Raw genomic sequence first — 576,716 nt, 5'->3', positions numbered from 1 at the left:
TGATAGGCAACTAAATAAAAATAGATTTGTAAGAACCTTTATACTGGCAGTTGTGTCTGAAGATGATATACATAGTATCTATATTTTATTGCACATTTCATTTCTTAAGAGTTATTTAGTTCAGCTTCATTTATGTTGTCTTCATCGACATATCCATGAAATTTTCCTGACAGGTATTAAAATGAGCACTTTTTCTATATGCTGCAAAACAAGAAAACAATCCAAAGTCAGATCTTTGCTTAAATGTTTGTTTTTATGCATATCAGTGAAAGATAAAAATATCAAGAACCCTAATTTGTTGAATAGCACTAAAGTTTTAAGAATGAATATTTCTTTTTAGGAAAGGGAAAACACAAGCCTTTTTATTTAAGGTTCCAGTAATGATTATTTCCCTTAAAAATTAAGCAGGATATATCTGAAAATAGTAGATAAATGTACTATGTACCAGATTTATCCCCCCTCCCACACACACATATGGTTATGGTCAATAACCAGAAACATTTAAAAAAATGCAAAGGAAAAAAAATGCTTAGTCATGTTTGCATTTTTTTTTAATTTTCATAATACTTTGTGTCAGAAAGAAGTAACAATTTGCCTATTTTAGATATAGGTAGATATTGTATCATAAGGAGCCAAGTCTCATACATATTATAGTAAATACTGTAAAGCAGAATATATTAAAATATGTTTTACTGTTTTAATTTCCCGGATTCAGATTATCAAGGAAAGTAAATGAGATATTTTAAAAAGGGCAAAAGGAAAAACATTGCATATAACCCTAAACATTATCATTTCAACCTGAGGAAAATAAGTATATTCATGTGATTTGCAGATTTCATAGCCCACATGTTCCAACATTGTGAGATCCTATTGATTCTGTTACGCTATATCATGTAATCATGGAGCAAAACCTGTTTAGCCTGTTCATGGACAATAATTCTAGGGAAATCTATCCAAAGCTTGTATTTTCTTTTGATTGCTTTCCACCCCACCTTGCTGATGGTCATCTTCCAGAGTAATTTATTTGTGGGGTGGAGATCGGGTGAGTACGCTGGCTCATAAGCCAGTAACTAATCATTTATCTGCACTGCTAGGCACTCTCGTTTCCTAGTATGAATGGTTCATTACTGTGTATTACAAAAATTCATAACTCAGTTTTAAAGTACAAGCATTAATATGGTAAGACCAAAGTTCATTATAAGCTCATTAACATACTGAAATTGACTGGCTTGATTTTGGTAAAATATGTAGTACTGAATAACCACTTGGTTGAGTTCATCTGATATGCATTTGTAAACTAATTTACAAACCGTGAAACTTGGATTCTATATCTGTCCCCAAACATACGACACCATATTTTGGTATGCAATGTATTAAATGTAACCATATTAAGGAATGTTGGCAGGAGATCAGAAAAAGTACAATTGTTGGAAAGTTAATATCTTGTGGAATGGGTGATATAGAAAAAAAGAATTCAGTACAATTCTTGGAGGATTTCTTTATTTGTGTAGTGGGCATGTTAAAACCAGCTAATTTTTTTAAAATCAAAAATTAAAACAGCCATATAAAACCATAAAAGAAAAACAACAAAAACCTGGGGCCAAGTTAAACTTCTGATGTGAATAAATGGTTACTAATGATTATATGCTACATGCAACATCTGAATCGGTCTGCTTTTAAAAGAAATAAGAGACTGTTCATTCTGTTTGTGAGCTTACTAGAGGTATTAAGCTGGCTAGGACTGAAAACTAGCTACTGGCCTGATCCAGCTGAACTGTCTCTTTCATAGTTATGTTCTTTCTAATGAACTAAGCATTATATTAAAAATATGGCCTGTAGACTTACAATATATGTTTCAGAGTATTTTAAAGATTCCAAATTCTCCTTCATTCCCAAAAGATTAGAGATGTTTGATTTACATAATGAACTAAGTAAATGTGTATAGTGTGGTTTTAATCAACCCTTAAATTATAGTTAACAGCATACTGTAATATGCAAGTCCATCCAGTTGTGGCTTATTCAGTTAGCCATTGCTAAATATGGTTTAATATGATTAGTGAACCCAGACAGACTTGGAGCTTCATCATTCCTTCTGACAGAGATGTCCTTAATCTTAATGAAAAGGAATCTGGATACAACTACTGAATCATACTTCTAATTATTAAATTAAATTATTAAATGTTCTTCCACTATTTCAAATAAAAAGTAACGATTTACTGCATGGATTTATTTGTATATTTTGTTTCGTATGTCACCGGAATGTGTAAAATATGCTAATAATAGATGTAAAACAGTGATATTATTTTTCGGTCAGAAAATACAATTTGGGAATATAAATAGCATCATTTCTTTAAAGAGTAAGTCTGTTGCAATGAAGGCAAAAAGCCAAAATTAATAAGGAAGTTTTCAAAGAACTTGATGGCTTGAGATAACGATTCGAGTTTATGGAGCCAAAGTCTTTTCAAGATGTATCCAAGGAAAAGAGTAAAAGCCAAGAAACATCATAACATATGGATGTCATTAAGTGTTTAAAGAAGTGCACTGCTGAAATGTTGGCTCGGAAATAATTTAGATCAGCCGTTGAACCATTGTTAAAAGAAAAAAGACCATCTACCGCCAGGATGTGACCTTGAAACCAAATAAAAACAATGTGTCTGCCACAGCTGAGGTCTTTTCTCCAAGGTGGCTGCAAATTTTCTAGAAATAAGACATCTAGAGAGGGGTGTTGCTGTGGGTTTGCAGTATTTTCAGGAGCAAAAATGGAGAAATACAACAGGGTTGACTTTACTCTTTTTCTAAAACTTCAAGCAGTGGCTTTCACTATAGCTAAAATAATTCAAGAATGGCAATCAAGGAAGTGCAATATAAAGCTCTAGCCATATCCTGAGAAAGGATGGAGCTTTGTCCTCCAACAATTGCCTTTTTGACATTTTTTGACACTTGCTTACTACTCATCCCTGCAAACAATGCTGTTCTTAAGTTTATTCTATCTTTTTTCTTCATTGATTTGCTTATTTTTGTTTTTATATCATTCATAGGTTGGTAGACATTCACCTTGTACTTTGGGGGGGGAGAGTTATTATTATGCATATTGTTTCATTGAGGCTTCTTTTGTTTTAATGAGCATTCTCCACAATCAATTTTACACCAATTTCCCTGAAATATATCATAATCTTTTAATGACCCCAATGCAGGGTGGAGTCTGGGCAACTAAATGGAACCAGTAAAGTGTTTCAATGGCCAGATGTCCTTCCTGTCGCCAATTTGTTAAGCAGATATGTTCTCAGGGTGCCCAGAGAGAGAAATATCTGCCTCTTCCTCAGATCAAACTCATAGCCTCCAGATTGTGAGGCGAGAGCTCCACTTCTAGGCCACTGCACTACTATTTTCCTGAAATATATAATTTTTTTAAAAATAGGCAAAAAAGACAAAACGTGCTCAAAAATGCAAATATTTATCTATGAATGTGCTTAAGCTATGGAAAATAAAAAGTGACTCAGCAGATGGCAGTACCTGATTAACTTTGATTAGATTCAGAATTAAGCAGGGCTGGCCCTGCTAAGTCTTTGAACTGAAATCTTTATTAAATATGGTGGTACCCAATGTTCCCTCTAATTTTTTTTCAGTGCGGCAGAAAAGTATAGTATCTGAACAGCAGTCCCTTTGGGACTGGCTGCATAGAAGTTTAAAATAAATAAATAAATAAATTTTCATGTTCTTGGGGATCCCTGTAGCAGCAGCTGAAACCAGAGCCACAAGGTGGAGCTCGGACAGAGAGCCACCAGGATTGGCTAACTCAGGCGGCGCGCCTAGGAGGAAGAAGGCTGAAAAAATTTGGAATGCACAAGGAAGGAAGCTCAGCTTCCAGTCTTGGAACTTTTTGCTCTTTGTGCCCTCAGCAAAAAGTTGCAAGACTGGAAGTTGAGTTTTCTTCTTCGCACCTTCCAAATTTTTCTGGCCACCAGCCCAGAGAAAAAAAGGTTTTAGACCTCTACACCAGAATTGAAAATTTGTGCACTGAGCTCTCAAATCTCCTGCGCTATAGCGCATAGCGCAGGTTAAAGGGAACAGTGGTAGTACCTCTACTTATGAACTTAATTCGTTCCATGACCAGGTTCTTAAGTAGAAAACTTTGTAAGAAGAAGACATTTTCCCCATAGGAATCAATGTAAAAGCAAATAATGCATGCAATTGGGGAAACCACAGGGAGGGTGGAGGCCCTGTTTCCTCCCAGGAGATTCCTAGAGACGCCCCACGGAGGGTTCTCCCTGAATTTTCCGGTTACAGTTTCGGAGGCTTGGGTTTGTAAGTGGAAAATGGTTCTTGAGAAGAGGCAAAAAAAATATTGAACACCCGGTTCTTATCTAGAAAAGTTCATAAGTAGAGGCGTTCTTAGGTAGAGGTACCACTGTATTAGAAATGTGGGAGAAGTTCAAAGATCAAAAAGCATTTAAGAAGCAAGCAATAGAAAACTACTTCCATATAATTGCTGATCAGGGTGCATGATTTTCCCCTTCTAAACATTAAACACAAGTTTTACACATCTTGACTTTTTGAACTAAAATAGAAGCTAAATAAATGTCCCACTAATCTCTGCTTGGGAAATATGATTTGTAGTTACCGACTTGTGTAAAGAAAGTAATATTTTACCAAAAATGAGATTTCTCATACAGTGATTTAAAAATCTGTCTGCTATTGAATTCTTTTGTAATAATAGCTATACTCATTTATATGTTTCTATGAGTAATAAAAGAATTCAGCTCTTTCAAAAGACAAGAAATGGATTTTGGTATAACTGTTTTCTAGTTGCACACAGATATATAGCTTTGTGAAAAAGAAGAAGAAAATTTTAGTGATCCAAAGAAAAGATGGAAAGGACTGTAAAACACTGTGAAGTCTAAGTGCTATTGCTACCAGCCTGTAATCCCTTGAGATTTTGAGCACATCTGATAATTTGATCAAGCTACCACTAGATGTCAGGCAGAGGTGGCCTATGCTGCACTGGTTCTTTAAGAAATTAAACAATCCTGTAATTGAAGATCAGCCTTAATCTACTGCATGAAGAGGAATGGCATAACACCACATCATGTCAGCTTTAAGGGAGAAAAACATGTTAAACCGAAGAAGCAATATATTTATTTAATCAAAGTGTTGCAAAAGAGTTGCTTTTCTGGGAACAAAAGGGCAGAAATAATTACACCATTTTGAATTACTGGAAGAAAATCATGCTCTCTATTTAATAATAGAGATGGATGGATGGATGGATGGATGGATGGATGGATGGATGGATGGATGGATGGGTTGGGTTGGGTTGGGTTGGGTGGGTGGGTGGGTGGATGATAGATAGATAGATAGATAGATAGATAGATAGATAGATAGATAGATAGATAGATAGATAGATAGATAGATGATAAATAGAGTTCAGGATTAGTCCTGGATTTTGTTTTGTATACACTTTATATACTTCTCTTGGATGCTGTATTTATGATAAAGGCTTTCGTTACCATGATCAGTCATGATGGAATATCATATTCACCATTTCCTCTTGGATGCTCTTCCATTACTTTAAAAAAACTATTTTTATGTTTAAGATGGCAAAGTTCATATTTTGGTCTGACTAATAGTTGGATATTCTGTGTACTTCTGTATTTGTCTTCTGGAGTTCCTAGTTGCCCCAGTTTTCTTCATTTGCAGGCATTGGATCTTGACTGAGAATCACCTGACAGTGAGTCCATTTACTATTATTTCCATAAGGATTGCTAATTTTTATTTAATGCATATTTATTTATTTATTTATTTATTTATTTATTTATTTATTTATTTATTTATTTTATTTATTAGATTTGTATGCCGCCCCTCTCCGTAGACACGGGGCGGCTCACAACAACAATAAAACAATTCAAGACAAATCTAATAATTTAAAAACATTTTTTTTAAAAACCCGTTATTAAAGCAGACATACACACAAACATACCATACATGAATTGTATAGGCCCGGGGGAGATGTCTCAATTCTCCCATGCCTGACGGCAGAGGTGGGTTTTAAGGAGTTTACGAAAGGCAAGGAGGGTGGGGGCAGTTCTAATCTCAGGGGGGAGCTGGTTCCAGAGGGTCAGGGCCGCCACAGAGAAGGCTCTTCCTTTGAGACCCACCAAATGATATTGTTTAGTCGACGGGACCTGGAGAAGGCCAACTCTGTGGGACCTAATCAGTCACTGGGATTTGTGCGGCAGAAGACGGTCCTGGAGATATTCTGGTCCGATGCCATGAAGGGCTTTATAGGTCATAACCAACACTTTGAATAGTGACCAGAAATTGATCGGCAACCAATGCAGACTGCGGAGTGTTGGTGTAACATGGGCATACCTTGGGAAGCCATGATTGCTCTCACAGCTGCATTTGTAAGATCCAGGAAAAAGAAACTGCAAGCTAATGGGTACATACTTCTGTTGCTTTATGTTTAGATGATTTCAGTAGGGGTATCAAACTGGTGGCCCACAGGCCAGATGTGTCCCCTTTCTGTGAAGGGGGAAAAAGCATCACGATACATCATATGACACGGTGACTTTCACACCCCTGCAGTAGTGCTTGGTACTTCTGGAAGGCATCTCCATCCTGTTGAGTCTAGCGCCACGGACGTCTTTTGCTTAGTAAGTAATGAAGTGGCACAACCAAAGTCACAATTTTTGGAAGAAAGACATGATAGACATTAAAGAAGATTAGGAAAACCAGAAGCTCCTGCTTTGTTTGGGGCTTATATGCATCATGTATTGCCTGTACTTTGTCCTGGATTAACAATCATAATAATTTATTAAACCTGTATGCTATCCAATTTCAATTTATGCAGATGGTGAAAATTTTAAGAGTCAATGCCCAAGTCAAGGGACACTTTCAGTTCTAATTTTCCACTTCTCCTTCTCTCTCTTTAATGAATACCAGATTTGTCAAAACATTGCAACATTTCCTGAATTTTAGCAGCAAGTTTCTCCGTTGTTCATCCCATAGTGAGAAAATAATCAAAATATAGATTAATATATCTGGTACTCCAAAAGACAGAATCTACACGTGTTGTCAGAATAATCCAGGAGCCACAAGTATTCCAAACTGGAACTGCTTAACTCAGAATGCTCTGAGATGAGTCATAACAGTTTGGACATCTTCTCTATCAGACAGTTTTTGATACCTTGATTTAGATCTAGTTGTGAAATAACATTCCTCTCAGAACATGTAGTTAATTGCCTGCAGGCACTGGAGACCCCTGCTGTTTAAGTAATACAGTGTTCCCTCGATTTTCGCGGGTTCGAACTTCGCGAAAAGTCTATACCACGGTTTTTCAAAAATATTAATTAAAAAATACTTTGCAGGTTTTTCCCCTATACCACGGTTTTTCCTGCCCGATGACATCATATGTTATCGCCAAACTTTCATCTGGCTTTAATAAATATTTTTTTAAATAAACTTTAATAAATAAACATGGTGAGTAATGATCTAAATGGTTGCTAAGGGAATGGGAAATTGCACTTTAGGGGTTTAAAGTGTTAAGGGAAGGCTTGTGATACTGTGTTTATAGCCAAAAATAGTGTATTTACTTCCGCATCTCTACTTCATGGAAATTCAACTTTCGCGGGCGGTCTCGGAACGCATCCCCGCGAAAATTGAGGGAACACTGTATATTTAAACTACATTTACACAGTCTCACCTTTTTGTTAGATTTAGCATTTGTACAATGGGCATAGCCTGTTGAATCTCCATGGTAACTCCATATGTAATATTTTCAAGTTCTCTAATTTTTTCTCACACCAGGCAAAAAAGTATGCCTCTGTCTTTCATGAAAGTTGGCACGTATAAGGTTTTAGCTTCTAAAATGTTTAAAAATTCCAGTTTTGCGATAAACTATGGAGATTTGTGGTATAAACAGCTAATGGCTTTCCGATAGATTCTGTTGAACTCATTTATTAAATGTACATGTTTCTTTTCTTTTTTTCTCTAAAAATTTTAAGACACAAAGTACAAAAGAAAATAGGAAGACTGTGAGGGAAATTGGGGGGGGGGAGAGAAATGAGGAAGGGCTGGGGGAAAGAAAAAAAGTGTTGACTTCTGACACTCTGTTGCAGAAAATAAACATTGAACCACATTTTTTTTTGCTTTTCCATAGTAATATAAACTAGCAATTTCTATAAAAACGTATCAGTCTAATCGGCAAAACCCCAAATCAAAGTTTTATTGTTTTCCACCTCAAAGTTCAGAAGCAGTCTCCATTGGCAAACAAAGGTACTTACTGTATATTCTTTTCTTTAATAAAAATAGTCAATTCAGCCATTTCTGCCAATTCCATCAGCTTCTATAGCCACTTGTCCATGGTGGGAATTGAAATGTTCTTCTGTTCTTGGGTATACAGTAGTCTTTCTGTGAAATGTGTATGTTTCATCATCTGATGGTGCAGATAAGAAATTAACTCCCAGTAATCACTTGAAATGTTAGAAGTTCATAAAATGTTTTTGATGTTAGGGTAGGACTAAATGCAGTGCTTTTTATAGCAACTACCTGGGCTTTTGAGGGTAGTTCATTGGTGGACTGGATTGACTACCTTGTTTGCTTCAAGATAAAGGAACTTTTTTCATTCAATTCCTAGGAAGCAGGTTGAAAAACACCAAGCTTTTTGATGTGCCTAAGAACAGCACTTTTGTTTTATTTATACCAGGCACAATCTGTTCAGGTTTTCTTCCAGAGTTTTCTTTCAGAGTACCAATGCCAAACCACCTTCCAGCTGATCTTCAACCTTCAAAAAATCCCATTCCTGCCTCAAAATGCTCTGTTGTGGTGAAACAAATTGAAGCAACAAGGCCAAATTGCAATTGAAAAAAGAATGCCATGGGACAAAACATATGCAGAGTGTTATTAATATTATTATATATTAATATACATATTAACATATGTATTAATAAGAGCCTAATTTTTATGTGATGAGCCTTGACATGATCTAGATGTCCTAACCCGGGGAGATGGCACATGCCTTAATTTTTTCATGACTAGATTTCAATAGTCTATTGAAATTGTTCTTGCTTCCTCTCTCAGTCCCTGATCTTAGTCCAGAAAACTTTTTCTTGAAGTGAGTATTCAGATTTATGACAAATAGACTGCTTAAATTTTCTGTCCCATTTTTTTTTGTGGCATTGCTGGGAATGATGGTATTTATTTTACTTTTTACTTTTTTAAAGAAACTTCGCACATGGCCTTTTCCACAATGGAATATGCATTAGAACAACATCTGAGTCAGAACTAATTCTATGACTCCAAATATAATATATAGGGAGGCAAATTAAAAGGGTCAGATCAAAACGCTATACAGTTTTATTCTTTTGCTTGGGTTAGCATAAGCTAATAAAATAGAGAGCATAAATTTAATTGTGTGTGGTTGGGCATAGCTTTCACATAAATATGCAAAACAAGATCCCATTACTGACTGTGTATAACCTTTAGGCAGAAATCCTATGTCTGTATATTAAAAGGTTATGCATCTATCATCTGATCGAGAAGAAGAGAATGAAGATTTAATGGTCCTTTGCCCAAGGGTATGACCAAAGGATTTCTGTCAAATAAACTTATTAAATAGCTTTTTATTCTAATCAATAATTCAGAATGGATGAATAAGAACTGAGACTCAGGCAATTTAAGAATAATAACAGAGTTTATGAAATGTTGGTAGGGAATACAGCTGCATTATGGCTGGCACTTCAAACATCAACTTGGTTACCAAAATATATTTGCAGGGAAGTTCTTTACTTTTCTATCACACCTAAAAAAAAATCCTCGGACTAATTCCATGCATTACGTTTATCACATTTATCATGATCATATAGCTAGAATTGTGAGAATTTATGGTATTGGTAGGTTCTCCATGACCATAATTTCTAGATTCCTCAGTTATCTCCAATGTTTCTATGAGGCAAGGCATAAGCCAAATGATGAAACAACTTTCTGCTTTTTTGGTTTGTTAGAAAGATGTGTCCTTATGGTTTTCCATGTGTTTACCAATTAAGAGACATAGCAAATAGAAAAAAAAATAGCAAAAGAGGCATGGCAAATATAGAAAATAGGGGCAGGAAGAAATATTAAGTCTAAAAAGTATTATTAAATTTGCTTACTTGGATTACAGTGATCCCTCGATTTTCGCGATCTCGTTCTTCGCGAAACGCTATATCGCGATTTTTCCCACCCGATGACGTCACTCTCTTCCTTCCTTTCTCATCTTTCTTTCTCTCTCTCTTTCTCTATCTTGCTTCTTCCTCTCTCACACTCTCTTCCTCTCTCTCTCATCTCTTTCTTTCCTTCTCCACTGCACTGCTCAGAGAGTCCAACGTGGGTAGTACTTCAGTCTTATTGGTAGGAACTGAGTTTAGAAATTAGCATAATTAACATGTCCCGCCCACCACTGCCCCCTCTTAGCCAGTTTTAAAAACTCAGTTCATAGAGTAGGGACATATGAGTTTTGTTCTCCTTGTAAAATAAAGTTTGTACACTAATAATTTTTTTCCTTTTTTCTCCATTTCTACAGGAAGAAGAAGAGTTCCTGGAAAGAGAGCCTCTGCCCTCTGGGGTATAGTTCTCCAACTTGTTAAACCCTGAGAGGCCTCTGCTCCCCGGAGTATTGCCTTGCCGACAGGGTCCGCTGGTATGGGGTCCCTGACGCCCGCGATCATAACCCCCTTGTCCAAATTGCCCTCCTGGACACCCAGCGCAAGCAGACACCTCCAGGATCGGCTCCGGCCATCAGAGAGGAGCCGCAAAAACCCCCGGTTTGCCACGAGCAGCTGAATCAGCTGGGAGTCGGCTTTAACAGCGGCGGCTAGCAGCGAGGCGAAGGGAAAAGCCTCAGATTGCCGCGGGGATCCCAAACGGCCGTAGGGCGGCTTTGGAAGCAGCGCGGCGGCAAGGGAAGCCCCGGACAGCCGCGGGGTGTCCATCAGCTGTGAGGCGGCTTTGGAAGGCGGCGCCCAAGCGGCTAGCACCAGGCAGCCCTAAGGCAACGATCGAGGAAAACGGGGGAGAGCGAAATAGCTGGGAAGCGGCAGGCAAAGAGAGCCCGTTTTTTACAGACCGCAGGGAGAGTCTTCTTACCTCCTAAACCAGCACTGGGCAGATTGTTGGACTGTAAGTCCTTTCCCGCCATTATTCGCCCCCTAGACTACGTCACGGCCGCCATATTGGATGAGAAGGCAAAATCTATCCTCCCGGGCAGCCATTTTGGAAGGGCATGACAAGGAGCCGAGGGCATAGGTCACGCCCTCCTGAACCAATCAGGGCTCCAGACAGCTATGACGCCTTAAGTAGGCGACACTAAGCTGAATCATTCACAGCGTGGTTTACATTGAGAAGCCATTTCCAACTGCAATTATTGTGAACAATTACTGACTCAGAAATGTCGCAGTTACCCCAGAGCAATACCGGTGAACCGGCTGCCCCCTCAATTAGTAAGGGGAAGGAGAAATCTCACAGTAGCAAATCTAAGGGAAAATCATCACAATCAGCAACTGCCCTCAAGGAGGCTGAGAAAAAGATCAAGGCCCTAGAGGCCCAACTGGAAATGAGTAAGTCCAAGCAGGGTCCTAGCCCCTCCAGTATGTTTCCCACTCAGCACCTAAGCCCCTCGGTCACTGAAGCACCATTAGAGGGCATGCTACTCTCTGGGACAGGGGGATTATCACCAGATCACCCCTTGAGCGCCCCCCCATCACAAGGGGGGCAGGAGACAGAGTGGACTAGACAGGCTATTCAACCAAGGCCACAAGCCACTCAGGCTGCAACATTTACTCCTACTGCAGCGGGCCTTAGAGGACCCACAGACAATTGGCAAACAATGTCTCCATCCTTGCAAGACATGATTGCCTCTGCATATTCGCAAGGCATTGCAGTAGGCGCTCAACAAAGGCCTTCACCACTGCCTAGACCTAGCAGACAGAGCCCTTGGACTGTGCCAGAGGTAGCCACATCTGTGCAGGACTCCTTCCAGGATGAGCAGGACATGGGGGAGATGCCCATGGATCAGGAGGATGAACTCTCAGGAGATGAGACCACCTTACCTGAGCAGCCTCCACTGGCAGGCCTTTTCAAGCAATCTCTTTTCAGAGTCCTATTGAATAAGGCTAAGGCCACCTTGACTCCTGACAACTCAGCCAAGCCAGCAGCACAGGAGGTGGGCATCATGCCAGCAGCTAGGCTCATCAACGAGCCCCAGAGGGAGTCTGAACACCTCCCTGCCATTCCTATATTCGCAGAAAACATCAAAAAGCCCTGGCAACAGCCAACTGCAGCCCTAGGACCATCAGCCTGGGACAGAAAATTTTATACTTTCGACCCTGAGGTGGAGGAATTGCTCCAGTATCCTACAGTGGATACCCCGGTGACATCCTTGATGTCTAATGCTCTCGTACCATCAGACATGGCAGATGGGCTAAAGCCGGATGATAGGAAGGCGGAGAATATGACCAGAAGAATGCATTTGTTGACAGCCTGGTCTCTCAGAGCGGCATCGGCCGCATCGTTCTTTAACAGGGCCTCTATTCTTTGGTTAAAAGACATGCTAACCAGACTAGGCCCGGAGGACGCCAGGCTGCGCCAAGATGTGAATAAATTGATTGCCACTACAGAATTCTCCGCGGATGCCACCTTAGCAGCAGCAAGGTTCTCCTCCCGCGCCTTGGCATCAAACCTCTCAGCACGACGCCTGCTTTGGCTCCGTTCGTGGCAGGCAGACGCCAAGTCAAAATGGCGTCTTGCTGCGGCCCCGTATCAGGGCTCCAAGCTCTTCGGGGAATCCCTGGACTCGGTTCTTGTTGAGGACCGTGACAAGAAGAAGGTCTTACCACGTTCTGCGAGGCGCCAGGACAGGAGGGGAGCCCCTTATTACCGACGGCAGTCCTTTCGTTCAGACACCACCTCGGTTTCATCCCCGGCCTCCAGACCATATGGACAGGGGACTTATAATCCCACCTATCGTACCGAGCGAGGAGGTTATGGGAACAGGGGCCAACAGTTCCAGCAATCCCGTAGACCATTTCGAGGAGGTAACCGGGGAGGCTACCGCAAACAGAGATGACTCCTTCCGGGACACTCCCATAGGTGGGCGCCTGCAGTGCTTCACCGACTTTTGGGAGTCCATCTCCACAGACGTTTGGGTTCTGGACTCCATAGCCCAGGGTCTGCAACTAAGATTTCTCCACCACCCTCCCAACAGATTTGTAGAAACCTCATTACAACAACCACAAAAGAGAGTCATCATCCTGCAGGAGGTCCAACACCTCCTAGACATAGGAGCAATAGAACCTGTACCAGTGCATCAGCAGAGGCTAGGGTTCTACTCCATCGTGTTTGTGGTCCCCAAGTCTTCCGGCGGCTGCCGTCTCATTTTGAACCTGAAGCAACTCAACCTTTACATAAGGTACCAACGCTTCAAGATGCATTCCCTGCACTCCATACTGGCATCTATCCGGCACGGGGACTGGATGACCTCCATCGACCTCAAGGAGGCATACCTCCATATCCCGGTTCATCCGCAACATCGGCAGTTTCTCCGCTTTTATCTTCTCAACCAACACTTTCAGTACAGGGCCATGCCCTTCGGCTTGTCCTCCGCCCCGAGGACATTCACCAAGATCTTGGACACTTTGACAGCGAGTCTCAGGGCTCGATCTATCCGTCTTCTAGCATACCTAGACGACATTATCATTCTCTCCAGAAACCCTCAGCAAGCCAGGCACGACCTGGCCAGGACAATAGATGCGCTGGAGAGGGCAGGTTTCACTATCAACCGAGCCAAGAGTCATCTAGAGCCAACTATGCGCTTGCTTCATCTAGGCGCCATAATAGACTCCTCAGCGGGTCTCGTCTTCCTCTCATCAGAGAGGAGGCAGAAGATACGGGCGTTAGTTCGTTCCGTCTCGCATCACAGCAGGACCTCCCTAGCACAGCTGTCACAACTACTGGGGATGTTCATTTCCTGCATCAACATCGTTCCTTGGGCTCGGATTCACGCTCGCCCCCTCCAATGGTACCTCCTTCCCTTCCAAAAAGCTCGTCTCAGCAATTCAAAACGAAAAGTGCACCTGACCACGACAGTGCGACTTTCCCTCCCGTGGTGGACCTCACCAGCCATCTCCAGGGGCTCCCCCTTCTTACCTCATCAGGAGGTAACAATAACCACCGACGCAAGCCTTTCTGGCTGGGGGGCACACTCAAGGGGACAAGTGGCCCAGGGCAGGTGGTCCCCAGAGGACTTGGGGGACCCCAATATCAACAGACTGGAGCTACGAGCTGTATTCAACGCTCTACTGGCATTCACGGACATGGTAAGGAACCAACATGTCCTAATCTTGACGGACAATGTGGCAACCAGAGCACATGTGAACCATCAGGGTGGCACGCGCTCAGGCCGTCTGATGCAGGAGGCCCACGAGCTAATGTCATGGGCAGAGAGACACTTAGCATCAATACGAGCGGAGCATATTTCGGGAGTGGAAAACACCCAGGCGGATTGGCTGAGCCGCACGACTATCGACCCTGGGGAATGGACATTAAACCCGGAGGCCTTCCAACTGATAACCCAGAGGTACGGGGGTACCGGTAGCGGACCTCTTTGCCACACAGCACAACAGGCAGTTACCACGATTTTTCTCCCGCTTTCCGACACCAGAGGCCGAGCAGGTCAATGCACTGCTATCACCATGGCCCAAGGGGCTTCTCTACGCCTTCCCTCCAGTCAGTCTCTTGCAGAAGGTGGTGGCCAAGATTCTGGCCGAGGAGGCGGACATCCTCCTCGTGGCCCCATACTGGCCCAGACGCCCTTGGTTTGCCGACCTCATGGGACTGTCAACCTTACCACCATGGAGAATCCCGCTCCAGCACCTAGTCCTGGCACAGGGATCCATTGTGCATCCAGACCCACAGTGGTGGAAGCTTGCCGTGTGGAGATTGAAGGGGACCGCCTGAGGGAGAAACAGCTTCCGGAGAGTGTCATTAACACCATTCAGGCAGCACGGCGACCATCAACGACACGTATTTATCAGGCTACCTGGAGGGCTTACAGCACCTTTTGCAGGACCCAACACATCACGCCCTCGTCGTCCTCAGTACGGCATCTTCTGGAATTTCTCCAGAAGGGACTAGACCAGGGGTTGGCGCCCAACACACTCCGCCGACAGGTGGCAGCTATAGCGACAATCCTGCGTCCAGACCCATTTTCCCCAATCTCTCATCACCCTTGGGTGAAGGACTTCCTCCGAGGAGCGGCAAACCTGTCTCCTCCTGTCATACACCACTTTCCATCCTGGGACTTACCGCTGGTCCTCAGGGCACTAACAGCTCCACCCTTTGAACCTCTGAGGGAAGTATCGCTTCATTTTCTCTCAGCCAAGGTGGCCTTTCTAGTCGCCATCACCTCCGCCCGCAGGGTGTCGGAGCTTGCAGCACTATCGGTCCGGCCGGACCTCTGTGTCTTTCATCCGGATAAGGTTACTCTAAGACTGGACCCCTGTTTTCTTCCCAAAGTTAACACCAGGTTTCACAGGGCCCAGGACATTATCCTCCCAGATTTCTGCACCCATGGCTCTCACCCATCAGAGCTGCGGTGGCATAAGGTGGACGTTAGAAGAGCAGTTAAGATTTATATCCGCCGCACTAGCACCTTTCGGAAGTCGGAGGCTCTCTTCGTATCCTTTCTCCCATCTTCACTGGGGGGAAAGGTTTCGTCTAAAACCATCAGCAGATGGATCAGGACTTGTATTATCGAAGCTTACCGAACCACAACGACACCGTTACCAGGTAGAATTACAGCCCACTCTACCAGAAGCGCGGCGACCTCAGCCGCTTGGACTACTCAGGCGCCATTAGAGGACATTTGCAGGGCAGCGACCTGGGCTGCCCCTACAACGTTTATCAGACATTACCGTATAGACTCCTTTGCTTCTACGGAAGCAGCCTTCGGCAGAAGAGTGCTACAGGGAGTTTGTATTCCTGCGCCCCTGGGCCAGCCGATCCCTCCCTGAAGTGTGGCTTGGGTATATCCCACGTTGGACTCTCTGAGCAGTGCAGTGGAGAAGAACCGTTGAACTTACCTGAACGGTCTTCTCGCTGCACTGCGAAGAGAGTCCAAACCCGCCCGGCCTTGTTTTGGCCCAGGTGCACAGTTTAATTGAAGTTACAGTTGTTAAATAAAGTTTTTGTTCCTTTACTATTCCTTCGTTTTTATCACTGGCTAAGAGGGGGCAGTGGTGGGCGGGACATGTTAATTATGCTAATTTCTAAACTCAGTTCCTACCAATAAGACTGAAGTACTACCCACGTTGGACTCTCTTCGCAGTGCAGCGAGAAGACCGTTCAGGTAAGTTCAACGGTTCTTCTCTCTCTTTCTCTATCTCTCCCCCTCTTGCTGGCGGGCGGCGGGCGGCGGGCGGGCGGGTGAGCGGGGGCATCAGCGAGGAAGACCCAGGGAAGGTTCCTTCGGCAGCCCAGCAGCTGATCTGCTCGGCAGCGCTGCAGCAGCGAGGAGCCGAATTGGGCTTTCCCCTTTGCGTGGACAGCGGGGAAACCCCGATATTTGTCTGCTCGCAGCTGCTGGGCGGCCGAAGGAACCTTCCCTGGGTCTTCCCCGCCGCCCATGCAAACTCCACCATCTGCGCATGCACGGCCATGAAAAAAAGGGCGCGCATGCGCAGATGGTGTTTTTACTTCCGCAACCCTACATCGCGAAAAATCGATTATCGCGAGGGGTCTTGGAACGGAACCCTTGCGATAATCGAGGGATCACTGTATTTATAAAGTAATAAGTATTAAAATCTAAAAAATGAAAAGAAATATAATAAAAAGCAATGATTTATATACAAGATTGAATTCAGAAAATCATATAATATATGATCATATCCAGTTATGGGCTACCAAATTTTTACTACCACACTGTGCACGTGGCTTATGCATTTTGTTTCAACATCTTTCAGTGCAAATTGGGTGCTCTGGGGTGGAGCTCCAAATGTTGCTACCGGAACTGCGTTCTTGACCATTCCCGTAGGAGCCCATCACTGATCATTTCACTATAATTTTAAAGAAAGAAATATTGCTTTTACTAATAATGAAAAAGAAGGGCAGGGATAGAAGCATGCAGTATTTTACATTCATTTTTTTTCTTTTTCTTTTTTAAATTTTTTTATTACATATATACACATTTACACAAGATAAATGTTTTACATCATATATTGATACAAAGCCAAATCAACACATAACAACAAACAGACAAACAAAAAAAGCAAAAAACAAACAAACAAAAAGAATTCTTAAAATGTAGTTACTTATTTAAGTACATTGTTAGCAATATCTATTTGTTTAGATTATATAGTATTTGTACTTATATTCCCTTTAGGAGGTAAGTTATGAATGATTTTTGATTTTAAATTATTTTCTGGTGAAGCGTGTTGTGACCTCAGTATTTACCATTTTCTCTTGTAGGTTGTCACTATTCTTTAAATCATTTATTTTTTTCTTCTCCGCCTTCTTTCATTCATGTTTAATTTCTTTAAGATCATACAAATCTTTCTTTATAAAAAAGTTTTTTGTGTATACAGTGATCCCTCGATTAGCACGGTCTCGATTAGCGCGAAACGCTGCAACGCGGTTTTTCAAAAAATATTAATTAAAAAAATAAAATATTAAAAAATAAAAAATAAGTCCACGCTAGTTCTCTCTCTCTTTCTCTCCCTGTTGCCGGCGTGGTATATGAGAGAGAAAGAGAGAGGCAGAGGTCGGGCGCATTACCGGGAGGTGGAGGCGGCGTGGGGACGCTGGGTGCCGGGACACCGAGGAGGGGGTGGACGTCAACTGCGGGCGGGAGGAAAGCGAATGCCACGGGGCTGGGCTCGGCTCCCCCCTCGGCTCCCCCCCTTACCAGCCCCGCCGCGGAAGGCTCCATTCTGTTCCCTGAATGGAGACCGCCGGCCGCTCAATCGGGCCGGCAGGGAACAGAATGGAGCCTTCCGCGGCGGGGCTGGTAAGGGGGGGAGCCGAGGGGGGAGCCGAGCCCAGCCCCGTGGCATTCGCTTTCCTCCCGTCCGCAGCCGACTGATCGTGGGCTCCTTCGCAACCTCGGAGAGCTTCCTGGTTTTCGAGAGCTTTCATGCCCTGGAAGCTCTCCGAGGTTGCGAAGGAGCCCACGATCAGTCTCGGCTGCGGGTGGGAGGAAGGCGAATCCCCCGTGGGCTCCGTTACATCTTCCGCTGCCAGCCAGGCCATGCTGGCGGCAGCGGAACAATCGCTGGCTGTCAACTTTTCTTTTTAAAACTGGGCAGGAGCTGACTTGCCTCCCCAGTGCTAAAAAGAAAAGTTGACAGCCAGCACTGCGACTGACGGAATGCTGAGCCTCCCGTTTTCTCTCCCCCCCCCTCGCCCCTTCGCCTCCCTGTGTTCCTAGGAGAAGTGCTGGGGATTGAGGCAAGACAGACCTTCTGCTCCTCACCAGCACTTCTCCTAGGAACAAAGGGGGGCGAAGGGGCGAGGGGGCGGAGAGAGAACGGGAAGCTCAGCGCTGGCTGTCAACTTTTCTTTTTAAAACTGGGCAGGAGCTGACTTGCCTCCCCAGTGCTAAAAAGAAAAGTTGACAGCCAGCGCTGCGACTGACGGAATGCTGAGCCTCCCGTTCTCCCCCCCCCCACCTCGCCCCTTCCGGTTTCGGCGTTCGGCAACGGAGTCCGGCGCTGGGGCCATGCGGGGCCGCTCATCCAGGGGGGCGTGGACTGGCAAGTCGCCCTCCTTTCTCTTTCTTTCTCTCTCTTATACCACACCGGTAACAGGGAGAGAAAGAGAGAGAGCGGAGGGCACCTTGCCGCTCCACGCCCCCCTAGATGAGCGGCTCCGCATGGCCCCAGCGCCGCCCAGGCAAAGGGGAAACCCCAAGATCGCTTGCCGCTTGCCGTATTGCAGCGAAGGAGGCGAAGCAAGGCTCCAAGCTGCAATACGGCAAGCGGCAAGCGGCAAGTGATCTTGGGGTTTCCCCTTTGCCTGGGCGGCGGGAAGACCAAGGGAAGGTTCCTTCAGCCGCCCAACACCTGATCCGCTCCGCAGCGCGGCAACGGGGAAACCCCATCTTCGGCTCCTCGCTGCTTCCGCGCTGCGGAGCAGATCAGCTGTTGGGCGGCTGAAGGAACCTTCCCTTGGTCTTCCCCGCCGCCCACACGCAAACTCCACCATCTGCGCATGTGCGGCCATGAAAAAATGGCGCACATGCGCAGATGGTGTTTTTACTTCCGCATCCAGTATAACGCGGAAATCGGTTAGCGCGGGAGGTCTTGGAACGTAACCCCCGCGCTAACCGAGGGATCACTGTATATCTTTTATAATTTTTCTTATGTAGTAAAAAGGATATAAAGTATTGTTAGTCTTGTGTTTTCTTTTGAGTTTTATTTCTTCTCTTAAACCAATTATAAAGGTATTTCCAGGTTTTATTATGTTCGGAGTCTTCTTTGTTTTTTAATTTAATTGTTAGTGCATCTGATTCAGCACAGTCTAAAACATTTTTTATTATCAAATCGTCGTCTGGGGGTTCGGGTTGCTTCCATTGTTGGGCTATTGCTATTCTAATTGCTGTCAATATATGTATTAATAAATAATGTTTGTTTTTATCTATTTTTTGGTCTATGATTCCAAGGAGAAAGGCTTCGGGTTTTTTGTTTATTTTCATTTGTACTATCTCTTCTATCCAATTCTGCATTTTAGTCCAAAATTTTTTAATTTTTGGGCAGGTCCACCAAATGTGATAATAGGTCCCCATTTTTTTACATCTCCAGCATTTCGGATTTATTCCTTTGTACATTTGTGCTAGTCTTGCCGGTGGGAGGTGCCACCGGTAGTACATTTTATATATATTTTCCCTAAAAGCTGTTGACCTCGTTAATTTATAGTTTTTGGTCCAGATTGTTTCCCATTTGTCTAAATTTATACTATAATCAAAATTTCTGCCCCAACTGTGTATGTTATTTTTAACAATATAGTCCTCCATTTTGTAGTGTAACATATATCTATATATTTTGGAAATCATTTTCTTATCTTGGCCTAAGATTATCTTATCTAATTCTATCTCTTTTATTTGTATCTCTCTTCTTTTCCCTTCTTGATATTTTGATTTAATTACATTGTATGTCCACCAATCAATTTTTATTCCAATTTCTTCTAATTGTTCCCTTGTTTTTAATTCCCCCTTTTTTTCTAATGTTTGGTAATAATTTAGCATTTTGTTTAGCTCTCTCGAATTTGGGTATACCGTCGCCTCTAAGCTAGAATACCATTTTGGAATTTGGTGATAATACATTTTTTTGATTTTTTTCCAGGTTGTGTATAGTGAATTCCTAATTATGTGCTGTCTGAAGTAACTATGTGTTTTTTCTTTATTCTCCCATAAGATAGCATGCCACCCAATTCTCATATCGTGTCCTTCTAGTATTAATAATCTTTTGTTTTCTAGTTTAAACCATTCTCTCATCCAGTGCATAATCGATGCGTTGTAATATGTTTCAAAATCAGGTAGCCCAAATCCTCCCTGTTTAATATTATCTTGTAAATATTGAATTCTGATTCTAGGTTTTTTCCCAGCCCAGACAAATTTTGTAATCATTCTGTTCAATTTTTGGAAGAAGCTTTTTCTTAGTATAATTGGGATCGTTCTGAATAGGTATAATATTTTGGGTAAGATGGACATCTTAATTGTTGATATTCTGCCTATGAGTGAAATAGGCAGTTTATTCCATTTTTCTAGTTTCATTTTTATTTCTTTTAGTAGAACCGTATACTTATCTTCTTTTATTGTAGTTGCTTTTGCCGTTAGTTTTATTCCCAAATATTTAACTGTTTTTACTATTTGTAGGCCTAATTTATCTTCTAATGTTTTCTTCTCTGTATTTGTTAAATTTTTTGTCAATATTTTAGTTTTTTGTTTGTTAATTTTTAGTCCTGCTACTTTGCCAAATTCAGTAATCTCCTTTAATAAAATTTCACCTGATTCTATAGGGTCCTCTATATTGAATACTAAGTCGTCGGCGAAAGCCTGAATCTTGTATTCCTGTCCCTTCAAATTCAACCCTTTAACATTTTTATTTGACCTTATCTGTTTTAATAAAATTTCTATGGCCAGGATGAATATTAATGGGGAAAGCGGACATCCCTGTCGTACTCCCTTTTCAATTTTTATGTTCTGCGTTAATTGACCGTTTTGCCGATTGTGTAGAGTATATCGTCCTAATTGCTCTTACAAATTTTTCTTTGAATTTCATTTTGATCAATTGGTTAATAAAAAAGTTCCAATTCAAATTATCAAATGCTTTTTCCGCGTCCAAGAATATTAAAGCCAAATTTTTTCCTGGGTTTGCCTCGTAATGTTCTAAAATATTTATTATGTTTCTCAAATTATTTTTAATATTTCTGTTCGGTAGGAAGCCGTTTTGATCGGATGTATTATTTCATTGATTATCCCTTTGAACCTTTCCGCTAATATTGTCGTAAAAATTTTGTAATCCGAATTCAGCAATGCAATTGGTCTGTATTGTTTTATCAAGTGTCTTTGTTCTGGGTCCTTTGATATTAATGTTATTAACCCTTCCTTCCAGGATTCAGGCATTACTCCTTTATCTAGCACTTCGTTTAGCATCTGTAACAGTAATTTTTTGACTGGCTCGTGCATTTCTTTGTAAAATTCGGCTGGTATTCCATCTACTCCCGGGGTTTTATTATTGTTTTGTTTTTTGATTGCTAACTCTAGTTCTGTCATTGTTATATTTTTGTCCATCCTGTCTATGTTACTCTCCGATATTTGAGGTAGTTCGGTCTCGTTTAAGTACTGGTCTATTTCTTCCTCTTTTACATCATCTTTCCTATATAGCTGTTGAAAGTAGTTTACATTCAATTATTATTTTTGTAACTAATGAAAGAAATATCTTACTTGTGCATGCTGTGAGATATATCATGTGTGAAGTTTCCCAAAAATGCCCTAATTAATTCATGAGTCATGAGCCATACTTCAAAAGAAATATAACTATTTATTAGGAAGGAAATTTAGGTAATACTCTGATGCAGTCAGACTGAGCTCAGATAGGTTACATGCCCTCATGATCCTGTTCCCCCACTTCTAACTGGACAAGCCATAAATCACATTCTCCAATGAACCCATCTTCTGCCTCTGGTAACATAGGACGCAATCAGTAAAAGAAACATTTGTGGAGAGTTGTGGTTAGCTCTGGCCCAGCTCCTGCCCCAAGGACTGTGGATGTGGGGGAGACATCCACATGCGGCAGGCCTGTTTTGCCCCCGGTGGAATCTGATGATGAAGGCTCCTCTGACCAAGAAGACATGAGTGACAGGGAGGAGGAGAGTGTGGCAGACAGCTCAGAGATCAATTATCTAGCTCCTCCTTGGATTCAGAACAAGAGTTAATGATACAGCCACACATGCGGAGAGCGATGCATAGGCAACAACAACTGAGAGATTATTATCAAAGAAAATGAGGCCACCTGTGGTTGGGTGGGGCTGTGGTAATTAGTGAGGCTGCTATAAAGAGCAGCCTGTGGGTTTGGCCATTGTGGAGGATTATCTGATCGTTGTGTTCGTGACTGCTTTACTGACTTTGACCTTTAGTGTGCTGATTTTTCCCCGCTTTGAAACTAAACCAGAGCAAAGTGTGTTTCACTTTGTGAAAGAAGAAGGACTGTGAATTGCCTCACAGCTGCAAGATAAGTATCACAGAACTGATAAGGGACTTGTACAAATTACCAGTTTGTTTGGAGACGAGTGCTCTTTGCTATACCAAAGGAGGGCTTAGGTTAAGTGAATTTTCATTATAAAGAACATTGTTTTGAATTCTCAAACGTGTGTGTGTCTGAAATTTGTACCTGTGAATTTTTGGGAGGATTCTACCAGAGAGCCTGACAGAACATGGAGTATAATTTCAATTTGTACATTCAGCAGCTCTGTCAGTTCTCCCCCCTCCTGCTTAGAGCAACTTGAAAGCTTTGCAAGTATACATCAGGTCTACAAAATAACTCCAGAAAGTATATATGGGATTGTAGTCTTTACAATTTCATATATACTGTGAGTTTAAAATATTGAAGGAAAAGGTTCTTATATTCTTGTCTTGGGCTGATTTTCCAAACATCTCCTTCTGATAACTTTTGCCATGCAAGGTACAGGGAACAAATGTTGATCATCAAAATGATGATGATATTCAGAAAATGTAATATCTTTCTATCCAGCCCTAGTAAATGAAATTGAAAATCAGCCTCAGAATCAGCCTCAATTCCCTGTTGGATTTATTTTCCATGTTGTTAAGTTGTAAAACAGCCAATGACTACATGAGCAATAAGAGTTAAGTTGACAGATGTTTTAAGCATCTTGCCATACTTACTTGGCCATAGAGTTCTTTTTCACTATTGTACAAAAGAAAAAAAACAGGCAGAACTGAACTGCCAATTGTGATAAATATTTTACAATGAAATAAAAATATAGTTATTGTTCTGTCGGGCTCTCTGGTAGAATCCTCCCAAAAATTCACAGGTACAAATTTCAGACACACACGTTTGAAAATTCAAAACAATGTTCTTTATAATGAAAATTCACTTAAACTAAGCCCTCTTTTGTTATAGCAAAGAGCTCTCGTCTCCAAACAAACTGGTAATTTATACAAGTCCCTTATCAGTCCTGTGATACTTAGCTTGCAGCTGTGAGGCAATTCAAAGTCCTTCTTTCACAAAGTGAAACACACTTTGCTCTGGTTTAGTTTCAAAGCAGGGAAAAATCAGCACACAAATAGTCAAAGTCAGTAAAGCAGTCATGAAACACAACAAACAATCAGATAATCCTCCACAATGGCCAAACCCACAGGCTGCTATTTATAGCAGCCTCACTAATTACCACAGCCCCACCCAACCACAGGTGGCCTCATTTTATTTGATAATAATCTCTCAGTTGTTGCTGCCTATGCATCACTCTCCACATGCGTGGCTGTATCATTAACTCTTGTTTTGAATCCAAGGAGGAGCTAGATAATTGATCTCTTTCTGAGCTGTCTGCCACACTCTCCTCCTCCCTGTCACTCATGTCTTCTTGGTCAGAGGAGCCTTCATCATCAGATTCCACCGGGGGCAAAAGAGGCCTGTAGCATATGGATGTCTCCCCCACATCCACAGTCCTTGGGGAAGGAGCTGGGCCAGAGCTAACCACAACAGTTATATAGTTATATAAATATGTGCTTTCATGTGTATGATAATAGTCTCTCTCCCTATTCCCATTTACAATTACATTTGTATTTTGTTTGATTTTTCTTTCTGTTCTATCCTTCTTCAACTTGATATCCTGGCTGAGAATTGTGGGTGGTCAGTTCAGTGCATCTGGAAATCACCAGAATGGGAAAATCTCCTTCATCCCAGACGTTTTTCATTCAACAGGCAAAGAAGACATGAGAATAATTTAAGAAATCTCTCTGGAGTTCACGTAGTGTCTTCTCTCTCTCCCTCTTCCCCACCTCCTTTTTAACCAAGATATTCTGGACATAAAACAGAGAAGTACATTGTGAAGACCAAGTCATTTTTGAGTAATTGGAGTTGCTGTGGGACTGTGTATGAGTTATGTAAAACCAGCTGCAGATGCCAGACCAAACCGAGTTGATCGCAGCCAAAAATGTCAAGGAAAGCATTTCAGCACCCTCCCTCCTTCCCTCCCCCTCTCTCTTTCCTCTTTTTTTCTCTCCTGTTGCAAGTCTGAAATAGTCATAGAAAAGTTCTCTTGGAAGTAAATTGCAGAAATGATCTGTGTAAATATTTTAGTTAAGGGCGTGGAAACAGGGAATCACCTTTCTCATACACCCAAGAAATATGCAGGGGAAAGTGGTATGTTGTTTTGGAGATTTGCTTGAACATTTGGGGGGAAAAAGAGACACTGTTGCTTTATTTTGCTTCTTGGCAAAATTGCTCGAAAGAAAGCATATATAGTTGAGTATAAAAATGAAATTTGTTCATTGCTTCCTTTGAAATCAGGCAGTACGACAGGTCTTTAACACCTACAAGACATCCGTATGATACTTTATTTTGAATATAATTGTTTTAAATTATAATTATGCTGCTAATGTGCTTTTCCTCCGCATGAATATTGCCTACGTGAAATCTGGTCCCTCTCAAGGTGTGTATAGAAAATAGCACATATTGGTTGCATTTATGACAATTCTACACAATATTGGTAGCAGTAATATCAGTTACTGCTTCAAGAAGTAGATATATTTGCAATTTTAAAAAACCATGTATTATGTGCTAAATGTATTATAGAAATTGGCCCAAAACACCGGAATGATTTAATTGCAATTATATTGCCCCCAACAATCTGAGTCTTGTCTCGGAAGGATGGAAAGCTGAGTAAACCTTAAGCTGGTCAGAATTGAACTACTGGCAGTGGCAGAGATAAGCCTTCAATACTGCATTCTAACCACTGTGTCATCATGGGCTCCTAATATAACAGAGTTTGTCATTATCATTATCATGATTATGGTTAATTATGCAGTCAGTCAGATGTTTAGACACCTGTAGAATTCTTGCCAAGGATCTGAAGCAAGCAAATGTTGTTGTAATAATATTATTAATGGTATTGTTGCAGGATCTAAGTCAGTGATGGCAAACCTTTTAGGCACTGAGTGCCCAAACTGAAAGTGATGGGCTGCCAAAATTTTAACTTACACACTGTGGGCGTGGCTTATTTTGTCGGTGTGGCTTGATGGTTATGTGACCGGATAGGAGCGGCTTGCTGGCCATGTGACCAGGTGGGGGTGGCTTGACAATCACGTGACCTGGGGGTGGCTTAAAGGACATGTGACTGGGTGGGAGTGGCTTGCCAACCAAGATAAGTTTTCAAATAGGTGCATGGACTCTTTTTCAGTTGATTAAGTCACATCACTTGAATAGCCACAAAAAGGACAAATGATAGCCAGCATTATTTGTTGAGGAGCACAGGAACATTTAAAGGTTTTGTACCACAAGGGTCAGTATGATAACAGATTAGGCAAGTAGCTCAATTTTCTTTAATTGCTATAAAAGGTTGGTTCTAGATAATGATTAAAATGATTAAAACATTTATGGATAAAAACATACTATTTAAATATTTCTATTTTAAAAGTAATTAAGGATTATATTAAGGTACTAGAGAAGAAAGGACAATAAAAAAATTAAGTATTCAATAAATAGTGCATAAACCTACTACCTCCACTACGCCTCCCCCCCCCCCCCGTAGGGGTAGAATCCCATTACTGCATGCTCACTGTATGCGCAACAGAGATCTGAAGGCCAGTTGACTGGGCGGGAGGTGGGGCAAGAGATAAGATCTTTTTCTTTTGTGAGCTTCTATTTTGTCATTTGCAGGGGAACAGAAGCTCATGAAAGAAATGCCATGGAGCTCTGACCTGGGACGATGGTGTGCGTGCCAGGAGAGAAGGCTCTGTGTGCCACTTCTGTGTGCCATAGATTCACCATCATGGATCTAAGCCATTCCAAGTAAAACTGACTTTTGAAATTGACTGATTTTGTCAATGTTGATGGTGTTCAACTAGTGCTCCAGATATTTTGAAATTAATAATAATAATAATAATAATAATAATAATAATTTATTAGACTTGTATGCTGCCTCTCTCCAAAGTCTTGGGGCAGCTCACAACAGCAAAAGAACAATATAATACAAATCTAATAATTAAAATTATGGCTAAAAACCCGCTATCATTAAAAACAATCAATACAATACAGTTATAACCACACATAACTCTTAATGGTCAAAAAAGGGATACATTAATTGCCTCATGCCTGGAGATGAAGATAGATTTTTAGGGTCTTGCGGAAGACGAGGAGGGTTGGGGCAGTTCGAATCTCTGGGGGGAGTTGATTCCAGAGGCCAGGGCCACCACAGAGAAGGCTCTTCCCCTAGGCCTCGCCAGAGGACATTGTTTAGTCGACGGGACCCGGAGACATAGTTCCCTCTAAGCTGAGCAGTGAGCAATCGCTCACTTAAAAATCATCATCAACTCTGAGTTTTCCAAACCTGCCCAGAAGCCGAGAGGGAAAGAGCGAGAGGGAAGGAGAGAGAGAGGCTGGGCCCAGAGGGAGGGGTGCCTCTCTCGGAAATATGTCCAGCCGGGTTTCAGATATGGCACCAGCCTTGACCCCAGGGAAGGGGGGGAGGAGTGGCTATTGTAGCCAGGGAGAGCCTCCATCTGCGTAGACTCGTTGCTCCCGAGATCGCGGGTTGTGAGTCACTCCTTGTGAAGTTGGACTTAGGGGTTCAGGTGGGCTTGTTACTCACGTACCTGCCTCCCAGCTGCGTGTCAACAGCCCTGCCTGTGCTGCTCGAAGAGGTGGCCGGGCTGGCGGTGGAGTTCCCCGGACTCATTGTCCTGGGGGACTTCAATCTGCCGTCGCTCGGCGGTTCCTCAGGATTAGCACAGGAGTTCATGGCCACCATGACAGCCATGGACCTGACTCAAGTAGTTCAGGGTCCGACTCACAAGGGTGGACACACACCCGATATGGTATTCCTCTCGGAGCAATTGAATAGTGGTCTGAGACTAAGGGGCTTAGAAGCATTGCCTTTGTCATGGTCAGACCATTTTCTACTGCGGCTTAACTTCCTGGCTCCAATCCTCCCCCGCAGGGAGGCGGAACCGATTAGGAGGTTCAGCCCCAGACGCCTAATGGACCCTGAGGGCTTTCAGAAGGCGCTTGGGGTTTTACCAGACTCGCTCGTCCACAGCTCGGCAGAGTCTCTTGCTGAGGCCTGGAACAAGGCTGCAGCGGAGGCTCTTGACCGAATTGCGCCACTGCGACCTCTCTGTGGCACTAGACCCCGTAGAGCTCCATGGTTCAACGAGGAGCTCTGGGAGTTGAAACGCCAGAAGAGACGTCTAGAGAAGCGATGGAGGAAGAGTAAGTCTGAATCCGACCGAACACTTGTAAGAGCTTTTATTAAGACTTACAAAGTGGCGCTCAAGGCGGCAAGATGCGCGTACCATGCCGCCTTGATTGCATCAGTGGAATCCTGCCCGGCTGCCCTGTTTAGGGTGACCCGCTCCCTTCTAAATCAGGGGGGAGTTGGGGAACCCTTGCAGGGCAGTGCTGAGGAATTTAACTCGTTTTTCGCTGATAAAGTCGCTCAGATCCGAGCTGAACTCGACTCCAATTGCATAGCAGTATTGGCTGACAATGAGTCAGTTGAGGTGACTGGGGCTAAACGTCTTTGTCCATCTGTCTGGGAGGAGTTTGACTTGGTGACACCTGATGAAGTGGACAAGGCCATTGGAGCTGTGAGTTCTGCCACCTGCTTACTGGATCCGTGTCCCTCTTGGTTGGTTTCGGCCAGTCGACAGGTGACACGGAGCTGGGTCCAGGAGATTGTCACCGCCTTCTTGGGGAGGGGGGTCCTTCCCGGCTCCTTATAAGGAGGCACTTGTGCGCCCCCTCCTCAAGAAGCCCTCCCTGGACCCAGCCGTGCTTAATAACTACCGTCCAGTCTCCAACCTTCCCTTTATGGGGAAGGTTGTTGAGAAGGTGGTGGCGCTCCAACTCCAGCGGTCCTTGGAAGAAGCCGATTATCTAGGGCCTCAACAGTCGGGTTTCAGGCCCGGTTACAGCACGGAAACTGCTTTGGTCGCGTTGATGGATGATCTCTGGCAGGCCCGGGACAGGGGCTTGTCCTCTGTCCTGGTGCTTCTTGACCTCTCAGCGGCTTTCGATACCATCGACCATGGTATCCTTCTGCGCCGACTGGAGGGGTTGGGAGTGGGAGGCACTGTTCTCCAGTGGTTCTCCTCCTACCTCTCCTGTCGGTCGCAGTCGGTGTTAGTGGGGGGTCAGAGGTCGACTCCGAGGTCTCTCCCTTGTGGGGTGCCTCAGGGGTCGGTCCTCTCCCCCCTGCTATTTAATATCTACATGAAACCGCTGGGTGAGATCATCCAAGGGCATGGGGTGAGGTATCATCAATATGCGGATGATACCCAGTTGTACATCTCCACCCCATGTCCAGTCAGCGAAGCAGTGGAAGTGATATGCTGGTGCCTGGAGGCTGTTGGGGACTGGATGGGTGTCAACAAACTCAAACTCAATCCAGACAAGACGGAGTGGCTGTGGGTGTTGCCTTCCAAGAACAATTCCATCTGTCCATGAAACTACTGACCCCCTCAGAGAGGGTGCGCAACTTGGGCGTCCTCCTCGACCCACAGCTGACATTGGAACATCATCTTTCGGCTGTGGCGAGGAGGGCGTTTGCCCAGGTTTGCCTGGTGCACCAGTTGCGGCCCTATTTGGACAGGGAGTCGTTACTCACAGTCACTCATGCCCTTATCACCTCGAGGTTCGATTACTGCAACGCTCTCTACATGGGGCTACCTTTGAAAAGTGTTTGGAAACTTCAGATCGTGCAGAACGCAGCTGCGAGAGCCATCGTGGGGCTTCCCAGATTCGCCCACGTTTCTACAACACTCCGTGGCCTGCATTGGCTGCCGATCTGTTTCCGGTCACAATTCAAAGTGTTGGTCATGACCTTTAAAGCCCTACATGGCATTGGACCAGAATACCTCCGGAACCGCCTACTACCGCATGAATCCCAGCGGCCGATAAGGTCCCACAGAGTCGGCCTTCTCCGGGTCCCGTCGACTAAACAATGTCGTCTGGCGGGCCCCAGGGGAAGAGCCTTCTCTGTGGCGGCCCCGGCCCTCTGGAATCAACTCCCCCCGGAGATTAGAACTGCTCCCACCCTCCTTGTCTTCCGTAAACTACTTAAGACCCATCTATACCGCCAGGCATGGGGGATTTGAGACACCTTTCCCCCAGGCTTATTATAATTTATGTTTGGTATGTATGTGTTGTTTGGTTTTTTAAATTGATAGGGTTTTTAGTTTTTTCTTAATATTAGATTTGTGCCTGTACAATATTGTTTTATCGCTTGTTGTGAGCCGCCCCAAGTCTTCGGAGAGGGGCGGCATACAAATCTAATAAATTATTATTATTATTATTATTATTATTATTATTATTATTATTAAGAGAGGAAGAGAGAAACAGATAGAAAAAAGAGAGGAAGGAAAAGAGAAAGAAAAAGAATGGGAGTAAGGAAGAGAGAAAGAAAATCAAAATCTAGTTTGAAACTAGCTCAACTATTTAAGTGGCATTTTGATATTGATAGAGTTGCCCTATTATGAGCTCACTGTTATAGACACACAGTACAGTATTTTATTTTGAAATTCTCTGAGGCAAAACAGGGTGGGTTATTTATTTGTTTGTTTGTTTGTTTATTTAATATTTCTGTGCCGCCTAGTCCCGAAGGGACTGCCGCTCATACACGATACTTTTCCGCCCCCCCCCAAAAAAATTAGAGGGAACACTGCCCGGAGAAGGCCAATTCTGTGGGACCTAATCGGCCGCTGGGATTAGTGCAGCAGAAGGCAGTCCCATAGGTATTCTGGTCCCATGCCATGAAGGGCCTTATAAGTCATCATTGCCTTACTACTGTTAACAAATTATGTCGCTTGGTCTTAATTGCCTAAATGCTTTGATATATCATAAAGATACCAGCTTTCTCTAGCTGATGATCTCTAGGCCAGGGATGTTGAAGTTAAAATTTGACTCATCTGAAAGGCACCAGTTTGGGAAATGCTGAGCTCTTTACCTGTTTATTTCTGGCATGCGCAAAAGTAAAGGAAAAAAACCAAGGCTTTCAGATCTTGGTGTGGAAAAAAAAAAGAAACATTTGCTTACATTTGGCTCAATTGAAGCAGAAAATGACACACTGAGTAGTTAATGCTTTCCTTGTTCTCAGCAAAGCAAGAGTTGTGGGGAGAATGGCTATGCATAAAGGATTTTGGAATTTAAACAATCTACCAAAGAATGAAAAAGTGTAAAACCTCAAGGAAAATATCTAGGAAATAAAACTTATCCAGTTTGGAATACACATGGCTATAGAAAGAATAAATAATTCATTGAAGATCTTCAACTAAATTTTTAATGCTACAATTCTGACTCCTAGACCAGCTCAGACGGTTGACCTTAGCTGATCTTGAAAAAGCTAATCAGGCTTATACCTAGGTAGTATTTGGATTGAATGCTGCTAAAAGAACCTAAGGCTATTGACTAGAGTTGGAAATTTAAATACATAGCAGAAGAAGATAACGGCAAGCCACGTTTGTATTTCTGTCTACAGCTGGGCTTCAAGCTCAGCTCAGTTAAATCTTTCTTCTTTTCTAAATGCTAATAGACATTCACTACTGTTCAGATAGTTGAAAAGAAAGATTTTATGCAAATGAAATTGCATAACGTTTGTGGCATTATTAGCTTACTTGTGTTCTATAAGATCCCATGGCCCCTCAACTATCCTCTAAGACAGACCTGGGCAAGGGACGGCCTGCTGTCTGTGACCGTCCTGCCCACTATCTGTGACCGGTTTCCTAGAGGAGGAAGCCATGGATTGGGGGGAAGGGAGCAAGTGTCTCAAATGAACAGGACATAAAAGCACCCACCAACAAGGCTCTCTTGGAGCCCCACTGTTGCGGGACAAATCAGGTCACCCTTTTTAGTCCCGTTTTGCCACAGGAAACCAACAATCCCTCATTCCTCACGGCTCTCTCCACTCTGCGGTGCTGGACAAAAGGCAGCAGGTTGGGAGGGGGGGCAGTTGCTGAGGCTCAGGGCAGCAGCAGCAGCAGGCCAACCGCAGTGGGAACAGGCTGGACAGCCAAGATGGGCAGGGACAACAGCACAGAAGATAGGATGTAAGGGTGGAGGGCTGCTGGGGGAGGCGGTGGCAGGCTGACACGGGGGGAGGAAGGCGGGCAGGTGGCTTCATGCCATATTGTAGTTATAGTTATAGTTTATTAGATTTATATGCCGCCCCTCTCCGAAGACTTGGGGCGGCTCACAGCATAGCAATAATACAATACATTACAAATCTAACAATAAAAAATTATATCCATTTAAAAGACATTAATAACATAATAAAACCCCTAGCTATGCAGTCACACACATACAACCTAATCTATCATGCAGTAAGGCCAAAAATATAATAAAAAGGGGAAAGATGGTAATTATCCCCACACCTGGTGACAAAAGTGGGTCTTGAGCATTTTACGGAAGGCGAGGAGGGTGGGGACTATTCGAATCTTTGGAGGGAGTTGATTCCAGAGGGCTGGGGCCACCACAGAGAAGGCTCTTCCCCTGGGTCTTGCCAGCCGACATTGGTCGTTATTGTGCCATAAGTGAGTGTTATTATGATAATGCAGGGGTGGAGCCAACTGGAAGTGGGGGTGTGAGCTGCTGGGGAGGGGCAGCGTGATTGAGGAAGTGAAGGGAGGAGGGGGAGGATAGCAGAGGGACAAATAAATAAGGAACAGGGGGAGGTTTGCACTCTTTGTGTGTCTGTGTGTATTGGGGGGAGGGGTAATTTGGGAGAAAGAAAACAAGGAAGAGGGTAGAACTGAGTTAATTATATTAGTCCGGCCCTCTAAAATCATCTCAATTTCTCATGCGGCCCCATGGCAAAATTAATTGCCTACCCCTGCTCTAAGGGGTGTCAAACTCCAGGCCTGGGAGTCAGATCCAGTCTGCAGGATATAGCAGTTATAAAGAAAAAAAGTGAAATGAGATATACAAAAATTATAGCCATGTTAGTTAATACTTATTTGGGTGACCTTTAGCAAGACTTACGACCTTACAATACGCATTCATGGAATGAAACAAGTCTTTTAGTTCTGCAGCTGTTATAATGTGAAACCAAGATTGAATGATTACTTCTATAAATTGGGTTTTATTGCTGGATCATTCTGACTAACAAGTTTCTTTATTTGGCTCCATAGATTTTCAACTGGGTTAAGGTCTGGGCTATTCCTAGGCCATTCCAGCAGTGGAATATGATTATGTTGAAAGTGGTGTTATTAGCCATCAAAACACAAAAATACACTTACCCTGAAATTTTCCACAATTTTGGCCACTACTGTAGATCTGACCTGTGGGGCCTCCCTGGAAACAGAGAAAATGGAGTGTGGAAGTTCATTTTTGCTGGCAGAATGCTCTGGCAGCCATAGGTACCTCCAACATGAGTGTTATCAAGCTGGATGATATGTGAAATTTTTCCCTACCTGTTCTGTGGCTGTGGTTTATTTTATAGGTGTGGCTTTGATGTCAGGTGAACATGGCTTCAGGTGGGCATGGTCATATGACTGGGCGTGGCTAGGTTGTCATGTGACTGGGTGGTTGCAGCCAATTTACACTTCTCTCTTCCAAATTTGCAAATCTCTGCAAATTTGCAAACACAGTTGGTCATCCTTTTGAAATTTTTCACCTCTCCCTTTTTACCATAAATTGGTTAATTAATGAAGCCATATTTCATTTTGCAATAAGCAGAGTACCATAAATAAGAAATGCTATGGAAACACAAGAGGAAAGTTGCAAAAATGCAGAGAAGAAAATATAGGAGATCACTAGTGTTGGGTTCCGATACTGAAGAGGCAGGAGATTGGTAGTGTGACTCCAACTCTTTATTGGTTACCCTGAGCAAACATCAGCGCCTGGTGCCTCTGGCAGGAAGTTTAAATAGGGAGCCCTTTTGGAAAGGAGCCAATCATAATTTCCCTGCTCAATTTCCCAGTTGAATTGGAGTGAAAACTTCCCAGCTTCTCAGGACATGATTTAACATATGTAATCATTGAGATACATAGGACGTTTAACTGTTCTAGTTGACCTGTGCAGTTCAGATGGGCATTGGCTAAGGCTGGAGAGGACATGTTTTCACTCTCTGGCTCCCTCTCTGGAACCTTTTGGAATGGCTCAGTTACGGCATTGGATTCGGCTAAACTGGACTCATCACTGTCGCTGGGTGGCACCTCCGGATTGAGATATAAGTGAACTGGTTCCCAGGAGTTAGTTACACCTGTAGGGAACCATTGTTAGGGGTTGGGCCTACTTCCCAGTCAGCATGCAATGGCTGGCAGTCCTGTAATTGGTCTACATAGTACGGCCAATTTCTGCCATCCTCCAGGCCTGTTATGTACAATTTTGGGCTTGTTATTTTCCAGGTAGCCATAGGGAACCCACAGCGAAGTTTCTTGCATATACTGGATTGTTTATTTTGAATGTTTTTATTTCCTCCATGTTGAGACTTTCTGTCTTATTTGAATAATTTCTGTGTAACCTGTCAAGGACAGATTGGAGATTTCTGCCTATTAGAAGCTCAGTAGGGCTTTTGCCTGTGGCTGTACTAGGGATTATGTCTTGTGTTCTTAAGATTTTGTCTATGCAGGCCTGACAATCTCCCAGACTGATTTATTCTGGGGCCTCCTTGATGGCCCTAACTGTTCATTCAGCTAGGTCGTTGTTGCTTGAAGGGAGCGATCAGCATGTATTTGATTCCCCAGGCTGACGAGGAATCCTTAAAATGGTGTTGATGTTTGTTGTGGACCATGGTCTGAAACTATTATATCTGGCAGCCCATGTGTGGCAAATAATTTTCTTAGAACTCTGATGACCGTCTCTGATGTCGTACTATGTATCCTTTCCACTTCCAACCATTTTGAATATATGTCAATTACTATTAGAAATGTTTGTCCATGAAATGGACCCATGAAATCCATGTGTATGTGTGACCAAAAGGCCCTGGGTTATTCCCACAAAAAAATAGGAGACCTTGGGGGGAATATCCTAGATTCCTGGCATGGTGTACATCCTGCAATTCAGTCCTCTATGTGTTTGTTCATATTGGGCCACCACACATAGCTCAGTGCAAGTGCCTTCATCCTGACCACACCTGGGTGCTCCTTGTGTAGAGCCCTTAGAATATCATCTTGTAGTGACCAAGGACACAATCACCCCATGATAGACACTCCCTTGTATTGCTATTTCATGTATTTCATCCATAACCATTCCATTAATCTTTCTCTCATCTCAGGTTACTTTCATTTGTAAATGTTATGAAGCAATCTTGACCCAGCAGGCTAGGAATGTGGTCATGGGCAATAGTCAGCGACAGGCTTGCTTCTTGATCATTGTATTTTATGATCATCCTTTTGATTCCCAACACCAGGATTCAGTTTCCGTGGCAGTCTGAGATCCTCACCACTGAGTTTTGAGTTGGCCTGGGGTGAGGTTAGGCATGGCTCTCTTGGCAGTTTCCCAGAACACGATCATTATCAATGAGCCCATGTCTATCAGCATCTCATAGGGGGAACCTTCCAGTGACACAGTAATGCAGATCGGTGCACTGTTCTGTCCCCTCACTTGATTCACTCTGATGTAATTTACCCCTGGTTGTGGAATGTAGCTGCTGGCTCATCTGTTTGGGCCTCTCTCATCTCTTCTCAGCTCTCTCAGGTAGTAATTTCACCCAGAACCTCTAGATAGGAAAAGGGTCATACATTCCTGATCTGAATCCAGCAAAGATAAAGATGATTGATCTCCTCCTGAGTTGTCTACCAAACCCCCCTCTTCCATGTCACCCACACTTCCTTCGTCAGAGGATAATTCGCTGGTAGACTCTGTCGGGAGCAAAACAGGCCTGTGGCATGTGGATGTTTCCCCCACATCCACCTCCACATTCCTTGGGGCAGGAGCTGGGGCAGAGCTAATCCACCATGATAAAACTTTCTGAGAGCTGTGTGTGGTTTACAAAGACTGATCAAATCCTATATATTTAAATCTCTGATCAAACTCCATTTTCAAGAGATATTTTTCAATGTATTGTGCATTACATTACATTAGAAGAATTGGTTCAGTAGGTCATTTGCTACAGAAGAAAACAACTTTTGTGACAGGAACGAAACATCACAAGAATGGCATGAAAAATAAAATTTTGAATGAAAAAAAGAAGAAAGAAAGAAAGAAAAGAAAGAAGAAAAATGAACAAATAAATAAATAAAAGAAAAAGGATTAAAATATAAGGAACTTAAGAAAAGGGTTAGAAAACAATGACAGAATGCTAATTTGCCTGTGCATAGCATTTACAAATGTAATCTTTCCTGTATTTTAAATAGTATAATCTAAGGGATCTAAGCTTGTTAACTAATGCTGAACATGTGAGTGCAAGACCACAGCAATAGGAAAAATCTGGCTATTCATCTCCAACGTATTCTATGTTCACAAGATTAAAAAACAAAAACCCCAAATAGGATTTTTCACTTGAATACATTGTTGAAGCATCTAATGTTTATCCTTTAATTTCAGTTAGAGTTAGACTTAATACATAGCATTAAAACTATAATTATGATTATTAAACTGTAGGTACATCATCTTATTTTTACATGAGAGAAATGAATTGCTTCCAAAATCTAAGGGATAGATATTTAAAGAAGCTTGAAAATTAATAATAATGTAGTGGTTTTTCCATTAATTACCACAAATTGCATATTAATATACTTAGTGTTACTAGCTGAGCTACAAAAAAAATAAAAAAAAATAACAAATATGTTATGTCAATAGATGGGAGTATAAAAGTTAAGGTTTAATGCACTTTTTTTAAAAAAAGTTACTATCGCAAAATTATAGCAAGCAATAAACCTTTCTGTTCGTCTGTTCCCTTGTATGACCAAAACAGGTTCTTTCTGGATAGTCAAGACTCAAGACTGATAGCGATATTTGAAGAGAATATCAAGTATATAGTGAGCACAAGTACAATCTAAGAACAGTCACTTAAAAATATTGCTCTGCAGGATGTAATGCCATTTTCCCACTCAAATAACCATTATCTTTTGTAAAGATACAATTATATTGAACATTTTTTAAAAACTAGTTTATAGTTGAATGGCAATAAAAATGCTTACAGTCCAATACATTTCTAATGCAGAGATACCACATAGTAGAAGAAATTTTCTACTTTTCTGGAAACAGATTTATTTATTTTTAAATATATACTGGTGTCTTCAGAAAAGCAGCCACAAAATGCAAGTTTTGTCTTAGACTTGATCATGTTACAATTAATAGAAAATATAGACATTATTTTATTTTAATACTGGTCTTGTTAAGATAGTTGAAATCAACAAGCGTAAGAAAAACATATCTGTCCTTTGTCCTTAACCGCATGAGTATTCACAATCTCCACTTTACATACTTTCCAGTCAACTGAGGAATACCACCTGAGGACCTGTGAAGGGCAAATAATTTGTAGTAATTTGCACTGATTCTGTAAAAGAAAAAACATTAGACACTACAAAAGATCTGAACATTTGCAAAGTGTGTACATAGTCATGCCATTGGCTGCTCTAAAGAGCAAACATATGCATCACACACCTAGTCTTATATATCTTGTGTTCTTTTACTTTTACTCAATAAACCTTGCAGATGATTATGAAATTTCAATCAAACTTTGTAGCCAATCCTGTTTGAAGTAAACTAGTGTGCTATCATTCCAGTATACCTTTATGAACAATTCACACCTTATAATTTCTCCATCTGTTTTCCATCTTTAATGAACATTCTGTTAAGGTACAGATACATGTTTGCACAATCATATCAATGTTTCTTTTTGCAACATATTTGAATCAATCCAAGAGCATTATATATTTTATTTCTATGTCATTTATACAATAAACTGATTGTTTGGGAATGTTGACATGGGAGTATTTTGCATAGAATACACAAGTTTAGCTGATGTAGGTGAATACTTTTTACTGTATGCTATTTTAGCTGTCCCCTGGAGCACAATTCTCTTAACACAGTGAAGATAAAATCCCTTAGTTAGTTATAATATTGTGGTACATAGACCAAACCACAAATATATTCTTACAAGACTTTTCCCTTGCTGGAATTACGGGCCAGAAATATATACGAATCATGTAACTATTGATAATATGTTTCTATTATCTGAGTCCAAATAAAGACATTTATGATCCTTGGAACAAATCCCACTAATACAACTAAAGTTACACAGTAAATCAGAGCAAGATCTACACTATCTGCAATTTCTTTCATTAAACGTATAACTTAGTCATAGTTTAATATTTGTTTTATCAGAGCCATTAATTCTAAGCAGTTTCATCCAGTGCTTACTATACTTTGCTACCTTTACTTTCCACCAGAAATATCGTGAGCATTTCTGATGTTTTAGAATTAAACACTCATCATTCCCAAGGATCAGGAATACAGGAACTCCCACATATTTGGGAACTCTAGGCTGAAGAAGGTTAATAAGTCATTTGTCCTATACATAACTCACTATACAGTATTTTGGTAATATATAAAGTAATCTCAAAAAATATCTGAAAATTCTAATAGTGAACAAATAATCCCAATTAAACTATAGCTATAGTTAGTTGTATTCTCTTGGGGAACCCAAGGGCTTTGACATACATAAAATCTTTGCTCATAACCAAATGGGCCATGCCAGACATAATAAGATGCAAAAGTAGGAGTTGGTGTCTCCTTTAAAATAAGTAAACGGTTTTGATTTTATCATGAATACTCAGTATTAAAATATTACTCCTTTTCCTAAACAGGATAAAAAAATATCTTCCTCTTATTTATAGAGCAGGGAATATGCTTCAAAATTCAAATAATGTTTAACTTGGACATATGGAACTAAGACAGGAAATTTTTAAATATTTAAAATTTTCATTTATAAAGGCAATAATACTTAAAAGCTACAATGAAACCAAGATGCTATATTTAATACCTGTGTGTTTCTGTCCAGCAGTTCATTTATAGATAACTGCCCTGAGTAAAAGCTAAATGCTGCTTAGCAAAATGGATTTCAAAATTAAAACAACAGCTGCAGTAATATAAAAGTTCATAAAACTATTCAAAGTAATGCAATATATTTCAGGCATATTTAGTTTGTATTAAGAAGAAAAATGGCTCCAATCTTTACGTATTCATATGCATATTTTTTACTGCATACATAAGAAAACCAGGAATATGTTCAGAAGATTTAACTGTGCTTGATGGAATGTTACATTATTCTTTACCAGAGATTGCTAAAAGGCATGGTTTGAAATAGTGAAACTTTTTTTAAAATGTCAAAGACTTCATAAAATACTGTTGCTTTAAACAGCATTCACATCTTTTTTTTAACTGCTCACAAAAACCACATTGAGTAGCAGTTAATAAAAGATGAACACAGTTCATAACATCAGATCTCAGTCATTATTCTCTGGTTTCTTTTAATATGATGCAAATATGTAAACTTTATCCTTTGATAAGCCTTACATTCCTTAACTGAGTCTTAACAATCATCAAGCTATTGCATGCCCCATTCAAGAAAAATATGTTTGTTGGAACTGTGTAGCTTAAAGAGTTACATTTCCAAAACTTCTTCACCTAAAGCTTTCTTTAAATTATATTAATTTAAAATATCTATTGAATGATTAAAAAAAAATAACCGAACAAATTAATTGGTTGCTTTTATGAAATGACTCCTTATAGTATGTAAAAAAAAAAGGATTTATCACAGTTTTGGCAATTTGTATAAGTTCTTATTGAAACAATCTTCACATGTTCTTGATCGAATGGATACTGTTGTGCTCTTAGTCGTTTCACTGGTATGACCTGAAGCAGTAGACTCCATATAGCTTGTGCTTTTTATCCGGAAAGCCCACCAAGCGTACTGCTGCTTCATTAGGGCTACAGCGTTTTCTTGGCTTGGAGATGGGATATCGGACGCTGCCATCAGCCAGCCAGCCGGCATCACAGCGGTCATATCCTAGGAGTTTCCAGGCTGCAAACATTTGGCCTACTTTAGCAATCTGTGCACCATCATTGATGCAGGCTTGCACAGCTTCATCATAGGTCAGCTTGGTTGGGTGTATTAGGTAATAAAAACGGCCTGATGGAATACAAAAAAGATTATAATACATATGAAAAAAAAGTTATACAGAAGTTTAGCAAATACATTTTAAAGATTCATTTTTTAAAATTCCATTATATTTATTAAGTGTGTGTATATGTGTATATACAGTTCAAAACTACAGTTACTATAATTATCCCTAAAATTATAGGGGCAAAACTGCATTCTTTCAATAAATATGCAGATTTTTTCCACCACCAAGATTAAATTTTCTAATACACCTATGGAAGGGTAAGAAGTGATATATGTTTTAACACTATTGTGTTAAAGAGATAATTGAATCTGAAATTTGCTTCATAAATACAGTATATGTAAAATTATACATAAATACATGTAATTATCTAAATCATGTCCCATTTCAATAGTCAGCATACTATAGAAGGAACAAGGGTTGCAACAGATTTAAGTCAAAAGAAATGGCTCTTCTCCTCATACATACTGTATGGCAACATCACTGCTCAAGGTGCTTCTATGTGACTTTTCACACTGTCATTAATATGTGAATATTTCATTCACATTGGACAATCCTATGTCTCTAATTGAAATAATTCTGCTTTAGATGTTGGTGTTTAGCGCAATTAATTTTATACTGTACACTCTAATATTTTCAGTCCAAAGTTACAAATGCATGGTAACATTTAAAAAAAAAAAAAAATTTAAACCCAGACCATATGTGATCTCTACATGATTGAGGCCTCATTTAAAGAAAATGGTTTTCTTGATCCAATAATCCCTGATTATTTCTCCATTGATCTGCAAGGCTATTTTGAAAAATCAGAGGACCCACTTTCTTAAAACAGCATAGGATTATAGGAGAAAGAGGGAAATAAGAGAAAATCAACCCCTCTCCCTTCACCTAGGAAGCAAATTCAATAGCCTTTAAAGAAAGGCAAATTCACATCTTCTCTCTTATTTGAAGCCTTTTCTCAAAGCCTAAATGATGTGCAAGCTATGTTATTTATAGGGGATGGGATCAGGACTTATGAGAACCTGAATTTTCATTATAAATAGTGGTGCATTTCTTTGGAACTAATTGTGTGTATTTATTCATTTTCTACAAATTTCAGATAATGCTTAAATGGCACAAGATTTATTTGCCTCAATTCAGTCAGCCACTTGTGGAACTGATATATCTGGATCTAGATCAGGTAAACATTTGTACAATTTTAAAAGCCTATTTGTTTTGGAAATGCATTTTCAGGATTGCCCAATGAATAGTGATGTTTACTGTTCTCATGTTCTAAGGCATAAAAATTGTATTTTGAATACTCAGAGCATATGTATGCAGAACAAGGGAGCATCCCTTTGTGTGTGGGCTACAAGCCAAACATCTGCTCTTCAAGAGGCATACAAGTTAGGACACATATGAGATGCCTAGTTCTGAGTTATCCTACTTCCTGCTGAAAGGAATGGCCTGCCATGTTAGCATCCTTGTTTTCTCTCTTGTGTAGATAAGTATATTTCTGTTAATTTCCCAGATATAGTGGCAATGCTTTTAATATTGTCACCATTATTTTCTGTTTAAAATGTAATATTTTATCCCATTTCTAACCTATATTTAAATTCTGACTCAACAATTTTTATTTGGGATTAATTTTAGCAACCCTGTTGCATATGAATTTCTAACTAGAAATGTATAATATAGTATAGTTTTAAGTATGGTGTAAAGAGATTTTCATATCAAGTATCAGTCCCCCAACTCCTCTGAGTTATATCAAGCAAATTTTATTGACCAGCAAAAAATGCTGGAGTATGCAAACATAACATGGGAGTAAAGTTTCTGCATTCTGCAGAATTCCAAAATTGTGGAATAGGTGAAGTTGAATTGACCAGTGTTCTGGTTTCTGGTAGAAGTTTAGTAATTATAAATAACTCTCATTAAATGCATCATTTCATGAATAAAGCAATTCCATTTATTTCTCTGCTCTCTTGTACTTCAACACATTTCCGACATCAATCGGTCCATTATCTCTCTTCTAGCCGCATTCCTCACATTCTTTCTTCTGCTTAACTTAGACAAGATTTATTTTCTAACTACATAGCTATAAAAAACAGCCACTCTGACTAAATACAATACAAAATACTTCGGCTTACTTTAGCGTAGCGAAAAACCCCTCCATATTTCTGTTCAGCAATGTTGAAACTCCACTCTTCTTCTCCACTAGCCCCCTGACGTGCCAATTACCTCACTACAATATTTAACCCATTCCTCTCTTTAATATCTTCTTCCAGACCTTTACTCTCTATGTTTCTGAATTCTTCTGAATTTAGGATTAACCCAGCGTGCATCTGATTCTCCCTCACTAGATCCTGAACTCATAGCTCCATCCTGTGGCTGGCCTCCCACCTGTTCTACTACCTGTAACCCCGGGACCCCCACTACTTCATAAACACTATCTGAATCTGAGTCCTCAATATCTGCATCATCCTCCAACTGATCAAGAGTATGTACAACAACCAGAGAGGAAAAAAATAAGCCTGCAGTATTTAAGAGCTCTATAAGCACTCAATTTCTTCAGATGTTATAGTACTGACTCCTGAAGGATTCACCACAGATGCTAGTGCTCAGGCAAACATGTCTTTCTAAACCAGGGAGAAGCAAAGAATCAATGTCTACCTTCACCCTTCTTTCCAATAATAATTGTGAAATTTTTTTGTATGGAAATGTGCCTGCCTGCCTTGGAAAAGAGACAATGAGAAGTTGAGAATATAGCCATCATTTTTGGGAACTTCAGGTCATAGCTGTGAGCAACTTTATTGGTATGGCTTTTGATAAATGTCTGTTTTGTGATCAGCTGTCCAACAACAGTAATCATGTGTGAGATAATTATTATCACATTAACATTCCAAATAATATCAAAAAGTTTCCATCTCCTATTATAACACCAGCTCTGTTGTGTTTCCATGATCTAATGCTTGATCTTTGTAAACAGAAGAATTGATGAACTGAATTGAATTTGAACTGAAACTGAATTGTGGTCTTTTTGCATGTAAAACACTTTGAACATCTGAGCTACAATTCCTTCTGAAATAAATAAAAATTAATATCTAGTGTTACACTTCCCTACAGAGAGTTACTTACCCGTAAAATGAGAGGTAAAACAAAAGACATCATATCTGTTTTGTTCTTTACTTGAGAAGCCATAATTCCGGATTCCAGGCACTGTGTTCTTCCCACCACAAGGGTCTCTGGGATTTCTAATTGGATATTGCACTGACCCATCATTGAGCCAGCCTGCATTGCACCAGTCCAGTCCTGACCTCCATGCTTCATATAACTGGTCAAATGAAGCTATAACTGCATCCTGGTCGAGGCAGGCTTGCTGAGCTTCATAGAAGTTTAAATTATAGCGACCCAATCGTGGGAAATAAGGAAATACAATGCCTAAAAGAGAGCAGAAAGGAAAAAGATGGTTGCTTAATTAATTAATTAATCAGAACTGAAAACACCGGGAGCCACAAAACTCTTCCTATGGCTGACTGTTTCCTGAACGGCCACAAGCTAATATATATAGTTGAATTAAAGATTTTGTTTTCTTCTGAAACTTTTCTTTTCTTGGATTTATCTATGGTTGACCTCCCAGAGGTTGAAAAGCTTAATAGATTGCGCATTGATGGGTGTTACACATTGGCAGTTGTGACATGTATTTTGAGCGACAGGGAACTTCAGCAGAGGGATGAAAGAACCACATGTGGCTCCAGGGATGTAGGTTGCATCCTCAGGCTGAAGTTTATTTATTTATTTGATTTGTATGCTGTCTTTGATTTGGACAGTTTTTTTGCAACTGTCTGTTTTTCCCCCCCTTTATAAGTTGTGTGTGTGTGTGTGTGTGTGTGTGTGTGTGTGTGTGTGTGTGTGTAATTCTGGCTTAACTGCTGCAAGTAGGTTGGATGGCTGTGTTGATTGGTTGGTGGAATCACATTTGGTTAGATGATTGACATGGTGGAGTTGTGATTGTGATTCATTTTTTGACTAGGGCAAGCTTCCAAATGTCTGGTAGGCGGGAGGTATCATCACGTTTATTCATATTGAGCGGGTGTTTTTCTATTTCTATGGCTTTCATGATTATTCTTTTATATGGGTGTTCAGTTTTGGAGATTAATTTAGTTTTTTTCGAAGTCAATTTCATGTCCCATCTTTTAATGTATTGGAAAAGGGAGGACATTTTTTCTTCTTTTCTGATTGCATTTTTTGTGTTCTGCAATGCGTGCTTTTCTTCTATTAGTTTGTCCAATGTATGTGGATGTGCAGATTTTGCATGGTATTTCATAGACTCTTTGGTTTTTAAGGTGGATTTTGTCTTTGGGGTTTCTTAAGATGTTGGAAATTTTCTGGTTAGTGATGAAGGCTGTTTTGATATTGTGTTTGTGGAAAATTTTGCTGATTTTATCTGTGATGTCTTTAATGTAAGGGAGGAGGGCAATGCCGTTATCCTGTTCTGTGTCTTGTGATTCCACCAACCAATCAACACAGCCATCCCACCTACTTGCAGCAGTTGATCCGGCATTCCACACACCCCACTACTATTTATAAAGAAAAAAAATGGCAGTTGCAAACAAACTGTATTCACAGCAGTACGAAGCCAAAGATTTCAGCCTGAGGATGGTGAATGTGATCTTGCCGAAATGTTGCAAAAGCACTCACAATATTACATGGGGGAAAAATCCCAAACTTTACTTTCTTCTCTCTCTCTCTCTCTTCCTCCCCCTCTCTCTCTGTATTCTCTTTGTAAGCTTCCCAGAGTTGCTCAGAAGTCAGGCTGCTTTGGAATTGAATTCAATATGCACAGAACCTAAAGCAAAGATGTTTTGGATTTAATAACATGTGCAGAGGGCACATTCACGCAATCTAGATTCCATATAGACTTTCACTTATAAACAAGGCCTTCTGCCTCCATAAGGCTTGTCCCGATATTATGGACACGTAGCATCTGTATGATATTAGGGACAGAGCTAGTTACCCTAAAGTCTTGAATTGAATTATTTTATAAAGCTTGAACAGAGAAATAAACAAAGCTCCTTTCAAAAACTTCTGCAAAATAAAATGTAGGTTAAGTAACATAACTTATCCAATAATCCTTCTTATTAATTAAAGAAAAAAAATATAATCTGACTGGTTAGATTTAGAAATGAAAGCTATGTTTTCTGAACAATAGTAATAGCAATATTTTTAATGAATAATTTCTGTTTAGCTATGAAGCTTACCGTCCAAGTCTAGAGTTACAACAGCTGAGTCATCTTCTAAACCTTCAATAACTTCACATTTGTATTTCCCATAATCGTCCAACATTAAATTTGAGATTACCAGAGAGGCATCATTTTCAGTGCTTTTCTTCAAGAATACCCTTCCTTGGTAATTACCATAACTTTTTTTGTGGTAGCCCATTTCAACATAGACATCTACTTCTTTGAGGTAATCTGAAGTGAGTTTGGTCCACTTAACACGAACTCTATGGAATCCTGAGACAGGCAATGCATTGTCACGGTAAAATTTACATGGCAGAGTAACACTTCCACCACGATGTGAGAAGATTTTAGTTTGTTCTACTTTCACAAGAAGGTGAGGTTCATTTTCTAAAACATGTTGGGAAAAAAGAAAACAGTGATTAGAATGGCTGAAATATACTAAACCGTGTAAAATAGTCACATTCCTAAGCGTGTAAAACCTATGGAGATATACAATATGATTTAATATCTCCTGCTCTTTCTCTTCCTTATTGTTATTGTTGATGATGATGATGAAAAGTAAGGATCAATGCATAGAAATGTGACACATGCAGAAAAGCAAATTCAAATTATAGGATACTTTCCTGTGCAGGATAGACTGTGTTGGTCTATAACACTTCTTGAAACCGAAGGCAGATGAATCACCATAAGGAAGAAACTCGCAAAGGTACAACTAATTTGTGAGAATGCCTATTACCAAGATCCCATCAATGACAGATGAATAGGGAAAGGACCTGGAAAAAACTGAAAAAAACCCTGACCTAATTTGATGTGGCTGGATGGAGCAAGAAATATATCCAAGGCAGTCCCTCAGATAACTAGATCTAGAGCCATTTACGGTACAAATTGATTTCTGAGTGTAACATAAGGTGACAACCAGCATCTTGAATTGTATCCTCAAATTCTCTGGTAGCCAATGCTGCTCCTGAATTAGCAGATGTCATTAATTATATCAAGATACATTCATCATTACCTGGGCTTCCACATTTTCTATCAATTGTAATACTGAATCTTCTTTAAAGCTAGCTCCGGGCAATATTAATTATAGTAGCCCAACTGGTAGTTCCTAGATTAGATCATTAATGTCTGTGAGTAAGGCTAAGGAAAAATTGTAACTGGCATTTAAGGTGTAACTTTGCAAAAGCCCTCTTACATAAAAGTATCATCTCATTTTCAAAGTGGGAACTGTAAGTCTAGGACAACTCTTAAATTGCAGCTATCTCTAATCATGGAGAATATAACCATATCAAGAGTGAGAGAATTTCCCATGGATTCCACAAACCCAAAGCCACTCCATGTTGGAAAGATTCAGTTTGGTGCTGTGTTTTTAATTTTTATATGGGATTTGATTCAGTGGTGAAATCCATTTTATTAACTACCAGTTCTGTGGGCATGGCTTGGTGGTGTGGTAATCTCCATTCCCACCGCACTCCTGAGGGGAGGATATTGCAAAAATCTCCATTCCCACCCCACATCCCAAGGTATGCCCATGTTACACCAATACTCCACAGTATGCATTGGTTGCCGATTAATTTCCGGTCACAATTCAAAGTGTTGGTTATGACCTATAAAGCCCTTCATGGCATCGGACCAGAATATCTCCGGGACCGCCTTCTGCTGCACGAATCCCAGTGACCGATTAGGTCCCGTAGAGTGGGTCTTCTCCAGGTCCTGTCGACTAAACAATGTCATTTGGCGGGTCCTAGGGAAAGAGACTTCTCTGTGGTGGCCCCGACCCTCCGGAACCAGCTCCCCCCGAGATTAGAACTGCCCCCACCCTCCTTGCCTTTTGTAAACTCCTTAAAACTCACCTCTGCCATCAGGCATGGGAGAATTGAGACATCTCCCCCGGGCCTATACAATCATGTATGGTATGTTTATGTGTATGTCTGCTTTAATAATGGGTTTTTTAAAAAATGTTTTTAAATTATTAGATTTGTCTACAATTGTTTTATTGTTGTTGTGAGCCACCCGAGTCTACGGAGAGGGGCAGCATACAATCAAACAAACAAACAAACAAACAAACAAACAAACAAACAAACAAACTTTGGGGTCATTTGCTAGTTCTCTGAACTACTCAAAATTTCCACTACCAGTTCTCCCGAACCTTTCAAAACCTGCTGGATTTCACTCCTGATATGTTTCGCTTTGAATTTTGTGCAGTCTGCAGAAAGTCAGTTTTGGTTATAACAGCTTGCAAATATTTATTCCTGCCAGATGCTGACAATCTATAGGCACCAGGTTAGCATTACTCTGGAGACAAGATGCATAAATGCACCATACCGATAATACCAAATCCTGTACCAACATATAACCTCCACAGATTCATGTAGATTCTGAAAGGAATGGAGACAGGTCAGATCTCTGGGAAACTGATAGAAGTAGGTGTCTCTGGGCATATCCACCTCCACCATCAGCACTGGTTGGAACTAATGCCTAAGGAAGATGGATATTGACTGTAGATCAGTGCCCTTTCTTGATTCCTTCAGAGACTATCCAAAAGGATTGGCATTCTCCTGATTCTACTGTCTTCATCCATAAGTATTTTATTTATTTATTTATTTATTTATTTATTCTTTGTCCAATATACAATACATATGGAAGAGAATAGACATTAAGTAATATATATGACGATAGAAAGTAAAAAGAAGAGAAGTAGATGGGAGGGAGAGAGTATATATGATATAAGAGATAAGGAGAGAAAAGATATAGATATAGATATAGATATAGATATATAGATATAGATAAGGAGAGAATATATATGACATATGAGATAAGGAAAGACAATTGGACAGGGGACGATAGGCACATCAGTGCACTTATATACGCCCCTTACTGGCCTCTTAGGAACCTGGAGAGGTCAATCGTGGAGAGTCTAAGGGAGAAGTGTTGGGGGTTGGGAGTTGACACTATCGAGTCCGGTAATGAGTTCCACGCTTCGACAACTCGATTGTTAAAGTCATATTTTTTACAGTCAAGTTTGGAGCGGTTAATATTAAGTTTGAATCTGTTGTGTGCTCTTGTGTTGTTGCGGTTGAAGCTGAAGTAGTCGTTGACCGGAAGGATGTTGCAGCATATGATCTTGTGGGCAATACTTAAATCGTGTTTTAGGCGCCGCAGTTCTAAGCTTTCAAGACCCAGGATAGATAGTCTATTTTCATAGGGTATTCTGTTTCGAGTGGAGGAGTGAAGGGCTCTTCTGGTGAAATATCTTTGGACGTTTTCGAGAGTGTTGATGTCTGAGATGTGGTATGGGTTCCAGACAGATGAGCTGTATTCGAGAATGGGTCTGGCATAGGTTTTGGAGGCTCTAGTCAGTAGTGTGAGATTGCCAGAGCAGAAGCTACGTAGGATCAGATTAACAACTCTGGAAGCCTTTTTGGCGATATTGTTGCAGTAGGCTTTAGCACTTAGGTCGTTTGATATTAGTATTCCAAGGTCTTTTACTGAGTGTGGCTGCGAGAATTTGTTTATTCAGTTCATATGCGAAGTTTGGATTCTTTTTGCCGATGTGGAGGGTAGAGCAATTGTTGGTTGATATTGGAAGTTGCCAGGTGTTAGACCAATCTGAAACAAAGTCAAGGTCTTTTTGGAGAGTGAGTGTGTTGTCAGTGGTGTTGAATAGTTTCACATCGTCGGCAAAAAGCACACAGTTGCTTGCGATATTATCACAGAGGTCATTGATGTATAGGATGAAAAGAGTAGGACCTAGTACACTGCCAGTTTTAATCCTGCTTGGGCTCAAAACATTTATTTTCTTCAGAACTTCTTGCACTTCATAATCTTCCAAAGGATGATATTTGAGACCATTAGAATAGCTTGTAAGAATTTGGTGTCCTTTCATGACACCTGAAATCAATTCCAAAAAGTGGAATCCTTTCTCTTTTTTTGGGTGGGGTAGCGTGGTGCCTTCAAGGCAGTGTTGACTCATGGCAGATGCCTGGGCTATTGCCTGCATTTTTCTTGGCAAGGTCTTTCAATACTTGCTTGCTATTGCCTCCTTCCTAGAGCTGAGCGAGAGTGACTGACCCAAGGTTACCCAGATGGCTTCAGAGTTTCAAGGTCTGATGCCTTAACCATTACACCAAACTACCATATACTGTGGGAAAGGGAGATAACTAATTTGTTAAATTAATATTCTGAAAAACTGCATTGCACACCAAGACAACTAGACATAAGAACAGGTTTTTTTCCGAGCGCCATCACTCTACTAAACAAATAATTCACTCAACACTGTCAGACTTTCTACTAAATCTGTACTTCTATTCTACTAGTTTTTCTCATCATTCCTATCACCCATTTCCTCCCATGTTAGCTGTGTGACTGTAACTTGTTGCTTATATCCTAAGATTTTTATTAATATTGCTTCTTCATTGCTTATTTGACCCCTATGACAATCATTAAGTGTCGTACCACATGAATCTTGACAAATGTATGTTTTATTTTATGTACGCTGAGAGCATATGCACCAAGATAAATTCCTTGTGTGTCCAATCACACTTGGCCAATAAAATTCTATTCTATTCTTATGAAAAACAAATCGTCTAAAAAGCGTATATGATTCATTTTCCACTTATTAAGTTTCAGTCACATCAATATGTGCTGAAAGCTTGCATCAAATTATATTTTAAACAATTACAAAATCCAAAGAGTCTCACTGAGTCATAAGTATTATATAACACATTTTTGCCTTGGGGAAAACTGGAATTCCCAATCTGAACATAGCAATCAGCCGCAATATCACCCTGATTCTATTTTCTCAAATATTTTACAAGCACTCTGAAATAGGCCTGAAATACAACTATCTCTTTCTTGTTAGAATGTTGGAGGCAGAAAGTATAAAAAACCAATGAATTTATTATATCCTGAAATTATAAAAGTCATTTATTATTCTTTCTGCCTTCTGTATATGAGTGAATAACAAAATAGTAACAATAGTGATTCATTTCAATTGTCATTATTAAATCCCTTCTCCCATATAGAAATTTCGATTTGGAAATAAGTTCCAACTAATTTTGGTTGAATAAAATATTCATTTACAATGGGACAGTGATGAGGAAGTAGAATCTAAGTTAAGAAAAGTATTGAAGTTTTGCAATATGAAAGAAGCAATAAAACACGTCTAGAAATGTGTTTTGATATAGAATAACTGTCAGCGTTCCAACTAACATCTAAGTTTAATCAGAGTCCAAGGGAAATGTTTCCTCAAAGTTCCAATTTACTCTTAGAGCCATCTTGGCATGTCTATAGGGAAACCCAGATTGGATTTCCCCAGGATTTCTACTTCCAAGTTACAGTTAATTCTTCTGTTCCTCAACCACAAGTTCATCACACGGACCACTAATCATCTGCCACCTGTTCCATACACGCCCATCTTCTTCCGGCCTGGTCCTTGCAAAAGATGACCTTGGAACTCTAAAAGGAATTTATTTTTTCTGCCTCTAACTCTTCATGCAACCGCCCCTCCTCTCTTCCCACAGCAAGAAACATTCCAAAAGAACATAGCATAATCTCGCAGGCCAAACCCTGCAAGCATTCTGGCTTCGGCCTGACAATAACATAGGAAACCATTCATAGATCCATATCTATTAATTATAGATATGTTCAGAGGGGTTTCCTGAAATTGGTAGTAACATGTCCTATATTATTTTTGCTTTGCAGGGGAATACAGTAAGTAATAAAAATAATTCACCACATAAGATTTTAAGAAACTTTAAGCCTAAACTTTTTATAGCTTGTAAAGTGCATTGTAATTATGTTGACAAATTAAAGCTTTTTAGGATTGTTACAATGTTCTAAAATCTAATCATTAGATACTTATGCTACGCTGCACATATACAAGAGACAAACTGATATGAAAATGTGATAAAAAGGTAATTTTGAGACCAACTTTGCAGATCTGTAAAGCAAAGTTGAAATAAAACTATGAGCATATTTAGTGAACGTTTGAGTAAATGACCAATTTATATTTCATTAATGATTTCCTTCCTTCCCTCCTTCCTTCCTTCCTCTCCCTCCCTCCTTCCCGTCTTTCTTTCTTTCCTTCCTTGGCATTCAGGAAGGGAGTAGTTATAGTAAACAGAAAAAAAGAGTTTTCATCCTATTCCGTTTCTAGGAATAGTGCAGCGATGTGGTGAAAGTGTTTTGGACACACGACCATAGTCTTACTGTACCTGCTAACAGTTCCTTAAAGCAGGCATGCATTTTCCAAAGTTTGTGCCCACCCCCCAGCTTGGGAACAAAAAACTACCATGCAAGCCCAGAAAAGGTGCAGCTACTGACAGGAACAATGAGCATGTCCATGCCTGATCAGAAACAACTTTCTTGTTCTGGATCCAGATAATTTCATATTTTTATTTTTATATACTTTTCTAAAATAATAGTGCCACCTAGTGCTCTTACTATCTCACAGGGCATTCCAACAGTATAAATGAGTTTATGGGTACACACACACTCCACTTATTTGCAGCTGTTATGTATCTTGACAAATAGAATCCTCATATCCTAGGACCATTTAGGCCTGTTTCATCTTGTGAAAAATGCAGTTCTGAAAGGATGGAAAAAACATGTGCACATTGAGGTATATATGCACATATATTTGGAGCATATTTTATAGAATCACAGAATGAAAGTCTTAAAAGACTTTTATCCAAACTTATGCCCAATGCAGAAGTATTCTACTACAGCACATTTTTTGAAAAAGGCCAAAAGCATTTGTTCAAATACTGTCAGTGAAAGAGGTAATGTAATTTCTTCCCTTGTTGAACATTACTTAAATATTAACAACCAATATACACTCTTATTATTGTGACACATCTTTCGTTTCCTGTTTTCTGAAACAACTCTAATAACTCTGCCCAATATCTATTTATCGGCTCTCAGCTACTTGTAGTTAGCTTTCACCTGAAGATCTCTCTTCTCTAGGCAAAAACATCAACTACAGTGATCCCCTGATCATTGCGAGGGTTCCGTTCCAGGACCCCCCGCAATGAGCGGGTTTTCGTGAAGTAGCGCTGCGGAAGTAAAAACACCATCTGCGCATGTGCAGATGGTGTTTTTACTTCCGCCGCAGCAGCGAGGAGCCGAAGATTGGGGTTTCCCCGCCGCCCATGCAAACTCCTCGCTGCTGCCGCGCCCGCCGTTCCAAGGTTGGGGGTCCGGGGGCTGCTAGGAAGCCCCCCATGCCGGCGGCGACGTTTTAAAGCACCCGCACGGCTTCCCAACTGAGCCCTCAAGCCAAGCTCAGAAGTTCGCCTTTGGCGCTTGGCTTGAGGGCTCAGTTGGGAAGGCGCGCGGGTGTTTTAAAACGTCGCCGCTGACATGGGGGGCTCGCTAGCACCCCCCCGAACCCCCAACCCGGGTTTGGGGGGGTGCTAGCGAGCCCCCCATGTCGGCGGCGACGTTTTAAAACACCTGCGCGCCTTCCCAACTGAGCCCTCAAGCAAAGCGCCAAAGGCGAACTTCTGCGCTTTTCGCGGGTTTTCGCGGGTTTTCGCAAAGTAGCGCTGCGGAAGTAAAAACACCATCTGCGCATGTGCAGATGGTGTTTTTACTTCCGCCGCATCAGCGAGGAGCCGAAGATTGGGGTTTCCCCGCCGCCCACGCAAACTCCTCGCTGCTGCCGCGCCCGCCGTTCCAAGGTTGGGGGTCCGGGGGCTGCTAGGAAGCCCCCCATGCCAGCGGCGACATTTTAAAGCACCCGCGCGCCTTCCCAACTGAGCCCTCAAGCCAAGCGCAGAAGTTCGCCTTTGGCGCTTGGCTTGAGGGCTCAGTTGGGAAGGCGCGCGGGTGTTTTAAAACGTCGCCGCCGACATGGGGGGCTCGCTAGCACCCCCCCGAACCCCCAACCCGGGTTTGGGGGGGTGCTAGCGAGCCCCCCATGTCGGCGGCGACATTTTAAAACACCCGCGCGCCTTCCCAACTGAGCCCTCAAGCCAAGCGCCAAAGGCGAACTTCTGCGCTTGGCTTGAGGGCTCAGTTGGGAAGGTGCGCGGGTGTTTTAAAACGTCGCCGCCGACATGGGGGGCTCGCTAGCACCCCCCCGAACCCCCAACCCGGGTTTGGGGGGGTGCTAGCGAGCCCCCCATGTTGGCGGCGACGTTTTAAAACACCCGCGCGCCTTCCCAACTGAGCCCTCAAGCCAAGCGCCAAAGGCGAACTTCTGCGCTTGGCTTGAGGGCTCAGTTGGGAAGGCGCGCGGGTGTTTTAAAACGTCGCCGCCGACATGGGGGGCTCGCTAGCACCCCCCCGAACCCCCAACCCAGGTTTGGGGGGGTGCTAGCGAGCCCCCCATGTCGGCGGCGACGTTTTAAAACACCCGCGCACCTTCCCAACTGAGCCCTCAAGCCAAACGAACCCGGGTGGCCGGGCGAAGGGCGGGCGAGTGGCGAAGGGCGGGTGAGCGGGTGCTGGGGGGGGCTTCTCGCCCTCCCGCCAGCAAGAGGGGGAAGACCCAGGGAAGCCGCCCAGCAGCTGATCTGCCCGGCGCCATCTACGCATGCGTGGCCATAGAAAAAAAGGGCACGCATGCGCAGATGGTGTTTTTACTTCCGGGTTGAAAAATCGCAAATTAGCCTGTTCGCAATGGTCGGGAACGCAATAACCGGAGGATCACTGTACTCCTCTTTAATTTTTATTTCCATACACTTTATTATCTCAGTGGCTTTAATCTGGACCACCCTGTGTTCATCTAAAATGTGGATAGCATATTCCAGTTATGTTTTCACCAACATGGAATAGAGAAATGATTATTTCTCTTGATTTTGATGCTACATACAATATCTGTCCTTACAGCCTGGATTGCATTTTGCTTTTTCACAGCTACATCATCCTGCTAGTCCACATTCAGTCTGCTATTCATTAAGGCATGAGGTAATGAGTCTCATCATATTCAATGAACCATAATCCTCACATGTATGAAAAAAACCTGCACTTTATTCCTTTTTCTAATGGATTTTTAGTACAGCGTTCCCTCGATTTTCACGGATTCAAATTTCGCGAATAGCCTATACCACGGTTTTTCAAAAAATATTAATTAAAAAATACTTCACGGTTTCCCCCCCTATACCACGGTTTTTCCCACCCAATGACATCATATGTCATCGCCAAACTAATAATTTTTGCAAATAAATAACAAAAAAAAAGATTATTGTTAATAAATAATTATGTTTATAAATATCAGGATCACTAAGTGTCTTATTCAATGGTGAGTACCAGTAATAATGGTGAGTAAATGGTTGTTAAGGGAATGGGAAATGGTAATTTAGGGGTTTAAAGTGTTAAGGGATGGCTTGTGATACTGTCCATAGGCAAAAATGGTGTATTTACTTCCGCATCCCTACTTCGCGGAAATTCGACTTTTGCGGGCGGTCTCGGAACGCATCCCCAGCGGAAATAGAGGGAACACTGTATTGATAAATTTGCTATAAACAACTCACGGAAATTTTGCATTTAACAAATTGGGAAAAATCACTTTATAAACACAATTCATGTGTTATTGGTATTGATATCACTTTTTTCATGTTTGATGAACCTACATATTGGCTCATGATAAATCCTTGAATTTCCGCCTATTTGGCTTTTGCAGATCTGTGTCAACTTAAATATTTTGTGATTAAAAGTGAATGGAAAGTGATGATGTCTTTTTGGAAAGGCTCATTGCTTTGATTATAAGTGTTGAATTTTGTTTTTTAAGTAGAACTCCTTTGGTATTAACTGTGGAACCAGTGACTCATTTTATTTTTATTTGGCTCTTTCAGTTTAGTTGTTCAGTTCTGTCACAAGAGGGGAGAAAATGCCAAAATATGATGCTTTTATCCTGCAACAAATCTCCCAAATAATTTTCATAGATTATTATTATAAAGATTATTACTACATATGATCTATGAGCAATACTTTTTAATTATTGATTGATATAGAATTCAGATGAGCTTAATTCATATTAAATTAATTATATAACTAATTGCAACTATAAATAGGAGAGGCTAAAAATAAATTCAAGGTAACCATGAAAATTGAATTCATTCTATCTGTGGGTCACCAAATTCAGGAAGGTATTGTAATAATTTTTCATGGTGAGAATATATATGAATCCTTATTCAGAATGTTTATGACTGAAAAAAAATAACATTATTTGAATTGGGAATCTTGTACTTGATCCTAAAGCGGATGAATTTTCAATTGTACCCAAATTGCATACGCTTTTTCATTACTGTTAAAGTGTTGGCTGGCATCTTGAAGATTGTGTAATCTTTGTTCAGTGTGGGAAATATAGACTGAAGCATCTCCAATAGCTGTCAGTTTGAAAACAGAATTCTCTACAATAATTGAATCAATTGTTACAACTATTCTGGGAAGCTTTTTCCTTTAAAGACTATCTATCGTCATCACCATTATCCATCTTCCTTAAAAACAGTTACTTCTAAGCCATGTATTTGACTTATAATGTATTTAGTGGCATATTTTACTGATTTTATGTCAATTTTTTGACCTATGTCAACTTTCTTAAGTATTTGGCTAGCCACATTTTCAGTTTAGGAAAATAAATTCTTTACCATTTCTCTTTTTCCCCCTGTACCCTTACATTGGTGATGCCCATTACCATGCAAGATCCTTCTAAATGCTTATTCTTAATCAAACCTTAATCAAAGATCCTCCAGAACATTATATATAACATTTCTTCAGTGAGAAACAACTCAAACATTTTAGAACAAAAATCCAAAATTGAGCTATTTAAAGTTTTACATTCCGAGTCTTCGGAGAGGGGCGGCATACAAATCCAAATAATAATAAATAAATAAATAAATAAATAAATAAATAAATGTAGTCAATAAAGAGCATAGGCAGCTTGATAATAACTCTAAAACCAGAAACAATCTTATTCATTGAGACCCATTTTTAATTCACATTATTATTTTCCATTTCTATTTTGACCTGGAAAATTAGATCTGATTTCAGACATGACTGCTCTCTTACAATCCTCCCAAAGTTGTTCTGATGCTCAATCATTTCTTTCTAGATATCAATATGCAACACCATTTATAATGAGGCCAACATTTCCTATGCTGCGCTGAATCTCCAGAGTGTATTCTGCATATCCATAGGCCGTATGGCTTAAATTGTCAAAATGTAAGCTATACAAATCAGAGAAACTGCATGACATTTATCCTGCCTGTCATTTTTGCATAAATAAATGTATTGGCTTGCTTCATACAGGATGATCCTTGGCTACTGAAGCCAGAACTGAAAAAAAAAACAGCTGCATTCTGCTATAGCCTCAAAGCTTTGCACAGCCAATCATAAGCTTTAGGATTTGAATGGATGTACATAAAATATGTTAAGAAGTAGCATTTCATAGAAATCAAAGCAATGGGGAGGCATCTATCTGGGGAGGTAAGCTACTTTTTATGTTGTCTAAAGTTGCTGCTGATCTCTATTTTTGCATCACTATGTTTTAATAATCCATCATTACCATATTTCTGTGCTATGTAGGTCTACTTATGATGAGCTTTAGATCTTATTTATTATAGAGTAGGCAGATATCTATCAGAGTGCCTAATTGCTTGCTTGCTGTGTTTAAAATGCATGCATTTTGATTTTCGTAACATTGCTTCTTTGGCAAAAATCATAGAAATGTGGTACGCTGAACTGCAGACTGCAATTCTAACCTAAAAAAGCACTGCAGTATAAAAAATGTAACCCTGCAGCACAGTTAGCTAATCAGTTTTGTAAATGTAGCAAACATGACCCTTTTTTTATTACAGCATCACAATTGTTCATTGAATTTTTTTTACTCACCATGGACATGGATTATTCTATCATGCTCCAGAGTGAAGTTAGCAGCATGATGCTCAGCCCAGCAGAAAAAAATCAGCACCAGAAAAAGTAGACTCTTCATCTTTTATAGTCAAGAATCTTCTTCACTGCAAAAAAAAAATCAGATGGCAAAGAAGCTGTTGGCATCTGGAAATCTTAATAGTTTTAAACTTTATACAGTTTCTCTGAGTTCCATCTTCCCCTCGTCATTTTGTGCTTGTAAAATGACCGAGCCACATAATTAAGAAATCTTATTAGGAATGTCCTCTTTGTCGGGAAGTTAGCTCTAGAATTAATTGACTACCAAATGAAATGTGCTGTTGGGTAACTGCCCATTAAGAGAGTAATTGTCATTCACATACCATAAAAAATAAGTCAGGATTGTGATTCTTAAAGGTTAAGTGGACTCCAGCTTAAGTATTCAGAACTATTCTGTTTGTATCTGTTAAACCCAACCATACTGTAACTTAGACACAGAATATAAATACTGTTTTACAGCTCATGACTGTTTTTGCACCTTAGCTAATTTAGCATGCAAGTGCAAGTTCTCCAACCGATCCGAGAGGCAGACTGCCGAGGCATGCTTTCTTGCAGAGGCATACTCACCATTTTATAGCTTAGTCTGCAGAGAAATGTTGAAAACCTACATAAAACAGGTTAGAGTTGCAGGTACCACTATTGCAGCTGCCCTGACTGATTTTTCATTTCTATGTAGAATGCTGACGCATGAAATTATTGTGTCAGTTAGGGTCCCTGCAGTGAGCAGAGCTGCTGAGAACTGCAGGATAATACACTGCAGAGGAACAATTAAGAAAACGGAGGCCTGGAATCCATACCGTGTTTCCCTGAAAATAAGACCCGGTCTTATATATTTTTGAACCCTGAAATAAGTGATTGGCCTTATTGTCATGCACTCAAAAACCTGATTGGGCGTATTTTATTTTTATTTTATTTATTTATTTTATTTTATTTATTTATTTTGTCCAATACACAATGAGGGTTTTAGTGGGTATATATCTATATACACATAGTAAAATACATGATGAAGGTTATAGAGGAGATACTCATAGTAAAATATATCTAAGAAAGAATAGAAAAGAAGGTATAGTAATAGAACATATCAATGAAAGAATAGAAGAAGAGATATAGGAATAGAAGAAAGGTATAGGAGATATAGGAGAGCAATAGGACAGGGGACGGAAGGCACTCTAGTGCACTTGTACTCGCCCCTTAATGACCTCTTAGGAATCTGGAGAGGTCAACCATAGATAATCTAAGGGTAAAGTGTTGGGGGTTTGGGGATGACACTATGGAGTCCTGTAATGAGTTCCACGCTTCGACAACTCGGTTACTGAAGTCATATTTTTTACAGTCAAGTTTGAAGCGGTTAATATTAAGTTTAAATCTGTTGTGTGCTCTTGTGTTGTTGTGGTTGAAGCTGAAGTAGTCATCGACAGGCAGGACGTTGCAGCATATGATCTTGTGGGCAATACTTAGATCTTGTTTAAGGTGTCTTAGTTCTAAACTTTCTAGACCCAGGATTGAAAGTCTAGTCTTGTAGGGTATTCTATTTCGAGTGGAGGAGTGAAGGGCTCTTCTGGTGAAGTATCTTTGGACGTTTTCAAGGGTGTTAATGTCTGAGATGCGATATGGGTTCCAAACAGATGAGCTGTATTCGAGGATGGGTCTGGCAAAAGTTTTGTAAGCTCTGGTAAGTAGTGTGAGATTGCCAGAGCAAAAGCTACGTAGGATTAGGTTTACAACTCTTGAAGCCTTTTTGGCTATATTGTTGCAGTGAGCTTTGGCACTTAAATCTTTTGTTATTATTATACCAAGGTCTTTAACCGAGTGGGGATTATCTGTGATAATTTGATTATTCAGTTCGTATTTGGAGTTCAGATTCTTCTTCCCAATGTTTAGGACAGAGCATTTGCTAGTTGAGATTTGGAGTTGCCATGTGTTAGACCACTCAGAAACAGCGTCAAGGTCTTTTTGGAGAACAGTTGTGTTATCGGTGGTGTTGAAGAGTTTTACATCGTCGGGGAAGAGGACACAGTTGCTTGTGATGCTTGTTATTATCAAGGGATGTTTTATTTTGGGGAAAATAGGGTAGGAGGGGATAGAATTCATGATTTCTTTAGGCAGAAGATTCAGTTTGATATTTTTTTTTTAAATCAGAAACATTTTCTGGTTGTGTATTCTGCCCCAATATTTTTTTTTCAGAGAAATCCATGACTTGCTTTTTGCACAAAGTGGTAGAATAAAAGTAGTTGCAAGGGGACACCATGACCTCTGGTACTGAGCTAAATCACTGGCTTAACATTGTGAGGAATATCTCACAATGACACTGAGCTAACTTTGTGAGGAGTATCATTGTTTTGACAAGTACGTTTTTGCTCATCTCAGAATGAAGTTATAGATTAAGGTCAGGAAGTTTTGTGTTTCTGTGTATATTTCTCTGTCTTTCTCTCTCTCTGTGTGTATGTATGTGTGTAGATAGATAGATAGATAGATAGGTGGGTGGGTGGGTGGGTGGATGGATGGATGGATGGATGGATGGATGGATGGAAGTCATTTGCCATTGTCATCTTCTTAGGGCCAACAGAGAGGACTCCAGCTGGTTATGCCCATGGGAAGACTCAGTTTTTAGCCTGGTATCTTAACTACTACACCAAACTGGCTCTCAAGATTAGGGTGAGACAGTTAAAAATCAAATTCATCTAGTGTGGGACTAAAATATTAGATGTCTATCCACTAAATACACTTATCTACAATGCCTTGAGAGAAAATGGAGACCAAATAGCTTATTCCATTAGCCCCTTTCTATGACTATTTATCTTGAGCACAAGATCAGTCAGGCACAAAACAATCTGCATGTGACAATCATAATTAATAATAACAACAACAACAACAACAAACAAACAAACAACAACAATAATCATAATAATCATAATAATCATAATCATAATAACCATAATAACCATAATAACCATAATAATCATAATAATGTATTAGACTTGTATTATGCCGCCCCTATCCTAAGACTCAGGGCGGCATACATGGAGCTGTTTACATGGAGACGTTTATAACCGTATTTCTTACGTCAATGTTCCTCAAACTAGCATTCTCCAAATGTCTCCTCAACTCCCAGTATTTTTAGCAATACTGGGATACAGTATTGACAGTCAACTGTATTGACTCACACATTCTGAAACTGGAAGTCTACTCTCATTTGGGAAAAGATAATCCAGCACATCTGATTCCTTGAACACTATTAATCTGATCCACACAGAGTTAGTTTGCTTATTTGTATCTTAACATATTGTGTAATGAGTAATCCATGCTTAATGTCTTAGCATGTTTCATGAATGTAGCTAGTCATTAGTCATAAATATGTGGCATACTATGCAAACCATAATAAAGCAAGCCTTGCCCTCACAATGCATTGTGATCTTCCGTGAACATTGCTTCTAATTGTACAGAAGCTGAAAATATTTAATACATTTAAAGTTGACAATAGCAGATCTTATTTGGTCTTTAAAATATATATATATTGTTTTTATACTTTCCATATTGTTTTAAAATTTTTTTCAGTCATTCATCCTTAGCTTCCAAATAGCGCGAATAATCTATAGTTGTTCATAGGTATCATTCTGTATTAGATGACTGAAAATAGTGATGAAGACTGCACTAATGAGAAAAGTAGAAAGCTCAGTGGGGAAAAATAACAATAGTGCCAAAAAGTCTGCTGGGATTTCAACCAACTAAATTCTAATTACAAGACAAGTAGTATACACATTGAGCTGTTACAGCATTTATAGTAAATATATTACAGAGTATGGGAAACATTGATTAATTTGCAGAGATGTTCCTGATTCTGCATAATAGCCATTAAAACTGCTCAGGTTAGCCTACATCAAGCTGAAGTATTTTCTTCAAACACCAGCAAAGCTCAAGGCAACAGAATATGGAAAAGTTTACTTCAGAAGTGAAGCATAAAAACATGTCCCTGGAGAGCTAAAGCAGGACAATGTTTTCCACTTTTGTCTTCCAAAACTTTCTGAGACAAGGAAATCTGATAATCTGGATAAGCCTTTAGGAGTCAAGTCTTGCTTGAACTCTGAAGTTGGAGCAACCAAATGGGTGTATGCACTTATCATTGCAGGAAAAAAACACCCCATAAACTTTATTTTGGTTTCATCTAGGAATCATAATATTTTTGTTATATAAAAGCCCATAACACACTCATAGAAGAAACCCTGGAACTCTGACACTTGCTTTTGAAAAAGAGAGTTTTAAAGATAAGATTAATACTAGTTTGTTTTAGATAGCACAATTCATATTTATTATTCCCCATTTTAAACTGAATGTAAGTTTGGGGAATTGAAACAGAACGAGAGAAACATGTTGTGGCACACTTTAAAGTACTCTTTTGTTAGAATCCTGATTCACTGTCCCCTTCAAGAGAAGCCTGTTTTCAGAATTTGTATATTAGTGTAATTGGTTGCTCTTTGCCAACAGACACAATATTTGAAAGGCTTCTCAGTTTCCATTACAGTCGCAGGTTTTTGTGCCAAGAATATACATGAAGTTCTGGAACATCATAAAAAAGTTAGTCTTCTAAATCTAATAAAACATACTGATTTGAATAGGTTTCTTCTTGTGTACTAGAAATTGAACTGATTATGGGTAGGAAATGTAGAGATGTACAAAACCATTTATTTCTTTATATTTGCTTTCTAATTGCTTTCTAAAATCAATGTTAAGAATGACTCAAAGTTTTCTCTTTCCAAATAAATTGCTACAAGAGAAGAATTTGTTATAGAACTTTTAAAAAAACCCAGTTCCATGAGTTGATTTATTGCTATCTTGTGATTTCCAATGATCAGTTAACATGCACCATGATATTGTTAGTGCAATAAAATTTTATTTATTTAAAATGTGTACAGCTACCCATTTTAAAATTAACTGGGCATCTTACAATCAATAAAACAATATAAAACTACCAACAATAAATTAAAAACAGAAAATCTGGTGTTATCAACCACACTTTCTCTACGTTGTCCCATTCCAAATCCCATTCACCACATTTCTGGGAAAAGTCACATCTTGAATAGTCTCTGGAAGGATAAAAGAGTGGGGAGCTTGTCCATAGAACACAGGATGCATGGTTAAAAAAGGGGACACTATGAAACATATATTTGAAAGTACTTACTACATGTTTTTCTGATAGATTTAAGTTAATATATATTCTTTTAAAAAAAGTTAACATGAAATGTCTTTCCATCTAAGACATGGTTTGGTTCTTGCTGGGTTTCAGCTAAAGATGTGGGTGTACAGTTTACTGAGGTTAAGATCACTGGCATCAATGTGTGAAAGTGTCAAAAAGGCAAAATGGTAACCATGGCAATATGAGTGAAGCTGAATCCCTCTGTACACAAAAAGGGGAAAGGCTTTGAGATCACTCACTGACGGCCATCTTGATATTTTTTTACTCCCTGTTTCGAGTATGGAACCTGGTGTTTCCCACGCATATTAAGAGTCTCTCCTCCTACTCTTCAGTCTCTGCATAACCAGCCTTCTTTCCTACTGCCTCATATACTAAAATATCAGGGAACTGTTCAATCATAAGGAGAATAGAATAGAATGGAATGGAATAGAATAGACTTCTTTATTGGCCAAGTGTGATTGGACATACAAGGAATTTGTCTTTGGTGCATATGCTCTCAGTGTACATAAAAGAAAAGATACAGGCAGCAACAACTGGCTAATGTTTTCCCTAATCAGAAATGAAGCATGGTTAGGCTTAGGGTTTAGCCATCCGCTCTCCTCACTGTCCATCAGTAATGTAACCTCCAAATGTGTTTTTCTGCTGTGAATTTAAAGTGTTCTTTCTACTTAAATTGACTGTTTTGGATGGTGTGCTTTACTTTTCTACAGTTAATCCCAACAAATTTATACCGTATTTCACAAAAGGAGAAATGCCACCATACTTAAAGGATTAACTTAGTTAAGTTTTCTACAGTTTTAATTATTTTTTCTCTTTTCTGTTCACTACCCACATTTCCCTGGATACTTCTTTCTTTATTAACTGCAGTGATGCATCTCTTTATCAGTTTTCCAGTCACTTGAAACAGAAGGATTTCATGGGAATTGAAATTAAGTTACTCCAAAAATGATGAAACAATATACTACGGGACTGACCAAAGACACCCTCCGCCAAAAAGCCCAAGGAATAGGGAGCTCAGAAGAAAGAAAAAATAGTAATAAAAATTTTTCAGGTCCTATATACCAGAAACCTTTTCTTTGCAAGACAAGGGTTTATAATCTTTGCACTATTGTAGCATTACTATTAAAGCTAGCTCCTGAAGACCTATCAGGCAGCTATAAATGAGTTTCATTTTAAATATGGTTATTTTGTTACTATGTATCGGCAATTTATAGTTTATAGTTTATAGTTTATTAGATTTGTGTGCCGCCCCTCTCCGAAGATTCGGGGCGGCTATAATTTGCTATTATTCTTTCATTCTGTATATATATATATATGTATATAAAATAATTCAATTTAATGAATTAAATTATCTGTGTGGCATAGATAATACATATATACAGTACACACATGCATATCTGGTAAGCCCAGCCAACTTGATGAAAAATGATTGACAATTGCTTTCTTAGAACAGAAAGTTAAGATGGCTAAGAAACAGGATAACATTCTAATGGAAAGACTGTTTCAATCTGGGCAGAATTATTTTAAGATGGTTTAAAGATCAACGAGGCAGAAACCCAGAGCAGGAAGAAATTAAGCACTAACTGCCGCACAAATCCCAGCGACCGGTTAGGTCCCACAGAGTTGGCCTTCTTCGGGTCCCGGCGACTAAACAATGTCGTCTGGCGGGATCCAGGGGAAGAGCCTTCTCTGTGGTGGCTCCGACCCTCTGGAACCAGCTCCCCCCAAAGATTAGGATTGCCCCCACCCTCCTTGCCTTTCGGAAACTCCTTAAAACCCACCTCTGCCATCAGGCATGGGGGAATTGAAACATCTCCCCCTTGCCCATGTAGTTTCTGTGTATGATTCGACTGTGTGCTTGTTTTTTATATATTGGGGTTTCTTTTGGATTTTTTTAACCTAAAACTGTAATTTAGATTGCTATATATTATATTTGTTACTATGTATTGTTTTTTACCATTGTTGTGAACCGCCCCGAGTCTACGGAGAGGGGTGGCATATAAATCCAATAAATCTCATCTAATCTAATCTAATCTATATTATTAACACTATAATAAGTTTGCAATTTTTCTGAGCACCAGTTTGGGAACTTGGGGATTGGGGTTTTTCTTTGGTCTGACCTTCATCACATCTCCATTATATGTTTTATATATAAAACAATCTTTTCAGCTAGTAGAGTGAGTCTTTTTTCTTCCATTCAATTTTGTCCGATTCTCAGAGAATGTCTGGATAAGCCTCCACAATTTTCTTGGTAAGTTTTTTTTTCCAGAAGTGGTTTGCCATTGTCTCCCTCCTAGGGTTGAGAAAAAGAGACTGGACCAGGCTGCCTTTGTGCTTAAGGTGGGACTGGAATGCAAAGTCTCCTGGGTTTTAGCCTGATGTCTGAACCACTACACTATAGAACTCTGCACACCAGAACAACTAGACACAAGAACAGTTTTATCCTGAATGCCATCACTCTGCTAAACAAATAATTCCCTCAACGCTGTCAAACTATTTACTAAGTCTGCACTACTATTAATCTTCTCATCATTCCCATGACCCTTCTCATCCCACAATTGATCGTATGACTGTAACTTTGATGCTTCTATCCTATATTGCTTTCTAATATGATTTGATTGCTTATTTGTACGTGGAATATCTCCGAGACCGCCTTCTGCCACACGAATCCCAGCGACCGATTAGGTCCCACAGAGTGGGCCTTCTCCGGGTCCCGTCAACTAAACAATGTCGGTTGGCGGGCCCCAAGGGAAGAGCCTTCTCTGTGTCGGCCCCGACTCTCTGGAATCAACTCCCCCCAGAGATTAGAACTGCCCCTACTCTCCCTGCCTTTCGTAAACTCCTTAAAACCCACTTTTGCCGACAGGCATGGGGGAACTGAACCACCTCCCCCGGGCATGTACAATTTATGCATGGTATGTTTGTTTGTGTGTATGTTTGTTTAGAAATATGGGTTTTTTTAAATATTTTAAATTATATTTAGATTTGTCATGAATTGTTGTATCCTGCTGTGAGCCGCCCCGAGTCTGCGGAGAGGGGCGGCATACAAATCTAAATAATAAATAAATAAATAAATAAATAAATAAATAAATAAATAAATGAAGTGTTGTACCTTATTATTCATGATGAACGTATCTTTTCTTTTATGTACACTGAGAGCATATGCACCCAGACAAATTCCTCATGTGTCCAATCACATTTGAACAATAAAATTCTATTCTATTCTATTCTAATTCCTTTCCATTCCATTCCATTATACAAAACTGGCTCTAATAAAGTAAATTGACTTTATTCAACCAAGACTAAAACAATTCCTTTAATTCCTGTTTTTAGGGAAAGAAGACACCTACTGTTCAAGGAAATAGACATATTTTAAGGAATCACTATAAAGAGTCAATCTTGATAAAATATTAATCATGTGTATGGAGAAGAATCTGTGTCACTGGATTGCATCCCTTTTATATGAAGCTGAAGGAGGCAGTGAAAAAAAGAATCTGTTGCATCTGTGCCACCATTCTTGTTTCTTCAAACTCCCACAGAAATCCTTTTATAAATCTAAACCTGCAAATATGGGGAAGGAAGCACGCGGTGAAAGAGTCACCCCATCTCAGAAGACCCCAATGATTTCACAGGAGGGGCAGTACAGCCTGAAGCTCTGGACTTTTTCAGCAGTGGTCCTTTGTGTTGTGAAGGCTCCCAAGGAAGCAGCAATCGAAGATTATAAAAAAGTTCCTCAGGAAATACTTCACCAGGAACGAGGAAACAGCCAGAAAACTATTTGGTGTTAATGAGGAAACATTGAAAAATCCCATGGCATAGGTACATTGTGCATGCATTTTGGTTCTTGTCATCCTTCAGAACAAAAGATTCATGGATGTTGTACAACTGAAATAACCAATTACTTTAGAAGTCTTCATTAATCAGAAAAAATAATGCCATTGATTTGAATTCAAAAGCTAAGTTAGCAGTATATTGGTAATATGATAATGTAACTTGGCTGCTACTTTGATAACTATGCTCTCAATACCTCCATGCAATGCCAGAGCAAATAACAACACCTCCTTGTACAGCCTCTTGTACAAAGATGTTTTTCTTTATATAATTCTGGTTCTTTATCAAAATAAATCTGACATCTAGTAGTGCTTCTTTTTGAGACATCAAAACCACATTAATATAAACTCACAACAGTCCTGAAGTATCAGTCCAATAATCCACTTGATCAAGCATGTTGTATTTTCAGAAAAGCTAGAAGAGGAGGAGGATGGTTAATGGGTAGAATCTAAACAACTTACGATTTTGGAACAGCAAACTGTCATTAAGATGAGCAGTTATTGATAGTTCCTGTCTTTAAGTATTTTCCCAGTTCCCTTTCAAAACTATCCAAATTAATGGCCATAAACATCCCATGACAGAAAACTATATATTGACATAGATGTTTCTGCACCAAAGTGATATTTTTGAATATGAATATAGAATGTTTTTAGGTTCTATCTTTACTATATTTGGCTATCTAAATATATACAGATCCACTCACTCATTACAATGAGAAAAACAGTGATTTTAAAACAAAAGTATTTGTAATATATGCAATAGAGCTACCTATTGTCTGCAAAATTATTAACATAACCACTGTAGCTATGTAGCCCTAATAATAATAAACAGAATCAAAATTATTCAATATTTATTAATTTTTCTGGTAAGCTTGAATCGATTTTATTTAGATATTGCCAATTTACCAATAAGTGCAACCATAATGAACTTTCCACTCCTATGGTCTATGCAATTGCTTATCAGATGGCTTCAAAGAAAGCTACTTCTTAGATATTTGTAAAAAAATATCAACTGTAATAACTTGAAGCTAGGTACAGTAAAAAAATGTGTCAATTAAGTAAACTTTTTACAAGAAAAAAGAAAAAAAAATCACAATTTAATGTTACCTTGAAAACTATTTCTGTTTTTCCTGAGCATCTAGGGTTTAATTAGAACTCAAGTTCTGGTTAAAATATTGTCATTATCTTAATACATAAGAGATTAATTTAAAGCTTCATTGAGATGTTGGTTGAACATGACCTCTTCTGCTTTGAAAAAGGCAAGAACCTTCATATGGATATCAGTCCTTTATTGATCTGCTCATGAACCTCTTGCCTCCTTTGAAGAATACATAATTTCCTTAGGGATATATGGATATGTTCCACCAGTTGGTATTAGAAATTAGAAATTGGTATATTGCTTTTCAATGAAGGAACCAAAGAAACGTGGCTTTTGATCAACTTTTTTTTTTTTCAAAAGTAGGACTGCGTATTTCCAATCTTCAAAAGTTTGGCAGAACCGTATTTTTATTTAAATTCCTGGAAAAAGCATATCCCTTGTATAATCTTAATTGTTTGGAAATTTAGAAATTCTGGCATCTACACAATAATGTAATAGTTTTTGTAGACCTTTGCTGCTAGACTTTGAAATATTCTTTCAGTGTATTGATATAATGAATTGCATTAAGGCAGAAGATTCTTCCATTTATGACCCTTGAAATGCCTAAAACCTATGCCACTGTAAATCTGAAGTTTCCTTCCAGGCTTTTTAAGTAATGTTCATAAGTTACTTCCATTTCTGGATAACTTTCAAGGCCTGGAAAGACTATTACAAGATGCAATATCCTTAGAAGGTTACTGTCAACATGATAGACTTCCTATTTTATGTTATTCAGAAGAGTATGCCAGTTACAGTCAGTTTGGGATGAGTAGGTGTAGATGAAGTTTGTTATCAGAATTGCTTATTTCTGATATTTCATTTGTGTTTTAAATTTGTGTTTTAAATTAATTTAAATTAAAACATTTGTGTTTTAAATTAATACTAAGGTTTGCAGAATTTTGTCCACAACAAAATAAAAGCTGTTAATCTGTCAAGATGATTCATGTGCCAAGGGTTCATTGGAAACAAGGCAACTTTATTGTAGCGTGTGAATCTTCTACTTAGTTACATAGTGCTTGAAAGAACATTTTTAACAAACATTTAACAAATGGGGACAGTCATAAATCCCAAATCCCATAAAAAAATAATAAATCCCAAATTTTCTACAGCTATCAAATTACCGTATTTTTCAGAGTATAAGACACACCTGAATATAAGACGCACCTTAGTTTTGGGGGAGGAAAATAGGGGAAAGAATCTAGGGAAAGAATCTGCTTACAAGGTATTCATCTGGCTAGTGTCCTTAGTCTGGTCACCTTCAGCACATTATTTTATCCCCTGGTTAAGGGCTTTTTTTTTTTTAAATTCCGAGAGAGTAACAATGAAAGAGTTTGCAAGCCAGTAAGAGCTGGGAACATCATTAGCAACTGGAAAGAAACAGTCATAGCAAGTAGAGCAATGGATAAAACCTTGCAAAAACTTAGGACTTGGAAAAAATTCTTCTTTGGAGAGAGTAACGATGAAAGAGCTTGCAAGTGGATAAGAGCTGAGAACATTGTTAGCACCTAGTTAGGGCTGGAAAGAAACATTTTGAGCAAGTAAAACAATTTTAAAAAAACCCAACAAAGAGAGGGTTTGAAAAACATTCCTAGCAGAGAGTAACAATGAAAGAACTTGCAAGCGGGTAAAAGCTGGGAACATCATTAGCACCTGGTTAGGGCTGGAAAGAAACAGTCGCAGCAAGTTAGACCAATGGTGAAAAAAACCCTGCAAAGTCTTAGGGCTTGGAAAACATTCTTCGCAGAGAGTAACAATGAAACAGCTTGGGAACATTAATAGAACCTTGTTAGGGCTGGAAAGAAACATCTGGAGCAAGTAAAGCAATGAAAAAAATCCCTACAAAGAAAGGTTTTGGAAAACATTCTTGGCAGAGAGTAACAATGCAATAGCTTGCAAGCCAGTAAAAGCTGGGAACATTGTTGACGCCTTGTTAAGGCTGGAAAGAAAGATTTGGAGCAAATAGAGAATGAAAAAAAAATTAAAGGTAGGGTTTGGAAAGCATTCTTCACAGAGAATGCAAGAGCTTGCAAGCCGGTAAGAGCTAGGAACATCGTTAGCACCTGATAGGGCTGAAAAGAAACTTACTCAGAGCAAGTTAGAGCAATGAAAAAAACCTTGTACAGTCTTAGGGCTTGGAAAATATTTTTTGCAGAAAGAAACAATGAAAGAGCCTGCAAGGTAAGAGCTGGGAAGATTGTTAGCAGCTTGTTAGGGCTGGGGGGGAAAAAGCTACATTTAGAGTATAAGACAACCCTAATTATCAGCCTCTGTTAGGGTGGGAAAAGGTGTGTCTTATACACTGAAAAATACAGTAATAAATTAATGACACAAAATGCCATTGAGGAATAAATATATAAAGGACTGTCTGGGTATATTGTCTATTTTATTCTAAATAGAATTTAGAATGAAATGCTAAAATGAAAAATATATATGTTTGTGTTTATATGAGTACAGATTTTCTGAATATTTATTTTCAAAAGTTGTGTAAATTATTGGTTATTTGTGATAAAAGTGTCAAAACTCACTGTAATTCAGTAATGCATTAATATAAATGTATAAATGTGATTCAATATCCATTTAGTTATTACTATTGATGTAGATTGCTGTTATCTCTGTGTTATTTATGAATTATACAATGTAGTTGAACATGCATATATGCTTAACCCATATAGCATGAATGATTGTTAGAGATAGCATTATAAATTGAGATACATGATCAAACCATAACAATAGAATTGTATAAATGTTTTAAGTGTCAGCTTGTCATATGCTTAGAATAACAAGCAGTTGATTTACAGTTGTTACGCTTAATAAAGAATATACTAGGAGATATCAAATATATATATCAATTGGTGGTATTTGCTTGGATTAGCACTTTTCATTCTTGTACATATGCATTAAATTTAACTATGAATTACAACATGCTGAATAAATCACATTTAAGCAAATTTTTGTTTGCTGTTTATTTCTTCTGGGGAAAAAAACCATAATCTTCTTTTGACTGCCAGAGTATTAAAAGTTTTCCTAGTTTAAGAAAGCTTTTGCTTGTCATTTTATTAAACATAATAATACACTTGTGATGTTTGGAAGCAAGTGGTAAGGATAACAGACAGCAAAGCAGAATATTTTAAGTTGACCAGAATTTGCAGGCTCAAAACTCATTTTTACATACAGGATTATAAACACTATGATTACTACAAGTATCACTCCAAATGGTATGTGTGTGTTTGCATTTCTTCAAGTAGTAAAATCGAATCTCATTTCCTATCACACAATTAAAATTCATTGAACCTATGAAAGAGCACTTATGGGGAGGTGTTTTAGAAAGGTTAGTCACCAAATAGCATTGGTCTTCGCCATATTTGAATGGTGGAATATAGGAAGTGGAAAGGTACAAATCTAAAGCCATTTTGGTCAGTTGCCATCTGAGTTTTCACACAGCTTTTCCATTTGCTCCCTGGGGAAATAACTTTCTAGTTCTAAATGACACTAATCGTCTAGAGCAGGGGTGTCAAACACGTCATGTGATGCATTGCAACTTTTCCCCCTTCGCTAAAACAGGGATGGGCATGCAGAGCGTGATACATCTGGCCGTGGGCTGTGAGTTTGACACCCCTGATCTAGAAAGCATGCTGTAAGGCAGTGATGGTGAACCTTTTTCTCCTCGGGTGCCAAAAGAGTGTGGGTGTGCGCTATCCCGCATGCGTGATGCTAGCGTTGAGGAGGGGCTGCAAAAACATATAAAGATTTGTTTGCTCGCTCGCTGCTCACCTTCAGTTCTGCAGACTGGTTCCTAACGGGGTTGGAGACCCCTGACATAGCTTTCAAACTTCAGGTTGCCTTCCTATGTATTAGCCACCATTAATTTGGAGAATGTTACTGTATTCTTATATATTTTCATTCTGTGTGTACTTTAACATAGTTTTTGTCTCAGCTGCAGCAAGAGCCTTTCAAAATTAGCACACATGATGACACCAACTTAGCAAGGTGTCAGTTCCAAATATAAAGAAGAATTAGTTATATGGGAGGCAGGGAAGGGTTTGCACTAAGCAAAATTGATTGCATATTGCTACCTAAGCCTGAGCTAAATTGCTCACAGAAAGCACACACACTGCAATGCAGCTCTGCGCTATTCTTTATGAATTAGCCATACCTAAGGATACAATTGGCAGTGTATATGCCTGCTGATATGCTGAATTTAAAGTAGAAGAAATTAAAGTAGAATTATCCAGGATGTTGAAGAACCCAGCTATACATATAATATCAAAATGGGAAAATCCTTTTACTTTTGACCTTTGGTCAACATTTTTATTTTCCCCCCCTCCTCTGTCACATACAATAATCCACAAATGATAAATGGCAAATGATAAATTTGTTTTAAAGGAAAAAAAGACTTTGTCCTTGCCAATGAAGCTATTTTTATTTTTCCTAAAATAGATTTTATCGAGAGAAATGAAGTTAACACAAAGGGAATTAAGTAGTTTTTGCCCTCATAGTATCACATGCTGTGATATTATATATCCCGTTTATAGAAATTCCATTAAAGGATTTATTTTTATTGTTTTAATAAAAGAATAATGTTTCCAATTTCTCATTTTTTAAAAAAGAAGTTTGCCATTTAATTGGTAGCTCAGCAGCAATTAATCATAATTTATTTGTTTATTTAATAATTAATAAATTTAATACATTTATTCAAACATCCTAGATTGTTTGAAAAAGAAGTACTCTTAAGAGAATATCCTTAAGAAAGAATAAGAATAATAGAAACAAATTATAAATTATATTCATTACAATTCATCTAGGAATACTTAGAATAATCAAATGGAGTTTTCATTTTAAAGAAAATCAAGCTAGGGAACTAATTTCTTCCTGTTGCATAGCATTGTCATTTAGGTTATCTACATTAATTAACTTTTAATTGGACCTTTGAGAACCAGTCCTTGAGCTATTTAGTCTACTGATTCTCATTTAAAGACTTTAATACAGAAAGCATGTAGAATGTCATGCTTAGTTATGTTTTTCGACTTTAATATTTGAAATACTTTGATTATGTATACAGAAAAGGTAATTGACAATAAGTCATCAACAGTATAATCCTAGTATTGGAAAAAATCCAAAATGACAAATCATACACTGTTTCCAAAATTAAGTCAGGCAGAAAAAAGGCACTTTTCAAAAATTTAACTATTATTTCAATGTATAGTGAAGTATCCAGTCTCAACGTTCCTAGGAAAAAAATAGTAGCTTTGAACTAGCAAAAGCTTGATTCAGAAAGGTTATGAAATGATCTTGCTAGCTAGGATTGCTCTGTAAAATATTGAATCCAAGCTGTGGTTTCAAACTTGAAATTGTAGCTGTTTGTTTATGCCAGATTTGAATCAAGATTTAAAAGCAGACATGGTTCTATGTTATGCCCAGAGCCAATGCACAAACAAACAAATTGGAAAAAATTGGAAAATGCTAAATATGAAAGTTATTAGCAGTATACATGAAGAAGATCATTCACAAGTTTACTGGTAGTCCATATTTGGTTTGTATGTGTGCATGGCTTTGAGTCAGTGTCGACTTCGTGCATTCCTGAAAATAAGACCCTGTCTTATATTTTTTTGAACCATGAAATAAGTGCTTGGCGCTATTTCCATGCACTCAAAAGCCTAACTGGGCTTATTATCAGGGGATGTTTTATTTTGGTGAAAACAGGGTAGTGACTTTTGGACAAATCCCTGCAGTTTTTTTGCCATGTGTTTTTTTAAAATGGTTTTCTATTGCCTCCTTCTTATAGCTAAGAGAGAATGACTGGTCTAGGGTCACCTAGTATGCCTAAAATAGGATTAATCACCCAATATCTAACCCGTGCTTCAATTGCTAGAGTAACTATAAGAGTAACTATTAGTCCAGTTGCTCAAAAACAAATTGTAGGCACATCAAATTGTTACACAATCCAGTTTCATTCATCAAATCACTGATACATTTATTTAATGCAAGTACCAGGGACTACAAATTACTAAAGTAATTACAATGCTAGCCTGATGCCAAAATAATCATCCACCAGTTCTTGCTTGGTACACTGATGAGTTTCTTGTAGACAACCCATATGAAAAGGATAGCAATTACTAATGCATCTAATTGTGAAATAGATCTTTTAAAAAACCACCACAGAACATCCATTGCTCCTGGTCCAGCCCACTGGTGCCCTGGAAAATAGTGTGAATCCTTCCTCTCTGTGGCAACCCCTCAAGTATCTGTATATTGCTATCACGTTGTTTACAGGGAGATCCTGAGCAATTCATCTGAGGGACAAATTGAATTTGTAATGTTTTCATCTGTAACAGAAACATAGCTTACTATCTCTAACAAAATAATACAGTCCCTTTTTTAACTACTCATTAATTTTCAAGCTTTAAGTGTCAATTTATCAAGCCCCATTATATACTTTCATAGCGAAGAATGGGTATGAACGAGTAAGACCATAAATTAACTATGAAAGCAGAATGTCATTACAAACACTGATATTATTATTGGGGGGGGGGGTGAGCAAGAATGTTGATATAACGAACAGAGGAGCCAACTTAGGAGATCACTGTTCCTTTTCATATCACCAGTTTTCATATCACCATTCTTCTTTCCTATATTTATTCTATTCTTTCACTGATATATTTTATTCCTATTTCTTCTATTCTATTCTTTCTTAGATATATTTTACTATGAGTATATCCTCTATAATCTTCATTATATACTTACTATATGTATACCCAATATAACTCTCGTTGTGCAATGGACAAAATCAACCAACCAACCAATCAATCAATACTGGGTTACTGCAATAAAAATAATAATTTTAGTTAGAAATTATATTTAAAAAATTGATTAGTTCTAGATCAGGGGTGTCAAACTAGTAGCTGTGGGTCGGATGTGTCACACGCAGGATATACCCACCCCAGCTCCGCGAATGGAAAAAAACATTGCAAAATGTCACATGAAGGCAACGTGATGCCACAAGTTTGACACCTATGTCCTAGATGATTCTGTTATGTTATTGCTCTAAAATAGCATTCCCCATTTAGCATTCTCCAGATATCTGAAGCACAATCTTTGGCCATGGAGAGCAAAGGTTGGAAAGGTAGCTTTATGATTAATATACACTGCTCAAAAAAATAAAGGGAACACTTAAACAACACAATATAACGCCAAGTAAATCAAACTTCTGTGAAATCAAACTGTCCACTTAGGAAGCAACACTGATTGACAATCAATTTCACCTGCTGTTGTGCACATTCAACTTTGTACAGAACAAAGTATTCAATGAGAATATTTCATTCATTCAGATCTAGGATGTGTTATTTGAGTGTTCCCTTTATTGTTTTGAGCAGTATACATGTACTGATTTCATACCTACGTTTTTAAAATTTGATTATCACGGACCTCTTAGCAATGCAAGTATTTTCTCATTACTTGGTGATAAAGCAAATTCTGCTTTAAAACTTTTAATTGCAGAAACTAAATCATAAGGCAGGGCCAGAAAAGAAAACCAAACCCTGTATTTTGAATGCTACTCAATAAGAAATCCAACCACCATACTGCTAGCAGTTAATTTACAGGAAAGCTTGACCTTTTAGGCCTTCAATTTATGATAGTGCTGCCTGTATTTCATCAATATTAAAAGAGTGTTGGCAAGAGAAACATTCCAACTGTCCATTTATTCAAATAATTATTTTGAGCTAAGAAGCTACACCAAATCATCCAGTATATGTATCATCATGTTATTATTTATCACTAAATGCCCTTATAAGAAGAGATGCTGCTTCATGAAGATGTGCATTAAAGGTTGAAGCCAACCTTCATGAAGATGTGCATTAAAGGTTGAAGCATTAAAGTTGAAGCCAAAATCCAGAATCAAAAACAGCTTTCTAGCTCTCAAGAATAAATTTTTACTTCAAGAAATGTTACTTTCTCATGGCCGTTCATGTTTGATTCAGTTTTGGAGTCTAATATTTCCATATATTTGCTATTATCCCCTTTTCCTTATTTGTTTTCTTTTTCATTTTACCAATCCACTGAAATGTTGGAAGCAACTATAAAACTATTTTGGGATTATTTTCATTTATCTGCCCATTAATCCCTCTGCAAGATAACTCTCTGGAACTGAACAAAGAAAGACTTTGAAACAGGGAAGAAAATAACAAGATAAATATCAAGTTCAAAAAATGAGCTGGATATCCATCAGGAGCTGTAGAGACAAAAGATCCAGGGAAGAGAAAACACCAAATGGGAGAATCCCTCCAGTAAAGGCCTGTTGGTAAAAGTTTGGAATGTTGGTTATGAACCCTTTCTTTCTCATTCCTTCTTGCCATGTGATACAGAAAAGAGTTATTACATTATTAAGAAATTGGAAAAATGGAGAAGCTGTGCTTTACATATTTTCCATATATTTTTTCTTTTAAATATTGAGATTTATTATTTTACAGAGTCTTTTGTCATTTTGTGCTTGGATTTATGATGGTATTATATGCCAAATTCATTTTTAAATTGCATCATAAAGATTTTGGATGCACTTATATTTGGAAATAAGTTTTATTTTTAGTCAACAAAGGATAGTTTGCTTTGTTCAAAGACGGAGATAAACTGGATGATGGAAAGGTAGAAGACAGGAAAGTAATAAATATTTTACTTTACTCTTTGGTAAAGCTGTGCTTTGCAACTCATCATTTCAGAAACTCACTCTATCCCAATGGCATATTTATAGAATTCCCAATCTTCTTACTGGATCCAAAATGTAATTCTTCTTATTGTCAATGGTAGGACCGGATGATTATTTTTAGGAACTAATAATAACACCAATTACTTTTAGCAGTAACAATGGTTCTATATTTTATCCAACTTGTTTCATGATTAATATGCTTATGCTATATCAAATCCTGCACCTGCTAATAGTGGTGTCCCTCAAGGCAGTGTTCTAGGACCAACACTCTTAATACTTTACATAAATGACCTTTGCGATCACATTATTTATTCATTTATTATTAGAATTGGAAGGGACCTTGCAGGTCATCTAGTCCAACTCCCTGTTGGTGCAGGAGACTCTACATCAGTGATGGTGAACCTATGGCACACAGAGCCATATCTGCTGGCACACGAGCTGTTGCCCTAGCTCAGCTCCAACATGCATGTGTGTGCCGGCCAGCTGATTTTTGGCTCACACAGAGGCTCTGGGGGGGGGCATTTTTGGCTTCCAGAGAGCCTCTAGGAGGATAGGGGAAGGCATTTTTACCCTCTCCCTGCTCCAAGGAAGCATTTGGAGCTTGGGAGAGCGAAACACGAACCTACTGGGCCCAGTACAAGTTGGGAAGCAGGTTGTTTCCAGCCTCTAGAGGGCCTCCAGGGCACAGGGAAAACTGTTTTCACACTATCCAGGCATTGAATTATGGGTGTGGGCACTCGCGCAGGCACAATAGCATGTGCCTATGCTCTTTTGGCACCCAAGGAAAAAAAGGTTCACCATCATTGCCCTACATCACAATAGTCCAATAGTAGTCCAGTCTTTTTTTGAAGTTCACTAGTGTTGGAACATTCACCACCTCTGCGGGGAAGCCGTTCCACTGGTTGATTGCTCTCACAGTCAGAAAGTTCCTCCTTATTTCCAGGTTGAATGTCTCCTTGGACAACTTCCAAATGGTGCTCCTTTTCTGGTTCTCTGATGCTTTGGAAAATAATGTGTTCCCCTCCTCTCTGTGGCAGCCTCTCAAGTATTTGTAGACTGCTATCATACCCCCCATATTATAAGCAACTGTATTCTCTTCACCAATGATGTAAAACTATTTATCACCACCGACAATGCTGCTACCCTTCAAAAAGACTTTGACTTTGTGTCAGAATGGTCAAACAATTGGCAACTCCAAATCTCAACCAACAAATGGTCTGTCTTACGCATTGGCAAAAAGAATCAGAACACAAAATACAAGCTAAGTGGACAAGACCTCGTAGACAACCCTCATTCTGTCAAGGACCTTGGAGTATTCCTATCTAAGAGTCTAAGTGTCAAAGCCCACTGTAAGAATATTGCCTAAAAGGCATTAAGAATTATAAACCTAATCTTGCATAGCTTCTTCTCTGGTAATATTACACTATTAACCAGAGCATATAAGATATTTGCTAGACCAATTCTTGAATACAGCTTATCTGTCTGGAACCCCACTGCATATCAGACATTAATACAATTGAACGTGTCTAGAGATATATCATGAGAAGAGTCCTCCACTCCTCTACTCACAGCAGATGGGCTTAGACAACTTAGACTTAAGCGTTTATGACCTAAGCGTAGTTCATAAAATTATCTGCTACTATATCCTACCTGTAAATGACTATTTCAGCTTCAAACACAACAGTACACAAGCACACAATAGACACAAACTTAAAGTTAACCTTTCCTAACTTGATTGCAGAAAATATGACTTCAGCAACGGAGTGGTCAATGCCTGGAATACACTACCCGACTCCAAAATTGTAACCTTAGACTGTCTACTGTTGACCTCACCCCATTCCTATGGTAAGAGGAATGGGGGGGCAGTCTGTAAGGGGTGTGCATAAGTGCTCCTGCATGCCTACCTTCCCTGTCCTAATGTGTCCCTTTATTTTTATTTGTACTCATTTCATGTATTCAAATCATGTTTATACTTATATGTACTAGTTGCTTAAGCTTTTTCTCTGATCCTTGAAATATCTTCATATTTTAGTATCCCATACTATTCAAGATAGAAAAGGTCTACTATGTTACTGTACATTTGCTTTCCTTCAAAGATGATATTTCTTTAAATTATTAAAATATATCTAACCCTTTAGACTATTCTTTATTTATTTGTCACATTTATTTCCTGTTTTCCCTTTTGGAACCTAAGGAAGAGTACATAGTGTTCTCTTTTCCATTGTTTTCCCGCAACCACCATCTGTGGTAATGTAAGCTTTGCCGCTAGGGCCTGAAACATGAACTTGGGCCTAATGGATTCACAATGCTACCTGTCTGTTATCTTGTGTCAATAGCTAACTCTGAACTCAAATTACATTTTCTTCTACTTACAGTATTTTTAACTTTTAGGTGAGAATGATTAGCTGAATCTTCAGATAGACTCCTGGAGAATGATAACATATTTACTCAAAAGCTACATCTGCATATAACTGGTAATAATAGTGCACCCTTCAGGCAACAACAGCGCCATTCCAAATAATTTTGTCGAGGACTCTGTTAATGCCAAAAAGCTTCTTGCTACTACAGTGGTACCTCTACCTAAGAACGCCTCTACTTACGAACTTTTCTAGATAAGAACAGGGTGTTCAAGATTTTTTTTGCCTCTTCTCAAGAACCATTTTCCACTTTCACACCTGAGCCTCTGAAACTGTAACCAGAAAAGGCAGGGGGAAGCCTCTGTGGGGCCTTTCTAGGAATGTCCTGGCAGGAAACAGGACTGGAAAAGGTAAGGAGAAGCCTCTGTGGCACTTCTCTAGGGATCTCCTGGGAGGAAACAGGACTGTTAAAGGCTGGGAGAAACCTCCATGAGACTTCTCTAGGAATCTCCTGGGAGGAAACAGGGCCTCCACCTTCCCTATGGTTTCCACAATTGCACGCCTTATTTGCTTTTACATTGATTCATATGGGAAAAAATGCTTCTTCTTACAAACTTTTCTACTTAAGAACCTGGTCACAGAACGAATTAAGTTCGTAAGTAGAGGTACCATTGTATTTACTAGGCTTATATGTAGCCAATATTATACAGAGAGTTGCACTGGATCTCCTCCAGAAGAGATACTATAAACATCCACTAGCATGCAAGAAAAAGGAAGCCATAAAAGATAACTGGACATAACTCATTCAGGCTGTAAAATCCAATGACTCAGACTCATTCTGACATATCACATTAAGCTCACAAAGCAATAGTTCATCCCTAGTACAAGGGACCTGGAAGGCATACTTTCAGATATATATAGACTGTCCCTATATATAAAAAATAGAAAAAGGGTGAAATGCTAGTTAAAATGTTTATGATGGAAATTCTAGGACTGGTTGGAACAAGAAATCATGTTTTCAAAATAATAATAATTTAATAATAATTTATTAGATTTGTATGCTGCCCCTCTCCGAAGACTCGGGGCGGCTCACAACAATAACAACAATGTAACAAATCTAACAATGTAACTGTTCCTTGTGCTGCCAAATCATTGACTCCTGAGTACCTGATAAGCTCGTGGTGAATCACCTTCCTGTGGATTGACAAGAGGCCTGTTACTCGGACATTAAACATTTCCCTGGCTATTTTTATATTTGCTCATCCAACAATCTTAGTAATTGCAAAATTGAACATGTCTAGTGTAATTTTTAGTAAAATATTGATTTTACAGAGAAGGAGGAATCTTACTATTTTAAGAATTAGAACTATAAATAAAAATCTCAGTTATTATAATAATCTAAATTGTTCAAAGTTTCCCCCCACTACAAAGCACATATTTCCATAATTTAAGGTGGAGTTTTCCTTTTTAATTCAGCAATGAAAGAGTGTACCACTTGATGGCAGTACAATAAACACTTTATTACTTTTTAAATAATGCAGCTATGAACAGAGCCAGGGTATTACATTACTATTGAGCTATTATTTCTGATATTTTTCATTTAAATATTTCAAGTGGATAAATTTATTCATAAAAAAATACTAGTCTTATTGTTGCTAATTGCTTATACAACTGCTGATATTATTATATAATTGTTTATGTAATCCACACAAGGACGTGCATGATAATAATAGTTGGATGAGAAATATAATCTGTTTGCTTAATGTACTGCTACATGCATACATCTTTAAAAATAATACAAAATAAAAATGCCTATTTTAGTGTCATTCAACCACTTGATTCCTAAAAAACCTGGAACATTGATATCCTTGACAATAAATCAAATGCAATGAGTACAAAAAAGAGTCTTAGCAAAAAAGAAAGGCCAATCTAGCAAAGGCAAATTTACCATCCTACCAACTTCTGAAAATAAATTATCTTCCACAAATAATTGCTATATGCCAAAGAACCATATGTTATAATCTGTTTTTAAACAGCAAAATAATGATTATTTTGCAGATAAAGTTGCTCAGATCCAGACAGACCTTGACTCCAGTTGGAATGCAGTGTCGGCTGACAATGAGATCAGTCGAGATGACAGGGGCCCTTCTTAGTCCTGTTGTGTGGGAAGAGTTCGACCTGGCGATGCCTGATGAAGTAGACAAGGCAATGGGAGCTGTGAGCATCACCACTTGTTTACTGGACCCTTGTCCCTCCTGGATGGTCTCAGCCAGCAGGGAGGTGACATGGAGCTGGATGTTTTCAATGCTTCCTTGAGGGAGGGGTACTTTCTGCTCCCTTAAAGGAGGCACTTGTATACCCTCTCCTCAAGAAGCCTTCCCTGGACCCAGCTGTTCTTAATAACTATCACCCTGTCTCCAACCTCCCCTTTTTAGGGAAGGTTTTTGAGAAGGTGGTGGTGCTCCAGCTCCAACAGTCCTTGGATGAAGTCAATTATCTCGACGATCAACAGTCAGGGTTTAGGCCCAGCTACAGCATGGAATCGGCTTTGGTCACATTGATTGATGATCTCTGGCAGATCTGGGATAGGGGTCAATCCTTTATCCTGGTGCTTCTTTACCTGTCAGCAGCTTTCGATACCATCGACCATGGTATCCTTCTGCGCTGGCTGGAGGGATTAGGAGTGGGAGGCACCGGTTTATGGTGGTTCACCTCCTACTTCTCCGTTTGGTCACAATCAGTGTTGGCAGGGGGTCAGAGATCAACTCCTTGGTCCCTCCTTTGTGGGGTTCCTCAGGGGTCGGTCCTTTCCCCCCTGCTGTTCAATATCTACATGAAAACCACTGGGTGAGATCATCCAATGACACAGGGTGAGTTACTATCAGTATGCTGATGATGCTCAGCAATACATCTCCACCTTATGTGAACTCAGCAAAGCAGTGGAAGTGTGCCAGTGTCTGGAGGCTGTTAGGGTTTGAATGGGTGTTAACAGGCTCAGATACAATCCAAACAAGATGGAGTGGCTAAGGACAATCCCACTTGTCCATCCATTACTCTGGGAGAGAGCTTAGGCATTCTTCTCGATCCACAACTGAGTTTAGGACACCATCTCTCAGCTGTGGTGAGGGGGATGTTCACCCAGGTTCACCTGGTGCACCATTTTGGCCCTATTTGGACTGGGAGTCTTTTCTCACAGTCACTCATACCCTTATCAGGTTCAACTACTGCAACACTTTCTACATGGGGCTAACTTTGAAGAATGTTCAGAGACTTTAGGTGGTGCAAAATGCAGCCGCACGAACAGTTATGGGCCTCCTGAGATACGCCCATGTCTCTCAAACACTCTGCAAGCTGCATTGGCTACCATTGGACTCCAAACGCAATTCAAAGTGTTGGTTATGACCTATAAAACCCTACATGACATTGGACCAGATTACTTACAGGTCCGTCTGCTACCTCATGTATCCCAGTGGCCGGTTAGGTCCCACAGAGTTTGCCTTCTCCAAGTCCTGTCATCTAGCAGAGCCTAGGGGACGGGCCTTCGCTGTGGCAGCCCTGGCCCTATGGAACCAACTCCCTCCAGAGATTTGTACCACCCTCACCCTGCCCGTCTTCCATAAGGCTTTAAAGATTCACCTATGCTGACAGGCTTGAGGTCATTAATGGGGTCATCTATCCCTGGCTGATGAATGAATTGATATGTATGATTGGATGAAAATGAGTGATTGGTAGTGTTGGGCGAACCCAATGACGTTCGGGTTTGGCGAACTCACCTGAACTTTTCCGTGAAGTTCGGGTGAGTTCACCAAACCCGAACCCGGACACGAACGCGAACCTGAACAACAGCAAGCCGCTGTGGTGTCCTTTTCTGTAAAAATAAACAAGGAGGTGGGGAATTCCCCACTTGCTTTTGCTTCCTTTGATTTTTACAGAAAAGGATGCCGCAACGGCGCTACAAGCAAAAGTAGGTGGGGAATCCCACGATGGGATTCGGGGGCGGAGCTTTGACATCATGGAGACTCCTTCCTCCCCGTTTTGTCCGGCCAGGAAGTAGTCTCTGTGACATCAAAGCCCCGCCCCTGGAATCTCATAGTGGGATTTCCCACCTCCTTTTGCTTGCAGCACTCTCATCCTGGGCGGTGGCGTTTCGTGGTGTTTGAGCAAATGCCAAACCCGAACCCGAACTTTACCTGAACTTTTTAAAAAGTTCAGGTTCAGCATGCCGAACACTGCAAATTTAGGCACGAACCCAAACTTTGCAAGTTCGGTTCGCCCAACACTAGTGATTAGTTTTTAAGAAACTGGGTTCTTAAGAAATGGGGTTTTAGGATGTTTTAGTTTTAGATTTCTAGATATTGTATTTTTTCTTCATGTGAGCCGCCCTACGTCTGAGGAGAAGGGTGACAGAAAATTTAAATAAACCAGCAAACAAACAAACCAAACAAACAAACAAATAAAGTAAATAAATAAGTAAATAATTAAATAAATAAATAATGTAAGTAAGCAAGTAAATAAATGAATAAATCATTTGCTTAGGCAAATAGAGTGGGAATGTGAATTTCTGGATCTGCTGGGTTACATAATTTTCTGAAATAGCATGGGCTGGCTGTGAGAACTGGAAGCTGGGAAAGGGGAATTTATTTTATTATTTATTTATTAGTTGGACTTGTATGCCGCCCCTCTCCGAAGACTGAATGGTTTTACAGCAGTTCTCTTCCTTCCAAACTGGCTTGGATTTGGCTGAGGAGAGGCAAATTGTATCCAGTGGTACCGTAAGGTGCTGCAGAAGATCATGTTATCATAAATTAGCATTATTCTGTTCCAAATGTTGATAAAGCAGGTTGATGGCTCTTTGGGACTTACAATTTTATTTTGCTTTTAACCCTGTGTTCTGTTAGTTATTGTAAATTGATTAGAATCTTGTGAATAGAGCACCATAGAAACCTAAGTATGCAAGTAGATAAATGAAATATTAATTTGGCTTATCAGAAAAGTAATCAGATATATTAAAGAAGTTTTGCACAGCCTTTTGTAGGACTAAGGATCACATTCAGCTTCTGAATGCTTGGAGCAGGACAAAAGCTACTAAGTTCAATTCAGCTAATTTAGTACAATAAAGATGATGCCTTTCCTGGGCTTTGATTAATTTCCATCTTCTATTACATTAAAATTTACAGTTGGCATTTCACTTCTCAGCACAAAGAAATATACAATGCAGACCTTTGTTTAAAGATCTCAAGAAATTTGGTAAGGATCTGTAGCTGCTTTCTTTCTTCTGTGAATTGTACATCCTGAAAAGTTTAATATTGTTTTATTTTTCAAATAACTTTAAAAAACCCAATCTGTATTCTTCTGCAAAAATGTATTTATGTTTATAACTTTTAAATTGTCATTTCAGCCTATTTTATGAAAGTGTATTGCCTTTCATATAATTTTAAATGTATTACGTGTTACATTGCACCTGGTTATGGTTAATTCCCAAGAAACATAATACAAAAGCTAAAATACTAAATCATGTTGTAGCCATGTTTAAATAAATAAATTTGCATTGTAGTGTGATATTTTTTTTAAATGAGCTTCAAAGCAGTAACACTCTGTACCAGCTTCTATCCATGCAAACAATGAGGTACCAGTTGTGAATCAATGGGAAATTATGGTTAGTGTGCAAAGAACCATAAGCCAGCAAGATAATGCAGCCTTAAACAATAAGCCTAAGGAGAAAAGCAATAACAAGCTCTACATTCAGAATAATCCGTTGATGCATTACAGTATGTATATACAGTAAGAATACGTAAACCCATTTTGTTAAACATGTAAATATACTATATAAGATTAAAAAATAGAATTGCAATGCAAAGCATATGAATTTGGCATTGAATATTTCTTTATATCCAGTTCACAGATTTCATAAGGTTGCAGTTAAGCCTGGAAAAGACCTTCCCCACAAACTCTAAAGAATGCTATCATAAATGAATAAGATATGGAGCAAAAATCTCTTTCAATATTGCTTTCTATATCCTTACAGGTTAATCTAATCCTTAAGAATTCCCATTTTACCGTCTCCTATTACAGAAACACTTTAAATGAAACTCAGTGGAATTCTATTGAATTATGCCTTGATAATTAGTTGCTCTCTTATTTAAAGACTATTGTTATTACAAAGTAAGATTTCTGATATACAGTAATACCTCATGATACGAACTTAATTGGTGCAAGGAAGAGGTTCGTAAGACGAAAGGTTCGTAAGACGAAACATTGTTTCCCATAGGAAACAATGTAAAGTCAATTAATCCGTGCAACCAAAAAACCCCCCGCAAAAAACCGGCTTTCGGCGACTGCTGGGAAGCCGCGCGGCTGTTTTAAAAGGTGACAGCCGGCCTGGGGGGCTTCCCAGCACCCCCCCCAACCCGGGTTCGGGGGGTGCTGGCAAGCCCCCCAGGCCGGCTGCGACCTTTTAAAACACCCCCGCCACTTCCCAGCTGTCTCCCGAAGCCGAACGCGGAAGTTCGGCTTTAGCGTTCGGCTTTAGCGTTCGGCTTCAGAAGACAGCTGGGAAGCGGTGTGGGTGTTTTAAAAGGTCGCATCCGGCCTGGGGGGCTTGCCAGCACCCCCCGAACCCTGAACCCAGGTTCGGGGGGGTGCTGGCAAGCCCCCCAGGCCGGCTGCGACCTTTTAAAACACCCGTGCCGCTTCCCAGCTGTCTCCCGAAGCCGAACGTGGAAGTTCGGCTTTAGCGTTCGGCTTCAGGAGACAGCTGGGAAGCGGCGCAGGTGTTTTAAAAGGTCGCAGCCGGCCTGGGGGGCTTGCCAGCACCCCCCCGAACCCCGAACCCCGGGTTCAGCAAAATTTGGCCTCTTCTTACGAACTTTGTTCGAGTTACGAACCGGCGTTCGGGAGGCTTCTGGGAAGCCCCGCCGCCTGGCTGTCACCTTTTAAAACAGCCGCACGGCTTCCCAGCAGTCTCCGAACGCCAGTTTGTAACTCGGAAAAAGTTCGTAAGAAAAGGCAAAATTTTTCTGAACCCCGAGTTCGTATCACGAGTTGTTTGTAAGACGAGGGGTTCGTATCTTGAGGTACCACTGTACTACAATTAATAAGCAGAGACAAATATTTTTTACACAGACTAGTTTTTCAGATGGATTGGACATTATTGTTAGACATTTCTCTTAAACCCATAAAATTCTTCATTTAATTTGCATTGTCATGGACAGTAAATATTATCCTAATCCAGTGATAGCAAATTTATGGCATGGGTGCCACAGGTGGCACGCGGAGCCATATCTGCTGGCACGCAAGCTATTGCCCTAACTCAGCTCCAAAATGCATATGTGTGCCAACCAGCTGATTTTTGGCTCACACAGAGGCTCTGAGAGGGCACTTTTGGCTTCCAGAGAGCCTCTAGGGTGATGGGGGAGATTGTTTTTACCCTCCCTCAGCTCCTGGAGAGGGTAAAACACGAGCATACTGGGCCCATCAGAAGCTGGGAAACAGGCAATTTTCAACCTCCAGAAGGCCTCCATAGGGCGGGGAAGCTGTTTTCACCCTCTCCAGGCATTGAATTATGGGTGAGGGCACTCGCACATGCACGATAGCGCATGTTCACTCTCTTTTGGCACCAGAGGGAAAAAAGGTTCGTCATCACTATCCTAGTCTTTCTAATAGCCACCTTCAAGTTCATCTAATATTGAATGGAGGGAACTCTGTTCCAGTAAATCTATTTGGGAAGACTACAACCACTAAATTCGGTTAGCTATATGCCATGTTACTATATGCTAGCTATAGTAACATGGCATGTTAGCTATATGCTCCCAACTAAAAAAAGTTGGTATATTGGTTAGCTAAACATATCCCACTATCTATCTTCTATGTTATTGTTATTGTTATTGTTATTATTTATTAGATTTGAATGCCGCCCCTCTCTAGAGACTCGGAGCGGCTCACAACAACAAAACAGTACAAATACAATGGTTAAAACAATTAAAAACCCTTAATATAAAAAACAATCATACATCTCATACAAACCATACGGAAAGCAGAAACGGCCCAGGGAAATAAATTTCCCCATTCCTGGTGGGTTTTAAGGAGTTTGCGAAAGGCAAGGAGGGTGGGGACAATCCTAATCTCGGGGGGAGTTGATTCCAGAGGGTTGGGGCCGCCACAGAGAAGGCTCTTCCCCTGGGTACCACCAGACGACATTGTTTTGTCGATGGGACCCAGAGAAGGCCAACTCTGTGAGACCTAACCAGTTGCTGGGATTCGTGTGGCAGAAGGTGGTCCCAGAGATATTCTGGTCCAATGCCATGATACAATATCAACACAATATTGCCATTATTGTGTTGAAAAAACTTTTAAAATAGCCAAACAACATTGCCAATTGAATACTATAGCAAGATAATAAACTGTTACAATGAGTTAAAATATTAAGATGGCATTTACTTTATAAGTACATGGCAAGTATCTTGTAACAGTCTTTTGCTTCAGTGGTTTTGATTCTGCTACATAATACTATGTGTTTAATGAGCCACTGGCTATCATTACATAGAGAAATTGTATTTCAGTCACAGATGAAGAAATATACTTATTCATATATCCCTCAGTCTAGAAAGATTAATAGCACATTAGAAATATATACACTAAAATTATATTACTAAATGTTCAGACAGGCAACTCCTAAAATGTATGTACTGTATTGTATATGTGACAATCAATATGGTGTAATTTACATAATAATACTGGGAAATAAAACTACTGGGAAATGTTTGACAAGAATTGCATGATACTTTATAAAAAAAATCAGTTCAAAACAGCCTAAATTGGACAAATGCTTAGTTTGCTTAGTTCATTTTGGCAGCTCACATTTAAAATATTTTGCTTGAGATTAACTTCACCTTTATATTCAAGAAAAAATAATACAACTCCATATAATCTCAGGCCTTTTAATTCTGCACTGAAGTATCCACAATATCCAATGTTTTTATTATCTACAAAAGCTAATCCACCATTATAATACAAACTCTATCCCTTTCATATAATGTACTAACATCACAATATAGGTACAAAGAGGGCAAGATTTACATTAAAACAATGTAACACTGCTTTTATAATTTCCCATCCCTACAGAAGATTTCTATTGTGATAAGTTAGACACTCAAGTATGAATTCATGCCCAGACTTCTACAGCTGCCAGCTTGTTAAACTTGATCTGTGGTCTCTCCCATAAAGCCTGTACTTGCTCAGTTGGTTCTATCTGCAAAGATATTTTATACAACAGAGTATCAATTTGCAAATACTACTTTTCTTTTAAGAGGAAATTTTTGCTTGTTTCAGCCATTAACATTGTACTGTTAAAATATTTCACAAGGTTCTGTTCTGTTAAAGAAAACATATGTTCCAATTCTTCTGAACAGCCTTTAGATTGACAATATGTTTGGCTTATTTTAAATGTTTGTCTATTTCAGTTTATTGGATTATCTTCAAGATATCCTATCAGTTATAAGGGCACTTTCACATCAAACTTCATGCCAGTTCTCCAAATTAGGTTGATCACATGCTATTGATAGTTTTGGCTAAACCGAAAAGCTAACATTTTCTACTTCTATGATGGAATTTGTAGGTAATTCATGATCTTGCAGGTCAAATCTATTGCCTTTTTCCTTTCCAAAACTTTCCTTCTTCGCTTAATGTGACTGCCTTACAATTTCCCTCATTTGAGTGGTGGTGGTGAGGGGACAAAAACCAATCAGCCAAACAAACCCTAGCAGAATCTCTGCCAAAGAAGAGGTGGAAATAGACAAATCTGTTTTCAATTTCATTTCTATTCAATCTATCTAAGCGGATGTATGCATGTGAGCCAATTTTATAAAAGGGTTAGGATGCTGAGTTTAATCCTACTTTAGGCATGGAAGCCAGACAACCGACTATGCCAAATTGTCCTTTTTCAGGCCTACAAAGAAGAAAGGCACTTGAAAATTGTTGCCAACAAAATTTCACGAAGTTGTCCATATAACTGCTAAAGACAAGCACAAAAAGAGATATTAGGATTTGCAAAAATAGCAATCAGACCTTTTTGTGAGTGGTCCACAACTGGGTTAGTGGCAGATTCTGAGGGCCTGTATTGGTACTCTAGGCCAGTGTTCTTGCCAGCTGGATCAGAGTGAGAGTGAGGGAAATGGAGGAATCTCCAGAAACTGTAGAAACCCCAAGGATGGCAATGTTTGAATCAGAGGAGGAGGGGTGCATGGAAGATCAGGAGCCCCTATTAGATGACTGTGTCAAAAGGTCAAGAAGCAGACAGGAATATCTTTATGGGAAAAAGCTCAGAAAGTGAGTTCATGAAAGGAAGTCTAGTCAGTTATAGCTCTAGGAAACAGTTGACCACACCCATGTAAGGGGAGGGTTTCTGGGTAAAGAGGCATAGAGTTTCAATGTTCGTCATGGTGGAGGACTCAGATCCGGAGTTCCAGAACTACCATGCAGAGAAACAGCCATGCCATGGCTCCTTTAAGAGTCATGCAGAGATGTCAATGAATGAGAACGAAAAGAAACCTGGAGATCTGCGAAGGTATGTGAGTGATTTACAGACCTTATCTAAAGGAAGAATGTGCTAATTGTCTCTGCCTGTCGGCTGCCAGCCATTTGTTATCTCTTGGCCAATTTGACAGGGCCTCTGCCAACAGGAACTGAAAAGTCTGTACAAAGCATCTTTAACTATATAAAAAGTGCTTGAATTGTGGGGGCTTCTTTGTTCTGATCTGGTAGGCCCAAAGCAGAACAAACCTGAAGGTCTCTTAAAGTGGAATTCTTAGAGTTTTCCTGAAATTTTAAGGACTTATGTTCGTTTTGCCTGTTATACTGTAAGTACTAGAAGTAGTCCTTGACATAACGGAGTCTGTCCATTAAAGTCATATACTGTGAGAATAATAAATTAGGTCCATAAATCAAGTGGCCACTCTGATTTTATAACCTCTTTTTAGTTAGTCATTAAGAAACCATGATGGCCTCAAAATGAATGCCAGGATGTTTAAGCGAAGACCACAGTCATTAAGTGGATACATCATTTGCTATTGTGTGGCTTTGTCAAAAACCAGAAGTAACTTCCAGTGTTTGACAAAATCATCATAAAACATAAATGCAGCCATGTTGCAGAGCGCTTGAAATGTGGTCAACTGACCATGGGGGAAATCAACCATTGAAACTTTGAAAACAGGTCATATAACTTTTGTTTTGCATCTAGTTCATGACTTCAAAGATATGCTAAATGACCAGTTGTAAGTCACAGACTATTTGTATGGCATTATGCAGTTGAAGGTATTCAGGAAAGCAGATGGTATACAAAACTACCAACAGAGAATCATTTTATTTATTTATTTTTGTCTTGCTGTTATTTTTTATATTAAAAAATCTCAAGGTGGTGAACATATCTACATTCCTTATTCATCCTATTTCCCCCCCAACAATCTTGGAAAGTGAATTGGCTGAAAATGAGAGAAGTTACCCAAGTGGCTTTCATAGCAAAGGCAAGTCTAGAATGATAGAAAAGGGAAGGGGAAGAATGTGTGTGTCTCTGTGTGTCTATATGCGTATGTGTGTATGTAGGTATATGCCATGACACAGACAGTTTTGAAGGCCATAGAAACATAGAAGACTGACGGCAGAAAAAGACCTCATGGTCCATCTAGTCTGCCCTTATACTATTTCCTGTGTTTTATCTTAGGATGGATATATGTTTATACCAGGCATGTTTAAATTCAGTTACTGTGGATTTACCAACCAGGTCTGCTAGAAATTTGTTCCAAGGATTTATTACTCTTTCAGTGAAATAATATTTCCTCACGTTGCTTTTGATCTTTCCCCCAACTAACTTCAGCTTGTGTCCCCTTGTTCTTGTGTTCACTTTCCTATTAAAAACACTTCCCTCCTGAACCTTATTTAACCCTTTAACATATTTAAATGTTTTGATCATGTCCCCACTTTTCCTTCTGTCCTCCAGACTATACAGATTGAGTTCATTAAGTCTTTCCTGATACGTTTTATGATTAAGACCTTCCACCATTCTTGTAGCCCGTCTTTGGACCCGTTCAATTTTGTCAATATCTTTTTGTAGGTGAGGTCTCCAGAACTGAACACAGTATTCCAAATGTGGTCTCACCAGCGCTCTATATAAGGGGATCACAATCTCCCCCTTCCTGCTTATTATACCTCTAGCTATGCAGCCAAGCATCCTACTTGCTTTTCCTACCGCCCGACCACACTGCTCACCCATTTTGAGACTGTCAGAAATCACTACCCCTAAATCCTTTTCTTCTGAAGTATTTGCTAACACAGAACTGCCAATGCAATACTCAGATTGAGGATTCCTTTTCCCCAAGTGCATTATTTTACATTTGGAAACATTAAACTGCAGTTTCCATTGCTTTGACCATTTATCTAGTAAAGCTAAATCATTTACCATATTACAGACCCCTCCAGGAATATCAACCCTATTGCACACTTTAGAGTCATCGGCAAATAGGCAAACCTTCCCTACCATAGGAGACCATTGTTATGCCACTTGCACTGGTTGCTGGTTTGCTTCATGATGTTGGATGTTGTCTTAAAACCAGTGATGGGCTACCAAAACTTTTACTACCACACTGTGGTCGTGGCTTATGCATTTTGTTTCAATATCTTTCAGTGCAAATTGGGTGCTCCGGGGTGGAGCTCCAAATTTTGCTACCGGAACTGCATTCCTGACCTTTCCCGTAGGAGCCCATCACTGCTTAAAATGCTTTTATGACAGGGTCTAGGGTAACTGGGGAGCAGTCTTGGTACTTATTCCAGTGTCCTACTTCAAATCCCATTGCCAAAGAAATTCAGATGGCTGGCTCCAGCAGAACAGCCTTTTATGCTGTACTCCCTGCAATCCTGATGGAAGTGAGATCTGTTGTACACAGAACCGGTAGAAAAAATTCGGTCAGATACGCAGAATAGGTAGAAAATTTTGGTCAGATATGCAGAACCAGTAGAAAATTTATAATTTTTTTAAAATATATTTTTAAATATATTTTTCCTATCGCAATAAATGTTGTGGAATGGTCATAATTTTAGAAGAGGTGTGTGTGTGTGTGTACATACACATACAGTTTAAATAATAGATAATGTATATTTTTGTGTGCCTGTGTGTAATATGTATGTACATATATGGCATATATACATAAAATTAAATAGTATATTTTGGATGTTCAGCAATACTAAATAGATAGGGAAATTGTATCTCTTTGAGGAGAGGAAAGGCCAGGCACCCTAACCCTAATCCAAACCCTTGACGTGAGTGCTGTCAAGTTGGCCACCTTTAAGCCAGTCACATGATCTTTAAGCCATGCATCACACGATCATCAAGCCACTCCCACCTGGTCACATGGCTGGCAAGCCACACCCACAAAATAAGCCACACCCACAGTGTGGTAGTAAGCCTTTTTGCAGTCCTTCACTGGTCTGCTGCCTGGTCTTGGATGTGCTGCATTGGGGGTGGCTGATGGGGTAGAGAACTGTTTTGAAACTCATCAAATTTAGTACCCATCGCATTTTGATGTAAACATTTTGTCCTGGTACATATTGCTTATTATAAATCCAATAAATGAAATGAATGAAATGAATGGTACTCAATGCACAAGCTAGAACATGTCAGTGTCAGCTCCTTGTGACTCACTACATTATTTTTTATGGGGAAAATCTGTTTGGTATTCATCATCTTTTGTAGCCGTTGTGCCTTCCAGAACCAATTAATGGTGAGTACTAAGCTACAACTGTATATGTAAACCACTTAGAGTTGCTATAACAGTGAGATGGGAAGCATTTGCTTTGGAGAATGATAAAAAAACAAGAGGAACTAAAGAATGAAAAAAGAGCTAGCTGAAAAATCCAAATTTCTGATCTAATGAGAAGATGACCCTTAAATAAACCATAATACCTAACGCTTACAACTCTGACAGAGTAGACAGAAAATAAAGAGAGGAAAATTGTGCAAAATTCAGCATCTCCATGTTCCAAAGGTGCTTTTTCAAAAGGCAACCGGACTAAAAGTCCGGTTGCCTTTTGGACAACCATAACCTGCATGACTGAAAATTTCCATAGACATACACCATTCTTATGTTATTACCTTGGGTTATCATTTCCAGTTCAAACCAAACTTTAAAATTCACCCTCACCAATAGATCTGTTTTTGAGACATATATGTAAATGTGCCAGTATGTGCATGCATGTATGTATGTATGTATGTATGTATGTATGTATGTATGTATGTGAGTATGTATAAGAAGCCCACTGTATCTATAAGAAGCCCCCAGACAAAACCAATAACTAAATGAATATCTACTGATTAAACAGATAATTATAAATAAATACTAGTAGATGGATACCCATGCTTTGCTACAAAACCAAAACTGAACTCCTTAGCATGGAGTAGAAAATCTAAACTCCCAGCCTGCTGGTCGTATGAGTCACACACTGGCCACACCCATTTGGAACAGACTTCTTTTCAGGTGGGGAGGCGGAGTAGGGCATCTAACTCCTTAGCATCAGACCGTGTGATAATAATATAAGAAATTACAAATGATCTGTTGGTCATTTTGAAAAATCCTTTCTTGGTAAGCACCTAAAGGCCAAGAGGAACGTATGTACCAAGTTTTAAGTTTGTAGGGTTTACGGTTCTGACGATTTTGTGATAATGCATGGCTTTTATATATAAATATTGTACTCCTTTTATCAAAGCAATTGATTCACCAGGAGAACAACTTTAACAAAGTAATCTATGCAAACTACAGATAATCTTCAGCAGTGATGTATGCAGCCATTTGCTTCTTTGGGTTATTCATTCCCATCAACAATAAGAATGGAAGATGTTAGCTCTTTCACAGATATCTGTGGGGGAACCCTTGCCCTACTATTAGTAAACACTGTATATTAGATGGTAGTAAAATGCTTTTATATCCACTAGATGGCACATGATGACCGTGGTTAATATATTTTATTTCCACAAAAGCTCTCATTCATGCCATAAATAAAGACGAGCATTATTAATTTATACCATTGCATCCACTCTGCTCAATGTTTGTTTAGCCAGCTGTTTCCTCTAATCCTGCTTAAACACCATTGATTAAAATCCCAAATATATTCAGAATTTTTTTTTACCCCAAAGAACATTTTGTTACCTACTTATTACAAGCTGTCTTTTCAAGTACAAGGCAACTTCTAAACCTGGAGTCAGAATGTCTAATAATTCTTTAGAAGTAACAAGATAATCTATTGAGAATAATGGAATTAAACACCTTGGCAAACTGATAAAAGTTGATAAGATTTTCAGTTGCCAAGTCTAAAATATTTTAAAATAAAATTATTCCAGCTGCTTTGGATCATTTTGCTTTTCATATTAGTAACAAAGCAAGCAATATATCTGGGCTAGATATATTATTTTTCCTCAGGAGTTGTAATCTGGTTATAAACAATGTGTAGAATTTTTTCTCTAATAAAACATATAGGGAGAAATTTATGTTAAACTTATATAACTTACTCATGTATAAGTTAAGTATAAATATATAAAAAGGAGAATATTACTGTTAATACACTATTTTACATAGTTATTTTTAATTGATTATCATTATTCCCCTATTATCATGGAGAAAACAGAAAAATTAATGGTAAAACTTTAAACACTGAATAGTATGAATAAGTAAATGTTATCTAATTAAGTTATTTTTTCATTTAAATTAAACTGATTGTCCTGTTTAATCTTTTAATTCAAGCACTGTAGACATTAGATTCTTTATCAAAGTAGAATTTATTGGAAAGTTTTCAAACAATGATAAAATCAGGTTAGCTAAAGCCTGCACAATCTCAAAGTCGAATGCCTTTGATTTAAGCAGTATTTTCTGTAATGAACTAGAAATCAATTAATGTGAAACTACTTGAGTAGTACTACTGTTGGGCATTACTTTTAACAATGAAAAATGTGTTTTATTAAAATTCATTAAGCTGTATTAACATTGAATTGATGTAAATGGAAAACCAGATTTAATTCAGAATTTATTTTATTTTTATTTTATTTATTAGATTTGTATGCCGCCCTTCTCCAAAAACTCAGGGCGACTCAATTTCCATTATTCATATCCATTTTCCTGCTTTTTCTGGAAGATTATTTCATCTCCATCCAATAGTACAGAATCCATAGACTCTGGTGCTGTGATCACTATAATATATACAAACCCTGATCTTTGCTGTTAGTGCATAAAGTTCTTTATCATCTTCTAATAGCTGACTACTAAAGTCTTTCCAGAACCCATTTTGCACTCACATATTGGGAATGGTAATATTTATTATAATGGGTGGCCTCCCAACTTATCATTTATTTATTTTATTTATTTATTCGATTTTTATGCCGCCCTTTTCCTTAGACTCAGGGCGGCTTACAACATGTTAGCAATAGCACTTTTTAACAGAGCCAGCCTATTGCCCCCACAATCTGGGTCCTCATTTTACCCACATTGGAAGAATGGAAGGCTGAGTCAACTTTGAGCCAGTGATGAGATCTGAACCCCTGACCTTCAGATCTACAGTCAGCTTCAGTGGCCTGCAGTACAGCACTCTACCTGCTGTGCCACCCCGGCTCTATAATTCATGATCTTGAATTCCAATTACAAATGATCCCAATTGAATTTTAGCATGCTATAGTAGAAAATTCTCCTTTTCATGTTATGAGGATTTTATTTGGGAGAAATATAGTGTTCTTCTTGCCTCTAGTGGATTATTTTCTGCTTCTTATGACCTGTGTTTACCTATTCTTACCAGTAACTACAATTTTCCTCCTCCTCATGTTGAGTTCTTATTGATCATTCCTATCATTTTCATTAAGTCATCTTCAATTATGGTTGAATAGGAAGGGAATGCCACTATCCAACACAGTTGTAACATGGTATGCAGTTCAGTGACTAGAGAGCCCTAAGAGGGTTCTGGGGCAGCTTGGGGGCCAATCTGTTCCTTTCTTTGGAATTAGGCATTTATTTCACAACTGTTCTCTTCCTTTTCCCACCATTGAGACCAACCACTAAGACCCACCCTTTCCACTTATAATTTTACCCACTGGAAGTTTCCTTACTATTTATTCTCTAAAAGGAAAAAAAATACATGTGAACTGATTACTTTTAATTTATGTTAATCATATAACAAAAATTTCTAAGAGATAGAGAGATGGCTGCAAATAGCTTCTTTTTGCCAAAATGAGATGTGCTTACAATACCTTTCTTTTTGTTTTCATAATAGATCAACAATGCAAATTCCTGCATGATGATTTCCCAATATTTCTTTGTTATATTATTACAACCAACCTCTCTTATTTCAAAATTATTCAACTTTCCCCCCCAGCTGTATAACTCCAGAGGAATGAATGGCTTTTTCTTAGTCTTTCCTAAGAACTTGTCAAACATCCTTGACTTCTTTAAAGACAAAACTCCACTGTTCACTCTCATCAGAAAATGTTTATATTTTAAAATCTCTGGTTCCTGACCCAGGAGATATTTTACTTCTTGGCTTTATGAACCAACAACTGGTTTCTTTAGAATTGCTTAGCTATTTTGCAGTGAAAAAGGTTAACCCATCTTTCTCTCCAGGAGTTCCATAACAGTCACATTCTCTGTTGGTCAGATTTTCCACAGGTTCACTAACTAAAATTACTAAATGTACAATCACAGTCCCTCATGGTTCCAAGTCCAGCCAATCTGACAACTTTTGCATCAAAAGATAGTAGCCTCCCTTAGGAAAAAATTTTTGGGAATACAGTCCACTTTTTTTGTCTTTAACACACTTATAAAAATAATAATATCCACTAATGTCAATTTGTTCTAGTACATTTAACTGTTGTTTTCTTTTCAATATTTAGCCAAAATAATGCACTGGGAAAATAATATAATACACCAAGAGATGATTCAAAACCATGACAAATTTAATAATACTGGAAAGGAAGCTGTTTTTCTAGCAGTTTTGCATTTCTTGGAATTATCTTTGTTTATTTCCATTCATATCCATGATTGTTTATTTATTAACATACTTCTGTTATTTATTAACATACTTATATAAGTATAGATGTAGATGACTTATCGTTCATAACATTCATCTCTGAATTCTTCATCTTCATAGTAACTTTTCTGTTCACTATTATTATTTCTTAAAATCAGAATTAGAAAATTAACACATGCCTAAATTGACCTAAGGAGAGAGAGCCCTTTGGATGCTAGATGATATTTCAAATATTGCATGAATGCCAGTATCTGCTTCTTTTTCTATTCATGTGCCGTGGCTGAAGCAGATAGTGGCATTCATGCAATATAATTTTTAAAAATAATAACAGTTTTGATCATTTTTAGTACCTATAGGCGAAATACACTATGAATAACCGAAACCAGTTTGGAGATAGCTGAACCCAAACTAAGCACTTTTAAAATGTTATAATTTAAATGGAGGATTTAGATCTCAAAATTGGTGCTCTCTACCCCTCTTTTCCAGCCCACCTGGAAAACCTTTGCCGTAACTTTATTGCCTTGATTTGTACACAATTTCTCTTAAAATTGTGTTAAATGTACAGTTCTTAATGTTTATGTCTATATTCTGTGTACTTTTTCCTAACTTAAATGTTGAATTAAAGAACGCAATCTTTAGCAGGCAACCTCTGTCTCTCCATATGTTGTAGAATCCCATCAGTCCAGGATGGTGGCCAACAATCAGCAAAGGTGACCAATGTTGCAATAGTTGCTCATGCAGTTTTTTGTTCTATGAAACACTACCCACTGTGCAAAACCAGGCACTCTTTTGAATGCAGAACCATTGTTTCCTGTATTTCCACAATTCCTATCCTTCCTTAGAGGTTCATCATTCAAGATCTGTAAACAGATGCATCTTTTATCTAGAATGCTGCTCTCTACGATCAATATGGTTCAAGACCTGAAAAGGAATAGACAGATTCCCTGCTATTCAGCTCATATCTGTATGTGAAGGAGAGGCTGATTTATGAAGCGCACGAGAAATATGACTTTAGTTGAATATTAGTCATTCATGAGATGCTTGTGTGAAATTCTGAAGTTTCTTGAAGTGCTCCTTTCTTCCTCTTTTGTGTTCTTTTCCCAAATCCACCATTATCTGGGATGTCTTTAATTTCCCATTGGCTACCCTCCAGGAACTGTTATTCCTGCAGGAACTGTTATTCCTGCCCTGCATGGTCTAAATCAGCTAGGGATGATGGGAGTTATCCAACAGAATTGGATGATGTCAAGCTGAGAAACACTAAGGATTGGATGTCTTACTTGCCTTAGGTTTCCTTTAGTTTAGTGAATTTCCAAGAAGTATTATTTGGGTTACTATTATTACACCAACTGGGATTACTATCACTCTAGGCAAAGGCAGAAAACAGAGCTGTCGAGGCAGACACCATATAAATAGGATAAATAAATAATGAAAGCTTTCCTCCAGCCAAATTCACCTCCCATCATTTTATTTTGCCAATAAGTGGATCACACTGGCTATGGATGATGGGAATCCCAGTCCAACCTGATCTCAAGTTATTCATTTTTTTTGGAGGGGGGGGGCGAATTGAAAGACGAAACCTCTCTGCAGAGAGACAGTATGATATCAAAGGCAAAAGGCTAGTTTTGGAAAGGCAGAAGAGTTGTCAGAAGAAAAGTTTGGCAAGAGCTGGTCCCCGAGAGCTCCACAGGTTACCAGCGAACAAGCGGGAGAGACAGTACAGCCTAAAGGTTATAGTTAGTCCAGAATAGCCAGGTGCTATCCCACCCCGAACCCGGATTTATACTTTTCCGTTTGGGGTTTTTAAAAATTTTTTTTTTACCTTTCCACAGCTTCAAAGCAAGCGGTGCCGCTTCCAAAAACTCTTCTCTTTGCGCTCTCGCTTCTTGTACCCCGCGCCAGCCGGAGACGAAAGTCCGGATCCCGAGAGAAGGAGGAAAGAGAGACTTCTTTCAGTCGATGGAGGACCACGTCAGACGCGAAGGACGTTTCCAAGAATGCTGTTCCTTCTCGATGCGAGCGCCGTTTCAAAACCCCAGGAATGAAGGGGTGGAAAAATTAGAAAGCCAAACACCGCGTTCGCACACGCCCAATGGTTCGCGCCCCCCCTCCTTCCCGTTCCCTCGCACAGCGTCCTCTTGTTCCTTCAGCCGCCCGGGCTACTGGACGGGGGCGTCCCTGAGGGTCTTGCCAGGTGCCCTGTCCTCCTGGCCCAATCTTTGAGGCCACCGCCCGCGCACAACCCACCTACGCCTCAGCTGTGCCTCCGAGGAGGACAAGTTGTCAAAGGGAGCTCAGCAGGGCGCTTGGCCAGCACCTTCAAGAACGTGAACTTCTCCTGCACGAGTTGGTGGCCCTTGCCTCTCTCTCTCTCTTTCCCCCTCCCTCCCTCTTTCTCTTCTCCCCCCATGACCAGCACTTCTCTTTCGGTTGGGATGGTCTTGCTGGAAGGAGAGAAGGGGAAGGCAAGTGAATAGGGAGAGAAGACGCTTTCATGGAAGGCTGGTCACTTTTCCAGCAACTCTCAGCAGCATCCCACCTGTTGTATCCTGAAATGGCTACCTTGTAACGCTGTAAATAGTTTGTTCCTCTTTTCCAGCGCTGTCTGAGCCCAAGCAGGAAGTCGCTCCTGATTGGCTCAGACGCGGCCGGCTCTCGCTTTGGCGGGAACCGCAAAAGTATAAAAGAAGCGGCTTCTCCCTGCAGAGCCAGTCGGTACTCGCTGAATCGTCACTTACCTTGCTGAGCTGTCACTTATTCTCTGAGCTGAATAAAAGTACCGATTGCTCAAACCCTGTCTCTGGGTCTACTTCACTGGCGACGAACGAACGGAAGAACTTCGCGTGCAACATGGACAAAATCCAGATCGGCCAGGCTCCAGAACTTTTCGATGCCGAGAAAATGACTTGGGACGAGTACATGGCCACCTTCGAGATATTCCTCGAGGCGGCGGGAATGCAGGACGCCGGAGCCGATCGCAGACGGGCTATTTTTCTAAACTACTGCGGCGCAGAGATCCGTAGACTTGCCCAAACTCTCACCGAACCAGAACAAGCAAGAGCCACAGCGTGGGACGTCCTTCAACAGAAACTAGCGAGCCATTTTAAACCAACCAGACCAGCCGTGGTTTACCGGCATCAATTTCACATGATGGCTCAGAGAGAAACCGAGTCGATAAGCCAATTCACAACGCGGCTTCGAACGGTACTCGCTCAATGCAAGTTTCAAGATCCGGAAGCTCGCCTCACCGACGCCTTGATTTTCGGCATGAAGAACCACACAGTGAGAAGTAAACTCCTCACCGAAGACGAGCCGACTCTACAAACCGTAATCAAATTAGCGCAAACCGCGGAAGCAGCCGACGCAGCGGCAAGAGAATTAAAAGAGCACGGAAGGCGAGAAACCATTGCCAAAATCGACGCCGAGTCTCCCAGCGCCATGGGAACAGACGTCCGCGGCCAGCTAACTAGCAACGGGGACGACTGCCTCCTCCTGCAAGACCAACCGAGACACCCTAGAGCTACTCATCCAGCCCCCTGCGCGGGCTGCCGGGGAAATCACCAGCGCCATCGATGCCCGTTCCGCGACACCACTTGCCGCCGTTGCAACCGGAGAGGCCACATCGCCATCGCATGCAGGGCAACGGCACCAGAAGAAACTTTTGCCACACAACAATACCAGCGACCCCAAAACCACCCCCCCCAATCGCGAGAAAGGAGACCGTTCCGCAACTCGGGTCAAAGGAATTACCCCACCGCTAACCGAGACTACAATAGAGGTAACTCTCAATATTCCGTGAATAACACGGCAACCAAAAAGGGGGCTAAAATTGTTATCTCGTTGTTGCTAAATAACCAGCCTTGCTCAATGGAGCTAGATACGGGTTCGAGATATACCATCATGCCCTGGGAAAAATTTAAGCTATATATGCCTAATGTGTCTGAGGCTGACCTAATTCAAACCTCTTTGGTGATCAGAGACTTCCAAGGGGGGGTAATCTCGGTCCTGGGAACTGCAAATGTACCTATTGTATTCAAGAATGTCAAATGTACCCTTCCCATGCTTATTGTGACGGGGGCCAAACACTCCCTGCTAGGGCTAGCATGGATGGAACCGTTGGGGATTGAAATTTCGGGTGTGTGTAATGTAAACTGTGATATTATGCCTAACTTTGTGAAAGAGTTCCCTGAAGTGTTCAGCCCCACCTTAGGATTGTATAAGGGAACCCCCATATCTTTCTCTATTGACCCCAAGGTCCCACCAGTTAGACTGAAACCTCGCAGGGTTCCCCTCCCGCTTCTCCCCAAGCTAGACTTACAGCTGGACAAACTCATTAGTCAAGGTATCTTGGTCCCTGTGGAACAGGGGCCATGGGAAACTCCCATAGTGACACCCCTGAAGCCAGATGGCTCCTTAAGAGTTTGCGCTGATTACAAATCAACCCTGAATAAGGCACTCCAACACCACCCCTACCCCATTCCGGTTGTGCAACAACTCTTACACTCCCTGGGGGAGGGGAAAAGGTTCGCAAAGATCGACCTGGCGCAGGCTTACCAGCAACTTCCGGTCGATGAACAAACAGCAAACGCTCAAACAATTGTAACGCACAGGGGGGCTTTCAAATGCACGAGGTTACAGTTTGGGGTGAGCATAGCCCCAGGGATATTCCAGAGCATCATGGAACGCCTATTGTCAGGGGTAAATGGGGCCATCCCATATTTTGATGACATCTTAATTGCAGGGGAAAACCAGGAACAAGTGAACAAAAGAATAAGGGAAGTACTTAAGAGGCTACAGGACAAAGGGTTACGAATCAAGCCTGATAAATGTGTCTGGGGAACTAACAGTATTGAATTCCTAGGATATAAAATAGATAAGGAAGGTATCCACCCCACAACTGAGAAGCTGAGAGCAATTAGAGAAGCCCCAGAGCCACGAGATAAGAGTGAGTTGCAAGCATTTTTGGGCCTCCTTAATTTTTATTCCGTTTTTTTAAAGCAGAAGGCAACAGTAGCAGAGCCTCTCCATCGTTTACTCCAGAAGGAAGCCCGCTGGACATGGGGGAAAATTGAACGTGAAGCCTTTGCTCAAATAAAAAATTTACTAACTTCTAAAAGTGTAGTAGTCCAATATAGTGCCTCACTACCCATTAGGCTCACGTGCGACGCTTCGCCGTACGGCATAGGAGGAGTCCTAGCTCACGTTCTACCTAATCAGACAGAGGCCCCAATAGCATTTTTTTCAAGAACCATGACCAGCACAGAGAGAAATTATAGCCAGTTAGACAAGGAGGCTCTGGCATTAGTGGCAGGGGTAAAGAAGTTTCACAATTACATTTTTGGAAGAAATTTTGAGCTAGTCACTGACCACAAACCCCTACTAGGCCTGCTAGCCCCCAACAAGCCCACTCCACCTTTTATGTCTCCAAGACTAATCAGATGGGCCCTTTTCCTCTCTGGGTATCAGTATGAGCTCACCCACAAGGGGGGGAAGGAAATCAATCATGCAGACGGCCTCAGCAGATGCCCCATAGCAGACTTGGTAGAAGACCCTGTTCCAACCACAGACGTGCTAATGATAGAACTCGAGGAAAACCCACTAACCACAGCAAAAGAGGTAGCTGCACACACGCAGCAAGACCAAATCCTGAAACAAGTAGTGAACTGTGTTCTAAAGGGATGGCAAAATGATATTGTTAAACCTGAATTGTGTGATTTTAAGAACAAAAGACTTGAATTGTCATATGTAAAAGGTTGTTTGCTGTGGGGGGATAGAGTGATCATCCCCAAACGCCTAAGGGAAAAGGTACTCAGAATGTTACACGTGGGCCATCCTGGGATTGTCAGGATGAAGAGCCTAGCAAGGGGGCATTTATGGTGGCCAGGGCTTGATGCTGATATTGAAAGTTGGGTTTCAAAGTGTGACCCGTGCCAAGAGTCTAGGCCCAATCCCCCCAAAACAACTCCGGCTGAGTGGGAACAGCCTGCTGGCCCTTGGTCTAGGATCCACATTGATTTTGCTGGCCCAGTGGGGTCTCAGTATTTCCTAATAGTGGTTGATGCTTTCTCCAAATGGTTGGAAATAATAGCAATGAACAACATAACCACAAGTGCCACTATCAAGGTATTGAGCAGACTGTTTGCATCCCATGGTTGCCCTGATCTATTGGTGTCTGACAATGGACCACAACTAACAGCCAGGCAATTCGAATTATTCCTAGATGGCCTGGGGGTCAGACATGCCCTCATCTCGCCTTACTCGCCCTGGGCTAACGGGTTGGCAGAACGTTACGTAAGGGTGGCTAAAGAGGCATTGCACAGGTCAGGCCCTGGAGATGTGCAACAGAACTTGGACCAATTCTTATTAACCCAGCACATTACCCCTAACTCGCACACACATGTAAGCCCTGCAGAGTTATTGATGGGGAGAAAGTTGAGGTCACCACTAGACAGGTTAAACCCAAGGTTCTGTTTGAATAATAACCAAATGTGCATAAAACCAGAAAGAGAAATGTATTTGGGTCAAAATGTATATGTAAAATGCTTTGATGGAAATGTAAACTGGATGAAGGGAATTATTGTTAAGCAAAATGCACCCAAGACTTATATTGTTAAACTGGAGGATGGTCGTTTGTGGAAACGACACATAGACCACATTCGGAAACGAACTGAAAACCAATTACAACAACCCGCTGACTCGGACTCTCCCCCCTCAACAGACTTTTATACATTGCCCGAACTAAGAAACACGCAGAGAGACTTATCGGGCCAGGGGGAACCATCCAGCGACGCCGAGCCATCCTCGTCCTCCGAGGCCTTCGTTGGGCCCGCCAGGCCTAGTCCGCCGCACCGGGAGAACAGCGGCGAGCCATCCTCCACAGTCAGTGGCGAAGGAGAAAATGGACTGCGCAGGTCAGCGCGAGAGTCTCGAAGGCCTCACCGATTGGACGACTTCGTCACGTGGCTTTCTTGATGGATGGGTCCAACTATGAGGGGAGGGGTGTTGTATCCTGAAATGGCTACCTTGTAACGCTGTAAATAGTTTGTTCCTCTTTTCCAGCGCTGTCTGAGCCCAAGCAGGAAGTCGCTCCTGATTGGCTCAGACGCGGCCGGCTCTCGCTTTGGCGGGAACCGCAAAAGTATAAAAGAAGCGGCTTCTCCCTGCAGAGCCAGTCGGTACTCGCTGAATCGTCACTTACCTTGCTGAGCTGTCACTTATTCTCTGAGCTGAATAAAAGTACCGATTGCTCAAACCCTGTCTCTGGGTCTACTTCACCACCGCCCCGTTTTTTTCTTTTTGCCTTGATCCCCCCCCCCCCCGGTACGTCGCTGGAAAGCTGAATGTGCTATATTCCCAGGAGCATAGTTCTCTCTAAGCTGAGCAGTGAGCAATCGCTCACTTAAAAATCATCATCAACTCAGAGTTTTTCAAACCTGCCCAGAAGCCGAGAGGTAAAGAGTGAGAGGGAAGGAGAGAGAGAGAGGAAGAGAGGAAGAGAGAGAAACAGATAGAAAAAAGAGAGGAAGGAAAAGAAAAAGAAAAAGAATGGGAGTAAGGAAGAGAGAAAGAAAATCAAAATCTAGTTTGAAACTAGCTCAACTATTTAAGTGGCATTTTGATATTGATAGAGTTGCCCTATTATGAGCTCATTGTTATAGACCAGCGTTTCCCAACCGGTGTGCCACGGCACACTAGTGTGCCGCGACACATGGCCAGGTGTGCCGCCAAGCTCCAGCTGGGCGGGGCGCTGCCGGTACTTCTGTCCTGGGGCTCCCACTTGCAGCTGTCCCCCGGCTCCTGCTCGATGCCGCGGTTTTTGGCGCTCTCCTGCTGGGCCCCAAAGAAGGAAGGCAGGAAGAAGGAGAGCTCCATTCTTCGCGCCTTTTTCCCGCCTTCCTTCTTTGGGGCCCAGCAGGAGAGCGCCGAAAACCACGGCATCGAGCAGGAGCCAGTTGACAGCTGCGAGTGGGAGCCCCAGGACGGAAGTACCGGCAGCGCCCCGCCCAGCTGGAGCTTCTCTGGCGTCGACGGCAAGTGTCCTTTGTGGCCTGGCGGGAGGGCACTGGCGGTGGGAGCGCAGGGGGGCGGCCGCAGTGGCCGCAGGCAGTCGCGGGGAAATGGCGGCGGCGAGAGGGAGCGCTCTCTCTCTTTCTCTCAGCTGACTGCAAGCGGGAGCCCTGACGGTGGCGGTTGGACGTGCTGCTGGACGTCGTACATGCTGGCGCTGCGGGCCTGGCATATATGGTGTCCAGCAGCACGTCCAGTTGCCGCCGTCAGGGCTCCCGCTTGCAGTCAGCTGAGAAAGAGAGAGAAAGAAAGAGAGACATATAAGAGAGGCAGAGAGAGAGAGAAAGAGAGACATAGCAAGAGAGGCAGAGAAAGAGAGACTGAGCAAGAAAGAGAGGCAGAGAAAGAGAGATAGAGAAAGAGAGAGAGAAAGAGAGACATAGCAAGAGAGGCAGAGAGAGAAAAAGAAAGAGAGACATAGCAAGAGAAAAAGAGAGACTTAGCAAGAGAGGCACAGAGAGAGAGAGAAAGAGAAAGAAAGAGAGACATAGCAAGAGAGACAGAGAGAGAGAAAGAGAAAGAAAGAGACATATAGCAAGACAGTGAAAGAGAGCGAGCAAGAGAGAGAGAAAAAAGCAAGAAAGAGATAGCAAGAGAGACAGAGAGAGAGAGAGAGCAAGGGAGAGAGAAAGACATAGAGGAAGGGAAGGAGGGAGAGAGAAAGAGAGCAAAAAAGAGAGGAAGAAAGAAAGAAAGAGGGATGGAGAGAGAGAAAGAAGGGAAGGAAGGAAAAGAGAGAAAGAGGGAGAAATAGAGCGAAAGGGAGGAAGAGAGAGGGTTTTTTTGTCCAAACTTTTCTTTAGCCCGCCCCCCCGCCCCGCCCCCCCTTTCAGTGTTCCCAAGGATTTTGAAAATATGAATAATGTGCCGCGGCTGAAAAAAAGGTTGGGAAACACTGTTATAGACACACAGTACAGTATTTTATTTTGAAATTCTCTGAGGCAAAACAGGGTTTGTTTGTTTGTTTGTTTGTTTGTTTGTTTGTTTGTTTGTTTGTTTATTTATTTATTTATTTATTATTTCTGTGCTGCCCAGTCCCGAAGGGACTGCCGCTCAGACACTATACTTTTCCGCCCACCGCCCAAAAAAATTAGAGGGAACACTGCCCAGGAGTGTTCTATCTTTGCGTTTCATGTATCCCATTTTCAATTCCTGTGCCGAATTCGAGGAAGCAATGGCAAACATTACTATAACTTTCATGAAAAACCAGTTAACTATATAGACACGTGTTTTCCACTGTTTAAATTCCTAATCAGAAACATGTAATGCTTGCAAGAAAAAAAACCCGCATGCATTTTAACCATCCCTAGAAAAAATATTGGTTTTGGAACATGTATTGAGGGGCAAGACTCTGCTTAAATTAAAATAATACTTTAAGGAACTATTTTTCCTTAACTTAATAAGGGTTGTCCAGCAACTGTAATAAATACAACACATTGCTCAAGCTAACCATTGAGAACCAATTTATACTTTGAATGTAAGTTATAAATCATTATTATTTTCCGAAATGTGTGGATTTTCAAAATTCCGATTCCTTCTTACTCAAGATGGTTGAGTCTTTTACCCAAATCTTTGTTATTTTCAAAGTATGAATTTTCACAGTATGATATAGATATGATACCTATTCTTTTATTTATGCCTGTATTTGAAACATGGGCTGTTATACGCAGAAAAAGATAGGTGTTAGATTAGTAGTTGAAGGCTGTTGGTATAGAAACATAGAAGTCTGACGGCAGAAAAAGACCCCATGGTCCATCTAGTCTGCCCTTATACTATTTTCTGTATTTTATCTTAGGATGGATATATGTTTATCCCAGGCATGTTTAAATTCAGTTACTGTGGATTTATCTACCACGTCTGCTGGAAGTTTGTTCCAAGGATCTACTACTCTTTCAGTAAAATAATATTTTCTCATGTTGCTTTTGATCTTTCCCCCAACTAACCTCAGATTGTGTCCCCTTGTTCTTGTGTTCACTTTCCTATTAAAAACACTTCCTTCCTGGACCTTATTTAACCCTTTAATATATTTAAATGTTTCGATCATGTCCCCCCTTTTCCTTCTGTCCTCCAGACTATACAGATTGAGTTCATTAAGTCTTTCCTGATACGTTTTATACTTAAGACCTTCCACCATTCTTGTAGCCCGTCTTTGGACCCGTTCAATTTTGTCAATATCTTTTTGTAGGTGAGGTCTCCAGAACTGAACACAGTATTCCAAATGTGGTCTCACCAGCATTCTATATAGCGGGATCATAATATCCCTCTTCCTGCTTGTTATACCTCTAGCTATGCAGCCAAGCATCCTACTTGCTTTCCCTACTGCCTGACTGCACTGTTCACCCATTTTGAGACTGTCAGAAATCACTACGCCTAAATCCTTTTCTTTTGAAGTTTTTGCTAACACAGAACTGCCAATACAATAGTCAGATTGAGGATTCCTTTTCCCCAAGTGCATTATTTTACATTTGGAAACATTAAACTGCAGTTTCCATTGCTTTGACCATTTATCTAGTAAAGCTAAATCATTTACCATATTGCCGACGCCTCCAGGAATATCAACCCTATTGCACACTTTAGAGTCATCGGCAAATAGGCAAACCTTCCCTACCAGACCTTCCCCTATGTCACTCACAAACATATTAAAAAGAATAGGACCCAGAACAGACCCTTGTGGCACACCGCTTGTAACCTGACTCTGCTCAGAATACTCGCCATTCACAACAACCCTCTGGTGTCTATGCTTCAGTCAGCTGCAAATCCATTGAACTATCCAGGGATTAAGTCCAATCTTCACTAATTTATCTATCAGCTCTTTATGTGGAACCGTATCAAAGGCTTTGCTGAAGTCCAGGTAGGCAATATCCACGGCACCACCTTCATCCAACACCTTTGTGACATAGTCAAAGAAATCAATGAGATTAGTCTGACATGATTTGCCTTCAGTAAATCCATGCTGATTTGGGTCCAATAATTTATTGTTTTTTAGGTGCTGATTTATCCTCTTTTTCAGTAGAGTCTCCATCATTTTAACGACAACTGATGTCAAGCTAACTGGCCTGTAGTTACCAGCTTCTTCTCTACTGCCCTTCTTGTGGATAGGCACAACACTTGCCATTCTCCAATCCTCAGGAACATCTCCTGTTAACAAGGATTGGTTAAACAAATCAGTCAGGGGGGTAGCAATGACAGATCTGAGTTCTTTAAGAACTCTGGGGTGGATGCCATCTGGACCCATTGCCTTATTTATCTTTAGTCGTTCAAGTTCTTCTAAGACATCGGCTTCTAAGATCAATGGAGCTGAATCCGTACAGTTGGAGGCAATGCTATATCCCTCTATAGTATTATTTTGTAAGGTGTCTTTTGAGAAAACTGAACAGAAGTAGCTATTGAAATGGTCAGCGATCTCCTTATTCCCATTAATGCATGTATTTTTCCCGGTACTAAGCTTCGTGATGCCGCAGTTTTTCTTCTTCTTATCACTAATATATCTGAAGAAGGTTTTATCCCCCTTCTTTAGAGATTTGGCAATTTCTTCCTCTTTTGAGGCTTTAGCAGCATATATTATCTGTTTCGCCTCCTTCTGTCTCATTTTATACACCTCCCTATCAGCTATACTTCCAGACTCTTTATACCTCCTATAGGCAGCCTTTTTTTCATTGACTATAGTCCTTACATCATTGCTAAACCATAGCGGTTTCTTCTTCCTTTTACCTTTAGTTATTTGTCTTACATACAGTCCAGTGGCTTTTAAGATGGCCTTTTTAAATACAGTCCACTGGGTGCTCGCTCCTGCCATTTTATCCCTCCCCTTTAATTCATTATTTAAATATTCCCCCATTGCATTAAAATTTGTTTTTCTGAAATCCAATACTTTGGTTGCATTATAGGATTGCTCACAATGAGTTTTTACATCAAACCACAAACATAGATGGTCACTGCAACCTAAATTTTCTCCCACCTTGACATCTGAAACCCAATTCCCATTCGTAAAAACTAAATCTAGAATATTCTCCCCTCTAGTTGGTGTCTTAACCAGCTGTGCCAGAGCTGCTCCTGTAAAGGCCTCTACTATATTCTTACTTTTGCATGTAAGGGCACTGGGGATATTCCAGTATGAAATGTTGAAATTCTCTTTCTTGTTTCCTTATAGCCCCATCATAATTCAGCCTGGCTTTGATTTTTACCTCTACTATTAGCATCCCTCAAGGGACTATTATTTGTACCTCACAGGGCTCTATCCAATATTCCTATATTATGTCCCATGAGCAATGTTGCTTTGTGCCTTCTGCTCTATGACAGTTGGACTGAGCATTCGCTCATTCTTATCACAGTGAGGTAGGAACCATGGTTTGGATGGATGCTGGAGAACAGCTACTTGGGAATCTCTTTAGGAGCATATATAGATTGCTGTGCATTGTATTGTTGATCTTAAAAGGATGGAAATCCAGTGGGTACACTATGAATGTGCTCTTGGTGCTTAGCCTCACACTTGTGGAACTGATTTGGAAAAACGTTATCTGTGGTGACTGATATTGTCATTATTGAAAGCCTGCTAAAACAGAAACCTGTGTGTTCTGTCCCAGCCTCGAGCACCCCAAAATAAGATTCATACCACCAGATTTAGTACTAAACATTTACTACTAATAAAAGTCTTAGCAATTTTGAGTGTCTTCTAAAAACAAGTAAAACCTATAAAGTCTTCACCACAATACTAATAATATCTTAGCAGCTAGCCAGAGTCCCAAGAATAGGTAAACACAATAGTAATTAATAGTAATAGTAATTAATATAATAGTAATTACTATTACTATAGTAAGGGTCGAGCATAAGTGTACTAGTGTGCCATCCGTCCCCTGTACAATTGCCCCTCCTATATTTTATATATCTTTTCTTCCATTCATATATCTTTTCCTCTATTCTTCATTGACGTATTCTATTCTCCTATTTTTTCTTCTATCCTTTCCCTGCTATTTACTACTACATGTTTTTATTCTCTTTAACTTACAATTTGTATTGGACAAAATAAATAAATAAAATAAATTGTAGCATAGTTCCTTATCATAGACTTACAGAGGTTGGCTGGAAGCCCGGAGCTATAGTAATTAATGCAGACAAGAATGTGTTTCTTTTAAAATCACAAGATTTTTAAAAGAAAAAATAATAATTGATTTTAAAATATAGAATATAAAACACACACACAACATATAACAAGGGCTCAGTGATTGGTGCCCACCACCAGACAAACATTCACACCCCTCCACAGCTGGAGACAAGAGATGCAGCAATAGTCTGGAATGGAATGGCATTGTCCTTTGCACCAGTGTCATGTGACATTGCCTTAAATAGTCTGAGGGCATGGCCCAGTAGCCATCAGTGCTACTCACAAGGAAGCCTCCTCCTGAAGTAACCACTCTTGCCTCCTATAGGCCCTGTGAGTCCTAGCATCAAGAAGAGGCTCATTTTCACTCATCTCAGGACGTACATAAGGTCCTGGTTGCTCTTCAGCCTTTAAAACCATGTCCTTTTTGCTTTCAGGCTCAGGTATCAGGAACACAGGTCCCTTCACTGTCTCTGAGTCCTCTGGATCCATTGCTAATTGTACAGGGTCACAACACTGTGACACCTACATTTTAAGAACATAAGAAGAGCCATGCTGAATCAGGCCAAAGCCCATTGAGTCCAGCATTCTGTGTCACACAGCGGCCCACCAATTGTACATGGGGATCTTGAGCAGAAAGAGAAGGCAAAATTCTTTTTTTCCTTGACCCCCAACAAATGATACCCAAGGGAATCCTGCTTGCCTCAACCAACATAGAGGCGGCACTTGCACATCCGTTTCAATGTGGTTTTGGTAATGTTTTGTCCTTCTATGTATATATTTGCAGAAAAGTACCTGCTTCTTCAACCTCAGCCTGAAAAAACTGTTTTTGTAGTTGCTTTTGATGGTGGACACACAATGGAGAGAGATAGGTAGTACCGGTAGGACAAATCCAATATCTTGCAAGTCTTGCAATGAAATTGCTGTCAAATACAGTACAGTAGGTGATATTGCTGTCTATGATATACAGCATGTGCTTATACTATGTTTAGTGAATATAACACAAATACTACTCCTTTAGTATCCACTGAGTCAACCCATTCTGATTCCTACCTATTTTCCCAAAGGGTAATACACAAGAGGGATATAGTAAATGACCCAAAGACAGTAATACAAAGTAACACACTCTTGTCATGCAGTTGATTGATTGCATGACAGAATTGGTAAAAAGAAAAAAAACCACAGTTCTCATATTTCAAATTATGATTGGAAGAGGCCAATCCTTGGCTTTACAATAATGCATACTGAACCTGTATAGGCCACACCAATGTTCTCCAGGTATGTGCAGGTGTGCAACAGCAATGTACACTGTGGGTAGCAAGTTGGTCCTGCAAGTTTGGCACAACTTTATGACTTGCACTAAGCTTCATAAACCATGTAATTATTCAAGGCTGTTAGCCTTCAGCTTCTGCAAAATGGTTTTCGCTTTGGCTCTGAATTAAATTGAAAACGAGATGTGTATCCTTGGATCATCAAATTGGGAGGAGAAAAAAAGGAAGATTCCTCCCTCTGCCGGCATGTCCCAACCGCCTGTAATTACAGGATAATTGGTCCAAAAAGACACACACCACACGATAGAAGGAAAACCAAAAGTCTTTATCAACAGAAAAGCAGAAAAAACTCATTTTTAAATGTCAAAGGGATTTTCTGGTACACACAAGGCACAGGTTAAATGCAATCCAATTTCCCACCCAGTAACTGGGAAATTGAGTCCAATTCCAAAGTCCAGAAAGTCCATGCACAATCTTGAACAGGGAAATCACAATCTTGACGAAACTATGAATCAGATAAACTTCTATGAGGTTAAATCAGCACGCTGCTCTTTTTATCTGTAGCACTAATTACAGCAGCCCCACCCAACCACAGGTGGCCTCACTTATCTGCTGTAATAATCCTTCAGTTGTTCTCTCCTATGCATCACTGGGTCTGTCATAAGTTCTTGTTCAGAATATAGGGATGATAAGGATGATTGATCTCCTCCTGGGCTTTCTGCCAAACTCCCCTCTTCCCTGCTATTCACGCTTCCTTCGTCAGAGGAGCCTTCGTCGGGAGATTTTATTGGGAGCAAAACAGGCCTGTGGCATGTGGATGTTTCCCCCACATCCACGTCCACATTCCTTGGGGCAGGAGCTGGGCCAGAGCCAACCACAACACCCCCCAAAAAAGAAAGAAAGAAACCCTCTATCTTCTTTGACAAGGTCAGTTTTCTCTGGTCCAATAGAATCCAGGGCATTTAAATTATAGTTCCACCGTTCTTAGCTAGCCAGGTATAAGTCACTAACTGTGGGTGAATGGGCACTTGGAAGCTGCTGGATTGGGAAGGCTAATCAAATGTGTTTAACTAATAATGAATGAATCAGAAATAGGCAAGGGCACAATGTGAGTCCCTACTATAGACTAATAATTACTACATGAAGTAAATATCCAGAAAAGGACACTGTGCAGGATTATCACTTTTATTTTGAAATTAAAAAATGCAAAGAGAAAATTAAATAGTAAAATAATTCTCCTTTTAAGAAACTGGAAAAGAACAGGGAAGAGAGATTATTTCAGTGTGGCCAGAGAAATGTGCAAAGAAGAGGAGGCATGGGGAATTCTGGCTCCACTCATTTGCTCAGTCTTTTTGACCTTGTGTCATGGTCCATCTTTCTAAGATGGAATAGGGTTCTTCAGTAAGTCCATGTCCACCATTATTTGGCACCTGACAAGCTCCCTGAACTTTAGTTGTATATTTTTATTCTTATAAATAAAAGAAAATATCCCTACAATTAAAATATTAAAAATAAGAATCTGCAAAGCAAAGATTAGTCTCCCGCCTTCCCTTGCCAGCTTTATCTTTTTTTAAAATAATGCTTTTGGGGTCAATAGGAGGCTCAGATACATTTTAAGAAAAACAATTGTTACCCACAAGAGGTGAAATCCATCAGGTTCTGACAGATTCTGTAGAAGTGGTAACAGAAATTTTGAATAGTTCAGAGAACCGATAGCGGATATTTTGAGAGGTTTTGAGAACTGGCAAATGCCACCTCTGGCTGGCCCCAGAGTTAGGTGGGAATGAAGATTTTGCAATAGACTTCTCCCAAGAGTGGGGATTTTGCAGTATCATTTCCCTGAAGTAGGGTGGGAATGGGAATTTTGCAGTATCCTTCCCATGGAGTGGGATGGGAATAGAGATCCTCCTTGGATTCAGAACAAGAGTTAATGATACAGCCACGCATGCGGAGAGTGATGCATAGGCAACAACAACTGAGAGATTATTATCAAAGAAAATGAGGCCACCTGTGGTTGGGTGGGACTGTGGTAATTAGTGAGGCTGCTATAAATAGCAGCCTGCGGGTTTGGCCATTGTGGAGGATTATCTGATCATTGTGTTTCGTGACTGCTTTACTGACTTTGACTTTTTGTGTGCTGATTTTTCCCCGCTTTGAAACTAAACCAGAGCAAAGTGTGTGTCACTTTGTGAAAGAAGAAGGACTGTGAATTGCCTCACAGCTGCAAGATAAGTATCACAGAACTGATAAGGGACTTGTACAAATTACCAGTTTGTTTGCAGACGAGTGCTCTTTGCTATACCAAAAGAGGGCTTGGTTTAAGTGAATTTTCATTATAAAGAACATTGTTTTGAATTTTCAAATGTGTGTGTGTCTGAAATTTGTACCTGTGAATATTTGGGAGGATTCTACCAGAGAGCCCGACAGAACACAAGGAAAAGAACAATTATGACTGTAGAAAACATTCTTGGGTAGAGGGAACTATCTTATCAGATTGTGTTCTTGGAAGCAAATATTTTATGATTGGTCATTCTCATAAGGATGGTTGTTTGTGAAGTCTAAGCTTCATGTCTCTTGAGAGTGTTCATAATATTGACATTGTATTTTTACCATAAATCCCAAGAACTGAGATTTAATAAATAAGATTGGGGTAAGCCACCTTCATCTATTTAGGAAATGTCAACGTCCAAAATATCTGAATTTCCAAAGAGTTTTAGGTTGAGAAATTTATTTTTATTTTTGTCAAACATGTACAAGATAGTAGGTATTGGTATAAACATAAACATTAGCAAAGTAGTTACAGGTAAATTAGGCAATAGGACAGTAGGACAGGGATGGTAGATATCTTAGGAATGGGGTGAGCTCGACTGTAGATAGCCTAAGGTTTTGGGTTCTGGGAGGAAACCATAGAGTCAGGTAGTGAACTCCAGACATTGATCACTCTGTTGCTGATGTTGTATTTTCTGCAGTCGAGTTTGGAGCAGTTAACATTAACTTTGAACCAATTGTGTGCTTGTGAATTGTTGTGATTGAAACTGAGGAAATAATTGACAGGTAGGTTATTGTGGTAGATGATTTTATGAGCTATATTTAGATAAGATTGAAAGCAATGAAGTTTTAGACTATCTAAGCGCAAAATTTCAAGGTGGAATAAGATATTCTATTGTGAGCAGAAGAGTGGAGGACTATTCTTGTGAAATATTTTTGGATTCTATTGATTGTATTGATATCCGATATGCAGTGCGGATTCCAGACAAGTGAGCTGTATTCAAGAATTGGTCTAGCAATTTTTTATATGCTCTGGTTAATAGTGTAATATTGCCAGAGAAGAAGCTATACAAGATTAGATTAATAACTCTTAGTGACTTTTGGCAACATTGTTGAACATTGAACATGAACTCCAAAGTCCTTGTGAGGGTCATCTGCAAGGTCTTGTCCTCCAAGTATTTTGTGTTGTGATTCTTTTTGCCAATGTGTAAGACAAAGCATTTGTTGGTTGAGATTTGAAGTTGCCAATTGTCTGACCATTCTAATACATGGTCAATGTCTTTTTGAAGGGTAGCAGTATTGTCGGTGCTGTTAAATAACATAATCAGCAAAGAAAACACAGTTGCTTGTAATGTGATCACAGAGGTTGATCTAGTATGAATAATATTGGTCCTAGAATGCTGCCTTGAGGGACACTACTGTTGACAACGGTAGGATTTGATAGGGCACTCCCTATTTTAATCACTTATTGTTTATTTTTACAAGAATGCAGTTATCCAGCCATGGGATCCTGAGATGCCAGAGGATTTGAGTTCCAGGAGAAGTTTGTCGTATAACACTAAATCAAAGGCTTTACAGAAATCTACGTAAATTGCATCTATTGTTTTATCCTGATCAAGATGTGTTGTCCATAGGTTTTTGCAGTGTAGGAGTTGTAGGTTTCAGGATAATTTTTTTTCTGAAACTAAATTGTTTGTTAAAGAGTAGGTTGTTGGTTTCTAGATGGAGGGCAATGAGTTGGTTTATGATTGATTCCATAACTTCAGGTGACGCAACATAAAGAGAATGGTCTGAAATTTCAACATTACTTGGATCTCCTTTTTTGAAGATAGGTATGACTGTATCTAGTGACCATAAGTCAGGTAAGAAGCTAATCATGAGGGATTTTTCAAAAATTATTCTTAGAGATTCAGTTATGGATGAGGAGAGCTTTTTAAAGAAGTATGCACATAATCCATCAGGTCCAATAGATAGGGATGGTTTTAGGTTGTGTAAAGCCTTTCCAACATTATCTTCTCTAAAATTGATTTGTGTTAAATTTTCTATTAGTACGCTTATTAATATTTGTCCTTTTGAATTCTTCTTTTCATATTTCAAAATCCAGTTATCCATGATTTGATATCACATATTTGTTCCAAAACTTCAACTCTATGTATGAAGGACATGGCACCATGTTAGAACTAACTAAATGTAATATGGAGTCTTCTGTCTTGACATGAATTTACTACTTTTGCTTGACCAAAAACATGAATGATTTTGCCAAATCCAGCGCCAACATTATGGCAACAAACATCTAAAGACTGAGCAACAAGAATATTTTGCAACCTGACAGTGAGCTTTAAGTATCCAATTATAAATATAGGTGTAGCAAATTTACTGCCTCACACCCTAATGTCAAATACAGCAGGAAATTCCAAAGAAGTTTGTTAAGTTCCACTTAAAGAAATAGAATGAGGCCTACAGTACTCATACTAAAGGATACATATAAATGGTTTTTCTCAGTGCTGACTGAATGCTTTGTATCTTTCAAAAAGTTTCATTTTAACTTCAGAATGAGGCAAATCATGGCACTGATTAAGTCAATTGATTTGCCTTTTTCTGAATAAAATTTATTTTAAATTGGTTAAAAATAAAAATTCTTAAGAAAAACATTTAGGTTGGTGAAATATGTTAAGACCTTTTGAAAATGGTAATGCTGATAATGATATTCTAGTTGAAAGTGTAGGACCTGCATTATATAGTTGAACCATAAAACATAAGAATTGGAAATTTAGTTCATTCTAAAATAAGAACTGTGGCTATATGATTAAAAATATCTTCTCAGTCTAATGGGTGATCTGTATGTAGACATCAAAAGAAGAAGTATGACTCTATTGGTTCTTCTTGATCTCTGCAATATGATCAATTAAAATATGGTTTTGGTTGCCTGGCAGGTTTTGGAATAAAAAAGTAGTGATTTGCATAGTTAAGTTCTTTTTCTGATGTAGATTTTAAACTACATCAGGTGAAGCCACAGCTAGAAGCACATTGATGTCTTTTGGCTGATTCATCAACTGCATCCCTTCCAAAAAGCTTGTCCTTAAAACTATGGTATAAACATGTATTGGTAACTTTTGGAACTCACAATATAAAAATGTTCTACATGGGTTGTTTTTAACATACTTGTGCTAAAGGCATTGCACTGGTTGCTAATTTGTTTCTCAGCAAATTACAAAATGCTACTTATTATTGGCTGTGAGCAAACTTGCCATTTTGGGAACAGAATGTTCCATCTCCAGATCAGGGAGTTTTCAACATTCCTAGTTATTACTTTTAAAGACCTGTACATGCCAATACTGTATACCTATATACTTAGGACTAGGGATGCATAAAGACTTTAGATCTTTTTGGGTTAAAAAAAATGGGCATCTAAACATATGTAGGTTTTAAGGAACATCCACTAAAACAGCAACAAATCTTACAGTACTTTAAGCTTTATTATGGCATAAGGGGTTTAAAGTAACATGATTATTTGATTTTTGTTAAAAGAGATTACTAATAACATTTTGGAAATATTTGTACAATTTGGAAATTATGTGTTAAGCAGTACTAAATTATGTTGAATGTTGAAATTTCATTGAGGATAGTAATAAATCTGAATCTTTTTTCAATTTAGAAAACAAGATACAAAAATGAATACAGAAATTAGGTAAACGTATTTTACTTAAAGTTCTGTTGCATCTAAAGCATATAAATATAGAATCTAGGTCTGCGTGAAAATAAGTGCCAAACTCAAGTTTTTCCAACATGTCTATGAGCATGTCAAACAAATCAACAAATAAAGATGGAAAGCAGAATAAAAAGATTATTCAAATAGTTGTTATAGTGCAAAATTCTAATATCTGACAGAATAGCAGTGTGAGAAGAAGTTAATTGATATTTGTAAAGTTATTGTTTTCAACTGGTATCACTAGCTATGTAACTACAGTCCAATTTACACAAAATAATCTAATTAAGTAATTTGTTCATCAGTGTTGTTAGTTTCACTAATTATGCTATTTTCCACAGAGTGTTCAGCTGTTATCTTCATTTCTAGATTATTCATCCTTTTTCTATCACAGGAGTATAATAGAAAGAATACATCACATAATGTCGATGATGATTTGTATAATAGTTCCCTTAACAGTGTTAGTTTAATTTACTATCTATTTGAGATAAATGAAATGCTATGAAAACCATAGTCTTCTTAGAAGCATCCTGGTGTACCAGCACACTGAAAGCAGAGAGAGGAGGGGAATGTAAAACACACTAAATTATATTTATTAAGTCTGCCTTTCCTAGACTGATATATAAAAAGGCCATGTTCATTGGGAAATATAGAAGATGTTTTCTAAACATCCGGAGAATCAAACCTGGATTTCTGTAAGGTTTTAATAAATGACAGTTTATTAAACTGGATTAGCTCTACAAAGGAACACTGCATTTTGTCTCAGGACTTCAAGCACTGAACAATATGCAATGTCTTCATGTTTTTGTGTTGTTATTACTACAGAATGCTGCTAAGTGTTATAAGTTTAATTGCCTGTACTAAAAGAGAAAAATAAGCAAGACCCTATACAAGAGCCTCGGCGGCACAGTGGTTAGAGTGCAGTACTGCAAACTACTTCTGCTGATCACCAGCTGGCAAATTGAATCTCGGCAGGCTCAAGGTTGACTCAGCCTTCCATCCTTCCAAAGTTGGTAAAATGAGGACCCAGATTGTTGGGGGCAATATGTTTATTCACTGTAAACTGCTTAGAGAGGGCTGTAAAACACTGTGAAGCAGTATATAAGTCTAAATGCTATTGCTATTCCTTTGTGTAGCTTTGCCTGGTGTAGTGTTCTCAAGATACATTTGAATTATGAAGACCAGAATTCCCATCAAAAGGGAAGAGATCCTGGTTGAGAATACTGGAAACTGTGATCCCAACCCATCTGAAAAGGACCAGAGTGGACAACATTTTAATTGGTTATATTTTCAGTTCATGTCTTGAAATCTGTTCTGGAATGTTATTGCCTTCATTCATTCATTCATTCATTCATTCATTCATTCATTCATTCATTCATTCATTCATTCATTCATTTATTTGATTTTTATCCTTAGACTCAGGGCGGCTTACAACATGTTAGCAATAGCACTTTTTAACAGAGCCAGCATATTGCCCCCACAATCTGGGTCCTCATTTTACCCACCTCGGAAGGATGGAAGGCTGAGTCAACCTTGAGCCAGTGATGAAATTTGAACTGCTGACCTACAGATCTACAGTCAGCTTCAGTTGCCTGCAATACAGCACACTACCTGTTGCACCACCCCAGCTCTATATATTCCCTGGCTGGGGAATTCTGGGAGTTGAAATCCAGATATCTTCAAGTTGCCAAGGTTGGGAAACACTGCTCTAGGCAAAAGAGGGATAAAAATGGGTGTCTAGCAGTGTGGTCATCTAAGAATATCTCTGGATCCCTGGACTGATTACATAACCAGATATTGAGAATATCTCTGGAAAATCAAAAGAGATGCAGCTAATTTAATTTCAGGGGAAATAATGTTACCTAAGGTGGGTACCACAACAGAGAAGGAATACTCCTAAACCCACCCAAATGCAAGTTCTTAGATGATAGTACCCATACCATGCTTTCTCTGGCAGATTTAATGTGACAGGCTGATATAACTGGGAAACATTGGCCCCTCACCAGATTCCATGTTTTAAAGGTCAAAACTAGCGCATTGGATTGGAATTGGAAAAGAATTGGCAAGCTTGTGGAACAGGAGAGCATGTAAATGCCCATGTCACTTTTTTCTGTTCCAGTTAAAGCTTTTAGATACTGTTCAAGGTCAGCCCCATGTAGAAAGCATTGCAGCAGTCCAATCTGGAGGTGACTAGTGCGTGATTGTAAGCAAGGCTTGCAATCCATGAATGGATGGAACTGGTGTATAAGTCAAAGTTGTACAAAGGCTGCTACCTGCTCATCAAGCAGAAGCTGTGAATCTAGGAATACTCCAGATCGCATACAGGATCTGTCTTGGTCAGTGCAACCCCATCCCAGCACCAAACATGAAATATTCTTGGACCCAATCGGCTCTTGGATGCAATCCATAGCCACTCAACCTTTTCAGGCTTCATTTGAACCTTGTTGCTCCTCATCCAGAGCTTCACTGAACTGCTTAACATTCTAGGGACAGAAACTTATAATTGTGCACAATGTATAACACAGCAGCTTCATGTAGATATCAAAGAGCATATGAAAGTGGTTATTTAAATGGATGTTCGATGGTTATTGAAATGGATGTCCATGTGCCACCTCTATGTTGGTTGAGGCAGGCAGGATTCCCGAGTACCATTTATTGGGGGTCAAATGAAAGAGAGTATTTTGCCCCCTTTTTCTGCTCAAGATCCCCATGTACAATTGGTGGGCCATTGTGTGACACAGAATGCTGGACTCGATGGGCTTTGACCTGATTCAGCATGGCTCTTCTTATGTTCTTTTATTCTTATGAAAGGTGAGGAGACAAAAAAGTATCAAATTGGTCCATCATTATTAGTTCAACCAATTATCCTACCTTCATCATGTAGAACAGAATTAGATCAAGGTCTCCTCCTAGCCCTTTCCATCCCTCCTACATGACAGGGGTAGAGTAAATTGGTTGAAATAATCCTGATGAGCCAATTGGTTATTTTTAACAAGACCATAAATTATCCATATATGTAAACTAACTTGGGGAAAGAATGTCTCACAACATGGATTTCTGCTTGAGCAAAGTTCCTTCACCCTTTCAGGTATGGTTATAAAAACCTTCTTCTGTGCTTCTTGATTTTTATATTAGGTAGGAATGACACCAATAAATGCACCAGCAGTGGAGTTGTGAATCACACCCATGTCTATTTTTAATGCATGAAACTGCTCATTCAAAACCCCTCTGCAAACTCTAAATGAAGTAGTTGCACTCTTTCCAAGCAGATTTATATCAGGATAACAAAAGAATATTGTTAAACAGAGGGTTCTTTTTAAAAAGACAATGGTTATAAATTCTCTTCGCTAGTTTTTCTTTGCATTCATGGAGTTTGTGTATGTAACAATTACATGTAATTATGTTTCTATATATAACAGTTAGGAAACTGCTGCGAGGTGGATAAAAGATACATCCATGCAATGCACATTAACAAGAAGGGATATAAATAATAACTAGATAACCCATGATTCGTTGGGTCATTATTCTTTCCAAAAATAATATAGGATAGCATTTTCCCTTTTGTTACCACCTCAGGTAAAATCTCCTCCTTCTCTCTCAGGTGACCTGTGAAACTCCCTACCACTTTGTTGTGGGGAGGAGCCAAGTACTGCAGGCCACTAAAGCTGACTGCTAGATCTGCAGGTCAGTGGTTCAAATTTCATCACCGGCTCAAGGTTGACTCAGCCTTCCAGCCTTCTGATTGTGGGGGCAATATGCTGGCTCTGTTAAAAAGTGCTGTTACTAACATGTTTATTTATTTTATTTATTTATTACTTAGATTTGTATGCCGCCCCTCTCCGAAGACTCGGGGCGGCTCACAACACGTGGAAACAAATCTGTAAGATGCCCTTAGTCTAAGGAGAAGGGCGGCATAAAAAAAATTGAATAAATAAATAAATAAAATAAACAAAGGTAACAAGGAAAGCTGTATTCCTGCTCCTCATTCTGGTATATGTTGTGATTCAGCCTGAGGCTCCTCAGGGACCGGCTGGATCTCTGCCGGATCCATGCCCAGAGGAGGAGGACAGTGAACAGGAGGGGGAGGACCAGGCAGACGGGGGAGAGGAACGTCAGGAAGAGGAGGAGGGAGAGCAGCCTGAGACCCCCGGGGGGGGGGCTCTCCCCATCTAGTAGCCTGGATTCATTGGATGAAGACACACAGGCTATAATAGACATGAGGCAGCTACGTGCAGCTCAAAGACGGGGCCAATTAGAAAGGTATTTCCATCCCTGAATTGGCAACAGCTGGGTTTGGGTGTGGTTCTCCTCAGCAGGGTTGAAAAGGCAGGCCCGCCCTTACAGTCTTGTGGAGAGTTATCAACTAGAAGTCCTGTGACCTTGCTTCGATTCTCGGCGTCTCTGATCTTGGCTTGTGGCCTAGAAGTCTGGAAGATTTGGGGGAAGCATGGGTTTTATTATCTCCAGCGTTGTTTTTGCCAGCAAGAATCCTGCTTTATTGCCTGGCCTTCATGAAACCTCTGTGAAGCTTCATAATGTTCCTGTCTGTAAGAACAGTTCTTGTTACCTGTGTTTGCTTTGAATTATATAAACTGCCTTTGCTTTTTACCAGTGTGTCTGGCTACTCTTTTTGGTTGGGGTTGGCGTCTGGGGGGACCCAGACAGAACAGTATATATATCAACAAAGGGACCTTTTCCATTCTTTGAACTTTACCCAGTCAGCCCAGAAATATTTCACATTCCTCTGCTCACAGCAGAATACTTTTTCTACCAGACTTGAAATTTTGGGCTTAGACAGCTCAGAGCTACGTCGCCTTTGATATGATCTAAATGTAGTTCATAAAACCAGTTTCCAATGAATACTTCAGCTTCAACTGCAACAATATTTGGGCACACAATAAATTCAAACTCAATGTAAACTGCTCCAAACTCAACTGCAGAAAATATGACTTCAGCAACAGATTTATTTTATTTATTTCTTTTGTCCAATACATAATGAAGGTTAATAATAATAATAATAATAATAATAATAATAATAATTTATTGGATTTGTATTCCGCCCCTCTCTGTAGACTCAGGGCGGCTAACAACAATGATAAAAACAGCATGTGACAATCCAATAATAAAACAACTAAAACCCCTTATTATAAAACCAAACATACACACAGACATACCATGCATTACTTGTAATGGCCTAGGAGGAAGGAATATCTCAACTCCCCCATGCCTGGCGGTATAAATGAGTCTTGAGTAGTTTATGAGATTAACCATGTAGAATATATATCAAAGAAAGGAAAGAAGGAAAGAAAGAAAGAAAGAAAGGATAGGAGTGAAGATATAAGAATAAAATGCAATACATCAATGGAGGATAGAAGAAGAGATATATGAGTGGAAGAAAAGAAATATGAGATATGGGAGAGACAATTGGACAGGGGATGGAAGGCACTCTGGTGCACTTATGCATGGCCCTTACTGACCTCTTAGAAATCTGGAGAGGTCAATCATGGATTGTCTAAGGAAAAAATGTTGAGGGTTGGGGGTTGTCACTATGGAGTCTGGTAATGAGTTCCACACTTTGACAACTCGATTGCTAAAGTCATATTTTTTACAGTCTAGGTTGGAGCGGTTAATATTAAGTTTATATCTGTTGCATGCTCTTGTGTTGTTATGGTTGAAGCTGAAGTAGTCGTTGACAGGCAGGACATTGCAGCATATGATCTTGTGGGCAATACTTAGATCATGTTTAAGGTGTCGAGGTTCTAAGCTTTCTAGATCCAGGATTTCGTAGGGTATTTTGTTTCGATTAGAGGAATGAAGGGCTCTTCTGGTGAAGTATTTTTGGACATTTTTGAGGGTGTTGATGTCCAAGATGTTATATGGATTACAGACAGATGGGCTGTATTTGAGGATGGGTCTGGCGAAAGTCTTATAAACTCTGGTAAGTAGAGTGAGATTGCTGGAGTAGAAGCTATGTAGGATCAAGTTAATAACTCTTGAAGCCTTTTTGGCGATATTGTTGCAGTGGGCTTTGGAACTTAAGTCATTAGATATTAGTATACCAAGGTCTTTTACTGAGATTGCTGGAATGCACTACCTGACTCTGTGGTTTCTTCCCCAAACCGCCAAAACTTTAACCTTAGACTGTCTACAGTCGACCTCACCCTATTCCTAAGAGGTCTCTAAGGTGCGTGTGTAAGTGCACCATTGTGCCTACCGTCCCTGTCTTACTGTCCTATTGTCCTGTATCTACTTTGCTTATGTTTATTTTTATACCAATGTCTGCTATCTTGTACATGTTTTTGACAAGCAAGCAAGCAAACAAACAAATAAAATCTTCTTGGGAAGTGTGAAAAGTCAGTGAGGAAACATTTGTAAAAGAAATGGAAACATTTGTAAAAGAAAACGTATTATCACCTTACATTACATTACATTAAAGAAATTTTAAAACAGCCCAAGAAAAAGTTAGAAAATAGTTCATGGACTAAAGCATTCCAATTTTATGTCTTTATAAATTTTCAGTCATAGTTGTCCGACAGTTGATTTCTTTCAAGGGGCACCTGGATTTTTGAGAAAATCCAATTGTCTCTTGAAAAAAGCACCTTTGGGACATTCCAATTTTAATTATTAACTAATAATTACATATTTTTCATCTTTTCCTTTGTCCTCTCTTTTTTTAGTGGCATGCAACCTACATTAGCTTACAAAAAAATAAGATCTACTAACAGAAATTAAAAACATCATATAAGTATGGTTTCTTTAACCTATTCAAACACACTAATTACCAATCTTAATGTTTCAGAGATATTTAAAAAAAACCAATAAACTTTCCTATGGTAATTTTATATGCATTTTTAAAGTTTGAAGTATTTTCCTCAAGTCTTATTCTGCTGCTACAAAAGGGTGCAGGAGTGTGTACCTGACAATAATGAGTGAAGAATGCTAGCTGCCTAATCAAAGATTGGTGGCAAACAAATTTAATAAACTAAGAGTAGCAGAATATAGGATGTGGGTGTAAGTGGATGATCACTTTGGTGACAATGGCAAAGGCATCCTTTCATATTGCATTGGAGACGGCAGGAATAAACTGGTCCTGCATATTACCAAGAAAATCACATGGATAAACAGTATAAAATGTTTGATTATATATTTCTATGTGATGGTTGGCTCTCAGGCTGGATGATACATAACAGGTAACATAGTGGTGCTTATGACACAACTACTTTCATGCTTCTGGATCTCTAGTGACTGATAATGACATGAAGGAAAAAAATATCTAAAGCTACAAGACAAACCCTGAGAAATATGGACACGAGAGAGCTCTAATATAAGAAAATATGAAATGAATTGAGTACACATTAGCATCTTCTATATATAGATTGAAATGAAGTGGGATGCATCCCTTTCAGTAAGAAAATCACTGTTTTCTAAATAGCATGAGGAAAATGGAGAAATTGAAATTTTCATAGATAGGAAGGATACAACAAAGATAATACTTGAATGCAATATAATCAGTCGCTGAATAATATAAAGATTCAAGTACTATACTTGAATGGACTATTCTTTAATTATGAAAATTATCTAATTTAATGCAGTAACCGTTATTATAAAAGAATAGGTGGACGAGTTTTACTATCAAATTCAATCTGTAATTAATAGAAATGCAAGTAAGAATCACAAAGAAGCAGATTAAATTACCGTATTTTTCGCTCCATAAGACGCAGTTTTTTTCCTCCCAAAATAGGATGAAAAATCAGCCCCGTCTTATGGAGCGAAGATGCAGGCAGGGAGGGGGGGGGAGGCTGTGAACTCGGAAGCACCATCCCGCCGGCTGGCTGGCTAGCTGCTGCCTGGCCCCCTCCTTCCCGGAGGAGGGTCTCCCTCCACACTACCAGCGGCGCTCCCCCCGCCAGCCAGCCAGCCAAGCCCCGCGCCCGCCGGAACCGGCTCCTCGCTCTCCCCCCGCCGCCCGCCACGTTTGCAGGAGGTGGGGAGGGTCGGGCGGCCCGCCAAGGCCAGGAGGGACGCCGCTGCCCCCCTTTCCCTCTCTCCGCCCACCGCTGCGCCTCCTTGACGCCGAGAGGAAATGCCGGCAAAGGCTTTTCTCAGCGGAGGCCGGCGAAGGCGATATTCAATGTTGGGGGCGCATGGGCGGTTGCGCGCACTCCCTATCTCCCTGCTAGCCCACTTGGAATATTCAAAATAAGAAAAGCCTTTGCCGGTGAAGGTTTTTCTTATTTTGAATATTCCGAGTGGGCTAGCAGGGAGATAGGGAGCGCGTGCAACCGCCCGTGCGCCCCCGACATTGAATATCACCTTTGCCACTGGCCCCGCCTCTCCTACAACCCCCTTGCTGAGAGTTCTCGGCAAAGGTGAGGCAGGCAGGGCGTGCGCGCGTCACCGCTGAGAAGAACAGAGAGAGAACGAGAGTGAGTGAGAGCAACAGACAGCAAGATAGTGAGAAAGAGAGAGTGAGAGAAAGGGGGGGGAGAGAGAAAGAGAGAGGGGGAGAGAGAGAAAGAGAGGGAGAGGGAGAAAGAGAGTGGGAGAGGGGGGAGAGATAGCAAGAGAGGGAGAGAGAGAAAGAGAGAGGGAAAGGGGGAGAGAAAGAGAGAGGGAGAGGGGGGAGAGATAGCAAGAGAGGGAGAGAGAGAAAGAGAGAGGGAAAGGGGGAGAGAGGAGGGAGAGAAAGAGAGAGGGAGGGAGAGAGAGGAGATAAAGGAAGAGGAGAGAGAGAAAGGAAGATAAAGAAAGAAAGAGGGATAGAAAGAGAGAGAGAGTGAGAGATGCTCAGTGAGCCTTTCTTTGAAGTTGCCTTTCTTTCTTTCTTTCTTTCTTTCTTTTTCTCTCTTGCTCTCTTGCTCTTTCATTCTTTTTTCTTTCTCTTGCTTTCTTTCTTTCTCTTGCTTTCTCTCCTTCCTTCCCTCCTTCCATTTCTTTCATTCCCCCTCTCTATTTTTATTTCTCTTTCATTTTCTTTCTCTCTTTCTTGCTTTCTTTCTTGCTCTTTTTCTTTCTCTCTTTTACCTTCCCTTCCTCTATTTCTTCTTTTCTTTCTCCTTCCTACCTTCTTCCCTCCCTGCCTCCCTTCAGTCCTTCCTCTCTTACTCTCCCCTTTCATAAGTTTCCTTGCTTCCTTCCTCTGTTCCTGTTCCTTCCCCCTTTCTTTCTTTCTTTCTTTCTTTCTTTCTTTCTTTCCTTCCTTCCTTCCTTGCTCTCCTCCCTCCATTTCTTGCTTTCCTTTTCCTTCCTCCCTTCTTTCCTCCCTCACTCCCTTCTTTCACTCCTTCCTCTCTTCCTCTCCCCTTTTTGGCTCAAAATATTTTTTTTTCTATTTTCCTCCTCTAAAATCTAGGTGCGTCTTATCAGCAGGTGCATCTTAAAGAGCGAAAAATACGGTAGGTATTAGTTTCCGCCAATCTAGTGGTTTCTTCAGTGAGAGTGGCTAACGCATTCTCAAACACTAAACCACTAAAATTACACCTTGAAACATGGACAATCAGATGGTTGTACACAGTATCATCACAAGGAGAAGTTTCAGTGGAATTACAATAGGAAAGACAATTGATAATTTATAAAATTAACTCATCAGATGGCAGCACTGGCCAACCTTGTCTATCTCCAAAGGCCCAAAGGCTTAGGTCTGCATATTATTTGGAAAGAATACCACCAGATAATATGAGGACTGTTACCTAGATTGGGAAACTGAAAAAATAATTCCAGATTAATGTAGTGGCAAACCACTTTTGTCCTACTGCTAAGGAAAAAAAAAAGAATGGTTACAGTATATCATATTGTTCTCAGAAGTCAAGCCGGATGTGAAGAAAATTTTATCTAAAGATGAATTAGGGCTTCAGCAAGTGTCCCGATCTTGTCTGAGCTTAGAAGATAATTGGGGTCAGTCTTTTACATACATGGAAGTCTGCCTTAATTCTCCTGTAAGTAAGCACAAAAGTCTCATTTCTGAGACTTTTGCATGAAAAAAACCCATGAATATTTGAGCTCTGTAGAACTTGTCATGGCAATCCTAAATGAAATCCAGATTTTATGCATGTTGCAATTTAGGTTTCACCAAAGGAATTAAAGAAAAATTATGAAATAGACGAGCAACTTTTTAGTAATATATTTGGCTAATATGGATGTGAGTTTGACACACATGTCAAATTTATGTACCTACTCTGGATTATTTCTGGAATGAAAATGGTAAGGGAAGATACATATGTCAGTTACATCTTTACATCTACACGTAGTTTGATCCAGAATGACGGGTAGGGAGTTATTTATGGAATTCACAGAAGACCATGGAATTTAAGTCAAAGATTAGAAAATAGAATAGAGAATATAATTCTTTACTGGCCAAGTGTGATTGGACACACAAGGAATTTGTCTTTGGTGCGTATGCTCTCAGTGTACATACAAGAAAAGATACATTTGTCAAGACTCATAAGGTACAACACTTAATGATTGTCATAGGACTGTCTCTCATACCTCATTACAGCCAGTAAGGGCCCACAGAGTTGGTCTCCTCCAGGTCCCATCCACCAAGCAATGTCGATTGGTGGGACCTCGGGGAAGAGCCATCTCTGTGGTGGCTCCAACCCTATGGAATCAACTGTCCCCAGAGATTCTCCTCCCTACCCGTCTTCTGGAAAGCCATTAAGACCTGGCTTTTCCAGCAGGCTTGGAATTAGATTGAGTGCTGTGTATGCATGCTTCTTTTTTAGGATATTATTTTATTGTTTTATTATAGTACACATTTTATTGTGTATTTTGATTGTATTTTAGTACTGTTGTATTTATCCCACTTGTTAGGAACTCTGAGTTTGCTTCAGAATGAGTGGCATATAAATACAATAAATAAATAATTAGGGTGCAAATAAGCAGGAACAAGTCAGGAATGTTTTCATTCAAAGCTCAGATAGTTGCTATAGCTCTCCCTCTGGTATTTAGTTGTGACAGCTTTGATATAGGTGAGACTACTTTGCATTTCCATCTTTGTCACCTTTTCTCATCCTTACTACTTAGTTACTACTCATATCTTATCGAAGACTTAAGCAGCTTTATTCTATTTAGCGTCCATTTCCATCAAATTCGTCTCCAACCGCTTATTCTGTTGGTCCTACAGCAGCTGTTCAGTTGTTGCACAAACGTCAAGGTAATTTGCAACAGCAAAACAGACCAGCAGATAATCTTCCTTAAAACTGTAAACCCGAAATAGCAGTTTGCAAGGGACGTTGGCTTCTTGGGGGGAATGCCTGAAGACATGGGCGAGGAAACACGTCGCTGGGACACCACCCTTCCTGGTAGACCAAACAGAAGTCTCCATTTGGAAGCCCAGGGAGAATAGATAGTCCCATTGATTCAAGATCCGGGCCAAGCAGCTTTGAGCGGGTGAGGCAAGTCTTCCTATTTCAGTTAACAAAGCGGCCCTTGATGCTGGTGGAGGAGAAAAAAGAAGCCGAGAGGGAGGAACCTAAAAACCTGGGTTTGGAGAACCGAGGACAGCTCACATAGGGTGTGGAGAGAGGAGAGCTTAGCTGCGGAGAAGAGCGTTCTCCACTGAAGCACATGAAGGATGGGCAAAGTAGTTGAAGCGGGGGAGGGCAGATACTCCCCTGCTGAAGCTTGGCCGTAACTGCCGATGCGGAGAAAACCCGGCTGCCGAAAACTCCTTTGCGACCCGACCTAGTAGATTCAGCCGCGCCACGTCTCCTGCTCTTCTGTTCCGTTGGGCTTCAAGGAAAAGGGGAAAGGCGGTCATTCTAACTAGGACCTCTAGGTGGAGCTCTTCGACCGAATAAACGAAGGCTTTTCTCCGTTAGGTTTTCTGCAGAAGGGAAAAGAGATCGCCGGCCAAGCGACTCAGCTTCTGCTCTGGGCGGCACGTTGTTGGCGGTGCCCAAATTCCTTAGCTTTGATCCAAGGAGAAAGGCGACGATTCTGCAGGAGGAGAAAGGGGGAGGAAGGAAAAAACGAACGCAAGCCTAAGGAATAGAAATAGAGCGGGTTTATTTTATATATTTTTAAATTACAAAGCCAACATTCCATAAGCCTGATCCAAACCGAAGAGAGGAGACTTTGGGGGCTGGAAAACAGAGAAAATCGAGTCACAAGGGGAGAAATAAAAAAGCAAGGGGGAGCATTCTCACATGTTTTGAAGCTCAGGAGGATTTCCTTGGTCTAAAAGTTCTTGTAAAACATTAAGGCAAAGGCATGACACGAGAAAGGACACAAATAACTATTTAATTCCAGCCTTCCAGAGCCAAGTTCAACTTTACATCTTGGCACACTGAAATCAAATCTTAACTAGATGCCTTTCTGGAAAATGCAAACATATCACAGTCTAAATATGTTTATATTCATTTATATAAGATTAATATGCTTTTTAAGGGGGGAATAGATTATACAATTGCTATTAAATGGTCAGTACTGTACTGAGATTTATATGCCAATTATGTTCTATTTCTTATACTGTTATTTTCAAAATATTGTGTTGGACATTTTCCCCCCTTTCAAAGCTTTCAAGGTGGTCTATAGGAGTGTACCACAGCTTCAGGGATTTTAAGATGTGTGGACTTCCAACTCCCAGAATTCTCTCAACTAGCATGCTAGCTGGGGAAATTTTGGGATCTTAAAGTTTCTGAGGTTGAAAAATTCTGGGTCTCTATGAGTTTATCTGTCATTTTTATCCTCACACAACAATCTTGTGACTGGCCCAAGGCTAGGTGGTAAATCTCAATGCTTAAATGAGCTATCGAACCTAGGTTGATCTGCTCAAGAATAACACAATAACAGAATAGAATAATATACTTCAGCTTCAACCACAACAACACAAGAGCACACAACAGATTTAAACTTAATATTAACCGTTCCAAACTTGACTGTAAAAAATATGACTTCAGTAACCGAGTTGTCGAAGCGTGGAACTCATTACCGGACTCCATAGTGTCATCCCCAAACCCCCAACACTTTACCCTTAGATTATCTACGGTTGACCTATCCAGATTCCTAAGAGGTCAGTAAGGGGCGAGTACAAGTGCACTAAAGTGCCTTACGTCCCCTGTCCTATTGCTCTCCTATATCTCCTATACCTTTCTTCTATTCCTATATCTCTTATATTCTTTCATTGATAGGTTCTATTACTATACCTTCTTTTCTATAATTTCTTAGATATATTTTACTATGGGTATCTCCTCTATAACCTTCATCATGTATTTTACTGTGTGTGTGTGTGTGTGTGTGTGTGTGTGTGTGTGTATCTCCATGTCATTCCTTCTAATAACTATGATTACACCAACCAATCAGATCACTGAAACATAATCACCCAATCTATTTGCTACATTCAAAACAAATCTCCACCCCCACACTATATACTAGGAAGAAATGACAGTTGCTAACATTCCATTTACAACAACACAAAGATTGGAACTTCAGCCTGATGATGGTGAATGTGATTTCGCCGAAACGTCGCATAGACATGCAAAACATTACACAGGGCAAAACCCGAACTCAGAACAATCTACATATATATATATATATATATATATATATATATATATATATATATATATATATATATATATATATATATATATATATACCCACTAAAACCCTCATTGTGTATTGGACAAAATAAATAAATAAATAAAAATAATTCTTTATTGGCCAAGTGTGATTGGACACACAAGGAATTTGTCTTTGGTGCATATGCTATCAGTGTACATAAAAGAAAATATACAGGCTACAGTAATGGTGGAAGGTCTTAAGCATAAAACGTATCAAGAAATACTTAATGAACTCAATCTGTATAGTCTGGAGGACAGAAGGAAAAGTGGGGAGGGAAGTGTTTTTAATAGGAAAGTGAACACAAGAACAAGGGGACACAATCTGAAGTTAGTTGGGGGAAAGATCAAAAGCAACATGAGAAAATATTATTTTACTGAAAGAGTAGTAGATCCTTGGAACAAACTTCCAGCAGACGTGGTTGGTAAATCCAAAGTAACTGAATTTAAACATGCCTGGGATAAACATATATCCATCCTAAGATAAAACACAGAAAATAATATAAGGGCAGACTAGATGGATCATGAGGTCTATTTCTGCCATCAGTTTTCTATGTTTCTATTTGTCAAGAATCATGAGGTACAACACTTAATGATTGACCCTTGTGATTCTTGACAAACATATATTTTGTCAAGAATACAGTTGGAAGGGATCTTGGAAGTCTTCTAGCCCAATCCCCTGTTCAAACAGGAGACCCTGTAAGAGTGATGGTGAACCTTTTTTGGTTTGTGTGCCAAAAGGGGTATGGGTGGATGTGCTAGCGTGTGTGCACACCCCTCCGCACACACATGTGCAACCCCCATGCTGCCCCCACGCATTTTCAAAGGCCTTTCTGAAGCTTGCTAGGTGAAAAAAAATGCCAAAATTGGCAACCGGAAGTTTGAGAAAATGCACTTCCGGGTTTTCTCATTGTGCTGTTTTTTTGCACTCTGGGGCTTCAGGAAGCTTCCCTGAACCCTCTGGAGTGCAAAAAACAGCACAACGGCAACCAGAAGTACATTTTCCCAAACTTCCAGATTGTCCATTGGAGGTGGGGTGGGTTTTTTTGTTTTTTGTTTGCCTCAGGGGAGTGCAAAACATTGCACAATGAGCAAACCGGAAGTTCATTTTCCCAAACTTTAGAGAAGTGTCTGGAGGAGGAAATGGCTTTTCTCAAGGCCGAAAATCAGCCCACCAGCATGAACATGCACACTGCAGCTCAAACATGGCAAAGTCTTGTGTGCCTTCTGATATGGCTCCATGTACCACCTCTGGCATGCATGCCAGAGGTTCACCATCACGGCCCTATAAAATTTCAAACAAATGGCTGTTCAGTCTTTTCTTAAAAGCCAACTGTAATGAAGCACTAACAATGAATGATAACATATACACAAACTCACAGCCAGCCCAAGCTCAAGCAAGGGTGGGACTTGGAGGCTAACTTTCCTACATGAGAATGGGCATTCAGGGAAGTATAAAGAGTCGAGGTGGCGCAGCAGGTAGAGTGCAGTACTGCAGGCCACTAAAGCTGACTGTAGATTTGCAGGTCAGCGATTCAAATCTCATCACCGACTTAAGGTTGACTAAGCCTTCCATCCTTCCGAGGTGGGTAAAATGAGAACTCGGATTGTGGGGGCTGTAGGCTGGCTCTGTTAAAAAGTGCTATTGCTAACATGTTGTAAGCCTCCATGAGTCTAAAAAGAAGGGTGGCATAAAAAAAATCCAATAAATAAATAAATAAATTTCTGAGGACTAAAACATTCCACTGGTTGATTCCTCACTGTCAAAAAATGTCTCCTTAGTTCAGGGTTGCTTCTATCCTTGACTAGTTTCCATCCATTGTTTCTTATCTGGCCTTCTGATGTTTTGGGAAATACGTTGACCCCTTCCCTTCTTTGAGGTAGCTCCGACAATATTGGAACATTGATATCTACCACTATCCAGTCCTGTTCCAGTGGTGGCATGTCAGAGTTTTTCTTCCCCTGCCCAAAAGGTTCCATTCTCTTATCTAGCTATCACCCAATACACTACAAAAGATAAGGAAAGCTCCCATATTAGTATTTGGAAGGTTTGTTTTTTTTAAGTGAAATAGTAACTTTTTTTTTTCACTGTCAAATAAGTTACCCTGGCTTCCAATTTTCTACACATTCTGATTGGCTATATTTCATGGAATAATGAACCACAAACTAGCCACCACATTTTGGCCCAACATGTTGCCTGAACCTAGTCTTTAGGGTTAAGTTTGGTGTCTATTGCTGTACAAGCCAGAACACTAGATTAATTGAGTAAAGCTTAAAGTTACTATTAGTACAACAACAGCCATTAAGATTAAGACTGTTATGGGGAAAAGACATCTGAAAGCTTGCCTCTCCCTTAACCTGGGTTTGTTTTGCACAGTAAATACATGTGTACATTTTAATACATTTATAATTAACAAACTTTAATGCAGAAAACATTAATTCCATCATCCTGTAAAAAGCAATAGAATAAATTGCTGGCATGCTTGGGTATTACGAGTATCCATAAAAGGCCAGAATCTTTCTTTCTCTAGTGAAGAAAGTTGTAATTTGGGCTCTGTTATGTCTGACTTCAATCACATTTTAGGGAACTAAACATAGAGAGCATGAAAAGTCTATTGCAAGCCATTTTGCTTGGCACTTCAATTTTATTTCGAATCCATTTCGCTGGATGCCCTTCTATTTAGCAATTGATTTTCTCTGAAATTCAGCCTTTGGAAGAACATGCCAGAAATATCTGCTTAATCTCACATCTAGCCCTTGGGGGATATATTATTCTGACTTGCTATTCATTTGCCCTTTGTTTCAATCATTTATTTTTCCAAACCGCATTTTCCCTAATTAATGAATGTGATAAATAATTCTATACCCCAAAACATTGCCCACATCCAGTCCAATAAATATATCCATACTTTTACTTATTTATGTCTTTTGTGATTCTCAACCTTCATCCTCCAGTTTAATACTTGTGAATTTGAATCTTTTAACTTTGTGAAGTATTTGAAATAAAGGATCCTATAAAAACCTACCAAAGCATTTTTCCTGTAATGTTAGGAAGATTTTTTGAGATGTTACCTCATCAAAAATCTTGTCAGACTGTTTAAGCTTTTTAAATTGAATAATTTTCTTCCTATACTTGAAATACTTGAACATTTTGGAAGATTTTTATGAAAAGAAAAGTGGGATCCTTGACCTTAGTTCATCCATTGAACCAGAAACATTGTCCTCTGGAATGAGATTTTCCTTAGACAGCGTCCAGATGACTGATATTTTGAAGAGTCCTGGCTTTTTGCCCAGGGCTTTGGTAACTGTAACAAAACCCTCTTTTCTTTTTCTTTACACCCATTTAGGTTTTTTTATCTCTGTCATCTTTGTTCATCTTCCTAATGTGTTCTCTTCCTAATATTTTAGGAGCTGCGGTGGCGCATTGATTAGAATATAGTACTGCAGGTTACTTCTGCTTACTGCTGGCTGCTTGCCATTTGGCAGATCAAATCTCACCAGGCTAAAGTTTGACTCACCTTTTCATTCTTCTGAGTACAATCTGAACAACTGAAATATTTCGTATAGACAGAAGGCGGTTTATAAAGGTCTCCCTGAAAGCTAGATTGATCTAATGGAAAATATTGGTATAACAAGATATCAAACTTTTGCAGGTGAACATCTTCTTTCCTAATCCAGAATTGCTTTCCAATCTTTGTAGATTTTTTGAGAAGTGGGCACAAGAAAAAGTAGTGAAAATCATTTCCCCATACTTTAATCAGAATATGAAACAAGTGCATTCCTAGTCAAACACATCTAAGTAGAGCATTTTTAGAAATCCCAAAGATGCTTTTGAAAAAACAACTGGACTTTTTTGGGTTTTCCCTTGAAAATATTTCAATTCTCATCCAAGGAGCTTCTTCAGTACTGAACTTTATTTTGATACCAGATATTGAGAGCAACCAAGAAGAAGCATTCATATTCTGCATATAATTTCTTGGTAGCATCCAGCATGAGAAAATAGTGAACTAGGTGGGCTTTTAAAATTGAATGAGACCATTGAATTTGAAGGTCTGCAGAGCAGATACCAGCCAAAACAATCATTCAAAAAGTGGCAAGTGATTGAGGCAGAAGCAAATATAAACTGTTACTATTATAATGTAACCTGGGGATAACAACATTGCTTACTTTCTAGCATTTTTATTCATTTCCTATTTAAATAAAAATAAAAATAGCAACACCATAAATAGACCAGCATATGGTTGGTTTCAGATTTTTATTACTTTTTCTTTTTATTTTTTAGCTTGTAAGCAGGCAGATGCTTATTTCCAAATTATATACATGGCTGTCTAAGTAATTGTCTTAAGACGTTTAAGCTTAGCATTGAAAATTACCTAATTGAACCACTAAATTCAGTAATATCCTTCTTAAGCTTAATATGTTAATAAAATTCAAGAAAACTAAACACTTGGATTTTCCAATGAATAGCTGAGCAGCAATTTCTTTGTTGGTCCAATATCCAAAATAGGAAAATTATTTATAATAATAACAATAATAATAACAACAACAGAGTTGGAAGGGACATTGTAGATCTTCTAGTATAACCCCCTGCTTAGGCAGAAAACCCTACACTACTTCAGACAGATGGTTATCCAACATCTTCTTAAAAAGTTCCAATGTTGGGGCATTCACAACTTCTGGAGTCAAGCTGTTCCACCGATTAATTGTTCTGTCAGGAAATTTCTTGATAGTTTTAAGACACTCTCTCCTTGTTTAGTTTCTGCTCATTGCTTCTTGTTCTACTTTCACATCTAGTTTTATTAGGAGATAAAAATGTGGTTAGTTCCTAAACTCTACACCTTTCTCACGGTTTTCATACATTTCTTTTCCTCCTTTCTCATCTTATGTTCTTTCCAGTTGATGTTTCTTCGCACAGTTATTGAAATTGTAAACATAACACCATAGAATGTGTAAATTACAAAAAAGGTTGTGACATTATCTGCTATGGCATTTAGAAAAGTTAACACTCTTTTTCTCTATGAAAAGGAAAAGTTGGCACCTAGAAAGACAGCAACAGTTCTGTGCAATTAATAAATCATTGGTTTGGCTATATCAGTGCTCCTGCACTAAATCAAGCTGAAGAAAAAGAGGAAGGAAGGAAGGAAGGAAGGAAGGAAGGAAGGAGAGAGAGAGAGAAGATATAAATTATTGGTAGATCATTTGGGCAAGGAAACATTTCCATGCATGTGGCCTCATTTGGTGGGCATGTATTTTTGTACTTGCCTAATCTTGAATTTCTTCTGCATGAAACCATACAGCAAGAGGTGAAAGTCTGTGCTCTATTTGTAGCTGTGACTGCAAGGTTGGACAACAGTAGCTATTTCTTTTGCAATGCTGAGAACATATTTCCATTCACTCAATGTGGCATTTGGAAAAGCTGAACATATTTGTGGGGTTTTATTTTATCCTTTGGTTCCTGTTCCCTTTTCAATTACCATATTCATGCAACTCCCAATAAAGGATTATAGAGGAAGCTATTTGCAGCAGCTATAATATGAATCTGTAGCTATAATATGAATCAGTATGCTCATACACAGGAAAATATATCTATGTTCATAGGCGTATACTTGCATGCACTTAGCCCCCCTCCCCGTACTTTCAATATTACTACAGTATATTTAAGCAGACAGAACTCTACTACTTAGCTGAAAAAATAATCCTAAAAGTGGGCCTGTCATTCTTTGGCCTGACTTCACTTGGCCCCTGGCCTAATTTTAAAACTACTACACAATAAGTATAACACTATAATTAATTATATGATTAATATAATTATTATTAATCTATAATTAAGTCTATAATTTAAATATACGATTTAAAACTACTATATAAGAGCTATCTGTTCTTTAATTGTAACTTGTTGCTTAGGAGACAGAGAAGAAATATGAGGGGTGGTGGTGGAAGTGGTATCAGACAGAAAATAAGTATCTTCGCATATGTGCCATGAGGTCCACCCATAGTTTGCTTCAGCCTATCATCATATTATAGAATAACTGAACAGAGTTGGAAGGGACCTTGGATGTCTTCTAACCCAATCCCCTGCTCAAGGTTGTTTCTCTCCTTAATTCGTTTCCATCCATTGTTGGTACCTTCTGGTGCTTTGGAAAATAATTGATCCACTCTTCCTTGTAGCAGGCCCTCAATTATAGGAACACTGTTATTATGTCATCTCACGTCCTTCTTTTCATTAAACTACCCAATTACCCAATTCCTGCAATCATTCTTCATATGTTTTAGCCTTTAGCCTCCTAATCATCCTTGTTCCTCTTTTTTTGCAGTCTTTCTAAAGTCTCAACATATATTATTTATAATACGGTGACCAAAACTGGTTGCAGTATTCTAAGAAACAGGATGCTGTATTCTAAGAAAGAAAGATGCCTCAACAGATTTTATCCGAAGGAATATAGTCCTTGATAGACAAAAGTTGCCCAACCATGCCTTAATATAAGCATTTAGCTATTGATTTGTGTAAAACCAAAAAAAGTTTCCATCTTAAAGTAAACAGTCACTTCTATTTTGAGGGAATTGAGTATTGTTATGAGTCAATGCAATCAACAAATTAATACACTAACCTAATAAAGCATTAAATACTGTACATTAAGGTATTAATCATCAGTAACATCAGTTGATGATTTGGCTGTGTGAAATAACAATTGCAGATTGAATTCCATACAAAAGATTTGAATGGAGTTGGACCTGAATCTAGTTTAAACAAAACATCTGAATTTGGTATGAACATCAATTGTTGGGAAAGAAAATGGAAAACAAACTGTTGTTTGTGGAATCCCTAGAATAGTTTGTAGTTTGATAGAACATAAGAAAATAAGAAGAGCCATGCTGAATCAGGCCAAAGCCCATCGAGTCCAGCATTCTGTGTCAGACAGTGACCCACCCATTGTACATGGGCTCCTTGAGCAGAAAGAGAAGGCAAGACCCTCCCTTTCCCTTGACCCCCAACAAATAGTACTCAAAGAAATCCTGCCTGCCTCAACCAACATAGAGGCGGCATATGTACATCTGTTTCAATAACCACCAATACACTTGGCATCCATGAATCTGTCTAATCCTGCCTTGAAGCTATCAAGGCTGACAGCTGTCATGACCTCCTCTGGAAATGAATTCCATAAACCAACAACACTCTGGGTGAAGAAATAATTCTCTTTATTTATCTCACTTTCTTACCTATGAGCTTTAGGGAGTGCCTCCTTGTCCTAGTATTGTGTGACAGAGAAAAGAATTTTTCTCTGTCCATCTTTTCTACCTCATGCATGATTTTATACACTTCGATCAAGTAACATCTTAAACACCATCTTTCAAGGCTGAAGAGACCATGGCGTTGCAACCTGGTTTCATAAGGGAGGTGCTCCATTTCCTTGATCATACTTGTTGCCCTTTTTTGCACCTTTTCCAGTTCCATTATATATAGAATAATGGACTTGATATATGTAAGAATCTACTGAGTAGAATGTGCAATATTATAACAGCTTGTTCTCAGGCTGCCTTGTTTCTCCACTGTTGTTTTCTTTAAAATGTCATTGAAAAGAATGTAAATGATGATTTTAACACATAGCTGCCATGATTGATAGCCACTGATATTAGATATGAAATCTAGCAGCATTTTTTTCTTTTAGATCTTTATTTTTCCATTGTGTTTGATGACAGGTCATCCAAATATTTCATATCATCTAAACTATTCTTCTATTTAGTTTGACTGGCAGGTGGAGATATTAGTGAAAAATAGTGTGCACTTTTCATTAGCATACTCTATGTGCCCAGCAAATAGAATGTGTAGCATCACTTCTAGTTTGACGTTTAAAAAAAAATTAAGCTAAATTGAGGACCACCTTCTTTGCAAATGTGACTGAATTATTTAGATAGATAATAAAATAATAATATCAGACCTTCTCATATTCTAGTACTGTATAATGGTAATATTTTTGATATAGTGAACTGAGAAAATAATTTTCATTTAAGCATTTGTAAAATAGCTAATCTGAAATGCTAGCAAAGTTTTTTTTATTTCTTTTGAAGTCAGAATTGTCATGAAATAATTTCTGGATCTAGCACTTCCAGGAGTAATAATGTACCAGAGGTTGTCTGTGCTCTGCAAGCAATTCTATGTAACGGGTATTGTCTTGAAGTGCTGTTGTATTTATTCGTTACTATTGAAGTGTTTTATAGGCTTGATGTGCTGAAGAACAAATTTGCTTCACCCTTTGTGTATCTATTAGATCTTTATTTCTTAGGACCTTTCTAGAGGCTGTTAAACAATAATATAAAGTTTCTCTGTTTTTAAAGCTTTATAATTTTCAGATAATCATGAGGCATATTATACAGATATTTAAATTAATTATTAGTGGATTTTTATACAGACATGAACATTTGGATTATAGTGCCAACATAGCAGTATTTATTAGCATAATAGGTAAGTATAATTTATTATTATAGGTAGGTATAATTTATTAACATGAAAGATAAGTAGAATTATTCACACCTTCAGATTTGTCTTTCAGCACATTGTTAGCAGGAAAAATATCTTGTAGTGTCAAGAGGGATAACTTAAGGTTATGCAGTGCAGATCAGCATGAAGATAATAGTGCTAGCCAAAAATCTATTCCATGCTGTTGCAAGCTATTTCATAAAGCACAAATCTATATCCTTTGCGACCTCATGGCCTTCTGAAAGGCCCTAAAAACATGGCTTTGCCTTCAGACTTGAGGTCATTGAGCAACAACACACTATTCTGACCCGTATAGATGAACAATTAATAGATGAATGTTTTTATGAGAAATCTTTATATTATGATGAAGGTTTTATGAAGAATGATCAATGGGTAATTGCTTTAATTCATGGAGTTTTACTGATGTACTAATGTTTTTAACCTTGTATGCCGCCCTGAGTCCATTGGAGAAGGGCAGCTTATCAATCTAATAAATTCAAATTCCATTCAATTCAATTGAATGATACAAGGCATAGTGTATAATATAAAATGAAATTACAGTTACATGATGATATGCGATGATATGGCATAAAGAAGTGGTGAAATGCTCCTGGTTTGCTACTGTCAGTTGGTTGTCAGAAAGCAGGTTGTAAATGCAGCATGAGGTTCCACCCACTCACCTGACACCACCATTTGGGTTCTTTTACCCTCTGCGCATGCACAAAGTGGCAGTGCCCAGCCAGGTGGGCAGGGCCTTGCTCTGCCTTCGCGACCGGCTCTCCAATGGCTGACAGGCACAAGTGAACCAGGAGCATATCACCCCTGTGGGATGGGGCTTTGAAATCAATATAGATCAACCCAGAAGTCACTGTTATATGCATTAATATAACATTAAATTGAAAAAATCCAGCTTGTTAACACTAATTGGAAATAATTAGTTACTTGCCTGCTACTGCATACATCTGTGCTATTGTATTGACTTATTAATGTGGGATAATTCCTCCAAACTTGGTTTCAGCTGTGATAATGAAGACAGTAGATCACTACCCTAGTGCTGTTTCTGCTTAAGATGCTGCAAAGTGTATACATTTGCATTTTGGAATAGGAATTCCAAAATTCCCTCAAAATATATATATTTATTTTTAATTATATAAAATACAAAGAAGAGAAAGATAGGAAATTAATGAAAAAAAGAGAAGGAAAGGGAGTGGGGAAAAGGAGTTGTGAGATACAAAGGGAAAGACAAAAGAGAAAGAAAAGGAGCATTGACTGCCAACTCTACTTAGCACAATACAAGATAAACTTTCCCCAACCTCAACTGTTTGTTTTTATACATTAATATATAACTAGCAGTCCTTTTAAAAAAAAAGAATATTAAACAGTTTTAAAAACATTAAATACAAACCACATATTAAAAAACAACATAACAAAACATAACATAACATAACGTAAACATAACGTAAACATAACGTAAACATAACGTAAACATAACGTAAACATAACATAAACATAACATAAACATAACATAAACATAACATAAACATAACATAAACATAATATAATCTAACACCATATACCATAAAAGGTTCATTTTATACTGTACCATATTGGTGTATCTTCTATGTGTTTATATTTCTTACTTTTTAACTTATATTTATTTGTATACTGTATTTGCTAAATTCTGCATATAATTTCTTCTTAATATTTAACATCTCATCTAAATATACCAACCTATCATCTTGTTTTCATGCGTCCATATACATAAATATAAATACCTGTTTTGATTTATTTATTGCCATATCATTCTCTTAATTTTACTTTTATTTTCCAGACAATTATACCAGTTGTTCCATATTTTATAAAATTCAATTTCCTCTTTGTGTATTTCCATAGTTAATATAATCAATTCAGCACATTCTATATCTTTTTAATTACCATTGTTCTAGCAGAAGTTCATAAAGTCATAAATTAAGTCTAAGCAATTAGTTCCGGATATCTCAAGAAGCTTGCAAGGGTTGGCAAATGTGCAAGTAAAAACCTAAAACAGATAAGACGATCAGACATTTTGCAGACCATGAAAGCACTTGAAAGAACAAATGTTGTTTCCTGCAGAGCTTTTGCTATTGTTGTCATCCCTTAAGTAGGCTAGGAGAGGAGCCAATTAGCCCCAAGGCTTATTTTCAAGGAAACCTCCCCCTTCCTACCTTTTGGCAGCTCATCTATAGTGCCCATGCATTAAGAAGAGGCTCCTCCTCATCTCCCTTATGACTGATATGAGGTGCTGGAGGTTCTGAAGGCCTTGGCTGAACCTCTACATCTGACACCAAGTGCTTTCTAGCCTCATCACAGTCTAACTCGGGTGCCAGCTGCATAGGCTGCTGGCGCATCACTGCATCAGGAGGGATCCCCTCCTGCATCTTGTCAGGAGGGATCCCCTACCAGCTGCACAGATTGCTAGCAGGCCCCAACAACCATATTGTTTGCCTTTCTCATTGCTTCAACAGAAAATAGTTTGGAAGAACCTGTTATTCTCCATTATCCCAGCATGTAAGGCACTATAAGGTCAGCATGCAGCATTGAAATTTCACAGAAAGTCTTGGGAAGCAACTAGGAGTGTCTTCTGGAAGAAGGTTATAAACAAATAAGATGGTGGTGACAACCATGCTATCAAAAATGTGTTTTTCTTACACATCTTGATTATAGAACAACCACATTCGAATTAGAATTAACAGAATTAGTCTCTGGAAAAAAGAACAACTTCATAGACTTCTGATCTGAGTTATGGAGTAAGATTTATTGTATTTCTTTATAAATTCTAATCACTGGCTCCCTGATAAAATTACACAGAATGCTATTGTAAATCTTTCAGATTTTAAAAGTGAGTGTTTTTGCAATTATACAAGTGTTTTCTTCCTAAATAGTTAAGAAAATATTTTTCTTTTTTAAAAAAAGCTGGCTACATTTAAGAAGAAGAGCAATCTTTTCATTTTGTCCTTTCTGATGCAAACAAAAAGTCTTTTGTACACTGTTGAACGTATAAAGAGAAAACAGTGATTAAACTTTTCATATGGAAATAACTTTAGTGAGGTCAGACTAGAATTATTTTAAGCATGTTGTTCTAATGCAGGATTGTGCATTTTAATTAAAAATAAATAAATGTGGAAATATGTTATTTTTGTGTTAGGCATAAAATGGGGTAATTTATACCTTTCAGAATTAGAGATTTTAGAAGCAAAATATAAAAAACATTAAAACTGAGAACAGTAGAATATAATACCCATGAAAATTCCACCGCTATCCCAGAGGTCTTTGAATTTTAAATGCTAAGAAATGGTTTTTAAATGAAGAATATCAAACAATAAACCCCATCATACACGCAACAACATATGGTCATTTGGTTGGGCCCCATAAGTATATTCTGAGGTACACCAATGGAATAAGTGCACTGATGTGCCTAACGTCCCCTGTCCAATTACCTTTCCTTTTCTCATATATCCTATATATTCTCTCCCTCTCATCCACTCCTCTTCTTTTTTACTTACTATCCCTATATATACTACTTAATGTCTGTTTCATTCCATATGTATTGTATATTGGACAAAGAATAAATAAATAAATAAAATAAACAGCAAAGCGAAATCTTTTAGCGGAGGATTCAGCCTCATGACTTTCCAGAAGACTACAGGTGTTGTTCTAGGTGATATAATGAATCAAATTTTCAGCCTTCCAATTTTACATTTGGATGTGCTTTCAATAAGGGAAAGGGAATGAGAGACATTCTCTTAAAAGAACATAATCTGGCACTGTCAAAATTCAGTAGGTAAAATTTAGTGCCAGAATTTCAGCCTTTAAGTCTTTAGGAAGGAAGTAAAAATGTGCTCCGTAGACGTCCTTACTTTCTTTTTCTAGAAGCCAAAAATGTTTTGCAAAATAGTGGAATTGTGAAAATGCCCTCGTAATTTCTTAATACAAAGAGAAGAATGAAATGATGTAAATATATATTGCCAACCTCTTCCCAGGCTACCAGATATGGATGTTTTTCTTAGTGTTTATGGTCTTGTCAAATAATGCAGGTTGGTCATTTGTATAGTCCTTTCCCTGGACAGGAACATTCATATGACCTGCTCACCATGTTGCTTTTTGAAAAATTCCTATGCTTCTGTGGCATTAAGATATAGTACAGAGGTTTTTGAAGAAAAAATTGGATAGATATGATAGTCATTGACCTATCTGTTCAAATCAAAGTATCCACCCATCCCTGCAGTGGGTTGCTCCCAGTTCGGACCATTTCTTAGAACTGGTAGCGATGGTGATGGGAGGCTCCACCCACCCACCTGGGACACTACTGCAAATGAGCACAAGTGTGCACGGAAACTAGTAGCAAACTAATTCAGAACAGGGATATGTTCTAACTTACTTCATGGCTGGTTTGCTTCCTCCCATGCTGCATTGCTGCAAGTTGCATGGCCATGCCATGCGTGCGCATGCGCAGGTGCAAAACCCATCAAAAATTAGGAGGAGAAATCAAAAGAAGATGGCCGCGCATGCGTAGTGGCAAAAACTCAGCTTCTGTGCATGTGCAGAAGCAAAACCCAGGAAAAAATAGCAAAACAAAAAAAGATGGCAGTGTCCATGGACCGAAATGGACAGAATTGGCTCCATGACATCACCACCAGTTTAATAGAACCGGTGTGAACCAGGAGGAACCCACTTCGAATTCAGAGCCTACTACAGATCCATCCATCTGAATGGTTATTTTAGACAGGGGTCAGGAGGGTCAACCTCAAAGAAGGCCAAGATATCAAACAGAGGCTGAACAACCCTTTTATATATACAAATTTTGATTAGATTGAAACAGTATTACATCAAGTTCATAAGTTTGTTGAGCCAGTGCTAAAGACATGACTGCCAGGTATGAGAGTACCAAGGGAGACTTTCTAGATCACAACTTCTCTTATTTTGTGTGTAACTAATCCAGCATATTCTTATGTGTCACATAGAAAGGGCTCCCAAACCACCTCACCTACCCAGGCACCTTTTAGATACATTGAACTATTCAAGTTAAAAATCTGCAGTTTGTTGTTTTAAGAAATCTAGAGGACATCACATCGGACAAAGTTGTGTTGGAATAAAAAAGGGATTTATAGTAGGCTTTGCAAGGCAAGAAACCCGAACACTGAGAACATTGTTGAATTTATAATTAAGAAAACACAGCTTCCCAGTTTCAAGCTTTTCTCTGCATCTGTGAAAGCTAGAAATGTATCTTTGTGGGTGTGTTTAATGAAAGCAAATAAGCAGTACAGAATTCTAGCATATTCTGCACTTGAAGTCAAATATTATTTCTGGCTGAACCACAGTCATCCTGCAGCATAATTTCCTGACCTCAAATGATAACATAGAATTTCAGGATTTTACATAAGTAGCAACTCATGCAGTGTCCTCCCATATTTTATACACATTCTTTATACAAATCCAATTTAAATCATTTTTTGTTATTTCATCCCATAGTAAATGAGAAGCAAGCCTTTCTAATAGTACATGATTTTGCTTTTCTACTTGCAGAAATATAAGAAAAAATATTTCCTATTCATCCCATATCTACCAAGAATATTTCATAGTCATTATTTTTATGGGGGGGGGGGAAGCTATATTGTAACATTTGCAAATTAGGATCTAAGCAATTTGCTGCTACTAAGCAAAAAAGTAAAGTAATTTTCAGTGCATTCACTGGAAGCAATTTAGCCTTCTACATGTGACAAAAATTGAGTTTCCTTTTAAAATCAATATATCATTTATTCTGATATCTTTATTGTGCAAGCAATTTCAAGATGTCCAGAAAAAGAAGGTTCTACTTTATACTAGCATTTTGTTTATGAAAGAGTCTTATGATAAACAACATAAATACATACCCATCATGTTATTCACTTTTAAGGTGGGCAAAGTGATGCACCATATAGTAAAGAAATAAATTGTACTAAGCTAAAGAAAGTACAGTAAAAGCTTGATATAATAAACTGAAAAAAGGAAACTGATTACCCCAAATGTATTTGTTACACTTATATATAGGTAAATGTGCTGTTTGTTACATGCCTCCCATTCTTTAAAATTCTCATTCTCTTTTTTTTAACAATCTTACCAGTTCTATGCATCCATAACTGTCTTTGTATTCTTCCTTTCTTTTAAACCTATTTACTCTTTCAACATACATTTATTTTACAATTTGATTCTTACATATTTTCTGTTTCAACTAAACCAACACAATTATTTCATATTGATTGTTCACTTTTCCATTCAGTTCACATTCATTTATTACTCATTCCTGGTTGACCTTCTCTCTTCTTGTTATATAGTATATTTTTCAATAAGTCCCCCATTTCTATTACATACAAATTACTTTTCTGTTTCTCTTTATATACCCACTCTTACTTCTCTAATAAATGGTGCTTCTTGGAGCATCAATTCTATTGTCATTAGACACTATAGGTCATTGAACTGGTATAGATATTAATATACCTCCCTAAATCACCTAACCCCCAAACTTTACCCTTAGACTATCCACTGTTGACCTCTTCCGATTCCTAAGAAGTCAGTAAGGGGCATGCATAAGTGCACCAGAGTGCCTTCCGTCCCCTGCCCTAATGTTTCTTTTGTACTAATATCATGTATATAAATATTATTATATCTTTGTATACCACTAATACGTACTTGACAAAACAAACAAACAAACAAATAAATATACAAATAATTACATAATATTGAAGCTAATGGATACAATGCAATCTAATAATCGTATAATATTTAATCACTGCAGTCAACAGTCTCTAAGTCCTATAGAGAGCTGTAACAGATACCAGTTTACAGGCTATTATAGCATTTGTAAACTAACACATTAAGAATGATAATAATATTAAGCAATAGGGATATACCTAAATTGCAGAATAAGTGACAAAGATAATTGCTAACATGTTGTAAGCCGCCCTGAGTCTAAGAAGGATGGCATTAAAAAAATTGAATAAATAAATAAATTTGATAACAGAATCTGAACAAAGGCAGGGAGGCTAATGGGTAAATGCAATTTAGTGGCTTGGAATCTGAAGAAGATAAGTATCAATGAGGAACAATAAATTCTTGCAACATGACATATTGAAGAAGGAAACATGCCAGAAGTGAATGGAGGATGTATGAGAATTTGCCGCGAACTCAAAATGCTGAAGAGAAAAATCCTAACCCTAATCTTACCTTGTGTCTATCTTGTTTCAGAAAGAAAAAAGAAGTTAAGCTATTCATAGTTATACCACAAAGAAATCATGCCGTGCCCTCTCATCTTCTTTGGTTAAACTTGGTAGACTAGTGGATCAACAGAATATCATACATATAGTGTTCTTAAACCTCAGAAGAGCTTTCAAACAGAATGAATCACGGCATTGTTCTGCAAGAAAGGTGAACTAGATGAGAATACTGTTAAATGTACTCACAGTTGGCTGAATGACTGGATCCAAACACTTATTATTGATTCCACTTCAGCCTGAAGGGAAGCATCAAGTAGAAACTACAGAGTTCTGTCCAGGGTCTTTTTCTGCTCAGCGTAGAAAGGTGATACTAACTTTACAGATGACACAAACCTAGATGATTAACACTTTAAATCAAAAGAGAAAAGATTAAAAAAACTTTAAGCAGACTTGAGCAATGGACTGAAATAAATAGGGAGAAATGTAAATTTCTGCATCTGGGAAGAAACAATGACACAAATATAGAATAGGGAAGAGCTGTCTTGGCAATAGTGCAGCATATTGAAAAAGAGCTAGATGCCTTTGTCACCATAAGTTAAATATGAGCCAGCAAACTGATGCAGCTGCTAAAAAGAAGATGCTATCTTGGGATGTACTAATAAAAACATGAATGAGAAGGAATTGATCAACTCTATTCTGACCTGATCAGACATTGTTTGAAATAATGTGTACAATTTTAGGCACCCATATTTTGGGAAGGACAGTGGCAAATTAGAATGATCAAAAGATTGCTACCAAGACAATGAAAACTCAGCAAACCAAGTATTATGAAGAATAGATAAAGGATCTGGCATGTTTAGCCTACAGAAAATAGACCAAGTGGCAATCCAGCAGCAATCTTCAAATATCTGAACCATTATCGCACAGAACATTTAATGGACCTCTATACTTTAGTGCCCTAGGGAGCAGGACCACAACAAGTAGGTTAAGATGACAAGGAAGGGAGTTTTAAGTAGACAAAATGATGACTGCACAAGGTGGCAGCCAGTGAATAAGTTACCACATAATGTGATGGCTTCTTCATGAGAACTTTTCAAAAAGGGGCAGATGATTATCTGTCAACATTTATTTATTTGTCATTTTTATTTATTTGATTACTTATATCTTCGGAGAAGGGCAGCATACAAATCTAAATAAATAAATAAATAAATAAATAAATAAATAAATAAATAAATAAATAAATGAATGAATGAATGAATGAATGAATGAATGAATGAATGAATGAACAAACAAACAAACAAACAAACAAATCCTGCCATTATTATTTTTACAGATAGCTCAAGGTGGCAAACACATTCAATACATTTTCTTCTTCCTGTTTTCCCCACAACAACTTGGTGAATCGGTTGGACTGAGAGAGAATGATTGGCCCAATAAACAATTGGATTGTTTGGATAAACATCTGGATTTTTCTTGAAACTTTTATTGAGGCTCTTGTTTTTATTAGGGCATCGGTTGGAACCTAGGCAATACAAAAGCCACTTTTATTGCAATTATTATTTATTCCAATAGTTGCAGGCTATTCTACTGCAAATTCTAATTTATAGATTATTTACAAGCCAATATAACATTGACTAAAACCTCGTAATTCAGAAAATTCAGTTTTGGTCGCCTTGCAAAAAGGATATTGAGCGTGTAGAAAAAGTGCAGAAAAGAGCCACAAAGATGATTAGGGGACTGGACGCTAAAACATATGAAGAATGGTTGCAAGAACTGGGCATGCCTAGTTTAATGAAAAGAAAGACTAGGGGAGATAGGATAGCAGCATTCCAATATCTCAGGGGTTGCCACAGAGAAGAAGGAGTCAATGTATTCTCCAAAGCACCTGAGGATTGAACAAGAAGCAATGGGTGGAAACTAAACAAGGGTAGAAGTAACTTAGAACTAAGGAGAAATGTCTTGACAGTCAGAACAGTTGATCAGTGGAACAACTTGCCTCAAGAAGTTGTGAATGCCTCAACACTGGAAGTTTTTTAAGCAGATGTTGGATAACCATCTGTCTGAGGTAGTGTAGGGTTTGTGCTAGAAGACCTCCAAGGTCCCTTCCAACTCTGTTGTTGTTGTTGTTGTTGTTGTTGTTGTTGTTATTATTATTATTATTATTATTATTATTATTATTATGTCAATACAACACAGCAAATGAGGTCACTATGCTGGATTTCGTATTTCATCACCAGTCGGGTTCTTCTCAAGCACCTAGGACTGCGTGATGTAGCGGCGAATTATGTTTGCCAATCCCAGTAAAGTGGCCTTTTGCAATTGATAGATGAAGATTTTGTCAATTCCAATGGTTTTCAAATGTCCGCTGAGATCCTTTGGCACTGTGCCCAGCGTGCCAAGTACCACTGGGACCACTTTCACTGGCTTATGCCAGAGTCGCTGCAGCTCGATTTTAAAATCTTCGTATTTCACTAATTTCTCTAGCTGCTTCTCCTCAATTCTGCTGTCTCCTGGGATTGTGATGTCGATGATCCATGCTTTCTTTTTCTCCACAATCAGGATGTTTGGTGTATTATCCTTCAGAATTCATTCAGTCTGAAGTCGGAAGTCCCACAGTAGTTTTTCTTGCTCATTTTTGACCACTTTTTCGTGTTTATGATCCCACAAGTTCTTTGCCACTGGTAGATGGTAGTTCTGGCACAAGTTCCAGTGATCATCTGTGCCACAGCATCGTGTCTATGCTTGTAGTCAGTCTGTGTGATCTTTTTGCAGCAGCTGAGTATGTGATCGATTGTTTCATCTGTTTCTTTACAGAGTCTGCACTTTGGATCGTCTGTTGATTTTTCAATTCTGGCTTTGATAGCATTTGTTCTAATGGCCTGTTCTTGTGCCACCAGTATTAGTCCTTCTGTCTCCTTTTTGAGTGTTCCACTTATAAGCCATGACCAGGTCTTTTCTTTATCCACTATTATCCACTATTATCCACTATTATGACTGACAATGAGTCAGTCGAGGTGACTGGGGCTAAACGTCTTTGTCCATCTGTCTGGGAGGAGTTTGACTTGGTGACACCTGATGAAGTGGACAAGGCCATTGGAGCTGTGAGTTCTGCCACCTGCTTACTGGATCCATGTCCCTCTTGGTTGGTTTCGGCCAGCAGGGAGGTGACACGGAGCTGGGCCCAGGAGATTACCAACGCTTCCTTGGGGAGGGGAGTTTTTCCATCACTCTATAAAGAAGCGCTTGTGCGCCCCCTCCTCAAGAAGCCCTCCCTGGACCCAGCCGTACTTAACAACTATCGTCCAGTCTCCAACCTTCCCTTTATGGGGAAGGTTGTCGAGAAGGTGGTGGCACTCCAGCTCCAGCGGTCCTTGGAAGAAGCCGATTATCTAGGTCCCCAGCAGTCAGGTTTCAGGCCCGGCTACAGCACGGAAACTGCTTTGGTCGCGTTGATGGATGATCTCTGGCGGGCCCGGGACGGGGGCTTGTCCTCTGTCCTGGTGCTTCTTGACCTCTCAGCGGCTTTCGATACCATCGACCATGGTATCCTTCTGCGCCGACTGGAGGGGTTGGGAGTGGGAGGCACTGTTCTCCAGTGGTTCTCCTCCTACCTCTCCGGTCAGTCGCAGTCGGTGTTAGTGGGGGGTCAGAGGTCGACCTCTAGGTTTCTCCCTTGTGGGGTACCTCAGGGGTCGGTCCTCTCCCCCCTGCTATTTAATATCTACATGAAACCGCTGGGTGAGATCATCCAAGGGCATGGGGTGAGGTATCATCAATATGCGGATGATACCCAGTTGTACATCTCCACCCCATGTCCAGTCAGCGAAGCAGTGGAAGTGATGTGCCGGTGCCTGGAGGCTGTTGGGGCCTGGATGGGTGTCAACAAACTCAAACTCAATCCAGACAAGACGGAGTGGCTGTGGGTGTTGCCTCCCAAGGACAATTCCATCTGTCCGTCCATTACCCTGGGGGGGGAACTACTGACCCCCTCAGAGAGGGTGCGCAACTTGGGCGTCCTCCTCGACCCACAGCTGACATTGGAACATCATCTTTCGGCTGTGGCGAGGAGGGCGTTTGCCCAGGTTCGCCTGGTGCACCAGTTGCGGCCCTATTTGGACAGGGAGTCATTGCTCACAGTCACTCATGCCCTTATCACCTCGAGGTTCGATTACTGCAACGCTCTCTACATGGGGCTACCTTTGAAAAGTGTTCGGAAACTTCAGATCGTGCAGAACGCAGCCGCGAGAGCTATCGTGGGGCTTCCTAGATTCGCCCACGTTTCTACAACACTCCGTGGCTTGCATTGGCTGCCGATCAGTTTCCGGTCACAATTCAAAGTGTTGGTCATGACCTTTAAAGCCCTACATGGCATTGGACCAGAATACCTCCGGAACCGCCTACTACCGCACGAATCCCAGCGGCCGATAAGGTCCCACAGAGTTGGCCTTCTCCGGGTCCCGTCGACTAAACAATGTCGTCTGGCGGGCCCCAGGGGAAGAGCCTTCTCTGTGGCGGCCCCGGCCCTCTGGAATCAACTCCCCCCGGAGATTAGAACTGCTCCCACCCTCCTCGTCTTCCGTAAACTACTTAAGACCCATCTATACCGCCAGGCATGGGGGATTTGAGACACCTTTCCCCCAAGCTTATTATAATTTATGTTTGGTATGTATGTGCTGTTTGGTTTTTAATTGATAGGGTTTTTTAGTTTTTTCTTAATATTAGATTTGTGCCTGTACAATATTGTTTTATCGCTTGTTGTGAGCCGCCCCGAGTCTTCGGAGAGGGGCGGCATACAAATCTAATAAATTATTATTATTATTATTATTATTATTATTATTATATTTATAAAATAATAATAATATAATATTTATAAAATAATAATAAATAATAAAAGTAATAATAATAATAAATATAGTCACACTATATTATTATTATTATTATTATTATTATTATTATTATTATTATAAATATAGTCGCACACACTCAGAGTACTTTGAGATGGTGCATAAATTGTATGTATATATGAATAAATAAATAAATCTAATTCCTTTATAGAAAGTACACTATGATCAACCCTTTGTCGCAACACCTAGGTTAAATTTTCCCCGTTCTATTGACATTACATTGTATTTTTTAGCTAAGAGAAGCTTCATTTTTTCTAGTTACGTAGAGGAAGATGGGAATACTCAAGCTACTAAAATATTTATACTTTTCTCACCTAACAAAACAGTCAAGAGGCTTAATAAATAGTAATAAAAATATATTTAATGAGCTAGTAATCAGCCATTGGCAGAACAATACAATATAATTGCATTGATCCTAAACAGTGAAGATAACAAATAATTCCATTCCTTTCAGTGCAGTATCTATTTAAACTATACTTGATTGGCATTTATGGTCAAAGAGGAACATTGGCAGTAGATTCAAAATTCCAGGCTCCGTTATTAAATTTTTTGATCTTGCATGCCTCTTTGGTGGAGTAAAGGAATAATGAAAAATAAGACATTATTCTTTGTCTTATGTTTAGGTTGCTTTTTTCTAATTTTTTTAAATTAAAGTCTACAGGAAATTAGTTGTCTAAAGTCAGAATGTGATAGTTTTTGTTTGGAAGACTGATTTTGTTTCATGTTATCATATACAAGATTACAAAACTAGTATTCAGAAGAAGGCATACTATATAGACAGTGGAATCTATGATAGATTTTAAGAATTCTGCCTTACATGACCATGATTATAGCTGCATAAAATTGTATCAATCAACAACCTTACTGAATTTTCCTGAAATAGTCTGAGCAGCAACCTGGAATTGGTTTCTATCAAGAAATCATTTTAAGAAACTGTACTGTCTTTTAGGAAATTTATCATATCATATTTATCATATTTTTAGCAATAATGTTGTAAAATGATCAGACCAGCCAGAAATTAAATGTGAGTAATCATTATGTTTGATGATAATTAGGGTAGTTTGATCAAGTTGGTTTTATTTTAAAGTGTTTTTCATAGTTGTAATTGTTGCCTTTTGTCCTTCACCTATCAACTGACTATTCTGAATTACCCAGTAGTTCAGGAAAGAACAGTTAACTAGAGCCTTTCCCTGCATGGCTACTATCTAATACAACCTATTTACAGGCTCTTACTATTCTGACCATTCAAATGCAGCAGAACAAGCTGAGAAAAAAGCATTTGCTCATTTAATTGTTGATCAGCATGCTACAGAACTGCATTGCATTCAATCAATATGGCTGCCAGAAATATCCCTATTTGAAAGACAAATTAGAATGTTCCTGCTTGCATTTTACATTTGAACATAGAAGTACAGCAGGGGATATTGAGAGGTAGGATCATCATGATTTTTTTTTGTTCCAATTATCAGAGCTGCTTTTAATAGCCTCCCCACTGTTTCTGAGATCACAGCAACATATTTTATGGTGCTACAATAATATATAGTCTGTACTTCATCCCATCCTGGATCTTCAGCTCCAATTGCATCCCTCCATTCTCTAAATAATAACATTACATTTGGTTATTAATTCAATTGCCTCTCTGTTCCCAATTAGGTTCCTCCCCCTTCAAATAATACTCTTTCACTAATGTTTAAAAATCATAATGTGAAAGTGAGAGGATTTGACAAAGTTTATACCATCTGTGTATATTACAATAGACCTTAGATTCATTAAGTTGTCAATCATATTACATTAGAGGATTCTGTGGAAGATATACTTGAAAAATCATGTGACAAATTACTGTTTTATTGGTTTCATAACCTTTCAGAAATGAAAATAAACTGGAAAACCTATATACCCATAATGCACAATTTCTTATTCTCCCTATTTCAAAGAAATCTCTGGATGAATGTTAATTGGCGGCGATCTTGCTTTGGGAGTTTGTAAAGAAAATTTTGAAGTAACCTTGGCTGGAATTTGCTCACTGAGATCCAGATTTACCAAAGCTTACAAGTGAGTAGAACCTATGCCTTTAAAAATATCTAGTCACATACTTTTAAGGACAAAAAAGAAAGGTATGTTTAAACTCTACATCTCTGAAAATTTGCCCCTCATGGCTAAGAAAAGGGAAATAGTAACGGCAACAACAAGGAGAAAATTTTAAAAAATGTAAAAAATAATATAATATAATATAATATAATGAACCCATACACTCAAATTGCTATTAGCAATCTAGCACTGGAACAACTAGTAACAAACAATACTAGACTCAGCAATTATCTTGATCTCATCTTCTTCAACAGTTCAATACTAGATAGATAGATAGATAGATAGATAGATAGATAGATAGATAGATAGATAGATAGATAGATAGATAGATAGATAGATAGATTCTTCCAATCAGGGAGAAGAGAACACAACAATCAAATGAAGTGAAGTAGCTGGTCTATATATCAAGTCCTGGATGTGCTGTTTCACCCATAAGTTAGTTTGTTCCTTTGGTCAGCTTCTACATGCAGAAGAGGAGAGGAGCTATTTCATTATTTGCTGTAATATATTGTACTATTAGTGTGCATATATTTACTTCCAACTATTGACATGGCTGTGAATTTAACCAATATTTATAGTCCACAGGAAGCCAAATCATGTCACAGAAGAATTCACGCTGTGTTACTTCTGTAAGTCATACATATGTACATACCACAGAGAGGAGGGGGGACATGATAGCAGTCTACAGGTACTTGAGGGATTGTCACAGAGAGTAGGGGTCACACTCTTTTCCAGGGCACCAGAGGGCCAGACGAGGAACAATGGTTGGAAGCTGACCAAGGAGAGATTCAACCTAGAAATAAGGAAGAACTTCCTGACGGTCAGAGAGATCAACCAGTGGAACGGCCTGCCAGCAGAGGTTGTGAACTCCCCAACTTTGGACATTTTCAAGAGGAGATTGGACTGTCATTTGGCTGGGGTGCTGTAGGATTTCCTGCTTAAGCAGGGGGTTGAAATTGAAGACCTGCAAGGTCCCTTTCAACTGAAATAAATAAATAAATAAATAAATAAATAAGTACAGTAAGTAAGTAAATACAGTAAGTAAGTAAGTAAGTAAGTAAGTAAGTAAGTAAGTAAGTAAGTAAGTAAGTAAGTAAGTAAGTAAGTAAGTAAGTAAGTCCAATATGGGCCAGCACCAACTATTACATAAATTACTGATTCAAATTGATTGAGATATGGAGAAATATACAAGAAATAACATTTTATATTTGTGTTGATGAAAAGATAGCCACCTGAATTTTACTCAGTATTTATTTTCATGCTTACTCAAACACCTGCCATCTGCCAGTTTACCTTAACTATCAGATAGACTATTTTCTTCTCATGAAATGCAGCTGGATCTTTTCCTATTTGATTCCATGTCATTACTCTAGTCAGTCTTCTGTTCTTTCTGCTTGCTTTCCCCAAATAATTGCAGCCTGCTGCTATATACTATTTATGAACTGGTTGGCACAGCAAGCTTTTAATTTTTCCGAAGAAATCAGTCCATTTATGGTCCCAGAACTATTTTTTTCAAGATTCTGCTATACTAACAAGCTAAAGTGTCTATGCATATACCCAATGTTTATGATAAATATGATATTATACATTGTTTCTCTATTGTTTATCATTAACACATATATATGTGTGTTAGCTATTAGAGTATTTCTATTCTATTTTTGAACAACAACAAAAATAGAGTTGAATCTGCAGAGACGCAACATATATTTCTCCTTCTCCCAAAAGTCAGTCCAAATCTAGAAAGGATTAATTATTTGCTTGATCACTATTCTTGTCACTTGTACTCTTCCCCACACTTCTGCTTCGCTGTTAGTCACAAGTTATTTTGTTCACACCCTGTCACCTTAAATGATTAGACATAAATTAAGTTTAGAGTGCACATTTATTTCTATGTCACAGACAGCAGGAAAACATTATAGCAATAATAACTTATGTTTTTGTTCTTTTCTCAGTTTTTCTTGCTGGCTGAAAGGAGAAGAGAGGAGAGATCCACAAATATTCCACGGCTTCCTTACAACCAGAAAACAACTTTACCTGTCTATCAGTGATGATGATGATTATTATTTATTAGACTGGCATGCCGCCCTTCTCCGAGGACTCGGGGAGGCAGTTTTATTGTTTTATTATAAATTAATATTTCAATAGAAATAGTAGAAGTCCTACTAGCTAGCTAGCTAGCTAGCTAGCTAGCTAGCTAGATTTATTTTATTTATTTATTTATTTATTTATTTATTTATTATTTAGATTTGTATGCCGCCCCTCTCCGCGAACTCGGGGCGGCTCACAACAAAAATATAAACAATCGTACAAATCCAAATAGATTCAATAAATTTAAGTATTTAAAATAGTTTAAAAAAGAACCCCACTATATTAACAAGCACACACACAAACATACCATACATAAATTGTACATGGCCGGGGGAGGTGTTTCAGTTCCCCCATGCCTGACGACAAAGGTGGGTTTTAAGAACTTTACGGAAGGGAGGGAGAGTAGGGGCAGTTCTAATCTCCGGGGGGAGTTGGTTCCAGAGAGCCGGGGCCACCACAGAGAAGGCTCTTCCCCTGGGCCCGCCAACAAACATTGTTTAGTTGACGGGACCCGGAGAAGGCCCACTCTGTGGGACCTAATCAGTCGCTGGGATTCGTGCGGCAGGAGGCGGTCTCGGAGATATTCTGGTCCGATGCCATGAAGGGCTTTAAAGGTCATAACCAACACTTTGAATTGTGACCGGAAATTGATCGGCAGCCAACGCAGACTGCGGAGTGATGGTGAAACATGGGCATACCTAGGTAAGCCCATGACTGCTCTCGCAGCTGCATTCTGCACGATCTGAAGTTTCCGAACACTTTTCAAAGGTAGCCCCATGTAGAGAGCGTTACAGTAGTCGAATCTCGAGGTGATGAGGGCGTGAGTGACTGTGAGCAATGAATCCCGGTCCAGATAGGGCCGCAACTGGTGCACCAGGCGAACCTGGGCAAATGCCCCCCTCGCCACAGCTGAGAGGTGGTTTTCTAATGTGAGCTGTGGATCGAGGAGGACGCCCAAGTTGCGGACCCTCTCTGAGGGGGTCAATAATTCCCCCCCCCAGGGTAATGGACGGACAGATGGAATTGTCCTTGGGAGGCAAAACCCACAGCCACTCCGTCTTATCCGGGTTGAGCTTGAGTCTGTTGACACCCATCCAGGTCCCAACAGCCTCCAGGCACCGGCACATCACTTCCACCACTTCATTGACTGGGCATGGGGTGGAGATGTAAAGCTGGGTATCATCGGCATATTGATGATACCTCACCCCATGTCCTTGGATGATCTCACCCAGCGGTTTCATGTAGATGTTAAATAGCAAGGGGGAGAGGACCGACCCCTGAGGCACCCCACAAGGGAGAGACCTTGGAGCCGACCTCTGACCCCCCACTAACACCGACTGCGACCGGCCAGAGAGGTAGGAGGAGAACCACTGAAGAACAGTGCCTCCCACCCCCAGCCCCTCCAACCGGTGCAGAAGGATACCATGGTCGATGGTATCGAAAGCCGCTGAGAGATCGAGGAGCACCAGGACAGAGGATAAACCCCTGTCCCGGGCCCGCCAGAGATCACCCATCAATGCGACCAAAGCGGTTTCCATGCTGTAACCGGGCCTGAAACCCGACTGCTGTGGACCTAGATAATCAACTTCTTCCAAGGACCGCTGGAGTGCCACCACCTTCTTGACAACCTTCCCCATAAAGGGAAGGTTGGAGACTGGATGATAGTTGTTAAGTACGGCTGGGTCCAGGGAGGGCTTCTTGAGGAGGGGGCGCACAAGCGCTTCTTTATAGAGTGATGGAAAAACTCTCCTCCCCAAGGAAGCGTTGGTAATCTCCTGGGCCCAGCTCCATGTCACCTCCCTGCTGGCCGAGACCAACCAGGAGGGACACGGATCCAGTAGACAGGTGGCGGAACTCACAGCTCCTATGGCCTTGTCCACTTCATCAGGTGTCACCAGATCAAACTCTTCCCAGACAGGTGGACAAGTACGTGCCCCAGTCACCTCGACTGACTCGTTGTCAGTCGACTCTGTTTTACAATTGGAGTCGAGGTTGGCCCGGATATGAGCGACTTTATCAGCGAAAAACGTGTTAAACTCCTCGGCACTACTCTGCAAGGGCTCCCCAACTCCCCCCTGGTTAAGAAGGGAGCGGGTCACCCTAAACAGAGCGGCCGGGTGGGATTCCACTGATGAAATCAAGGCGGCATGGTACACGCATCTTGCCGCCTTGAGCGCCACTTTGTAAGTCTTAATAAAAGCTCTTACAAGTGTTCGATCAGATTCAGACCTACTCTTCCTCCATCGCTTCTCTAGACGTCTCTTTTGGCATTTCAACTCCCAGAGCTCCTTGTTGAACCATGGGGCTCTACGGGGTCTAGTGCCACGGAGAGGTCGCAAAGGCGCAATCCGGTCAAGAGCCTCCGCAGCAGCTGTATTCCAGGCCTCCGCAAGAGACTCCGCCGAACTGTGGATGAGTGCCTCTGGAATAACCCCAAGCGCCGTCTGAAAGCCCTCTGGGTCCATAAGGCGTCTGGGGCGGAACATCTTCATTGGTTCCGCCTCCCTGCGGGGAAGGATTGGAGCCAGGAAGTCAAGCCATAGTAGGAAATGGTCTGACCATGACAAAGGCAATGCTTCTAAGCCCCTTAGTCTCAGACCATTACTCAATTGCTCGGAAAGGAATACCATGTCAGGTGCGTGCCCTCCCTCGTGAGTCGGACCCTGTACTACTTGAGTCAGGTCCATGGCTGTCATGGTGGTCATGAACTCCTGTGCCAACCCAGAGGTTTCGCCGAGTGACGGCAGGTTGAAGTCCCCCAGGACAATGAGTCCGGGGAACTCCACCGCCAACCCGGCTACCTCCTCGAGTAGCACAGGCAGGGCTTTTGACACGCAGCTGGGAGGCAGGTACGTGAGAAATAAGCCCACCTGAACCCCTAAGTCCAACTTCAGCAAGAGAGACTCGCAACCCGCAATTTCCGGAGCAATGAGCCTACGCAGGCAAAGGCTCTCCCTGGCTATAATAGCCACTCCTCCCCCCCCTTCCCTGGGGTCGAGGTTGATGCCATATCTGAAACCCGTCTGGGCAAATTTCAGAGAGAGGAACACCTCCCTCTGGGCCCAGCCAGGTTTCAGTAATACAAGCCAGGTCGGCCTCCTCATCCAGGATCAGGTCCCGGATGAGGAGAGCTTTATTTACCACCGACCTGGCATTAAGCAGCAGCAACCTGAGTCCAGGGATCGATCGATCGATCTATCTATCTATCTATCTATCTATCTATCTATCTATCTATCTATCTATCTATCTATCTATCTATCTAGTAGAACTTCTACAATTTCTATTGAAATATTAATTTAGATAGATAGATAGATAGATAGATAGATAGATAGATAGATAGATAGATAGATAGATAGATAGATAGATAGATAGATAGATGGGATAAAAACACCAGACAGTTGTTTGAATCTGAGGTGAAATTTATTCTGAGAATGCATTATACAGAATCAGCTGTTGGAAGTAGACATACATGTGTTGTTTCTGAAGGCCTTTATATAGGACAATGATGGTGAACCTTTTGGGGTCAATGTGTCAAAAAGAAAAAGCATAACTTGACTCCACAAGCATATTAGCTCCAACCGTCTCCACACAAAAGAGAAACAATTCAAACGAAAGAGTAATAAATTAAGTTTTTTATTAACCACTGTAAATAAAACATAAGGTAATTGTAAATATTTTTCAAAATGTCTATCTTAGGCAGCTCTGGGTCTCACAAAGCCTGGAAACTTAGGAGAATGCGCTTGGTGGCTTTCCAGCCTCTGAAAAGAGTGGGGAAGCATGTCCCATTCTTGCTAGCTTTTGAGATCAGGCAAGAGTAGGGTTCTCACTGCCTTCTAGTACTGCTTTCAGATTGTCTGGAGAACTTACATGTCACCCAACCTGGCAAAGCATGTCACCTGTGATACAGGTGTCATAGGTTTTCCATCAGCAACATAGAAAGTCTTTGCCTTTGTTCCTCAAAAGCAGGTGTGTCAAACTCATGACGCATGGGCCTGATGTGTCACATGAAAGACAGGGAGGGTGGGGGCAGTTCTAATCTCCGGGGGGAGTTGGTTCCAGTGGGCCAGGGCCGCCACGGAGAAGGCTCTTCCCCTTGGACCCGCCAAATGACATTGTTTAGTCGACGGGACCCGGAGAAGGCCAACTCTGTGGGACCTTATCAGTCGCTGGGATTCGTGCAGTAGCAGGCAGTTCCGGAGGTAATCTGGTCCAATGCCATGTAGGGCTTTAAAGGTCATGACCAACACTTTGAATTGTGACCGGAAACTGATCGACAGCCAATACAAGCCACAGAGTGTTGAAGAAACGTGGGCGAATCTTGGAAGCCCCACGACGGCTCTCACGGCTGCGTTCTGCACGATCTGAAGTTTCCGAACACTTTTCAGAGGTAGCCCCATGTAGAGAGCGTTGCAGTAATCAAACCTCGAGGTGATGAGGGCATGAGTGACTGTGAGCAATGACTCCCTGTCCAAATAGAGCCGCAACTGGTGCACCATGCAAACCTGGGCAAACGCCCCCCTTGCCACAGCCAAAAGATGATGTTCCAATGTCAGCTGTGGATTGAGGAGGACGCCCAAGTTGTGAACCCTCTCTGAGGGGGTCAGTAGTTCCCTCCCAAGAGGGTATAATTGTTGTTAATTGAAAATGGCAATATTTTTAAGGAAATAATTTTGTTTTCTTATCTGATCAAAGAGATTTCAGGGTAAGATGAGATAGGGGGAAATGCCATCTAATTACATTGGAATTTCTCATGGAACCATTATAATTTATGATTTTGATACTTTGAAACTTTTGTTCTGATTATGGTGGGAAGAATGTGTGGTGAAAGAATTTCAGTTCCTTCCACAATAGATAGATAACATATTCCCTTAAAAAAATCTAAAAGAGATGAAGCAAGAAATGATTAGCATAGGAATATAGAGAGGAAATAGAGACAAATTTCTCTTAAGCTATAGCAAAGGAGACTTTCTTAATATGCTTTTGTTGTTATTTTAGCAAAGAAAGGACTGTTTTTAAAATGGGCTGTTCTTTCAAACACCTGCCTTTCAGCTTCCTTTAATACCCACTGGAAAGAAATAGGCTTGTAAATGTCCTAGTCTTCCTGGTTATATTTCAGCTTTGATCATATACCAACTCCATGTATCTGCAGGAATTTCATCCTAGTAAAAATGTAATAGCTTTGAGCTTACATTTTCTCCTATATAGTATTTTACTGTTTTGGAATATTCAGTCTCCTATTATGGTGCAGCCACTAAATTATATTTAAGTAAAACAAGTAATAAATGTTGTATCAGAATTGGGATAGAGTCTCAGGGGTTTAAAAAGAGTATCTAATATTATCACTAAGCTATGAAAAGTGAAGCACATTTAATTTTAATATGAATGAAATGTTAGAAAAATAACCTACAAAATTATATTAAGGCTACATAAAAGCAGCTGTAAAATTTATTTCAGTTTTACATCTGAGTTTCGAAAGACAGCTTCAATTTTAAAAGGAGAAAGTAAAATCTGACATCAGACATTTTTTTTAATTACCATCACCATCCAAAGCTCTTGAGGCTTCATTATTCTAAGTATTAGTTAGCATTTAACATAGACAATGTTTTCAAAGTGAATGAAAAGGAAGTTGGGGATGAGGATTGAACTTTGACAATGGTTGTTCTTCTGTGTCGCTTATTGCATCAGATGCGGAATAACACACGGACATGAGAGCTGGGTAATAAGGGTCACTTTATTAAATATAAACATAGAAGACTTGCAGAGGTCATTAAATGGGGTAGAAGTTCCTATGTATAACATACTTGGGAAACTAAATGGCGTAACTCCTTGCCTGGGCAGTGCAAGGCTATTTTTAGCCTACGACCAGCCATGTAAGCCATGCCTCAAGCATGTAGGAGGGCTCACCCTCATGACCTGGAACTGGAAATGATGTGAGTGAGCCCTATAGGCACCCCCTCTCCACCGCCCTGGTCATGTAGACAGCTTGAGTTGTGGAAAGGGGTAGCCGATTATCTTCCAAAAGATGCCCAATGGAAAACACACAGTTGCTACTGATACTCAGTGATGGACTACCAAAACTTTTACTACCACACTGTGGGTGTGGCTTATGCATTTTGTTTCAACATCTTTCAGTGCAAATTGGGTGCTCTGGGGTGGAGCTCCAAATTTTGCTACCGGAACTGCGTTCCTGACCGTTCCCGTAGGAGCCCATCACTGCTGATACCCTTTTCCATCCCGTTACTGCCAAACTGACCGAGAAGAAATTAGTCAATTGTTACCTGGTGACCTAATTAAACCCCAGACAAAATACACTTCTCTGTCCTCCAGGGTGGAGTAGGCGAAAAACAATTTCACGTTTTCTGAACAGTTTTTATCCCAGAGCTCTAATTGCTTAATAATGTACTAGGATGTCACCATCAGTGAACTGCTGGACAACACTACTTGGTCTTTTGTGTGGATGTTGAAGGGTTCAGGTGGGAAATTGTGGTGGATTGAGTATCTTCTTTCAGATTGTTATGTATGTTGAGATTGGTCTTTGGTGTCATATGAATTTCATTGCATGGGTATACTGTGTATATACATACAATGACAATAAATTATTTATTTATTTATTTTATTTATTTATTTATTTAGTGATTGCACTGTAATTATTCAGTCTTGTAAAAGGACATAATCAAACAAATTGGCAAAAGAGAGGCAGTTTTCATCATTAATAAGGTAGATTATATTGTAGAAGCTATGAAACAACTTTCCAACACCACATTTTATCAACTTTCCTCAGAAAAGCTTTCCTTTATCAACAGAACTTTGCAATCTGATACAATAATTTTGTAAATACATACATGGAAATTAATACCCCATACGTCAAGAACAGGCAACTTTTACCTCCAAAAATAAACAAACAAGGAAACTTGGATTGTCCTATTGTTTCAAGCATTGGAATTATTACAATAGAAATAGCAGGTGTCATGCTTTTCATGCCCTTAAACCACAACCACTACAGTGATACCTTGTGTTACAAACTTAATTGGTTCCAGGACGAGGTTCTTAAGGTGAAAAGTTTGTAAGACGAAACAATGTTTCCCATAGGAATCAATGGAAAAGCGATTAATGTGTGCAAGCCCAAAATTCACCCCTTTTGCCAGCCGAAGCGCCCGTTTTTGCGCTGCTGAGATTCCCCTGAGGCTCCCTTCCCACCTCCGGACCTCTGTGTTTTTGCAATGCTGCGATTTAACTGAGGCTTCCCTTGCTGGGAAACCCCACCTCCGGACTTCTGTTGCCAGCAAAGCGCCCGTTTTTTGCGCTGCAGGGATTCCCCTGCAGCATCACAAAAACACGGAAGTCCGGAGATGGGGTTTCCCATGGAGGGGAGCCTCAGGGGAATCCCAGTAGCGCAAAAATGGGTGCTTTGCTGGCAACGGAAGTCCGGAGGCGGGGCATCCCAGCGGCGGCGGCTTGGGTTTGTAAGGTGAAAATAGTTTGTAAGAAGAGGCAAAAAAATCTTAAACCTCGGGTTTGTATCTTGAAAAGTTTGTATGATGAGGCGTTTGTAAGATGAGGTATCACTGTACTAGTGTGGCAGACAGCTCAGAAGGAGATCAATTATCTAGCTCCTCCTTGGATTCGGAACAAGAGTTAATGATACAGCCACGCGGAGAGCGATGCATAGGCAGCAACAACTGAGAGATTATTATCAAAGAAAATGAGGCCACCTGTGGTTGGGTGGGGCTGTGGTAATTAGTGAGGCTGCTATAAAGAGCAGCCTGTGGGTTTGGCCATTGTGGAAGATTATCTGATTGTTGTGTTTCCTGACTGCTTTACTGACTTTGACCTTTTGTGTGCTGATTTTTCCCCGCTTTGAAACTAAACCAGGGCAAAGTGTGTTTCACTTTGTGAAAGAAGAAGGACTGTGAATTGCCTCACAGCTGCAAGCTAAGTATCACAGAACTGATAAGGGACTTGTACAAATTACCAGTTTGTTTGGAGACGAGTGCTCTTTGCTATACAAAAAGAGGGCTTAGTTTAAGTGAATTTTCATTATAAAGAACATTGTTTTGAATTTTCAAACGTGTGTGTGTGTCTGAAATTTGTACCTGTGAATTTTCCGGAGGATTCTACCAGAGAGCCCGACAGAACAACGGACAAACTGGACGTTCAGAAAAATGCACTTCCAGTTTGCTGTTGTGCTGTTTTTTTGTACTACGGAGGGTTCAGGGAAGGTTCCTGAAGCCCTGAAGTGCAAAAAATAGCACAATGGGCAAAATGCATTTTCTGAAATGCATTTTCAGAACTTCTGGTTTACCCGTTGTGCTGTTTTTTGCACTTCAGAGTTTCAGGAAGCTTCCCTGAACCCTCCAGAGTGCAGAAAACAGACAACCATCCCCCTGATCACCAAAATAAAAGAGCTATGATTCTAACATGATAATCAGACCATGCAACAAACCCAGATGTCATTTCACCTCCACATCAACAGCACTATCATAGGCCCCAACATGATTAGAGATGAATTCATCTGCTTTTCATCCATTGAGATATATGCTTCATCTGCCAGCAATGCTCTTTTGAATTCTACATAGAAGAAATGGAGCAAACATTTATGCCAGTGATGACAAACCTTTTTTCCCTTGGGTGCAGAAAGCGTGTGTGCATGTGCTATTGCAAATTCACGAGTGCCCACACCCATAATTCAATGCCTGGAGACAGTGAAAATGGCCTTTCCAGATTGGAAACGCAAAGGGGAAATCCCGATTCGGCTCCTCGCTGCTGCTGCGCTACCGAGCAGATCAGCTGCTGGGCGGCCGAAGGAACCTTCCCTGGGTCTTCCCGGCTGCCCACGCAAAGGGGAAACCCCGGCTCCTCGCTGATGCCCGCCGCTCGCCCGCCCGCCAGCAAGAGGGGGAAGACCCAGGGAAGGTTCCTTCGGCCGCCCAGCAGCTGATCTGCTCGTTAGCGCAGCAGCAGCGAGGAGCCGAATCGGGTTTCCCCTTTGCGTTGGTGGCGGGGAATGCAAACTCCACCATCTACGCATGCGCGGCCATAGAAAAAAGGGCGCGCATGCACAGATGGTGTTTTTACTTCCGCAACCCTACATCCCAAAAAAATCGATTATCGCGAGGGGTCTTGGAACGGAACCCTCGCGATAATAGAGGGATCACTGTAGTTCCCTTTCTACAAAACCTATGTTGTCTGTTTTTAAAAGCTGGGTTCAGTGCTACTTTTTAAAATAATGTGTTTTAAAATATTTAAAGGGGTTTAAATGTTCGAAATATTGAAGCTTTCCCCAAAGATGTTTCTTTGGCAGCATTTGTGTGGCTGGCACCAACTCCTCCTCTATAATACAGATTATATGCAGTATTTTATACTACTCTCAATGAACTGGACATGGGTCAAATTATATTGTTTAGTTGTCACCATTTTCAGGAATCATTGGCCCAACAGGAACATACTAGGATTTATTAACAGTCACTTTTATAATTTTCAAGTGGTTAATGACTTAAGAGAACAAAAATAGAGATGCCATTTGTGAATTGTGTTGGAACTCCAAATTCCACTATGGCCTTCTGTTTTGGTGATTTTAAATTCAAGTCTTTCATTTTTCCTGATAAAGCAGATGTTCTTACCTATTAAAGGTTCATTATGGAAAATTAGAATTCTAAACCTAACTTACTTTTTGGAAGCTACAGTCAATTCAGAGAGTCTCACAGGAAGGCAGTCATGATGACAATAATTTTGAAGAGAACTCTAAGTTTGGAAAGGTTATGACAGTAGAAGTAAGAATATGAAGAGGATAAAAATATCTGAGACTCAACCTTATCTTTTTCAATGGTGAAAATACAATATACTGTATACAACCTGTGGAGTATTGACATAAGATCTACAGGAGTGCTGCCATAAGCTTTTACACATAGTAGTTTCGACTTCTGGCCATTAAGTAACTATAAAGGAATATTCCATAAATGGTTAATGGAAAGGATTTATGAAATCTACTATAATGGATTCTACTATGGCTTTAGAACATCTACCATCATCATCTTAAATCAATTGCCCTTAAAAAACATTTTATGTAAGAAATTGTCCAGAAGAACATTTATTTTTGAAAGTTGTGTGCAAAGTAACTAACAATAATGGTAAAAGGAAAAAAAAACTTCAAGTGGGAAACATATTTTAAAGCTTACACTCTAGAGGTACATGGTTTAAAAAGATTTCTGCAGGCATAAAATACATACATTCTAGAGAGTGCATCCAGAGATCCAAACAGATAATGGAAGAACTCTTAATGATGCCCAGACTGGGTATGGTAGCTATTGACAGTAACTTCTGGGTTGCTTTCATTGTCCTAAGCCAGTGATGGGCAACCTTTTGAGCTTGGTGTGTCAAAATTCGCCAAAAAACCAAGCATAACTCGGGTGGTGTGTCACCTTGAGAAAAAATAATAATTTTGTGATATTTATAGTTTAAATAACAAATATGTATAATTATTTAACTTACCTGCTTAGTGACTTCTTTGTTAATCTGTCAGTTGGTTTCTTTTGTTGGTCTTGTTATTATTTAACTTGTGTGGGGTGCAAAATGATCTGCCATTTTTTTCTATAATGCCATATATCTCAGTCCATGTCTCTTGAAAGGGTCGGCTACTGCTACTACCACTTCCTTTACTTAACCTTGGTTTTTTATTTTTTGGCTTCTCCATCAGAGGGGCAATGACAGAAGATTTATAGATAGCCCTGCAGGCAATTAGGGGTTAACTGTCTTTTAGGAAAGGGCAGAGTTAATAAGCAGAAAAAGGGGTTAATAAGGGTGCGCAACAGTAATAGTGGTGAAATGGAGTCTGTACTATGCTGCAAGATGGCGTTCCTTATGTAAATTAATGGCAGGAAACGGCACCCATAGCACAAGCCTCTTCCAGCCTCCCCCTCACTTATCTCATTAATGGCCAATCACACATTCATGACACCCCAGAACTTTTCACTGGAGGATGGTTGCTGTAGTAATCACAGGACCTCCAGACAGCGATCACAGAACCTCCAGACAGTGATCACAGGACCTCCAGATAGCGCTCACAGGACCTCAGATATGCGTCCCCCGCAGCGTTCCGCTGCTCCCTGCTGCGCTAGCTGGAAGTTCAGCCTACCGGAAGTCCCAGGCCTAGACGCTCTGTGCTGGAGCTCTGCTGTTCTGGCCTACAGACCTCCGGCACAGAGTCACTAGTCTACAGTCTACACTACAGCAATTTTTTATCCTCGGCTACTGCACCTGGCCGTGTAGGAGCTGAGGATGAAATGTAACTCTCTGAAAGTTTCTCCGGCAGCCGCGTGTCACTGAAAATGGCTACGCGTGTCAGTGCTGACACACGTGTCATAGGTTCGCCATCACTGTCCTAAGCCATAGGCAGATGGGTGAGCCCCTCTGAAGAGTTTTGTTGGATAAGAAAGATTTCTTCATCTAAATCCATTATGGGAGGTTAATCCCATAATGGATTTATTATGGGATAAATGACATAAAATAGCACAGTCCTTATTCGCTTTGGCACCTAGACTACATTGTTCACAATATCCCAAAGGTGCTTTTTCAAGTGGCAACATGACTTTTTGATTTTTTTTTGAAGTTGTTTCACTTCTCATCCAAGAACCTCTTCAAAGAAAAACCATAAAGTCAACTTGGCTCTTGAAAAAGCACCTTTGGGACAACCATGGCCTCGATTACTGAGAATCCCCTTAGACATTGTTCACAATCTTTACCAGCAGAGCAATCATTAAAGTTAGAACCACAAATCCCTTTGAAGGTATCATGATCCAGCAGTACCTTTTAAGATATTGTGTGTTTTATCATTTAAGAAAGCTTATAAGTTTCATCTTGAACCCAACTTGGAAGTCTACTCAAACTCAGTTATTGTCCTTCACTATTTATACTACCGTATGTGTAAAAAGGACAACCAGTGAATCTATGAAAAACATTGAACTTTATAGCTGCCAATTTGCTAAAATACATATAAAAATGTTAAGATTTGAAGGTTGGGTGGATCCTGATTCATGCTTTTTCAATGACTGGTATTGGGCGAGATGTGTGCTTTGAAATATGCCTTTATTTACAACAGTTGAAAATGCAGTTTCTGTTCAACAGCTGATTCATCATAATCCCAGTAATTCTTTCAGTTTTGTCACAGTATGTGCCCCACTGAAATAGGACATGGCATTAAAAAAAAACCTAGGAAAATAACATGGGTGAGGTGAGGTGAGGGGAAGAGAAGAGGAAAATGGATAAAAATAAGTTGTGACTACACTCCACAGCAAAAGAAATAATATCCTTCAAGAAACTGAAATAGGTATGAGGTCAAAATGCTTTCACCTTTTCAAATATATATATATATATATATATATATATATATGTAGATTGTTCTGAGTTCGGGTTTTGCCCTGTGTAATGTTTTGCATGTCTATGCGACGTTTTGGCGAAATCACATTCACCATCTTCAGGCTGAGGTTCCAATCTTTGTGTTGTATATATATATATATATATATATATGAAAAACTTTATTGAGGTAGAACTTGTAGAAATTCAGAGAAGCACTTTCATGCTCCCTCACATGCTAATCAGACTCAGCTGGCAACAAAGATGCTAATAAAGAAGACTTGTTGATTACATCATTTTATGAATGACTTATTAATCTATATGTGATAAATTGACCAGATTGTTCATCACTGGTTCCAGACTCAGCTGAGATTATTGTTAACAGCTTTTTAATAACTGAAATGAAACTATTATAGAATTCAGAACAAGCATACTCTAGATAATTAGCTTGTTTTCCTCTCTCCTTATTTTTCCCCTGGGCATGAAGTTTCTATTGATGTCAGGATTACTCCATTTTATTTTCAAGTGAAATGAAAAAAGCTTGAAAAACAAGAAAAAAAACCACTCAAATGTTATGGCTGAATCAACACCATGTAACCTTGGTTAATTTGACATCACTCTCTATAAACACCTTTTGAAAAGACATGTACACTCTGAGATTATAAACAAGTGTTTACACATATTCTTAGTTCTTATTTCTGTTTGAGTAATGATTCACATGCCTAATATGTATTCAAGTAATGAGGTTTTATGGTTTGGAATTTTAGTTTGAGAGACTTGATCCATTACCTTTTTACATCTGTATGTTTATTTGCAATGACTTAGCTGTCAGTAGAAAATGAATGTGGAAAATACTATTCTAAAAGCATTGCAGGTTGTTTGGGCAAGTTTAATTTCATGGGGATTTTATTTTTTACTAGTATTTTCCTCACAATTAATTTATATAACCTCCGCTGGCAGGCCATTCCACTGGTTGATCGCTCTCACCTCAGAAAGTTCTTCTTTAGTTCCAGAAAGTTCTCCCAATCTCTATTTGGTCATATTGTAAGGGCTATTGTAATTTAAAATATGGAAATAATTATTAGGATTTTCCTTCCCATCAGAAGCTTTAGCACCAGAGGGAAGGACAAGAAACAACAGATAGAAACTAATCTATCTATTACAACACATGCAGATGGATTAACAGTTGGCTCACCGACCGCACGCAACGAGTTGTCCTCAACAGTTCCAAATCCACATGGAAGGAAGTAGGCAGCGGGGTACCACAAGGTTCTGTCCTGGGTCCTGTGCTCTTCAACATTTTCATCAATGATCTGGATGAGGGAATAGAAGGGCAACTAATCAAATTCGCAGACGACACCAAGCTGGCGGGGGTAGCCAACACCCTTGAAGACAGGCTCAAATTATAGAAAGACCTGAACAGACTAAAACAGTGGGCCCACACCAACAAAATGATGTTCAACATCGACAAGAGCAAAGTCCTTCACCTAGGTAAAAAAAAACCTGGACACACATACAGCCTGGGAGAAACCCCTCTCAGCAGTAGCGACGTCGAAAGAGATCTCGGAGTCTTGGTGGATAATCAACTAAACATGAGCCAACAATGTGCAGCAGCAGCCAAAAAAGCCAATACAATCCTAAGCTGCATCAACAAGGGAATACACTCCAAGACTAGGGAAGTCTTAATACCACTCTACTATGCCCTGTCAGACCACACCTGGAGTACCGTGTTCAGTTCTGGTCACCACACTTCAAAAAAGACATTGAAACTCTGGAGAAGGTGCAGAAAAGAGCAACCAAAATGATCAGGGGTCTAGAAACCAAGACTTACGAAGAGAGACTGTGGGAACTGGGCATGGATAGCCTAGAGAAAAGGAGGGCCAGAGCGGACATGATAGCAGTCTACAGGTATACGAGGGGTTGCCACAGAGAGGAGGGGATCACTTTATTCTCCAGGGCACCGAAGAGCCGGATGAGGAACAACGGCTGGAAGCTGACCAAGGAGAGATTCAACCTGGAAATAAGGAAGAACTTCCTGACCGTTAGAACAATGAACCAGTGGAACAACCTACCAGCGGACGTTGTGGACTCCAATACTCTGGACATTTTTAAGAGGAAATTGGACTGCCATTTGGCTAGGATGCTATAGGGTTCCTGCTTAGGCAGGGGGTTGGACTTGATGACCTGCATGGTCCCTTCCAACTCTAACAATAAATAAATAATCAAGGAGAAAAGCAACCAGGAATTAAGTAGAATCTTCCTAACAGTGAGGACAATTAACCAGTGGAATAGCTTGCCTTCAGAAGTTGTGGATGCTTCATCACTGGATGTTTTTAAAGAAGAAACTGGACAGCCACGTCTGAAATGGTATAGATCTCCTGGTTGAGTAAGGGGCTGGGCTAGAAGATCTCCATCTCTATTTTGAAAGATTTTGATAGATTGATGTATACATTAATTGCTTATTTTAAAGTTGCCTTTGATATACTGAAAAATGACTTTTTCCTTTTGATTTTATTATACATGTTGACAGGAAGAAAAGAAGTATTTACTGCAAATATCTCCAAAACTATGAGCAAAATATCTGACCATCACATGCAGCTTGAAAAAATGATATGTGGAATTTCATTTTAATCAAAAACACGAAGATAAAAAATGTAGCTGATGATGGTATCCACAAAATCAAGTTCAAATGAAATGCCAGATTTGTTCATTTTAAAATATGGCTGAGGCAAAGCTAAAATATGTTTACCATGGATCAAAGCCAATTCTTTTTGTAACTACAACATAGTTTCATTATTTTTCTAAGAAAGGAAATAGCAACAATTTGTCAAAGTTCATTCCACACATTATTTTCTACAAATTTGTTTGCCTTTTTTCTTATTAGAGAGAGAGACACTTTCACTCATATTTTCTACAGAGGTTTAATCACCATAATTATTTTTTTCAATTCAATGTGCATTTGTAAAGTAACTGTGTTGATAAGAAGGCCAAATATCAATCATGTGTCACAATTTGAGTAATCTGTAAAGCAGAATAGCAATACATTTCGCTTTGTTTCTCTGCAATATTAGACAGTAATCGTTCAAAGATGTCCATTAAAAAAAAGCCAAAACAACAACAACCCAAAAAAGCAGAGTGAGCAGGCTGGAGCACATACTATTTAGGACCAATTTGTAAAAATTGGTTGCCTCAATGTGAATGTGGGCTATTCATTATTCTCAAGGGCAGGAATGCCCAATGTTATCTTCTACTTGTGAAGACAGACTCTGCCATGTTTTTCTAAATGTTCAATTCAGCAAGAGTGTTTTTTGTCTTTTGCCACCACAAGCACTGCTATTTGGTTCACCCACTTTGCTTCAAGACCAGGGAAGTCTTAATACCACTCTATTACGCCCTGGTCCGACCACACTTGGAGTACTGTATTCAGTTCTGGTCACCACACTTCAAAAGAGACATTGAAACTCTGGAGAAGGTGCAAAAAAGAGCAACCAAGATGATTAAGGGATTGGAAACCAAGACTTACGAAGAGAGACTGAGGGAACTGGGCATGGATAGCCTAGAGAAAAGGAGGGCCAAAGCGGACATGATAGCAGTCTACAAGTATACGAGGGGATGCCACAGAGAGGAGGGGATCACTTTATTCTCCAGGGCACCAGAGGGCTAGACGAGGAACAACAGCTGGAAGCTGACCAAGGAGAGATTCAACATGGAGATAAGGAGGAACTTCCTGATGGTCAGAGCGATGAACCAATGGAACAACCTACCGGTGGACGTTGTGAACTCCAACACTCTGGACATTTTTAAGAGAAGATTGAACTGCCACTTGAATGGTGTACTATAGGGTTCCTGCTTGGGCAGGGGGTTGAACTCGACTAATCAATGCACTGTTTTAGAACAGTGTTGAGCCTGCCAATACAGATCAAAGTATTGGTGACCTTTGAATAACTTAAGAACTTGGAGAATAAATGACTCTTATATGGCTCAGCATCAGAAGCCTTCCTCTGGGTAAGTTGGCCCACAGAGTTATGTTAGTAGCTACAAAAGGAGAAGTTCTTCATGATTGGATCCCACGGATGGAATGCCCTTGCAGAGAGTCATATTTTTCATGTCACCTATATTCAGGGGTGGGCTGCTGCCCAGACAGGGGGGAGGGGGGAATGCAGTGGGGTAGTGAAAATGGGGCTCCACCCCAGAGCACCCAATTTGGACTGAAAGATGTTGAAAGAAAATGCAGGGTGTCCTACATAAGCCATGCCCACGGTGTGGTAGTAAAAAATTTAGTAGCCCTTCACTGCCTATATTGCTATAATTCTAAGCCACCTTTATTCTTCTTAAATTTTAGAATTTATTAATAAGTTTATATTATAAATGTTCATAGATTTGGCGTTATGGCATGTATGAATATATTCTTGTGTTCTAATTTTATTCCCTTTTCAAAACTTTGTTTTCTTTTAATAGCTTTTCAATTTGATTAAATTTATAGGCTGCCCTTCTCTAAGTAGACTCAGGGTGGTGTAAAACAATAAAACAATACAATAATAAAAATACATTTTAAAGCCCCAATATAAACATTCATACATCATTGATTCATAGCTACAGGTCAGAGCAGAGTATAGAAAGACCATGAATGTAGGGGCCATATGAATCTCTGGGGGAGTTGGTTTCAGAGACTGGAGCAGTCACAGAGAAGGCCCTTCCCCATGGCCCTGCCAGACAACATTGTTTGACTGCCGGGACCTGGAGAAGGCCAACTCTGTGGGCTCTGATCGGTCACTGGGATGTGTGAGGCAGAATGGCTTCGCAAGTAATCTGGTCCTAGCACTATAGTCATTGTACAGTTTCACTAGGCCTATCTAACTGTTTCATGCCTGACCTATCTGCATTACAAAGAAATCTCTAGAGAACCGATTATTTGCTACGAAGTAAAGAAAATGGTCAAAAACTGCCTGCTCTTTCTGTCCCACCCCACTTTTTAAGAAGGCAAATATGCCGGCTAAAAGGTCCAATATATGACTGAGAAAAAACAAGGAATACAGTTTTTGGATTCCTTGTGCTAACAGATGCTTGCATGCCTAGCAATGAGAAGGATAAAATAGCTGATCTTGTCATTTGGTCTAGCAGTTTAGTGTCCCATGGATACATTACTTGTGCCTCTTATTGAATTCAAGAGGACATGAGAACCTAGTTTATCAGATTTTGTAACTTATGAATTCAAAAACCCAGGATCTATGCCCTATGATCTTATTTCTCATTTCACTGTTCCTGGATGAAAGATTAATGTACAATGTGTCTTTAACAGTCTACATTTAGACAAATTTCTTTGTGAACAGAGTTGTGACTGTCAACTGTGAAAGAGCACAGTTGAATCACACCAAGGAGAATATTGCCAGGAAAGATATTTGTTGCTTGTTAACTTCCTAAATGATATTTCATTACAAGTATTTGAATGTGCAAATAATTGGAAAACGTGTTTCTTCTGGTTTAATTAAGACTCATTTTAAGTGGTAACTAATTTCTGATTGTCCAAAATTGAAACTGTAACCGTCTCTCAATTTGGGATGAATTTGAACTTTTTACCTAGTACTCAAGAGATGCAATATACTGCTGCCCTGTTTTAAGCCCTAGGTTTCTACAAAGCAACCATTTTGACATAGGTGTTTAATCATAAAATCTGAGCCATGTATTTCTTTATACATGAATGATTCTTTCTGTGAGCTCAGTACAAACTAAGAACAAAGTAAGGCCAAGCTTCAGAATAAGACTTCTGTACTGCTAGTTTAATTTATTTACAGTGAAAAGGGTTTAAAATTCAGAGACAGATATAACTAATATTTTCTGGAATATAAGTTAAAGTTTTTATCATAAAATATTGAAATTTGAACTTTTTATAACAAATGCCACAGTATATACAAACAACTTAGAAATGAACATTTTTTTCACAAGCTTATATTGCTGGCAATTTGTCAAAGAGATGTGACAAACTTTCAGCCATCAAAAATATTTGCTTAGCAAGAAAGTCCAGTTCGGTTGGATTACTTGCCACAGTAGTGTTATAGGTGGTGCTGCTAAAATTTTAGATCATGGGTATTAATGTACATATGTTTATAATTACCGCAATAAGAATGTCAATTGCGCAAATGTGGAAAAATGATCAGACTTGATCTGAAAACCTAATTATAGAAAAAATCTATAGATGCATGGAAATGGATGAAATGATGAATGCAATTAAAGGAATAAAAAGTAAAGAAACCAAAGAGACATGGCAAAAATCGCACAAATGGATCCATAATAAAAAAACAAACATAACAATACAGCGCATCAGTGTATATATATATATATCAGTGTATATATATATATATATATATATATATATATATATATATATATATGTCACATGTTTTTTGCTGAATTTGAAAATTAGGGGAGACTAGGATAGATCTATTTCGGCCTTATTTTGGCCTCATCAGCTAGCCATACCCACTGGGACTTGAACCTGCAACCTTTGTTCTGAGTTCGGTTTTGCCCCGTATAATATTTTGAGTGTCTATGCAACGTTTCGGTGAAATCACATTCACCATCATCAGGCTGAAGTTTTAAGCTTCGTGCTGCTGTAAATATGGAATGTTTGCAACTGCCATTTGTTCCTTATATATAGTGTTGGGGGTGGAGATTTTGTTTGAATGTAGCAAATAGATTGGGTGACTATGTTTTAGTGATTTGATTGGTTGGTGGAATCACAATTACTTGAAGGATTGACATGGTGATGATTATGATATGTTTTTTTGTTTAAGGCTGGTTTCCAAATCTCTGGTAGGCGGGACGTGTCATCACGTTTGTTCATGCTGAAGGGGTGTTTCCCTATCTCTATAGCTTCCATAGTAATTCTTCTGTATAAATTTTCTGTTTTGGAAAGTAATTTAGTTTTTTCAAAGTCAATTTCGTGCCCTGTTTTTTTAATGTGTTGGACAAGGGAGGAAGTCTTTTCTTCTTTTTTAACTGCATTCTTATGTTCTGCAATGCGTGCGCTCACTCTTTGATTGGTTTGTCCAATGTATGTGGCTGCACATGTTTTGCAATGGATTTCATAGATTCCTTGGTGTTCTAGTTGGATTTTATCTTTTGGGTTTCTTAGGATGTTTGATATTTTTTGGTTAGTGACAAATGAAGTTTTGATATTATGTTTGTGTAGAATTTTACTAATTTTGTCTGTGGTGTCCTTGATGTAAGGGAGGAGGGTGGTACCATTATCCTGTTCTTGGTCTTGATTTTTGGGGTGTGTCTCTTTTTTGATTAGGTTTGTAATTGTTTTCCTTTCGAATCCATTAGAAATTAATACATCTTTGAGTTTGTTCAATTCAGTTTTTAAGTGCTCATGGTCATCTAGGCGTTTGGTTCTGGTGATGAGAGTTTTGGCTACTGAGGTGATCTGTGCGGGGTGGTGGTGGGAGTGTGCATTTAAATAACGGTTGGTATGGGTTTTCTTTTGGTAGATGGTGTGTCCTAGGGTGCCATTGGGTTTTTTATAGATTAGTACATACAGAAAGGGAAGTTGATCATTGGCTTCTGTTTCCATAGTGTGTGTGTGTGTGTGTGTGTGTGTGTGTGTATACAGTATATATATATATATATATGTTAAATGTTTTTATTTTATTTTATATATATATATATAAAACAAATATAGGAATATAAAAATACATAGACCAATGAAACAATTATTTTCGTTCAATTATCACTCTCTATAAAATCTAAGGTATTTAGGCTTGCTTTAATATATGTGAACATATATAGTCTAATATAACACTAAGTATAAGAAATGATTATATAAGATGTAATAGATACAGAACATGACCTGCTTAACAAAGTATATTTTATTTATTTTATTGATTGATTTTGTCCAGTACACAATGAGGGTTTTAATGGGTAAAATACATGATGAAGGTTATAGAGGATATACTCATAGTAAAATATATCTAAGAAAGAATAGAAGAGAAGTTATAGGAATAGAACATATCAATGAAAGAATAGAAGAAGAGATATAGGAATAGAAGAAAGGTATAGGAGATATAGGAGAGCAATAGGACAGGGGACAGAAGGCACTTGTACTCGCTCCTTACTGACCTCTTAGGAATCTGGATAGGTCAACCGTGGATAAAGTGTTGGGGGTTTGGGGATAGGTCAACCAAGGGTAAAGTGTTGGGGGTTTGGGGATGACACTATGGAGTCCGGTAATGAGTTCCACGCTTCGACAACTTGGTTACTGAAGTCATATTTTTTACAGTCAAGTTTGGAGCAGTTAATATTAAGTTTAAATCTGTTGTGTGCTCTTGTGTTGTTGTGGTTGAAGCTGAAGTAGTCGCAGATAGGCAGGACGTTGCAGCATATGATCTTGTGGGCATATAAATGATATATATTCTTTTTTCTCTTTTAAAAAAATCAATAAAAACTTATGAAAAAACTGTTTACTGGCATAATGGAATAATAGTCAGACTTCTACTAGATGAAGAATAGACTTTACATGATCCTTTCTCCTTTTTAGAAGTTAAATTTCAATGGATGGAAACCCACACTTGAGTGGCTATAATGGTCTGGACAAATCCAGCCCACCGCTTCCAGTAAGTTCATTAGAACAATACAGTAAAGGAGTTATAGTTTGGTGTCATACTCATAGCAGAGGAGCTGCATAATCTCTGTAATTCTCTTGCTAAATGCTGGCAATCATGGTTAATTTCTTGATCAGTGAATAGAATGTTCCCATATGCCCTTAACTTAACATTCCAAAACTTGTCTTGGTTTAAAATACTGAATAATGTGAAAAGGGAAAAGAAGCCGAGAATCTCTGTGGAGGAAATTTTAAATGACAAGGCTGGTTGAAAGAAAAGAAAAATAAATCTTATGCATGAAAAAGGCAGGACCGCAGAGAAAATACTGCAGCTGCTGTGCCAGCCCATGTCCTGAATTCACCTTTTTAATTGCCAAGTGCCTTTGCCACAATGTTACATCATATACAGATTTATCAACCGAAGCATACTATGTATAAACTGTTGCAGTATAATGCAGTTATGGTTTTGGATTGTACTGGGTTGTTTTAATTTATTTTTGTGCCATCTTGGACTGTAATAAAGATAATGTATCTGTCTATGTGCGAATGTATATGTGCGCTGCTGAACATCTTTTCTTGGAGACAATCAGCTATTTTGAAATAATGGGGAATTCTTATTAAATAAGATTCTCCCTTGCAATTTCACAAAATATACGGTGATGCAGATCTACATGAAGTATAAGAATAAAATATTACACCCTTTCTAAGATGAGGAATTATTTTGAAGTATTTCTCATTGGTTATTTGAAAAAGCATGAGTGTTATTTTCATTACACTCCTACAGTCTTCCTTTGTGCAATTGCTAGAATGCCACTCAGTAGTGTCTCCTTCTTGGCTTTAGCACTGCTCTGGGATCAAAGGCCTATAGCATGGGTGTCAAACTCATGTCATCATGGCAGCGTTATGAGATCTATTGGAACTTGGTTTTCTCTGCTAAACCAGGTGTGGGCATGGCTAGTGCATGGCACATCCAGCCGATGGGGAAGGAGTTTGACAGCCCTCTCCTCAGTGAAGGGCTACCAAACTTTTTACTACCACACTGTGGGCATGGCTTATGCAGGACACCCTGCATTTTCTTTCAGCATCTTTCAGTGCAAATTGGATGATCTGGGGTGGAGCTCCATTTTTGCTACCCTACTGCATTCTCCCCCATCCGGGCAGTAGCCTATCTCTGCCTCCCCTATAGGAATTAGACCTGGTCTGATGCAGGAATAATCTCACCATTTTTTTCTGATTCTAAGACAAACTGGTATAGCCAACATAGTGCACCCACTCACTGTTCTGTCGAGCTCTCTGGTAGAATCCTCCCAAAAATTCACAGATACAAATTTCAGACACACGCAGGTTTGAAAATTCAAAACAATGTTCGTTATACCGAAAATTCAAATAAACTAAGCACCCTTTTTGTATAGCAAAGAGCACTTGTCTCCAAACAACCTGGTAATTTGTACAAGTACCTTATCAGTTCTCAGATACTTAGCTTGCAACTGTGAGGCAATTCACAGTCCTTCTTCTTTCACAAAGTGAAACACACTTTGCTCTGGTTTAGTTTCAAAGCGGGTAAAAATCAGCACAGAAAGGTCGAAGTCAGCAAGGCAGGCAGGAAACACAACGATCAGATAATCCTCCACAATGGCCAAACCCACAGGCTGCTATTTATAGCATCCTCACTAATTACCACAGCCCCATCCAACCACAGGTGGCCTCATTTTCTTTGATAATAATCTCTAAGTTGTTGTTTCCTATGCATCGCTCTCCGAATGCGTTGCTGTATCATTAACTCTTGTTCCGAATCCAAGGAGGAGCTAAATAATTGATCTCCTCCTGGGCTGTCTGCCAAACTCCCCTCTTTCCTGTCACTCACGCTTCCTTGGTCAGAGAAGACTTCATCTGCAAATTCCACCGGGAGCAAAACAGGCCTGCGACATGTGGATGTCTCCCCCACGTCCACAGACCTTGGGGCAGGAGCTGGGCCAGAGCTAACCACAACACTCACCATGAATAATTTGCCATGGCCAATTCACTATGACCAATTCACAACTTACTGTGGTCCCTCACTGCAGGAAAACTCACCACAGGACAAGAGTTACACTAATATGAATGTAATGGCAGAGTAGAATTATCAGAGAAAGGATACAAAAGGAGAGACAAAATGAAATGTGAATGAAACAAATTAAAACATTTTAAAATTATTTTAAATACTTAAACTGAATTGTAGAATTGTCTCTTAGTGAGTTGTCCGGTGGAGAGTTGGCCATGCTGAGTTGACTGCATTGAGTTCAGTAGTGGGTTCTAAAACTGTGCTACTAGTTTGTACTCTCTCTGCACATTTGTAATGCTTCTGCACATGAACAGAAGCATCCTGGGCAGATGGGCGGAGCCTCCTGCCACTGCCACTAACAACCCACTGCTCGTTGAATTAGCCACACCAGGTTGTCCCATTCTAATTTTCCTCCAGTTGAAAGTTGCTGACACAAGACTCATTCCTACTACAATCAGGTAACTTACAGGAAACAGGGTCAGATATAATTGAGATTTAGATGACTTCACCAGTAGAATTATTCTAGCATGTCTTCGCCCAAGTTATTACTTTCCCCTAAAGTTTTAAAATGAATGCAGTTGTGTGTTTGCACGATGCTTCACTCAGACTCTTTTCTAGTCCTTTATGCTTCATTATGTTTCAAAGAGGAGAAAAAATATGGAACATAATTCAATGATCTTAAAGTCTGGGAGCTTTATAATGCAGTATTCAAACATGATGAATTCATTCAATAGTTGATTAATGCTGATGATCAGAATAAATTCATTTGCACTTCATGTGGAGGTCATGTGTATCTTCTTATAACACATTGAACAATTTTGAATTAGTTAATGAACACTTTGAAATAATTGGATTTGAAGGACTGGATCTTAATGCATACTAATAATCACCTCAAATAACAGTGTAAGTCACAGAAACAGAACCTAAGGCCACATTATTCTTAGTTTTTGAATGTTAGTAATACCTTGGGTTTTTTTTAGTGTAATCCCTGAAGTGTGTTTTCTTCCCTTCCCTGTCATCACATTTTCCCTACAAATGAAATATCTCTGTGGAACACTCCTGTTACTAGATAGTCAACATAATTGAAAGAATTCTACCCTTACCAATAATTAAATGATATTAACATTTTCTACCCTGAGCACAACTTTAGTGTAAGACACTTCAGTATGTGTCCATGAGCTGAATATTGATGTGCAAAACTGGAAACTCCAGAAATCAGGAATTAAATATTCAAAGAGAGTAGTGGTTGATTAAATTGTGCTCTCATGCAAGCCTAGCAAAACTATGCATTTTGGTTTTTTTTAAGGTGGTGGGGTTTTTTTAATATCCATTTTTTTCTCATTTAGGACTAGGGTGTTACATGATAGAATTGCCCCCACCCTCCTTGCCTTTCGTAAGCTGCTTAAAACCCACCTCTGCCGCCAGGCATGGGGGAATTGAGATACACTTTCCCCCTAGGCCTTTACAATTTTATGCATGGTATGTCTGTATGTATGATTGGTTTTTATATAATGGGTTTTTAACTGTTTTTAGTATTGGATTATTGTCATATACTGTTTTATTACTGTTGTTAGCCGCCCCAAGTCTGCGGAGAGGGGCGGCATACAAATCAAATCAAATCAAATCAAATCAAATCACATAAATAAATAAATAAATAAATAAATAAATAAATAAATAAATAAATAAATAAATAAATAAATAAATAAATAAATAAATAAATAAATAAATAAATAAATAAATAAATAAATAAATAAATAAATAAATAAATAAATAAATAAATAAATAAATAAATAAATAAATAAATAAATAAATAAATAAATAAATAAATAAATAAATAAATAAATAAATAAATAAATAAATAGCTTTATTCCAATATTTGAGCTTGTGACATAAAGAAGAGGGGTCAACCTATTTTCCAAAGCAAGACAAGAAAAAAAATGGAACAATAGACATTAATCAAAGAAAGAAGAAACCTAGAACTAAGGAGAATTTATAACAGAGCAATTAACCAATGGAATGGCTTGCCTTCAGAAATTGTGGGTGCTTCATCACTGATTACATTTCAGAAAAGATTGCACATGTAAGAAATGATATAAGGTCTCCTTCTTGAGCAAGGGTAAGATCAGAAGACATCCAAGGCCATTCCAACTCTATCATTCTGTAAATTCTATACTTTTGGATTTGATAACAGTATGTTCCTTCCACTTCCTAAATAGATAGGCTATTTTGCCAAAATCGCACACCAACAATTACTTTGGCTGTCTGTCCACAATGCCTGAGTCTCTCTCCAGAGGAAGTTTATAGGAAGACCTCCCCCTAGTTCATCTTCAAGTCTTCTCCAATAAATCTGTTTTTGTACTGAGCATCGAACAAAATCTTATTAGAATCTATTCAGATAATTCAATGCATTCTGAAGCAAAAATGGGCAAACTATGATCAAGTGAGGATCAACACCTCGGTTATAATATCATAGAAAGGGCACTCTTCATTTTAAAAAGAGAGTTTTTAGATATGGGAATATTTAAATGACTCAGAATTAATGGAGGGGGCGAGGGGACAGACTTTCACAAGAGTTCTCATATACAGACTTCAAATAGGTGCAGAAGAGTTTAGATTGCCATGGCAACATGAGTGGCAACTTTTAAAAACAAGACCATTGTTATATAGTGTGCTTTGTTTGGGGTAAAAAAAAGGAGAAACTGCTAGGTGATAGCAATGATAATGATGATGGTGGTGCATTATGTATGCCAGTCTTCCTCCCACACTTGCAGAATTCAACAGAAAAAAATATGTGTAAAATTTTAAATGTCTGCTGCAACAACCATAGCATTGCTGTCACCAAAAGAATCTAGTAGCTCTTTTAAAATAATAAATAGATAATTTTTTTTCAAATAATTTTAAATAATTGCTCCTCCCCTCTTCCTGCAGGAGTTAAGACAAATTTTTCCCCTACGAAGTAGAAAGCAATGGTAGTGGTAGAATTTGATAAAGTGATTCAAGTATAAATTCTTTATCACAAATTTTATTATTTATTTATTTATTTATTCATTCATTCATTTATTTATTTATTTATATTTTATCAGAACATATAAATATAGCAGGTATTGGTATAAATATAAACATAAACAAAGTAAATACAGATAAATGAGGGCAGTAGGACAGGGCAGTATGCATGCTGGTGCACTTATATATGACCCCTACAGATCTCTTAGGAATGGAGTGAGGTTGACAGTAGACAGTCTAAGGTTAACATTTTGGGGGTTTGAGAAAGAAGCCACAGAGTCAGGTTGTGCATTCCAGGCATTGATCAATCTGTTGCTGAAGTCGTATTTTCTGCAATCAAGTTTCAAGTGGTTTACATTGAGTTTGAATTTATTGTGTGCTCATGTATTATTGCGGTTGAAACTGAAACTGAAGTATTCATTGACTGATCGGACATTGTGGTAGATGATTTTATGAACTACATTTAGATCAGATTGAAGATTGTAGCTTTAAGCTATCTAAGCCCAAAATTTCAAGTCCGATGGAATAAAGTATTCTGTTTCGAGTAAAGGAAGGGAGGACTCTTCTTGCGAAATATTTCTGGGTTCTCTCAATTGTATTAATGTCTGATATGCAGTATCGGTTCCAGACAGGTGAGCTGTATTTGAGAATTGGTCTAATAAATGTTTTGTTTGTGTATGATTTTGGAGGGTAGGAGTTACAGGATAATTTTCTTTCTGAAAACGAATTGTTTGTTATAGAGTAGGTTGTTAGTTTCTAGGTGGAGGGTAATGGATTGATTTATGATTTATTCCATGACTTTACAGGTGACGCAACATAAGGAGATTGGTCTGTAATTTTCAAAGTTTATTGGGATCTCCTTTTTTGAAAATCGGGATGACTGTAGATAGTGACCATGTTGGGTAAGAGGTGAATCATGAAGGATTTTTCAAAAATTATGCTTAGAGGTTCAGTTATGGTTGTGGACAGCATTTTAAAGAAGTATGCACATAGGTCCAATGGATAGAGATGGTTTTAGGTTGCATAATGCTTTTCCAACATTATCTTCTGTAAAATCAATTTGTGTTAGATTGTTGCAGATGTTTGTGGTGTGACTAGGAAATATGCAACCACTGCTGTTTACAAAGGTGGAGCCGAAGAATGTGTTAAAGAGGTTGGCTTTAATGGCTTCATCATTACATTCTTTACCATTCGGTCCTTTGAAGGGTGGGATGGATCTCCAGTCTTTGAGTTGGCTTTTTTTTACAAAGTTATAGAAGGCACATGTGGATTTCGTGAGCAGAAGATTTTCTTCTTGATTGATGTGATAATTGGTGCATTTGCTCTTTAGTTGGTGGCATAGATTTTTGTAGCGGCTTTTAGCAACATGGCCAATTTTGTTTTTCCTCCAAAGGGATATTTTTTTGGATTGGAGCTTCCTTATTTTTATGGGTAATTTTTGGGGGGTTTGGTGTTAATTAATGGTACATATAATTTAATGACATTTTGAATTTTGAGCAAAAAGATATTGTAGTAATCTTCAGCAGTATTATAGTCAGAGAATAATGATTGCCAATCAATTTACCCACTCTCTTTTTCAATAGGCAAATGGACTTTCTGTTTTTTCTTTGAAGACGTTTTGCTTCTGCATCAAGAAGCTTATTCAGCTCTTCAGTTGTGAGAATATTTCAAAAAAGACAAGATTTATTTATTTGTTTGTTTATTTGTTTATTTATTTAATTTGACTTCTATGCCGCCCAATCCCGAAGGACTCAGGGCAGCTTACAACAATATAAAATATAAAAAACAATTAAAAAGAAATCAGATATGCAATCTAACAATAAAACCCAAATTAAAACCCATAATAATAAGCTAAATAATCTACATACATACATAGCATTCATACAATTTGCCCATGATAGTTGTTAATTCATGGTCCCCAGGCCTGCCGGCAAAGCCAGATCTTCGTGCTCTTACGGAAAGCCATTAGAGTGGGAGCAGTACGGACCTCGAGGGGGGGGAGTTGATTCCAAAGAGCCGGGGCGGCAACAGAAAAGGCCCTCTCCTGCAGCCCTGCCAACCTACACTGCTTAGTTAATAATAATAATAATAATAATAATAATAATAATAATAATAATAATAATAATAATATTGTTGTTGTTGTTGTTGTTATTATTATTATTATTATTATTATTATTAATTGGATTTGTATGCCACCCCTCTCCGCAGACTCAGGGCGGCTAACAACAATAATAAACACAACATGTACAATCCAATAATAAAAACAACTAAAAACCCCTATTATAAAACCAAACATACACACAAACATACCGTGCATAACTTGTAATGGCCTAGGGGGAAGAGCTATCTCAACTCCCCCATGCCTGGTGGTATAAATGAGTCTTGAGTAGTTTACGAAAGACAGGGATGGTGTGGGCAGTTCTAATCTCCGGAGGGGGAGTTGGTTCCAGAGGGCCGGTGCCGCCACAGAGAAGGCTCTTCCCCTGGGGCCCGCCAAATAACATTAGTTGACTGGATCTGGAAGAGGCCAACTGTGTGCACTTATAGGTCACTGGGAGGTATGGGGGAATTAAGACATCTACCCCAGGCTTTCTTGTATATTTTTTTGGTATGTATATGTTGTATGGTTTTTAAATTGTTAGGGTTTTTAAATATAATTTTATTATTAGATTTGTCCCATTGTTATACTGTTTTTATTATTGTTGTGAGCCGCCCCGAGTCTTCGGAGAGGGGCGGCATACAAATCTAATAAATTGAATTGAATTGAATTGAAAACAGTCTGGCCCTGAGCCATATAGGGCTTTATACGTAATAACCAACATCTTGAATTGTGCCCACAACACGAATGTAGTTGCACACATAATGATTGTAGCTTCTATCTTGACTTGTTTGATTCTGCCTGAAACTGGAATATTTTGCTGATGATCATGTTGCCTACACTGAGCTAAGCATGCATAGTGAAACTAAAACATGAAAGCCTTCCATTTCCTGTGAGACTGATACAGACATGTGCCTCTGCCAGTAATTGACAGAATGCGCAAGGTTAACAGAACCCAAATAAAAAGAGATTATTTTTCCTCACTTTTTAACACTAGGTATGTGATGTGTGAGAAACTCTATTTTCTGTCCCTCTGGTGGTGGATGATTTTGAGTGACCTGCCAAGATTACTTCACTCCTTGAACTCATAATATGCTGTTCTGAATTTTTCACTTGCTGCTTAGAGTCAGGCTCATCTGATGCTAAGTACATTAAGGGCCATTTCTGTTAAAAGGCACCTCTGCAATCCCCGGGAATGAGTCCAGGTAATTCATTGGAGTAATTCAGCCACTCCAAACAGATATTTTTAAAAAGTATATCCTTCTTGAAAGACATTGAAGGTTAATGACTTGGAATTCCATTTTGTGGTTACAAAGCAAACCAATTAGGAGATAGAGAGCTGATAATTATGAACAGTACTGTTATGAAGCATGGAAAATGAGCTGAGATTCTTCAGTGAGACATTAATATAAACCTCAATGGCCATATCAGGTCCTTGTCATTTTATTTAAAGAAAGGAAAATGCATGACTGGATGATTCCCCTTCTCTACCCCATCCTCCCAAACTAGTAGCAATGGGAAGTTGAAAACCACTCATCAATTTAATACAGCATTAGTGCAAACAAAAGAATTTGCTTCTTTCTTATTATTAGAATTATATCCAGTTACTAATAAAAGTTGAAAGTCGTGATGAATAAAATGCTGTCAGTTAAAAAATACATGGTAAATATAAATCACAATGAACATTTTGAAGTCTGTAAGCTGTACTATTGGATGGTATCTCTGATAGTCATTATTTTTGTGTGTATAATATTTGCTACTGTTTCTTTGTTGCAGTTGTTATTTTGTCACTCTGTCATATTGTTTTATTATTTCAGACTAATTAATGTAAGAAAGTATTGTAGGCTGTTCCGAGTCCTGTTAGATTAATGTGACATGCAAATCCCAGGAAACAATCGAACACATAAATAAAGAATGTGCTAAATAAATGCTACAAAATGAGATTCATCTCCAAGTGAATGCATGGAGAAATGCTCACTATTGGATCACTCAGATCTCAGTCTGCATTTAATCTAAGGCAGTGGTCACCCACTGGTGGTCTGCGGATCACTGGTGGTCTGTAAGAAAATTTTGGTGGTCCACAGAGAAATTTTTGCATTTCTGTCAAGCAGCCCGACTGAAGCTCCTACGCTGATCACTCTCCAGCACTTTGACTCCTAGGGACAGGATGGGGTCCTTCAGGCAATTAACTTAGCTGCCTGTTAGTGAAACTCCCGGGTCAACCTTAGCTTTGTTGTCCTTTGCAACTAGAAATCTCAAATGTGTCCAAGAATGAATGTATCTCTTGTAACCAGCCCAGACATAGATCATGTAACATTCTTGGACCTACGATTGTTCTGTCGAGCTCTCTGTCAGAATCCTCGCGAAAATGCACAGATACAATTTCAGACACACACACATTTGAAAATTCAAAACAATGTTCTTTATACCCAAAATCCAAATAAACGAAGCACTCTTTTTGTATAGCAAAGAGCACTCGTCTCCAAACAAATTGGTAATTTGTACAAATCCCTTATCAGTTCTGTGATAGTTAGCTTGCAGCTGTGAGGCAATTCACAGTCCTTCTTCTTTCACAAAGTGAAACACTCTTTGCTCTGGTTTAGTTTCAAAGTGGGGAAAAATCAGCACACAAAGGTCAAAGTCAGCAAGGCAGGCACAAAACACAACGATCAGATAATCCTCCACAATGGCCAAACCCACAGGCTGCTTTTTATAGCAGCCTCACTAATTACCACAGCCCCACCCAACTACAGGTGGCCTCATTTTCTTTGATAAAAATCTCTCAGTTGTTGCTGCCTATGCATCGCTCTCCTCATGCGTGGCTGTATCATTAACTCTTGTTCTGAATCCAAGGAGGAGCTAGATAATTGATCTCCTTCTGAGCTGTCTGCCCCACTCTCCTCCTCCCTGTCACTCATGTCTTCTTGGTCAGAGGAGCCTTCATCATCAGATTCCACCGGGGGCAAAACAGGCCTGCAGCATGTGGATGTCTCCCCCACATCCACAGTCCTTGGGGCAGGAGCTGGGCCAGAGCTAACCACAACATACGATGATGCCAACATCCTAGCTGGCTGCAAGACAATCCTGATAGGCTAAGACACAAGCAGCTGGCAAGCAGGAAAAGGGGATGTACTGATTGGTTGCCAGCTTGACAGCTCGAGTGGTGCTGAATTGAAATAAAGCGTATTGCTGTTTGACGAACTTTGCCTTGCCTCCATTTCTGTCAGCAGGGTGTACCCCAGATAAAACACTGGTGACGAGGAGTGGGAGTTCTGATGGAATGGCTGGCTATCACTCCACAGAGCTGGCAGACATTTGAGCTGGAACACTTTTGAGCTGAGTCATTTCTGAGCTGAATCACTCAGAGCAAAGTGACTAGCCAAAGTGATGAGAGGTTGCAGGTGCCTGCCACTCAACTCTGTCCTTTTCAGAACGCCCACCCTACTGGCATTTGCTCCTTTTGAGCCAGCTACTGAGACGTGGGATGATTACCTCACATGCTTCGAATGTGTTCTCAGAGCAAATGACTTTATGGAACTATCCAGCACCAGGAAGCTGGGCTATTTTTTAATCTCCTGTGTCCATGAAATATTTGCTACAACAAGAGCTTTGATGGCCCATCAGGCAGTCTACATGGTGCCATGACAGATGCTCCCACTAGCAGGAAGAGAGAGATTATGATCCCGCTATATAGAGCGTTGGTGAGACCACATTTGGAATACTGTGTTCAGTTCTGGAGACCTCACCTACTAAAAGATATTGACAAAATTGAACGGGTCCAAAGACGGGCTACAAGAATGGTGGAAGGTCTTAAGCATAAAACGGATCAGGAAAGACTTAATGAACTCAATCTGTATAGTCTGGAGGACAGAAGGAAAAGGGAGGACATGATCGAAACATTTAAATGTCAAAAGGTTAAATAAGGTTCAGGAGGGAAGTGTTTTTAATAGGAAAGTGAACACAAGAACAAGGGGACACAATCTGAAGTTAGTTGGGAGAAAGATCAAAAGCAACATGAGAAAATATTATTTTACTGAAAGAGTAGTAGATCCTTGGAACAAACTTCCCGCAGACGTGGTAGATAAATCCACAGTAACTGAATTTAAACATGCCTGGGATAAACATATATCCATCCTAAGATAAAATACAGAAAATAGTATAAGGGCAGACTAGATGGACCATGAGGTCTTTTTCTGCTGTCAGACTTCTATGTTTCTATGTTTCTATTTTCCAGCATGATCTCATATCATGAGGCAGCATGTCTTTCACCAAAGGACACAGAGAGAAGGCAAGTCAATAAATGAATACATGGCTGCCCTTTGTAATACTGCCCGAAACTATGAGTTTACAGACCTGGATGGTCTCTTACTGGATCAATTGGTCTGTGGAATTAGAAACCTCAGACTCCAGCTTCACCTATTAGTCTTCACAGAGCTGAACCTACAGACTGCCCTGTATATTAGAACAGGGTAAAAAAAGAGCACAGTTATTTTTCACTTACTTGCTATTGTTCAATTACAAGTTACACATATAAAAAGGTAATCACACAGTCCTGAAGTCTCAGACTTATCATATGTATTTCAAAATAATCAAAACAGTTATACCTCTGAGCCCAAACAATCATATAAAATAAGACCTTCACACTATAACCTGTGCATAGTTTGTACTTGCATAACAAAGCCACACATACAGAGTCTAGGGATTTCTGCCCGTGGATATAATTTTTGGTCCTCAATTTACTTGACTTGATTCTGATAAAATACTACCCTTGGCAGCTACAGCAAATATGCCAACTAATCCAAAGATATAGTGACCAAATTGAAGATACGTGTTTATCTTTCCCTCTCCCTCTCCCTCTCCCTCTTTTTTCTCCCTCTCCTTCCCTCTCTTCTAAATTTTAATTAATTTGTATACCTATATCAAGAGGCTTTGCTCAAACAACTTATGCCTTGCTCTATGTGTCTTTTTATTAAACAATTTAATCGTTAATGTTATGGTGGCGTAGCAACATCCTTCATGTTAAAAAATCTTTGAGATTATCATTGGCTTTGTGGTCCCCTTAATTTTCATGTATTTTGCAGTTTTGTCTATTGAATCCTAAAATAAATGATAGTTTTTGACTGAAATCACTACAAAATAGTTTGACCACAATGCTATTTTAACCATCATTGGTTCATCAAAAAGCTATCTTTAGACTATAACATCTGTTTTCATATCTCATAATTCTTGTTAGGAATCACAATTTTCTCAATCTGTATTTTACCATCATATCCCAATTGTATATATTGGAGAGAAAGGTTGCACTTTGATGGCTTGATTGGACTCTTTCCTTTAAACCATTTTTAAAATTACTATTTGTAATCCACAAAGGAACCTATACCCTCTAAAAATAAAAAAATAAAAGAACATTCTCTTGTGTATAATATAAGATATCTGCATTGCAGTTGGAATAAGGAAAGTTCCAAGGTTAAATGTCAACTTTCCCTTCTTTTCTACTGTCAATGAGCATTGATTTTGAAAACATCAGGCAGCTTTATAATGTGTTATGTCACAGAAAAGAACAATCATTAAATCCACAGAAAATAATCATGTGAATTCTTAAGGCTACCAAGCACTTTGGATCAAAGAGAACACAGTGGGCATTAATGTTGCTTTGTCTGCATATGTCCATACCTTTTTTTGGTGGAGAGTGGGCAGAAGTTGTCATATAGAAAAATGGTCCATTTGATTTAAGAAATGCATCACTTGCTATGATAATATTTCTATGCCTTGTAAACATTATTTTGTCTTTATTTAAAGATGTGCACAGTCCTACTAAGTTCAATAATTGACATTTGATATAATTGAATCAAACTTTTTTTTTTGGCATAACTCTAACAAATCCCTTAAAATGCCTGAAAGATTGCTTAGTCTTCTTTTCTTAAGAAAATAATAATAATAATCATAAAAAGTAAATGGATAATAACCTCACAATCTGAGGTTAGTTGGGGGTAAGATCAAAAGCAACATGAGAAAATATTATTTTACTGAAAGAGTAGTGGATCCTTGGAACAAACTTCCAGCAGACGTGGTAGATAAATCCACAGTAACTGAATTTAAACATGCCTGGGATAAACATATATCCATCCTAAAATAAAATACAGAAAATAGTATAAGGGCAGACTAGATGGACCATGGGGTCTTTTTCTGCCGTCAGACTTCTATGTTTCTATGTTTCTATGATAGCATATGGAAATAACCTGGATATCACTTGATTTTAATTTTCTTGGAATAATTTTTTTGCACATTCCTCTTTTCTCCAATATCCAATATCCTTCATTTCAAATTAATTCCAGGCCCTGTAGGGTATGATAAACTGGCACACTGTCATATAATTGTCCAAAATATGACTACATTAAATAGGATTAAATTTTAGTTTGATCTCTGTTCAGGATTTTCGACTTACGAAAATCCTGTTCTCTGTGTTTACAAGCAATAGGAAATTATAGTCTGTAGCAATGTAAATTTCAATTTTTCTTATCCATAAGGAAAGAAGGTGGAATGAATGCATGAGACCAAGGGCCACTGTAGAGATAATTTTTGTGACAACATATAGAATGGAATGGAATGGAATGGGATGGGATGCGAAGCGATGCAATAGAATGCAATGCAATGCAATGCAATGCAATAGAATAGAATAGAATATTTATTTATTTATTTATTTATTTATTTATTTATTTATTTATTTATTTATTTATTTATTATTTATTTATTATTTGGATTTGTATGCCGCCCCTCTCCGAATAGAATAGAATTCTTTATTGGCCAAATGTGATTGGACATACAAGGAATTTGTCTTTGTGTATATGCTCTCAATGTATATAAGGAGAATAAAATACATTCATCAAGAATTAAAAAAAAATACAATGCTAAGTGATAGTCTAGATTACTAATAAGATATATAAACTAATAAGAAACTGGGCATGGCTAGTCTAGCAAAGAAAAGGACCAAGGGAAGACATGATAACAGTCTTCCAATACTTGAAGGGCTGCCATAGGAAAGAAGGGGTCAGGCTGTTTTCCAAAGCACCAGAAGGCCAGACTAGAAATAATAGATGGAAGCTGACCAAAGAGATATTCAACCTGGAAATAAGGAGGAACTGTCCAAAAAGATATAGGGACTTAGCAGGGGTTTGGACTAGATGACCTACAAGGTCCCTTCCAACTCTAATAAATAAATTAAAAATCATACTAGGAAACAAAAAAAAATTGAAAGATAAAAGCAAAATGGTTATAGTAATAAGTGGGAAGGGATAGATATTAATAAGGAATATGATGTTATAAAAGCTTGGCATAGACAGGATGTGTGAATATTATTTTTCATGAAATCAGAAAAAAATGGTTGACATGTTGCTCATAATAGCAACTACTTTTTATCTCGCAGGTAGCAACCACATGTGATATGAGAAAATCTCTTGAGAAGGGAGATTTAGTGACGGACTAGCTTAGCTAAACATCAGTGCTGCCATTATTAGATGAGGTTATTTTGATTTACAAGACACTGTAGCAGAAGCCAGATGAAGACTAATGGGGATATTTTAATTTTATTATTATTTTTAAGTTCACATCACATTTAAATTTCCCAAATATCTTCAATCACAAATATCTTCAATCACAATGCCAAGCTACTTTGAGTAAATGCCTCGATAGTAGTTAGTTTTTAGTTCATCCAAGGAACATTGCATATTACAAATATTTGGGACTTAACATTTAAGAATTAACAATATTAGCAGATTTGAAAGAAATCCTTTCGATCAATTGACAAGTGCTGTGATAAATGGGCTCTATATTCTTTTTAAAAGAAAGGCATATTTTATTTGTAGTTTCTTGCAAAGCTTTATCTTCTTAGAAGGAGCATTATTATATGATTACTTTGCTTTAGAATTATTGTGTCGTTCCTATGTAACTTTCTGAAAATATAAATAATTACTTAACCAACTAATCAAATGAAATGCACATGATCAGTCAACTAAGACTTCTTTAATCAAGTAAAAATTAATACCCTTTATTCATATGAAGAAGCAATCTCTTAATTGAAGGTGTGTACAATTAATTTTCTATTTACACTTCCAATTATACTTCAGGTCTAGTCATCTGTAAAGTTATTCTTTTCAAAGAAAGCTGTATTTAGTATAACAGTGTAAAGGTTTCTAAATGTAAAAAATATCTGCATTCATATTTTGACATTAATACTATAGTTTAAAAGCTTTAGCTGACATTGGACATGGTAACAGACATTTCATTATTAGCTTTCGGATATGTCCATTCATTTTTCTTAAACCCTCTCTAGCAAGGAGAATGTTAGTGTCGCCAACCAGTCATTAGAATGTTAACCTACAATATATAAAATCTGTTCCAGAAACATAAAAAGAATTCTTCAAACAAGATATTACAGACTCTAGTACAAATAAATCCTATTATTATGCTATAATAAAAAGAACTTATGATTTTCTTTCTTCCTTTAGAGGGAATTGGGTACTTTCGCATAGATAAAATGAAGAAAATTCCACTACCTGGAGAATAATGGGTTTGAAATTATTGACAGGTAATTCCAGTAAATCATTGTGAAGATACAAGTTCGGATTACAATCAAATTGATAAATTCCTTTGTGAATATATTTATTTAGTTTTTTTCCAGATGATTTATCAGATGTCCTTGTCTGATTTATTCTTGCAAGATCTGGTCTAGGACATCTGAAAGTCTGAGAGGTAGTACTTCACTTAAAATATAAGAAAAACAGGAGAAAACAAAAGGCACATAATGTTTTATTTCAAAATATTATAGGCTGGGGCTTTTCAAATTGTATTGGAAGAGAAGACAGTGGGATATGCTTATAGGTAAGTTCGTATCAGTTTATTATGTTTGTAAATCTTCAGATTAATTTAATTTAATTTTAGAGTTTTGTCTAAACAAGTATTATTATTATTATTATTATTGTTGTTGTTATTATTATTATTATTATTATTGTTGTTATTATTATTATTATTATTATTATTATTATTATTATTATTAATTAGATTTGTATGCCGCCCCTCTCCGTAGACTCGGAGTATAACTGTATAACTGTCTGCGCAAATATTGATATTTTCTTTTGGTCACAAATTTGTTGCTATGGACAGGTTTTTCAAACTGTTTTCCTTAATGTGAAATTAAGGACATTTTATGCATTAATTATTATAAGCACTAGAATTTTCTAATACCTATCTTTTTCTTTTTTAAAAAAATGGTTTACAATATAAAACTGGAGAACCCAGCATTCCCAATAACTAAATTTTATTTCATGTACTGATTTTGAAGAATGTGAATTGTGGAAATTAATTTACCATACAAAATTCTCCTTATTTTCAATATGGGGGACACCAGGTTAGAGGTAACTATATTAGTTATTCATGTCATTTAGCAACATTAAAAAATGCCACGTGACACCCTGTGGGCTTGTTAGACTAAAATTGTATTACCTGAAGATAGACAAACATCAGCTTGCCTAGCAAAAGAAAAAGACATGTATGTTTTTCATTATGCTTGGGGAGCCTTAGGAAAATGTGTTTTCTTGAACAACCAAATGAAAGGAAAACAAAACAGTAATATATGAGATTGAATAATATTCTTTCAGGTGAACAAAAAATCTTTATATTTGAAAGGAGGAAAATAGTTTATGGAGATGGAGAGATCTTTCTCAATCAAAATTTTATATCATTTTCTGTGAGAATTGGGATTTAAGATGGGTACAAAGAGGGAAATTACAATTACCCCGATTTAATTTAGATGTTCTCACTTGAATTTGAGGGATCCAAAAACCAATATTTTGGGCAGCAACCAATCTTTACCTGGAGATCAGACAGATATTATTTATTTATTATTCTCCCCAGGGCTTTTCTTTTATCATAAGCAAATTCACCAGATTCTTGATTACTTACTTTAGCTACTAGACTATTTGCCAGGTGGTGGTTAGACCTTCTATTATCAAAAAGAGAGTTGGAGGAAGCACTTAGGAAAGTTGTGCGTCTGTTGAATGGGGACCTTATGAGCAAATTGTGAATATGTCCAAGCATAGTACGTAGTAGCTTCCTAAATCTATGCTTGTAGTGTCTAATGTTTTCCTGTAGATTAAGTTTAACTGTGAAATAATTTTACTCTTTTATGGGCTTTTGCTCATAAGTGGCATACTTAAGAACTTGCCTAAAACTATACCATTCCTGCATTAATTTCTTGCTCTCTCTATAACAGGGATTGCTTGCAAAAATGTGAGGAATTTTGAAATGTTAAGTAAACTGACATGTCCTTTGCATATATCTTTTTCTCTGGTTGCTAATTAAAAATGTTCTTGTGGATACCACAAAACCTTATTTTCATCATATGTTTGTACTAATGGAAATACGTATGTCTTAGATAAAATTGACCCAGATAGCTTCATTCTGAACTTCAATCACGTACAACTATTAATCATTTTTATTGCCCAGCGTTAAATAGAGGTATATGAAACATTCTGCATTAAGGAAGATCAGACTGAAACTATTTTCTCATTAGCTGGGCAACTTGTTTTTGAGGGTCAAAAAGATCCTGTTATTTTAATTATTTAAATAAAAAAATGGAAAATGCTTAGTTGTATTGATTATCTCTATTGAAAATAGCAGCTGAACAACTGCCATGATGGCTAAGTACTATTATGGTACTTTACATCTTCAAAGCAATTTTGAAGTACTGTATTATCTAATTAATTTGCATATCTGTCTGGAGAGATAAATTGAATATTATTTTCTTTACTTTTCAGTTGAAAAAGTTTTAAAGGAATAATTTAAATTTGTTATGAACTGTTTTATTGTGTTGTGAGCCGCCCCGAGTCTACAGAGAGGGGCGGCATACGAATCAAATAAATAAATAAATAAATAAATAAATAAATAAATAAATAAATAAATAAATAAATAAATAAATAAATAAATAAATAAATAAATAAATAAGAAAGAAAGAAAGAAAGAAAGAAAGAAAGAAAGAAAGAAAGAAAGCACTATAAAGTATAATTATCAAGTTTGTGGCCATAAACCTTAAGGGATGCATCAAGATTTAGAAGGGGTCTTGACAAAAACAACAACCCAACAAAGTTAAATTCAAGTCCTTCATTTGAATGTGAGGAAGTATGAGACATGGACATGGGGTCAGTGACACCATATTGAGCATGGCACAAGTAAAAACAATATGGCAACTTGATGGTTTACATGCTGGTCATGAGCCTAGAAATGTTAAACTTTCAAAATTAACAAATAAACATGTAAGTGAACCAGGGGGAAATATAGTGTCAAGAAGTAACAATTATTTTTATTTTGTGTACTTCAACAGCCTGCCTGGGTTCTAGTCAGAGTCTGCCTGGAGAAAGGTACAGAGAAGAAATGTCTACATATGACACTTACAAGATCATGATAAAAATCCTGTCTCTTCACAAAAGGTATAAGGTTACATGGGATCACAATGTCACAATTTGTGCCTGTTTTGACTTCCTCTCTTTCACAGATGCTACTGATAAGGGATCTAGAAGGAAAAAATTTCTATGCCAACCTGAGTCCCTAGGGAGTTGGGCAGCATAGAAAAATGAATGAATGAAAAAATGGATGAATGAATGAATAAAAATGTCATTGGATGTTTTTAGCCTCTCTTCTGTCAGAGACATAAAATTGTCTTGTACCTAAAGGTTAAATACTTGAAGGACTGTCATGTGAGAAAAGGACAGAAGTGTTCAGGGTTGGTGCAGAAGATGAGTCAAGAAAGAGTTGGTTCAAATTACAAAGAAGAAGGAAGGAAAATGATAAGCTGAAAGATCTCCCAAGTTCAGAAGTACATTTATAGTGCAAAAAGGACTCAGAGAAACTGATATAAGCTATGGAAGAGGTCAACTGTCTTAGGTGTCTTTGAATGACTTGAGAATTGCAGCAAATTGAGTTATGTTACACAAGTGGACATAGCTGGGATGATTCCCTCTTTTCCCCTTTTCTCTCTCTAATTTTTAAAATAAAATAAAATAAAACTATGCTAAACTGATTTCAAGGTTTATCATATAGTTTTCATGTGTTCAAAAAGACAGGAAACTTTGGAGTCCTCCAGGCACTACCAACAAAATATTTAAAAACATAAATTACCTATCTGTTGTGGTTAGCTCTGGCCCAGCTCCTGCCCCAAGGACTGTGGATGTGGGGGAGACATCCACATGCTGCAGGCCTGTTTTGCCCCCGGTAGAATCTGCTGATGAAGGCTCCTCTGACCAAGAAGACATGAGTGACAGGGAGGAGGAGAGTGTGGCAGACAGCTCAGAAGGAGATCAATTATCTAGCTCCTCCTTGGATTCAGAACAAGAGTTAATGATACAGCCATGCATGCGGAGAACGATGCATAGGCAACAACAACTGAGAGATTATTATCAAAGAAAATGAGGCCACCTGTGGTTGGGTGGGGCTGTGGTAATTAGTGAGGCTGCTATAAAGAGCGGCCTGTGAGTTTGGCCATTGTGGAGGATTATCTGATCGTTGTGTTTGGTGACTGCTTTACTGACTTGGACCTTTTGTGTGCTGATTTTTCCCCACTTTGAAACTAAACCAGGGCAAAGTGTGTTTCACTTTGTGAAAGAAGTAGGACTGTGAATTGCCTCACAGCTGCAAGCTAAGTATCACAGAAATGATAAGGGACTTGTACAAATTACCAGTTTGTTTGGAGACAAGTGCTCTTTGTTATCCCAAAAGAGGGCTTGGTTTAAGTGAATTTTCATGATAAAGAACACTGTTTTGAATTTTCAAACATGTGTATGTCTGAAATTGTATCTGTGCATTTTTGGGAGGATTCTACCAGAGAGCTCAACAGAACACCTATCATAGGTTTTAGAACATGTAGAACAGTGCTTTTCACACCTGCCATTTTTTAAGACCAGTGTACTTCAATTCCCAGAATAATCCAGCCAAGAGCAACTAACTGCGTAATTCTAGGACTCCACACATCTTAAAATTGCCAAGTTTTAAAAACACTGATGTAGAAGGAAAAAGAAAAAAAAAAGTTGTAAAGCAAGCATGGTGGCTCTCAGCTAAGTAGATTATTAATGCTGCCATTAACAAAAAATGACAATCTGCTTGCCTTGCTTTCTTCTTTTTTGTCTATGAAGAGAGAACAGCTATTTGTTCATGAAGGTGAGTTTTATAATTATTCAGCAAAAGTCATTCTTATATAAACACTGAAAGTTTTAAAAGAATTGCAGCACCGGACTTACCCGGCAGCAGGCTTTGCTGGAGGGACCGGGAGACACTGGACCCTCATGGCAGCAGCCATCTTGAATCCCGAGCGAAGTCTCGTGAGATGAGACTTCGCTCGGGAGTTCGGGCCTGTCTGGCCCGGCTGCTGATTGGTCCGGGCGGGGCCTGCTTGCCCTATATAAGGGCGAGCAGGCCCGGGGCTCTTCCTTTTCGCCCGGACAGCAAGCCACGAGCAGACACTTGTCAGTTCTGCTTGCGGCAGCCATTTTGGAGGAGCCTCATGCAGCAGCCACCATTTTGTGCAGCCTGTGGTGGGCGAGAAGGCCTCCTTTTGCCTTCAGGCGAAGAGGATTCATTGCGGAGCCAGCAGCAGCTGTGCTCCGCCCTGGTTTGCCCCCCAGTTTCCTGGGTTTGGCCTTGCTGCAACCGCTGGGGAGGGTGGAGGTTTTCCCCTCCAGGGGGTGCATTGGGAGGCCTGCAGCATAAGCAGGCCTTGCCTCGTGGGTGCAGCCTCCTTGGGGGTAGTTCTCTCCCACCCCCTTCTTTATTCTGTTTAACATAAAAATACTTTGAGGCAGGCCCATGGCCCCTAAAAAGAGGCAAGCCCAGGCCCTTCCGGCCCAACCTGTGGTTCGGCCTAGGAGGGCGGCGAGGCCTTCTGCTCGGGCTCATGCCAGTGCGGAAGGGCCCCCGGGGGTGGTCCCGGCGGCAGGGGGGTGGGATTCATGCCCACGGTCCCTCAAACCGAGGTTTCTCCTTCTCTCTCTTGGGCCAGGGTCCTGGAGAGGCTCGATGAGCTGGAGCGGTGGCGGTCTGGGGCAGGCCCGGAGGGGCTTCCCATGACTGCCTCCGCAGCATGGGGTAACGACCCCGAAGAGGAACCAGCCCAGGAGGGACAGATGGCCCACACCGCGCAGCTGGCCCATACCGGGCAGACGGCCCAGACCGGGCAGACGGCCCAGACCGGGCAGATGGCCCAGTCGGGGCAGTGGTCATCGTTCCAGGGCCCGGCGAGGATGGGCCCCCTGTGGATGGCTTCCACCCCTTACGGGGCAGGTGAGGTTGCACCACACGCAGGCACTACACCGCTCCTTCCCGTATATAAGTCATTCTTATATAAACACTGAACGTTTTAAAAGAAAAGCCAATGTACAAAACTCACTCATATTTTTATGTACATTTCATTTAGGAATTATCGCCTAGACACCCGGATAAGACAGAGTGGTTGTGGGTTCTGCCTCCCAAGGACAATTCCATCTGTCCATCCATAACCCTGGGGGGGGGGAATTATTGACCCCCTCAGAGAGGGTCCGCAACTTGGGCGTCCTCCTAGATCCACAGCTCACATTAGAGAAACACCTTTCAGCTGTGGTGAGGGGGGCATTTGCCCAGGTTCGCCTGGTGCACCAGTTGTGGCCCTATCTGGACCGGGACTCACTGCTCACAGTCACTCATGCCCTCATCACCTTGAGGTTCCACTACTGTAATGCTCTCTACATGGGGCTACCTTTGAAAAGTGTTCGGAAACTTCAGATCGTGCAAAATGCAGCTACAAGAGCAATCATGGGCTTCCCAAGGTATGCCCATGTTACACCAACACTCCACAGTCTGCATTGGTTGCCGATCAATTTCCGGTCACAATTCAAAGTGTTGGTTATGACCTATAAAGCACTTCATGGCATCGGATCAGAATATCTCTGGGACCGCCTTCTGCTGCACGAATCCCAGCGACTGGTTAGGTCCCACAGAGTTGGCCTTCTCCGGGTCCTGTCGACTAAACAATGTCATTTGGCGGGACCCAGGAGAAGAGCCTTCTCTGTGGTGGCCCCAACCCTCTGGAACCAGCTCCCCCCAGATATCAGAGTTGCCCCCCACCCTCCTTGCCTTTCACAAGCTCCTTAAAACCCACCTTTGTCGTCAGGCATGGGGGAATTTAAATTTTCCCTTCCCCCAAGGCTTATTGAATTTATACATGGTATGCTTGTATGTATGATTGATTCTTTAAATTGGAGTTTTTAAAGATTATTTTTAATATTAGATTTGTTTACATTGTCTTTTTTATTGTTGTTAGCCGCCCTGAGTCTTCGGAGAGGGGCGGCATACAAATCTAATAAATACAAATACAAATAGAAATACTAGTTTTCTAGCTCAAATTATCCTTATGAGATAAAATGTCTTGAATGGATCCTCTTTTTTCCTTCTAATTTTGTCCAAAGATATATTTCCGTTTATTTTTCCCTTTAAAATCTCTTTGATTAATATTGCCTCTCTACTTTCCTATAAAATATTTTCACTATTATTTTATATGATGTTTTACTTGCTGTTTCGAAAGATAGAAATCCAGAGTAATGTTGGCTAAACTCATTTAGTGGGCAGGAACTGGGAAATAGTCTCTTAATGCTGGATTATTCCAGATGGCTAATGACTTAATTAAAGGGAGATATATGGAAGTATATTCTCTCATGGTGCATGAACAATATAGGGAGTAATAACCAATCTGTTAATTCTGATAAAAAATGTACAGTCTCCTTAAGTTGTGGTGACATCCTGACACATCTGTGTAGTTTTCTTGGCAGCAATATGGAAACGATTGCTATTGCCGTCTTCTGAAAAGGGAATGTTAAAATTGTTAATCTGATCAGCAAAAACTGAAAAAAGCTGCATGTAGTACTCAATCTAAATAATCCAACCTTTCCAGAACTTTGCCACTGAAATAAATATTTAGTGCCATTATGTTGAAGGAGCTGTTCTTCTGATAGGATAAGTTTCATGCCTCATGGCACAAATGTATGAGATTTCAGTCAATAATCAAATAATAGCTTGACATTTTCAGAATGAAAAGATGTTGCATTATTTTTTTATCCACATGTTTATGATGAAACAAAAGTTTTATTTCTGAGATAGAAAAAGCAAATGGAGACAAGGCAAATAAACACAACACAGCAAAACGAAAAGTATTGCAAAATGAAATGTAAGGTAAATGGATTCCTGCTGTGAAAAGTTATATACTTTGGGCATGATTAGTTTACTTTATTTAAATTACTGCAAAATGTATATGCTAGTATATTTGGTGAATATAGTATTGCAGAATTATATCTCACACCAACATGTCCCATGTAATCCTTTGGCACATGAAACAGCCTGATCAGGGACCACTTTGTACAGCATTTGCTCTAGAAAACCTAAGAAGTAACATGCTATTTTTTGAAACAATATGATCTCAACATAATGAACATGAGCATCGGCCTCTCTGAAGATAATTAGAGAACAGAGTTTATTGTTTATTATTTCATTTACTCAGAGTAACTATTTATCTTATAAACAGAGGCTGGTCCAGCAAAATTTAAATTACGTCTTTTTTAGCACCAAATGTCAGTTCATACTTTATTTTTATCTTTTTGCTTTGTTTAGATAAAATAGTGTGGAATCACCTTATTTGAAATCATAAAATGGACATAGATAAAAACACATCTGTCATGTTAAAAAGGCTTACAACGTATTGGTCCCCAACACCCATCAGTCATCGCTGCAAATAGTTAAAAAATAAATTTAATGTAATTCCTTAGAAATTAAATATAGCTACAAATTAGACAGATTATGTTTAGAACCTTAATTGATGGCATCAATTATTCTAGCAAGATCTGGGCAGATTATGTGAAGCAGTGAAATTATCCTAGTTATTTTCCTCTCTTTTGTAGCTGAAGTCCTAAGTAGATGATGATGAAAATATTAACATTTTGTATGCCGATCTCACGTTTTCTTCCTGTCAATTAGTTGTTGTTTTCCTCTTTTTTCTTTATAAAAAGGAAAATACACCACACACACACACACACACATACACAGACGGAGATGAGTAGTCAATACAACTTTGTCTGCTTCTAATTAATAGAAAATGACTTTGGTGATTTTGCATGACAGGAAGGGCAGGTGTGAATGAAGACATGATATCACAGTGTTAGTGAGTAGGTACTCAGGAAAGCTACCGAGTGCTGCCAATATGTGGTTTACATGTGGTGTTTTTCTGGCACGTAATCCTGGTTGATGCCTTAATTTCTCTCACACAAATTAAAAAATGTGATTAGAAAAGAATAAAACACTACAGACAAAATTAAATTGTTACGTCATGGGAATAACAATTCTGGAGACAGACTTCTTGAACACTGTTTATTAGCCAACTATCTCAACAACCAGCAAAACCCTATCTGACAACCAGCCCTTTTATAGGAAGCTGTGAGACACTTTAACCAGTAGCATTTGAGCATTCTTCGCACTCAAATAATGGACCTGAGTGAAACCATTGTACTGTCAATACACACTATAAATGATGAAAATAGCGCCGGCAGACCTCACTCACCGGCACCTTTTGCTGGAGGACTCGGGAAGACACAGGACACATGGCGTAGCCGCCATGTTTTCTCGGCCGAAATCTCGCGAGATCGTGAGATTTCGGCCGATGATCAGGCCAGGGTGGCCTGATCAATGACGTGTCCGGGCGGGGCCTGCCAGCCCTATAAAAGGGCGGGCAGGCCCGGGCTCAGCCTTTTTGCCCGGACCGTCATTGCGAGCAGACACTCGGCTGGGTGTCTGCTCTTGGAAGCCTTTTTGGGCGGCCGCGTGGTGGCGGCCGCCATTTTGGAAGCCTTGTCGGAGGCTTGCGGTGGCTGCGGCTCATTGCGTGCAGCTTGGGTCCGGCGGGAAGATCCTCTCCAGCCCATCTGAGGCCTGCGGTTTGCTGCCAGTGGGGCTAGGCTGGTGTCCGGCGGGAGGCCCCCCTTAGCAGCTCATCCCCTTGGGACTGGGGGGGATCGCTAGGTGCCGCAGAGGGCTCTTTGTGTGTGTGGGGGGGTAATCGGTCGCGCGCATCCCCCCTTAGAGACTTGGCTACATAGGAAAGGCCGCCCCGGGACAATCTCTGCCGGCATAGGGGGGCCAGTCCTTCTCGGGACCAAGGGGCGGAACGCTCCTTGGGCCCGGAGGAGAGGGGCGGCGCTTGAGGTCTGTCTGGTGGGGCCTTCGAAAGGGGGGGGGCGGGAAGCGTCTGGCCCTGCTCCTCCTCGGGTTCAAGGAGGGTGGCGTGGGTCAGTTTAGGCTCCCCTTTAGTAGGTAGCAGCCCCTCTGCAACTTCCGTGCTTTCCTAGGCAGGGTTCCCCAGTTTATTGTTTGGGCCGGGGCCATTGTGGCTCTGGCTCCTTGTTTAAAACAAGAAACACATATAATAGTAAATACAACAATAAATTAACAACTAATAACATTAAAGCATTGAATTTCTACTACTGGTAGATAAATTCATACAGTCAAAGGTACTGCTTAGTTTTGATGGCCCCTAAGAGAAGGAAGGGTCCGGCTCCACCGGCCCGGCTGGTGGTAAGGCCCCGGAGGGCGTTTGGGCCTTCGGCTCGGGCTCGAGCAAGTCAGGATGAGGCTTGGGGGGGAGCCTCGATTGGGGAGAGGGGGTTCGTGCCCCCTGGGCCTGGTAATGACTCTTCTTCTTTGTCTTGGGCCAGGGTCCTGGAGCGTTTGGTTGAGCTCGAACGTTGGCGGTCCAGATCTGGCATAGGAGGGGCCTCCACATTGGCATCTGCGGCACTTGGAAGGGACCCAGAAGAGGCAGCAGCCCAGTCTGGGCAGAGGGCCCAGCCCGGGCAGATGGCGGCATTGCCTGACCCTATGGGACCAGGGCTACCCTGGATGTCTCCTACCCCTTTCGGGGCAGGTGAGGTTACACCACACGCGACATCCACTCCGCTCCTCCCTCTACCCGGTCAGGCCTTTGTCCCGCTGGGTTTTGGGACTGGGATTAATTTTTTAGGGTCTCCGGTGGGCACCTGTAACCAGGTGTGGTCCCAGCCGACTCTGGCTACAGTTGCTCAGGCCGGGACGGCTTTTCCGTTGGGGCCTGGGGTGTCAGGGGAAGGTAGTTAAGCAGCCCCCGCCTGCTGGAGATAAAGGGGCCCAGCCCAATTAATCTTTCTGTCCTTGAGGGTTGGTTAAAAAACTACCACCCTCGCTCGAGAGCGGCTGCTCTCCTGCAGGGATTCTCTGAGGGATTTAGGATCCCTTATATGGGGGTTAGGAAAGCCTTCATGTCCGACAACCTTGGATAGGTTGCGGGACATGAGGACATAGTTAGAGCTACGATAAAGAAGGAGGTGGCGGAGGGCAGGGTTCTGGGGACTTTCCTGGAACCGCCCTCCCCAAATATGTCCCCGTTTGGGGTGGTCACCAAAAAAGGCGAGTGGTGAATTTAGGTTGATTCACCTTTGTCTTTTTCCGAAGGGGAGTCAGTGAATGATTTCATTCCTGGCGAACTCAGTTCAGTCCGGTACGCGTCTTTTGATGCGGCCGTGGCCATGGTTAGGAAGTGTGGGGTTGGAGCCCTTATGGGTAAGTGCAGGGCCGCCGATAGATGGGTATTACTGGGAGGGGCATACCGGGCCCGGGGAAATTGAATAATGGGGGGGGGCCCGGCACTTCTCCTGCTGAGCCCAGTCCTCTCCCGGTGGCTTTCGGCTCCTCCCGCCGAGGAGCTGCAAGGCTGGCCTCGGAGCCCCGCGCGGCCAGCATTCCCTCGTGCCCGGCGGGCTCCCCTTTCCTAAACCCCCACCAGCCCCCTCCTTCCCTTCCCGCCCTGCCCTCCTTCCCCGAGGCGTCCATTGCCCATCATCCCCTGCCGGGCAATGGGGCAGCGGGACTGCTAGATGAGCAGCTCTTCCGGCGAGGGTGGGCAAGGCGCGCCCTTTTCAGCTCTCGGCCTCCGCCCGCGCAGAAAGCATCCTTCCTCGCATCCAGCGCCGGCCATGGGGTCTTCCGCCGCCACCTTCCGCAAGGCCCCCCGAGGAGCTGCGTGGGTCTCCAGCCTTCTCCTGGTGAGTCATCGTGGCAAGGATGCGGGCAAGGGAGAAAGGGAAGAACCCGGCACCTCGGGCACTTCCCTCTTGCGGTAGAGGGGTAGGTGGTTTGTGGGGAGCGGGGGAGGGAATGAGCCGGCATAGTCAAAATCACAACTTTTTCGTTTCTTTTTCTTTCTTTCTCTATTTCTCTCTTGCTCTTTCATTCTTTTTTCTTTCTCTTGCTTTCTTTCTTTCTCTTGCTTTCTCTCCTTCTTTCCCTCCTTCCATTTCTTTCATTCCCCCTCTCTCTTTTTATTTCTCTTTCATTCTCTTTCTTTCCTCTTTCTTTCTTTCTTTCGTTTCTTTTTCTTTCTTTCTCTCTTTCTCTCTTACTCTTTCATTCTTTTTTCTTTCTCTTGCTTTCTTTCTTCCTCTTTCTTTCTCTCCTTCCTTCCCTCCTTCCATTTCTTTCATTCCCCGTCTCTCTTTTTATTTCTCTTTCATTCTCTTTCTTTCTTTCTCTTTCTTGCTCTTTTTCTTTCTCTCTTTTACCTTCCCTTCCTCTATTTCTTCTTTTCTTTCTCCTTCCTACCTTCTTCCCTCCCTCCCTTCCTTCAGTCCTTCCTCTCTTACTCTCCCCTTTCATAAGTTTCCTTGCTTCCTTCCTCTGTTCCTGTCCCTTCGCCCTTTCTTTCTTTCCTTCCTTCCTTCCCTCCCTCCATTTCTTGCTTTCCTTCTCCTTCCTCCCTTCTTTCCTCCCTCCCTCCCTTCTTTCACTCCTTCCTCTCTTACTCTACCCTTTCACACCTTTCCTTGCTTGCTTTGCACCCTTCCTCTGTTCCTGTCACTTCCCTCTTTCCTTCCTTCCTTCCTTCCCACCCTCCGTCCATTCATTCACCCATTCCTCTCTTGATCGCCCCTTTTACCATTCCTTCCTTCCTTCCTTCCTTCCTTCCTTCCTTCCTTTATAGCTCGCCCCCGCCTTTCTTCCCTTCCTTCCAGATGGGAGTGCCCCCTCAAGACACCCGCCTGACTGCTGGTACCCTGCTTTTTCTCTCCCCGCGTCCTTTCCAGCTCCTCTCCGGTGGCTGCCGGGTGTGGGATCCCCCTCCCCTCTCCCCTCGCTAGAAAGCACATGGTTTTGTCAACAAGAAGGGAGAAGTGCCAAGGAGCCATAAATAAGCCTCGCTCCGCCTGACCGATGCCAGGATCTTTCTTTCCCTTGTCACTCCCGCTTCTTTCTTTCTCCTGGACGAGTCCACACAATCGGCTTAACCCAGTTCCTGAAATAGCCTATGGCAGTGCTTCCCAACCTTGACAACTTGAAGATATCTGGACTTCAACTCCCAGAATTCCCCAGCCAGCATTCTCTGGCTGGGGAATTCTGGGAGTTAAAGTCCAGATATCTTCAAGTTGCCAAGGTTGGGAAACACTGGCCTATGGGACTGCCTCACTTGGCGTGAAGCGGGAAATGATCCCCGGGGGATGGAGTGGCTTGGCGACTTAAAATAGTTTTAAAATGGCGGGGGGGCCCAGACACTTAGGCTGTATGGGGCCCCAAAATTCCTGATGGTGGCCCTGGGTAAGTGTGACATAAGTCGGCATTCCGGCTCCTCCCCATACACCCAGATGACTTCGAGCTCTTGGGCTTCCACTTTGAGGGTGTTTTTTTTATGTGGACAGAGCATTGCCTATGGGTTGCTCTGTCTCGTGCTCTCTTTTTGAGAGCTTTAGCACCTTGGAGTGGGCGCTCAGGAGGCGCAGTGGTCTGGGTTCGGTCGTTCACTACCTTGACGATTTCTTGATGGCAGGGCCTGCCCATTCAGAGCAATGCTTTGCTCTAATGCGGGACTTCGAAGCCCTTTGTGCTCAGTTGGGGGGTGCCTTTAGCCCCCGAGAAGACCGAGGGCCCTGCTGCCAAGATTACCTTTCTTGGTATTGAATTGGACTCAGAGGAGCAATCTTCTAGATTGCCCCTGGACAAACTAGTCAAGATTCGGGGTAAACTCGATCTAGTGTTGGGGCTGCAGGTCCTTCGGCAGCTGCAGGAATTAGCAGGGATTCTGAATTTTGCCTGCCGGGTTATTGTTCCCAGCCGGGGTTTTTTCTAGAAGGTTGTACAGTGCGTTGAAGGGGCTCCGTTAGCCCCATTATCGTACCCGCTTATGCGCCGGGGTCAGGGCTGACCTGTGCGTATGGCGGGAGTTCTTAGAATGCTTTAATGGTTCGTCATTTTGGAGGCACGAGCTTCTTTGGAAGCTGAGTTGCAGTGGTGTTCAGATGCTGCAGGGACTTTTGGCTTCGGGGTTGTGTTAGGTGACCAGTGGTGCTGGTCTGCTTGGCCTCCAGAATGGAGGGCCTCTCCCCTGGTTAAGGACTTGACCTTTTTAGAGCTCTTTCCCTTGGTAGTGGTTTTAGAGCTTTGGGGGGAGCAGTTGAGGGACAAGACTGTGCACTTTTGGTGTGACAACCTAGCGGTTGTCCATGTTGTGAACGCCCTGTCCTCTGAGAGCGACAGGGTTATGTGGCTTGTCCACTAGTTTGTGCACAGGTCTTCATCCCTGAACGCCTTATTTTTGGCTAGACATGTCCCCGGGTTAGATAACGGGGTTGCTGACGCCTTGTCCCGTGGTCAGTTGTCCAGGTTTCAGACCCTGGCCCCATGGGCCCGAGCGTCACCAGAGGCTTTTCCTGACCACCTTTGGAGCCTGGGCGGGCTCCCGAGCAGTGGAGAAAAGAGGCCTGCAGGGCTATGGCCCTCTCAGTGGCACCAGGCACCCTGAGGGCTTACCAGCATGCAGGTAAGGAGTTTGGGGATTTCAGGCAGGACAGGGGTTACCCCCATAGTTGGCCTGCCCCAATGGAGCACCTGGCAGAATTCGGAGTTTGGGGATTTCAGGCAGGACAGGGGTTACCCCCATAGTTGGCCTGCCCCAATGGAGCACCTGGCAGAATTCGGTGTCCAGCTTAGGCAGCGTGGCCTTTCAGTTAGGACAGTTAGGTCCGAGTTAGCCGGTCTCGCCTTTCTGTCCAAGGCGGGCGGGTTCAGGGACCTTTATGGTGACTTCCGCATTCGGAAGATGCTGGAAGGCTGGGTGAGGGAGCGGCAGGGGACCCCTTCTGATACTCGTCAGGCTCTGACAGTGCAGCAGTTGTCGCTGATTAATGAAGCTTTGGACAGTCTGTTTGCCTCTTTGTACGAGACCCATCTTTTTAGGGCAGTGACTTGGGTCATGTTTTTTTGGGCTCTGTGGGTCAGCGAGGCTTTGGCCTCATCGCAGGCTGACAGGTCGCTCCGTGCCTTCCAGTTTGCTGATTTAGTTTAGCTGGGTGTTAGTGTCCAGGGTTCTGGCAAGGCTAGGCATGGACCCCGCCGGCTATGGAACACATTGTTCCAAATCGGCGGCGCCACTAGTGCGGCAATTAGGGGTTTCTCAATATGGAGGATTCGGGAAATCTGCCGCTGGTGGTCAGCGGCCTGTTTTTGGGTTCGAACGGCCGGCTGATGGGTCCGGGGTAAGGTTTTAGGCTAGGTTTACCTCTTTTGGCCCTCTTATCGTTAGCCCCAACAGTACGAGACCGACGGCATTGCTTTGAGGTCACAGCATATATTGGGGCCGACCGCTCAGCAACAAGGGGCCGTCGGGGGACCTGACTGTCGTTGGGCTGATGGGTCAATGTCGTCTGACTGGGGAGAAGAGGCGTGCGGTGGGGAAGTTTTTTCTGCCGCAATTTCTGGGAAGGCGGCATCCCATTACTGCGCCCAGGTGTGCTGGGAGGGCGGCATCCCATTGCTATGCCCAGTTGATACTGGGGGGGCGGCATCTCATTGCTGCGCCCAGGTGGTACTGGGAGGGTGGCATCCCATTGCTGCGCCCAGTTGGTACTGGGAGGGCAGCTTCTCATTGCTGCACCCAGGTGGTACTGGGAGGGCGGCATTCCATTGCTGCGCCCAGGTGGCAGGTCTTTGCACCTCGGTGGCAATGACCTGTACATGCTTGGAGGTCTGCTCTTGATCTGCCAGGCTCGCGATGCCCTGCGATGGCTTCGCACTGTGTGGCCCACCATGCAAGTGGTGTGGTCTGAGATCCTCCCGAGGATCACTTGGAGGGTCGCCATTTCCCTTAGGGCCATTCACCAGGTTAGACGGAGAGTTAATAAGGCCCTGGGTAAGGTAGTCAGGGAATAAGGTGGGGTTGTAGTGGCCCATCCCCACATCACCATAGATCAGCCGTGGCTTTACCGGCTGACAGTGTTCACCTGTCAGAACGGGGAACACCATCTGCTTACAGGACCTGCAGCGGTCACTGCGCGAGCTGGTACAGTTAGAGGGGGGAGTCGGGGGGGCCAAGATAGAGATCTGACCCCCGCTCCGTGGCAGGTTAGGGCCGGAAAACTGGGTGGTGGTTTAGCAACTGCATGTTCTCCGTTGGGCATCTTTGGGGATGATTGACAGGTTCTCTCCAAGCTTGTGGTATTGGCGACCTGAGCATTGGGGGGAACCTGTCTTTGGGTCCCGCCCATTTAAGTCCCCTTCTAGGGGTTAGCTGGCAGGACGTCCCACATGCAAGTGCATGGCAAAGTCTCAGGTGAGGGAGGGGTCCCTCACCTGGATTAGCATGGAGCTACACCCATAAGTTGCCCCGGAAGTTTATTCTACGTCATTTTCCGCCCCGGAAGCAATTGTTTGACCCTGCGGGTCCTTGTTAGGGTCATAGTTAATTATGCTAATTATGCTAATTTAATTAATAAATTATGCAAATTTATGTTAAATAAAATGATCCAGTTTTAAATCCAGCTCTTGTGTCCATGTCGTTACTCCACGTCTCCTGCAATAGCGCCGGTGGACCTCACTCACCGGCGCCTTTTGCTGGAGGGCTCGGGAAGACACAGGACACATGGCGTAGCTGCCATGTTTTCTCGGCCGAAATCTCACGAGATCGCTAGATTTCGGCCGATGATCAGGCCTGATCAATGACGTGTCCGGGCGGGGCCTGCCAGCCCTATAAAAGGGTGGTCAGGCCCAGGCTCAGCCTTTTCGCCCGGACCGTCATTGCAAGCAGACACCCGCCCGCCCTCTCTATTTTACAGTGTGCTATTCTGGGTCGCCCTTAGGGGGCCGAATAGGAATTTTTGGTGGTCTGGCCTCTTAGCTATTGCTGTTTTTTCACCTATTCCACACTGTAGAGAGAGATAAGTGGTTAGGGCAGGGGTAGGGAACGTTGGCTCTTCTATGACTTGTGGACTTCAACTCCCAAGATTCCTGAGCCAATCATGCTAGCTCAGGAATTCTGGGAGTTGAAGTCCACAAGTCATAGAAGAGCCAACGTTCCCTACCCCTGGGTTAGGGGGTGCTTGCACCTATTAGGTTAATTGGCTTACCTTTGGTCATTTGGGTAGGCAGGTTAGGGGCGGAAAACTGGGTGGTGGTTTAGCAACTGCGTGTTCTCCATTGGGCATCTTTGGGGATGATTGACAGGTTCTCTCCAAGCTTGTGGTATTGGCGACCTGAGCAGTTGGGGGGGAACCTGTCTTTGGGTCCCGCCCATTTAAGTCCCCTTCTAGGGGTTAGCCGGTGGGACGTCCCACATGCAAGTGCATGGCAAAGTCTCAGGTGAGGGAGGGGTCCCTCACCTGGATTAGCATGGAGCTACGCCCATAAGTTGCCCCGGAAGTTTATTCTACGTCATTTTCCGCCCCGGAAGCAATTGTTTTACCCTGTAGGTCCTTGTTAGGGTCATAGTTAATTATGCTAGTTATGCTAATTTAATTAATAAATTATGCAAATTTATGTTAAATAAAATGGTCCAGTTTTAAATCCAGCTCTTGTGTCCGTGTCGTTACTCCGCGTCTCCTGCAACAGCCGTTGATACTATACTTGAGATACAATAAAGTATTAACTATATTATTAACTAGACATACCGGTAAGCAGAATTGGGAAGGTTAGACTAAGAAACAAGAAAGCTAATGACTCTTCAATGTGCCCTACATCCATGGAATCATAACAATAGATTATATTTGCCCCTCAGAAATTGAGGCAGAATTTTACTTTGAATCAAACAAGCTTGAAGAAGAAAAATATGCATTAGCTGATTATATAGGACAGCCAATAAGAAGCACTGATGCATCTTGAAAATTGGAACTTAATGTGCAAGAAACAAACATGAATATTGAAATAATATAATAAAGACAAGAACAGAATGCTGGCAAGAAAAGTTATTATATGGTCAATTTCCACAAGATCAAAGGAAAAGTGGATAAAGATGCAAACTGGCATTAAAAAAGGAAACTGAAGGATTGATTTAGGCTATTCAAGAACAGGCTACTTGAATTAATACAATCAAGGCCAGAATTTTTAAAAAAGAATAATAGAAGTACAATTGGGCAAAAAGGCGCACACACAAAAAATAGACCATACAAGATTGCACAAACTGGTTACAAACAACATAACATAGTCACCAAAAGGATTCACTGAAACTTCCACAAAAATTTATCATGTACCATGATAAATCATGAACAATTGTTGGCACATTGAAAAAGTAATAAAAATGACTAATTGCAAATTTCCAATAAAATCTGATAAAGTCTTGGCTCATAACACACCAGATTTTAACTGTAATTGAAAAAGAAATAAGTGTGGATAATTAATGTGGTAATACCATGACATAGCAGAATAGAAGATAAAGAATTGGAGAAGATTATTAAGGACCGAGGTCTGAAAATCAAAATTGAAAGATTATGGCATAAACGGGCTATGGTGATCCTAGTGATTATTGGCACACCGAGTGCCATACGGAAAAAAAACACTTGAATGCTACTTAGAAAATCTGCATATTGACAAAATTTTCATATGCCCTGTACAAAAGGCCACAGTGCTTGGATCTGCACATATACTAAACCTGCACATTGTGACATCCTAGGTTCTTGGGAAAGACTCAGTGTATATGAAAGTCAATACCCACAAAAAACCCCTTGAAACTATGATTTTATATTTTTGTGTATGTAATAATAAGCACCTTGAATGCAATCCCACAATATCTGGAGCACCATTTGAACACTATCAACATTGACAAAATCAGCATCAGTCAATTGGTGTGCATAAGCGCACCAGCGTGCCTGCCATTCCTATCCAAATGTTCCCTTTTATTTGAACCCATTGTATGTATTCAAATAATAATAATAATAATAATAATAATAATAATAATAATAATAATAATAATAATAATAATAATAATGTTCTGTCGGGCTCCTCTGGTAGAATCCTCCCAAAAATTCACAGGTACAAATTTCAGATACACACACGTTTGAAAATTCAAAACAATGTTCTTTATAATGAAAATTCACTTAAACTAAGCCCTCTTTTGTTGTAGCAAAGAGCACTCCTCTCCAAACAAACTGGTAATTTATACAAGTCCCTTATCAGTCCTGTGATACTTAGCTTGCAGCTGTGAGGCAATTCAAAGTCCTTCTTTCACAAAGTGAAACACACATTGCTCTGGTTTAGTTGCAAAGCAGGGAAAAATCAGCACACAAAAAGTCAGTCAGTAACGCAGTCATGAAACACAACGATCCACAATGGCCAAACCCACAGGCTGCTATTTATAGCAGCCTCACTAATTACCACAGCCCCACCCAACCACAGGTGGCCTCATTTTCGTTGATAATAATCTCTCAGTTGTTGTTGCCTATGCATCACTCTCGGCATGCGTGGCTGTATCATTAACTCTTGTTCTGAATCCAAGGAGGAACTAGATAATTGATCTCCTTCTGAGCTGTCTGCCCCACTCTCCTCCTCCCTGTCACTCATGTCTTCTTGGTCAGAGGAGCCTTCATCATCAGATTCCACCGGGGGCAAAACAGGTCTGCAGCATGTGGATGTCTCCCCCACATCCACAGTCCTTGGGGCAGGAGCTGGGCCAGAGCTAACCACAACAAATAATAATAATAATAATAATAATAATAATAATAATAATAATAATAACAACAACAACAACAACAATAATAATAATTTATTAGATTTGTATGAAGCCCCTCTCCGAAGATTTAATATTATCAAATATGTACGTGAAAAAATAAATGAATAGCAAATAAATAAATTGCAAAAGGCTACTTTGCTTGAAACAATTTACATCCTGTGACAATACTTTAACCCCATCAAGCAACATCTGCTTTTCTCAGGTCCATGGAAAGTACTCAACAGCTAGATAAAACTGTCTCAAACCAAGCCTAAATATCTGGCTGATTGTGTACCCAATTGTGATGATGATGATGATGATAATAATAATAATAATAATAATAATAATAATAATAATAATAATAATAATAATAATAATAATAATAATGGATCTTCATCTCAATGGCAACTAATATTCTCAGGATCATGGCATTTACTGAATAATATTTTTTCTGCACCTTGGGATCTTTTTAGTAAGAGAATAAAATATGAAGCTTGTCAAGTATCATATTTTCTTTCAGCTATTCCAGCTTTAGAGAAATCATCTGCTGTAAAACATTTTACCAGGATGGTGCTTTAGATGATCTTCTTGTTGGAATTATTTCTATCTTTTAAGCTCTGGATTGTGACAGTAATCAGTTCATTCCTACTGTAATACTGAAGATAACTTCTCCAACTCCCCTTCAGTTTGAAATAGTAAGCTATTATTTTGTTTTGTTTTTCAAGGCAAGCCAGGGATAGAAGTAAAAACACATCTTTGCTTGAAATTGATTGTTTCTTATATAAATTTCAATGGACACACTACAAGAAGAGAATGAACACTGATATTCTTTTATGAACAATATAAGAATAATTTGTTACTGCTGAAAAATGTCAACTTTAAAAAGGCTTATGTGACAGAATTTTTCCTGGTTTGGCATGTTTAATTTCTTAAGCATTAGTGCAGCAATGTTTGATGGAAAGGGAAAAGTACAACAATTGGAAGCATATAAATTGTTCAAATAAAATCTCTGTTATATATTAGCACCTGGGTTAAAACTATAAATTGTTTATATTTCTATGTCTATCTCCATCTCCATCTCTCTATCTCTATCTCTACCTCATCTATGAAAAATCTACGAAAACAAATATCTATGTCTATGTCTATATCTATGTCCATGTCCATGTCCATGTCTATGTCTATATTATCTATTTCTATATCATCTAATTCTTTCTTTCTTTCTTTCTTTCTTTCTCTCACAGACTCTGGGTGGCATATGTAATAAAACCATAATAAAAATTTAATCATTTCTAGTCCAGAGCAGAGTGCTATGGCTCAATGACCCCCAGCTGTGCTGGCAAAGCCATGTTTTTAAGGTCTTTCGGAAGGCCAGGAGTGTAGGAGTGGAGCGAATCTCTGGAGGTAGCTGGTTCTAGAGAGCCGGTGCCACCAGAGAGAAGGCCTTCCCCCTTGGCCCTGTCAGTCAACACTGTCTGGCTGATGGGACCTGGAGAAGGCCCATTCTGTGGGTTCTGATTGGCTGCTGGGAAATGTGAGGCAGAAGACAGTCGCATAAGTAATCTGGTCCTAGGCCATATATATCTCTATCTCTATCTATCTATCTATCTATCTATCTATCTATCTATCTATCTATCTATCTATCTATCTATCTATCTATCTATCTATCTATCTATCTATCTATCTATCTGTTGTGGGATGAATTGAGGAGATGCAAAATCAAACAGAGAAACACAGACAAATATCTCAGAATTCTGATCATACAGAATTTACAGAAAAGGGGTGTGGTGCTTACCTGATACGCCCTTTCTCATAGGGTGGAGCTAGCCTCCAAGTATGGGGAAGATACCATCCCTAGCCAATCAGGACTGAGCCTGAAAAGGTATAAATAGCACTCCTGTGTCTCAGTTCCCCCTCTTTTGACAAGGCACAAAAGTCAGAGTCTGCATGCCACTCCTGAACCAGTGAATATATTAACAGGTACGTTATAAATATAAATACATGAAGCAGGAATGGTACCAGCCAGATCATAAGAAACCTAAACCAGCCAGACCAGAAGAACAGAGTGAGACTTGGAGGCTAGTTCCATTGTATGAGAAAGGGTGCATCAGATAAGTACAGTGCTACTTCTCCATAGTAGGGGGAGCAAGCCTCCCAGAATGGGACATACCAAAATAACTGGTCCCTTGGGTGGGCCACCGAAGCCTAAACCCGGCTGGAGTCCTCACTGTCCAGCACCACCTGGTGTAACATCCGTGGCCCAAATGCTGCCTTCTCCGAGGTGAAAATGTCCAGTTTGTAGTGACAGATGAACGGAGTCAGGTAAGACCAGGTGTCCACACAGCAGACCTCTTTGATTGTAGAGGCACTTCATGTTGAATGCACAGTTATTTTGCAAGGTCATGGTAATGACCAGTGGCCATAAATCATAGAAAACAATACTACAAACCCAATGACCAATTGGAGGAGGACACTTTATGGCTTATGGAAGCAGGCTGAAGGATAGCATTTTGCCACATGGAAGGGAATTGAAATCAGACAAAGAGAGCCCCTATCTTATGAAGGGATGAGGTGTGCTTCAGGTCATTTCCAGTGTCCCCCACACCCAGTAGGTACCACTTCCTTCCAATGTCATTAAGAGGACATGGGTAAAAACTAGGGAGAATAACTTCTGAGCCCTATGAGAGCAGGAATTAACCTTAGGAATGAAGGTAGTATCCAATCGGAGTACCACTGTATCAGGATGGAATACACGAGGGTCATTCCTGACTGAGAGCAGCCAGTTCAGATATTCCATAGCAGGTGTTATGGACATGAAAAAGACTACCTAATAATTTAGGGTACCCTGAGAAACAGTTTGTAATGGGACAAAGATTCCCCCTTTGAGTACATTGAACACTTTGGACAAGCTTTGAATAAACCCCAAGTCAGCTACCTATGGACCATGGGGAACACAGGTTGACTGCCCGCTCTACGTACCTACGAATCAGAGGGTAGGCTGAGAGAGAGAGAGAGTCCTAAGACCCACAGGACAGCACAGTTGAGAAGGCCACCAACTGGCAATGGTGTGTGTTGGGGAAAAAAACTGTCGGCCTCAACATAACAGAGGAAAAGGGAGGACATTAATAATGGATAAATCAATGGGGGAATGTCCCACCTGTGTACAGAAGCTACAGAAGGCATACCAGGTATCTAAATATATGTACTATGACTGGACACCAGCAAAAATTGCCTAATATCCCCCAGGGCCTGGCAATGATTCCGAGTGAGCCGCTCAAGTTCCAAGCAGTCAGTTGTAGCCAGTGTGACTTCGACCCCTGGACAGCCTACTGCTCTGTCAGAAGGATCCTCTAAGGAGATAACACTGAGAAAGATACAAGATATAAACTGAATAAACAAAATCTCACAGCCAACCCCCACTCAGTAAAAGACCTTGGAATACTAATATCAAATGATCTAAGTGCCAAAGCCCACTGCAACAACTTCGCCCAAAAGGCTTCTAGAGTTGTTAACCTGATCCTACGCAGCTTCTGCTCTGGCAATCTCACACTACTCACCAGAGCCTACAAAACTTTTCCCAGACCCATCCTTGAATGCAGCTCATCTGTCTGGAACCCATACCACATCTCAGACATCAACACCCTTGAAAATATCCAAAGATACTTCACCAGAAGAGCCCTTCACTCCTCCACTCGAAACAGAATACTGTACTCTATGAAAGCAGACTATCAATCCTAGGTCTAGAAAGCTTAGAACTACATCGCCTAAAACACGATCTAAGTATTGTCCACAAGATCATATGCTGCAACGTTCCACCTGTCAATGACTATTTCAGCTTCAATCGCAACAACACAAGAGCACGCAACAGATTCAAACTTAATATTAACCACTCCAAACTTGACTGTAAAAAATATGACTTCAGCAACCGAGTTGTCGAAGCGTGGAACTCATTACCTGGCTCAGTAGTGTCAACCCCTAACCCCAAACATTTTTCCCTTAGACTATCCACGATTGACCTTTCCAGGTTCCTTAGAGGTCAGTAAGGGGTATGCCTAAGTACACCAGTGTGCCTTCCGTCCCCTGTCCAATTGTCTCTCCTTATCTCATTTATCTTTTCTTCCTTTCAAATATGTACACCTATACTTTTATATCTTTTCTTCTATTCTTTTCTTTACTTATATTATTACATATTTTTCTCTTCAATGTGTATCATGTATTGGACTAACTACTAACTAACTAACTAACTAACTAACTAAACAAACAAACAAACAAACAAACAAACAAATAAATAAGATCTGCATACCAATAGACCTGACGGATAGCTTCCGTTCCCTCTACCCCTGAATCTTGTACCTGGTCAGGAACCTGGGCAGTTTGGCATTCCCCGGGGTGATGAAGAGGTCTACAACAGGCAGACTGAAGTGACTCATCAGCTGCTGGAATAAGGATGGGTGGAGGCTCCACTCTGCTAGATTGATGTGATGGTGACTGTGCCAGTCTGTGCTCCAGACTTCACTGCTCTTTTGCTAACAGACGTCACTGCTTTTTTGCTAACAGAACATTATGTACCTGGTCATTAGGACAAAAATATGGTTAAAATGCTCAATAAAGGAAACAAGGCACACTCACTGATGCATTCACAAGTAGAATTATAATACTGGAGAAGTCTTCAAGGAGAAAAGGCAAACGTCCTTGGCTCAGGACTGAGTAAAGAGAGGGGGAACTGAGGCACAGGACTGCTGTTTATAACTTTTCAGACTCAGTCCTGATTGGCTAGGGCAATGTCTTCCCCATCCTTGCTAGCTTCACCTACTATGGAGAAGCTTTGTACTCCCTATCAGGATATCTTTCCAGAATGGCATAGATGGATGCCATCGGGGATTTTCTGTACTGAGTGCAGCCAATGTTTTTCTGACTGTTTCTGATTGTTTTTATTATATATCCCCACAGGACTGAAAAAAGATATTGTGTCTAATGAGTATGTTGAAAATGCACCAAAATTCAAAACTGGAGCAGAGAAACAAGTCCAGAGACTGTGGGACATAAGCCTAGATTGTTTTGAAAATCAATATCTCGGGCATATTGCATAGGATGACTCCTGGCCTCTACAGACCCTAATGGATAAAGGGTATCCAAAGACAAACCTAATAAGTGAACTTTGCTATTAGCTATTTTTACCTGAATTGATCTAAAAAGGTCTCTGAGGACCAGTGAGGCCAAATTCATAGGAAAAGAGTTAACCAGAAATAACAATAATATCCTGCAGAAATGGATGCGGAGGTTCACTTCAAGTAAAATAAAATGCTGATTTGTAATCCACAGATGGTGCAATAAGAGAGCCTTTGGGTAGTACTATTTTTCAGTAAATAGTGAAAAATTGAACAATGTTCCAAGATTGAATGCTCTCCTCTGAATGCTGATTGCTCCCTAGCAAGCATATTTTCACTTGGGGCTCAGTCCAATATTTTTAAATAAATGTAATTTGCATTATAGCTTGCTTGATGTACTAAACAACCAGTAGGCCTGTAACCAGCCAGGTCACGTCTGCTTCCTTTCTTCCCAGGTTCGCCTGGTGCGCCAGTTGCGGCCCTATTTGGACCGGGAGTCATTACTCACAGTCACTCATGCCTTCATCACCTCGAGGCGCGACTACTGTAATGCTCTCTACATGGGGCTACCTTTGAAAAGTGTTCGGAAACTTCAGATCGTGCAGAATGCAGCTGCGAGAGCAATTATGGGCTTCTCTAAGTATGCCCATATTACTCCAACACTCCGCAGTCTGCATTGGTTGCCGATCAGTTTCCGGTCACAATTCAAAGTGTTGGTTATGACCTATAAAGCCCTTCATGGCACCGGACCAGAATATCTTCGGGACCGCCTCCTGCCGCACGAATCCCAGCGACCGGTTAGGTCCCACAGAGTCGGCCTTCTTCGGGTCCCGTCGACTAAACAATGTCATCTGGCGGGACCCAGGGGAAGAGCCTTCTCTGTGGGTGCTCCGACCCTCTGGAACCAGCTCCCCCCGGAGATTAGGATTGCCCCCACCCTCCCTGCCTTTCGTAAACTCCTTAAAACCCACCTCTGTCGTCAAGCATGGGGGAACTAAAACATCTCCCCCTTGCCCATGTTGTTTTGCCATTTGATTGATTGACTGTGTGCCTGTTTTTTATATATATTGGGATTGTTTTATGAATTTTTTAATTTAAAATTGTAATTAGATTGGTGGGAATTGGATTTGTTACTATGTACTGTTTTTATTATTGTTGTGAGCCGCCCCGAGTTTGCGGAGAGGGGCGGCATATAAATCCAATAAATCTAATCTAATCTAACAGAAAAGGCTGTGTCAAAGTATTCCTCAAAGTTCCAATTTATTAATAGAGCCATGTTGGCACATCTGGTGAAACCCGAATCTGAAGCTATCCAGGTTTCACCACCCAGTTGAAAGTTCAAGTCCTTGCCCATACACCCGCAAGTCCAATCTTCTATTGCCATGCTGGCAGAGTCCACCCATTTCCTTACGTGCAGGTGCAGGGGTAAAGAGACAAAGAATGACCTTGGCTTCCCAGAAAGAATTTGTTATGGCTACTTGCCAGCAACTTCATACAATCCACCTCCCATTTCCCCCCAGTACAAAATGCATAGTAGATCCCAAAGGCTGACAAAGACTTGATTCCAGATGGAAAATATGGTGTGCTGCTAAAATATATATAAAGCAGCCAGCAATGTGACCCACTAATCTTTATTTTTCTGTAGTAATTCTAGATGGTTGAAATTGCTTCCAGGATTTTCCCAAGGTTTAAGTGTATGATGAGTTACATAACAACAATTTATTTAATAATTATATGTTGAAAATGCTGGAAAGTGATTCTACCAAATATCTGCACGTATTTGGCAGAAAGGAGGAAAACTCCTAGCAATATGATCGCAGTTAATAGGCAGGTTTTAAACTTAGCTGTTGCCATTAATCTCTCATAATAATATCTGCTTCCCATTTCCTACGTTTTAAAAGATCTTGATAGATTATCTCAGGCTCTCTGCATGTTAGAATGGAACCTATTGAGTTGTCACAATGAAAGGCATACATTGCAATGAGAAGGACCTTTTGCTTTATAATAATCTTTATCAAACCAAGTTTTGCATCTCTTATGAAAGGGGCTTGACCGTGTGCCAGAGGTGGCATGCGAAGCCGTGTCAGAGAACATTTATTTATTTATTCATTCATTCATTCATTCATTCATTCATTCATTCATTCATTCCAATACACAATGATGGTTTTAGTGGGTATATATCTGTATACACATAGTAAAATACATGATGAAGGTTATAGAGGAGATACTCATAGTAACATATATCTAAGAAATAATAGAAAAGAAGATATAGTAATAGAACATATCAATGAATGAATAGAAGAAGAGATATAGGAATAGAAGAAAGGTATAGGAGATATAGGAGAGCAATAGGACAGGGGACGGAAGGCACTCTAGTGCACTTGTACTCGCCCCTTACTGACCTCTTAGGAATCTGGATAGGTCATGGCATAGGCTGTGTTGCCCTATGCCAGCTCCAGTGTGCATACATGTGCTAGCCAGCTGATTTTTGGCTTCCACAATTGATTTGGAGAAGGCCATTTCACCCTCCGGAGACTTCATGGAGGCTTCCCTGAAGTGCAAAAAACAGCACAACAGGCAAACCAGAAGTCTGTTTTTCCAAACTTCCAGTTTGCCTGTTTGGATGTTTTTTTCATCATCCCAGGCTGTAGTGAGGCCTGTGCGCATGTGTGTATGGGGGGGGGGGGTTGCCCATGCACATGGGGAAGCGTGAGGGATATGCATGCATGGGGGGGAGGGAATGGTTGTGGGCACATTTATTTATTTATTTATTTATTTATTTATTTGTTTGTTTGTTTGTTCATTCATTCATTTTGTCCAATACACAATAATATACAATGAAGCTTATAGAGATATAGTAGAGAAGATATAGGAGATATAGGAGAGACTATAGGAGACGGGACGGAAGGCACTCTAGTACGCTTCTGTACACCCCTTACTGACCTCTTAGGAATCTGGAGAGGTCAACCGTGGATAGTCTAAGGGTAAAGTGTTGGAGGTTAGGGGATAATACTACGGAATCCAGTAATGAGTTCCATGCTTCAACAACTCGATTACTAAAGTCGTATTTTTTACAGTCAAGTTTGGAGAGGTTAATATTAAGCTTGAATCTGTTGTGTGCTCTTATGTGGTTGTGGTTGAAGCTGAAGTAGTCTTTGCTTGTGCTAGCACACAAACACACACACTTTTGGCATGTGAACCAAAAAAGGTTCACCATCACTGATCTAGATAGTGGAGCCTGAAGAATGTGGATGATAGGGTCTGTTCTGGGTCCTATTCTTTTTAATATGTTTGTGAGTGACATAGGGGAAGGTTTGGTAGGGAAGGTTTGCCTATTTGCCGATGACTCTAAAGTGTGCAATAGGGTTGATATTCCTGGAGGCGTCTGTAATATGGTAAATGATTTAGCTTTACTAGATAAATGGTCAAAGCAATGGAAACTGCAGTTTAATGTTTCCAAATGTAAAATAATGCACTTGGGGAAAAGGAATCCTCAATCTGAGTATTGTATTGGCAGTTCTGTGTTAGCAAATACTTCAAAAGAAAAGGATTTAGGGGTAGTGATTTCTGACAGTCTCAAAATGGGTGAACAGTGCAGTCAGGCGGTAGGGAAAGCAAGTAGGATGCTTGGCTGCATAGCTAGAGGTATAACAAGCAGGAAGAGGGAGATTATGATCCCGCTATATAGAGTGCTGGCGAGACCACACTTGGAATACTGTGTTCAGTTCTGGAGACCTTACCTACAAAAAGATATTGACAAAATTGAACGGGTCCAAAGACGGGCTACAAGAATGGTGGAAGGTCTTAAGCATAAAACGGATCAGGAAAGACTTAATGAACTCAATCTGTATAGTCTGGAGGACAGAAGGAAAAGGGGGGACATGATCAAAACATTTAAATATATTAAAGGGTTAAATAAGGCCCAGGAGGGAAGTGTTTTTAATAGGAAAGTGAACACAAGAACAAGGGGACACAATCTGAAGTTAGTTGCGGGAAAGATCAAAAGCAACATGAGAAAATATTATTTTACTGAAAGAGTAGTAGATCCTTGGAACAAACTTCCAGCAGACGTGGTAGATAAATCCACAGTAACTGAATTTAAACATGCCTGGGATAAACATATATCCATCCTAAGATAAAATACAGAAAATAGTATAAGGGCAGACTAGATGGACCATGAGGTCTTTTTCTGCCGTCAGACTTCTATGTTTCTATGTTTCTATGATAGACTTGTAAAGCAATAACAAATTCAGAGAGCATTGCTAAATAAATTGGAAGTGAGGAAGGAAGGATTCAACACAATAGATCAGTTTTTTGATGGTCTGGAAACCGTTTATTCCAAATGCAGGCTTTTATTATGGGCCTAAGAGGACAATGATCTACAATTGGAATCTTAGAACTTAATTTAGGATTCAACCAGCAGATTAATCAAAAATTGTTATGATCAGGGTAATTTCTTATATAAGAATGGCTTATTAGATGCACATAAATATATGGAAGCATAATGTAATAGCCCATACTGGCTCCTTAGCACGCTCCCAAAGGTACTTCAGAATTTAAATTGCCCCTTGCTGACCCATATAATAAAATCAAATTCAAATACCTCTCTTCGTATGAATCATTTCAATTTCAGAACTAAGAGCCTGCAAACATAACAGCAACGTATCTTCTCTTTATAGAATTCTTTATTGGCCAAGTGTGATTGGACACACAAAGAATTTGTCTTTGGTGCATATGCTCTCAATGTACATAAAAGAAAAGATACCTTTGTCAAGAATCATGAGGTACAACACTTAATGATTGTCATAGGGTTCAAATAAGCAATCAGGAAACAATCAATATGAATATAAATTGTAAGGATATAAGCAACAAGTTACAGTCATAAGTGGGAGGAGATGGGTAATAGGAATGATGAGAAGACTAATAATGCAGCCTTAGTTCTCAAGCTTCTTATAAGAAAAAATATTAGAACAAAAAGAAACTGATGAAAAAAATGGAAGAATATAGAGCTGTGACTGATTAAATAATGATTTGTGTTAACTACTGAAATAACTATTAACTTGCTTTTCCGGTTTTGTTATCTTTGTTAAGTCTTTTATTCAACATAAATAAGTGTTGTGGTAGTATCTAGGAATTTTTTTGGGGGGGAGGGTAATTTTTTTATTTTTTTTCCCCACCAGGAAATATTTGACTTGTCTTTAACATGTACAAGTTTCAACAAATTAAGCACATGTAACAATATACTATAAGAGAAGTTAAGACATAAACTAATAAAAGGCAATTCCACTCAAGTTTTATAGATTCTCTACATTTTCTGCCATGCCTTCAAAGGACCTTTATGATCTTTACAATTATACTTGTTACTTACCAAATGTGCAGACCTGAATGTCATGTTTAGCATTGGCATCTATGGGAACAGATTTAGCAGGTGTTAATAGCCAACCCGAACACTTAGAGAAAAGGGCACCACACAACTAGTATGTTATCTTTGTGGTTTCAGTGCCATGGTGCCAAAACTGGAGCGGTAACAGCTAAATTCCCCAAGTTTCCCCACCCCCCTTCAGTTTTGAGAACCTAATATTTGGATCTGGAGGAGTAATTTTCTTGTTTTGATTTTTTCACTTCATGACTCATTGAAATTCTATTAATGATAGAATTGCTATTCTATTCTCATCAAAGCAACATCAACAAGATCTGCCTTTTCAGATGCAAATAATTCTCTCTGCTGTCTCCTATTGCTGCAGAAGAAAAGATTATAGAGTGTTCTTGTTGCAGAGATGAAATAATCTTACATTAGAGGATCTCATATTTTTGTGATTTTTTTTAAAAAAAATCTCTACAACAACTGAAGTATCTTCAATAGCTTTCATTATAAGAATTGTATAGTTCATAGTGATAAACTTTTCTTTCCATGAAAATTATGTAGAGGGAAATTGTGTCTGGTCCAAAACTATCTTGATTTCCTATATTAAAACAGTGAGGTAATATAAGTACTAATGAATTACAGTGATCTATTCGCTATGAGCTACAATATATTATTCTCAAAATGCACTTAATCATAAATCTAATGTTTGATTCAAATGTATGTGTATTCAACTCATGTGGGTCAACTATTCTAATATCCCTACCATTTTCTCCATAATTTTATTTATTTATTAATAGAGTTGAAAGGGACCGTTAGGTCATCGAGTCCAACCCCCTGCCTGAGCAGGAAACCCTACAGCACCCCAGCCAAATGGAAGTCCAATCTCCTCTTGAAGGTGTCCAGAGTTGGGGAGTTCACCACCTCCCCTGGCAGGCAGTTCCATTGGTTGATCGCTCTGACCGTCAGGAAGTTCTTCCTTATTTCCAGGTTGAATCTCTCCTTGGTCAGCTTCCAACCATTGTTCCTCGTCCGGCCCTCTGGTGCCCTGGGGAATAAAGAGACCCCCTCCTCACCGTGGCAACCACTCAAGTATCTGTAAACTGCTATCATGTCCCCTCTAGACCTTCTTTTTTCTAGGCTGTCCATGCCCAGTTCTCTCAATCTCTCTTCGTAAGTCTTGGTTTTGAGTCCCCTAATAATAACCTGTAAGGAAGGGTGGCAACAACACATGAGCACGAAATCGATGTAAACTAAATGTCAACCGCTCCAAACTTGACTGCAAAAAATATGACGTCAGCAACAGAGTAATCAATGCCTGGAATGCACTACCTGATTCTGTGGTTTCTACTCCTAACCCCAAAACCTTTAACCTTAGACTATCTACAATTGATCTCTCCTCCTTTCTAAGAGGTCTGTAAGGGGCGTGCAGAAGCACACCATTGTGCCTACCATCCCTGTCCTATTGTCTTCTTTTGTTACTTTTTTATCATTACTTACCTAATGTTTAATATGTACAAATTATCACCCTATAATTGTTTGACAAACAAACAAGCAAACAAACAAACAAACAAATAAATATAAAACTATGGCTCAGGTCATGAGCTTTTTATTGCAAAATTTAGGCTTAAATTGAAGAAAATGTAAAAAAGCACTAAACCACTTAGGTATGAATTAAATCTGGTGAATATACAGAGGTGACAAATATATTTAAAGAATTAGATCTGATAGACAGGGAAGTTTTACAAATAGCTGAGAAAAGAAGGGATGCAAAAGGCAAGGGAGAAAGAGAAAGATGCACCCAATTGTATACAGAATTCTAGAGAATAGCTAGAAGAGATAACAATGCATTCTTAAATAAACAGTGCAAAGAACTAGATGAAAACAATAGAATAAGGAGAACCAGAGACCTCTTCAAGAAAATTGGAGATATGAAGGGAATGTTTCATGCAAAGATGGACATGATATAGGACCAAAATGGTAGGGAGCTAAATGAAGCAGAAGATATTAATTTACAAAATTACATAATTACAAAGAAGAACTATACAAGAATGAGCTTTACATCCCTGATAACCATGATGTGGCAGCCACTGATCTTGAGTTAGACATCCTGGAATGTGAAATAAAATGGGGCTTAGGAAGTCTGAGCTAGTGGAGATGACAGTATCCTAGCGGAGCTATTCAAAATCTTAAAAGACGATGTAGTAAAAGTGCTACGCTCAACATGCCAGCAAATTGGGAAAATTCAACAGTGGCCACAGGATTGGAAAAGGTCAGTTTACATTCCAATTCCAAAGAAGGGCAATGCCAAAGTCTGTTCAAATTACTGCACCATTGCATTCATTTCACACGCTAGCAAACTTATATTTAAAATTCTACAAGCTAGGCTGCAGCAGTATGAGACCAAGAACTACCAGAAGTACAGGCAGGATTTCAAAAAGGCAGAGGAGCTACAGATCAAATTGCCAACATATGCTGGATCATGGAAAAAGCTAAGAGGTTCCAGGAAAACATCTACTTCTGCTTCATTATGCTAAAGCCTTGGACAGTGTGGATCACAACAAATTGTGGCAAGTTACACATCTGTTACACATCTGGCCAATCAACTCTCCTGCTCAAGGTTTGGAAATCTGAAAGGTTAAAATGGAGCTTCAGCTTAATGCAAGAAAAGCTAAAGGGCTATGGATTTTAAGCTCTCTGAATCTGTAGATTTTCCACTTTTACCTACTAGTGAGATTGCAACTGCCCAGAGAGAACTAGTCTATAATTTGGACTCCTGGATTCTAAATTCTGGCTTGAAGAGTAGGTGACAGCCATGGCCAAGAGTAAATTTACATTTTAAATGCCAATTGTACCTTTGCTGGATTGAGGGGCCCTGCTCATACACTTGATTACTTCCCATTCCCACCTGAATTAGGACAATGTATTCTGCAGGAAGCTGCTCTTAATGAGCGGACAGAAACTACAATTGATCCAAAATGAAACAGTGTCATTAATTATGCGTATGCTTCACAGTACGCCCGAGTCTGCGGAGAGGGGCGGCATACAAATCTAAATAATAAATAAAATAAAATAAATAAATAAATGTAGCAGTATTTGTAAGCTGCCCTGGTTTGTTATAGTTTTATGAGTACAACTTAGAGTGATATTTGTTATCTACTTGTAAAACTGTTCATGGTAAATGGCCAGTGGCGGGCTAACATTTTTGGCACTACCGGAACAAGCTTCTGCGCGATTTCTGGGGATTTTTTTTTCTTCCGCGTATACACAGAAGCAAAAAGGCTCGGAAACCGGTAAGTAACAGCCGCTTCCCCTTGCCCCCCCACCGCTTGCCCTGCTGCACCACTCACCTTACTCCCCCCACTGCTTGCCCTGCCGTAACCCTTGCTCTCCCCGCAGTTCGCCCTGCCATGGCCCTTGCTCCCCCCGCCACTTACCCTGCCATGGCCCTCACTCCCCCCAATGCTCACGCTGCCGTGACCCTTGCTCCCCCGCCACTTGCACATATTAACAATCAAATTAATATCAGTTGATTGGCATGCATCCTGGAAACTGAAAAGGTAAAACCCTTGAAAGTAGTATAATTTTTAGTAAAAATCTGATGTGTTTGGGCAGAGTGATATGCTTAATATGCCTAAAGCTGTGCCACTTGACAACCAGGGACTGTTTTTAGTGGACTATCATTGGCATACATACCAAAAGGTAAAATGGAGAAGTTCGAAGAAGTTGCTCTAACCTCTCCTAGAAAGGTAAGCTAAATCTAACAAACAAACCAGAGAACCTGTATCTGAAAGTTTCAAAAGTATATATTAAAGGTAGACTTTAGAAATATTTTTAACAATCAATATTATTTGCCAATGAAACAGATTGCCTTAAGAAAGTTGGTAGACACTCTTTTTAGTGAATGTTTATAAGCAGAAGCTGGCTGATCATTTGACAATGATGGTACTGGAGAACTGAACTAGGACATGGAAAGATGTTAACTAAAATCTGTTTTATCTCTTTGATTCTGGCACACTGATCATTTAATGAGTAAACCAGACTGAAAAGCTGGGTTCCAATTAGAGGGAGCAACAGTTCCCCACTGCAGTTTCTGACTCAGTGCATTTTCAAGAGCTTCTAAGGAACTGATGTATGCCATTCTTTTGGCATTTGCATAGATTGGCAGCTATAGAGAAAGGTCAGCCAAGGTAAGTGTATGTTTCTGAAGATGAAGTAGTTCTGAGAAATTCTAGGTCACTCCAATTACTACCACTTTGAGTTAAACATAATGGCAGCCTGCCTTTTCTCTTCAAAGGTTCTGACTATGCACTGTGACTTGGAAGAAATATATGTATAAAAGAAGACTTTAGCTTTATACGCACAGGGCATTAAACATACAATCACCTGGGAAATCTGTTAATTTAGGTGTGAGAAGGAACTAAAGTAAGGCACCTTTGTTACTATTCATCAATAATTAAAGTACAAAATATTGTAATACAGACAAATCACCAAGATGGTTGAATCTCTGAGAAGAGGGGTAACAGAAAGCTAACAAATGCAAGTAAAGCACCCCCCCCAAAAAAAATCCCCTCCTAGATTCCCATAGCCAAGGTGAAGGCAGGCTTTTCTCCTTATTTACACCATAGAATTGTCGACACATGTAAAAAGAGATTGGTTGTGATCATTTGGTCACCACTGCCGTACCAATGCTTTGACCTACTTATGGAAGCCCTTCTATATCACACATTAAGACAGACAGGTACACAAATTACAGAAAGAGGGAGGGATAGCTTAGGAACCATTCAAATGCAAACCACACTCTTTGCTTTAAAACGGATTTTTGAAATAAAATATAGAAGGGAATAAAGGCCATCTGCGCCATGTTTTTCCCTTGGTGCTTGGCAGGGGAAGTAACTCACCAGCTCTATGCTGAACAAAACAATCTCCCTCTTATGTGAGCAGAGAGCAGTTATTCAGCACCATGCAAGGAGTCTCTTATGTTTTCTGGCTGTTTGAAGCAGCCAAGATATTTGGCTTCATGAAATGAGGCTTTGGAGGGATGTGCATTAATGCCCCATCATGCCTACTGTCCCTGTCTTATTGTCCTATTGTCCTCATTTATCTGTACTTACTTTGCTTAAGTTTATATCTATACCTGCTATCATGTATATGTTTGACCAACAAATAATAAATAAGAGTGTGGTATCTTTTTAAAATATATTTTAATACATTCCTTGTTTGTATGTTGCTGGGGGGAGGGGGTGTTTCTCATCTTCTTGCTCTCATCTTAAACCATGGGGAAAAGAAAGTAAATCAAAGACTGAGAGGAGGGATTTCAAAGAACTTTGACATGCATCTTCCTAGAAGCAATTTTGGCAGATCGGTCTTTATATAATGGGTTTTTAACTGCTTTTTTAGTATTGGATTTTGTTGTACTGTTTTACTGCTGTTGTTAGCCGCCCCGAGTCTGCGGAGAGGGGCGGCATACAAATCCAATAAATAATAATAATAATAATAATAATAAAAGATCTTGGCGAGAGCAAAGTTTGCCTTTATTTAAGACTATAGACTTATTCATCAGCTTCAGTAGTGCTGAATATGCTACCGATGGTACCTTGCGGTAAGCTGGATTTGTGCAACTCCAGGTTGATGTTCTGTGTCAGGATTGGCGAACCTTTTTTCCCTTGGATGCTGAAAATGTGTGCATGCGCACTATAAAACCTATAATTTAATGCCTGGGGATGGCACAGTCAGTCTCCCCCGCCCCGCAGAGGCTCTCTGAAGGCTGGAAACAACCAATTTGGTAGGCTCGTTTTTTGCCCTCCCCAGGCTCCAGAGACTTCTCCCCCCCACCCGAGATCATCTGGAGGCTGAAAATGCCCACCCAGAGCCTCCATATGAGATGAAGTTTAGCTGGCTGGTACGCACATATGCACTGGAGCTGAGCTAGGGCAATGATTCGCGTACCAGCAGATATGGCTCTGCGTGCCTCCTGTGGCACATGTGCCATAGATTCGCCATCAGTGTTCTATACTGTCACTGTTTTAAAGAATAAACAGTCTAATATTTAGTGTTATATGCCACCCTGTGTCTTCGCAGAGGGGCGGCATACAAATCTAATTAATAATAATAATAATAATAATAATAATAATAATAATAATGATAATGATAATGATCATAATAATTAATAATAATAATATCGTTATCGTTATTGTTATCGTTATCGTATAATAATAATATCATTATCATTATCATTATCATTATCATTATTATTAAATGTGAAGGCAAATATATGTGTCCAGGGGTGGACTGCTGCCTGGACGGGGGGAACGCAATGGGGTAGTGAAAATGGAGCTCCACCCCAGAGCACCCAATGTGCGCTGAAATATGTTGAAACAAAATGCATAAGCCATGCCAACAGTGTGGTAGTAAAAATTGTGGTAGCCCATCATTGCCTTCACTGTATGTGTCCCAGGATAATGTTGCAGAATCCAATCTAGATCAGTTACTGGGGCCAGAGGGTTTGTCTTCTGAGATTTTAGACTCATGCAGGAGCTCATCTTCAGTGATTCTAGCATCCGATTTAGTGTTATTCCCTGCCTCCCTCACAAATCATTTTATCTTTCTTTTCATTTCTGTTTAACAGCTTAAATGCCCTTCACACTTTCAGTGGGAGGAGGTCTCACAGCTTATCCTTTCTTTTGAGGGAAAATACATATCTTCTGGCATTTTTTAAGGCATTTCAGAAATACAGGGGACATTACTTCATACGTTCAACTGGTAATTGCTTAAATCTATCTTACTTGAATAAGCTCAAACATAAGCTCAAACATTATAAGCAGGAGCACCCATAAGTAGTGGTGATGGTGGGGAAAAATCAAGATGATAGCATGGGTGTCCTGATTGTAACAGGTTATGTTTAAAAGCCAAAAATGTCATATAACAAGCTGTATCCAGACAGCTTTGAACCTGGACAAATATTAGCTAACTTCTCAAGCTCTTGAAAGTCGATATATGTCCCATAAAATTCTTATGAAGTTCATATATTACAAAACTGAACAAAAATAGAAAGTACCAATTGTTTATCTCAAAGGTGCTTTTTCAAGAGGGGACTGAACTTTCTGTTCTTTTCTTCTTTGAAGACATTTCTCTTCTCATCCAAGAAACTTCTTCAGCTCTTCAGTTTGTTTGGGTATTTTTAAAAAAAAGATAGCACTAATAACACAATGAAGGGATTTTTTTTTTGCATGTAGTTGTGCACATGATTGTAGTATCACCTTCATCTTGACTTATTTGATTCTGCCTGGTGCACCTTAAAATTCACAATTTGCTGATGATCGTGTTGCCTACATTGGACTAAACATGCAAAGAGCCAGGGTGGCACAGAGGTTAGAGTGCAGCACTGCAAGCTACTTCAACTGTAATTCAGCAGTTCAAATCTCACCACCGGCTCAAGGTTGACTCAGCCTTTCATCCTTCCAAGGGGGGTAAAATAAGGACCAAGATTGTTGCTTATTCTGCAAACCACTTAGAGAGGTCTGTAAAAGCACTATGAAGTGGTATATAATTCTAAATGTTATTGCTATTGCTATAGTGAAACTAAAACACCAAAGCCTACCATTTATTGTGACAGTGATGCAGACATGTTTCTCTGCCAGTAATTGACAGAATATGTAAGTACAGTGTTCCCTCGATTTTCCCGGGGGATGCGTTCCGAGACCGCCCGTGAAAGTCGAATTTCCGCAAAGTAGAGATGCGGAAGTAAATACACCATTTTTTGGCTATGGACAGTATCACAAGCCATCCCTTAACACTTTAAACCCTAAATTACCATTTCCCATTCCCTTAACAACCATTTACTCACCATTATTACTGGTATTCACCATTGAATAAGACACTTAGTAATCCTGATATTTATAAACATAATTATTTATTAACAATAATTATTTTTTTTGTTATTTATTTGCAAAAAATATTAGTTTTGCAATGACGTATGATGTCATCGGCTGGGAAAAACCGTGGTATAGAAAAAAACCTGTGAAGTATTTTTTAATTAATATTTTTTGAAAAACCGTGGTATAGGCGATTCGCGAAGTTTGAACCCGCGAAAATCGAGGGAACACTGTATAACAGAACCCAAGTAAAAATGATTATTTCCCCCCTCACACTTTAACATTAGATATATGATGTGTGAGAAACTCTATTTTCTGTTCCTCTGATGGTGGATGATTTTGAGTGAGCTGCCAAGATTACTTCACTCTGTGAACTCATAAAAGGCTGTTTTGAATTTTTCACTTACTGCTTAAGGTCAGGTTCATCTCACCTGAGTACAGTATGGACCATTTTTGTTAAATGGCACATTTGGGACAACCATGACCTGCATGACTGAGAATCTCCATAGATACCAATTGTTTATGTAGTCTTCTACATTCAAATGTAGTTCAAAGGCCATTGGCACAGTGGTTAGAATGCAGTATTGAAGGCTAACTCTGCTTAAAGCCTGAAGTTCAAGCCTGTTGGAACTCAGCCATACATCTTTCTGAGGTTGATAAAATGAGAACCCAGATTGTTCTGGACACTATGCTGATATTGTAAAGTACCAAGCGAGTGCTGTAAAGTTCTATGGGGAGATGTATAAGTAAGTACTATCGCTATTGCTTTTTAAACTATTTTAACAAGACTACTTAGGGAAACTTCTCTTTAGCCTTATTCATATACTACATTGATTCTAGTGAACTTTAAATACATTTATTATGAAACAGTTTTTCTGATGATTTCTTTTTCTGGCTAGAAGAAACATAAGCAACAAAGAGATACTATTTTCTGATGGGAACACCTGTATTCTTATAAGCTTAGTCCTTAAATAATAACTACTGTTTTCAGCTGCAAATAAAGAGACACAAAGCATATTTTCATTTGTCTTGCCTTATTCTAAGCCATGAGGATTAAGCTTTTATACCATAACTATTTCTATTGAAGGACAATTGGTTAACCATCAATGCAAGACATGAAGTCTATTCATGTTGCCATGACATCAGTGCATGGCTCAAAATAATTCCAGATAATGGTGTAAGCTTTAGAAAATCAAGAATACTCCAGACACAATAACAATCAAGTGTTCCCAAAAATGTATGAGGGTGGAATAAAAAATTTCTTTGTATTATATCTTCATAAGAAAAATGCTGATTTATTATATAAACCAATATTATTGTTCAAAGTTTCATTTTATAATGACATTATTATTATCATTATGAATAAATTCATAATGAAGTTCATGGATATATAAAAGAATGATAGTTATTTAACTTATAAATCCAGGTATTAATATTAGATTGTGTAAACCAAATGACCAAATTTTGATTGAAAGTGAAAATTTGAAATTATTTTTGGTTAAACATTTTAATTCTGTGTAATCAAACTTTTAAAATGCTGTTAGGAAATACTGATTTTGATCACAGAAGATAGCTGATGTAGTTAATGGTCCAAATATTATTTTATGACAATCCATTATGTGAGAAAGTTTGAAAAATGGGGCTATTCTGCAAAAGTCTAATTTATTTGACAGTATTCCTATGTGTTATGAAACAGTCTATACTGAGAAGATGAGTCACAGATGGTAATATAAAGGCCATGGTGCTATACTATAGAAATAGCTTATTCCTTTGGCCCTTAGATCATGAACCAAGGGCTGGCATGCTAACTAATAGCATTCTGCTGATTAACACTATCTTTTTTTCTTTTTTCTTTTTTGCTACTTTAGAAACTAGTTAAGTTGGAAATGATGAAAGGTTATGGATAAGAGCTGAGATTACAGAGCAAATCTGCATCTCTGCTGTTTATAATCTATCTGCTAATATAATATGAAAGAGCGGAATGTTTGCAGTCAGAATGACAATCAGCTTAGCCTATTGTCCATCAACAATGATCTAGTCCAGAGGTCCCCAACCGCCGGTCCGCGGACCGGGACCGGGCCGTTGGGGTTTTCCAGCCGGTCCGCGGCGCTGCTGCCCTCCCGGCAGAGGACATTATGCAGGACAGGGTGGGGCGTCGGGCAGGGCGGGGAGAATCAGGAGGCTCCTTTGGCGGCTGGGGGCTGCCTGGCTTTGTGATTTTGGCTGGGGGGGAGTTAGGAAGGTCCTACTTCTCCCCCCCCCAGCCAAAAACTCAAAGCCTATCTGCTGGATACGGGCGATGAGCGGGATGAGCGGCGCCGAAGCCGGTGGCTGTGGCAGCTGCTGCAAGAGGCTTCCGCGCCGCTCTGTCCCACTCATCGCCCGTATCCAGCAGATAGGCTTTGAGTTTTTGGCTGGGGGGGGAGAAGTAGGACCTTCCTAAGTCCCCCCCCCAGCCAAAAACTCAAAGCCTATCTGCTGGATACGGGCGATGAGTGGGACAGAGCGGCGCGTAAGCCTCTTGCAGCAGCTGCCACAGCCACCGGCTTCGGCGCCGCTCATCCCGCTCATTCCCCGTGTCTGGCAGAAGCTGCTGCCCGAGTGCTCTTGGCTGGCGGGATTCAAAGTGCTGGGGTGGGGGGTGTCCTGACAGCCCCCCCACCCCAGTGCTTCGCCTCCCGCTGGGACACCCCCCACCCCAGCACTTTGAATCCCGCCGGCCAAGAGCAGTCGGGCAGCAGCTTCTGCCAGACACGGACAATTAGCGGGACGAGCGGCGCCGAAGCCGGTGGCTGTGGCAGCTGCTGCAAGAGGCTTCCGCGCCGCTCGTCCCACCCATTGCCCGTATCCAGCAGAAGCTGCTGCCCGAGTGCTCTTGGCCGGTGGGATTCAAAGTGCTGGGGTGGGGGGTGTCCCAGCAGGAGGCGAAGCACTGGGGTGGGGGGGGCTGTCGGGACACCCCCCACCCCAGCACTTTGAATCCCGCCGGCCAAGAGCACTCAGGCAGCAGCTTCTGCTGGATACGGGCGATGGGTGGGACGAGCGGCACGGAAGCCGGTGGCTGTGGCAGCTGCTGCAAGAGGCTTCCGCGCCGCTCTGTCCCACTCATCGCCCGTATCCAGCGGATAGGCTTTGAATTTTTGGCTGGGGGGTGGAGAAGTAGGACCTTCCTAACTCCCCCCCCCAGCCAAAATCACAAAGCCAGGCAGCCCCCAGCCGCCAAAGGAGCCTCCTGATTCTCCCCGTCCTGTGGAGAAGTGTGGAGGGCTGCGTCACTAAGCTCCACCCCTCCATAACCCCACCCCCATATGACCAAAGCCCCGCCCCCCGGGCCGTGGAAAATTGGTCTAGTTTAAAGCCGGTCCCTGGTGCAAAAAAGGTTGGGGACCTCTGATCTAGTCAATGGCAAAGCATGACCTTGTCTTATTTATATACTTTCTTTCTTCTATTCCTGGGCTTCTGCCATTTCATTTTCCTTAAAGAAATAGCATTTATCTTTCCCCCCCCCATTTTTAAAAAATATGTATAGACTTTATATTCTTTGTCATGGTTCTGACGAATGCCCTAATTAAATCATTAACTTTGAGCCAAGTTTCAAAAGAAATCCAGTTGTTTATGAGGAGCAACATGTTGGCACATACCCAAGTGAAGCCAGTTCTGCCTCACATAATTTACAGCCCATTTGGGCTACCTTTGAAGAGTGTTCAGTAACTTCAAATCATCCAAAATGCAACCGTGTAAGTCATTATGGGCCATCCAAGGCATACCCGTATTTCACCATCACTCCGCAGACTGCATTGGCTACTGATGAGTTTCTGGAAACAATTCAAAGTGTTGGTCATGACCTACAAAGTCCTACATACCATCAGACCAGATTATCTCTGAGACTGCCTTCTGCTGCACAAATCCCAGTGTCCAGTTAGGTCCCACAGAGTTGGCCTCCTCAGGGTCCCATCAACCAGACAATGTCAGTTGGCAGGACCTAGGGAAGAGCCTTCTCTGTGGGGGACCCAGCCCTCTGGAATCAGCTCCATCCGGAGATTTGCATTGCCCCCACCCTACTTGCCTTCCAAAAAAGTTTAAAGGCTTATCTATGCCACCAGGCCTGAGGTCATTAGATCTCCGCCCCTGACCAACAAGTGTTTTAGTGTGTTTTATGGAGTGAATGGTAATTAATGTTTTTAATTATATTACAGCTTTTAGGTTTTTTAATTACATTAATTGGATCCAGATGTATTCTTATGTTTTCTTTGATATGTTGTGAGCCGCCACGAGTTCTCGGAGTGGGGTGGCATACAAATCCAATAAACAAACAAACAAACAAACAAACAAACAAACAATTGAACGAATGAATAAATAAATAAATAAATAAATTAGGACCCTATTTCTCCCTTGCTCCCAGAGTATGTCAAAAATCACATTCTCCAATGGAGCACCTTTGCTGGTTGTAGAGGTGACACCCCTCCAGCTGTTGCTGGTAACCTGAAGAAGTTATGCATGGAATGTGCTTCTGGTTGTGACTGCCATGCGGCTCCATCAGTTTCCCCATCTCCTGCCCATGGCCAGGGAGAGCAGGCCAGGGATGCTTTACGAGTTGACATTCTTATTTTTCCACTTTTAATATATCAGTATGCTTTTCCCATAAATGATGGTAGCAAAACCTATAATCTATGATATATTTTTGTACAAAGATATGCATCCTGATATCTTGTCAAACTATTCAGTAAGGCTACATTACTATTACTATTCATCTTTTTCATCATTCCTATCACCCTTCTCCTCCCACTTATGACTGTATAACTGTAACTTGTTGCTTGTATCCTTACGATTTATATTAATATAGATGGTTTCCTGATCGCTTATTTGAATCCTATGACAATCATTAAGTGTTGTATGTCATGATTCTTGACAAATGTATATTTTCTTTTATGTACACTGAGAGTGTATGCACCAAAGATAAATTCCTTGTGTGTCCAATAAAGAATTATATAAATAATTATATCTAATCTAATCTAATCTAATCTGATCTAATCTACCTACCTATCTGAATAACTTTCAGTTAATGTTTATATGACTACACAGGAGACCTGCTGTTCTATACTAATTCTACCAAGTTCACAAATAAGTCAATTTTTTTTCTTCTTGGTGGTTTCTTGTTTAGTTTGGCTCTTGATTTAGAATCTTTAATGTTAAATACTGACCTAAAAGGAACACAAATTATTAGTTAGGTTAATACCTGAACTTGTAGTTCATTTGCTTTGATGAATGAACCCTGTATTATGAGATACATTTAGATTATTCATTTTGAGTATCCTACAGGAAACCAGTTTACCCAATTCATATATTTTGATTTATAAACAAATTTGATATAATGATAGTTCTGTCTGTTGAAATAACTAGTGAATTCTAAGATAGGAAGACAACTGTGAATCAAATGAACCCTATAACCCTACTAAAGTAAATAACTCTACTGTTGCCAATAATATTTTTATGACATACATTTATGTCTTCCACATCAGTAGTTCCTCTCTCTCATAATATTTAGTTTATTCAAAGAAGGTTAAAATACAAAACACTAAAATATTAAAAACAAAGGGAAAAAAACACAAGAAACTAAACAAAAAGTGTCAGAAAAAAACCTGACATCTACAAATACAATCCTGCCTAGTTGAATGCAGATATAATACAACAATGTTAGTTTCCAATTCCTTGCAAAATAGGCCAAAAGCATTTTAAACTACTAAACATTGAACTATTAAATTTAATACTATATTAATAACCAAGTATTTAACATTACAAACAATAATAATTGTTTTTCTAATTAGAAAAATAATAAAACTATTATTAACAATAGAAGATAGACAAGATGGAAATTCCAAAACTCTCTTTTAACAAACTGTTATTATAATCAACTTTTACAAAATTAACCCCAACTTCAATTCCAGATCATCTCTCAAATTAATCCTAATTGGCTTGAATAAAATGTCAGTGTTTGTTTCTTAATGCCATCCTTTATCAGTTGCTGATTGACTAAATGTAATAAGACTAATTTCCAAAACTATCTATACTTCCCCAAAAAGTCAAATGAGATTGTCCCCCAATTAAATGTAATGTTTATTCTCCACTCTCCTTCAAATCCCTTAAAAAAGACCAGAGGTGGATTGTTCCTGGTTCGGACCAGTTCTATATATAAATACTGTCTGTCTGTCTGTCTGTCTGTCTGTCTGTCTGTCTGTCTGTCTGTCTGTCTGTCTGTCTGTCTGTCTGTCTGTCTGTCTGTCTATCTATCTATCTATCTATCTATCTATCGTATCTCTCTCTCTCTCTCAATCTATATGCCACTCACTCCAAATGGATTCTAAGCAGGTGGAGTAGAACCAGTAGTGGAAATTCCCCCCCACTTGCTGATCTGGGAGTGATGACCAGCTGGTTACACCCCCAAATTGACTGGTACCATTTTGTTTTTGCCTTCTATGCATGCACAGAAGCAGTTTTTTGCTTCTGCGCATGTGTAGAAGTTGAGTTTTTAGCACTGTGCATGAATGCATGAATGCCCACATGCCCATGGCATAGGGGAAGAAGTGAACTGGTGGAAAGGTAAGTTAGAACCCACTAGTGAAGGGCCACGTTTACCTTTGTATGACAGGATGCCTCTGGCTGACGGGCGGTGGGTGGGTGGCAATTGCAGGCGTGCGGGTGGGGGTCAGTCGCACATGTCCGTTGTGAGACTTGCTTCCTGTGCCTGTGCAGAAAGCAAAATATTGCATGATGGCATGTGCAACCATGAGATTTTGGCGGGTTTTGCCTTTTTTTGCCAAAATCTCACAGTCGTGCACATCTTCACACACGTTTTTTCTTCCTGGTGATGTGTGCCTGGATGCAAGTTAGCGGAAGCTGCACGCACAGCTTCATTTCCATTACCCAGATGGTGTCCCATCCAAGCAGCAGCCCTTCACTGGAACCTACCCCTTTTTCAGGCATTTACTGCTTATCTAGACAGAGGTTTCTCTATTATGAAAGCACAGCATAAAGGTTTAGAAAAGTGTATGAAGTCCCATATGTATTTGTGACTCTATGTTTCTTTCTGACCAATTTCCTTCCAGAGAATCACATTCTTGGCTCTCAGTCTGTGTTGTTTGTATTGTTTCTGAGTCTATATCCCTTGCCAATGAATCTTCTACTCTATAAACAAATTCTTTTTGTGTATCTAAAATATTTAGGGTAAAATCCCTGCAGTGAATATTCAAGAAAATATAATAACGTTTTCATCATCCAGAGATACGTGCCGTGCTTTCATATGAAAAAATGGAAATAAATAAATCAAAAAATAAATCAGAAAAAGCAGGTAGAGTCCAGATGGGGGTTGAAATAAATCAGCATTCAGCCAGCTAATTAATTTTTAAAGCTAAAGGACCAAAACGAAAATTCAAAAAGTGAAGTTAAAAGTCCCAACACAATATATATAACATTCAAATTGAGGGCCAGGGCCAGCAAAGCCGCCCTGAGTCTAAGGAGAAGGGCGGCATAAAAATCGAATAAATAAATAAACAATTAATTAATTAATTAATACAGCAAATTGTGTGTAAAAGAAGAAGAAAACCCCCTTCACCTTTCAGGAGCTTTTTTGGGAAAGAGTCAGGGATAGTATAAGAATCACATATACTTGGCAGACCTTTGTGAGATAGAATCCTCACAAAGAATAGAATGGAATAGGATAGGATAGAATAGAATTTTATAGTAACCCTATATAATATATATAGTATATATACTGCTCAAAAAATAAATAAAGGGAATACTCAAATAATACATCCTAGATCTGAATGAATGAAATATTCTCATTGAATACTTTGTTCTGTACAAAGTTGAATTTGTATTAATCCTCATATGAAGAGGAAACTCATATGGTTCTTATTAAGGTAGAAAACTGTACAATGGAACAAGAGGAGGTTCATTCTTTGAAAACATTCATGCTGGATAAAATGACACACCATATATTACATGAATAACTCCAGGAGATATTCACAATGAAACTGTTGTGATTCAGCCTGAGGCTGCTCAGGGACCAGCTGTGTCTCTGCTGGCTCCATGCCCGGAGGAGGATGACAGTGCAGAGGAATGGGCTGAACAGTCGGACGGGGGAGAGGAAAATCAGGAATGGGATGAAGGCGAACAGCATGAGAGCCCCCGGGGGGGGGGGGGGCTCTCCCCAGCCAGTAGCTTGGAGTCATTAGGTGATCACGCACAAGCTGTCATTGACATGAGACAGCAACGTTCAGAGCAACGAAAGGAGCAGTTAAAGAGATATTTTCACCATTGAAGTAGAAACAGCTGGGTTTGGGTGTGGTACTCATCAGCAGGGTTTAAAAGGCAGGCAAGCCCTTTAAGCTATGTGGAGTGTTATCAGCTTGGCGTGGCGTTATCCTGTCTTGTTTCTCGGCGTCTCTGTTCCTGGCTTGTGGACCAGCAGCTTTGGAAGATCCGTGGGAGGTATAGGTCTGCTATCTACAGCCTTGGCTTGGCAGCAAGAATTCTGTATTGCTGCATGGACTTTTGGCCTTCGTGAATATATCTGAAGATACAGCATTTTCCTGTTTGTAAGGACATTTTCTGTTACCTGTGTTTTTCTTGAATTTTATAAAACTGCCTTTGCCTTTTACCAGTGTGTCTGGATTCTCTTTTTGGGTTGGTATTGGCTTCTGGAGTGACCCAGACAGAACAGAAACTGGCATGTTTCAACTGCCAGTTTCTGTGTTCAGATAACCTCTTTATCAGTGAGGCACAGTCAGAGCTTATGTGGACTATATTAGATTAGTTGAACGATACTTGAAAGTTTAGAGTTTTATGTTCCACGGTTTTAGTGCAGCAAATATCATTATACTTTTTTCTATTTCATAGTCTCCATTGCTGACCTTCCACTGACAGTTGCAATCTATGGATGAACAAACTTCCTCAACCACATGAAACTTTTTGTGGTTACTGCCTAGTTTTTCAATCTGTTTTGGGGTTTTTTAAATTGTTTGGAAAATGTGAACATTAGCAGTATGAGCTTATTTCCATGAATAGCCATCTGTGAGAAGATGGCATATCTCCATGGCAAAACAGTATTTTCCAGAAATGGGAAAGGAAAGGGAATTATGAGTATGTATATGAAATATGAACATCAACTGAGGGTTCTACAAAAAGAGGAAAAAATCTGTTGGCAGGGATCTTAAATGTCACATTGCCCCTATTTTCCTTTCTGACATAGATCTGTATTTTCTTAAAACGATGCTATACTGTTGACTTTATTGAGGCACGGCATGGATCTTGGATAAGATCACAGTATCCTGAATCACACACAAGAGTTACCACTACTGATGAAAAACAAAACTCTTCAGACACTTAATTAACAAAAAGTGCCATATCTATAGTATGAATATTCATGTGAACTTTTTTCAGCTTTTGAAGCTGAAATGAAATAAATTTATCTTTAAACTATTATCTATGACTATGTTAGGGCTGAAACAGTGAAAAAAGCATGAGAAAATAAAATTCAACATCATTCTTATGTAAATGGGATGTAAAGGGCAAGTTGAATGATCTTTTTAATGTGGCTCCTTATGATCCATCCATATCGATCAATTGTCTTCTTTTCTTAAATGGCGGCCCCGACCCTCTGGAACCAACTCCCCCCAGAATTGCCCCCACCCTCCTTGCCTTTCGTAAGCTGCTTAAAACCCACCTCTGTTGCCAGGCATGGGGGAACTAAGATACACTTTCCCCCTAGACCTTCATGTATGGTATGGTTTTTATGTATGGTATGTTTGTATGGTATGTATGGTATGTTTGTATGTATGATTGGTTTTTATATAATGGGTTTTTAACTGCTTTTTTTTTTTAGTATTGGATTTTGTTGTACTGTTTTACTGCTGTTGTTAGCCGCCCCGAGTCTGCGGAGAGGGGCGGCATACAAATCCAATAAAATAATAATAATAATAATAATAATAATAATAATAATTATTATTATTATAATTATAATAATAAATATCTAAGGATGAACCCAAAACAGTGATTTAATATATGTTTCTCTTACTTTAGAACAGTCTTCCTTTACCAAGTTCAGTTCTGATTTAAAAAAAAATAATATTGCAATGTGTACTTTGTGGCATTATCATGAGGTTTTTGATAATGCTTTTTGTAGTTTTTATTTTGGATTTAGCCCTTTTCTTTATTTAGACAGCAAAGGTCAACTGCTAGATTTCTCCATGGCCTATTTAGAAGTTAATGGAGGATGAATTGGTCTAATCATTTCTACCTGTTATCATATTCCAATTCACTATCATATCATTTTAATGTTTTGCTGTTTAAATTTTAATTTCATTTACATTTCACATGCATTATGTCACGTTCTTAGTAAACAGCAACAAAATGTTTACTAGAGGAGATGATTATATCTGTAGGGGCACGGTATGGATGCAACTTAAACACTGCTATTTGTCAGGAATTGAAATAGCATAATAGTGACAACTCTAGCCTGTGGCATTCATGGATTGGTTATGAAATGAAGGTAATGATTTGGGAACATTGCAGAAAAATGATTTTGCTTGTGTTGTGGCTGAAAGTGACAAAAGCCCACCAAGATTAATCAGGATATCTGCCTTTAGAAGTGACTCCTTTCCCCTCTATTTTCCAATGCACACATACAGTAATATACAAAAACACAGAGACGGAAGATGAATTAGAACATACACAGACATACACTCCATTTGTTACACAGAATGTTTTCTATGATCATTGCTGGTAAATGGGTTGGAAAGGATTCCCTGCCTTCTTGTTCTTTCCAAACCAATGGAACATTGGAAAGAAAATATGTAAACGTGCTTGGAACTCTGTCCATAGGGTGCAGAACTGGATTAAAATTTTAGTAGTGGGAAAAGTTGTCAAACAAACAAAAATTGAGTTTGAAAATGGATGACGTCAGGCTTGAGGCTGTGGAAAAAATAAAAATTATCTCATAGCCAGGGGTGCTCTGCTGCCCGGAGGGAGGTGGGGGGATGCAGTGGGGTAACAAAAATGGAACTCCACCCCAGAGCACCCAATTTGCACTGTAGGATGTTGAAGGAAAATGCAGGGTGTCCTTCATAAACAACGCCCACAGTGTGGTAGTAAAAATTTTGGTAGCTCTTCACTGCTCACAGCATAGAAGTGATAGTTGGGCAGCAACTCCATTCTATGCCCCACTTTTCAATCATGCAATTTAGAACCGAGTACAGCTTACAACAATTCATTTATTGACCATTCAAAGTTACAACAGTATTGAAAAAAAGTGAGTTACGGTTGTTTTTCATATAATTGCAGCATCCCTGGTGTCATGTGATCAAAATTCAGACACTTGGCAACTGTTTCATATTTATGACAATTGTTATATCCTGGGGTCATGTGATCACCTGTTGTAATGCCGACAAGCAAAACCAATGGAGAAGTCAGGCTCACTTAACAGTCCTGTTGCTAATTCAAAAACGGAGTGATTCACTCAATACATGTGGCAGGAAAGGTAGTAAAATGGAACAAAACTCACTTATGTTTCACTTAGCTGCAGAAATTCTCCCCAATGGGCTTGAGGCACCCCATTGCCCATTTTTCCAGAATTCTCTCTTCAACCAAGTGAAAGCACAGTCAAATTGACAAGGAGGCTTTGGCCTTGGTAACCTCCATTAAAAAAAATCATGATTACCTCTATGGATGGCATTTCCATATTTACACATACCACAAGTCTCTCCTTGGGCTCCTGGCAGGTGACCACCAGATGCCACTGTACCTGTCCCCTTGCATGCCCAGGTGGATGGAATTCTTAACTGCTTATTCTTATACTTTGGCTTACAGGCCTGGCAACGTCACTATCCAACGCTGATGGCTTAAGCTGCTGCCCACTGTCAGGGTCCATCCTGGATCCTGATCCAGCCTCTGAGGTCCTCCTTATTGAGGAACTGGGACCTGCTATCTCTGACATTGCTGCGCATACTGCCAGAGACCCTGATCTCCACCAGGTCCTAGACTGGGTAAGGAGTGGTTAGCCATTGGAGAGGCGTGAGCCACCATTCTTGTCCTACCAGAATTTCCAGCTAGAGTTGTCCACCCTTCAGTGTTGACTTTTGTGGGGCAAATGGGTAGTTGCAGTCCTCCCTTCATTCTTCAACACTTACACAAAAGCAATACAGGTATGGTAAGGATGAAAGCCTTGGGGAAGAGCTAAGTGTGATGGCCTGGCATGGGCCAAGCCATCAAAAGTGGGTGTCCCAATGCCAGTCCTACCAGTCTTCAAGACCTACACTGTCCAGGGCCACCCCTAGATCTCGGGAGAAACCCAGAGGGCCCTGGGCCAGGGTTTGTTCTGTCCCAGCGATAAGCCCCTCAAGAAATAGGCCTCAGTGACATCAAAGCTCCGCCCCTGGAATCTCCTCGTGGGATTCCCCACCTCCTTTTTCACCTCCCAACCGGCCGACAGCTCCCCAGCTCTCCTGGGAAGCGCCACCACCCAGCTGTCACCTTCAGAAACAGCTGGGACGCTTCTCAGCAATCTCCTGAACGCTGAACCCAAACTTTTTTAAACATTTGGGTGCCGAACCCGAACCCCGTTGGGTTCGCCCAACACTACTGGTGAAGAGTGTGCAAAGAATTCAGGAAGTCATACTCTGCATACCTTCTTCTGATTTATTTATTTTCTGTCAATAGGTTTGGGCAGAGATGCCTTGGCAATAAAAATCCATGATCAGGTCATATTTTATCAGTGTAAATATTCAACAATATTTTAATTATATTTTCTACACAATGCTGTCCATTATTATTATTATTATTATTTGCCTTTTAATTACCTAATAATCCCTTTACATTGGGGTGGAATTGGGGCAACTGAATAGAGCTGAGTGTTTACTAGCTGGATGCCTTTCCTGTCACCAATGTAGAGTTTGCAGCAGATAATTACACACTCTGCCCAGAGAGAGAAATATCTGCAGCTGCTTAGGATCGAATTCACAGCCTCCTGATCGTGAGGTGAGAGCTCCACCTCTAGGCCACTCCTGTACATGATTCTTCCCATGAGAATGGGAATTCCGATTAATGCAATGAATGACTGCAAGATTGCTGAATTGGACCATCTAATACAGATCTTGAATCGAGATATTAGTTGATCATCAGTTAATCTGTTCTGGGTTGAATTGCATATTCTGATATATTGCCATATTGTTAAGATATATAGTTTATTATTGAGTGTTTTATGCTGCTACCTATTGTATATTAGAATATGTTTATTAAATTATGACAACAACTGTAAATTATATATTATACAAAGTTTAATGAATCTGTATAGTTTGGAAATATTATTATTGTAAAAATTCTTGAATATTGAGATAAAATGTTTAAAGTCCAAAATCAGATTTAAAACATGTTTTATGCACTTTTCTAGAGGATGCTGATTTGGTTATCTAGTCAATGGAACATTTAAAAAAAATGCACCTATTGTCTATTTCCTGATATATACTATAGTTTCAGATAAACATGATGTATCAGTTTTCAAATGAACAAGACATCTTCACCTTCTTACACTGTAAGCTGTTTTTAACTCATTTTATTGTTCAAAATAACTTCACTGCAATAGTTGTGTATCATGAACAAACTTAATCTCAAATGCTAGAAAATAATAAATGCATTGCATTTGAAACATCAGATGCAGAAACCTTATTTACAAAAATATTGCAAAAACATGAGCGTGGAACAGAAGAAATATTAGATCCATTATATAAATGCTGCATAAAAAGATTACTATATGATTAGATAACAGAATTCTATTATAGAACATTGTATGAAAATGTTTAAAGTATCAGTCTAGCCAGCTATTTATTATAATGAATGAAGAGCCAGAGCGCCAGTTTGGTCTACTGGTTAAGGCAGCAACCAGGCTAGAGAGCAAAATATTGTGAGTTTTAATCCTGCCTTAGGCATGAAAGCCAGCTGTGTGACTTTGGGTCAGTCATTCTCTCTCAGTCAACCCACCACACAGGGATGTTGTTGTGGTGAAAATAGAAGGAAATGAAAGTACAGTGTTCCCTCGATTTTCGCTGGGGATGCGTTCCGAGACCGCCCGCGAAAGTTGAATTTCCGCGAAGTAGAGATGCGGAAGTAAATACACTATTTTTGGCTACGGACAGTATCCCAAGCCTTCCCTTAACACTTTAAACCTCTAAATTACAATTTCCCATTCCCCTAGCAACCATTTAGATTATTACTCACCATGTTTATTTATTAAAGTTTATTAAAAAAATGTTTTTTAAAGGCAGATGAAAGTTTGGCAATGACATATGACATCATCGGGTGGGAAAAACCGTAGTATAGGGGGAAAAACCACAAAGTATTTTTTAATTAATATTTTTAAAAAACCGTGGTATAGACGTTCCGCGAAGTTCAAACCCACAAAAATCGAGGGAACACTGTATTAGATATGTTTGTCACCTTGAGGTTTTCTTGAAAATAATTAATTTTTGTTCCAAAAGATGCATTAGAGTTTATTTTCTAGTTAGGTTTTTTTTTGGGGGGGGGAGATATGGTACAAAATGCATCCACTTGGCTGACGATCTTAACTAGGGGCTTATTTTTAGGTAGGGCTTATTACCAGCATCCTGAAAAATCACGCTAGGGCTTATTTTCGGGTTAGGTCTTATTTTCCAGAAAACAGGGTATTTATAAAAATAATAAAGGTGATAAAAATACACAGTCTAAATTTTTATTTTCCTTCAGATTGAGGGGAACAGGTGGCAGCACTCAGTCTTTCACTTTCTCCCTTCCTTCCTTCCTTCAATCTATGGAGTCTTCACTGTTGTAATGGTTTAATTGAAGCTAAAATGCTTAATTTATTGACTTGGCAATAGGCTTTTACTAAACCCACTGATGCATTTCTAGGCTAGTGTAAAATTGTATTGTGCAGAGCAAATTGGCATTAAATTTAATCAGAAATCACTGTCAGCACATATACTAAAGGGACAAGGCTTTGGCTGTGTTGCCAGGACCATTGACTTATCTTTTCTGGAATCCTCCTGCAGACATCAGTAAGGAAGAAGCATAAAGATTTTCAATAGTAAGGAATAAACAACTAAAATAATAAGTTTGGATAAACACTCACATTAAAAAAACTATTAGGTTAACATATTTATTGCTCAATTTTATATAGCTGCCCATCTTACAAAACATGGGATTCAAACTTTATTGGGGGAAAAAGAACAACTAAGTGTATGATTATCTTCTTTGTCTCATTGCTTATAAGAAATAAAAGAATCCCAATCCAGATGTTAATGTTCTCATACTTTAATCAATCCTTACTTAGCCATATGAGGTTAAATGCTTGGCAAATATACTTTCCTGTTTGATATGTTTCCCAGTGTGCTGTATTCATAAGTTCATTTTTTGAATAAACCAATAAAGCTAATATTTTCTGATGTGTAAGAGAAATAGATTATTCTTCTTTGTCTTCATATGGATCAGTAACCACTTTAATATTATTGTTTTCAGGAAGATAATTGTTTACATAAATAAGCTTCTGTAACTATGTATTTAACTTCACAATGTACAGTATAATCCAATGAAAATTTCTTGATGACAGAAATGTTTTGGTCAGTGGTACTAGAGAGAACTGTCCTCTGAAGTTGTCTTTGTATTATCAAAGACAAAGACAAATTCATTGACTCCAACAAATTGAAGATAGTCCTGGATGCAAAGCTCCAGGTCAAAGACATAATTTAACAGTTGTACCCTTCCTTGGATTCAGTTTTTCTGGGTCAGCACTATTGGCTGCCAGCCAAAATGATATGAAGTTGGATGCTTGCCACAGTCTTGTGCTAGCAAACTCAGGCAGAATTTTAAGAAGCAAAGTATCCCTCTTAAGGCAGCAAGCATAAATGTTGTCCCAGGCTTGGCACTGGTTGAGAACAGCAACCCAATAAACAAATAACCAGGGAAGAGACCCAGGGAGGCGGAATCCAGTATTCTAAGCAGATTATGGCAAGGTAAACATGACAGGACTCAAGTTTGAAAAGTTATTTTCAGTGTGTTGCTTTTGGTAGGAAAGCCAATATGTAAGCTATGTGTCATCTTGTGAGACCCCGGAAATGTGGCTTTCATGTCATGATGCCTGCCATCTGGAATTATTCCCTTCAAATCCAGATGTCTCCTAGAAATTGAAGGGAAAGGTTTCATTTATATCAGCAGAAATTTATTCACATGACTGGAGATGAGTGCAAGAGTTTAAGTAAGAATAAAACAAAAGAAAATGTTAGGTTTCACTTTCTCGCATTCTAGACTACTTCAAAATTCATCGTCTGCTGAAACAGAAAAACATACAAGTTTTTGTACTTTCTTCCATTCTGTGGAATAATGAAGCTATTTTTCTTGAACCTTCTTTCAAATAACACTCTTGATTGGATGGGTTTTTAATTGGGCTTGAAAAAGTCTTTTGTGGAATTGTTAATTATTTTATCGCCATCCACTAACATCAGATGGCTGCACATTTTTAATTTTCACACATTAGCTTTGCACATAAGTATACTTTAAGGGCATACAATGTGTACATTCAAAATACTTCAAGAACGTGCTAATTTTTCAAAAGTTTTATTGTTAAGGTTGAAGACTAGACAAGGTTTTACTGCTTTAACATCATTCTACGTAATTTAAGTATATACAAAATACATTGGAACTTTACACAGGTATTGGAGTGATTTCTGTACTTACTGACACATAAGAAGCCAGTTTTCAAAATTGTATTTCCTAATTTGTGGCATAGCACAGGTACACTCATTAGAATTCTTAGTCTTCAAAACTGCATAAATTTGTATGTCTTCATTCCAAAAGAGAAAGTCAATCTAAAAATCTGAAGTGGATGTTTTCATTGTGGTTGATTTTGTGACAAGCCCTTAATAAAATTAAGTAGATTACCCTAAGCTTTGTGCATTGTGTTTTAATTCCCAGGCTATAAAAGTAGTAAAGAAAGAAGTCTATAAGATGAAATCTGCCTAGAAATAAATAATTAAATCATTTTAAGGGAAATTATATCTTATATTCTGTTTTACTGTTAAAGATAATACAAAAGTTAAAAATAATTTTATTATATCGTTCCAACAAATGTTTACTCTCCTCTTAACATTTGATTTTAAGTTATAAGTCACTCAAAAGGAAAAGGAGATGCTGTTCTAAAGTATCAACTTGTTTATTTTTTAAATCAAATTTAGTTGTGAATTTGTACCAACTTCTGGAGAATTTCCATTGGCTTCAGATAACATAAATTGAAAGTGGGCAAGTTCACGTGTTTCTCTCTTGTCTGCATCACAAGTTAAGTGGGACAATAGAGTGTCTCAGGCTTCCACAGACACAGACAGAATGTTTTCTGGAACACAGTGAAGAACTAAAGGGAGGTTCAGATGATGTCCCCCATTCATAGCTTCATTTATCCAAGGTCTGAATATGCATATAAATTTCATCTATACAAAATCCTGTGACATGATTACTGAATCCTGAAAAAGATAGGTTCCCTCATTCCATGTAAAGAGTCTATACTTGTCCTTTTACGTTCGTTATGTTATAATATTTTGATGAGCACTTACATAAATCACAGAATGTCTTAAAACTGATGAGACATTTAATGATATTTTTATACTGAATGATCATACTAGAAGGGGCAAACAGGCCACATGAACAGAGCAAATTTATGTTCAAAAATACACATAAGTCTAAGGTTGTACAAAACACTCTACATGTAATGTAATTGCATGACTTAATTCTAAATTCACCATTTTGTGTGAGGCACATAGATGTTAGGATAGTTTTGTGAATATTCTCCCTTTATTTTAGGCCAAAAGCTCCAGTTATCATTCACCAGCTACTTATCTTGGACTTGAATACTGGCTACTAAACTGACTTATCACAAACACATTGTAAATCACAGCCAGCCAAATGTAATATATGTAAAACTTCATGATCAAATTATTTTTCTTTAATAAGATGCAATTTATAGACCTAGGGCTGACTTAAACACAAATGTACATCACACACTATTCAAATGCTCAGTTATTAATATCTGATGATTTGGAATTGAGTGCGTGAAATTTCTGTAAGAAAAACTTTCCATTTGATGGGACCGACTTGTTTGGTGGTATTTGATCAGTGGCGTCTGTTTCACCCGTGTCATTTACTGAGCAATTATGAATAGATGTACACATTCATTCTTACTACAGAATACATCCTAAAGCAGTAGAAAATTTTAAACAACGACACATGGAATTAAAAAGTGCAATTTAGTTGTCAACTTATTTAAGATCCAAAGAACACAATTCACTGAGAAATTTATCCTTTGCAAATCTAATTGACTGACAAATTAAATATATTCATTATATGAGTGTAACAGTTTTATACACATTTTTTCTGTATAAATAGCAGCTATAAGGTAGCATTAACAGGATTATGAGGGGGGGGGGGGGTAAGGGAATTTAAAAATAATTCCTTCCTTTCCTTGGTTCAATATAATTACTCATGAGAAGCAGACAGTTTTACTTCAAAGGAATCTCCCATTGGCATCAGTGAAAGCTTCCATTTTCTGTTTAACATAATTCTGAAGATGATCAGGTTTCTCTATAGTTGTACTAGGACACAAATATAGTTATAGCAAGGTAATCCAGTTATTCATTTAAGTCGGTCTTGCAAGAATTAGTTTTCAACAAATTGTTCTAATATTTGCTAAATACAGACACTTTCAGAATCATATCATTAAGTAGTTTACAGAAATAAACAAAGAAAGAAAGGTAAATAACACAATCATCTCAAAAAGAACAATGAATGTAAATTACTACATTTGAACATGACATTTTATGCACTGTAAACTCTGATACATATTTTAATAGTGAACCAATTAAACATTCACTTCCTTGCATTAAAAAAAATAAAGCACAAATACATCTTATGTCTATAATGACTAGCAGCACAAACTATTTCCTCAATGCAATGAAGTGATGTTAGGAGTATCAGAAGTTTGTCATATTGAAACTCAATATAGAAAACATTCCTTATTGAAGGGATGCTGTAGACCCATGCTAATTTCCTTCATGTGACTCTACTGCAGAGTAAAAAATATGTCTAGTACTCTATCAGTGGCAGTCTTAGTATTAATACGATGTTGCTATGGCATCCACATATGCCAAAATGTATCACTTCTGCATTTTTTCTTACAAATCAGTAGCTATGTGCCCCCCCCCCCCCAATACTAGCAGTGATTCAGTTGGTATGGGTTACCTTTTTGGGATGTTAATCCAGATTTTATCTGCCTGATTTCAAGACAAGACATACGTAGGTCTCTGCATATGGGTTTTGAATTTATTCTCAGTGCCAAGACCGGAACTAATTTATTTTGCATTGCATGAATATACACAGCTATAAGTGCAACCTTTGGTCCACTAACACTGAAAGAAGGAATGAGGTTGCTAACCAGGATGAACAACTTGCCACAAGCAAATTCCCAGCCCTATTCTTGCATCCTCCATAACCACTCGCTGAACCACTTTTTGGTGGATTTAATCTTTTTTTTCTCTTTTTGCCTCAGCAAGCATAGATTATAGGCTCACAACATTTCCATAGCGTTTAATTTACCCCCGCTGGCATAGATCTCATTTTTAAAGATATCTAAAATGTAACGTCTCCCTCTGATTGGCATTTCAATATAATTGTTACCTTTCCCCTGTGGCTTTCGAAGGCTGAAGAAATGCATCTCAGCTGCACTCTTTAGTTAATCTATGCTTTAAAGTATAGATCCACTATGAAAGGAAAGACTTAACAACAAGCTACAGATTATTGCTGTGGCTTTAAATTCTAGAATAGAAATTTAGAATTGAACAGATTTGCCTGGCTGTGACTTAGATAGCATTTTTCATAAGAGCCTAAAATGCAGAATAGGGCTGTGTATAGTTCAATGCCATCTTGGTTACTACCTTTATTTCATCAGACTTTTGCACCTTAATACAATCAGAGTTGACTTTCTCTTTAAAATTATTCACTACAATCAAAGACAATTCCATAAATAACATTGTTAAGAAATGTTAACACAGTTACGGACAAGACGGTAACAGTTTAGTGAAATTGTAATGCAGCACAAATCCAACTAAAATACGCATACGTACACAAAAGTCATAAACATACACAGAACCTTGGCATTTCTTACAGACGCCAGTACTTGCTTTACCTTGATTAGATTCCCCTACTGAATATCTCTGAGTATCTTTGTCTAAGCGTTACATATGTGAGTTCTGATCTTTTTAAAGTCTAGACAGCCGTCGTCTTCTTCTTTTTTTTTACAATTTTTAGAATGACATTTTCAATAAATATCATCTGAAAATTAAAAACTTACATAGTCCAAACCACGTGAAGCAAAGCTATAGGAGAATCTGTGAAGGACTTGGATACATAAAATTACTACTTGTGCTATACCATCTCCTCTCTTTGCTGGATTTCTCCCATGCTCCCATGTATTCCCAAATGTGCTCTAGACAATTTCCTAAACTTCAGGTTGCATGGGGAAAGGGATTTTGTTTTCAAAAAGAATAATCTGTCCCACCATTCATTCCACTGCAGGAAGTCAGTGTTGGCTATAATCTTTTTTTCTAATTATACTCTACAATTATAGGGTGGCTCAAGCATGGGTTGTAGAACCCATGTTTACTGTATGTTGCCATGATTTGGAAAAAAATAAATAATGCAATTTAATAAAAAAAATAGTGTGAACTATTTTAATGACCCATCCCATCCCTCATATCTTTTATGAAAATAAGAATGGAGATGCAATTGATACAGAGTTTCAAGTAAGAGAAGTACATTCAACAAATACTTTGTTTAAATGAAAGTGCTTTGCAATAGTGGCCAGGATAACTGCCTAGAATAAACCTCTGAACAAGTTGGAGTTTCATTTCCACTTATTAAGTCATCTATCAAATTCTCACTGTCTTTTTAGACAATGTCACTTGGCGGAACCCAGGAGAAGAGCCTTCTATGTGGGGGGCCCAGCCCTCTGGAATCAACCCCCCCCCCCCGAGATTCGTATTTTCCCCCACCCTCCTTGCCTTTCGAAAGAGTCTAAAGACACCTATGCCGCCAAGCTTGGGGTCATTAGATTCTGCCCCCTGGCCAATGAATGTATAGTGGGTTTGTTTTAATGGATATGTGTATATTTTAATAGATTTGTTTTTAGTTTTTAAATGTAATTTTTAATTTAAATTAAGAGTATCTCAATGTATATTATCTTTTCATATGTTGCAAGCCACCCCTATTCCTCGGAGAGGGGCGGCATATAAATCTAATTAATAATAATAATAATAATAATAATAATAATAATAATAATAATAATAATAATAATAATAGCCATTGTGGATGGACATAAGTGGAAACAAGAAGCGATTCCAGCTATCCTTTGGCAGTATCTTGGTACCCTCTTTCCCATGGCAACAGCATTTCACATCTTGTTTGGCTAAGGAGGAGCACAAACTAGGGATACATGGTGCTCAAGCATTGATTGGTGTGCATTGAACCCAGCTGTATATTTTCAGATAGGATATCCAAGGCACAGAAAGCAATGTTTCCTAATCAAGGTGTATGTAACAATAAGAACCTTTACTGTGACCTGGACCATCACTTTGAAAAGCCTAACCCTCTCCCTATAACTTTATTCCTTCCATGTTAGAAAGCTCTGGCAGAATGGTTGTCCTGGTTACAGTGTAAATGAAAGCTGAATTCCAGTAGCAGGGGTCTTGGGCTGGTTAGCTGTTTTTTAGATGATTAATTTTTAGATGACACATAGCATCTTTTAGTAAAGAAATAAATATTTTTTGTTTTAAAAAGAATTGAAATTACACTTTTAACTTTGTGATGTTATTAGGTGCTGCAGACACCTAAGTCCACCAGTGTCTTTACAGTGTTAACCAGTTTGAAATTAAGTCTGATTTTTGCATTCAGTAAAACTATTCTGCTTTCTCCTGTTTTTTCCTTCTACCTTTGCCTCTTCCTGGCCCTATTATCAAATGTGTGTGCCCAAAATAACTTTGTACAGCTGAATTTTGCAATAACTGAAAAGTCATAAAAGCATCCAGCCCATCACTTGCATCTCGTCCCTCTGAAGTGTAGCTTATGGACAACGTTGCAGCAAGGTTACACTTCTGAACTAAGATACAGTGGTTCATTTTGGAATCAATGCTAGATTTTTTAAAAAAAAATCACACTGATTCCCTTGTCCATTGACCTCAGGGGTTGGGGCAGCTCCTTCATTGATTAACAAGCCAACCTTAAAGGAAGAAAAGACAGGAGCACATGAATGCCATATTAAGCTATTTATGCAACTTTCTTTTACTGAGAGCTTCAGATTTGGTCCATATGCTTGTCATCCTAGCAGTTTGTGTGTGTGCATGTGTGCGTGTGTGTGAATAGAGTGTAAGCTGAAATCATTTACAAAATCATAGCCTTCATAATTTTGTCCTATAAAATTCAGCTTTGCTCACTGAAAATAAACAGCAGCAGTTAATGGGATTAAATGCAAAAGACAATGAAATGTTCCCATTGTGCTCAGTGAAAAGCGAAACAACTGGAAACAAAATCTAAAGTGCATGGACTCAGCTCTTTTAAAATAAATTACAAAATGTAGCGTGTGACATCGGAAGGACCACAGACCACAGATTTTTGTTTTCAAAAATAGTATCATTTGTCATGACAGTATATGATAGGCACAAGGGAAAGAATCAAATGAAGTCATTCCCAAGAAAAAACTTATTGCTAAAGCCACAGTATCACTTGTAAGTAAGGTAAGTAAGATGACTGCATGGGTTTCGAAATAATGACATCCATCAGCTTGTTCTCAGATTACTAATGAACTCTGTAAAACCATGTTCATTTCCCTCCCAAAAATGATGGCATTTTTGCTTTATCTCATCACATTTTAGCCAACGAGAACAACTCAGAAGAGAACGTGAACTTTCACAGTAAAAGAGAGAAATAATTGGAGCAGATTTAAAAGGGAACAAAAGAAAAAGGAAAAAAAAGAGAGGTAAGAATATGCATCAGAATCGGACCATTTTAAGGGCAGGCTTAGACTTCCTTACAAAAGAGAACAGCCTACCAGAAAGTGAGCACTTATTCATGAAAAGCCCATTCAACTTCCTACAGGTCTTGCAGTTTCTTCTATGGAGTTTTTAATATATATATATATATATTTAGAAATATCAAGAGTTGTGCTATTAAGTGCAGATCTATGCATCAGTCCTCTTCTGTACAGCCCAAAAGCTCTGACCGTAAAGTGATTCTGCCATACCACGACCAGGGGAGAATCCTTATGTGCCGTGCATAGATTGGAGGATCAATAACATTCTTTCTGTGAGTATCATTGTCAAAGTTTCCCTGGAAAACCTGAAAAGTAACCAGCAAGATATAGTTATAAAAAAATATGTAGTGCACACAGAAAAAAGATGTTATACATTCTGCCCTTATAAAGGAGGTTACGTTTTGTCACATGAAAGGAAAATTACCCTAGTGTTTTGTCGGGCTCTCTGGTAGAATCCTCCCAAAAATTCACAGGTACAAATTTCAGACACACAAACGTTTGAAAATTCAAAACAATGTTCTTTATAATGAAAATTCACTTAAACTAAGCCCTCTTTTGGTATAGCAAAGAGCACTCGTCTCCAAACAAACTGGTAATTTATACAAGTCCCTTATCAGTCCTGTGATACTTAGCTTGCAGCTGTGAGGCAATTCAAAGTCCTTTGTTCACAAAGTGAAACACACTTTGCTCTGGTTTAGTTTCAAAGCAGGGAAAAATCAGCACACAAAAAGCCAAAGTCAGTAAAGCAGTCATGAAACACAACGATCAGATAATCCTCTACAATGGCCAAACCCACAGGCTGCTCTTTATAGCAGCCTCACTAATTACCACAGCCCCACCCAACCACAGGTGGCCTCAATTTCTTTGATAATAATCTCTCAGTTGTTGTTGCCTATGCATCGCTCTCCGCATCCATGGCTGTATCATTAACTCTTGTTTTGAATCCAAGGAGGAGCTAGATAAGTGATCTCCTTCTGAGCTGTCTGCCACACTCTCCTCCTCCCTGTCACTCATGTCTTCTTGGGCAGAGGAGCCTTCATCATCAGATTCCACCGGGGGCAAAACAGGCCTGCAGCATGTGGATGTCTCCCCCACATCCACAGTCCTTGGGGCAGGAGCTGGGCCAGAGCTAATCACAACACCTAGAAAGAAATTATTCTATTTTTTTAAATAGATGTTTGGCTTCATGACAGAAGCTTCACATATAATACTCATTGAAAATAAGAAAACACTGTGATTTATAAATATATCAGCCTATTAGTCTACTATTGCACAATTGTGTTGGAGGAGTAGCACTTCATTAAGAAACCTTGGTCCAGCTGACCCAGCTGGTAGCACCTTGTAAAGGCCCCTTTCCAGAGTTACAGGAGAAAATGGTGAATGGTTTTGAAGGCAGAGGAGGGCTCTACGTCCCAATGGTAGGTAAAGTGGCAAAACCATATTCAAGGAGAAGGGAAACTCTGACTGCAAACCTCCACTGCCTTGTGGCTACAGTAGTCCCTCACCTATCGCTGGTGTTACGTTCCAGACCCGGCCGCGATAGGTGAAATCCGCGATGGGGAATTTATCGACTGATAGTACTTATTTAAGTATTTATATTGTAATTGTTTGGTAAGTTTTCATTGTTTTAAGTGTTTATAAACCCTTCCCACACAGTATTTATTTTAGATACAGTATTTAAATACAGTATTTACAATTTTAGATATATTTTTTTTTGAAAAACCTGCCGATCAAGTTTGGCGGGCTGTTTAAATCTGCCGATCGACTTCCTCAGAAACCCGCGAACCAGCGAAGATCCGCGAATGATTTTTCTCATTAATATTTCTTGAAAACCCACGATGGAGTGAAGTCGCAGTAGGGGAAGCGCGGTATAGCGAGGGACTACTGTATATGCATAATTAGAAAAGGCTTCAGGAGTAAACCTTGAGGCAAAATCTGGAGCTGGAGTCTGGGAAGCAATTAGTGACTGTGTACAGCAATGTTCTCCTGCAACATAGCTGGAACCAATCGTATTGGCTTTGCCATTCCATTGGATTATTTCAGAGACATGGAGAGGAGAGATCTGCTACTTGGGTAACAGTCTATCCTCCATACTAACCTACCTAAGCCTCGTGTTCTAAAGAGGTTACTCCAGCTTTGCATAGGGCATTTTAGGAACTCTTTAAAGAGCATCATAATGATGATACCACAGTCTTTTGAGATCGTAGGATGCCAATGAACGAATGAGTCTATTAAGGGCCAAATCCTTCTAAATTAAGGAAGATTTATTTTTAATATAAGCATGCTGAGTGCTTTTACAAGTATCTATAATCACAAACTCTTCTCTCATCAACTTTGATCAAGTGTTCTATGAGATATATATTAGCTTACATGCAAATAAATGAAAGATCCTTGTATTTTATTATTAAAAGTAATTTGTTGCTCAAAGCATCACTAAATATTTATCGACTGTTTAAAATCCAGTCTATCATTATATTTATGGTATTATGAACTATTAGATATATTTTATGTATGGGTACTTGGTGTCTCTCGACTTGGTTGTTTACTTACAGAGGTTTTATTACCCAACTTGGTAATACCATCTACCATCAGTTCTAGTGAGTGAAGTATATTGCTTTCCATGCCAGTACTGATGAATGTGGGATTTTCATTCTGACATGGGTGGACAATCATATACAATCAGTTGTTCCTTGTTGGAGGTTTGTTTACATACAACTTTCTCCCATTTGCATACTTTCTGGAGTGTTTGATATCCATATATGGTACAAATATCTCCGGGACCACCTTCTGCCACACGAATCCCAGTGACCGATTAGGTCCCACAGAGTTGGCCTTCTCCGTGTCCCATCGACTAAACAATGTCATTTGGTGGGTCCCAGGGGAAGAGCCTTCTCTGTGGCGGCCCCAACTCTCTGGAACCAGCTCCCCCCAGAGATTAGAACTGCCCCCACCCTCCTTGCCTTCCATAAACTCCTTAAAACCCACCTTTGCCACCAGGCATGGGGGAATTGAGATATCTCCCCCGGCCCTATACAATTTATGTATGGTATGTTTGTATGTATGTTTGATTAATAATGGGGTTTTTTAAAATGTTTTTAAATTATTAGATTTGTTATGAATTGTTCTATTGCTGTTGTGAGCCACCCCGAGTCTACGGAGAGGGGCGGCATACAAATCTAATAAAATAAATAAATAAATGGAAGAAAAAGTATGTAGCTTGAGGTTGAACTGTGGAGTCTTTGGTGTATTGAAATCGTGATTGATGTTGTGCTATTATTGATGTTCTAAATTTATTAATATACTGTAATTACTTTCTATTTGGTTGGATGCAGTAAATACATTGTCTATCAGCTTTTAGATTAAGGATTAAACTATAATTTACAAAGAATTTCATGCAGGGTTGAAATTGATTTTTGTACTATAGAATACTCTTGAAAATGTATCAAAACTGATCAGTTTTCTTACTGTTAGAAGCAAATGTACTTGGCAGAAACGCAGCTAATGCTGGGAACTTAGAGTACAACCTCTCTGTCTTATTTAAATACATCACCGAAAGCTTCAATTTACCAAAACCATAATGGACGCAGGGCATAGGGAAGATTGCAATCTGGAATATAAGTGCTAAAAAACATGAATCAGCAAATGAAATGAAAGAAATAAAAATGCATATTTGTTAAGTTTGTGAAAATAAGGAAATGGAGAAGAATATAAGAGACCTGGATGATTCCTGTAGAGTCAATATAAAGAGTTCATGAATAGATTCGAAACCATAAATTATGAGGGTCATATAGGGAAAGTATGAACTTGGGTCATAAGAATTGTTGTTATGTACATGAAGTATGTGTCACTAAACATTAAGTAGCTGGTGATAGTTACATGTTACATTTATATGCATAGTAAGAATGAAAGAACACTGATGAAGATTTTTTTTAAAAAAATCTAAATGAATTCTATCCAGAAAGACAAGTTGGAGTGTGGAAATGACTCCATGATCAAGGAAGTGTCCAAAGCAGTGATGGTGACCTTTTTTCCCCCTTGGGTGCCGAAAGAGCGTGGGTGCGCACTATCGCGCATGTGCCGGTGCCCACACCCATAATTCAATGCCTGGGGGGGGGGGCAAAAACAGCTTCGCCCGCCCCCCAGTAGGCTTGTGTTTCCCAACTTCTGGTGGGCCCAGTAGGCTTGTTTCACCCTCCCCAGGCTCTAAAGGCTTCCCTGGAGGCAGGGAAGGGTAAAAACGCCCTCCCCCATTCCCCCGGAGGCTCTCTGGAAGCAAAAAAGGCCCTCCCAGAGCCCCTATGTGAGCCAAAAAACAGCTGGCTGGCACACACATGCATGTTGAAGCTGAGCCAGGGCAACAGCTTGGGTGCCAGCAGATATGGCTCCATGTGTCAGCTATGGCACATCACTGGTCTAGAGATTGTGTCCATAATATGGAGGAGATAACGAAGCAACATAAAAAAACAGAGCTTGTCATCCTTTAGAATTTTTTTAGCACACCCTGTGGACATTCCCATCTATAAGACTTTTGGAAGGCAACTAATGGTGCTTGAATGGTAAATTTGTTTGGGTTTCTAGAAAGTATTTCTTTATAAAACAGCCTGTCACACTGGGTGACAGAAGGGGAGAGGGAAAGGGAGAGATGTGGGTGGGAGGGAGAGAGAGAAATAACCTTGCATTAGAGCTTGGTGTGTGTGTGTGCAGGTTATGGCAAAGGAATTCCGCATCAGGAAAGACTTCATGAACTCAATCTGTATAGTCTGGAGGACAGAAGGAAAAGGGGGGACATGATCGAAACATTTAAATATGTTAAAGGGTTAAATAAGGTCCAGGAGGGAAGTGTTTTTAATAGGAAAGTGAACACAAGAACAAGGGGACACAATCTGAAGTTAATTGGGGAATAGATCAAAAGCAACATGAGAAAATATTATTTCACTGAAAGAGTAGTAGATCCTTGGAACAAACGTCCAGCAGACGTGGTAGATAAATCCACAGTAACTGAATTTAAACATGCCTGGGATAAACATATATCCATCCTAAGATAAAATACAGAAAATAGTATAAGTGCAGACTAGATGAGACCATGAGGTCTTTTTCTGACGTCAGACTTCTATGTTTCTATTCATTCCAATTGAATTCAATAGCAATTTTTGTATCAAATAAGTATTGTATACATATATTTTTGCAATACTTTCTCTTCAGTGTATGGCTGGTGAATACAAATTGCCAGATGCATATGCTGTTCAATTTGGTTCTGGATGCATGTAATACAATGAAGGGGTGCTGTCTCTTCATAAGGGGAAGTGTCCTCAGTTTTGTTGAAGATAAGATGGAGACCCTCTTGCAGCTCTGTGCGGACTGGGTAATTGTCAGCATGCTTGGTTTTAAAGAGATAAGGATGATTGATAGGGACCCTATGATAGAAGCGTATCCACAGATAATTTCAGAGATAAACTCAAAACTAAGAAAACAGTTTACACATCCATCCATGAAATGGCATGGATTTAAAGAGAGATATTGAGGCAATCCCTCCAGCAATATAGAACATGTTTGTAGGTCCCTGAAATATTTTTACTACTTTTCTAATTTAATTATCCTGTAATGATACTTCAGTAAAGGGCATAATTTTGCAAGCAGACAATAAGGAAAAATATTGTTTATGTGCACTTTTGGAAAACTGAGATGGTATTTTATCACTGGTATGCAGCTTGCAGATTTTTCTTAAAAAGCTGCTAATGAATGAAATGGCATCAATCCCAAAGAGATATATGATAACAAGGTAATTGTTTTGAAGATCCAAACAGACTGATTAAATGTAAATGTCTACATGATATACAGGTCACATTTTAGGCTTCGTTTGCTAAGGTGGAATAAGCTAATGTGGAGAAGTATATTCCTTTTCCTTCTTGCCAGATGATTGCAGAAGGTTAATCACACAAGCATCAGTTCCAAAGTGAAAATTAATTGGGTTTGTTTAAAATTCTGAAGGGTGAAAGAGGATGCAGATGGAAAATTTTAAAATAATTGTGATGATTTCAAGCAATCACTGGGCAAAACATGCGAGTTAAATGTAGAAAATTATAAAATTGAAGTATGCCACACAGTTTTTGAAATATACCGGAAAATATTTTTTATTTATCAGAATATTTTACAGAAATTTATACAGAATAAACTTAGGACACTTAACAGAGCAAAACGTTACCTGGGGAATTCTGAGAACAATGAGAAAGAAAGAAAAAAGAACCCCCTAAAATTTCCCTAACGACAAAAATATCAAATGTTAATTTTATTTTTTTATTTGTTTTTCACATTTCTGAACTGCCCATCTCCCTCTAAGAGGAATCTTGAGTAGTGTGCATAAAAAGGTTAACTATACAAAATAATATATATTAAAGTTTAAAAATTAGAAAGATGCAAGAGTCATTAAATATTATTAAAATTAGTTAAAAGGTGAGGGGAACTTTAATAGTACATATTCAAGTTTAAAAATCAGAAAGATGCAAGAGTGAGTATATTAGTTAAAAAGTGAGGGGAGGACTCTTAGAGGATTAATCAGCCTCACTTACAAGTGATTCTCTGGGCTTCCTATACAGGACTATAGAGCCATGGTATTTCATAGGGGCAGGGGCAATAGCATGGACTAATTAAAATGGGATTAATTAAGAATCCATCCAAAAAGTGAGCAAAAGTGAGCTATATAGTCTGGAGGACAGAAGGAAAAGGGGGGACATGATCGAAACATTTAAATATGTTAAAGGGTTAAATAAGGTTCAGGAGGGAAGTGTTTTTAATAGGAAAGTGAACACAAGAACAAGGGGACAGTCTGAAGTTAGTTGGGGGAAAGATCAAAAGCAACGTGAGAAAATATTATTTCACTGAATGAGTAGTAGATCCTTGGAAGAAACTTCCAGCAGACGTGGTTGGTAAATCCACAGTAACTGAATTTAAACATGCCTGGGATAAACATATATCCATTGTAAGATAATATACAGGAAATAGTATAAGGGCATACTAGATGGACCATGAGGTCTTTTTCTGCCATCAGTTTTCTATGTTTCTAAAGATAAAAATAAATGGCAGAAAAACCATCAAACTCCTCAATACCTGGGCCTTATTGTGATATGATACAGTGCTGGAATTATTAATTGGACACAAGCTGGCCTGAAAAATAAGAAATGTAATAACTATTCACAATCCATTATATCCCCCTGGTAATATTGATAGATTACATGTGCTCCTCGGAAATGGAGGAAGAGGTTTACTTCAGGTCAAATTATCAAAGAAGAAAAGCATACATAGGCTGATTACATAAGACACAGCCAAGAACAAGCATTGATGCAAGTTAAAAATTGGAACTTATGGAACGTTCAGGAAACAAAACATGAACATCCATATAATGAAAACAAGAACAGAATTTTGGCAAGGAAAAAAAAGTACATGGTCAGTTTCAACAAAAGACTGAAGGAACACAGGAGAAAGATAAACTGTGACAATGGCTTACATACTGGAACAATACAAACTGGAAGGCTTGATTTTGGCTGCTTAAGAACAAGGTATGTAAAATAATGCAATCAAGGCCTGTGTCAGGCCTTGCAAAAATGCAAAAAATGTCAGATGATTCAACCTGCAGATTGTGAAAAGAGGCTAAAGAAATTTAGATCTAACTCATGCAAAACAATTACACAATTACACAATCGGAGGAACATCCGAGACGCTCAGCGTGGGGGCGGGTGAGAGCCGCTGCGACCTGGGCGTCTCCTGAGGAGCCCAGCCCAGCTGAGGACCGGAGGGGGCTGCTGGCGGCTACCTAAGATCCCCCAAGACGCCAGAAAAGCGGAGGAACATCCGAGACGCTCAGCGTGGGGGCGGGTGAGAGCCGCTGCGACCTGGGCGTCTCCTGAGGAGCCCAGCCCAGCTGAGGACCGGAGGGGGCTGCTGGCGGCTACTTAAGATCCCCCAAGACGCCAGAAAAGCGGAGGAACATCCGAGACGCTCAGCGTGGGGGCGGGTGAGAGCCGCTGCGACCTGGGCGTCTCCTGAGGAGCCCAGCCCAGCTGAGGACCGGAGGGGGCTGCTGGCGGCTACTTAAGATCCCCCAAGACGCCAGAAAAGCGGAGGAACATCCGAGACGCTCAGCGTGGGGGCGGGTGAGAGCCGCTGCGACCTGGGCGTCTCCTGAGGAGCCCAGCCCAGCTGAGGACCGGAGGGGGCTGCTGGCGGCTACTTAAGATCCCCCAAGACGCCAGAAAAGCGGAGGAACATCCGAGACGCTCAGCGTGGGGGCGGGTGAGAGCCGCTGCGACCTGGGCGTCTCCTGAGGAGCCCAGCCCAGCTGAGGACCGGAGGGGGCTGCTGGCGGCTACTTAAGATCCCCCAAGACGCCAGAAAAGCGGAGGAACATCCGAGACGCTCAGCGTGGGGGCGGGTGAGAGCCGCTGCGACCTGGCCGTCTCCTGAGGAGCCCAGCCCAGCGGAGGACCGGAGGGGGCTGCTGGCGGTTTTTCTTTTCCGGTTCCGGCGGAGCAGCGGGAAGGAAGGAGGGATGCCGCTGCTCCGCCGGACTACGGTGATAACAACAATAATATAGGTAATTTTGAATTAGTTTGAACACCAGTGTGCATGTTGGTGAGTTGAAAGTTCCTAGTCTCGGTGTCCGGTTCCTGTGTGTGCGTCCTCTCCTTGGTTTTGCCGTGGGAGAGTTAAGAGCTGGGAGCCTCGATCAGCTAGGGCTCGGAAGATGGCGGCCCCTGTGGAGCGAGTGAACTTGACAGCCAGGCAGACCAAGACGCCGAGCAGCTGTGCGGTGGGTGCGCTCGGCGCTGGAGGAGACCTGGCAGACGGAGGACCGACCATTGCGATAGGAGAGAGGAGATTGAAAGGAGACCAAGGGAGGAGGACTGGTAGATCAAGGTCTGATGGTGGGAGAGTTTTACAGACATGGATGCCCCCCCTCCCTAGTCTGGGGGGGAGGGAGAGAGATGCTGAATGATCCTTGACTTTTGAATAACCTCTGCCCCTGAGAACTTGGCACTTTGAGAAAATTGGCACTTTTGAGGAACTTGGCACTTTGAAAAACTTGGCACTTTGAAAAACTTGACATTTTGGGAAACTTGGCACTTTGAGAACTTAGCACTTTTATTAGTTGCTGCTGACCGTATTTCCTAATCGAATTGAATTATTCATTATTACCTATGTTTGTATTTTTATTGTTATTTTTAGTTAGTTTTAATAGTGTTTTTAATATTAATATCGTTCTTAATTGCTATTTTTATACTGCTATCAATTTAATTGCTTTTTTAACATAATTGGGGTTTTATATAATGGGTGACTGGGGGTACATATACGTGTGGGTATGAATGGAATGATTGGTATGATTGGGGGGGTCGGGGTGGGTGGGGGATATGGTATGGATGAGTTGATTGACAGTAGTGCGAATGAACAGATTTGGCCCACCTGACGCCCGGGAGACAGGGGAGGGAGGGACACCGATCTCTGGGGTGGCAGAGGGTCGGAATATTTCAGTGTTGCTGGGGAGAGGCAGATATGGCGGGGGGCCACGGAGTTAGCCGTTCCAGGGGAACGAGAGACCGTTGCTTAATAACGGTCCCTTGTTCCAACTCTGTGAGCCCAATCCTGGGTACTGGTGATGAGTGTAACTCTGGCCCTGGACTCAGGTTGCTGCTGCTTAATGCCAGGTCGGTGGTAAATAAAGCTCTCCTCATCCGGGATTTGATCCTGGATGAGGAGGCCGACCTGGCATGTATCACTGAAACCTGGCTGGGCCCAGAGGGAGGTGTTCCTCTCTCTGAAATTTGCCCAGCTGGGTTTCAGATATGGCATCAACCTCGACCCCAGGGAAGGGGGGGAGGAGTGGCTATTATAGCCAGGGAGAGCCTTTGCCTACGTGGACTCATTGCTCCGGAAATTGCGGGTTGCGAGTCACTCTTTATGAGGTTGGACTTAGGGGTTCAGGTGGGCTTATTTCTCACGTACCTGCCTCCCAGCTGCGTGTCAAAAGCCCTGCCTGTGCTACTCGAGGAGGTAGCCGGGTTGGCGGTGGAGTTCCCCAGACTTATTGTCTTGGGGGACTTCAACCTGCCGTCACTCGGCGAAACCTTGGGGTTGGCACAGGAGTTCATGGCCACCATGACAGCCATGGACCTGACTCAAGTAGTACGGGGTCCGACTCATGAGGGGGGGCACGCACCTGACATGGTATTCCTTTCCGAGCAATTGAGCAATGGTCTGAGACTAAGGGGCTTAGAAGCAGTGCCTTTGTCATGGTCAGACCATTTTCTACTAAGGCTTGACTTCCTGGCTCCAATCCTTCCCCGCAGGGAGGCGGAACCAATGAAGATGTTCCGCCCCAGACGCCTAATGGATCCAGAGGGTTTCCAGACGGCGCTTGGGGTTATTCCAGAGGCACTCATCCACAGTTCGGTGGAGTCTCTTGCGGAGGCCTGGAATACAGCTGCTGCGGAGGCTCTCGACCGGATTGCGCCTTTGCGACCTCTCCGTGGCGCTAGACCCCGTAGAGCCCCATGGTTCAACGAGGAGCTCCGGGAGTTGAAACGCCAAAAGAGACGTCTAGAGAAGCGATGGAGGAAGAGTAGGTCTGAATCTGATCGAACACTTGTAAGAGCTTTTATTAAGACTTACAAAGTGGCGCTCAAGGCGGCAAGATGCGCGTACCATGCCGCCTTGATTGCATCAGCGGAATCCCGCCCGGCCCGCTCTGTTTAGGGTGACCCGCTCCCTTCTTAACCAGGGGGGAGTTGGGGAGCCCTTGCAGAGTAGTGCCGAGGAGTTTAACACGTTTTTCGCTGATAAAGTCACTCAGATCCGGGCCGACCTCGACTCCAATTGTAAAACAGAGTCGACTGACAACGAGTCAGTCAAGGTGACTGGGGCACGTACTTGTCCACCTGTCTGGGAAGAGTTTGATCTGGTGACACCTGATGAAGTGGACAAGGCCATTGGAGCTGTGAGTTCCGCCACCTGTTTACTGGATCCGTGTCCCTCCTGGTTGGTCTCGGCCAGCAGGGAGGTGACACGGAGCTGGGCCCAGGAGATTACCAACGCTTCCTTGGGGAGGGGAGTTTTTCCATCACTCTATAAAGAAGCGCTTGTGCGCCCCCTCCTCAAGAAGCCTTCCCTGGACCCAGCAGTACTCAACAACTATCGTCCAGTCTCCAACCTTCCCTTCATGGGGAAGGTTGTCGAGAAGGTGGTGGCACTCCAGCTCCAGCGGTCCTTGGAAGAAGCCGATTATCTAGGTCCCCAGCAGTCGGGCTTCAGGCCCGGTTACAGCACAGAAACCGCTTTGGTCGCGTTGATGGATGATCTCTGGCGGGCCCGGGACGGGGGTTTATCCTCTGTCCTGGTGCTCCTCGATCTCTCAGCGGCTTTCGATACCATCGACCATGGTATCCTTCTGCACCGGTTGGAGGGGTTGGGGGTGGGAGGCACTGTGCTTCAGTGGTTCTCCTCCTACCTCTCTGGCCGGTCGCAGTCGGTGTTAGTGGGGGGTCAGAGGTCGACTCCTAGGTCTCTCCCTTGTGGGGTGCCTCAGGGGTCGGTCCTCTCCCCCTTGCTATTTAACATCTACATGAAACCACTGGGTGAGATCATCCAAGGACATGGGGTGAGGTATCATCAATATGCCGATGATACCCAGCTTTACATCTCCACCCCATGCCCAGTCAACGAAGCGGTGGAAGTGATGTGCCGGTGCCTGGAGGCTGTTGGGGCCTGGATGGGTGTCAACAGACTCAAGCTCAACCCGGATAAGACGGAGTGGCTGTGGGTTTTGCCTCCCAAGGACAATCCCATCTGTCCGTCCATTACCCTGGGGGGGGAATCATTGACCCCCTCAGAGAGGGTCCGCAACTTGGGCGTCCTCCTCGATCCACAGCTCACATTAGAGAACCACCTTTCAGCTGTGGCGAGGGGGGCGTTTGCCCAGGTTCGCCTGGTGCACCAGTTGCGGCCCTATCTGGACCGGGACTCATTACTCACAGTCACTCATGCCCTCATCACCTCGAGGTTCGACTACTGTAATGCTCTCTACATGGGGCTACCTTTGAAAAGTGTTCGGAAACTTCAGATCGTGCAGAATGCAGCTGCGAGAGCAGTCATGGGCTTACCCAGGTATGCCCATGTTTCTCCATCACTCCGCAGTCTGCATTGGCTGCCGATCAGTTTCCGGTCACAATTCAAAGTGTTGGTTATGACCTTTAAAGCCCTTCATGGCACTGGACCAGAATATCTCCGAGACCGCCTTCTGCCGCACGAATCCCAGCGACCGATTCGGTCCCACAGAGTGGGCCTCCTCCGGGTCCCGTCAACTAAACAATGCCGGTTGGCGGGCCCCAGGGGGAGAGCCTTCTCTGTGGCGGCACCGGCCCTCTGGAACCAACTCCCCCCGGAGATCAGAACTGCCCCTACTCTTCCTGCCTTCCGTAAACTCCTCAAAACCCACCTTTGCCGTCAGGCATGGGGAAACTAAACATCTCCCCTGGGCACGTTGAAGTTATATATGGTATGCCTGTATGTGTGTATGTTAGTATAGGGGATTTTCTTAAACTCATAATATTTTAATTAATTGGATTGTATTGGATTGTTTTTCACTTGTTGTGAGCCGCCCCGAGTCTTCGGAGAGGGGCGGCATACAAATCCAAATAATAAATAAATAATAAATAAATGACATAATACAATCGCCAACATTATTCCCTGGAACATTGATAAAAATTGTTATGTGCCAGTGACAAAAAATGACTTTAAAAGTTGTTGAAAATGAGCAGCTAAAAATATTGCAGGAATTCTGAATACAATCTGACTTACAACATATCATAATTAACTGGGTTTAAAAACAAATGACTAGATAATTGAATATTGCCAGCATATCATAGAATAGCGGACAAAGAACTCAAGAAGATCAGACAGTGTCAAAATGTAAAAATCGAAATCGAAAGATTATGGCATAAACCGACTGTAGTGGTTCCAGTGGTTATTAGCACCCTGGGTGCCACACCCAAAAATCTTGGATGCCACTTAGAAAATATGCATATTGACAAAATGTTCATCTATCTATTACAAAAAAGCCACACTGCTTATATCCACACACGTACTCTACTGAGAAATCACAATGTCCTAGGTTTTGAGTAAAAATGCATATCAAGTACAACAGCAGCTAGAGAACTGGCAGTCGTGATTTTACATTTTTGTGTGTAAGCACCTTTTGTGCAATCCCAAAACATTTGGAGCATTACTGATATTGACAAATCACCATGAGTCTATTGCAATTTTACTTGGATAGGCTTGCAGCGTGCAGCAGTACCTTTAACATCAAATGACAATACCTTTAACATTAAACAACAATGCTATCTCATGTCCTTGGGAAGGACTTGATAGGTGGATAAAAATATGGAATCCAGTCTAAATTCAATTGTGATTTACTGTGTGTGATGATGACTGTACGGCCAACTAATAGTAATAATTATATCAGTACCTGGAAACAGCAGAATAGAAGAGAAAGAACAAAATACAAAGATATTCAAATAGAAGTAGTCACTGGCAAAAGAAAGCAAAAATTGTGCCAATAGTAATAGGCAAAAGAGTAAAGTATCATTATGGATTATTATTACATATTAGCAAGAGAAAAATAACATTATGATGCAAAATTACTGAAGTTATAGATGAGAGTGCAGGAGTGAAAAGTAGTAGAGTTTGTCTTCTTGGGTTGAAAAAGAGACAAAGATGGACAATGTGCTGGAACAGTGAAGAGACTAAGCTAGGAGAAGAGGATAAACTCAACTTGAAGGACAAAAAAATTCAGTGACAACAAAGATTGTAATAACTAAAGGGTTTTCAGGAGGCAATGTACAGTTTTGAGACTTTTGAGATTTTGAGAAAGATTAAGAGAAAGAAGATGCCTTCTCATTATGGATTTGGATATAGCTAATTTGGATATTATGGACTGTAGGAGGAACCAATTATTTTTTAGCCAATATTGACTGGCTGCTTTATTGAAATGATGTTTAGCATGCATATATCACATATTTTAGACATGTGCTTTATGTGTCATTGTTTAGTTCTTCCTTTAAGGTCTATTTGGCACCAATTATACCATCTTTCAGGAAAGCTTTAAATTTGGCTTCTCACAAGGGAGGAAACAGATTTGCAATTCTGCTTGATTGGTGATAGGTGGTAGAATGTTCTTTTTTGTGTATTTTCCCAGTGCATTGATAGTTTTTGGATTTGGTTGTGAATTGTTACTTTAAATTTTGCGTGCTGCCTTAAGTCCTTTTTGATTTACCACATTGTGCATATATTTCATCATGAATAAAATGATAAATTATGGGGTTGCAAGTTTAGAAAATTTATGCTGGCAAGGTTGCAGGAAATAAAAAAGAATAAAACAAAAAAAATTGTAAAGAAGAGGGACAAGAATAAAGAATGTCCTTGGAAAAATAGCACAAGTTATTCCCAGTGAGTCAAAGTAGCAAATTAATAATTCGATTAGAAATTGTCACTCAGTCCTTGTGGCTTGTCACTTTTTTCTGTCTTTTTGTTCTGCGTCAACACATCAACATTCTAGCCTAAAATCTCTAGTGACCTTGTTTCTCATATATTGTCACACTGTTGTGCCAGCCCTTAGACACACACACACACACGCACACACATATAAATTAATTGGACAAGGACATGAAACAATTTTTAGGAACAAATGCATTACTGTGTTCCTGTCAAATAAGCAACAAGCGGTCAAAATAGGTAACACTTTATCAAACCCTGTACTTGTTCACAGAAGTGTTCCCAAGACAGTGTTTATTTATTTATTATTATTTATTTATTTGTTTTGTCATATTTGTGGAATACAAAGATATATTGATAATTATTTACATGATACTAGTAAAAAAGAAACATTAGGAGATGGGGATGGAAGGCAGGCTGGTGCACTTATGCATGCCCCTTACTGACCTCTTAGGAATCGGGAGAGGTCATAAGAACATAAGAACATAAGAAGAGCCATGCTGAATCAGGGCCAATGTCCATCGAGTCCAGCATTCTTCGTCACACAGTGGCCCACCAATTGTCTATGGGGATCTTGAGCAGAAAGAGAAGGCAAGACCCTCCCTTTCCCCTGACCCCCAACAAATGGTACTCAAGGGAATCCTGCCTGCCTCAAGCAACATAGAGGTGGCACATGTACCATTTGTTGAGGTTCGAGGGAAACGGAGGGTTTTGCCTTCTCTTTCTGCTCAAGATCCCCAAAGACAATTGGTGGGCCATTGTGTGGCACAGAATGCTGGACTCGATGGGCTTTGGCCTGATTCAGCATCGCTATTCTTATTAGCTGACTCTGTTGTTTCTTCCCCAAACCTCAAACCTTAAACTGTCTATCATTGACCTCACACCACTTCTAAGAGGTCTATAAGGGGCATGCATACGTGCACTAGTGTGCCCTGTACTAAAGTCCCTGTATATTTCTTAAAATACCATGTATTCAAAACCATGCTTGTACTTTTAGATATTCATTTTAATGTTTATGCTTTGTTCATATCCATATACATGTTTGACAAAATATAAACAAACAAACAAACAAATAAATAAAATATTTATAGCAAGCTATTATTATAATTCAGCTTGGAAAATAATATTTTTAAATTCTATATGGTAGAGTTAACTAAAGACTTGATTTTTTTAATAGCTAAATATTATAGCATGGCTTAGCATCTGTCATAGAAATCTTTCCTGGATGATTTAATAAAAACCCAAGGTGAATATTATAAAGTGAATAGTTCATGCTAGCTGAGGACAATGTAGTAGAACAACAAAATGAATAAAAGCATTACAAATACTGGAAATTAATGAGCAAAAAATTATTTATTATTTATTCATTTCTCATATTTATTATTTTAATAAATAACTCAAGGCATACCTCTTCCTATTTTCTCCACAACAAAATCCTGTGAGATGGGACTGGCCTAAATGAGAGTGACTCATTTAAAATCAGCTGACCCTGTTGAGAATTTACAATCTCCTGCTTTCTATCTTGATGCCTGAATTAGTAAAGCAATCTGGGCTCTCAAAATTAGTGAGAAAAAGTCCCCTCTATGACAGAGACAGTCAGAAATGCGAAAAACAAAGAAACAAACATTTGGTTAGAATTTTTTATGAAGATGTATCATATCAAATTTTATGTAAACCAGAATCCTTGTCTGGGAATTTTCAATTTTTAGAATTTTACTGTGCAATTCACTAGTGCGCAAAAAAATATGTATTAAAATTATGAACACCAAAATTGATATATTTTGGAAGAAAGTATAAACGTACATATTAATATATACAAAAATATACATATTTAGATATATTATTTCATGTATGGACTATTTACGTCATTGGGGGTAGAGGACAGATGTGTGGAAATAGGCTGAAATGAACTTATCCATCAAGAAAATGAGAAACAGAACAAAAGCAAAAGTGATATAGCCATCCATCCTAATTTAACAAATAACAAGGTGCCCTTGTAAAACAATGAGATGCTCAAGTTATTTTGTTAGCAACCCTTCTCAGAGACTCAAGACTATTTTCTGTTATCTTGGTGACATCTATATAATAGTATCAAACAGAAACAAGTTACAACCTGATATCTTTTTTCCAAAACTATTTTGAAGTTTCTTTCCTTGCTCATGGAGCTGCATTCTTCTCTGGTAACATTGCAAACTAGAGAATATAAAACCTTTGGCAGACCAATTCTTGAATACAACTTGTCTGCCTGGAATCCACACTGTATATTGGACAATTAGACAATTGGACACAATTGACAAGTCCAGAGATATTTCACAAGAAGAATATTCCTCTGCTCACAAGATAATACCTTATGCCACCAGCCTTGAAATGTTGGCCTTAGACAACTTAGAATTATGCCAACTATGGTCTGACCTAAGTGTAGTACACAAAAATTGTCTGCTGCAATGTTCTGCCTCTAAAGCTTCAATCTTAATAATACATGTGCAAACAATATATACCAAATCAAGGTAAACCACTCCAAACTCAATTGCAGAAAATACAACTTCAACAAAATAGTGGTCAATGCATGGAATGCCTCCGTTGTTACATCCTCAAACTCCCATAGCTTCAACCTTAAATTGTCTACCGTGGACCTCACAGCATTCCTAAGAGGTCCACAAAAGGAAGTGTGCATAAATGCATTGTCGTGCCTACCGTCCCTGTCCTACTCTCCCCATTTACTTGTACTCATTCCTTGCTCATGTCCATGTTTATACTTATATGTGTTATCTAGTATAGGGTTTGACAGACAAACAACAAACAAACAAACAAATTCTTTGGGGTTTTTTCATTGCAATCCTCATCAGCTGAGAATAAGTATTAACACAGACCCTTAAAACCCATTTAACATAAACTAGTGTAATATTAAAGGGATGGAAGAATGTTATAGAATGAAACTACATATTTGAGCTTTTTTGGGGGGGCTTTATCAATAAAAATAAAAGATAAAAGATAAGGTTTAACTTGAATTTTAAAAGTATTCAAACCATTTAATAAAAGTAACATATTCTTTAACAGTCAGGTTCCATTCAAATTATGAAGAAATGTTTAGGAAATTCAGTCTGTTTAATTGCCTAGCATAAGGTTGTTTGAAATGCTCCCTTTATCTTTCAATAATAGCTGTGGGATGCAATTAAACTGTCTTCTCTGCAGTAGTTACAATGATCTCCAACAAGCAACCCCCACCCCAGGCAATATATTTGGAAAAAATCTGAAAATACTACAGAGAGAATTTATTGTAGCAAAAATGGATAAAATAAGAATGAACTCTTGATTTACCCACCCTTAATCTACTAGTAGTACAGTGAAGTTAAGGAACGATGCTGCACTAGCGTTAATAAGAGTTTAATTGATTTTTTAAAAACAATATTATTATACTATTGGTGTGGGGATTAATATTTTATTATTTTCATTTTTTATATACTGTTTTTATATCCTTCAGTCGCCATATACAAGTAGGTGGCAATATAAATGTTCTAAATAAATAAATAAAATTAATACAGTGGTACCTCTTCTTACGAACTTAATTTGTTCCGTGACCAGGTTTGTAAGTAGAAAATTTGTATGAAGAAGGAATTTTCCCCATAGGAATCAATGTAAAAGCAAATAATGCATGCAATCCCATCCCAAAAGTCACCGCTTTTGCCTTGTGCAGCTGGGGAATCCGCGTCTCTGGACTTCCATTGCCAGCCGAAGCGCCCGTTCTTGCATTGCTGGGATTCCCCTGAGCCTCCCCTCACTGGGATTCAAAGCAGCGCCCGGCAAAAATGAAGGGAAGCCCAGCGAGGGGAGCCTCAGGGGAATTCCATCAATGCAAGAACGGGCACTTCATCTGGCAACAGAAGTCTGGAGGTGGGGAGGGCTCAGGGGAATCCCAGCGCTTTGCGTGGCAATGGAAGTCTGGAGATGGGGCATCCAGCGGCGGTGGCTTGGGTTCATAAGGTAAAAATAGTTCAGTAGAAGAGGCAAAAAAATCTTAAACACCAGGTTCGTATCTAGAAAAGATTGTTAGTAGAGGCGTTCGTAAGAAGTGGTACCACTGTACATACTGAATACTCCTGCTGTAAGACTGAGGCTATTATTAGAATTGGATTAGACTATTTAGACCATCATGCCCAAGTTTATACTTAGTGGAAGAATTCAAAATAGAGCACCTCAGATATATGGCTGTCCAATCTTCATTGAACACACCCAATGAAGGGGGACTCAGGACATACTTTCTTAATTGGTTTTACTGTTGCCAAATCTGCTTTTGTGAGAGTCATATTCATTATTTATGTCCTGCAGACTTGGATGAAAAGGGATTGGTCTTTTTTCTGAGTATTTAAACAATGTTTCCTATAGGAATCAATGTAAAAGCAAATAATTAGTGCAAAATCCCAAACTTTAGAAGGGAGGTGACAGAGGGCAGGGATGAGCAGCTAAAGGGGGCGGGTGGAAGAACCAAGGCTAGGCTAAAGGGTGAGTGGGAAGGAAGAAAGGCAAGGGAGGCGCCCCTCCCTTTTCTTTCTTCAAAAGACACCCTTTCAGTGCCTCTGCAAGCACGCTGTTCTCTGCAAAGTCTTTCCCCCTCCAAGCCGCCCCTCCCTTTTCTTTCTTCAAAAGATACCCTTTCAGTGCCTCTGCAAGCATGCTGTTTCTCCTACTTTTGTTAATGCAAAGTCTTTCCCCCTCCAAGCCACCCCTGCCTTTTCTTTCTTCAAAAAAGAAAAAAAAAGAAACCCTTCATCCCAGGAGCAGCGGCTTGGGTTTGTAAGGTGAAAATAGTTCGGAAGAAGAGGCAAAAAAATCTTAAACACCGGGTTCGTATCTTGAAAAGTTCGTTAGAAGAGGCATTTTTAAGATGAGGTACCACTGTACTTTAGTTTTCTTTTTCTTATGACCGTAAGATCCTTCAACCTTGTATGCTTCCACATACCTTGATATCTCTGTCACTTTTCTTTTAAAAAAATTCTCAAAGCATACATATATGGGATTTTCAGGTAGTCTTTAATACAAGTAATTTATACTGTAATATGCAGTATGATATCATGTACCAGATGCACATATGGTACATGATATCATGCTACATATTACAGTATAAATTACTTATATTTCAGGGTGGGAATCAAAAGTTAAATAATATAACACTTATTTTAAACCCAAAATGTACAGTAGATGTATTATCCTATACTTTTAAAAAAAATCAAAATATTTGCCACTAAAATTGCTGTAGATTTGTCCTAAAATTCTGCAATGATACTCTGCCAGGGCAATGCTTTCCAAGGCTTGCAGTTATATTTAACATTTAATAAAATTGTGGGCATTTCTGATTTTCTTATGATCACTATACATTTCCAAATTCTGGTTACAATTTGACTCTAAATCCAATTACGTGGCTATCTGAAAGAGGTTATTTTAGAATTGCCAAACTGGGATACAATACAAATCTTGTGTGAGAGCGAACTTTCTCATTTGTAAAGAGAACCATCTAATGTGTAAAGAAGTGTATAAGGACTAATTTTATATATATCCTCCTCGCAGCATGTTCATTCTCTGTTTGCTACATCCCAAGAACACTGAAAAAATTGCAATAAGGAGTTTTATTTCATGTGATGCAATATGTTTTCTTCTCAAATCTACAGTTTGCAATAGATTTTTTAAAATATTTGTTTTCCCATGTATAATACAATTTTCAGGCCCTGAAACTGCAGTGATCTACTGACCTCTAGTTGAGAAAGCAAGATCACTATTTAACTCCGTTTTTTTTCCTTCTAAATATATTTTTTTCCAACATAGTTTCAACAATTTCAGCAATTTACACACAGTGTAGGTATGAAACAGCCCTTCATGTTCAATATTTGCTATTCAAACCACTTTTTGTTCATTTAGAACAAGAGGAACAACATTTTAATAGTATCTTTTAGCAGCTTCATTGGTCTTTATTCCCAGGAGGGCCGAGTAACAATTTTAAACATGAATACTTAGCAGTTTGAAACAGCAGGACTACCTACCCTTTATTTTTACTATTGCTTCCATTGGAAAGTGTGCAACTGAGTTGAGCCAAACAGTATCAGTTCTTTGATGGTTTTCATTTACTGCTAAACATACACAATCATTTTGGTTTTGGACAAGTATCTCTTCCATGGCTTTGGATGAATAGCTAAGGATGTTGATTCTGATAATGGTTATGATTCTATGATGCACAGTCACTCATGCCCTCATCACCTCGAGGTTCGATTATTGTAATGCTCTATACATGGGGCTGCCTTTGAAAAGTGTTCGGAAACTTCAGATCGTGCAGATGCAGCTGCGAGAGCAATCATGGGCTTCCCAAGGTATGCCCATGTTACACCAACCACTCCGCAGTCTGCATTGGTTGCCGATCAATTTCCGGTCAACATTCAAAGTGTTGGTTATGAACCTATAAAGCCCTTCACTGGCATCGGACCAGACATATCTCCGGGACCACCTTCTGCGGCACGAATCCCAGCGATCCGGTTAGGTCCCACAGAGTAAACAATGTCGTTTGGTCGTGGACCCAGGAGAAGAGCCTTCTCTGTGGTGGCCCGACCCCTCTGAAAACCAGCTCCCCCGTGAGATTAGAACTGCCCCCACCCTTCTTGCCTTTTGTAAAAGTTCTTAAGACCCATCTCTGCCGTCAGGCATGGGGGGAACTGAGATATCTCTCCCTGGGGCCTATACAGTTTACACATGGTATGTTTGTGTGTATGTTTGCTTTTAATAATGGGTTATTTAGTGTTTTTTAAATTATTAGATTTGTTCTTACCATTGTCTTAGTTAATTGTTGTGAGCCGCCCCGAGTCTACGGAGGAGGTGCGGCATACAAATCTAATAAATATAATATAATAAAATAATTAGCTATGTTAAGTTCTGATTATTGATTTAGTATTTGTTATGTGTAATTTCAATTTCTCTAAATAAGCTTTAGTGTAATACATTCTTACGCTACCTTTTTCCAGATAAAATTTATAATCTAAGCTATTATCTAGTTCATATCCGATGTGATTTATACCAGAAAATCATTCACAATTATAAATGATTCCAGAAATCTAATTTCTGTAGACTCCAGAAAAAGAAAGAAACAGCTGGTGGATTCCCTCCCCCCTTCTTTAGTAATTGCTCACAATAGTTCCCTATATAGTTTCACTAGAGAATTTAAATATAATAGAGAGTATACATAAATTTCTGTATAGGGAGCTATTGTGAGCAAGAGTAAATGGAGGTAGAAAAAAAAATCTATCTATCTATCTTATCTATCTATCTACTATCTATCTATCTATCATCTATCTACTATCTAGCTATCTACTGTATATATCAGGGATAAAATGCTCCCAGTCTCGCTCATGCCTATTGGTTGTTGGAAACCCAGTCGCAAAGGGAGTGCGAGCTCTGCCTACCCATCTCAACACCCACCATTATGGGTACTTTTACACTCTGCGAAGTGCAAAGCGCCTGTGCATGCATAGTGGATAAAAGAACCCAAATGGCAGTGTGTTTGTGGGTCGCGCTCTCTCAGTGAATCTCTCTTATGACTGATACGAGCGAAATTGGAAACATTTCACCCCTGTGTCTGTCTGTCTATTATATTCTTTCCGTCCATCCATCCATCCATCCATCCATCCATCCATCCATCCATCCATCCATCTATCTATCTCTTAATCAATACATTGCACTTGTCTCTTTGAAGAATGAATGGCTCCTTCAGCTAAAGGCTATTGCACTGAGCTTTGGGTGCTCACAGGGAATTGTGAACTTGGATGGGAGAAAAAAACCAACTTTATTTTTACTAGCCTCAAAATGAAATTTAGCTTTTTATTCAATTACACAGTGGACAAGCTAGTTTACAGCCTCTAGATTCCAATGTTGTTTTTGACTTAACAAATATCTAAAATTATTATAGCATTGTATCAAAAATTATTGCAACCTAAAATACATAAAATAAAACTGTTGACTTACAATAGTTCATTTAATGTCTGTTCATAGTAGTGATCAAAATTCAGACACTTGTCAGCTGACTCATATTTATGAGATTGCAGTGTAATCACCTTATGCAAACTTCTGACAAGAAAAGTCAAGATTCACTTAACAACAGGGTTACTAACTTGACAACTAAAGTGATTCACTTAACAGATGTCTCATGAAAGGTCATAAAATGTGGCAATATTCACGTAACAAATATCTCACTTAATAACAGAAATCTTGAGCTCAATTGTGGTCATAAGTCAAGGATTACCTATATTGTTTGCTTATTAATAAAGTACTACATATATTATATGGGGCTTCCCAGATTCGCCCACGTTTCTCCAACACTCCGTGGCTTGCACTGGCTGCCGATCAGTTTCCGGTCACAATTCAAAGTGTGGTAATGACCTTTAAAGCCCTACATGGCATCGGATCAGAATACCTCTGGAACCGCCTTCTACCGCATGAATCCCAGCGGCCAATGAGGTCCCACAGAGTTGGCCTTCTCCGGATCCCATCGACTAAACAATGTCGTTTGGCGTGCCCCAGGGAAAGAGTCTTCTCTGTGGCAGCCGCCCTATGGAATCAACTCCCCCCAGAGATTAAAAACTGCCCCCACCCTCCTTGTCTTTCACAAATTACTTAACGACCCACCTGTATTGCCAGGCATCGGGGAATTGAGACACCTCCCCCAGGCTTTTATAATTCATGTTTGGTATGTGTGTGCTGCATGGTTTTAAATGATGGGTTTTATATGTTTTTTAATATTAGATTTGTTTCATTGTAATATTGTTTTATTATTGTTGCGAGCCGCCCGAGTCTTCGGAGAGGGGCGGCATACAAATCCAATAAATTATTATTATTAATTAATTATTATATATTAGTACAGTGATACCTCGTCTTACAAACGCCTCGTCATACAAACTTTTCGAGATACAAACCCAGGGTTTAAGATTTTTTTTGCCTCTTCTTACAAACTATTTTCACCTTACAACCCACCGCCACCGTTGGATGTCCTGCCTCTGGACTTCCATTGCCAGCGAAGCACCCATGTTTGCTCTGTGGGATTCCCCTGAGGATCCCCTCCATGGGAAACCCCACCTCCGGACTTCTGTGTTTTTGTGATGCTGCAGGGGAATCCTAGCATTGCAAAAACAGAGTGCTTCGCTGGCAACGGAAGTCCGGAGGTGAGGTTTCCCAGCGAGGGGAGCCTCAGTGAAATCGCAGCATCGCAAAAACACAGAAGTCCGGAGGTGGGGTTTCCCATGGAAGGGAACCTCAGGGGAATCCCAGCAGTGCAAAAACGGGCGCTTTGGCTGGCAAAAGGTGTGAATTTTGGGCTTGCACGCATTAAATCGCTTTTCCATTGATTCCTATGGGAAACATTGTTTCGTCTTACAAACTTTTCACCTTAAGAACCTCCTCCCGGAACCAATTAAGTTTGTAAGACATGGTATCACTGTATTTGTTATTTTACAATATTGTGATAACTGTACTGAACAATAACTGTTTTCTTTGTAATTCACTATGCATTTATGTATTTTATTATATATATATTTAAATATTTTTCCATAAAAGTGATGATAGATATAACTAGAGTCCAAGAAGGTCTATGGTAATAAAAAGGTTAAAAACTCCTTATGTAGCATAAGGACAGGCAGAGAGAAAGCTGGCCAAGCTTTCAAAATTCCTGTTATTCTAATTTACTGTAATCAGCAGCATTCCTGGTATCCCTGCTGTGCTTGCTTCTTTCTTGACCTTGAGCAGTTTTAAATGAGTACGACTGTAGCAATGCTTTAAAAAAAAACACACCCCACCAGCAGATTCTTTGAATTATATTTTTAAAACAATGCTCCGTTCTTTGAGATATACTGATACAGAGAACAGAAAAGCACCAGCTTCTTACATTACTTTTATTGCAAAAATTCCTCTGGGTCTCACAACCATGTAAGCAATTTTTCAGCAGAAGAATAAAGAGGTCATCAGAGTTCAGTACCTCATTTAGAATGTGTCTAGGCATTCACCAGAAGGGCAAAGAGATTGTGGACATTAAAGGAAGAGATATCAGCAAGAAAAGTAGGTATTGCCAATGTCATGTGTTTTGGTTTTATTTTTTAGTTATTAGACATAGCTGTGAAAGCTGATCATCAGAAAAGCTAAACAAAGATAAAAAATGATGCTTGTGAATAGTATTCTAGAAAGAAAACAGTTGTACCCTGGACTACAAGAAGAACAAATAATCCAATGCTAGATGAAATAAGAAAAGAATGTTCACTGTAAAGAACTAAAAATCTAATATTTTGAAAACAAAATGTGGCAAAAATCTCTGAAGAAGAAACATACTTTAAAAAGTGGAAAGCAATAAAGAAAGACACAAAATATATAATTGAAAATAAATATTGAAAGTTATAAGAACTCGGATAGTTCAAAGTTTCTAAACTATTAAACAAAAATCTAAGATTTGGAGGGAAACGAGGGAGAGAGGTATGAAATATTTTTTCCTGTTAATCATCTGGCAAATTTTGCTAGCCATTTGGGTCACACTCCTTTTGTGAGAGCTATTCATTAGCTCAAAAAATATTGGGGACTTCTGACCTAAGCTATTGGGACTAAAGTAGAAGGTGAATAGTTTTTTAAAAACTGCTTTTAATGAATCTTAATGGTTGAATTATGTTGATTGTTTAATTTGAGATATCATTCGGTATGCCACCCAGAGTCACATGCAAATGAGATGGCTGGCTATATAAATTTAATAAGTAAACAAAAAGAAGATAAATCAAAATTATTATATATTATATGAATTCTTCCAGATGATGTGTGAATAGTTTGAGAAATATTTTTCAAATCATTATACAGTGATACCTCGTCTTACAAACGCCTCGTCATACAAACTTTTCGAGATACAAACCCAAGGTTTAAGATTTTTTTGCCTCTTCTTACAAACTATTTTCACCTTAAAAACCCACCGCCGCCACTGGGATGCCCCGCCTCCGGACTTCCGTTGCCAGCCAAAGCGCCCGTTTTTGTTCTGCTGGGATTCCCCTGAGGCTCCCTTCCATGGTAAACTCCACCTCCAGACTTCCGTCTTTTTGTGATGCTGCAACAGAAGTCCGGAGGTGGGGTTTCCAAGCGAGGGGAGCCTCAGGGGAATCCCAGCATCGCAAAAACACAGGTCCAGAGATGGGGTTTCGAGGACTTCAATGTTTTTGCGATGCTACAATTTCACTGATGCTCCCTTCCCTGGGAAACCCCACCTCCGGACTTCCGTTGCCAGTGAGCTTGTTTTTGCTGGGATTCACCTGCTGGGATTCCCCTGCAGCATCGCAAAAACACAGAAGTCCAGAGGTGGGGTTTCCCACGGAGGGGAGCCTCAGGGGAATCGCAGCAACACAAAAACGGGCGCTTCGGCTGGCAAAAGGGGTGAATTTTGGGTTTGCACGCATTAATCGCTTTTCCATTGATTCCTATGGGAAACATTGTTTCATCTTACAAACTTTTCACCTTAAGAACCTCGTCCCGGAACCAATTAAGTTTGTAAGACAAGGTATCACTGTGTGTGTGTGTGTGTGTGATATATATATATATATATATATATATAAAATTACATGGGGCAAAACCCGAACTCAGAACTCAGAATATATATATATTCCTTCAGAATATATATATATCCCTTAATTTTCAAATTCAGCAAAAAAACATGTGACATATAGAGGCAAATAAGGAGCTGTGATGTTCCTTCAATACACCAGGGTGATTCGGCACAAAAATATGTAACCCTTCCCTGGTGCAGAGCTGAAGGGATTGGGTACTGTAGCCTAGAGGATAATTCTCTGCTTTACAAGGCAAAGGTTGCAGGTTCAAGTCCCAGTGGGTATGGCTAGCTGATGAGGCCAAAATAAGGCCGAAATAGATCTATCCTAGTCTCCCTTAATTTTCAAATTCAGCAAAAAAACCATATATATATATATATATATATATATATATATATATATATATATATATATATATATATATATGTTAAATGTTTTTAGCTGGAATTTTAAAATTAAGGGAGACTAGGATAGATCCATTTCGGCCTTATTAGGCTAGCTCTCTGCTTTACAATGCAGAAGCTTCCCAGATCGAATCCCAGTAAAGAAAGGGTGTGGCTAGCTGATGAGGCCTAATAAGGCCGAAATGGATCTATCCTAGTCTCCCTTAATTTTAAAATTCCAGCTAAAAACATTTAACACATACAAAATATAGTTTGTCGGCTATAAATATATTACTGCCTTGCAGTGGCCCTGGGTTGGGCCTAGAGGCAAAAAAAGGAGCTGTGACGTTCCTTAAAAATATACCAGGGTGATCCGACATAAGAAAATATATATATATATATATATATATATATATATATATATATATATATACATATATATATATATATATATACATATACATATACATATACATATACATATACATATACATATACATATACATATATATATATATATATATATATATATATATGTAGATTGTTCTGAGTTCGGGTTTTGCCCTGTGTAATGTTTTGCATGTCTATGCGACGTTTCGGTGAAATCACATCCAATCAAAGATTGGAACTCCAGCCTGATGATGGTGAATGTGATTTCACCGAAACGTCGCATAGACATGCAAAACATTACACAGGGCAAAACCCGAACTCAGAACAATCTACATACATATACCCGTGAAAATTTACGAAAACAAATATATATATATATATATATATATGTAGATTGTTCTGAGTTCGGGTTTTGCCCTGTGTAATGTTTTGCATGTCTATGCGACGTTTCGGTGAAATCGCATTCACCATCTTCAGGCTGGAGATTGGAACTCCAGCCTGAAGATGGTGAATGTGATTTCACCGAAACGTCGCATAGACATGCAAAACATTACACAGGGCAAAACCCGAACTCAGAACAATCTACATACATATACCCGTGAAAATTTACGAAAACATATATATATATATATATATATATATATATATATATATATATATATATCAAGAATAGTCCTAAAAATGCGAGTTCCAGGTACATACGTGAATGATGAGGCAGCAGCCATCTCGATCACCGGAACATAGAAACTTTAATAAAAGAGGTGGAGGGGCACAATTTAAGTCTAACATAGAGGACAAGGGGGGATTAGAACAGTGTAGACCTAGGACGAGGACATGGGTAAAAACATTGCAAGAGCAGACATGTACCATTATAAAAAGTAACAACGACAATGGGGGGAAGAAAGGAATACCAAACACCTCCGAAGCATTGCCTCACAACTCCACCCCCTCCCTTGGGGAGGGAAAAAGGCAACAGACACGAGTAAAAGCGGCAGGTCCCCCTACAGCCAGCAGGATTAAGCCTCACAATTCCACCCCCTCCCTTGGGGAGGGAAAAAGGCAACAAACACGAGCAAAAGAGGTAGATCTCCCTTCAGCCAGCATGATTAAGCCCACAATTAGGCTTACCGCAGGGGGGAGGGAAGGGTGTGGCCCCGTGACGCGGGCAATGAGCAGACTGAGTAATGCTTTATAAAGATGTTTGTCTCCCACGGCATTTTAAAACTCTGACGAAGTTAGCAGCACGCTAACGAAAGCTAAGTGGTTTTATTAAAGTTTCTATGTTCCGGTGATCGAGATGGCTGCTGCCTCATCATTCACACATATATATATATACATATATATATATATATATATATATATATATATATATATATATATATACATATATATATATATATATATATATATATATATATATATATATAATATATATATATATAATTTGTTTCAGTATATATGTTTTAGTTCAAACCACTATTTAAAACATTGAAAAGAAAATTTAAATAAAAGTTTTTCATATAGCAATTTTTATTATTCATTTAAATGTTATGTTTGCTGTTTAAATTTGACAGTTTGCACATATTACTATTAAAGTATCAGTAAATGTCAGTATATTTATATTAATTTTTGCATTGACCTTTAACCATGAAACCTCAACATGAACATGTCATAAAACCATACAGCATATAGTAACCTGCAGCTTACTAGCTTAGAGAATGTCAGAGTTGAAGAATGCTACATCAATGCCTACTGTATATTCAAAATATCAGCCATCTTGTTACCTTATCTTTTTTTTGCTTTTCATCCTGATATATGGTCCAGTGTTGTCCATCATTGCCATAGGCGACTTTATAGGAACCCACAAACTGAACATGACCAAAATCTTTAGCTCCTTGAGTAATGATGCCAGTTACTTTTGTAGGGACAAGCAGATCAATCTACAAATTAAACCAAAATCAAATGTAGGTTAGAATAACTTGAGTTTTCAGACCTTAAAAAAATCCTTAAAATATATTGCTTTCTTTATCAGATGATGAAAGATCTGACTGATAGAAGTAAAAGAAATTTTCCATGGAAGCAGAGTAAAGACGCTAAGACATTGTATGGATTAAATAAAGGGTCACTTTATTAATTAACATAAATTTAAATAGCGTAACTTTAAATACGTAAATTTAAATATTTAAATTCAACTATAACTAAGGACCTGCAGAAGCCAAAACTAACGGGGTGGAAATTCCTGCGAGTGGGTGTTCGCTTTGGGAATCTGCTGAGCAAGGAGGAGGTCCCATTCGGATCTCCCTTAAATAGGGCGATCTGGGACCTCTCCTTGGGCCCAGCAAGCAGTGCGCCCCTTTGGCATGCTGCCAAAAGCCGAACTTCTGGTTTCACCGGAAACCGGAAGTTCAGGACTCCGCAGCGTCCCCCTGCTCCAGGGGCAATTTCGGCGGGCGGTTTAAGCCACCGGTCATGCATGTGTCAATGTTTTGGGTTAATGGAATGAATACTTAAAAAAATTCTAACTATGCAAGATGGATAAAATTTTAATACAAAACAATTTTTCTTGTTCAGTTACCTCTATTTCTTGGCTATAAAATTGGGGGGGGGGGAAATTCCTCAAGTTGCATTTTTTATCCTTTTTTGCCATCCTGTTTTCTATATAAACATTTTTACAATTTTTATGAAATTCATTCTTATAAAAATAATTATTTATCTATTATTTGGATTTATATGCTGCCCTACGCCCAGAGGACTAGTATTTTAAACATTAACATTATTGCAAGATTTTGGCTAATGATCTAAAACCTCCTTTTCGCATGGAGCTTTGTGTCTTCACATTCTGACCCACCCCACTGCTTTGATTAGTAATTCAGTAGTTCCTACTGCTACCACATATATTAAACCTGGTATATTAAAATATGGGGCTCTTGTACCACATGCTATTTTTCTAGTGATTGAAATGGAAAGAGTGAAATAATTCCTATAGCAGTATTTCCTGACTATGCAATCAGTAGTTTCCATGTTTATTTTGGAGGTAAAGCAATATCACACAATATAAAAAACAAAATTTAATTTTAATAAAGGAAAATAAAAATTGTAATAACACTTTTAATTTTAGTAATCAGAATGCTTTACCCTTTGAAGAAGGAAATATGGAACTATTCAAAAATTAAAGGAAAACACCAATTTTATTGAGAAATTTTAATAATAGTATTCCAAGCAAAACTAAATATGGGACAAACTGCTATAAAGAAAAGAGGACATGCTATAAATAGATTGCAATAGCATTTTCATTTATTATTTAAAATAATAATTGCTGAAGAAAATTATTTCTTTATGCATAACCTGAAATATTCATTCAGTTCAAGGAGATCAAACCCTGATCTCTTCTAGCATTGATGATGTTACCTAGTTTGGTGATGAAACATCTACAAGAAAAAAAACAAGCTCAGAAAGCACGAAGGACCCCACATAAGACTTGCTCATCACAGAGAAATAAATATCAGAAAACAGAATAATAAACTTGGAAGGGAGCTTGGTAGTAGTGGGTTCTGAATTAGTTTGCTACTGCTTCATGTGCGTGCTCATCGCAGGCCCAGAAGTGTCCGAGGCGATGGTGGAATTTCCCTCTGTCACTACTGGTCTGAACCATGAGCAACCCACCGCTGGAGCTTGGAAGTGTTCCAGTATAACTCCTTGCTCAAACCAGAGACCCTATACCATTCTGGACAAATGACTGCCCAACCTCTTCTCTCTTTTTTTTTGGAACTTTTTTTTCCCCTCCACCATATTGCTTCTTAAAAGCCTCCAGTGATGAAGCATCAAAAACTTCTAGAGACAAGCCATTGCACTGATTAATTACACTCAGTGATAGTAAATTTTTCCTTAATTGTAGGTAAGACATACACAGTTACAACAATTCATTGTATGCTTTAGCCTCCTGTCCCCTAACCAACTTCAATTGTTGCTTCTCTGCACTCTTTTTCAGCATTTTTAAAAAAATGTAAATTCATTTACAATTCACCATTTAATTCTTCAGAATTAGTATAGGGAGTTTCTGTTCCTCTTTATTAAAGTTTATTGCAAAACCATAACCAGAAGTAAACAGATGAATTTACAGCACCACTATAGATTCTTCTTCAAGCAGTTACAGACAGTACAGAACAGTTAGTTTTATTTCAACAACAGACAAGCACAGAGTGGGCAGAGATGCAGAGTGGGCCATGCCCAGCCTTAAGCTTAAATTTCAATTTTGATTCTCTGCACAGACTCAGAAGTGTTCAAGCTCCCATTGGCTGATTTAGTTGCTGTTCTGCCGGCGTGTCCCAACCGCCCGTAATTACAGGGTAATTAGTCCAGAAAGACACACACTACATGATAGAAGGAAAACCAAAAGTCTTTATCAACAGAAAAGCAGAAAAAACTCCCTTTTTAAATGTCTAAGGGATTTTCTGGTACACACAAGGCACAGGTTAAATGCAATCCAATTTCTCACCCAGTAACTGGGAAAAAAGATTATTAATAGCACACTGCTCTTTTTATCTGTAATTACAGCAGCCCCACCCAACCACAAGTGACCTCACTTATCTCCTGTAATAATCCTTCAGTTGTTCTCTCCTATGCATCACTCTTCGCATGCGTGGGACTTTCATAAGTTCTTGTTCAGAATCCAGGGATGATAAGGAAGATTGATCTCCTCCTGGGCTGTCTGCCAAACTCTCCTCTTCCCTGTCACTCACACTTCCTTGGTCAGAGGAGACTTTGTCATCAGATTCTATCGGGAAAAAAACAGGCCTGTGGCATGTGGATGTTTCCCCCACACCCACCTCCACATTCCTTGGGGCAGGAGCTGGGTCAGAGCTAAGTTGCTATGTCTATTCATTGGCTGACCTTGTTACCGTGGGCTCTCTCAGTTCATGAGTATCTTAATAGTCTTTATTTTACGTGTACTTTTTAAAAATAGAAATTCCAAATTTTATTCCAATTCTCTGCTATCCTCTCTTTTCTCAGCCTCAGCCCAGTATTTCTACCTTCATTAAAAAAAAAAAAAGTCTGTCTCTCAAATAGAGAAAGGAATTAATATATTGCCTCCATCCATATGACAGAGAGCTGTGTCACATAACATTTGTACTGGGAAAGCTTGCAATTTGAAAGCAGACTGACATTCTTAACATATTTGTTTGTCAAGAGATTATTAAGCAAAACTGCAGGATATTTTCCCATTATTGAGTACAGATCTAGCAATTCTGGTCATTACCAATTCTATCAGGACATCAGAAAAAAAGTTAATGTGTTTCTCAGTATTCCCCACAGTTTTAATGAGAAGTTGATTCAATTTAAATAACTGTACTTCATACATATGCAATCCACAATAATTAGTGCTGTTTATAACCCATTAAAATGATAGGAAAATAATCTGGTTTTATCTCTTACTGTCTGAATCCTTTGTAAATAAAATATTCTCATTCAAACTGCAGTATAATTATTTTCAATTTTCAAATTAATTGTTGCTTGTTTTAGAATTAAATACACTCATTTTATGCAGTATAGGTGCCCAGTTTCTAATTATTATAAATAAGCAAGTAAATATGGACGTTTGCTTACTTAATTTTACAGTTCACTTAATTGTAAATGTTTCTAAACAGTGTTTGCTGAGAATTAATATTCTTAGTTATAAACAATGCCTGACTGAGGGTGTGAAGCTCTTTTATCTAATTACAAAGTCTTACTATAGACAACTATTTAAAGTTACAACTGCCAAAACATCTTAGAGAGATATTTACATGAGTGAGATTCGAACAGTTGACACAATATTCAGATATGGGAGATTCCATTCTATACCCTATAATGGACATCTCTGCATTTGTGGAGCAGCAGAGGTTGAAGACCTGACTCATATCCTACTTAATTGTTGCCAGCATAAGAGGGTGAGAGACAGGTAGCTTGGTCTATATACTAAATGAATTATCCATTACCTGATGCGCAGTCAGAATTAGAAAACAATATTTATTATACCAAAGTATTTAAGCAAAATAGTTTTGTTGAGATTGGCATATGTGGGAGTGATTGGGGTAGATTGTAGGGGTGACACTGAAATATACTTTTCCCATATTTTATTTAACCATATATTAAATTATTGTATTTTATTCCAATTTCATTTAAAATCATTTTTATTGGGTTTTAGTAATACAGTGTTCCCTCAATTTCTACGGGGGATGCGTTCTGAGACAGGCCGCGAAAGTCGAATTTCCTCGAAGTAGAGATGCGGAAGTAAATACACCATTTTTGGCTATGGACAGTATCACAAGCCATCCCTTAACACTTTAAACCCTTAAATTACCATTTCCCATTCACTTAACAACCATTCACTCACCATTATTACTGGTACTCACCATTGAATAAGACACTTAGTGATCCTGATATTTATAAACATAATTATTTATTAACAATAATAATTATTTTTGTTATTTATTTGCAAAAATTATTAGTTTGGCGATGACATATGATGTCATTGGGTGGGAAAATCCGAGGTATAGGAAAAAAACCGCAAAGTATTTTTTAATTAATATTTTTTGAAAAACCGTGGTATAGGCTATTCGCGAAGTTCGAACCCGCAAAAATGGAGGGAACACTGTAATTTGTGTTTGAACTCTTCACTTTGATATGGCCCATGAGCTAATCAATAAAGTCTTCCTGAAAAGTTAAATTTAGCAGCATTTTTTATCAGCAGTGTTGGTGCTGATTCAGTTCAGTTAGACAACTACGCTAAAAAAGAGAAAAGTGGTGATGGAAGAGATAATTTTGTGGTCCTCAAACCTCCTCAGAGATGAGTTTAAAGGATTCTTACTGGATAAGCAGAAATTGCTAGACAAAGGTGGCTCCACACAAATCCAGGTTCTAAGTCATATAGACCTTTAAAGAAGACAACTCCCACTTTTAATTAAATCTGGAAGCAATTGACAACAAGTGCAACTTTCTCAATAGTGGCAGTGTCCAAAGGAAATCCAAATTTAGTAAGTGCAGCATATATGTATTGTTTGTGTATTTTGTCAAGTGGGGTTTCAACATCTATTGAGAAAATTACAAATTTAACCTTATATTTATTCAAGTCCTTTAGATTTATAACTAATATTATGCTGCTTGCCTAGTTTTTATTAATCCTGCTGAATCATTGTTAATAACAAATGATATCATTTGCTAATAGATTAGCAATAATCTATGCTAATATTTGTAATATTTGTATCAATGTTAATAACATTGGTGTGATCTTTACTTGCTTTTAATATAACTGTAATATAGAGGTTCCAATAAATGCTGGTGATAAAATTCAAATATTTTATCAAATATTTCTTTTTACAGGTGGTAATTTTGTCACAAAAAAATCTATAAACTTTTTATACAACTCAATAGGGAGTCCATCTAAACCTGATGTTTTACCACTTACTGTTTTCAAAATTATTTGTTTAATCCCTTCCTTAGATAGTGAAGCAAAGAAGTTATTTTTGTATTTTATCTAAAAATGGTAGGTTATTTTTATTTAAAATGGGTTCTATATCTTTATTTGACACAGTCTCTGGTTTACTAAATACATGAATACAATTTTAAAAATTAACAGTTTATATCCATAATATTTTATACATTTTATCTTTTTCACCTTTAATAATTGGAATCTTTTTCCTATCATTTTTTCCATTTCAAATTATTAGCCAAGATACTACCAGGACTTTTGCCATTTTCCCAGTATCTCTGTTGTAAATATGTTAGCTTGAAATCTGTCTGCTAAGATTTTATAGTAGTTAATTCATATTTATTTCTCTGTGTATTTCTATACAAACCTATATATGGGGCATCTAACAATCTGTGACCATAAATGTTTCTGTTTATCTTTCAAGTAATTTTAGCTTTTATTTTTAGTCTTAATCTTATATGATAAGCATTAAGTTCACATTAAACACATTTATAACATTGCTATTCAAAAATTTCCTCATTAGATATTTCTGAATTAAAACATTGCGAGGTCTCTGCCTGCATTTGTTATACCATTTTTTTGCATTCAATAAGTAGACATTAAAATACCATTTTCTCAAGATCTTAACCTGTTTCTGAAACACATAATTTGAAGTAATTGAACTATGATCAGATATATAACAAAAATCAATATTACTCAGTTGAATTTAATGACGTGGGCCTTTCCCGAGTTCCGTCAACTAAACAATGTCGTTTGGCGGGACCCAGGGGAAGAGCCTTCTCTGTGGCAGCCCCAGCCCTTTGGAACCAACTCTCCCCCAGAGATTAGAATTGCCCCCACCGTCCTTGCCTTTCTTAAGCTTGTTAAAACCCACCTCTGCCATCAGGCATGGGGGAATTGAGATATTCTTTCCCCCAGGCCTTACAATTTACGCATGGTGTGTTTGTATGTATGATTGGTTTTATAATAAGGTTTTTTTTAGTTGTTTAGTATTGGATTGTTACATGTTGTTTTTTATCACTGTTGTTAGCCACCCCGAGTCTGCGGAGAGGGGCGGCATACAAATCCAATAAATAAATAAATAAACAAACAAACAAACAAATAATCAAGCTTATTTTCTAGGTTTTTTAAAGTATGAGTCAGAGTGCTAAACATACTTCGCTCTTATTTAACATACCGTATATACTCGAGTATAAGCCGACCCGAGTATAAGCCGAGGCACCATTTTTTGGCACAAAAACTGGGAAAACTTATTGACCCGAGTATAAGCCGAGGTTAGAAAATGCAGTGGCTACTGGTAACTTATAAAAATGGAAAACAATAAAATTACATTAATTGAGACATGTTTTAGAATATTTATTTTAAAGAGGGTAAACAATATTTATTTCAAAGTGGGTAAATAAAAGCAATCTGATATTTACAATAAATTAAATAAAATTAAATAAATTAAAAAGTAAAAAAAGTAGTTCAATCAGCAACCAAGCTAAAACCTATGAGTCAAAATCCCTCAAAACAGTATTTTAGAGACTTAATTTTTCTCTCTATAATCCAATGATAAAGTAGAGAGAAGAACAAAACAATATTTTTACAAATTCAAATTGCACAATAATTTCACAAAATTCTTTTTCCCATCTAAGAATAAAAGATTTTCAGAGACATAAAAATTGCATAACATTCTACCAAACTACCCCAAGCCATGCAGCCAAGTTAATTACTGAGTAAATTTATGTACAGAATTGCATATTAAATCAACTCTTTATTCTGAGTTAAGCCTTACAGATTTCAATAGGACTTACTTACAGGCAACTGCACAGATGGACTGCAGTTTTAAGCATATCTATCAGCAAGTTCCCAAAAAACTGAGACTTATTCTGAGGTAAATCCACATAGAAATAACAATAGATTTAAATCCAAGAGGTAAATATTAATATTATTTAACACTAAAACTTAATGCTAAGTGAGTACAGAAATGCTAAACATCTTAAGTATTCATGAATCTCTGGAGTAGAAGAAAGCAGCATAATGTATCTTATTTTTACAATCTACTGGCAGGCTAAAATTAGTACGATTGTATATTACTTGTACCATAACAAATCTACAGAATGAATCCAACAAAGCCCTTAAAAAGTACTCAATTCCTTTTTCTTTTTCTTCTACCCTTCTTCCTTCTCTCTCTCTCTCTCTCTGTCTCGCTCTCTGTGTCTCTTGAGAGAGAGGGGGGAGGGAGGGGGGAACTTTATCAAAGTTCTATAGAAAGGAGACTTTGAAAAAAAGCAGAGAGAGAACTTACCTCAAAATCTAATCAGGGAATTAGTGCAGTAATTGTACAAGCTGGAAACTTTGCTGGACCCGGGGAAGGGAAGGCAGCTAGCTGCAAGACAGGAGCTCCAAGAGGGAAGTAAAAGGGGGCTCCGAGTGACGCAGCAAAGTTGCCAGCCAACTTCTCTGACCTTGTAATCCTCGTGGCCGAGGTTTTGCAGGCGCTGTTTGCCTGAGGGGGGCCGGATTTCCACGCCGCCGGCCGGGGGCTCCTTCGGGGTTGCCTCCGCCGGAGAGTGCTGTTGCTGGGGCTCCTGGTGGTCCCGAGATGGGGCGCGGCGGGCTCCGCGCTGCCCCACGCTGAGCGCCCTCCACGTTGCAGAACATCCCGCCATACTTCTGGCGGGGCACTTGGTCGGCGGTGCCCGGGCGCGCCAGGTAGACGGGCAGATCTTCCTCCCCCGCCGCCGCGGGATCCGGCCGCTCCCGGCCTCTCCGCCCGCTGTGAGAAGACATGGCCGGGAGTCACTGGGGTAAGTCAAGCCGGCGACTCCGTCTGCGAGGCAGAGAAAGAAGGGCGGACGGGCGAGAGACTTCCCGGGCGCCGCTGGCTCGGCTCAGGCTGCTGGGAGGGAGGGAGAGAGAGCGCTCCTTTTCTCTCTCTCTCAGTCATCAGTCACTCCGCGCCTGAGCCGAGCCAGCGGCGCCCGGGAAGTCTCCCGCCCGTCCGCCCTTCTTTCTCTGCCTCGCAGACGGAGTCGCCGGCTTGACTTACCCCAGTGACTCCCGGCCATGTCTTCTCACAGCGGGCGGAGAGGCCGGGAGCGGCCGGATCCCGCGGCGGCGGGGGAGGAAGATCTGCCCGTCTACCTGGCGCGCCCGGGCACCGCCGACCAAGTGCCCCGCCAGAAGTATGGCGGGATGTTCTGCAACGTGGAGGGCGCCTTCGAGAGCAAGACGTTGGACTTCGCGGCGCTCAGCGTGGGGCAGCGCGGAGCCCGCCGCGCCCCATCTCGGGACCACCAGGAGCCCCAGCAACAGCACTCTCCGGCGGAGGCAACCCCGAAGGAGCCCCCGGCCGGCGGCGTGGAAATCCGGCCCCCCTCAGGCAAACAGCGCCTGCAAAACCTCGGCCACGAGGATTACAAGGTCAGAGAAGGGGCGGAGGAGGGGAGTCTCCCCCCGGCGAGGGATGGAGGAGGAGGAGGATGGGTGGCTTTGCGAGCATGGCTGAAGGGGGGGTGTTAAAAGACGCCGCCTTACTCCAGATGCACGGGTGTGGAGGGGGATGCTCGGACCGTTTGCCGGAGAGTCAATCCCGCCCTCCCCGGGGGTGATGTGCACTAGACGGGAGCGCGGAGAGAGACTGGCGTGCTCCGCCCCAAAAAGCATCTTTCCGTCCTCCTGAACACTACAGAGTTTGGATATTGGGTGGGGGTGGGTGGGGTGGAGAGAAGATGTGGCCCCGCACTTCTATCCGGACTGCACCGAAGGTGTGGCGGCTGGCGAAGTGGGGGTGGGTGGAGGTTGTGTGCTTTAGTGGCGGTTACAAGCAGGGCGCTCTATTTCCCGAGGTTTTTAATTCTTTCCTCTTGACGCATGAAAAAAACCCCAGTCACTTAATTATACGCGCGGGGCGTTTACTCTGAGGCGGGCGGCATTTTTTAAAAAATAAAAGTTCGAGGAATCTTGTGGTTTACAGGGGTTGAGTTTTCTCCTGGCAGTTTCCCCGATTCGCCCCTCGTGTGTGTTTTGCAGCTGCCGGGCTCCCGCGGTGCGCCCTCTTGTGGTCACCCGGCGCCCTCTTGTGGTGACCCGAGTATAAGCCGAGGTCGGGTTTTTCAGCCCATTTTTGGGGCTGAAAAACTCGGCTTATACTCGAGTATATACGGTATATATCCTTTGATTAAGACACACACACACAAACCAGAAGGAAGAGGAGGAAATGAGAAAGCAAAAGGAAGAGCTTTCAAGAGAGGCACACAATCTTCCATTTCCTTCAAGACTTCTGCTATTGGCACATGACACTTGTCTCATTAACCTTGAAAAGGTATGGCCTTTAGCGGAGAAAATTTACCCAACCTGCTTTAGATAACACATGGGATTTGCTCTTTTAAAAAGCTAAAGCAGCTGCTATTAGAATGCTGAAAGCTTTTCAATTTTTAAAATCCCTTAAATATTAATTAAGAGTTCCTTGTTCTGAATTCAAACAAGAAGCACTTTGAATGTCAAAGCTTCATTAATGTCACTTATATTGCTATTAAAATTATTAGCAAAAAGTTTTCTTTACGCCATTAGGTTGAAAAACATTGCTACATCAGAGCAATACCTTTATGAGGCAAATAAGTGCATTAGGCCAATTCAGAAGTATAAATAAAAAAAAAGGAGGGAAGGAATGATGGAAACTTTTAAGAGCTCTAGGACAAAAAAATGGGGAGGGAAGTCATAAAATCTAATTTACGGCAGAATTAAGGCAATCTATCTATCCCAGGTAGGTTCATTAACTGGAAATTGCATTATATATTTCTCTCCTGGTAGAAAATTGGAAAATTAACATAAAATATACAGGTGAAGGAGGTAGTGAAATTCTTCTCTGGGGAGAGGCTTGGGAAGGAGGAGGAGGTTACTGGTAAATATATAACAGTGGTTTGGATACATTCTTGGCCAGATTCGGCAGAGTTTAGAAAATGGTTCATCTTCAATTATTTATAAAGGATCTTATTTAAGTAATAAGTCATTGAAATAAGAGCTTAACTTCAAAGAGTTAAAAAAAGAAAATAAACCCCCATATAAAGTCCCTTGGAGAGAAATTTATATTTGCCTGTGTGTGTGATGCAGGGGTGGATTGCTCTTATGTGCTGCTACTGTTGTGCTCCATGCGCACCATGAGGATTCTCGCGTGTATGCATGTGCTATGCACACAAGTGTGCACATGTCCCCTTCTGTGCATACACAGGAAGCAAAAATGCGCTGAAATCTCACAAGGGGATGCTCGTGAGATATTTCAGCAATTCAAATAATTGTTGAAATCGCAAGTGTGTGAGCATCTCCTCATAATGCAGAATGCAGCTGTGAGAGCAACCATGGGCTTTCCTAAATATGCCCATGTTATACCAACATTCCGCAGTATGCATTGGTTGCCGATCAGTTTCCGGTCACAATTCAAAGTGTTGGTTATGACCTATAAAGCCCTTCATGGCATCGGACCAGGATATCTGTGAGACCGCCTCCTGCCGCACGAATCCCAGCGACCAGTTAGGTCCCACAGAGTTGGCCTTCTCCAGGTCCCGTCGACAAAACAAAGTCGATTGGTGGGGCCCAGGGGAAAAGCCTTCTCTCTAGTGGCCCCGGCCCTCTGGAACCAGCTCCCCCCAGAGATCAGAATTGCCCACACCCTCCTCGTCTTTCGTAAGCTCCTTAAAACCCACCTCTGTTGTCAGGCATGGGGGAACTGAGATATCCTTTCTCCCTAGGCCTATACAATTTATACATGGTATGTTTGTGTGTGTGCTTGTTTGGTTTTTAATAAAGGATTTTTTAAGTTATTTTAAATATTAGATTTGTTATATGCTGTTTTTATTATTGTTGTTAGCTGCCCCGAGTCTACGGAGAGAGGCAGCATACAAATCTAATAAATAAAATAAATAAATAAATAAATAAATAAATAAATAAATAAATAAATAAATAATATCTTACTTCTGCGCATGTGCAGGAAGCAAAAATACCAAAATTAAAGAAAAAAGATGGCGGTGTCTGAAGGACTGATACCAGAGCAGCCGTGTGCAAATTGCATAATTTTGACAGCTGCTACCGGTGCGCAGTTGCCTATTGCACTGGTAGCAACTCATCACTGGTTTGTTGGGAAAAAAAGTGCTGGAAGGAAAACTAGTAAATTACAGCACTTATATATTTCATTATAAATCTATTCCAACTCTGTACATAACTGCATAGGCATTCATTTTGAAGTATATTATTGTTTGCCTGGACTATATTCAATATTTAATAAAGTGTTGTCTCTCAGATAGTTGTGTCCTCTTTGATAGCCAGTCTCATAGCAGAGTTCATCCCTCAGGGTCTAGGCAACCATACAGTAGCATGGCTGCTTTATTTAAGAATTAAAATATCACTTGTTTATATTAAGTCTTTGCAATTGCACATATATTACAACTGCCAAATAAGTAGTTCTTAGGAAAACATCTCCTTTCTTACATTATATGTTTTTCTCTAGATTTCAGGTAAGACTAAAATATATATCAATTAAACATTAATTTAGAAGAATTAATTTAAAGAAACACTATGAAACTCTGCTTCAGATCTCTTTATCTGAGGCTGAAATCTATCATGCGGTAGACAAGGGTAACAGATTCTAGGACAAGACAACAGTGACATCTCTCTAAATATCCCTTTCCATCTTCACTTTTGGTTACTTACACTGGCATGGGTTAAATTAGATCAGTGTTTCTCAGCCTTGGTAAATTTAAAATCTGTGCACTTCAAACCCTGCATGGTAGCTGGGGAATTATTGAAGTTCACTTATCTTAAAACTGCGAAAGTTGAAGAACACTACATTATTTGGGCAGTCACTTTCAAATTTAGGATATTAATCCTTAACTACAGTTGTACTATTTTGGGTATGCTATTACAGAAATGAGGTCATAATGACTCCTCTAGCCCCTGGCTGTAATCCAGGTAATTGCACTATGATATTGTGACTAGTGGTCCTGGTTTTATTGCTTCCAAAAGGTGCAGAAGACCATATAAATTATTGCATGACGTAGATTATATGTGGTCATCAATTTCATCGTAGGCTTCATTATCGCCGATGTCAGAATCAGCGGTGGGGGCAGGTTCCTCATCGTTCATTACAAAATTTTTCTACTTTACTCAGACAACTCTCTGCTTCTTCATACCACATTAGAACCGTTTCTTCAAAGTTTGGATCACCAAAGTGTACTCTTTTTGGCAGAAAACATGACCCTGACGTAATTAAAAAATATGTTAACAAAGATCTGCAATCAAAATGACCACAGCTCAAATTCTAACTCCGCTACAGAAAACACCGATAACTCACACAACCGCAATGCTGCATATACTCTTATTGGCAGGAAAACAAAGCTATTCGCAACCGGAATGGTCCATTTCTAAAAACAGGGGTGTTCCAAACTGTTGCGATCATTATGACTGCGGGTCTGTGGTTATGTGTAAACCTGCAAAGCATGAATTCCTGTGTTTTGCAAGATTCTTGAAAATTTGGAACTATGATTTGAAATTGTCACATGAACAAATAACAATACATTTAGGGACGTCTTAGCTTTGCCATAAAATAATTGACTCTATTCATGAGTCCCAGACAATCAGTAAATGCTATTACAGGAAATTCTACCACATTCCTCCAGAGAAGCCCCATAAAATGACACACTTTATAAGCAGCAATCATTGTTTTTCTCCAATAGAAGAAATTGGAATTCATTACCATTTTCTCATTCTCTACTCTTCCTGTGAGAAAACTGCAGTGGACTGACTATATTTTAGTAATTGTATATAGAAATCTACTGAGACTGTGGGTTATCTATTATTCTTGAGATTTCAAAAAACTTGTTCAACAGAGGCAGTTGTTAGCCTTTTTCTATTTCTTTGCATTCTTTGTAGGTTAGGTTTTCTATGGGATTACCTTGGGCAGGGATACTGTTGGTATATAGAGTGCTCTTCTGTGCAAAATATTTTAAAAATAGATTCTACATATGAGAATATGTACTTGCGCACCAATAAAAAACCTTAATATATTCTCTCCATACACATGCATGTTTGTGTGCTATTAAAGCCTTTTAAAAAACCTGCTAATGCTACTCTTCCTCACGCAGTAACCTTGTGTGGTGCACAATGTGCACAGTGGGTTGTCCTTATTATGAAAATACATAATCGGATTGTTCCTGGTGAAACTGATAAGAAGAACATTATGTCTAAATCATAATCAAAATAGATTCTTTTCATTTAGTTTACCGTGTTTTGGTAACAACCAATTTCTGCTAAGAAGCAGTTTTCAAAATGTTGTCTCAAAAGATAGGCTTTGTCTTTTAAGTTTTAACCACTTTAATATAAATGTTTCCAAAAGTAAACATATATTCTGTTTATATTAATTGCTGTGACAGGCAGATGGGCAGCAAATAAATAAATAATCCTTAAAAACCTAAGTTCTATTTATCATATGTAAGCCAGATGTTTGTGAACCAATTTCATTTGTGGTAGTGATTTGCACATATAATTTAATATATACCATATTTTTCGGAGAATAAGATGCACATATATTACAACTGCGAAATAACTAGTTCTTAGGAAAACATCTCCTTTCTTACAGTATATGTTTTTTTTCTAGATTTCAGGTAAGACTAAAAATATTTATTTTATATATTTTATATAAACAGTGGTACCTCTACTTAAGAACTTTTCTAGATAAGAACCACGTGTTCAAGATTTTTTTGCCTCTTCTTAAGAACCATTTTCTACTTAAGAGCCTGAGCCCGGAAAATATTGCCAGGAAATTTGAGACTGGCACGAAGGCCCAGCCAGTTTCCTGCCATTCCTCCTGGGTTTCTCTCTCTGGCGCAGATTATGGGAGGCAAACTCGCTCTGGGTGTATGGGAGGTGCATACTCCTCCTCGCTGCCTCAGAGTCCCTCTTTTTTTTTTTTAAGCCTTAAAGTTTTGTATTTTTTTTTATTTCCCTCACTTCACCTTCTTCCTTCGGCAGTGACTGTTCTCCTCCTCTTCTTCCTCCTCCTCCCACCCAAACTCCGAGCTTTTATTTCTTTCCTATTGGGTTTGCACGCATTATTTGCTTTTGCATTGATTCCTATGGGAAGAATTGCTTCTACTTACAAACTTTTCTACTTAAGAAACTGGTCATGGAATGAATTAAGTTCTTAAGTAGTGGTACCACTGTATATATTTAAAAAAATTTATATATTTTTTGGAAAATAAGATGCATATATACAGTGATCCCCCGCTCGTTGCGAGGGTTCCGTTCCAGGACCCCCCGCAACGAGCGGGTTTTCGCGAAGTAGCGCTGCGGAAGTAAAAACACCATCTGCGCATGTGCAGATGGTGTTTTTACTCCCACAGCGCTAGCGAGGAGCCGAAGATTGGGGGCGGCGCGGCTGTTTGCCGCCGGCATGGGGGGCTTCCTAGCAGCCCCCCAAACCCGGGTTGGGGGTCCGGGGGGCGCTGGCTCTCGGCGCTTTCGAGCTGAGTCCGGGACTCAGCTCAAAAGCGCCGATAGCCAGCGCCAACGAACGGCTTGTCCACGCTGGCTCTCGGCGCTTTCGAGCTGAGTCCGGGAGCGAATTCGCTTCCGGACTCAGCTCAAAAGCGCCGATAGCCAGCGCCAACGAACGGCTTGTCCACGCTGGCTCTCGGTGCTTTTGAGCTGAGTCCGGGAGCGAATTCGCTTCCGGACTCAGCTCAAAAGCGCCGATAGCCAGCGCCAACGAACGGCTTGTCCACGCTGACTCTCGGCGCTTTCGAGCTGAGTCCGGGAGCGAATTCGCTTCAGGACTCAGCTCGAAAGCGGTGAGAATGAACGGCGTGGGCGGGCGAAGGGCGGGCGGCAGCGAGGAGTTTGCGTGGGCGGTGGGGAAACTCCTCGCTGACGCCAGCAAGAGGGGGAAGACCCGGGGAAGCCGCCCAGCAGCTGATCTCCTGGTTGCCATCTACGCATGCGTGCCCATAGAAAAAACGGGCACGCATGCGTAGATGGTATTTTGACTTCCGGGTTGAAAAATCGCGAAGTACCCTGTTCGCAATGGTTGGGGACGCAATAAACGGGGGATCACTGTATTACAACTGTCAAATAACTAGTTCTTAGGAAAACATCTCCTTTCTTACAGTATATGTTTTTCTCTAGATTTCAGGTAAAAATAGATCAATTAAATGTTATAAGATGCACCTTAGTTTTTGGGGAGGAAAATGGGGAAAAGAATCTGCTTACCAGATATTCATCTGGCTAACATCCTTAGTCTGGTCAGTTTCAGCACATTATTTAAAAAAACCTTATTTGGAGAGAGTAACAATGAAAGAACTTGCAAGCCAGGAAGAGCTGGGAACATTGTTAGAACCTGGTTAGGGCTTGGAAAGAAAAATTCTGAGCAAGTAGAGCAATGAATGAAAAAAAACCCCCTGCAAAGATTGAGGTCTTGGAAAACATTCTTCACAGAGAATAATAGTGAAAGATCTTGCAAGCCGGTAAGAGCTGGGAACATTGGTGGCACCTGGCTAGGGCTGAAAAGAAACACATTTGCAGCAAGTTAGAGCAATGAAAAAAACATGGAAAACTTTAATCACAGAGAGTAACAGTGAAAGAGTTTGCAAGTGGGTAAGAGCTGGGAACATTGTTAGCACCTAAGTAGGGCTGGGGGGGAAAAGCTTTGGGAAAAAAAAGCTGCATTCAGAGTATAAAACGCAACTGAATTTTCAGCCTCTTTTAGGGAGGAAAAAGGTGCGTCTTATACTCTGAAAAATATGATATTCCATGCAAGAATTTTAGAAAATAATGGCAATGAGGATAGAATAATTTATATATTGCACATCTCTTCATTCACTGAAAAGATAATGTAAGGTAGGAACTACCATTAAGTCATGTTGAAACACGGTGTCTTCTAATCTTTGTATAATAAGCTGAAATTCATCTGGTGAAATTCAGTCTATTTTAATTGGACCTTAGTATTTCCATAGCTCATATTTGTATGTTAGATTGTGCCACATCTTACTTTGAGATTTTTTCCCAAACCTGTGAAGAAAGCTGCTTTTCCCTTTTATTTTCTGATTCAAAATAAATTTAACCCTGGATATTATTTGAGTTTGAACTATTGTGTGGTATGATTGTAGGTATGTTTACTCAGTTTGGATTATCTATCTGTCTGTCCGTCCATCCGTCCGTCCATCCATCCATCCATCCATCCATCTAAATGTCTAGGCCGCCCTTCTTCAGCAGATTCAGGGTGGCTTACAAGATAAGGTTGATACAAAATACAAAATTTATGAAACCCAAACATAAAAAACTAAATAAAAAAACCCAATGCAATCAATGCTCAATAGCCCCAGGCCTGCCAGAAAACCTGTGTTTTTAAAACCTTCTGAAAGGCCAGGGATGAGTTGATTCCAAAGTTCCGGAGCTGCCACAGAGAAGCCCCTTCCCCTCGGCGCCACCAGGCGACATTGATCAGCTGACAGGACCTGGAGAAGGCCGACTTTGTGGGATCTGACTGGCCACTGGGTATATGAGGCAGGAACAGTCCCTTAGGTAATCTGGTCCTAGGTATCCTATTTGCTTCTCAGAAAAATAGATTGATATAAGTAAACCTAAAGCTATAACAGAAATATATAACTGGATGAGACTGAAGGTTTATGAAAATAGTTAGAACTTTTGAATAAACAAAGGCAGCTTTAGGCATGATTGAATCAAATAATGAAATGGGATGTAAATTGGATTGTAATGCTGACACTAAAAAGAACAGCTGAAATTGAACATATTGACCATGTTGCCTGGAAATTCTGAGTTATCCCATTACATATGATTTGGCCTTGGGTAATATTTATATCTCTGTCTAAACCAAGAGCATTTCAGTTATTTATTATTCAAGCATAAGTTACCAATGAGAAAAAAAGGATAGAAAATTGCTGCATGACTTGATGCTCCAATTGATCTATGTTGCACTGAAATCAGTGGATCTTATTTCATCCTAATGTGTTTTAGGATCAGAATGCCAGACTATAGTCTATAAATTCTAAATGGACCTTATGTTGCCGACACATAGAAGATTGCTTGCTTTGTATAGTGATAAACAGTGATTAGCTGCAAATGACTCATATACATAAAGCAAATATACTCCATACTTTATAGAGAGGAAACACCAATAGCCTTTAACAAGCAATAGCTGCCAAATTCCAGAGCCAATAACAGTGAAGATAGCGTTCACTGCAAAGCTGTCTTTGACTCTGCTATTAAATCTGCAAAGCTGTCTTTGACTCTGCTATTTATAGGGTATATGGAAGTGATAAAATCTATTTTTTAAATTACCAGTTATGTGGGCGTGGTGTGGCTTAGTGGGGGAAGAATACTGAAAAAAATCCCCATTTCCTCCTCATTCCTGGGAGAAAGATGTTGCAAAATTTCCATTCCCAGCTAGAGGTGGTATTTGCCGGTTTTCCGAACTATTCAAAATTTTGGCTACCTGTTCTCTAGAAGCTGTCAGAACCTGCCGAATTTCACCACTGGTATATGGGATTGGCCAGCTCCACTCTGTCCAGCAGTTTATTACATAATTCCATCAGTCAAGGAATTTTGTCTGACTGAGTCTATATGAAGAGTATTTTCTGCTATTGTCACTGCCTGCTGGCACATTCTGCTGCCAGAAATCTCTACCCTCTTGGTCTTCTTCAAGAGCCTTAGAACCTGGTTCTGCTTGTTGGCTTGGGGCCCCAATGGGAGTGCTCTATTTTAGAGATGGGTAAAGAGAAGACTGCCATCTCTATAAAAAGAAGAGAAAAAAAAGGACCATTATTATCAAAAGTTGTCCAATGCAGTAGTTTGTTGAATTGAGCATAATTTTAGAATTACAGTATATAAATGTCATGGGATGTCAACACGATCTGCTATTGATCATATACTGTACATTCCAATTCTTCAATCTGTATAGTCTGGAGGACAGAAGGAAAAGGGGGGACTTCAGACTTCTATGTTTCTATGTTTCATTCCAGTTTATACCTACGTATGTTCATTAGCATCATGTGTAGTATATTCTAACATCTTTCTATAGGCAGCTATTAAACGCTTAATATTTTTCTGTCATCTTGTTTAAATCTCCAGTGCTGGAGGGCATTTTAAAGAACTTATGACTTGCTTGTCTGTACTTAGACACCAAAAATAAATATACTGCATTCCAGATTTTTGTTGAAAATGAACCTATATTTGGATTCAAGACAATCTTGACCTAAATGTAAGAAGTCATTTCATTTATTTCAAATATTCTATAGCTGAGACATAAAGAATATGATCAATGTGCGCAAGATATTAAATTCAGTAAGTACATTTCTGCATATCTTTCGTGGTTTATAACCTTGAGTTGTAAAAGAAATATAATACAGAACAGAATATTTGCCCCTATTTTAGACTAACAATCAGCCCATAGTTTGTACAAGCAAAACTACTGGTTTTGGCCTTGCTGCTGAACTTCTAATATAACAATCCTCGTGCATGGAATAGCATTGACTTAATATTTGTCTCACTGGAAATAACCTTTACCCCATCAGAAGAGATGAAAATGCTGCCAACATAACTGTTTCTTTAATATTTCACTGGCACTTTTTAATTTTTATTGTCCTTGACTTTTTATGGGAGTTTTATTCACTTCACTGCTCTCTATTTCTTACATATTTTCTCTTTGTTTTTGAACATCAGAAGCAGAGCTGCATAATATGGCACAACAGCAGGAATGCTTGATCAGTTATTCAAACAGCTTCCCCCAAAATCAATTCAGCTGCTTGAGTACTCAAGTGATATACTTGAAAAAATTGAAGGGATTCTTTGGAATGTTCAACATGAATACATAAGCAATGTCTACTGCTGCCCCAGTGTGCATGTCAGCCCCCTTTTACAAGGAAAAACATTATTCTTTTGGAAAAAGAGGATAGACGTGATCGATGATAGAAAATAGGAAACAGGAAAGGCAAAAGAGAATGTGCATCTTTTCTTGGAGATTGTTTAGCTACAAATATTCAAGACCACCTACAAATTTCATAAGAATCAGAGAAAATGCAAATATGTCTGTACCCATTTCTATAATATGTATTTCAAAGGCAAATCTATGAAATCTATCTGCAAATACATAATAGAACTCAGAAAAAAAGAAGCAAACTAAAACAGCTTGCGCAAATTTGCATGTTCTCCAGGTATGTGAATGTTTAGCTTCCAAATTATGCAGCTAGCATAGATATTGCTGAGAATGTTGTAAATTGAAGTGCACACAACAGATCTTTATTGTTATTGCTGGGAAAGACTGAAGTAAAGAGGTAGTCAGAATTGATCTCTTGCCCAGGTTGGTTTGGAAAAATTAATGGCTTACATTGAGATTATTTTATTTATTTATAAAATTTAGAGGCTGCCATTTCATCATGGGTAACACTCAATATTATCTCATTATACTCAAGTCTTGAAGAGATAACATGCACGATCCATCTGTTGTTTTTATAACTTCAATAAAATGTTCTCGTCAGTTAAAAACCTCACTGCATATACAGTATTTACACACACATAAGAGCTGCTGCTTTATTCTGTTAGTGGAATCCTATTGATATACTGTATTGAAAATAAAAAAAGCAATACTTTAAATAGTTCTATTTTTTAGAAAAACAACAAAGGCAACAATTACTTTTGTTCCGCATATTTTATTTTCGCTACATCTCCGTTCATGTTATTTACATCATATGAATGGTTTCAAGTGCTTATTCTTTATTTATGATACTAACCATGCTGTTAAAAACATTTAAATTAGTTTAATAGGAATAGTTAATGTGGACTGTAAAATCTCACAAGTGCTTTAAGAAATTCTGCGGCTATGTGGTACTAAATTTTAAGCTATAAAATAACTAATATACAAATAGCAGAAATATAAGGCAACAATTTCTACCCTTTCTCCATGCTGATTAACATAATCCAGTATGCTGTTTTACTAAAGCAACATATTTTACCAGTGAGGTCTAGGCAATATTTTATTTGTCATGTTTTCTTTCTTTAATTTGTTGCACAATATGGAACACAGCACATAAAATACATATTAAATTACTCAGTACAGACTCACTTCAAGAGTTTCATTTTTTTCTAAAAAATATCACACTGCTTTGATGGTCAAAGTGCAAAGCTTAGGCATCTGTCTGTAAAATTGGATTACAGATTGAATTTGAATAATTAATTTTAATGTTTAGGATAATGCCCTGCAACATTAAATTTTAATTTGCTTATATATTTTGGTGCAGAAGAAAGGACAGAGGATCTTTAGAAATTAGAAACAACATCTTCTCCTTATATTCAACGTACAATACATCTATTCAGTGGTGGGTTGTAAATATTGTTGCTACCAGTTTGCACACACATGAGTGTGTACCTTACTGAGGATTCAGAAACCTTCGACTGCCAGCGCTACTGGTTCTAAGAATCAGTTTGAACCGGGAGAAATCCACCACTGCATCTGTTGTTACTATTGTCCATTAAGAGTGGAAGATTTTGATTAAATCACAGACATGTTTACAATCTGCTGATGTTAACAGGTTTTCTTTGTCCAAATGTGTATTTAAGCATATTTGGCCTGTACCAATAAACATAAAACATTTAGCTTCAAGAAACATCAGATAAGAACTACAGAACTACGGTTAGTAATAATTCTTCATGCTAATATTATTGTTGACATTTTATAGAATTGCATTGTACCCTGTTACACTATTCTTTCATGTTGGAAGCATCAATGTGTGTCCATGGTGAAAGGATTAGTTGCTGACATTACTGTTGCTCTTGGGGTCGCCCAGTTGCGGGTTCCATTCATGTCACCATTAATGATCCCACCAAAGTGGTACCTGTTTATCTACTTGAATTTTGCATGCTTTTGAATGGCTAGGTCGGCAGAAACCGGAGATAAAGACAGGAGCTCATTCCATCACACGGCAGTGCTTGGACTTTGAATGTAAGATTTCAAATTGTTAATGCAGTGCCCTAATCCTTTCACCATGGACACATGAGCCCTTGTACCCTATTAATTGTAAAGAAACTGTCCCGGGCCTTTGGTACCTTTGAGTTTAAAAAGCTGGTAATACAATTATAGGAATGAATGGATATACATGGGGTTGCTGGTGCAACTTCAAGAAGGTTTTAGGATAGAATGATAAATAATTGTTTAGATATTTAACTGCATCGTCTTCAATGGATCAGTCTGTCTTATTCCTATTCAATATGCACTTGAAAGTGATTGACAAGCTTTATATAAATATGACATAAGATTTCATTTATATGTCAGTAAACCTAGAAATTAGGACAAACACTGATGAAACTATGTCTTGTCATATGTATCAGATTTTATAGAATAAAAAAGAAAGGACAAAGTGTTGTTGGTTTTGTTTTCTGGGTGCCCTAATATATAACTTTTCAATATAATTTTATAATATTTAAAAACTTTTTATAATTGGTTAAGAATGGGAAGAACTTGGTTCAAATTCTACTCAGCTGTGAATTTTAATAGATGGATTTATTTTATTGTGTAGATAAATATTGGAGGCAGAAGAAAACGGTATTCCACTTTTTTTTTTTTGGAGAAGCATCAGAATATATAAGACACAAAGATAAATTTAAAAATAAAAATGCTCTTGTTTTTTTCCATGAAAGTATGAAAGTGTTATCTGACATCACAACTACTGGAAAATGGTTTGAGCTTTCTGAGCGATCAAGAGATGAATTAAATATTTCTATCAGAAAGTTTCAATGTATTTTTATTATATTTTATATAATAAGGTATTTTATTATATTTATATAATAAGGGAGATTGTGATCCCCTTATATAGAGCGCTGGTGAGACCACATTTGGAATACTGTGTTCAGTTCTGGAGACCTCACCTACAAAAAGATATTGACAAAATTGAACGGGTCCAAAGACGGGCTACAAGAATAGTGGAAGGTCTTAAGCATAAAACGTATCAGGAAAGACTTAATGAACTCAATCTGTATAGTCTGGAGGACAGAAGGGAAGGGGGGGACATGATCGAAACATTTAAATATGTAAAGGGTTAAATAAGGTTCAGGAGGGAAGTGTTTTTAATAGGAAAGTGAACACAAGAACAAGGGGACACAATCTGAAGTTAGTTGGGGGAAAGATCAAAAGCAACGTGAGAAAATATTATTTTACTGAAAGAGTAGTAGATCCTTGGAGCAAATTTCCAGCAGACGTGGTTGGTAAATCCACAGTAACTGAATTTAAACATGCCTGGGATAAACATATATCCATGGTAAGATAAAATACAGGAAATAGTATAAGGGCAGACTAGATGGACCATGAGGTCTTTTTCTGCCGTCAGTCTTCTATGTTTCTTCTATATTTTGCTATGGAATATAGTTTATGGTATGTTATTACTAGATTTGATAAAGGTTGAACTATTTGATTATTAATACAACCAGCCATGGGAATTTAGTACTGTGTATAGTTTTGAATAAATAATTGTAAAAAGAAAAGAAATATTTGGAGATTATTCAATGGCACAGCAATTCTGAAGTTACATTAGACTAAGTGGTTTTATTATTCCTTACGAGGTTTTAAGTACTATACTTTTGAAGTGTGAAAAGTTTATTAAAAAGTGAGGTGGGGGTTCTTAGTATTATGTTATGACAGCTGACTGGAAGACAAGTCCCAGTAAAAATGAAAAGTGGCTATTTTAAAGCTGCTCAGGGATTTTTTTCCCCTTCAAAAAAGGGGGACCATCAGGAAGAATCAGAGTATAAGCAGAAAACAGGCTAACAAAAATGATTTAAACACTCTGTCTCTTTGGATCAGTACACAAACAACACACAAGATGCACTTATTTGCAAGACAATTGCTTTTTTCTAAACAGTGTAAAACATTAGCTGAACATGAATTATAGAAACTGTTTGAATATTATAGGTAGGAAGTCAAAGCAAGAATAGGATTACATGCTTTTGATGAAGGCCACATATCATTAGTATGCTAACATTGAGAAACACCATTCCAGAGGACAGAAAGAAATTATGGAAGACCATTTGGAAATGGAGAAATTGTGTAGCTGTCACCTGTATATTGCATTTCTTTTCTGGCTATCTAGTAAAATGAAGTGACTGATCTCTTTTTTTGTCCTTTGCCATTGTTGCTGACTCACTTCTTCCTTTGCTTTAATTCTGGCTGATGCCAGCAATCATGATCAGCATTGTGCCTGATGAACTTGCAATGTAAATTAAATATATAATACTAGGCTTGGTATTGTTACATATCCTCCTGAAGGTGACACACATAAGTTACTGATGTGTGAAATGAATGGAATCGAAATCTATCTAGTAAGGCAAAGGATAACGATGGCAATCTATCTATGACAGGAAGCCAAAGAAGTACATGATGCAGATCAATCTATGACATAATTGGCATACATTCCATACATATTATGGTTTTGCACATGGTGCTTAACCTTCAAAAATAGTTTGCCATATGCTTGCTTGTTTGTTTATCCTCACCTTTATTTTTGTAATGTAAATAACTCAAGATGGCAAACACAAACAATACTCCTTCCTCTTCCTGTTTTCCTCCACAAATGCAACACTATGTGATGGGTTAGAATGAGACAGAGCAACTACCCTAAACTCACCAGCTGGCTTTCATTACCTAAGACGGGACTAAAACTCCATTTTTTTCCCGGTTTCTAGACTGTGCCTTATGCATTAGACCAAAGTGACTGTTTCATATAAATCAGTGGTGCGATTCAATTTTTTTTTTTACTGACGGTTCTGTGGGCATGGCGTGGCTTGGTTGGCATGGCTTGGTGGGTGTGATGGGGGAAGGGTACAGTAAAATATCCATTCCTTCCACACTCCAGGGGAAAGTTACTGCAAAATCCCCATTTCCTTCCAATTTGGTGGGACTCGGAGGGCAGAGAATAGATGGAGACAGAGCCAGTCAGATCCTCACAATCAGGAAGTTGTGAGTTAATTTCTAGGTAGAGGCAGATGTAAGGATCTCCTGCTTGGACTAGTTGACCTGCAAGATCCCTTCCAACTCTGTTAATCTGTTATCTCAAGGGTTCTCCAAACTTTTCAAAGTTTCCACTACCCATTCTCCAGAGCTGCTTAGAACCTCTGAATCCCACCTCTGATATAAACCAACAGTAAATATTCATTTGTGGGCTAGTTGTCCTTCCTATAAAGAGCTCAACTATTGCTGATTAAATAGATGGTGTATTTTCCCAAGCAACGGTATAGAAAGAGTATGCTATTGCCTTATTCTCATCTATTTTCATTGAATCCAGTCAATAGTCTTACATGATTTCCTGGTAGTGTCCAAATTTTAACTACCTTCAATCTGATTTGTATTTTTCAGCATTAGCAAAGGACAGCAATGTATTTCTGAGTTGCGTGTTATGTAGAACCACTACTAAAAACACAATTTCAGTATTTGAAAGAATCAAGGAATACTCTGCATAGTTTTGTATCTGCTTTTATCTTGGCTCTTACACACACACACACACACACACACACACACACATCAGACCTTTCTTTCCTTATCTAAAATTATGGAACATAAAAATTGCTAGTAGATATGACAATGTAATTTATTCTCACATATTAAAATTCAACCTATTTTGGGCCCGTAAAACTGAATTATATCTTCCAGCAGTATTTTATAATCCATAAGCAGTTGTTATTCTTTGAAAAGGCAAGATATACAAGCATAAACTCTGTACATTTCTGAAACAGTTCTTTTCAGGCACTTAATAATTGCATGCTGAATGGGAGAAGAACCAAGGGATTCAGTCTTATCCCATTCACAAGTTTTCTACATACATCATGTTGCATAAACCAACAGGGCTATAACTCATCAAATCCACTCATATCATTTCCAATGTAAAGAATTATGTTTCAAAGGAAATGCTGTCATTTACTGGTAAATAGAAACCCCAAGCCAGTGTTAAGAGCACTGCTTTCATCCTAAATCTCATACTTTTACTGCTGAAAGGTAAAGCGTCCCACAGTCACATCTAAAATTTGTATTATAGCCAAAGTGTTTTTCATGTGATTTACCAGAAAATATAATTTTGGAATTTATTATCTCACTTGGATAATTTGTATGAGGACAACTATATATTTTGCAGTACAAAACAAACATGTATCTCACAATCTGGGATTATATCTTGTTTGTCAGTTGTTTTCACTATAAGTACTGTACTATATATAGAATTCCGCTGCTGTATCTTAGCTTGAAATTAACACAAAAGAAACTGCTGTTTCTTGGTATACATAACATACATTTATAGTATGGCAATGCTTTCTTTCTTTCTTTCTTTCTTTCTTTCTTTCTTTCTTTCTTTCTTTCTTTCTTTCTTGATTTGGATTTGTATGCAGCCCAACTCCCAAGAGAGTCTGATTCATCTTCCCACTGCTTCATGTTACTATTTATACAATAAACATAGTTTGCTGCTCCGAGTCTATGGAAAGGGGCGGCATACAAATCTAATAAATTATTATTATTATTATAAATTATTATTATTATAAATTATTATTATTATAAATTATTATTATTATTATTATTATTATTATTATTATTATTATTTATATATTCATCTATGCAGGAGACAAAATAGGAGGTTGATGCATTTAAAAAAATGGGGAGGTAAAGTGAATGGACATTATTCTATCAATTGATTAATGATTTATCAAATATAGATTACAGTTAGTTCTTGTAGAACTGGAACTGGAATTTCTGTCAGTAAGCAAAGTGGTTATTAAGCAAAACATCATGTGATTGTGCTGTTTGGTGATTTGGCAATTCTGGCAGTTCTGGTTGTGCTTATTAGGGAACCTCATGCTTCTCTTGCCTCCAGTGACCATTGTTCTCTTTACTTCTCCTGCCCTGTGCTGGGCTTTTCAATGTTGGTCAGTTGCATGTCCTGCACTGTGGGAGCTCTGTTGGTACTCATCAGCAGAGGGTTCATCTCTAGCAACCTGGCCTTGAGGTTCCTGGCAGATCTACTTCATTTCACCAGTCTCAGCCTATTTCTAGCCAAGGATCACACATGTGTAAGTGAGCATAGTGTGCAAAGATGAGGCAAAGTAGACAACGGAAGCCAACAATGGTGATGGGTAGGCAGGAGCAGCATACACCCTCTTCATCCTAGCCATTTGCAATTCAGGGTGACTCAAAAAGCAGATATGAGGAATGGAGGCGATAGATTGCAGCCAGAAGCAGTACAAGCAGAACAGGAGAACTTGAGCATGGGACACTGTGTTGGCCATAAATGTAGACTGATTACCAAGCTCTCAAGCTTTGATTATGTGACTTGAGGATATTGCAATGACTGCAATTTTGAAGACCGGTTATAAGTCATTTTTTTCAATGCCTTTGAAAATTTGAACATTTGCTGAATACATGGACTACCTGCAATCAAGCATTACCATAGAAATGATCAACAGTACAGGGGAATACAGAAAAAAATGAGCTAAGTATCACAATGTCACAGCAGACAAAATTCATGTTAACATGTTTCCAACATACATACTGGGAGAATAGTGAAAGATCTGGTAAGATTTTTGACTAATGGCTAAAGCAAAAGAATGGTAGATTCCATTTGTTACAGATGAGAGAAATGAAATACTGTATATAAATTTTCATTTTTAAAATTTCTACGAGGTGGTGAAGGAGGAAGGGAAGAGGAGGAGGAGAAGGAAGATGGGGAAAATGCTAGAACAAAAGATTTTATTTCATTTTACATGCTACATTGTGGATGCATTATTTCATGCTTGATAGATGATGGGATCTATATAATTCATAATATCTTCCTTGATTATTGGCTTCTAACAAGATCTTTGACTTAGTAGTCTTTTCATTAATATTAATTAAAGGTAACATTGTCACTGCAAACCCCTTCCCAACCCCTTTCCTTGATTTTAATGGTAATGCAAGAAGAAAATGACAAATGTCTTCCGTTTATAATTTCCCAGTCAGGCACAGAATTTACCTTTGCCAGAAAGCAGACTAAGATAAAACAAAACAAAACTGATGCTTATGATATATAGTCTTAAAACACCTATAATTTTATAATATAAGTTTGTTTATGTTGTTAATCTCATGATAGCATAATGGTACAACAATTGAACATCTCTTGTACACATCCCATCTTCACAAAAAGCAGTTGATCTGCTTCTTTTATCCTCCTTATGCAAACTAGTGTAGTGGAAGCATAAAGCTGATTTGCAAAATGTAGATACAATTCTAAATGTGTACAGTGGTACCTCGAGATACGAGTTTAATTCGTTCCGGACCTGGGCTCTTAAGTCGAGCAGCTCTTATCTCGAACGACTTTTCCCCATAGGAATTAATGTAAATAATTTTAATTGGTTCCAGCCCTCAAAAAACTCACAAAGTTAGTCTAAATTATGCAGAAAGACATGTTTTTAATGAAGAAATGTACATGTACATATAAATGAATAATGAAGTTTCTTTCACTTAACTTGTAAACTTTCTTAAACTTTTAAATTTACATATGTTCAACTTCTCTGCCACCCAATCCTGTAGGACAGAGGTCCCCAACCCTTTTTGCACCAGGGACCGGCTTTAAGCGATCAAGAGAGGAATGGGTGAATGAATGGACGGAGGGTGGGAAGGAAGGAAGGAAAGAGGGAAGGGACAGGAACAGAGGAAGGAAGCAAGGAAACTTATGAAAGGGGAGAGTAAGAGAGGAATGAGTGAAGGGAGGGAGGGAGGGAAGAAGGTGGGAAGGAGAAAGAAAAGAAGAAATAGAGGAAGGGAAGGTAAAAGAGAGAAAGAAAAAGAGCAAGAAAGAAAGAAAGAAAGAAAGAAAGGGGGAAGAGACAGGAACAGAGGAAGGAAGCAAGGAAACTTATGAAAGGGGAGAGTAAGAGAGGAATGAGTGAAGGGAGGGAGGGAGGGAAGAAGGTGGGAAGGAGAAAGAAAAGAAGAAATAGAGGAAGGGAAGGTAAAAGAGAGAAAGAAAAAGAGCAAGAAAGAAAGCTGCAAGCACCCCCCCCGAGCCCCCCAGGCCGGCTGCAACCTTTTAAAACACGCGCGCCGCTTCGCAGCTGTCTCCTGAAGCCGAACGCGGAAGTTAGCGTTTGGCTTCAGGAGACAGCTCCTTGGCGCTTGTATCTCGAATTTGGGCTTGTAAGTAGAACAAAAATATCTCTCCCCTCCCAGCTCTTATCTCGAGTTGCTCTTAAGTAGAGCAGCTCTTATGTAGGGGTTCCACTGTAATATGATGTGCTGTATTAAATTCTTATAATAAAGACTGAAAAAGACTATTATTAGGTACAGGAAGATGCAAGTCATTTGTAGGATGTAATATCATCCAATAATACAAATTCTGATATGGAACTTGTTGTGATTCCGTCTGAGGCTCCTCAGGGAACGGCTGAACCTCTGCCGGCTCCATGCTCAGAGGGGGAGGATGAGGAACAGGAGGAGGAGGAGGAGGCCCAGGCAGACGGGGAGGAGGAATATCAGGTCGAGGGAGAGGGAGAACAGCCAGAGTCCCCCGGGGTGGAGCTCTCCCCAGCAAGCAGCCTGGAGTCCTTGGATGAAAATGCACAAGCCATCATCGATCTCAGGCAGAGAAGAGCAGCACAACGAAGGGGACAATTAGCCAGGTATTTCCAGCCCTAAATAGGCAACAGCTGGGTTTGGGTGTAGTTCTCCCCAAAAAGGCTGAAAAGGCAGACCCACCCTTCCTGTATTGTGGAGTATTATCTTTGGGAGTCCTGGGACCTGGCTGTGATCCTTGGCGTTTCTGACTCTGGCTTGTGGCCCTGAAGGCTGAAACCTTGGGGGGAAAGACGTGGGTCTTATTCTCTACAGTGGTGTGTGTGCCAGCAAGAAGTCTGCTGTATTGTCTGGCCGTCATGACTCTGCTGTGAAGCCTCATAGCCTGTCTGTTGGGAAGAACAGGTTTTTCTCTGTGTTTGTTTTTCCAACTATAAAGTGCCTTTGCTTTTACCAGCGTGTCTGGCTGCTTTTTTCAGTTGGTGTTGAAGTCTGGGGGCACCCAGACAGAACAGAACTCATCACCTTTATCCCTTGCTATAATTCCTAATTGATGCTGTTTTTAATTACAGCTATCAATTTCTTTATTCTCATAGAAAAGTAAATATCTTTCCTTACAAGTGCAGTTATGCTAAAAAAATCCCAGATTTCACTTAAGATATTTTGCAACTGAAACAAAATTCAAGCATATATAAACATAGCTGCTACTTAAAAAAAAAGACTGGGAAGATGTCTACAATACTGTGTCTCTCTATTGCTATTTCTATATCACAGAGTAGAATAGAAATGATTGATGATGGTGATACAATAAAATTGTATTTGGATGTAAAACAAACCCATTATGGATAATAAACAAATGAAGGTAAAGGTACTTATGCAGTTGGCACATATTGTTACAATATTGCAATATTTAGAAATCTGTTTATCCAGTTTATATAGTTGTATACTCATATACATCTCTGAAAAGCAGAAAATAATAGAAGAGTTGCAAATGTAGATACAGTACTTAAAATTGTTGCACCCTTATAATCAGACTATACTTTTTAAAATAAATCTAATAATAATAATAATATTTGATAATAATAATATTAATAACAATAACAACAACAACAACAATAATAAAAACTCATGACCATTCACTATTCACTTCATCCTCATAGTGATGTCGACAGACTATATCTGCCCAGAAAATCTGGTGGCAGAGGACTTTTACAAGTAAAACAAACAGTAGAAGAAAAACATGCATTGGCAGAATACATCAAAAAAAGTGAACAACCTTCATTGATTGAAGTAAACAATCGGAAGCTTCTGAAAGCCTAGCAGACAAAGAATCAGTATAGGAAAGCTGCAATGCAAATCAGAGCCGACAGCTGGCGCAGTAAAGCTTTGCATGGGCAGTTCCTTGACAAGATTGAAGGAAAGGTTGATAAGGAGAAGACCTGGTTATGGCTCACTAATGGTACACTGAAGGAGGAGACAGAAGGTTTGATTCTTGCAGCTCAGGAGCAAGCAATCAGAACAAATGTAATCAAGGCCAGCATTGAAAAATCAGCTGATGACCCAAAATGCAGACTTTGCAAGTAAGCTGGTGAAACAATTGATCACATCCTCAGAGGCTGTAAGAAAATTGCACGGGTGGGCTACAAACAGAGGCACAACTATGTGGCCCAGATGCTTCATTGGAACCTGTGCCACAACTACTACCTACCAGTGGTAAAGAACTGGTGGGATCATAACCCTGAGAAAGTAGTTGTAAACAAGCATATCAAAATACTTTGGGACTTTCAAATTCAAACTGACAAGGTTTTGGAACACAATACACTGGACATCACGATTGCGGAAAAGAAAAAAAGTATGGGTCATTGATGTCGCCACACCAGAAGACAGTCGAATTGATGAAAAACAATAAGAAAAACGTAGCTGATATCAGGATCTTAAAATTGAACTACAACGACTCTGGCATAAACCAGTATAGGTGGTCCCAGTAGTAATTGGCACATTGGGTGTTATGCCAAAAGACCTATTTGAAAACAATAAACATTGACAAAATCACAATCTGTCAGTTGCAAAAGGCCATGATACTTGGATCTGCACGCATCATACGGAAATACATCACACAATCCTAGATGCTTGGGAAGTCTTTGACTTGTGATATTGTGATACGAAATCCAGTATATCAATCTTGTTTGCTGGGTATTACTGTTTTTGTGAACACTGTAAGTTTTTAAGAAGATGTTGGATAGCCATTTGTTTGTGGGATTTCCTGCCTTACCAAAGGGTTGGACTAGAAGACCCTCAAGGTTCCTTCCAACTCTGTTGTTATTATTATTTTATTACAGTATAACTGTTTTTTGTGTATAAAACAGTCCAACCCTCTGCTTAGGTAGGAAACCCTACAGCATGTCAGACAAATGGTTATCCAATTTCTTCTTTAAAATTTCCAGTGTTGGAGCATTCACAACTTCTGGAGGCAAGTTGTTCCACTGATTAATTGTTCTAACTGTCAAGAAATGTATTCTTAGTTCTAAGTTGATTCTTTCCTTGTTTAGTTTTATCATTTAAATGATAAAATAAATTTGGCATCAATAAAATAATAATGCACAGAATGAAATAGAAACACAAAAACAACAGGAGAAGGCCTAGTGGTCCATCAAGTCTGCCCTTTGAGGGTTTTTTAAAATAAATATAAGGCATATCACAAATTAGATAACAGATGGACAAAAGACAGACATAAATAGACAAACAGACAACACCAAGGACTAATGCTACAGATTATGAATTTCTTAAATAGTACTTCTTGTTAAATTATTGCTCTTTGCATTCTTACTAATTTCCAATTTAGAAAATTTTGTCTAGCACTGGTTCTAACTGAAATAAACTGAATTCTGATCATCCTAAGAGCAATGCTCTGTCCATTACTTAGTTGGGTAATTAAACATTTGTAAGCAAACAATCAAACTCAGACATTATCAAGTATACCACAGAGCAGGAAACTGTACAGGCAATGTTTCTCAACCTTGGTAACTTTGTGTGTGGACCAGTTCACAGAGGGGCTCCCCAAACCTTCCTGACAAGGTTGAAAACCCCCCATTAGGATTAATGTACAAGGCCAAATTGCACTCAATAGAACAAGAATTTCTTCAGAAACATTTGATTATTTTTTTTAATGGGGGAACAATTCCATGTTCACTGCAAAGATAGCAATGGGGAGATATAGCCTGATTATTTTCTCTATCTAAACATTCCTTTTTAGGTGGGGAACAATATTTATTTATTTATTTATTTATTTATTTATTTTATTTATTCAATTTTTATGCCGCCCTTCATTTACTTTTGAGTAAATGTGGTAGAATGAACAAGTACATAGAAGGTTGTGCCTAAAGAGACACATAGAAGTACACAATTATCTAAATCACAACATGCAAATTGCATTGATTTATTTGATATGATTTGTCAACTAATACAGGTACCTGCTGCTAGCCAGGTTACCCTGTGATTGGTCATGTCACACTGTAACTTCTGTTTGTTCACTTCATGTCACACTAGACACAAGTTCATATTGAGATATTGTGAGAGAAGGTGACCTTCCAGACACTCGTGCACAATTATGTGGACCACCCAAATTTTGCAAAGTCTCTGAGTGACTTAGACCAAAGACCAGTGAAGGACTACTCAAATTTTTACTACCATACTGTGGGCGTGGCTTATGCAGGATGCCCTGCATTGTCTTTCGACATCTTTCAGTGTAAATTGGGTGCTCTGGGGTGGAGCTCCATTTTCACTGGCCCACTGCACCCCCCCCCCCCCCCGGTCTGGGCAGTAGCCCACCCCTGCCAAAGACCAATGGAAAAAATACAAGAAACTCAGCCAGGAAGTACAAAATAAATAAATTAGTCTATCAATAAGAATTATAAGTAATCAAAAACAAAGAAAAAGTGGAAAAAAATGATCTTCAGCTTTTGAGAAAGAAAAAGAGGGAAAGAACCACTTGTTCTGGGGAAAAGGAATACAGTGTTTCAAAGAATAGAGGTAATCATAGAGAAAGAAAATATGAACAGTATGTGCAAATAGGAAGGTTATTATCAGAAATGAACAGAGAAATGAATGCTTTTCTATGCAAATAAAGATGCATCTAAACAAGCTACAGTTAAGAAAATGTGAAAAATAAAAAGAGAATTATTTAGGTTCCTTGCCAAATTCAAATAGTAATAGGAAAATAAGATTAGGGAGAGAGTACCAGATACAGGTTTCCATGGGGATTTAATATTGAGACTAAACTTCTGCTACACCCAGGTACTAAATACCATGCTTGGAAATTATTATTTATTACTAGAGTTACATTTCACATTTATTTTGCACAACTTCAGGCAATGTATACATTGCTTCCACTTTCTATTGGTCTCACACCAGCAAACCTACAAGAGGAATTCTATAAGTTGAAGGTTACATATCTTAAAAGTTACTCTAATGCAGTGATGATGATGATGATGATGATAATAATAATAATAATAATAATAATAATAATAATAATAATAATAATAATTTATTAGACTTGTATGCCGCCCCTCTCCAAAGACTTGGGGCAGCTCACAACAACAATGGAACAATACAGATATAAATCTAATAATTAAAAACTGTAATTAAAACCCATTATCTTAAACAAAATCAATACTACATAATCATAACCACACATAACTTTCAATGGTCAGAGGTGGGGGGGATACACTATGGCGAACCTTTTGTCAGGCCCTAGGTTAATATGTGAATTTGAAGGCTGGCCTGACACCATATGGTAGAAAGAAAATAAACCCCCACACACAGGGGAGTGAGAGATTATGCCACGTAGCACACATTCCTTCACGCAGAATCCAAAGCAGTGTTCCCTCTAATTTTTTGGGGGGGTGGGCGGAAAAGTATAGTGTCTGAGCGGCAGTCCCTTTGGGACTGGGCGGCACAGAAATAATAAATAAATAAATAAATAAACAAACAAACAAATAAATAAAAAACCCACCCTGTTTTGCCTCAGAGAATTTCAAAATAAAATACTGTAGTGTGTCTATAACACTGAGCTCATAATAGGGCAACTCTATCAATATCAAAATGCCACTTAAATAGTTGAGCTAGTTTCAAACTAGATTTTGATTTTCTTTCTCTCTTCCTTACTCCCATTCTTTTTCTTTTTCTTTTCCTTCCTCTCTTTTTTCTATCTGTTTCTCTCTCTTCCTCTCTCTCTCCTTCCCTCTCACTCTTTCCCTCTCGGCTTCTGGGCAGGTTTGGAAAACTCTGAGTTGATGATGATTTTTAAGTGAGCGATTGGTCACTGCTCAGCTTAGAGGGAACTATGATCCAAAGTACTGAACACAGGAAGGAATTAGAAATCCCTGCATTGGATTTGTCCTGATGATTGCCCTTGTGGATGTGGGGATAGGAGATGAGCTTTTGACCTGGATGTAATCTTAAGGGACCTTAAGTTGGAATGAAACATGCTGAATCCAAATTGGCTTTGTTAAATAAATTGACTCTATGCTAAAGAAAGAAGACGTGGAAGTTCATTTATTTTCTCAGATGCTGGGTCTTGGTTCGCTTGACACCTTTATTGGCTTGGATGCCAAAAGTGTATGTGTGCGCGCAATAGCATGCACATAGGTCCTCGCACCTATAATGCAATGCCCTCCCCTTTGCACTGCCCCCCCTGTGCTTGTGCACAACCCCCTGCACTGCTGCCCAGACACATGTGCACAGGCTTCACTGAAGTCTCTGGACTTCCGGTAGGCCCGATGAGCCATTTTTCACCATCCCTAGGCTTCAGAAGGTTTTCCTGAAGCCCAGGGAGAGCAAAAACTGCCAAAAAGAAGGCCGGAAATCAGCTGGTCAGCATGCACATACACGCTGGAACTGATATAGGGCACCATCTTGTGTGCCCACAGATATGGCTCCACGTGCCATAGGTTTGCCATCACTGCTCTAGTGCAGTGTTTCCCAACCTTGGCAACTTGAAGATATTTGGACTTCAACTCCCAGAATTCCAGAAGTCCAGATATCTTCAAGTTGCCAAGGTTGGGAAACACTGCTCTAGTGAAACAGAGATTGTTACTTCTGTCGCTTTACAAAGTGTTCATACAGGTTTTTGGCCTTTCAAAATTTATAATCAATATTAGATCCAGCTGCACATAAAAATAAAGGTGCAAAATATTTTTATCCTTATCACATAAAGGAGACATGTTAACTATTTCAAATGCCAGACATTTTACAATTAAGTTTCCTTTTATAACCAGTAAATTCATCATATCCTTTTAATATATTGTCATGAAAGGAAAACAGAATCTGGAGTCAATAAAAATAATATATTTTTATGCCTTATTGGAGCAGTGATGTCAACCCTATTATCTTGTTCATATTCTTGTTCATTGTTTTTCTTGTTCTTTCTTTATTGTATTCCATTATTTATATTGTATTTTATTGTAAAGTCATCCAGAAAAGTTTTGAATAAGGCAGCACCTAAAATAAATAAATTAAATCAAATCACTGCTGTTTCGTTGAATCCAGGAGATATTACTTGTAAAATAAAGTTTTCTTGACAGAATTTTTCCCTGTTAAAATTGAAAAGGTAATTATATCACTATAGCTGGCTATCTGAAATAAATCTAATGCTTTTTACAAGGTTCTGCATTTTATAGCTTAAATGCTACATTAAAAATAAATTAAGCCTTTTTGTTTTTATTGAAATGGAACACTTAAATTCTATTGTCACCATAAACATTTTCATAAAATGAATAGTGAATGGAAGCTCTGATAATGTGAAAGCAGTTTTCAAAATGAACTAGCATTTTTAACCCAAGCACCAATATAGATTTTAATCAAAACAATATGCTTAATGATCCTGCTCAGAATCATATGCCAAACAACAAGGTAACTCAATGACACAGAATTTTACCAAATGCGTTGCTGGGATATTGTCCTTGGATGTTATCAAGTGACTTTCCTTACTAATTACTGCAATTAATGTAAAATAATAATATGTAAAATAAGCAAAGCTGATTATTTTTTCAGACATGACATAGAGAATCAATGCAAAGTCATTGGATCAACTATGTTAAAAATAAGCAACCAAATAAACAAGAATATTGCAAGGGTATTTTCAGATATCAGTTAAAGTTGTCTGAAGTCATTCTTCAGGAAGTTGCTTTGACAGCAGTTGTTTTGAAAATATTTAACAGATAGTATAGAAGGACAGGTCTTCTGCACTGAAAATCTTTTGAATTTTGCTAAATTTGTCAGAATGGTCACCTGGTAATTATTTTGACCTAGTTTAAGAATTGAATAAAGAATCTTCAATTTTATTTAATCTTTTTGCAGTTTTTGATACCATTGATGTAAAACCTGTTTCTGGTACAATTTTAACATTTGTTTTTTTACTTCTTGCTGTATGGTGAGCTGCACAATCAGTGTGTCATGTTTTGGGGGTTGACACAGTATACATCTGCATCATTTAGTTTCATTGAAATATATTTGAATACATACATACACACACACACACACACACTTGAATACATACATACATACATACATACATACATACATACATACATACAAACAATAGTTTCCAGCTCATGAATACAGTTTTTTTTCCTTTTCCTTCCCTATTTATTAGTCATACAGTATGAGTGGGTTTCAGAGGCTCAGCTATTTTAATTAAGAAGCTGAGTTGAGCACATAATCCAGGTCTGTCATTTTTTCCTTTTCAATTTTAACAGGGAAAATATGAAATGAAAATATAATCTAAGAAGCAGCAGCCGAATGCAATTATATTGCCCCAACAATTAGAAATCTTATGCAATCAAGACACCTAATATAGCTAATAATATAAAAAGGAGTTGATATAATCAGAGATGGTATTCCCCCTCCCCGCACCATACTGTACATTGAAAATAAACTTCTTTCAGATCTTTTAAATCACATTGCAGAAGATTTGGATGAAGAGAAAGTACGCAGTTTCATAATGAGGATCCTTCCAGTCAGACAACACAATCTTTCTAGTATCTTCTAATTCAGACACAAATTCTGATAATACCGTGATCTCTCGCCACTTCGCAGTTCACCGCTCGCGACTTTGGTGCATTGCGTAATTCTGTGAGGGGCATGTGCATATGTGTGGTCAGGGGCTTACAGTGTCTTCCGGGATTCTAGGGCTGCCCAGAAGTTTATTTATTATTTTTATTTATTTATTGGATTTGTATGTCGCCCCGCTCCATAGACTTGGGGCGGCTAACAACAGTAATAAAAAACATCATATAAATCCAATACTAAAACAACTAAAAAACCCTTATTGTAAAACCAAACATCCCTACAAACAAACATAGCATGCATAAATTGTAAAGGCCTAGGGGGAAAGAATATCTCAGTCCCCCCATGCCTGACGGCAGAGGTGGGTTTTAAGGAGCTTACAAAAGGCAAGGAGGATGGGGGCAATTCTAATCTCGGGAGGGGGGAGTTGGTTCCAGAGGGCCGGGGCCGCCACAGAGAAGGCTTTTCCCCTGGGCCCCGCCAAATGACATTGTTTTGTTGACGGGACCCGGAGAAGGCCCACTCTGAATAAGGTTGGGAGGCTGTGGCAGAGCCGAAGGGGAAGCAGAAGGCTCACCGTCCTCTGCCTTGGCGGCTTTTCTGTTCTCGAAGGGATGAGGGGAAGCAAGGCGGACATCTCCTTTCTTCCCCTATGGATCCCTGAGCGCTTTCAAGGAGGTGTCTGCGGTGGCCAAGGGTATCGATACAACAAAGCTTCACTGTTTAACATTTCTCGTCTGATCTCTGCCTTCAGAAGACCCTTTAATATTTCAAAAAAGCCTCACGTCTCTATTTTGCGGTTTCCTGTTTATTGCAGGTAGTCCTGGAACCTAACCCCCACGATAAAAAAGGGATCACTGTACTGCCAATGTATCAGGAATAAGGTTTTCTCCAAGATCTTCTCCAAGATGGCTCTGACGATGGCTGCCTTGCTGAAATGCTCTCAAATGTTTTCTTTGTTTTCTATTATTCTCTGTGATTCTCTACCGATCATGTGCTAAGAATTAAAGAATGTTTCTTTAAGGAGCAGCTCTCTGTAAGCTCATCCCCACCTGTCTTTATAAACATGGAGGAGATTCTAACACAGGAGTTGTTGTGGTTGGCTCTGGCCCAGCTCCTGCCCCAGGGAATGTGGAGGTGGAGGCAGGGGAAATGTCAACATGTCCTAGGCCTGTTTTGTTGCCAGCAGAGTCAGGGAGCGCAGTTTCCTCAGACGAAGAAGAAGTTGGGGGTGACTTGGATTAGGGGGGCTTGGCACACAGCCCAGGAAGCCAATCACCATTATCTTCGGTCGATTCGGATGGCAAAGTGTTAGACCCACGCAGGCGCAGACATATGCATTGAAGAGACCAATTGAGGAAATATTACAGGAGATAAGAGAGGCCACCTGTGTTTGGGTGGGGCTCCAGTAATTAGAGCTGCTGCTATAAATAGCAGCGTGCTAGTTTGGCCGTTGTGGAAGATTATCTGATCGCAGTTCTTCAGGATCGTGCCTCGCTGTTTCTGAACTTTGTTTGTGGATTTTTCACGCCTTTGACACCAAAGCAGAGTGTGTGTGTTTCACTTCGTGTGAAGAAGGAGGGCTGTGATGTTTCTTCACAGCTACTAGCTGATTAAGGGACTTGTACAGCTGACAAGATTGCTTTGGGGAAGAGTGCTCTTTGCAATACAAAAAGGGTGCTTAGTTTCTTTTGAATTTTGTGATAAAGGACATTGTTTTGAATTTTCAAATGTGTGTGGGTCTGAAATTTGTACCCGTGAATTTTCAGGAGGCTTCTACCAGAGAGTCCGGCAGAACAGCAGGAAGCTAATTCACCGGAATTAAAGAATTAAAAGCAGATAGCAGAGATGAAGAGGTAAAAGGGAGGGAATTTTACATAGACTAATGAATAAGACATTAAAAGAAACCCACTCCCTTCAATCTTTCTTACCAATTTACGTTCACTTGCTAACAAGATAGATGAAATACTCATTTTAAACAGATGCAATTCTGATTTTTACAATGCATCTGCCCTATGTTTTATTGAATCCTGGCTAAATGAGGAAATTGATGATAATAGCATGCATAAACCAGGGTTTCAGATACTTAGAGCAGACAGGATTGTAGAATTATCAGGGAAAAGAAGGGAGAAGGCTTATGTATATATACCAACAACAGCTGTTCTCAGGACACAACTATAATACAAAAATTCTGTGATGAAAACTTAGAGCCCTTACTCATCAACTGCAAGCTCTTTTATTTTCCATGATAGTGTACTTCATTTCTACTAATTGTGATGTTTTTTCCTCCAGAAGCCTGTGTAAATAAAGCTTTAAGAACTCTAGCTGATCAGATTATAGAGGCTGAAGCCAAATATCCCGATTCACTGGTCATTATTTTGGGAGATTTGAACAAGGCAAACTTAACTAAAGAGCTACCAAAATACTTTCAGCACCTCAATTGTCCCACTAGAGGCAAGAATACTTTAGATCATTGCTACACAACAATAAAAGATGCTTATTGGTCTTTACCTTGAGCATCTGTGAGTCACTCTGATCATTGCATGATTCACCTTGTACCTATGTAAAAATCCACCAATTCCACAGGAGGCCAAAGGAACAATAACAATAGCTTTATTCTTTGCCCAAAGGTCCCTTCAATGGACAGAGAATACAGTGTCTGAATCAAAAGGGGACAGGGACATCATTCAGATACTGGGTATTTATACAAATAGCATGTTTCATCCTACTCTTCCCATCTCCTCCTATCTAATAATCCAAACTACTCCCATGGTGTCCTTTCAGCTTGGAATTTCACTAGCATCTGACATCACCTTCCGCCATCTGCACACTTCTTCTCTACAGATCAACCTGTGCCTTCCCACACTCTTCTCTACAAAAACATTTCCTCTCTATATCTTCTCTCAGCACTATATCAGCCCTCTCCACATAAACATATCCTGTTTATCAGAAAGTGAGCAATAGCTGACAGGCAAAAATGCATTTTTGCAAGATTACAGTTTTACAGAAGTTTACAAATGTTCAATTTGATTATACAATATAAAATTGTGATATAAAAGCATGACTGCGCTTATGATCTTGTGCCAACTTCTTACAAGAATAAAACCCCCCTTTTTTTCACAATCTCTCCTCTCAAACTTGATCAAAACTTATTCTTGTAAAACTATCCTTGAAGTTCCTGTAACACAACACTCACTTCCCCTTTCTCAATGTCTTCTTTCTCCCAAATGTTGTGGACTGAGAATCCAACATCACCATCTCCATCACTTAATACACTTGATACATATAGGCAAACATTTAATACAGATACAAGATATCAAACTTATAACTATGACAAAAATAATACTTACAAAAATTTGGTAACCTTCCACAACCCCTTAAATGTAAAATTCTCTATTTCTCTAAAATTCTCTATTTCATACTGGATGTGTGTAGTAATATTATGTAAGGCTTTTAGTTTAGACTTTGTTTACATGCAAAGACTTAAAACCGCAAAGCCAATAATTAAATCAGTGAAGGCTTGGACTGAGGAGGCAAAGTTAAAGCTAAAGGTTTGCTTTGACTGCACTGATTGGAATAGTTTTGAAGATACCTCTGCAGATCTGGGTGAACTCACAGATACTTTTACATCATATGTCAGCTTCTGTGTCCTGACCAGGCACTTGCGAATATACAGTAGCAACAACCTTGGTTCACATCTAAAGTTAAGCAGCTACCTCATTCCAAAGATGAACCCTATAGAAAAGGTGATAAAATGCTGTACAATCAGGCCAAAAATGTGTTCAGGTACTGCTAGCTCGTTCAGCTTAGTTAGAAGAGTGTCTGGAATATGTGTCAAATCATACTTGGCCAATAACATTCTATTGTATTCTATTCTATCCTACTTCAAAGTAAACTTAAGCTTATCTGTTTTATTTTATTATTTTATTTGCTGGTCATCTTATCACAGGTGGTGTGTGTGTATGTGTGTGTGTGTGTGTGTCTGTGTGTAACGTTATAACCATAAAAATCCTCAAAATCTCATCACAGGTGAAGAGGGTGGCAGGAAGTGAGATTTGTTGTTACTCAATCAACCACCTCCACTGTGCTGCTCCCTCATTGGGGCTCCAAGCTAACTAGCAGACTCCAGTCTTGAAGCCCTTATGAATGGAGGGTGATGGTGGTGGTGGTGGCATATATCACAGGGGATTGGGGGGGGGGAGACATTCCACACAGCAGGTACAATAGCAGAGAAAACCCTTCTGCTGGACATTAAGATGTTAGATGTTGTTATGAAAAATAATCCTTTCTTTGATGTGTTAAAGCAGTTGTGTCCTGTCTTGACAAAAGAATTTTAAAGATTTTCTCCACTGTATACATGGATTTGTAGTTCTGTGTGTATACAGACATGGATGTTCAATGAAGAAATGTCATGCACAATAATGGCTGTACATGTACAAAATCTGTTTAATCTTGATTGACTTCTACAGTCTTAGGGAGCTATAGAAAAGAAACAGCGTCTTGCTACAATTCTCTATTGTGGAACTTTTAAAGCACGATGCGCACAGGCCTAGCAGTTGCTAACTTGATCTCCAAAAATAAACAATAAAAATACATTGTCAAAGATTTCTGAGTCCACATGAAAATACTTTATGAACTGCAAATGATCATTCATTTTCAATAGGCATATCCTGCCCTAGACAGATGTTATATACTTTGAAGCAGAAGAAAAATGGGTATATTTTTTCCTTAGGCTGCCAGGAGACTGAATGCAAAAGGAATCAATTTATATACGTAATCAGGTTTGCAACAAAGAGCATTTGAAACACAAGCAATATTTCTAGGTGAATTGATAAGAGCTATTATTGCAACTCCCTGCCTACCTGCACGAACAATATCACCCATCATGGAACAATTCACATGAAACTTCCTTCAGAAGTTTTGTTTCGAAGTTCAGCAAAATAAACAAAAATGAAGGATCTCTTTCAGCACTTTCTATAGAAGCACTATTTTTTCTTGGGGAGTCAAGATTCTTCTGAGAACCTCTTGGCATCCACAGTCAAAATTGGTAAAAATACCAATTTATTATGGGGAAGAGAAAATATATTACAAAAAAATCAATGTACCTTTACATTTCAGCTGGAGACATTAAGGCAATAATAGGAAAAAACAAATCTCAGTTTCTATAGGGATACAAAGGTGGTTTGCCTCTTTTTAAAGTGGAGAAATTAAACATAAATCTAAGTATATTAAGCCTTACAGAGCAAAACAGTTGGGAAATCATGTTGTTGAATTTAGATTTGTATTACTCATTTTCTACAGTATAATCTCAGGATGAGGGGAAAAAACATTTGCACATGAATTGGCCTATACATTTTTATACAGTTGTAGCTAAAGAGAAGATTTTTTAAAATCCAAATTAAAATCTAGGTGACCATTTATTTGCTTTTTGTACCAGAGTTGATTCCTGGCAACTGACTGGATGGGTCATTGCAGTTTTCTTGGAAAAATTTCAGAAGTGATCTGCCAATATCTGCTTATTAGACCTGAGAAATAACAACTGGACCAAAGTATCTCAGTTGGCTTTTTGGTGAAAGCAGAACTAGAACTGAGAATGTCTTGCCTGGGGCTTTAACCACTATGCAAATTGTCTTTAATCACTATGCAAACAGCCAAAACTAAAATAATTAAAATCAACAATTGAAATCAATCAATGGCTGTTTAACAGATACATTTTAGGACCATTAAAAAAAATGTTGAAGAGGGTACAGGTAGTCCTTGATTTACAAGCATAATGGAACCTAGAATTTCCATCATCATAATAAATAATAACAACAGAATTGGAAGGGAACTTTGAGGTTTTCTAGTCCAACCCCTACACTACTTCCAACATCTGCTTAAAAACTTCCAGTGTTGGGGCATTCACAACTTCAGGAGGCAAGATGGTCCACTGATCAACCATTCTGACTGTCAGGACATTTCTCCTTAGTTCTAAGTTACTTCTCTCCTTGTTTAGTTTCCACCCATTGCTTCTTGTTCTACCCTTAGGTGCTTTGGAGAATTGGTTGACTCCTTCTTCTTTGTGGCAACCCCTGAGCTATTGGAACACTGCTATCATGCCTCCCCTGGTCCTTCATTTCATTAAACTAGCCATGCCCAGTTCCTGCAACCGTTCTTCATATGTTTTAGACTCTAGTCCCCTAATCAACTTTGTCACTCTTCTCTGCACTTTTTCTAGAGTCTCAATATCCTTTATGCATCATGGTGACCAAAACTGAATGCAGTATTCCAAGTGTGGCCTTACCAAGGCCTTATAAAGTGATATTAACACTTCACGTGATCTTGATTCTATCCCTCTGCTAATGCAGCCTAGAACTGTGTGGCTTTTTTGGCAGCTGCTGCACACTACTGTCTCATATTTAAATGGTTGTCCACTAGGACTCCAAGATCCCTCTCACAGTTACTACTGTTGAGCAATGTACCACATATACTGTATCTTTGCGTTTTGTCATTAGGCAAATGCTACAGTCATTAAGTGACTGTGGTGGCAGTTAAGCAAATCAATGCTTCATGTAGCTGAATATTTTATAGAGACTAGCCAACAGGGCTGGAAACCAGCACAAGAACATCATGAATTTCACTCACATGACTATAGAATGCCACTATCAGTCATAAAGATGAATCAATTGTCAAATGCCTGAAAAGGCGACCCTGATGATACAGATAAAGCTCCAAGTGCTTCAATGAGCCTCTAAAAGGATGCAAATGTTCAGCTGTCTCCAAGGAATATAAATCCTTCCATTCCCCACTATCCTGCCAGAGCCGAAGAAGCTTCTTAGATGAGAAGAGAAAAATCTTCAAAGGAAAAAAAAGTAAGTCCAATTGCTTCCTGAAAAAGGCATCTTTGGTATAACCATGACCTGGATGACTGAGAATCTTTACTGGATTTAAGCAACCAGTTGTTAAGCAAGGGCCATCTGTACATCTCTCAACTTAACAGGAATTGCATTTTAAAGAATGGGAATAGCTACGGGAAAGCTTGACCCCTACTTGCTGAAAGATGAGCTCAGAACTGCTATAGCTGACTTTTCTCAGGTGAATCCAATGAATGGTAGCCGCAAAAGACTTTTCTTCACTACACCTAAATTATGCATGGCTTTCCAAGTCAGAACCAGCTTCTTTCATTTCTCCCACAAATGCTTTGTTTTTTTAGCCGACGTGCAATGTAGCTATTGCTTCCCACCCCCCTGCAGATTTCATTTCACAGCTGACCAAACAAAGGAGCCTATAGGCAGACGAGCAGCCTCTTTTCCTTTGATTCAGGAGCATCCTGGTTATCTGTAGGGCAATGACTTGTGTGGATCTAAACACACCACTTGTGATAATAAACACACCACGGCATTGCTAGTTCTTCTCCCCCCCCCTTCTCTCCCTACTAAGCTCAAAGTGAAGGCGGTAATCATAAGTTGAAATGCTTAGCAACCACAGGTGGAAAAAAAATAAAAGAAGTTAATAAGTCATAATTTATATGTGAGATGATTGCAGGCGGTTAGTAGCACATTTCTGGTACAGTTAGACTTCATGCTGAGCATTTTTCCCCTCCCGAAATCAGATTCAAATCACTGCCATGTACAATGTTTCTAATATGTAAATTGAACAGTGACCTGTCAAACAGTCTTCTGTAGGGTGATTTGTTGCCCTTTTATATATTAGCCTATACAGGAACTTCTGTAAATCATCCTATCTCTGAAAACAAGCAATGTGAACAGCTTTTTAATGGTTTCACAGTGGCTGCATCAATCTTACCGGAACCAAACATAGTAGAGAAATACAGATCTTAGAGCCTTATCACCCACTCTAATGAAAGAATTTGCTATCAAAAATAAACTAGTAAATAACACCAGGTTGCTATATGTAATGTGGAGATGGAATAAGTTTGGTGGGGTTTTTTTTTTTTGAAAACTTGTTAATCAAATCCAAGTAGTCAATCTCTTTGACAAATAGTAAATTACAGTTCCATGGCTCTTGTGAATTTCCATCTGAATAATTCAATTTGCTTCAGCAAATCTGATCTGGTACATGTGTTTCAAAAAATATTTAATTAAAATCAGAATCTATGCTTCCATTGCTGTGACATGATATGACATAGTCAGCCAATCAGCTAGAAAAACTTTCCAGATGGCATCTGTGGTTATCTATTATTCAGCTCATTTCAGATAGACTTCTAAACAGCACAATCAACTTGATTATACACTTACTCAAATTAAATTTAAGTACCCAGATTTACAGATATTTATTCACATAACTGCCTCCATATGGATAACAGATCTATGGAAATGCAAATAAAGAATTGGATTTCAATTTAGGCACTTATAATCAACTGGAAGAAGTAGATGTTGTGTCTCATCTGGTGCCCATCTATTTGAAAGACCACTTATCTCCAACTGTTTTGCCCATCTAGTATGTTGCAGAAGATTGGAAATACTCCATGAAATAATGCTGTCTTATGAGACCTAGGAACTCTGCCTTCTCTAGTGCAGCTCCATCCTTTGGATCGTCCCTTCAGAGTTAATGATAGTTTACCTCTCCCCTAAGGTAAGCTTTAAAAATAGCTCTGGTATTGTTTTGTGGTCTTTTTCCTGCCTTACATTACTTTAGATATGACTGTCTGCATGACCCAGTGCTTTTAACTTTTAGTTTTTATATATTTTTATATTTTCCCTAGTTTATATGCTACTCAGAGTCCACTGGAGTTGGGCAGTCAATCCATAAATAATAAAGAAAAATTTATTTCCCTTCCATTAAAGATTGGAACCCTTTTAAAATAGATAAAGTCAGAGAAAGATGGGACAATAGAAAACCTTGGTGTTTTTGTAGGAAAGGACTTTTCATGGAAACTGTTTCTGTCTGATACTTGAGTCTACTTATTTCAGAATGGCTCCTTGATCTGTAGCATTTCTAGCAGAATAGAGGGAGTCTTGAAGAAATAAAGCTGATGAAATCTTTGTTACCCATCTCACAATATGTCTTTATGAGGTTGGCATCTAATGGATGCTATCATTTAATTTCCTCCAAAGGAAATGTTAAGCAGAGTTTTTTATTCAAAGGCAAATAAGTAGAAGCTTACGTTATCATTTTTGGAAATGTTTACATTGTTTGTTCTTCAAATGAACATATAGTGATAAAAAAGAGAAATATTTGGTAATATTGTTGGCATTCCAACTACTTCTTTAGGCTTGATGTTATTCCTCTTCAATGCAGAAAACGTACCAATTGGAATAGAGCTGGAAGGTCTGGACTAGAAGACCTAGAATCATAGGCATGCGCTATCATGCATGAGCGAGTGCCCAGACCCATAATTCAATGCCTGAGGATGGCAAAAACAGCCTCCCTTCGAGGCCCTTTGGGGGCCGGAAACGGACTGTTTCCCAACTTCTGGTGGGCCCAGTACGCTCATGTTTTGCTCTTCCCAGGCTTCATAAGCTTTGCGGGAGCCAGGGGAGGGTAAAAACACCCTTACCCTGTCTGGAAGCCAAAAATGCCCTCCCAGAGCCTCTGTGCAAGCCAAAAATCAGCTGGCCAGCACACACATGCATGTTGGAGCTGAGCTAGGGGAATGGCTCACGTGTCAGGAGATATGGCTCCATGTATCACCTGTGGCACCCATGCCATAGGTTTGCCATCAATGCCCTATATCATTTTAAACAAGTGACTGTCCAGTCTCTTCTTAAAACTTCCCATTTCCTATGCTTGCTTCCCATGGCTGGAAGCAAGCTGTTCCACTGGTTAATTGCCCTCACTGTTGGGAAGTTTCTACTTTATTCCAGGTTGTTTCTTTCTTTTATTAGTTTCTATCCATTGTTACTTGTCCTGTACTCTGGTGCTTTGAAAAATAAATTTACCCCCTCTTCTTTCTGGCAGCTTCTCAAATACAGAAATACTGCTATCATGTCCCCTCCAGCCCTTCCTTTCTTTAGATTAGCCAAATCCAAATCTTGCAACTGGTCTTCATGTGTTTTAGTGTCCAGGCCTTTAATCATCTTTGTTGCTCTTTTGTGCACTTTTCCAAAGTCTCATTATCTTTCTTGCAATGTGATGTCATTTAGCCTTTGTTAATATCATCATAGGCTCTTATCTTATATCTATTACTATTTGGAATTATTTTAATTCAGTATACGTTGATCATATCTTTTTAAAATAGTAAACTCTATAAATTTATCTACCCCTTATTATCAATCTAATCTACTTTAATCTACTCTAATCTACTCTAATCTAATCTATTGCTTTTTCATAAAAAGCCAAAATTATTACCTGTAGCCACTGAGACTGGTCACTGTGCCCCGATGTCCAGGCATTAACTTTGCCTTGTTTGTCTAACCGAGCTTTCCTGGGTTCCCATGTGAACATATCCATGTTGAGTGTTCTAAAGATACTGGAAGCAGTGATCTGATAATCCTGTATATGTCCTGATTTCATCCCCAAAGGTTCAGAACAACCTAAAAAAATAATAATTAAAGAAGATCCTTGAAGACAAATAGGTGAGCAACCAGTACATTCTGACATTGTGTCAATGTGCATCTTTATTAAAAGTACATAGGTTTACTGAGGATTTTGTCTCAACACAAGAAAACAAAATCAAATCCAATCTCATCAAAAGCAACTGTTGACCATTTTGTTGTTTTATGAACAAAATGATTCTTTTAATTAAATTTTAATTAACTCCATAAACTAGTTTTAAATTCTCCATTAGCTCCCTAGACCAACATATTGTATATTAGCAGAAAACTATGATACAAATGCCAAATTATTTGTTTTTATTTCATTTTCAGTGCTGCTTTTATTTTAATTTCCCTTCTGTTCACTTCCTTTGTCCTGTTCTGTTGCCTTGTGTTCAATGCTTGGAAACTGCCTGGACAAGTTCCTGCAGCAAGGTTTTTAATTTGCCATTACCTCATTTCTATGGCTGAGAAGAAGGAAGTAGCCCAAGGTCAACCAGTTCCACCTAGTGCAGTGGAAGGCAAAGTTGGCTCTTCTATGACTTGTGAACTTCAACTCCCAGAATTCCTGATTTCTCATGCTAACCCAAGGCAGAACTAGGTCAGGGGTAGGCAAAGTTGGCTCTTCTATGACTTCTTGGGTTAGCATGAGAAATCAGGAATTCTGGGAGACTCACAGTCTCCCAGTTTCTAACCTGATGCCTTAACCACTACATCAAACCGGCCCTTTCTGGAGATATATTGAGTTTTTCTTATTTTGTTGCTTTAAGTTTAATTTTGAATTTGACTGCATTTCTTGTATTAAAACAAATATGGTTACCTCAGAGTTAGTTCTCTGAAATAAAATTATAAAGTATGAGGAAAAAAATAGGAACAAAGTGCTCCAGTAACAGATAAATGGAACAATTATAACATTTGTTTTTAAAAAGATTAGATAAATGATGAAAACATATGTTGGTTTTTGACATATTTATACAGACATACATACATTCATAATAAGACAACAGGATATTTAAAATAATATAAAGAAACATCTCAGAATACTGACCTGATAATTCACAACCAAGAAGTTCCATTCGCAAAGTACAATGCCTTCTACAGACTTGAGGATACAATCGAATATATTGAGATTTTATTGGCGGGGTGAAAGAATTTGCATAAGGTGTATTATTATCTACATTTCCATGGAAAACCTGCAACAGCACATAATTGGTTTAAGTTACTCATGACAGATGTAACACACAAATATTGATAAGTGTTTACAAATTATTAATTTAATTTAGGTGTCCAGTGACTCAAAACCCTCTTTAAAGAGGGGTTAAAAACACAAACTAACAATTCACTGAAAGGTAAAATAACTATATTAGGTAAACATTTAAAATGTAAATGCTCCTATAAATTCACAAAAAGAAACTACCGTGTTCCCTTGACTTTCGCGGCTCCGACATTCGCGAAAAATCTATACCACGGTTTTTCAAAAAATATTATTCAAAAAATACTCCGTGGTTTTTTTGCATACCAAGGGTTTTCTGGGGTCACCCAATGTACAATACTGTGCATTTTAACTCTCCTCCTCTCCCCCATCACGCCAGCCATCCTGCTTCTTTAAATAAAAACTCCGCTTCTGCCCCAGCCTCCCGATCCGTTCCCTTTAATTCTCAGAGTGTTGATACGCTCCACTTGAAGCCGAGCCTTACTGCCACCCGCCGCCACTGCAGCAAGCACAGCAAAGCCCCCAGCTTGCCACCCCGTTGCCCCTGCGGGTTCTGGGTGTAAGTAAAACAAGGAATGGAGGAGGGAGGGGGAGGAAGGAAGGAAGGAAGGGAGCATCTCTACTTTGTGGAAATTTGACTTTCATGAACGTATCCCCTGCGAAAGTCAAGGGAACACTGTATTCTGAAAAGCTAAAGAATCAGTTATCAGTCACCAGCGTGCCTATGGTCCCCTGACTTAATGTTTCTCTCTTATTAGTATTATGTATATAAACATTGTTATATCTTTGTATACTACCAATATGTACTTGACAAAACAAACAAAAAACAAACAAACCAGCAAACATGTGGAAAACTTTTAAAAATATCACTGGCTACAGTAAAACATCTTCCCAAGCTTAAAAAAATTAGCAACTAGCAGATAACCTGAATGTGTTTTACTGCATGTTTGAAAGGAAACTATAGCCAACTAGTGTATCTCCACAACTTCCACCCCAGACACACCAACAACAGCCAAACCTCCTACAACGGAATCATCCCCTTGGGTTTACAACCCTTGGAGATCAAAGAAAAAGAAGGACAACATATCATCAAAAAAGCACAACAAAGAATGTTCTTTCTACACCAACTCAGAAAGCTCAAACTGCCCCAAAAGCTGCTGATTCAGTTCCACAGAGGAATTATTGAATCTGTCATCTGCACCTCTATAACCTCTCACAGAAAAAAAGCACATAACCATAACTTGCATCTCCATGATCTGCACCTCTGTAACTGTCTGGTTTGGTCCCGCAACACAACAAGACAGACACAGACTTCAGAGGATAATCAGAACTGCAGAAAAAACAATTGCTGCCAACGTGCCTTCCATTGAGGACCTGTATACTGTACGAGTCAAAAAGAGGAGTGTGAAAAGATTTATGGACCTTCGCATCCTGGACATAAAAATTTTCAACTCCCACCCTGAAAAAGTTGCTATAGAGCACTGCACATCAAGACAACTAGACACAAGAACAATTTTTCCTGCCGTCACTCTGCTAAATAAATAATTCCCTCACCACTGTCAAACTATTCACTAAGGCTACATTACTATTACTATTAGTTTTTCTCATCATTCCTATCACCCATATCCTCCCACTTATGAGTGTATAATTGTAACTTGTTGCTTGTATCCTTAAGATTTATATTAATATTGATTATTTCCCTATTACTTATTTGAACCCTATGGCCATGCCTATCCAGCAACCAGGCAGAGAACCCTTTGCTAAAAATTTTGAAGCCCACTCCTGATTGGAACTACAGGATAAATGTTAGAATGCTTTCAAGACCATTCTTCACTTGTCTTCTACCAAAGAGCTCTCTACGTTATTATCATACTAGTTTACCAGACCATGTCTCTCAACAGCATTTGTTAGGAGCAGGCAATATCAACCATTAATACCATTGCCATACTAAATATGAAGTTTTTGGGAAAATATAGACCACTATTTCTTCCTGTAACTATACTTTTCCTCCATGCTTGCACGTGTGTGTATGTTGCCTTCACTAGGCCTGATACACCTATCTACATTACAGAGTCCATTTGGAGTGAGCGGTGTATGCGTGTGTGTGTGCGTAAAACATGTTTTTGCTGAATTTGAAAATTAAGGGAGACTAGGATAGATCTATTTTGGCCTTGTTCTGGCTTCATCACCTAGTCATACCCTCACTGGGATTTGAACTTGCAGCCTTTGCCTTGTAAGGCAGAGAATTAACCTCTAGGCTACAGTATCTAATCCCTTCAGCTTTGTACAAGGGAAGGGTTATATATAAGCAGTTTTGGACCCACACAAATTAATAAATAATAAATTCCAAAGCAACTGCTGGAAAGGGATGGCATACAAATCGAATAAATCTAATCTAATCTAATCTAACTGCCATGTGGTAAAACAGCCAGCAACAGCCATGTGGTAGAACAACCAGTAGGTGTCAGTGTTCTATAAAAAATATATGTGGCAATACATGGGCTGGAATATCTGTTTTTCTACTTCCTATTCCTACCCTGCTGGAATGTCTCTATGCATGTTTCAAGTCTTGGCTATCTACCAAAGCTGTCTAAATTACCTTTTACCAAGTCAAATGAATTTAAAGTCTACCTGTTTGTATTTTTTAATTAATTGCCTTATATAATCTATTCCTTGACAATAGCTTTAAAACAAACTATATAATTTGACTCTGGGTATGGTTGTAATTTCTACCTTCAATTACCCTTGTGTTTAATAATATTTTTTAATATAGTGTTCTCTGTTCTTGCTTCAGGACGGGAATTGATTACACTATATTGCTCTCTTGCTCTTAAGAGTGAAATACAATTGAGTATACTTCATACAGGTCAAGTTACATTTTATTTGTTTGTTTGTTTGTTTGACTTCTATGCCGCCCTTCTTGAAGCGATTCAGGGCAGCATTTTAAAATGCATTCTTATTTTTACAATGAGTTTATTCAGTGTTTTTAAATTTATTCTTTTTTTTTGCACTCTTACTTTCACAATGAGTTTATTCGGTGTTTTAAAATTTATTCTTTTTTTGCACTCTTACTTTCACAATGAGTTTATTCGGTGTTTTAAAATTTATTCTTTTTTTTTCAAGGATTAACCATTTGTCAACTTAATTATGACAGAATGGCTACAGCACTATGAATTTATAAGGGGAATGGCTCTGATGCCTATTAGTTCCTGTAGAAATATTTGAGCCATTTGAACATCACTAAGTTTTATACAAGAGTGGCAAGCACTAGGGGTAGTTACATACATAAAAATAGTTTATGTAGTGTAGATATGTATTTCAAGAAGAAATTGAACTAGCTAGAGCTGTGGTTTAACATCTAGCAGATACAAAATAGCAACTTTAATTTATTTTAAAATGTCATGTTTTTTTTAATTAATTTGTATCCAATCACTTTTAACTCTTCTATTTCCTTATTACTTGATTATTAATATACCCTGTTTCTTGCATATTGCTAATTGAATGTGGCTAAATATACCTGTGAGTGCTTGACTTGACCTTGCAAACTGAGAGACATATACAAGAAAAAGTAATTATTATTATTATTTTTTCTTGTCCATTTTAAAATGTTTTTAAAAATATATTGCTATTGATTTTTCACATTTTATTTATTTATTTGTTTATTTATTTGTTTATTTATTTGTTTATTTGTTTGTTTATTTATTTATTTATTTGATTGATTTGTATGCCGCCCCTCTCCGTAGACTCAGGGCGGCTAACAACAGTAAAAAACAATATAAACAAATCTAATATTAAAAGTAGTTTAAAAACCCCAATTTAAGAAACCAATCATACATACAAACATACCATGCCTAAATTTTGTGAGCCAAGGGGGAAGGGAATATCTCTATTCCCCCATGCCTGACGACAGAGGTGGGTTTTTACATATCATAACAATTCTTTGAGCAGATCTACAGCCTTTTATATACATTATTGTATTTATACAATTTATACATTATGTTACAATACTTTCTAATACTATGTCTTCATCCCACATTTTCTCTTCAATTTTTTAATCATTAATCAATTTATATCAGTTTTCTATTAATTATTACTATTAATGAATTAATATCCTGCCTTCTCATCTTGAGAAAGAAGTGAAATCTTGTAAGTCATACATGATGAAACAAAAATCTTACAACACCCTTCATACTGTGGCATTCTGTAAAGCCTTGAAGATCTGATTGTGCTCTCAGATTTTGGATTGAGATGGATAGGCTTCTGTTTGAATGTGACTTTGTTATTTTTATTTCTCTTTGTATGCACTGACTAAATCCCGTTGGTTGTTGTTAGTACTGGATAATTATGGTAATATATTGTGAGCTGCCCATAGCTAGAGTCAGGTGATATTAAAATTGAATAACAATTCAATGAAAGTCCAAATAAATATAAAACACCCATAAAATTGTAGCTGATCACAGAATAAAATCTGAAGGCAGAAATGTTTCTTATGTACAGTACGTTATACTATTGAAAGGCATAGATATAAAATGTTACTTTTATATTTATGAAATTGACTTACCGTATCTTCAGTGGTGCCTTTCACTTTGTACATGCTCCATAATTTACCATCATTGCTATATGCAATTTTGTATGATTTAATGTATTCTGGGCTTCCAATTCTCTTGGCACCTTGCGTGATAACTCCAGTGATTCTCATTTTTCGTTGTAGGTTTATCTGAAATTATAATCAGGTATAATCAATGGAATAATCAGCATTTTATTTCATTTAGCTGTTGCTGTTGTTCCAATAAATAAAATGTATGGCTTCCTATGTCCAAGGCTTCATTTAAACTGAAGTTCAACCAACCCACTTGTGACACTCAAGTTAATTTACGAGAATATCACATGCCAAAGAACAATAATTCCTTCTAGCATGTTTTCCATTTTCCTGTGCATATTCATATGGACACAAGAATAATATAGAACAAAGTCAAGTTCATAGTTTGGAGAATAAACATAACATTGAAGCTTGTTTTTTGTGATAACATCCACTGCTAAAACTATATTAAGCAGATTCCAATCTAACTAGTCTAAGGAATGCTTAAAAAAATAACTGTTAGGATAGAAAGAGTTAAATATTTCTAAGTAATAAATGCATGTTTCAGTTCTGCAATCTTGTGCATTAACCTATGTACCTCTTTGATTAGCAGAACAAGTGTCTTGTGAAATGTTCCTGTATGAAAATTTGATCTGATAGTGTTTACACATTTTTATATATATTCAGTGACTTTTTAGTCACTAATAAGAGAATCTAGAAATCACTGAAAAAGTCTATACTGTAATTGAAGAAATCTTGTTTAAGTTTTAAAAAACCCACCCTTTATATATATTTATATTCTTTCCTAGTTTTTCCCCCCAAAATGATTCAGTATAAGTATGTTTGATATGGACAGAAATTCAGTGGATCTATAATTCTGCTTGGTACTGTATTTTGGAACAACTAGTCAGTGGAAGTAAAATAATTACTAGCTTCGTAGAATAAAAAGATAAATATGCATACACATTGGTTAATTGAAAATACTGTTATAAATTATGTTATCATTCTTTGGTGAAGTGAAAAGAAAATTCATAATGTATATTTCATATTGACTAATATTCAGAATATGTTTGATTTATGATTCCAAGAAAAGAATATATTGCATTGTTAGTTAAACAAAGCATTTTAAAATATAAGTTGAAATTTATTTACTGCCAGGATTAAATTAGCTAACCTTTACACCTGAAATAGACAATTCTGGTCATATATTTTTAATGAGGATTTCATAAGGATTTCAAATAAGGTTTATATTTCAATTGTAATTGTTTTAATCTTCTCTGCCTTTGAGTGATTTACATACAGGTAATAGAAAATGTAGGCAACTGACATACCCTAATCAATAAACAAAAATTTCTGAGTAGCTTTTCATATTAATTCACTGCAATATATAATGAAATGACATTACTGTACAAATCATATGGGGGTGGAATTTGGAAGAGCTGCTTAATGAACCCACAAGTTCATTTCTCAAAAATGTCAAACATGTTCTTCATAGAAAATAGTGTTTGAATGGGGGTTTATGTAGCTTACAGTTGTTTATGAAATAAAGGCTTGATAGGCATTAAGCAAACAGATTTCAGTTCACTCAGTGGAAATTTTTCTTCCTCTTTTTTTCTTGGCAATTTTTATGATAAAACTATGCAAGTCTGTAGACTAGAATTTCATTTCTCTGACAAATGTCCATAAAAAAGCTGAAAGATGAAACTCAATTCACCGCCCTGAGTTGCAGTAAGAAAGGCGGAATAGAAATCTAATCTAAAATAAATAAATTGTTCAGACTAGACTTTCAATCCTGGGCCAAGAAAGCCTAGAACTAAGACGCCTTAAACAAGATCTAAGTATTGCCCACAAGATCATATGCTGCAACGTTCTGCCTATCGGCAACTACTTCAGCTTCAACCACAACAACACAAAAGCTCACAACAAGTTTTAAACTTAATATTAATCGCTCCAAACTTGACTGTAAAAAATATGACTTCAGTAACTGAGTTGTCGAAGCGTGGAACTCATTACCGGACTCCATAGTGTCATCCCCAAACCCCCAACACTTTACTCTTAGATTATCTACGGTTGACCTATCCAGATTCCTAAGAGGTCAGTAAGGGGCGAGTACAAGTGCACTAGAGTGCCTTCTGTCCCCTGTCCTATTGCTCTCCTATATCTCCTATACCTTTCTTCTATTCCTATATCTCTTCTTCTATTCTTTCATTGATATGTTCTATTACTATATCTTCTTTTCTATTCTTTCATAGATATATTTTACTATGAATATCTCCTCTATAACCTTCATCATGTATTTTACTATGTGTATATGGGGTATATATATATCCACTAAAACTCTCATTGTGTATTGGACAAAATAAATAAATACATAAAATAAAATAAAAATAGTTCTATTGCTTAAAAAATTATGGGAGAAACTCAGTTCCTCCAGGATTCAATTTTGTTGAATTAAAAGGGCTTGCTTGCATCAGACACAATTCTAAGTAAACTAATTTACTGGCGTCTGCATTAACTATGTATTTGATAGCCTATTTATTACATTCTTTATAATTTAGTTACATAAGCTACTTTCTCTTTTAAATGTAGAATAAATTATTCAAATAAACTAAGGATAAGTCTATTCACAGTTGAAGTATTCACCATAAAGTAGGAACACAATGTATAATATTCCATACGCAAATGGTACATATTTTAAATTATGCTGCATTATATTTCAATTTTCAACCTATATAACAAAACATTAAAATCTCCTTGAAAACAATTAATTAGATATATGTATAATTTGAAAGTAAAGTTATAAATCTTATAAGATTCAGGCCAAAAATTCAGCTGAGAACTTGATTGACTGATAAAGTCACCCTCTTAGCACATGATATATGGCAATGTACATCAACAAAATAATTATAACACTTAAAACAAATATGAAAATAGCCCCCCCCCCCCCCAAAAAAAAAAAATTAGGCTTAATCAAAGGTGCCAGTAAAAAAAAAATCCTTATTCAGCAGGTCATACCATTCCCAGACCAAATTTCAGGGAGGTAAAATAAGGTGTTTAATACCTTCCAAAAGGCAGGTAGAATTAGGGACAGGAACAATTCTTTGTATTTGGTCGGCCTTCTGGAACGCTTCCTCAATTTTTACCTTTGATCTTCACTTAAGCATTATTTATAAAAATGAAGGTTCCTTTGGAGATAATACCCAGGGTAAAAGTTCAAGACAGTACAAGCAGAAGCTCTAATATGTGCATATTGGGACCCATGTTATATCACAAGATGGAACTTAAATTGTTTTCAGGTAGAAAGATACATTGCTGCCATTATAAATATCCTACCAGCCAAGGAAAGGCAACAAATCATTTGAAAAGCAATTATTTTTCCATATTTATAAGAAAATCAAATCAGTAAGACAAGATTTTAATATAATAAATTTATGAAAATGGTATTGATCTATTGAATGCAGAATACATGTTATTGTTTTAATAATTCAACTGGCTTTTAAAAAATGCAAGAAATTCTTTCCCCTTATTTAAATATTAAATTCCTACTTGTATTACTAGGATTGTTGAAGCAATGAAGTGAAAGCAAGCATTTTCAATAATTTAAATTTTCTCAGGTTCTCTAAACAAATGTTGATATGTACAATTTGAAAGAAAAATTGATTTCCCATTTTATACATTTCCAAATGTAACTCAACATTTGAATTTAAATCCTTAGACAAGAATCATCCAATCTGCTTTGAGAGATGGCTCTGATGTGTTCAGTTCTGGAGACCTCACCTACAAAAAGATATTTGTAAAATTGAATGGGTCCAAAGATGGGCTAGGAAAATGGTGGAAGGTCTTAAGCATAAAACTTATCAGGAAAGACTCAATCTGTATAAAACTTATCAGGAAAGACTCAATCTGTATAAAACTTATCAGGAAAGACTCAATCTGTATAGTCTGGAGGACAGAACGGAAGGGGAGGAATGATCAAAACATTTAAATATGTTAAAGGGTTAGGAGGGAAGTGTTTTTAATAGGAAAGGGAACACAAAGGGGAACAAGGGGGCACAATCTGAAGTTAGTTGGGGGAAAGACCAGAAGCAATGTGAGAAAATATTATTTTACTGAAAGAGTAGTAGATGCTTGGAACAAACTTCCAGCAGACATGGTTGATAAATCCACAGTAACTGAATTTAAACATGCCTGGGATAAACATATATCCATCCTAAGATAAAATACAGGAAACAATATAAGGACAGACTAGTTGGACTATGAGGTATTTTTCTGCCATCAATCTTCTATGTTTCTATGTTCTAGAACAGGGGTCGGCAACATTAACCTTAAATAGTCAGAGAGCCATTTGAACCCGGGAACCACAAAAACTCTTCTGTTGCATTACTATTTACTGAGTGGCCACAAAACTAGCACATTTTATTAAATATTTTGTTTTCTTCTGAAACTTTTCTTTTCTTGAGTTATCCATGGTTGGCCTACTGGGGGTCAAAAGGCAAATAAATTGTGTGTCAGTGGCGTAGCACATTGGCAGTTGTGACACATATTTTGAGCAACAGGGAGCCGTGGCAGAGGGATGAAAAAGCTACATGTGGCTCCAGAGCCAGGGGTTGCTGACCCTTGTTCTAGAAGAAATGTGTTGGTTCTTGGATCCAATTTGTGCAATAAAAAAACAAGAGCAAAATTTCCATTGATGACTATCTTATCTGGTGATCTTGACCTGTTCAGTTTTCTCAAAGGACACCTTACAAAATAATACTATAGAGGGATATAGCATTGCTTCCAGCTGTACGGATTCAGCTCCAGTGATCTTAGAAGCCGATGTCTTAGAAGAACTTGAAAGATTAAAGATAAATAAGGCAATGGGTCCAGATGGCATCCATCCCAGAGTTCTTAAAGAACTCAGATCTGTCATTGCTACCCCCCTGACTGATTTGTTTAACCAATCCCTGTTAACAGGAGATGTTCCTGAGGATTGGAGAATGGCCAGTGTTGTGCCTATCCACAAGAAGGGCAGTAGAGAAGAAGCTGGAAACTACAGGCCAGTTAGCTTGACATCAGTTGTAGTTAAAATGATGGAGACTCTACTCAAAAAGAGGATAAATCAGCATCTAAAAAACAATAACTTATTGGACCCAAATCAGCATGGCTTTACTGAAGGCAAATCGTGTCAGACTAATCTCATTGAGTTCTTTGACTATGTCACAAAGGTGTTGGATCAAGGTGGTGCCGTGGATATTGCCTATCTGGACTTCAGCAAAGCCTTTGATACGGTTCCACATAAAGAGCTGATAGATAAATTAGTGAAGATTGGACTTAATCCCTGGATAGTTCAGTGGATTTCAAGCTGGCTGAAGCATAGACATCAGAGAGTTATTGTTAATGGCGAGTATTCTGAGCAGAGACAGGTTACAAGCGGTGTGCCACAAGGGTCTGTTCTGGGTCCTATTCTTTTTAATATGTTTGTGAGTGACATAGGGGAAGGTTTGGTAGGGAAGGTTTGCCTATTTGCCGATGACTCTAAAGTGTGCAATAGGGTTGATATTCCTGGAGGGGTCTGTAATATGGTAAATGATTTAGCGTTACTAGATAAATGGTCAAAGCAATGGAAACTGCAGTTTAATGTTTCCAAATGTAAAATAATGCACTTGGGGAAAAGGAATCCTAAATCTGAGTATTGCATTGGCAGTTCTGTGTTAGCAAAAACTTCAGAAGAGAAGGATTTAGGGGTAGTGATTTCTGACAGTCTCAAAATGGGTGAGCAGTGTGGTCGGGCAGTAGGAAAGGCAAGTAGGATGCTTGGCTGCATAGCTAGAGGTATAACAAGCAGGAAGAGGGAGATTGTGATCCCCTTATATAGAGCGCTGGTGAGACCACATTTGGAGTACTGTGTTCAGTTCTGGAGACCTCACCTACAAAAAGATATTGACAAAATTGAACGGGTCCAAAGACGGGCTACAAGAATGGTGGAAGGTCTGAAGTATAAAACGTATCAGGAAAGACTTAATGAACTCAATCTGTATAGTCTGGAAGACAGAAGGAAAAGGGGGGACATGATCGAAACATTTAAATATGTTAAAGGGTTAAATAGGGTTCAGGAGGGAAGTGTTTTTAACAGGAAAGTGAACACAAGAACAAGGGGACACAATCTGAAGTTAGTTGAGGGAAAGATCAAAGGCAACTTGAGAAAGTATTATTTTACTGAAAGAGTAGTAGATCCTTGGAACAAACTTCCAGCAGACGTGGTTGGTAAATCCACAGTAACCGAATTTAAACATGCCTGGGATAAACATATATCCATTGTAAGATAAAATACAGGAAATAGTAAAAGGGCAGACTAGATGGACCATGGGGTCTTTTTCTGCCGTCAGTCTTCTATGTTTCTATGTTTCTAGTATTTCCCAAACCAGATTGTGTGCCTATCCCAGGTCCCACGTCCAGCTTTCCTTGATTCATGGATCTTATATTCCAGATTCCTATGGAGAAAAGATCTTTATAGCATCAGATTTTTCCTTTTACCACCAGTTACATCCACAGTGGAGTGTTCTTTCAGCTTTGGCTCAGTCGCTTCACTTTTTCTGGTGCTACTAGACAACACAGTATCAACAGTAGAGACCTTCAAACTTCTAGGTTCTATCATATCTCAAGACCTAAAATAGTCACCTAACATCAAAAACATCATCAAAAAAGCACAACAAAGAATGTTTTTTCTGCGCCAGCTCAGGAAGCTCAAACTGCTCAAGGAGCTGCTGAGGAATCATTGAGTCTGTCATCTGCACCTCTATAACTGTCTGGTTTGGTGCTGCAACCCAACAGGACTTACACAGACTTCAGAGGATAATCGGAACGGCAGAAAAAACAATTGCTGCCAACCTGCTTTCCATTGAGCACCTGTATACTGCACGAGTCAAAACGAGGGCGGGGAAAATATTTACTGACCCCTCACATCCTGGACATAAACTGTTTCAACTCCTATCCTCAAAACGTCGCTACAGAGCACTGCACACCAAGACAATTAGACACAAGAACAGTTTTTTCCCGAACGCCATCACTCTACTAAACAAATAATTCCCTCAACACTATCAGACTTTTTACTAAATCTGCACTTCTATTCTACTAGTTTTTCTCATCATTCCTATCATCCTTTTCCTCCCACTTAGGACTGTATGACTGTAACTTGTTGCTTGCATCATAAGATTTTTATTAATATTGATTGTTTCTTCATTGCTTATTTGACCCCTATGACAATCATTAAGTGTTGTACCACATGATTCTTGACAAATGTATCTTTTTCTTTTATGTACGCTGAGAGCATATGCACCAAGACAAATTCCTTGTGTGTCCAATCACACTTGGCCAATAAAGAATTCTATTCTATTCTATTCTATTCTATTCTACTAGTACTAGCCGTTTGTTCTTCCCAAGTAGCATATTGGACACCTTCTGACCTGAGGGGCACATTTTCCACGCATCTTTTTGCATTTTAGTACTGTGCATGAGGTTTTCATGGCAAAGATACTGGAGTGGGTTGCTATTTCCTTCTAAGTGGATCACATTTTGTCAGAGCTCTCTGCTATAACCTGTCCATCTTGGGTGGTCCTGCAGGGCGTAGCTTATTGCTTCATTGAGCTACACAAACCCATTTGCCACAACACGGCGGTAATTCAGGAAGGGTTTAACTGTTACATATTAATTGCTTAGTTTAGTTCAATGAAAGAGATGAGGAGAAACAATGTAGCAAAAAATTGTCAATGTGTCTCTAGTGAAATATAATTATTAGAGATCTCTCTTGGGAGGAGACAAACATTCAAGATGGAGACTGCAACTGGGTAACCAAAGAGTTGACCTTTCTATGTGAATTTTACTCCATTCCTAATTGCGGATGTCCTGACAATCACTACATATTACTATCAAGTGCTTCTTTCTGTCCATTCGAAATAGGTTGGAAGACCAATAATAATAATCATCATCTTTAATTTTAAATGGGGCATAGGAGAAGAGGAAAAAGCAATGAAGATGGTGAGGAGGGTGGGAAGCTTAGTTTCTGACAGACAAATTAACAACAAATCTAAGCTGACCAGAGTCATTTCAAAATGAAACTGCGCTGAATTATCAAAAATAACAATGGAAATACAAAACAAAAACGATTCAGAGTTCTACGAGGCCTGGGAGAAATGGTTCAGATGGTTATCCAACTTTAAAAATAATAAAACAAAAACCAATCAAAATTTCTCAACATAAATTAAAATAAAGATATACACAATAGAAATTCTAACCAAAATCAATACAATCCCTGTCTGAGTTCAATCCACTCGAAAACTACTAACAACTTACCAATACCATAACTCACAAATATCTCTTACTCATAAAACTAACAAATATAACCAAACTAAGTCGTCACAATACATATTCCTGCGAGTCTGCAGGTACTACCCCCCTCTTTTTTTCGTTCTTCCTTTTTTTTTCTCCTTTTCTCTTTCTTCTCTTTCTTATCTCACTTCTAAACTACCTTTCTTTTCTACGTTACTTCTAAACTACTAAATTCTATAGATATAAGTATATTGGATACAAAATAATTATCTGTAGACAAATGTTTGAAATGAATATACAATATATATAAGCTACTGTATACAAATATTGTTTACCCCATCCACCCCTATTTCTCTTTTTGTATTCCCATCCCCCCTTCCCATTCTTAATAAATTAATAAAGTATATTTTTTTAAAAATAAATAAATAATAAATAAATAATATAAAAATTGGTAAGCAGGAACTTCTAAACTGGAACTGCAGCAAAGTGATAAAATAAGGCAAATGACTTAGTGATTGTCTTAATTTACATTATATAAATCTCATTATATAAAGATATCCTGTAGAGAAACAAATGCCTCATAGGAGTAATCCTTTGACTGCACAATAGATGTTACTGTTTTATTAGTTCAACTGATTTTAAAAATGCAAAAAGCTGTCTCCCCTTATGTAATTCATTCAATTCTTACTTGTATTACTAGAACTGATGAAGCAATGGAGTCAAAGTAATCATTTTCAGTAATTTAAATTTTCCAAGGTTTTCTGCAAAACATTGACCTTCAGCCAGTCCTTTTATCTCAGTGTTAGGAAAGAGGCAATTACAAACCACTTCTGAAAAATTATGCCAAGAAAACGGCAGGGACTTGTCCAGATAGCCTCTGAAAATTGAACATGAAAAACTGTCTGTCTGTCTACCCATATTCATATTTACTGTAGCTCCTTACATCATAACATGGCAATAATACAATATACTGTAATTCTAAAATGTGTGTCCTCAAAAGAAATATTTAACTTTAAAGGGAAAAAACCCCCTTGTCTTCCTATCCACAGATTTACTATACACTTTTCTTACTATTCACAAACATTGAACTTATCATTAGAGGTGACAGTCACCCAGATTATTCAAATCTGATTTGTAATTTGGGCCCTGGGATTTGGGAATCAAGAGGCAACCTGTTAGTCAGGTGAACAATTTATTTTGGCAATCAGCAGATACATGAAATGTAGAAGTTAAAAATATACATGAAACCTTAAACACTAAATCCATTCTGTCCAAATACAGGACACTAACAGAGTTTTGACTGTGATATACTGTAAAGGAGAGAAAATGGTATTATTATTATTATTATTATTATTATTATTATTATTATTATTATTATCAATGCAACACAGCAAACAAGATCACTATGCTGGATTTCGTATTTCATCACCAGTCGGGCGCTTCCCAAGCACCTAGGATTTATTGTTGTTGTTGTTGTTGTTGTTGTTATTATTATTATTATTATTATTATTATTATTATTATTATTATTATTATTTTGACCTGTATGCCGTCCAATCCCGAAGGACACAACCCAACAACCACAACCACAGATAACCACCAAACCTGCAAGTAATATCTCCATCCTCCATCTTCGTCAAAAACACCATTGAATGTCAACAGAACAAACCTTATATTTATCTGTGAGATGTGGTTCAATGTATCCTTCTGAGACTTGATTACCACAATAAATATCAAGTTTACCAATCCGACCATAAAATATGGAGACTCTAATGATGAAGTCATTAGGCCAACTTCTTCAACACATTCTTCAGTTCACTCTTTGTGAACAGCAATGGCTCATGCCCCACATTTCCTACTCGTTCCCCAACTAATTGCAACAATCTGCTACATATTGATTTTACAGAAGATAATATTGAAAAGGCACTACGCAACCTAAAGCCATCTCTATCTATTGGCCCTGATGGATTATGTGCCTAGTTCCTGAGAAAGCGTCCCACTGCCATAGCTGAACCAATAAGCACAATCTATAAGTAATCTTTCAGAACCAGCTCCTTGCCCAACCTATCGTCATTTGCCACAGTCATTCCTATCTTCAAAAAGGGAGATCCCATCCTAGTTGAAAATTACAGACCAATCTCACTGTGTTGTGTTGCTTGCAAAGTTATGGAATCATTTATAAACCAATTATCCTCACTTAAGAGATAAACAACCTACTCGCTAACAAACAATCTGGTTTCAGGGGAAAATTGTCCTCTAATCCTCCTACACTGCTGAAACATTTGTATCACACAACTTTGGATCAGGTTAAAGCAATAGATATAATTTACATAGACTTCTGCAAAGCCTTTTGATTCAGTGGTGCTTGACAAACTACTGTTGAAACTAAGTTCTTACAGCATGCCCAGATCTTTACACAAATGGATAGCTGCATTCCTGACAAACGGTCAAAATAGGGAGCATCCTATCAAACCCTGCACCAGTTAACAGTGGTGTCCCCAAAGGCAGTGTTTTAGGATCCACTCTCTTTCTAATTTACATAAATGACCTTTGCAATCATATTATTAGCAGCTCCTCTTCGCTGATGATATAAAACTATTTATCATCAACAATACTTCTGCCCTACAAAGTGACCTTGATTATGTATCAGAATGATCGAATAATTGGCAACTTCAAATTTCAACCAACAAAATTGGCAACAAAAATCAGAACACCAAATACAAGCTGGGTGGATACAACTTGGAGACAATCCTCACTCTGTTAAGGACCTAGGAGCAGGGCCGCCGATAGGGCAATATTACCAGTACTGGCGTCAGGGGCCTGGCCAAATTGAAAAATTAGGGGGGCCCAGCGATTGAACGGTGTGCTGGTGAGTTGGCGTGCTAAGGAAGCTAATTGGATTCAGTTACAAAATTGTTACAATAGGGACCAGGCAAGAGCACAGATCAGCAAAAATGCCTAATTTTCTCTATTCTGCCTGAAGAGCTTCATAGCTGTTAAAGATGAAGTTTGAATCAGAGCTAATTTGGTATACATTTTGATTATGGTGTTAGATTTTTTTCGAAATTGTTCCCTTCTAAGTGTGAGGAAAAGATGTGTTGCTTTGGAGTTGATATGTTTTTTGGAGCCGTCTCGCCATTTTAGATTTGAGAAGCAAACACCATCCTGGATTCAAGAAGCAAGCATTGTGGGAAGTGGGGAGATTAGATTAGATTAGATTAATTGGATTTATATGCCGCCCCTCTCCAAAAACTCGGGGCGGCTCACAGCAAGACAAAAACAATACATAATGACAATCCAATACCCACCAATCCAATGACAACTTGAATATGCAAAGGAGAAGCTGGGTATTAAGGACTTTTCAAACAACAAACAACTACATCATATTTTGAGACTTGTGCTGAGAAGATCTGAAGCGGGAGTTGGTTATTTTACATTTTACCTTCTAAATTATGTTAAATGCGTACACAGTAATATCTCACCATATGCTTAATAGCTATGAGAACATCCTAGGAAAAGAAGAAGAAAGAAGAAAAGAGAAAGAAAAGGTGTTGTTCTTAGAGCCACGGACATGCTATTTGTTAAGAGACATTATACATTACACATTTAAAAGCTTAAATATATTAAGTTATGGAACTCAATAGCAGGTACATGTATGAGAAAAAATCTTGGATTTTTTGCACATTTGCTTCATAATATGGATTTGATGATACATGAGGATATGTTCTTTTTTATAAAGCAATTTTAAAATTTTGCAAACTTTGGAAAATGCTATAAGGAGATAGGTGGAGAGGTTAATGAGAAGAAGAGGGAAGGTTTTTTTGCTCTTCCCTCCTCTTTCTCTTCTTTTTTCTTGCACTGTGCTTTTTATACCTATGGTGGAGTTTACGTATAGTTTTAAACATTATTGTGTATAATTTATCTTCTGGTTACCTGTTATTTATTGGTATTATTGTGAAAACAAATATTTTTCTAGTGTGATGCTGGAGTATTTTGTCTTTATCCTTTGTGCCACCTTATTGCTGCTTTTAATATTGTTGATGGCAAAATTAATAATATTTTGTTAATTTGGTGTATTTGCACTGTTCTGGTAATTTATTTATATGTATGTAATATGTTGATGTCACTTGAATATATTTTCTGCGTTATTAACACATTATTAATCTGTCAAACAAGTGTACCTTGTTGTAGTGGCAGGGTTTATTTATTTATTTTGAAAGGTAAATTTAATACATAATTGGTATGTCGCAAAATAAAGTAGTTTTAAAATGGCGGGGGGGGGGCAGACACTTAGGCTGTATGGGGCCCCAAAATTCCTGATGGCGGCCCTACCTAGGAGTACTCATCTGAAATGATCTAAGCCCAGAGCTCACTGTAAGAGCATTACCAAAAAGGCATTAAAATTGTTAACCTAATATTGCAAAGCTTCTTCTCCAGTAATATTGTATTGCAAACTAGAGCATACAAAACCTTTGTGAGACCAATTCTCGAATACAGCTTGTCTGCCTGGAATCCACACTGTATATCTGACATTAATACATTTGAGCGAGTGCAGAGGTATTTCATGAGAAGAGTACTTCACTCCTCTGCTCAGAACGAGTCTCTTATTTCACCAGGCTTGAAAGTTTGAGTTGGACAACCTAAAACTACACCGCCTAAGCATAAAAATTGTCTGCTACAACATCTTACCTGTCAATAACTACTTCAGCTTCAATTGCAATAATACATGGGTATATAATAGATACAAAGTCAAGGTAAAATACTGCAAACTCAATTGCAGAAAATATGACTTCAGCGGCAGAGTGGTCAATGCCTGGAATGCTCTACCTGACTCCGTTGTTACCTCTTATAACCACCACAGCTTCAATCTTAAACCATCTACCATAGACATCACTGTAAGAGAGCATGCATAAGTACACCAGCGTGCCTATCAGCCTTGTCCTACTGTCCCCATTTATCATTCGTACTCATTTCCTGTGTTCATATACATGTTATATCTGTTTTCTTGTACATGTTTGACAAACTAAACCAAATAAAATAAAATAAATAAAAACATTTCCTTCTATCTCAGAAATGAAATAAAACTGAAACTGAGCAGCTAGTAGCTGTGATTCTTTACCTTTCATTTCAGTTATCTTGTTCATCTTTTCCTACAGCATGAACAATTAAATATAGAACCATGCTGTTGCATCAGCACCATCTGGCCCTCAATTCTGTTCCCATTCCAGTCATTCTACTTTTGGAAGATGTCTGGCTAAAACATTAACTGTAAATTGCTCCTATTTTTTGTCTTCAAATTTCAGCTCCCCTTTTTGGGGTCAGGTCTCATTTTTTACATTGAGACAGTATTTAAATAATATCTCACATGTTGCAACTGAGATGAAATACACTGCTCAAAAAAATTAAGGGAACACTTAAAAAACACAATATAACTCCAAGTAAATCAAACTTCTGTGAAATCAAGCTGTCCACTTAGGAAGCAACACTGATTGACAATCCATTTCACATGCTGTTTGTTGTGCACATTCAACTTTGTACAGAACAAAGTATTCAATGAGAGTATTTCATTCATTTAGATCTAGGATGTGTTATTTGAGTGTCCGCTTTATTTTGTTGAGCAATATATCTCCAACTGTGTAGAATCTCTGAAGAGTTCATATGTTTGTTCATGTGCTCCATATGTGTGCAGGAGACAGAGATCTTTCTAAGTTTTACAGTCATGGAAAATAGACCAATTCCTATTATAGTTGTATTCTATCACTATCAAAGAAAAGGATAAATAGACGCTGACTTATGAATAACAGCAACATCAACAACCACCACAGAGTTGCAAGGCATTTTTGAGGTCTTCCAATCCAACCCGCTCCTCAGGCAGGAAATCCTATATCATTTCAGATAAATGGCTATCCAATCTCTTCTTAAAACATCTGATGTTGGAGCACCCACAACGTCTGTAGGCAAGTTGCTCCACTGATTAATTGTTGTAATTGTCAGAAAATATCACCTTAATTTTGGTTGCTTCTTTCCTTGATTACCTTCCATGCATTGCTTCTTTTTAAAAAAGATTAATTTATTAATATATGTTTTTAATAAATAGAGTTTATTAATGTTCAGTCTTTTTTGTAAAAACAATAATACAATAAATACAGTAAGTGATTCTGCATTGTTACATCATTGCATCTTGTTCTATCTTCAGGTGGTTTGGAGAATAGATTGACCTACTCCTCCTTGTGGCAGCCCCTTAGATATTGAAGCACTGCTATCATGTTATTACTAATTTTTCTTTTCATTAAACTAAACATATACAAGTCCTGCAGATATGAAACTGTTTTTCATATCTTTTAGCCTCCAGTTCCTTAATCATCTTTGTTACTTTTGTCTGTACTCTTTCTAGAGTCTCAAAATCTTTTTTACATTCACATTTACATTGTGGTGACCAAAACTGGATGTAATATTCCAAATGTGGTCCTAATAAAAACTATGGCGCCTAAAACATGATTTAAGTATTGCCCACAAGATCATATGCTGCAACGTCCTACCGGTTAATGACTACTTCAGCTTCAACCGCAACAACACAAGAGCACGCAACAGATTCAAACTTAATATTAACCGCTCCAAACTTGACTGTAAAAATTATGACTTTAACAATTGAGTTGTCGAAGCATGGAACTCATTACCGGACTCAATAATGTCAACCCCTAACCCCCAACATTTCTCCCTTAGACTATCCACGATTGACCTCTCCAGGTTCCTAAGAGGTCAGTAAGGGGCATACATAAGTGCACTAGTGTGCTTTTCGTCCCCTGTCCAATTGTCTTTCCTTTATCTCATATATCATATATATTTTCTTCCTTTCATATATCTTCTCCTCTATTTTTACACATTATCTTTATATATATTACTTCATGTCTATTCTCTTCCATATGTATTGTGTATTGGACAAATGAATAAATAAATAAATAAATAAAATAAGGTATTGTAAAGCAGTATTAAACTTCATATGATCTTGATTCTCCTTTTTTGTTAATACAGCCTAGGACTGCATTGGCTTTTTTGTCAGCTACAGCATACTGCTGGCTCATATTTAAGTGGTGCTCCACTTGGACTCCAAGATCCTTCTTACAGTTACTACTATTGAGCCAGGTAGCCAGATGCATTTGGTTTTCTTGCCTAAATGAAGAACCTTTTTTTTTCACTACTGAATTTCATTTTGTTAGATAGGGTCCAGTATTCAAGTCTGTCAAGATTCCTCTGAATCTTCAGCTTATCTTCCGGAGTGTTGGCTATTCCTGACAGCTTGATGTCATCTGCAAATTTGAGAAGTTTCCTATTTATTCCTTCACCTAAATCATTGATGAAAATTTTGAGAAGTATTGGGCCTAAGATAGAGTCTTGGGATACTCCACTGCACACTTCTTTATTTGTAGATACCATTCCACTGGTTGATGGTTCTCACTGGAAATTGGGTCGGGTTGGCTGGCCATCAAAATTTGTTTTAAAAATAAATAAATAACACCTCTAGTTATTTGCAGATTTATTGCAACCTATTTTCTAAAGCATCAGAAGGCAAAACAAGAAATAATGAATGGACCTAACCAAAGAGAGAAGCAAACTAGGAGAAATTCCCTGGCAGTGAGAACAATCAACTAGTGGAACGGCTTAATTTCAGGGGTTTGGGAGCTTTATCACTAGATTTTTAAGAAGAGACTAGAAAGCCACTTGTCTGGAATGGTATAGGGTAGTGATGGTGAACTTATGCACATGTGCCGACATGCAAGCTGTTGCTCTAGCTTAGTTCAAGTGCGCACATGCAGGATGGCCAGCTGATTTTCAGCTCGTGCAGAGGCTCCGGAAGGGTGTTTTCAGCTTCCAGAGGGCCTTGGGAGTGGGAGAGGCATTTTCAGCCGCTAGAGCCTGGGGAGAGTGAAAAACAGGGTTACTGGGCCAACTGGAAGTCAGGAAATGGGCCATTTCTGGCCTCCAGAGGGCCTCCAAGGGAGCAGGGGAAGCCGTTTTCACCCTCCCGAGATATTGAATGATGTGTGTGGGCATGCACAATAGTATGTGTGCACACACTTTCAGCACTTGAGAAAAAAAAGGTTTGCCATCACTGGTATAGGATTTCCTGCTTCAGCAGGGGGTTTGGACTAGAAGACCTTTAATGTTTTTTTCAATTCTGATGAGATGGTCGGGATGATGAAGATGAAGATGTGGAGGAGGATAAAGTTGCAAACATTATAAAACTAATATTAAGTATCACTGAAAGCATAGTATTTTTAACAAAAAAGGGAAAGGATTTTAAAGATCTTTGAATCTCTGAACTAAACGCCTATATTTTCGCTATTTTATTATGTAGAGATAAATTTCCTGCCAGAAACAAGACAGAGACAGAAAGAGAAAATGAGAGGAATAAACAAAGAAGAAAATGCCAGATATACTTTTTGTATCCATGATTTTATATTATTTTTAGTACAACTGAACTTGCTAGATACTTCTTTAATAGAGATGGAGGTATTCATCTTTGTGTAAAGCCTTTTTTATCTTTAGTGCAAGAAATAATGTGGAATTGGATAATTACAAAGATGGTTAAAGTAAGAATGATCATATTTCAAAACTCTCAACATTTTTCTATAAATCAACTCATTGAGAAACAACCTTGCCCCCCCCCCTTTTTTTTTTGCCTCTGAGAGTTTATAAGAATTAGACATAGCAAAAAACAGCTTGGTTTGTTTTTTTCTTATTAAGTTATTATTTTACTCCCAAAGGTAGTTGTTAAGATTTCTATTAATGGAGAGAAATGAATTATTCAACGACTAACATGTTTAGACAGCAGCCTTAGCGCAAAGCCTACACTCAGTTCCACGTTTTATGGAATTCTGCAATAATTTAAAATACACTTAATGCACAAATTATTGATGATCAGCCTAACTATGTTTAGCAAAAGGGGAAACATTAATTATTTTATTTCAAATAATAATTTTGCTACATGATTTACAATTTTAATTTTTCCTATTTGTATGCTAGGCACAAGGTAGGAAAAATATGACTAAAAATGGTGAACAGAGAGAATATTTACTTTTATTTTTTATCTGAAACAGCGCAAGATTTAACTATTATAGACAGCCTTCACTTTCCAAATAGGAAGCTTAGATATACAGTGGTACCTCATCATACGAACTTAATTGGTTCCAGGAGGAGGTTCGTAAGGTGAAAAGTTCGTAAGATGAAACAAAGGATAGGAATCAATGTAAAAGCAAATAATGCGTGCAAATCCTTCAGGAAAATCCCAAACTTTAGAAGGGAGGCAAACAGAGGGCAGGGAGGAGCAGCTAAAGGGGGCGGGTGGAAGAAGCAAGGCTAGGCTAAAGGGTGAGTGGGAAGGAAGAAAGGCAAGGGGGGCGCCCCTCCCTTTTCTTTCTGCAAAAGACACCCTTTCAGTTCCTTTGCAAGCACGTTGTTCTCTGCAAAAAATTTCCTCCCCCAAGCTGCCCCTCCCTCCTCCCTTTTCTTTCTTCAAAAGACACCCTTTCAGTTCCTTTGCAAGCATGTTGTTCTCTGCAAAATTTTTCCTACTCCAAGCAGCCCCTCCCTTTTCTTTCTTCAAAAAAAAGGGGGGGAGGAAACCCCTTCATCCCAGCAGCAGCTGCTTGGGTTCGTAAGGTGAAAATAGTTCGGAAGAAGAGGCAAAAAAATCTTAAACACCGGGTTCGTATCTTGAAAAGTTCGTTAGAAGAGGCGTTCGTAAGATGAGGTACCACTGTATTGGCTATTTTGGGTACCGATTTATATTAATTAATATGGTTAATAAAAGACAATATTTATATGCAGACGGAAAGCATGTTTGTATGCGATAATGATTGTATATCTACTTTTTAAAAAACAATAAATCTGAAGCAGCTATTTATTTCTTACAAAGGCAAAATGGCAATAGACACATTCAAGAAGTAGTCAGACCAATGTGGACATCGTCCAAATTTCTCACAGTACAGTAATTCTCTAGAAGAAAATGTATAAGGCAATGGTGAGTTGTTACCAGTATGGCCAGGTCTACGAACCAGTGGTGGCAAGAGGCTCTGTCTACCCATCCCAGACGCTTCTGTGCATGTGAAGAAGCATTGTATGCACGTGCAAACTGGTAGCAACAGTATTTGCAACACATTATTGGTACAAAGTTTCTGGTTTTGTAATTATTTATAGTGTTAAAGATTGTACAGTGAGTAAATAGGCAACTTACAAAATCAGAGCTTACAAAACTTTCGCCAGACCCATCCTCGAATACAGCTCATCTGTTTAGAACCCATATCGCATCTCAGACAATAACACCCTTGAAAATGTTCAAATATACTTCACAAGAAGAGCCCTTCACTCCTCCACTCGAGACAGAATACTCTACAAGACTAGACTTTCAACCCTGGTTCTAGAAAGCTTAGAACTAATACGCCTTAAACACGATCTAAGTATTGCCCACAAAATTATATGCTGCAACGTCCTGCCTGTCGGCGACTATTTCAACTTCAACCACAACAACACAAAAGCTCACAACAGATTTAAACTTAATACAGTGGTACCTCATGATACGAACCCCTCGTCTTACGAACAACCCGAGATACGAACCCGGGGTTCAGAATTTTTTTGCCTCTTCTTACGAACTTTTTTCTTCTTACGAACCCGCCACCGTCGAGAAGCCCCACCGCCCGGCTGTCACTTTTTGAAACAGCCGGGGGGCTTCTCAGCGTCCTACTGAACCCGAACGCCAAACCCGAACTTCCGGGTTCGACGTTCGGGAGGCCTCCGAGAAGCCCCCCGGCTGTTTTAAAAGATGACAGCCGGGCAGCAGGGCTTCCCAGCGGCCTCCCGAACCCCGAACCCGGATGTTTAGCAAAAGTTCTGGTTCTAGAGGCCGCTGAGAAGCCCCGCCGCCCGGCTGTCACTTTTTAAAACAGCCGGGGCGCTTCCCAGCGTCCTCCTGAACCTGAACGCCAAACCTGAACTTCCGGGTTCGGCGTTCGGGAGGCCTCCGAGAAGCCCCCCAGCTGTTTTAAAAGGTGACAGCCGGGCGGCGGGGCTTCCCAGCGGCCTCCCGAATGCCGAACCCGGAAGTTCGGCAAAAGTTCGGGTTCAGGAGGCCGCTGGGAAGCCCTCCGGCTGTTTTAAAAGGTGACAGCCGGGCGGCGGCTTTTTTTGTGGGGTTTTTTTTTCCGTTGCATGGATTAATTGATTTTACATTATTTCCTATGGGAAACAATGTTTCGTCTTACGAACTTTTCGTCTTACGAACCTCCCCCTGGAACCAATTAGGTTCGTAAGACGAGGTATTACTGTATTAATCGCTCCAAACTTGACCATAAAAAATACAACTTCAGTAACCGAGTTGTCAAAGCGTGGAACTCATTGTCAGACTCTGTAGTGTCACCCCCAAACTCCCAACACTTTACCCTTAGACTATCCACGGTTGACCTCTCCAGATTCCTAAGAGGTCAGTAAGGGGTGTGCATAAGTGCACTAGAGTACCTTTCGTCCCCTGTCCTATGGCTCTCCTATATCTCCTATACCATTCTTCTTTCCTATATTTATTCTATTCTTTCACTGATATATTTTATTCCTATTTCTTCTCTTCTATTCTTTCTTAGATATATTTTACTATGAGTATATCCTCTATAACCTTCATTATATATTTACTATATGTATACCCAATATAATTCTTATTGTGCAATGGACAAAATCAATCAATCGATCCATCAATAAAAAACTGTAGTGTCACTGTAAAAGAGCTGCCTTCTCCATTAAAAATGATAGAGATATCATGTACCAAAATACATGCATGCATATGTAAAGGACAACATACAGCATATTTTATGCATAGAAAAACACTCATTTTAGATAAAATACCCATTTTGAAAAATTCTGTTTTGGCTCTAGATACCATATAAAGAGGTACCTGTCTTCACTCTAAAATAGGTAAATCTTTGTTTGTAATAAGTAATGAATTCAATTCCATTGATAATGATTAAATTAAAATATATTTTTTATAAAATGATGCATTTTGGGTCTAAGAAATTGGATTTGCTGTGAAAAATGTATAAGGGAGTTTTAAATATTTGTTGGTAATGTAATCAAACTGAAGATACATTTTTCCCCATCTCTGGTGGACAGGCAAAACAGTTTGAAAATACTGGGCTCTAGTATGTATTTTGATCCAGAAGATTTTATAAGTGAATGTAAATTAAAACCAAATATTTTTCTTTTGAGTTTAATGGTCAAATAAAAAAATACCTTATGGAAATTTGCTTTTATATATGATATCAGCAGTGAGATTTTATATATATACAAAAGTGGAAAGATCTGCAAATAGATACAATGGAAGAACGAATGATGAAGTTGGTTAGAATTGATGAAAGTGGCAAAAATGACAGCTTTGATTAAAGAAAAGACTGAACAATTATTTTCCACTTGAAATCACTGTTGGATTTTTTTATGGGAAACTAACATAGACAAATGTTTAATCTTAGGCTAAAAATTTGATGCCAAATCTGAGTAAATCACTGGGACCAAAAGTTTAGTCTTCCGAGCTTTTGGATTCATGCTGAAGCCCATCCTCGGGAAACTTCTCTCTATCAGAATTATTAAGTCGGAAAGACTCACGAGGAAGAGCAGCGGTAAGAACAGTTTATTGAAGTAACAGCGGGTGAACCAAAGATGGCTTGACAGCCGATGACAGGATATTTATACTCATAACCAACTGACAGAATGACCAATCAGATAACTCATAAAAGCCCGCCTAAAACAAGGCTGCCCAGTAACCAGCAATAACCAATAGGAACGTGGGAGATTCAGCCAATCAACTTAGACGGATACATAACAAAAATGGTCTCTAGCATGAGTCTACAGGTTCAGAAGACAAAGCCTCTAATCCAGGGTGGGTTCTAATTTACCTCGCCACTGGTTCGCTTCCTTCCACAAGTGTGGGCATGCACACATTGCGTGCCATACGGCTGTGCTTCATGTGCACTCTCATGCATGCACAAAGCCAAAAACATGAGGGGGGCACCTATGGCATTTCCGAGAGAGATGGTTCAGGGGTGTATCTTTTTTTCTTAAACCTTACATGTTATTTTCTGTTTTGAAAATCAATGGGGGCAATAACTGGCTAAATTTCTAAACTGCAAAAATGTATAAAATGAGAAACAAAGAGTTGTGGGTTTAGCAATTCAGTTAAAACAACTGAAATAAACTTTTTTTTTAAAAAAACCCCTTTCTACTGATTGCCTGGTGTGTTTCATTTCCTGCTTGGAATGAACTAAGAGAAAGTGTTTTAATCCTGACACTGGAGTAGAGGTATTGTTTTTATACATGTTTTTATAGCTGGGAAAGGCTGCAGTAAGTGGTGTGATAACATGTAATGACATTTCATGTGGGAGGTAGCTTGAATTATGGCATGTTGCAGAACTGAATTTTATGAAAGCTGCATTAAGCCTACTTTAAATTTACATACCATTGCCAAGAAATTTGTTAAATCTTTGTTGCTAACCTGCAGTAATGCTAGCTCTGGAGTTTCTGTTTCTGGCCAGAATAAAAGAGATTTTGGTCCTATGGACTAGCAATTATTTATTCTATCTACGGGAAAACAGTAAGAGCCTAATGAAGTTTTGAATATGCTGACTGGTAAGAGAATGCTCAATGTTTCAAAAATGGTCGGGACAAATAAATGGATTGTTGGGAATCAGAACAAAATGAAATCAGGCTTTCTAATAGAAGCCTGTAATAAGTTATAAAAATACTAGAACATTATTTATAAAGGCTATAATAAAATGATCTTATATTCCTCTTAAACAAGAGTCAAGAAAGAGCAATCTTGACCGGGGTGTGTGTGTGTGTTTCTGCCTCACATTTTCCTGATTTCCTGGACTGAGCTCATGTTTTGCTTATGGCTTCTATGTATCTTTTCCACAAAATACAATTTGTTGATAAAAATACATGTTTTCCAAAAACAGTATTTCATTTCTACACTTTGTTCTGTCCTAAATGTGACTTTTGTGTGAGAATCTCTTTGAAGCCATCTTGAGAGTTTCCAGATATAGCATACCATAAAAACATTCTGAATAAATACATAATACAGTATAAGAATTGTGATGTATTAACAAATAATTAAATAGAAGTATTAGTTAAAGGGACAAAATTTATTGTGATTTTATTCCCTCTGACCTTTCTGTAATTTTGAATTTTGATTTTTGTGTGTGTTCTGTGGCTTATTTTTCACCACCAATTCCTGCACATATACATTTTTTTTTACTATAACTCTAATAGTACTGTCAAAAGAAATGTTAAAAATCTGAAGGCTTCAGCTGGAGAAGCAATAAATAAATATATATATATATATATTGTTTGCTTGGTAAAAATGCAGGAGCATACATCTCATTAAAAATTGAAACTACCTTGTTTGGGAGCATGAGTCAAATAGAGGGAATATGAAACTCAATAAGTCTCAAGAGAAAAGCTGGCATTGCAATTAGGATTTTCTTTCTTCTTTTCAATTTGATCTTCACCATTTACTTGGAAAAAATATCACAGTGCAGATGTATGTAGCAGTAGCATTTGAGATTTTGGCTGAAACTACTTTTGTTATTTCTATCCTTGACATTTTCAGTAATCTTGCATATAATACTAGCGGATCAATGGCAGAATGTTCATCAAATTTTCATGACATGTCTAAAATCTATGGAAAGTCTAGATAAGTGTGAAGTGCTAGCTGGTGAATTTTGGCAGCTGAAGTCCATATACATGTAGCTAGTGACTTATAGTCACAATTGGATTGAAAATTTCTGTTGTTAAGCAAGACATTTGTTAAATATGTTTTGCTACATTATACCTAATGTAGTTTTTGCCCAAAATCAAAAATAAATGCCAAAAACTGTCAAAAATTGGTTGCCGATCAATTTCCGGTGACAATTCAAAGTGTTGGTTATGACCTATAAAGCCCTTCATGGCATCGGACCAGAATATCTCCGGGACCGCCTTCTGCCGCATGAATCCTAGTGACTGGTTAGGTCCCACAGAGTTGGCCTTCTCCGGGTCCCGTTGACTAAGCAATGTCATTTGGCGGGACCCAGGAGAAGAGCCTTCTCTGTGGTGGCCCCGACCCTCTGGAACCAGCTCCCCCCAGATATCAGAGTTGCCCCCACCCTCCTTGCCTTTCGCAAGCTCCTTAAAACCCACCTCTGTCGTCAGGCATGGGGGAATTGAAATTTCCCTTCCCCCTAGGTTTATAGAATTTATACATGGAATGCTTGTATGTATGAAGGGTTCTTTAAATTGGGGTTTTTTAGATTGTTTTTAATATTAGATTTGTTTACATTGCCTTTTTATATTGTTGTTAGCCGCCCCGAGTCTTCGGAGAGGGGCGGCATACAAATCTAATAAATATATATATTTATATATATATACAGTGTGTATATATATATATATATATATATATATATATATATATATATATATATATATATATACAGTGTATATATATATATATATACTGTATATATATATATATATATATATATATATATATATATATATATATATATATATATATATATATATATCTCACAAATTGAAATGGCCATAAATATGTGTCAATTGCTAAATACCCCAACCTCAATTATGTGTCCGGGGGGCAGTTGTGGCTGTCAGAAGCTCAAAATCACATCGTACGTATCTTTGGTGTCTGTGTGGGATGGTCTGTCTTAACTTTGGACAGACACTAAGTGAGAACTATCTATATTTAAAAATCTCTTTCTAAATTAAATTTGTAATTTTCCATTAGCATTGAAAACCAATACATAACTTACACGGGATCATTAGGCTAAGCAATTGCTTAGCAATTGCTATACTCAGCACAATATAGCCCAGGGAGTGTAAACTTAAATCAGAAATGAGGAAGTATTTGCAATTGACATGCGTTCTAGCAAATTCAAAAAGCACTAATGCACAAAAATCACAAATGCCAAAAACAATATCATGGATAATAGATATCACAGTTCCAGGCTGATTCCCTGCCCCTAAATTGCTTGACCAAACAAAACAAAAACCACACAAGCACAAATATTAACATATTATTGATATTCATCCTCTTCATCATCATCATTGCAAACCATACCCAAACCCAAACTAGCAACAAGGAATAGATATAATAATAACTTACAAGGAAAAAAGGACAAAATTATGAGATCATTGTGTTGTATACTTTCCCACAGTGAAACCCAAGGGACCAAAAGATTTCTACCTATGACCTCTAGATCAATATCTGTAATTTCGGGAAGGAGGCTTATTTTGTACAATGCTATTTTGTTGGCTTTTTCTCTCAATGGAGCTTTTCCTATTCTGGCTAAGTAGAATTTTTTTTTTTAATGATATGTAGCAAAATCAAAATAAACTCAGACAAGATATTGGTATTCTGCAAAAGCAATCTTGGATATTAATCTTTTCCTGGGAGTTATAAATGTTCAAACCAGCTTTGTTCAACACCCTTCCTTGCTTGCTTCCATACAGTAAAGCCTCTACAAAATCCTCCCAAATGCAATTTATCCTTTTATTGGAAAATTACTTTCCCCCCCTACTAGTCTGACACAAGACCTAAAGCCACAGATGTAGCAATTCTTCCAAGATTTTTTGACAATGGAATCCTAGACCTCCCATTGCCCACTTGACTTTCTGCTATATTATACTGCTAGTCAAAATATTAGGAAGATAAAATTGGAGAGAGGAAGAAAGAAATCATTTTCAATTACATGCTACTGTTCCTCTTACACAGTTACTTGTTCAGTGAGAGGAATGTATTAGACCTGATGCCTAATACAAAGTTGGTTGCAGATTCTGGGAATGTTATTCTAAATTTCAGATTGGCTGAGGTAAAGATTTAGTTTTAAAACTTTGGGAATGGATATTGAAAAGGGAATGGACAGAAATGCAGAAATGCAAGAGCAATCATGGGCTTTCCCAAATATGCCCATGTTACACCAACACTCCGCAGTCTGCATTGATTGCCGATCAGTTTCCGATCACAATTCAAAGTGTTGGTTATGACATATAAAGCCCTTCATGGCACCGGACCAGATTATCTCAGGGACCGCCTTCTGCTGCACGAATCCCAGCGACCAGTTAGGTCCCACAGAGTGGATCTTCTCCGGGTCCCGTCAACTAAACAATGTTGCTTGGCGGGACCCAGGGGAAGAGCCTTCTCTGTGGCGGCCCCAGCCCTGTGGAACCAACTCTCCCCAGAGATTAGAATTGCCCCCACCCTCCTTGCCTTTCGTAAGCTACTTAAAACCCACCTCTGCCATCAGGCATGGGGGAATTGAGATCCTCTTTCCCGCTAGGCCTTTACAATTCTATGCATGGTATGTATGTATGTATGTATGTCTGGCTTTTTATACTAATGTGTTTTTAATCATTTTTAGTATTAGATTACTATTGTACACTGTTTTATTGTTACTGTTAGCCACTCCGAGTCTCCGGAGAGGGGCGGCATACAAATCCAATAAATAAATAAATAAATGGAGTCATGTCAAAAATTATTGGAGTGTATTCACAAATCCCAACTTTCAATAAGAAACTCTTTAATTTTGAAATAAAATTGGACAAATCCAAACACAGATTTGATAGAGAAGATATTTATGTTTTAGACAAACCCAAACACAGATTTGATAGAGAAGCTATTTATGTTTTAGATTTAGCAAAATCCAAAAGTGGTCGGGAATTCCTGGAAGCCTAAAACTTGGGAAAATGGCTGATGGCAAATAAATACCTAGACACCACTTACATACCATTTAAAAGATATAATCAAAAGCTCAGAACAAATTACCAAGAACATATTCTCTCTAGAGACAACACCATATAATCAGAAAACTGCACTAAATAACAATCAGAAAAGAAAAAAAATACCCTAATAAAGGAACTTTTACGGAAAAAATCCGGGTGGGGCAGTGGTTAGAATGCAGCATTGCAGGCTAAATCTGCCCACGGTTTGGAGTTTGATCTGAATGGGTTCAAGATTGGCTCAGACATCTATCATTCCAAAGTCCGTAAAATGAAGGCCAGATTGTTGGGGGCAAATATGCTGGCATTCTAAACTGTACAGAGAATACTATAAAGCACCGTGGGGCAGTATCAGGGATGAAATGCTCCAGTTCGGGTGTGCCTGCTGGTTGTCATAGAGCTGGAAGAGATTGCATTGTGAGGCTTCACCCACCCGGATGGCATCATTTGGGTTCTTTTATCCTCTGCACATGTGCAAAGCATTCTGTGCATGTGCAGAAGGTAAAAGAACCCAAATGGCGGTGTCCAAGAGGGCGGGGGAAGCCGCGTGCTGTGACCTCTTCCAGCTTTTCGATGACTGAAGCATACCTGAACTGGGAGCATTTCAACCCTGGGCAGTATATAAATCTAAGTAGATTAGATTAGATTAGATTTATTGGATTTATATGCCGCCCCTCTCCACCGACTCGCGGCGGCTCACAACAATGGTGAAGAACAATACATAGTAACAAATCTAATATTTAAAAATCTAGGTTACAGTTTTAGATTAAAAAGTCCAAAAAAAGAAACCCCAATATATAAAAAACAACACACAATTGAATCATAAACAAAACCTACATGGGCAAGGGGGAGATGTTTCAATTCCCCCATGCCTGACGGCAGAGGTGGGTTTTAAGACGTTTATGAAAGGCAAGGAGGGTGGGAACTGTTTCCAGAGAGTCAGAGCCACCACAGAGAAGGCTCTTCCCAGACGACATTGTTTAGTCGACGGGACCCGGAGAAGGCCAACTCTGTGGGACCTAACCGGTCACTGGGATTCGTGCGGCAGAAGGCGGTCTCACAGATATCCTGGTCCAATGCCATGAAGGGCTTTATAGGTCATAACCAACACTTTGAATTGTGACCGGAAACTGATCGGCAGCCAATGCAGACTGCGGAGTGTTGGAGTAACATGGGCATATTTAGGGAAGCCCATATTGCTCTCGCAGCTGCATTTTGCACAATCTGAAGTTTCCGAACTAACTACTATTGCTATGACTAAGGCACACCCCAACCAAGCCTTGTAGAATAAGCTAGCATATAAAAACCATCAGTAAATTCTACTTTGTCTCATACATACTCATTAGCCCACTAACAAAATGTCTGCAAGAAACCAACCAAGTTCAGACAGCACCAAGAACCAGAACTGTAATAGAATGATATAATATACATTAAAATGATAATGGGAATTGAACAACAAAACCAATAATTTGAAAATGAATTGTGTACATATGACAAGCATATGACTGCAAAAACTTCTGTTGAGATTTGAAATAGAACAGGAACAGTTAAAGATTGTAGATAAAATGAGTTATGAATTTTAGTAACAATATTGGGAGGGAATGGAATGAATTAATGGGAGATAATATGGATAAAAAGACTGAAAATGTACATGATGTTATAATTTAAAAGATATTTTTTACAAATTAAGATATTGTTGCTCTTCATCACCAGTTGCTCTTCATCACCCCACTTGCAGCAATTGTGTATATAGGTGTCATCAGTTTCCTGACTGGGTTTGTATTAGATGGATTATGGTTGAAATTGGTAATCCATGTCCAAGAACAGTAAATGTTTCCATCACATTGTGGTCTGTAGGTCAAACCTCAGGGTTTGAAGTTTTATTGGCGCTTGGTGTCAGTGTCCCAACTAATATTTAAGTGAGTTTAAATCAGATCCAAGGCAAATACTTCCTCAAAGTTCCAATTTATTCCTAGAGCCATCTTGGCACATATCTGAGAAAACCCAGATCTGAATTCCCCAGGATTTCTACTTCCAGGTTACATTCACCTGTTCCACACCCACACGTTCATCACATGGACCACTAATATTCTGCCACCAGGTCCGTACACGCCCATCTTCTTCCCGCCCAGTGCTGACAAAAGATGACCTTAAAACTCTAAAAGGAATTTATTTTGTATACCTCTAATGCATCCACCCCTCCCCTCTTCCCACAGCAAGAATCATTCCAAAAGAACATAGCATAATGTGGTAGACCAAAACTTCCAAGAATTCTGGCTTCAGCCTGATACTTGGGCTCCTGTGTTTCTCAACCACTTGGTTCCTGCAATCTGCAACTTAGCTGAGAATGGGATGCAATTGAAGCATACCCACTAGATCAGGTTAGGAAACTCCTGACAGTCTTTGATCAAGAAACGCCCCTCAAGCTATGTTTATTTAGCCAGAAGAATGAAGTGCAGAAGTTCTTCTGGCCATTATTGCTTTGCATCAACAGATAGAAGGCTCAAGCCACTGTTATAGCTGGCTCACCTTGATTAATTGTTGATGGAGGAGCACAAAACTCCAGTGTCAGACCAAGGAGCCAGGCCCTATTGTTGGTCAAATTGCCACTAAATCAAGCATAGAGGTAACAGCTACTGCAGCTAGAGCCAAAGTTCAGTGCCATAATTAACCCAGTGACTCTACTGGGTAGAATGGGAGTAAGCTGAGGAAAATTCACAGAAACAAGAACTATGTGATCGATCTCATTATGCAAGGAGGTTGCAAACAGCAACGGGAGAAAGAGTAGACATGTCCATCCAGTCTGAGGACTGTGTCCAAGTTGGGAGTCCTAGAAACAGAGGCAGAGCTTCTCAACTCTGGCAGACTTAGTCATGCATGCTGAACAGATGAGGTCAAACCATTTCAGGATTCTACATCCACCCACTATGGAGAATGAGTTATCCATGTCCAAGAACAGTAAAAGTATTCATCACTTTGTGGCCTCTAGGTCAAACTTTTACTTTCAGGGTTGGGGTTACAAAAAATAAGAAGTTTTAATGCATAAGCCAGAAATCTTAAGCACATTGATAATACATAAGTTGCAAAGATATTCCATTTGTTACACCCTTATCTTTGGTAAATGTCTTTGCAAAAAGCTAAAGGTCATATTTGATAAAGAGTAATGAAAAAAGGGCAGGTAAGAGTTATATTGTGGAGATAAACAGCAAAACGTAATACAAAAACTCAGTGAGAAATATGATCGTATCTCAATAGTGGATATTAAAATAAGATAACATAAAATTATTTCACAACTGCGTTAAAGCAACATGTCTCAGTGCTTCTAATGAAGCAGTAAGTGCTGAACATGGAAAATATTTTATTTATTTCTAAATCTATACAGACTACTTTAAACTTACATATGAGTGAGCTTCCTTTTAATTTGCTTATAATACCAAGACTACTGACCCATTAAATCACAAGCCAATTACAAGCTTGTAGTTTCAACTAATTGCATCCTGGCAATACACATTAGAATGGTAGCTTCAATATCCATCTCATTAGAAGAAAGCAGAAAAATAAATTACATATTTACTTGGTGCGCATCATGCACCTGAAAGTTTATAAAGGAACTATACTTACTGCTTATTATTAAATGAATTTTATGTGTAAATGAATATTACACATAATTTTTTTTGGATAAATAACTAACAGCGTAGAAATAAAAATAAATTTAATGTATGATTTTTAAAAATCTACCGTATACATACTGTATACATACTGTATACATCTTGAAAAGAACAATGAAATTTGTCTTTGGGTAACAAACTACTTCAAAAACATCTCAATGCAGGTCTATACCTCTAAGAAAGTTGCACTGGCTAATAAACAATATTGTCAAGAGACTAATAGTTTTCCACACATTCAACACCTTCTTTTACCTGAATCCATGGCCATCTGTCATTTTCTGCTGCAGTCCAAGCATTTATAAGACCTTTCTTGTTAAGTCGTGCATAATATGGATACCATTTCTGGAGCCCAAAAAGAGCCCGGTGGGTAGATGATGCAGTAATCTGTTGGTTAGAAATTATTCCTCCTTCCATTCCCAAGGGTCCAGAGCATTCTGTTTAGGAAGTTGGATATTGAAAAGACAGGGAAAAAACAAAATAAGAATTTTCAAAACTGAAACCATAGAATCCTGATACTTCATTTTGAAGCTGGAAGTTATAAACAGATCCAACAGGGGGAAATTTGAGATAGTGTTTGAGGTGCTATTTTCCAGAATACCAGTAAGCTTCAAATTTCATTGCAAAGCAAACATAATGCTAACAAATAAATTGGACAAAAATGCCACATCCAGTCTAAACATCAAATTGATTCCGTGACTAAGCATAATATAAGGCTTTCTGATTTACCAATAATTCAAAATTCTGCTTAGAGTTTATACAATATGGTTAGAAAGATTTCTTGTTGTCTTCTGCTACAGAAAATGCATAGAATGCATATAGAGAATTGTGTTCTAAACTGAATTTTCTTATAAAGTCATTTTGTTATATATTTTCAAGTTTCAAGTTTTATTGGATTTATATGCCGCCCCTCTCCAAAAACTCGGGGCGGCTAACAGCAATCATAGACAATATACAATAATAATCCAATACTAAAAGCAAATTAAAACCCCTTAATATAGAAAAACCAAACACACATACAAACATACCATGCATACCATTGTAACGGCCTAGGGGGAGAAGAAATCTTAATTCCCCCATGACTGGCGGCAGAGGTGGGTTTTATTTTATTATATAATATAATATTGTGTGTGTTTGTGTGTGTTTGTACACTCTTTTTGTTTTGTTGTATTCTTGCACTGATTCTCTGAATACTATTTATTAATAAAAACCAGAACATAGTCTGAGTAGACTAATAGTTTGTATTACAAGCTATAGCAATGATGTAGCAAATAACAGTGTAGCCTGCTTTGTACAGAAATAACTGTAAAAGCAAAAGTTTGCTATGCAATTTTGCCTGACACAGGTTCTAGAAGTAACTTTTTCAAATTATTCTATTTTCTTAAGTTTGCATATATTACAGAGAATATAAATTCATACTTCTATTTATTATTTTCAAGTGTTGATTTGGACACCAGTCTTCCTATTAAAGGAAGTAAAAGTTATTTACTTCTTTAATAATATAGACTTTTTTCCAGTAATAAATGATTTCTTGCTCAATTTATGGGTCGCTAGAATTTAAGCTAAAAGTTACTCAAAGGTTCATCAAAACTGTTAAATCCAGCTTTTCCAAACCAGTGATCAATTAAATTAGCAAATAAGTACATTACAATATATTAAGAATCAGGTATTTGAGGGCAATCACATTAAGGACAGATATCTGAGGGCAGCAGTTTATATAGATTGTTGGCTGCACAGGCTCATTAAATTCAGTCATTAAAAGAAACTGATTCCAGGTTAGCAAAGGAGTACAACAAGGTTATTGTCAGCGAACCAGGCCTGACAGTTATATATTCTTCCCTTATTTATTTAACTTGTATGCTAAATATATATTAAGGGAAAGAATTGGAACTGGAAGAAGATAAATGTGTTTTTAAAGTTTGAGGAAGAAATATCAATAACCTGTAGTACGTTAATGATACTATAGCTGAAAATGAATGTTGATATGCATGATATCAGGATAGTTCAAAATGCAAAAGATCAGCAAGACCTAACACCGAAAGTCAAAGAGCACAGTGAAAAAATAAAGAAGACAGAAATAATGACAACAGGATAATAAACAAAATTGGCAGTGTAAATACTGAAGTGGTGGATAGTTTCTGCCTTTTAGCAATCAAAAGTAAAGGAAAAACTAGTTAAGAAATACCTTGCAGATTAGCACTTCGTAGAGAATTCAAAAAGGTCTCGGAAAAGATATTCAAATGCTGCGGTGTGTGACCTACAAATACCAGAATCATACAAACCATGATATTCCCTATGACTGGTTTGAATTTGGTGTTGGAGAAGATTCCCGAGAAAACCATGGGGAGTCAAGAAAAAAAAAAGTAATGGATCACTGAATGAATCAACTCAGAATTTTCATTTGAAACACAAATAACCAGGAATAAATTAACCTGCTTTGAACATCTCATGCAAATACTCTTGATATTAGCAAGGCCCCTCAGGCAGAGAATGAGGGGATATTCAAAGGGGAAGTTGTTGTAAATGTCACCAAACCATCAAGTGCAGTTAGTAGAAATATAAAGAGGACACATTTTCTTGTGGGTGATTCGACTGTTAGAGGTGTTGATTTGGGACAGAGTAAGGACGTGGTGAAGGTGCTGAGGTGTCTCCCAGGGGCCACTGCCAGCAGGGACAGGAGGAGGATTACAAACATTGTCAAGGCTGTGAGTAAAGGTAATAACATTGATGTGGTGGTGCATCTTGGCACAAATGATTTGTCCCAGAGAAATGTCAATGTAGTAAAAAGAGATTTTCAATGTCTAAGTGTGGAGCTGGGTAAAATAGCAGATTCAGTGACTTTCTCACAGGTGTTACCGGTTTGTGGCCAAGAGGATAAAACAACGTGTATCATAGAGTTTAATGTGTGGTTAAAGCAGTGGTGTAAAGCTGAAGGTTTTGGCTATGTAAGTCATGATGTCAGTAGGTGGTCTAATAGGGAGTTGTTTAAGAGGGATGGTTTGCATCCATCATACAGAGGTACCCAGGTACTCGGTGAGGAATTCAGAACTTTTTTGGACAGGCATTTAAACTAGGTAAAGGGGACAGAGATGTAACTGATGTGGGTGATTTCTGTCCCCGACCAATGAGGATAAAGCAGTTTTTGGAAGCTTATGAAAAGGGAGCTGCAAATAAAATAGATGTAGTTGTTGATGATAAGGGGCAAACTAATAATGAAAATAATGTTCTTCGTGTAATGTGCACGAATGCTCGAAGCTTGAGCAACAAGCTCTGTGAATTAATGGCCATAATATCTAGAGATAATTTGGACCTGGTTGCCATAACTGAGACATGGTTTAAGGATTCTAATGAATGGGAAATATCCATACCAGGATATACACTGTATAGGAAGGATAGAATAAAGAGAAGGGGAGGTGGAGTAGCCATTTATGTTAAAGAAACTCTAAAAACAACACTAATTCAAAATACATGTCAAGATCTAGAGACCCTCTGGATTTGCATGCAAAATAAAGACGGTTCTGTCATTAGAATTGGGGTGATCTATAGGCCTCCAGGGCAATCTGAGGAATATGACAACAAGATGGTGGATGAAATTACCCAAATGGCAGTAAAGGGAGATATTGTGGTTATGGGTGATTTCAACATGCCTGATGTTGACTGGAATATCCCCAGTGCCCTTACATGCAAAAGTAAGAATATAGTAGAGGCCTTTACAGGAGCAGCTCTGGCACAGCTGGTTAAGACACCAACTAGAGGGGAGAATATTCTAGATTTAGTTTTTACAAATGGGAATTGGGTTTCAGATGTCAAGGTGGGAGAAAATTTAGGTTGCAGTGACCATCTATGTTTGTGGTTTGATGTAAAAACTCATTGTGAGCAATCCTATAATGCAACCAAAGTATTGGATTTCAGAAAAACAAATTTTAATGCAATGGGGGAATATTTAGATAATGAATTAAAGGGGAGGGATAAAATGACAGGAGCGAGCACCCAGTGGACTGTATTTAAAAAGGCCATCTTAAAAGCCACTGGACTGTATGTAAGACAAATAACTAAAGGTAAAAGGAAGAAGAAACCGCTATGGTTTAGCAATGATGTAAGGACTATAGTCAATGAAAAAAAGGCTGCCTATAGGAGGTATAAAGAGTCTGGAAGTATAGCTGATAGGGAGGTGTATAAAATGAGACAGAAGGAGGCGAAACAGATAATATATGCTGCTAAAGCCTCAAAAGAGGAAGAAATTGCCAAATCTCTAAAGAAGGGAGATAAAACCTTCTTCAGATATATTAGTGATAAGAAGAAGAAAAACTGCGACATCACGAAGCTTAGTACCGGGAAAAATACATGCATTAATGGGAATAAGGAGATCGCTGACCATTTCAATAGCTACTTCTGTTCAGTTTTCTCAAAAGACACCTTACAAAATAATACTATAGAGGGATATAGCATTGCTTCCAACTGTACGGATTCAGCTCCAGTGATCTTAGAAGCCGATGTCTTAGAAGAACTTGAACGATTAAAGATAAATAAGGCAATGGGTCCAGATGGCATCCACCCCAGAGTTCTTAAAGAACTCAGATCTGTCATTGCTACCCCCCTGACTGATTTGTTTAACCAATCCTTGTTAACAGGAGATGTTCCTGAGGATTGGAGAATGGCCAGTGTTGTGCCTATCCACAAGAAGGGCAGTAGAGAAGAAGCTGGTAACTACAGGCCAGTTAGCTTGACATCAGTTGTCGTTAAAATGATGGAGACTCTACTGAAAAAGAGGATAAATCAGCACCTAAAAAACAATAACTTATTGGACCCAAATCAGCATGGCTTTACTGAAGGCAAATCATGTCAGACTAATCTCATTGATTTCTTTGACTATGTCACAAAGGTGTTGGATGAAGGTGGTGCCGTGGATATTGCCTACCTGGACTTCAGCAAAGCCTTTGATACGGTTCCACATAAAGAGCTGATAGATAAATTAGTGAAGATTGGACTTAATCCCTGGATAGTTCAATGGATTTGCAGCTGGCTGAAGCATAGACACCAGAGGGTTGTTGTGAATGGCGAGTATTCTGAGCAGAGTCAGGTTACAAGCGGTGTGCCACAAGGGTCTGTTCTGGGTCCTATTCTTTTTAATATGTTTGTGAGTGACATAGGGGAAGGTCTGGTAGGGAAGGTTTGCCTATTTGCCGATGACTCTAAAGTGTGCAATAGGGTTGATATTCCTGGAGGCGTCGGCAATATGGTAAATTATTTAGCTTTACTAGATAAATGGTCAAAGTAATGGAAACTGCAGTTTAATGTTTCCAAATGTAAAATAATGCACTTGGGGAAAAGGAATCCTCAATCTGACTATTGTATTGGCAGTTCTGTGTTAGCAAATACTTCAAAAGAAAAGGATTTAGGCGTAGTGATTTCTGACAGTCTCAAAATGGGTGAACAGTGCAGTCAGGCAGTAGGGAAAGCAAGTAGGATGCTTGGCTGCATAGCTAGAGGTATAACAAGCAGGAAGAGGGAGATTATGATCCCGCTATATAGAATGCTGGTGAGACCACATTTGGAATACTGTGTTCAGTTCTGGAGACCTCACCTACAAAAAGATATTGACAAAATTGAACGGGTCCAAAGACGGGCTACAAGAATGGTGGAAGGTCTTAAGTATAAAACGTATCAGGAAAGACTTAATGAACTCAATCTGTATAGTCTGGAGGACAGAAGGAAAAGGGGGGACATGATCGAAACATTTAAATATATTAAAGGGTTAAATAAGGTCCAGGAGGGAAGTGTTTTTAATAGGAAAGTGAACACAAGAACAAGGGGACACAATCTGAGGTTAGTTGGGGGAAAGATCAAAAGCAACATGAGAAAATATTATTTTACTGAAAGAGTAGTAGATCCTTGGAACAAACTTCCAGCAGACGTGGTAGATAAATCCACAGTAACTGAATTTAAACATGCATGGGATAAACATATATCCATCCTAAGATAAAATACAGAAAATAGTATAAGGGCAGACTAGATGGACCATGGGGTCTTTTTCTGCCGTCAGACTTCTATGTTTCTATGATACTGAGAAATGTAGAAGAAAAGAAAAGAGAAAGACCTGCAGCAAATTCGATGGATTCAATTATAGTGGTGATGAATGAGTAAGACCTTAAAGAACAAATTAAGGATACGATCTTCATGGAGAAAAATTATCTATGTGATTATTAGAAGCTGGGAACAACATGATAGTACAAAAGGGGTTGTTGTTTTGTGGTTTACAATGGTATCACGGTTTAAATGCATTACTTTCTTCTGTCCTGTTAATAGTGCTTGGTAAGACATCATCAGCACTTCCACAGTTTTTATATGCCAGGCATGTAAAAAGCAAATCTGTTTGAGACATCTGCTGTTTCCTTCTTCCAATAACTCATTTTGTGAAATTAGGTAACTCTGGCTGTGCTTAGTATAGCATGCTATTCGGACTGCAAGCTGACAGTTGATTATAGATGACCCTCAATATTATACTGTTTAATAGGAATTCGTGCATAAACATGTCAATGTGTAATTAAATACAGAGTCATTAAGATTCATTTGCAACTATGCTGTTTAGAATTAGGGAAAAATAAAGCAATGACCATATGAAAGATCATTATAGGTCAGTGATGGCGAACCTTTTTTGGCTTGTATGCCCACATCCATGCTCTTCAATAGCACATGCACACAACTCCTGTGTCCCTCCCTCCCCGGTGCAGGCATACAACACCACCACCCTGCTTCCCCCATGCATATTTTTTTATTTATTCAATTTTTATGCCACCCTTCTCTTTAGACTCAGGGCAGCTTACAACATGTTAGCAACAGCACTTTTTAACAGAGCCAGCATATTTCACTCACAATCCGGGTCCTCATTTTACCCACCTCAGAAGGATGGAAGGCTGAGTCAACCTTGAGCCTGTGATGAGATTTGAATTGCTGACCTGTAAATCTACAGTCAGCTTCAGTGGCCTGCAGTACAGCACTCTACCTGCTGCGCCACCCCGGCTCCATATGCATAGGCCTCACTGAAGTCTCCAGACCCCTGAAGCCTAGGGATGGCAAAGAAAAATAGCCAAATAGGCTAAGCCAAATTTCAGAAACAAACTTCTGGTTTGGCCATTTGTCATTGTCCCCAGGCTTCAGGAATCTTCCCTAAAGCCCCTGGAGTGCGAAAAATGGCTCAATGGGCAAACCTTCGTCTTCGGAGAGGGGCGGCATACAAATCTAAATAATAAATAAATAAACAAAACCTGAAGTCCATTTTTTTGAAATTCTGGTTTGCCCATTGGACCATTTTTGGCACTCTGGAGGCTTCAGGGAAGCCTCCTGAAGCTTCCAGAGGACAAAAACGGCCTTCCACAAGGCCAAAAATCTGGGCTGAAATATTTTATTTTATTTATTTATTTTATTTATTTATTTTGTCCAATACATAATGTTGGTATCATAGGATATAATCATAGTAAAAATATATCAATGGAAAAATAGAAGAAAAGGACATAGGAATAGCGTGGAAGAGATAATAGAGTTCATAAACACATACATGTAGCTAGTAGAAATATAAGAGAAGTATTAGGACAGGGGACGGAAGGCATGCTGGTGCCCTTATGCCTTGTGTACCCTATTCTCCATCACCGTTATAGGTGATCTAGAATGAGCATTGCAAAAGCTTGTTTGCTTCAAATTATGAACATATAAGAAACATAATCTCATTTGGCTATTATTGGCCTTTTTCTATTTACAGTTTAAAATATTTTCTGCAGAAAACTATAATAAACAAAAATGCTCAAAAATAATGGAAAATTCCTTCCATTAAGTTTACATTGGCACTTCAAACACTATCTCTGTATTATTTTTGATGATTATGACTCTGGGAACCGTCTTAGAAAACTATGTGTTGTACTGACAGCCTTGTAAAGCAGTTGGCAACCATGAATTACTGACCTGACTTCAGTTCTGCACACATTCAGAGGTAATTGACTGAAGATCCCACTCCTTTAAATTTCACAAAATAGCACATTTTCCTCTTCTATGACTAAATGCACTTATTGAAAGTTCAGAAAGCATGCCACCTATATCCAAGGTATATACTTATGCTCATAGAAAATAATTGCATACATTTGAACTTTGTCCTCTACTGTAGAAGTACTCTACTGTAAACTAAGGAATTGTACTATAATATTTAGTTCAAAAATGCATCACTAAATCCTAAACAATTCTAGAGGCAGCCTTTCCTGATTTTAGATTTGCATTTTACTCTATTTCTAGAGTAAAATTAGGGGATAAACTTAATAACCCTACAATTCAAAGGTATTTATTATGAATCATTTGCATGAACTCACTTTTCCTGAGACCATTATCTTTAAATACCACATTCCGTTTTTTACTATGTTACTCTGCTACAACATTGAACATGCAAAAAAGTTAACTTCACTTCTAACATGGACAGCTTCTGGCCCATACCTTCTCATCTTTCCTGGTGACCTTAATCTACCTCTTATCAAATAGTCCCTAAACAAATGTATAACTGAACTTATACAATCAGCCCTGTACAATGCTGTAACTAATCTGGGACTGGGTCAACTAGTAACCAACAACATTAGACTTAACAACTACCTTGATCTCATCTTCTGCAATAGTTCAAACTCAATTTATGGATTACAAATAAAAGAAGCCCTTTCCAACAATGATCACAGCATGATTGACTTTTGTCTCCATATATGCCCTTACAAAAATTATCCCGTTATAATTTTAAAACAGTCAACTATGAACCCATAAAACACTGACTCTCATCTCTTGATTGGCAAATCCTATTCACTGGCTGTAATACTGCCGAAGACCATTATAACATTTTTCTGCTTGTGGCCAAAAGGACCGTTGTACATACCTGAACGGTCTTCTCGATGCACTGGAAGGAGAGTCCAACATGGGTAATTTACCAATCCTATTGGTAGAGACTGAGTTAATTTAAATATTTAAATACGAGGTAGTTACCGCCCCTTAGCAGCCCCCAATACCTCAGTTTTAAAAACGAAGACAATATAAAGGTAATACAATTTATTGAACTTAAACCATATAACAATAATTTCAACCTCGCAAACCCAAATACTCCGGCGACCTGGCAACTACGCCGGGTGGGTTTGGACTCTCCTTCCAGTGCATCGAGAAGACCGTTCAGGTATGTACAACGGTCCTTCTCCACTGCACTGGGAAGGAGAGTCCAACATGGGATATACCAGAGTTCACATCCCTTGGGAGGGAAAAGGCAGTGCCACGGTCGACGGAGAGGAACACACTCTCTGCAACACATGCCTCCCAAAGGAAGCTTCAGCCGAAGCAACCGAGTCAAGTTTATAATGACGGATGAAAGTTGTAGGCGAAGCCCAAGTCGCTGCCATACAAATGTCCTCAATAGATGCTTGGGTATTCCAAGCCGCAGACGTAGCCACACTTCTGGTGGAATGTGCAGTTATCCCAGTCGGAGGAGACTGAGACCTAGCCTTGTACGCCTCCAAAATACAATGTCTAAGCCAGCGACTGATGGATTTCGAGGAGACTCCAAGTCCCATAGCTCTGTGAGCAAATGAAACGAACATCTTCTCCGTTTTTTGAAACGGAGCCGTCCTTCTGATGTAAATCTTTAAGGCCCTCCTAACGTCCACCTTGTGCCACTTCAACTCCAAAGGATGTTGTCCATGTGTACAAAAGTCAGGAAGGACTAGCTCCTGTGACCTGTGAAACCCAGAATTCACTTTGGGTATAAAGGCTGAGTCCAACCTCAAGACTACTCTGTCCGGGTGGAACACGCACAAATCCGAGCGAGTAGAAAGGGCCGACAATTCGGACACCCGACGTGCTGAGGTGATCGCTACCAAAAACACTGTCTTAAAGGTTAGCAGACGAAGCGGAATAGCCCTTAACGGCTCAAATGGGGGTGCAGTGAGAGCCTTCAACACAAGAGTCAAATCCCAAGTCGGAAATCTATGTAACACCGGTGAATGAGAGTTGACTGCTCCTTTAATAAAATCCCGTACCCAAGGATGTTGTGCCAGGGAACGAGATTGAGGCACCTGCACAATGGTTGCGAGAGCAGCTATTTGCATTCTCAATGTATTTGGTGCCAGGCCTCTATCAACCCCTGCTTGCAGGAATTGCAACACCAAAATAACCGAGGCTTGTTGAGGGTCAGAATGCTGGTCTAAGCAAAATTTAGAAAAGGCCGCCCATGTCGCCTGGTAAATACGTACAGTAGACGAACGACGAGCAGCAAGCATTGTAGATGCGACATTGTCCGGTATACATTGGTTTCTTAACCGGACCCTCTCAAGTGCCAGGCGGTCAGCTGGAACCATTGAGGGTTCGGATGAAAGACTGACCCCTGGCTCAACGATGTTTCGCAATCTGGAATCCTCCACGGGGGAGACACCGAGAAGGTCATCAGGTCGGCATACCAAGGACGTCTTGGCCAATTGGGGGCCACCAGTATCAGCTCCGCTCTTTCCCGAACCATCTTGTCTAATGTCCTTTGAATAAGACACGTTGGTGGAAATGCGTAAAGTAGATCCCTGGGCCAGGGAGACAACAGGGCATTGACCCTTTCCGCCCCCGGCATTCGAAACCGGGAATAGAACCTGGTCACTTGGGCGTTGTCCGGGGTCGCAAAAAGATCCACTGATGGTAAACCGAAGCGGAGTACAATGCTGTTGAACAGAGCAGGGGCGAGTCTCCATTCTGAAGGATCTAGAGTAGCCCTGCTCAGCCAGTCCGCTTGTACATTGCTGGTCCCCGCAATGTGTTCCGCCGTCAATGAAGCTAGATGTACTTCGGCCCAATCGAAGAGGGCTGTAGTCTCGAGCATGAGACGCTGTGACTTCGTGCCCCCCTGATGATTTAGGTGGGCCCTGGTTGCCACATTGTCTGTTAGGACCAGTATGTGTTTTCCCTGAACCCAGAGGACAAAGGCCTGAAGCGCCAGAAACACAGCTCTGAGTTCCAAGAAATTGATATTGATGGGAGTCAGGTCTTCCGGGGACCATAGGCCCTGAGCCATATGAGGACCCATGTGAGCCCCCCAACCAGACAGACTCGCATCTGTTGTAAGGACCAAGCGTTCGTGGCTGTGGAGAGGTGAATCCTGGAACAACGCCGGGGACAACCACCATCTCAGTGAATGTCGGAGGAATGCTGGAACCCTCACCTTCCTGTGTGAATGGCTCACCTTGATCTTTTGATAGGGAAGGAGAAACCACTGTAGACCCCTGATGTGGTGTCGGGCCCATGGCACAATCCCTATGGACGATACTAGAGTCCCGAGCACCTTGGACAACATGGCCAGCGATGCCTGATGTTGTTGACAAAGTTTGCTGACCAGCCGACGAATGTTAACCTCTCCGGAGTCAATGTTACCGTGTCCTGGACGGTATCTATAACAGACCCCAGATGTTGGATGCTTGTAGAAGGATGAAGATGACTCTTTCCTTCGTTGATCGTATAGCCGTGACATTCCAGGGTACGACGCGTGAGAGCCAGATCTTGTTGCGCCTGGGGCAGTGACTTGGACATAATAATGATGTCGTCCAAGTATGCCATCACCCGTATCGACTGGGCCCTGACATGGGCCGTCAGAATGTCCATCAGTTTCGTAAACGTCCGAGGCGCTGAGGACAGGCCAAACGGCATGGCCCGGTACTGGAAGTGGACACCGTTGAGGCAAAATCTGAGAAACCGACGATGAGCCGGCCAGACCGGAACATGCAGGTAAGCGTCCTTCAGGTCTATCGACGTAAGAAGATCGTGATGGCGAATAGAGGCAAGGATCGATTGGAGAGAGTGCATTCGAAATCTTCGGTACCGGATGAAGGTATTCAGGAGCTTCAGGTTTAAGATCATCCTGAAACCTCCTGACGCCTTTGGCATGAGAAACACGATGGAATAGAACCCCGTGTATTTGGCATGTTCTGGCACCCTCTCTATTGCCTCTATTGACAGAAGATGATCTATTTCTTGCTGAAGATGAAGCCGTTTCAGCGGGTCCCGAACAGAGGGACATTGGACAAACCGGTTTGGTGGGGGCTGAAGAAACTCCAGACGCAACCCTTGCGAGATTGTAGCTATTGCCCATTTGTCGGTGGAGGTATTTCTCCAGGAGGCACTGAAGCGTTGGAGTTTGCCTCCTATGGGCGGCGACGGATCCAAGTCACTTGGAGCATTTGAAGCCCCTTTGGTTGCCCCTGAAGGGCCGTCTCGCCTGCTGATACCCCCTCGGTCGGTCCTGAAAGGCCATACGATCACTCCTGAAGCCAGACTGATTATACTGGCCTTGTTGAAATGGCCTGGCATTTTGTCCCCCCGCCGAGGAGGAGTCCCAACGAAATGGCGGACGACGATTATATGGGGTAGTGCGACGGTCCTGTCGCCTGTATGCTCTGAGAAGGGACTTTCTTTTGTCCTTGTCCTCAATGAGGACCGGATCCAAGGATTCCCCAAAAAGTTTCTCCCCTTGGTATGGGGAGAAAGCCAAGTTCCACTTGGACTTCAAGTCAGCCGGCCAGCTTCGCAGCCAAAGAAGTCGCCTGGAGGCCAATGATGTCGCCATCCCCCGAGCCAAAAACTTTGCTGCGTGGAGGGTGGCGTCTGCAGAGAATTCCGCCGCAGCCAATAACTTGCTGATATCCTGACGCAATCGGCCCTCTTCTGGACCTAAATGGCCCTGCACCTCTTGCAGCCATATAATGGAGGCCCGATTGAAAAATGACGCCGCAGCGGCTGCCCGAAACCCCCAGCTGGCCATTTGATGTGACTTACGCAATAAAATCTCCGCCTTTCTGTCCTCTGGTTTTAAACTGTCGCCAGTTTCAGAGGGAACCAAAGCCTTTGAGATCAGAGTCATTACCGGCTGGTCAATTGGTGGAAATTCCAGCAGTTTTTCCATATCCTCATCCAGAGTGTAAAATCTCCTCTCCATGACAGAAGGTCCCGGAGCTGCTGCCGGAGTCTGCCATGGGCGCTTAATGCTCTGCTTAAATATCTCTGAGGATGGCACGTGGTCAGTCTCAGGCTGGGGTTCTTTAAACAACACAGTAGATGGCTTGGGATCATAAGTGGAATCTGCTGCCTTGGTACAACCTGGCAAGTCCACTGTTTGCTTAGCCTTATGCAACAGTACCTTGAAAAAGGAAGACTTGAAGAGACCAGCTACTACTGGCTGCTCAGGAGCGGTCTCGTCGTCTGAGAAATCATATTCCTTTTCGGTGTCTTCCAACTGGGAAGGTTCTTCCACCCAGGACCCCACACCTGAGAGGGGCGGTACTGACCACGGATTTCTTGTTGGTCGGGGGTGCTGTGTGTTCTGCACCCTTGCTGCCATCCCTTGTGAGTAGGCATCTGTAATAAGCTCCTGTAATGCTGGAGACATCTGTTGCCAGGTGTCAGGCTGCACCCTAAGCCCGGCTGCAGTGGGTGTAAACGTTGCTGAAGGCCCACTCTTCATGGAATGAGTAGCAGAAGTTGGTCTAGCTTGGCTAGATGCAACGATGTGGGCAGAAATGGGCCTTGCCTTTCTGGGGACCAATCCCTGTCTGATAAAGTCTCAGTTGGTCTTAACCCAGAATATGGAGCCTGTGGATCCCTGGCCTGGAACATCAACTGCGCAGGAAGAGGCGAGGCAATTCTAGGTGTTAGAATAGCTGCCTCCAGCCTCTGCTCCAGAGCCTGAATACGCCTCTCAGCCTCTTTCAGAGAGGAGGAGGAGGCCTGAGCCTTGGACTTGTCCCTGGGCTTGGACTTGCCCTTATCCTTCGGCACCATGCTAGGAGAGGATGCCTTCTCCGCACTTTTCTCTTCCATATCTACTCACAATTCACTTGTATTAAGAATAGATGAGAGAAAACCACTGCTGCTCCGAACGTGAGCTGACAGCAAAATGGCGGTTTAAGCCCTTCAAAGACAACGCCTGTGCACTCTAAAGTTGGTCGCGCCCACTGAGTGGGCGGAGAGCAACACTTTCCCGCTTCAAAATGGCGGGCGCGGTTAATAACCGTCCAATTTGGCGGGCACGGTGCGGCAACTGCCCAAAATGGCGGGCGCGGCCATTAGCGCTCCCCGCGAACCCTTGCCGCCTGTCTTCTCCTCGGGGACCTGCCTCCCCACCTGGAAGGATCCTGCCGAGCCAGCCCAACATCCCTTTTGCCGTTCCAGCGGCTTATAGGGGCTTTCTTTCAGCAAAAAAACGGCGGCGGCTACGGCGGCGGCGCGGCTTTTCTTCTCAGCGCCGAACAGCTGAGAGGCGCTGGCGCGATGCCAGGTAACTTCCTTCAAGGGGAAAAGCGATCCCCAAGCCTCCCAGTGAGGGGGACGGACCCCCTCACCTTCGGCTCCCAGCCGGGTATGGCCTCTGAGGCCAGTGACCCAAGGCTGAGTTGCTCCCCGCTCAGGATATGCCCGCTGAGGGAAGGGATCCCCGAGGGGAGAAACGGTGGGGGAAATGCCCACGGAGGGCAGAAACCCCTTTCCAAGAAGTCCTCTTCATTCTGAAACGAGAAGGGAACAAAAGGAAAAAATTAAACAAATCAGTTTATTATTAAACATTAATACTTCAACAGAAGCTACACTAAAACAGTCTCTACACTTAGACTGAGTTTTTAAAACTGAGGTATTGGGGGCTGCTAAGGGGCGGTAACTACCTCGTATTTAAATATTTAAATTAACTCAGTCTCTACCAATAGGATTGGTAAATTACCCATGTTGGACTCTCCTTCCCAGTGCAGTGGAGAAGAGTAATTAAACTATATATACCACTAATAACTCCCAAAACCAGGAACTACCCATAACAATAAGGAAACTCTAATCTCTCCCCCACCCCCCACTTCCCAATCTTTGGTGAAAAAACAAAACCGGCTACATAGCCAACTTTAAAAGCCACTACAAAAACTTATGCCAACAGATTTAAAACTGACTGCGCCAATTAACATATCAAACAAAGGAAATCCAACTTTAAAAAGTGAAAGGAAATTCTGTGCATGAAATCCAACTTCAAAAAGTGGTTATTAAAAGTGGCATTAAAAGTGGTTAACCTAATTTTGCATAGCTTCTTCTCTGGTAATATTGTACTTTTAACCAGAGCATATAAAACATTTGCTAAACCAATTGTCAAATACAGCTCATCTGTCTGGAACCCACACTACTTATTGGACATTAATACAATTTAGAATGTCAAGACATACTTCATGAGGAGAGTCCTCCACTCCTCTGTTCACAACAGAATACTCCCAGACTTGAAATGTTTTGCTTAGAAAATGTAGAACTATGCCTCCTTCAATCTGACTTCAGTGTAACACAAAAAATTATATGCTACAATGTCCTATCTGTCATTGACCACTTCATCTTCAACTGCAACAATACACAATCACACAATAGATACAAATTTAATGTAAATCACTCCAAACTTGATCGTAAAAGAATATGACTTCAGCAACAGAATGGTCAATGCCTGGAATACTTTATCTAATTAAATAGTTTCTTCCCCAAACCCCAAAAACTTTAAACTTAGACCATCTACTGTTAACCTCACCTCTTTCCTAAGGGGCCGGTAGGGGGAGTGCATAAGTGCACAAGTGTGTCTACCATCCCTGTCTTAATGTCCCCATGTATTTGTAACCATCTCATGTACTAATAAACATGCTTATATATCTTATGAATTCACAGTCATGTTTATATTTTGTCTCTTATCATATATATGGTTGACAAAATAAAATATAAAAAAAACATAAATACTTGTTGTCTTCGGAGAGGGGCGGCATACAAATCTAATAAACTATAAACTAACTATAACTATAAACTTAACTACAATGTTAAGAATTAGATATTGCACTGAAAGTCAGCTTTCTAATATGTCCTAATCCCAAAGACGTTATCGAAGACTATATTTTATTCTTGCTTCTTTTTCACTTCTATGTTAACTTATGCTTGTAAATTTGTGGAGAGGGACAGCTTGTTTTATTTTATGTAAATGATATCCTGATACTATTACTGTATAGTCTTTAGTTGCTTCAGGAAAGCCTTAGAGATACTTGATCAGGTAATTAATGTTATTAATTTTTATAAGCCAAGATTATAGTTGTTGCTACAAGACCAAGGGCCAATCAATTGCAATGCTATTGAATTGGACAAGTGCTTTAAGTACTTAATTTGTTTTTTCAGCTTTGATGACAATAAAAAAAAAATAGAGCTGGATTATCTTGGCTGCCCAAAGAACTAGGAGAACTACCCTGAGATTCTTTTATGGGAAAGGAAAAAAAAATCTCCAGTTTGACCCACAATCTATTTGCTGGTCTTAATTCGTTTATGGAGCTCAGTTAGCCCCATATACAAATTAACCTTCTCATTAATACACATACAAATCTAACTTCTAAGAAATCTGTTACAAGAACGCTTAATTCTTACCTGGAAATGGGACACTGAAGGAAGAGAATAGCATGCCCTGCTCTTGCACTAACTATTTTTAGAACATTATCAATGACACTTAGCTCTTTCTAGTTTGACTATTGATTCCCATTTTTTTTAAATGAAATTGACAGTTCATAAGTAAATGCTACCATATAGTTTCACAACAAAGTTTTTTAAATCAATGGTCCATTGTATAAGGAGCTTCCGATGCAATTTTATCTGCCTAGCTTTTCCATCCCCTCCCAACTGCAAAAAAAGTGCTAATTTTCACCAAATGCTGGGATAGAGTGAAGTGGACGAAAGGATTTAACAAGGGATTGCACATGGAAGATTAACTTTAGTGCCTGCCAGACTTTTAATGTTTATGCCTTTAATAAATATGTTTATTATGTTTTGTTACTGAAGTTATTTAAATTGTTGACTGGAAGCCATACAGAGTATAGTGTAAAATCAGTGATTATAATAAATGTTTTAAACTAAGCAAATAAACTCATCATAGTCTTATATTTATTGATTCCATCTACAATTAACTCATCTTGTTCCAGGAGGTGTGATGAGTCCCCAAAATAATGAATACTAAACAGTTTTTCCCCCATAAGGAATAATATAGGGAGTCACAAGGCAACTGACACCAACAGGTTTTAATTTGTGCATTGATTACTAAACAAACAATGAGTACTAGGACAAAATTTTAGCTTCAAAATGAGTATCAAATTCAATGAGTTTTAAAGCAGTTGAGTACCAAGTTACCACTATAGATCTAGCAAATGTGCCTTAGAGCATTAATCAAAAAGACCTCTTGCTCACAAGCCAATCTGAGTGGGTGTAGATATGCACACAAACATATACACCCTAAAACAATGGGATCCTTGAAGTTCACTGAACCTGGTGGTGGTTTTCTTCCATTAACAAATTAGTAACATGTAACATTTGTAACATGATGCTACAAATATTTTCTTCCATGAGAATCCTAAAACAATAACTAAGAAAACAAAAAGCAAGCAAACCAAGGATGCTGAAACCCTAATCTTAAAAAAATGGATTTGGCAATTGAAAACCCACAAGGAAAGAGGAGGAGGGAGGGAAGGAAAGGAGGGAGGAAGGAATACTAATCACACATTCACATATGTAGATCCCTCACAGCAACCACTCATCATGGAAAGAAATAGAGTGCCTATGGAAGTAAGGATGATTCCCCACCCCCATTTTCTCAGCTACTTTGAGTTGTGGTGGTTAGAATGCAGTACCACAGGCTACTTCTGCTGATTGCTGGCTGCCTGCAATTTGGCAGTTCGATTCTTACCAGCTGAAGATTGACTCAGCCTTCCATCTTTCTTAGATCAGTAAAATGATCCAGATTGTTGGGGGTAATATGCTGGCTTTGTAAACCACTTATAGAAGGCTGTAAAGCACTATAAAGTAGTATATAACTCTAAGTGCTATTGCTATTTTGGGTTATCCTTTCATCAGACATTATGGAAAAAAAATAGGGAACTTTGTGGGTTCAATTTATTCTGTGAGCAAAATATTATTTGCAGCATACCAGAAAAATTAAGTTTACAACAAAGGTAGCATAAAATCAAATAAATAAATAAATAAATAAACAAATAAACAAACAAACAAACAAACAAACAAAGAACATGTTTTTTTAGAAATAATTACAAATATAGAGCTAAAAATGAGGTGTAATAATCTTAGCAGAAATACATGCAAATTGTTCTTGTTTAAATAAATTAAATATCTATAATACATATGTATGTATGTATGTATGTATGTATGTATGTATGTACACCATGTACGCACACATCTTTTAAAAGGAATATAATAAAATTACAAAAATTTTATGTCAAATGAAAATGATGAACTGTGCAGGGAGTTACAGAGATCAAAGCAAAATTATGGAAGTGAAATTGTATTTGACATACATATAAAGATAATTTTCAGTCAAATGGGAGAAAGTTCAGAAGTAATGGCTGGCAAGAAATTACTAATCTTTGTAGGGGCTGAATATCTAAGTAGATGAACATTATCTGCCTGATTCAGATGATAGCAATCACGTAGCACTTGTGATGTGCAGCCTTACATTCAATCTGAAGAAAAGAACATTGTGGGCCATGAAAAATTACTACATTTTTGCCAAGTGTCCTATGGGAAATGAACTCATATTCCAAGAAATCCTAGCAGGAAACCTTTTTAAAGATAAATATAGAACAGTGAAATGGGTTAGTAATTTACGTACCAGACCTTACACTGCATGAGGTGATATCAGAAAAGTTTTCAGCCACCTTCATTAAAACATCTCAAAGTCTCAGAATGTTATATTCTCCCTTTTAAAGTTGTGAAAAATGGTAAGCTCCGTTTTAATGGAAAATCGATGCTAGCGGGAGATTAGTCAAGGCAATATCCCTTTACTCGTTGATAATACTGTGGCAAAACTTAAAAGAAGGCACAAACTCTAACACCACTGACTCTTGACTTTGATGTCCTTTGGTCCTACCAGGGTCAGCCAGAAGATATATGGCACCTACCTTGCCTGAGGAAACAAATTCCTACTGAAACAAAGATTTGCATTTTACAGTGATTTTGAAAGCACTACGGCAATGGTACCCCCTAAGCTTTGGTTACCTAGGTTAATGCCTGTTTCTGCTTAAAGTAGCTCTGATTCTAACAATCCTGGGCCTAGAAAGCCTAGAACTCTGCGCCTAAAACACGATTTGAGTATTGCCCACAAGATCATATGCTGCAACGTCCTACCGGTCAATGACTACTTCAGCTTCAACTGCAACAACACAAGAGCACGCAACAGATTCAAACTTAATACGAACCGCTCCAAACTTGACTGTAAAAAATATGATTTCAACAATTGAGTTATCGAAGCGTGGAACTCATTGCCGGACTCAATTGTGTCAACCCCTAACCCCCAACATTTCTCCCTTAGACTCTCCACGATTGACCTCTCCAGGTTCCTATGAGGCCAGTAAGGGGCGTACATAAGTGCACTGGTGTGCCTTTCGTCCCCTGTCCAATTGTCTTTCCTTTCTCTCACTTATCATATATATTTTCTTTCTTTCATATATCCTCTCCTCTAAGTTCACTTTACCCTTATATATATTACTACATGTCTATTTTTCTTCCTATGTATTTATGTATTGGACAAATGAATAAATAAAATAAATAAATGATTCTTATTCACATTTAGCAACTGATGTATTAATCCCAAGGAAATGTAGCAACCTATAATTCCATATTTTACGCATCAGCCAAGATAACCAACAATAGGTCATCAAAATAGTGATTGATCGTAATAATCATCAAATTAGTAGCACAAATGATCAGATTCAAATTATCTTATTTACTCATTAAAAAAAATTCTGCAGGCTATACTGCTGGAAAAGGTAGAAGGAAAAAGAAGAGAAAGACAACCAGGTGAAAGAACTTTGTAATAATGGCAATGAGTGCACCAAAGAAAGATCTGAAAGGCCAGGTTAGATATAGATTTTCATGGGGAAAAATCTATTTCCCCACAAAATTATTCTTTTACATTATTGTGTTTTTGGAAAATAGGCAAAATACAATTGAAGTATTGTTTAGTGTAGGAATGAAATCAGTTTCAAGAATGAGATTCAAGAAAATTGCACAAACATTATGAATGTGAGCCAGATTTAAAATGATAACGAAACTATCAAGAAGATATTCTAAAATTGGACATCACAGAACATATGCAGTATTAAGACATGCCACTGTATCATCATAATCAATCATCATCATCATCACATAGTTGGAAGGGACCTTGGGGGTCTTCTAGTCCAACCCCCTGCTTAGGCAAAAAGCCTTACACTACTTCAGACAAATGGTTATCCCACATCTTCTTAAAAATTTCTAGTGTTGGAGTATTCACAGCTTCTGAAGGCAAGTTGTTCTACTGGTTAATTGTTCTGTCAGGAAATTTTTCCTTAGTTCTAAGTTATTTCTCTCCTTATTTAGTTTCCACTCATTGTTTCTTGTTCTACCTTCAGGTGCTTTGCAAAATAGATTGACTCCCTCTTCTTTGTGGCAACCCCTGAGATACAGTGATCCCCCGCTCGTTGCGAGGGTTCCGTTCCAGGACCCCCCGCAACGAGCGGGTTTTCGCGAAGTAGCGCTGCGGAAGTAAAAACACCATCTGCGCATGTGCAGATGTGTTTTTACTCCCACAGCGCTAGCGAGGAGCCGAAGATTGGGGGCGGCGCGGCTGTTTGCCGCCGGCATGGAGGGCTTCCTAGCAGCCCCCCAAACCCGGGTTGGGGGTCCGGGGGGCGCTGGCTCTCGACGCTTTCGAGCTGAATCCGGGAGCGAATTCGCTCCCGGATTCAGCTCGAAAGCGGCGAGAACGAACGGCAAGGAACGGCTTTTCCACGCCGTTCATTCTTGCCGCTTTCGAGCTGAATCCGGGAGCGAATTCGCTCCCGGATTCAGCTCGAAAGCGGCGAGAACGAACGGCAAGGAACGGCTTTTCCACGCCGTTCATTCTCGCCGCTTTCGAGCTGAATCCGGGAGCGAATTCGCTCCCGGATTCAGCTCGAAAGCGGCGAGAACGAACGGCAAGGAACGGCTTTTCCACGCCGTTCATTCTCGCCGCTTTCGAGCTGAATCCGGGAGCGAATTCGCTCCCGGATTCAGCTCGAAAGCGGCGAGAACGAACGGCAAGGAACGGCTTTTCCACGCCGTTCATTCTCGCCGCTTTCGAGCTGCATCCGGGAGCGAATTCGCTCCCGGATTCAGCTCGAAAGCGGCGAGAACGAACGGCAAGGAACGGCTTTTCCACGCCGTTCATTCTCGCCGCTTTCGAGCTGAATCCGGGAGCGAATTCGCTCCCGGATTCAGCTCGAAAGCGGCGAGAATGAACGGCGTGGGCGGGCGAAGGGCGGGCGGCAGCGAGGAGTTTGCGTGGGCGGTGGGGAAACTCCTCGCTGACGCCAGCAAGAGGGGGAAGACTCAGGGAAGCCGCCCAGCAGCTGATCTCCCGGTTGCCATCTACGCATGCGTGCCCACGGGCACGCATGCGTAGATGGTATTTTGACTTCCGGGTTGAAAAATAGCGAAGTACCCTGTTCGCAATGGTTGGGGACGCAATAAACGGGGGATCACTGTATTGGGAAACTACTATCATGTCTCCCCTGGTCCTTCTTTTCATTAAACTAAACATACCCAGTTCCTGCAACCATTCTTCATATGTTTTAGCGTCCAGTCCCTTAATAGTCTCTGTTGCTCCTCTCTGTATTCTTTCTAGAGTCTCAACATCCTTTTTGCATTGTGGCGACCAAAACTGAATTCAGTATTCCAAGTGTGGCCTTAACAAGGCATTATAAAGTGGTATTAACACAAGTATGATCTTGAGTCTAACCCTCTGTCTATTCCTCTATATAGAAATAGATATGTTTCTTCTTGCCACTCAGGTTCAAACCAAAGCTTTGCTGTTTGTTCGTTTGCTTCTAAATACAGAAATTATTCCCCAATTCCATGTCAGAAGTCAAAGCAACTGTTAATTTAACCTTACTTGTACATCAAAAGGATTGTTTTCTATTGGGTCTAAGGAAAGGACAGAGCAAGCTGCAGAATTTTCATCTTCTCTCTACCATTTCTGAAGCATTATTTCTGCTTTACATTTTCTGTATTTATTTATTTATTTATTTATTACTTAGATTTGTATGCCGCCCCTCTCCGAAGACTCGGGGCGGCTCACAACATGTAAAAACAAATCATAAGCAATCAGACAAATTTAAAATATTTAAATATTTAAAAACCCCATATGCTAACAGACACACACACAGACATACCATGCATAAATTAAACGTGCCCAGGGAGAGATGTTCAGTTCCCCCATGCCTGATGGCAAACGTGGGTTTTAAGGAGTTTACGGAAGGCAGGAAGAGTAGGGGCAGTTCTAATCTCCGGGGGGAGTTGGTTCCAGAGGGCCGGTGCCGCCACAGAGAAGGCTCTTCCCCTGGGGCCCGCCAACCGACATTGTTTAGTTGACGGGACCCGGAGAAGGCCCACTCTGTGGGCCCTAATCGGTCGCTGGGATTCGAGCGGCAGGAGGCGGTCTCGGAGATATTCTGGTCCGATGCCATGAAGGGCTTTAAAGGTCATAACCAACGCTTTGAATTGTGACCGGAAATTGATCGGCAGCCAATGCAGACTGCGGAGTGATGGTGAAACATGGGCATACCTAGGTAGGCCCATGACTGCTCTCGCAGCTGCATTTTGCACGATCTGAAGTTTCCAAACACTTTTCAAAGGTAGCCCCATGTAGAGAGCATTACAGTAGTCGAACCTCGAGGTGATGAGGGCATGAGTGACTGTGAGCAATGAGTCCCGGTCCAGATAGGGCCGCAACTGGTGCACCAGGCGAACCTGCCCCTCGCCACAGCTGAAAGGTGTTGTTCTAATGTGAGCTGTGGATCGAGGAGGACGCCCAAGTTGCGGACCCTCTCTGAGGGGGTCAATAATTCCCCCCCCAGGGTAATGGACGGACAGATGGAATTGTCCTTGGGAGGCAAAACCCACAGCCACTCCGTCTTATCCGGGTTGAGCTTCAGGTAAAGTTCTCAGTTGTCCTCATCAGGTGTCTGGTTATCATTTTCCACTCTGTTGGCTGTGAAAGAAACCAAGGATCCAGCAAATGCCAATTGTAATCTATCAACTGAGATAGAATTTCAGTGATATTATCAGTCTTGAATTCTCCAGCTTCTGATATCAGTGGCAACTTTTCTTTAAAGACACAACTATAAACAATGTTTATCTTGATACAACTTCCTGTCCCATATCTCTGCGTAACTATGTGGCTGATGTTGGATGCAGCTGACTCTGCTAAACAACTATTGCCTAACACATACCGGGGGTGGGATCCAGGGGTGGGCAGCAGGCAGGACAGGGTGGAATGCAGTTCCACTGGCGGAAATGAATGATCGTTCACATGGCCGGCAAGCCACTCCTACCCAATTGCATGACCATTAAGCCACACACAAAAAATAAGCCACACCCACAGTTTGGCAGTAAATTTTTTGACTGCGCATTACTAGTGGGATCCATTTACCTTTCCTACCAGTTCGCATTGTGTCATGTCATGCAAAACACCCAGAAAAGACCCTCTGTGCATGTGTAGAAGCCTTTGCGCATGCACAGTGGGGGGGTTTTGTAAGCCGCAGTGACCGGAAGTTAGGGAGCGTGTACCATTGGTCATTGCTGCCACTTCAGCAAGTGGCAGTAAATTTCCGCTCTGAACCGGGAGTAACCCACCACTGACACATAGAAACATAGAAGACTGACGGCAGAAAAAGACCTCATGATCCATCTAGTCTGCCCTTATACTATTCTTTGTATTTTATTTTAGGATGGATCTATGTTTATCCCAGGCATGTTTAAATTCAGTTACTGTGGATTTACCAACCACGTCTGCTGGAAGTTTGTTCCAAGGATCTACTACTGTTTCAGTAAAATAATATTTTCTCATGTTGCTTTTGATCTTTCCCCCAACTAACTTCAGATTGTGTCCCCTTGTTCTTGTGTTCACTTTCCTATTAAAAACACTTCCCTCCTGAACCTTATTTAACCCTTTGACATATTTCAATGTTTCAATCATGTTCCCCCTTTTCCTTCGGTCCTCCAGACTATACAGATTGAGTTCATTAAGTCTTTCCTGATACGTTTTATGCTTAAGACCTTCCACCATTCTTGTAGCCCGTCTTTGGACCCGTTCAATTTTGTCAATATCTTTTTGTAGGTGAGGTCTCCAGAACTGAACACAGTATTCCAAATGTGGTCTCACCAGCGCTCTATATAGCGGGATCACAATCTCCCTCTTCCTGCTTGTTATACCTCTAGCTATGCAGCCAAGTATCCTACTTGCTTTTCCTACCGCCCGACCACACTGCTCACTCATTTAAATAGACACATAAATAGTTTTATAGTAGATGCTATTATATGACTTTTACTTTCTTTGGTTGTATCCAATGCTTCATTAATGATATGAAAAAAGGGAAAGGAAGGGAAAGAAGCCAGGATTATGTAGAATTTTTTTCATACTAACACCAGAATATGCAGCAATGATGGAGAATTTTAGCTGGATTTTTTTCTATTATATTTCACAAATCCTCAACAGCTTAGTGAAATGAGATTTGAGTGAATAAATATTTCAAGGGCTCAGGCATAAGATAATTATAGTTGCCATGTGCTCGTTTATTTAAGACAGGGAAGCATTAATACAGAGAAATTGTTTAATGCATTTTGAGCCCCAGAACAAATGGTTTCCAGAAAACCATCAAGAAGCTTGGGTGAAACCTGATTTATAGCAAGAAAATGCTAAATATTAAATTAGAGAACATAGCAACTTTGAATGAAAAGATCGTTTCTGAAATTTTCAGACAGCAATTGTTAGTAGGTAAATAATGGTGCAGGCTCAAAAGACAACCCCCCCCCCAAAACATTTCTTCTATTTAGAAAAAAAAAACCCCATGCATGAAAAAAATAACACTCCAGTCCTCAACAATTACAATTTGCAAAACTTGTTGCCAGGAATTTATCTCTGGCATATGCTTGATGTGGAATGTAGGAAAAGCTTCTTTATAACTAAAATATACTCATAACCAATGAAACATAAACAATTCTCCTTTTTATGTATTGCATATACCAGTAGTGGATTCTAAAACTCTCTACTGCTGGTTCGTGTGCATGGTTGTCTTGCATGTGACGCTTCTGCGCATGCGCAGAAACATCCTGGGTGGGTGGGTGGAGCCTCCCGCCACTGTTGCTATTGGTACTGGTCTGAACAGGGAACAACACACTGCTGGTATGTACAATATATTGTATTGTTTTTCATATACAGTAATACCTCGTCTTACGAACTTAATTGGTTCCAGGACGAGGTTCGTAAGGTGAAAAGTTCATAAAATGAAACAATGTTTCCCATAGGAATCAATGGAAAAGCCAATAATGCGTGCAAGCCGATTAGGAAAATCCAAAACATTAAGGCTTTTTTTTAAAAAAAAGCTGCCGGCAGACGAAGCTGAGGCGAACGGAGTGGGGGGAGGGAGAGCGAGAGGTGGCAAGAGGTGGCAGTCCCAATGAAGCAAGGCGAAAAGAGCCTCTCTTGATCTCCGTGAGTCCCTCCCATTTTTTCCACCCTGTCCTGCACCTTTCTCCCCTCTTGATCTCCATGGGTTCCTCCCATTTTTTCCCACCCTGTCCTGCACCTTTCTCCCCTCTTGATCTCCATGAGTTCCTCCCGTTTTTTCCCACCCTGTCCTGCACCTTTCTCCCCTCTTGATCTCCATGGGTTCCTCCCGTTTTTCCCACCCTGTCCTGCACCTTTCGCCCCTCTTGATCTCCATGGGTTCCTCCCGTTTTTCCCACCCTGTCCTGCACCTTTCTCCCCTCTTGATCTCCATGGGTTCCTCCCGTTTTTCCCACCCTGTCCTGCACCTTTCAGGACAGGGTGGAAAAAAACGGGAGGGACCCATGGAGATCAAGAGGGGAGAAAGGTGCAGGACAGGGTGGGAAAAACGGGAGGGACTCAAGTCTGGAGGTGGGCCATCCCAGCGGGCCGGCGGCAGGTTCGTAAGGTGAAAATTCCGAACCCTGGGTTTGTATCTCGAAAAGTTCGTATGATGAGGGGTTCGTATCATGAGGTACCACTGTATTTGCTAGACATTCTGGGAGCTATAACATGATAATGTATTTCTTTGATAAGTTTTCAAATGTATTTGTTTGAAAAATGTTTATATAAACTTCCTAACAGTGACCTGCAACCAACTACTTTATACAAAATTTAAAAAATGTTCTGAGTTGAATCTACTCCAATTTAAATTCAAAGCAAGGACAAAATGAAGTTAACAGATATCTTAATTGAAAATCTGTTTCATAACATAAACTTACATTGGATGTCTGTAATTGCACAAATTTTTATAATTGCCAATGTTTAAATAGGGTTAAGCTTATAGTGGAAAAAAGCTTGGTTTAATTACAAGCAGGTAAAATCTATTATACAGTATGTTATATTATATATTATATAAATCATTGATTTACATAAATAGTTTTCAATTACACAATTTCTATAAATATACACAATGATGTTTTTATTACAATATTGCTACATAATTAGGGATTTGACATGCCACAAATATTTATGAAAGAACATGGGACTTTTCTACATTAATGTTATAGTCTATGAGAATAATCTTATACTAAGATAACAAGCTAGCATTTTAATATGTCATAGTTTATATTTATAGGTCATGAGTATTAAAACTTCAAAGTTATGTATATGCAAAGTTATGCATATACATAACTTTGCATATACAAGTTATGCAAGAACCTTAATTATACCTACCAACTGATGGGGACGAAGCTTTCTAGAGACATCCCAAGAAAGGGATCTCGGGGTTTTGGTGGACAGCTCAATGAAGAGGTCAACCCATTGCGCAGCAGCAGTAAAAAAAGCAAATTCCATGTTTGGCATGATTAGGAAGGGAATCGAAAATAAGTCAGTAAGTGTTGTATTGCCTCTGTACAAATTGATGGTGAGACCACATTTGGAGTACTATGTATAGTTCTGGTCACCACACCTCAAGAAGGATATAATGGAACTGGGAAAGGTGCAAAAAAGGGCAACAAGTATGATCAAGGAAATGGAGCACCTCCCTTATGAAACCAGGTTGCAGCCCCTTGGTCTCTTCAGCTTTGAAAGATGGCATTTAAGGGAAGACTTTATCGAAGTGTATAAAATCATGCATAGGATAGAAAAGGTAGATAGAGAAAAATTATTTTCTCTATCACACAATACTAGTAAAAGGAGGCATTCCCTAAAGCTCATAGGTAAGAAAGTGAGGACAAATAAAGGGAAATATTTCTTTATCCAGAGGGTCAATGGTTTATGGAATTCACTTCCAGAAGAGGTCGTGACAGCTGTCAGCCTTGATAGCATCAAGGCAGGATTAGACAGATTCATGGATGCCAAGTGTATTGGTGGTTGTTGAAATGGATGTCCATGTGCCGCCTCTATGTTGGTTGACGCAGGCAGGATTCTCTTGAGTACCATTTATTGTGGGGTCAAGGGAAAGGAAGGGTTTTGCCTTCTCTTTCTGCTCAAGATCCCCAATTGGTGGGCCACTGTGTGACAGTGAATGCTGGAATTGATGGGCTTTGGCCTGATTCAGCATGGCTCGTCTTATGTTCAGAAACTAAAGTTTCTGAAGGTCTCTAGTTGATTTTGCTACAAGGTGGTGTTTAACATTTTTCTGGATAGTACATACCTGAAATCATCTGTCCATTTTATTATATATGAATTATACATTCATCTTACAATTAACTGTAGTTAATGGAAGTATAATAATAAACGAATTTTCCAAGAAATTTATGTTTTGGTGCACAGAGCAGCATAATTTATATACACTGTATCCCAATATTCCAATATATCAGTGTTTCCCAACCTTGGCAACTTGGAGATATTTGGACTTCAACTCCCAGAATCCCCCAGCCAGCGAAAGCTGGCTGGGGAATTCTGAGAGTTGAAGTCCAAATATCTTCAAGTTGCCAAGGTTGGGAAACACTGCAATATATCATGTGTTGGTATCAATTTGCCCTTCAACAATATATTTTGCAACTCAGCAGTACAGTATAAAAATGTATACAAAACATATTTCTTTGATAGTTTTAATCAAGGATGACACATGAAACTCAGACTTACAAAATTGGATCACCCATTGCTAAGCTACCAATTTTTCACATGCAAACTTAAGAGTAAATTGTAACCAATGCTGTTGCGTTTTATATTTATATAGTAAACAATTAGCTTTTTTACAGTCCAAGATTGATTGTCTATTTGTTAATGTTTCTTGTCTACATATATACCGTACAAATGATTCTCAGTAGATTATTGGTTCTTTTAGATTTAAAAATGTTTTGTTCCCAAAAACCAGAACAATTGATAATTTTTCATCACTAGGCCATCCATTATTTCATTTTAACATTTCTAAATAAGAGTAATAATTAAGAAAGAGCAATATCTACTTTCTTTTCACCGGAGGAAAAAAAGAAGACATGAGGAAAAAATTCTGAATTGTGTAAACTCTGAAACTGATTATAAAAATTATTCTATTAAAACAGTGGAATTGAAAGAAAGGTGCTTAATTATTCTAAAAAGGTAGTTATAAATCTACTGTGGCTGAAAGAGACAGTATGAATTCAGCTGACTTTATGTTATCTTCATTTAAATATTGTGCTTTTTGATTCTGTTTAGTAGATGTAACATATTCACTTTTAATACCAATATAAGTGTTCCCTCGATTTTCGCGGGTTCGAACTTCGCGAATAGCCTATACCACGGTTTTTCAAAAAATATTAATTAAAAAATACGTCGCATTTTTTTTCCTATGCCACGGTTTTTCCCACCCAATGATGTCATATGTCATCGCCAAACTAATAATTTTTGCAAATAAATAACAAAAAAATAATTATTGTTAATAAATAATTAGGTTTTATAAATATCAGGATCACTAAGTGGCTTATTCAATGGTGAGTACCAGTAATAATGGTGAGTAAATGGTTGTTAAGGGAATAGGAAATGGTAATTTAGGGGTTTAAAGTGTTAAAGGATGGCTTGTGATACTGCCCATAGCCCAAAATGGTGTATTTACTTCCGCATCTCTACTTTGCGGAAATTCGACTTTCGCGGGTGGTCTCGGAACACATCCCCCGCGAAAATTGAGGGAACAATGTACTAGCATACTAGAATTAGAGTAAAATGCACGTATTTAAAGTATACTTACTATATTGGCAATTTCTCCCCATGAATTCACCTGGGCACTCACAGGAATAATTTGCTACCAGATCTGTACAAATACCATCATTCTTGCAGGGTTCAGCTTCACACTCATTCACATCTGTGGAGAAGGAATTAAATCCTTGGTCAAAAAATCTCCATTAGAACAAGTCCAGTACTTGGAGAGATTGCCTATATAAAGTATAAACATGTTTTCAATGAAGGAAAAAACCTCTAAAAACTCTTTGCTTTTTCAAATATGTAATTAAGAGCCAGGCATTTGTTAATAGTAAAACATGGAACGTAATATAATCAAAAGAAGCATCTTACCATCTGCATCATTTCCATGGAAGAATTGTTTAATTCTCAAATCCTGTTTATTAAAACAAAGACAAACAAACAGCCCCCCTCTGAATTTTGTTTGAACTAAGTCCACGAAAACAAAACTCCCAAAATCAGCTATTAAATGAAACAAGAATTATATTATTGATTACTCCAAATGTTCAAACATTGCACAATATCAAAATGGTGCAGTTGGTACTGTAGTCTGCATTGCCGGACAAGGTGTTTAACAAGTTCCGGAATTCCCTCCAGTGTCCTGTTTCTGGCTTAAAAAGTCATAATAAACTGCATCTCTATATACAGTATTTTCTACTTTCTTTTTTCCTCTACATTCTTGGATATGTTATATTCAGAGATGGGCTGCTGCGAGTTCATCCAAGTTCTGGCAGACCTATAGCTAAGGTTAAGGACCAGATTATCTCAGGGACCGCCTTCTGCTGCACGAATCCCAGCGACCAGTTAGGTCCCACAGAGTGGGTCTTCTCTGGGTCCCATCAACTAAACAATGTCACTTGGCGGGACCCAGGGGAAGAGCCTTCTCTGTGGTGGTCCAGGCCCTCTGGAACCAACTCCCCCCAGAGATTAGAATTGCCCCCACCCTCTTTGCCTTTCGTAAGCTTCTTAAAACCCACCTCTGCTGCCAGGCATGGGGGAACTGAGATACAATTTCCCCCTAGGGCTTTACAATTTTATGCATGGTATGTTTGGTTTTATAATAAGGTTTTTAACTGTTTTAATATTAGATTGTTATATGCTGTTTTTATTACTGTTGTTAGCCGTCCCGAGTCTACGGAGAGGGGCGGCATACAAATCAAATAAATAAACAAATAAACAAACAAAAAACAAAAAACAAACAAACAAACAAAAATATGTCCAGTTTGGTGAACTGCCAAATCTCTCCCCTGGATGATGATGATGATGATGATAATAATAATAATAATAATAATAATAATTTATTAGATTTGTATGCCGCCCCTCTCCGAAGACTCGGATGCCCTTGCCCACTCTGTCCTTTCCACCTTCCTCTCCCAGGAGTCTCCATGTGGCCAGTTTTGGATATGAGGTAAGTGCAGGACCCGGACAGAGGCCTGGGGAGGGGGAAAATTGGTCCTCCCAGTAGTCTCGTTTCTAGCCTCCAGAAGGCCTCCACAACCCAGGAGAGGCTGTTTTTGCCCTTGCAAAGGCTCGAGGAAAGCCTCCAGAGCATGGGGAAGACAAAAACACCCACCCGCTACCATGGTGCAGGGGGCTGATTAGGCCATGCCCACCATGGACATGCCCACCCAGCAACCAGGCAGAGAAGCCCACCCCTGGTTCTACCTGGGTGGGTTTTTGTTTGTTGAAAAAGAGGGTGATCTGCAGACAGAAGAAACTAGCAGGAAACAATGAACAACATTCTGACATGAACCCAATAGATTCACAAGGATGGATTGAGCAATATTTTCTCTCTCTCTACCATTCCTGGCTAGGAAATAGGCTAGGACTATTTTCTAACTTTTTTCCAACTTCCCTTTCGACCCCTCATCACATAGGGTCTCCCTCATACCAAAATTGAAACTGCCATTAAAAAGAGAGAAATTTTAAAAAGAAAAACTTGAAAACAGGTATTCACTTTCATTTTCAATGGCTGCTTTTTATGCTTCCTGTTACCGGATTAGCATTCGCAGAAATTTCTTCTTTGGACCGCATTGAGTTCCAAAATAATGTAAATATTGTTTCTTTAAAGATCCAAATTCAGTCGGTTGCACTCTAGGATTTAGTTGTATAAATGTGCTCTTCTATGCAATTTTAACAGTTGTACAAAGAATCCTAGAAGTGGGTCAATCTAGCTCTTTCTACCCACTAGGCAGAGTGTGCCATGGAGTCCTGCAAAAGTTGTAGTTGATTCTTTCTTTCTTTCTTTCTTTCTTTCTTTCTTTCTTTCTTTCTTTCCTTTTTCTTTCTTTCTCTGTCTCTCTCTCCCTCCCTCCTTCCTTCCTTCCTTTTCTCTTCTCTTTCTCTCCCCATCCTTCTTTCTTTCCTTCCTCCTTCCCTCCCCCCCTCTCTCTCACACACACCTAGAGTGAAATTAAAATACACTCCTATCACCAAATGGCTCAAATTTGCTAGCAATGGATTTTACCTGACTGATTCTGTTTGCTGATTGAAAAATTAGAACTTTTCCAAGAGAGAGAGAGAGAGAGAGAGAGAGAGAGAGAGAGAGAGAGAGAGAGAGAATATTATCCCTTCTTCCTAATTGCTTTTAATATACACTTAGATAGCAGTCTTAGTAATTCATTATTTTCATTGTAATTTCACATATTAAAAATATGTCTTCAGGGCAACAATCACCACAATCTTCCTTGAACTCTATTACCATGACTGATAATTTATATATATTACCGTAACACAAATGTTTTATTATATTATTTTGTTACTGGAGAGGAAATAGCTAAAGGGAGTCAAAACATTATCAGTCATCACAATTTACAGAAATATTAAAATCTTTTAAGAATAATTCTGTCCTACAAACAGAAAAACCATTTCAAGAAAGTACAAATTGAAAGCAAAATGTTAAATTTGAAAGTTTGAAAGCAAACTGCCAGCAAATGACACTGCTAGCCCACTGTTGCCTATTAAAATATCTCAATCTGGTACAGAGGAAGGAAGAAAGGGAGAGAGGGAGATAGAGGGAGGGGAGGTAGTATGAAATACAGTATAGAAGGAAAGAAGGCTGGAGATAAAAATATATAAGGAGCAAATTAAGGATATTTGTTTAGGACATTTTAGATAGAAATACATTACTATGGATGTTTTGATATTATGGTATATGTATGTATATTTGTGTATGTTTGGTGAAAAATAAAAAACAAATTAAATGAAAAAAGCCCCCTCAATTTGTCTAGAGGAAACAACCTCGAAATAGATCTATACTAGTCTTCCTTCATTCAGCAAAAATGTTATGTATGTATGCATGTATGTTGTATGTATGTATGTATGTATGTATTATCAAGTACAGTAATATCTTGTCTTACAAACTTAATTGGTTCCGGGATGAGGTTCTTAAGGTGAAAAGTTTGTAAGACGAAACAATGTTTCCCATAGGAATCAATGGAAAAGCGATTAATGTGTGCAAGCCCAAAATCCACCCCTTTTGCCAGCCGAAGCGCCCGTTTTTGCACTGCTGGGATTCCCTTGAGGTTCCCCTCCATGGGAAACCCCACCTCCAGACTTCTGTGTTTTTGTGATGCTGCAGGGGAATCCCAGCATCGCAAAAACGAGCGCTTCGCTGGCAACGGAAGTCCGGAGGTGGGGCATCCCAGCGGCGGCGGTGGATTTGTAAGGTGAAAATTTGTGGAAATTGTATAGCATCATTGTGCCACAATATTTTAAAGAACTGAGAGCTGTGGTGGTGTAGTGGTAAGAATGTAGTACTGCAGGGTACTTCTGCTGACTGCCAATTGCCAGCAGTTTGGCAGTTCGAATTTCACCCGGCTCAGGGTTAACTCAGCCTTCCATCTTCGGAGGTGGGTAAAATGAGGAGCCAGCTTGTTGGGGGCAATATGCTGACTGTAAACCATTTAAAGAGGGCTTAGAGCATTATGAAGCTGTATATAAGTCTAAGAGCTATTGTTATTGCTATATCCGGCTTTCATAAAAAAAGGACTAAAAGTCCTGACTAGTAAAAATTCCATCATTAGGTAGAAATTAGTAACAATATGCTGTTTCTTTCTGGTGTTTTGCAATCAAGATCCAGTAGTATGAATACTGCCAAGCAGCAGCATGACCATTAGGTAATAGACTAGCCAGATGTAATCCAACTCCTAGTTTGGCTCTTCAGTACAGTTTAAATGGAAAGACCAGCCATTAAGATAAGTGTCCTGATCCTGCTCACATATGGACTAATCACAGGTGGGGGTAAAGGTTTTATTTGAGGCTTTCCAAATCCTGAATAGTCTTCTGCAGAAATTTCCATGCCAACAACCACATAATCTTCTAAGAGTTCACAGTTCAATCCAGGAATGAACCCAGCACAATCCACAAGACAAGACAAATCCAGAACGCAGAGGCAAGTCTAAGACAAGCCCATGAAGCAAGGGAAAAATCTGTGAAGCAAGCAAGAGGTCACAGCACAGCCCCGGGGTCCAAGGTATACAGTCCAAGTGAATGCAGTGGGGTACCAAAAATGGAGCTCTACCCCAGAATATCCAATTTGCACTGAAAGATGTTGAAAGAAAATGCAGGGCGTCCTGTATAAGCCACGCCCACAGTGTGGTAGTAAAAAATTTGATAGCCCTTCACTGCAAGAAATCATATATTGACAAATGCAAGGCAAGGAAATGGACACATTGTTCTCAGTGTTGTTACTTCATTTCACTAAATAGCTGCAGCCCGATGCAAGCCACCCAGAAGGGTGACATTTTAGGGACCACATCCAGTGAAGTTTAAAATATTTATTCATTGTTCAAATATAGTGGCTTTTCTTCACTAAGTTCCATTCTCTCCCAATACACTATGTTGAAGTTTATTTTTCACTTAAAAAATATTTCTGTTTGCTTATGTAGTATCTGCGCCAACTCTGATCGAAGTTTTGCTCAGGGAGTTCAGTTTTGAGTTCAGTTCAAAACTGAACTGTTGATTGGCGTTGGAAACTGCCCAAGGAGCTGCTGATACAGTTCTACAGAGGAATAATTGAGTCGCCATCTGCACTTCTATCACTGTCTGGTTTGGTTCTACAACCCAACAGGAATGGCACAGACTTCAGAGGATAATCAGAACTGCAGAAAAAACAATTGCTGCCAACCTGCCTTCCATTGAGGACTTGGATACTGCACGAGTCAAAAAGAAGGCTGTGAAAATATGACCTCTCACATCCTGGTCATAAACTGTTTCAACTCCTACCCTCAAAACGTCGCTACAGAGTACTACACACCAAGACAACTAGACACAAGAACAGTTTTTCCCCGAACGCCATCACTCTGCTAAATAAATAATCCCCTCAATGCTGTCAAACTATTTACTACTATTTCTACTAGTTTTTTCTCATCATTCCAATCACCCATCTCGTCCCTACAGTCACTGTATGACTGTAACTTGATGCTTGTATCCTTAAGACTTCTGTTAATATTGACTGTTTCCTGATTACTTAATTTGAGTCCAATCATTAAGTGTTGTACCTCATGATTCTTGACAAATGTATATTTTCTTTTTTGTACACTTAGAGCATATGCACCAAAGACAAATTCCTTGTGTGTCCAATCACACTTGGCCAATACAGAATTCTATTCTATTCCTAATTGCCAGACGAAGGGAACAGCTGAGGAACAAGGATTGATTTGCGAGTAAGGCCACAGGTGGACGATGAATGGCTCCTTCCACAGGGAATAAAAGAGGAGTGAACATGGAAGGGGAGTTTGTCTTTCTTCATTCATTAGTTCATTCCTGCATTCTTTGTTTTGGAAGATACTCCTCAGACAGCCAGAAGAAGCCATTCAACAGCCAAATGAGCTTTAAAAGAGACAAATCCTTTTTCACAAACTTTGCTTGTAAAAAGTGAAAAAGTATTTCTTTTTCTTTCCCTTATTTGGCTTATGAGGGACAACAGAATTCCGCTTTAACCCACAATTTTAGATTGAATTTTAAAATTCAATCAAGCACCCAGCAGTGTACAGTATAAAAATCCATCTGTGTACTGAGACCAATGTGAGGTTGCAGCACCAGTTTGCATACAGGCCTGTTCCTTGATTTCCCAAGGTTCCTTGCCCCACAAGACCTGTGGTATTTTCATCTCTATAATTGTCAAACATGGAAAATAGTCAAAGATGGTGCGTTGTGCAAAATAAGTAGTACCTTTGAGGATTCCTTATATCTGTGCCCCAAATATGCTGTGTGTTGAAGTAATAAAATCAGCATTGTGCCATTGCTGGATTATGTGTGTTGTGATAAGAAAATATCAAAACTTTGCAACAACACAGCACAATGTTTTGTTTTATTTTAACAAAAGCAACAAATTCCGTGATGACTCTGTCTATGGGAAACTATAGGGAAGGTTGGGAAAGGAGGTTTGATGACACATACATTATAATGTAACTGTGCCAATGATATACACTATTTTAATCCAAACAGAAATTTTATTTTTCTCCAACATAGAATTAAAAAATGGTGCATAAGTACAAACACTAAAACCTTGCTTAAAATAAAACATATATAAAACTTTTCTTTCTTTTTCTATGGATCAATCAATGGAGGCTTATTTTCTTCCATTAAAAAAAACATTCTATAGAACTTATATAATATTATCAAGTAAAGAAAACATCAGAAAAGAAGTTTTTTTCCCCACTTTACACTAAAAGATTACATTACATCAGTATAAACAATATCAGACTCTCTATTATGCCCATCTTTATACAAACTTTCATTTCTACATTGAGTTAATTAATCCAATATCAATTTATCCTGTAATTACTATAGGTTCTATATATATTTAAAATAGAAAATTCTATATGTTTAAATTCTTATTAATACACTATTTTAATCATTCACAGAAAGACACGATGCACAATCATAAGCAGCAGGTTCTGGACACCCTCGATAACTATACAAAACAACTACATTTTAATTTAATTGTTGATTAAACTTTTTAAATACAATTGGATATTTGGACGAGGTTTTGTTCCAACTAAATATTAAATATTTAAATTTAAATAGATATTTAAATATATAAATATTAAACCATAGATAGTTTCCAAGCATGAACATAAGAAGAGCCATGCTGAATGAGCCCAAAGCCCATCGAGTCCAGCATTCTGTGTCACACAGTGGCCCACCAATTGTCCATGGGGATCTTGAGCAGAAAGAGAAGGCAAGACCCTCCCTTTCCCTTGACCCCTAACAAGTGGTGCTCAAGGGAATCCTGCCTGCCTCAACCAACATAGAGGCAGCACTTGGATATCCGTTTCAATAACCATCTATATGCTTGGCATCCATGAATCTGTCTAACCGTGCCTTGAAGCTATCAAGGCTGACAGCTATCACGACCTCTTCTGGAATTGAATTCCATAAACCAACGACCCTCTGGGTGAAGAAATATTTCCCTTGATTTGTCTTCACTTTCTTACCTATGAGCTTTAGGGAATGCTCCCTTGTCCCAGTATTGTGTGATAGAGAAAATATTTTTTCTCTATCCACCTTTTCTATCCCATGCATGATTTTATACACTTCGATCAAGTCACCCCTTAAACGCCATCTTTCAAGGCTGAAGAGACCAAGGCGTTGTAACCTGGTATCATAAGGGAGGTGCTCCATTTCCTTTATCATTCTTGTGAATGAAGCTTAAATTTACATAATTGTGGTAGATTTGTTTACCCACTTAAATTATTATATTAAAAACACGATGATTTTGCTGGGTAAACATCTTTTTTAAAGCTGTAGTTATTACCCGTTTCCTTTCAGACTTATGATGTCACAACAATAATTTAATTCTTTTCTGTAATGATAGCAATTTAACAAAAGCAGCAATATGAACAGAGTGCTTCTAACAGTCTGGTTTTAAGCAAACGTTCCTCATTATTAAATTTAATATTATTATTATATGCTGATGTCAGAAGGGTTGGATTTAGTTAACGCTTTTCTTTAATTTAGCAGTTTCTCTCAAAACTGTATTGGTATCTGATCAACATATAGAGAGCTCCTCTTCACTGAGAAAATGATATCAAGATTGAAGGACATTGGATCCCAATATAAGAGCTAGAACTGCTGCCATATTTAGGATGGAGATTTTTTTTTTATGAATTAGATCAAGGCTAAACCTGAAACAAGTTTTAGTTGCCTCAATCTTAAACAGATGTTAAATATATTTTATATAAGTAAAATGTATGTACTCAAAATACACTAATATATCTGTGTAAAATGTGTAAACTAATATGTCATCCCAAAAATTTGCAATGGAACATTTATAAGACAATCTCAACGTCATGTGTTCAATTATTTGAAATTTAATGCATTGATCACTCTGTTGCTGAAGTCATATTTTCTGAAGTCGAGTTTCGAGCTGTTTACATTGAGTTTGAATCTGTTTTGTGCATGTGTGTTGTTGCTGTTGAAGTATTCATTGATCGGTAGGACACTGTGATAGATTATTTTATGAACTACATTTAGATCAGATCAAAGGCAACGTAGCATTAGGTTTTCTAAGGCCAAAATTTCAAGTCTGATGGAATAAGGTGTTGCGATTAAAGGAGTAGAGGACTCTTCTTATGAAATATTTCTGGACTCTCTCAATTGTATTTATATCTGATATGCAGTGAGTCAGGTGAGTCGGGTAAGCTGTATTCAAGGATTGGTCTGATTAATAATTAGACCAAATCTACTTAAACAAAATTTATAAAACCCAAATTTCATAAATAATAATCCATAGAATGAAAATTGCATACATGTTTCTTATCCTTGATATCATTCAATCTGTCAAAACTTTAATTGTACGGCTACCATGTCTATTTTTGTAATTCACTTGTTTCCCCCCAGCACTTAGTCCTTTTCCTTTATTTCTTAAACAGCAATTAAGATAGAATAGGCAACCTTAGAAACCCTTTATCTGGGAATGCCCTATGAACAATTGTCAAATAAATCATAACAAGTGCTGTTCATGTTTAGTGCTGTTCTTGTACAGCACTAAAATCTAATCCAATAGAATTAAATATCTGAGCTCAGGATTGAAGTATGGAGGGCTTAGTGCCCTCCAAATGTTGTTGTTTGCTTGCGAATGTTTCATTACCCCACAAAATGATATCATCAGTGCAGATGATTGGGGTTTGCTCTCTATTTATATGTAGTTACTTGGCGTTCCATTATTTTTTGTTGGTTTTGAAAAGTGGTTTTCTCTTTGGTACTTCCTTGATTAGGATATTAGTTTCTCCTGGATCGTTTCTCTAGTGTTAATCCCTGCTGATCAGGCTACTGATTGCTGAAGACAATGTATTATGGTCTTTTTATTTTCTTGTTAGCTTTTTTATTGTGTCTAAATGTCTATATTTCCAGGAAAAAATGGATACAGAAAAAAGCAATAGTAAAACAAAGTTTAATATGGTGGTAAAGTTAACATTTAAAAGTTTAATATGTTGATAGAGTCCTCGGAGAGGAACGGCATACAAATCCAATAAGTAAGTAAGTAAGTAAGTAAGTAAGTAAGTAAGTAAGTAGGTAGGTAGGTAAGTAAGTAAGTAAGTAAGTAAGTAAGTAAGTAAGTAAGTAAGTAAGTAAGTAAGTAAATAAATAAATTACAAGTTTAGCTGCACAGTTTTGGCTAAAGTAATAAAGTTCATTCTGGTATTCTTTTTCATACTTTGTTGCAGATTTCTCTTTGAAATTATTAAGCAGCATATTTCCCCCTAGGCTCATGTGGTAAAAACCACTCAATCTTGGGAAAATATGCAATTGGGCTGAAGGTTTTTCTGACAAGTGCTATATCCATGCCCACAATTGCTCCAGATCATATATTTCCATTTTAAATTTTATAAGAAATAAAATCTTGGGAGAAATAGATTAATGGAATTTTGACCTGAGGAAATATTCAGACATACAGATGAAGATGGAAAAAACCCTCATTAGAACAGATGTGGATACCAGCCACCAGAAATCAATTTGCCATGCAGCAAGTCATAGGGAAACGGTATATCAAAATCAGAGAATGACAGCTACCTGATAAACATCATGCAAGGTCATGTAATAGCCATGTTCTGGTCAAGGAAAGGCTGATGTGATACAGAATGGAATATGATTTTCACGATGACAAAGAATGGAATAAAAAGATAAACTGTCAAAAATCTGTGTTGGAAACTCTCAATTTATGCACACAACTACCATCCATGGAATCTTCCCTAACATTCATGCCTGATCAGTACTGTAATGTGAGAGACAACAAATATGAGTGTTTGTGATGTTTAAGCAATTATAATAAATTGCTTAATAAATTGTTACAACCTGCTATCATATAACTCCTAGTCCTTCTGTTTATTAAGCTAGACACATTGAGTTCCCTCAATCATGCGTCATATGTTTTAGCCTTTAGAGCCCTTATTTATTATTGCTGCAGTTATTTGCACTCTTTCTAGAGTCTCAAAATATTTTTTTTGTATTGTGATAACCAAAATTGATTCCAAGTATAGAACAAAATATACACTAACCAGTACAGTATAATGCAGTACAATTACTTCGCATTATCTTGAAACTATCCTTTTGTTGATGTAACTTAGGACATTAGCTTTTTTGCAGTTGCATCACACTTCTGGATTATACTGGTGGTCTATTGGAATCCCTAGATCTCTCTCACAGTTGCTATTCTATATTTGTGCATTTGGTTTTTCTTCCCTAAATGTAGGACTTTACATTTCTCAGTATTATAATTAATAATTATAATTTGTTGGATATGACCCAACATTCAAATCTGTCAAGATACTTTTGAATCTTGATTCTATCTTCCCCACAGGTTGATGTTGTCTGTAACTTTGATGAATTCCCCCTTCAATTGCTTCTTCTAGATAATTTATGAAAACATTGAAGAGTATTGGGCTTAAAACAGAACCATTGCCATATTTCCCTCTATATAAATGTAGTTCCATTGAGAACTACCCACTCAGCATAGTTGGTTAGCCAGTTATGAATCCATCTTTGGTAGTACTCCCTATCCCACATTATCTTATCAAGAAATAGACAATGGTCAATTTCGTCAAATGCCGTACTGAAGTTCCACAGAATTTCTCTTAGCCATCAATTTAGCCACTTTGTCAAATAATGCAATAAGGTTTGTCTAAAATGATCTGTTGTTGACAAACTCATGCTGACTTTTAGTAACGGTCTTGTTTGTTTCTAGGTACTCACAAATCCTTATCTTTTTCAGGATTTTTCCTAGATATTAATGTCAGGCTTGATCTGTAATTCCTCAATCATTCCCCCTTTTTTGTAGATTGGAGGCACATCAACTTTTTTCCTCTGATATTTTCCTGATGTTCCAGAAGCTTTAAAATATTCTGTTCAATAGTTTCAAGATCACATCTATCAGGTCCTTCAGAATCATGGAATATAATCCATCTGATTCTGGTGATTTAAAGTCATCTAAAATAGACAGGTATTCTCTTACGATTTTCACACCTAATTTTGACTTGCATTCTGATTCTGTCAACTAGGATGCTGCTTTTGATAGGTTGGACAATTGTGCAAAGTATTCATTTGTTTAATTCCAGAGTAAGGAGAAAAAGTAAAATAGAATTCAATTCATAATTTACTTTTCCTGACTGGCTGTAATAACTTTTAGTTACAAATGATGCTGTGCACTTAACTAATTGTAGAAAAATCCAGATCATCTATTAATAAAGCCCTTGGGAAAGACTTCCTATTGAATTAAATAATATAGCTAACAGCACTTGTCTTGGGTTAGTTTTAAAATGAGCAGAAATAGAGAATATAGGAAACCTATTAGCATAAATATCTACTTTTTAACAACCCCTTTTATCTTCAGCCATCATTAGCTGAATGAACTGCTGACAACATCAAGATAAAGCCTTGAGCTTTAAAGAAAATTGCAATATCCTATTTTCAGAAAGAAAGGAAGGAAGGAAGGAAAAGAAAGAGAAAGAAAAGAAGGAAGGAGGGAAGGAAGGAAGAGAAAGAAAGAAAGAAAGAAAGAAAGAGAAAGAAAGAAAGAAAGAAAGAAAGAAAGAAAGAAAGAAAGAAAGAATTTTATCTTTATTTTATGGAAAAGTCTCAAGCATGAAGATTTCTACTGGAATTACAATAAAAATAGAAAGAACTTGCAAATAATCTTGTGGAAGTGTCCAGTAAAGATTCTAATCCTCAGACACATCCACTATTACAGGCAAACAGATGTGCTGAGTCAAACACATGGAATAATTGAATATATATGCAGAATAGTACAGTAATTCTAGACATTTCTTCACCAAGCAGGAAAGGCAAGTTCCATTTTAAAACTTACTGTGCTGGCAGTGTATTCCATTAAATCCAGCTGGACATTTGCAGATGTAGCCTATGAACGTATCTCCTCTGTAGGCTTCACTGATTTCACATGTTCCACCATTATGGCAGGGATTAGGGAGACATGGCCCTGGAGTAATTAAAAAAAAATCACAAATGAAATACTGAAAACCCCAACCCTCTTGAAAATCTAATTCATTCATAGACTAATAACTTTTAAGATAAATTGATCAATTTTCTGTGCCACATTTTTGTTGATACATTTTTTCAACTATCCCAGTATATTGATTTTTTTTTTAACCAAAGAAGAACATTTTCCTAGATAGAAAACCGGCCTCTGGCACTTACTTTATCTGAAAGGCATTTGAGAAATCCCACCTTTTAAAGATCAGTGGCCACTTTCAAGGCTGGGAAATTCCCCAATGCCCTGGATGAAATTCATAGAAACCGTCTATTTTATCAAAATGTAAATTTTAATATAACATTGCTACTGCTGAAAGGATTCATCCCATGATATATCATTCCTGAAGGCCTGTTTGAAACAGCCAGATTTTGATGGCTTTACTTAATCTTGTAGTTAGATAAAGCCAAAATTCTGGCTAAACCCCCAAGGATATAGTATAAACATGCCCAATTGAATTAGATAAAGAACAGAATAGGAAATCCATGGGCTTTAGGCTAAGTATGCTTCTGTTGCAGGTTTCGATTAAGCACTGTTAACTAAAACAAATTATTCTACCTGTGGCATAACTGTAGGTTAAAGACAATTTAATTCATTCTACTGTGAGAAGTAAAACAAAAACAAAAACCAAGAACAACTAACTAATGAAAATTTTGCAATGGCTGATGAACATTGGGAAAAGAGGATGAAGGATCTGTATTAAGATATGTTAACATAATATAATTAAACTAATTAACAGACATAGATAAGATACTGTATGTCTCTTTAGATGTTGCCCAATAATAATGCACAGCATGCATTGCAGTATCACCAATGGTAGGAGATGCTGGGTGATACAATTTGAAAAATTTAGAATGCTACAACATACCGTGTTTCCCCGATAGTAAGACACCCCCGATTGTAAGACGTATCGGGGGTTTCAGGGGGGTCGGCTAATATAAGCCGTACCCCGAAAGTAAGACATATGTCTTACTTTCGGGGAAACACGAAAGTATTGCCACCTCCCTCTCATCTAGCTGCCTTGCCGCAGTCGGAGCTCCCGCTCGTGCCGCAGCCAGAGCCGCGCCGCTTCGGCCAGGGCCGCCGCCTCACCTGCCGGGTGGCCGGGTGGCCCAGCTGGCACCAGGCTGCGTAAGGGAGATTCTCCTGGGCGCGCAGCTCCCTCACCAGCGCCGCGAACTGCTCCGTCGCTTCGGCCAGGGCCGCCGCCTCGCCCGCCGGGTGGCCCAAGCTGGCAGTGGCGCGCTGCGCCCAGAGCTTGGGCCACCCGGCGGGCAAGGCGGCGGCCCTGGCCGAAGCGGCGGAGCAGTTCGCGGCGCTGGCGAGGGAGCTGCGCGCCCAGGAGAGTCTCCCTTACGCAGCGCGCCACCGCCAGCTGGCACCAGGCTGCGTAAGGGAGATTCTCCTGGGCGCGCAGCTCCCTCGCCAGCACCGCGAACTGCTCCGCCGCTTCGGCGAGGGCCGCCACCTCGCCCGCTGGGTGGCCCAAGCTCTGGGCGCAGCGGAGCTTAGACGACACCAGCCGGTAGCGCGTCAGGAAGTCGCCGCCGACTCCGGCGCCCGAAGAGGCCTCACCCGGGCCAAAGCCCGAAGACGAGCCGGCCCCGGTGCCCGGGACAATATAAGACATACCCCGAAAGTAAGACATAGTGGGGCTTTTGGGGATAAAAAGAAAGTAAGACACTGTCTTACTTTCGGGGAAACACGGTACATATCTTGGTAATCAACAGAATGCCAAGGCAGGGAAGAGATACTGATCTAGAATTCTAGAATGCAATTAAATAAATAGGTTTCAAACTTGGCAACTTTAAGAAATGTTCCATGCTGGCTAAGGAATTCTGAGAGCTAAATTCAACACATCTTAGTTGTTCAGTTTGAAAAACACTGAATTAAATTCAGAGATGGTATTCAGCTGGTTAGGATGTTTCCTCTGAACCATAAAGCTAAATTGAGCTGGCTACTTAATTTGAGGATTTATCTAACTTGTGTGATTTTACATGGGCAAAACACAGCGATAATGCATTAATCTAATTCTTCATATTCTTGAAAGTTCAAAGCCAATATGTAATTAAATTTCTTTTTTTGTTTAAAAAAAATGAGATTTAAAACAAAAGTTATGATCTGTATAAATTTCAAAGGGATGAATACTGAACAATTGCACTATACAGTATATATATTTTTATAACCGGTACATAATCCAGTGTGGAATTAGTAAGTAATTGATGCAGCAGTACCACCTGGCAATTTTGTAGCTAAGCATATTTCCCACTTTATAACATGAATTGTAAGTCGCTAGAGGCAGCACATAAATTGACATCTTCAATTTCTTTATTTTCTAAAAAGCATCTACATGCTATTGAGTTAAATTCTAAGGAATTCTTTCTTAATGTGCAACCAAATAAGCAAGTATTTGTTCACAGAATTAAGAAAAAAGCTCCAGGAGATTTGGAAACTTTAACTCTGCTAATGGAATCAGAAGACCATGGCTGTATTATTATTATTATTATTATTATTATTATTATTATTATTATTATTATTATTATTTATTGGATTTGTATGCCGGCTGTATAGAAGGAAGAATTCTGTTTTATCATCTATAGTAAACTTTCTATAAATATGGTCAAATTCTTCAACTTGCTCTATGTCTGTCTGTCTGTCTATCTATCATCTGTAATTATGTCTGTTTTTTCTGCGAAGCACTGATGCCTTCATATTTCATTAATTTTCAGATCTCTATTCCTCTAGCCAGTACTTGTAATAAATTATTCAGATAGTCAGCCAATAAGGCAATGTTTTCTGCATACAAAAGTATATCTTCATTCATATCGCTAACCACCTTGCTTCTAATGTCATCAGAGCACTGGATGCATATTTATGTCAACTTGCAAAGCTTTCAAGTTGCCATGAAATGGAGGGGGAAAGAGCTGAAGGAGTGGCGGATTGCACTAACTGAAACTATATTCCACAAATGTGTTTTTTACTGATTGTGTCCTAGGTTACTGGAATCAAAAGGAGAGGTGTGAGGTTCACAACCCATCAATGTGATTCATTGAAGGATGTGATTTATAACATGTCCAATGAGAAAGGAGGAAACAGGGTCATGAGGGCATGCAGCCTACGTGGACTTGGTTCTGACTGCATCAGAGTATTGCTGAAATGTCACTCCTAAGTGATCTTTGTATTTCTTTTGGACTTTGGCTCATGGCTCATGAATTAATTTATGGAATTTTTCAAAAACTTCACAATTTATTTATAAATATATTGAATAAACAAAGCAACATTGCATGACTCCCATCCGTCCATTTCTTTCATCATATATTGCCCTTATTGCTCTGACTACATTCAGTAACTGTTCATGAAAAATATTCCACATTTAATCCTATTCTCTTTACAATATTTGTCTTCATCAAATGTAAGCAGCTTCAAGGCACATGGGGCAGATGCCCCCCACCTCATCCCTAGCTTAATTTTTATCCCTACCTCCTATAACCAGATAGTGGACGTAGCTTAACTATGAATTATTTTGGGGATAAGGTCTATATTAGATGCAGGACTGAAAATCGGGCTAGGGCTTGTTTTCAGGGTAACTTGTATTTTCAGGAAAACAGTATATATAAATATGGAAAGAAATTGTGCATTTAATCTTGCATGAAGTTTTATAAATCATCTAAACAGGAATAAGTCATTTAAATATTACTAAAAGCTAAAAATGGCATTTCAGAAAAAGGAAAAAAGATGTAGCATTTGCATTATATCTGCAATTTTATAGCATTAAGTTAAAATTAAAAGGAACTGCTACTCCATCATACATATTACTGGATAATGATTGGATGTAGATCAATACAGAAAACAAGTAAGAATGGAAAGGACAGGACTATTAGCTGCTGATACAGATTAATCCAAAGGCAATCTTAACTGTATATTAAATTCCAAATGAACCACTCTCTCTCTCTTTAAATATAAAGCAATATATCTACATTTATATTATAACTGAATACTCATTTATAGTTTTCCACATGCTGCACGAATCCCAGCGGCCGATTAGGTCCCACAGAGTTGGCCTTCTCCGGGTCCTGTCGACCAAACAATGTCGGCTGGCGGGACCCAGGGGAAGAGCATTCTCTGTGGCGGCCCCGGCCCTCTGGAATCAACTCTCTCCAAAGATTCGAATATCCCCCACCCTCCTCACCTTCCGTAAAATGCTGAAGACTCACCTTTGTCACCAAGCATGGGGATAATTACCCTCTTTCCTCTTTTTTATTATGATTAGGTTGAATGTGTATGGCTGCATAATTAGGGGTTTTATTATGTTATTAATGCATTTTAAATGGATTTAATTTTTTATTATTTTTTATTATTATTAGATTTGTAATATATTGTATTACTGTTTTGCTGTGAGCCACCCCAAGTCTTTGGAGAGGGACAGTATACAAATGTAATGAACTAAACTAAACTAAACTATTCCCAATATATCAATAGGAATAGCACTTATCTATAGCCCCCTCTAAATGGTTTACAGAATCAGCATATTGCCGCCAACGATCTGGGTCCTAATTTTACTAACTTCAGAAGGATGAAGGATGAGTCAATATTGAACTGGTAAGATTTGAACTGCTGGTAGTCAGCAGAAATAGCCTGCAATACTACAGTCTAACCACTGAGCTACCATAGCTCAAGGATATAGGATTTACCATCATTTTTCTGAACAATACCCAACCTCCTCCTGAAATATTATAGGAATTCTTTAAATTTAAAAGGGACATCCATTCTCTGCCTTTTCAGTAATAGCCCCCATACCTTTAATATATGATCCCTGAAGGAATACTGAGCTCCAACCCTTCCTGACAATCATATTAGTAATAATAATAACAACAGAGTTGGAAGGGACTTTGGAGGTCTTCTAGTCCAACCCCCCTGCTTGGGCAGGAAACCCTACATTATTTCAGACAAATGGTTGTCCAACATCTTCTTAAAAACTTCCAGAGTTGGAGCATTCACCACTTCTGGAGGAAAGCTGTTCCACTGATTAATTGTTCTAACTGTCAGGAAATTTCTCCTTAGTTCTAAGTTACTTCTTTCCTTGTTTAGTTTCCATTGCTTCTTGTTCTACCCTCAGGTGCTTTGGAGAATAGGTTGACTCCCTCTTCTTTGTGGCAACCCCTGAGATATTGGAACACTGCTATCATGTCTCACCTGGTCCTTCTTTTCATTAAAGTAGCCATGCCTAGTTCTTGCAACTGTACTTCATATGTTTTAGCCTCTAATCCCGTAATCATCTTTGTTGCTCTTCTTTGCACTTTTATATTATCCAAACACTTTCTGGGCTTTTAGTTTGATTGTTGCCCACCAACTGATTATATAAGTGATGATTGTATTATTATGCTACATTTCAATTAATTTTATTAATTATGCTTTTTTTAAATTTTAATACGTTTTTTAAATTAAATTTTTAAAATTTTTGCAATATTTTGATTGGCAAAATCTACAAGCCAGATAAATAAAGCTAATAAATAATTTCATTAGCATTATGCTTCTGTAATTCTACCCTATAGTAGAATTTCTATAAATGGCATTGCCTAAATATAGTAGATATTTTTCCCCAACTAATACAAAACTTACAATTCCATGAATGTAACGTTCTGAGAATATTTGCATGTACTATTTGTTGTCACAAATACACCAAACTATTCATGGATAGCTTGTCAATATTCCAGATTTTTGGGGGGAGGGAGAAAGATCATTTTTAGGGGAAATTAGGAATTGTGAAAGGCAAATAATTTTAGAACTCTCACAAAAATTTTGTTGAAAGGAGCAGTAAAAATATACAAACTGTTTTTAAAACTATGCCTTTCCACGAGAAACCAAAGAAATCAAACTTAACATATTTGTTTATTTCTTTGATTTAAGCCTCTTTTTTATTAGAACATAACAAATGATAAATTCCATCAGGAAAATCTTTTTTTTTTTTTGCAGCCCAAGGCTTGCTTGCAAATAAATTAGCATTGCCAATAATCTCACCCTATGTGAGATAGTTTTTCCTTTTCATTAAATTCTTATTTTAATACGATAATCTGAAAATATTTTGTATTCCTATGCTCTATAGATTCTTACATGCCCAGCAGGCTGTTCAGAGCCTGTCAGTCATTCCTTTTATTTCTCTTTTATCTTTTAAAATCATCTTAATACTGATGTATTTATTCTCACTGTGTTATTTTGTCATTGCCGACTTTATTGTTTTATTTCTGTTTACAAACATTTCCTTTCCCCCCCCTTTGGTTAATAAGGAAGATGCAAAGTTGATGCAAAGATGCAAGTTAAAAAAACATAATTAATTAAACTCATTAAAGCTGTCTAGAGTAGTTAGGTGAAAGAGACAGCAAATAAATTTAACAAACAAACTAATAGACAAATAAGTAAATGAATATACACCAGGAATGCACAACAATTGTAGGTCTCACTTGGCCTTTAAGTAGCAACTTAGGATAGCACCTTAAAAAGGACAAAGTGTAAGGCTGATTAAAATTAATTATGGATATTGTTAGGCTAGCATCTTATGTACTGTATATATTCATCTTCTGCCATATTAAAAATTTAAAATTTTATGGCAACTTTGGGAAACACTGTTGGGGATATATATATGTACTCAAGACCTGAGCTGCATATAGATTAAGGTTTTTAGGATGAATACTTTAATATACATCATTGAATTTCTTGTCTTAATATAATTTTAAAAACATCTCTTTATAAGTTAGAATTATTTTTGATGCATAATAGAAACTTTGGGCACTTGGTAAAGAAAAGGTTAGCCATAAATGATAGAGTTTGATCATTAGTAAACTTCCATTATTGGAGACACTATTATTGGAGATAATAAATATGACAAATATTAGTTAAAATATAGAAATATGCCACCATAATTTAAATTTGATTGATATTATTAATTAAGTACTATGAAAGTTTTCCAAGTATTCTTGTAGTTTTAATTTAATGCACATTGGGCTTCAGGTTCTTCTTTAAAAAAATCAATAATTTAGTAGCATTTTTGTACATAATCTTTAAGCAGCTTCTAACACAAAAGGGAACAACAACCTTTGATCAATATTAATGAGCAATAGAAATCAACAGTATGCTTTCCAGGCATTTTAATACACATTTATATAAGTAATGTCAACAAGATTAATTGCACCGTAAAAGTAATAGATCTATACAGTCTGCATCTCCTTTGAGTCCTGCTCTCAGTACATCTCCACTGATAATAGCTAGAAATAATAAGTGCTAGGAGGCCTCAGATGTGCATGAGGCTGAAATTCAATTGAAATCCCATTCCGAACTGAAAGATACTAATAATAAAAAAAAATACATGGTCTGAATTTTTTGGAATCTCTGAATGAATTATATGTATACAGTGGTACCTCGTGATACGAACCCCTCGTGATACGAACCCGGGGTTCGGAAATTTTTTGCCTCTTCTTACGAACTTTTTTCGGCTTACGAACCCACCACAGATCGCAAAATGGCGCTCCGCTGGCCGCCGCCGCCCGGCTGTCACCGTTTAAAACAGCCGGGGGGCTTCTCGGCGTTCTCCCGAACCTCAACTTTTCGGGTTCGGGAGGCCGCCGAGAAGTGCCGCTGCCTGGCTGTCACCTTCTGAAACAGCTGGGGGGGCTTCTCGGCATTCTCCCGAACGCCGAACCGGGAAGTTCGGGTTCGGGTTCCAGAGGCCGCTGAGAAGCTCCTGGCTGTTTCAGAAGGTTACAGCTGGGCGGCGGCACCCAGCGGAGCGCCATTTTTGCGATCGGTGGCGGCATTTTCGGCCAATCTGGAGGCTGGAAAGGAGGTGGGGAATCCCAATAGGGAATTCCATCGGCGGAGCTTTTACGTCACGATTCCCCACCTCCTTTTGGGTTCGGGAGAACGTCAAGAAGCCCCCCGGCTGTTTTAAAAGGTGACAGTCGGGCGGCGGCGCCCAGTGGAGCGCCATTTTACGATTTTTTTCCCCTTTGCATGCATTAATCGCTTTTACATTGTTTCCTATGGGAAACAATGTTTCGTCTTACGAACTTTTCGCCTTACGAACCTACTTCCGGAACCAATTAAGTTCGTAAGACGAGGTATTACTGTACAGTATATGGTTTTTAGGAAAATGATTCAAATGCCTTTTTTTCTCTGTGGGCTACAGAAAGGACTTCAAGGCAGGAACTGTGATATTTCTCAGTTTTGGTGACAAATACAATGAACTCAGTTTCCATAAATATGTGGGCACCAGGGAATAAGCAATTCTGAATTGAAGATTAAATATTTCCAAATGTGTCAAACAGTTTGGACTTAAAATACAAAGACTGTCAGATATGGTGCAAAAAAAAGCTATTTTTTCTTTAGGTAAAATATAAACACTGTCAAAGGAAATAAATAATAAGAACAACCAGCAACACTACAGAGAAAGTTCCATGGTGTATCTTGATATTTGATGAAATAAATCTCACTCAATAAAGAAATAAAAACTCAATGCACAGGAATGTCTAATAGCTTAGTTATCCGTGGCACTATTCTTACTTTTAAAATTCTCCATCTACTACTTTAGCATATAAATTCAGAATGACTTCTTACACATCATTACATCCACGGGCACTTCCTTATATGTTCTTAATGTAAGGTTTAAATCTGCACTGAAAAAAGAAAAAAAGCCTTTCCACTCACATACCACTAAGCACAAGGTAACCTCATTCAAAACCAACAGGGTTTTTTTCCTTCCTTTTTCTGTCTTTTCTTCCTTTGTCTGTCCTTATATGCAGTGTCAGGTAGCTAATTTTTGTGTACAAGACCATCAATAATTCCACTGAATTTGGAATCTCTAAATGTTTGCAACTCAGCATGATTTAATTGGCTCAAGTAGGCATTTTCTGACAAGAATAGGGTGCATCTAAGTTGCAAAAATGTTTACAATTAGGAATGTAATCGACAACTCTCAATGTAATTATTTTTCAAAAACTCAATAAGACGGAATCTTATTGAGACAAAAGAAGGGAAACCTGTAGGAATTACATATTCTAATCTTGACCTAGTTCAAATCAGGAAGAAATTACATTTTTTCTGAAACCAGTTACCCTCTTTTTTGCTATATAAGACAAACTTCCACCCACCACCCGCACAGAAAAAGTAGGTGGAAATGTCTGTGTGTCTTATACAGTCAATGTTGCCAAAGGCCTTCTCACCCACCATACCCTTTCGCCTCTATCTCCCAGCAATTTGCAACAAACAGCTTGACCAGCTTCAGTATAGTCTGATTTAGTATTTACAGCTGATTGGTGGTTGGATCTGCCTCCCAGAATACCGCCTATCAGTTGTTTCAGGCTGCAGGGATCGCTACCGACCATCGGCGCTGTCGCGTATCGGAACCTCCATGTGCCACATTTTTTGGCTTCTGCGTGTCCCATTTTTTTGGCCCATTCCAGGTGTCATTGCTGCCTGGAATGGACCAAAAAAGGCATGTTTGGAAGCCAAAAATAGGATGCTTGGAGGCCGAAAATGGGATGCACAGAGATGTTGATAGGTAGCAATGGTGATGGCAGTGATGGTGATGATTGGTGGTGGCAATCCCTGCAGCCTAGAACGGCTGATAAGTGATATTCCTAGAGGCAGATCCAATCACTAATCAGCTGATCATATTAAATCAGGTTGTGCTGAAGCTGACTGGACTGTTATAGTCCAAAAAATACAGTAAGTAGTAATATCATTGTAGATAACAGCTTATTGTAAATAAGACTGAACTTGCAGAATTGCTACTGTAACTTGTAGAGTTGCTTTGAGAATGAGATGGATGGTCTCTAAATTTGGCATATACATAAATAGAACAAATAAAATTTAGCAATGTTTTTTAACTCAAGATGTAATGCAGTCATAAAGATTAGCAGCCAAATAGAAAGTTCCATGAGTGAAGTCCCTTCTATACTATCAAAATTGCTAGCAATCATCACACTTCGGTGATTGGTAACCAAACCATCTAGTTTAACCTTCGTTGGACTAGAAACCTCCAAGGTTCCTTCCATCCCTGTGATTCTATGAACTATCTGTTATATGAAGATATATTATAAGACCACAATCTCCCCATATTCTGTTTCAATGGATAAAATTATAAAGTTTGGACAAAAATATTTATATATTAACTAAAATCTGTGCCTTTACTCAATTTTAAAAAGCCCCAAATGTCTTTTCATAGTTTGGACTAGTATGTTCCTCCAGGAAATGGCTCATACAAATATTTACAAATGTGATGTAAAGACTTACTTAGGATCCCAAAAGGGTGAAGAAGCCCATATTTTGGTTAACGTTTGTTTGTGAATTTAATCATTGCTGTGTGTTTTAAGTTTTGCTTATGTTTTGATTTTTTAAATTTGCTTTAAATATTGTTAGGCACTCAGTCATTTTTTGAGGTGGCAGTCATATAAGTTAATTAAATGAATCAAATATTTTTTATTAAGAAAATTCAGATTAAGAAAAACTGGAAACAAGTAGAATTTGAAAGAGAGTATTAAGAGACAAAACACTCCCTCCCATTTATTATTTTTCCTTCCAAATGTTTCCTTATTTCTGTATTAGTAGATCAATTGGAACCAATAAGATTAGCCTACAATATGTTGTTCTGTATCCTATCTGTGACATATCATATCATATCTATGACAAAATTAAGAACCCTAGATTGGTCCTCTGCTTGATTAGTTTTCATGCACTGCTTCTTGTTCTGCCTTCAGGTGCTTTAGGTTGACTCTATGTTCTTTCTGGCAGCAATTTAGATATTGCAAGACTACTTTCACATCGTCCTTAGCCCTTCTTTTCATTAAACTAGACATACCCAATTCCGGCAACCGAGATGTTTTAGCTTCATCCTAATCATCTTTATTGCTCTTCTCTGTATTCTAAAGTAAAAAGCTGAGCTCCTTTAATGATTAGTAGAGAGAGGCAAAAGCAGGCAAAGTTGAAAACACTTCTGAATCATTTTTGAAGCAGATACAGCTCCATTACACAATGTCTCTTAGTCACTGAGACCTAATTAAAGAAATTGAACATATTTAAGATTATCATTGTACCTAGTGACAGCTGATTTTGTGTTACTAACTTCCTGATTTAGACTTAAATATGGTTTCAATGTGGTTTGAATGGCATTAAAAATATGTATGGAAAAAGTTTATTGGAAAAATGTAGACTGAATCTTGTAGTGTGTTTTTAGAATATCTAAAACTGTAAGTCTTAGAAATGAAAATCTGATTGGCATTATCTTTTGAATAAAAGGAAATCAGAGTCATGTTAAATTAGGCACCAATAAGTTGTTGGTGTGATTTGTTAGGTCATACACAAAACGTTTTCTTCAGAAGCTGATTGTGATGTACCCTCATTTTCTCTCTTCTTCTCTTCCCCACAATAACACAAAATCCTCTGAAAAAAACAAAAAGATCCATAGAAGAGATTTTCTTTGTTTAGAAAGAGTTCTGCAAGTTGGAAACATTTAACTGGATTGATAATAAATTTCAGAACACAAAAAAAGCTCTGTTCCAGAATATACCTTGTAATGTGAATTCTCAGGGAACAGCTTTGTTGCTTAAAATAAAACACAGTTATCAAATTGCTACAGAGGCTGTCCATTCTTTGCTACCCGCTCTCTATTAATCCTGGTTAGCCATGTTATCTGCTTAGTGCCACAATAATGAGTCTGAATTACAGTACTATGGCACAATTAATTTTCCTTAATGAAGCTGTCTATGCAGAGCTTCAAATTGATGCTATTTTCAGTAATAGGTAATAAATCTGCAATCTTTTATTTGTTGTAAAAGGTTGAACACCTTCTCTTCATCTATAACACGTAGAGTGAGAAAATTTGTACAAAAAAAAGAGTGTGCTTCATGAAATTACAACTAAGAATGAAAATATAACACTAATATTTTAAGCCCTCAGTTTTCTTGTACCTTGCCAATTTAAAGTATACACGAAATCATAACATTTTTGCTACTAGACACATATTTTCCTCACAAAAGAAGTGATATACGTTTTACATGCAATTTCTTAAACATATAAATTTATAGATGAACTTATGGGGTTTTTCACACTTGGCTTTAAGATGTGTGAACCAAGCATGCTGGCTGGGGAATTGTGGGAGTTGAAATCCACTCATCTTAAAATTGCCAAGTTTGAAAAACACTTATTTACTAATGTACAACTTGGAAAAGAACCGTTGTACCTACCTGAACGGTCTTCTCAGTGCACTGGAAGGAGAGTCCAACATGGGTATTACTCCAATCCTATTGGTAGAGACTGAGTTAGAAATTTACATATTAATTGAGCACCACCCCCTCTGCTCTCCCCATGAGCCAGTTTTAAAAACGAAAAACCATAGTCAGAGGATAACCAACTTTTATTGTTAACAACCAAAAACTGACTAATAGACCACTCCGGCGTCCCTGCACCCATAACTGTACCGGGTGGGTTTGGACTCTCCTTCCAGTGCACTGAGAAGACCGTTCAGGTAGGTACAACGGTTCTTCTCCATTGCATCTGGAAGGAGAGTCCAACATGGGATATACCAGAGATTTACGGCCCATGGGAGGGAGAAGGTCTTGTCAGGGACGTTGGAGATAAACAAACACGTTGTAAAACACGTCTCCCAAAAGCCGCCTCTGCTGAGGCGAAGGAGTCCACTTTATAATGTCGTATGAAAGTCGATGGCGCCGACCAAGTTGCCGCCCTGCAGATGTCATCTATGGACGCCTGAGTAGCCCAGGCCGCTGAGGTCGCCGCACTCCTCGTTGAGTGAGCAGTCACTCCTGGTGGTATTGGTTGGTTACGGGCTCTGTACGCCTCCGCAATACATTCCCTGATCCAACGACTAATGGACACCGATGAAACTCCAAGTCCCTCTTTATCCGATGCGAACGAGACAAACAACTTTTCAGACTTCCGACAAACCTCTGTGCGTCTGATATAAATCTTGACCGCACGGCGTACATCGATCTTATGCCACCTCAATTCAGACGGGTGACTGCCGTGGGTACAAAAGTCTGGGAGAATTAATTCTTGTTTCTTGTGAAACTCTGAGTTGACCTTCGGTATAAAGGAAGGATCTAATCTCAACACCACTCGGTCTGGGTAAAAGATACAAAGGTCAGGACGTACCGACAAGGCCGCCAACTCTGACACTCTCCGAGCCGACGTAATTGCCACTAGGAAGGCTGTTTTAAGTGACAGTAGTCTCAACGGAATAGATCTCAGAGGCTCAAACGGTGGTTTTGTCAAAGCTTTGAGGACCAACTGGAGGTCCCATGATGGAAACCGCCGAATCGGTGGGGAGTATTGATTCGATGCTCCCCGCAGAAAATCCTTCACCCAGGGATGGTAAGTCAAGGATCTGACTCCTTCCACTCGTATTATGGTCGCGAGTGCTGCCACATGTCGTTTTAGAGTGTTGGACGCTAGCCCTCGATCAAGACCAGTCTGTAAAAACTCTAGAACTGTAATGACCGAAACCTGTTCAATATTGATGTTTCGTTTGTCACAGAAACTGCAAAAGGCCGCCCATGTCGTCTGGTAGATCCGAGAAGTAGATGGACGTCTTGCAGCCTGCATTGTGTCGATGACCTTCTCTGGTAGCTTCAATCCTCGTAACCTGACCCGTTCAAATGCCAAACGGTCAGTTGAAGCCACTGGGGATCGGGATGTTGAAGTTCCCCTTGGCTGAGCGATATCAGGTAGTCCGGGATCCTCCAGGGCGGGGACACCGATAGTGCCACCAGGTTGGAGAACCACGGCCGTCGAGGCCAGTGAGGGGCTACTAACAACACCTCCGCCCTCTCTCGCAGGAGTTTTTCCACCACTCGTGGTATCAGATTCATTGGTGGGAACGCGTACAGCAGTCCCGGCGGCCAGGATGTCCGGAGAGCGTTGACCTCCTCCGCTCCTGGCTGTGGGAATCGAGAGTAGAACCTTGGAAGCTGGGTGTTCTGGGAGCTGGCGAAAATATCCACCAGCGGAAGGCCAAACCGCTGCACTGCCTGTTGAAAAAGGCCCGGGTCCAACTTCCACTCTGACTGGTCCAAGGTGGACCGACTCAGCCAGTCTGCTTGTGTATTGCTGATTCCCGCGATGTGTTCTGCTGTTAGGGACCGTAGATGTTGTTCGGCCCAAAGAAAGAGAGCCTCCGTCTCCTCCATGAGACGCTGCGACCTTGTGCCCCCTTGATGATTCAGGTAGGCCCTGGTCGCCACGTTGTCCGTAAGCACCAACACGTGCTGATGTTGAACCGGAGGTGCAAATGTCTGTAGAGCCAAGAATACCGCTCTTAATTCCAGGAAGTTTATGTTGCCCGAGGTAAGGTCCTCCGTCGTCCACAGTCCCTGAGCCATGTGAGCTCCGACGTGGGCACCCCATCCGGTAAGACTGGCATCGGTGGTTAGGATGATCTGGTCCCTTGTCTGGAAGGGAGATCCTCTGCTGATTGCTGCCGATGTCCACCATTTTAGGGAGTCCCTGACCCTCCGGGGTAAATGGACCCGTCTGTGAGAATGACTCTCCTTGGTCTTTTGAACAGGTAGGAGGAACCATTGCAATGTCCTGATATGGAACCTGGCCCATGGAACGATGCCAATGGCAGATACTAGGGTTCCCAGTACCTTTGACAGCAATGAAAGCGGGACTGGTCCCCTCTGGATACTGGCTATCAAATGTCTGATGTTGTTTTGTCTCTCTTGTGAGAGTGACACAGTGCCCTCCTGAGTGTCTATAATCGCTCCCAAGTGTAGGAGCCTGGTGGTAGGTGTCAACTGGCTTTTCTCCACATTGACTGTGAACCCGTGGAGTTCCAGCGTACGCAGTGTCTCGATGAGATCTCTCTCTGCGGCTAGTCTGGACCTGGACAAAATGAGTATATCGTCCAGGTAGGCCATGAGTCTGATGGATCGAGCCCTTAGGCTGGCGGTCAACACGTCCAAGAGCTTCGTAAACGTTCGTGGGGCCGATGACAGGCCGAACGGCATGGCTCTGTATTGGTAGTGTCGTCCCTCGGTGCAAAATCGAAGGAATCTGCGGTGGTCCGGATGGATCGGGACATGCAAGTAGGCCTCCTTGAGGTCTATGGATGTTAACATGTCCTGTTTTCGGATGGACGCTAGAATGGTCTGCAGCGAGTGCATCCTGAACCTCCGGTCCTTTATGAGTGGGCAGTGTAAAAAGCGGCTTGGCGGTGGCTGTACGAACTCCAGCCTGAGCCCTTGTGTGACTGTAGCCAGAGCCCATTGGTCGGAGGAAGTTGCTTGCCAGGCCCTGCCAAAGTCCTGCAGTTTTCCTCCTAGGGGTTGAAGTGCGGCCAAGTCACTTTGTGCGTTTGAACCCTCTTGAGGTATTTCCGCAAAAGGGTCTTCTGGACTGATGATAGCCTCTCTGTCTGTCCTGAAAGGCACCGCTATCGCTCCTATAGGCCTGCTGGTTGTATTGACCTTGGGAAAAGGAGCGTTGGCCCTGGTTAGAAGCCGTGTTAGGGTCCCATCGAAAGGACTGACGCCGTGAATACGGAGTGAACCTTCTGTCCGGCCGTCTGTTGGCTCTAGGGAGGACCTTCCTCTTATCCTTGTCCTCCACTAGGACCTTTTCTAACAGATCTCCAAAGAGGGTGGAGCCCTGGAAGGGGCCGGAGGCCAGGCGCCATTTAGACTTAAGATCGGCCTGCCAGTTTCTCAGCCACAAAAGCCGGCGTGATGACAATGCGGTTGCCATGCTCCTTGTGGAAAATTTAGCCACGTGAAGGGTGGCGTCCGCCGAAAACTCGGTCGCCGCCAATAATTTACTTAAGTCCTGGCGGAGACGCCCGTCTTCGGGCCCCAGTCGAGATTGCATCTCTTTGATCCACATTAGTGACGCTCGATTGATAAACGACGTGGCTGCTGCCGCCCTTAATCCCCAGCCGGACATCAGGTGCGCCTTGCGCAGCAACGTTTCCGCTTTTCTCTCCTCAGGTCTGAGGCTTTCCCCGGTCTCCGAGGGAACCAAGGCGCTGGAGACAAGCGTCACGACCGGCTGGTCGATTGGTGGGAATTCAAGCAGCTTTTCCACCTCTTCGTCGAAGGTGTAAAATTTTCTCTCGATGTTAGAAGGGCCCTGTGCCGCCGCTGGTTGCTGCCACGGCCTCTTTATGCCCTTTACGAATATGCCTGAAGCAGGAAAATGGTCGGACTCGGGTTGGGGTTCATCCAGTAGCGAGGCCGAGGTTTGTTCTGACTCAGCGGCCTCTGCTGCTTTGGCAGCGCACGGAAGGTTCATTACCTGCTTGGCCTTAGATAGTAAGGTTCTAAACAACGACGGTTTAAGCAGGCCAACCGAAGGTGGCTGCTCCGGTGCATTTTCATCCTCTGAAAGGCCAAATTCCGGATCACTGTCCTCAAACTGATCCTGTTCTTCTAACAAGGACCCTAAACCCGAAGGGGACGGTGCCGACCAAGAACCCATCGTTTGCTGGGGGGGTCTCCCGTACTGTTGAGCCCCCGGTGCCACATTCTGTGAGTATGCATTCACGATGAGGTCCTGCAGATCTGGAGGCAGACTTTGCCACGCACCAGGCTGGGATCGCAAGCCCGCTGCAGTAGGGGTGAAAGTGGCTGCTGGCCCCTGGTAACTCCCTCCAGTAGGGCCCGCTGAACCTGGTCTAGCCCATGATGTGCTGGGGGAAGGCATGCTCTGAGGCGGGGCAGGACTTGCCGGTCTGGAGACCAATCTCCTGCTGATGTCACCCCTATAGGCCCGAAGGTAGTTGGTGATAAGGGGTCTGAAGAATGTCTCTGGCCCAGAGGGAGCCCCGCTGGGGATGCATGCAATGCTGCCTCAAGCTTTTTCTCCAGCGCTTTAATGCGCTTCTCAGCCTCTTTGATGGAGGAGGAGGAGGCAGATGAGTGGGATTTTGCCTTTTCCTTAGGCTTCCCCTTAACTTTTTCCTTAGATGGTGCAGGAGAACTCGGGGCATCCTTTCCTTGAGTCTCCTCCATAGTACTCACGACTGCCAGGCAATGTAATTCACGCTTTCTTGCCTTCTGACCTCCGGTAGTTTATCAGGCCCACCTCATCAGCACAATACAGAGAAAAAATGGCGCCCTCGGTTGCCCGGGATTTGCGCTTGCGCACTAGGGCGTCCCAGCCCGTTCGCGCCTAATTGGCCAGCCGCCAGCCGATTTCGCGCCCAAACGACGCTTGCCGCCTTAATCAGCCCCAAACATGGCGGCGCCCAGCCTCCGCGGCTCCGTGGGCTGTTGCCTGGGGCTCCCCGACCTTGAGGCCTCCCAGTCTGGGTCCGGCTGCCCCGGGAGACTGGTTCCGTGCCCTTATTGACTGCTGTTTCGGTCCCGCTGGCATCGGCGGTTTCGGCGGCGGCTGTCTCTCTAGCGGCTCACCGCGCTATTCCCCATCAGCTGTGAGGCGCTTGGCTCCGTCTCTCTAAGCCATCGATTACGAGCCGGCTTCAAGCCTCCCAGTGGGGGGGCGGACCCCCCCACCTTCGGCTGACAGCCTCGGTATGGCCTCAGAGACCAGGGACCCCCAGGCTGGATGCTCCTCTACGGGGTGTTCCCTCTGGGGGAATGCAATACCCCTGAGGAGGTTCGTTGGGGGTGGTGCCCGCTGAGGGCAGAGACCCCAGACCGTCTGAATCCTCTTGTGTCTTCACGCCTGAAAAACAAAGCAAAGGGATTAAAACGGTAAAGCAGAAAACAACTCATTCACAATTTATTTTATATTATTAAAATCTTAAGCCACAACTCAGTATGTCTCTACTCAGTGACTGAGTTTTTAAAACTGGCTCATGGGGAGAGCAGAGGGGGCGGTGCTCAATTAATATGTAAATTTCTAACTCAGTCTCTACCAATAGGATTGGAGTAATACCCATGTTGGACTCTCCTTCCAGATGCAATGGAGAAGGAAATGATCTCATGAAGGTAAACCAATGTGCTCCATCCTTTGATCATAGCTTTAAAATGCTATCAATCTGATATTGTAATACTGCTTAGGAAGGTTGATACCTATTACATTGCTAGGCTATTATTGACAGAGGGCTCATTTCCTATTTTCTTGGAAGGGTGTTGCTGTAAGACCTCCCATCACCAACTTCAAATATGCCTATTCTAATCCCAAATTTTAAGAGTATAATAAAGTTGGAAGGGATCTTGGAAGTCTTCTAGTCCAACTACTTGCTCAAGTAGCAAACCCTATACCAATTATGGCGAACCCATGGCATGGGTACCACAGGTGGCACAAGGTGCCTTACCTGCTGGCACGCAAGCCATTGCCCTAGCTCAGCTTCAACATGCATGTGTGTGCCGGCCAGCTGATTTGTGGCTCACACAGAGGCTCTGGGAGGGCATTTTTGGCTTTCAGAGAATCTCTGGGAGGATTTGGGAGGGTGTTTTTACCCTCCCCTGGATCCAGAGAATGCTTTGGAGACTGGGAGGTCAAAATACGAGCCTACTAGGCCCACCAGAAGTTGGGAAACAGCATTTCTGGCCTTCATTTCGGGCTTCCAGAGGGCCTCCAGGGAGCAAGGAAATCCGTTTTCGCCCTCCCCAGGCATTGAATTATGGGTGTGGGCACTCATGTATTTGCAATAGCATGCACGCACTCTCTTTTGACACCCAAGGAAAAAAAGGTTCGCTATCACTGCCCTATACCATCTCAGACAAATGGTTGTCCTATCTTCTCTTGAAAACCTTCAGTGATGAAACACCCACAAGTCAAGCTGTTCCACTGATTGTTATGTCAGTAAGTTTCTTCTTAGTTTTAGGTTGATTCTTTTCTGGATTAGTTTCCATCCATTATTTCTTGGTCTGACTCTTTTGTGAGAATTCAGGCAGAGTACTCCTGCCATATATCCTATCCTGCCCTTATCTCAGCAACACAATTATAACAGGCAATATTTCTAAACTACATTGTCAGTACAGTAATTATCAAATCAATAGTTCTACACTACAGCTATCTTGGGGTAAGCTCCTTTATTTGTCAACCAGATGATGCCAGTGAAATCGGTGTTGTGGGTAAAATAACATCAAACAAAGACCTATTTGGATTCATACAACAAGATGGTTCCAAAGGAAAGGGAGACATATATTTAAAGTATATATATGATAGTTCAACTGCTAATTCTCTGCCTTACAAGGCAGAGTCCACCGGATCGAAACCCAGTAAGGAAGGGTGTGGCTAGCTGATGAGGCCAGAACAAGGCCGAAATGGGACCATCCTAGTCTCCCTTAATTTTAAAATTCCAGCTAAAAAAAAACATTTGACACATACAGAATATAGTTGTCGGCTATAAATAAAAAATTAACTGCCTTGTAATGGTCCTGGGTTGGACCTAGAGGCAAAAAGGAGCTGTGACGTTCCTTTAGTATACCAGGGTGATCCGACATTAAAAAAAAACATATAACCCCTCCCTGGTACACAGCTGGAAGGGATCTGATCTGATAGCTCAAATTGCTAATTCTCTGCCTTACAAGGCAGAGTCCACCGGATCAAATCCCAGTAAGGAAGGGTGTGGCTAGCTGATGAGGCCAGAACAAGGCCGAAATGGGACCATCCTAGTCTCCCTTAATTTTAAAATTCCAGCTAAAAAAAACATTTGACACATACAGAATATAGTTGTCGGCTATAAATAAAAAATTAACTGCCTTGTAATGGTCCTGGGTTGTACCTAGAGGCAAAAAGGAGCTGTGACGTTCCTTTAATATACCAGGGTGATCCGATATATATATATATATATATATATATATATATATATATATATATATATATATATATATATATATATATATATATATATATATGTTTGATGTTATATATATAATATTTATACATTATAAGTAATGACAAAATTAAGTATTTCGTAGATTTGAGTTTTTCAATTTATTTTTCATATTTTATTTGTATCATTATTTTATACATATATATATTTTATACATACATATTTTATTTGTATGATTAAATTTCAAAAGACGTGGATATTCTGTCCTCTACTAAATTAACAGATTGGTATTTTTAAAAGATAATCTTAATATATTGACATGGTATGATTACAACATTTTTATGTTCATTATAAAGAAATATAACTGACCCAGACTTGACTTTGTGTTGATTAAATGGTTATTATGTTTTATGCATTCAATAAAGCATATTGCTTTCAATGATTAAAGTGGCCTCATCTAGCTACACCAAAAAAAAAAGAATATATTTATAAAAGGCCTGTAATTGTTCTGTACCTTTTTTATTTGAATGAACTGTGATTACAAAGAAATGGAAAGCAGCATAGAAATGTTCAACCCATGATTTTGCATTTCTGCTAAAGAATTGGGAAGGTATTTGCTGATGACAAGCTGTTTAAAGCTCATGGTCATGCATTGTCACTTTGTAATTGAAAAGAAACAGAGTTGATAAAGACTTTTAGTCTCACTTGTACTGAAAATGGCAGATTAAATTCACAGTTAAATTTTGATATTCTTTGCAACATTTTGCAACTGATATTCTATGTAGTTTGACTTTAAAAAGCATTAGATGTTTCAATAGTGTTATCTGACAGTACATGTTATTTGATATAAGGTTTAACCACTATCTAATTATTTCTACTTCCCAATAACCGGTTAGTTCCTTTATATCAGTTTTTTCTCTCCTTGTTTTCCATTTAATACTTCTATAGCAGTTTCTGCAACTAAATAATAACAATAACAATAACAATAACAATAATAATACCGTGTTTCCCCGATAGTAAGGCAGTGTCTTACTATCTTTTTACCCCCAAAAGCCCCACTGTGTCTTACTTTGGGGGTATGTCTTACATTGTCCCGGGCACCGGGGCCGGCTCGTCTTCGGGCGCGGGGAGCTGCCGGAAAGGAGGCGGGCGCCGACCTCGACGTTCGGCGGGTTGCAGGGAGCATCCCCTCGCCGCTCCCGGCAATGTTTCTCGGCAGGGGAGGCCAACTCCGCGGCGACACGGACGCTCGGCTGGCTGGCTAAAGGCAGGTCAAGGGGTGGATGGGCAGTCAAAAAGGGTGAGCGGCCGCCGCTGTGCCCTCCTTCGCCCGCCTCCTTTCCGGCAGCTCCCTGCGCGCCCCTCGCCTTCGCTCGCCGCGGCGCCACCGCCTCTTCCCCTGCCGAGGCTCAGCTGCAAGCGGCCAGCGAGGCCGCTCGGCTCCGAGGCGAGCGGAAAGGAGGCGGGCAAAGGAGGGCGCAGCTTCGGCCGCTCGCCTCGGAGCCGAGCGGCCTCGCTGGCCGCTTGCAGCTGAGCCTCGGCAGGGGAAGAGGCGGTGGCGCCGCGGCGAGCGAAGGCGAGGGGCGCGCAGGGAGCTGCCGGAAAGGAGGCTGGTGAAGGAGGGCGCAGCTCCGGCCGCTCGCCTCGGAGCCACTCGGCCTCGCTGGCCGCTTGCAGCTGAGCCTCGGCAGGGGAAGCGGCCAGCGAGGCCGATCGGCTCTGAGGTGAGCGGCCGCCGCTGTGCCCTCCTTCGCCCGCCTCCTTTCCGGCAGCTCCCTGCGCGCCCCTCGCCTTCGCTCGCCGCGGCGCCACCGCCTCTTCCCCTGCCGAGGCTCAGCTGCAAGCGGCCAGTGAGGCCGCTCGGCTCCAAGGCGAGCGGAAAGGAGGCGGGCAAAGGAGGGCGCAGCTTCGGCCGCTCGCCTCGGAGCCGATCGGCCTCGCTGGCCGCTTGCAGCTGAGCCTCGGCAGGGGAAGAGGCGGTGGCGCCGCGGCGAGCGAAGGCGAGGGGCGCGCGGGGAGCTTGGAAGCAATGTCATCGCCCCCCCCCCGCAATACCGTTTATCTACCGTGTTTCCCTGAAAGTAAGACATATGTCTTACTTTCGGGGTATGGCTTATATAAGCCGACCCCCCTGAAACCCCCCATATGTCTTACAATCGGGGGGGTCTTACTATCGGGGAAACACGGTAATAATAATAATAATTATTATTATTATTATTATTATGTCAGTACAACACAGCAAACAAGATCACTATGCTGGATTTCGTATTTCATCACCAGTCGGGCGCTTCCCAAGCACCTAGGACTGCATGATGTAGCGGCGAATTATGTTTGCCGATCCCAGTAAAGCGGCCTTTTGCAATTCACAGGTGGAGATTTTGTCAATTCCGATGGTTTTCAAATGTCCGCTGAGATCCTTTGGCACTGCGCCCAGCGTGCCAAGTACCACTGGAACCACTTTCACTGGCTTATGCCAGAGTCGTTGCAGCTCGATTTTTAGATCTTCGTATTTCACTAATTTCTCTAGCTGCTTCTCCTCAATTCTGCTGTCTCCTGGGATTGCGATGTCGATGATCCATACTTTCTTTTTCTCCACGATCACAATGTCTGGTGTGTTATGCTTCAGAATTCGGTCAGTCTGAAGTCGGAAGTCCCACAGTAGTTTTGCTTGCTCATTTTCGACCACTTTTTCGGGCTTATGATACCACCAGTTCTTTGCCACTGGTAAATGGTAGTTCCGGCACAAGTTCTAGTGGATCATCTGTGCCACAGCATCATGTCTATGCTTGTAGTCAGTCTGTGCGATCTTTTTGCAGTAGCTGAGTATGTGATCGATTGTTTCATCTGTTTCTTTACAGAGTCTGCACTTTAGATCGTCTGTTGATTTTTCAATTCTGGCTTTGACACCATTTGTTCTAATGGCCTGTTCTTGTGCCACCAGTATTAGTCCTTCTGTCCCCTTTTTGAGTGTTCCACTTGTAAGCCATGACCAGTTCCTATTGTTGACCTCCATCAATGCTGACTCTTTGCTCCCCTTCACATAGTCAGCTAATGCATGCTTCTCTTCTTCTACTGTCTACTTCACATGCAAAAGTCCTCTGCCGCCTATTTTCCTTGGTAAATACAGCCTGTCAACGTCACATTATTATTATTATTATTATTATTATTATTATTATTATTATTATTATTATTAATTAGATTTGTATGCCGCCCCTCTCCAAGGACTTGGAGCGTCATAAATATTTGCTTAATTAATACAGACTGTTATGATATGACTTGTTTCCATTATGGTTTGTTGCACAAGGTAATGTTCACACATGTTAAAACATAACCCCGGACTATAAATCACACTGCCAAGATTCATATTACATTAATCCTGAGCCAAGTAAAGTCAATCATAGAATGGATAGTATGAACCTAGTTATGTAGTTTTTCTGAAATTTAGGATTTGAATCAAGGAAAGTGTTATGTATATTCAACATAGACAAATTCCTTATATGTTTAAGCACACTTGCCAAAATAAATCACTTTCCCAATTCAATTCAATATTTCTTCTATGTTATTTTATATTATAGAAAAATGATTGACACATGATAAGTAGGCCATTGCTATCATATGGTGCTATCACAATGCTGTCTTTCTGCCATATTTTTTCTCAGTTGGTTTTATGTTCCTTCTGCTTCTATGAACATATGGTTTTATGTCCAAATGTTTTCTACCTACCAGAGGCCCTTTAATCTTTCATTTGAACCAAATTGCTTCCCACTTCCTAGGCAACTGCTAAAAATCTGCTGATTGATCTTACATGTATCCTGCTGCACTTGTTATGGAATATGTCACTTATTTTCAATAGACTTGGATTCCTTTATAACGTTTTAAGTGAGAAAGCTACATACAATATACGTATATATTAGGGAACACTTATCCAAAGTCATTCCCACTTCTTTCTTTTTAAATGACAGCATATTTGAATAATGGGTGGAGAAAATTGAGGCTTAAATCAGAATACATTGTTTCTTGGATGAGTATGATGGGACTCTCTTTATCTGAGGAGGGTTTTCAGGACCAAGATATAATAATGTTGCCACTTCTCAAAATGTTTCAGCACTTTGAACTCTTCTTGGCTTTGATACATACTATAATTATTTCACCCCGGAATATTCATTGTCGTGCAATTTAACTTGAAAACACACACAAAGCAAAATGGTGGGAACAGATGTCCACGCAACAATTTAACATGTCCGTTTTTAGAGTTGGGATGGTATGGTAGCTCAATGTTAAAGACTTGTCAGCTGGAAAGGCAGAAGCTCGAATTCAAGACCCAACCTCCACACGATAAGGTGAACTCTCATCCTCACTCCAGCTCTAGCCAATGTAAGAATTTGAAAGTATGCAAATGTAAAGTAGATAAACACCACTTTGGTGAGAAAGTAACAGCATTCCATGATGTCATGCTGTCCACATGATCATGGAAATGTCCTCAGACAATGATGGCTCAATGGCCTTGAAATGGAAATGAGTCTCTCTAGTCAGCAATGACTAGTGGATTAAATCCACATGAATTCTTTTGCCTTACTTTTTAGAGATACTATCAGGGCACTATTCTAATAGACTAATTCTGACAGCTTGTTCTATCTGATGTGTGATACTGTGGTCATCAAAATTTGTACAAGAATCCCTTGTTGAAAAATGTGAAAAGACCCGTCACAATGTCACTTTTGCATTTCAAGTAATTTTGCAGAACTTTTAATAATGCTGAATTTTCAAACCAGGTGGATCAGATAAGACATCTGATGAAAGTGATAAGTTTTAGCATAAAAACTGCATGTATTATAAGCATCAAAATATTTGCAAAAATAGGTAAGGACGTGGTACTTGGAATTTCAACCTGGATATTTTCAAGCATATTCTTGTATACTACTAAATTTGTCATTGGGTTTATCTCTTTGCTTCAAGTTAACCAAAATGGTGCTTTATATTGCAATGATACCTAAAGACCACTAACTTAAATAATGTGCAAAAAAAAATGCATACCTGTGGAATTGAAATTTCAATTATGTCTGGTCTACTTTTATTTGCAAAGTTGTGGCTGTTGCAGCATCTCTGATGTTACATTAGCATGATTTCTGATTTTTTATTATTTAAAGAACATTCAAAAAAGTGTTTTTTATTGCTTACAAACATCCCCCCCCGACCCCCAATACCAGTGACATGGGAGTCTTGCAAATCTTTGAATATAGATCTATATCAAAAGCTATAGATGATGTTATTGGTCTTGGATACATCATTCCTAAACATTTTTTTCATGGTACAGAAGAAAGGGACTATTCTGTTATTTCTAATAGATAAATATAGATAATGTGAATTCTTGCTTTTGCCTGCCTTGTCTCTTGCATGCCTGTGCTTAACAGTTTTTTTAATGTCTGCTGATGTTTAATACATGAATGCCAAGGTGTATTTTTTGGTAGCTGAATTGAGTGGTGCATATGCTTCTTCTGATCTGGATATAGGGACTGAATTGGAGTGTCAATCTAAATAGATATAAACTAAACTGGCAATTATGTACAGTAATTTCCCCATAATTGGAAAATTAGTTTAGGAAAATCAGATTTCCATTTCTGACAACTGTTTTTTTTAAATAACAGTTTTGCTATCCCATTCTTATCTACTATTTCATTTGACTAGCTGTCTTTAGATAACAAAATAGGATAGTTAGACAGTTTCTTCTCACTAAGAGATTATTTTGCCCACAGACACTTGCACTTTGTTCTTACATCTAGTCTATAATACTAAGATGAATTGGAAATTCAGTCAACCTTAAATGTATTGAGTTCACTTTTTGATTATGACATTTGCTTGGAATTTCAGATTGATAATGAGCTTAGCATGAGCCTTTGTACCCTAGCTGTAGGAATGCCCCAGCTAGACAATATCTTAAGAATCTTTTTCATAGGCTTTTGCTTTGAAAGGTTTTCTAGCCTATCCAGTGATTTCCAGGCATACGTGACATATGGTCAATATGGTCACATGTAGGTTGAGGAGAGAAGCATTTTAATGAGTTCATCTTGAAACAAAAATGTCTCTAATACTGTGCATATTTAATATTTAAATCTCTCCATTGTCACCTCTTTCCGATCTTAAGGGTTATGATGACGTTGTGCTCGTATATTTTTTAAATATTTCTTTATTAATGTATAATCTTCTTTGTTATTTTTTGTCTCTCTATTTCTCTTTTTAGCACAAAATGCAATGGATTATCCCATTAGGTTTTTCCCATTCAGGTTCTTCTGAACAGGTAGCAGAACCTCTTAAGGCTTGCAATTATCTTACCTTCACTGATATCAAATAAATCCTCTCTCTTCCTCAGTAGTACAGTACCTTATTTCAAAAACCACTTTCATGAAAGTTTAGCATCAAAGAAAAAAATGGGATGTAATAATGACAACTACTTCATTGAATCTCCAACTGTGAATTCATTTAGGTAGGAAGCTCAGTAATTGCATGTTTACATAAACCTACATTTTTCTAAGCTGCTTCTGTTCTCACTCTCTCCTCCCCTCTCTCTCCCTTCCTCCCTCTTCCTCACACACATTTTTATAGTACATTTCTCCTGATCTGTCGTGTCTCCTCTGTATTTTTGTCTCTTTACAATCCCTTTTTTGAAATATTATTGAATTAAACATAGCAAGGGTCTTAATGATCAACACCTTAATTGTGTATATTTAATTCTATGGGTAACCTGATAATTGTGACTATGAATACAGAATTTTGCACTTAAAAATAAATTGTGTGCAAGAAGTATTTCAGATGTCATGAAGCTTTCAGCCTTTGCAGACATTTCTCTGCAACATATGAGCATAAAGGTGTTATTCTTATAGACATGTCAGCAGACCGTCAGCATACCTGTCAATATGATACCTGTCAAAGGTGTTGCAGACCTGAAAGAATTGTATTTTCTGCAGTTGGGAATACTGCCTGGCGGGGTTTCAAATACAATTAAGCTTCTGTGCTGACCTAATAGTATGTGTATGAAAAGCTTTACTAGGTGCCAAATATGAAGAAATGCTATCAACAGTAATGGGCAGCCAAAATTTTTACTGCCACACTGTGGGTGTGGCTTATTTTCTGGGTGTGGCTTAATGGTAATGTGACTGTGTAGGAGTGGCTTGCTGGCCATGTGACCAGGTGGCAGTTGCTTGAACGATCAAGGCTGACAGCTGTCACAACCTCTTTTGGAAGTGAATTCCATAAACCATCAACTCTCTGGGTGAAGAAATATTTCCCTTTATTTATCCTCGCTTTCTTACCTATGAACTTTAGGGAGTGCCCCCTCATCTTAGTATTGTGTGATAGAGAACATAATTTTTCTCTATCCACCTTTTCTATCCCATGCATGATTTTATACACTTCGATCAAGTCACCCCTTAAACACTGTCTTTCAAGGGTGAAGAGATTAAGGCGTTTCAACCTAACGGCATACTCTAAATTCATATAAATTTGTACTAATATTTATCTGTACCCACTCCCCCATTCATCTTCAATAAAGATTATATTTTATTTAAGAAAAAAATACATAAAATGCATATACTGATAGCCGCTAGAATTATTCTGGCACAAAATTGGATACAGGCTGACTACCCATCAGATGTAAAGATTATTAATAAAATATTGGAATGCACCAAAATGGACAAATTGACAATGGAATTACATGAAAGAGATGAATCAGAATATTACAAGTTTGGAGAAGATGGTATATCTTTGGTATAGATGGTATAGAAATAAAAATTAGATAATAATATATTAGTATCCATACATAGATATGTAAGAGAATGTAAAAAAAAGGATAATGTAAATAGTAATAATGTAAATAATAATGTACTCTGAGGCAGTTGACTACGCCTTCTTCTCAATGGACCAGATTACTTATGGGACCACTTTCTGCAGCATGAGCTCCAGCGACCGGTCAGGTCCCATGGAGTTGGCCTTCTCCAGGTCAACTAAACAATGTCGCTTGGTGGGGCCTAAGGGACTTTGGCCCTCAGTGTGGGTTCTAGCCCCCCTCTAGAGTAGAATATATTAAAAAATGAAAACTTAGATAAGTAACTGTTATCAGTGATACCAGTACAAACTTGCTGTAATAAGGAAAATTGTTTTTGTATTTATGTTTTTGTGTATGTGTTTTGTATTGTTTTTAATTTTGAAAAGGTTTAATAAAAATTATTTTTTTTAAAAAAGCTTTACTAGGAGCCAAATATGAAGAAATGCCTTTGAAGATGCATATGTGTACCATCTCACTTCTCCATTTGGCCTTACACAAGTTGAAAGAAATAAGTCATCAGGTTTCTGTGCTAAATGCATAGAATACATATCTACTTAAAGAGGAAGAACACCTAAGTTATGCATATGCATATGGAATGAAATTAAATATTAACTCATAGCTGTTCTCTGGACTGCTGTTTCAACTAGCTATCAAAATGAATCAATTTTTCGTCACACTCATTTTAATGAAAAATTAAAATACTTTCTATAGGATAAAAGATAGGTTTAAACAAATTTATATGAATTTAGAGTATGCCGTTAGGTTGAAACGCCTTAGTCTCTTCAGCCTTGAAAAATGGTGTTTAAGGGGTGACTTGATCAAAGTGTATAAAATCATGCATGGGATAGGATTTTAGGCAGTTGCTGAGTGGGCAGAAGTTTTAATAAAATAATAGGTCTGACTTAAAGGTGTAGAGGGTCTCACTCAAGGACAAATATTCTTATTTTTCAAATATTGTCTTTGTGGCTTTGGTTTTGTTATTATATTTATATCTCAGTTATCTTAGAATCACTGTGTCACATCTTTCAAAAATCCTGGAATCGGGGAACTACCAGAGGACTGAAAAAGAGCTGATGTGGTTCCCATATTCAAAAAAAAAAAAGGGGGGGGGAACCTGACCTGGAAACTGCAGGCCAATCAGCCTAACATCAATAACTGGGAAGATACTGGAAAAGATAATAAAAAACAGGTATGTCAACACCTAGAAATGAATAAAGTAATAACTAGTAATCATCAGGGGTTTGTTAAAAATATACCAATTTATTTTCATTCTTTAACACCACGACTAAACTAGTAGACCAGCAAAACACTGTGGACATAATATGCCTAGACTTCAGCAAGGTATTTAAAAAAGTAGACCACAACCAACTTCTTCGTGAACTAGAGAAAAGTGAGAAAGACAATCTCACCAGCAGATGGATACACAACTGGCTGGCAAACAGTACTCAACGAGTAGTCCGTAATGGGTCTAAGTCCACATGGACAGAAGTAAGTAGTGGGGTACCACAAGGCTCCATTTTAGCCCCAGTACTCTTCAATATCTTTACAAACAATTTATATGAGAGAATAGAAGGAGAATTTACCAAATTTGCAGATGACACTAATTTGGCAGGAATAAATAACACCCTAAAAGATAGGCTCAAAATCCAGACGAATCTTGGCAGACTTGAGCACTGGGCCCTATTCTAACAAAATAAAATTCAATGTAGAAAAATAGGTTTAAAAAAAAGGATACATATAAACTGGGTGAAACCTGGCTTAATAGCAGTGACAGTAAGAGGGATCTTGTAATCTTAGTGGATAACCAGCTAAACGTGAGCCAGTAGTGTGCAGTGGCAGCCACAAAAGTCAACACAATCCTAAATTGTATTAATAGAAGTATACAATCTAGAACAAGGGAGGTACTAATACCACTCTATAAAGCCTCAGTTAGCCCATACCTAGAGTATTATATGCAGGTTTGGGCACCACACTATAAAAAAGAGTCTACAGAGAGGGGTGGCATACAAATCTAATAAATTATAATAATAATAATATTGAGACTCTAGAAAAAGTGCAGAAGAGAGCAACCAGGATGATTAGGAGACTGGAGACTAAAACATATGAAGAGCAGTTGCATGAACTGGGCATTTACAGTCTAGTGAAGAGAAGGTCCAGGGGAGATATGATAGCAGTGCCACAAAGAGTAGGGAGTTAAGCTATTTTCCAAAGCACCCAAAGGACAGACAAGGAATAATGAATGGAGATTGATCAATGAGAGATTTAACCGAGAAACAAGGAGGAACTTTCTGACAGTGAGAACAATCAACCAATGGAACAGCTTGCCCTCAGAAGTCATGGGGACCTCATCATTAGAGACTTTCAAGAAGAGATTGGACTGTCATTTGTATAAAATGTTTTATGGATGGCATATGTCATCAGAAAATTAGCAGAAATGTTTAAGGATAAATCTACATTATGAAATATTGGAAATGCCCTCAGGCACCAGGTTCCTTTTATAATATATGGTGGATGTGCTCACATGCCAAAGCTTATTGGGTTATAATTCAAACATGAATAGAGAAGATGATACAACCAAGTATAGAGTTAAGGCCAGAAATATTTCTGTTGGGTACTTTACAAGAGAAATATAATAAGGAAAAAATATATTTTGATTATTCATATAATAACAACAGCTAGAATCGTGCTTGTACAGAATTGGAAAGCATTGATAGCTCCTACAGGGTGGGAGGTAATTAGGAAAATATTGGATTGTGCAGAAATGAATATATTAACAATGATAATTAAAGATAAGGAAGAGTCAGACTATTATAAAGTTTCAGGAATATTTTATGATTAGATGGAAAATGAATGTGGTTAGAAGGTAGTTGACACCAACTGAAATAGAAGGAACGTGATAAGTTAAAAATCTGAAACCTAGGCGACATAGTATTTGATTGTTGAAGGCAGCACTATAGTGTATTTGCATAAATTTATACCTAAAATGACATAGAATACAACTAATGTCATTACAGTATTATCAATATAGACGTGGAAGCGTAGGGAGATAAATTGCTTGGACATTACTCCTAAAACGATTTTGAATGGATACACTCTGGAGAGCAATGATAAACGAACAAGACTATCATAACATATACAGTGATCCCCCGAGTTTCGCGATCCCGATCATTGCGAATCGCTATATCGCGATTTTTCCACCCGATGACGTCACTCCCTTCCTTTTTCATCTTTCTTTCTCTCTCTCTTTCTCTATCTTGCTTCTTCCTCTCTCACACTCTCTTCCTCCCTCTCTCATCTCTCTTTCCTTCTCTCTCTTTCTCTATCTCTCCCCCTCTTGCTCTCGAGCGGCAAGCGAGCAGCCGGGCGGGCGGGCGAACGGGCAAGCGGCAAGCGAGCAGCCGGGCGGGCGGGCGAACGGGCAAGTGGCAAGCGGCAAGCGAGCAGCCGGGCGGGTGGGCGAACGGGCAAGCGGCAAGCGAGCGGCCGGCCGGGTGGGCGAACGGGCAAGCGGCAAGCGAGCAGCCGGGCGGGCGGGCGAACGGGCAAGCGGCAAGTGGCAAGCGAGCGAGCGGGTGATGGGCAAGCGGCAAGCGAGCAGCCGGGCGGGTGGGCGAACGGGCAAGCGGCAAGCGAGCGGCCGGGCGAGCGGGTGACGGGCAAGCGGCAAGCGAGCAGCCGGGCGGGCGAACGGGCAAGCGGCAAGCGATCTTGGGGTTTCCCTTTTGCCTGGGCGGCGGGAAGACCCAGGGAAGGTTCCTTCGGCCGCCCAACAGCTGATCTGCTCTGCAGCGCGGCAGCAGCGAGGAGCCTGGGCAACGGGGAAACCCCATCTTCGGCTCCTCGCTGCTGCCGCGCTGCGGAGCAGATCAGCTGTTGGGCGGCCGAAGGGTCTTCCCCGCCGCCCACACGCAAACTCCACCATCTGCGCATGTGCAGCCATGGAAAAAGGGGCGCGCATGCGCAGATGGTGTTTTTACTTCCGCACCACTACATCCCAAAATATCGATTATCGCGAGGGGTCTTGGAACGGAACCCTCGCGATAATCGGGGGATCACTGTATAGCAAAACATGAAAAAACCCACCATCTGTAAACAAAAGAATAGTTGTTATAACAAGGACATTAAAATTCACAGTTCAAATAATAAAAGATGTTCCTGGCTAATAACTGAGGAACCTTTTAGGACATTTGCAATGTTTTTAGTGGAACAGGCATTTTTCTGTTATTAGAAGCAAGGAGAGAAATGTGGGATAGTGATAGTGTAATTTGTTTAGAAATCGTATTCAGCACAGGTAAGTCTCTACATGAGAAATTTGAAGCTTTCAAGTGATCAGTGCAATAATGAAAAAGTTAGACTGAACAGAGGCCAATATCAGACTTTTCATTTCTTTCTTTTCAGTTCATTTACTACCAAACCAAAGAAAAGGCAATACAGATACAGAGAGATATACACCATATTATGGCAGCAGTAGAAAGTTTCTTAAACATCCATCATTTCCCAAGCAAGCCACTACTATTATATTCTCCAAGATTCCAAAGACTTCACTAAAACTCTAGGGAGAGAAAGAGTTAGAAAAGAGCACTGAGATATATTACTTCAATATTTCTTCCTGCAATGGGGCAGATATAATAATAATAAAAAATCACGGTGAATAGAAGTTAGATGTATTGGTCACAAAACTGTATTACCTTTTTCTCCCTCTGGAGTTTCTAATATAGAAAGCTTTGACAGAAATTGTCCTGGATGACCCAAAGTCTATAGAGTGGAAATTTTCCTTCAAAGCCAAACTTTGATTCAAGCATATTCCTAACATTTTCAAATAAGCTTGATTCATATCTGAAGATTGATTTTGCAAAATCTTTTGCATAATCTTACGACAAAAATTCAGAGTATTTGCTTTGCTCCCATTCCTCTATTTTTATGTTTTCCTTTACAATATATTATTTTCTGATGGGCTACCAAAAATTTTACTACCACATTGTGGGTGTGCTTTATGCATTTTGTTTCAACATCTTTAAGGACAAATTGGGTGTTTGGGGTGGAGCTCCATTTTTGCTACACCGCTGCGTTCTCCCCCGCCCGTGCAGTAGCCCCCCCCCGATTATCTACTATATAAAGTGTATGTACACACACACGCACGCACGTACAGCTCTTCTAAAATTATACACATTCAACCTCATTTAATGTGATAGGAAAAACATACCCAGAACCCAGAAGGGAAAAAAAGAAAAAAAAATCAAACTTTTGCTACCGGTGTAGGATGGCGGGACCGTGGGGGAGGGCCTTCTCTGTGGCCGCCCCGGCTCTATGGAACCAACTTCCCCCGGATATCCGTAATGCTCCCACCCTGCTGGCCTTTCACAAAGCTACAAAGACCTGGCTTTGCCGACAGGCCTGGGGGCCATAAATTCACAGCTTGATGGCCAACTGTAAGAATGGTGTGTTTGCACGAGTGTGATTTTCTTTTTATAACTTTTTAAAGGGTATTTTTTTTTAGTTTGTTGTGTTTTAACTTTAGCTAACTGTTCGACTTCTTTTACTGTTCTGTATTTATTTTTATTGTACTTACATTGTTATAAGTCACTCTTGAGTCCTTTGGGATGAATGAATGAATGAATGAATGAATAAGATGTTTGAGCCTTGCTAAGTGTGCATGTAATAAATAATAAACAGCAGTGATGGCTAACCTTTTTTAGTTCACGTGCCAAAAGGGTTTGGATGTGCAGATGTACCCATGCCCACTCCCTCCTCCATACACATATACATCCCCTGCACTGACCCTGCACATGCACACAATCTTCCCCATCCCCGTGCAAGCACACAGGCCTCACTGAAGGTGAAAAAATAGCCAAATGGATCTAACAGAAGTTTGGAAAAACAGACTTCCAGTTTGCCCATTATGCTGGTTTTTTGCACTCTGGAACCTTTGGGGAGGTTTCCTGAAGCCAAGGAGTGCAAAAAAACAACACAAAGGGCAAAGTGGAACTCCATTTTGTGAGCTTCTGGTTTGCCCATTGGGCAGTTTTTTGCACTCCAGGACTTCAGGACAGCTTCCGGAGGGCGAAACAGCCTTACCAAAGATCAAAAATCATCTGGCTAGTGAGCACAGGCATGCTGGAGCAGGCATAGGACAATGTCTTGCGTTCCCTCTGATGTGGTTCCGCATGCCACCTATGGCACGTGTGCTATAAGTTCGCCATCATGGATATAAGGAACATTTATTTTATTTTCAACCTCTTCAGAACTGCCAGTCATATATTTCTCAATCCCCTTGTCTACTTATTAGATTCCAGGCACATATTGAAGACATTGTGCAAAAGCAAAGGGTATTTTTAAGGTGTGATAATATCTGCACCTGCATTTCGTGGAGCTAGATAAAAAAGCTAATGTAATTAAGAAAATGCTCCAAAGAAGAGGTTGCATAGTAACACATTACAGTACAAAACAAAGTGAAAATTTGAACTGAAGTGACAACCTGGCAGTAAAGGTCACTATTCAATATCAGGCTTGAAAATCACTCTTTCTTTCTTTGACCTCGCTGCTGAATTTTATAGAAATGAATGTTAAATTTGTTTTTGCTTTTCTTTTTGGTTGGACTGCCATGGTAAGTGCCATTTAACAGCAGATCAGAATTACAGAAACTCAAACCAAATTTGGAAATTTATGCAAAACCACAAAAGGCACAAAGTGGGATTAGGTATTTCTACAGCTTTATAAAAAAAAAATTCCAAATTAGTAAGTAAACAGCTAAATAAAGCATTTACTTGAAAATAAATTAATCAAACCTGGTTCATAATATGTAAATGATTCTGCTAAGCAGATGAATAGTATACTAATTAAAATTTGCAGGATTGTTTAATATCAATAAGAGTAGCTCTGATTCATGCACTTTCAGAAAGCAATAAAAAGATTTGGCATAAAACTCTGATATTAAAGCAGCTTTTTAAATATTCATTACAGTCACTGTATTTAAAAATGGGTACTTTTGTTCAACAATTAAACAACTGTGTTCTCTAAATAATTGGTGAAGAGATTATCTATTCTATGGAAACTCTAAGAGTTTAAATGTCATTACAATCTGGCAAATACATATAAAAACTACTTTAGAAGAACATTAAAGCCCTTTACTTTCAAAATAATAACATCTAGTTGTATCTCAGAGCAAAAAGAAGCAATAGAAATAAACATTTCCTGAAAATTCAAATAGCATTCTGTGACATAAAATAACATTTTGATTTAAAAAGCTTTGCTGAGCCAACTGCCTTCCCTGGACGCAAATTTTTCAGTTTTTACTTGTTACTTCCTTGCATTTAGATGTAAACTGATTTGATAGCAATAGTGATTTTCCCTATACTTCCACTTAAAAATTTCCATCGGATCCAAGAGTAGCATCATCTTTAACAATTTAAAAGGGTAACTCTCACCTGTCATCAGGGGTGGATTCCTCCCAGTTCGGACCAGATAGCCTGAACCATTAGCAACCCACTGATAATGTAATTTTGGAATCACGGATCTGGTCCTGTGTGCGCCAGTCCATGATCACTGCCATATTTTTTTCTGAATTTTGGCCAATTTTCCTGTGTTTGTATGACTTCTCTTCATTGTGTGCTTTGAAAAAAGCCCTTGTGCCTACCCCCTAGGTTAATACTGATCTTTATTTTTTTCCCCAAAACACAGCTGATCAGATCCTTAGCTGTGTTTCGGGCTGAATCCACTTTCTGAGCCTGTGCAGAAATGAAATCGCATGATGGGACGCATGCGTGTGAGCTCCAATTTACCCTGTATAGGCATTTTAGGGAATTGAAAATTAAATATAATGCAGGAACCTAAGATTGTCACCAATGACCCTGGGCCAAACATGAATCTAAGGACCAAACAGCCATTTAAAATATTGAGTGTTGATGCTGGACCTGCAAATCACAGACTAGCACGTGTTTATTCTAAGAACAATTATACTAGCCAAATAGAGATACATATGAGATATATGGGGGGGGCGGGTGTCATATTTAATCAGATATTTCAACAATATATAAAAATGTTACATAGGAGAGACCCTGATCCAGGAAGACAAGAAAATAATGAAAGTTCTTTTTCATTTTTAATGCTGGGTCATTAAAGGGGAAATAAAATTACTTATGAATGTAAATATAAATTATGAAGGTTGAGGATACATTTATTACACTAGTATTTTGGCAGGAGTTTAGATATGCACAAAATTCAACAAGATGTATACAGGATATATATTAGGTAGTGTGATTCAGGTAGTTAAGATCTCACAAACATGATTCAAAAAGACATACTTGTGACATCCCATATAGCAAATACAGTGGTACCTCGGTACTCGACCACAATTCGTTCCAGAAGTGTGGTCGAGAACCGATTTGGTCGAGTACCAAATTTATTTATCCCATAGGAAATAATGGAAATGGATTTAATTGGTTCCCAGCCGCTGTTAACTCTCTGGGAACCAATTAAATCTATTTTCTTTATTTCCAATGGGATAAATAAATTTGCTACTCCAAGCTGCAGGAAAGGTGGGGGCTGCTGCAATCCCGGCAGCTTTGGGGGGCTCTTTTCCTCATTGCTTCCTTTTATTACCTGTAAGCATCTTCAAAAACTTTCTCCTTCCCTGTGGCTGCAACAGCGGCGGCTTCCCTTCCAGTAGCAAGAGCGCTGGGAATGTCACGGGATGAAGGGAAGCTGCTGGAGCCATCTCAGCAGTTGCTGCCGCTCCAGCAGCTTCCCTTCATTACGTGACTTCCCGGCGCTCTTGCTACTGGAAGGGAAGCCGCCGCTGTTGCAGCCACAGGGAAGGAGAAAGTTTTTGAAGCTGCTTACAGGTAATAAAGGGAAGCAATGAGGAAAGGAGTCCCCAGAAGCTGCCATCCCAGCAGCGTCAGGGGGCTGAGGAGCTCTCTAGGAGCTCCAAGCTGCAGGAAGGGTGGGGGCTGCTGCAATCTTGGCAGCTTCTGGGGGCTCCTTTCCTCATTGCTTCCTTTTATTACCTGTAAGCAGCTTCAAAAACTTTCTCCTTCCCTGTGGCTGCAACAGCGGCGATTTCCCTTCCAGTAGCAACAGCGCCAGGAACGTCACGTGATGAAGGGAAGCCGCCGGAGCCATCTCAGCAGTTGCTGCCGCTCCAGCAGCTTCCCTTCATTACGTGACTTCCCGGCGCTCTTGCTACTGGAAGGGAAATCGCCGCTGTTGCAGCCACAGGGAAGGAGAAAGTTTTTGAAGCTGCTTACAGGTAATAAAAGGAAGCAATGAGGAAAGGAGCCCCCAGAAGCTGCCAAGATTGCAGCAGCCCCCACCTTTCCTGCAGCTTGGAGCTCTTAGAGAGCTCCTCAGCCCCCTGAAGCTGCCGGGATTACATTTCGGATAATGAACAACATTTTCTCTGGCTGTTCGGTATCTGAATTTTTGTTCAGATACCGAAGCAAATTTTTGCCGAAAATTTTGTTCGTTATCCGAAATGTACGAAAAAGGTAGCGTTCGAGTACCGAGGTACCACTGTATCTATATTAAAACACTGCTACAGAGTAGAATATTATATTATATAACATGTTCCCACGGAGTTATAGTGTAGTTTTCTTGAAAAGGCTGCCTTCAAATCACATGCATGGTTTTTCTTAGCTAAAAATAACAATTAATATATAAATACAAATGTTCTAGTATTTATGAATATTATTTATTGCAAATATGAGTAACTAGTAGATTTGACATCCCATCATGTAATTTGTGCAAACGTTGTAACATTTTCTTATACTCTCAACTGCGGATACTCTTGTTGGGTGCTCAATAGTTCATGGAAACAATCTTATGGTGTATAATGGAGGTGCTCATGTGAGAAATTGGTTGTGTAGGTTTACATTCACGAATGTGTTTACATCTGCCAAAGTAAAACTGTAGATGAAAAATGCTTTTTTGTTTGCAACATTCTTCTTAATCTGACAATTTATCTTCATTTCCTCTTTAATGTGAAAGAAGGAACACCTGTGTTTATCAGCGGGGCCAATTTTGCTTCCATTTTTTCAGCATGTGAATGTTAATTATCAATTTTTAATAGAATAATTAAAAATTGATAATTAACATTCACATGCTGAAAAGGAATTTCAATGTTAATTATTGAAGAAGTCTTTTTCAAACAGAAGGCAGAGCAGGTTGATAAGAAAAACATCAAAATAAAATATAGATGCAAATGACTATAATATTTTGGGGTATGGCTATTGTGTGTATGGAACTATGTGTAAGAGACACCAATAATGGAGAGGAAGATAAGATATAATACAGAAAAATAGATATTTTGAAAGTTTATTTGAAAACATTCTAATCCTACTTCCTAGATGGAATAACATTTTTGTGATTTTAATTCAGGATCATCAAACGAAGAACAGCAGAGAATACTATTATTTTATTGCAGCAAAGAATACTAGCATCAGATATTCTCTTGGTGGTAGTAGTGGATGCTGTAGAAGATGATCAGATTGAGTAGATGATCAGATTGAGTCTGAGGCAGGGGGTCAAACATGTTATCAGTCTCAGGTCCATTCATGTCCACAAGAGATATCAGTCCAGACCACCTTGAATTCCATTGAGTACTGTCTCCTGCCAAGTTGCTTCAATTGTTTGAAAGAATAACAGAGTTGGAATAGAGAAATCCCCTTCTTAGGCAGGAAACCCTACACCACTTCAGAAAATGGTTATATAATCTCTTCTTTAAAATGTCCAGTGTTGGAGCATTCACAACTTCTGGAGGCAAGTTGTTCCACTGATGAATTATTCTAACTGTCAGGACATTTCTCCTTAATTCTAGATTATTTCTCTCTTTGATTAGTTTCTATCCATTGCTTCTTGTTCTACCCTCAGATGCTTTACAGAATAGTTTGAGTCCCTCTTCTTTGTGGCAATCCCTGAGACATTGCAAAACTGCTGTCATGTCATCCCTAGACCTTCTTTTCATAAGACTAGACATATCCAGTTCCAGCAATGTTTCTTTATGTTTCATCCTCAAATCCCAAATCATCTTTGTTGCTCTTCTCTGAATATATCAATATTTTTTTTTACATCATGGCGACCAAAATTGGATGCAGTATTGTAACTATGGCCTTACCAAGGCATTATAAAGTGGTATTAGTACTTCAGGTGATCTTGATTCTATCCCTATGTTTATGCAGCCTAGACCTGTGTTGGCTTTTTTGGCAGCTGCTGCACACTGCTGGCTCATATTTAAGTAATATTTAATTTGACGAGTTTCCCATGTATTCCCTCATCCAAATCATTGATGAAGATGTTGAAGAGTACTGGACCTAAAACAGAGCCCTGAGGTACCCCACTGCATCCCTCCCTCCATGTAGATGCAGTTCCATTGAGAACTACATGTTGAGTGTGGTTGTCAGCCAGTTACGAATCCATCTGGTAGTGATGCTATCTAACCCACATTTTTCTAATTTATCTAGTAGTAGGTCATGGTCTGCTTTGTCAAATGCCTTACTGAAGTCCAAGTAAACCACATCGACAGCATTCCCCTGGTCCATTAGTTTTGTGACTTTGTCAAAGAATGTAATAATATTAGTCTGGCATGGTCTGTTTTTGACAAACCCATGTTGGCTTTTGATTAATACTTTGTTTGCTTCTGAGTGTTTTCAGATTCATTCTTTATTTTTTCCAGAATCTTCCCTGGTATTGACATCAGGCTGATGGGTCTATAGTTTCCTGAATCTATTTTCCCCCTGTTTTTTGAATATGGGAACTTCTTCAACTCCTTTCCAGTCCTCTGGAAGTTTCCCGGTGCTCCAGGATAATACTTCATATTTTTTGTAGAAAGCTTAAGCTTGCAATAAACTTTTATATTCATTTGAACTGTCTGGGTTTCCTGATTTCTTGGTGCTTGAGAAGTACTTTTTGAATAAAAGTTATATTTGCCACCTTTTGTCAATTTCCCATGCACAAAGAAGTATTTAACACTATTTTAATTATAGGGGAGTCCCAATCTTGCCAATTTTCAACCAGAAGAAACAAGTACGAATCAACAAACTGAGGTCTTCATCATTTTCCTTATTCATGCCCTAGAAAACTGTAATCTAAACTGAATATATATGAATAGAAAAAGCAGTCATTCTATGAACCGTTCCAACCTATTGATCCTGGTAGTTACTCTAAAAGGGCTGTTTTGTAATTTGAAGTTCTTGTCAGATGCACGATTCCTGCTTAAGAAATAGGGATGTATTAAACAACACACTTCATATAAAACTGTTTTTGAAAATGACTCAAAAGCTGAAACAGAACACAATGGCAGGTCATTTCATTCTGCAGGCTCCTGTAATGTGTTCTGGTTGTTTCTGGGCCTTCAAAGAGCTGGTTGTCATATTGTTATACCACACAATGCTTTGCCAGAATTGAAACTGCCTACCTGTATTGGTCATGTAGACAGAGCCTGTTGAGAATTCTCTCCACCTATTAACAAGTGTAGGCAGGTGGGTATTTTCCGTTATCTTCTCCAGGTTTTGCAAATAAACTTCCATAAATATAAATTTTATTAATTAATCATCTGATGGAAGGATAGAGGGATGGAGGGATTAATAGAGAGACAGACAAATAGATAATTTCCCCCTTTCATTTTGCACTCAAAAATCATATTATTCTGGAAAGAAAAGACAATACCAAAAGACACTGAAGTATTTAAAAAAATTATAGAATGTGCAGAACTAGATATGATGACTAAACGTTTAAATAATCAAACTGAAACAGAATTTTATAAAATATGGAATAAAGTATATGACTGGTGGAATGTTAAAAATGGTATTAATAGTTAATTATAAGATAGAATGAATTAATATATAGTATAACTAACTTAGAAGTGTATATATATTCTCTTGTTTTTCTTTTTTTCACTGTACTACTAATAACCTCCCTTTTTTGTTTAAGTATAGAATATCTTAAAATATAAAGAAATTTGAAAATAAGTTTAATATTATAAAAATAGAGTTGAATTCAATAAGAATGTAATTTACATGTGTGGTATTTCTGCTTTGATCTGATTACAGTTACCGTATTTTTCGCTCCATAAGACGCAGTTTTTTTCCTCCCAAAGTAGGAAGAAAAATCAGCCCCGTCTTATGGAGCGAAGATGCAGGCAGGGAGGGGGGGGGAGGCTGCGAACTCGGAAGCGCCATCCTGCCGGCTGGCTGGCTAGCTGCTGCCTGGCCCCCTCCCTCCCGGAGGAGGGTCTCCCTCCGCACCACCAGCGGCGCTCCCCCCGCCAGCCAGCCAGCCAAGCCCCGCGCCCGCCAGAACCGGCTCCTCGCTCTCCCCCCGCCGCCCGCCGCATTTGCCGGCAAAGGTTTTTCTCAGCGGAGGTCTTCAATGTCGGGGGCGCACGGGCGGTTGCGCGTGCTCCCTATCTCCCTGCTAGCTCACTCGGAATATTCAAAATAAGAAAAGCCTTTGCCGGCGAAGGTTTTTCTTATTTTGAATATTCCGAGTGGGCTAGCAGGGAGATAGGGAGCGCGCACAACCGCCCGAGCGCCCCCGACATTGAATATCACCTTCTCCGGCCCCGCCTCTCCTGAAAGAGAGAGGGAAAGGGGGGAGAGCTGGGAGAGAAAGAGAGAGGGAGAGGGGGGAGAGATAGCAAGAGAGGGAGAGAGAGAAAGAGAGAGGGAAAGGGGGAGAGAGAGGAGATAAAGGAAGAGGAGAGAGAGAAAGGAAGAGAAAGAAAGAAAGAAAGAAAGAGGGATAGAAAGAGAGAGAGTGAGAGATGCTCAGTGAGCCTTTCTTTGAAGTTGCCTTTCTTTCTTTCTTTCTCTCTTTCTTTCTCTTTCTCTCTTGCTCTCTCATTCTTTTTTCTTTCTCTTGCTTTCTTTCTTTCTCTTGCTTTCTCTCCTTCCTTCCCTCCTTCCATTTCTTTCATTCCCCCTCTCTATTTTTATTTCTCTTTCATTTTCTTTCTTTCTCTCTCTCTTTCTTGCTTTCTTTCTTGCTCTTTTTCTTTCTCTCTTTTACCTTCCCTTCCTCTATTTCTTCTTTTCTTTCTCCTTCCTACCTTCTTCCCTCCCTCCCTCCCTTCAGTCCTTCCTCTCTTACTCTCCCCTTTCATAAGTTTCCTTGCTTCCTTCCTCTGTTCCTGTCCCTTCCCCCTTTCTTTCTTTCCTTCCTTCCTTCCTTTCCTCCCTCCATTTCTTGCTTTCCTTTTCCTTCCTCCCTTCTTTCCTCCCCCACTCCCTTCTTTCACTCCTTCCTCTCTTCCTCTCCCCTTTTTGGCTCAAAATATTTTTTTTCTATTTTCCTCCTCTAAAATCTAGGTGCGTCTTATCAGCAGGTGCGTCTTATAGAGCGAAAAATACAGTAGGTTTTTCATATTTCTGCAATAGTTAGACTTCTATGATAAGCGGAGCAATGGTAGCTCCTTAAATGTTTAATGTTGTATGTTTTTGTCTGTCTTTTTTGAAAATTAATAAAAATATTTTTTTAAAAAATCATATTATTTTAGAGTTCAGTAGGCAAAAACTCATTCATTTGATATTAATAAAATAGATTAATTATGTTTCTTATTCTTGTATCAGTGTCTTATATTATTGCGTTGTTTATGAGTCAATTACAATTTACTGGGCTGGCCTAACTGAATGTGAGTTTTTGAAAGTTCTTTCAATAATATATATTATTAACTATTAATATATTTTATTAATAATATTTTAGCACTCAATAGTAAGGTAATAGTAAATGCTGCAACTTTTACTTGTGCTCTGTTGTTTCTGTTGTATTAACTCTCCATTACTATATAGCTCCTGCTTTCCAAATTGAACAAGGCCCAAGGGATGAGTTCACTCATGATATTTTCTCAGGGGATTTAATTGAAATGTGAAAAAAGCAGAAAGCTGAGGAAAGCTAGTCACAGTGAAATAATTAAGCTAATTAAGCTGAGTAGAAGAAACCTGCACTTCCCTCCTGAGACCTTATTCTCTTTTGGAAAAAAGAAAACAAAGCCACTGTCCATTAAGTTAAAAGAGAATGACAAATGAATGGGGGGGGGGGACCACTGGGCTGTATTAGTTAAAACCTAGACCATGTTTATTTGAAGATCCATATTCTATTGTATGCCAAGTATCATTGAATTAGTTCTCAAACATAATAAGTGGTACCTCTACTTATGAACTTAATTTGTTCCGTGACCAGGTTCTTAAGTAGAAAAGTTTGTAAGAAAAAGCAATTTTTCCTATAGGAATCAATGTAAAGCAAATAATGCGTGCGATTGGGAAACCACGGGGAGGATGGAGGCCCTGTTTCCTCCCAGGAGACTCCTAGAGAGGCCCCATGGAGGTTTCTCCCCACCTTTTCCAGCCCTGTTTCCTCCCAGGAGATTCCTAGAGAGGCCCCATGGAGGCTTCTCCCTACCTTTTCCAGCCCTGTTTCCTCCCAGGAGATTCCTAGAGAGGCCCCATGGAGGCTTCTCCCTGCCTTTTCCGGTTACAGTTTCGGAGGCTCGGGTTTGTAAGTGGAAAATAGTTCTTGAGAAGAGGCAAAAAATATCTTGAACACCCGGTTCTTATCTAGAAAAGTTCGTAAGTAGAGGCATTTGTAGGTAGAGGCACCACTGTATTACTAAGATTAGAAAATCCCACGAAATATGAATTTTATACATATACAATAAAATAATAATAATACAGTAGTACCTTTATTTACAAACTTAATTCATTCCGTGACCAGGTTCTTAAGTATAAAGGTTTGTAAGAAGAAGCAATTTTTCCCACAAGGATCAATGTAAAAGCAAATAATGCGTGCAATTGGGAAATCACAGGGAGGGTGGAGGCCCTGTTTCCTCTCAAAAGATTCCTAGAGAGGCCCCATGGAGGCTTCTCCCTGCCTTTTCCAGTTACAGTTTTGGAGGCTCGGGTTTATAAGTGGAAAATAGTTCTTGAGAAGAGGCAAAAAAATCTTGAACTCCCGGTTCTTATCTAGAAAAGTTCGTAAGTAGAGGCGTTCTTAGGTAGAGGTACCACTGTAATACATATAAAAATAATATCTAATATTTCTTTATTTATTTGATTTAGCAATCTTGTTAAATACTCTGGGCGGCTTACAACAATAAGAACACTGTCTAAAAAAAGTTTAAAATCCATTAAAAGGAAATCTCTTATGGACATATTTAGATAATACCTCATTTAATCAACAGCCCCAGGCCTGCCAAAAAGCCAGGTCTTTAAGGCTTTTCAAAAGGCCAGTTGGGTGGGGGCAGTACAGATCTCCGGGGGTAGCTGGTTCTAGAGAGCCGGAGAATGCCCTTTCTCATGGCCCCACCAGCTGACACTGTTTAGCTGATGGGACCTGGAAGAGGCCAACCCTGTGGGCCCTTATCAGTCACTAGGAGCTATGGGGCAGAAGGTGGCCCCGAAGATAGTCTGGCCCTAAGCCTTTTCTTTTCATTAAATGTTATAAATAATTTAGGAGGAAATGTGTAAGAAAATTTATTTTTTACTTGGAGTTTAACACTATATTGTATGTCAATTGACTCTACCTGACTTAATTTGAAATCTGTAATTCCAACATTGAGATGTCGGAAAGCTGATTATGAAAATACAACTAATATTCAATAGTAGTAGTACACAGATACAGTGGTACCTCGGTTCTCGACCATAATCCGTTCTAGAACTGTGGTTGAGAACCGATTTGGTCGAGAACCGAATTAATTTATCCCTTAGGAAATAATGGAAATGTATTTAATTGGTTCCCAGCCCATTGACTTGCTGGGAACCAATTAAATCTACAGTATTTCCTCTATTCCCTATGGGATAAAGATCTCAGGGAACGGGATGAGAGGGAATGGGAGTCGGAATGCCCCTCCTGGCCGCCCTCTTAATAGCCTTCCAGTCTCTACCTTGTAACTTCTCCACGCAGCAGGAAGGGTAGGGCTGACTACAATACCGGCAGCTTCGTGGGGGCTACTTTCCTCAGCGTTCAGTCGGTTACCTAAAAGCAGCTGCACCAATTTTTTTTCCCCGGCGGTGGCGGCTCCGTCGGCGTCCCTTCGAGGAGCAAGAGCAGCGTCAGGAACGTCACGTGAAGGGAAGCCGCCGGAGCCGCCACGGGGAAAGAAAAAGTTGGTGCAACTGCCTGGAGGTAACCAACTGAACCGCGTGACATTCCTGACGCTGCTGCTGCGTCGGGAATGTCGCGCGGTTCAGTTGGTTACCTCCAGGCAGTTGCACCAACTTTTTCTTTCCCCGTGGCGGCTCCGGCGGCTTCCCTTCACATGACGTTCCTGACGCTGCTCTTGCTCCTCGAAGGGAAGCCGACGGAGCCGCCACCGCCGGGGGAAAAAAAATTGGTGCAGCTGCTTGTAGGTAACCGACTGAACGCTGAGGAAAGTAGCCCCCACGAAGCTGCCGGTATTGTAGCCAGCCCTACCCTTCCTGCTGCGTAGAGAAGTTACAAGGTAGAGACTGGAAGGCTATTAAGAGGGCGGCCAGGAGGGGCGTTCCGACTCCCATTCCCTCTCACCTCGTCCCTCAGATCTTACATTTCGGGTAGAAAACAAAATTTTCTGTTCAGTATCCGATTTTTTGTTCGGATACTGAAGCAAATTTTTGCAGAAAATTTTGTTCCGTATCCGAAATGTACGAGAAAGGAAGCGTTCGAAAACCGAGGTACCACTGTATTAAGATAAAGAAGCATAAAAGAAAAGGGTAAATCAAATAAACAAGTTAAAACAAGTAAAAAAAAAGTTTGGATATATCTTTCTAGTGTTTCCAATTCTTAAGTTAGAAACTGCACATTTTTGCATTACATTATTCATTTTCATTCATGACACAAAGCCCATGCATAATAGACAATGTTAAGAATAGTCAAGAAAAGTGCATATGGTTCACTGCCTTTTAGGTGATCTGCAGAATTTCCAAACATCAGACTATCAAAATTTCATTTATGCTTGCCTGATTATGGAGTGTGATTTAATGCTTAAAATAGCAGTAAAATAGATGAGTAAAATCTATTTTGAAAATTCCCAAGTATATCGCTTCTACATCTACATGTTCCAATATTTGAGGGGCTGTCAGAAAGAAGAGGGGGTCAACCTATTTTCCAAAGTACCAGAAAGCAAGACAGAACGCAATAGATGGAAGCTAATGAAGGAATGAATCATTCTAAAATTACGGAGAAATTTCACAACGGTGAGAACAATTACCTAGTGGAACCTTCAGAAGTTATGAGTGCTCCATCAATGGAGGCTTTTAAAAAGAAACTGGACAGCCATTTGTCTGAAATGTTATAGGATCTCCTGTTCAGGCAGGGGGTTTGACTAGAAGACATTTCTGATGTATTATTCTGTTATCTTCAGGTGCAATAATATTTGTCTATCAGAGCCCATAGGAGGAAATTAATAAGTGGACAAATACGCCAAATCTGGTTTGAATTTCTGGTTGACTATGTGACCAACAATATTAATATTAATAATAATAGTGGCCAAATTATCAGTGGTGATCAGGATTAAGCCTCTAACAGTATTTGGAAGTTTTATAGTTGGATAGTATCAAACATGCACAAGTTAAAATGTAATTGGGAAGAATATATCCAAAGAGTGAAAAAACTCTTAAAGTGAAAATTGAATGATAGAAACACCATCAAAGCCACCAATCTCTGGGAAATACCTTTGATACATTGCACTGCTAGAATTATTCACAGGACATAAGGTGGTGAAACAAGAAATATAACAAGAATAGTGAATAATGACTATTCACTATGTATTGCATCCCCATAGCGATATTGATAGATTATACCTGCCCTGCAGAAATGTAGACATTGGTTTACTTTGGGTCAAACAAATTGTTGAAGAAGAAAAATGTGCATTGACTGATGTGAAAGATAGCCAAGAACAAGCACCGATGCAAGTTGAAAATTGGAGTTTACTTAGTGAAACAGAAATACAAGTGACTATTGAAAAAATGTAATAAATACAGAAAAAAGAATACCATTACATGGATAATTTCTACAAAAGATTGAGGGCAAACTGGATAAAGAAAAACTAAACAAACAGGTTATAGCTTGCAGCTTAAACATTAAAAAAAAAGAAACTATAGGCTGGATTTTTGTTGCTTAAGTGCAACTACCATGTTTCCCCAAAAATAAGACCCTGTCTTATATTTTTTCCATCAAAAAAGGCACAGGTCTTGATTTCTGGGGAGGAGGGATCATCCACTCACTCACCTCACTTGCGTGTGTTGCCCCAGCCTCCTTTTCACTGTCAGAGGACTTCAGGAGCTTCTCAGCTTTGGATCGTTGCAGCCAGGCCTTCCACATCTCGGCCCATTTCTTCTGCAGCCAAAAAGGTTTTCTTAAAGGTTTCTTTAGGAACAGAGCTCTGGATAGTTGCAGCCAGGCCTTCTATGCCTCGGCCCAATCTGGAGCTCTGTATTTGGGATAATTAAATGTTGGGGTTTTTCAGTGGTTGCCATCAGTAATGGGCAGCCAAAATGTTTACTTCCACACTGTAGGCATGGCTTTTTGGGGTGTGGCTTAATGGTCATGTGACTGGGTAGGAGTGGCTTGCCATCCATATGATCAGGTGGGAGTGGCTTGAATGATCATCATCGTTCAAGTGAACTGTTAAGTCCTTGACTTACAACCTTACCAGCGTCGCTTGCTGGGGTGATAATTTGCTTTGCGTTTCCCGCGCTCTCCTTCCTGGGTCACTCCCCCCACCTCAGGCTGGGTAACTAGGCGAATGGGTGCTGCCAGAAGCATAAATGCCCGCCAGCACCGCTTCCACCCACGCCTTCTGCTTGCACCTCAGGCAGGAGGTGGCCGTGTGAGGCTGGAGGGGAGCCAAGCAGGAGAGAGGGAAGTTCGTCTGAGGCCAGGAAGGAGGAAAGAGGAAAAAAACAAGGAACACAGACGCAGTAGCAGTAGGGGAAAAAAGGAGAGCTGAGTCGAGAACAGAAATCCAGGAAGTGACAGCCGCCGATCAGCTGGAGCTGCGCAGGCATCTTCATTTCCACCGGTGGAACTGTGTTCCACCCCCGTCCTGCCTGCTGCCCACCCCTGGTTGCCACAGCAAAAATCTTGGGATGGCACTTAGAAAACCATTAAACATTGATGTTCCTATCTATTGATTACAAAAGTCCATAGAATTTGGATCTGCATATATACTAGACTGATATATTGCAACATCCTAGGTTGAGTGTCAGCAACCCACAGCTCTTTGGGCCCTCTGCTACGGCTCCTTGTCCAATCGCTTGCTAGCCTCTCCCCTCCCAGTCATTCCTCACCTGAAGAAAAAACCCTCACCTTTGGATTTTTTCAAAGTCCTGCCATGTTTGGAAATTCTGAAATTCTCTGTCCACAAATTTGGTGGAGGATTTTGAAAAATCATTTGTCTCTTCTTAAAAATGAACATGGTGCATTCTTGCTTTGCATACAATTTACTTTTAAGCCCTTTGTTTTCATCTTGTTTCCTTCACTTTGCTCAATTATTATAGAAAATATATTCCATAGAAAAATACATTTGAGTATATAATTAAATATAGATTTTTAAACTGTACATCACAACATTTCTTTTCAATATGCATAAATTAAGTGCACGAAAACAATCAAGAAGTGGCTTGTAACATCCAGAGAATCATAGTTCAATGGTTCAATTCTGAGATGCAGATGCAGAAGTATCCCCCCCCTCCCCGAAAAACAAATCACTAAATATTTCTAACCTAGATCTTCAATAGAGTTTAAATGTTTAGCAACTAGGCAAGGGAAATAGGTGTAAAATGAGCCTGTGCTGATGCTGGCAAGATATTAGCAATTGAAATATCTTGGCAAGAAGCTCTCCAATGCAAAATCAATTGACATTTATTGGGAGAGTGCAAGAGTCCTCATTTTGCTTCACAGCATTTTTCTATTCAATAATGGATAAGAAGGAAAACCTCTTGATGGCTTATATCTTATATTATTGATAAATGGATGTCACCACTTTCATTTGCAACCTAAAGAGTAGTTGTGGAAAGAATAGGAAAAAATAGCCATTTGGAATTACTATTATAAAGAAATAAAAGTAGTTTTAGTTGTATATTGCATTTCTAAGTCACTGACATAAACAAAACACAAAATATTGTTAAAATTAAATAGACATAGAAACAAAATAAACACCCTACATACTTGGAACATTTTGCTTACTATATACAATTGGCTAATATTATTATAGACTGATCATATGTGGGAATGAGGTGTAGGTGAATGGGTACATTTATTAAGTGTGCTTTAAAATCTTATTGCAGAAACCTAGGGTATATTTTCAGTGTAGTTTCAATATTCATCAGTAATATACATTGGCAGGTAAAAAGCTATTTCAAATGAAATATTTGCTTTCTAATTTGTGAAGGCATATAACCAATTATTTTGGCAGTTTTCTGTCCTCTTGAAAAAATGATTCTACACGGCCTCAACATTCATTTTCTTTTAAAGTTTTTTTATTGGTTTTTATAGTAATAATAAAACATTCGCACAACACATAACAATGTGCTCAATGCTCAAAGTGAGCAAACATTATTCATACCCCTCCACCAAGATGGGGGTATATTTTCTGTTCTGCAAAAACAGTTCCTACAATAGCCATCAATTGTAATTTATACCTGTTCTGTCTGGGTTCCCCCAGACCTCAACACCAACTGGAAAAAACAGCCAGACACTCTGGTAAAAGCAAAAGTACTTTATAGCTGGAAAAAATAAACACAGAGGAAAACCTGTTCTTCCCAACAGACAGGCTATAATATTTTACAACAGAGTCCTGATGTCCAGACAATACAGCAAGCTTCTTGCTGGCACACCCACCCCAAGGTTTCAGTAGTCAAAGGCACAAACCAGGATTCCAAGACGCCAAAGTTCACAGCCAGGTCCCAAGACTCTCAAAGATAAAACTCCACAAGCCAGGAAGGGTGGGTCTGCCTTTTAGCCTTTCCAAAGAGCACCACACCCAAACCCAGCTGTTGCTTCTTTAATGCTGAAAGTACCTAGCCAATTGGTCCCTTCGCTGTGTAGCTCTTCTCTGTCGCAGATCAATTATGGCTTGTGCATTTTCCTCTAAGGAATCCAGGCTGCTTGCTGGGGAGAGCTCCCTCTGGGGGGACTCTGGCTGTCCTCCCTCTTCTTCAGCCTGGGATTCCTCCTCCTCGTCTGCCTGCACCTCCTGTTCCTCATCCTCTCCCTCTGAGCTGGAAACCGACATAAGATCAGCCATTCCCTGAGGGGCCTCAGACGGAACCACAACAATTTTCTATATACCATTTTAAATTAAGAGCAATATATCTATTTACATATTATAAAGTACAGTGATCCCTTGTTTATCGCAGATGTTACTTTCCAGGATTGTGGATTGTGATTCCATTGTCTCTCCACACTTATGGTTTTTAATCAAAAGTATTAGGATATTCCTCGTGATATTTTGGTATCATAACGTAATATGTCTCTGCTCTATAATATTCTAAAAGGTGAGTTCAATCCACTGATTAACAATTTTATGAGAATTCTGTTGCTAAAAATAATCCAGTACAAGTTATCTGAGGAAGTGTCTCGCTCAAATGGGATTGGTCCAGAAGTGAAATGTTCGCTTGTGCTTGTTCATCATCGGATCCTTTGTGGCAACCCCTTAGATATTAGAACATTGCTATCATGTCTCTCTTGATCCTTCTTTTCTGTAATGCTATTAACTTATAGGATGCTTTCTCTATAGAAGCTCTGAGAAATTAGATCTAGATCTTCATTTGCATGGGAAGTACTAAATAGAATTGGGGTGATCTATAGGCCTCCAGGGCAATCTGAGGAATATGACAACAAGATGGTGGATGAAATTACCCAAATGGCAGTAAAGGGAAATATTGTGGTTATGGGTGATTTCAACATGCCTGATGTTGACTGGAATATCCCCACATGTAAAAGTAAGAATATAGTAGAGGCCTTTACAGGAGCAGCTCTGGCACAGCTGGTTAAGACACCAAATAGAGGGGAGAATATTCTAGATTTAGTTTTTACGAATGGGAATTGGGTTTCAGAGGTCAAGATGGGAGAAAATTTAGGTTGCAGTGACCATCTATGTTTGTGGTTTGATGTAAAAACTGATTGTGAGCAATCCTATACTGCAACCAAAGTATTGGATTTCAGAAAAACAAATTTTAATGCAATGGGGGAATATTTAAATAATGAATTAAAGGGGAGGGATAAAATGGCAGGAGCGAGCACCCAGTGGACTGTATTAAAAAAGGCCATCTTAAAAGCCACAGGACTGTATGTAAGGCAAATAACTAAAGGTAAAAGGAAGAAGAAACCGCTATGGTTTAGCAATGATGTAAGGGCTATAGTCAATGAAAAAAAGGCTTCCTATAGGAGGTATAAAGAGTCTGTAAGTATAGCTGATAGAGAGGTGTATAAAATGAGACAGAAGGAGGTGAAACAGATAATACATGCTGCTAAAGCCTCAAAAGAGGAAGAAATTGCCAAATCTGTAAAGAAGGGGGATAAAACCTTCTTCATATATATTAGTGATAGGAAGAAGAAAAACTACAGCATCACGAAGCTTAGTACCGGGAATAATACATGCATTGATGGGAATAAGGAGATCGCTGACCATTTCAATAGCTACTTCTGTTAAGTATTCTCAAAAGACACCTTACAAAATAAGGGGGGATATAGAGGGATATAGCATTGCTCCCAGCTGTACGGATTCAGCTCCAGTGATCTTAGAAGCCGATATCTTAGAAGAACTTGAACGATTAAAGATAAATAAGGCAATGGGTCCAGATGGCATCCACCCCAGAGTTCTTAAAGAACTCAGATCAGTCATTCCTACCCCCCTGGCTGATTTGTTTAACCAATCCCTGTTAACAGGAGATGTTCCTGAGGATTGGAGAATGGCCAATGTTGTGCCTATCCACAAGAAGGGCAGTAGAGAAGAAGCTGGTAACTACAGGCCAGTTAGCTTGACATCAGTTATAGTTAAAATGATGGAGACTCTACTCAAAAAGAGGATAAATCAGCACCTAAAAAACAATAACTTATTGGACCCAAATCAGCATGGCTTTACTGAAGGCAAATCATGTCAGACTAATCTCATTGATTTCTTTGACTATGTCACAAAGGTGTTGGATCAAGGTGGTGCCATGGATATTGCCTATCTGGACTTCAGCAAAGCCTTTGATACGGTTCCACATAAAGAGCTGATAGATAAATTAGTGAAGATTGGACTTAATATCCCTGGATAGTTCAGTGGATTTCAAGCTGGCTGAAGCATAGACATCAGAGAGTTATTGTTAACGGCGAGTATTCTGAGCAGAGACAGGTTACAAGCGGTGTGCCACAAGGGTCTGTTCTGGGTCCTATTCTTTTTAATATGTTTGTGAGTGACATAGGGGAAGGTTTGGTAGGAAGGTTTGCCTATTTGCCGATGACTCTAAAGTGTGCAATAGGGTTGATATTCCTGGAGGGGTCTGTAATATGGTAAATGATTTAGCTTTACTAGATAAATGGTCAAAGCAATGGAAACTGCAGTTTAATGTTTCCAAATGTAAAATAATGCACTTGGGGAAAAGGAATCCTCAATCTGAGTATTGTATTGGCAGTTCTGTGCTAGCAAAAACTTCAGAAGAGAAGGATTTAGGGGTAGTGATTTCTGACAGTCTCAAAATGGGTGAACAGTGTAGTCAGGCGGTAGGAAAAGCAAGTAGGATGCTTGGCTGCATAGCTAGAGGTATAACAAGCAGGAAGAGGGAGATTGTGATCCCCTTATATAGAGCGCTGGTGAGACCACATTTGGAATACTGTGTTCAGTTCTGGAGACCTCACCTACAAAAAGATATTGACAAAATTGAACGGGTCCAAAGACGGGCTACAAGAATGGTGGAAGGTCTTAAGCATAAAACGTATCAGGAAAGACTTAATGAACTCAATCTGTATAGTCTGGAGGACAGAAGGAAAAGAGGGGACATGATCGAAACATTTAAATATGTTAAAGGGTTAAATAAGGTTCAGGAGGGAAGTGTTTTTAATAGGAAAGTGAACACAAGAACAAGGGGACACAATCTGAAGTTAGTTGGGGGAAATATCAAAAGCAATGTGAGGAAATATTATTTCACTGAAAGAGTAGTAGATCCTTGGAACAAACTTCCAGCAGACGTGGTTGGTAAATCCACAGTAACTGAATTTAAACATGCCTGGGATAAACATATATCCATCCTAAGATAAAACACCGGAAATAGTATAAGGGCAGACTAGATGGACCATGAGGTCTTTTTCTGCCGTCAGTCTTCTATGTTTCTATGTTTCTAGTACAGTGATGGCAAATCTATAGCACACACAGGTGGCATGCAAAGCCCTCTCTGTGGGCATGCAGACATACTCAGTTCCTGCAACGTTCTTCATATGTTTTAGCCTCCATAATCATTTTTGTTGCTCTTCTCTGCACTCTTTCTAGAATCTCAACATCCTTTATACATTGTGGAGACCAAAACTGAATATAGTATTCCAAATGTGACCTTACCAAGGCATTATAAAGTGATATTAATGCTTCCCGTGATCTTGATTCTATTCCTCTGTTAATGCAGCCTAGAACTGTGGGTTTTTTGGCAGCTGCTGGCTCATATTTAAATGGTTGTCCACTAGGACTCCAAGATCCCTCTCACAGTTACTAGCGTTAAGCAATGTACCACATATATTGTACCTGTGCATTTGGGGTTTTTTTTTGCCTAAATGTAGAACTTTACTGTTTTCATCATTGAATTTCATTTTGTTTGATAGTGTCCAATATTGAAGTCTATCAAGATCTTTCTGTATCTTAAGCCTATCTTCTGAAGAGCTGGCTATTCCTGCCAGTTTGGTGTCCTCTGCAAATTTGATGAGTCCCCCATCTATCCCCTCATCCAAGTCATTGATGAAGATGTTGAAGAGTACTGGGCCTAAAACAGAGCCCTGAAGTACTCCACTGCATACCTCTCTCCATTTAGATGCAGTTCCATTGAGCACTACTCGTTGTGTATGCTTGGCTAGCCAGTTTTGAATCCATCTGGTGATGTTGCTGTCCACCCCACATTTTTCTACTTTATCTAGTAGTAGGTTAGGTCTACTTTGTCAAAAGCCTTACTGAAGTCCAAGTAAACTACATCAACAGCATTCCTCTGGCACTAATTTGGTCATTTTGTCAAGGTGCGCAATAAGATTAGTCTGGCATGATCTGTTTTTGACAAACCCATGTTGGCTTTGCTTGCTTTTAGGTGTTCGTTGATTCATTGCTTGATTATCTTTTCCAAAATCTTCCCTGGAATTGAGGTCAGGCTGATAGATCTGTAGTTTCCCGTATATGTTTTTCCCCCTTTTTCGAAGATGGGAACTACATCAGCTCTTTTTCAATCCTTTGGCAGTTCCCTGGTGCTCCAGGATCTTTGAAAGATATAGTTCAGTGGTTCTGAGATCTCGTCTGTCAGGTCCTTCAGAACCTTGGGGTGTAATCCATCTGGTCCTGGTGATTTGAATTCGTCCCTTACCATTTGTGTCCCTTACCATTTTCTTCCCTATTTTTAACTTGTGCTTCTAATATGTTTTTGTGATGCTGTTTTTGATAGGTTGGACTGTTTTTCCCCCCTTTGTGTAAAGACAGATTAACTTAATCTCAGTTCCTCTGCATTGTGGTTCTAGGTAGCCAAAGCTGCTCACTCAAGCATCTAATGATATAAGCCATTATCCTACACATATATGCTAAAAAAAGAGGTTTTAGACAACTTAGAATGTTTCTTATTAAGTGAAGTGAATTATATTAGTTTGCCCTTTTCAGATTGCTCATTTTTTTGATTGGAGATGATTCTGAATTTTTGACTCAGCTCTTTGCTCAAAAACTGTAGCTATATGTGTATAATTAAAACAAACCCTATATTTTTAGGCACAAATGCACATATTTGGAATAAGTTCTGTTTATGTTTTTTGTGTACATTTTAAAAATATTTGAAGATTATTAACCACTCAGTAATATATTTGAAATATATTCAAATCTAATAAATTATAGAAATGCAAAGGAAAGTGACGAGTAATTAAAAATCTGACCCTGAAATGTAGTAAATTCCAAGCAGTGACTGAAATTAACTTTGGTAGTATTATTAAACAGAAATTGGTTCCTAAAAATATTTTAGGGATTAGAATCAAATTATTAACTTCAGTATGACCCTTAAATGGAGTTTTGTAAATTCCTTAGAATATTATTCAAAAGTAGGCTGAGTAGAAATATTTTTATTGGTGTTTTTTTTAATTGCAATGAAATTTGTTTAGGAAACAAAAAGTTTATTAGTATCCTGTGACTCAACTTTTGTCAAAAACACTTGAAACAAAATTCTCAGTCAGCTTCCCTACATGTCTATCCAACTTTCAATTTCATTACTAGAGGAGTCAGACCTATTGATTTTATAAGATATTTTATTTTATTAGAATTCCTTTTAGAATTAAAGACTATTTAAAATTCAAATGTACTGTTCTTTTCTTAGGATTTTAAGTACTTAAACTACTTGTTATAGAAGTGCCTAAGGCAAATGTCAGCTCATAAAGAGAGCAACTACAACTATTATGTTCTAAGCAAACTCTTTGGGGAATTTATTCCTTATTATTTCAGGTTTTGATCTTCTATGAGATTGATGAGTCTAATCTTATCTCCACCAGATTGTACGAAATTATTTATAATTGCTACAGACATGTCAATGTCAAACATTTCTAAAGCTGTAGATTTATTGAGTATTCCACACTGAGCATAACTCTTACTCCGAGTCTGCGGAGAGGGGTGGCATACAAATACAATTAATAATAATAATAATAATAATAATAATAATAATAATAATAATAATAATAAAAGTTGGATTCTGAGTTTGCACGATTTTATTCAATGACATATGGGCAATACTATTCGGTCTTTCAAGATGGTTTCAAAGTTACAGATATTAATTTTCATAGAATAAGACAACCATATTTGCAGACATACCATGAGGGTTGTCAAAAAGTGAAAAATGATAGTTACAACTGCCTGATCAAACATTTATAACTTAAAATACGATGTAAAAGAGTAAGGAATGATTTTAGTGATGTGCTCATGGCTGTCATCTTAACTTTTAATGCACTCTGTGGAAACATTTTATTTTTATTTTTTAATTTATTTTGTTTGTCAAAAATGTACAATATAGCAGGTACATGCATAAACATAAACATATACAAAATAAGTACAGATAAAAGAGGACAATAAGACAGTAATGGTTAGGCACAGTCACAAATTGACCAAAAATCACAATTAATGATGGAATTCAATATCCAGAGGCCCATAGAATTAAAACCAGGACATATGGAATATTACAAATTGGAATATAAAATGAATAAATATTAAAAAGCATCAAAGGTGAAAAATAGATTATGTGTGAAGTGTGTCTCTTAGATGAAACTAAGAGAAAAAAGAAAAAATGAAATAGATCTAAATGAAAATTTAATCTTCTGAAGTTAATGAATATGTGCAGGGATATGATAGTGAATGTTTAATTAGGAACTAAAGGATTAAAACATATACATATATATGCTTCTACATGTATAAATGTTAAAGTTGGAATTTGTGTCTTCCAGGTTATGGCAAATTTATTTATTTATTTATTTGATTAATTGGATTTATATGCGGCAAATGCACAGGAAAGAAGACTTGGAAATGTGGGTGAACATTTCTACAGGAAATGGCCATGTATTCTGGAAATGATTCTAGGCCAGGGAGATGGGACGATATGGATGTATGTGGTCGGAGTTAAGAATTTGCTTTACTTTCAATTTCATACAGTTAAAAACATCTGGAACTGCAAAATTTATGTCTGGATGCACATTTAATTTTAAAAGGGCTTGAATGTGTCACAAAACAGGCATACTATTTCTGGTAATTCTGATGACTGAGCAGTCTGGCCATTAAGTTTGAAAAAGTGGTATAATATTTTCAATGGTTGAAGTTAAGATTTGAGACAATATGTTACTGCCCATGGCTAAAATCTTCAAGAGTTAAAATTGAAGAAAGCTGTTCCGATACAAACAGTATTCACTGTCAACCGTGCATAAAGGGAAACAAATTGATCCTTCACCCACGTTAAACAAAGAAGAGCTCCTCATCAATCAAAAGGCAACAAGGAATTCCTAGTCATCTTGAGCATCAGTCAACTGGGGAAAGTAGGATATCACTGAAAGAATAAACTCTTTGACTTCCTTTAACTATATACCACTTCATTCATAATAATAATAAAAGAGTCAGAAGGGACCTTGGAAGCCTTCTAGTCCAATTCCCTGCTCAAACAGGAGACCCTATGTCATTTCAGACAAATGGTTGCCCAGTCTCTTCTTAAAATCCTTTGGTCGTGGTGCACCACAACTTCTGAAGGCAAGTAGTTCCACTGGTTAATTGTCCTCACTGTCAGGAAATTTCTTCCTGTTTCTAGATTGATTCTCTTCTTGATCATTCATTCATTCATTCATTCACTAACTCACTCACTCATTCATTCATCAAGCATGTAAAAGATAAGTATTGATATAAACATAAACATTAGCAAGGTAGGTACAGGTAAATTAGGCAATAGAACAGTAGGACAGGGATGGTAGGCACAATGATGCACTTATGCATGGTCCTTACAGACCTCTTAGGAATGGGGTGAGGTCAACTGTAGATAGTCTAAGGTTAGGTAAGGTTAGATAGTCTAAGGATAGATTAGTTTCCATCCATTACTTCTTGTCTTGCCTTCTGGTGCTTTCGAAAATAGGTCGATCCCTTATTCTTTGTGGCAGCCCTTCAAATATTGGAGCACTGCTATCATATTATTCCTAATACTTTTTCTCCTAGACTAGACATTTATGTTTAAGTGGTACTCTAGCCTCACTAAAAGCACCCAAAAAGACTCAGCTACCTTCTCTATAGAACCTTTATTGCTCAGCTGATCAGGACTGCATATGGTTAGCACTTAAATGACTGGGGCTTCTATTGTGGAGCCAAAGAACCAAACGAAACAAACCAAACCAAACCATACCACAACAAACCAAACTAATATATTTGCTGGTCAAACCTTTTGAACATATCCAAAAGCCATTTGAAAAACTATTATTTTCCAAGCAGCCACATGCCAAACTGGCTTAGCACTAAGGCCTCTGGTAAGAGAAAGGAAAATGTACAGTAGAGATCACAAACCTCCCAGAATTAAATAAATTGGCTTTACAATTGACTTTCCCCATTATAATCCCTTAGAAATATCCAGCCTGGATAATAACATTGATATACGGTACTTTGTACAATTGTCATACATCTTTGTTCCTGCCATTCTTGGATATAATATCTATTTTTCAGGACTGGCATAACTCAAAGCCTATCAGCTATGTGTCTGCATTATGATGTCTTCCCATGTTTAGATCAGACTTTATCTGCATGCAAGGGCATATTATTTTAAAGTGCTTAGAAATTTAGAAAAAAAATAGCAAGGTTGTAGTGAGAAAATGTTATAAACATTTTGCCATTCATATTTATGTGAAAAGGTCTTATAGAAAGGTCTTCCTTCTCCAGACAATTTTATGTCTATACATTCACTGTCTAAAAAGACAGACAAGGAAGAACTGAAAGATGTAGTAAAGACCACTTATATATGTTCTGTCGAGCTCTCTGGTGGAATTCTCCCAAAAATTCACAGGTACAAATTTCAGGCACACACAGGTTTGAAAATTCAAAAAAATGTTCTTTATAATGAAAATTCACTTAAACCAAGCCCTCTTTTGGTATAGCAAAGAGCACTCGTCTCCAAACAAACTGGTAATTTGTACAAGTCCCTTATCAGTTCTGTGATATTTAGCTTGCAGCTGTGAGGCAATTCACAGTCCTTCTTTCACAAAGTGAAACACACTTTGCCCTGGTTTAGTTTCAAAGCGGGGAAAAATCAGCACACAAAAAGTCAAAGTCAGTAAAGCAATCACGAAACACAACGATCAGATAATCCTCCCCAATGGCCAAACCCACAGGCTGCTCTTTATAGCAGCCTCACTAATTACCACAGCCCCACCCAACCACAGGTGGCCTCATTTTCTTTGATAATAATCTCTCAGTTGTTGTTGCCTATGCATCGCTCTCCGCATGCGTGGCTGTATCATTAACTCTTGTTCTGAATCCAAGGAGGAGCTAGCTAATTGGTCTCCTTTTGAGCTGTCTGCCACACTCTCCTCCTCCCTGTCACACACGCAGATTCCACCAGAGGCAAAACAGGTCTGCAGCATGTGGATGTCTCCCCCACATCCACAGTCCTTGGGGCAGGAGCAGGGCCAGAGCTAACCACAACAATATGTATAATTTTGTTTCCGGGCAGCTTCTAGAAAGTTTGTGATTTATTTGAAAGAGACAACTTGCCTTTCTTTTCCCATTTTGCTTATGTTTAGTGTATGAGAATGTGAAAAAATTATGAGTTTGTCAAAGGAATGCAAGCATATTAAGGGACAGAAGATGCTCACTCTGACTTTAACTTAACTACTAAACAGTTTCCCCTTTTGAAACTGGTCCTCAGCTCAAGAATATAATGTTCCCCATGAAAACCTGGAAGGAAAAAAGCTATGATTTTGACTCTTCATTTCAGACCATGGACATGGAAGCTCTAAACTGCACTGAACTCTCTTTTTCTATTAAATGTCAGGAAATCTCTCTCAACTAAGCTTGCAAGTCCACCTCTTTAGCCACACTTCATAAAATCAAATTTATTTAACATGTATTTATTTAAAATGTGTTCCAAAACTTTTCCTCAATGTTCACTATGTACTGTAATGCAGTTTCATTAAAGCAAAGTGTTGGGAACAAAGAGGATAGTATTAGTTTCTGTGGATAATTTATTGTGTGAAAAAGATCATGACCTATTGTTAGACAAGAAGAAAACGCAATTAAAGAACTCTGCTGTGAACAGGGGAATCACAAAAGTCAAGAGAGTTGTTACAGCTGTACAGTAGATGATTTGCCCACTTTTAATATGTGTAATAAAGAAGCAGGGCTTTGATCACATAGTCATGGCCACTATCTAGGCATTCTGGATCTCCTTGGAGATATCCCTAGCTGTCATATGCCAATGCACATCATCTTTTAAGTGAATTTTCTCAACACTCAAAATATCCTATACAGTGATGCCTCGTCTTACAAACGCCTCGTCATACAAACTTTTCGAGATACAAACCCGGGGTTTAAGATTTTTTTGCCTCTTCTTACAAACTATTTTCACCTTACAAACCCACCGCCACCATTGCGATATCCCGCCTCCAGACTTCTGTTGCCAGCGAAGCACCCATTTTTCCCCTCCCAATGAGGGGAGCATCAATGAAATTGCAGCATCGCAAAAACACAGAGGTCCAGAGGTGGGGTTTCGAGGACTTCGGTGTTTTTCCGATGCTGCGATTTCACTGATGCTCCCTCCGGACTTCCGTTGCCAGCGAAGCGCTCGTTTTTGCGATGCTGGGATTCTCCTGCAGCATCGTAAAAACACAGAAGTCCGGAGGTGGGGTTTCCCATGGAGGGGAGCTTTAGGGGAATCCCAGCAGCACAAAAACGGGTGCTTCGGCTGGCAAAAGGGGTGAATTTTGGGCTTGCACGCATTAATCGCTTTTCCATTGATTCCTATGGGAAACAGTGTTTCGTCTTACAAACTTTTCACCTTAAGAACCTCATCCCGGAATCAATTAAGTTTGTAAGACAAAGTATCACTGTACTGAGAAATTATTTTCTTCTACTAACATTTTAGACTAGGGAATCTTTACTGAAATTGAAGCAATCTGATTCTTTTGCTAAACTTTTTAAAACAACTACAACAATCATATTGTTACCAAAAGGGATATTTGAAAAGAAATAGGTGGAATTTTTTCAGAAAAGTAGATCCGTTACTGATGGTATCTGAAGCTGAATTATCTATTACATTCATCCATAAATCTATTATATTATCCGAGACATTTATCAGCCTAAGGTTTGTTTCTATTTATCATCCTTTCATCTAACTTATTATTATTTCCAAGCAACTGCTTCCAAAATATCAGTGGTGATTTAATACAAAAATTATATTGTCCAATTCCAACGATACCATCATTCTTTATATGTTCTGATTTATATTTAATAAAACTGTTAATTTACAGTAGGTTATTATATAAATTATTTGCAACTGATATATATCCCACTTTTCAATGAAATCCTGCTTCAATTCTTCTTAACATCTTCCATATACATATTTCATGTATGTCTAGTGCAGAGGTTTCAAACTCAATTTCATTGAGGGCCACATCAGAGTTGTGTTTGACTTTGGGGGGTAGGGCAGGGTGGGTGTGACCAACTCAATGTTACTCTGTGGTGGCCCAAAGGCTCTGCCACTAAAAACAGGCTCCCAGTCTCTGTTTTAGGTTGCCATGGCCTCCTGCAAGCCTCTGACAGTGAAAGCAGAGCTTGTGCAGCCCTCCCAAGCTCCATTTTCATTGGCATTTTCAGAAACTCAGGAGCCTGTTTTCACCTGCAGAAGCACCACAGACCAGTCCTTTGCTGTTTCCAGGGCAGCCCCAGGGGCCAGATCTAAGTATCCTGTGGAGGGATACAGTTCCCGGCCTTGAATTTGACACCTTTGGTCTAGTGTGTATATGTGTGGTGTAGTAGATGTACTGCCCCATTTGAAGTCTTTTTTAGTAAAGCTAAGTAAGAAGCAATGTCTCTATCTGCACCCTATGCCATGGGCATTTCATGAATTGCCCTCTCTTTGATAACAATGAGTAACCAAATTCCAGGGATTTCTGAGATAAAAGCTACCATAACTTCAGTTAACTCACCTACAACCAGGGGCATCTGAAGGTCAGGACTATGGGAAGCTGTGGTCTTCATCATGACCTCCGCCTCATAGATGCTCCTGCTTATAGCATTTTGGATCCTACTACTCCTCATTCATGTGCACCCCTTGGGAACTTAATTGTGTATCTTTTGTTGTTAGTGGTAGTGATATCCTGAAGGCCAGTCCCTGCTCTAGCAGTATTCTTTGTCACTGTCAGATTCTAACTATTCCAGAATACAATTTCAGAAGTTTAGTATTCTAAGTTACTATGCCATGGTGTGCCCAAAAGGCAAATGGATTTTTAAAAAGAAGATGCTTATTTCAATTGCAGGAGATGTTGGACAGAACAGTAGTTGGTCAAGTTAAGGCTGCTGCTTAAGAATCCAATTCATAATTGTGAGTGCCTTTCCCTAAAAATGAATTACAATAATAATATTAATTTCAAGAACACTTGTCAAGCAACTTGTATATATGCCTATGAAAATTATTTGAGTTAACTGATTTTGTTGAACATTACATAGTAATATACTGTAGCGTCTACATTTCAGGAATCTGATAATTACTTGTATTTCCAGAGAATAATACATCAATATTTTCTGATAACTAAACATGAAATATATTTAAGTTCCAGACATAAAATTGTGAGATTATGACATTTTAATCAGGAAGATTCATTATTTCATTTTTTAGTCTATTTTGAACCTGAAAGGGTTAGGCATCTTTTCATTAAAATGTGACTTGCATGTGCGGTATACACATATTCACCATGGATATATTTTTCTAGCATTAACACATCATTAGAATCTATAAATAAATAGATTTTTTTTAAAAAGCAAAACAAGCTTGACTATATAATCACATCCCATTTTCATGCTCCCTGTAGTTAGTGAGAATAGTACTATGAGTTGGTAAGGAGTTGTGGTTATATTTTGCATACCAATAGGGGAGGGAAAGAGAACATTGTACTGTGTCAGAATATATATTTATGAATTAATTTATGGATCCCCATACTTTTATAATGGATAGTTCAATGCTGAACCACAGGATTCAGTAATAGAAAATTACAATGTATCTACCAGCAGTTTGTTCTAGTTCAGTGATGGCAAACCTTTTTTCTTCGGGTGCCGAAAGAGCGTGCTTGCATGCTATTGTGCATGCATGAGTGCCCACAGCCATAATTCAATGCCTGGGTGTTGTGGTTAGCTCTGGCCCAGCTCCTGCCCCAAGGACTGTGGATGTGAGGGAGACATCCACATGCTGCAGGCCTATTTTGCCCCCGGTGGATTTCTGCTGATGAAGGCTCCTCTGACCAAGAAGACATGAGTGTCAGGGAGGAGAAGAGTGTGGCAGACAGCTCAGAAGGAGATCAATTATCTAGCTCCTCCTTGGATTCAGAAGAAGAGTTAATGATACAGCCACGCATGCGGAGAGCGATGCATAGGCAACAACAACTGAGAGATTATTATCAAAGAAAATGAGGCCACCTGTGGTTGGGTGGGGCTGTAGTAATTAGTGAGGCTGCTATAAAGAGCAGCCTGTGGGTTTGGCCATTGGGGAGGATTATCTGATCGTTGTGTTTCATGACTGCTTTGCTGACTTTGATCTTTGTGTGCTGATTTTTCCCCGCTTTGAGACTAAAGCAGAGCAAAGTGTGTTTCGCTTTGTGAAAGAAGAAGGACTGTGAATTGCCTCACAGCTGCAAGCTAAGTATCACAGAACTGATAAGGGACTTGTACAAATTACCAATTTGTTTGGAGACAAGTGCTCTTTGTTATACAAAAAGAGTGCTCTGTTTATTTGCATTTTCGGTATAAAGAACATTGTTCTGAATTTTCAAACGCGTGTGTGTCTGAAATTGTATCTGTGCATTTTTGGGAGGATTCTACCAGAGAGCTCGACAGAACACTGGGGAGGGCGAAAACATATTCCCCCACCCCCTGGAGGTCCTCTGGAGGCCAGAAAAGGCCTGTTTCCAAATTTCTGGTTAGCCCATAAAGCTGATGTTTCACCCTTCCCAAGCTCCAAAGGCTACCCTGGAGCCGGGGAGGGTAAAAGCGCCCTGCTCCATCCTCCAGGAAGCTCTCTGGAAACAAAAAACGCTCTCCCAGAGCCTCTGTGTAAATCAAAAATCAGCTGGCCGACACACACATGCACATTGGATCTGAGCTAGGGCAACCGCTTGTGTGCCAGCAGATATGGCTCCGTGGGCCACCTGTGGCACCCATGCCATAGGTTTGCCATCACTGCTCTAGTTTAAAAGAAAAAGTTCAACCTTTCTGGTCAACTGCAGCTCTTATAACTTTGTCCAATGTAACTTCTGTGAATTAAGGAAACATTTTGGAACAGGATAGGATAAAAAAAATAAAAGAAAATAAATATAAAAAGTTGGTGCTTTGCTGATGTTTCACTCAGTTGGTGAGTGAAATAACTTTCTGCTCGTTAGTGAAGATTGGACTTAATCCCTGGATAGTTCAGTGGATTTGCAGCTGGCTGAAGCATAGATATCAGAGGGTTGTTGTTAATGGCGAGTATCCTGAGCACAGCCTGGTTACAAGCAGTGTGCCACAAGGTTCTATTCTGGGTATTGTTGTTTTTAATATCTTTGTGAGTGACATAGGGGAAGGTTTGGTAGGGAAGGTTTGCCTATTTGACGATGACTCTAAAGTGTGCAATAGGGTTGATATTCCTGGAGGCGTCTGTAATATGGCAAATGATTTAGCTTTACTAGATAAGTGGTCAAAGCAATGGAAACTGCAGTTTAATGTTTCCAAATGTAAAATAATGCACTTGGGCAAAAGGAATCCTCAATCTGAGTATTGTATTGGCAGTTCTGTGCTAGCAAAAACTTCAGAAGAGAAGGATTTAGGGGTAGTGATTTCTGACAGTCTCAAAATGGGTGAACAGTGTAGTCAGGCAGTAGGGAAAGCAAGTAGAATGCTTGGCTGCATTGCTAGAGGAACAAGCAGGAAGAGGGAGATTGTGATCCCGCTCAATGGTGAGACCACATTTGGAAAACTGTGTTCAGTTCTTGGAGACCTCACCTACAAAAAGATATTGATAAAATTGAACGGGTTCAAAGGCGGGCTACAAAAATGATGGAAGGTCTTAAGCATAAAAGCTATCAGGAAAGACTTAATGAAATCAATCTGTATAGTCTAGAGGACAGAAGGGAAAGGGGGGACATGATCGAAACATTTAAATTTGTTAAAGGGTTAAATAAGGTTCAGGAGGGAAGTGGTTTTAATAGGAAAGTGAACACAAGAACAAGGGGACACAATCTGAGGTTAATTGGGGAAAAGATTAGAAGTAATATGAGAAAATATTATTTTACTGAAAGAGTAGTAGATTCTTGGAACCAACTTCCAGCAGACGTGGTTGCTAAATCCACAGTAACTGAATTTAAACAGGTTTGGGATAAACATATATCCATCCTAAGATAAAATGCAGGAAATAGTATAAGGGCAGTCTAGATGGACCATGAGGTCTTTTTCGGCTGTCAATCTTCTATGTTTCTATGTTTCTACTTAGATAAAATCCTGGGATCAAAATTGATGAGTAAAAATGCATTACAAGATTATCTATTATATTCCAATGCAATTCATCAGAAAGCAGTGAAAACCATGACCGAAACATTAATTTTCATCTCTACATTCTTTGGCAAAAAAAATGTAAATAGTTATAATCGGATGCAATCTAATTATTTCAAAAATTACAAGGAGGAAGAGTTAGATATTATGGAGCAGGGATCTTGCCTGTACTTGATGGGCCCCTGGGACTGAATATTTGGGATGCAACTGCAGAAAAAATGGAAGAAAAGACAGAAAGCACAAACCAGAAAACAAAGCAAGAAGATGGGAAGAAGATGATAAAGATAATAATGACTTGATGAAATAAATCAAGGGGAATGCACTTTAAGAGAGTTAAAAATAGAAATGGAATTGGATAACTTGGAAGATACTTTGGTAAAGAAGATAGGGGCTTTGGTGAATATTCTGGAGACCTGGCAGCATAGGAGCATAGAGATGGGAGAAATATTCAGTGAATGGTGAAGATACAGATGCTGATAGAGATAAAGGTACAAGAAAGGAGCATGAGAAGCCAGCCAAAAAATGAATAAGAATTGAAGTATTAAAACAGACAAGAGATGATGGATAGAAATTGTTGTGGTTTAGCCTGAGGCTGCTCAGGGACCAGCTGTGTCTCTGCTGGCACCATGCCCAGAGGAGGATGACAGCGAAGAGGAGGGGGCTGAACAGTCAGACGGGGGAGAGGAAAATCAGGAATGGGATGAAGGAGAACAGCATGACAGCCCCCCGGGGGGGGGGGGCTTTCCCCAGCCAGTAGTTTGGAGTCATTAGGTGATGAGGCTCAAGCCGTCATTGACATGCGACAGAGACGGTCAGAGCAACGAAAGGAGCAGTTAAAGAAATATTATCACCATTGAATTAGAAACAGCTGGGTTTGGGTGTGGTCCTCATCAGCAGGGTTTAAAAGGCAGGCAAGCCCTTGAAGCCATGTAGAGTGTTATCAGTTTGGAGTGGCGTTATCCTGTCTTGTTTCTCGGCGTCTCTGTTCCTGGCTTGTGACCCAGCAGCTTTGGAAGACCCGTGGGAGGTGTAGGTCTGCTATCTACAGCCTTGGCTTGGCAGCAAGAATTCTGTATTGCTGCATGGACATTTGCCTTCGTGGAGATCTCTGAAGATACAGCATTTTCCTGTTTGTAAGGACATTTTCTGTTACCTGTGTTTTTCTTGAATTTTATAAAACTGCCTTTGCCTTTTACCAGTGTGTCTGGATTCTCTTTTTGGGTTGGTATTGGCTTCTGGAGTGACCCAGACAGAACAGAAATACACATCTTTATATGAAGCTATAGTTAGATGGAAAGACTGAAGGTTGAAAATGCGTATTATAAGGTTTGTTTAAATAATAGGAAGACTGGTAATTAAATGGCCTATTATAACTTTGAACAACTAAATAATGAAAGGCTATGCCTTACATAAACATGTGTATTAAAATTAGGATTAGTAATAATGATTTGATTAGAAGTTAGAATAGAGGTAGAAATAAGAATTGGGGGAATATTAGCAGATATCTATCTCTATCTATCTATCTCTGTCTGTCTGTCTCTCTGTCTATCTATTTCTTTTCATATAATAAAATATAAGTAATGATTTGATGAAAAAGATTAGAGAGGGAAAGATGTATGCTTATAACATTATTGGCATTAAAGTGGAATTTTGAAATATTGAATAACTACTTTAAAAAATTCCATGCATTTTAATACTAGGATTATATAATTTTGTTTAATATAATAATTATTATGATTGTCATTATTGATGTTTGTATCAAAATTTGATACAATCATATAATCAGAATAATACCCAGGGGCCACACTGTTCATGTATTAATATGATGCATATTTAAAAATTTAAAAAAAACTAATAAAACATTTTTTAAAAGCCTGCAGAGATTTTTTTTGCCCTTTGCCCTAAAATTATTGTGCATTTTAGTCAAAATATCTAAATATCCGCTCATCCTTGGCCAACCCAATCATTTATTTTAGGGAATTACAGTGGTACATCTACTTACGAAATTAATTCATTATGTGACCAGGTTCTTAAGTAAAAAAGTTTGTAAGAAGAAGCAATTTTTCCTATAGGAATCAATCTAAAATCAAATAATGGGTGTGATTGGGGAAACCACAGGGAGGGTGGAGGACCTGTTTCCTCCCAGGAGATTCCTAGAGAGGCCTCACAGAGGCCTCTCCCCACCTTTTCCGGCCGCGTTCCCTCCCAGGAGATTCCTAGAGAGGCCACACGGAGGCTTCTCCCTGCCTTTTCTGGTTACAGTTTCAGAGGCTCGGATTTGTAAGTGGAAAATGGTTCTTGAGAAGAGGCAAAAAACATTTTCTAGAAAAGTTCGTAAGTAGGGGCGTTCTTAGATAGAGGTACCACTGTACATGGACTGACAATGCAATTCCCAATGCAGTTTTTGTATTTGTGACCAGACATTGTAAAGAAGAGCAACACATACACAGCTACAATTTTTTTTAAAAAACAAACAAACAAATAACCTTTAATTCCTCTGCCAAAGTGATGGAAACAAATGGTAATCTCTGGTAGATCCTTGTATGTGAAATTAGCTTTGTCCAGTTTGAATCACCATCTACCCACTTCAACTTTTATTCCCTATAAAAAGTGAAACGTGTTCTCCAGCCAACAAAAGTTTTAGGGAGTGAGAAAAAGATGTTTGGGCTTGATTTATGTTGTTTTTAATTAATTTATCAAATTCCCTTTTTTCTGTGATCACTACTTGTATGCCTGGAAATATTTGACAGAGGTGATAATTGCATCATGATCTGCAATATATCAATACGGCATTCTTCTAGACTGCTTAGTCTAATAAGCTTTTCTGTTAATGCATTAAATCTTAGTGACAGGTTTTGGCCTAGTCAACGGAGGAAAATATGTCCAAAGAGGTCAAAAGGCTGGTGTGGTCACAGCACATTAAAATGAACAATAGGAGACGGAGACTCCTCTTACTATGCTGGACTCTGGATATTTCACTCCTGTGTAAATAGGCCAGAGGCTTCCCAGCATTAAACAATCATATAAATTGTATTAACATTTAGCCCTGACAACTGGAGACCTTATGCTCCAAGAGGCTTAATGAAACTCCAACCTACTTCCCAAGCTTCCTAATACTTTAGTCTTTTCATGCCATGTTAATTCCTGAAGAGCGGCAATAGACTTCAGTCTGCGAAGTGAAATGAATGTCTACCTATGTGAGAAGAAGAGAGAAGAGGTCATACAGGCATACCTTTCCCACTCTGTGTGGGGAAGCAGCCTGGCTTAATAAAGTCTTTTATTCTTACAACTTCAACCAACTCTTTTAAAATAAATCTCAAGGAAGCCAGCCAGAAGAGGTTTTCTGGGGGAAATTGTCTCTAAATGTCAGGACCTTTCAGGTCAATTTCAAATTACCTTGTGGAACAAAAGGCTCGCAGTGGCTAGCAGGAGCTCTTCTTTCTCTTTTGTTTTCTCCTAGGGGACTTTAAGGCAGCCTGAGGAGCATTTCATCACACCTGGTTCCCAATTATAAAAAGGAAAATACAGTTGGCATGAGAGTGTGGGTGTTTAGGAGGAAGATTTGTGTCATACGGGTGAGAAGAAAAGAGGCATCTTTAACTATTAGCTCAAGAGGCAACTAATGGTAAAGGAGGAGAAGGTTTTGACTTCAGCAAACCAGCACCAGACAAGGTGAAAGGAGAAGAGTCCAGCAGATTCAAAAGTTACAGCCAGCTATCACCTTCTTTTTGTCACCTCAGGGTCAGCGCAGACTGCAAAACAGTCTGCTAAACTAATGCTTCAAAAGCAACTGAAGCAATGGAAACCAACTTGGAGGTGGCTAAATGGTGCTTGAAGACTTTGGAGTAAACTTAGGCAACATAAATAGAATTGTAATTGACTATTTGGGAATAAGATATTCATACAGGCATAGATATATACAGTATGTTAGTAAAAGTATTTGACAGTAATAAGGATTAGTAATAAGTGGTATGGTAGACGTTAGGACTATAGATTCACTAAAGTTAATGAAAGCTGCCTAGAAACATAGGGACGGTTAAAAACAGTCAAGGTTTTGGGGGGTCTGTCCCTACTAATTACTCAACAACATTTATTTCAGTGACTCTGGAAATCTCTGTGATTTGATATTTAGATACTGTACACTTTTGCCTGTTCCTATATGAACTGTGTTCAGTTCTGGAGACCTCACCTACAAAAAGATATTGACAAAATTGAACGGGTCCAAAGACGGGCTACAAGAATGGTGGAAGGTCTTAAGCATAAAACGTATCAGGAAAGACTTAATGAACTCAATCTGTATAGTCTGGAGGACAGAAGGAAAAGGGGGGACATGATCGAAACATTTAAATATGTTAAAGGGTTAAATAAGGTCCAGGAGGGAAGTGTTTTTAATAGGAAAGTGAACACAAGAACAAGGGGACACAATCTGAAGTTAGTTGGAGGAAAGATCAAAAGCAACGTGAGGAAATATTATTTTACTGAAAGAGTAGTAGATCCTTGGAACAAACTTCCAGCAGACGTGGTTGGTAAATCCACAGTAACTGAATTTAAACATGCCTGGGATAAACATATATCCATCCTAAGATAAAATACAGAATTCAATTCAATTTAATTCAATTCAATTTATTAGATTTGTATGCCGCCCCTCTCCGAAGACTCGGAGTATAAGGGCAGACTAAATAGACCATGAGGTCTTTTTCTGCCGTCAGACTTCTATGTTTCTATGTTTATTTTTCTGTTTTCATCTGACTCTTGTTCTATTTTGCTGGCTAACTTTTTAAAAATGTGTTTGATGTGTAATAACTATCAAGTTCTATATCATTGCTGCCTGAAGTAAGTGATATGTGTGTGCATGTTCATGTCTGAATATGTGCATTAATTGAATGTGCCAACTACAAATTTATCTGAAAATTACCCACAATCATTTTTCAAGTCATTCATATTTACTCATATTATTAATTTATATTAGACAAAAATGTCACTGGTTAAAGTAAGACAGATCCCATACTTTTCAGTTGTGTGTCAATGAGTCACTGCAGCTGCTGATACTTATTCCTTTTTTTTTGTGCCAGAAAAAAATAGGAGCTAAAATTAAATGCCTTGTTTTGAAAGCATTTGGGGCTCTCATGTTAAATTGCAATCTATTTAGCCATTTTTGAAGGACTCAAATGGTCCTGATTATATCTGCTTCTTTATCTGCAAAGCCAAACTTGTTCAGCCAAATGCTTTTCTAGTTAGAGTGCTTATGTTAAATATAAGATAGATAGATAGATAGATAGATAGATAGATAGATAGATAGATAGATAGATAGATAGATAGATAGATGATAGATAATCAAACTCCAAAATAAAATGGGAACAGGAGCAATGCCTAATCAGACTACTTCCCCTCTTCCAAAAAACACAGTTGCCCCAGTTTTGTTAACTCTGATAACTTTGTGATCAAGATCCCATTTTAATAATTGTTGATACTTATCCGATTCTCAGGTCTAGAATTATAACGCAAGTGCTTTATTTGTTTATGTGCTCATGCCCATGGAGATAGTGTTCACTGTTTGACATTGACTTCACTGTTCTTGTGCTTATATTGAAATTACAGAATCTGATCCAGCACAGGAACACACAAATTGGTCTTTTTTCTGTATTTCGGAAAGGGTAGTATGGTCATGGAGAAAGAAATGCCTTTTATCTGAATATTTAGAGAAATTTGATGCAAAATTGCAATCTTCCTCAAATTTATACCAGATGATAACAAATTCGAAACTGTTAAGGAATTTATGGTGGTATTTGTGATTAAAAAATAAACCAAACATGTAAGGTTCAAACCGCAACTGCAGTTGAGAGAGAAGCCTGAAATGAAAGGCACTTGAAACTTGCTTTCAAAAAAGGTTTATGTAAAAACATGCCTACAAAATTTATTATTTATTTATTATTTATTTATCATATTTATAGGCTACCCAATTCCTTCCGGATTCTGGGCAACATGCAACACATAAAAACAATAAAAAGGCAATCTAAAAAGCCATTAAAAAACCAATCTTATCATTTAGTGGCCAGATCAAGATGTTACCGTATTGATCAATGGCCCCCAGTCTGCCGGCAGAGCCAGCAGGGTTGGGGGCAGTACAGGCCTCAGGGGGTAGTCAGTTCCAGAGAACCAGTGCCGCTACAGAAAAGGCCCTCCCCAGCAGCCTCGCCAACTGAGATGTCTAGCCAGCGAGACACAGAAAAGGCCAACCCTGTGGGCCCTTGTTGTGAGCCGCCCTGAGTCCTTCAGGATTGGGTGGCATATATGTATATTCCTTCAATACACCAGGGTGATTCGACACAAAAATATGTAACCCTTCCCTGGCGCAGAGCTGAAGGGATTGGATATTGTAGCCTAGAGCTGTGTTTTTCAACCAGTGTGCCGTGGCACACTAGTGTGCCGCGAGATATGGTCAGGTGTGCCGCGAAGCTCAGAGAAAGAAAACAAGAGAGAGAGAGAAAGAGAGAGAGAGAGAAAGAGAAAGCAAGCAAGAGAGAAAGAGAACAAGAGAGAAAGCAAGCAAGAGAGAAAGCAAGCAAGCGAGAGAAAGAAAGAAAGAAAGAAAGAAAGAAAGAAAGAAAGAAAGAAAGAAAGAAAGAGAGAGGGAAGGTGGGAGAGAAAAAGACATAGAGGGAGGGAGGGAGAAAAAGAGCAGAAAAGAGGAAAGAAGGAAGAGAGAAAGAAAGAGGGATGGAGAGAGAGAAAAAAAGAGGGAGAGAAAGAGGGAGAAATAGAGCGAAAGGAAGAGAGATAATTTTTTTGTCCAAACTTTTTTTAGCTGCCCCCCCCCCCCACTCAATGTGCCCCATGGTTTTGTAAATGTAAAAAATGTGCCGTGGCTCAAAAAAGGTTGAAAATCACTGGCCTAGAGGATAATTCTCTGCCTTACAAGGCAAAGGTTGCAGATTCAAGTCCCAGTGGGTATGGCTAGCTGATGAGGCCAAAATAAGGCCGAAATAGATCTATCCTAGTCTCCCTTAATTTTCAAATTCAGCAAAAAAACATGTGATATATATATATCAATCAATCAATCAATCAATCAATCACTGGGAGCTACGCACCAGGAAAATGAGTATGAAATGACTATAAATAAGGGGTCCATATTCTAATAACATAAATTGAGACAGATAGCCCAGGACAAATCTGGAATAGTTTTGGACATCACAGCTTCATATGCTTCTTTTTCCAATAGTGTAAAATTGGGAAAAATCCTAACCCTAATCTTAACTCCAATAATGTGGCATAAAAAACATTATTACTTTAAAAAAGAATTAGATTTATAGTGAGATAGAATCATAGAACCATCAAATTTGGCATAGGAAAAAAAATACAGAGATTCCTTCTGTTATGCGTAGGAACACCAAATTTAAATTAACCAAATCCTTATTGCCATTAACAAGCATAAGATAAGTATAACAATTTGCTAAACATTAAGCAAATAGAATTTGAAAAGTTATAGGGTATAAGTCATGGTAATTTTGTCAGAAATTTCAATCAGAAAACCAATTATATCAATCTTGAGCCTCTGTTGAGTCTCTTCTGAAGGCTGTTGAGCCTCTTCTGAAAAGTCTTAATAGCCAGATAACAACAACCAACAGCTTTAATAGAAAAGAGTTGTGCTAACAGAAAACTTTCAGGGTAAACTCCATTGATCTAAGATTACATACTGTACCATAGGTACAAGTATGACTATGCAAAAATTTTGGGCCATCCACACAAGCTACATACAAAAAATATATAGGCATGACTTAATTATATTCATAATGTGCAACTCTTGCTACTAAGAACATAATGGAAAAGTTGTCATTGTTTCTTTTAGCGCCTTATTTTCTGCAAACGATTCATGAGATAGAAAGGTTCATTCAGCAGTGCCAGGCTGATTTTATAGAACTGGCAGATAGCAAGGCTTTCTCATTCCCTGCCCCCTATTAACTGGAAAAATGGATCTAAAATTCACTGCAAGAAAACAAGCATCCAGGAAGTTCTTTGGTCAGTTGTAATTTAACTTTGAAGCAGTAGAGTGGTCCCTTGACTTTCGCGGGTCTGACTTTTGCAGAAAGGCTATATCACAGGTTTTCAAGAAATATTAATTAAAAAAAATACTCCGTGGGGTTTTTTTTAACACCATGGGTTTTCCTGATCTGTCCCTCCCCTGGGGGTGAGCATGGAAGCCAAGCCACGACTTTTCTTTTCTTGTACAATGTCTTTTGTACAATTATCCAGAGGAGAAGCAATTTTAGAGAGAGAAGAATCCCGAGCCGCCCTTCTCCCGCGCCCAAGCCGCAGCTTTTCAAATGCGTCACTTCCACATTGTGCCATGGGGGGGCGGCCGCTTGCAACCACCTCACCTCCACCACCACCTCCTCCTCCTCTTCCTCCACCCCGCTGCCTGAATCCGGCAATGTCGTTTACACGGTGCTGGTGGAAGATCTGTGATGGCTCTGGAAGAGGAGAGCCCAGCGCAGGAACTGCAAGGACAGAACTGGATGGAGTGCCCAAAGCCTTTCCCTCACACCCACACGTCACCACCCGTTCTTTCCTGGTTTAAGGCACAGGTTAAAAAGGAGTGCTGGGTGAAGGACAGGCAGCGGAGGGGCGAGCGGCATCGGTGTGGGGGGGTGCCGTGCTTTTTACTTTTTTAATGTTATATTTGTGTTGTAAATATAGCATCTTTACTTTGTGGTTTTTCCTTTTTCGCGGGTGGCCTTCAAACGCATCCCCTGCGAAAAATGAAGGATCACTGTACCGTAATTCTTTCCAGTACTATTTCTCTGTGGCTACTTGCAATACTTAATTTGCCTCCCAACCATAGTTCCCTCTAAGCTGAGCAGTGAGCAATCACTCACTTAAAAATCATCATCAACTCAGAGTTTTCCAAACCTGCCCAGAAGCCAAGAGGGAAAGAGTGAGAGGGAAGGAGAGAGAGAGGAAGAGAGGAAGAGAGAGAAACAGATAGAAAAAAGAGAGGAAGGAAAAAAGAAAGAAAAAGAATGGGAGTAAGGAAGAGAGAAAGAAAATCAAAATCTAGTTTGAAACTAGCTCAACTATTTAAGTGGCATTTTGATATTGATAGAGTTGCCCTATTATGAACTCACTGTTATAGACACACACTACAGTATTTTATTTTGAAATTCTCTGAGGCAAAACAGGGTGGGTTTTTTATTTGTTTGTTTGTTTGTTTGTTTACTTATTTATTTACTTACTTATTTATTTATTTATTATTTCTGTGCTGCCCAGTCCCGAAGGGACTGCCGCCCAGACAGTATACTTTTCCACCCACCCACCCACCCAAAAAATTAGAGGGAACACTGCTCCCAACCATACAATATTCACTTTGGATGAATATTTTTTTTTTTAATATATATACTAAAGGCCCCTCTGCACATTATGCCATCCAAGTGAAGCCAATAAAACTAACTTCTACCTAGAAGGTTTAAGGTAGCATTCTCAAAGCAATATTTTAAGCTTCCTTGTAAAATCTGCATGAATCTTTTTGTAGTCTGGTGATGAAGGCATGTTGATTCACCATACAGTCTTCCATGCCACCTATTCAGGTCATATTAATAAGACCCATATCCTGATTATTTCAAATTGTTATCAGATTTATTAAAATGAGGCATATTGTTATCAAACCAGTAAGATAGCCATGGAAGGAAAATATTAAGTTAGTGAACAAAGATGAAAATTAAATCATTTAGAGTGAAGATCATGACTTTTATCCCAAGGAGGATTAGGAAATCTTGCACTTTCATATTTTAGAAAATAACAATGCATATTAATGTTTTTGCTGTTTTGTTTATTTGCACTTACCAACCTCCATAACACTAGAACAATTGGAATCTGTGATGCCATCAGGACATTCGCAAGTATAGAAGCCATCCAAACCAGACACACAGATGCCTCCATTTTCACAAGGATTAGAGTCGCATGCATCGCCTGTAAATTAAAGAAACAGTTGCTCAATTGCATGGTAAACAATACTATGAATACGTTCATAAGCAGTCAGGAGACATATGTAAACTTAGGAAATAGGGCCTATTGTAGCCTTCCCCTATCTAGTATATGCATGCATGCATGCATGCATGCATACATACATACATACATACATACATACATACATACATACATACATACATACTAGCAATTTACAAAATCTCCACCTTTTATGCTCATCATTTAATAAACACTGGATTAGATTTTTTTTAAATCTATTTTTTAAAAAATATTCAAAATTATGTTTTTTAAATATAAAGGATGAGAGGTATTGTAAGCTAAAACCCAAATCCTTTGCCTCTGATTTGCTGGACTACTTACTGACAAATTGATTTGTTGCAAAATGTAATATATTTGTCTAGAATATGACATATAACTTCAGCATATACTCAATGGATTTTAGCATTTCAAACTGCAGAGCTGTCAAGCAGAATATGATCTAAAAATACCTATTGGAATATAATCCATTTGATTTCACTGGGGTTTGATTAAGCACTTGGGTGTCAGAGAGCCATCTGATTAATAGCTTTCTTTCTGTCATACCTGCACACTGTATTTCATAAAATTCTAATAATAATGGAATCAGCTCATGCAGTATGTCAACTAAATCTCTCTTTTCATATATGCATCTATCACATGCTATTAATCTCTGTCAATTTAAAATTTTCTTCTTATTTAGAACAGAAACAAGTATCTAACTCATTTGTTCCTCATTTGTCTGACTACTATGAAAGATAGAGATATAAGGAATTCGGTTTCCTCTGATGAAAGTGCCTGAGAAATACATGGTTTGAATTGCCAAGATATAAGCATAGCCTAATAAAACCAACATCAAAATACAGAAGAAATGGATTTTCAAAGCAACAATATGGATCTTAATATAAAAAGATGTATCTCCTTAGCTTCCAACACAATTTGCACCAGGTCCAGATACGTTCAAACTCTTTGCTTCTCCCCCCCCCCGCATACTTCTCTTAAATTCAGACACTAAACTGCTTATATGTCACCCCAATGAGGAAATATATTCTAGTTCTAACATAAAACAATTAGCTTATTAAATGATGACAGAATAACAGAGTTGAAAGGGACCTTGGAGGTCTTTTAGTCCACCCCCTGCTCAGGCAAGAGACCCTATTCCAGTGATGGCGAACCTAATGCATGGGTGCCACAGATGGCACGCGGAGCCATATCTGCTGGCATGGAGCTGTTGCCCTAGCTCAGCTCCAACATGCATGTGTGTGCCAGCTAGATGATTTTTGGCTCACACAGAAGCTCTGGGAGGGTGTTTTTGGCTTCCAGAGAGCCTCCAGGGGGTGGGGGAAGAGCATTTTTACCCTCCCCTGGCTCCAGGGAAGACTTTGGAGCCTGGGGAGGGCGAAACACAAGCCTACAGGGCCCACCAGAAATTGGGAAACAGGCCGTTTCCGGGCTCCATAGGGCTTACAGGAGGTGGGGAGAACTGTTTTTCCCTCCCCATGCATTGAATTATGGGTGTGGGCACTCGTGCATGCCCGATAATGTGCATGCACGCTCTTTTGGCACCCAATGAATAAAAGGTTCACCATCACTGCCCTATACCATTTCAGACAAATGGTTGTCCAATCTCTTCTTTAAAACTTCCAGTGATGGAGCATTTACAATTTCTGGAGATAAATTGTTCCACTGAATAATTGTTCTAACTCTCAGGAAATTTCTCTTTAGTTGATTGTTTCTACCCATTGCTTTTTGTCCTGCCTTGTGGCAACCCCTGAGATATTGGAACACTGCTATCATGCCACTGGTCCTTCTTTTCATGAAACTAGATACATAATTCTAGCAACTGTTTTTTATGTTTAAGCTTCCAGTCCCCTAATTATTTTTATTGCTCTTCTCTGCACTGTTTCTAGAATCTCAACATCTTTTTTACAATGTGGTGACCAAAACTGGATGCAGTATCCCAAGTGTGGTCTTACCAAGGTATTCTAAAGTGGTATTAACACTTCAGGTGATCTTGATCTTATCCCTCTGTTTATGCAGGCTAGAACTGTATTGGCATTTTTGGCAGCTGCCGTACACTGCTAGCTCATATTTAAGTGATGTCCACTAAAACACCAAGATCGCTCTCACAGTTACTACTATTGAGCCAGATGGTTATCCAGAAACTACAACACAAATTATATCCTTAACTTTGATTTTCTTAGCCTGTCCGGATAAAGACAACTGAAAAGATCATAAAAACAAAGGTTTAGAAACTAAAATAAATAAATAAAATAAATACTAGCTTTATTTGTTTGTTTAATATGTTATGCTATTTTTGCATGGAATGAAAAAAAATCCACATTGTTCTCTTTTATATAAAAATTTCTATGAGGAACCATGTTATCAGAACAGTTTGGGCACTGATCATGTTCTTCAAATAAATGGCATTGAATCTGCTAGAAACCACTGGGTTTATCAACTTCTGGAGTTTTCTCAGAATTAGACAATTGCCTTATTCAAACAATTAAAGATCATAGCAAAAGAAAACAAATCAATTTTCAAGCAAACCATTATGCCAACAGCTGCATACATTTATTATAATGAAAAACAGACAATAGTGTGGTTATCTCTCAGCAGAGAAGAACCGTTGTACATACCTGAACGGTCTTCTCGATGCACTGGAAGGAGAGTCCAACATGGGTAATTCACCAATCTTATTGGTAGAGACTGAGTTAATTTAAATATTTAAATATGAGGTAGTCACCGCCCCTTAGCAGCCCCCAATACCTCAGTTTTAAAAACGAAGCCAGTTTAAGGATAACCTGTTTATTGAACAACAACCATATAACCTCATAACAGTGTAAATTGAATCCCAAACTCCAGCGACTTGGCGAAACAACCATGCCGGGTGGGTTTGGACTCTCCTTCCAGTGCATCGAGAAGACCGTTCAGGTATGTACAACGGTTCTTCTCCACTGCATCTGGAAGGAGAGTCCAACATGGGATATGCCAAAGATTACTACCCATGGGAGGGAAAAGGCTGAGCTACGGTCGCAGGAGTTGAACACACTTGCTGCAAAACCCGTCTCCCAAACGAAGCTTCCGCCGAAGCTACTGAGTCCAGTTTGTAATGGCGTATGAAGGTATTAGGAGACGCCCACGTAGCCGCCCTGCAAATGTCCTCAATGGACGCCTGAGTCCTCCAAGCCACTGAAGTGGCTGCACTTCTAGTGGAATGCGCTGTTACCCCGGTTGGTGGTACCTGAGACCGGGCTTTGTAAGCCTCCTCAATACAGTCTTTCAGCCAGCGACTGATGGATTTAGCTGACACTGCCAGACCCATTGATCGCTGACCAAAGGACACAAACAGCCGCTCAGATTTCCTGAAATGTCCAGTCCGTCTGATGTAGATTTTCAAGGCCCTCCGAACATCTACCTTGTGCCATCTCAGCTCGAGAGGGTGCTGTCCATGTGTGCAAAAGTCTGGCAAGACTAACTCTTGAGCCCTATGAAACCCAGAGTTAATTTTGGGGATAAATGTAGGGTCCAACCTTAAAACTACCCGATCAGGGTGGAATATACATAAATCTGCACGCGTAGACAGGGCCGACAGCTCCGACACTCTGCGTGCCGACGTAATTGCCACTAAAAAGGCAGTCTTTAAGGAGAGCAATCGTACTGGAATCGTCCTCATTGGCTCGAAAGGAGGGGCTGTCAACGCCTTGAGTACTAGGGAAAGGTCCCACGTCGGGAACCTATGCACTGGAGGCGCATGAGTGTTAATCGCGCCCTTAATAAAATCCCTAATCCAAGGATCCTGTGCCAGGGAGCGAGCGTGGGGTACCCGGATGATGGTTGCCAGAGCCGCTAAATGCCTTTTCAAGGTATTTGGGGCTAACCCTTTCTCCACCCCTGACTGTAGGAATCGTAAGATTGACACAACCGAAGCCTCCCCCGGGTTAAGCTGGTGATCCGAACAAACTTACAGAAGGCCGCCCAAGTGGACTGGTAGAGTCTTACCGTAGATGGGCGACGTGCTGCCTGTATGGTGGATATAACCTCGTCTGGTAAGGCTTGCTGTCTCAGACCCGCCCTTTCAAGTGCCAGGCGGTCAGTTTGAACCACTGAGGGTCCGGATGGCAAACTGACCCCTGAACCAACACTACCTCGGAATCTGGAATCCTCCACGGGGAAGACACCGACAGGGCTACTAGGTCTGCAAACCAAGGCCGTCTCGGCCAATAGGGAGCCACCAAGATCATTTCCACCCCCTCCCGAATTGTCTTGTCTAATATCCTTTGAATAAGACACGTGGGGGGAAAGGCATACAGTAACCCCTGGGGCCATGGTGACCATAGGGCGTTGACCCCCTCCGCCCCTGGAGTCGGAAACCGGGAGAAAAACCTCTGCAATTGGGTGTTTGCTGGGGTTGCGAAGAGGTCCACCAATGGAAGACCAAATCGTAGCACTATCTGCTTGAAGAGTGCAGGGTCCAGCTGCCACTCCGAAGGATCCAGAGTGGACCTGCTCAGCCAGTCCGCCTGCACATTGCTGGTCCCGGCAATATGCTCCGCCGTCAGAGAGGCCAGATGAGATTCGGCCCAATCGAAGAGGTCCGTGGCTTGAGTCATGAGGCGATGAGATCTGGTACCTCCTTGATGGTTCAGGTGGGCTTTTGTGGCCACGTTGTCCGTCAGAACCAGGACATGCCTGTCTTGAACCCAGGGAGCGAAGGCCTGAAGGGCTAAGAAAACCGCTCTGAGTTCGAGAACGTTGATATTGACCTGGGTTAAGTCCTCCTGACACCACAGGCCCTGAGCTATATGAGGCCCCATATGAGCGCCCCAGCCCGACAAGCTCGCGTCTGTTGTGATGATCACACGCTCGTGGCTGCGAAGAGGAGAACCCTGGATCAAGGCTGGGGACAACCACCATGCCAGCGACTGATTGACCGAAGCTGGGAGTCGCACCTTTCGGTGGGCGTGACTCATCTTGTCCCTCTGGGCCGGGAGGAGAAACCATTGGAGGCCCCTCATATGATGGCGAGCCCAAGGCACAATCCCTATGGCTGAGACCATAGTCCCTAGTACCTTGGACAATGTCGCCAACGGTATTTGCCTTTGTCGACGAAGGCTGGTTACCAATCTCCGTATATTGAGGACCCTCTCTGGTGTTAGCGAGACCGTGTCCTCTGCGGTGTCTATGATGGAGCCGAGGTGTTGGATTGATGTGGTGGGATGAAGATGGCTCTTCTCCACGTTGACCGTGTAGCCGTGCCTCTCCAGAGTTTCCCGTGTGAGCGCCAGATGGTGTTGCGCTTGGACCATAGACTTGGACATAACGATTATGTCGTCCAAGTATGCCATAACTCTTATGGACTGGGCCCTTAGATGTGCTGTCAGAATGTCCATCAGCTTCGTAAATGTACGGGGAGCCGAAGATAGGCCGAACGGCATGGCACGGTACTGGTAGTGGACCCCGTTGAGACAAAACCTGAGATACCGACGATGAGCTGGCCAAACCGGAACATGCAGGTAAGCCTCTTTGAGGTCGATAGATGTGAGAAAATCGTTGTGCCGAACAGAGGCCAAAATTGACTGCAGGGAGTGCATGCGAAATCTGCGATACCGAATGAAGGTATTCAGGAGCTTTAGGTTTAATATCATCCTGAACCCCCCCGAAGACTTCGGCACTAGGAACACAACGGAATAAAATCCCGTGCCCTTGGCATGTTCGGGCACCTTCTCTATTGCTTGTATGTTGAGAAGGTGTGTTATCTCCAGTTGAAGATGACGTCTTTTGAGTGGGTCTCGCGTTAGTGGACAGGTGACAAACCGGTTTGGCGGGGACTGCAAGAATTCCAGGCGCAGTCCTCTTGATATTGTGGCCCTTGCCCACTTGTCGGTGGAGGTAATTCTCCAGGAGGCACTGAAGCGTTGAAGTTTGCCTCCTATGGGCTGTAATGGAGCCAAGTCATTTTGTGCGCCTGAAGCCACGTTGGTTCCCTCTAAAAGGACGCCGAGACTGCTGGTATCCTCTGGGCCTATCCTGAAAGGCCGCTCGGTCCCCTCTAAAGGTGGGCTGGCCATACTGATTTTGGGTGTATGACCTATTACCTTGACTCGCCGAGGAAGAGGAATCCCAACGAAAGGGCTGACGGCGAGCGTAAGGATTGGGTCTACGCTCCTGGCGCCGGTATGCTCTAGGGAGGGTCTTACGTTTGTCCTTATCCTCGATGAGGACAGGGTCCAAGGCTTCTCCAAAGAGCTTCTCCCCTTGGTATGGAGATGATGCCAGGTTCCACTTGGACTTCAGGTCCGCTGGCCAACTCCTCAGCCACAGGAGGCGTCTGGATGCAAGTGACGCCGCCATCCCTCTAGCCGAAAACTTTGCGGCATGGAGAGTTGCATCCGCAGAAAACTCCGCAGCTGCCAATAATTTACTGAGGTCCTGACGTAAGCGACCTTCTTCCGGACCTAGGCGGGCCTGTACCTCCTGTAACCACATTATGGAGGCCCTATTGAAAAATGAAGCCGCGGTCGCTGCCCGAAACGCCCAGCTAGCCATATGATGGGATTTCCTCAATAAAATTTCCGCCTTTCTATCCTCCGGCTTCAAGCTGTCACCAGTCTCAGATGGTACTAAGGCCTTAGAGATCAAGGTCATTACTGGCTGATCGATGGGCGGAAATTCTAGCAGCTTTTCCATGTCATCATCCAAGGTATAAAATTTCCTTTCGATGACTGAAGGACCTTGAGCTGCTGCAGGCTGTTGCCATGGGCGTTTGATGCTTTGCCTAAATATATCGGAGGATGGCACATGTTCAGTCTCAGGTTGGGGCTCCTTGAATAGCACTGCTGAAGGCTTAGGGTCCTCTGAGGCCTCGGAGGCCTTGGTTGGACCTGGTAAATCTGCCACCTGCTTAGCTTTGTGTAGCAGAATTTTAAAAAGGGGAGCCTTAAAAAGTCCAGCTTGCACAGGAGGATCTGGAGCTGATTCATCATCTGAAAAATCGTATTCTTTTTCCATGTCCTCCAGGGGAGACGGCTCCTCCATCCAGGACCCCATACCCGAGGGGGGCGGTGCAGCCCACAGGTTCTTGGGCTGTGCAGAGCGGGGGTGTTGGGCAGTTTGTTGCACCCCCACAGCCATCCCTTGTGAGTATACATCAGAGATGAGGCCTTGCAAGGCAGGGGACATCTGCTGCCAGGTATCAGGTGCCACACGCAACCCAGCCGCAGTGGGTGTAAAGGTGGCAGATGGGGCACTCCGTAATGAGTGGCTGGCAGACCCTGGTCTCTGTTGCTGAGGCCCAGCAGGAGGAACCACTTGAGGCATGAAGTGCTGCCTCTCTGGAGACCATTCCCTCTCTGATAATGTCTCTGATGGTCTCAAATTACATTGGGCTGGTGGATCCCTGGCCTGCAATAAGGGAGAGGTGGTTCTAGGATTTAAGAGGGCTGCCTCCAGTCTCTGCTCCAACGCTTTAATGCGCCTCTCTGCCTCCTTCATTGATGAAGATGCTTGGGCCTTAGATTTGTCCTTGGACTTCCCCTTGCCTTTATCCTGAGGCAATACACTGGGGGAAGATGACTTCTCAAGGGTCTTTTCCTCCATACTCACAGTTCACAGTTGTTTTTAAACAGCAAGCTCAAGAGACACTTGACAGACACGACTGTCAATGGCCAAATATCAGCGAAAAATGGCGTCTAGGCAATTTAGAGCATAATGCTGCCCAGTGACAGTTGGTCGCGCCCAGTGATTGGGCGGAGAGCAACATTACCCGCCCAATCATGGCGGGCGCGGGATTCCTTGCCTTCAAAAATGGCGTTCCCGCTTTTTCTGCCGCTGACAGGTCTCTGGGAGGCTCGCCGGTAAGGGCCCTGCCCCCCCCCACGCTCGAATCTGACAGCCGTTTCAAATAGCCGATCCGCGCGGCTTTTCCGGCTCAGCGAGCGGCTTGCGGCGGCGGCTGTCAAATTAGCCGCCGAACAGCTGAGAGGCGCTGGCTGGGCGCCAAACCCAAGCGCCTTCGTTCCCGGCGAAATTCTCGCCGTCCAAGCTTCCCAGTGAGGGGGGCTGACCCCCTCACCTTCAGCTGGCAGCCGGGTATGGCCACTGAGGCCGGGGACCCAAGGCTGAGTTGCTCCTCGCTGAGCATAGTACCCACTGAGGGAAGGGAAGCTCGAGGAGATTCACGGTGGGGGAGATTCTGCCCGCGGAGGGCAGAGACCCCTTGAAATCCCTTTCCTGATTCACAGCACCTGCAAAAAGAAAGGGGAAAAAAACCAGAAAAATTAATAATTTATTATTACTATCATTATTAGTATTATTACTATTATTATTATTACTATTATTACTATTATTATTAATGCTTCATCAGAGAAGCCAACTCAACAGTCTCTACACTAAGACTGAGTTTTTAAAACTGAGGTATTGGGGGCTGCTAAGGGGCGGTGACTACCTCATATTTAAATATTTAAATTAACTCAGTCTCTACCAATAAGATTGGTGAATTACCCATGTTGGACTCTCCTTCCAGATGCAGTGGAGAATCAGGCATTCTTTTCACGCGCTGTGCATATGTCTGTACAGACTCACAAATTTATTTATATTAAATATCTATGTCTAGTGCAGCGGTCTCTATGTCTAGTGCAGCGGTCACCAAACTACGGCCCGTGGGCCACATGAGGCCCGCTGAGGCCATTTATCCGGCCCGCAGGTGAGTGACACAACAGTGTTCCATCTAATTTTCTATGAATAAAATGCAGTATTTTGTTAGTAACTAATATCAATCATCAAAAAAGTTGCAAATGTTTTTTTTTCTAATTTTGTCATCCAGTTACATTCATTTTCTTTTAATTAAATTCCCTCCTTAACGTTCCTTTAAAAGGTACACCAATTATACTGTATTTCTAACTTATTAACCATTATGCCAAAGTGCTTCCTTCTTTCTATAAGCCAAGAAAACCTACAACCAGATGTTAATGAAAGAAAATTAAAAACAAAACATAAACATATATGAATTTCAGACTTCTTCCCCCCCTCTAAATAGTACATTCCCTTTTTGTTTTTTACTTTAAAATAAGGTAAGTGCAGTGTGCATAGGGATTTGTTCATAGGGTTTTTTTATAGGCCGGTCCTCCAACAGTCTGAAGGACAGTGAACTGGCCCCCTGTGTAAAAAGTTTGGGGATCCCTGGTCTAGTGGATCTTGGCTGAATTTAAAACATGAGGGATGAACCTTATTAGAAATCCAGAAAATCATTTTCCTGGAAATGATTTGCTACTAATGTGTTTCACCCCAAAATAAGACCCTGTCTTATATTTTTTTGAACCCTGAAATAAGCCCTTGGCCTTATTGCCATGCACGCAAAAGCTTGATTGGGCTTATTATCAGGGGAAGTCTTATTTTGGGGAAAGCGGTACAGGTTTCTGGGATGCATTTGATTTCCAGTCTAGTTTATGTTGTGATTCAGCCTGAGGCTCCTCAGGGACCGGCTGGATCTCTGCCGGATCCATGCCCAGAGGAGGAGGACAGTGACCAGGAGGGGGAGGACCAGGCAGATGGGGGAGAGGAACGTCAGGAAGAGGAGGAGGGAGAGCAGCCTGAGACCCCTGGGGGGGGGGCTCTCCCCAGCTAGTAGCCTGGATTCATTGGATGAAGACGCACAGGCTATAATAGACATGAGGCAGCGACGTGCAGCTCAAAGAAGGGACCAATTAGAAAGGTATTTACATCCCTGAATTGGCAACAGCTGGGTTTGGGTGTGGTTCTCCTCAGCAGGATTGAAAAGGCAGGCCCACCCTTACAGTCTTGTGGAGAGTTATCAATTGGGAGTCCTGTGACCTTGCTTCGATTCTTGGGGTCTCTGATCTTGGCTTGTGGCCTAGAAGTCTGGAAGACTTGGGGGAGGCGTGGGTTTTATTATCTCCAGCGTTGTTTTTGCCAGCAAGAATCCTGTTTTATTGCCTGGCCTTCGTGAAACCTCTGTGAAGCTTCAGAATGTCCCTGTCTGTAAGAACAGTTTTTGTTACCTGTGTTTGCTTGGAATTATATAAACTGCCTTTGCTTTTTACCAGTATGTCTGGCTACTCTTTTTGGTTGGTGTTGGCTTCTGGGGGGGACCCAGACAGAACAGTTTATAACCTTGGTATTTCTGAATTTCTAACCAGGTTCAGCCCTAATATATATATATACATGTCAACTTAAGAGTCATCTTACTGAAATGACACTGACTTCCTGATAAGTGGATATAAGATTATGGTCCTTCATTCAATTGAATTTTATATATAAATAAAATGGATGAAAAGAGGGCGGGGAGATCATACTTGAAACAGGTGAAAGGACAATTCGTAACAATGTAGATGAACTTGATTCAGAGTGGATATGGGAGAGATTTTCACTCTGAATCTCTAGTTAATAGTGATGTGATGGCCATAATAAATCTATCAAACAATCACAATTGTCTGGCTCTGCAGAGAGCTTTGATAAAATATTACAGCTGAAGGAGCTGAAACAAATCACAGCTATTGAAGCATCAGCACATCTATTTACAAAGAAACAATTCTATTGTAGCAATTTCAACATCAAAAGAGCTGGCAACGAAGCCAACACTTTCTCAAATGAGTGGGAATGAGAAGAAATTCATATTCACTATGCCAGGTGTTAGAGAAATAGGTCATTTGAAAAATGAAATGGGTTGTGTGTATCCTATTTTGCCAATTAAGCATCTGAGCAAGCTATGTATTGGTTCAAGCAGGGAAACAATGACCTGCCTTTCCATTCTTGATAGCATCTGCTTTTTTCTTGCATTTTAATGTTATCTGGGCAGGATTCATGTTGTTGATGGCATCCTTTGGAGAATAAAAGTGGCTAGAGGGCAGTCTTTAAGGATCAATTTGATACTCCTTTAGAGAGAGGGAAGATGTTGTGGACCCTGTTAATACCAATATAATAATAGGACCTTGGGGACTTATGTTCTTAGCAATGTTAATAATTAATCTGTCAAAGAAGGTACTGCTTGTGAAAACCCATATGGAAAATTTCATTAAAATTAAATTAGGAAAGTTGGGCATTAGAGGATGCTACTGAATTCATACTGTTCATTTACACAACAGATCTGTGTTAGGTAGAAGCAAAGCAATCTTTGCTAGGAAGGTGCATGCACAACAGATTTCTTATTTCTGAAAAGCGTGTTCTCATTTTATGCCAGGTTTGCACTATATTCAGTTTTTAGAATATTTTAGTGAGGGTTATTTTTTTTAAAATGCACTGGACGCTCACAGAGAGAGCCTGATACTAATTGCATACCTAATCTAAGATCGGATTTCAAATGAAAGCAGCATACATATGGGTGATTTCCCCTTTTAGTGTTAATGAAAATGAAATAATGAAAATGTTGAGCACTTTGTGGTTTCTCGCCATATGCTGGTTGTGTTTCACTGCATGCTGAATGTTGGTGGTTTTCCCCCACCTCCCCATCCCTGTATTTCATTGTGCTTTTAGCTTGGGAAGCTGCTTAAAGTTGTTTGGTAATTAAACAACCTAGAAAGTCAACAACCAAACTAATATGCAAGTGCGGTGAAGTGAGCCTTATGTTCTAGTCTGCTCCATATAGCTAGTCCTCAGTTTATGTCTGTAATTGCGCCTAGCATTGCACTAAGTCATTACAGTCATTAAGTGGATCACCATGTTACTCCTTTTTTGACATTTTTGCAGCGGCTGTTAAGCAAACCATTATATCACATGAGGGTTTTTTTCCCTGAAACTGGAATAAACTAGCAAAAAGTATCAAAAATCACAACCATGTGAACTCTGCAAATAGCAGGAAAGGGGAGCCTGTGGTCAAGTAGCCAAAATGCGATCTCATAACCGTATGGGACATAATGGAATAATAGAGTTGGAAGGAACCTAGCCCAGAGGTCAGCAACCTACAGCTCTGAAGCTGCATGTGGCTCTTTCACCCCTATTTATTTATTTATTTATTTTATTTATTTATTTTGTCCAATACACAATGAGGGATTTAGTGGGTGTATACACACACACACATACACACACACACACAGTAAAATACATGATGAAGGTTATAGAGGAGATACTCATAGTAAAATATATCTATGAAATAATAGAAAAGAAGATATAGTAATAGAACATATCAATGAAAGAGTAGAAGAAGAGATATAGGAATAGAAGAAATGTATATAGGAGAGCAATAGGACAGGGGACGGAAGGCACTCTAGTGCACTTGTACTCACCCCTTACTGACCTCTTAGGAATCTGGATAGGTCAACCATAGATAATCTAAGGGTAAATTGTTGGAGGTTTGGAGATGACACTATGGAATCTGGTAATGAGTTCCACGCTTCCACAACTCAGTTACTGAAGTCATATTTTTTACAGTCAAGTTTGGAACGGTTAATATTAAGTTTAAATCTGTTGTGTGCTCTTGTGTTGTTGTGGTTGAAGCTGAAGTAGTCGCCGACAGGCAGGGCGTTGCAGCATATGATCACACCTATGCTGTGGCTCCTTGGCACTCAAAATATACATCACAAATGCCAATGTGCAACACCCACCAACAGGTGATTTATTCCAAGAAAAGAAAAGTTAAAGATAAAAAGATGATATATGCAGTTTTATCTGCAGTTTAGCTGTCAAAATGATTTTGTGGCTCCCAGTGTTTTCTTTTCTGTGGGAAATGGGGCCAAATGGCTCTTTGGGTATTTAAGGTTGCTGACCCCTAACTTAGTCCAACCCCCTACTCAGGGAGAAAAACCAATACTAATTCAGAAAATAATGGTTGCTCATTTTTCATAAGGTTAAATTTCTTCTGAAAACTCTCCAGTATTAGAATACCCACAATTTCTGGAGACAGTCTTCCACTATTCCCCCATCTGTACACTAACAGATTTATATGCCTACTTAGTGCAATGAGTAAAGAATGTGGTAAACTTTTTATGGTGTGAAAGTTAAACAAGAGTCTTCTAGAAGCCTTGAGTATTAGGATAAGAGCTTTTTCAAAATGAAAGCAGAATACAAAGAATCCTACCCTACTAGTAATTTCTTAATTCCACCTGGTTGCTGGGCTACTAGCACATACAACATTTAATTAATTCTTCAATCAGAGTGACCCACTGGTATATGATAGGGATTTTTTTGCTGTTGTTTTTAAATGAACCCTTAACTGCATCTATTACTTGCCATTGCTAATATGACATTGTCCTATAGTTATGTTTTCCAGCACTGAAATGTGCAAAATTAAGGAAAATATGACAATATCAGTATGTGAAATATCCTATCAACTCATCTCAATATGCATACCTTGTTTTGCTAATATATAAAATATGGTAGAAATGAATGAGCAAGCATGGTCAACTTTCCCTCATGGAGGATGCTTCTAAGGAACTTTTAAAGAGGAGCGGCATTAAGAAAGGAATATTCCCATATTGTGTCAAATATACAGTAGTTGTTGTGCTTGAATATTTAACCATATAAAGTCATAGCTATCAATAGAGATTTTAAAAAATGCTGCCTGAAAAAAAGTGATAGAACTTTGTGGGGAAATCACTTATTTCTTTTAAAACATGTATAAGCTAGCCAATAGTCCTCTTAAAGGTCTGATCTTTTAAATGTTTAGCATTATTATAGCAATATGGGATCTTTGCAAATTATTCTATTTTCAATGTTTCCTGAAATAACCATGTATCCTGGGAGGATCATGTAACCCCATGACAAAGTTTGCAAGAAAGCCCTAACACACACAAACTGGGTGAAACCACACTAAGCGGCAGTGATTGAGAGAGAGATCTTGGAGTCTTGGTGGGCAGTTTAGGTCACCACACTACAAAAAAGACATTGAAACACTAGAGAAGGTGCAAAAGAGAGCAACCAGGATGATAAGGGGAATGGAAACTAAAACCTACAACGAGAGGTTTCAGAACTGGCCATGGATAGTCTAGTGAAGAGAAGGACCAGGGGAGACATGGTAGCAGCCTTCCAATACTTGAGGGGCTGCCACAGAGAGGAGGAGGGTCAGGCTGTTTACCAAAGCACCAGAAAGCAAGACAGAGAACAACGGATGGAAGCTGACCAAAGAGAGATTTAACCTGGAAACAAGGAGGAATGATCAGTCAAGGGAAAAGTTTGCCTGTGGAGGTTGGGAATGCACCCAACACTTGAGACTTTCAAGAAGAGATTGGGCTGCCATTTGTCTAGGGGTGGTATAGGATTCCTGCTCAAGGAGGGGTTGGACTAGATGATCTACAAGGTCCTTTCTAACTCTAGCAAATAAATAAACAATGGATGACAACTCAATGGGATGGGGGGCAGAAATCCTCAACCAGCTGGTAAGTATAAAATTAAACCAAATAAAAGTGCTCATTTAGATTCTTCTTTTATGTATACGAATAAGTTTTAAACTAATGAATTATTGGGGTGGGTATGATGACACGTATGAAATGAATGATTGTTATGGGTGGGCTGGGTGGAACTTTGGTATGGATGAAATAAATGGTATGAATGATTTGATGAGTGTAATTCTGCCCCTGGGCTCAAGCTGCTGCTACTCAATGCCAGGTCGGTGGTAAATAAAGCTCTCCTCATCCGGGATCTGATCCTGGATGAGGAGGCCGACCTGGCATGTGTTACTGAAACCTGGCTGGGCCCAGAGGGAGGAGTCCCTCTCTCTGAAATTTGCCCAGCCGGGTTTCAGATATGGCATCAGCCTCGACCCCAGGGAAGGGGGGGAGGAGTGGCTATTATAGCCAGGGAGAGCCTTGGCTTGCGTAGACTCGTTGCTCCAGAGATTGCGGGCTGCGAGTCCCTCCTGGTGAAGTTGGACTTAGGGGTCCAGGTGGGCTTGTTTCTCACGTACCTGCCTCCCAGCTGCGTGTCACAAGCCCTGCCTGTGCTACTCGAGGAGGTAGCCGGGTTGGCGGTGGGGTTCCCCAGACTTATTGTCTTGGGGGACTTTAACCTGCCGTCGCTCGGTGAAACCTCTGGACTGGCACAGGAGTTCATGGCCACCATGACAGCCATGGACCTGACCCAAGTAGTACAGGGTCCGACTCATGAGGGGGGGCATGCACCCGACATGGTATTCCTCTCTGAGCAACTGAGTAATGGTCTGAGACTAAGGGGCTTAGAAGTGTTGCCTGTGTCATGGTCAGACCATTTTCTACTGCGGCTTGACTTCCTGGCTCCAATCCTTCCCCGCAGGGAGGCGGAACCGATTAAGCTGTTCCGCCCCAGACGCCTGATGGATCCAGAGGGCTTTCAGAAGGCGCTTGGGGTTATTCCAGATACACTCGTACACAGTTCGGCAGAGTCTCTGGCTGAGGCCTGGAACAAGGCTGCAGCGGAGGCTCTTGACCGAATTGCGCCGTTGCGACCTCTCCGCGGCACTAGACCCCGTAGAGCTCCATGGTTCAACGAGGAGCTCCGGGAGTTGAAACGCCAGAAGAGACGTCTAGAGAAGCGATGGAGGAAGAGTAAGTCCGAATGCGATCGAACACTTGTAAGAGCACATGTTAAGACTTACAAAGTGGCGCTCAAGGCGGCAAGATGCGCGTATCATTCCGCCTTGATTGCATCAGCGAAATCCCGCCCGGCCGCTCTGTTTAGGGTGACCCGCTCCCTTCTTAATCAGGGGGGAGTTGGGGAGCCCTTGCAGAGTAGTGCCGAGGATTTTAACACGTTTTTCGCTGATAAAATCGCTCGGATCCGAGCGGACCTCGACTCCAATTGGAATACAGAGTCGACTGACAACGAGTCAGTTGAGGTGACTGGGGCACGTACTTGTCCACCTGTCTGGGAAGAGTTTGATCTGGTGACACCTGATGAAGTGGACAAGGCCATTGGAGCTGTGAGTTCCGCCACCTGTTTACTGGATCCGTGTCCCTCCTGGCTGGTTTCGGCCAGCAGGGAGGTGACACGGAGCTGGGTCCAGGAGATTGTCAATGCTTCTTTGGGGAGGGGGTCCTTCCCGGATCCCTACAAGGAGGCACTTGTGCGCCCCCTCCTCAAGAAGCCTTCCCTGGACCCAGCCATTCTCAACAACTATCGACCAGTCTCCAACCTTCCCTTTATGGGGAAGGTTGTTGAGAAGGTGGTGGCGCTCCAGCTCCAGCGGTCCTTGGAAGAAGCCGATTATCTAGGTCCTCAGCAGTCAGGATTCAGGCCCGGCTACAGCACGGAAACTGCTTTGGTCGCGCTGATGGATGATCTCTGGCGGGCCAGGGACAGGGGTTTATCCTCTGTCCTGGTGCTTCTTGACCTCTCAGCGGCTTTCGATACCATCGACCATGGTATCCTTCTGCACCAGCTGGAGGGGTTGGGAGTGGGAGGCACTGTCCTTCAGTGGTTCTCTTCCTACCTCTCTGGCCGGTCGCAGTCGGTGTTAGTGGGGGGTCAGAGGTCGACCTCTAGGTTACTCCCTTGTGGGGTGCCTCAGGGGTCGGTCCTCTCCCCCCTACTATTTAATATCTACATGAAACCGCTGGGTGAGATCATCCAAGGGCATGGGGTGAGGTATCATCAGTATGCAGATGATACCCAGCTTTACATCTCCACCCCTTGTCCAGTCGGCGAAGCAGTGGAAGTGATGTGCCGGTGCTTGGAGGCTGTTGGGGTCTGGATGGGTGTCAACAGACTCAAACTCAACCCGGATAAGATGGAGTGGCTGTGGGTTTTGCCTCCCAAGGACAATTCCATCTGTCCATCCATCACCCTGGGTGGGGAGTCACTAACCCCCTCAGAGAGGGTCCGCAACTTGGGTGTCCTCCTCGATCCACAGCTCACATTAGAGAAACATCTTTCAGCTGTGGCGAGGGGGGCGTTTGCCCAGGTTCGTCTGGTGCACCAGTTGCGGCCCTATTTGGACCGGGAGTCACTGCTCACAGTCACTCATGCCCTCATCACCTCGAGGCTCGACTACTGTAACGCTCTCTACATGGGGCTACCTTTGAAAAGTGTTCGGAAACTCCAGATCGTGCAGAATGCAGCTGCGAGAGCTATCATGGGCTTTCCTAAATTTGCCCATGTCACACCAACACTCCGCAGTCTGCATTGGTTGCCGATCAGTTTCCGGTCACAATTCAAAGTGTTGGTTATGACCTATAAAGCCCTTCATGGCACCGGACCAGAATATCTCCGGGACCGCCTTCTGCCGCACGAATCCCAGCGACCAGTTAGGTCCCACAGAGTTGGCCTTCTCCGGGTCCCGTCAACTAAACAATGTCGTTTGGCGGGACCCAGGGGAAGAGCCTTCTCTGTGGCGGCCCCGACCCTTTGGAATCAACTCCCCCCAGATATCAGAGTTGCCCCCACCCTCCTAGCCTTTCGTAAGCTCCTTAAAACCCACCTCTGTCGTCAGGCATGGGGGAATTGACATGTTCCTTCCCCCTAGGCTTATAAAATTTGTGTATGGTGTGCTAGTGTGTATGATTGGTTTTTAACTTGTGGTGTTCTTAAAATTAATTTAATATTGGATTTGTCTTGTATTGCTGTTGCTGTGAGCCGCCCCGAGTCTGCGGAGAGGGGCGGCATACAAATCTGATTAAACTTAAACTTAAACGTAAACTTAAGTATTTGCATGAAATACTCTTTGGAGAGTGGAGGCATACAAGTCTAAATAATAATAATAATAATAATAATAATAATAATAATAATAATAATAATAATAATAATATTAATAATAATAATAATGAAAAACACACACGCAGAGAGAAACACATACCCACTGATTCTCATAATCGGTGTATTATTATTTGCATAATCATAATAATCATAATCATAATAATAAATAATTTAAACGAAACACACAGAAACACATACCCACTGATTCTCAGAGAATCTGTCTGTCTGTCTGTCTGTCTCTCTCTCCTAACTGCCTAGATATCTATTAAACTTCTATACTACCATCTATCTCACCTAAATGACTCTGGACAGTTTATAATGTAATAAAACAATATAGACATATGAGTACATTAAAATAAAGTTTGAAATAGATAGATTGAATATATAGATAGAAATTAATTTTTAAAAAAGAATTAAGAGTTAAAATCTCCACTTATACACTTATATAAGCAAAGAATCCTTGCCTACTCCACCTAATTTGCCAAAGGCGTGGATTTTTGAAGATCCACACATTCTTCTTTTTATCTAGTTTAATGTGGTTTTTTTGCCAAATCTTTCTTAAGTTTAAATTTGCTATTGTAACATTCATTGTTAACATTATGAAACAATAGATTGCAGCAAAGTGATGCTTAAAGGAGAACAAGAAAACAAAAGAGCAAACTTGTGTTTATTTGGGTGCACACTGCAAATCATTTTATTAATGCTTGCGAAATTGGCCTTGATGTTTTAGTCATTAGATATCAAGGGCATCCAGTATTGCAAACAAATGAAGATAAAAGTTGAAAGTACCCTTGCTAAAATAATTTGGGATTTCATTGTTTTTATTCCTTTTAATGTGAGTTTCAAAATATAAATTAATATATTTCAATTTAAAAAATTCAGAGTATAAAGGAGGGAACATGCATCTTCCCTCATTGCACTTCTTTGATGTTTGATATCCATATATTCAATCTTGTTATTTGCTAACTAATTTCAGTACAACTCCCAGTAGACAACTAGAGAGAAAGGGAAAAGTAATGGAACAACAGTTGGAACATATTATGCCTATTTGGATTTTATTCCTCATTAAGCTTGAGGTTTTAATATTACATACTATATTTTTGAAATGTTGCTGTAGCAATCTAAGACATTCTGCTTGGATGGACTTAATACACAAATTAGTCAATAGTATTTTAAACCACAAACAAGCCGACCCTATTTTTTTGTCTAGAATTCCGCAAAACCACATATATGGGCTTATATATGTGATTACATAAGAAACCAAGAAAATCAAATCATTGTGCTGTGCAGACAAAAAAAAAACCCCTTCAATTAAATCATAGTTTTATTTGTGATTTTAAAGAGTATTTATTAAGCTGACCAAGCTATAATACAAATTCCTAAACATTTTAAGGCAGAACTCTAACGTCAATATTTTTCTTCAAGTCAAATTCATTTTGATTTCCTAAAGATATGTCTATTAGAGGGTTTTTTTTGGCAACACTTCAATTTCCTCTTACCTTCTAGGATGCATTTCAGTTTTTCAATAGCCTGTAGCCTCACATTTCCTGGTAATATTGTTTTCAAATACAGTAGTACCTCGTGATACGAACCCCTCGTCATACAAACTTTCCGAGATACGAACGTGGGGTTCGGAAAATTTTAGCCTCTTCTTACGAACTTTTTTCGCCTTACGAACCAGCCGCCTGAACGCTGAACCCAGAAGTTCGGCAAAAGTTCGGGTTCAGGTTTGGGAGGCAGCTGAGAAGCCCTACCGCCCAGCTGTCGCCTTTTGAAACAGCCAGGGGGCTTCTCAGCGTCCTCCCGAATCCGAACACCAAACCTGAACTTTTACCAAACTTATGGGTTCGGCATTTGGGAGACCGCTGAGAAGCCCCGCCGCCCAGCTGTCGGCTTTTGAAATAGCCGGGGGGCTTCTCGGCGTTCTCCTGAACGCTGAACCTGGAAGTTCGGCAAAAGTTCAGGTTCAGCGTTCAGGTTCAGGAGGACGCCGAGAAGCCCCGCCGCCCAGCTGTCAGCTTTGTAAAAGAGCCACGGAGCTGTCGGCTGGTCGGGAGGCTCAAATGGAGGTGGGGAATCCCAATAGGGAATTCCATGGGTGGAGCTTTGACGTCACAGAGACGTCCTTCCTGGCTGGCCGAAACGTGGACTCCTATCTTGATGTATAATTTCTCAGTATAGGCTTTCTTCCTTGTTTAAGTCCCCAGAAAGGGGCGGCATACAAATCTAAATTATTATTATTATTGTTGTTGTTGTTTTGTTGTTGTTGTTATTATTGTTATTATTATTATTAAATTAGAGCCTTTGAGTTTTAAAATATTTTCACTTTTGCAATTAGAACACATTAATATAATAATTAAATATCCTTCTTCTGCTGCTTTTGTATTTTAACAATGCATCACACTCAGGGGTGGGTTCTGGATCCTTTTGCTGCCCGTTCGCTCGCTGTGCCATGCATGTGTACGCACCCACAGCAATCAAAAATTAGCTTTTTCACATGCACAGAAGCAAAATCCAAGATGGCAACACCCAAGGAGACACTGACAGAACTGGCTCCATCACATCATCACTAGATTACTAACGGTTATAAGGAACTGGTTAGAACCCGTAGGAACCCACCTCTGATCCCACTTTGCTGTTCTCTCACAATATTTTAAAAGCAAGTTTATATTCCTGTCATGGATTAATGGACTTGTATTGACTTGATGAGCTGCACTGTTTATATAGAATATCTGCACTGCTGTTCTTAGGTTATTTTTTGCTGTTAGGCAAAGTACAGCATTATAGTGCAAGGGAGGGAATATAGTGATTGGGATAATTTACAAAAAGTCTTCTATAGTAATGGTTTTTGAAATTGCTGGAAAATTAATGCTTTTTTTTCATCTTAATTCATAGTCAAATTAGCATACAGCACCTAGACTGGAATTGCATTCAGTTTTATTTCTATATAAAATGATAAAATAAAGACAAATTTTCAATAGACGTCATTAACAAATCAACATGAAAAGACTTCAGAAGCCGTCCCAATTAAAATACGTGGGATACCGTGCAAAAATATCATTTACTATCATTTTTTTCAATTTTTTTCTAAAAATTGTGCCATTCTGTTTAAGAACTCAAAAATATAGTTCACTATGTCCTCCCCTTCATGGGTCAGCACAACCATGTAGTAGCTGCTTCATAAGAAATCAAGAAATATATTACTTTTATATTAATCCATACAATAACCCAGTTAGTGAAAAACTGTCAAAATAGGTTGGTACCATTCCAGCAGAATACACATGCTTCACCAAAGTTACCTTGATACTTAACTTGGCACCTGATTCAGCAAAACTCTACATTATGTTCCCAAACTGCATCCACGATAGTAATCCAGTTTTAAAAAGGGCTTGTTGTTGACTTGTTTATTTAGGATTGGGGTTGGGGGGTTTTTGGGAGGGGGAAAATAATGTTTAATTGATTCCCATGAGATAGATTTTATTTATTTATTGGACTTATATGCCACCCTTCTCCGAGGACTCAGGGTGGCTCACAACATATAAAAATACAAAAACCAGTTCAGAAGTCCAATAAACCCAAATTTTAAAATCATACAGCCCTACTCACTCACACTACAGTCATACTGAAGACTGGTGCAAGATGTTGAAGTTCAGCGGCTCCAGGCCTACCTGCAATGGTAAGTTTTTAAGGCCTTCTGGAAGGCCAGGAAAGTGAGGGCAGTGAGAATCTCTGGGGGGAGTTGATTCCAGAGGGTTGGAGCTGCCACAGAGAAGGCCCTTCCCCGGGGGTCTGCCAGCCAGAATTGCTTGACTGACGGGACCTGGAGAAGGCTGACTCTGTGGGCTCTGACGGGTTGCTGGGATACATGAGGCTGCAGATGATCCCCTAGGTAATCTGGTCCTAAGCCATGGAGGGCTTTAGATCAGTTATTCCTAGGCTAGACATTCACAAACAAAATATAAACTATTAGATAAACAGAAATATCATACTGATAGTATAAGTGGTTGAAGAAATGAGTCAAACGATTCAAGATCATCAACAAATCAGTTAAACAAACATTATTCTGTATTGGTCTGCTCACAAGTGAATGCTTTTATATTTCTCTTCTTCCACTAAGCATCAGTTAGAATAATTAAGAGTTAACTGGGCAGAAAAATGCAGACTAGTCTTGTATCTGAGTATCTGGTCTGAAACTCTCTACACTCATAGGGATGCTGGATCATTGTTCATAATTTATTCCATACTGTCTCGTTAAAAAAAACCACACCACTGTTTTATATAATTGAATATTCACATCTGACTGAATCTGGAAAGCCCTTAATGCAATTTGCTAGCAAATTGTTGACAAAAATTTCATTTTAATTATTCCATTGCTTTAATGCAAACACACTCTCAGCTCAAAATATATAATTAGTGGGGTGGGAAAAAGCAAGAAAGCAAGCAAGGAAGGATGGACTAAATAAGATACAACAATATTTGTAAATGTATAACAGCTAAACTACCTTTGTTTTTTTAAAAAATGATTTAAACCATGACCACATCGGACATATCCAGGTTTAATGTTACACTGAAAAAAAGTACCTTGACAATACAATTCATATGAAAGTCCACACTTAAAGAGTCCACAAAATTGGCATTTAATGGCCACAGATAGACATGCAGCACATATTTTATAATTACCATTCCATATAGAGAGCATAATTATTTTTAAATGCATCTCAATAGGAAGCTAGTGTGTTAAAGCATTATTCCATATTAAACTTTCAAACAGATGCAATATTTTTTATTTCTCGTAGTAAGTCCTTGATTTACGATCACAACTGAGTCCAAAATTTCAATTGCTAAGATTATCGTTAAATGAGTTATATCCAGAGGTGGGTTCCTCCCAGTTCTCTCTGATTCTATAGAACCTGTAGTGAATGAGTGGTGATGTCACGGAGCCGGTTCTGTTAGTGCCGCTCCGTGGATGCTGCCATCTTTTTAAAAAGTTTTTTTTTTTGCTGGATTTTTGGCAATGCGCATTTGCTACCATCTTATTTTTTGCTCTCTTTTTTTTTGTGTTTTCGGCACTGCGCATGCCTTTGCAGGCACGCAGCATGGGAGGAAGTGAACCAACGGCGAAGTAAGTTAAAACCTACTCCTGATAATATCCCATTTTATGATCTTTCTTGTCTCAGTCATTAAATAAGTCACTGCCTTTGTTTGTTTGTTTGTTTATTATTTGTTTATTGAATTTTTTTGGATTTCTAGGCCAACCTTCTACAGTGAACTCAGAGCAGCTTACAAGATAAAACTGAGACAAAGTACAAAATTTATCAAGCCCAAGCATAAAACCTAAATCTTAAAACCAGACATTTAAAACCATTTCAGCTAAATTCATCCCAATCACAATCATGCTATCAGCTAGAACAGAATGTCAGCACTCAATGGTCCCAAGCCTGCTGGCAAAGATGTGTTTTTAAAACCTTTTGAAAGGCCAGGACAGTGGGGACAGTGCGAATCTCTGGGGGGAGTTGATTCCAAAGGCTTGTTGGAGGGTCCCAAAAGGTGATCAGATGACCCCAGGACACTACAACCATCATAAATACATGACAGTTACCAAGTGTCTGAATTTTGATCAAATGACTTTTTCAGTGACTTTTTGAGTGCTAATGTAACTTCTAAAGGTCACCAAATAAAAGGTTGTAAGTCAAGAACTAACTTTATTTTATATTAAGAATTCCCATCATGAGTCACCCTGGTAAAAACCAAGAAAACCCTTTAAGAGTCTTTAAAAATGAAAGTTGATTAATCAAACCAAGTAAAAGGCAGAACAAATTAGGCTTCAAAATCTCAACTAACTCTCAAGAGACAATGTAAACTGAGAGAAGCATTAATTTTGCTCTGTGCAATTTCACCAGCAGTCTTTCACGTTTTAAGACTCTTTCACTAATTTGAATGTGCACAAATAAACATCTCTTATCTTTTTTAAAAAAGTGATGGTATTAATGTATAAGTATGCAATTGTAAAAATTAAGAATAAATTATATAACGAAAGGGTCTCATTTCAATCGCAAGAGTCCAAAACATCATATGATCTTCAGAAGCAGCTATCATTAAGAAGGATTAAAACTAGAGCCTGGAATAATAGAGGATGATAAAGAAGGAGGAAGCCAAGCCAAGATTACACGGTTCTTTCACTCAAACAAGACACTTACCCAACTCTCCTTTAGGCAGTGACTCATTTGTCTCAATTGAAGGCTCTTCCCATGACTGGCCCAACAGTAAGTTTACAACAAACCAGGCACTGAGAGAATAGATTTAGCCAAAAAGGTTGTCTTCATGGATCAACTACCATATTTTTGGAGTATAAGACGCACCTTTTTCCTCCCTAAAAGAGGCTAAAAATTCAGGAGTGCCTTATACTCTGAATGCAGCTTTTTTTGAAGCTTTTTTCCCCAGCCCTAACTAGGTGCTAACATTCTCCCCAGTTCTTATTTTGCAGGTTCTTTCATAGTTAGTGTCTGCAAAGAATGTTTTCCAAGCCCTAAGTCTTTGCAGAATTTTTTTCATTGCTATAACTTGCTCCAAATAAGTTTCTTTCCAGCCCTAACCACATGCTAATGATGTTCCCAGCTCTTATTGCTTGCAAGCTCTTTAATGGTTACTCTCTGCTAAGAATGTTTTCCAAGATCTAAGTCTTTGCACATTTTTTTTCATTGCTCTAACTTGCTCCCAATGTTTCTTCCCAGCCCTAACCAGGTGCTAACAATGTTCCCAGATGTTACCGGCTTGCAAGCTCTTTCATTGTTACTCTTTGCTAAGAATGTTTTCCAAGCCCTAAGCCTTTGCAGGTTTTTTTCATTGCTCTACTTGCTCAGAATTTTTCTTTCCAGCACTAACCAGGTTCTAACAATGTTCCCAGCTCTTACTGGCTTGCAAGCTATTTCATTGTTAGTTTCTCCAAATAAGGGTTTTTTTTAAAGCCATAACCAGGGGATAAAATAATGTACTGAAGCTGACCAGACTAAGGATGCTAGCCAGATGAATATCTGGGAAGCAGATTCTTTTCCCTATTTTCCTGCCCCAAAACCTAAGGTGCATCTTGTACTCTGGCGCATCCTATACTCTGAAAACTATGGTATCTTATATCTTATATCCTGATATAACTATCAAATATCTGGCTATCTTATATTCTGGCATCAAATGACCCTGTTACAGAGGAGAATCACATTATTCTGGGAGGTGTGAAGACTTGAGGATATAAATGCAATTTCACACTTAACAATGGGAAATTACTGTTCTAATGAATAATTTAGATTACATTTTCTAATGTTAATGAATAAATTAGCAAACTACAACAGGATTTAAATAATATTGTTTCCACCTAGGCACAGGAAATTTCCATGATGAAATCTTTCTTAGCAGAGTATCAAAAATACTACAAATATTGATGGAATAATTTCACAAAAAATTAAATGAGAATGAACATAAATCACAAGACATAAGCTCCAGTGTAACACCCATCATCCAAAAAAGTCACATTATTTATTTATTCATTCATTCATTCATTCAATCAATCAATCAATCAATCATTCATTCATTCATTCCATAATATTTGCATGCTGCCCTATGCCCAGTAATAGAGGAAATAGAATTAATATCAAGAAAGCAGAAAACAAAATACCTTATACTAAGAAAGTTGGTTAACAGAAAATGAATTCAAAAAAGGAAAAGTTAAAAAAAAAATTAAAAATTATTCTTTCAGATAGGAAAGGAAATTCAAGACAAACAGTTTGCTTCCTATTATCGAAACTGAATGCAAAAAAGGGAAATTATCAGGAAAGTCTTTGAATAATTTAACAGGAAAACCAAATATTGTTATTATTATTTGTGCCATCAAGTCATGTTCAAATCCTAGTGTCCTTCTACATCACCATCTGTCCCTAATCTGACTTGTCAACAAAAATACAGACAAAGGTGACTGTTTTATAAATAGATACATAAATTCCAAATTAATTGGGACATTTGAATCTATAGTCATAATTAGTTTGGTGGTGTAGAGAGTTTGTTAAGTTCTTTCTCTAGAGAGTAATGTAATTCAGCCAAAACTGTATGCTATAAATTTATAAAGCTAACGTGAGCCAGTTAAAATGGAAAGGATTAAAATTCTGCATATATTGCAAGTGAAGGATATATCCATATAATGTATCCTTAGAGAACAGCTCGGCTAAATATGGTTTATTAATAGAAAGAAGAATACAAGGGAAAATTCAAATGAAAGCAGAAGTAAACATTCCAAAAATATATGCAGCTCAGAAAAACAGCTCAACCAAAACAATATTCGGTAAACACTGTTAACAATCATGGAGGGAGTTATATAAATGGACATAATCTGAAACAGACAGTGATTCATGCAGTGCCTCAAGACCTATTGCTAGCTGAGATGGATAAGACAACTAAGATGAATAGCCAGGAGTTCATAAAACTACTGCAATTTACACATAACAAAGCAAATAGATGAAAAATCGAACTCTTGATCCCTCAAGGACATTCAGGATGCAACATATAAATTTACACCAGATATCCCTGGATTTAAAAGTCATTGTGTTTACAAAGACATTAAAGACAATTTAAATTTAAATTTAATAGAAGTAAAATGGCCAAAGGTTGATTCAAAAAAGGAAAAGTTGGAGACTAGTACATACATAAAACTTCAACACAACTTTTAAGACAGAAAAGTAATCAGAACCCAGATCCAAGTTGAGATGACAAAAACCAAGCAGGAATATATCCACAATTAAATTATATCCTGGAGATCAATGAAATGAGCACTTTTTCGCTTTCTACAAAACTATGATATGATTTTTCTTCAGGAAATATGGTTGATAGAAAGAACGGGACAGCATTAATTAGTTATATGTGTTTCTATAAATTGGCCAAGAGGAATAAAAATGGGTGTGAAGACTAATGAGGCTCAATGACTTAATTGCAATACATTCTGGACATGAAATTAAATTTGGAAGATATAATGTAGACAAAATTCAAGGACTAAGGTTGAAATCTAATGAGAAAATATTAACATGCATTCATATCAATGTGCCACTCAGAAAACGGGTATATTGGAATAACCTGGAATAGATATTAGATGATGTATTATATTATTCCTCACATTCATGTTTAATTATTTAATAAACTTGGCCCAGGTTTGGAAATATTGAACTTAAAGGCTAGTGGTTTTTTTTAAAAATGAGATCATGAATAGTGTTGGGCGAACCGAACTTGCAAAGTTTGGGCTCGTGCTGAACTTTCCAGTGTTCGGCATGCCGAACCTGAACCTGAACTTTTTTAAAAGTTCGGGTAAAGTTCGGGTTTGGCGTTCACTTGAACAATGCGAAACGCTGCTGCCTGGGAGGAGAGTGGGGAATCCCATCATGGGATTTTCCATCTCCTTTTGCTTGCAGCGCCACAAGGAAAAGGAGGTGGGGAATCCCACGAAGGGATTCAGGGGGCGGGGCTTTACAGCAAAGTTTGGGTGAGTTCACTAAACCCGAACTTTGTTGGGCTCGCCCAACACTAATCATGAATTCTAGTCCTGCCATGGGCATGAAGCCAGCTAGGAGACCTTGTGCAAGTCACTTTCTCAGGGTCCTAAGAAAGGGGCAATGGCAAACCACTTCTGAAAATCCATCCCTCTACACATTTTTAAAGATTTGGCAAGCTAAGCTTTTACAAAAGCTTAAATTAGAGAAATGATACCAATATCTGAAAGATGGATAATGTAAATAATGGATGGATAATGTCTTTTTATTTATATTCTCTCGTATCCCAAGTTGTGAGACAATCTTCCTAGAACTTTACTTTCAGACAATTCCAACAGCCCCTTTGGATATAAGATATAAAAGATTATCAATTCCACAATGCTTGTGTATTTGTAATAATTGACAGCTAGAAGATCTGACCTATTATTTATATCAGAAATGTACAGTTAGATTTATTGTGACTTTGCTAAATAAGATGAACCAGCCCAGCATAGAAGAAAAAATATCATTGACTGATGACTGATGTAGACAAATATGTAACAAACATTGCAAACATGTTTGCAATGGCTGTAAGGAAAATATGTATGCAGATGCTGATAGATAATTATATTAATAGTAGAAGAAAATGGATTTACTAGAATTGGATTTTTGTAATTTTTTTAATGGATGTTTGCTAAAATTCCCAGTGACAAATGAATGAACTGAGATGTAAATATTATTTTACTCAGACTAATTGTATTAGGATTATGCTATGTTAAAAGTTTTCAGCAAATAATCCAGGGCATTTCTGCTGTTTTAATCTAGGTTTAGCTGTCCTTCCCACATTTCTTTGTAATGGGATTATCACTCTTCTAAAAATCTGGAGATCTTTTCCTATCTGCTTGTCCTTGCTTGCTTAGTAACCACAATTGGGATTGGAAATTATATCCTTAACTACTGCGGGCACCATAGTTCCCTCTAAACTGAGCAGTGAGCAATGGCTCACTTAAAAATCATCATCAACTCAGAGTTTTTCAAACCTGCCCAGAAGCCGAGAGGGAAAGAGTGAAAGGGAAAGAGTGCCGCCCAGTCCCGAAGGGACTGCCACTCAGACACTATACTTTTCCGCCCACCCCCCAAAAAAATTAGAGGGAACACTGGCGGGCACTAAAAGGAAAACAAATTGACTCCAATGGGTTTATAATCTATTCCCATTTGGTAGAGAAGTACTATGGTTGTTCAATGAAGTATAACATGACCATAAATTATGATTTTACTTCTGTCTTCTTTATTTAACTCTGCTGGCTGCAAAATAGTTGTGGAAAATGGGAAATGATGATGAAATAACCATAACACACTATTATCTCATAAATTACAGGATATGTTGCAGAGCTACTGTTTTAACACTGTTGTAACTCTGAACAGTCACTAAACAAAGCATTTAGTGAGGACTAAATGTTATGAGATTACACAAGGATTGTCATTCTAAGAATGAATTCACCTCCACATAGATGGTTAAAAGACAGAGACGAGAATGAAGCAATAAATAATACTTTGTAGCAGGCAGCATCATTTTTTTATGGCCACTCAATGTTAGTCTTTTTTATTTCTTCCTTTGGATAATATTGAGACAAAATAACAGCTGACAACAAACAGTGACTCTGTTCAAAGCCATTTAATAGGCTGTTTTGATATACAGAACAATTTGTAAACTGTCAAAGTTCAGATCTGTTTATCCACAATTGAAACCATGCCACAAATGAAGCAGAAACATAGCTATAAATCTAGTTTAAGGTACAAGGCAATGACTGATAAACAGGAGAACAAATGTGCATTATTCTTCTAATGAACAAATACACAGTTCTGTGAAATGCAAAAGAGTTACAAATAATTTGACACCAGCTGCTGCTGATTTTTGGAATTGTATCTTGGTAGCAGCCATGTTCCTCCCACTTTTTTAGAAAAGTAAAAATTTACTTTTCCTTTGTCGTTCTCTGATTAATAGATAATATTTATAAATACTCATGTATTTCTTATTGAGATTTTTGGTCAATTCATTTTTACCCTTTAAAAATTCTGTCCTAAATTAGTGTTTTTCAAACTTAACAAGTTTGACATGGGTAAATTTTAATATCCAGAATGTTTACAGCAAAATTAAGAGATATAGTCTGTTATGAATATGTATGCTGTTAATTTTGCTGTAACTGTATAAGTTTCAAGTCTTATAACACTGGTAAGATATTTCTTTTCTAGAATTGTACTAAGTTTATCCTTGTGATCCTAAACATTTATCTTAGTAAAATGTGATATCATTTTATTTCTAATTTCTTTTAAATAGTGCTGTGTGTGTCTTTCCAGTATACAGTATTTCCATTTTTGTCCACAACAAAGGATAATTCTTGCAATTTCTATCTATTACTATGTGATTTGCATATCTTGCTAATTTTTAATGAAATTGTATGTTATCCATAAAATATTTATTTTGTACCAGTTTTATGTTAAATTATAATTTTTGTAATCTTGATAGATTTGTCCCATAATTCTTCCCATTATGGTATTATGATTGGTTTTTTAAAAGTTTTTCATCCATTTTATCGCACAGTTTGTTTCAGTTTTGGCTCTATATCATATTTGAATAACAGTTTATACATATCCTATGTATGCATTTTAAATTGTATCATTTCTAGAATTCCTCTATTTTTTGAAGCCAAACTTTATTCTTCCAACAATTATTAGGTACATCAACTGTTTAATCACAGCTGTGCTGACACTACAACTTCTTAGCCTATCCTGGTATGGATTTCAGAGCTCAATCCCAACATCTTTTATGGATCTTGGATGATGATAGCTTCGGAGAGGTACATACAAACACGTATTTTTAGATTAGATCAGTGTTTCTTGGACTTGACAATTTCTCTATACTGCCTGGGGTATTTTGGAAAGTTTTCATATGTTAAAGTTGCCAACTTGATGAACACAGGATTGGAGGAACAGAATCTGAATAAGAACTTTAGTTTTGTTGGATATGCTTTGAAACATTTTTGTTAAACTTCTTTCACTTTAAATTGGAATACTTAATTTTAGAATAGCAATAGCACTTAGACTTATATATCACTTCATTGTGCTTCATAGGCCTCTCTAAGCAGTTTACAGAATCAGCATATTACCTGCAACAATCTGGGTCCGCATTTTACTGACATCGAAAGGATGGAAGGCTGACAGTTGTAGTTCAAATGCCTGTCTACTTTTCATTAATACTCTAGTGTCTTTTGGGTGCTAAGATTACATCCACACTACACAACATGCTGAGATTGTGTTGCTCAAATTGACCAAATGTTGAACCTTGGCGATTTTCTGTTCGGGAAAGTAATGGTTTAATTAAATATTCACATCTCTAATCTTGCTACACAAGACCAAAATATGGCTTTAAATTTTTCAACCACATTAGAAGTACTTTCAGGAACCAGTGAATGGCACCCTGAAGCTATTCAGAAAGTCAGAAGGTTGACTGCAGACTCCAACTCTCAGACAGTTTCTCCAAACAATGACTGAGAAGGATGTTTTCATTAAGGGATAGAGCTATAGAAAAGGACTAAGATTTAAGATCAGGAAAGGAAGGGTAGGGATTTTACTCATTTACTTCAATCCTACTAAAAATAGAATTCCAATATCTGCTTTTTAAAAAGAAAAATTTCTAATTGTACATGTTTGACATTAATTGGAGCTTACTTTAAATTAGTGACTTTAAAAAATTGTGGGTATTGGTCATCTGAAGTAGATTCAGGTTTGAATTACTATACACAAGCATATAATATTATCATATGATTAGCAAAAGGACCTCAGTTGCCTGTGGGAATAAAATTTGCTGGGCTAATTGAGGAAAGGGTTATATGGAACAGAAACCAACTGTGTGTGTTAATCAATGTCTTTAGTTCTGAATCCAAACAGTAAAAGAAAAAAGGATTAAAGAATAGCTATAAAGAAAAATGTTCTTTATATATATGTTGAAGGTACTATGCTGATTCTGTAAACTGCTTAGAGAAGCCTATGAAGCACAATTAAGTGGTATATAAGTCTAAGTGCTATTGCTATTCTAGTTACACCAATTAATTACACTAATTACATTACTGGATTCTGGACCAACTGTAGTCTTCAAACGCTCTTCAGGATAACCCCACATAGAGTACGTTGTAATAATCCAGGCTTGATGCGATAAGGAGCATGAGAAAATCCTCTCAATCCAAGCAGGATCGCAATTGGCGCACTACTCGAACCTATGCAAAGGTCCCTGTAGCTACAGTGGTCAAGTCTAATCATAGCAGGAGGCATTGACCAAACCCTGGGGCCAGCCTTGTGACACTGCTCTATTGAATGAAATCAACCAGGAGGGTCACGGCTACAACAAACAAGTGGAGGAACTCATAGCCCCCATAGCCTTGTCCACTTCTTCAGATGTTGCGGGCTCAAACTCATCCTACACAATAGGCCTAAGATCTGCCCCTATCAACTCTGTCTGCATTGGCCAGTCGGAGTCCAGGTCCATCCGAATCTGAGCGAGTTTATCTGACAGAAACTGCACCAATTCCTCAGCTCTGCCTTGCAAGGGCTCCTCTGTTCCCACTCCCTGAAGGAGGAAATGAGTCACAGCAAATGCAATAGGTGCAAAAAAATGTAAACATTTTGCTACCCGTATCACGGGTAGTTAGTAGTGTTTGGTCAGTTACTGGACCTCCAGCATTGCTCTAGATGTCTCTTTTGGCATTTCATCTCCTGGAGCTCCTTGGTGAACCAGGAAGCTTTCCTGGATCCACTACTGCGGAGAGGTTGCAAAGGTGCAATCTGGTCCAGTGCCCCAGATGCTGCCCTATTCCAGATAACTACCAGGGTCTCAGATGGATTGTGGACAAGATTTGGGTATCTCCCCAAGCTCCTTCTGGAACCCTTCCAGGTCCATTAGGCGCCTGGGTGGAACCACTTAATCAGTTCCACCTGCTTGCGATGGAGGAGTGGTGCTTTAAAGTCTAACCTTAGCAGGAAATGATCTGACCACAACAAGGGAGAAATGACTATGTCCCATAATATCAGATCATCTCTCCACTGCATCAAGAGAAACACTAGGTCAAGTATGTGACACCGCCGCGCCCTCCGCCCCCACCCCCGTTATGAGTCAGACCCTGAACTACTTGGGTCAGGTCCATGGTTGTTATAGAAGCCACGAATTCCTAAGCTGCATCACCAAGCAATGGCATGTTAAAGTCCCCCAGCACCATAAGCCTGCAAAACCCCACCACCAGTCCAGCTACTGCCTCTAGCAGCATAGGCAGGGCCATTGTAACGCAGCTGGGAGGCAGGTACATCAGCAATAAACCCAGATGAACCCCTGAATCTAACTTCAAGAGGAGAGACTCACACCCAACAATCTCTGGGGCAGAGATCCTGAGAGGAAGTAGACTCTTGCCACTCCTCCACCCCTTCCCTAGGGTTGCGGCTAATGCCTTTTAGACTGGCTCAAAATAACAAATACTGCTCACTCCCCTTTTACTTTGCAGTTCCTAAATCATGGTATTATCTTCCCATAAATCCTATTATGAGTTTTAGTTTTTTCATCATTTGGTAAGAAGCCTGCTCTTGTACAGAAATATTTAAGGGGGAAAAATTCCATACTTTTACATTATAGGAAATCATTAAAAACAAATTAGTTTGTTGAACTGAACATATTAGCATTTATATTAGCATTGCTATTTAATGCCGAATGTACTTATAACTAGGACTTTGATTTTTGCAGATGTCAATTATTTGTATCACATATCTTTCCAGTATAAGTATTAAAGATGATTTACAATATTAAAATATAAGATAAATTCAAATCAAACAAAAGCTTACTGATAGTGGAAAAATTGACAGCACCCTAGATAATGATGATTAAAGGCTTAAAATACTGCAGCAAATCAAAATGCTGAAAAGTCTTTGTTCCAGCTCATAAAAAGACCAAACATTCCAATTTAAAATAGGTTGTACTTTACACAGTAGCTCCTTCCAAGTAAAACTGCCAAATTCATATTGGCAAAGTCTAGCTTTTGAACTTTTTCATTAAACCAAGGTTGAGAACACATTTTCCAGATGCTAAAACTTCCTGATTCAAAATTAGTGTATGTAGCTCACCCAAAAATCTTTCACTTGGCATCTCAACCCCATTCATCAAATCATTCTTCAGTCTCTTTTCCATCTCTTTTTGAGTTTAATAGTCTCTGTTAACACTTATCTCTCTTTGGTGTAGACTTTCATTGACAGATCCAGAAGGTGTCAAGTTATATTCCATGAAAATGCCTCAGCATTAATCACAGATAAGCTAACATTTTCCCCAAAAGTTGTCATTCTTTTTCAATCTTTTATCCCTTGAAAGATATTATCATATCTCCTTTTATTAATCCATAATTATCAAGGCAGTTAATAATAATTCTTCTTCTTCTTCTTCTTCTTCTTCTTCTTCTTCTTCTTCTTCTTCTTCTTCTTCTTCTTCTCCTCCTCCTCCTCCTCCTCCTCCTCCTCCTCCTATTATTATTATTATTATTATTATTATTATTATTATTATTATTATGTCAATGCAACACAGCAAACGAGATCACTATGCTGGATTTCGTATTTCATCACCAGTTGGGCGCTTCCCAAGCACCTAGGACTTCATGATGTAGCGGTGAATTATGTTTGCCGATCCCAGTAAAGCAGATGGAGATTTTGTCAATTCCAATGGTTTTCAAATGTCTGCTGAGATCCTTTGGCACTGCGCCCAGCGTGCCAAGTACCACTGGGACCACTTTCACTGGCTTATGCCAGAGTCGTTGCAGCTCGATTTTTAGATCTTCGTATTTCACTAATTTCTCTTGCTGCTTCTCCTCAATTCTGCTGTCCCCTGGGATTGCGATGTCGATGATCCATACTTTCTTTTTCTCCACAATCAGGATGTCTGTTTATGTTATGCTTCAGAATTTGGTCAGTTTGAAGTCAGAAGTCCCACAGTAGTTTTGCTTGCTCATTTTTGACCACTTTTTCGGGCTTATGATCCCACCAGTTCTTTGCCACTGGTTAATGGTAGTTCCGGCACAAGTTCCAGTTGATCATCTGTGCCACAGCATCATGTCTATGCTTGTAGTCAGTCTGTGCAATTTTTTTTGCAGCAGCTGAGTATGTGATTGATTATTTCATCTGTTTCTTTACAGAGTCTGCACTTTGGATCGTCTGTTGATTTTTCAATTCTGGCTTTGACAGCATTTGTTCTAATGACCTGTTCTTGTGCCGCAAGTATTAGTCCTTCTGTCTCCTTTCTGAGTGTTCCACTTGTAAGCCATAACCAGGTCTTTTCTTTATCCACTTTGCCTTCAATCTTCTCCAAGAACTGGCCATGCAATGCTTTGTTCCGCCAACTGTCCATATGACATTGAGTTACAGTTTTTCTGTACTGGTCCTTAGTTTGCTTCACCTTAAGAAGCTTCCTATTGTTGACCTCCATCAACGCTGACTCTTTGCTCTCCTTCACATAGTCAGCTAATGCATGCTTCTCTTCTTCCACTGTCTGCTTCACTTGCAAAAGTCCTCTGCCACCTATTTTCCTTGGTAAATACAGCCTGTCAATGTCACTGCGGGGGTGTAGTGCATGATGGATCATCATTAATTTTCTGGTTTTCCTGTCCAGGTTGTCCAGCTCTGCTTGAGTCCAGTTCACTATGCCAGATGTGTATCTAATGACAGGTATGGCACAGGTATTTATAGCCTTGATAGTGTTGCCACCATTCAGTTTGCTCTTCAAAATTATTATTATTATTATTATTATTATTATTATTATTATTATTATCATCATCATCATCATCATCATCATCATCATCATTTTGGATAGTGCTTGCATTTGAAAGGTGAACCTATGCTTCCTTTTTATTTTAGACCAGGGCTGTCAAATTCCCATGGGCACGCTGGTCATGCCCACACCCAATTTAGCAAAAAAAGAGTCCACTTGATATACTGTAATGGTGTGAGATTGACACCCCTATTTTAGAGGAACATTCAATTTGCAGCAATAGAGCCTTTTCTTGCAATCAGACAAATATAGTGTGATTCTAGGAAATGGCACATTTTGTCTTTAAAAAATGAAGGTAAATATTACATGTGCAGTCCCATGAGCTTCAAAACAGTGCGCAATCTAACATGTAGGTAGCCTCTTCATTTACTTATATATACCTATTGGAGAACAAAAGTTAAATAAATATTACACATTGACACATATATTATATCTACAGAATATATATTATATATGCACTACATTTTTTAAAAAAAACCCTGTCCTATAAAATGTTTACATTAAAATCCTTTTCTGTTTTTTTAAAAAAAGCCAATTGACTGAAAAGCACCAACACAATCAGTTATTTAGGTCAATCATCACTCCAGGCCAGTTTCAGCATTTCATTAGTCTGACAGAAAAGTCAGACAAAGGAAGAGTTTGAATAGCAAGTCAATTTATTTAAGCCACTTAAGATGGCTTATTTTAATATTTAATGGCTCTTGTGCCAGTCATTTAGACAGCTTGGGTAAAAAAAAAATTTAAATTTTTTTAATGTGTTCCTTACTGTTCTGTATGCCTCTGGTAGCATGTATATGTTAATTTTGGCAAGCTAAATATATTTTTAAATGTTATGAAATCTATACATTTTATATATTTCCAATAAATTTATGTCGTAAAACTAATCTTCATAAAATGATGGCCTTATGCAGTAGACTAAAAATTATTTTTGGCTTTCTTTGTCTTTTTAAAATATTCTGTTCAAGTAAGATTCTATTTCAAACTCTGTATTTCAAATAACATCAAGAATTTAACTGAATAATCTTGGACAAAAAAGACTATATACAGTAATCATAAGCATTTAATAGAAGCAAAAGCCAACAATACATAGATTAAACAATTTCTATTTATTGAAGGAGCATTGAATACATAATATTAGCAAGGACCAATCCAAAGAAAATAGTACTAGTCCCCTTCTCAACAAATGAGATCATCGGTAGAACTGGCATGGTCAAGCTCTTGAAATGTCCTTCAAGCATTAAAAAATATCAGACATAAATTCCAGTTGCTGGTAACTGCCTAGATTGGAAGCAGTTAATCTTAAGAAAACTCTGGGTTATGATTAGTAAAATGTACTAAGAAGATTATGGAAACTATATTGCTGTCTCCTTTCTACAACTAAGAGTTGTGAGTATTATGGTGGTATAAAAAAATCTACAAAAATGAATCAATACACAATTAATTTAGTTTAGTTTAGTTTTATTAGATTTGTATGCCGCCCCTCTCCGAAGACTCGGGGCGGCTAACAACAATAAAGAAAACAATGTAACAAATCCAATATTAAAAAGCAATCTAAAAAACCCCAATTTAAGAGACCAATCATACAAACAAGCATACCATGTATAAATTCTATAAGCCTAGGGGGAAAGGGGAAAAAAAATTCAATTCCCCCATGCCTGACGACAGAGGTGGGTTTTAAGGAGCTTGCGAAAGGCAAGGAGGGTGGGGGCAACTCTGATATCTGGGGGGAGCTGGTTCCAGAGGGTCGGGGCCGCCACAGAGAAGGCTCTTCTCCTGGGTCCAGCCAAATGACATTGTTTAGTCGATGGGACCCGGAGAAGGCCAACTCTGTGGGACCTAACCGGTCGCTGGGATTCGTGCGGCAGAAGGCGGTCCCAGAGATATTCTGGTCCGATGCCATGAAGGGATTTACAGAAATGAAATAATAAAGAATGATGTATGAAATCACAGATATGGTAAGATTGACATTATAAGCAACAGAGGGAGGAATTCAAATATATACCCACAAAAAATCTGTGCTTCCCTTTCTTTGCTATTGTGAGGTGCTACAATAGAAGGTGCTCTTGCAACATGGACTGAGTTTAATTGTTTGTGTTTATTTTGCCATTTTCATTTTTTTCTGGAGGTATGTACATTAAGATTATATTAAAGGGAAGGATGGTGAAAAATTTTGAGAAACCTATTAAAATATTTCTCTGGTTTATTTCCTCATTCTTTTTCTTCAATTGGGATCCAATTTACTTTTCCTTTATTCAATGTGCTAAAGTTTGGGCCATCATTTAGCATAATCAGTTGGGACTAATAAAATACAGTAGTTATACAGCAAACAGGTGATTAGAGAACCTTCATCATACACTGTCTGGAAATAGAAAAGAGTTATTGCAACTATGTAAACACATTAACATAGTCTCGATAGAGGAGCATATGCCAGCTTAACAAACAAAGGGCTAAAGTAATCACTGGATATGGGGAAGAGATAAAGTAGAGCCAGGATTTCCAACATATTTCTTATTAAATTGAGCTATTAATAACAGTCCAGAGTGTCATTATGGCAACACACCATTCTGTTTCTCTCTCCCCCTGCCATATTTTCCAAACATATTGTACGAGAGCTTTCTCCAAACTCTACTGTATTTCCAAATAAATCCTGCTTTTGGATGTACACTATCTCTCTCAATATATAACATGATGACCTCCCAATTCATGAATTGGGAAGCTGTACACGTAAATACTTTGATATACCTACATTTATTACTATGAATTCATTTTAAAATAAGAATACTTGAGACTGCCACATTACAGTGGTCCTTTGACTTTTTCAGGGGATACGTTTCAAGACCGCCCACGGAAGTCAAATTTCCGCAAAGTGGAGATGCTCCCTTCCTTCCTTCCTCCCCCTCCCTCCTCCATTCCTGGTTTTACATGCCCCAGAACCCGCAGTGGCAACAGGGTGGCAAGCTGGGGGCTATGCTGCACTCACTGCCAGTGTCTCTCATGGTGGCAGAGGCAGCACCAGTGCTCAGGGTCAGGGCAGGGAAAGGGGAAGCTCAAGGCAAAAGGGATCCAGGCCGGTCAGCTGGAAAGTCAGACACTCCCACTAAGGGAGATGGCTTAGGTGGGTGGGGGAAGAAGAAGCGGTGGCGGCCAGCAGCAGTAAGTGACGACGGCAGAAAAAGAGTCCAGTAAATGATCAGCTCCATCCAGTCGCCCTGGCTCCATCCCAATTCAAGGGAATACAGGACCATGAAATTTATTTCTGAATACTTTTCAAGATGTATAGCTCTTGTCAAGACTGAAAGTTACAGTCACTGCTAGTACACTGCATATTCCCATTCATAAACACCAAATGTCTCTAAACTGCTACAGAGATGTTGATACAGTCGACCCGCAAGGCTCGGCTTCAAGTGGAGCGTACTAACACTCCGAGAATTAAAGGGAAGGGATCAGGAGGCTGGGGCAAAAGCGGAGCTTTTATTTAAAGAAGCAGAATGGCTGGGATGGGGGTGGAGGAGGAGAGTTAAAACACACAGTATTGTACATCGGGTGGCCGCAGGAAAACCCGTGGTGTTCAAAAAAACCGCAGAGTATTTTTTTCATTAATATTTTTTGAAAACCCGTGGTATAGCCTTTCCGCAAAAGTCAGACCCACGAAAATAAAGGACCACTGTACATATTTATAGTGCAATTCCTCCATTGAGTTGACCAAAATTTAATACAAAAAAGTTATCCATAAATTCTGGCTTTTACACAGTTGAGTTATTGATACAATACTTTTATTGGACTACTAAACTTCCAAGAGAGTATATGAGGACTTGGAATTGAGCCAATTCCTATCCTGTAGATAGAATATCCACTCAGACTTGTTACAAATAAATATGGCTGTAAATAAAGTTCATAATAACAATAGCAATAGCACATAGACCACTTCACAGTGCTTTATCGCTCTCTGTAAATGGTTTATAGAGTCGGCATATTTCCCTCAACTATCTGGGCCCTCATTTTACTGATCTCGGAAGGATGAAAGGGTGATTCAACCTTCAGTCTGTGAGAATTGAATAGTCAGCAAAATTAGCCTGCAATGCTGCATTCTAACCACTGCGCTACCACAGCTCATAACAGATAGATAGATAGATAGGTAGGTAGGTAGGTAGGAAGGTAGGTAGGTAGTAGGTAGGTAGGTAGGTAGGTAGGTAGGTAGGTAAGGTATAATGTGATCCTTCATTGCAGGTGTGATATAAAAAGGCATAGTGTTCCCTTGACTTTCGCCGGTCCGACATTCACAAAAAGTCTATACCACAGGTTTTCAAAAAATATTATTTAAAAAATACTCAGTGGTTTTTTTGCACACCAAGGATTTTCCGGGGCAGCCTGATGTAGAATACTGCACATTTTAACTCTCCTCCTCTCCCCCACCCCAGCCGTCCTGCTTCTTTAAATAAAAGCTCTGCTTCCGCCCCAGCCTTCTCATCCCTCCCCTTTAATTCTCGGAGCATTGGTATGCTCCACTTGAAGCCAAGCCGCCGCTGCAATGAGTGCAACAAAGCCCCCAGCTTGCCGCCCCGTTGCCCCTGTGGGTTCTGGAGGTAAGCAAAACCAGGAATGGAGGAGGGAGGGGGAGGAAGGAAGGGAGCATCTCTACTTCGCGGAAATTTGACTTTCATGGACGGTCTTGGAAGATATCCCCCACAAAAGTCAAGGGACCACTGTATTAAAAATCAACTTGTTTGTACCTTATAGTTCCATGATGGCAAACCTATAGCACACATGACAGAGATAGCACACTGAGCCCTCTCTGTGGGCATGTGCCACCACCAGCTGCTCTTTTGGTTTTCGGCGTGCACATACATGCTGACAAGCTGATCTTCGTGCATGCTGGGCCCCCGGAAACCTGAAGAACAGCTGGCCAGTATTTGTGGAGACCAGCTGGCTGGAGCACATGTGTGTGCCAGAAACCTGAAGAGGAGCTGGCTGGAATGCACATGCATGCCAGACAGCTGGTATTTGAATTTCTGGGGTTTCAGAATGTGTGCATGTGCACATGCACATTGTGGTTTAGACACTCAGTGCCGAAAAGGTTCGCCATCACTGTTATACCTTTTCCCCCAAAATAAGAAATCCCTTGATAATAAGACCAATCAGGCTTTTGAGTGCATGGCAATAAGGCTCAAAAAAAAAAAAATAAGACAGTGTTTTATTTTCGGGAAAACGTGCTAGTTTGTCCTTAACTGATTGTGTTTGTTTGTTTGTGTGTATGTGATTACTTTTATTCTCTGTAGTATAATCCTGTCAATTAAAAATAGCCAAGGTTTCTTCTGATTTTTTTTCCTCCTGGTGGATACTTGTTCAGAAGTGTTGCTCAAGAGGTAGGGAAAAAATGTGTACATGCACAAAAATGGCAAAAAGGAGGAGAGAGAGAAACAAGGCAACAAAAGTTTGGAGAAAAACTCTTATCCTATGTCTAGATGGAAAATTATTTTTAATTACTAAATTTAAAGATAATAGTGAGAAGCAATTTTCAAAAGGCCACTTTTTCAAAGTAGAATTCCCCCTTTTTATCCCCAAAAAAGATTTATTTTAGTTTTTGCCATAGAAAATAGTGTTAGATCTAATGATAGCTCACAACTATTATTTCCTGCAACAATACTTTATCAAATCACTGTTAGTGGTAGGATATATCCCTCAGGCCAAGTGTGCCATGAAATGTGAAATTATTATATTTATCATTCACGATTAGTCTGAATACATTTCAATTTATGACTGCAGAACACAGATGATAGCACAACTATTATGTTTTTTGATATAATTATAGAGAGTAACTCCCATAGCTAGCTCCATTCCATTTGTCATTTTAGCCATATTTATGGGATCATAAGTGTGTAGTATTCCACTTAAGTGTCCATTTAGAAGCTATTGTTAAGTTCAAAATAATGTGTACTTCATGATGTCATAATATATATTATCAACTCACAAAGCATCCCTTGCCTTATCTCAAGTTGTTATAGGCAAGGAGGATGGGAAAACAAACTTGCAGGTATGGCGAAGCAGCATGGCAACAAAAAACAAAAGCACATTCCAGGCATATATGTCAAGACCATCTCCTGGGGTTACCCAAAGCAGCCAGAGGGAGAGATCTCTATAACCCATGAAATTGCTTCATTGGTAAATGTGACTGATGATACACCTTTGGGTGAGAGTGGAAACAGGGGCAAGCCTAGGCCATAAATTAAGTGGGATCAGAGTTGGCTTCACTTTGAACATGCTGACATGAAGCTCCTAATAAATAACTGGATTTCTTTTGAAGCTTGGTTTGCCAATCATGATTTAATAAGGGCATCGGTAGGAACCCTGACACAGAGAATAGAATGGAATAGAATGGAATGGAATAGAATAGAATTTTATTGGCCAAGTGTGATTGGACAGAAATTTGTCTTGGTGCATATGCTCTCAGCGTACGTAAAAGAAAAATATACATTTGTCAAGAATCACACTTAATGATTGTCATGGGGTCAAATAAGCAATGAAGAAAGTATCAATATTAATAATAATCTTAGGATACAAGCAACAAGTTACAGTCATACAGTCCTAAGTGGGAGCAAAAGGATAAAGGGAATAATGAGAAAAACTAGTAGAAATAAAAGTGCAGATTTAGTAAAAAGTCTGACAGTGTTGAGGGAATTATTTGTTTAGTGGAGTGATGGCGTTCAGGAAAAAACTGTTCTTGTGTCTAGTTGTCTTGGTGTGCAGTGATCTGTAGCGATGTTTTGAGGGTAGGAGTTGAAACAGTTTGTGTCCAGGATGTGAAGGGTCAGTAAATATTTTCCCCACCCTCCTTTTGACTCGTGCAGATGGAAGGCAGGTTGACAGCAATTGTTTTTTCTGCAGTTCTGATTATCCTCTGAAGTCTGTATCGGTCTTGTTGAGTTGCAGCACCAAACCAGACAGTTATAAAGGTGCAGATGACAGACTCAATGATTCCTCTGTAGAACTGTATCAGCAGCTCCTTGGGCAGTTTGAGCTTCCTGAACTGGTGCAGAAAGAACATTCTTTGTTGTGCTTTTTTGATGATGTTTTTGATGTTAGGTGACCATTTTAGGTCTTGAGATATGATAGAATCTACAAATTTGAAGGTCTCTACTGTTGATACTGTGTTGTCTAGTATTGTGAGAGGTGGAAGAGTGGAAGGGTTTCTCCTAAAGTCTACCACCATTTCTACGGTTTTGAGTGTGTTCAGTTCTAGATTGTTCCGGTCACACCACAAGGATAGTTGTTCAACCTCCTGTCTGTATGCGGATTCATCATTGTTTTGAATGAGTCTGATCACTGTTGTATCATCTGCAAACTTCAGTAGTTTAACAGATGGATCGTTTGAGATGCAGTCATTAGTGTATAGAGAGAAGTGGTGAGAATACACAGCCTTGGGGAGGCCCTGTGCTAATTGTACATGTATCTGATGTGATTTTTCCTAGCTTCACCTGCTGCTTCCTGTCGGTTAGGACATATAATATGAGGATATCATAATTCATCTGTCCTGACCTAGACCTCCTTAGAAAGTATGAAGCAGAATCTTAGCCCCAGTAAAACCTTTTTTACTTACACAAATGTGAATTTCTTTCATTCACAGTCTGCAAGGCTTGGCAAACTGTCTTTCAGAGGAATACTTATAAACACATACCTTATCTCACCTTGAATGCTGCCAGAGAACTAGTTTCTAAATGCAAGCAAGGCAAACCCTGGCACAAACAGGACTTTACACTCTTGAAATGACTGAAGGAACTAATTGTTTCCTGCAAAAGCCACACCCCATTTGTTCCTCTTTTATTTCCTATGGCAGGGGCCAATCACCTCCAAGGTGTAGCTTTACTCCCAAGTTACTTTCCAAGTTGTTCTTGTCTTCTGGCAGCTCTGCGCATGCACACACTGGGAACAGGCTCCAGCTGTTCCTCTGCCTCGCTGATGTGACTCTGAAGGCAGCTGGTAATTGCCAGGTGGTCTTGGCCACCTCTCTGCCTCTGATGCAAAGTCATCTGAGCCTTCCCTAGACTCCAGGACTGGCTGATGTTCTTTCCCAACCTCCTCATTGTCCAACTCTGCTACCAGCTCTGCTGGTCACTGGGCCACAACAACACCTGAAATTGTTCGCCCTCCTTACCTTTTCCTGCAGATGCCTATGGATGAGATTTTTAAGTTCAAATATATGGCCTTTGAATAAACATTCCTCAAAAAAGAACTAAAATGAATAATAACAGAGGCTTTCACATTGCATTCATATGTCCTTAAAAGCTGTTAGAAGTTCACTCATGATATGATTATTATAACTTCCCTATGCCTTTTAAGCTGAAGTCAGGGATGGGAAAACCTCATAAACAGGGTCATTTTAATATTTAAAAAAGACGAATGACTGAGTTTTCAGTTTCAAGTACATATTATTTTCCTTAATATGGGATCCATTAGGGTCTTCACAAATTGGAATTGAACAAGAATATTTTGTTTCTCTGGACATCTATGTTTCAGACAAACTGAAACAATAGGACTCTTTAATTTATTCTACATTAATTAGCAGTTAATTGATGCGTATTTTTCGCTCCATAAGACGCAGTTTTTTTCCTCCCAAAGTAGGATGAAAAATCAGCCCCGTCTTATGGAGCGAAGATGCAGGCAGGGAGGGGGGGGAGGCGCTGGAGCAGAGGGTAGTTTAAATGGATTTCATGCTCGTGTGTTGTTGCGGTTGAAGGTGTGTGTATGTAGTCATTTTAAAATTTCATTTTCAAATTCAGCCACACACACACAAAATTCTTAGTGCTCTTGCCTCCCTCCCCCCCAATAAAAATAGCCAATCACCGACCATTTCGGGTTCACATCTTTAAACGCGACAAATGCGAATCACTTGCTGAACTTTTTAAGCCGGTTTTTTCCTCTTTTCCGCCCCCCGGACCGTCCGCGTCTATCTCGCAAACGCAGCGCCTCCATTTCGCAGCCGCTAGGAAGGTGAAGCGGCAACAGCCCAACCTCCCTCCTCCCGTCATTCTCAGCGGCGCCGTTGGCGCAGTCACAATGAGGAGGACTGGGTGGTCGGGGTTCAAAGCGGAGGGCGGCAATCGCCGCGGTTCAGGGCTGGGGAAGAGGTCGCTTAGCGGAGGCAGAGGCCTGCGCAACTCCCGGGGAGCTCAGCCTCATGGATAAAGGCATCAAGAGGTGAGAGGCTGCAAGGGAGCGGAAGCCTTTGAGTCTTTGAGTTCTTTTTTCCAAATCCCGACTGCTGCTGCTGCTGCTGCTGCGAGGTTGGATCAATTTTTGCACACTTAGCCCCTTGTCCTTTGGGTGTCATGTAGAAGTGCTGGGGTACATTTGGGGCACAGCTTCACCATTGAGGTTTTTCCCCCCTCGACCCTCTGCCTATTTTAAAATAAATCTGAGAGACTATAAGCCTGAATTGTTGAGCCAATTGTTATTTTGTCTTAAATATTATTTAAAATATTTACATTTTTATAGTCTTTCTTACTAGTATCCTGTATATAAATATTGTTATATCTTTTTTGGCTCAATTTTTTTTTTTAAATTTTCCTCCTCTAAAATCTAGGTGCGTCTTATCAGCAGGTGCGTCTTATAGAGCGAAAAATACGGTATATAAAATATTGATTACACCAGATTAAAAAGATAAGGAAAGACTTTACAGGTAGTCCTCAACTTACAATTGTTCATTTAGTGACCATTCAAAATTTAACAGCACTGAAAAAAGTAATTCATGACCATTTTACACACTTACAACCATTGCAGCATTAGCAATTTGAGGCTGAACTGTGGCCAGAAGTTGAGGACTACCTGTACTGCCTTGACATTGCTACTCTAAATTCCTGTTTTATACAATTTTTGTCCAGTCTTCCTGGTACCAACAAAGCATCAGTTGTGTTTGCTGATGACATTTGGTATAACTGAGACAAGCAAATTGCACCATTAAACAAAGAAAATGTTTAAAAGTTATGATATCTATGCAATTATTTACCAAGCACGTCTAAATTATATTAAAATAATCAAAATCTCTTTACAATCCCTAAGGAATGTCACGACCTTTGAGAACCTCTAATGCAGTGTTTCCCAACCTTTTTTGAGCCGCAGCACATTATTCATATTTTCAAAATTCTGGGGAACACTGAGGGGGGGGGGCTAAAGAAAAGTTTGGACAAAAAAAAATCTCTTCCTCCATTTCACTCTATTTCTCCCTCCCTCTTTCTCTCCCTTCCTTCCCTTCTTTCTCTCTCTCCATCCCTCTTTCTTTCTTTCTTCCTCTCTTTTTTGCTCTCTTTCTCTCTCCCTCCTTCCCTCCCTCTATGTCTTTCCCTCTCCCTCCTTCCACCCTCTCTTTCTCTCTCTCTCTTGCTTTCTTTCTCTCATTCTCTCTCCCCTCCTTTTTCTCTCTCTCTCTTTCTCTCTCGTTCACCACGCCGGCAACAGAGAGAAAAAGAAAGTAAGAGAGCCGGAGAGAGTGGAGGGAGAGAGCCGGTGGCTGTTGTCTTCGCCTCCGCCAGCCGGCTCTGCAGCTAAGAGGCAGCAGCGATCAGCCCCCTCGCCCTCCCAGACGTCCCCAGCGCCCAGCCACGCGCCGCCTCCCGTTAGCCCGGCTGACTTTTCCCTGCTGCCGTTTTCTCTTCATGGCGCAAAGCCACAGTCCCGGACTCCCGGATCGCTCGCTTCTCCAGCCAGCAAGCTGGCTGCCGGAAAAGCATCGCACTTTTTCAATGTGCGGCGCTTTCCTGGGCAGATGGCTTTTCTGACCGGAGAAGCAAGCGATCCGGGAGTCCGGGACTGTGTGGCTTTGCGCCATGAAGAGAAAATGGCTCGGGCAGCAGGGAAAAGTCGGCCATTTTCTCTTCATGGCGCAAAGCCACAGTCCCGGACTCCCGGATTGCTCGCCCCAAGGCAGGAAGCGGCGGAGGAGGAGAGGGGGCGGATCGTGCCCCAAGACAGGAGGCAGTGGCGACGGAGGAGAGGGGGCAGCTTACGGGTAACGGTGCTCGCAGCTGTCCCCCGGCTACTGCCAGATGCCACTGTTTCCAGCGCTTTCCTGCTGGGCCCCAAAGAAGGAAGGTGGGAAAAAGGAGGCGCGAATAATGAAGCTCTCCTTTTTCCCGCCTTCCTTCTTTGGGGCCCAGCAGGAGAGCGCCGGAAACAGCTGCATCGGGCAGTAGCCGGGGGACAGCTGCGAGTGGGAGCTCCAGGTCCGAGGCACCGGCGGTCCGGCACCGGCAGCGCCCCGCCCAGCTGGAGCTTCCCTAGGCTTCGCGGCACACCTGGCTTTGTCTCGCGGCACACTAGTGTGCCGCGGCACACCGGTTGGGAAACGCTGCTCTAATGTCTTGAAATTGAAAGTTGAAAAATTTGATAAGGCCAATATGTAAATTAAGAGTCAATCTTCCAGGCCAAAAGTATCTAAAAATGTTAAATCAAGGCAACTGGACCAAAGTTTATTAAAGCTGAGATGTTTCATTACTCCTCTGAGTAAGTGTTGACATCTAGCCAATGACTCTCTGACCTTGCTTATACAAAATTTTCATTTGACAGAAGAAGTTACTTGGTTGAGTAACAAAATAGCTTAGATTTAATAAATTTTGATCCAGTTGGCATGCTTTAACCTCTTAAAATATATCTTTACTCTTCTTAGACTTTCAGCAATCTCAAGAAACTCCAATCATGGTATCTCTCTGAGCTATTCACAGGGATTAGGTGTTAGTAGCATGTGTTCCTGTGATTTTTTCTTCTTTTTCTGTGAATAGGCCCAATCAGTGAAAGGTAGGGACACCACATGAAGGATCTCCTGCCAGCAGCTGTCTTAAAAAGCAAAGTATTAAATTAATTATTACTTTTGTACCTCTCTATTGATTGCCTCAAGAGAACATTGTGAAGCTCATAATGTTTCCTGATTGTTTACAGCAAGCTAAGCTCTGCAAGAGTAAAGACAAGATCAAAGTAACAGAAATTATTTTGACTGTTTTGAAAAATGAAAGACAAGAAATAAGAACTATAAGTTTCAGGAAATGAATAGAATAGAATGGGACAGAACAGAACAAAATATTTCATTGGTCAAGTGTGATTGGACACACAAGGAATTTGTCTTTGGTGCATATGCTTTCAGTGTACATAAAGATAGATAGATAGATAGATAGATAGATAGATGGATGGATGGATGGATGGATGGATGGATGGATGGATGGATGGATGGATAGAGAGAGAGAGAGAGAGAGAGATAGATAGATAGATAGATATAGAGATGATAGATAGAGAGAGAGAGAGAGAGAGAGAAAGAGAGAGAGAGATAGATAGATAGATAGATAGATAGATAGATAGATAGATAGATAGATAGATAGATAGATAGATAGAGATAGATAGGTATAGATATATAGATATAGATATATCAAGAATCATGAGGTACCACACTGAATGATTTCATAGGGTACAAATAAGCAATCAGGAACAATCAATATTAACATAAATCTTAAGGAAACAACCAACAAGTTACAATCATAAACTCATAAGTGGGAGGAGATGGGTGATAGGAACGATGAGAAGACTAATAGTAATAGTAATGTAGCTTTAGTGAATAGATTGACAGTGGTGAGGGGATTATTTGTTTATCAGTGTGAGGGCATTCAGAAAAAAACCCAAGTTCTTGTGTCCAGTTGTCTTGGTGTGCAGTGTTCTAGAATCGTTTTGAGGGTAGGAGTTGAAACAATTTATGTCCAGGATGCGAGGGGTCAGTAAATACTTTAATGGCCCTCTTTTTGACTCATGCAGTGTCCAGGTCCTCAATGGAAGGCAGGTTGGCAGTAATTGTTTATTCTGCAGTTCTGATTATCCTCTGAAGTCTGGGTTGGTCTTGTTGGGTTGCAGAATTGAACCAGACAGTTATAGAGGTGCAGATATTGAGAAGAATCTAGCGGAAACTAGACAGATTGCTTGTTTTGTACAAGGGTGTGACTTTGATAAATAGCCAATCAACATAACACCAGATTTCTAGATGTATCTGATTTCCAGAATTCAGAAGATTCCCAGAAACAGCAGAGGCCTCTTACAATTATTGCAAAAGAGTTTAATAGAAAAGAGAGAGAGACCGTATAGGAATACAGTATGAGCATTACATGCATGAAACAAAGATGATTCTTTGGAAAGATTCCAAAGTAGATAGCATATCAGGGGTCCAAAAAAGCCTTCATATTAAGAAGAATCCTTCTCTAATGCCTACTTAGTTAAACTGTGAAGACTTTTCCAATCTAAACAGTCAACACCCAGCAAAGCACTCACTTATAGGGCTAGCCAGCAGTGGCCATAGCTACTGAGAATAAATTAGCCAGTTCCAAATGCTTTTTAATCTAATTATTGATTTGAAATTGATAAAATTTGCATAGTATCCAAACCTCATTTCCAAAAGTATCCTGCTTAGAATCTACACTATACGGCATCCTATCTGGTAATTCTATCAGTTTAAAGTGAAAACTCCCATATCTGTTACAAATTTTGGGAGGATTAGATGGATTTGAGAAGAATGCATGCTGCAAAACATCCAGTTTAAGTTTAGACCTATATACATGCTTTTTATTCCACCAGCTGATAAATCTTAAACCATAGTGGGTATAATCACAGAAGAGATGATCTTACTATTGCATTTTCAGGCGAAGGAAGGAAATTACCAAATTGTTCTGTAACTATTGAAGCACAAGATATTCCTGCATCTGTCATTTTCAAGTAGAAAATTATGTCAATTATATATTGAGCGGCACCGCAATAGAATGTCTGCAATACGTCACCAGTAAAATTTCTGCCAAAAAATTAACCGTTTTATTTTAGCACTATGCAATTTCTTGTTCATCTATTTTCATGTAAATACATTGTAGTTGCACTTTCTTTTTAATGTTATGAATTCAGCATAACCAGAATACCTTAAAGTGTGGCTTCTTTTAAACTTATATCTGTTCTGTTAGCTAACTTGAGCGTTAGAACTTTCATACCCTCCCTGGTGTCCCCCATAATGTGCTTGGCATCACTTTTCTACTTTTTGCCATTATCCCCATTGCTGGAATTGTGCCTCTTTTACCATAGAGCTGTTTTTGTTCCCTACAGGTGCATAGAACAACAGCCAATGTCCCCAGGACCCATCGTTATTTGTACAGCAGATATGCTCCCTTGCATATCTATCATATATGAAAGAGGCCTATTCAGAGAATTTAAAATTCCAACAGAATAGCATCTGTGCTATTTATATACCATGTCACTGCATTCTCTGTTTGTGAATAAACCTCCTGCAGTATTCCTTTTTTGGTTATGCCCATCCAGTACATTCAAGGAGGGCCAATGGTGCCAATTTGTCAGGATGCCTGGTGTAAGAGAGCACAGATATTTTGGGATGGGGTGGGGAGCTTCCTGACTTTAGGATATCATGTCCCTAGAGACAGAAGTGGCCCTTTCCCTTATAATATTTCAAAGACTTGTGAAAATCCCAGTAACTTCAGAAAACATTTGAAGATTACATCCTGAATAAATATGCAATATTATGAATTAACTTTACATGATGACTTCTTAATTTAGTACTGTAGATCTGTTGTATTACAGATATTATGTAAATTATTAGCTTGTAAACTACTTAAGAATCAGGTGTAGTTAATAAAGTTAAATCTCATAGATAAAATAGATAGACAGACAGACAGACAGACAGACAGATGACCCTTTTGAGGATAAGCATATTCCACATGTACCGACATTAAATCAGAAGCCAAGCAAAAAGAATATTGGACATTTCTTTCATTTCATTTTACTCAGTGAGATGTGATTTTTTTGCTTTAGAGCTTCAAGTTGCTAATAAATACTCCAAAAACATCCAGAACCAATCATGTCAGGGCTAAATGAAACCACTGGGCGAGATCATCCAGGGACATGGGGTGAGGTATCATTTCCAATCTCTTCATAAAAACTTTTACTGTTGGATCATTCACAATTTCTGGAGGCAAGTTGTTCCTCTAATTCATTGTTCTAACTGTCAGGAAAGCCCTAAGACTAATGGATTTCAACTGTCAGAATTCCTTCTCCAGTCATGCTAGCTCAGGAATGGGAGTCCACCAGACTTAACGTTGCCAAGGTTATTTATTTATTTATCTATCTATCTATCTATCTATCTATCTATCTATCTATCTATCAAAACACAATGAGGGTTTTAGTGGGTATATATCTAGTAAAATGCATGATGAAGGTTATAGAGAAGGTACTCATAGTGATATCTAAGAAATAATAGAAAAGAAGGTATAGTAATAGAACGTATCAATGAAAGAATAGAAGAGATATAGGAATAGAAGAAAGGTATAGGAGATATAGGACAGCAATAGGACAGGGGACAGAAGCACTCTAGTGCACTTGTACTCGCCCCTTACTGACCTCTGGATAGGTCAACCATAGATAATCTAAGAGTAAAGTGTTGGGGGTTTGGGGAGACCCCTGGTTGGAGACCCCTGGTTTAAAGAACACTTCCCTAGTTGGTGAGCTCCGAATCAAAGACTGGCATTGTAGAAACAGGACAAAAATATATCACCATTTCCCAGATTCTTCAGAATGATTCTTCATTTGAATTCTATGAAAGGTTTCAAAGGTGATTTCAAGATTCATGGTAGCAATCAGTGCTAGTTGCTCTGCTGAATCATCATCTGATCCCTGAGAAAGCTAAGAGCTAGCAGTTATCTTGAATGTCCTTCTCTTCATCCAAAGACTGCCAAAAGATTTATAGATATGTTCTACCTGGCTCCCATTCAGATGATGCTAAGGTCATCACAGCATGTCATCCCAGTAATAAAAATGCAGTGGATTTAATATTGTTATAGGCAAATGACATTTTAAAGTCTAGTATGATTTATTGTCCTTGATGGCTCACAGTAATAGCAGCTCCATCCCAAACCCCCCACCCCCAACCTACTGTGGATTGCAGCCTAAAGAAGCACATGTGCTAATAGACTGGTTATCTCACAAAACTGTATGAGAATCAAAAGGCCAAGATGGCCAGTATTCTGGAACTTGTTTATGTTAAAGGAATCTGAAGAGTTTGATGCATATTTCAGAATTTGACAGGTCATCAGTTGTTAGCCCTTGCAAGGTAATCAAGGGAGGAAGCATGACATAATACTAGCTATGCTTTTATTGTATGGTTATATTAACATAAACCTGCAAGCCTGAAAGTATCCTTCCAATTCCTCACATTTATTTTCCCAAAAACTAGGGAGGATCTCTTGTAAACCACTTTAGTTCTCTTCCTCCAGACTTAAATTTCATTTATCGGACAAGGCTGTGGCTGTTCTTCCTCCCTCTCACGGTCATTTATATACGGTACTGCTCAAAAAAGTAAAGGGAACACTCAAATAACACATCCAAGATCTGAATGAATGCAATATTCTCATTGAATATTTCATTTGCACAACTATTCCATTTGCACAACAGCATGTGAAATTGATTGTCAATCAGTGTTGCTTCCTAAGTGGACAGTTTGATTTCAGAGAAGTTTGATTTACTTGGAGTTATATTGTGTTGTTTAAATGTTCCCTTTATTTTTTTGAGCACTGTGAGTGTGTGCGTGTGCGTGTGTATGGTATACACACACACACAGCTCAAAATATATATGGTAATATAAACACACTGCCATATATATAGTAAAGGTTCCTCTCGCACATATGTCCCAGTCGTTCCTGACTCTAGGGGGTGGTGCTTATCTCAATTTCGAGCTGAAAAAGCCAGCGGTGTCTGAAGGCATCTCTGTGGTCATATGGCCAGCATGACTAAATGCCAAAGGCACACAGAATGATGCTACCTTCCCACCAAACTGGTCCCTATTTTTCTACTTGCATTTTACATGCTATCAAACTGCCAGGATGGCAGAAGTTGGGACAAGTAATGGCAGCTCACCCCGTTAAGTGGTGTTAGGGATTCGAACTGCCAAACTGGTGGCCAATTTGACGTCACTCACGTCAAGGGTTTGGATTAGGGTTAGGGTACCTAGCCTCTGCTCGCATCAAAGAGATACAATTTCCCTATTTATTTACTATTACTGAACATCCAAAATATACTATTTAATTGTACGTATATATGCCGTATGTGTATTATACATATTACACACAGGCACACAAAAATATACATTATCTACTATATAAACTGTATGTGTATGTACACACACACATTACTGTTCAAAATTTTTATTTCCTGTTTAGAAGCTACATAAGTAGACTTTTATTTACACTTAGCTATTTCTTATTAAATAATTCCACTACCTGCACTCCATTCCTAGCTACCCCTTTTGTCATTAGTCTATTGCAGTGTTTCTGCTGGGAAATGAAATTGAGACAGGCTAAAGTTTCCAAACTTGAGAAACATGGTCTACTGACTTAGTCCTTTAATAAGCTTCTTACATTTTGCATACTGAATCATACAATTTCTTCCTAATATTCAGGACTGGTTTTTTATGTGGTGCTGAGACAAGTTCAGCTGCCCTCACACATTAATCATACCTGCTCTTCATCACTATCTCTCAGAGCTTCTTTTTCAGACTGGATGAGTCACATGATAATCTGTTTCACCTCTTTCTTTCAGACTTTTATTTAGATAGTTGTTGCAAGACTGCTTTTTCCTTTTTATCAGGCTGTTGTTGGTTTTCTTTGCTTGACTTCTTGATCTCATTATGTCTCAGCTACTGCTATTCAGTATTCCGAGATGCCTTTTCCCCATAACTCTGTCTCTTTTTTTTCCTGCTTCTGGTAAAACTGTAATCTTCAAATGCACACATGCACTCATACACACAGATCTACTCCAGCAGCAATATTGGTTCCAAAAAGAAAAAAGAAAAAAACCCAAACCCAAAAAGCCTTTGCTTCTGCCAGAGTTTTTTTTTTATTACTTAGTCTGAATAGTTGAAAATCTACCTAAAGGAAAGGAACTTGTTACAGAAGGTTTCTAACCAAGAACAGGCTGGGGCAGTGAGCATGATGGTGGGAGATCAACGTTTCTTTTTTAGCCATCCTTCAATATAAACCTATACAGAATCCGCCAGATTATTGTATGGGAGCTTTTTTCCTAAGCCAGCCAAAAAATAAAATATTATATCTGAAACTGCTCAAGTGAGAAATATGCAATTCTCAACAAAATCCACACATAGAACAAAATAACACTTATAAATATTAAAAATAAGAAAGCGTGGTTGGTGAAAAAGGGTATCTGGTTAAAAGGACCATAATTAAATAAATCTAACGTTAGCAAAGACACAGTATTAGCTTGATAAACTACTTTTTTTCCTGTAATTCTCCAGGGGAAAACTATGGTGACTTCTTAAAGCATTATAAAGAAGATATAAATTTTAAATGCCTGTGGGAATTATTAGATTGATACCAAAGTATAATCTTCTAAATAAATTACCAGATGATGAGAATTTCTCAAGGGAAAAAATGTTGATAATATATTTTATCAAATACCTATATACCGGTCCTAAACTATTTCAGATTAAAAAGAAAAAGAAACAATAGTTACTGATTGCATTATGCATAGATTTGAATATTGAAAATATATGTTTGCTATGTTATATTATTTTACACTATTGTAGATTGCCTCAATTCAGACAGCATGAACAAGGCAAAGATAAACATTGTTGGTTCACATGAAAATCTAGGGGAAATGTCAACTGAACCTTCCCAAATTTATATTTTATGTATATCTTTCCTTTATATTTGTATACTATATTTATCCTATAAATATATCATATAATCATATTTATAATTATATTATTGTAATCAAAGCTAGAGAAAACTCATGATAACTCTCCAACTTTCAGATTGTGTATTCAGCACAAAAATAAAACTCCAAATATTCTGTTTGTGAATACATAAATCAATATTTTTCATCATGGATTCACTGGAAAAAATAATTAGCACCAATTTCTGATACTAAAATGATTAGGATCTATTCAAGTGATCAGACTCCATGGATTTTTTTTCCAGCACTAATATATTCCTGATGACTGTGCTAATGTTAAACTTTAATCGTCCTCAGCATTCAGTTTGCTCAAAGTCCTTGGTGAACAGAAAGCATAAATGTTCACATTAACTTAATTTCAAAGTAATTCACATGTACCTAGTGAATAATTAAGAATATAGAAACAGTTCTTCCATTGGTCTGCATTGCTACCATTTTTGGCTCCTATTTCCTTTTCATTTGTTCTATTAACTCTAGCTGTTAACACTTCCTTGCTTAATCACCCCCAAAGGGTTACATTATAGTAGTTGTTCTCTGTCCCCAAGAGCCTTTTAAAATATATGTTATAAGCTGTTAACTAAAAGAGGTAAGATTTCTGTGTGGATCTCAGAAAATGATGACAGGTTGCTATGCTATGCACATGAAATTACCAGGCTGGGAAATACTGACTTTCAATACAATTGGAAAAATCCAACTGGTTTTATTGAAATCAAGTTTAGTTGTTTCTGAATAAATTGCTTTAGATATAATAGTCATCTCTGTATCACTTGTACATAAAGTTAATACAAGCAGCAGGCATATGATGTGAAAAGGAATTATAAAGCAGGTCCCATATTTCAATTTAGTGGGGAAAATATGCCTATATGCAGATGGTGCCGTAATTCTTTTCATGACTCAAGCTGGTCTTAGATAGGCCCTGAGAATGGAGCCAATTTTGTATGAAAGAACAGTTTTGTTATTAGTTATCCAAAAAGAAAATCTCAAAACAAAATGATGATATTTTCAAAAAACAACAAGAGCTTCATGGATACAACACACAGGCTAATTACTTTAAATACTGTATATGGCTGTATTTTTTCAAGCCTCTAGACATCAAATGGAATACAGTATATCAAAAATTCCGCCACCACAGCTCAGAGAAATATGGTGGCCAATGTAAATTTTTAGGAACCAGAATGGATATTATATACCCTGTTTCCCTCCAAATAAGGCATACCCTGATAATAAGCCTTTTGAGTGCAAGGCAATAAGGCCAAACACTTATTTCAAGGTTCAAACAAATATAAGGTATGGTCTTATTTTCAGGGAAAATAAATACAGTATTTTAAATAAACCTGAATCCTAGATTATTAGTTTCAAAATCAGTAGCACTACTTTTTTATAGTGTGCAGTTGCCTCCTAGCATAAAATTCCATGGAAGAATAAAATCATAGTTTTCAGAGCCATATTTTCTATACCTCAAAATATCTCCAGACTAGGTGAGCTAATTAGCATAGAAACAACAGCTTGGCAGTTTAAAATGTTTTATTGGCTTAGCATCTATTTCCCATAGGATTTCTGTCCCAGTTAGTATCTTATAATTTAGATGTATAAAGTATATGGTATACATTCACTTAAAAAACCTGCTTCACCTTGGCACGTCCATGATTTTTTTTTCTAAATCTGGTTCTAAATTGGAGCTTACTGAACAAATATTATTAAAAAATGAACATTAGCATAATTTAGCAGCAGCTCAAGAGTTAAACCATCTCTTCAGAGAATCCAGACAACCAAACCCGCACACTATTAGTTATTCTTTACCAACTATAATATGCCAACCTGAGTCCTGTTGCAGTGGGTGGAATACAAATATAAACAATAAATGAATGAATGAATGAATGAATGAATAAATAAATAAATAAATAAATATCAATGGCCGTTTTACGATTACAGATGACAAATACAAAGGAAAATCTGTATCAAATAGGCAATGCTCTTATGCCTCCAGTAAACCTGAACCCCCATAACATGATTTTCTAGGACATAAATTCTCTGTGGAAAAACTGCTAGACTAGTTTGATGCTATCCAGATGTTTTCTTATGTGACAGGTATACTAAAATCACCTATTGTTAAGTTTTATACTGTTGTGATAAAGCTATGTCATATCCATATTGTACCGTACAATTAAACTGTTATATAAATTTGGACTATTATTTGGGTTGTTTTAAGGTGTGTTACTGGGAGAATCAGTTTAACTATTATACACCCCTAAAACTTGAACAAGGAAATAAAGCTACTGCATATATAACAAATTAGGGATGCATTTGTCAGTGTAAGATTTCATATGGTTATATATATTCTTTGAGTTCAAAGACTAAATTAGTGACAGATAGTTGAGGAGAAATTATGTTCAAAGAATCACAAGCAACTAATGACCAAACCATAAACACATTCAAAAAGTAGTAAGCAGATATAAGAATGAGAGATGGGATAATAAAATGACTAATTAAGAGAAGAAAAGGATATTTTTCATTGTTTTGTCCAGGTCTGTTTTTTAATGACATTTTTAAAATGTTAAATGGCCTACTTGGTTAGCTTGTCATTGTCCTCCTCCTTATCCATCTTAGCCACAGCTCCTTGACTAACCTATGGTCCCTATCTTCAAAAAGGGTGATCCTAGTTGAAAATTATAGACCAATTCATTATGTTGTGCCACCTGCAAAGTGAGTCGGGCTGGCACAGTGGTTAGAGTGCAGCACTGCAGGCTACTTCAGCTAACTGCTAGCTGTAGTTCAGCAGTTCAAATCTCATCACTGGCTCAAAGTTGACTCAGCCTTCTATCCTTCCGAGGTGGGTAAAATGAGGACCCAGATTGTTGGGGGCAATATGCTGATTCTGTAAACCACTTAGAGAGTGCTGTAAAAGCACTATGAAGCAGTATATAACTCTAAATGCTATTGCTGTTGCTAAAGTCATGGAATTAATCATAAACCAAACCATTACTCTTTACCTAGAGACAAGCAACCTAATCTCTAATAAGCAGTTTGGCTTTAGAAAAAAAATTGTCCTGCAGTTTACAACTCTTACATTGCAAAAAAATATGGACTTCACAACTTGACCAGGATAAAACAATAGACGCAATTTATTGGCAGGCCAATAATGAAAGCAACCAGCCAATGCAGCCATTGAACCTCTTCCCCGGGAACAGCAGACCTTCCTCAGAGCATCAGGGGGAGAAAAGCAGCACCAGTTCTCACCAGAGGCCAATCCAGAAGGCCAACCTCATGGTGCCAACGACTTCTGTACAGCCTTTGATTCAGTGGTATACGACAAACTACAGTAAGTGGTACCTTAAGATACGAACTTAATTGGTGCCGGGGGGAGGTTCGTAAGACGAAAGGTTCGTAAGACGAAACATTGTTTCCCATAGGAAACAATGTAAAGTCAATTAATCCGTGCAACCAAAAAAAACCCCCGCAAAAAAACTGCTTTGGGCGACTGCTGGGAAGCCGCGCGGCTGTTTTAAAAGGTGACAGCCGGCCTGGGGGGCTTCCCAGCACCCCCCTGAACCCGGGTTCGGGGTTCGGGGGGTGCTGGGAAGCCCCCCAGGCCGGCTGTCACCTTTTAAAAGAGCTGCGCCGCTTCCCAGCTGTCTCCTCAAGCCGAACGCAGAAGTTCGGCTTTGGTGTTTGGCATTCGGAGACAGCTGGGAACCCAGCGGTCTCCCGAACGCCGAAACCGGAAGGGGCAAGGTGGAGGGGGGAGAACAGGAGGCTCAGCATTCCGTCAGTCACAGCGCTGGCTGTCAACTTTTCTTTTTAGCACTGGGGAGGCAAGTCAGCTCCTGCCCAGTGCTAAAAAGAAAAGTTGACAGCCAGCGCTGCGGCTGATGGAATGCTGAGCTTCCCGTTCTCTCTCCGCCCCCTCGCCCCTTTGCCCCCCTGTGTTCCTAGGAGAAGTGCTGGTGAGGAGCAGAAGGTCTGTCTTGCCTCAATCCCCAGCACTTCTCCTAGGAACACAGGGAGGCGAAGGGGCGAGGGGGGGGAGAGAGAACGGGAGGCTCAGGAAGGGAGCTCGGGAAGGAGCCCACGGTCAGTCGGCTGTGGGCGGGAGGAAGGCGATTGTTCCGCTGCCGCCAGCATGGCCTGGCTGGCAGCGGAAGATGTAACGGAGCCCACGGGGGATTCGCCTTCCTCCCACCCGCAGCCGACTGATCGTGGGCTCCATCCCGACCTCGGAGAGCTTCCTGGTTTTCGTCCGTGTTGGATTCGCGAGCTTTCATGCCCAGGAAGCTCTCTGAGGTTGCGAAGGAGCCCACGATCAGTCAGCTGCGGGTGGGAGGAAAGCGAATGTCATGGGGCTGGGCTCGGCTCCCCCCTCGGCTCCCCCCCTTACCAGCCCCGCCGCGGAAGGCTCCATTCTGTTCCCTGCCGGCCCGATTGAGCTGCCGGCGGTCTCCGCCACGGAGCCCGGCCCCGTGGGCTCGGTTACATCTTCCGCTGCCAACCAGGCCATGCTGGCGGCAGCGCAACGAAGAGAGACATTTGCTTTCCTCCCACCAGCCCCTCAAGTTGGATGCACCCTCGCTGGCCCGCTCGGCCGCGCCTCCTCGCCCGCCGCCCGCCCAGGATTCAGACCTGCTGCCTCGCCCCACGCCCGCCGATCCTGCGCCTCCTGCTTCCCCCCCCAGCCAAAAATACAAAGGCGGTCAGCCGCCACCCGCGGAGCAATGGGAAGCTGAAGCCGCCGGCGGTTTCAGACTCCCTTTGCTCCAGGCTGCTCTGCCCTGCCTGTCAGACCGTCTTTGTGTTTTTCGCTGGGGGGGGAGAGCAGGAGGACCTTCCTGACTCCCTCCCCCAGCGCCGGACCTCCTGCCCTCTCTCCCAGACAAAACCCCAAAGTGGCCTCCCGAACCTGGAAAGAAGCCCCGCCACCGGCTGTCACCTTTTAAAACAGCCGGGCGGTTTTCCAGCAGCCTCCGAACGCTGAACCCGGAAGTTCGGGTTTGGCGTTCGTAAGATGAAAAAAGTTCGTACGAAGAGGCAATTTTTTTCTGAACCCTGGGTTCGTATCACGAGTTGTTCGTAAGACGAGGGGTTCGTATCTGAGGTACCACTGTACTTCAAAAACTAAAACTAAAATCTTATGGCATTTCTGGTTCCCTACATAAGTGGATAGCTGCATTCCTATCAAATAGGCAACAGGTAGTCAAAATAGGGAACGCCCCATCAAATCCTGTACCTGTTAAAAGTGATGTCTCCCAAGATAGCATTCTAGGACCCACACTCTTTATACTTTACAGAAATGACCTCTGCGATCATATTAAAAGCAATTGCATTCTCTTTACATTATCTCTGATGATGTAAAACTATTCAACACCAACAACAATGCCACTACCCTACAAAAAGACCTTGACTATGTGTCAGAATGGTAAAATAATTGGCAACTCCAAATCTCAACCAACAAATGCTCTGTCTTACATAATGGCAAAAAAATAAATAAAACACAAAATATAAACTGGGCAGATATGCCCTTGTAGATGGCCCTCACTCTCTAATGATCTAGTTGACAGGGCTCACTGTAGCAGCACTGCCAAAAAGGCATTAAGAGTTTTTACTCTAATCTTGTGTAGCTATTTCTCTGGCAATATTGAACTGTAAACTAGGGCATACAAAACTTTTGCTAGACCAATTCTTGAATACAGCTCATCTGTCTGGAACCCACACTGCATACAGTGGTACCTCTACCTACAAATGCCTTTACTTACGAACTTTTCTAGATAAGAACCAGGTGTTCAAGATTTTTTTGCCTCTTCTCAAGAACCATTTTCCACTTACAAATCTGACCCTCCGAAACTGTAACCAGAAAAGGCAGGGAAAAGCCTCCATGTGGCCTCTCTAGGAATCTCCTAGGAGGAAACAGGGCCTCCACCCTCCCTGTGGTTTCCCCAATTGCATGCATTATTTGCTTTTACATTGATTCCTATGGGAAAAATTGCTCCTTCTTACAAACTTTTCTACTTAAGAACCTGTTCACAGAACGAATTAAGTCTGTAAGTAGAGGTACCACTTTATTAGAAAATACAATGGAATGAGTCCAGAGATACCCTGTTTCCCCGATAGTAAGACACCCCCAATTGTAAGACGTATCGGGGGTTTCAGGGGGGTCGGCTAATATAAGCCGTACCCCGAAAGTAAGACATATGTCTTACTTTCGGGGAAACACGGGGGTATTGCCGCCTCCCTCTCATCTAGCTGCGCGCCGCCTCCTGCCCACGTCCGCACCGTCCCCCTCTCCATACGTCGCCGCGTCTGCCACCTCCCTCTGATCTTAATGAGCGCCGCCTCCTGCCCACTTCCGCGCCGCCCCCCCTCCATACGTCACCGCGTCTGCCGCCTCCGTCTGATCCAAATGAGCGCCGCCTCCTGCCCACGCCTGCGCCGTCCCCCTCTCCATACGTCGCCGCGTCTGCCACCTACCTCTGATCTTAATGAGCGCCGCCTCCTGCCCACTTCCGCACCGCCCCCCCTCCATACGTCACCGCGTCTAAATGTTAATTTTATGGTTAAAACAAAAAATTCGACAATTTTTTTCCAATATAAGACATACCCCGAAAGTAAGACATAGTGGGGCTTTTGGGGATAAAAAGAAAGTAAGACAGTGTCTTACTTTCGGGGAAACACGGTATATCATGAGAAGAGTCCTCCACTCCAAATTTACATGTTTCCTTCTTAATCTTATCAATTGTTGTCTGGTTAAATATATCCCACACTTATGGACTTGACCGGATTAAAGAAATCTAAGTTAATTTTATTTATATTAATTTTTTTCATTTGGATATTTAAAATGGAATTCTTTTATATTAATTAATTTAATTCAAAAGTACAGTACTGTATAGTAAAATGTGTTGATTCTCTGTCTTCTTTTCACCATTTAGTAAAATTAATTTTATCCTGTTTTCTATTCTTTGAAATTTTCAGATATCTTTCACTTTTAAATCATATTTTTCTACTTTTTAAATTCATTTACGTTAATCATATCCACAACGTTTTTGTCATGCATATAATGTGTTAATTACTGCAGACTTTTCCAGGCAGTACCCCACAAAGTGTCAACTGTCTGCACATCGGTCATTTCATGCTGAGAACTTTGAAAGAATAGTGAAGCATACAATTGTTAAGCAAAAAACATCTAATAAAGTATTTGGGATTTGTAATACTTAAAAAAGGCACTATGAAGTTAGTCATAATATAAATTTGGTCTTGATGTGATATGCAAAGCTCAATCCAGCCATCAAGCCAATGCAACTAAAAGGTAGTTCTGATTCTTTTTTCCTATTTTGAGAATAGAGCCTAATTAACTTTGTGTTTATCTAGGGTAAAGCCTCAGGCTAGTAATATCCTGCCAGCTAATCAGAAACTTCTATTTATGTGCAAAAGCAAAGCCACTCAAACTGAAATTAGTCAGCTCAGTTTTACTGTACAGTTTTTCCAAAAAGCAATCGATAGTCATCTTGATTAAATATCCTAGTTTCTTTGTTAATTCTGTAAAATATATTTCAAATTATTTTTTAAAAAGTATATCAGAATGTTTTTAAACGAGCTCTATGTCTAAGAGGTATCCTATACTGAAAATTTTATAATAGGAGCAGATAAATCTTTCTTCTTCCCAAATTTGTCTGAAATACTATTATTCATAATTTTACAAGATTTTAAATATAGTAATCTATTTCCAAGTTAGTAGAAAATTCTTAAAAAGTTTAGGAATATTATGAACACTTGATAATATGAAATAAGAGCTGTATATTTCTATGTTCAACAAACCACTAATGCTACTTAAAATAATGGAAATGATTATTTCCTGACAATATATAATGTTGCAATTGCTATTTGATTTTATGAAAAATAAATGCTGGAGTTGAATAATATGACAATGTTTCCAATGTAAAGAGGAAGAATCAGCCACTGAGATGTGTGGTCTTATTAAACTGAATGACTATCAAAGCTTTGTTTAAGGTAATAGAACAAATGATTTGGGAATGATTTAATCTCCTAGTTCTTAATTTCTTGATTAGAGTTAGCCATAAGCCTTCACTTTGCTTTCTATTATGCTAATGAAACATTATTCATCAGTGATGGTCCTGCCAATATAAGCAGAAGTTCAAATTTACTTTCAGAAACTTAAATTTAGGCTGAAATCAGAATTCGAGTAAAATTATCTTGATAATAAGATAATTGGTACTGGAGCTTGGAAACATTAGTATAAATATTTAGTGCTCTAAAAATGGGGTATTCTACACAATTCTACACAAGTCTCTTTTTTGTGGCTTCCTTATCTTTATTATATTCTTTCCAGCTTCTGTTGCTTTTCCTAACACAAAGTATGGACAGAAAACCATAACCTTGATATAACCAAATCTAGTCAGTGATGAGGGATTCAATCTCCAGAGAGACCAAGCTTGACAAACATCTATGTTAGCCCTCTTGTACCTTAGAGGGCATGACAAAGACAACAAAGCTATGCAAAAATAAGTCCATTTTTTCTTCCCAGAATGGGAGGTTTTGTTGTATATTTTGCTCTGCTGAGGCCAGTAATAAGGGTTCAAACACTGTTCCCCTCTCTTTCCTTCCCCTCCCTTCTTTCAGTGCTATGGTGGTGCAGTGATTACAATGCAGGATTGCAAGCTAAATATGCCCACTGTCAGTAGTTCAATCCTGACGCACTCAAGGTTGACTCAAGTCAAAGTGACATATAGATAATTAATAATGCATCACAAAAATAAATGATTAAAACAATAGCACAACAACAAGGGAAACCATGAAACTAAAAGCTTATGTTAGAAAACACAAAACATACAAAACCCATTAAAATATCACTTTGCTTAGCCATCTCAGAAAATACTCCTGGCCCAAGTTTTTAATGCCATGAAAATTTAGGAGGGATTCTGTTCCAAAGGGCAGGAGTGCAGTTCATACATACAGTATGAAAGAATTTGGAGCTATGCAACCCGAGGCTGTCTGATACGATAGTTTCTGATCAGCTGGAGCTATAATTCACTAGCATTAGTGAAGGTCAAAAATCATAGGAATTATTGAGGAAGCCTAAGAAAAGATGATAGAATGTTGTACAATCAGACAAGAAATGTATTAACAAGGGAGATCAGAGCAGCAAAAAGAAAAGCTACTCTGAAAAGCTAAGGAATCAATTCTCAACAAATGAACCAGAAAACATGTGAAATGTTCACCGGTTACTGCAAATCTTCTTCCCAAACTGAAGGAAATCAGCAACTGGCAGATCTTAACCTGAGTGACAGGTTTGAAAGGAAACTGCAGCCAAACCTCCTACTACTGACCCCATCCCATTGGGTTCACAACCCCGGGTGATCACAGAAAAGGAAGCACAAGTTCTCATTCACAAACAGAAGCCAGGAAAAGCTCCAGGCACAGATAATTCCTTCTTGCTTAAAAGTCTGTGATGACCAATTAGCCCCCACATTCACCCAAATCTTCAACAAATCACTACAGATATGCCATGTTCCTACTTGTTTCAAACACTCCACTATCCTCCCAGTGCTGAAGAAGCCCTCTTTCAAGGAACTGAATGACTTCAGATCAGTTGCTCTAACATCTGTGGTTATGAAAATCTTTGAAAAGCTAGTGATGTCCCACTTGAAAACCATCATGGATCCACCCACTGCAATTTGCATACCAACCAAATGGATTGACAGATGATGCTGTTAATATGGTTAATATGGTTCTGTACTACATTCTAAAACATCTACGGAAAGACCTCTTTGTAGACTTTAGTTCAGCATTCAACACATCATACCGGACATTCTTCTAAATAAACTAAATCACATAGTGGTACCTGAACATACTTATAAGCGGATCACAAGCTTCCTAACAGATAGGAAGCAGCAGGTGAAGCTAGGAAAAATCGCATCAGATATCTGTACAATTAGCACAGGAGTTCCCCAAGGCTGTGTACTCTCACCAGTTCTCTTCTCTCTATATACCAATGACAATCAAACAATCCATCTGTGAAATTACTGAAGTCTGCAGATGATACAACAGTGATTGGTCTCATTTGAGACAATGATGAAACCACGTACAGATGGGAGGTTGAACAATTAGCCCCATGGTGCAACAGGAACAATCTGGAACTGAACACACTCAAAAACAAAGAAATGGTGGTAGACTTTAGGAGAAATCCTCCCATTTTACCACCTTTTACAATACCAGAAAACACGGTATCAACAGTAAAGGTTCTATATCTCAAGACCTAAAATGATCACCTAACACCAAAAACATCATCAAAAAGCACAACAAAGAATGTTCTTTCTGAACCAACTCAGAAAGCTCAAAATGCTGAAGGAGCTGCTGATACAGTTCTACAGAGGAATTGTTGAGTCTACCATCTGCACCTCTATAACTGTTTTGTTCAGTTCTGCAACCCAACAAGACCGACACAGACTTCGGATGATAATCATAATTGCAGAAAAAACAATTACTTACAATCTGCCTCCCATTGAGAACCTGTATACTGCATGTTCTGATCTCCAGCTAAGGCCACTGTTAATTGGAATAAAGGATTGCTAAATGCATAGATTTGTAAAACAACACATCATCTTTATTTTTCTTTCCTCTGTTCCACACTGAATCATCTCGGCACACAGTGCTCTCTTATCTTAAACTTTGGTAGGCAAGGCAACATCAAAATCATTAAAGCATTCCACAAGTCATTCTAAAATTTATGGCTGGTCAGAATTAGCCGCTTGAAGAAACCTCCATATTTCTTAATAGCAGATTGACAACTCAACCCTTGTCTTCCCCTGACACCCGGACATGACGAATTAATTAATTAATTAACCAATTCCTCTCCTTAATATTTCTTCCTTGACACTTGCTCTCTTCGCCTCTGCAAGCATCTGAAATAAGGATTTACCCATCTAGTGTCTGTTTCTCCTTCACTTGAATCTGAACACATAGAAACATCCTGTGGTTGGTCTCCTACTTATTCTGCCTGTAAATCAGGCCCTACCACTAATTCATAAACACTTTCCGAATAAGAATCTTAAAAATCCCCAAACTGAACAGGAGTATACACAACACTGCATGAGTCAAAAAGAGGCCGTGAAAATATTTAGACACCTCCCATCCTGAACATAAATTGTTTCAAGTACTACCCTCAAAATGACGCTACAGAGCACTGCACACCAATAAGGTTTTTTCCTGAATGCCATCACTCTGCTTAACAAATAATTCTCACACCACTGTCAAACTATTTCCTAAGTCTGCCCTATTATTAATCTTCTCATCATTCCTATCACTCATCTCCTCCCACAAATGACTATATGATTGTAACTTTGTGGCTTGTATCATTACAATTTATATTGACTGATTCCTAATAAGATTTGATTGCTTATATGTACCCAGACTATCATTAAGCATTGTACCTTACGATTCTTGATGAATTTATTTTTTCTTTTATGTATACTGAGAACATGTGCACCAAGACAAATTCCTTGTGTGTCCAACCACACTTGGCCAATAAAATTCTATTCTATCCTATCCTATCCTATTCTTAACTGGTCATAGCTTCTCCTTTAATTTTCTCAGCATGTCAAATTGCAAGTAGTGGCAATTCTATCAGACAATTTACTGCAGATTAATTTCTTTCCCAGGACTCCAAATACAGTGAGAGAGTATAAACTTGGAGAAATTGTAATTTGTTCAGGCTAAAATCAAGCATTATTTTCAATAGGAGCATGTCACTCGGTAGATAAAGCATTAGATTTCTGTATTTATTGCCAACAAAGCAATATAGTCTGACTTAAATAATTCAGTGTTTAAAGATACATAGGGAATGTTTTCAACAGCAGTCAGCACTGACTTGCTTTAAATAAATAACAACCAATACATATTTTAGTGCTAATAAATAATTAGTATGGCTTTGTGGAAAACTTTATCTCAAGACTTTCAGATCCAAATATGTAAGATACTTGTTTAGCTTATTTTAAATTTGAAAACAAAATCATAAGATACTCTGAATACTGACAATAGATTTATATATATTCTCATGATCTATGAGGCTGCATTAATTGAGCCTTTGGTATAGTAGTCCTCTTAGTGTTCAATTTGCATATTTTGAGTGTAAACAGAGCACAATCTGATGTGTCTTTTTGAACCTTTCCATTCACAATTGCCTCCCATTTTCAAGATCAGTAAAATGACAACCTATAATGTGGTATTATCTCTTGGGGATTTGAGGTTACATTACATACAACCAATACACAATAGCGCTTAGACTTACAGTATATGCCGCTTCATAGTGCTTTACAGCACAGCCTAAGTGATTTAGCTTTTTGTTCCCAACAATCTGGGTTCTCATTTTACTGATCTCAGAAGGATAGAAGGCTGAGTCAACCTTGAGACAGTCAAGGACTGAATTCCTGGCAGTGGGCAGAGTCAGCCTGCAATACCATGCCACCATGGCTCTCACATAAGCAAGCTTTCTATGGATGTATATGAAATAATTTGCCTTTTTATGTTAAATTTAGGTTGGCCATTTTATGGAGATAGGAAAGACAGATAAGAACTAATTATGTAATTTGAAAGATTTACAAAGGATAAATATCTTCATGAGAAACTACATTTTGAGTTGTTCAGTGTTAGAAAGCGTTCTTATGTTTATGAAAAAATGAGAATTATTAAACCTAAAATTATTATAACAGGTACAATTGAATTCTTTTAAGCATTTTTATGATGTACCTTTCCTACAGTTCTGTATAGAGCAGGGGTCAGCAACCCAAAGCTCTGGAGCTACATGCAGCTCTTAGGGCCCCCTGCTGGGCTCCCAGTATTGCCTTGCTGTGTCCCATCCCTGCAGCTCTTTGGCTGAGCATGATGGGCGTAAGCTCCAGCCCCAAGTGGCAGAAAGTGAAGGAAAGAGAAAAAGAAAGATGAGTGGGGGGGAGGGAGATAGGAGAGGAAGAAAGAGATGGAGAGCGAAAGGGGGGGAAGAGAGAGATACCTTTTTTCTCATAGAAAAGAACATAGAGCCACAAAATCTGGGTAGGTGTGACTAGAGGGTCATGTGACTCGGTGGGCGTGGCATTGAGTTGGCTATGCCCACGCAGGTTTTGTGGCTCCAGATGTTTTGTTTTCTCTGGCAAACGGGTCCAAATGGCTCTTTGAGTTCTTAAGGTTGTCAACCTCTGGTATTTTAAGATCTATTTGAGGCTCATAAGTAACCTCAAAACTCAATTTATAGCTTTTGAATCCATTCCTCATTCCCTATCATTACATACAATATGTCTTGCTATGGAATAATATTTCTGGAAATCATGAAACCAAAGAAAGTATGTTTTCCCCCCATATTCTACCCTTGATAGAAATTAGTCATTGGAGGATAATAAAATACTTTCTTCCTGGAAATTGGAAATTCCTTTAATACTTCAGATTCAAAGATGTTTGTAGGTAAAACTATTAATTACTGTATTTGGTATTTGGATAGGGAAAGGACAGATGTACAGTGAGAAGAATAATTGCAAACCATTAGCAATTCTTATTCATACAAACTGCCACAACATTTGATCCTCTTCTCTGTTGTTGTAGAGTTTGTAATTACGAACAAATATTTGGAGACTTTGTTGAATAAGTACAAGTGGAGAGAGAGAGAGAGAGAGAGAGAGAGAGAGAGAGAGACTGTGTGTGTGTGTGTGAGAGAGTGAGTGAGTTTAAAATAATGAAACCAACAGGCTCAGACTCAACCCAGACAAGACCGAGTGGCTGTGGGCTTTACCTCCTAAGGACTTTTTGATCTGTCCATCCATCGCTCTGGGGGGAGAGATATTATCCCCCTCAGATAGGGTCCACAACTTGGGTGTCCTCCTGGAACCATGGCTGAGTTTTGACCATCATATTTAGACTCTGGCCAGGGGGACCTTTGCCCAGGTTCGCCTGGTACACCAGTTGCGGCCCTACTTGGAACAGGAGGCTCTCCGCACAGTCACTCAGGCCCTCATCACCTACCGTCTTGATTATTGCAATGCGATCTACATGGGGCTACCTTTGAAGAGTGTTCGGAGACTGCAAATAGTCCAGAATGCAGCCACGAGCTGTCGTGGGTGTACCTAGGTACACCCATATAACACCTTTGCTCTGTGAGCTGCACTGGCTTCCTATTAGTTTCCGGGCACAATTCAAGGTGTTGGTTTTTACCTATAAAGCCCTACATGGCTCAAGGCCAGACTATTTCTGGGACCGTCTCCTGTCACATGCCTCCCAGAGACCAATAAGAACTCAGAGTTGGCCTCCTCCAGGTCCCATTGACTAAACAATGTAGGTTGGCGGGACCGCGGGGGAGGGCCTTCTGTGTGGCTGCCCCGGCTCTATGGAACCAACTACCCCCCAATGCCCATACTGCTCCCATCGTACTGGCCTTCCACAAGGCCACAAAGACATGGCTTTGCCGGCAGGCCTGGGGGGAATGAATTGTCCATCTTACATGGCCAAATTTTATTTTATGAATGGTGTGCATGTATAAGATTTGATTGGGTTTTATATAAATGGGTTTTAGTGGAGTTAGCTTTTTAGAGTTTATATTCAACTTATTTTTTTATTGCTGTATCTTTTTGTATTGTTATTATGTTGTAAGCTGCCCTGAGTCCTTCGGGATTGGGCGGCATAGAAGTCGAATAAATAAATAATATACAGCAGATTGCATCTTGCTGGAAAAAAGTCAAGGATTACACAAAGAAACCCACCAGTCCAAGATGTATATTCTTGAAATAGCTACATAATCACTGAGAATGCTATAAAAACCAAAGAAATCCCACTTATTATGGAAAGCAAATGAAGACAGGTAAGAGATAGCAATGCCTAAGCAGTCTGATATTTTTGAAACTGGCACATCTTCTCATATTAATATTGATTGCACTTATGAATTCTCAAGAGCTTGAGATAAATTTTTAATCTCAAGTATTCTTAAAACCCTTTAATATTTTCCTGCTAATTACATGAATTTACTTGCCATCCCCTTCAGCAGTAATAAAAATGTAGGGAAGCACCAGCCTGAACAATTTCCAATTATAGAAAAAGCATTGTTCTTATTTATTCTGTGGATCAGAAGTACAAGCTTTATTTTCTCTGCCCAAAAAAATAAAGAAGACGTCTTTAGCTCTGGAGTACTGCAGCCAAGTATTTCTTCTTAAAGCTGGTAGCGGCAGCGGTAAGCTCCGCTCATCCACCTGGGACACTTCTGCACATGCACAGAAGCACAAATGCGAACTGGTAACAATGGGTTTAGAATCCACTACTGGCTTGCACATACAGAATTTAATTATCAGTAAAAAGTATGTCTGGGTTATGACATAGCATGCAGCATGTACATTTTGGATTTTTTAATAATTCGCAGAATAAAGATCCTCCTGATGTAATCCAGAGAGTGTGTTCGACTAGAGACATCCCTCGAAAGAACTTGATAGTTCACGGATTACACCAGAACAAAAAGGTTCTGTTTAAAGCAAACCATGTTGAAATCTTTCTTGGATTGCTTTACAAGTCATGTGAAATTCACACGTGTCTAGTTGAACTTGATATATGTGTGTTTGTGTGTTTAGATGGACACATCTCGCTACTATGAGATCCAGATGAGCAAATCAGGCTTGACACAAACTTTGGAGTGGTTCTTATTGCTTCTATTTCTTACAGTTGTAAGCAAACATCCAATCCAAACAATAATAATTATTTGTACTAATGATAGAATGAGGTTTTTTAAAAATAAACTGTATGTAGAGAGAGCTTGAAAGAGAATATAGACTATTTTGTGATGCTTAACAATTCAAATTCCGGAGAATAAGCATGGTAAATATGTTGGTGATGACAGAAAAAGCTCACATATTTTACATTTCATTCTATACTGTATACTCACACTTGCCTCCATTTTTGTAGGACTGGATATAAATACATTGTAAATGAAATAGTCATCCGATCTTTTAAAATATTTTAAAAGTATACTGGTAACATTCAGGTAATACTCATTCAAAAATAATTAGACAAAATGCATTTTTAAAAAATAGACTCTTAAAGAAAATAAATTGTACTAAGTACTAACCAACTTAACATGTCTGTGCAGCAGGCAGATAAGCAAGATTTGCATACTGGAATTTTAAACAAACTAGCCGTTAGCTCTGTATTGCTTTAAAAGAGTTACTTAGTGCTTAATGTAACATCCAATAAATACATCAGTAATTGTGGATGACTGTAGTCAGGTTTTAACCCAAATATGAATTATAAAGAAAACAGCTGCAGATCAGGAGAAGTTGCCAAAACTAATACAGTACTGTATTGGCAACTAATGTCATATGTGCCTCAACATTAATGCCAAATCTAGGTTCCTTCAAAGGGAACAAAACACTGTTATTGGTTTCAAATGACCATCTAGATCTGCAAGCTTTCTCCCTTCTATACTTTCATATTCTTGGACTCAATAAATGAGGGCTTTTTTAAAAAAAAATGTGGAGAATAAACAAGTTATCCAGATTATTGTTATGAGTTTCACGAATCCAGATTTCTAAATATAATTTCTAGCCATAAAACTGCTTAAAAATAAGGATGTTTTAGAACAACTATTATTACAAAAATATTAGTTTTGTACCAACATGATTTCCCAAACAATATTTATTATTAAAAAGCAAACTTAGTTTGAAAAACTATTCTTGGACATGTTTTTTTAAAAAGAGAACAGACAAATCCCTGGATATGAAGTAATATATTGAATAAAAAATATTTTATGAAAACAGGATAAACTTTGTAAAGCATTGTTAGTTCCCATTCTACAATTCATTCATTAAGAGATGCAGAAACATCTAAATAAATAAGAAAGAAAGTATATGGGTGTGAGAGAAAAATATTCTTAGCATAACTCTGAAGTTGTTATCCAGAAGATTGTGTGACTGAATGTAATGTATCTGAAGTGTGTGAATAAGTTATATATTATCTTAGTATGATAAATAGTGCATCATTCAACTCTTTATAGATGCAAACTATTTCTGGTTCAGGGCAAACAAGATTTTATTTGTAATCTTATAGATGTACTAATCATAATCCAGCATCAGAGCATACAATATACAGACTCAAAAGAGGAGACAGGAGATCAGGGGAATGCTAATGAATGTTCCTTTTTGCATTGGGATTGTAGATGATGCTAGATTCATGATTTAGCACTAACATGACAAGTGGTAGAATTAAAAACAGATCTTGAAAACTAGGTTATGCAAGAGGGAGGAAGCTGTTTTATTTTTTTAGAAGACCTTTAATTTCTCTGTACTATGTAATGTAGGAAATGGTTAGTTGACTATTCTAAGGCTGCACCAGATAAACAAAAGCTATAACCTTCAAGTAGTAAAAATGTGTTTTTGAAAATAAACCTAAATAAAACAGATTTCTTTCATTTCTCACCACCATCCATTAAAAAGTATACATTTTGAAAATGAATCCCTAATATCATTGAACTGCTAGTAACAGTAGTGAATATTTTCAGAAAAGCTTTTGAAATGAAAAACCTTGTGCTTAATCACAGGCAGCAATTATACTCAACGGAAAATGATACTGGATTTCATGAAACAATGTAGATGTTGCTGTATGCACCAATTATGTTCCTTTTTGTAGTGATTTTTTTAAAAAAATTCTTAATTATATAATGTATACCACCCAGAACCACTTTCATGTGAGATGTGCAGCTATATAAATATGACTGATAAATAAATAAACAAATAAATACCACTTTCATGTGAGATGTGCAGCTATATAAATATGACTGATAAATAAATAAACAAATAAATACTATCTATCTATCTATCTATCTATCTATCTATCTATCTATCTATCTATCTATCTATCTATCTATCTATCTGCTGCCCCTCTCCGTAGATTCGGGACAGCTAACAACAATAGTAAAACAGCATATGACAAATCTAATATTTAAAATAACTAAAAACCCTTATTAAAAAAACCAACATACACACAAACATACCATGCATAAATTGTATAGGCTTGAGGGGAAAGGAATACTGTAACTCAATTTCTCCATGCCTGATGACAGTGGTGGGTTTTAAGGAGGGTGGGGGCAATTTTGATCTCTGGGGGGAGCTGGTTCTAGAGGGTCAGGGCCGCCACAGAGAAGGCTCTTCCCCTGGGTACCACCAAACGACATTGTTTAGTCGATGGGACCCGGAGAAGGCCAACCCTGTGGGACCTAACTGGTATATCTTTAATGGATAATAAAATGAAGACTGTTACTATCAAAGATAAATTAAAATAATTATATAGATAGTTAAGAAAGAAAACTTGGATTCTATCAGTATGCATATCTTTTGACCTGTACCAAATTCTTGACATCTTCATTTAGGGCAAATTCCCCATTATGGGACATTTCAAAGTATTTTTATGTAAGAGTTGAAGCTAACTGGACAGTTTTAGTTTTGCCACCCATCAGTAACTTTTATAATTAAAACATTTATTGACAACTTGATATGAACCAATAAAGCACTAGGATTTGGCCAAGAATCTTTATAAACATCTGTTAAAATAGTGTAACTTTAATGCACAAACATCAAAGACTGAATAGAAATAGGAATTGAAAATCCCCATTTTGCCTAAATTATGGAAAATATTTTAATTTCAATATCAAAAAGCCTCACTAAATTTCAGAGTATAGCATCCTGTTACCTTCAGTACAAATTATTTCAAACTCACTGGAAACCATTGCATTTTTTTAAAGGATTGAGTAAAACTCCATATAAATATAGCCAAATTAATACTTCATTAAAATGTATTTTTGCAATGTCTTAAAGTTACCATGTTTGGGGAGGAAGTAATTACAATAAATATATACTAATGAAATACATTTAGATGCACACATGGCTTTAACAACTGCAAGGAAATTGATAGCAGGACAATGGAAATAGAGTCTCATTGTCCTTTTTATTGCCAACAGATTAGTTCTTCAACATTAAAAAGGCAAATTTATAGCCCCAATTTACCCAGTGAATTAAAGACCTGACATTACCTAGAGCCTATGAATGAATGGCCTATATACTTAAATTATGCATGAGCAATTAAAATGAAATATTATTGTTTAATTGAAATTATTATATAAACAATTTCAGTCATATATATCTTAGAACAATTCAGTAATATGTTCATGTGCGTATACACATACATCTATATATGCTGATAAGCTCTTTTAGATGCAATTTATCTTCTAATTGCAATATTCTTTCATTTTTGTTTTTTTAATCAATTTAAAAATATAAAAATTGCAAACTGATGATCAGCAATTGACCTGCAGTATATTTTTCAATTGCAAATGGTGCAAGGTAGCAATTCAGCCAAACCAAATAAGGATTTTATTCATAAAATTTTATTTTTGCTGCTGAATACTGGCATGTTTGTCTCACTCTTATAGGTTTCAGTGACCATTTGATGCTAATGTGCTTCTTCCAAATTGTGATTCACCATTCTCAGACTCCTGGGACAAAATAATATTTAACTATTGTTGCATTTTCTTTATTAAATTCATTGCCCATTCAATAGGGGCAAGTGACTAAACTCTGCAACCATTATAGTTTGTTTGTTTGTTTGTTTGTTTGTTTGTTCATTCAATTTCTATGCCGCCCCACTCCCTAGGGACTATGGGCGGCTCACAACCACAAATATAACATCCAAATAATACTAAAAACCTATAAAACAGTTTAAAAGCAATTAACATAAAACAATGAAACCCATGCATACCATTTATGGCCGGATCTCAATGGTTACCATCATCAGATCAACGGTCCCAGGTTTGCTGGCATACCCAGTAACTTATTGTATTTTTCTTTTATGTGAGTTTCCTGTATGCAAATTATGTCCAAGTTTTGTTTCCCCACATCCGACAGCACACATTTCTTCTTTATTGTACAATTGAGACCATTTATAAACCGTTGATTTCATTAAAAGCAAGATACAGTACATTGAAACAAAATAGAGATTAAAACAATTATTTGTATTTTCTCTCATATAACTTATGACTAAGAACACCAAGCTTTTCTCGTGATTCAATCCCTTAGATCAGGGCTGTCATGGTCCACAGGCCAGATGTGTAATGATACATCACGATTACTCCATGACAACACAAGTTTTACACCCCTGCCTTAGATCATGGGTGTCCACTTTTTTGGCCTGGGCCGTACTGAGTAAAGAGTAATTGGTGTGGGCCACATATAAAGTATATACCGTAATATAATTAACGTATATAAATCAAATAATAATGTTAAAAATCTATGTGACCTGCAGCTGCAAGTCAGACATGCCTGCCTTAAATGCATTAAAGTTATCCCTTTTGTCCAATTATTCCCATTCATTCCTGGTATTTCAGTGCAAATATTTTACTATGTTCACGCCTTCAGTCAGTAATAATATAAAAATGTATGGATTAAATATTTCTGCAACCTATACAGATCATTATAATATAATTACTGTTTCAGCATCCTGAGCAACAACAGATATTGTTTTAAAAAAGCAGTTCTTAATGTCTCTAGAACAAGTGAAAAAATAATAATCTGATCTCTCCCTTTCCCCTCTTTCTCTATCTATAAAAAAGAATGCAAGCCAAGCACTTTAGTGTTCAAGTAAACAAACAGCAGACTCAAAATTGCTGCCACCTACACGGACACTTGTAACACAATCATGACTCTAGCCCAAGAAAGAATGGTTTTTACAGGAATCTATTTCTAATATAGTTGCACTTTGTCAAGCCCCGTTCTTGTGTCTATATTTTTTAACCTTATTTTTTTACTTTCTTTTGTAAGGGACATTACAGAATAAACCTTCACCCTCTTGTTATTAGAGGGATGTATTTTTCTAAACTTTTATGAGAACAAAACTATACACTGAATCAAGAAAAGATGCACACTTATTTTTGAATGATGGGCTCAGAACAGGTTCTGAGATGAACAAAGATGGATGGTATATGGCTCTCCAGATGTTGTTAAACTGAACTCCCATTAAATCTAGCAACATACCTAATGAAGGGGAAATATGAGTGATGCAGGTGACTCACCCCCTGCACTAGAATAATAAAGCAATTTCAAGAAACATCATAAATGATGACAGGAATTGGGTCTCAATAGTGAAGCATGACTATTTAACATATGGCCTTGGAAGATATAGCTGGCTCTGTTCCAGGTAGCAAAACATTTTCAGTTGACACTAGAAAGCCCTAAGGAATCAGCATTCACAAACCAAGTTGTTGCTTGAAAAATCAGCAAGCTCATCTCTATAAAACCAAGAAGTACCTTACAAAGAGATATGGCTATGGTACAAAATCAAGAGTTTAAGAGATATTTTGATATAATAAAAAATATGGATATTGATGAAATAAAACCACAAAAAAGCAGTATTTCAGCAATACCAAGTGTTATTTTATATGACCACATTCAACATTTCTGTTTTCTCTATATATATATTGGTATTGATTTATGCAGCATCCTCATCACCATACCCTACACATATTAAACAAACAACAAGCAAACAAAGAGTTTAAATCTACAGAAAGCAACCACCTCTGTGATGATTGGTCTAATAAAGTACATTTACTGAACCGAAGAAAGTTCGTGTTCATTTTTTCCTACATAATTACTTGATGAGGCCTCTCTTGCTGACTGTGCATATAGGTGAGGTGTAGTAGTCTTAGCCCATTGCACTGCGTCAAAAATAGATGCCTATTTGCTGGAACAAAGGCTGGAGAGGACTGAGATACAGAAGGTCACATTGCATAGTGTGCTAAGAACATAACATTTAACATAGCTATGTGAGATCAATACACAGGGTTGCTTTTATCCCATCAATCATTTCTGCTACAGAATGTCATGCAATAAAATATGGATTATTCCATACACAATTAATACTTCCATCCAGTGTGACAAGCAGGCATAAAAATGATGCCTTTCCTTTTCAAGATATAATTCACCTAGTGGAGTCAAAAGCCAATACCTTTGTTTTCAATATATTAAATTTGTGATCAAATAGAGTTCTTCTAGAAGGAATTTGATGGAGTTTGATTTATTTTATATTTTTAAGAGATTCCTATCTTGACAAAGACTTGAACCAAAATGTAAACTAAAATGAAAACTGTTGCAAGAGGCATCAATGTGTATGGCGTTGTGTGTTATATATGCTCTTATACATATACCTATCTATAGGCATACATATGAAGATATTTATTTTTAAAAAATACCAAGTACAGTAATACCTCATGATACGAACTTAATTGGTGCAAGGAGGAGGTTCGTAAGACGAAAGGTTCGTAAGATGAAACATTGTTTCCCATAGGAAACAATGTAAAGTCAATTAATCCGTGCAACCAAACCCCCCCCCGCCAAAAAACGGCTTTTGGCAACTGCTGGGAAGCCGCGCGGCTGTTTTAAAAGGTGACAGCCGGCCTGGGGGGCTTCCCAGCACCCCCCGAACCCGGGTTCAGGATTCGGGGGGGCTGGGAAGCCCCCCAGGCCGGCTGCGACCTTTTAAAACAGCCGCGCCGCTTCCCAGCTGTCTCCTGAAGCCAAACGGCAAAGCCGAACTTCCGCATTCGGCTTCGGGAGACAGCTGGGAAGCGGCGCGGCTGTTTTAAAAGGTGACAGCCGGGCTGGGGGGCTTCCCAGCAACCTCCCGAACCGAACCCGGGGTTCAAAAAATTTTGCCTCTTCTTACAAACTTTGTTCAAGTTACGAACTAGCGTTCGGGAGGCTTCTGGGAAGCCCCGCCGCCCGGCTGTCACCTTTTAAAACAGCCGCGCAGCTTTCCAGCAGTCTCCGAACGCCGGTTCGTAACTCGAAAAAAATTCGTAAGAGGCAAAATTTTTCTGAACCCCGGGTTCATATCACGAGTTGTTCGTAAGACGAGGGGTTCGTATCTTGAGGTACCACTGTACATTATCTTGAATATGATTAAATCATCTTAATCTTTTGATATAAAACAGAAATTCAATGAAAGTTCTCGGTATCCCTTCTGTAGTGTCTTGATTCAGTATTTCTCACTTCATAACAAATTTTTTTAACCAAGTTTCATTTTCATGGCCTTAAAAGTATAGATTTCCATGTTATATACAAACAAGTAGGCTTGATTTACAATGGCATAGATTTTTGTGGTGTTTAAAGTCCTACATGTCATGAGCTTATTTATTTGAGGGACAGCTTTTCTCAATCACATTTACTAGTTCCATCAGGTTAGAAAGAAGTGTCAACTGAAAGGACTTTCTGCTACTTCACCCACCCTCTGAAACATCATCTACCTCAGATCACATTGGCCCCAAATCTTTGGGCCTTCGGGAAGGATCTGAAAACATGGCTTTGCCTTCCTAACTGGGAATTCAATAAATGTGGTAAGAAGCTACAAAGTAGTTACATTGCTGGTAAAACAAGTGTGGTCTCGCACTATTTTGGGGTTTTACGGTTTGTAATAATTTTTAAAATTGTTTTTAATGATTTTTGTGCTTGCTATATGTTTTTGGCTGTTTTGCTGCTACACTTTTATATGCTGCCCAGATTGATACATAAGAAATATGCATAAATTTACCAAATAAAAACAATAGAATATTTTAAAACATAGCTTTTTCAAAATTTCTATGCCACAATGGAAAGTGGAACCATCCAAAAGTAAGCATATGTCTTTAGTTATACATTGGTACCTCTACTTACAACTTAATTCATTTTGTGACCAGGTTCTTAAGTAGAAAAGTTTGTAAGAAGAAGCAATTTTTCCCATAGGAAGCAATGTAAAAGCAAATAAAGTGTGAGATTGGGGAAACCACAGGGAGGGTGGAGGCCCTGTTTCCTCGCAGGAGATTCCTAGAGAGGCTTCTCCCCGCCTTTTCTGGCCCTGTTTCCCCTCAGGAGATTCCTAAAGAGGCCCCACAAAGGCTTCTGCCCACCTTTTCTAGTTACAGTTTCGGAGGGTCAGGTTTGTAAATGGAAAATGGTTCTTGAGAAGAGGCAAAAAAAACTTGAACACCCGGTTCTTATTGAGAAAACTCTGCAAGCAGAGGCGTTTGTAGGTAGAGTTACCACTGTACTATATATGAATTTATTTAATCTCCTTTATGTGGTCACTTTCCAGGGATGCAATGGACTCTAGAGACGAAGGAAAAAAATGTAACGACATCTTTATAGAGCTGGTTATTGGAAAAAATGAAGTGGACCCAGATATTACATTGGGGCAGGGACTTTATATTTTAGAACAAATAAGAAGTAGAGTGTGATAAACAAGTGTTGCTGAAAAGTTTAAAAAAGGAGGATAGATTTGTTCCTTAATTATCCAACTCAGGAGCCATTTGGCGGGTGTCATACTTGCTGAATAGTCAAAAAGCATTACATGGCCATGTAAAAGATATCAGTGCAATATCTGCCAGTAAAAATCTTTTTAGTTGATCAGTAATGACCACCACTACCTTCCATATTTTCTCATAAGCTACCACTGTACTCAGACTAGAAAGTGAGAAACTGTATTTAGGCATGAAAGCTGGCTGGATGACCAGTCTCTCTTATCCAAACACACCTCACAGGGTTGTTCTTGTTATGGAGAAAATAAGAGAATGAAGATGTGTTTGGATATGTTTGCTACCTTGAATTATTTGTAAAGATAATAAATATGGGGAAACAAATACACACACACACACACACACACACACACAAGATTTTAATTTCCACATGTATGTCAGTTAAAAACCCACAATTTTAGACTACAAAAAGATTACATATTTAGAAAGGCTTTGAGGAGATTCATGAAGATTAGATTATAGAATGTTTAACATGATAGTGTTGGAAATTTTATTTACTTGAGGAAAGGAGCGACACATCAAGGAAGATGACAACAGTAATTAATTAATATAGCTATTGTGAGGCATGAAAAACAACCAGATGTTTAGTTAAATCTAATACAATGATACCTCGTCTTACGAACTTAATTGGTTCCAGGACGAGGTTTATAAGGTGAAAAGTTTGTAAGATGAAACAATGTTTCCAATAGGAATCAGCGGAAAAGCAATTAATGCATGCAAGCCCAAAACTCACCCCTTTTATCAGCCGAAGCGCCCGTTTTTGCGCTGCTGGGATTCCCCTGAGGCTCCCCTCCATGGGAAACCCCACCTCCGGACTTCCGTGTTTTTCTGATGCTGCAGGGGATCCCAGCAGGGGAATACCAGCAGCGCAAAAATGGGTGCTTTGCTGGTAACGGAAGTCCGGAGGTGGGGTTTCCCAGCGAGGGGAGCCTCAGCGAAATTGCAGCATCGCAAAAACACAGAAGTCCTTGAAACCCCACCACCAGACTTCCATGTTTTTGTGATGCTGCGATTTCGCTGAGGCTCCCCTCGCTGTGAAACCTCACCTCCGGACTTCCGTTGCCAGCGAAGCGCCCGTTTTTGCGCTGCTGGGATTCCCATGCAGCATCGCAAAAACACAGAAGTCCGGAGGTGGAGGGGAGCCTCAGGGAAATCCTAGCAGCGCAAAAACGGGCGCTTCGCTGGCAACAGAAGTCTGGAGGTGGGCATCCCAGTGACGGCGGCTTGGGTTTGTAAGGTGAAAATAGTTTGGAAGAAGAGGCAAAAAAATCTTAAACCCCGAATTTGTATCTCAAAAAGTTTGTATGTTGAGGGGTTTGTAAGATGAGGTATCACTGTACTTACTATGGTGCTCAAGAAGTACATATTGACATGAAATGAAATAATGAATCTTCTTCCAAGATCTATTTGCCAGAATCACATGGACAAAGCTTGAGCTGAATCAAATCTAAAAACTAGATGTGCAAAAAAATAAAAATAAATGAAATTTCCAGCTTCACAAAAACTTTAGTTTAAACCACATGAATTGATTTTATGAGTGTGGCTTGTTTGATGCTAAAAAGGCAACAAATCAATTGAATTGGACTTTTATTTGAAAAAATGTAGTCATTTACTACATTATTGTCTAAGATTTACTGTTTCATTTTACAGGTACCCGTTAGGAAGTTAAGAAAGGAGAAGATTTAACTTAGTTAATTAATTATTACAAAATGACTGTCTCTTCATTGTACGATCCAATGATCATTAAGTTATTTTCATTTTCATTTTCTCCCTTAACCACAATATTACCACAGCTATTAAGTTCCTTGCTTTATCAGTAAATCCCTGTCCCCTATCTCTCAGCAGCTTTCAAAATCAAAGGATCTTAAAATCCCTTCATATATATAAGAAGAGTGCTTATTTTTAACAGGTTTTTATATAAAGAAAATCAAGATATGATATAAATTATGATACATTATAGCACAATTAGCTAGATATTTTGTATTCGGCAAAGGTAGATTTTTATCCACCTATTGAGGCATTCCCAACAACATGAGATTGTTTGACGGTATTATAGATGATCATCACAGGATGTAAACTGTTCCAAGTACCAACTGCCTTTTGCTATTAACTCATTTTAATAAACACTGATTATTATAACCCTAAACTGTATTAGTTGTTCTTTTATGTTCTGTGTTCCTCTGTGAATTCCTTTAGGGGGAAAAATGATAAAAATAAATAGGAGCATTCCAGAACGCTAACGATTTGGATATTAAATAAAAATATCAAGTCAAGAATATAAAAAGGCAAAATTAAAAACAATACTAAATAAAATATGTAAATAAATACATATATAATACAAGTACAATTTAAAACATCAATACATTTTTTTCCATTTTTTAAAAAAAATATTTAACCAAATAGATTAAGTTGGTGGACATGAAAGAAGGAAGACATTTTTAATTTTATATACATTACATATACAAGGAAAATAGAATAACAATCACATGATCAAATAGTGACTGAGGAATGAAAATTTGATAGATGAGAAAATGTTAAAGAAAAGAGTGCAAAGCTGGCAAGTTGTAGAGAACTGAATGAAAGATGAAAAGTTCCAATAAAGTGAAGTTTTTGCATTACTTTTTGAATTCTATTCAAGATAGCTAAGATAGAAGATAGTAATTACTCTGAATTTCAAGTTGCCCATGTGCAACAGTAATATTCAGAATTTTACTGGGAGCAGAAGAAATATGAGGTGAAGAATTATAATTGAATGGCAGAACATGTGTCTTGCATATAGAAAAACCTCTGATTATCTAACTAGCACTTCTAGAATCTCAATAACATGGCTGCAAAAGACGTGAACAGAGGAAGTTGGAAAATTGCTGCTAGTGAGAATAGAGAATACTGATTAGATGCTCAGATTCAGTATAAAGCAACTTCAAATGTAATGGCAGCTTTTGAAAAACAGATGTCACTTAGTTGAAATTTAGAGAAAATCTTTTAGCTAATCTTTACAGCCACCCGTCGGATTAAAGTCAATGAATCTTTTCAGGTATATAATATAGGATGAAGAAGAAATCAGCAGTGGCATTGCCTATGTTTTAAACTGTGTCATTCTTGGAACAGGTTTTTTTTAATGTTATTGTAATGGTGTTTTTAGCCTAGCCCCTATTCTAGGATTGCCGTGATCTTAATGCTTCTCCATTAGGCAAGGCTAATTACTTTCAAAACAACATGAAGGCTTTTACTTTACATGTAACTATGTGAGATTTTCAAAAGCAAGACATAAATAATATTTTGTTTCCTGCATAATCTAATTCAAGTAGGGAAAAGCATTTGCATTAATGGCATAAGGTCAAAGTAAAAAGCAAAGGATGCTATTTTTCACTGTAATCTTGGCAACAACCTTTCTGAAAGACTGCTCTTGTCACCCTTCACCTTTATATTATTTCTCTTATGAATTTTGAATTAGCTTTGATTTGATGTAATTGTTTTCTTTCCTGAAGACATCTAAATAGAATGTACCTACTTTGTATCTCTATTGCATTTTCTCTGATTACTGCAAAATCCTCAAAAATGCTGTTCCACAGACCAGCTATTTTTGAAAACTTTTAAAAGGTTTTAAAAGGGGAAAAGGATTTGATGGAAAATGTATTGTAATAATTTATTTCCATTCCTGTTTACACAGGAATAATTAGGACAAAGAAATTGCAAATTTATCCTGTTAACTACTGGTGATTTTCTGGACAAGTCCCTGTAATTTTCTTGACAAAATTTCAGCGGCAACTTACCACTGATTTTTTCCTAAGGTATGACTAGCCAAAGGTCAGTTTTGTGACCAAGGTAGGACTTGAACTCACCATCTCCCAATGTCTAGTCTGGTGTCTTTGATTATATCTTAATTTCCGAATTAGAAAAAGAAGGGTATGCATGCATCCTTGATCAAACATAAATTCTTGGTCCATTCCTCACATTCTATTCCAACCAATGAAGAAAACTAAAACAAATAGAAAGCTCAGGATAAATTGGCAGGCATAATTTTAATTTACAGTAAATAGAGTAAGGAAGAATACTACAGATCAATATTCAATTCAATTCAATTCAATTTATTAGATTTGTATGCCGCCCCTCTCCGAAGACTAATTGCATCTCCAGAAATATTTGTTCTATAATGGCATGAGTGGAGGTAGTGGTAGTGTTCTATGATTGATAGTATTTCTTTTGAAACTATTAGCAAACATGTAATGGATATAAAATCTGAAAAAGTCATTCTCTCACCACTAGCCTGCTCCCTGTATTCCACTAGCATTTAGAATAATTCTCAGATTAGCAATTTTTACTTTTGAAAGAAGCTATTATTTGGTTATTCTATAGTAGAGTTATATAGAAAAGTCACTCCTTTATCCGTTCTGTATAAAAAGGCTATTCCTATATTTCACCTTTTTCAAGCAATGAATGAAAATTGACATTCACATTCTCTAAAGAAGGCTGTTGAGTTTTTTTATAATCCTCAGAGAGAAGTGATTTTTTGCTGCACCCAAAACAAATAAAATACATTGAAATATGCAGGTATTAAATGTTGGTAGGAATGGAAAGGGTGGAAAGCAAGGAAGTCAAAACAAGCAGGATGATGGTCTTACCAATACAAACCGAGTTGCCACCCTTTTATATATGTGTTGTCATTGCATGCACATACAAAGGGGCAGGATTTGTTAAAGCTTTCTTGACTGCCATTTTGCCCATTATGATCTTCACTTGCAATAGTCCACGGAGAGGGGCACATATAAATAAAACAAACAAATAAATAAATAGTGCTATTACTCAGAAAGAAAAAGTAGAAACAAAGAATAGAGTTTGTAAAATTTGCTGAGTGGTAATAATTTAATATTATCTTGCAAATGTAGGCTCAAGACACCTTTCACTGTTATATGCATACTGCAAAAATCAGGGGAAGGTTGAGAAGATTGTGGTTTATAATATTTCTGCAGTAAATGAAACACCATTTTGTTCTTTTGTAAGTGCTGTGCTTAACATTGGGAAAATTATGCAAATGAGATGCAATTGTATTTTACTTTTTTAAATTTACTTTTTTAATTCCAAATAGAGGTGACGAAATTAGTGTAAAGTGGTCCAGCTATCCAATATCTTGTGCGCTGTATTTTGGTTTAGGGGTATATAACTGTGCAGAAAGCAAAACTGATTAGAGTAGCAGCAACATAGCATATTAAACTGGGTTTTTGCAATACATAAACATACACAAACACATACTGCTGATCAATGTTGTAAGTTCCTTTCTTATACCTGTCTCGTGGGGTCTCTTTTCTACAAGGCAGAACTTAGCTATGATTACTTTTTCTTGCAACTTATAAATTGCTATCTTGACTTTGATTACATTTTTCTCCTAAAGTGGGAATTACATTCTAATGAACTGTAACTATTATCTCCTGCCCACACTACATAGGATCTCTCCTACTGACTCTGAGGCTATTCTCTACATTCTGTAATGATCATCAGCATTCACAGAATAAAGAGAATCATAGTGATAGGATCTGCTTTACTCTCAAATACAACTTTTAGCTTTCCCCAGTCAGGCTGAATAGGATTTCAGCTGAAATTCTGGAGAGTAATCAATATACGGTAGTACAGGTAAGTCTCTGAATTTATATAAGGCAGCTTCCTATACTCCTTTTGTAGAACATATGACATCTTTGGTAACAATTCCTCTAAATTTTCAAATTGTTAAGGGAAGAGAAGAATATACCATAAATACAAGAAAAATGATTTGTCTGTTATAGCAGAATACATTATGTGTACAAATGAGAGTGATATCTACCACTGCAGTTATGATTCAACTCCAGAAAATTCCTGTGAGTGCCTATGGGCAAGACATTCATGCTGAGTATGTACGTTCCACTGTGTATAAAGACTCAAAAATACATTTTGTGTTTCTCTGTGTAGTTGTTGGGAATGCAGAATAATAAAATGGATTTCAATGACTTCTCAATTCAACTCCAGAGTACTCATTTTACTTGAAGCAAAAGCATTACGCATTTATGATTAACGCATACAAGAACCTTATGTTCTTTGTTAAATTCCTGAGAAAGAGCACTTGGTGATTCTTTTGCATAAGAATGGCCACCTCAAACTAATGATATTTATCTCAAACCCCAGTTTAAGGGGGTTCTCTAGCTTTACAAAGTTTTGAAGGTATATTTTTTTTAAACAATCTTGAAGTGAAGTCCTTAGAAATTCTGTGCAACCTTAGCAATCCTTCAGTTCAACTGCTTTTTTAAAAAAGAAAAAGGTTTAAATTATTTACCATGTTCTTATTTTTTTTCTAAACACGGTGAGTCAGCTGTCAACACTCTACATGATTATAATAGTGAAAGACAGAAGATGGTGCAGTTTACAATGTACTGCTAATTCAACTTGGCACTTGGTAGCAAGACTTCCTTGACTGCTTCCTATCTACCACACATCATATGTTTTATTACAAAGTCTGGGTGCTATATTATCCTCTTCTGGAAAAGTCTTTATCAGAGAATAAACTCAAACCTTCACTCAGAAACCCAATGAGATCAACTAGTTCTATGACTTCCTGAATCTAATGTTGAATTTATTGATTTTTAAAATTCAATTTCTAAAGCTACTTATCTCAGTCAATGGCTCTGGGTAGCTTTCAATTCCAAAACTCTAAAATCAATTGTAACAATGAAAGCATTTTAAAAGAATAAAGACATCCAAAATAAATATAAACAGCATCCAAGATAGCCAGTTAACAGCAAAACCAACAAATGGGGACTAACTTAACACATTCAGTGTCCAGGCTCAGGAACACAGCTAAGTTTTTAAAGCCTTATGAAACGCCAATAGGCATTAATCTCCAGAGAGAGCACATTCCACAGAGCAAGGTCTATTGCAGAAAATGTCTAACTTCTAGTCTCTGACAGCAAATATCTTTCAGCTGATGGAATCTGAAGCATACACAATTTTAATGTCTGGAATCCTTAGAAGACTCTTGAAGTTCTATGTTAGGATCTGTGTCCTGACCTAAAACTTCATGGGTCTGGGAGTCATCTAATGAAGGTAGAGCAGATAGTAAGAGTGAGGGTTTATTACTTACTCGACCTGGAAATATTTCTCATTTTCTCTAAGTTGTCCTGCTTGCCCATAAATAAATAAATGCCTTTTACCAATGCTTCAGATTCTAGATTCAGTTTCTAACAGAAAAAGAGCAATATCTGTAAATTGACATAACTGATCATGCTTTCCTGGGTAAGTTTAAGTTCTTATGCTGGAATTCTAACACTTAACCATTGGGTTGTTTCTGCATTAAGCTTTTGTTGTTTTTGTGTTTCCTTTGGCCATGGCTGGTTTCCTGACCTTGCATTCAATTGATTGTAAAATGTTGGGGTCTATCTTTGTACATTCCTGTAAAACAATATTCTATCATCACTGTAGATTAATTTTTATTTTCCAACTCGTGTTCCTTTATTCCCCATTTACAGTAAGCAAAAGCATTTTCAATGCTTTTAAAAGAGAATGATGTACTAGTCAGATTTACTGTTGATTATATACATTTTGCTAAGATAGCAATCCACTAAATTGATAAAACAGAAAATAGTTTTTTAAAGTAATGAAACATATACTTGATTCTTTCAAACAGCTAGATGAGAATGTACCTAAGAAACTAAAGCTTTATGAAAAGCACTAATTAATTTAGTAAGAAGGAACACATAATACCAGGACATCATGCTATATAATATTTGGATTGAAACATGAGTCACAAAAGTGACAGCTTATGAAATAATAGCTAAAACCCATCATCTACAAAGAATTACAGAAACCTAAGTGAGAAAAGAAGTAGTAGTTTATTTCTCATTTTTGATCATCGATGGAGGGTATTCCAAGCTTTACATAAAAAATGATTTCCCAAAATTTAAATATTAATTATTAAATTATTGTCTTTTAAAGGTTTATTAAAGAAAAAAGTTATAGAATTAATTTCATAAATACAAAGATAAATAATTTGATTAAATATTTAACTGAATACTTAAAATATAGCTATATCTATAATAAGAGACATTTCATAATGCAATAACAATTAGAATAGTTGAATCAAACTGAGAAGCAGCAGGAACTATCAAAATACATAGGGTGGCCACACGGAAAAGTAAAAGTACTTACTTTTAAATAATTATTAGATACAGTGGTACCTCAAGATACGAACACCTCGTCTTACGAACAACTCGAGATACGAACCCGGGGTTCAGAAAAAAATTGCCTCTTCTTACGAACTTTTTTCGAGTTACGAACGCCAAACCCGAACTTCCGGGTTCGGCGTTCGGGAGGCTGCTGGGAAGCCCCCCGGCAGTTTTAAAAGGTGACAGCCGGGCGGCGGGGCTTCCCAGCAGCCTCCGAACGCCGAACCCGGAAGTTCAGGTTTGGCGTTCGTAACTCGAAAAAAGTTCGTAAGAAGAGGCAAATTTTTTCGGAACCGTTCGGAGGCTGCTGGGAAGCCGCGCAGCTGTTTTAAAAGGTGACAGCCGGGCTGGGGGGCTTCCCAGCAGCCTCCGAACGCTGAACGCGGAAGTTCGGGTTTGGCGTTCGATTTCGGGAGACGGCTGGGAAGCCGCCCGGCTGTTTTAAAAGGTCACAGCTGGGCTGGGGGGCTTCCCAGCAACCTCCCGAACCCCGAACTTTTGCAGAACTTCCGGGTTCGGGAGGTTGCTGGGAAGCCCCCCAGCCCGGCTGTCACCTTTTAAAACGCCTCCGCTCCGCGTGCAATGTTTAGGAGCCATCTTCCAACAAGTTTTAACAAGTTGCAAAAGTTCCAAAGCACGCTGGGATAACACCACTGATTGGCCGAGATTTCTGTCCATCAGCATTGTTGGGCGAAATTTTTGCAATGACAACGCTGATTGGCTGAGATTTCGGTGCATCAGCGTTGTCGGGCAAACTTTTTGCGATCCTAGTTTAAACATCGGTTAATCTGCTCACATCACGTTTTTTTCTTTGTTTTCTTATATATTATATAGCCTAACGAGATCATAGGCATGTACAGTATCTTGTTATTCTATAATGTAAAAAAGGAATCCTGCACTAAGGACTCTGCATTCTCAGTATACTCTGACATAATTACTGCCCTGCTAGTTATAGTATAGAACACAGATGAAGATGAAAATAAATGTTGGCATCTCCATCCATCTAAATATGCTTACTCTTTTTCTTCAAATTATTAACATTTCTGTATCACATAAACTGGAAAAAACTGAGTTTAGAGTTCCTTACTCATCCAAATTTCTATTGCATTTTGTAAGCTTATGGAAAACTAAGATAGATTTGGAAGATACCCTTCTGGCATTTCTTAGGTTGGTATTTTCAGTCATTGAAAAATGACATCATTAGCATTTAGACTTATAGCACTTCATAGTGCTTTTACAGTCCTCTAAGTAGTTTACAGAATCAGGATATTGCCCCCAACAATCTGGGTCCTCATTTTACCCACCTCAGAAGGATGGAAGGCTGAGTCAACCTTGAGCTGGTGGTGAGATTTGAACTGCTGAACTACAGCTACCAGTTAGCTGAAGTAGGTTACAGTGCTGCACTCTAACCACTGCACCACCTCAGCTCCTAGAAGACATAGAAAGTAATCTAATTTTGTGCCCTTCCTTCTGATCTGCTTGAGAAGAAAAAAAATTGTTATGATCTACTCTACTCTACGGGATGCTAATCTACAGGATGCTACAACCCCAATATAATAAAATAAATATCACTTTTATTGCTTGGCACTTTGGTTATAGAAGATACTTAGAATTAACTACTATTAGCAGGAAGCAGGAAGGTCAGTTGGGCATAGTGGTTAAAGTCACTGGGCTAGAAATTGGGAGACTGTGAGTTCTAGTCTTAGCAGACATGAAGCCATCTGGGTAACTCTGAGTCGTTATTTTAACCTAGAAAAATAAAATCAAAAAATTTCCCCAAAAAATTTGCCAGGAAATTTGCACAAATTTTCCAAGTTGTCAACAGCGCTGCCTTGCGCCTCGTTTCCTCTTCCCGCCGCCGCATTCGGAGCCCGAGAGGGGGAAAGAGAAGAATGGAGAGAGAGCCGCGCGCCGGACGCCGCTGCCGCCTCAACAGCAGCCACGGGAGGGGAGTCGAAGACCAACCGAAGGGTCAGAAAAACCAGTAAAGATTAACCTATTTGCGTAATATGTGATTTTCACTAGAAAACTATAAACAAATGTAAATCCAACACAAAGTGATATTTTGAAGAAAAAAGTTTACAAACTATCAGATAATTGTAAAAATATACCATTATTATTATTATTATTATTATTATTATTATTATTATTATTATTATTATGTATTAGATTTGTATGCCACCTTCTCCGAAAACTCGGGGTGGCTCACATTATCTAATTTTTCATGACATAATGAAAAATTGTGCCATATAATACCATTGTATTTCCTTAATTATAGCAGCAGGAGTTATAGAAACATGTTATTGTAATTTTTTTTAAAAACTTTATTTTGTAGGCATTGAAAGTTAAATGTTTTGGGGGCAAAGTTGTACTATGGATTAGCCAGAAGATACTACTGATATAGTAATTGATGATGTAGTATCAGTGACTATATTGCCACTAAAAATCAATATATCTTTTTTTGAATACTACTGAACATTAAACTTATGTTACTGTATAAACCAAACAATAACTCACACCTTATATTTTTTTCTGTTGTTGGATACTTGATGGAAGTACATTAGTAGGATTTATAAATAATTGGTTTGGTTTTTTTGCATTACTACCCTTTTTCACAGAAATAACAATAGATTCTTTAACATTCTACAGAATGTATTGTATGCATAGTATTTTAACTTCTACCCTGTACACTAATTACATAAATGTCCAACATTACTATTTTTATTTCAATATTAAATTATTTAAATTATAAAAAAATGCAAATTCTTTAGTATCTATATACAGTATTAGATGTCATTATTATGAATACTAAAACATTGCTAGCAATAGGTCTTGCAATGTATTGCCCAATAGCCACCATTGTTGTTGTTTTTACAAATATAAACACAGAAGTACACAAGAAACCCTTAATATTTGGATTTTTCTTCACTGTTTATGAAAACACCTCAAAATAAGCATTGAAGGCTAAATCTGAATTTCTGCCTATAGCTAGTTTAATATAATCAGGTGCTATAGAAAGCATCTATTCCTTATATATGGTTACAAATTTTACTTTTCACATCGCAGATCATTTTGCTTCAGCGTTCGGAATCCAGGCACAAAAACATTAAGTGTAGTAATAAATAAAATAAAATAAAAATTCTAATAAAACAAAAATCATAAATAAGGAAGTAGTAACTTACTAAGTTGGATTTATATATTAATTTAATTTTCAAAGAAATTAAAGATAAATTACTAAAATTGTAGATCCAAATTTTAGATAAGCAGATGTAGAGTTAGAAACCATACAGAAAAAATATACGGTATATATTGTAATAAAATAATTAATGCTGAAATGATCTCGCATTAAGTAAATCCACACTTTGCTTATATAATTTGCACTAAGAAGATTAACATTTTAAAAGAAAGGTAGTTTTCTTTGAAATATTCAAGAAGGGAACCTGATTTTATAATTAAGGACATTAATTAAGCCATCACTTCTAACATATATTTGGACTAGACTAGCATCATCTTGAGCAGTAGACAGAATTGGGAACTTTTTTATTATTTAAATTGCTGTTTTACAATCATAATTATACTTTTAATATTATTAAAATTCCTCAAAAGAATTTGCAGAACCTGATTACAGTATTACATTCTTTAACTATGGGGACTCCTAAACGAGTATGTAAGCACCTGAGAATAAAATTTTCTGTGACTAAGAATATCTTATACTGTATACTTTAACTGGGAGCTAGTTTATTCAATTGATTTGAGAATAAGATGGTCTTTAAAGATACAAAGTTGTCAATACCCAGGTGTTTCCTCAACTTTGAATGATTTTGATTTCAGCTATTTTTGAATGTTTTCTAGAATCCTGATAATCTTTTACAGAAATCATGCAAAGGAAAACAATTTTTGTGGCACACAGAGGCACATTTATTGTAATTCAAACCTTCATGTGCTTGGATTATTTATCAGGGTTCTTTTTTAAGAAATACTAGCATAGCAGTTGAAGAAACTGCCTGGCTAGGTGTTGTATTTTGCAACCTACTCATGAGTTATATGGGATGGACAGATGATAGATTGATGAAAAGATAAAACAGAGAAAGTCTTGAGGCAAGCTTTTTCAAAGGTCCCTCTACGACGCTGAAATGATTTATTTATTTATTAATTAGACTTAGATTTAGCCTCCTCACAGAAATTTAGCCTTGTAATCAAGGTTATCCCTCCTCTATTTGTGAATATGTGCAAATGACAAAACAAATTTTCGAAAACGCGCTGAAACTCTAGCGGGAAAAGGCAGACTTGAGCCCGTCAACCTCCCTCAGGGTTTACAGGGCATCCAAAATGAATCCAAACCCATTTACAGGCAGGGCATCCAAAGTGAAGTGTGCCTCCCACCACCACCACCTCCACGCGCGCACTCCTCCCTTTGAAGATACACACTAAAGGAAGTTCACCTCCCTAATTCGCAATGTCAGTTTTTTCGTATCAGTTCTGTCAGTCACGACGACTTTGCGTCTTCAATAAAGCGTTTTTCTCCCAAGGAATCACGAGGGGAAGCGTTCTCCTCAGCCGGACTTCCAAACCACCCCAAACGCGCCTGCGGCTGGCTATGCCCGCGAGATTCCGCCTTTAGGGAAAGCCGCCACAAAGCAGCCGAGGCGGGGAATGTTTGCGAGCGGCCGCAGTACGGAGCTCTTTACAAAACAGCGTAACGCCGGCGGGCGGTGGCTTGCTGCGGCTGCCTCCCGACGTCGGGACGAGCCTCTTCCGAGCACTTTTGCCCGACTGGGTTGGAGCGGCGCACGCTTCTTCCGCCATCTCAGGGGCGCAGGTGTCCTTTTCCCTCCCCTCCTTCCCCTCTCCCGCCTAGCGCCTTGGCGCGCGGGGAGGATCAAAGTGAAGACAAGCGAGGCTCCGTGAGGGAGCGGAGCACGTGAGGGAAGGAGAACTCTTAACCTCGCTCCCAAGAGGCAAAGAGGCCGCCCAAGAAGGCGTCTCATAATTTAGCCGCAAGGTTGCCTTTTCCTCGCGGGCCCAATATGTAGTTCGTTCCTCATCTTTCTCTCCCCCCCCCACCCCCCCCAATATCTCTACGTTTCCGGAGTAAATGTTCCTCAATTTGCCATGTTCTTCAATGTTCCTCAATTTGGTTTGAAGAACTGTGGGGGAGGGCAGATGGTGCAAGGAAATTTAGGAAAGCGAGGTTACTGATTCGCCTTCCGCCCCAAGAAACGGAACTTGAGATTTCTTTTATTTCGAGTCAGTCAGCCTCTGAGCAAAACCGTTTCTCAGCGACGGCTTATTTGCCAAGAAAACTCGCAGGACCAAATAAATGGATGTTATGAAAACGAGAGTCTCCTTTGGGAAAACAAGGGTGGGAGGGAAAAATATATTGTCTCAGGCAAAGCATTTTTTTTTTCCCGGAGAAGCCGAGCAATGAGACGGCATTTACCACCTCTTCAGTCTTTCGAGCGGAGGTAGTGGTAGAGTGTGTGGATGGGGGAATGGCGCCTTTCCCATAATTCCCCACCCCTTTAGATACGCGCAGTTGTTTCAAAGCTGGCCAAACTTAATGCCAATCTTTACTTCGCTTTCTTTCTCTTTTCTTCTTCCAGTGATTGCCTTGCTAGTCATCCTTCCAAAGCCCCTTTTTTTTGCTATAGCGTTTCCTCGACCTCTGGAAGTCGCGCCTCCCAACTTTTTAAAGCGCTTTGGGTAAGGAGGAATCCATGTAAGGCACGGAATATGTAAAAGATGTCTGTCTTCCTTCCTCATCGGATAATATATGTACGTATATATATTCATTACCAGCAAAAATACGTTACATACACACACCACACAAACCACGCACCCACACACATATACTAGTCTCCCTTCATTTACATTATCTGCAAAATATGTTACACATTTTTATGTGGCAATGTGTATGTATGTGTGTACACACACACACACACACACACACACATAATCCACCCATCCATCTGCTGATCCATTGGAGACACAAAATTAATACTCGAATCTCTTAATCTTCCTGAGTGCAACTGATAAATTCAGGGGGCTACGAAGTTTTACCCCTCCTCCATCTCTGCACCTTACACTCTAAGGGTGCCCTATTTAAGACAGGAGGTGGTTTAGCAAAAGTGTTAGTTACTGAAGCCTCTAACTGGTACTTCTAACTGATTTGTATATCACGAGATATTTCGCACCCAGTCCATGTGATTTATTTTTTTTTAAAGAGAGTTATTAAGAGAGAAGGATGATTGCTCGCTCGCTCTCTCGCTCTCTCTCTCTCTCACACACACACACACACAAAATTTCTGCTTCATTATCAATATTGTCAAACTGCTTATCTGGATTAAACAGAACCCTTCCCTGCATTCCTGAAGCTCCCATTGCTAAACGGAACATGTCTGCGGGTGGATGACACATAATCTGATTAAGGCAAATAAATACATACAAGAAGACACCCACGTTCAGGCAGCTCTGAATTATTCAGCGTTCTGTTGCAAGGCACGTCCCTCCACCCTCCTTTCGCCTCCCCACAAGATTTCCCGCATTAATTTACTTTCCTGTCGACTTTGAGATTACTTTTTGGGGGAAGAAAATCCACTTGGCTGCTGCTTTTCCCCAGAGCCTGATCGCCACCTTCCCTCTTCTGGCCATCTAACCCGCTAATCCCTACGAACCGCACCGCCACAGTCACCAGCCCCCCCCCCCCGACCTCCTCACCTTTGGCGAACGAAGGGGGTTCGAGACTCAAGCACAACAGGAACCAGGCGGCTACCCAGCGGCTCATGATCCTTGGATCTCCCAAGGGACGATCCCAAGTAGATGGAAAAAAAGAGGCGTGAGTTTAGCGCAGGCAAAAAGGAAGGCGGCAGGCTGGAAGAGAGCGCCCTCCTATCTAGCCACTTGGCGATTAAAAGCTATTTCTTGACATTATTTTTAGTCGAATGAAAATCTTTCTGCCCTGTGGACCAAGAAAGGGGGAAAACTCTCCTTTTCCTCCTTTTCTAGCGCTCTTTTCTCCCCTTTCCTAGTAAGATTCTGCGCCTCGCCTATCATTAAAGAGGAGATCTGAGAGACCCAAGCGCAATTGGGAAAGCGCCACGAGCCTACTCGCCGCTCGCAGAGACAAGTGTTGGTAGGCGTGTGCGGGCGGGAGAAGGAGAAAAGAGGCGAGCCTGGCTCTCTTCCCTTCCGCCTGCCGTGACAGCCTCTTGACTGGCTGCTCCCGCCGCCGCCGCCGCCTCCGGGAAGAGAACAATGAAGAGAGAGCAAGGGGGGAGCTAGAAGAAAAGGCTGTGCTGGCTGGAAAGCGTACTGTATACAAACAGAGGCGGCGTGCCTCTGTCGGAGATGGGAGCCGTCCTCCTCCGTTCTGAGCTCTTCTTCCCCTCCGCTCCTCCTTTCAGTCAGGCAGCTGCTTCTGATGGAGAGAAGCGGAAAGGACTCGGGACACACCCAGCCTTCTGATTGGTTCATATTTTTTTTCTCTGCGGGGAGGGCAGAGGGGAAGGAATTGGAAGGCTTGAAGTTGTCAAAAAGCCCTTGGTGTATTATTGGTAGTCAAACCCACACAATCTTGCATCTCCAAACTGGCACACACCCCCAATGGAATGACAAACACTTTAGTAAACGTCCAGAGATACTTTGCTAGAAGAGCCCTCAACTCTTCCACTCGCAACAGAATACCTTATGCAACTAGATTGATAATCCTAGGTTTAGAAAGCTTAGAACTACATCGCCTCAAACACAACCTAAGCATGGCCCTTAAAATCTTCTTCTACAACCTCCTTCATGTCAATGGCTACTTCCGCTTCAACCACAACAATACAGGAGCACACAACAGATACAAACTTAAAGATTTCTTCGGAGTCTTCGGAGAGGGGCGGCATACAAATCCAAATAATTAATAGATAGATAGATAGATAGATAGATAGATAGATAGATAGATAGATAGATAGATAGATAGATAAATTAGACCCCTCCAAACTCCACAGTAGGAAATAGACTTCAGTAATTGAGTAGTTAATGCATGGAACTCACTACCTGACTGTAGTATCATCACCTAATTCCCAAAAGACTATCCACTGTTGACCTCACCTGATTCCTAAGAAGTCAGTAAGGGGCGTGCATAAGTGCACTAGCGTCCTAATGTCTCTCTCTCTCTCACTAGTATCATGTAGATAAACATTGTTATATCTTTGTATACTACCAATACATATTTGACATAAGTAAGTAAATTAAAATAAAATAAAAATAAATGAGCAACTGATGGAACAGAAGGTGCCTTATTTTGATTGCCATTTGAGCGCTTCAGGTTCATCTGCAATGCCCGGATACTCTCTGGACTTCCATACCTGATACCATGCTAGGGGACAACCTTGGCTGCTTCCTTCCCTCCTGTCTCAAGGTATGCTGAACACTTTTAACCACTTTCCCCATTCCAATTGTGTCACACAGCATAGGTAGGCCAGTCTTTGCCAGGGACTTCTAAACTGTAGCAAGCCCAAACTCAGTCACCACTTAGTAGTATTGACTGTTTATCACTGAGAGATATTGTCCATGTGTACAGATGTCCCTCTGAATAATTCCAACTATTTTCAATATAGCTTTGTAGATGACATCACAACATCTAATGCTCTTCTGCATGCTGTAGGAGTCACTCTGCCTGGATAGTTGCTCTAATTATTTTTGAAAAATATTTGACATTGAACTATCCTATTTTCACCTTGTAGTTGTCTGAGCCCAGCACATATCTCATTATGGGCCATACTTTTAAGGGTCATGCTTTATTTTACATGTAATCTAGGCCTAAGACTATACATCTGTAGGGAATCAAATTACACAAAACAGCACAGAACAGAATAACAGAACTGGAAGGTTTTCTAGTCCTACCCCCTTCTCAGGCAAGAAATCCTATTTCAGAAAAATGGTTGTCCCATCTCTTCGTAAAAACTTCTAGTGTTGGAACATTCACAGCTTCTCAATCCTACTTTGTAGGTTGTTGTTCCACTGTTAATTGTACTGTCAGGAAATTTCTCCTTAATTCTAGGTTGGTTCTCTCCTTGATTACTTTCCATCCATTGCTTCTCATCCTGCCTTCAAGTGCCTTGGAGAATAACTTGAC

General features: G+C 39.4%; 2 protein-coding genes across 2 annotated transcripts; both read right to left on the bottom strand.

Moving 5' to 3' along the window:
- Window positions 1-38,604: 38,604 nt before the first annotated feature.
- HAPLN1 (hyaluronan and proteoglycan link protein 1) lies at window positions 38,605-98,230 on the bottom strand. The gene is made up of 5 exons (XM_070736344.1): window positions 98,016-98,230; window positions 56,878-57,002; window positions 45,061-45,429; window positions 42,938-43,240; window positions 38,605-39,834 (listed from the first exon to the last, which is right to left on the bottom strand). Exons 2-5 carry the CDS (start codon window positions 56,975-56,977, stop codon window positions 39,545-39,547), a joined length of 1,062 nt encoding a protein of 353 aa, XP_070592445.1. The 5' UTR covers window positions 56,978-57,002; window positions 98,016-98,230; the 3' UTR covers window positions 38,605-39,544.
- Window positions 98,231-252,526: 154,296 nt separating this feature from the next.
- On the bottom strand, window positions 252,527-574,992 carry EDIL3 (EGF like repeats and discoidin domains 3). The gene is made up of 10 exons (XM_070743064.1): window positions 574,313-574,992; window positions 481,169-481,294; window positions 406,169-406,297; window positions 393,869-393,982; window positions 364,866-365,047; window positions 334,815-334,970; window positions 330,089-330,233; window positions 328,856-329,040; window positions 281,258-281,413; window positions 252,527-252,876 (listed from the first exon to the last, which is right to left on the bottom strand). The coding sequence occupies exons 1-10, from the start codon at window positions 574,377-574,379 to the stop codon at window positions 252,727-252,729; spliced, it is 1,410 nt and encodes a 469-aa protein (XP_070599165.1). The 5' UTR covers window positions 574,380-574,992; the 3' UTR covers window positions 252,527-252,726.
- Window positions 574,993-576,716: the final 1,724 nt, after the last annotated feature.

Source organism: Erythrolamprus reginae, chromosome 2 (genome assembly GCF_031021105.1).
Source record: "Erythrolamprus reginae isolate rEryReg1 chromosome 2, rEryReg1.hap1, whole genome shotgun sequence".
Classification (NCBI taxonomy): domain Eukaryota; kingdom Metazoa; phylum Chordata; class Lepidosauria; order Squamata; family Dipsadidae; genus Erythrolamprus; species Erythrolamprus reginae.
The sequence above is the reverse complement of the archived record's forward strand: the minus strand, read 5'-3'. Positions and strand labels throughout refer to the sequence as shown.

Coding starts and splice junctions, on each gene's coding strand:
- HAPLN1 (XM_070736344.1), bottom strand. CDS start 56,977: ATGAAGAGTCTACTTTTTCTGGTGCTGATTTTTTTCTGCTGGGCTGAG. Junction 45,430..56,877: donor TAGAATAATCCATGTCCATG/GTGAGTAAAAAA, acceptor AACATGTTTTAG/AAAATGAACCTCACCTTCTT. Junction 39,835..42,937: donor TTTTACCTCTCATTTTACGG/GTAAGTAACTCT, acceptor GTATTCCATCAG/GCCGTTTTTATTACCTAATA.
- EDIL3 (XM_070743064.1), bottom strand. CDS start 574,379: ATGAGCCGCTGGGTAGCCGCCTGGTTCCTGTTGTGCTTGAGTCTCGAA. Junction 329,041..330,088: donor TCTTGGTTGTGAATTATCAG/GTCAGTATTCTG, acceptor TTATTTTTTTAG/GTTGTTCTGAACCTTTGGGG. Junction 252,877..281,257: donor AAAAGCAAAAAAAAGATAAG/GTAACAAGATGG, acceptor GTTACTTTTCAG/GTTTTCCAGGGAAACTTTGA.